This window comes from Panthera onca, chromosome A2 (genome assembly GCF_046562875.1).
Source record: "Panthera onca isolate mPanOnc1 chromosome A2, mPanOnc1 haplotype 2, whole genome shotgun sequence".
In the NCBI taxonomy this organism is placed as follows: Eukaryota; Metazoa; Chordata; class Mammalia; order Carnivora; family Felidae; genus Panthera; species Panthera onca.
The window spans coordinates 91,279,304-91,710,742 of record NC_138340.1 but is presented as its reverse complement, the minus strand read 5'-3'; the positions used below and the strand labels follow the sequence as shown (position 1 = coordinate 91,710,742).

The 431,439-nt window shown below is 36.8% G+C and overlaps 4 protein-coding genes and 1 pseudogene across 14 annotated transcripts; 2 read left to right on the top strand and 3 right to left on the bottom strand.

Moving 5' to 3' along the window:
- Positions 1-2,733: 2,733 nt before the first annotated feature.
- DBF4 (DBF4-CDC7 kinase regulatory subunit) lies at positions 2,734-33,075 on the bottom strand. 4 transcript variants are annotated; one of them, XM_078442491.2, is made up of 13 exons: positions 32,787-33,075; positions 31,107-31,279; positions 29,860-29,946; positions 25,015-25,194; positions 23,501-23,551; positions 22,949-23,018; positions 22,667-22,743; positions 14,328-14,364; positions 13,015-13,060; positions 9,908-10,036; positions 9,348-9,459; positions 6,096-6,220; positions 2,734-3,870 (listed from the first exon to the last, which is right to left on the bottom strand). In XM_078442491.2, exons 1-13 carry the CDS (start codon positions 32,830-32,832, stop codon positions 2,886-2,888), a joined length of 2,118 nt encoding a protein of 705 aa, XP_078298617.1. In that variant the 5' UTR covers positions 32,833-33,075; the 3' UTR covers positions 2,734-2,885. The 4 variants fall into 4 exon arrangements, with proteins under 4 accessions (XP_078298617.1, XP_078298619.1, XP_078298618.1 ...); XM_078442493.2 differs by having other exon boundaries at positions 13,015-13,057; XM_078442492.2 differs by having other exon boundaries at positions 29,860-29,943.
- Positions 33,076-33,201: 126 nt separating this feature from the next.
- SLC25A40 (solute carrier family 25 member 40) lies at positions 33,202-101,327 on the top strand. Of its 4 annotated transcripts, XR_013554002.2 has the most exons (14): positions 33,202-33,415; positions 47,154-47,219; positions 48,876-48,996; positions 50,220-50,279; positions 52,085-52,191; positions 64,073-64,140; positions 66,484-66,608; positions 67,472-67,645; positions 77,433-77,542; positions 79,876-79,957; positions 84,208-84,288; positions 84,641-84,809; positions 85,298-85,330; positions 101,221-101,327. XR_013554002.2 is itself a non-coding variant. In XM_078442498.2 (12 exons), the coding sequence occupies exons 3-12, from the start codon at positions 48,900-48,902 to the stop codon at positions 84,751-84,753; spliced, it is 1,017 nt and encodes a 338-aa protein (XP_078298624.2). In that variant the 5' UTR covers positions 33,202-33,415; positions 47,154-47,219; positions 48,876-48,899; the 3' UTR covers positions 84,754-86,493. The 4 variants fall into 4 exon arrangements, 1 of the variants encoding a protein (XP_078298624.2); XR_013554000.2 differs by having other exon boundaries at positions 84,641-85,330; XR_013554001.2 differs by lacking the exon at positions 101,221-101,327 and having other exon boundaries at positions 85,298-86,493.
- On the bottom strand, positions 88,487-248,408 carry RUNDC3B (RUN domain containing 3B). 4 transcript variants are annotated; one of them, XM_078442494.2, is made up of 12 exons: positions 247,778-248,408; positions 229,093-229,208; positions 196,182-196,232; positions 190,063-190,196; positions 179,317-179,402; positions 163,181-163,270; positions 161,058-161,138; positions 141,973-142,141; positions 140,948-141,105; positions 112,443-112,589; positions 105,744-105,865; positions 88,487-90,869 (listed from the first exon to the last, which is right to left on the bottom strand). In XM_078442494.2, exons 1-12 carry the CDS (start codon positions 247,894-247,896, stop codon positions 90,724-90,726), a joined length of 1,419 nt encoding a protein of 472 aa, XP_078298620.1. In that variant the 5' UTR covers positions 247,897-248,408; the 3' UTR covers positions 88,487-90,723. The 4 variants fall into 4 exon arrangements, with proteins under 4 accessions (XP_078298620.1, XP_078298622.1, XP_078298621.1 ...); XM_078442496.2 differs by lacking the exon at positions 112,443-112,589 and having other exon boundaries at positions 247,778-248,407; XM_078442495.2 differs by lacking the exon at positions 196,182-196,232 and having other exon boundaries at positions 247,778-248,407.
- Positions 168,466-169,028, bottom strand: LOC132675466 (small ubiquitin-related modifier 2 pseudogene; annotated as a pseudogene).
- A 52,427-nt stretch (positions 248,409-300,835) lies between the features above and the next one.
- ABCB1 (ATP binding cassette subfamily B member 1) lies at positions 300,836-417,235 on the top strand. 2 transcript variants are annotated; one of them, XM_078442508.2, is made up of 28 exons: positions 300,836-301,014; positions 301,514-301,584; positions 306,841-306,889; positions 320,130-320,301; positions 332,361-332,412; positions 334,928-335,119; positions 335,532-335,703; positions 350,760-350,884; positions 359,514-359,685; positions 361,725-361,838; positions 361,956-362,066; positions 362,246-362,371; positions 362,481-362,684; positions 363,006-363,176; positions 371,590-371,751; positions 372,829-373,005; positions 373,551-373,697; positions 375,900-376,007; positions 381,157-381,234; positions 383,919-384,002; positions 390,032-390,235; positions 394,367-394,467; positions 395,704-395,844; positions 399,086-399,242; positions 399,740-399,937; positions 412,019-412,225; positions 415,307-415,453; positions 416,630-417,235. In XM_078442508.2, exons 2-28 carry the CDS (start codon positions 301,520-301,522, stop codon positions 416,831-416,833), a joined length of 3,840 nt encoding a protein of 1,279 aa, XP_078298634.1. In that variant the 5' UTR covers positions 300,836-301,014; positions 301,514-301,519; the 3' UTR covers positions 416,834-417,235. The 2 variants fall into 2 exon arrangements, with proteins under 2 accessions (XP_078298634.1, XP_078298635.1); XM_078442509.2 differs by lacking the exons at positions 300,836-301,014; positions 301,514-301,584; positions 306,841-306,889 and adding an exon at positions 321,604-321,686 and having other exon boundaries at positions 320,205-320,301.
- The last annotated feature ends 14,204 nt before the right edge of the window (positions 417,236-431,439 follow it).

Here is a 431,439-nt window from a genome sequence, read left to right as displayed (position 1 = left end):
TCTCCATTATGTTACAAATGATGAAATCACAGCGTATGGTTCATGCATTACATTACTGGTCACAGCACAGAGTTCAACACCACCAAGTCTATAGTGGCTGATATCTAAGGTAATTTGACTCCACTTAATCTTTTGAGTAACCTACTGTGTAACCAGCATTCTTTCAGACCTTTTAATTTGGGAATCCCATGATTTAAGATCCGACTAGCTCAGTGAAGGATTAGTTTACATTATGCTTGAAAATTCTTTCCATCTCCTTCGGGAGAGGATGGTCTTCCTCATATTTCACTCCACTAATGAAACATAGCATTGGAATGATTCTTAATTGAAAAGTGAAACAAAACTATTTGGGCTCACATTAACCAAACTATATTTATAGAAATTGATATTTAAATAGATATAACATTTATCATTTTAATATATTCTTTAGATAGAATAGTATTAACTACACATCCATCCTAGCACCAGTGTTTAAAAAAACCTTAATTTTTATCTGATAGCATAATAATCTCACATTTCCAGAGATAAGGATTCAAGTTCAATGGTTTTATGTTTAAGTTTTATACATAAAATCTTGTTTCCTTTAAAAGTAGGTAATTTTGTCTTGACATTCATCAAATTATTATCTACAAATTATTATAACATTAGAGTTAATAACATCTATATATGGCTCCATTATTTTAATATACTAATCTATACATGCAAAGAAGTCACTGGCTTTAAAAACCATTTAAAAGATTCTACTGACATGTAAAATACACCTTTGCTAGAACTGCTTGTTACCTCAGAAAATTAAACATTCATTTTAAGTCACAAAATCACACTGTCTTTACTGCTGCTGTTTCTAGTTACTCCTAGAAAAAGAGCCACCAACTTTGAAAGCTGCACTGCTGCCCACAGCTAAAGCTAATTAGGGTGCCTTTTTTTCCCTTCACACCTTTCCACTTCAATGCTCTTGTTATCAAAGAATTAAACTTATCATGTACTTGCTGGGATTTGTTTGTCTAGATGCTTTTGGCGGAGGCTGTCACTTTTTATCAAGCAAACCAAGTTTTCTATCTACCCTGCTGAGGATTTGAAGCTTCCTTCTTAAGATGCCTTGCTACATTAAAAATTAAGTGTCTTTTTGGGAACAAATCTGGGAACCAAACCATAGTTAAGTAAACACAACCGCAAAGGCACCTTGGCCAGGTGACCATGCCTTGGTTAAAGTTAAGAGAGAAAGTATTCATACTTCTACATGGCTGCTACCTCATACACACTACTTACTGCATACTGGAGGCTCAATTACTACCTGCCACCCTCCCCTTGGTTGGGCACCCATCTGCACTGCCCAGCTCACACAAATTCTACGTGGTGGTCCTGTTACCCACACACAGAATTTGAGCATTTCTTAAAACCTGACATACTCATTATGAAGATCTTGGAGGACAGTATCTTAAAGCCCAGTGTTCAAAATAATAGTTCAAAAATGGTGTCAAAATAAAGTTTAACACTTTTAACTACTGGAAGGGTTCAGTTCGAGTCTTTTACTCCTTATTAGATACAACTAAGGCAAACAGGGCCACTGCAAATTGAAGCGACTATCACTCTAAAGTCTAAGGATCATAAAGCAAGTTTAAATACCTTTTAATTATTTGGAAAATTAAGAGAAAAAAATACCTCCTACAAATAATTTCCCAAGTTTCATCTAGGTTTTTAGAAGGCTATCTATAAAATCTGACATAGATTTACATACACACACATGCATTTGTGACAGAAAATGCTATAGTAATTTACAATGAAAACAAGGTTTGCATGAATGCACTGTAAAAGAGTATTTCAGTGATCCTACTTACTTAAGGTACCAGAAGGACCAAAAAGGTGATGAAAAGCTACTATTTCTCACTGACACTTTCCACACAGTCAAAACACACACATCAGAACATATAAACGAATACACTAGGAACCCTACAGGGTTTCAAATAATTAAGACTGGTAATCAAAGTTAATTTTTAATGACAATATATTCAAAAATATTCAATGGCACCAACTTTTATTGTGAAAATGTCATTAGCTGTAAATGCCTCTCCTGGAAGAACACACTCAAAGACAAACACCTCTACCGTCTAAAGATTGAATGGTTGAAATTTTTCTTGTATTTGACTATTTTTTCCCCCTCAATTATTGAGTTGCTAAGTGCCCAAAGGCAATCTTCACAATGCTTCAATACTTTTATTTATAGTTCAATGCCATCCTCCCTCTTTCATTTCCTGATACCAAATTAGGGGATAATGAGTCATTTTGGAAGAAAATCTTTCTAAAGGTGAATAATCAACAATGGGAAATTTATTCCATATAGTAGTTTAGCTAAGTTTTTCCTTTATGGCTTCTATTTATCTCTTCAAATAACCTAACTCCTTGGTGCCAACACATGAGCAGGGTCCACGTAGGTCAGTATCAAGTAATAATGACTTCCAAAACCCAAACACAGAAATTAATACGGTTTTTCCCTTTTGTGTGAAAATTAGGTTTTTAAAAGCAATATTCTCAGGTTATCATGGGAATCTTATTTTAATAGCCTTTGGAAAGAACTAGACTATCCAAATATATAATGCTAAATATTAATATACCCAAAATTTCACTTTAAGTTCAGTGACATAAAACATTATTCATAATTCTTAAAACATAGTGTGTAAAATAAGTCACAAGTTTATTCTACAATTTTCCTATAAAAGGTATCCAATTCTGTAGAAAAATGCAAACATCACCTTTATTGTTAATATTTACACTTAGTTCTGTAAACAAAGTTGGCAAAAAGAAAATAAACCAAGCATTCTCATACACATTATTAAAATTTTCAAGAATATGATCTTCATCACTTCTGAAAAGTATTTATTTCAAGTCTAAAAGCCAGTAAATGTAGAAGTTGAAGGGGAAGAGAAAAACACTGACAACAAATTATTTGAATTTTCTTCTTCCCAAATATCTAAAACATCACATATACCACTGTTTTCAGTGTAGCTTGTGAAACCCAAAAATTCTGACTTCTCTTCACTAGTCTGAAACAAGTCTAGTAGAGATTGTACTGGTGAACTACAAATTCTGTTTCCTTCTTGTGTAATAAATTCAGTTCTTTTCTTATCTAATTCCACATTTGGTTCCAGATTTTCTTTTTTATTTCTTCCTAATAATATTTTCACTTTCCGATGGATCTTACCAGAAGGTAAACTATCCACATTGTTGAAGTTGCATTCACTGGGTTCCTCAGGGGGACTTTGGGATGGAGTCTTTGCTTGAACTGTTAGGTGCTCCTGTGAACTGTTTATTGCTAACAGACCAGAATCATGACCAACTATTGAATGAAGGTCCTTTTCCTTCACATTCTTTGCTGGAAAAAGCACAGTATCTGACTTTTGTTTTGGTTGAGATGCAGTATTATCCATACTGACGTTAGAAACTTGTACAGATGTCTGTAGCCTACATGGACAGCGATCTACACTTAGTTCTTCTAAGTCACTTTCATTTATCATTAATTTATGTTCAGAAATGTCAAGAATACATCCCTGTTTATTTTTACGTGGAGGTAGATGTGTAAAATTTTGTTTTAGGTCATTTTCAACTGGATTTAACTTGGAACATTTACTATTTGCTTTCTCATCGAGTCCTCTCAATTCACTTGAAGGGCAGGGGATGCATTCTGAAATAAACACAAACTTCCGTTCAGGTTCCTGGACTTTTTTATACAGGAAACGCTGCTCAACTACCTGTACATTATTTTCCTTGAAGTCTTTGTGAGAAGTATGTTGCAATTCTAGCTTTTCTTTTGGTTCAGACCTTTTCAAGACACTTGTAGTAATAGGAGAAAGGGATCCAATACTGTATTTTATTCTTTATAAAACAAAAAGAAAAAATTAAATTGCTATAAAAATTCCTTAAAGTCAAATTAGTATCTTTTAAAACTACTTATGTAGCTTATTTAACTTACACAATAATACAAAAATACTGAAATCTTAACACTTAGCCAAATTTACTTTAGATGTCTTTAAAGTAATAAAACTGATATAGCTGAAAACTCTAGTGTACCCCCTCTTCTCATCTATGTTCTTCCCCTTCTTCCCAGAGGGAACCAGTATCTTAAATGTGATGTTTACAACTACTTTAACCATATAATTCAAAGAAAGAGGACAGTAAAGAGATATGGGTCTTCTCCCAATATTGTTCTCATTATCCTGAAAAATATCCTAACTTCTATGGTTTCATTTACATTAATACTGTCTCCTCATTTTACTTAACAACGTGGGGAATGAGTATTGGGACCTAAGGCAGAAACATATTCCCCACTTATTTATATTTAAGTGTAAAATATCTAAGAACATATGGAGTCAGAAATCTGGTATCTTTATACTCTAAAAATGACAAAATAGTAATCCTGAAGTTTCACACATGTATTTGACCTGAAAACCTCTTCATGGCGTCTCTTAATATCCTTGGTATGCTAGTTTGTATTACACAATCCTACTAAATTATATACAGAGAGAAACTTACCAGCTCACTACTTATGTTTTCTGTTCTACATGTCACAGATAACACAGAGAAATATAGAATTCAGCCTGCCCTTTCAAAACCAGCAAGGACCATTTTATATTTATTTTGTTTATACTTTCACTCAAGAATTCCTCTTAAACAAATGGAGTATTAAAAATGTAAAATTACTAGTCCAATACTGCTCTCTCCTTTAATGTCTAGAGATGTTTAGGTGATGTGCACACAGATGAAAATTATGCAGATAATATAATTAAGGAAAAACCAGTCTACATTTAAGTACTAGTTCAGAATTTGCTGCAGATTAAATTTTTAGGGAATTCTGAATTCTTACAGTAGCCCACATAATTATAGTTGTTTTTTTTTTAAGAGAAAGTGAGAGAGCATGAGTGGCAGGGGGATGGGGGGGGGAGGCGGGGGAAGAAGGACAGAAGGAGGGAGGGAGAGGGAGAGAGTAGAGAGCAAAGGGAGCGAGGGAGAGAAAACAGAGAATCTTAAGGAGGCTCCACACTCAGCACAGAACCTGACATAGGGCTTGATCCAACAACCCTGAGGTCATGACCTGAGCAGAAATCAAGAATCAAGGCTCAACCAACTGAGCCACCCAGGCGCTCCCCACATACTTTTAATAATTGAAAATATGGCTCCTCTCCAAATATCTTAAGTCAATAATAAACAACCATTCTGAATGTTACAGAAATAAATTTAGACTGTTCTACCTAGATATAATCAAAAGACTTTGCAGTTAATTTTCTGAATCTGTACCTTGATATATTTTCTAATCTTCCTTAAGACTTAAGAGTAGACTAAAAACAGATATAAGGACTGAATAGCCTAATGAGTTACTATAAATTTTAGCAAGTGAAAGCATGTCTTTTTATTTTGGATTTATGGGAATAATCTAACCAGGATCATTTAGTCAAAGTGCAGTAAACTGCTAATGAACAGTACTGTATTCATATTTCAAAGTTCTGTTAAGTACTATTAGTAAATATTATTGGCAAGTAGAATATAAGAAAAAAAAACTTAGTGAAAGTATAAAGACTTAACAGAAGTAAGTAGAAGAAGGTTTATTTAAACTCCTTAACTAAAAATTCTAGCTCTTCTAGTCCGAGAAGATGGTAAACTTTATGGTCCCAGACCAGGGACTGACAAACTGTATAGCACATGGACCAAATCTAGTCTATCATTTATATATTTTTCAATAGAGCTTTATTGGAACACAGCCACACCCACTCACTTATATATTGGATGTGGCTGCTTTCACTGAACAATGACAAAACTAAGTAGTTGAAATAGGTATCTTATGGTTCACAAAGCCTAAAATATTTACTGTTTGCCAACTCCCCTTCTAGACTATAACAAGACTTGAAGACCTTAAAAGTAATCTAAAGTAAGCACTTTTGGTAGTGAAGAGGGGATGGGGGTGGGGAGAAAAGAAGTAATCAGTTCTTAATCATTTACATCCTGAAAAGATATATTCCTTCTAAGAACGAAAATCTGATTTATTTTTAGTTTAATGAAACAGCTTAATATTCTGGTAAAATTTAAAACTTAGGTTGATATATTACCTTTTATTTCTAGGCATGTCTCTTTCATATTCCACAAAGTCAAAAATTAACTTAGATACAATATCATCAACAACTTGATAGTGATTACTCTGTGCAAAGTTTTTATGTTGCTCACTTAGAAGATGCTAAAACAAAAACAAAAATACACATAAATCATATAATTATATTCTTAAACGAACAGATTCCTTTTTGTTCAAGCTTTCTAATATTTTCATGCCCCTAAGATTAGGTTTCTCATAACTACTCCAAAGAAATATCCTTTACTAGAACTTCAAAGAATGTTAAGTAAAATAAATTTGTGGTTTAAATGGAACTACAAATAAACTACATCAGAAAATGAAGATAAAGATGGAGAATACAATAGTAACATTTAGCATTTAGAGTGTGCTAATACTCTTAAGACAGTATTTCCCTTTATTTTATTTCATTCTTACACAATTACCACTAAGTAAATATGGTACGGCCTATAAAATATTAAATGAATGAAATGTTACAGTTTAACATATAGGAATCCAAAAGGCGATTATAACAACAAGTGAAATAAATGCTGTGAGGTACAAAAAAAGAAAGAATTCACTACTGAGGAACACATTTGAGAATGAGCAAGTAAACCATCTCAATTACCCAATGCTTATAATGGAGAATATGGAAATTATATTCTCAGTCTTTTTTTTTTTTAATTGAAGTTTAGTTGACAGTTATTTTCAGTCTTAAGTGTGGTGCAGAATAGTAAACAAGTTCAGTGTACTGGGATAAAACTCAAAGGAAACAAAGTTTCTGCTAAATAGGTGGAATCTCCAGGCTAATTCTATTATTTCTCTGTCAGCTGATAAGGGAATTGCACCTAGAAGGCTGTACCAAGTGACTGTGCAAGAACCTCACTTCCGTTTCTCTAGTTTCATGTAACTTTTGATGATTTGACTGTATTTCCAAAAACTAAAGTCTCCAGTGATTACAAGAAACAAAAGTATTCTGGACTATTCCTTCCTAAGTTGCAAAATTGCCCACATAGAAATTATCTATACCCAGTAATGTTAAACAAATGAGAAATGATTAAAATGTAAAAAGAAACATTTAAGTTTAGATTCCATTTACTCATGTCTTTAGGAGAAAGAAAATTAATTGTAATAAATTAAGAAAACAGTCTCCCAACTTTTATGTAGCTGTCCTCTACCTCCACCTACCTCTTCTCTGAAGTCCTGACTTAAATGTCGCTTTTTCAATAGAGTTCTATGTCCCTTATCCAGTGTTAAGTACCCTCTCATTATTTGTTACCATTGCGCTGTATACTTCACTTTTTTGATACTATCCTACTTGCAAAGTCATGTTTTGTATCAATCTTCTCTCTCATACCATAAAATATCTAAGGGAAAGGAATATGTCTGCCTTGCTTGTTGCTTAATCTACAGTTATCAAATCTGCTAAATGAATGCCTTGATACAGGTGGAACTGAATCCCTAAAACCTAAGATTCAGAAAAACAAAATAATATTTTCTTTATTCTCAGCAACTAAGAAACAGATAAATAAAAACTGAAATAACAAATGATTTTAAAATATAAATCCCAACATCTACTACTTTTCCTTCCTTGTGTCAGTGACCAGGTTTTCATTTTTCAGTCCTAACGTTTTTTGAACATTAAATGAGGATCACAAATTGGTATTAAAGAAAACATCCATTAGAGATTATTCCATTTTAATAACAGCAAAGCAAAATTTCAGGACCAATCTATAACTTAAATTTCAAAATGATTTTTTGGGAAGGGGAAATATTTCTAAGATAGTTTTAGCTTCTTCTGATTAAAAATAATTTTAGGGCTCCTGGGTGGCTCAGGTTGGTAAATTGTCTGGCTCTTGACTTTGGCTCAGGTCATGATCTCAAGGTTCGTGGGATCGAGACCCACATCAGGCTCTGTGCTGACAGTGCGGATCCTGTTTGGGATTCTCTCTCTCCCTCTCTGTCCTTCCTCTGCACATGTACAAGCGTATATACCCAGTGTTTTCTCTGTCCCTCTCTCTCTCAAAATAAACATTTAAAAAAATAATTTTAAAGTAACCCTACATTTCTCCTTTATTACATAAATAAAAACACAGAATGCTAACACAAAATACTAATATATTTTGGGTTATAAAACAATCAAACTTCAACTTAGAGTCTAAAAACAGAAATAGCTTATTTCTTAGATATTTATAAATATTATTCTTTCTCCTTAAACTTTTTCACCACCTTCTACCAAACTAAACACCAAACATACATATCCATTAAAATGACCAACTCAAACAATAACACCTAAAATTTAATAAACACAGCTCCCACCACTGTCCAAGGTCACACAAACAGGAAGCCAGGATTCAAACCTGGGTAGCGGGATCCAAACAAAGCTTTGGTTGTTTTTTTTTTTTTTAATTTATTTATCACTTTACAAACTGCATCTTCATCTTGTACCCCTTCCAATTATTCTATTTCTCTTTCTGCTAATTCAAAGAATTCTACTTTCTTCTCAGCCTATTAGTTAATCATATGCTCATTTTTTAATTCCTCAGGCCTGAAGCATCTTCTCTTACTCCAAACATCCAATCCACTGGCAAACCCCCTTCACCCCATCTTTAAATATATCCACAATCTGACCAGGCCACATCACTTCCACTTCCACTAGGTCATCACTACCAGTTTAATGGTTTTTTCAATCCCATCAAATCAGTTTAATTTAGCACTTTTGCACTGCTTATTTCAATATCCATGAGTCTTGTTCCCTCACTTCCTAGGTTTCTACTTCAATTTCACTTTACTGAATCACAATATTGCATTCAATATTCAGTTATCTAGGTTTTCCTCATGTAGTCTAAGTAAGTATCAACACTCCCATTCCTGCTTTACAGTTTCTCATAGCACTGATCTCATGTTCTTTTTACTTTTCTTACCATGTAGTTACCTATCCCCCACCCCCTTCCATAGAATGTAATTTTCACAAGGGTAGGGAATTGGTCTCTTTTGTTCAATGCTGTTTGCTCAGAGTAGTGACTGGTATAACACAGGTACTTAATAAATATTTGCTGAGTTAATGAATAAAAATGATTTTTTCAATATATTATTTTCCCACTTTGGGTTCTTAAAATTTAAGATAATTCTATAAAAAAGAAATACATGCTACTTACAAGTTATGAACCACAATCAGAAAAATAAGCTAAAATTTAAATAGTAAATATTCATAGTTTTAGAAATATCAACCCCCCAAGTATAAAATGACACTTACAGTTTCAAGATCTTCATATTTCTGCAAGCAACATTCACAGTATCCTTTTTTTTTCTTCTCTTTCAACTGGAGTTGAATTGGGATTCCACATTTATTGCCATCTGTTTGGATTCTGATAGAAATATACGGTAAAAGAATTAACTCCTGAACATTAAGAAGTAATTTATAGTGTACCGTCCTCACCTATCAAACAATCTGCTATAATCTCCAGAGATTTATATCAATAAATACTTTTAAATATATATCTTTTTAAGAAATTAAGAAGCAAACTAAGAATGCAGTAATTATTCTGTAGAATATTGTAGATTACTTAGGAGATATAACACATTTTAATTGTAAATATCTGTAAGCCACCCCTCAACCTCAATCTATTGATCTAAATCTGACTTAGAAGAGATTCAGACTTCTAATCTAGCAGAGAGCCATTGAAAATACACAAGGGGTAAAACCGTAACAGTGATCAAACATAAACACACACACACACACACACCACCATGGCTAAATGAATTATTTTAAATATTTGCTTAAAATGAAAAAAATCACTTAAAGGTTAAACCAACCTTAGTTTAACCTGCGTTTGCTTCTGGATGCTAGATGGCTTATCTACATCAAATGGACTGGAGGGCTTCTGAACAGAATAATTTATAAAAGGCATATTGGTCAGCTGAAGATAAAATGGTCTATAAAGTCTAAAAAAGTAAAAAGACAAATACATGAAATTCTTTAGGGTGAAAAAAAACCACAACTGAAGTCTTCTATTTCAAAAACATGGAATTCATCTAGAATCTGAAATAACAGAAATCAGTTAGGCTTTCCTTCCCAATTCCTAGACCTAATTCTTTTCTTAAAAACAAACATTTTAAAAAGAATATGGTAAAATAACACAAAACTTACTATCTTAACCATTTTTTTAAAAAGTAATCTCTATGTACAGCATGGGGCTCAAACTCATGAGCGACATCAAAAGTCACAGGCTCTACTGACTGAGCCAGCCAGGTGCCCCTATTTCACCCATTTTTAAATGTACACTTCAGCTGCATTAAGTACATTTACAGTGTTTTCCAACCATTAACACTGTCCATCTCTAGAACTCTTTTCATCTTTAAAAACAGCAATTCTCTACCATTAAACAGTAACTCATTCTCCCTTCCCCACCAACTCTTGACACATCTCATTAAATGGAATCATGTAGTATTTTTCCACTTATTTCACTTAGCGTAATGTCCTCAAGGTTCATCCATGTGTCAAAAACTAATTCCTTTTTAAGGTTGAATAATAACCATTTTATGTATATACCATATCATCCATTCATTGGTTGATGGATATATGGATTGCTTCTGCTGCTGGGCTACTATGAACAGTACTACCACCAACATGGAATGTGCAAGTCTTGCTTTCAATTCCTTTGGATATATACCCAGAAGTGAAACTCCTAGATCATATCATAGTTGCAATTTTATGAAGAACCTCCATACTGTTTTCCATAGTGGTCACACTATTTCACAATCCCACCAACAGTGCACAAGGGTTCCAATTCCTCCACATCCTTGCCAATACCTATTATTCTGATTTTGTTTTTAATAACAGCCATCCTAATGGTGTGCAGTGATAGGTATCTCATAGTGGTTTTGATTTGCATTTCTCTGGTAATTAGTGATGTTGAACATCTTTCCATGTATTTGTTGGCAATTTGTTTGGAGAAACATCAAGTCCTGTGCCATTTTTAAAATCTGATAATTTGATTTTCTGTTGGCTTTTTAACATTACATTTTTTAAATTAAGTTTTTAATTCCAGTACAGTTAAAATACAGTTATTACATCAGTTTCAGGTGTATAATATAGTGATTCAACAATTCCATACATCACCGAATGCTCCTCCTGTTTGCCCCAGGCATTATGCAAACTATAGTTTCTATGTTGCCTCTTCGCAGGCTGCTGTCTCTTTAAGGGCAGGAACCTAGCTATCACATGCCCTTCCAACTCACTAGTAAGTCAGCTGACTTTTAAATCTCTAAGATCCAAGTCCTGCTGGTTATACAAAATCAGGGAACTCAGCTGTTCTGGTTTTCAAAGCCAGACATTATAGGGATTCATCCTCCCCTTGTGGGCTACCTGGTGCTTTCACCTCTCCAAGCCAGGGCCTGCAGCTCCCAATCACCATTTCTGCCCTTTCTAATCTTTCAGATGTGGCTTCTTCTCCACATCTAGTTGTGAAGTTTGTTCTGCCAGTCTTCAGATGGTTCTCTGGTTTATTCATTCAGATGCAAGTCCTAACTAGTTGTAAACATGGGATAGGTTGAGGATCCTCCTCCATTATCTTCCCAAGCTCCACCCCGACCCCCCATATTACACTATATTAGATAAAGGATTTAAAAATATCTTCTCCCATTCCATGGTTTGCCTTTTCACTGCTGTGCACAGGAATTTATAATTTTGATCTAATCCAATTTATCTTTTGTTGCTTGTGCTTTTGGTATCATATTCAAGAAATCATTGCAAAATCCAGTGTCATAAAGCTTTCCCCTTGTTTTCTTCCAAGAGTTTTAGTTATAAGTCTTTGATCTATTTTGAGTTAATTTTATGTATGTTATAAATTAATATTCCAACTTCATTCTTCTGCATGTGCACATGTAGTTTCCCCACTACTATTTGCTAAAGACTGTCCTTTCCCCACTGAATAATGCTGGCATCCATTTGACCATACATGTAAAGATTTTACTTCTTAGCTCTTTATTCTTTTCCATTGGTTTACACATCTGTCTTTATGTCGATAACAAGTTGTTCTGATTACTGTAGCTATTAGTAAATTCCAAAATCATGAAGTCTAGATCTTCAATTTTGTTCTATCAAGATTGCTTTGGGTGTTTGTGGTCCCTTGCCATTTGGTATGAATTTTAGGATGTATTTCTCACTTTCCGCAAAAAACATCATTGGGATTTTGACAGGGACTGCACTGAATCTGTAGATCGCTTTGGGCAGTACTGACATGTTGGCAATCTGAAGTATTCCAATCTATGAACTTGGGATATCTTTCCATATACTGGTGCCTTCTCTAGGCCTAACTTTGAATTGCATTTTTTTTCCTCATAGTAATACGTTTCATAAAAAGAAGCACTCAACACATCTTTGTCACCTCAATGAGTACCCAAAATTAATCACACATGTCTAAAGGAGTAACTAGAAGGTTAAGAAAAAGTTATCTAATTCTCATGTCAAATTAATTTCCTTGTATACAGTCTTCATTAAGATTACTCTTTGAAACTTCAGAATGAGTTCAAGAAAACTACTAAAGGTTATTCTCAGATTTTGTACTTCCAAATATTACCTAATAATTTCTTTTTCATAAAGTAGAAGCAATCTTTAAACAGTATTTCTAAATCATTAGGTACTGCATTTAGCTAGCAAATCATTATTTGAAATATTAAAAAAATGAGCTGGTTTCATGACTGCTCTAAACCAAATATTTCAAGGAATTATCATCTACAACATACTGAAACTAAATTAAGCTAAAAATTGCTTAATTTTTGAGCAAAAATTAATTAACGCTACTTTCTCCAACTTGTGCACCTGCCTATCAGTATAACTCTAACAAAGAGACCTAATAATATTAGTGGATATAGCTTAATTAATTAGATTTTTTTTCTTTTAACTGAACTTAGATACTTACTGGCTCATATCCTCCACCTTTACAAAAGGTTTTTTAAGTCTACCTGCTTGAGAACAAACAAAACATTATTATTAGATATGTATAAATCCAAGAAATTAAAAAAAAAATACTCTGGCTAAAAATCCCACCCAACTATGTACAGGTCCTCAATTTACAATCAGGATACACCTTAATAAACCCATTTTAAGTTGAAAATATTTTAAGATGAAAATGCACCTAACCTATCAAACATCATAGCTTAGCCCTAGCCTAACTTAAAGCATGCTCAGAACACTTACATTAGCTTATAGTTGGACAAAATCATCTAACCCAAAGCCCAATTTTATAATAAAATGCTGACTATCTGATGTAATTTATTGAAAACTATACTGAAAGAAAAAAACAGAATGGTTTTAAGCATACTGGTTGTTTACCCTTACAACCACGTAAATGAATGGGAGCTGCAGCTCCTTGCCGTTGGCCGTCATGAGTATTGTATGGCATACTGCCAGCCTGGGAAAAGGTCAGTATTCAAAATGTGAAGTACGATGTCTACTGAATGTGTATTACTTTTGTAACATTGTAAAGATGGAAAATTATAAGCCAAACCATTGTAAATTGAGGACCATCTGTATCCATTATCCATTTCATTTCAACTCAAAGTTTTAAGCCTCAGGTGAGATATTTTACAATACCAGCCCATTTCCAAAATACCAGAAGTTCTGTCTATATCCTGAGATTCTTAAACTGAAGGGATCCCCCAAAAGATCTATGAATAGAATTCAGGAGAATAATGAGCTAAAACAGGAAAAAATTTCAACTTTTATTTTCACTGATCTCTAACCAAAATTTAACATTTCCTCCAGTTATGCATATAAGGAACAGGATCACAGTGGTATTAGCAGTGCCTGTAATTCTGATACTGAATAAAAGAAATACTTTCATATTAGTTATTACAGATATTCGAAAGCACCAATGATAGCTTACCACTGCAAAATTACAATAGCAATTAGAATCACTGCTAGAACTCATTTTTAATGTGTAAAAAAAATCAAGTATATCATGATTTCATAACTCAAAATATTCTGACAACTGAATTTCATTTACTGACTTTCTCAGTAATCTAATAATTTTTCAAATGTTTTTAAAAACATTATTCTGAAAAGGGGTCCATAAGTTTCACCAGACTACCATAGGTGTCCATATTCTAAAAAAGGCTAAGACCTACTGAACGAGTTCCCTGAAGGGTTGTTTACATGATTTTTCAGAGGAGTTTTATATGTTCTATTTTCTAAAGGCAAATCAAACACACTTAAGGATATCAAAATACTTACTTCTTGCTTTCTGTGTACCAATACCTACTCTTTTCCCCTAAAAAGAAAAAAAAAGAAAAAAAGTGAAAACACTGGATTTGAAAGTACTGTGACAAAGGCAACTGCAATGGCTCTTTTTATCCTGAAGACCATCATACAGGGAAAGTATTAAATAAAAAAGGGTGATTACTGTAGTTTTGGTGGGGGGGGGGGGGGCGAGAAGTTTGCTTTTAAAAATCAACTCAACCAAAGACATGAAACAATGAACATAAAACAAGCTTACTTTTATAATGCACCCCCAAAATACCTTGCATTCTAGCTATAATTGTTTTTGTCTTCACAGAAAGAAATCAACCAATGAGGAAAAGGTACAGTTAATGAAATAATCTAAAAGTCATTGTAAGTTATTTTTATGCTTTTACTCAACAAAACATTTGTGATAGAATGAACAAAGGAATTATTGAAATATTACAGTCTGTCAATTCCTGTCAAGGTGGAATATGTTAAATATGGTTAATTAATCCCCCTGATAACAACTAAAACTCTGGATAAAATACAATAAGCAACTACAGGAGAACAGAAAAGTAAATAAAAGCAGACGTACTGTAGAAAGAATCCAAAACTTAGGCCACCTTTAAGGGACTACACTTCCCATCCTCCCCTTTATCTCACAATGTAACCTCTAATCACAGAGTTGGCAGCAATTAGTGGAGCCAGTGGCTAAAACTTCTATATAAACCACATATTTCCTGTAGTCCCAAGAGTACAAAGGAAATCCATGGACTATTTTTTCCTCTTCTCCCACAGTTCTACCTCAGGGTGGATCCCAGTTATTAAACTGCAGTTGTAGGTGCCATAGGCAACTAAAATTGAGAAATCCTGACTTTCTAAACATAAAAACAAGGGAAAGGGCCATTGTAGGCTGGAGAGTGAAGGGTAGACTGCAGAAAGTAGCAAGTTGGAGAAAGGGATCCCTAATTACCTATATATATACAAAATAGGTGTTGGGCTTAACTTCAAGGCTTTGAAAATAGAACTAAGATTTAAACACTGCCCAAGCCTTTGACTAACCTATAAGTGATACATGTGCAGAACAAACAGCTGCATACAAATCTTTGAAAACCAAAACGGAGACTGGAAGTGCTATGTACAGAAACTGAGACAGAACTGATAGTTTGAACAAAACTTGACAAATGTTTGCTAAAACAATCACACACACAAAACCCCCAATCACGACAGCAACAAAATCAGCATTCTCCAGAGTACTGTAATAGCTCTGGAAGTCTATACAACATAAATTTGCAATATTTAATATAAATAAAAAATTATTTGACATATTAAGTATCAGTAAAAACATGATCAATTCTTGAGGGAAAAAGACAATCAGATGCCAACCCCAAGATGTTTCCAATGTCAAAATTATCAGAGAAAGACTCTAAGGGTAAACACAGTTAAAATGAATGGGAAAATACAAGTTCTCTGCAAAAAGACAAACAATTTAAAAATAATCAAATGTAGAAGTGAAAAATACATGATTTAGAATTAACTGGATGGGCTTAAAAACACAGATGATCCACTGAAGTGTCAGAGAATTGGAAGACATCAATAAAAATCTTTACTTAGAAGAACAGAGAGAAAAAAAGGTGGGCGGGGGAATGAACAGTCTCTCAGGGACCCAGTAAGCACCTTGTTTGTATTCTACTATAATTAACAAAAAAAGGTCTAAAATTAGTGTTACTGGAGATGCAGAAATAGAAGAAACAGAATGAAGAAAAACAAGTTTAACAAAATAGCTCAAACTTCCCAAACATAAGTTTATAGATTTCAGAAGCTTAGTGAACAACAAACAGAATCATCTCAAAGTAAACCATGCTGAGGCATAACACAAACTGTTGAAAACCAAACATAAATTAAAAATTTTGGAAGTACATAGAGAAAAATGATCATTATATATAAGAAAACAACAATCGAATGACTCCAGATTTTTCATCAAAATCCGTGGAAGCAAGATAGTTGTAGAACACCTGTAAAAGTACTAAAATAAAGGGGCGCCTGGGTGGCTCAGTCGGTTAAGCATCCGACTTCAGCTCAGGTCATGATCCCGCGATCCGTGAGTTTGAGTCCCACATCGGGCTCTGGGCTGATGGCTCAGAGCCTGGAGCCTGCTTCCGATTCTGTGTCTCCCTCTCTCTCTGCCCCTCCCCCGTTCATGCTCTCTCTCTGTCTCAAAAATAAATAAATGTTAAAAAAAAAAATAAAAGTACTAAAATAAAGAATTTTTATTTATTTTTTTAAGTTTATTTATTTTGAGAGAGAGACCATGTGCACAAGTGCACACAAGCAGGGGAAGGGCAGAGAGAGAATTTCAAGCAGGCTCTACACTGCCAATGCAGAGCCGAAGCGGGGCTTATCTCACAAACCGAACTGTGAGATCACGACCTGAGCCGAGATCAAGAGTAGGATGCTTAACCAACTGAGCCATGCAGGTGCCCCTGAAATTAAAAAAAAAAAAAAATTAATTCATAGTTCTTTATCCAGTGAAAAGATCTTACAGGAATGAAAGCAAAATAAAAACATTCTCACATTCTCTTCCATATGACTTTTTCGAGCTAAAAGGGTAAAACTGGTGGGTTTTTCAAAAAATGCAAATCTAACAAAATATATCACAAAAATTGGTTTGGGAGGATAAAAGGGTTCAAAAAGTCTTAAGCCTTCTACATTTTATTTGAAGGGTAAAATGCTAACTCTAAATAGACTATGAAAAGTTACATAGGTATAGTTTAAATCCTAAGCAACAACTAAAAACAAAACAAAAACAAAAACAAAAAAATGGATATGGTCAAAAAGCCAAGAGATAAATTTTCCAACAATCTGAAAGGCAGCAGAAAATAGAGAAACAGAGAAATAAAATACAGAGAACACCAAGAGAAAAACATTAGTATACTTAATAGGCCTAAATTAAACAATACTGATAATTACTAAGTAGAAATCATTAAAAACATGCCAATTAAAAGACAGACATTGGCAGATTTAATAAAAAGACAAGTTCCAAATATCTATTAGAAACGCATTTAAAAAACACACAGGTATGTAAATGGAGAAGGAATAAAAAAGAGCATGCAAACACTAATCAAAAGGAAGCTGGGGACACCTGGGTAGCTCAGTTAAGTGTCTGACTTCTGCTCAGGTCATGATCTTGCGGATCATGGGATAGAGCTCCACATCAAGCTCTTGCTAACAGCTCAGAGCCTGCAGCCTGCTTCAGATTCTGTGCCTCCCTCTCACTCTGTCCTTCCCCCGCTCTTACTGTCTCCTTCTCGCTCTAAAATAAATGTTAAAAAAAATTAATAGTAATAAAAAAAGGAAAAAAGTGGCAATAGTGTTTCAGACACAGAGACTTCAGAACATGAAATACTAACAGGGACACAGGGACATTATATGACAATAAGGTTACTTACTAATAGGGACAGAGGGACATATGATAAGATTAATTCACAAAGAAAACATAAGAATAATATAGGTGTATACATCTAAGAAGACTCAAAATACATGAGTCAAAAAGTGTGACAGAACTGGAAGGAAAAGTACACAAATTCACATTATACTTGGCAACTTCGGTACTCCTCTCACTTTCAGTAATGGCTAGAATAAGACAAAAAATCAGTATGGATACAGAAAACCTATACAATTTGACCTATTTGACATCTAAAGAATATTCCACCTATTGGGGTGGCCTGTGTGGCTCAGCTGGTTAAGCATCAACTCTTGGTTTCAGCTCAGGTCATATCTCATGGTCTGTAGGTCTGAGCCAGTTTGTAGGTTTGAGCCCCATGTCAGGCTCTGCACTGACAGCACAGATACTGCTTGGGATTCTGTCTCCTCTCTCTCTGCCCCTCCTCTAGTTGCTCTGTCTCTGCCCCTCACAAAATAAATAAACTTAAAAAAAAAAAAAAAAAAAAAAAAAAGAACATTCCATCTATTAATTGCAGAATATACACTTTTTAAGTGCACATGGAACTTGCATTAAGAGACTATATTCTGGACAATGATACAAACCTTGACAAACTTGAAAGAACTGAAATCACACAAAGTGGGTGTTCTGACCATAAAAGAATTAAAACAGCAATCATTCATTGCTAGTGGAAATGTAAAATGGTAGAATCCTTTTGGAAGACAGTTTGGCAGCTTCTTACCAAATTCAACATACTCTTACCATCTAATCCAGCAATTATACTCCTTGGTATTTATCCAAATGAGTTGAAAACTAAGGTCCAAACAAAACCCTGCACATGGCAACCAAGATGTCTTTCAGAAGGTGAATGAGTAAAGTTGCAAATCCAGGCAATGGAATTATTCAGCAATTAAAATAAAAAAGCTATCAAGTCATGACAAGACATGGAGAAACTTTAAAAGCCTATCACTAACTGAAGAAGCTAATCTGAAAAGGCTACATACTATATGATACCAAATATGACATTCTGGAAAAAGCCAAACTATGGAAAAAGGATCAGTAGTTACGAGGAGGGAGAGAGAGATGAATAGATGGAGCCTTTTTAGAGAAACTACTCTGTATGATACTGTGATGGAAGATACATGTCACTATTCATTTGTGCAAACCTACAGAATGTACAACATCAAGAGTGAATGAACCCTAACGTAAACTATGGACTTTAAGTGATGATGACTTACCAATAAAGATTCATCAATTTATAATCAATGCACCACTGTAGTGCAGGATGTTGATAGTGGGGGAGGCTGTGTGTATACTGAGAGGCAAGGGGTATGTGGGAATATCTGCCACTTACTCAAATTTACTATGAACCTACAGCTGCTCCAAAACAGTGTCTGTATGTATACTATATCCATAAATACCATATATATTATATATATTTGATGCATATCATAAACATATATATTATATACACATACACACACACCCACATATATATATATAAAGCTCTATACAAATTGCGTGGGAATGCAGTAAAGCAGAGCTCAAAAAAAATTTACAGCAAAGCTGGTTCTTTGAAAAGATTAATAAAATTGATAAAACTCTATCCTAATGAAGAAAAAATGTAATAATGATCTCAGGAATGAAAGACGAAACCTCATTCAGACTCCATAGACATTAAAAGCTTAATTAGGGGGGCGCCTGGGTGGCGCAGTCGGTTAAGCGTCCGACTTCAGCCAGGTCACGATCTCACGGTCCGTGAGTTCGAGCCCCGCGTCAGGCTCTGGGCTGATGGCTCAGAGCCTGGAGCCTGTTTCCGATTCTGTGTCTCCCTCTCTCTCTGTCCCTCCCCCGTTCATGCTCTGTCTCTCTCTGTCCCACAAATAAATAAAAAAACGTTGAAAAAAAAAAATTAAAAAAAAAAAAAAAAAAAAAAAGCTTAATTAGGGAATATTATAAACAACTTTGCCATCAATTTGACAGCTTAGACAGGAAGTACAAATTCCAAACACCAAAATACACTCAAGAAGAAATAACCTGAAATTTCTTTTATCTAATAAAGAAATTGAATTCATAGTTGGGGATTTTCAAAAGAAAATTCCAGACCTAGATAACCTTACTAGGAAATTCAACCAAACATTTAAGAAATAAAACTGACTCGGGGCGCCTGGGTGGCTCGGTCGGTTAAGTGTCTGACTTCAGCTCAGGTCATGATCTCGCAGTCCGTGAGTTCGAGCCCCACGTCGGGCTCTGTGCTGACTGCTCAGAGCCTGGAGCCTGTTTCGGATTCTGTGTCTCCCTCTTTCTCTGCCCCTCCCCTGTTCATGCTCTATCTTTCTCTGTCTCAAAAATAAATAAACATTAAAAAAAAAAAATAAAATAAAGAAATAAAACTGATTCTACAAAAACCCATCTAGAAAATAAAAGTGGAAATACATCCCAGCATTTGAGGAGAGAATTACCCTGACGCTAAAACCAAAGACTCAAAACAGAAAAAGAAGACCAATATTCCTCATGTACATATGTATGTGTATATGTACATGTACACACACACACACGCACACACTCCCCAAAATTTCAAGTAAACCGAGAAAAGAAAAAAAAACTCGAAGCACTTTAAATAGTGGAGCAAAATGCATTCATTCAACTTTAGTACTTGGCAAGCCAAATTTTCCAGAAACATTTTCTTCTCATATACAAACAAAATTTCTTACATACATACAATCAATCAATCAATCCCTGACAAGTATACATCCTGGACTACAGATAAATTTGGTATTCTTATCCTTTTTGTTTTGAGAGAAAAGATCTGTTTCACAGCTATTTTATCACACTTTCATTGTTTTTCTTGTTTCACCAGGGCAACAACCCCTAGTGCCGGGCCCTTAACAGGACTGAATATCTGTTGAATATTGAGGGTTGTAAGTAAACAAAATATCCCTGAATACTTTTTAAACTATGAACCATGACCTATTAGCAGGTTAATATCAACTTAAGAGTTGTGACTAGTATTTTTTACAAACGAAAATACAATACTATTGAAATACTGGCATAAATCACATTAAGGGTAAGTACTATTTCATGAAACTTGTTTCAGATATGTACTTAAATACACTGCATGTAGACAGAAATACGTTTGTATATTCAGAGACCATAATGTCCTTGTGAGTTTACATTTTCGTATTTGTTTCTATATACCATCCAAAAACTCTGTAAAGAACAGTAAAGGTAGCTTAATGCTATTTAGCATATTTCAATTAAGGTATATTCACCCATAATTTTTTAAAATTTGGAAATAGCCATTTGGAGGTTTGTTTTATCACTTGTAAATAAGATATTCAAAGCATTAAGTATTAAGTAAACTATTTGTTACTTTCTGCAAATTGTTCCTATCTTATACAAATGTAAACTTATTAAAAATACAAAATTCATTAAGACTTTAGGTATCTTTGCACATAACATGCATATATGGAATACTCATGATGTAAAATATGTTTCTTATTGAAAACTGTGTTCAGAAGAGTTTAAAAGTCACTGTCCCAATGTCACTATTACCAGCAAACATGCTTTACTGGCAACCAGACCTTTCATATCTATTCAACTAGGTTACTCTCCTATTAATAATCTCAGTAATTTTCCAAACCTTTCCAAATAAACTCTAACTCCTTTATACAATGTGCAAGGTCCTATCTGAACTTCGTAATTTTTCCTGCTTCATCATTTATCATTCTCCCACACAAAAATCAAGGTGCATTTGATTTCAGAAAATTTCCCTAACATGCCAGCCTATTTATGTCTACATGTGTTTATACATATACTCTTCTATAAAATTTTCCTTTTATATTTTAATCATTTAAGGATTGACGAAGAAAAAGCAGACCACAAAAGAATACACTGGTATGAGAACTGTGAGAAAAATGAGAGATGATTAAGTTCCAGAAGAAAACAGGTAAACTAAAAAGGAGATGAACAAAAGCTCACAGAACCAATATGACTCGTTTTAAAAAGTGTTAACTCCAGGGGTGCCTGGGTGGCTCAGTTGGTTAAGCGTATGACTTCAGCTCAAGTCAAGATCTCACAGCATGTGGGTTCAAACCCCACGTCAGGCTCTGTGCTAACAGCTCTGTGTATGTCTCTCTCTCAAAAATAAATAAATATTAAAAAAAAAAAAAAGTGTTAACTCCATTTGGCAAATCAGTCCGGAGTTTTATACTTCATAGGCTAAAGAGTGAATGGGAAGTATGAAAGTGGAGATTTGAGTTTAGATGATAAAAAGATTGGATGGTTATCAGGGAAGGATAGAGATCAAAAGAGGTAAGTTTTATTATACTTATTTTAAAGGATGGAAAAGCCCTGATTTGGTATAAAGGCTCTAAGGAGGAAGCTAGTTTTTGAAAAGGGAAGACACAAGATACGGAAACATTAGGTCTAACACTGCAATGCCTAATGCACTCAATTAGCAAATATTGTGAGTTCAGGCCAGAAAGCCACAGTGCATAACAAGATTTTGTCATAATGCTATCTAGAGCAGTTGAAAAGTAAACACATTTCCTATTTATGTTCACCAAAGAAATAAATTATATATATGAGAAGCTTCTCCTGTAATAAGCTAATTATGTTTTCCTTCAGAACTGAACAAGAGTATCTAATAAAAAGCAACAGCAGCCAAAGAAGCAACCAAAAATAAATACAACTATGCCAGCCTCCCAGGAACAACTTTCACCCCACGAGTAATCCTAAAGTTAAATGATACATAATACCTTATTCAAATAACAGAAAGATGGATACAGTACAAAGGCTTACCTTTGCTGGCAAGTAATATTTTCTACTTGGCAAGAATAATTTATAGATAAATAAAAACCAACCTTGATCACTGTGATTAGTTTAAAAATTAAGGAAAATAACATACCACATCTCTTACAGAAGTGCTTGATTTCTTGAGTAAATATAATTCTTTTTTCTTTTGTTCAATGTAGTATCTAATGTCTTCATTAAAAAAAAAAAAAGCTTAAGGTTAGCATTTTTATCTTTAGAGTTAAGCACTGCTATTTTCTTACTACTAGATTTAGGTGAAAGAATTACCATTATAGGACCTCTTGCTATCAGAATACTCCCTACCTAAAGTTGGGAACCAAGGGGTACAAATTAATACTTTTAACAAATATTGTCAAAAAATTGATAAAATCCTTACCATCAATATGAAGAATTTTTACTCCCCATGATAAGGCATTTGATAATATACTATTTGAAGGAATAAAATCCTGTAAAATAAAAAAGGTCTGATAGTTTTTCTAGAAAATTACTAACTTAAATGAGCTAAATTTTAAAAATTATTTGAGGGTTAATGTCACTGAGGTGGGTATTCAGTAACATACACAGTTACAAGGGCAAAGAGTACACCAGTTTTTATTTTGCGATTTCTAAAATCAACACTGTTTAATATATTCCCATATACTTCACAATTAATCCCACTGTAGCCTTCCAATTAACAGTTTCAAGAAATTTCATTTAAAAATACAAAAATGCCATAAGCTTCATGTCTGCAGTAATATTTTAAAAGGCCACAAGATGGAGATGTTTCTTCATGAAAAGTAGATTCTGTTCTTTGTAAAACAAGATACAGGCTGATATTTACGCTTTTTCTACTTAAAATTAGGAAAGGAAGATTTGGGGAACATCTCCATTTCCACTTGAATTTTTAATAACAGAATAAATACTGTCAGTTTTTAAATTTCATACTTACATGGTCCTTGATAGCTTTTTCAACTAATAATTTTCCTCTGCTCAAACACACCTATAAAAAGACCAGAGATCAAACGTTAAACATTATAACATAATGCCTCATTGGGAAAAAATTTAAAAATAGCTAAAATAAATAGATACAATTTATAAATTTTAATAATAAAATATCAAAAATAAATGAAAGGTATCTGTACAAGTATTACAGACTATCAACACAATAAATGTACAGTAAAAGTGAGTTCCTTAGAGTCTTGGGAATAAGATCTATTAAAGTATGCTTCTTTTCTTGATAGAGCAACTAAACAAATGAGACCATAGGTTAGTTTTGTAGTAAATTCTATTAAACATTAAAAATAAAATAGCTAGATTCTTCTGAAATTGTCTATAATTAAAAACTAAGTTTAGATTCTAATTCCCTATTCAAATGAAGATCTAAGAATATCAATTGTATATGTTGTCTTTACATGGTATTTCATTTCACATTTTAAGCAAAATACTGGAGATGCAATTGAAATGCTATGAGCAACAGTTCATTTGGAACCATTCACTAGTATATAATCTCATTCCTGCAAAAAAGCATTAAAGTGAAAAAATGCATGAGCCTTCCTGGACTTTTTTCCCCTTCTGTGTATTTGTTTTTTCTCCTTCCACAATTTATCCTTGACTATAATCTTCAAACTTACTGTCAACAGAGTACTAGAGATAACTAAATAACTAAAACAGAGACTGGCAAACTTTTTCTGTAAAGGGCCAAATCGTACATGTTTTAGGCTCTACAGGCCATATAGTATCTGCCCCAATTATCCAATACTTCCTATATAGGAAACTCAATTTGTAAACAAACAGGACTGGTTGTATTTCAATAAAACTTTATGTACAATGACATCTGAATTTAAATTTGTCACAAAATATTCTTTAGATTTTTGCCCAAGCATTTAAAGATATAAAAACCATGCTCATAAGCTGTAAAAAACAAGTGGCAGGCCAGATTTGGCCTACAGAATCTTTGTTTGCTTACTAACGCTGTGAAGCAAACAAAAAGTTTCCATTTCTTCTTTAAATAATGATCTACTCTTACTTTTAGTTGTAAATTACTCTTCAAAATAAAAGTCATCCCCAAATGCAAAGCTATTATTTTAGCCGAGCATGACTGCATAAGTATTAGGAGAAAATCACCATACTTTAAGACAATAACTTTATTGGGGTGCCTGGGTGACTCAGTCGGTTAGGCAATGACTTCAGCTCAGGTCATGATCTCGCAGTTTGTGGGTGCAAACCCTATGTTGGGGCTCTGTGCTGAGAGCTTGTAACCTGCTTCGGATGCTCTGTCTCCCTCTCTCTGTCCCTCCCCGACTAGTACTCTTATCTCTCTCTCAAAAATAAACATTAAAAAAAAAAAAAAAAAAAAAAATGACTGGAAAGCCACACACAATGTAGATATTCTACCTAAGTGAACTCGACTGTCAGTCTCATGAGATCCTCCAGCTATGGCCTTTGTGAATGTAAGATACTTACTGAATCTGGAGATTTAAAAGAACTTCCATCATGGCTGGGATGAGGTGAGGTGGTTTCTGCAGTATATGCAGATTCTGGACTTGGTACAGGAGAAATTCTTCCCAACGTTTGTGCAAATTTAGCTTCCTTTTTGTTTGAAATAAGGTAACTGATATCTTTGCTGAGAAATTCTTCAACTCGCTAAAGGAAACCAAAGTATTTTCAAATAAGCCATATAAACCATAGACTGTTTCATATTTTTAGTATAAAATGCAAATTTGATACGTTGTAATGATTTGTAGGGGCGCCTGATGGCTTAGTCAGTTAAGGGTCCAACTGGCTCAGGTTATGATCTCATGACTGATGGGTTCCAGCCCCACATCGGGCTCTGTGCTGACAGCTGAGAGTCTGAAGCCTGCTTTGGATTCTGTGTCTCCCTCTCTCTGCCTCTCCCGTGCTCACACTCTTTTATCTCTCTCAAAAAATAACACATTAAAAAAATTTTTTTTTAATTTGTAAATTGGGGGTTTTTATAAGGTGTTCTTTTGACTATGAGTTCTGAGCAAGTACAACGGGAGTTCCAATAACAACCAGCATGGGCTAGATACTATTTTTAAGTACTTTATATATCCCAATTAGTTTAATCCACAACAACTCCATGGTCCTAATATTGCTAATATCCACATTTTGTGGAGAAGAAAACTAAGGAGAAGTTAAGCGACTTGCTGCAGGTTACAACACCAGTAAATAACAGAACTTGAACATAGGTATTGTGACTCAAGTCCATCCTCTAAAGCACTACAGTTCAGTAGAACTTAATGCAATAATGAAAATGTTCTTTACCAGCATATTGTCCAATATGGTAGCCAACTTGCCACATTTGGCTACTGAGTACTTAAAATGTAACAAATGTAACTCATGTGACCAAGCAACAGAATTTTAAATTTTACTTAAATTTAAATAGCCACGTGTGCCAGATGGCTATCATACTGGACAGTACAGCTCAAAATCAGTTATAACATCTTTACGTATACGAGGGGACCCTTACCCTTTGAGTCTAAGGTCAAAGACAATTACCCTACTAAAATTTTTGAAAACCACTGTTTAAATGCCTGAATTTATAAATGCAGGTACCAACTGTCAACATTATCAAAGATCATTCCCATCCAAGGACAGGAAAATTAAAGTAGACATAAATACTATCAATCATTAACTATTTCCATAAATGAAAAATTTCTAAAATATTTTAAAAAGCTGTATCTAATTTCTATAGGATCTTACAACATAAATGGAAATAACAATAAAAACAGCAAAACATGTAACATGAATTAATTCCATCTAAGCATTAAGCAGAATCTGCTGCTTATACCAGTGGCTAGATGTAAATCACTATTTCCTTTTTTCTGAGCAACATTTCATCAACTAGTAAATAAGATATTCACATTTATTAATTCCAGGGATTATAAACTCAAATGCCTACACGTGCCAGCAGGAATATAAATTCACAATTTACACATCAAATGCTTTCTTCATTTTCATAAATATGTGGCTTCAGTGCTGCCAGAGGTTCCAATTTTTCAAAACAAGCCCAATCTCCTATACATTTTTTAAAAATTGTGATAAAGTATATGCAAAATTGACTATTCTATTTTTTAGTGCACAATTCAGTGGTATTAAGTACATTTACAATGTTGTACAACCATTACCACTATACACTTTTAGAACTTTTCCATCATCCTAAGCTGAAATTCTGAATCCATTAAACAGCAAGCCCCCCCCCCCATTTTTTTTTTTCTCTTCCTATCCCTTCTTAACCTGTGTCCTACTTTGTTTCTATGAATTTAACCATTCCAGATTCTTCATACAGGTGGAATCATGTACTTGTTCTTTTGTATTTGAGTTATTTTGCTTAGGACAGTGTTTTCAAGGTTCATCCATACTGTGGCATGGAAAAGGATTTCACCCCTTTTCAAGGTTGAATAATATTCCATTGCAGGTATAGACCACATTTTGTTCATCCATTGATCCTGATGAAAATTTGGGTTGTTTCCACCTTTTGTCTATTGTGAATGCCACTATGAACATATCTCTTCAAGGCCCTCCTCTCAAATCTTTTGGATATAAGTTGTTTTCCACGCAGTTGCACCATTTTATAACTCCAACAGTGCACAAGGGTTCCAAATTCCACACATCCTTGCCAACTTATTTTTTTGACAGTGACCATCCAAATGGATGTGACATGGTATCTCCTTGTGATTTTGATTTGTATCTTCTTAATGATTAGTGATGTAGAGCATCTTCTCATGTGCTTATTAGCCATTGGTACATCTTCTTTACAGAAATGTCTATTTTAGTCCTTTACTCATGTTTTAACTGGGTTGTTTTTTGTTGTTGAGCTACAGGTGCGCTTTATATATTCTGGATATTAACCTCTTACCAGGTACATGATCTGCAAATACTTTTTCTTCCCATTTTGTGTGTTTTTGCCCTCTTGATAATATCCTTTTGTGCACAAACGTTTTCATTTTTATGAAGTTCAATTTATCTATTTTTTCATTTATTCTCTGTGCTTTTGATTTCATATCCAAGGAATCAATGCCAAATCCAATGTCATGAAGACTTTTCCTTATATTTTGTTTTAGCTCTTATGTTTAGGCCTTGACCCACTGGTAATTAATTTTAGCATATAACATGCATATAGCTTCATTTTTTTAAAGATTATTTAGAGAGAGAGAGAGCAAGCGAGCAGGAGGAGAGGGGAGCAGAGAGAGAGGGAAAGAGAGAATCCCAAGCAGGTGTCAGGCTGTTAGCACAGAGCCTGAAGCAGGCTTCCACTCATGAACCGTGAGATCATGACCTGAGCTGAAAACCAAGAGTTGGACGCTTAACCGAGCCACCCAGGCACCCCATATTTTAAATATACTCTTTCCTAGGGGTGCCTGGGTGGCTCAGTCAGTTGAATGTCCGACTTTGGCTCAGGTCATGAACTTGCGGTTTGGGAGTTAGAGCCTCGTGTCAGGCTGTGCTGACAGGTTGGAGCTTAAAACCAGCTTCAGATTCTGTGTCTCCCTCTCTCTCAAGAATAAACTTAAAAAAAACTTTCAAATATACTCTTTCCTCTATTTAGTTTGTTGACTCTACCTGGTATATTCCTACTAGACTTTCAAGCCTTAGGTTAAACTCTACCTGTGCAATGATTTCTGAAGGCAAAGTTAATCATTTTCTTCTCTGTATTCTAATGGCAATTTCAACATAATTTCTGTTAGACACGGACAATGCTATATTGTAAATGATTTAGGTGATCCATATTCCCAAAGACTAAGCGCAGTATAGTACATCTTATTTTTGCATCTCCAGCAGCTAAAATAGTGTTGGTATATGAAAGATACCAGTGAAACAATTCTGTAATGAATTTGCACATGCCCAAATTATAATCAGTCTTCAAAGCAGAGTTAAAATTGGGTCTGCAAATAAGCTTCCAAAATTTCTCTACTGGAAGTAATTTCTCCCTCCTGTTGACACTGTATGTTGTGTTACAATTAATTGTGCCCATGTAATCTCTACCAAGATCAGAAGTTGAAGGCAGGATGAACTTAAGATTCATTTTTGAATCTACCAAAACACTTAATACCATGCCCTATAGAATTGATTTAGTTTCATCAGTCTTCAATTTGTTAGCTGTTGCTGAATTTAGGTCTTTTCAAGAGTAAACTCAAAACTTATTTCTGAGTCACTGAAGGTTACAGTGAACATCAGATAAGGAACTCTGTCCTCAAAGTTCATGATATGGCATTTGTCCTTACATCTCTGTTCTTCTCCAACTGCCTTATTTTGGCACAAAATGTTTAAATATGGGCCTAAATGTGGTTGGTTCCATGTCCTTTTTAGATGGTTTTACAACAGCTATATTCCTTGCCACTACTAAAATATATTTCCCCAATAGGTCAGACTTCACTGCTGTGTTTTCAGTGGTTGAATGTCTCAGAAGTGTACTCTCTAGATAAATGGGGTATGTTTTCATTAAGAGTAGACAAAACAAATTCATAAAGTGGACAAGTACAGAAAAAAAACACTGGTAATAATCTGAAGATCAATTACAAAATGAAAAGGGTCTAAGTAATCCTAAAAAATGCGTTAAAAAGCATCAGCCTTTCAAGGAATATCTATTCAACTAAATATTCCTTAACGTTGAGCCCTAAAACTCTTACTGTCTAGAGGTCAAGATTCTTTTATAGTTCATGTAAAAGATGACCATTACCAAAGTTTTTTTTTTTAATTATACAGATGGTAAAGTGCTAAGAACAGAAATCAGGACATCACTAAATTATTGGAAAGATAGTGTAGGGGAGATATCATAACTTGATAAAAAAATTTTTTTAAAAGCTAATCAATCAGGGGCGCCTGGGTGGCTCAGTTGGATAAGAGTCCGACTGTGGCTCAGGTCATGGTCTCGCAGTTTGTGGGTTTGAGCCCTCGTCGGGCTATGCGTTGACATCTTAGGACCTAGATCCTACTTTGGATTCTGTGTCTTCCTCTCTCTCTCTCTCTCTCTCTCTCTCTCTCCCCCTCTCCCGCTCATACTCTGTCTCTCTCTCTCTCTCAAAAATAAACATTAAAAAAAGTTAATCAAGTTTAGTTGAAAATCCACAGCTTGAGGGAAAAAATCTGGAAATTTATGCTCTTAATATAATCTTCACTTCATTGGTCTACTTCAAACCATTTTAGGATAAAATTTGAATTGTATAAAACCCAACCCAACTATTATCAAATGCCTAAGTTAATCCAAAACTTGTTTCTTGCAAGTGCCTCAGGAACTGCTGTAGGAATGAGAGAGAAAGGAGGCAGAGCAAGCATCCCTGCACTAACCGTAAGTGCAGTTTTATATAGAACAGTTTTCTTTTTACTGGCTTTATACACTGTGGACTTCTGAATGATTTTGCTTGAAGAGTTCTGCTAAAAATACAAATCTAAAATCACTGATTTATATCATGTAAGTTAATGGGTTATTCATATTTGAGAAAGCTGTGAAACTAAACCAGAAAGCTACTTTGTAGCCATTAATTCCTAAAGGAAAAGAATAGTGGAGTAGCATGTCAGTCTGGGAATTAGGCTGATCCTGTACTGGGCCAGTCATTTCACTTCCCTGGATGCTTAAGTACTTACTACCTAAAACGAAGGAGTCTTTGTTCCAAGGTGGCAGGCCTATAAGACATGATCTTTAGGAATGCAGTCATAGGGTCATTATGACACGTTACTGCTACGACAAATGTGACAATGTTTTAATAACATGAGTAACAAAGTAGAACAGCTTTTCAAAGATAAATAAGTAAATATCACACCAACAAACAATTCCAAGAAACTTGTTACATGTTCCTCTGCAAATTTCTGTTCTAGAAATGCCAGGATTCTTTCGCTTATTCAAAGGTATTGACCTCAACAAACTCAAAGTGCAGCACAAACCTTTTTTTAAATAGGACGAATTAGGAAAGAAATTAATGACTTCTTAACCTCACTTGCTAAAATTTGCCCAGTGTTAACCTTATTCCTAAGAAAATCTTAGAATTTTCCTCAAACTTTCTAATTATTTAATCATTTAGTCAAAGCGTAAGGTAGGAAAGAGGGCTTTTAAAATTGTTAACCCAAAATTGTTCCCTTAATGACATTCATTCTGTTGAGACTGTTACCACTGAGAGTTAATTTTAACTCGTTGTGGTTTGTAGAGGTTTTTTCCTTGTTCTGTAAATGACATTCTTACTGTTATGCTAGTCCAGACAGATTTATGTAGCTCCCTAATAATCACAATCAAGGAGCTGCTGCTCTCTGGAGGATATACCAACATAATAATGAGAACGCAAGCAGAGGTTCCACCAGGCCAAGGGAGTCACAGTTCTCAAACTTCGTGAACTTTACATTAATCACAGAAACATAAAAGTTCTATTATGCTACAATAGGTTAAAACAAATAATTTTTCATTGATGATAAACAGCTCATAAAAATTTTAAGCTTGGTGATTACATGATTATGTTTCCCAAAATGAGTATCTTCAAGGATTTCACAGTAGAAAGTACTAGTCACAAATTATTCCTTTGTCAAAATGTATAGTTTTGACTTACCCCTCCCAGATCCTGAATGTCCTTTTGCAGTTTTTCAGATACGGTGACAGAAGGTAAGTCAATGTAAAATATTTTTCCCCCTAGTGGCTTATATTTGGATTTTTCTGGTTTGTTATCAGTTTTCATAGATTTTAAAGATGATCTGTTTTTTTCATTTTTGACTTGGATTCCACCTGTTGTTTAAAAAATGTAGAATTAGATGTTTTATATGGACAAAAAAATTTCTACTATTTTAAAATTATTTCTTATAGAACATTATACCACAGAGGAGAAAAAAATCTTTATAATCCCGCCAATTAAACACTCAATAGCACTTTTTAAAAATCATTTTTAATGTTTATTCATCTTTGAGAGAGAGAGAGAGAGAGAGAGAGAGAGAGAGCGCGCGCAAGCGCACAAGCAGGGGAGGGGCAGAGAGAGGGAGACAGAATGAGAAGCAGGCTCCAGGCTCTGAGATGTCAGCACAGAGCCGGAACCTGGGCTCAAACCCCTGAACCGTGAGAGGGTGATCTGAGCCAAAGTCAGAGGCTTTAACCGCCTGAGCTAGGCACCTCCACTCAAAAGCATTTTAACATATTTCTTTGTAGTACCACCTAATAAAAAACCAAAATACCATACTTATTTTCACAGATATTGTAAAATAATTATTGTTCTAGCCAAAAGTTGAATCTGCAGGAAATATTTATGTATTTGTTCATATTTTTATGTACTTCGGTGGAAACTACATAAAACCCTTTTGAAAGATTTTCCTCCTTAGGATGCAAACTCCGTGAGCTATTTACTCACACATATTTATGGAGCATCTGCCATTCTGTTGAACACTCAAAATTGGGGCTTAAAATGTTTAACACTTTCCAATACAAGAAACCTGTTACCCACGATGACCTAATCCTCAAGATGCCGAAGTTTAGTTTCCTATAGAGTTTGTCTATATATTAAGAACTCAATGGTACATTTTAAGACCCAAATCACCATTCACTTCATTATTTCCCCTGAAAACATCTGAAATCGAAACAACTGCCTCAAAAATTAACTTTCAGAATACAATCCGTTCGTTAAGATGGAGATTCCTATACACGTACTACTACATATACTAGACACATTAAAAAGAAAACCTTGGGAGGATGCAATGCACCTACCATACAAAGTCATCGAAAATGAAAATGTTTGTCTATAATGCTAAAACAGCAAAGGTGTATTTGAAATACAAATACTATCCCTCAACTTTATGAGTGAAAAATAAATACATTCAAAAAGACCAAAAACCCACCCACAGCCACCCAATTTAATCAGGAACTTAAAAGCCACGAACACCTCTGCTTTCAAATAGAGGGCTCGGCGGCAGCCTCAAAGGGCCTGAGCTGAGTCTCAGCATCTGTCCGAGGCTCGGCGAGGTCCCGGGTCCGCACATTGTTTCCTGGTTGTACAATCAACGGCACAACCGGGAATCTGGGGCAGCGGCTAGAGCATGAGCAGTGCGAGGGGCCTGGATGGGATCCGTTCCCTTTCTGAGGCAAAGCCCTGGACAGAGCCTTCCTTCAGGCCACAGAGAAGGACGCACGAGCCATAAAAGAAAAGGAGCAGAGACCCCCGGGGGGAGAACTCCAGAGAATCAAAGGTGGAACCACGAGGAGAGGGAAGGATTAAAGGGACTGCGGGGGCGGGGGAGGGGCTTCATACCCTGGAAATGTCCTTTGCTGTGGATCCTCATGGCTACGGAGTTCATGGCAGCCGCCCGGCACCTACATACTGGGTTTGGGAGAGTGTCGCGCCGGGCGGCCACGAAAACACAGCGCGTCGAGGCCGATTTTTCCGCGGGTCGCCTCTTCCCTTCCGCAGACTACCACACCCACGCAGCAGAGATGCCGCGTCTACCGTCCGGGTTTCCGGGGCCGGGTTCGGCTCCAAGGCGCGGAGGAGGAAGAGGTAAAGCACAAACGAGTGGGCTGCGGCGGTTGAAGATTTGAAAACGCGTCACGCGGCCGCGGCGCCCGTACGCGCGCCCCGCCCTCTCTCACGCCGCGCGCCGCGCCCCCACGTGCCTGCCTCCTGGCGCTGCGCGCCCCGCCCCCACGGGCCGCGTCTCCTCCCCTCGCCCCTCCCCCATAGCTGTGCCTTCCAGGCCAGTGGTCACCGCTCTCCGCCGGTGGCTTTGGGTCCCACCGCTACCGTGGAGTCCTTGTGGCTCCTTGTTTACCTAACGTAGTGAATGCAGTTAGCCCAGGTGGCCAGCCCAACCCTCCACCAGGGTCATTCCCGCCTACTAAGATTGCCGGGACCGCTAGCCCTCCAGCTTCCTCCTTCACCAGGTACGCTCCTTGCCCACGGGTCGGCTGTCCCGGAGGCTGGAGGCGTGGTGGCTGCGGCCGAACTAGGACTCAGCCTCCCGCCAGGCCGGGCTGGTTGGCAGCGGCAGCCTCTGCCCGGCGCGCCCCGAGTCGCGGAGCGAGGTTTTCCTGCGGTCATAGCCGACCCAGCCGGCCGGAGACAGGCCAGGCCGCAGAGGGACTTCCAGGGCGGGAGCAGCCTGTGGGGGGAGGGGGGCGTCGGAGCGAAGGTCGGGCCAGGCGACTCGCAGCCTAGAGCGAGTTCTCGTCGCCTTGTGCCATTTGGTACTTGACTGTGTGCTGCTCATTTGGTCTCTGTTTTCGTTTTGTGGAGTTTATTTCAACAATAATAGAAAATGGAATTTGAAATCTCAAGCTTTAGGGTTTGGGGTCTGGACCGGCCACTTAGCAGCGTGTAACTTTTGGTTAAATTACCTAATCCCTTTGAGTGCCAGTTTTTTTACTTGTAACATGGGGATAATAATGGGATTACAGAAAGGATTACATTAAAATATGTTGTAAAGTAAAATAATTTTGTAAGTGGGAAAACGCTTCACAAAAAAATTATTTTGGGTTTGTTACTGCTTGTAAACTTGTGAAGGAGGAAAAGGATTAAATCTTGTACCATTTTGCATTCATTAACTTCTGGCCGTAATAGTCACTCATTGTATAATGGTTGATTTTCCGACTAGTGGAGGTCAGGGAGGTTAGTGCCAATATCACCGTTTCACCGATGGGTACCTTAAAGCATAGGATTGTAATAACCCTTAACCAAAATGGAGAATACAAAGAGGTGGTTCAGGTTTGCTAAGGGAAATGAGAGTTCAGTTGTGGATGGCTTTAGGTTGAAGGACCTGGGGAGAGAATCATGAAACTATATTACCAATCGGTAATACTTGTTTGTAAGGTAGGAGAGATGGGGGGTGGGGGGTGGGGGGTGGGGGAAGGTAGTGAAGAGAGGGAAAAGATTGGTTTGAGAGACCTAGACACCCTCAGCCAGAGGGTGATGCGGAAGAGGTTATCAGATCTTGGGAGGCAGATGGAGGTATAGTTTGAACAAAGCATTCAACATGAGAATTTCTGTTTGAGGGAAACAACCTATTTCCAAAATGTAAACCTACAGAAAGAGCACAAGATTTTTATGTTTATTAAAAGCTTTAGGATTGAGAAACACGAATATAGAATGCAGTTAAAGTCATTTAAGGAATGACTTTAAGGAAAGTCATTTGAGGAAATGACATTACCCAGGAGGGCATGTGAAATAAGAGAAGCAGTGATGAGCAGACCATGATGAAATAGTGAGAAAGATGGAGAAAAGGTCGTAGAGGTGGGAAGAGAATTGGGAACGAAACTTCCTAGAAGTCACAGAATTACAAACATTGGGCTCATGCAGTCTTCACTGTCTGGCTTTGGGTAGTTTTGAACCTTAATTTTAATCTTTGAAAAGGCTGTAATTAATACTTCTGAAATATTATGAGGATGAAATGAAACATTTTTCAAAGCTTAACTAGTATCACAGAGAGCTTAGTAAGGGCTATCGTTCTGGTGAACTCTACACCAGCTCCTCCATCTTCAAGATTTCAAGAAGGCCAAGACTTGAAAAATAGGCCTGTCAGTAGATGACTAAGGTTAAGTACTAGATAAAAACAATGGCCTTGACGTGGAGACAGGTTCAGTGTACTCTTGAAAAAATTAGTGTAGGGAATTAAAGTGATAGGAAGGGAAAATAGGGTCTTTGGAAAGTTTAGGGGATATGGGAAATATTTAAACACATTTCTATTCAAGAAAATAAAAAATGAAGCTCATTTTATGTTCTAGTGAAAACCGAGTTACCTTTCTTATTTATAATAATGAGGAAACAGTAACATAGTTGTACCATATGGTTTTAGACACACCCTTTACTTCATTATAGGTGATAATGACAAGCTATGAATAAGCAGAAAGTCTGTTTTACTGGTGTTAATAAGTTTCTAATCTGTAACTCAAGGTTAATTTAAAAAAAATATTTTTGGAGCTCAAATCTTTCAGTAGCTACAGAAAAGACTTGGTCATGTGTCTATGCCCTGTATGCATAGAAACCCCCTTACCTATCATGTCAGTAATCAGGCTGTTGATAAGATGATAAACTTTATGTTACAGTATATCTTAGGGTATGCTTCAGGTGAAGGGTATACATTCAAGAAGAACTGAATGGGGAAGGGGCAAGGTTATTTGTGTGAGAAGTTTGTTTAAAGAGTTTTTTTTTTTTAATTTTTTTTAACATTTTATTTATTTTTGAGACAGAGAGAGAGGGAGCATGAACAGGGGAGGGTCAGAGAAAGAGGGAAACACAGAATCCGAAACAGGCTCCAGGCTCTGTCAGCACAGAGCCCGACGCGGGGCTTGAACCCACGGACCGTGAGATCATGACCCAAGCCGAAGTCAGACACTCAACCGAATGAGCCACCCAGGCGCCCCTAAGGAGTTTTATTAAGCAGGGGCACCTGGGTGGCTCAGTCAGTTAAGCAGCTGACCTTAGCTCAGGTCATGATCTTACAGCTCCTGAGTTCAAGCCTCAGGTTGGGCTCTGTGTTGACAGCTCAGAGCCTGGAGCCTGCTTCGGATTCAGTGTCTGCCTCTCTCTCTGCCCCTCCCCCGCTCATGTGCGCGCTATCTCTCTATCTCTCTCTCAAAAATAAATAAACATTAAAAAAATTTTTTTTTAAACTTTAGAGTTTTATTAAGCCAAGTTGTAGAACATTGAGCAGAATCATGGTCTAATTAAATGAACATTTGGCTGTGAATCAGGAGAAATGAATTCCACTCAGTATTGACTCTATTCCTAAGAAGTTTTATTACCTTAGGCAGTTTCCTCATTTGTAAATGAAGACTGTATCTGCTCAATCTACCCTACAATTTTTGTGATTATGAAATGAGGCCTAATCTTTTTCAGACTACCTCTCACCTATCCAGATTTAATTTTTTTTTAATTCTAGAGCCTAGGCAAATGAATGAATTTGTCCATTCTTCTGTAATAGTCATCACTTTCCTATTTTCTTTCTTTTGCTTAGGACTCCACCTGTTCCTCTTCCCTGTTCATACCAAGCCTAGCTTAGATTGAGCCTTTATCTCCTGCTAATTTGAGGCCTTCAGCAATATTCGTATTTGATTCATTTGTTAACTGTTGGTATATTATCTTTTGAAATGTGTTCTCTTGCTATCTTTTAAATTTAATTTTCACATTTTATAATCTCAATATCCTGGTGGATTAGAGAATTTAGGGGTTTTTGAAGATTATGTTTTTAGTTTCATAGGCTAAGCATATGAAAAGATAGGTGTGGAACTGATAGGTGTGGTCCATGTCTCAAGTGAGGGTGGGCTGGAAAACCAGGGAAAATTCAGTGGATCAAGTCCTTGAACACAACCTCAGTGAAGGGTAAAAAATGGAGAATTAGCAAGACAGGAAGATTCAGAATTTGAAAGTGGATTCCCTTGAGACAGTATAATTCAGAGGCTGCTATGGCATCTATAGGAGGATAATGAGCTGGTTCATAAGTGATACATCATGTTCTGAACTAGATTGTAAATTCCTTAAGGGTCATACAGGATACTATTTGGCCATGACTATAAAATAGTCTACATATTTATCTCACTTCTTTCCTTATGTATTGATTGAGCACCTACAGTGTGCTATGATCAGTGAGAAAGGTTTACATAAGACCCCATAGAATTCTCCTTATGTAAATTTTTAAAATTTCTATAATATAGTAGTCCCTTATCTGCATGGTCCAGAAGCAGATGATCTTCCTTCTGATCTATTGTCAGAAGGTCAGTGGTAGCCTAACACTACTTCGTTCACCTCACTTCATCAGATCATACAGACATTTTATCATCTCACATAATCACAAGAAGGATGAGTACAGTATAATAAGATCTTTTGAAAGAGCAAGGGACCATATACACATAACTCTTATTACAGTATATTGTTATAATTCTGTTTTTAGTTATTGTTAATTTCTCAATATGCCTAATTTATAAATTAAACTATGATAGGTGTGTATGTATAGGAAAAAACAGTATACGTTGACTTTGTTACTATATGAGGTTTCAGGCATCCACTGGGGGTCTTGAAATGTATCCGCTGGCAGATGAGGGGAGACTTCTGTATTCCTGATAATCCATATACAATAAAATGCACACATTTTAAGCATACAGGATGAATTCTAATAAATACATATATCCATGTAATTTATTCTAAAATCAAGGTATAGAACATTTCTGTTTTAGAAGGTTATTTCATTCTTCATTCCGTTTTCTCATCCCATCAGAGGTAACCAGTTCTCTGGTTTCTATTAGCATAGTTTTTCCTATATTTCAACCTAATATAAGTGAAGTCATATAATTTATATGTTGTAACTCAGAATTATTTTGCATAAAATAAACCTTTTATGATTTATCCATGTTGCTATATGTAACAATAGTTTATTCCTTTTTATCACTGAGTAGTATCCCATGGTGTGAATATAGTGTACCTGGTGATTTATATTTGGATGGTTTCTTCTCACCTCTGACTGTTATGAATAATGCTGGCATGAACATTTGTATACAGGTCCTTTTGTGGACATATGTTTTTATTTTTCTTGGAATTGCTGGATCATATGTTTACTGAATGTTTAACACCATGGGAAATTACTGAAGTTTTTGACTCTGCCCTCCAGCAATGTATAGAAGCCCCAGTTGCATCCTAGTCTGTGAGAGTGAAGAAATACCTCACCTAGTTTTTAAAAAAATTGAGGTGAAATTTATACAACATAAAATTCACCATTTTAAAATGTATAATTTAGTGACTTTGAGTGTATTTATATTCTTATGCAATCATCAACGCCATCTAATTCCAGGACATTTTTAAAACTTTAAAAAGAAAGCTGATAGCCATTCGGCAGTCATTCCCCTAATCCCCCTCTCCTCAACCCCTAGCAACCATGAATCTGCTGTCTACATATTTGCCAATTATGAAAGTTTTATATAAATAGAATCATAAAATATGTCTTTTTGTGTCTGGCTTCTCTCATTTAGTGTAATGTTTCTCAAGGTTTACCCATGATATAGCATGTATCAGTACTTCATTCTTTTTTTTGTTTTGTTTTTGATTGGGTAAAATTCCCTTGTAAGGATACACCACATTTGTTTATTTATTTCTCAGTTGAGCATTCAAATTGTTTCCACTTTTGGCTGTTATGAATAATAATGCTCTGAATATTTGTGTACAAGGTTTTGTTAGGCTGTGGTTTTAGTTCTTCCAGGTATATATCTAGTGGTGGAATTGCTTGGTCATATGAAAATTCTGTGTTTAACATTTTGAGAAACTGTCAAACTTTTCTACAGTGGCTGCATGATTTTACATTCTCTCCAGTGTATGTAAAAGGTTTCCCATTTCTCCACATACTCATCATTCATCAGCACTTAATGTTTTTTTTATTTTTCATTTTTTGAAATTATGCCCTTCTTACTGCTATGAAGTAGTATCTTGTATCTATATGTTATGCTATGTTCACCAGAAGTATAGGTAGCTACCATATGATATCATAGAATCCTATCACAATACCATTAGCGGTTATTTCCTGTTTCTCTATATTCTGTATCCCAGTACCATATTCAATCCATAACTGAAAGAGTATCTCCCACTCCCCTTCACCCATTTTGCCTATTCCCCACCCACTCCCTCTGGCAGCCATCACTGCACTGTACTTATGAGTCTGTTTATGCTTTTTGTTTATTTGGGTTTTTTTTAATGTTTCACACATAGGTGAAATCGTATTTGTCTCTCTGATGTATTTCAATTAGCATAATACCCTCTAGGTCCATCTGTGTTGTTACAAATGGCTCAGTAATGGTTCTTTATATATATTTACGTATATGTGTATATACACCATGTCTTCTTATAAGTTCATCTGTTGGTGGATACTTGGGTTGCTTCCATATCTTGGCTATTGTAAGTAAGGGTGCAGTAAACATAGGGGTGCATATATCTTTTTGAATTAGTGTTTTTGTTTACTTAGAGAAATACCCAATAAGTGGAATTACTGCATCCTATGGTACTTCTTTTTTTAAAGTTTTGAGGATCCTCCATACTGTTTTCCACAGTAGCTACACCAATTTACATTCCCACCAACAGTGCACAGGGATTCCTTTTTCCCTACATCCTTGCCAGTACTTGTTATTTCTTATCTTTTTGATTCAGCCATTCTGGTGGGTAAGGTATATCTCTCTGTGGTTTGATTTGCATTTCCCTGATGATGAGTGATGTTGAGCGTCTTTTCATACGTCTGGGGCCATCTGTATGTCTTCTTTAGAAAAATGTCTATCTGGGTTTCTGCCCATTTTTTAAATCCTATCAATTGTGTTTTTGGTGTTGTGTAAGTTCATTTTATATTTTGGATATTAACCCTTTATTGGGTAATCATTTGCATATATCTTTTCCCATTTAATATATTGCCTTTTAAAGATGGGTTTCCTTTGCCATGTAAAAGCTTTTTATTTTAGTATAGTCCTAATAGTTTATTTTTGCTTTTATTTCCCTTCCCTGAGGAGACCTCTACAAAAATGTTGCTATGGTTGATGTCAAGGAACTTACTGCCTACATTTCCTTCTAGTTTTATGGTTTCACGTCTCCCATATGAGTCTTTAATCCATTTTGAGTTTATTTTTGTGTATGGTGTAAGAAAGTGGTCCAGTTTCATTCTTTTGCATGTAGCTGTCCAGTTTTCTCAGCACCATTTATTGAAGAGACTGTCTTTTCCCCATTGTTTATCTTGTCCTTGCCTCCTTTGTCATACTTTAATTGACCACTTGATGAAATGTGGGTTTATTTCTGGGCTCTCTGTTCTGTTCCATCAACAGATCTGTGTCTGTTTTTGTGCCACTTCCATACTGTTTGGATTATTACAGCTTTTTAGTATATCTTAAAATCTGAGATTGTGGTATGTGATACCTCCAGCTTTGTTCTTCCATCACAGGTTTGCTTTGGGTATTCCAGATCTTTATGGTTCCACACAGATTTTGTTATTATCTATCCTAGTTCTGCAAAAAAAAAAAAAAAAAAAAAAAAAAAAAAGTGCTCTTGCCATTTTAATAGGGATTGCATTCAATCAATAGATTGCTTTAGGTAGTATAGACATTTTAACAATATTCTTCCAATCCATTAGCATGGGATATCTTTCCATTTAGTTGTGTTGCCTACAATTTCTTTCATCAGTGTTATATAGTTTTCAGAGTACAGGTCTTTCACCTCCTTGGTTGAGTTTATTCCTAGATATTTTATCCTTTCTGGCATAATTGCAAATGGAATTATTTACTTAATTTCTGTTTTTGCTAATTTGTTGTTAGTGTATAGAAATGCTACTGATTTCTGCATGTTAACTTGTATCCTGCAGCTTTACTGAATTCATTTATTCTTTTTTTTAAACCATTTTATTTATTTATTTTTTAACATGAAATTTATTGTCAAATTGGTTTCCATACAACACCCAGTGCTCATCACAACAGGTGCCCTCCTCAGTACCCATTGAATTCATTTATTCTAATAGCTTTTTGGTGGAGTCTTTAGAGTTTTCTATATATAATATCCTGTCATTTGCAAGTAGTGACTTCTTCTTTATCAATTTGGATGCCTTTTATTTCTTGTCTGATTCCTGCAGCTAGGACTCCAGTACTGTGTTGAATAAAAGTGGCAAGAGTGAGCATCCTTTTCTTGTTCCTGATGCTAGAGGAAAAGCTCTATATTTATAAGGAAAAGCTCTCTATTAATAATGTTTGCTGTGGATATTTCATATATAGCCTTTATTATGTTAAGGTATGTTACCTCTAAACCCACTTTTTTGAGAATTTTTATTATGTATGAGTGTTGGATTTTGTCACATACTTTTCTGCATCTGTTGAAATGATCTTGTGATTTTTATCATTTGTTTTGTTGACGTGATATATCACAGTGATTGATTTGTGAATATTGACTCATACTTAAATCCCACTTGATCATTGTGAATGATCCTTTTAACTTATTGTTCAGTGTGGTTTGCTAACGTTATGTTGAGGGCCTTTGCATCTGTGTTCATCAGAGATAGAGGCCTGTAGTTTTCTTTTTTTGTAGTGTCTTTGTCTGGTTTTAGAATCAGGGTATTGTTGGTCTCATAGAATGTATTTGGAAACTTTCTTTCCTCTCTGTTTTTTTGGAATAGTTTGAGGACAATAGGTGTGAACTCTTCTCTAAATGGACTTTTGTTTGTTGGGAGTTGTTTGATTACTGATTCCATTTTGTTACTAGTAATTGGTCTGTTCAGATTTTCTATTTCTTTATTCAGTTTTGGAAGATTGTATATTTCTAGGAATTTATCCATTTCTTGTAGGTTGTCTAAATTCCAAACATATAATTTTTTATAGTATTCCCTTAGAATGTTTTTGTATTTCTCTGGTGTCAGTTGTTACTATTCTTCTTTCATTTCTCATTATGTGTCTTTTTTTTTAAATGAGTTTTATCAATTTTGTTTATATTTTTAAAGAACCAGCTCTTGTTCTCATCAATTTTTTTTTTCTTTTTCTGGTCTTTATTTCATTTATTTATGCTCAAGTATTTCCTCCCTCCTACTCATCTTGGGCTTCGTTCCTACTAATTCCTTTAGGTATAAAGTTAGATTTTTTTGATAATTTTCTTCTGTAGGTAGGCCTTTGTTGTTATCAACTTACCTTAGAACTGCTTTTGCTATATCCCAACGATTTTGGACCATTATATTTTTGTCTAGATGTATTTATTTATTTATTTATTTAAAAAGCATTTTTCTTAATTTTTTTTTTTTATTTTTGAGAGAGAGGGAGAGACAGAGTGTGAGCGGAGGAGGGGCAGAGAGCTAGGGAGACACAGGATCCAAAGGAGGATCTAGGCTTGAGCTGTCAGCACAGAGTCCAACGTGGGGCTTGAACCCGTGAACTGCAAGATCATGACCTGAGCCGAAGTCTGATGCTTAAATGACTGAGCTACCCAAGCTCCCCTAGTCGTATTTTTTAATTTCCTCTGATTTCTTGGTGACCATTGTATGTTTCTTGCCATGTTGTATAGCCTCCATGTGTTTGCATTTTCTCTCTTTTTTTTCTTGTGATTAATTTCTATTTTAATACTGTTGTGGTTGGAAAAGATGCATGTTATTCCACTCTTCTTAAATTTATTGAGACTTGTGGCCTTAATGTGATCTATCTTGGAAAATGTTCCATGTGCATTTAAAAAGAATATGTATTCTGTTTTTGGATTAAATGTTCTGTATATGCCTGTTAGGTCCATCTGGTCTAATGTCTTGTTCAAAGACTGTTCATTTTTCTTATTGATTTTCTGCTTGGATGATGTATTCATGGATATAAGGGGTGTTAAAGTCCCTTACTATTACTGTGTTACTCTCAATTTCTCTCTTTATGTTTGTTAATGTTTGTTTTATGCATTTAGGTGCTCCAGTGTTGGGTTTGTGGATATTTACAACAATTGTTATACCTTCTTGTTGAACTGCCCCTTTATTATTATGTAAATACTTTGTCTCTTATTACAGTCTTTGTTTCAAAGTCTGTTTTATCTGATTTGAGTTTTTACTCAGATCAGATACCAGCCTTTTTTTTCTGCTTCTGTTCGTATGGTGTCTTTTTCCATCCTTCCACTTTCATTCTTTATGTATCTTTAGGTCTGAAATATAGTCTGCATATAGATGAGTCTTGGTTTTTTATCCATTCCGCCATCCTATGTCTTTTGATTTGAGCGATTAGACCATTTACATTTGAAGTAATTTATTCATAGGTGTGTACTTACTGCCATCTGTTAATTGTTTTCTGGTTATTTTTGTAATTCTCTGTTACTTTTTTTCCCCTCTTGCTGTCTTTCTGTGTGATGACTCAGTAGTGTTTTGATTGACTTTCTCTTTATTTTTATTTTTTATTTTTTTGGAAAGAGAGAGGAAAAGAAAAAAAGCATGAGCAGGGAAGGGGCAGAGGGAGAGGAAAAGAGAGAATCTTAAGCAGGCTCCACACTGAGTGGAGGGGCTTGATCTCACAACTGTGAGATCATGACCTGAGTCAAAACCAAGAGTCAGACACTTAACTGACTGAGCCACTCAGGAGCCCTGTGGATGATTTTTAAATTTACATGAGAGACCACAGGGCCAAGAACAGACATGACATTTCTGAAGAACAGGTAGGGTGGATTTACCCTACCACAGATATAAGCGCCTATTACAACTACATAATAATGCAGTGTGATAAGGTTTAAGTATGGATAAGTTTAACAGAATAGAATAGAGAGCCTAGAAACAGTTCCACAAAGCACCTGTTTAGAGGAGAAAAGAGGGATTATTTAGTAATTGGACCTGGAGAAAATAGTTACCTGTTTTCATCTGGAAAATGATGCAATTGGCTCACTATTTCACATGCTTTTTAAAAAATTCTGCTTAAAGGTGCCTAGGTGGCTCAGTCATTTAAGTGACTGACTTCGGCCCAGGTCGTGATCTCACAGTTCATGAGTTCAAGCCCCATGTGGGGCTCTCTGCTGACAGCTCAGAGCCTGGAGCCTGCTTCAGATCCTGTGTCTCCCTCTCTCTCTGCCCCTCCCCAACTTGTGCTCTGTTTCTAAAAAAAATGAGTAAACATTAAAAACATTTTTTTTAATAAAAAATTACACTTAGATTAAAGAATTAATATCTGTTCAATAGCACAACTTCAACACACCTAGGGAGGCATATGTTTTTTGGACTTTTAAGTAAGGAAAGATTGCTTAAAGAGGAAACAAAAAGGTATTGTCTATAAAGGGAAAGATAGATAAACTTCACTACATTAACAATATAAGAATTTTGACGCTGGGGGCACTTGGGTGGTTCATTTGGTTAAGTGTCCAACTTCGCTCAGGTCACGATCTCTCTATTCACGAGTTTGAGCAGTGCGTCAGGCTTTGTGCTGACAGCTCAGAACCTGGAGCCTGCTTTGGATTCTGTGTCTCCCTCTCTTTCTGCTCATCCCCCACTCACACTCTGTTTCTCTCTTTCTCTCTCTCTCTCAAGAATAAATAAACATTAAGGAAAAAAAAGAACTTTGACCCTTTTCTTATACCATACACAAAAATGAACTCCCAAGTGGGTTAAGATTTGAATATAAGATCTAAAATTGTAAAACTAGGGGCGCCTGGGTAGCTCAGTCGGTTGAGGTCATGATCTCACAATTCGGGATTTCGAGCCCTGCATTAGGCTCTGTGCTGACAGCTCTGAGCCTGGAGCCTGCTTTGGATTCTGTGTCTCCCCCTCTCTCTGCCCCTCCCCTGCTCACACACACACACACACACACACACTCTCTCTCTCTCTCTCTCTCTCTCTCTCTCTCTCTCTTTCTCAGAAATAAAATAAAAACATAAATTAAAAAAAAAGATAGCAGTTAATATATTTGACTGAAAAAAATTAAAAATTCTGATGATACGAAGTATGTGTTGATTTACTGTCCTCCAACTTGGGTATTGCCCTAATCCTTTTAACTAAAGCCTCTTCATCCATTGTTTGGTTGAGTATTATTTTGTCACTAATTAAATTTATTTCTTTCCCCAAGAAGGGCTCGTTCATTATTCATGCTTGAGAATGTTTGCCTTTTATACTTGAAAATCACCTTGGCGGTGTATACCAAACTATTAATACCAACTTAAGTACTGTGTAGAATGCAGAAAAGGTGTAAAAAATAGGAGCTGGGGGACTTGGGGAAAAAGCTTTTCTTGCAGAATATTTCTTTACGAAATATACTGAGTTTACAGGATATATTAATGTTAAAATCATCTCCCCCAATAGTCTGTGTGTTCCCTGGAAAGGGTAGAATAGCTGCCACTAGAAGAGTAGAAGGATGCAAAGAAAAAAGATAAGTAGGATGATAGGACTGTAAGGAATTTAAAACACTGGAGAATATAAGTTCTAGACAGTCCTCAATGATTATTACTTCCTACTTTTTCACCATCTGCCTCCAAATCTGTGGTTATGTTGTTCATTTTTTCCCATATTATTTTTCAGATAAATTGAAAAAGAGACTAATTTTTCAGATCTCGTTGTTAAGTAGATTATGATCTTATAAAAATTGCTGCTATAATTTTTTTAAAATACTTTTCTATTAAGAAGAAATAAAAAGTCCAATAACCTTAATTCTGAGTTCTCAAATGTTACAACTGAATTTCTGACTTACATTCTATATAATTCTATATAATTGTTAGAAATATATCAGTTTTTTTGACTCTTTTTTCTGGTTTGAGCATATTCAGGTTAACAGCTTTGCTGGAAAGGATGTCAAAATAAAGCATTGTAGGCCTTTTTAGTCTTCTGGAGGAGGAGTACACCTATATTCTAGCATATGTTTATTATTTTTCCACTTAACTATGTTCAAATAAACAAATGTTAAAAGTATTTTCTTGGACTTGACTTGAAGTTTCTACATAAATTTCAGGAACTAAAAAAATTTCATTGTTCAAATTTTCCTGTATACAGAAAAATACAGAACAGTGAAAAACTTATGGTATATTTACCACCTAGATTTAGGAGTTTGTTTGTTTGTTTGTTTGTTTGTTTTGAGAGTGTGTGCACAGCAGGGGAAGGGTAGAGGGAGAGAGAGAATCCTAAGCAGGCTTTATGCCTAGCGTGAAGCTCAATCCAAGAGTCAAACTCTTAACTGACTGAGCCACCCAGGCACCCCAGCAGATTATTAACATTAGTATATTTATTTGTTCTGAAGTATTGTAAACTACAGCTATTATAACACTTTAGCTTTTAATACTTACACTGTGACTCTCTTAAAAAAAAAAAAAAGACACTTCTGGGAGCGCCTGGGTGGCTCAGTCGGTTAAGTGTCTGTCTGACTATTGATTTCAGCTCAGGTCATGATCTCATGGTTGTGAAAGTAATCCACATTTGGGATGCGCTCTCTCTGCCCTTCCCCCTTCATGGCACACGCTTACTCTCTTTCTTTCTCTTTCTCATTCTCATTCTCTCTCTTTCTCTCAAAATAAATAAATAAAAATTCTAATTGAAAAAAAGACACTTCCAGTATAACCATAGTACTATTATCTCATCAAACAAAATCAATAATAATTTTTTAATATCTGATATGTAGACGATGTTTAGATTTCCTTATTTACCCTTAAACTGACTTTTAAAATTTCATTTATTTGAATCAAGATGTATTTGGTTGGTAACTCTCACAAGATTCCCTTATACTAGAACAGTTCTCCCTCCCCTGCTTTTCTCCCACCTTAATTTCATTTGTTGAAACCAAGACAATAGTCCTATAGAGTGTTACAATTTCTCCTATTTTGTGGTATTCTTAACCATGTTACTTGAGTCTCTGAATTTCCTATAAATTGGAACTTAGATCCAGTGGATTGTTTAGATCTAGATTAAACTTTTTTCCTAAAAAATACTTCATAGATAGATAATGCTGAATACTTAATTTTGCAGCACAAAATCTTACTGATTCAGTGATGCTAAGGTTAATCAGAGTGTGCAGGTTCTAGAATTGTTTTTGTTTTTTTTTTTAGCAGAATAAATTTACTGTGGCAATATTCCTCAAAGTGTGTAAAAGAGGATACTCAGTAAATATTTGTTGATTTGTCTTTTGGTTTTTTTTGCATACTCCTTTCCTTAGGTTCTCCTTTTCTTGTGTGAAAAAATAAGACAATTACTTTCATTTTTCACTACAGATTTTCAGCTACTGATGTTACAAACAAAATATTGCACCATAGAGTTGAGGAAAAGACTTAAACCAGGTGAGTAGTAAGAAAAGTCCAAAGAAAAAATAAGACTACCATTTTTATGAAGTTCATTATTGGGATGATTGATAAAATTGGAATATGAACCATAGGAGACTCTCTAAATTAAGCTTCCTCAATTTGATAATGTTACTGTGAAATGTAAGAATATTCTGAGGTAAGGCACCTGGATGACTCAGTTGGTCAAGCATCTGACTTCGCCTCAGGTCACGATCTCACAGTTTTTGCTTTCGAGCCCCAGGTCAGGCTCTGTGCTGACGGCTCAGAGCCTGGAGCCTGCTTCAGATTCTGTGGTCTCCCTCTCTCTCTACCCCTCTCCCATCATTTTATAGATGATTTAATGCTCTGTCTCTCTCTTTCTCTCTCTCAAAAACATAAACATTAAAAAAAATTTTTTTAAAGAATATTCTGAGGTTTTTAGGATGAAGAGGTGTGATGTATTCAACCTACTTTCAAATTGTTCACAAAAAAAATAAGTGATACCAAAGTGTGTTTGTGAGAGAGAGAGAGAGAGAGAGAGTGAGTTTGGTGAAATTCTGGGTTAATAGGAACTCATTTATTTCCAGTGGAAGTATAAATTGGTCCAGTCTTTCTGGAAAGCATTTTGGCAATTTATCTCAAGTTTTTAGTTAAGCCTAGCAAGCTTACTTTTTCTTATATAGTAATTCTAGGAAGACTACAAAAAACTATGTATATGAGGATATTTATACAAGAGTGTATGAGTGAATGAATAATGAAAATTTGACAGTGACCTAAATATCCAACAATGTGAGACTGATTAAATACAATCAAAAACTCAAAGTATTAAAAATGATAGTATAAATCTATATTTATTGATACAATGTCTGTAATGTATTTTTAAGGGTCCACACTGATACTAAACATTATGAATAGTATTAACCTATTTGTTTTTTTAAAAAGATGCATGTACACAGGTATACAAATGTTTGTACGTGTTTGATTTATTATGTGTAATCTGCAGGTGCATGTGTGTATATGTTATATACATGTACATACTTATATATGCATTTGTGTGTACATAGACATTTGGAAAGGTGATACCCTTATATTGCTAGTGGTTATTTTTGAATAAAAGGTTTATAAGTGGTTTTTATACTTTTTTATATTAACTGGCTTTTTAGAAAAGAGTATATATTGCTTTTCACATCAAATTTTTCTAAGATAATGCTTCTTTTGAAGATTATGTGTTTTTATTTTATACCTTTGGAGCAACTTTTGGCATGCATCAGAAATAATGATATATTTGCTAGCTCTATATTAGAGTATATAAGTAGTTCTTATGAGGCTAAATACACAGATTCTGGGCCTTGTTGATCAGGTGCCTTCATTCTGTTACTTGGCCAGAGTCTGTATTCTTACTGCTCTATGAACTGTCTTACAAATGTGATGCTGCTCACACAGCTTAAGTGCACTACCATTTTTGGAAAATCAGAGTGCATGTTCTATTAATGACAATTGTGTAGTTAGTGCCTTTGTGTAGAACTTATATATATTTATTTTTGATTGTGGTCAACAGCACGTGCTTTGATATTAATGCTGGCTACTGTTTTTATAGATGATTTAATTTTTAGCAGTCAGATCTGAGGGCATTTTCATTAAACTCCTATTTTACATTTTGATTTTCCTTAACAGATTTTTCTTTAGTCAGTTAAAAATATGGATCCTGAGTCAGAGGGACCACAGATTATCAAAGTGACACCCCTTCAACAAATGTTTGCCTCTTGTACTGGAGCTATCCTGACATCACTAATGGGTAAAATAATGTTAATGTTATAGATTATGTAACTGTTATAGATTTCCATTTGAATTTACTGTCTGAAATAATGATAGTATTATCATTCATGCTTCATCATATCTCTCCATCAGCGTAACATAAAAATAACTCTGGAGAGAGAATCAAGAGTCTTGAATTTTATTACTGTCTTTGCCATTCTTAGGCTGAGTGCAGTTTGAGACAGTCCCTACTTCTCTCTGAACTTCATTTTTACCTATAATATCAGGGGCTCAGACCAATATTGAAGTGCCTGTCAATATTGAACTTTTATGACTCTATTAGCCTTTTTTAAAAGGAAACAAGAAAATAGGATAAAATATTAGTATAATGAATGATTTAGAACTTGGGCAACTTATGGTAGCAACAAATACAAGTTACGTTTTCTTTTGCTTGCATTAACAGTGAATTTCTTAAATTCCTTTGGCCACATTTTCTGTTTTTTACAGTCTATTTCTTCCAGAGAAAGACAAACAATATAGTTAGGTGATAGATGGCTAGTTTATTTAGATAAGATAGCAGATGATTAGAACACATATAAATGTATTACTGTTGGATGTGCTATCTTACCTCAGTTAGTGTTGTAAAGACCTTAAAGATAATCTAATGTGATTTCCTCATTCTCAGATAAGGAAAAGGTTTCTTACAACCACTATTCGGCATTTTTTCCTACTTGGATAAAATAGCATGCAAATGAAAACAATTCTCCTTTACTGTGCTATTCCCAAATGGAGTAACACAATGTGACAGTAAAGACGATTTATGGCTAGCTTACTCACTTTTTCATTATCTATAGTTTTTATTTGATATAGCTAAATTTAATGTGTTAGAAAAACTAATATTGTTGATTACTTGTAATAGAGTTATTCTCAAATTTTTATATAGACTTCTAAAACTTTTATTCTTTACCTTAGATGATGTAGTTTCTTAAAAATACTAGTATTTTAGGTTTGGAATGGAATTATTATAGAAATATTATAAATGATAGTTTAGTGATGAGAGAAGTAATTGTCTTCTCATTGATCCTCTTCTAAACAGAATTCAAGGGCAAAAAATTAGAATGTTACATTTAAAACCACTTTGAGATAAATAATCTTACTCACATAGTCATGAAGAGTGGTATGATTTGCTACATTTTGTCATATTTGGACAAATATCTGTATAATTTACAGGTATTATTAATTAAAATTTATGTTTCTTCATAGTGACTCCTCTGGATGTCGTTAAAATTCGACTGCAAGCGCAAAGGAACCCATTCTCCAAAGGTATGTGTACTAGTTATCCTGAAAATCTTGTTAGGTTTTTAAATGTTACTTTATTCATTTTTGTTTGAAAAATACTTTTTGTTAATTTTTTAAAGTTCATGGCTCTTTATCCTCATGCAGAAATGCTTTTTGGCACGTACTTAGTTGTACGTGATGGAGTCTAGCCCTAAAACAAATATATATAAAACACTTATAACTCTTTTATATAGCTGATTAAAGTATTGGATGATTTAATATTTGAGTATGTGTCTCACAAGAGCACAATTAAAAGTGTAAGGAATCTTAGACTCTAGCTTCCTCCTTAGTCTAAGAGTTCTGCCCATCCTAGAACATTCATCCAACAGTCATCCAACTGGTGCGTGAATATAGTGCTTAGAAATCATTATTTTATCAGGATAGTATGGTTTATGTGAATTTGAAAAGAGTAGTCATGTATTTTTATTAGATGGGAAAAAAATAGCAATTCCTTTATCAATCTTCCACAATTTTATAAGATGATATTTTAAACATGTTAAAATTTTTTTTAATGTTTATTTTTGAGAGAGAGAGAGAAAGTACATGGTGGGGAGGGACAGAAAAAGAGAGGAACACACAAAATCCAAAGGAGGCTCCAAGCTCTGAGCTATTAGCACAGAGCGCAACGCAGGGCTAAACCCATGAACCACAAGATCATGACTCAAGCTGAAGTCGGATGCTTAACCAACTGAGCTATTCAGGTGCCCCTCAAACATGTTTAAGTAGCAGAAAACAGATTGCTTGGACTATGAGAATGTTGGCTTGGACATAGATGCCCCTCTGATGAACACAGTACTGAGATGGAATGAACAATAGGCATATTTCAGATGGAGGAAAGTATAGATGGATTATAGGAGAATAAAAGGGAAGGTAGTTTCCTACACATTTAAGAAATCCTTAAAAGCAGAAGGAGACACTTAGACTTACATATTATGAAACTCACAGAATTATACATGGTTGGACAGAAAAGGTAATTTTGGCAGCTAGAGTGAGTCCAATAATTGGAAGGAGTTGCTATTAGGGAAAGTTGTAGTAAATTAGGTGGGAACTGATGAATGTCAAGATTGAGCAGTATAAATAGAGAGCGAGGGACAAAGCATAGCACAGTTTACATTGGTGAGAAGAACCTTTTTTAAATAGTGTATTTTTCTAATTGGGATATAATTGACATATAACATTGTATTAGTTTTAGGTGTGCCACATAATGAATTAATGTATGTGTGTATTGCAAAATGATCAACCCAGTAAGTTTAGTCAATGTTCTATCACCTCACACAATTAACATTTTCTTGTGATGAGAACTTTTAAAATCTACTCTCTAAGCAACTTTCAAGTGTACATTAGATTTATGTGTATGTTTTTATTTATTTATATGTCTGTTTCACTTATGTATAGTCCAAAAAAAATTTTATTACCTGAATTTCCCTTGTATACCACAGTTTTCTTCTTGTCAAATAGGATGTACACCCATGTTCTCTTTTCAAAACAGGTTTTCCTCCTTTATTTCCCCCCTGTATTCCCTCATATACCCTAAAAGAATTTATTTCTGTGTGCATTTGCTTTCTACATTCTGAAAATGTAAAATTTACTCTATTACTTTTCACTACTTTGAGTTTAGAGACTAGTGCTATGTCATAAGCAAATCAGCGTATGTATTTTTCATCCTAAAAGGTGAAAACAAAGGTAATTCGTAATTTTCTAGTCAACTCATTGTACTTTGAATTTGTTCATCTGTAAAAATAGCATAGTTGTGTGAAGTAGGTTTTGACTGTTGGGATCTTCTTTGTTAGGAAAATGTTTTGTATATAGTAATGGACTTATGGATCATCTATGTGTTTGTGAAGAGGAAGGCAACAAAGCATGGTATAAGAAGCCAGGACGATTCCAGGGTACATTGGTAAGGAGATTATGTTATTTATAATCACAATATGTTTTCTATTTTTATGATTTATGTATGAAAGATTTTTCTTTTTTTTTTTTTTAAATTTTTTTTTTTTTTCAACGTTTTTTATTTATTTTTGGGAGAGAGACAGAGCATGAACGGGGGAGGGGCAGAGAGAGAGAGGGAGACACAGAATCGGAAGCAGGCTCCAGGCTCCGAGCCATCAGCCCAGAGCCTGACGCGGGGCTCGAACTCACGGACCGTGAGATCGTGACCTGGCTGAAGTCGGACGCTTAACCGACTGCGCCACCCAGGCGCCCCTGTATGAAAGATTTTTCTAATTGTAAGAGAGTAAAAGTCCATGATACAGTTAGCACAGTTATCCAGAGTTAAAAGGTAGATGTAAGGCAGGAAAAGGCAAGTACTGCTTTGCTTTTAATTAACTTATTAACTTTCTTTTCATCTGTTTGTACTTTTTTGTGTGAAAAGAAAAAATGAACTTTTTAATTTTGACATAATTATAGATAATAACAATTTTAAGAAAAATATACAGACAGATCCCATATACCTTTTTCCTACTTCCCCCCAAGTGGTAACATCATACAAAAGTGGTACCATATCACATCCAGGATATTGGCATTGATGCATTTAAGGTGTAGAACAATTCCATCACCACAAGGATCCTTCCTGTTTCCCTTTTATAGCCACACCCATTTCCTTTGTATTCTCAACTGCTCCTTAACACCTGGCAGCCACTAATGTGTTTTTCATTTTTTTAAAAAAAATTTGTTAATGTTTATTTATTTTTGAGAGAGAGAGAGAGAGAGAGAGAGAGAGCGAGCGAGCACGTGAGCAGGAAAAGGGCAGAGAGAGAGGGAAACAAAGAATCCGAAGCCGGCTCCAGGCTCTGAGCTGTCAGCACAGAGCCTGACATGGGGCTTGAACCCACAAACCGTGAGATCATGAACTGAGCCAAAGTCGGATGCTCAACTGACTGAGCCACCCAGGTGCCCCATGTGTTCTTCATTTATATCATTTTCTCATTTCAAGAATGTTCTGTGGATGGAATAATAACATATATAACATTTTTGGATTAGCACTTTTCATTTATCATTATTATCTGGAGATTCATTCAGGTTGTTGCATTTATCAATAGTTTGTTCTTTTTCATTGCTCAGTAGTTCCATGGTATTGATGTACCACAGTTTGCTTTTTGGGTTGTTTCTAGTTTGGGGCTGTTTCAAATAAAGCTGTTACATAGATTCATTTCCGGGTTTTTGTGTGAAAGTATTACAAAACAAAACAAAACTACTCACTGTTTTTTTTTCTGCGAACACTCTATTTACAGCATTTTCTCAACCAGATATGTGGGTTTTTTCCCTTAGGCCAAACAATTCTTCAAGTATTAATGAACACCAGCTAGGTATCCTAGAGTTTAACTCCATTCTGACACCATAGGACTATTCCCACTTCAGATGCCAATCATAGATCAGGTTGTCACCTGTGTTTCTGAGTAACTGGCTGTAAACAAAGGTTCCTGCAACCCCTTTTCAGATTCAGTGAATTGCTAAATAGCTCACAGAACTCAAGAAAATAGTTTACTAACTAGATGACCAGCTTTTTATGAAAGGGTACACCTCAGGAATAGCCTGGTAGAAGAGACACATTAGTGCAAGACTCGGGGGGTGGGTATGGAGCTTCATTCTCTAGGTATGTCACCCTCCTTGAACTTCCATGTGCTGTGCTCACCAAGTTGGAAGTTTTTAAACCCCATACTTGAGGGATTTTTTAAGGAGGCTTTGTTATATAGGCATGATTGATCAAATTATTGGCCTTTGGTTATTAATGTAACCTCTTGTCCCTTTTTCCTCCCCAGAGCCCCTGAAGTTGGGGTATGGGTTAGGGTAGTGGAGTGAGACTAGAAGTTTGAGCCCTTTAATCACATGGTTGGGTACCCCAGCAGCCAGCCCCCCATCCACTGCTTATCTAGGGACTTTTCATGTTTATTTTTTATTTTTTTCTTTTTTCAGGGAGAGGGAGAGAGCATGTGTATACTAGCAGGGAGAGGGGCAGAGGGAGAGAGAGAATTTTAAGCAGGCTCCATTCTCGGTATGGAGTGGGACTTGATCCTTGACCCTGGGATCATGACCTGAGCTGAAATCAAGAGTCACACAGGACTACTCACCTGACTTGAGCCACCCAGGTGCCCAGTCCTGAGGGACCTTTCATAAGTCACCTCCTTAGCATAAACTTGATGGGGTTTGAAAGAGACTTGTTACATGTCATAGACTCTAAGTCTAAAGCTCTCTTTTGGCCAGCAAAAGAGCAGGATGCACGATGAAAAGCAAGAGATGGCTAATGTCTGGGAAAAGACAAGAGCCCTGAATCAGGGTTTTTATTAGCCCCGTTTTTATTAGGATCAGAAGGCTTGCAAACATGATGGGCATGTACAAAGGAGCATTGAATCTGTGAACATTAACTTGGGGACGTGAGGAAAAGGGGGTCTTGAAGATATTTGGGGTTAGGGGTTTGGGTTAAAACAAAACAAAATCTGGGCGCCAGGCAGTTGGGCAGAAGATTGTTTACAGTGGACGTGAAGCACCACCTCCGTTTATCTTAGCTAGACTAGGGGATGAGACAGATAGGACACTTGACCTCAGAGTTAATAAGGCACCTTTCTTTTGTTAATCATCTCAGCTCTGGGCAGCTTCACCTGCATCACAGCAGTCTATAGCTCAATTTACCTGTTTACGTAACTTGGTCCTTTCCTCCTGTGAAAGCAGCATTTTGCTATAGTACTAAATTGGGGGGCACTTCTGCCCTGAACACCTAATCTTGCTTACCTCATAAATCTTTGTATTGGACACCTTTGTGCCCTTCTCTATCCTGGGGTTCCTTTGCACCTCCCTATTGTTGGGGTGCCAATCTTGTTTACCCAAGCTCGGGTGTGAACATCCTATGGCCTTGTATTTCTTTATGCCTTGTTAACCCATTGGTGTAAGCCCGGGGGGTTCCTAAGCTTATCCCCCACAGTTATGAATAACAAAAGATACCCTTTTCACCTTTATTCTTTGGAGCTTTTTAGGACTAAGAAAAAAGGCCAAATATTAGAACAAAAGATGCTCCACTGCTCTTTATCAATTAGGAAATTATATTGATTTTAGGAACTGTGCCAGGAACCATGGACAAAGACCAAAATGTATATTTCTAATTTTATAAGTCCTAATATCATCATAAGTCTTCATTTTTCTGGATAAATGCCTAGGAGTGCAGTTGTTAGGTCACATGGTAGTTGTATGTTTAGAGTTTAAGAAACTGCCAATCTGTTTTCTAGACTAGTGGTACCATTTTACATTGCCAGTGGCAGTGTGTGACTGTTCTAATTTCTCCATATCCTCACTAGCCTTTGATGTTGTCACTTTTTAGCAGTTTTGATAGATGTCTAATGATATCTCATTGTGGTTTTAATTTGCATTTCCTTAGTGGCTAATGATGTTGAACATCTTTTCATATGCTTATTGTTTATTAGTATATCCTCTTCAGGGAAATGGCTTCTCATGTCTTCTGCCCATTTTCCAATTGAACTCTTTGTATTTTTACTGTTAAGTTTTGAGAACTCTTTATAAAATCTAGATGATAATCTTCTCTTGAATGTGGATTTGCACATATTTTTTCCACTCTCAGACTTACCTTTTCATCCTCTTGAACAGTCTTTCATGGAGTTAAAGCTTAAATTTGATGTAGTTCAACTTATCATTTTTTTTTCTTGCTTTAGGTGTCAAATCTAAGAATGCTTTATCTTTAATAAGTTTTATAGCTTTATGTTTTATGTGTAAGTCTTTGATCCATTTTGAATTATTCTTACATAAAGTATAAACCCAAGGTTGACCTTTTCATTGCTTTTGTTCTTTTTGCCTGTGGGTGTCTAGTTGGATTTGTTAAAAGGCTGTCTTTCCTCCATTAGGTGCTTTTGCACATTGATCAAGAATCATTTGGGCATACTCTGTGGCTCTAGTTTTGAATTCTTTACTCTCTCTCATTCATTTTTTTGTCTGTTACCTATATCAGTACCACACAGTCTTTTTTTTTCTTTATTTAATATATTATTGTTTTTTAAATTTACGTTCAAGTTAGTTATCATATAGTGTAACAATGATTAGGAGTAGATTCCGTAATGCCCCTTATCCATTTAGCCTGTCCCTCCCTCCCACAACTCCTCTGGTAACCCTCTGTTTGTTCTCCATTATTTAAGAGTCTCTTATGTTTTGTCCCCCTCCCTGTTTTTATATTATTTTTGCTTACCTTCCCTTATGTTCATCTGTTCCGTGTCTTGAAGTCCTCATATGAGTTAAGTCATAGGATATTTGTCTTTTTCTGACTAATTTTGCTTAGCATAATACCCTCTGGTTCCATCCACGTAGTTGTAAATGGCAAGATTTCATTCTTTCTGATTGCCAAGTAATTCTCCATATTTTGTATATACCATATCTTCTTTATCCATTCATCCATCAATGGATATTTAGGCTTTGTCCATACTTTGGCTGTTGTTGATAGTGCTGCTATAAACATTGGGGTGCATGTGTCCCTTTGAAACAGCATACCTGTATCCCTTGGATAAATGCTTAGTAGTGCACTTGCTGGGTCGTAGGGTAGTTTTGTTTTTAATTTTTTGAGGAACCTCCACACTGTTTTCCAGAGTGGCTGCACCAGTTTGCATTCCCACCGGCAGTACAAAAGAGATCCTCTTTCTCCTCATCCTCGCCAACATCTGTAGTTGCCTGAGTTGTTAATGTTAGCCATTCTCACAGATGTGAGGTGGTATCTCCTTGTGGTTTTGATTTGTATTTCCCTGATGATGAGTGATGTTGAGCATTTTTGCATGTGTCTGTTGACCATCTGGATGTCTTCTTTGGGGAAGTGTCTATTCATGTCTTTTACCCATTTCTTCACTGGATTATTTGTTTTTTGGGTATTGAGATCACACAGTCTTAATTACTATAACTATATAAGCCCTGAAATTGGGTAGACTGATTTCTCCCACTTTATTTTTATTTTTCTTGTTCAAAGTTGTTTTAGCTATTCCTGAAGTTCCTTGGTCTCTTCATATAAATTTTAGAAAAATATTTTTATATCTATAAAAAATGTCACTAAGATTTTTGTAGAAATTGTGTTAAGGCTATATATCTCTTTGGGAAGAAATGACATCTTTACTGTGTTGACAATGAGACAGGTTAACAGGAGAAAATCAAACTTAATTACATATGTACAGGTGCTCTGTAAGATAATACAGCCCCCAGGCAGGCATTTAAGGTTTATATGCCACCCACAGTTAAGAAGGGAGAGGGGTCTGGGACTTCAAAGGAATAAAGACAATTCACAGGAATATGAAAAAGTAAATGTTTGGTAAATAATGTGTGCTGAACCACATAGAAACATTGGGACACAGGAATTTTAACAGATTTGCTAGATTTCTCTCTACCACACCTACTTTATATTATACTGTAGTTATCTATGGTGAAAGCTCCCTTCCTAGAGCACTTCCTCTTTCTAAACTCTTTTAGAAAGAAGGTCAAAGTTTCTTCCTGAACCTTATGTTTCTTGAAAATATTCAGCCTAAAATAATCTACATGCCAAAAAGTCACATTTTGTGGTGGCAAATTTTGCTCCCCATAATGGCATATAATTGAGTCATGTTTTTTGAACTACTGTCAGTTTTTATCTTTTACCAGATGTATTTAGACTACTGATATTTGATAGAATTACAGATATATTAGAACTTAATCTTTGTTAAAAAGCAAAATTCACTGACTAAATTTGAAGATCTAATTGGCTTTATTTCAACAATTCATGATTTGGGCAGTGTTGCATCTAGCAAGTAGAAAGGAGCTCTGAGGAGCTACACCAAACAGAAGACTTTTATAGGCAGAAGAAGATGGGGCCAGGAAGTTCTACTAACCAGGAGTGGATTGTTACAGGCAAGGTCACCTTCCTCTGAGGGAAGGTGGGGGTCTGTCTGGCAGATTACCTCACTAGTGCTAACCTGGTAATTACACATTGACTGATTAAAGGTCATGTTCTTAGGAGAGGCTGAAACTGCAGTTAGGTTAGGTACTATGCTGGTTGTGCTGACATCGGGGTGAGCATACGGGATTCCATTTTGGTTCTGTTGTCTCTTTGTTAACAGCCTACCATTTCCTTTTTTGCTTTCTCTTTGTTTTCTGTTGCTGTTTTATTTTTCCTGCCTTCTAATGTGTTACTTGAACATTTTTTAGAATTCTGTCTTTATAGGGTTTTTGGGTGTATATTTATTTGCTGAGGCTTCCTAATTTTTTGGATGTGTTTGTAAATGATCAGTGATTTCTCTGTTGACTGCTTTAAAATCTATGTCAGATAATTTTAATATTCTTCTTTTCTCAGTGTTGGCGTCTGTTTATTGTCTCTTTTCATTCAGTTTGACATCTTCCTGTTTCTTAGAATGACAAGTGATTATTTTTTTTTATCGAAACCAAGAAATTTTAAGTATTACATTATGAGACTCTGAATCTCACTGAAACATTCTATTGTGGCTGGCTTTTTAGACAATGTTAGAGGAAGAGGGGTGTCACCTTGTTAGTACTGAGTGTAGCTGGAAGTTAAGGTTCCTCACTTAGCCTCCATGGGCACACCATGTGGAGAGTTTCTTTACTCTTACACAGGTGATATGATCTGAATGTTTGTGTCTCCCCAAAATTCCTATGTTGAAATCCTGATACCTGATGTGATGGTATTAGGAGGTGTAGCCTTTGAGAGGTGATTATGTCATGAGGGCAGACCGTATGGAATTAATGTCCTTAGAAAAGAGACCCCAGAGTTCCCTTGTCCTTCCACTGTGTGAGAATTCAATGAGAAATCAAAGACCTGGAAGAGGACCCTGTGACCTTGCTGGCACCCTGATCTGGGACTTCCAGCCCCCAGAAATGTGGGAAATAAATTTCTTTCGTTTATAAGGTACTTGGTTATAGCAGCTCAAACAGACTAAGACAGCAGAGAGGAAGTTCTGGCTTGCCTTACACTGGTGACAGGAAAACACTAACCCCTCCTTGTTTTCTTCCTCTGCTCCTCTGACACTACCATTAGAATGCTTGGCATATTCATCTTAGTTATTTTTAATTTTCTTTTAATGTTTTTAGATTCCCAGTCTGATAATTCTGAAATCTCTGCCATATATGAGTCTGGTTCTGATGCTTGCTTTGTCTCTTCAGGCTGTGTTGTTTGCCGTTCAGCGTGCTTTGTAATTTTTTTGTTGAAAGCCAGGCATGTTGTATTGGGTTAAAAAAAAAACAAAAACAGGTAAATACAGCTTTATTGTCAAGTGATATGTTTATCTGATTAGAAGCTAGTCTATGTTTACTGCCTGTTATAGCTGTGTTCTCAGAGAATAAAATTCCCTCTAGTGTCCTATTTTTTTGTCTTGTTCGCTATCATCTTTGAGTTTTCCTAGAGACTGCTCAAATAGGGTCTTAGGTTTGTGGTTCTTTCAGCTGTGATCCTCTGTTTCACAGGAGCCCTGTTGATGGGGTGGTAAGTATGTAGGAAGAGAAACATTCTATAGTCCTATGACTAGGTCTTACTCTTACGGAGCATGAATTGGGTATTTCCACTGTGCCAGATTGCAGATTTTGGCAAAACTGCAGTAAATGAGGGTCTGATAAAATAGTTTCCCTCGCTCAGCTTTGTTAAGGAGAATATAAGTTTGGGGTATATTTGAAAACTGGTTACGTTTCTAAATGTAAAACAAGTTGTTAATTTTTCAGTTCAGCTTTTTTCTTGTTGTGAGGACAGGAGTGGCAACTATATCCTTCCGAGCACTGATGTATTCCACAATTTTGATGTTCTGTTTTTATTATCAGTTGAAATATTTTCTGATTTCCCTTGTAATTTCGTTTTTTGCCCTGGGTTTAGAAGTGTAGTATTTTAATTTCTTAATAATTGGGTACTTTCTAGATATCCTGTTATTCCTGATGTCTTTTAATTCCAGTGTGATTAGAGGAATATACTCTGTAAATTTTCACATTTTTGAAATTTATTGAGTCTTGCTTAATGGCCCTACATATGCTCTGTCTTCTTGAATATTTTATATGCACTTTACCCATCTACTATCTATCTATCTCTATCTATCTATTTATTTTAGAAAGAGAGAGAGCATACAAGTGGGAAAGAAGGCCAGAGGGAGAGAGAGAGAGAAAGAATCTTAAGTGGGGCTTGATTCCACGACTGTAGGATCATGACTGAGCTGAAATCAAGATTCGAAACACTCAGTTGACTGAGCCACCTACGCACCCCTTTATGTTTAAAATCTGTACTCTGCAATTGTTGGGCATAGTATCCTATAAACTATTAGATCAGGATGGCTGATGTTTCATTTAGATCTTCTAAATTATTACTCAATTTTTTCTTTACTCTGTCAGTCACTGAAAGAGGATATAAAAATCTTCAATTATGATTGACAGTTTGTCTGTTTTCCCTTTTAGTTCTGTTGGTTTGTTACATGGATTTTGATATGTTTTTCTGATATATTTTCATCATAATGAAGTGTCTTTATCACTACTGGTATTCATTATATTGAAATTTTTGTCTGATATATAGCCACTCCAGTTTTCTCATATTATTATTTATAAAGTATATCTTTTTCCATCCTTTTACTCCAAGACAACATAGCTGGGCCTTGTTCTTTTGTTACCCTCTCTTACAATCTCTGATTTTTAATTGGATAATTTAGTACTTGATTTATTTTTTAATTTATTTTTTTAATGTTTAATTTTGAGAGAAAGAGAGCATGAGCAGGGGAGGGGCAGAGAGACAGGGAGACACAGTATCCAAAGAAGGCTGCAGGCTCTGAGCTGTCAGCACAGAGCCCCACTTGGGGCTTGAACCCACAAACTGTGAGATCGTGACCTGAGCAACATTCAATGCTTAACCAACTGAGTCACCCAGGCGCCCCAAAAATTACTAACATGGTTGAGTGTCAGTCCAAAACTATATGCTCCCTCTGTTGCTTTTTGTTTTTTTTCTCCTTGCTCTCTTTTGGATTAGTTCAATTATAATTAATATTACATTGACTTCTCTATTCCCATTTCTAGGGAGACAGTGCTCCAAAAATCTTTCACATTTTTGCATAAGTTTTGAGCAAGGTACTGACTGCCCTTTGTCCTTACCATCTTTTCAAGGATGTTTACATAATGAATAAGCTTGGATGATACAGTGTTTCCCTCTAGGGCAAAGGAAAGATATCCTCACTGCCTATTATAGAGGATTGGGGTTCCCTATGGTCAGATTTCCCCTCCTATAATGCAGGCCACCATATGTTCAGGTGTCTTCCAGCCTTCTTCATGTTGCCTTGTGGAAATTGGGGCTCAGGAAACTGGCACAGAAATGCTGATACTCTGGCTGCTGCTGGTCCTGTGAGTAATAAACTGTCCTTTACCTCTTATCCCAGAGATTCTTATCTTCTACCAGCTCTCATGATACTGTGGCTGGCTGATTTGTCAACTTGCAGGTGGAGTACAGTCCCAGCCCCTTCACAGTTCTTGACACCATTCACTCTCCTCTTTATTTGTGCTATAGCTTCGTGTACAGTTCATCTTTGCATGTTACAAATTCCACGTTTCACTATTAGAATTTTTTATTTAAAGAGTCTTGTATCTTTTAAAGTAGTTAAAAGGAGAAAGAAGGAAAATAAATGTTTCATATATAACCGCATATTTACCATTTCTCCTGTACTTCCTAACTTCTTTGAAGATCTTAGTTGCTATTTGGCATTGGGGCCCTCTTCCCTGAAGAACTTTTCTCAACATTTCTTTATTTAGTGCAGGTATTTTGGCAGTTTTTCTCTCAGCTTTTGTTCTAGTGAAATGTCTTTATCAAGCATTTTTTTGAAGCCTGTTGGCAACATACAAAATTCTGGCATAATGTGTTTTTCAGTACGTTTAACGTGTCATTACATTATCTTGTGGCCTTCCATGTGTCCGATGAGAGGTTAGCCTTCATTTGTATCACCTCTTATCATTTTTCTTTTCTTTTTTCGTTTTCACTGGGTTTATTTTGCTTGGGATCTTTGTGATTTTAGGCTCTGTAAATTGATATCTTTCACTTATTTGGGAAAGTTTTTGGCCATCATTTGTTCAGGTTATTTCTAAGACTGTTTTCTCTCCTTTCCTGTCTGATTCCATATAAAACCATTCTACCACTTAATGTTTCCCCAGTGTCCCTGAGCCTCTGTTCATTTTTCCTCATTCTTTTTCTCCCCCTTCTTCAGATTGAAGATCTACCTTCAAGTTCACCAACTCTTTATTTGCTGCTTCCATTCTGCTATTAAGCCCACTTAGTGAATTTTTCATTTCAGGTTTAGAATTTTCGTTTGGCTGTTTTTTATGGTAACTGTTTCTTTGCTGAAATTCCAAATTTGTTCACTCATTATGTATGTATCCTCTTTTTAGTTTTTTTTTTTTTTTTTTTTTTTTTTTTAATTTTTTTTTTTTCAACGTTTATTTATTTTTGGGACAGAGAGAGACAGAGCATGAACGGGGGAGGGACAGAGAGAGAGGGAGACACAGAATCGGAAACAGGCTCCAGGCTCTGAGCCATCAGCCCAGAGCCTGACGCGGGGCTCGAACTCACGGACCGTGAGATCGTGACCTGGCTGAAGTCAGATGCTTAACCGACTGCGCCACCCAGGCGCCCCTAGTTTTTTTAATATATTTATAATAACTGCTTTAGAATTCTTGTCTGCTAACTATATTATTTGAAATTTCAGTATTGATTTCTATTGACTACTTTTTCTTTAAGTATGGGCATATTTTGTTCTATATCTAATCAATTTTTTAAAATTTTTTAATGTTTCTTTTTGAGAGAGAGCAGGGGAAGGGCAGAGAGAGGGAGACACAGAATCCGGAGTAGGCTCCAGGCTCCGAGCTGTCAGTACAGAGCCCGAAGCGGGGCTCGAACTGACGAACCATGAGATCATGATTTGAGCTGAAAGTTGGACGCTTAACCAACTGAGCCACCCAGGCACCCCTAATCAATTGTGATTGTATAGTGGAAGTTATGAATGATGCGTTGTAAGGACTCTGGATTTCTTTTATATTCTTCTAAAGAGTCAGTTTTGTTCTAGAATTCTAGCACTGAACTTTGGCTCTATTCAGACTCCATATTTAGGTTCCCCTGTGGTGCGTTGCAGCTGAAACTTCCACTCAGCAGCTTTTAGCTGCTGCTTTTTTTGTTGTTGTTGCTGTTGCCAGCACTTTGTTATCTTCCTCTAGGCATTGCATAATTTATTAGCGAGCCAAGTTTTGTGGCTGATTTTGTATGCAAACTTTGTGCACTCTTTATTTGCCACCCTGCACTCTGTATTTGCCACCTTAAGCAAGTACATGTGCTGTTCTCAGCTGACTTCCATGGGCAAAAAGCTACAAACTTGCAAATCTCTCATTGCTCTCTCTTAACAGTACTTTCCTCTGATCTTTACCTGCTTTTGATTCCTCTCCAGAGAATTCAAGTATTGGGTTTAAATAATATTTTCTCAGATTCTTTAGTAGGTCAAGAGAGTTAATCTGACCAATTCTCTGCCATTACTCCAATTCCTTTTTATAATAAACTTTATAAAACTTGGCATCTAAGCCCTAAGTAGAATAATCCAAAGCTTAGTGACATAGTTTTTATTCTGCTTAGCAGAAAGTATCATTCAGAAATGTTTTACTTATGTTTGAAAGTTTTAAAAGAATGGATGTAATATAAGTTTGAGAAACTCATATTTTGGACATAAATGCTTAAAAGAATCAGTGTACCAATCATTTATCAAAAAGTTTGTAATGTTGGGTTCAGGGATATATTTTGACACTTTTTTCTATTATAATTTTAGGATGCCTTTTTGAAAATCATTCGAAATGAGGGCATTAAATCCCTGTGGAGTGGCCTTCCCCCTACTTTGTAAGTTATAATTTACTATTTTTTCTCACTAAATGGTGATTGCTGTTTTATTTTGCCTTATAGTAAACATGGTTGCATAAAATTGTGCATTTTTAATATTAGGATTTTTTCATTTTCTAAAACATTGTTTTGTGAGTCTCACAACCACCCACATATTTGATGATTTGTTAGAAGACTCACAGGACCTAAGGTTATACTCATGTCTGTGATTTACTGCAGCAAAAGGAGACAAAGCAGAATCAGTAATGGAAAGGCACAACAGTAGTTGACCAGACAGGCACAAGGCTTCCAGGGCCCTCCCTGCTGACATCCCACAGGACATGCTTGTTCTTCTTCCACCACTGAAGTGCAGCAGCATGTGCAAAGTGTTTCTACCTTAAAAAAACATTTGAATGGCAGTCTGAAGCTTACATTGGGATTGATGACCTTGCTTTATGACCAGCTGTGATTACCAGAACTCCAGACCCCCCAGAAGAAAACAGATATTTACCAAAAACCACATCATTTGCACAAATCAGCCTAAACAAGTTGACTTTGTGCTACAAACATACCGAAGAAACCTTATTGCAGGGACTATTCCAAGGGCTAAATTCCTTAGAGTTGGCCAAAAGTCAGGCATGCAGAAAGGTCTTCCTGAAGATAAAGAAGATTTGAACAACCAGGCCTGCTGTGTTAGGTCTTTGGTGCATAATTTTGTTTGCATTTTCTGAAATGAAGAATTTGGTGTTATTTGGTTTTTTATTTATTTTACTAACAAGAAATACCCTGATGTGTGTACTTTCCCTTTCCTGGATAATTTTAATTCTCTACTAACTAGCTATTATATGAGTTAATATGATAAACTAGTAAGGCTAAATGGAAAAAGCCCAAGTAATACTTTGTTTCATTTCTTTTTCTTTTAAATTTTTTAAATGTTTTATTTTTGAGAGAGTGACAGAGCATGAGTCGGGGGAGGGAGCAGAGAGAGGGAGACAGCAGGCTCCAGGCTCTGAGCTGCACAGAGCCCAACATGGGGCTCAAATCCATGAACCACTAGATCATGACCTGAGCTGAAGTTGGCCACTTCACAGACTGAGCCATCCAGGCACCCCTGTCTCGTTTCTTTTTAATGTATCTTTTTATGGAGTGAATTAGTCAACTTTGAGGCGTATATTTTAATTTTTTTTAATGTTTATTTATTTTTGACAGAGAGAGACAGAGCATGAGCAGGTGAGGGGCAGAGAGAGAGGGAGACATAGAATCTGAAGTAGGCTCCAGGCTCTGAGCTGTCAGCACAGAGCCTGACACAGGGCTCAAACTCACAAACCGTGTGATTATGACCTGAGCCGAAGTTGGATGCCCAACCGACTGAGCCACCCAGGCGCCCATAGGCATATATTTTAAACAGTGCCTAAAATTCTAAAGTTAGTGGCTGATCCAGAACCAATAGTCAATTCTTTTTCTAATTCTCATCATCAGATTTCACTATGGAACCTTAGACATTTCAAAGTATGGTGTGTGAATGTCCCTTAGTTAGACCATAAACATAAGTTGGTTTCTTGTTGTGTTAATATATATAACATGAGAGTGCCTGCAACTTTGTGTTTAATTTTTATGTATTTATTTATTTTGAGAGAGAGAAAGCATAAGTCGGGGAGGGGCAGAGAGAGATGGAGAGAGAGAATCCCAAGCAGGCTCCATGCTGTCTGTGCAGAATCCAACTCAGGGCTCAGTCTCACGAATTGTGAGATTATGACCTGAGCCGAAATCAAGACTTGGATGCTTAACCTAGTGAGCCACCCAGTGCCCCACCTTTGTGTTTAATTTTATTTATAATACCCTTTTGATAATTTCATTTGAAAGGTATGTCATTGGAATTTCCTCAAAACATTAATTGTAATTTATTTCTAGTTATAAGCAGGTATGACATATGGCCCATAGTTTGAGAAATATTTTATAAATGCTCTTGTATTTTTTACTTCAGAGGTTTTCACATTATAGTAAATGTAATTGGGAGGAAGATTTTGGGAGACCAGAAACAATAAAACAAGTCAAGGAGGTAGAGGAGTGTCCTCATTAGTCTTTTCCTATTTATGACCTGACCAAGTGCTATGTAACTTACCTTCACAACTAGAATCTAAACTTCCATAGGGCAGATACCATACCTACTGTGTATCGTTTTGTTGCGTACTAAGTTAAACACAATAATTTTAAAGGAAAAGTTGATCATTTGTACTGATTCATTGTGGTTTTCAGCTTATACACAATATAAGGATTTTTGCTTATATTTAATAATAATTTAAGAATACACTTAAGCCTTTTGTTAATTTTGTATAAATCTTTTTGTTTGTGTGTTTCTAACAGAGTGATGGCAGTTCCTGCCACAGTCATTTATTTTACCTGCTATGATCAATTAACTTATTTTCTGAAATCAAAATTAGGAGAAAATGAAAGTCATATACCAATTGTTGCTGGAATTGTTGCTAGATGTAAGTAATAAACTTATTGTTTAATAAACTTAAACATATTGTTATGTCATTTTGATTTCGGTTTAAAGCTTATTTTAAAATTTTGACACTCACAGATAATGTTCCATAAAATACAGAGTATTGGTAAGATGTATTTTGCATTGTAGTTTGTACTGATTTGTTAATATCTATACTCTTTGAGTCGTAGTATGGTGATTGCCATAGGATAGGAGGGGATCAACCCATCCCTTTTGAATCTTGGGCAGAGAGGTTAGACTTTATATTTTCTAGATTTTAGAGTTACATCAGATGTCAGATTAATATCAGGTTGATATCAAATTGATGCCCAAGTCCTGAATCATTTTCCTTGTAGACTCTGGGATTCAGAGTCTATTCAGAAGGGAATTTGCCTCTGTGAAGAAGGATATTTCTCTCCGTGAGAAATATAAAAGTGAGGTTTTATAGTACTTTAATTGATGTGTAATATTTCTGGAACTGCTCTTGAAAGACTTGAAACTAGGAGCACCTGGCTTTGCTCAGTGGGTGGAGCACATGACTCATGATCTCAGGGTTGAGAGTTTGAGCCCTACATTGAATATAGATATTAGACATTACACGTTACTTAAAAAAAAAAATAAAATCTTAAAAAAAAAGAATTGAAACCAGAAAGAGGAAGTTGAATGAAAACAGACTTTTAAGAAATACCCTTATCAAGGAAAAATAAGGTGCACCAATATATTGGCATCCTTACCTATTTGATTTTAAGGTTTGCAGACATTTCAGAATAAAATTTTTTTATATATAATGATGAAATATTTTTGTATATATGTTTGCATCGTACATGGTTTTGTTTTTATTTTCTTATATTTACTTGTTTGTATTAGTTGGTGCAGTAACTGTGATAAGTCCATTAGAATTGATTAGAACCAAGATGCAATCTAAGAAGTTTTCTTATGAAGAATTACATCGATTTATCAGCAGGAAAGTGTCTGAAGATGGTTGGATTTCCCTTTGGAGGGGCTGGGCTCCTACTGTTCTTAGAGATGTACCATTCTCAGGTAGGATTTATTTTAGTATCTGCTCAATTTTAGGTAGTGTTGTCTGATGTATATATCACTTTTAAATCCTAATTTAAACCCTTTAAGGCTAACAGTAAGTTATCTTCTTTAGTGACCATAAACTTCTAGTTTGTTGTTGGGCTCTCAGATCTTTATGAGTCTTTATTGAATGAATAGTATCTGTCTAATACAAGCTTTTCTTTTTTCTTTCTTTTTAACTTTTTAAAAGATATTAACTGGTATGTAGTCATATTTAGATAATACAAACTACCTTTGACATTATTCTAAATGCCATAATTAGTAAGGTAAATAAATTAATACAAATCAAAATATAAAATACATTAAATACCACCTGTGAATTATATTGACTCCTGCTTTTTCAATTATTACAGATCAAAATCTTCCCCTTTGAGTATCCTGTAAAACACTATTATTAATCAGAAGATTGTGCTAATTATTGAATTATGAAGGAACAGAAAATTATGAAAAAGAAGTATAAAACTAACAAATAACTTACAAAATGTGCATACTTCAGTAATATTTCTCTTGTGAATCACAGAATTTTCTGTTTAAAACCTGAGATGAATAATTATTGAGAACCCTTGTATTAAAGTTCCTCTTTCTTCTTTCCTTTGAGTTAATCTTTTTCTTGGGCTCTCTTATTCACATGCATCTTGCCCTTTCCATTACTATTTTTCTTCAACTTTCTATATTCAGTTAATGCTATTTAGAAATATAGATTCATAGGCCAATTATTTTTTTTACTATAATATTTGACAAGTAGAAAGTAACAGTATAAATTATGAAGTATATTAATAAAGTGAACACATGTGAAGTCACCAGTTCAATCTCTGAACTAGAACACTGCAGTTTTTCAAATCATGACATATATCCGCCTCGACTGCCACATCCAGTGGTCACTGCTATACTGAATTTTTTTTACCATTCATTTGATTTTTTTTAAATATAAAATTTATTATCAAATTGGTTTCCATACAACATCCAGTGCTCATCGCAACAGGTGCCCTCCTCAATGCCCATCACCCACTTTCCCCTCTGTCCCACCCCCCATCAACCCTCAGTTTGTTCTCAGTTTTTAAGAGTCTCTTATGCTTTGGCTCTCTCCATCTCTAACCTCTTTTTTTTTTTTTTTTCCTTCCTCTCTCCCACGGACTTCTGTTAAGTTTCTCAGAATCCACATAAGAGTGAAAACATATGATATCTGTCTTTCTCTGTATGACTTACTTCACTTAGCATAACATTCTCCAGTTCCATCCACGTTGCTACAAAAGGCCATATTTCATTCTTTCTCATTGCCACGTAGTACTCCAGTGTGTATATAAACCACAATTTCTTTATCCATTTGTCATTTAATGGACATTTAGTCTCTTTCCATAATTTGGCTATTGTTGAAAGTGCTGCTATAAACATTGGGGTACATGTGGCCCTGTGCCTCAGCACTCCTGTATCCCTTGGGTAAATTCCTAGCAGTGCTATTGCTGGGTGATAGGGTAGATCTAGTTTTAATTTTTTGAGGAACCTCCACACTGTTTTCCAGAGCAGCTGCACCTGTTTGCATTCCCACCAACAGTGCAAGAGGGTTCCCGTTTCTCCACATCTTCTCCAGCATTGATAGTCTCCTGATTTGTTAATTTTAGCCACTCTGGCGTGAAGTGATATCTCAGTGTGGTTTTGATTTGTATTTCCCTGATGAGGAGTGACATTGAGCATCTTTTCATGTGCCTGTTGGCCATCTGGTTGTCTTCTTTAGAGAAGTGTCTATTCGTGTCTTCTGCCATTTCTTCACTGGATTATTTGGTTTTTGGGTGTGGAGTTTGGTGAGTTCTTTATAGATTTTGGATACTAGCCCTTTATCTGATATGTCATTTGCAAATATCTTCTCCCATTCTGTTGGTTGCCTTTTAGTTTTGTTGATTGTTTTCTTTGTAGTACAGAAGCTTTTTATCTTGATGAGGTCCCAGTAGTTCATTTTTGCTTTTAATTCCCTTGCCTTTGGAGATGTGTCAAGTAAGAAGTTGGTGCGGCTGAGGTCAGAGAGGTTTTTTCCTGCTTTCCCTTCTAGGGTTTTGATGGGTTTCCTGTCTCACATTCAGTCCTTTATCCATTTTGAGTTTATTTTTTGTGAATGGTATAAGAAAGTGGTCTAGTTTCATTCTGCATGTTGCTGTCCAGTTCTCCCAGCACCATTTGCTAAAGAGACTTTTTTCCACTTGGTACTCTTTCCTGCTTTGTCAAACATTAATTGGCCATAGTTTGTGTGTCCAGTTCGTGGTTCTGTATTCTATTCCGTTGGGTCTATGTGTCTGTTTTTGCGCCAATACCGTACTGTCTTGATGATTATAGCTTTTTAGTAGAGGCTAAAGTCCAGGATTGTGATGCCTCCCACTTTGGTTTTCTTTTTCAACATTACTTTGGCTATTCTGGATCTTTTGTGGTTCCATACAAATTTAAGGATTGTTCTAGCTCTGAGAAGAATGCCGGCACAATTTTGATTGGGATTGCACCGAATATGTAGATTGCTTTGGGTAGTATTGACATTTTAACAATATTCTTTCTTCCAGCCTATGAGCATGGAATGTTTTTCCATTTCTTTGCATCTTCTTCAGTTTCCTTCATAAGCTGTCTATAGTTTTCAGCATACAGATCTTTTACATCTTTGGTTAGGTTTATTCCTAGGTATTTTATGCTTCTTGGTGCAATTGTGAATGGGATCAGTTTCTTTTTTGTCTTTCTGTTGCTTCATTATTAGTGTATAAGAATGCAGTTGATTTCTGCACATTAATTTTGTATCCTGCGACTTTGCTGAATTTATGTATCAGTTCTAGTAGACTTTTGGTGGAGTCTATCGGGTTTTCCATGTATAATATCATGTCATGTGCAAAAAGTGAAGGCTTGTCTTCATCTTTGCCAATTTTGGTGCCTTTGATTTCCTTTTGTTGTCTGCTGATGCTAGAACTTCCAACAGTATGTTAAGGAACAGCAGTGGTAGTGGACATCCCTGTCATGTTCCTGATCTCAGGGGAAAGCTCTCAGTTTTTCCCCATTGAGGATGATATTAGCTGTGAGCTTTTCATAAGTGGCTTTTATGATGTTTAAGTATGTTCCTTCTATCCCAACTTTCTCGAGGGTTTTTATTAAGAAAGGATGCTGAATTTTGCCAAATGCTTTTTCTGCATCGATTGACAGGATCATATGGTTCTTATCTTTTCTTTTATTAATGTGATGTATCACATTGATTGATTTACGAATGTTAAACCAGCCCTGCAGCCCAGGAATGAATCCCACTTGATCATGGTGAATAATTCTTTTTATATGCTGTTGAATTCGATTTGCTAGTATCTTCTTGAGAATTTTTGCATCCATATTCATCAGGGATATTGGCCTGTAGTTCTCTTTTTTTGCTGGGTCTCTGGTTTGGGAATCAAAGTAATACTGGCTTCATAGAATGAGTCTGGAAGTTTTCCTTCCCTTTCTATTTTTTGGAACAGCTTGAGAAGGATAGGTATTATCTCTGCTTTAAAAGTCTGGTAGAATTCCCCAGGGAAGCCATCTGGTCCTGGACTCTTATGTGTTGGGAGATTTTTGATAACTGATTCTATTTCTTTGCTGGTTATGGGTTTGTTTCTTTTTCCTCCTGATTGAGTTTTGGAAGTGTGTGGGTGTTTAGGAATTTGTCCATTTCTTCCAGGTTGTCCAGTTTGTTAGCATATAATTTTTCATAGTATTCCCTGATAATTGCTTGTATTTCTGAGGGATTGGTTGTAATAATTGCATTTTCATCCATGATTTTATCTATTTGGGTCATCTCCCTTTTCTTTTTGAGAAGCCTGGCTAGAGGTTTATCAATTTTGTTTATTTTTTTCAAAAAAACCAACTCTTGGTTTCATTGATCTTTTCTATTATTTCTAAACAGTATGTTATTTAGTTTTGCCTATTTTTGAGCTTTTTTTAATGTTTATTTTTGGGAGAGTGAGCACAAATTGGGGAGGGACAGAGAGAGGGAGACACAGAATCTGAAGCAGGCTCCAGGGTCCAAGCTATCAACACAGAGCCCAACTTGGGGCTCGAACCCACAAACCCTGAGAAGCATGACCTGAGCCAAAGTCAGACACCCAACTGAGCCACCCAGGCGCCTCTTTTTGAGCTTTAAAAGCTTATTTTACTTAAAAATCTTAAGATTTACTTTTGTTTTTACGTATAACTTTAAAAAATTTTTACTCTTCTTTATGAGTAAACAAGTAAGTGCTATTGTGAATGTTTTTAACAGACTCTTGGTGTACAAGAATTTGTCCAGTATTAGATTTGTTAGTTCATATAAATATATATTTTAATTATTAAGTAATATCAAATTCTTTTTTTTTAATTAGGCTTCATGCCCAATGTGGGGCTTGAACTCATGACCCTGACATCATGAGTTGCATACTCTGCTGACAGCCAGTCAGGCACCTCTCAAATTCTTTTTTAAAGTGATTGTGTAGATCAGTACACCTACCAGTTTTCTGTTCCTTCATTTCATCCCCTCACCAGCACTTTTACTATCAAAGTTCATAATTTTTGTTCACCTAGTAAGTTAAAGTGGTATCTTATTTTAACTTAATACTTGCCTGATTAGTAATGAGGTTAGGCACTGTTTCATTGGCCATTCACTTATCCATAATTGATTTGCGATTAAGAACTGAAGTAAGTATTCAACTGTCTTTCTCCCTCATATGGATGGTAGTTATCCCAGCATCATTTATTGAATAACCATACATGCTCCAGGAGTTTGTAGTATAACCTGTCACATTAAAGTTTCACACATGCCTGGATCTATTCCACTGGCCAATTTGTCTAACCCTTTGCTAATACTGCAGTGTTGTCTAAATTACTAGTGCATTATTAAATGTTTTGATGTTACCTTATTTACCCCCTCCAGGAATGTCCTATATCTCTGTTATATAACTCTAAGTTTTTGAAGTGTTTTAGTAGAGTTTTAAAATTTTCTTAATATTATATACAACTTTTTTTTTGATTTATTTATGGGTACACCTACCTCCAACTTTGGTAGCTCTTTTATTTAAGTTTTTATTTAAATTCGAGTTAGTTAACATACAGCATACTATTGCTTTCAGGAGTAGAATTTAGTGATTCATCACTTACATGTAAAACCCAGTGCTTATCCCAACAAGTGTCCTCTTTAATGCCTATCACCCACTTAGCCCATCTCCTAGTCACCTCCTCTCCAGTAATCCTATTTGTTCTCTATAGTTAAAGTCTCATGGTTCACCTCCCTCTTTTTTTCCCCTTCTGTGTTTGTTCTGTTTCTTAAATTCCACATAGGAGTGATATTTCATGAGTATTTGTTTTTCTCTGACTGACTTCTTTCACTTTTAATAATACAATCTAGTTCTATCCACACTGTTGAAAATGGCAAGATGTCATTCTATTTTATCACCGACTAATATTCCATTGGGTATATATACCACCTCTTAATCCATTCATCAGTCGATGGACATTTGGGCTCTTCATATAGTTTGGCTATTGTTGATAGTACTGCTATAAACATTGGAGTGCATATGCCCCCTTGAATCAGCATTTTTGTATCCTTTGGATAAATACCTAGTAGTGCAATTGCTGGGTTGTAGGGTAGTTTTATTTTTAACTTTTTGAGGAACCTCTACACTCTTTTCCAGAGTGGTTGCATGAGTTTGGATTTACACCAGCAGTGTAATAGGTTTCCCCTTTACCCACATTCTCGCCAACATCTTTTGTTTCCTGTGTTGTCAATTCTAGCCATTCTGACAGGTGTGAAGTGGTATCTCATCATGGTTTTGATTTTCTTTTCCCTGATGATGAGTGATGTTGAGCATTTTTTCATATGCCTGTTAGCCACCTGGATGTCTTCTTTGGAAAAATGTCTATTCAAGGCTTCAGCCCATTTCTTAACTGGATTGTTTTTTGGGTATTGAGTTTGATAAGTTCTTTATAGATTTTGGATGCTAACCCTTTATCTGATATGTCATTTGCAAATATCCCATTCCATAGGCTGTCTTTTAGTTTTGTTGACTGTTTCCTTCACTGTGCAGAAGCTTTTTATCTTGATGAAGTTCCAAGAGTTGATGATTGTTTTTTTGTTTCCCTTGCCTCCAGAGATGTGTCTAGTGAGAAGTGCCATAGCCAAGATCAAAGAAGTTGCTACCTGTGTTCTCCTCTAGCATTTTGATGGTTTCAGGTCTCACATTTAAGTCTTTCATTCATTTTGAATTGATTTTTGTGTATGGTATAAGAAAGTTGTACAGTTTCATTCTTTTGCATGTCGCTGACCATTTTTCCTAGCACCATTTGTAGAAGAGACTGTCTTTTTTCCATTGGATATTCTTTCCTGCTTAGTCGAAAATTAGTTGACCATGTAGTTGTGGATCCACTTCTAGACTTTCTAATCTGTTCCACTGATCTTTGTGTCCGTTTTTGTGCCAGTACCATACTGTCTTCATGATTACAGCTTTGTAATATTTTATAAATTTATAATTTTTCATAATAATCTCTTATAACTAATTCTGTGGTATTGGTTGTGATCTCTGCTCTTTCATTGATGGTTTTATTTATTTGGGTCCTTTTGCTCTCTTTTTTTTGATAAGTCTGCCTAGGGGATTATCAATTTTGTTAATTCTTTGAAAGAACAAGCTCCTGGTTTCATTAATTTGTTTTATTGTTTTGTTTTTGTTTGTTGGTTCATTTCTATATCATTTATTTCTGCTCTAATCTTTATTATTTCCCTACTTGTGCTTGCTTTAAGCTTTATTTGCTGTTCCTTTTCTGGCTCCTTTAGGTGTAAAGTTAGGTCATGTATTTGAGACTTTTCTTCCTTCTTTAGGAAGGCCTGGATTGCTATATATTTCCCTCTTAGGACCACCTTTGCTGCATCCCAAAGGTTTTGGACTGTTATGTTTCCATTTTCATTGGCTTCCATGTATTATTTTTTATTTCTTCTTTAATTTCCTGGCGAACTCATTCATTCTTTATTAGGATGTTCTTTAACCTACATGTATTTATAGTCTTTTCAAATTTTTTCTTGTGATTAACTTCAAGTTTCATAGCATTGCAGGCAGAAAAAATGTATAGTATGATATCAATCTTCTTGTATTTGTTTAGGCCTGATTTGTGACCCAGTATGTGATCTGTTTTGGAGACTGTTCCATGTGTACTCAAAAAAGTGTGTATTCTGCTTTAGGATGAAATGTTCTGAAGATCTCTGTTAAGTCCCTCTGGTCCATTGTGTTATTCAAAGCCATTGTTTCCTTGTTGAGTTTCTGCTTAGATGATCTGTCCATTGTTGTAAGTGGGGTGTTAAAGTCCCACTTACATATTTAGGGGTTTCAAGTTAGGGGCATAAATATTTAAAATTTTTTTAAATAATCTAATCTTAAATTTTTTTAAATGATCTAATTTCCTTCTTCATCTCTTGTTACAGTCTTTGGTTTAAAATCTAGTTTGTCAGATACAGGTTTGGCTATTCCAGCTTTCTTTTCATGTCCATTAGCCTGATAAATGGTTTCCACCCCTCACTTTCAATCTGCAGATTTCTTTAGGTCTAAGATAAATCTCTTGTAGCCAACATGTAGATGGGTCTTGTTTTGGTAATCCATTCTGACACCCTATGTCTTTTGGCTAGAGCATTCAGTTCATTTACATCCAGAGTAATTATTGATAGATAAGAATTTAGTACTACCATTTTATTACTTGTTTTGTCATTGTTTCTGTCTTTGTGGCTTTTGGTCTTCTTTTTCCACTCAAAAAGTCCCCTTTAATTATTGCAGGGCTGTTTTAGGAGTGGTCATGAAGTTCTTTAGTTTCTTTGTCTTTCTGGGAAACTCTTTTTTTTTTAATGTTTTATTTATTTTTGAGAGAGAGTGTGAGCAGAGGGGAACAGAGAGAGAGGGAGACACAGAATCTGAAGCAGGCCCCAGTCTCCAAGCTGTCAGCACAGAGCCTGATGTGGGGCTTGAACTCACGAACCAAAAGATCATGACCTGAGCCAAAGTTGGGTAGCTTAACTGACTGAGCCACCCAGGCACCCCTCTGGGAAACTCTTTATCTCTCCTTCTGTTCTGAATGACAGCCTTGCTGGATAGGGTATTCTTGGCTGCATATTTTTCCCATTCAGCACGTTGAATAAATATATTATGCCACCCCTTCAGGCTTGCCAAGTTTCTGTGAAGAGATTTGCTGTGAACCTTGTCTTTCCTTGTAAGTTACAGTTTTCATTTCCCTTGTTGCTTTCAGGATTCTTACCATAACTCTGTATTTTGCAAATTTTACTAGAGCATGTCTCAGTGTTGGCCTGCTTTGATTGATTTTGATGGGAGGTCTGTCTCTGTGCTTCCTGGATGTGGATGTCTGTCTCCTTCCCCAGATTAGGAAAGTTTTCATCTGTAATTTGCGCAAATAAACCTTCTGCCTCCTTTTCCCTCTCTTCTTCTGGGACTTCTATGAGATGAATGTTACTATGTTTTATGGTGTTATTGAGTTTCCTATGTCTACATTTGTAATCCAGTATTTTTCTTTCCCTCCTTCCCTCCTTCCCTATCTCTGTTCCCTCTCTCCCTGATCAGGGCCCCCACCTGTCCACAGAACCAGGTTCTTTCTCCCCCAAATCACATCTCTCCATCTCCTCCCCTCCATGATGTGGCCTCTTTTCTCCCTCTAGACGTGCAGTTTGTGTTCTCAGTCCTCAGGTCAATTTCCTGGCTGTTCAGATTGATTTAGTATTTATCTAGTTGAGTTTAAGGAATGAGGCAAGCATGGGGTCCTTCCTGTTCTACCATCTTAACTCCTCTTGGTAGCTATTTTAAAAGCTCTGTTAAAATAAAAATTCCAAATCTTAGGCTGGGGCATTGTTATAATTAATTTTTGTCTGTTAGATTGTGTTTAATATTCAGCTACTTTTAAATTTCTATTAATAATTTTGTCTTTTGGATTTTCTATATAGACATTAATATATAAATTATAACTACTTTGTTCATTTTTAATCATTAGAGCTTTTTTTTCTATCTTACTATGCTCTGTAGAACAGTTTTGAATAATAAATAGCAATGATAATGTCACATCCCTATCATTTTTTCTCATTCTAAAGGAAATACTTCGGTTGTTTCACCATTAATTACTTTTGCTATTGTTTTTGATGCATATCCTTTTTCTATTTAAAGAAATTCTCTTTTATCCCAGGTTTTCAAGAAATTGCTTTGCTTTAAATGAAAATGTGTTGAATTTTATGAAATGCTTTTCCATCAATTTTAGATTATTGCATGGGCATTTTAATGCAGTGTTTGGCATTTATTTGCTATATTTACTACCTTTGCATTCCTCTTATGAAAACCCACTTTCATCATAGTGTATGATCTTTTATAAAATACTTCTGGCTTCAGTTGCTTTTTTTTTATTTTTTATTTTTTATTTTTTTAAGAATCTTTATACCTTTGTTAATGAATGAGATTGAACTGTAATTTTGTTTTCTCCTACTGACCTTGTCAGGCTTTGGAATTAAAGTCCTACTTTACTATTGCATAGGGGTTCTTTTTGTTTATAAGACTGCTAGAACATTTCTGAGAATTTGGTTCTTCCCTTCCCCCCTGCCCCCTTCTTTTTCAGTCTCATCTAGTATGTGTCCAAGCAGGAAGTAGGGTGTGTCAAGGTTAGAATTACTCTTTTCCTTTAATATATACATTTATAAATAAAGTTCACATTTTACTTTTAAATTCTATGTTCATTTCATTCTCTGTTTTTATAGCACTGTACTGGTATAACTATGAAGTTTTAAAGAAGTGGCTGTGTGAGAAATCTGGTTTATATAAACCAACGTTTATGATCCACTTTACTTCAGGGGCATTGTCTGGTTCTGTAAGTTTATATTCTTTTGTTGTTAATTTTCCAGAATAACGGTAGCTGTCTTATTATAACAAATTATAAAGCATTTCCTATCTGTTGAGATACCACTTTTGGGCTGCACGGCTTTAAGTATTGACTATCCCCTTTTGAGGAAATAAATTATTAGTCATTAAATGTCTTAAAATGTACTTTGTGTCCATGGTTTTATTATATTACAAATACATTTTTCTGAAAAAAATTTGGATTTCTTAGATCATTACAGTTATGATAATAGTGCTTTATTATTTACCAAATATTTGCCCATTTGTTCTTTAAATTAAATGCCAGTAGATCTGGTTAGGTAATTTTTCATGGAGTGTCATTTCATATGTATAATCAGATTGAATAGAAGTAATTTCATCGTCTGCGCTAATTCCTATTTCTTTGGGAACATTTTGGTAAGCATTCCTTAAAGGAATTTTAACAGAAATTACAGTCAGAAGGAAAGAATCTCTGATGACCTTTTTTAGGTAGTAGAGAGTTCACTTTTTCTAACTCTTCCACATAAGGTAAAGTTGTGTAGTGGTCTTACACAAAATGAATTTGTAATGACCTAGAATGAGATGCTGACCTATTGGAACCAAATGAAAACAAGATTGAAGGAGCATAGTGAAGGGATGGAGACCTGCAGAAAAATACTGGAATAATTGTACCAGAAAACTTGGAGCTAAGGAAGCCACTGTGATTGAGTTCAAAACTTAGATTTGAGCGTTTCCAGGTCTGGGCTCTGTCAGATTTAACTCTGTAAGTTATACGCCCGTTGACTTTTTGAGTAATTTAAGTAGTTAAAAACCAGCAAGGTATTTTCATTATTCTTCTTATTTGTGAGGTGATTAAATGTAACTTAATTGTATTTTCATTATATCTTAATCCAGCATGAATGAAGAAAAACAAGTACTATTATATATTGAAATTTATAACAGATGAATCACAAAGTCAACTTTGTACATAAAAATAAATGCTTAATATCTTTTTTTAAAAAGTTGGATCATGGCTCCAGGATTTTATACCAGCTTTCCAAAAATATGAAGGAAAATTCCCTACTTTTAGATGCCCTATAATGCTGCCCTTTGACTCTTTTCAAACAAAAATTTGTTTCTGTAACAGAAAAAGTACATGAGTGTTATGTTCAGACTTTCTGTCAGGAAACAGAACAGCCTAAGCCACATCATTTTAGAAAGTGTCAAAGGCTTATATAACATTGTTGCTACCTTTGGCTGCTACATGCTAGATTATAGTGAGGGAGAAATAATAATTGATTTTCACTTACCTGAGATCTTTGAAACTGATGTTGGTTCAGAAACTTAAAACAACATCGTTAGGGTGAAATACAATGTAATTGATTTTGGGGAACATTTTGGGAGCCTATTGTCAAATGTGAGTTGGGAAGAAAAACATTTTTACTTTGCATGGCTATTATGTCAATTATTATGACACATTCTTAAGGGAATTTACTCTTAAAAAAAAAACTTAATTAGGTCATTTTGAAAATAATCATTGATTCACTTTTAGATGTTTTTAAAAGTGTGATTTGTGAACTACTGTAGCTATATTTGATAAATATGTTGAAACCCATAAACATAAAGTGTTGTTCATGTAAATTTTTTTTTAATCAATTTAAAAATATTGGAATTTTTAAATGCTTACTAAATAATTGAGAATTTCGGTTTTATTTTTTTATTTTTTTTAATTTTTAACGTTTATTTATTTTTGAGACAGAGAGAGACAGAGCATGAACGGGGGAGGGGTAGAGAGAGAGGGAGACACAGAATCAGAAGCAGGCTCCAGGCTCCGAGCCATCAGCCCAGAGCCCGACGCGGGGCTCGAACTCACAGACCGTGAGATCGTGACCTGAGTCGAAGTCGGACCCTTGAACAACTGAGCCACCCAGGCGCCCCGAGAATTTGTTTTAAAATATTATATTGGGATTCTCTCTCCCTCTACACCTTCATGTGTAGTAAAGGAATAGTAGGACCTACAGGAGCATCGGAAATTTGTGAATACTGGTTTTGGAGTCAGTGGTCTGTCTGGTTCTAATTCTGACTCTATCACTAGTAGTTGTGTGACCTCAGGAAAGTAGCAGAGCTTTTTTGAGACTATTTACATCTGAATTTGGGGAGAAATATATAGGACACGTTATTTTTTCCTTAATAACAACTTCTCTTTGAATAGATAATGGTTTCATTTTAAGTTTCAGTTTAGTTATGATTTCCATTATTATCCTGAAGTAATTTCCTATTTAGAATAATGTAAAAACATTTAGAAAAAATTTAAAGGTAAATTTAATCAATTTTACTTTTTGACAGATTGCAGCTATTGCAACTTTGCCATTTGATGTGGTAAAAACACAAAAGCAGACACAACTTTGGATAGATGAATGTCATAAAAGTAAGTTTTATTAATTTAAAACATTTTCAGGATGCCATGATTGTTTTTGTTTTTGTTTTTCTTTCCAGGTAGAAGAAAAATAAAGAAACAAGATTTTTTCCTTTGCTGCCTTAACTGAAACTATAATATACTGTTAGAATGAAATGCCCAGAAAAAATACTCTCAATCCCCTCCAAAATTTAAGAAATTTAAAAATCTCTTTTGCCTGCCATCAATTAAGTTCATACCTGCTATATAGAAGATTACATACTAGGGGCGCCTGGGTGGCTCAGTCGGTTGGGTGTCCGACTTCAGCTCAGGTCACGATCTCATGGTCCGTGAGTTTGAGCCCTGCATCGGGCTCTGGGCTGATGGCTCAGAGCCTGGAGCTGTTTCAGATTCTGTGTCTCCCTCTCTCTCTGCCCCTTCCCCATTCATGCTCTGTTTCTCTCTGTCTCAAAAGTAAATAAACGTTAAAAAAAAATAAAAAAAAAAAAAAAGATTGCATACTATATAACTATTTTTTTTTTTTTAAGAGTTTGAAAGAGAGAGGAAGAACGGGAGCAGGGAAGGGGCAGAGAGGGAGAGAGGATCCCAAGCAGGCTCCACGTTAGCAGAGCCTGACACAGGACTTGCTCTCACAGACTGTGTGTGGGGGGGCTCCATCTCATGAACCATGAGATCATGGCCAGAACTGAAATCAAGAGTCAGACTCTTAACCAGCTGAGCCACCCAGGCGCCCCTATAATTATTCTTTCAAATAAATCTAGACAAATTAGGGTGAAGGGTAGGAAATTACTAGGAACCCATCGTCTCTTGTTTGTTTCATTAGTAAACATATTTCTTTTTTTTTTTTCTGCTTATTTTTTAGCTTCTTTGGATAGGTTTTTTTCTTCATATTATCCAATTTTTCCTTCTTTATATAACCTGTAATTTCTTCTAGAACAAAAGTGTACTTAGTTGCTTCCACCAGATCTGTCATTATTATTATCTATGGAAAATGTGGCAAACCCACTGGAAATTACCCATTACAAAATTATGTCATGTAAACCTTCTGACTGATAAGTCTCTTACAATAATGTAAATAGTTTTGACCCACCAGAAGATTTTGCATACAAAGTAAAATAGGTATTATAATATGTTGAAAAAAACATTGCTTACCGAACACTGAAACTGAATCTGATGACAACTTTGTCCTTGACTTTCCATAGTCCTAGTTCCCACTAATAATAAGAGCTAACTAAAACCCGAGAAGTAATCAAAGTTGATTATCAGGGTTCTTCCAGTTCCCTGTTTTAGGTGGGAGCCTTTTAGCTGCCTATGCCCTATCTGTTCTCCCTTGGTCGTTTGAAATTATTGTTTCATTCTTCTTTCCAACTAATCATAATTCCTGTTTCCTCTATTGCATTAAGTATTTACTATAGTGGGAATATTTCTTTATTGTGATTCATGACTATGGCCATGAGGGCACAGACATGGTGACAGGGAGAAGATGGGAATCTCTACAGGTAGATTCTGAGGCTCACTAAGGTTTGAGAGTCACTTCTCTGGGTAAATACTCTTTGGAGTCAGCTGGGGTGCTCTTTTACTACATCTGAAGCTGGCCACCACCCCCAGTGGACTCTCATTTAATAGTTCTAATCTGGGGCCCTAGCTTGTGTATTTTGAAAATGTTCCCTAGATGATGATTATACATCCTCGTTGAGACTGGCATCAGGGAGGCATCTTCTTTCACTAGATTCAGCTCTTACCGATGATAGCTGTTTTTTTCCTTATGTTTTTCCAGTAACCCCCAAAGGAGAAATCTAGAATAAGCCTTGGGTCTTAATTTTACATGATTATCTGTGGTCACTTTTACCTGTTCCTCTGCTTCAGCTATGAACCAGTTATATTTACTTCTACTGAAAACTACACTTCTGATTTGAGTGATAAATAGCCCATATTTTTTTCATTTTTATATACTATTTATCCCTACCAAATGCTCCATTTGTAGTGGTTCCTCCACTCTGGTATATACAGACAAATGAGGCAGTGTCCAACAGCTCATAATCTAATGGAAAAGAAGCATTTTAGGATGTAGTCCTATCATTTATGTAGTCCTATCATGAGTCCATCATTTATATTTAACTAAAAAATTTTAATCTCAGGTTTCAGGCACCTGGGTGGGGTTAAGCACCTGACTCTTGATTTCAGCTCAGGTCATGATCTCAAGGTTCATGAGTTCAAGCCCCACCTCAGGCTTTGTGCTGCAGTATGGAGCCTGCTTGGGATTCTCTCTCTCTCCTTCTCTGCCCCTCCTCCACGCTTGCTCACTCGTTCTCTCAATAAATAAACTTAAAAAAATTTAATCTCAGGTTTCCACTTCATAAACCTGGCTCAGATCCCCATTGGGTTGTTGGGGAGGATACGGAGCAATGGTAACGCGAATGCTGGGCAGGTGAGAGTATGAGTTTGGAAAATAATCTGGCAATGCCAAGAAGGCTCTCTGAACAAGAAGTTCCACCTAAGATATGTGCCCTAGGGAAATGTCTGCACATGTACAGAGATACTCACTGAAAGAATTATAATCCCCAAAAGTTAGAAAGCACTGAAATAGCCCCTAGCAAAGAAATGGGTAAATTGTGATCATTCATATAATGCAATACCATACAGCAATGAAAATGAATAAAATATAGCTATGCTTGTCAACATAGATAATCCTAAAAGCACATTACAAATGTACAATGTCATATAGCATTTATGTAAAGTTTAAGAGCATAAAAAGCAAGAGTATGTATTTATGGATATGTTCATATGTAGTAAAGGTTTAAACACATGCATGAGAAAGATAAAGGAAAAAGGGGAGAGAGTGGTTACATCTAAGGAGAGCAATAGTATTGAGAAGGAATATATTGAGGACTTCAATTGTATCTAAAAGATACAGATGTTAGGATTTGAAAAATGTGGATGGTCAGTAAATGAGTATTTTATTGTTGTCTATGCTTGAAATACATAGTAACCAACGGTGTTTCCTTACAATATTCCTGTAGGAATAGCTCTTCAGTGTTGGAACTTAGGCAGGAAATATTGTGGAGATCGCTTTGGAGCTCTACTGAGACTTAATCTTCAGTTAATAACTCTGTCTGTTCTCGTCTGCATTTATTGCACTGTAGTCTTTAAACAGGGACCGGTTTGGGGCTTGAATTCTACAAGATCAGCCAATACCTGACTATTTGGTTTCCTTTCTTACACCAGTTGTTTCCAAAAATTTAAATGGAATAATTCAAATATGCAGAAGTTGCCGACTCATAGTATAAAGTTTTTGTCATTGACTTTCTTTAGAAAGTTAAATTTCATTCATAAACACTTTGTTCTTGGTTTAAAAAATGTCCTTTTGTTGGGTTGCTATAATTATTATATTTATACTATTTATATTGATCATACAGCTTCTTAAATAACAAGGCCTCATTTATCTTCATAGAGAATCTGATATTTATATAAATGAGATTTGAGATAATGAGCCCCCATTCCATTAAGTGGCAAAATTCTAAAAAGCCATTTCTGAAAGCTCTCTTTCTCCACCCTTTCCCTTTTTCCCCTGGCCATGCTTAATACTATATATTAATATATATAAGAATATATATATTATATATATAATATATATATATATATATAAGAATATATATACTATATATATAATATATATAAGAAAGAAAGAATCTTTCTTAATGACTCACTTTTCCATGTTCACATTGATGATTGTGGAGTCTAATGGCAGCTCCCAGCAGCTAATGAGGATAATAGAGGAGTGTTTGCCCCTCATCCAACTGGTGTCAAACCAAGACCTTGACAACTTCCGTGTGCAGCTATCACAGTGTTTGCATAGTAGTGTGTCTGCTTCATAGCAGCCTCTTGTTTTACTTACTGTGTCTAGTAGTCTTTGGGTTAAGCCAGCTGCTTAGAATCATTGTGTAAAATAAAGGTAAGTAAACTTTGTGCATGAATAGCTCATTTATAGCTTTATGTTTGAACCTCAGTGACAAATTATACACTATATACACTATATTATACACTATACACCTTTAACCTTCAACATTTTTCTAGTTTTTCTTTTTAATGAATCCAACTATTAAATATAAGACTTTGGTTAAGTTTTGGGTAAATAGATCTTTTCTTAGTATAATGAAATTATACACCCCACATTCCCAAAGACCATAAATACTTGATGTATGTCATATGTATTAGAAATAATTAAGTGGTAATTTATAATGTATCATTTCTTTAACATTTAGTTTCTATGCCTTTGCATATGTCAACGTGGACTATCATGAAGAACATTGTTGCTAAGAATGGGTTTGCAGGATTATTTACAGGTAAAAATACTTATTTTACCAAATTGTTGAATAAAATGATTACTTTTCAGTCTGTCCTTTTCCTAAATTAGCAGGAAATTATTGAAAATATTACACATTTATGACTTCTCCCTAAATATCTTTAAGTTAAAAAAAATCTGAATAGATTTAATAAGATGAAACTTCTGTATAAAAGTAAAACGGAATTAAAGTGAGGAGCTTGGGAGTAATTTGGCTTGTTCTTTGATACCAGTTGATGGCACAGTGTTTGATACATCACTTCATTTGATCATTATCAGAATGAAATCAAATAAATTACATTTTTTAAACATAAGGTAAAATTTGTTCTGATTTTTTTCTATTCTCTTTTCAGGCCTCATTCCCCGTTTAATTAAAATTGCTCCTGCTTGTGCCATTATGATCAGTACCTATGAATCTGGGAAGGCTTTTTTCCAGATGCAAAATGCCGGAAGACAATACCAGTGATGCTGTTTCAGCTTGAAGTAACAACCAAAGCCAAATAATAAGTTGGAGATTCTTAGGCAAGAACTCTCACCATTATCTCAAAATGATTTATTTTCTATTTTATAACTTAAATGAGTAGTAGTTTCTGCTTTGCCTCTAAATCATAATCCTAAGTTAAAAATAAATTGTTACCCTAATTTTTGAGATACTGAAAAAGATATTCCAGAAATCACATCCATTAAATGTCCCTGTAAAGAAAAGAAAAATTATTCCTAAATACTGAAAGCAATAATCTGAGAGTTTGATAATTGAGAATGTGTAGGATGTACCAGAACATTTTGAATTGTGTTCTGAATGATGTGGAGAGTCTAGAAGAAAAATGCCCAAGTCTTTTATACATACCTAAATCATGCATGTAGATATTTAAGTATTTCAGCAAAGTATATAATAGATGGCAGTCTTTAAGTAACATTATTTGCATTTAGCAAATAATACCTATTACTTTCTTTAATTCAAACGCATTAGATTTTTTTTTTTTTTTTTTACTTCCTGTTGCTGTTTTAAGGCTTCACCAGTGTTAGGATTTCTTCACTCAAAGGTATGGCTATTTTATCTTTATGAATCAAAATATAACTTTATATGTTATAGGTGATATTTTTGATGATTAAAGACTCCATTATTCACTGTTTCTGCAAAAGAGGAGTCGTCTTTCTGATGGTGTTAAATGTTTGGCACAGTGACTCTTGGCTGAGCAGAAAACCACATTACATTTACATTAGTAAAATTTATGTTTCAGCTTAGGAAGGGCCTCTGGTTTCAGCCATCTTGTAATTCAGGTATCACTGTTTGTGGAGTTCTCTAGGTCACTTGTACTGGCTTCTTCTAACACAATAGAGATTACTAATATAGTATAAGACACACAATGTTTCCAAAATGTCCCTCGATTTTACACATCTTCATGTTAGTATGCTAGATCAAGAGACTAAAGAGGCAGCAGTTTCCTTGAAGAAATAGCTTTCAGTCACTGTAGGCTAACGCCTCAGTAATGTTGCTTATGACTGCAGGAATGAGGGAAGGGTTATGAAGACAGGACAAAAGTGATACCCTTTTTTTGTTTTTGTTTCATTTTCCTAGGATCTGTATCCTATAAGAAAAAGCACTTTATTGCAGTCTACTTGTATGCTAGGAAATGTGAAGTATTTTTTGTTCTAAAATAGAGTAATATGTTCAGGTGACAGACCTCTAGTGTTTGTAGAGGAACTAATGTACTTTGTATTATAGAAAAGAGTTTATCTATTTCACCAGAACAGATCGTGTGTGTATGTAGTCTTTTGTGTTTGCTTTACCCTCTATTGATTTACCTTAAAATTGCAGTATCTATAAAATCATAAATATTTATGACTTTGACATTTTCATTAAAATATTTTGATTTCTTAAAAGTATGACTGTGCTTCAAGCTAAATATTTGCATACAAAATCATTTTAATGCTATACTATATAAGAAAGTTTTATCTTGAACACTGATGTTTAACAGTATTAAATTTATTTTATTTTATTTTTTAACAGTATTAAATTTACCTTGGTTCTGTTATGCTTCTTTTTGGTAACTGATCAGTAGAAAACAAAAATTTTAATTTGTAATTTTTAAGAAGCAGTGTGATATCTCACCTTAATGTAATACCAACAGGGATACTGCCGCCACCCCTAGTACTGTATGACTGCATATATGGAAAATTCTTATCATTCAGGATTAAAATAAATCTAATTCCTTAGAAGCTTTTCTAATACATACTACATGCACCGTATCTGGATGAAAAGAAGAGTGAAATGAAGCTTTTTCTGTACTTAGGTGGTAGAGCTAGAGAAGCATTAATGTTTTATTTAAATAAATAGTAGCAGCTAAAAAGTGCTTGGCTAGAAATTATATTCTATGTAATGTTTCTGAAAGCAGTTTCCTTCTATTTATGTTTTCTAACACATACATTTGCTTTATGTGTAAGTTTTTTAATAAATCCATGTATTACATACTTGCTACCTTCCATATAATACACATTTGACTTTTTAAAAAAGCAGAGATGAAATTAAAATAAATTTTTCTTTTATTTCTAGGAAGACTATTCACTATATATATTTAACCACATGACTTTTTTATGCATTTTTTGAGATTTTTTATTTTTTTCAATATATGAAATTTATTGTCAAATTGGTTTCCATACAACACCCAGTGCTCATCCCAAAAGGTGCCCTCCTCAATGCCCACCACCCACCCCCCATCAACCCTCAGTTTGTTCTCAGTGTTTAAGAGTCTCTTATGCTTTGGCTCTCTCCCACTCTAACCTCTTTTTTTTTTTTTTTCCTTCCCCTCCCCCATGGGTTTCTGTTAAGTTTCTCAGGATCCACATAAGAGTGAAAACATATGGTATCACATATGTTTTTAAATTCTTCCCTCTTTCTGGAGTACGAGTTCCAAGGATATAGGAAAGTTTTGAATTTTTTGAATCAGTTTTGAATTTTTTCTCCAAAATGAACTTTTAAAATAAATTTTAACATTCAACATTTACTCAGATCTTTTATGTGGTAGGCAGCATAAAGAGCACTTGAGATAAGAAAATACTTCAGATACTGTCACCGGCTACAAGGAGACGGCAGAGCTGTTTGACAGGTTTGCAAAGAAAGACATGGAACAGCTGAGGGATTGTCCACTCAGCCTGGGAGCAGAGAGGCAGGGTGTCAGAGACATACTTCTATGATTAGGACAGGTGATCCAGTTAAACGTACCTGGAAGTGGGAGGCATTGAGCCCCAAATGTGGAAAAACAAGAAGACAACGGGAAACCAAAGAAGCATGTTTTGGCATAGCTCTAGTAATTATGGAGTTGAGTTGGTTGGTTGGTTTTCCAAGACCAGCTTTTTTTTTTTTTAACTGAAAAGAAAATAGGGTAGCATAGTTTAGCACAACACAGCACAGCGAACACTAGAATGTGTCACATGTAGTAAGGCTGTCTTATGTAGTGAAACTTTGGTTTTATTTGGGTTTTAGAGAAATAATGGGGACTTATAAGAAGAACTCGTTTGGACTAAAATACACTTTTGAAAGAGACCATAAGGTCACAGATAAAATTTTATATCCCCTCATCAGTTAAAAAGAACAAAATCTAGAGTGAAATAGGGGCTGCTGTGCTTACAGAAGATTAAAAGATATTTAAGAGCCCTGATGTTCAAAGGAGTCCTGTGACATTTCAGAGGTGATTCAGTGTATTTATCAAAACTGGAGATTTGACTAGGAACTTCTTTTACAGAGAATTTCCTTAAGTTGTAAATTTGAGACACATTTTTAACCAATTGAAAACAATTATGTAAGTCTAATAAAGATGACTTAAAAACTTAGTTTACATAATATCTTTTAATGCTGACATCCTCTTGATGCTATCATAGGTTCTGAGAAGATGGTGATGTTTCCATTTTATAGGTGAGAAAACAAATATGGCTGATGTATAATTATATTAGCAACTGCCCAAATCACTATGGTATTGTACCACCTCAATAGATATTGTGTATTCTGAACCATATCATGTTATTTTTTTTAATAAAAGGGATTTAATTTTATATGAGTTAAAATAAAGATTTCTCTAAAACTTTTGTCCTATTAGTATTTTAGGTGTTGAATAATATACATTTACCATATTTGCTAAAACACAAGGCTCAGGGTACAACTTGAATCAAGTAACTTCAAGGAAAAAATATAACCACTAATGCATAGTACAAAACGTTTAATATACATGCAACAAGTATAGTACATCAAGGCAACAAAATACACATGGAAATATCAGCATATAATTCAGCATTCTATTTTGGATAGGGTGTGTAAACAATAAACACTACCACCTAAAATTAAAGATTGAGACATACATTGTTTCCTCATGCAGACATTACGTATATAACAAGTGTGAAATGAGCTGTACAGAAACCTGAATTCACATCAGCAGATGAATTTTGTACCAAGAGCTCCAAGAAAGGAGGAAAAGTCATGATCCTCAGATGTCATGTTTAAATCTGCATTTAGCAGCATGTGAAGATGCACAGGTTACTGAATGCATTAGACAAATCTGGAAAATTATCAATTATGGAATCTTGAATTTCCTTTCTGTATTATAAAAATGTATGGAAAAAATTTAACAATGATTGTTTTAAATCACTGAGGAATAATAAATGTCAGTTCAGAGTGGACTGTGAATGATAAAACATTTTACACATTCTGATCGTTTTTTAGGAAAGCAGCAATAGTGCTTAAGAAGCCAGCTTCAAATTTTTCAAGTTCCCCAACTTAGCCATTTCTTACTCTCTTCTCCCAGTGTTGCCACTGTCCTCATTTTATATCTTCCTTCCAGCCCCATGCTCATTAAAAATTGCTTTGGATACCTCACTCATAATAAGGTATACATAATTAAGAGCAGGTAAAAGGTACCAATTTTCAAGAATATTTGCATTTTTACAAGTACTAAAGCCTTAAGCTAAAGGAATAAAGCTCTGAATATGTTCTGGTACATCTAGGATAACTTATTTTAACAGCTTCCAGGCCTCCTCTGTCCCTGAAAGAACATTGCTTAAAGTGTCTTACATATAAGACTAGCCTTCTTATTATTTATCTTAAATTCCAAATTATGAGAATAAAGCTCTAAGTACTGCAGAGAACCACCACACTCCTACACATTTCTAATGCAAAGAATGATGTAGTAAGTTCAGCGCTCTTCTTGCCTCCTCTGAATAAAAGAAATCGCTGTAGGAGGAACATTCTTCCTGTTATGTCCAAGCTCCTAAGTTTGAATGTAATGTTTTCTTAATAAACAAAAATAGCATACAAAGTCCCCATTAAGTATTGTGTCCTCTTCATGTAAACAATATAGAAAACTTCTTTGGCACAACTGATCGTGATTTCCTCATATTACTTACTATAGAAAATATACTTCATACATTTTTTTTTTCTTTTCAGTATGGTGGGATTTTTATGGATGAAATATATGGTTGCAAAAACTGCAAAAAGTTTATAGCACATAACTTTTCAAAAAAGAAAACTAACTTTAGTAGAAGTGTAGGGATTTTTAATGTTAACATGGCATGGTTCATTGTTGCACACAAGGGACAACAAAACAACCCTATTATGTCAGATTATTTAGTGTGGTGATTACTAATCCTTACTTTAAAGATCTCAAATCCTTAAATCAACTTGGAGTTTTTTTCAAGAAGTACTGTACATTTTTAAATGTTTTCTAACTATTGAGGAATACTTGATATTTTTATGTAACCTCTTAAGAAAATCTTGGGGAAAATAAAGATAAGAAACTTATCCACTTTACCGAAATGCTGTAAAATACTTCCCATATGACCCTCATAAATTTAGTGATGGCCTAAAGGCACATTCCTACAAAATTTATAAAATGTTAATGGAATTTTGATACCAAAACTGAATAAGCCACTATGAAACCAGCCGGGAATTTCCTCCTCATATTAAAAACAAGGCATTTAAACATCAGAACATAGGAAGAAATTAATGAAAAAATGAAATTAACATGTCATTTTTAGAAAAATCATTGAATAAGAGAGTAAAAGAAAAAACTTACATGTCTCTAGAATAAAACCTTCAACTCAGCCTGGCAATGATGATGCATTTAAATACATGAAAATCAGCTAAATAATAAATATACATCACCGTTTACAATGGGTTATTAATTTAAAGGATATTTGAAAGTTTTTTAAGCCTATTCATATTTAAACTTCCTCAGTGACAAATGTAAGAATCTTAAAATGAAAATGGCAGGATCATTTTTTTTCACTCAGAAGGGCACATGGAATAGACTGAATTCTCTAAAAGAAGCAATAGAATTCCATACATGTGCCAGAACAATATAAAATTCCAAAGGTTTTCCCCAGCAGTCAAACTTATGTAAATAGAACATTTGCAACATAAAAACTTCTGGCTTTTACATAAAATTTTTCAGGATGGAGTTAGGCCTGGACTTGTCATCTCTGTTGTGGGACTTGCAAGGTAGTCATTAGATTTGAGACTTGTTAGTGATTTGTAACTTGCCACTGATGTTAGAGACCCACAGAGACCGAGTAATGAGGGAGTATCTTCTTTACCTGAAAGTTAAGATAAAATTACAAATATTTAATTGTCATTGAAGAATGGTACCAAAAGATCTTACAAAGCTTAAAACTTACATACTTCACAAAATAATGCAAACATAGATATCTATGTATTTCCATAGTTTCAGTGTCACCCTTAAAAAAACATTACCAGAGAATTATTTGTGCTCCTCATAAAAGTTCTAGAAATGGAAGTCTGAGATGCCTTGTTTTGAGATGAAAATCAAAAGTTTACCTTTTTTCCAGAATATGTTCGTGTTCAGTCGGTAAAGGAAAATAAACTAAAGTAACAGTATCAGTGCCCAGGCCACAGAAATACAAGGAAATCCACATGCAGGTAAAGTGCTGCTGTAGAAGCAAAACTGGTACAGTTCAGAAGGAGGGCTCAACTGGGACAGCCTTAACTCACTTAGTGAATATAAACATTTGTCAGCATCTGCCTTGCATCAGGAACTTTAGTATGTGCTAGACTTCAGTAGGCATATGAAGGAAGACTGGTAGATCTTTGGCACAGCTGGGGAATACAAGTGCTTCCCAGAGCAGAGTTTGAAGTACCAGCTAGAAGTAGCTGGTTTGAGACTGAAAGGCTAAGCTTTGAAAATTAGGTCTCCCAAGTAGGTAAAAAGCTTACGTCTTACTTACACAGTTATACAAGTATAAACCAAACCAGACAGCAGGTGTTTCTGAATACTATATACTGTTTCAAACAGCCCCTGTGAAGTGTTCCCACAGGGTTCTGTACTCTAACCCACGTAGTTGTACTATATGGTACAATATGTGGGGCCTATGTACATAGCACTATATACTATGATACGTATGATAATTGTGGGGCTCTTTTTCTAAACTACACTGAGAAAGGACATGGAATTTGTTGTTTATTATAGTCCCAGTGCCTAGCACACAGGAGACGGTCATTAAATAATTATATAATTAACGAATCATGACTGTAGGAACTGTACTGGGACCCAAGAGCGTTCCTAGTCCCTTTTGGCTGTATGGCCTTAGGAAAGGCATCTTCTCGGAGCCTATGTGCTTAATAAAATGAGAACAGATACTAAATATGACTAGTTATGTTAACTGCATAGTTTTGCTGACAAGTAAAATACAGGAAAATATAAAAGCATTAGAAAAAGTTATGAAAAAGATTGTTAAATTCAAATTTAAAATGTTTATGGCGTTATTTCACGACCAAAAGATTTAGGTGTTTCAAGCACCCTTTTCACGTTTAAGCTTAGAGACCCATTCCGGGTCAACATTCTGGAGTTCCTGTTAAATGCTCCTGGGACTCAACTGCTTTGGATAGTCTCTCTAAATTTCTACTTTAACTGTACAACTCAGTGGCATTAATTTTATCTATAGTATTGTGCAACCATCACCACTATTTCCAAAATATTCATCACTCCAAACAGAACTTCTCTACCCATTTAAGCAGTAACTAACCATTCTTCCCTTACCCCCAATCTCTGGAAACTCTAATCTACTTTCTGTCAATGAATTTGCCTACCATACGTCATTCCTACCAGTAGGATCATACAATATTTGCCCTTTTGTGCCTGGCTTTCACTTACTATGTCTTCTAAGGTTCATCCATGTTGTATGTATCAGAACCCCATTCCTTTTTTATGGCTGCATAATATCCCTTTGTATGTATACACTACTTTCTGTTTACCCATTCATCTGTACAGACACTTGGGTTGTGTCTACCTTTTGATTATTGTAAAGAGTGCAGCTGCAAACACTGGCACACAAGAATCTGTTTGAGTACTGTCTGCAATTCTGTGCAAGTCTATACTTAGGTAACTTTTTTTTTTTTAATACAATCATACAGTAATGCAAAAGACTAAACCACCTATATGTCTAACATAGTTACACAATGAGGTACTATACAGCTGTAAAAGAATCAGAAAGATCTCTATGTACTGCTAGGTAGTGATTTCACTGTCAAGTGAAAAAAGCAAACTACAGAATAGCGCATAGCATGTTACCTTGTATCTAGAAGAGGGGGATGTAAATTATTTGAACTTACTTGTATTTTAAAAAGATAATTCAAAAATAAAAAATAGTTAACTATGAAAGCAGAAGTGAACAGAACTGAAATGAACTTTCAGCACAGTAACTGGACTCTAGCATATATTCTCAAGATAAAATAATTAGAAAGAAATCTTACCACATTTTAGTAATAATATAGATACTGTTATTTTGAAATTAATATATAGTAGGATAAAGCAAATAAGTAATTATGTTCATATAAATTAGGAACCAATATATTCACCATAACATGTCAAAATATAAAATCAAGTGCACAGAAACCCTGAATCTTAAATTTAAATTGTAAAATAAATTTAAAGTATATTTTTCTTTAAAAAAAAATTTCCTAACTCTTCCACAGGCTAGGAACAATGACTATTCTAGTAGCAACAGGGACCCCTAAAGCTAAATTATGGCCTCTAACATTTCCCAGTATAAGGAGGTAAGTCTTCTTAAAGAAATAGCTGATTCTGGGTGTGGGCATGAAACATAAACGTCTTTTTTTTACCACAAAGTGAGGAAGCTATGATAGACTGGGGGAGTGTCAAAAGGACATAGGAGCCATCTTTAAGGGTCACTGTTCAAAAAGGACAGTGACCTGATGAGATGCATTGACAAAGACGTATCATTTATGCTGTTAATGCACATATGTTTAATCTGAATTTGATAATAATGGACATCAGACAAATCGTGGGACATTTAACAAAACAACTGACTTGGGCTCATCAATATACAAACATGTGTGACAGAAAAAGCCAAGTTGGTGGGTGCTCTGCTAGATGAAAGGACACCAAAGAGAATGAAAAGTAAATAATATGTGATCCTTGATCGGATTCTGGACATACCAAAAAAAATAAAGGCTTTTAAATGATATTACTGGACATGCTGAGACAAGAATATTAACAAACTATCAGGTAATAGTGTATTGATGTTAAAGTGCCTAAGGATCATAATGGTATGGCTTTGTAAGAAGACATCCTTATCCCTAAGAGATATATGCTGACATACTTAGAGATGAAGTTTATGATACCTGCAATTCACTTTCAGATGTTTGAGCACAACAGAAAAGGCAGATATAGGAGTAAATGAAGGGAGTATGTGCCCACAAAAACAAGAGCAACATAATACCAGTGTGGCAAAATGGTTACATTGGTGAATCATGGTAAAGCATACAGGGGTGTTCATTCTTCTGTTCTTTCAACTTTTCTGTAGATTTGAAATTATAAAAAAAAAAAGTTGGAGTGGGGGAAGAAAACAAAGGTACACAAAGTCCCCAGTTGTGCCCCAACAAACAAATCATACAGCAGAGCTGAGTGGGGCATATCCAGGAGAGCACAGTGGGGGGTGGGGAGCCACGTATGAAAGCCAGCCTTTGCAGACACACGGCCAGCCTCTGAAAATACTGATGCTGGGGAACATGCAGGGCAGTCTGTTACCCTCAAGAAAGCCAAGAGACTTCAGTGTAAGCCTTCATTTAAAAATAAAAGTAGAAAAAAAATGCACAAGATTCCAAAAATGGTTATGTTGTGACTGCAGCCATGCAACTATAAAAGGAAATAAAATATAAAAAGGAAGTGAGCAAAAAGGGCACCTGGATGGCTCAGTCAGTTAAGCATCTGACTCTTGATTTCGGCTCAGGTCATGATCATGGGATTCATGAGTTCAAGCCCTCCACACTGACAATGCAGAGTCTGCTTGGGATTCTCTCTCCCCTCCTCTCTCTCTGCCCCTCCCCCCACTGTGTGTGTGTGTGTGTGTGTGTGTGTGTGTGTGTGTGTGTGCGCACGTGTGTCTGTGTCTGTGCGTGCACATGCATGCACTCTAACTTTAAAAAAAAGGAAATAAGCAAAAGGAAGTGTTAAGATAAAGAATTATAACTGATTATTCCAAAATATTCTTGAATATTGTGATGTCAACAGTAACTTATGCATACACATATACGTGTAAAATTACTATATGAATTAAAAAATAAGTATGTTAAACTCTGTGTTGATATTTTAACAATTTTTTGATATGGGAGGAAATAACTAGTCAAGGTTAACAAAACTTTCTAGCTCAACAAATGGAAAAGTAGTAGTTCCTAGCAGAAACAAGTTAGTCATAAGAAGCAGCAAATAGATTTTCATTTTATAGCAAGAAAGATCCGTTTTGTTTTAAACTTACGGATAAAGAGTCTGGACTCAACAAGTCTTCAGATGGTACTGCTACAAATATTACTAAGTTAGAAGTCATTCAGCACAATGCCAGATATTGTGATAAAAATAAAAGGAACCACTTCTTGCCTGTAGGGAGCTTAATGCAAGGTAGAAACAGACACACAGAAAATAATAATAAAATGCAGGAAGTACAGTGAGAAACATAAGGTAAAGGTGAGATCACCAACTCTATAAGGAAGTCTGAGTGGGGATGGAGGGGCCAATGGGGAAACGAAGAGGCAGTAAACTATATCCTAATTTTAAGGAATGCCTACACAGATTCCTTAGCCACTATCATAAACCCATAAACATAGGGAAAATGTTATGTTAACCTGTTATATAAGGAACATGTTACCTTTTTGTGATCAAAGGTCAAGAAAAGGGGTGGTCGGAATTTTGTGCGATAAAATTTCAAACTGGAACCACTGCATGTAGTAGTTGGAGCTGGCAAAGAGGGAGTTGTGACACAGTTGTTTTTGCATGCACATGGATGAACACTGGCCATGGGTGCTCATATCAATCTCTAACAGACTTACTTGTATGAAGGCCAAAAAAGCCTTCAAAAACTTACAATTTCCCTTTCAAATTAGTAGTTGTTTGTTCATAGAAGAGTATGAAAACAGACAGTAGGATGTAAATTTCCTATTACTGAAGCAAATCTTCATTAAAGAATTACTACAATTCACACTTTCTGGTAAAACAACACATAGCACTTGGGACAAACCCTGCAAGTAGATGAAGCTTGGTGACCTACACAGAAGGATTGCTTATCATATGCCAAGTGTATAAATGAAGGCAGAAGAAATTCCTCAGACTAGATAAAAGAAATTTTAAAGCAACAAGCAATTGGTGTGACTGATTCATGCACCATGAAGGATTTCTGTTAAGATGTCAAACGTCAATTTGCCATGGAATTCCTGTGGCCTTTGAAGGGAAGCTATTTAACTTGCAGAAGTGTTTGATTTAATTGAGGAAGAAAAAGAAACTCTCAGGCGGATAGGAAAGTGTACACATAAAAATGTACAGGATACTTAGTACCTTGAGAGAAAATCCCTGTATCAGTGGAGGATTGTTTTGGGAAATGGTTCACTGTTGACACAGAAAATGCTACTGTAAGCAAAGACAGCCACTGACAATTTTGATTAAATGATTCAGAAGAGACTGACTCTGAATACAAAGAAGTTCTTTACAACTGAATTCACTTTTATTTTCCTTTTTACAGATACAGAGGAGGTCCAGTAATTTTTTAAATCTATGCTTAAAGTCTAATACAAGAAGCAATGAATAATCAGAAAATAAAATTGAGAAAGCAATTCCATTTACAATAGAATCTACAAGAATAAAATAGGAATAAATTCAAATGAAGTGCAAGAGTTGTACACTGACAACTACATACTACTGTTGAGAAAATTCAAGGTTGAAATAAGTGGGGAAACATTCCATTTTTCCATGGATTCGAAGACAATATTGTTAAGACGGCAATATCTCCCAAGTTTATCTACATATTGTGTAATCCCCATCAAAATTGTAACTGCCTTTTTTTCTAGAAATAACAAGCTGATTCTAAAATTCCTATGGAAATTTAGTGGAGTCCAAATAGCCACAACAATCTTGAAAAAGAACAAACTCCTGATTTCAAAACATAGATAGTATAAACATAAAGACAGTGTGGTACTATAGTATGAATATGCACTGGTACAGGCATACAGACCAACAGAACAGAACTGAGAATCCAGAAATAAGCCCATCCATGTATGGGTAATGCATTTCAATAAAGAGTCCTAGGACCATTCAGTTGGGGGAAAGAATAGTCTTTTCAACAAATGATCCAGAGGCAAATGAATATCCACATGCAAAAGAATCAAGCTGGACAATCACCCACACCATATACAAAAACTTAAATCAAGTAAGATCTAAAACTATAACACTCTTAAAAAGAAACACACGAGTAAATCTACATGACTTTGGATTAGGCAATGGTTTCTTAGATGTGACACCAAAAGCAAAAGCAACCACAAGAAAAATCAGTTAAATGGGACTTTGTCAAAACTAAAAATTTTGTGAGTCAACACTAGCAGGAAAGTAGAAAGACATCCCTCAGAATGGAAAAAAAATATTTGTAAATCCTACATCTGACAAGGGCCTACTATTCAAAATATACACTGCAAGGAAAAAAAAAGGCAATGCAATTTTTAAATTGTCAGAGGAGTTGAATAGACATTTATCTGAAGATGATATGCAAATGGCTAATAAGCACATGAAAAGACGCTCAATGTTATTACTCATTAGGGCAATGCAAATCAAAACCATGAAACTCCATTTGATACCCACTAAGATGCTATAATTATAAAGACTGTCAATAACAAATCTTGGTGAGGGTGTGGAGAAAATGAAACACATACATTGCTGGGGGGATTATGAAATGATACAATTGCTGTGAAAAAGTTTAGCAGCTCCTCAAATGGTTACACATATGTTCTAACCAATTCCATTCCTAGTTATATACCCAAGAGAAGTAAAATATGCGTTCACACAAAAACTTGTATGTGAATGTTCATAGTAGCATTATTCATAACTGCCCCAAAGTGGAAACTATCCAAATGCCCAAATGATGAGTGGATAAACAAACTGTGGTATAACCATACAATGGAATATTACTTGTGCACTGAAGGGAATGAAGCACTGAGACTTGGTACAACATGGACGAACTGTGAAAACACAATGCTACTTAAGTAGGAGAACCTACACAAGAAAGGCTACATATTATATGATTTTATTATATTAAATGTCCAGAGTAGACAAATCCAAAGAGACAGAAAGTACATTAGTAGTTACTCAGAGACTGGGGGAGGGAGGAATTGGGACCAACTACTAACAGGTGCAGGGCTTCTTCATTGGTTGATGGCAATGCTCTGGGATTAGTGGTGATGTTGCACAACACAGTGAATACACTAAACACTAATCAACTCTACACTTTACAATGGTGAATTTTATGTTAAGTAAATTACAATAGTTTTTGAAAGTCTACAGGATCTTTTAAAATAAATGTAAAAAAATGCTAACAGATATGTAAACAATGTTATGATTTGTTGGCTCTTTTCTTTTGGAGGGGCCACATAAAATAATGGTGTATTTTAAAACCCAAGTCATTTTAGATTTGCTGAAATATGGGACGCCTGGATGGCTCAGCTGGTTGAGCATCTGACTTCAGCTAAGGTCATGACCTTACAGTTCATGAGTTCAAGCCCCGCACTGCGCTGTCTGCTGTCAGCGCACAGCCCGCTTTGTACCTCTGTCCCTCACTCTGCCCTTCTCTCTCTCTCTCTCTCTCTCTCTCTCTCTCTCTCAAAAATAACAAGATTTGCTGAGATATAGGTAGCTAACTAGTAATACTGTAATAGGAAGTGTCACATAAGAAGGATTAATAAAACCTTCTTGAAAAAAATGACAACTTCTCACCCTTTTCCTTCAACAATTATGGTGCCATTTTAACTTCTGAGATATTCTCTTATTTAACAATCAGTGGGAATGTAGAATTGCTTTTTTTTTTATACCTTTCTACTGTATTATTCATTAAAATACATCCTTGAGGAATGTAAACACATAAAAGGTTATTCTATGTAAAGGCATAAAAGGCCTGAATCAAATTTTAGAATACAAGCATAAATTTCTATTTTTTTCAAGTCATAAGTAAGAAATCTCTGTTTCTTAAGATTATTCATATGGAGTTAATAAAAATATTTGTAACTAAAAATGCATAAATATATAAACTAACAATGATTTATAGTTCCACCACCAAAATTAATTACTTTTAAATCTTGACATATTTGGCTTCCACTGTTTGTTTTTAGATGGAAAAAACAATCTACTATGTTTATAAAAGTGACACATATTCATTATAAAAATTTAATCAACAGAGTAAAGCACACAAGAAATTTTAAATTACCATTCAGCTTACATTCTGACAGAAAAATATTATAAAATTCAGATGATATACTTCTCATAAAGTTTTCATTTTATTTTTAACTGAAATTCAATATAAGAAAAGGCCAGTAACAGAAATGCTGAACTTCTAATAAAAATTTTTTTTGAGATTTAATTTGTAAAAGATTACTCTGTATTTAGAGAGCATAAAAAACAGTCATACTTTTGCCCACCACATCTTGGTGTTATCTGCAAGCATCAATTTTATAATTATCTATTGAACTCTCAAAACTCAACAGGAAAAAAAAAAACAAACAAAAAAGAATCCAATTAAAGAACAGGTAAAATAAGCGAAGAGGTAGTTCACTGGAATATACAGATGGCAAATGAGCACACGAAAAGATAATGAACACCATCTGCCACCAGGGAAATGCAAATTAAGACACAATGAGCTATGACTGCATATCAACCACAATGGCTAAAATAAAAAATAGTGACACCACCCTTCGTTGGCATGGAGGCAGAGACGCTAAATTGCCCATCCAATGCTGGTGGGAATGCAGAAGGGTACACTGAAAAAGTTTGGTGGTTTCTTATCAAGTTAGACATGCAACTGCCATACAACCCAGCAACTGTATTCCTAGGTATATATTCCAGAGAGATGAAGGCTTAGGTTCACACAAAAACCTGCAAACAAACCTTCACAGCAGCTTAGCCCATTCAGGCTGCTATAACAGAGATACCATAAACTGAGTGGCAGCTCAAACAAAAGAAATTTATTTTCTGTTTTTGATTTCTCATAATTTTGGAGGCTGGGAAATCCAAGATCAAGTTACCTGCACATTCCATGCCTAGTTGATGGCCTATATCCGGTTCACAGCCCAGCCATCTTCTCACTGTGTCCCAGCATGACTGAAGAGCAAAGGAGCTCTCTGGGGGTCTCTTTAAGAACACTAATCCTGTTCCTGATGGCCCTACCCTCGTGACCTAATCACCTCCCAAAGCCCACATTCTGATATCATCACACCAGAAATTATGAGTCTGGCAGACACAAACATTCAGACTATAGTAGCAGCTTTACTGCCCCCAAATGCAAACAACTCAAATGTCCTTCGATGAGGGGTTTTTAAACAAAGGTGGTAATATATACATACCACAGAATAAATTTTAGCAATAAAAAGGAATAAATCATCGATACACAGAACAATTTGGATAGATCTCAGGGGAGCTATGCTCAGTGAAAATAAAAATGCCAATCCCAACAGTCTATATACTGTCTGATTTACAAGTTCCCTTCATAACTTCATGACAAAATTATAGTAATGAACAGACTGGTGTTGGCCATGGGTTAGGGAAGGGGCAGAGATAGGGCAAGGCTGGGAAGGAGGTGGGTATGATTACTGAAGGAGGTGGGTTATGCCCATGTAGGGCAGTACAAGGGACCCTGGTGATGATGTAACTATTCTGTATCTTGACTCTAGCGATGTATACACACACCTGTACATGGGGTAAAACTGCACAAAACTAAAAACACACAGTGATGAATACATGTAAGTCTTAATGAAATCACTGGATCATACCATCAGTTTCATGGATGTGATGCTGTACTATAGTTTCGTAAGATGCCACCACGGAGGCAAACTGAGTGAAGGGTACACGGATCTTAAGTGCATTTGAATCCACACTCACCTCAAAATAGAAAGTTAAATTTTAAAAAGGATAGCTAGAGAAATTCCTTAAAATATGATAAGCAGTGAGGGAATAGTGCAGAATGTTAAGGAATGCTAACTGAGCAGAATAATCTTGTGCATTTATATTTTTGTACTGCTTAAGTATTTCTTCAGGGTAAATTCCCAGATGTGTGACTGCTGGCTTAGAAAGTAAAAGCATGTAACTTTACATTAACTTGGGGAAGACTTAAAGTATTTTTTTCCATTTCCTCGTGTCTACTTTTATGTCCCTTCAGGATGGTTTATAGCTCTCCTCTTACTAGGAATAAATTTAACACTAAATGTGCAAACTCTAAATATTTTATCTTTTCTGTTGCTATTTAAAATGTCACCCCCCCACACACAAACAGAGTCTCTTACTGATTATTGTTTGTACATGTAAAAGCTAACAATTCCTGTATAATTTTATATTTTGCTACTTCATATAACTACTTTTATTGTCTATGTATTATTTCTCTTGTTTTCCAGGTTCATGCCATCATCTGCAAGAATCCAACTCTCCTGTCTCTAGAAGTTTCTTCTTTAAATGTGCTAGCTACTACCTCTAGTATAACATTAAACAGTGGTAGAATCAATCTGGTATCTTAGTATTTCCTCATTAAGTAAGATGCCCGCTTTGGGACAGAGACATTCATACATACTCATGGAAAATAACTATTATTTAGTTATTTTTTCTTAAATGTGTCACACAATGTTGAATTCTGTTCAGGGCTTTTTTGTCATCTGTGGGGACAACCTTTTCTATCTTAGACCTATTATTATGGTATTATATTAATAGATTTCATAATATTGAATTAAACTTACATTCATGGGTTAAATGTGCATGGTCATTGTATACCATTTCTTTTTGTGTGGCTAAGATTCTGTTAACTAATATATTATTTAGAACCTTTATATCAATATAAGTGATACTGGGCTATAATTTTTTATTTTTTAATTTTTCATACTGTGTCAGATTATATTTATCCCCTACACTTTTATTTGTTCTTTCTGCCTTTGTTATTAAATTAGTTAGGTCTCTAATTTGTTAATTTTAAAAGAAAAATGATTTTTTCATTAATTAGATCTGTTTTTCTATTCTTTATCTCAATTTGTGGTTTTATCTTTATTATTTTCTTCATTGGCTTTTTTATTTACTTTGTTTTTCTTGCCATATTGGTCTGGGAAACTTGATTCATTTATTTTCTTTCTTTTTAATGAAAAGGTATATATATAAAAATTATAAACTTTCCTCTGATTGGCTTAAATAAATCTCACAAAGTGCTATGATGAGTTTTTATTGTCACTTTTTAGAAATGGGTAATTTCAGCTTTTCTTACTTGCTGTTTCTTTTTCTACAGGATAACAAGTCTTACTTTCTGTTTTAACTTCATATTATTTGGAATGGTTTGTAGTTTTGTTCTAGTTGTTACCTTTATCCTTTATACAACTAGAGAAGTGTAATGCTAATCTCATCCTCTTCCCCTTATGAATTACTCGATCTTTTTGCCTAGAAGCCCTGAGTATGTTTTTTTTTTGTTTTGTTTTGTTTTTTTTAATGCCTAATCGTTTTAATACCATATGTCTTGGAGGTGATTAATACTGGTTAATTTTCTCAGGCACTTTGTCAGCCCTGTCAATTTGTAGATTTTAGTCTTTTATTTCCAGATATTTTTCTCGGATTACAGATTCAGTATTAGTTCTGCTCCACTGTTTTATCTTCCTCAGTGACTTCACTGATAGATCTTCTTTGCTTGACTTCCAATTCAAACACTTCCTGACTCATTTTACTTCTTTCTTCATTGCATTTTCATTTTCTTGGTTCCTTTCCTGCTTTTCTTCAGTGTTCTTTATTAAGTTCTCTTTCAAATCTATTCTTTAGACAGCTTATTCTTTAATATTTACTTTTGATATAATTTTGCCTTTTTCTACATTTCTTTCTAGAGTGTAATCAACTACCAATTCATTTCTTTCTGTTTCTGGAACATTTCTGTTCCTAGTTTTTGACTTCTAATTTAAAATGTTTTTATCCTATCTTTAAATGCTTGTTTGAAGATACTGAATAAAATCATATGGTTGTATTACAGGATTTTTTTTTCCTGCTTCACTATTGTTTTTCTAGCGGAGGGTTTTATCAGAATTGTTTTCCTCAATTTAGGCATTTAAAAAAAACAGTAATTTTGTACACATAGGAAGTCTAGCTGATTTGATTGGTTGGTGAAACTTTTAATTCAAGAGCAGCCTCCTGTGTCAGTGTATCAAAGCAGTTTCCTAATTGTATGGCTTTTATGGGGGTGGAGAGGGGAAGGATGCTATGAGTGGAAAGGATGTGTGTCCTTCAAGTTTTACAATTTTTTCTTTAGTTTTACACAATCCTAAATGTCCTTTTTGTTGTTGGGTTTCAGTTGGTGAATTTATTTTTTTTTTATCATTCTATTAGATATTTGGGTATGGAAAGTCTATAAATAATATTTCATCTGTTATTTAACCTTGAATTCTTAAAGCCAAAACTTCTCTGTGTGTATGTGTGTTTACACATTTTATTTTTTAGAGTAGTTTTAGGTTCATAGCAAAAGTAATAAGCAGAATGTACAGAGATTTTCCGTATCTCTATACAAAGCCTCTCCCATTATGAACATCCCCCACCAGAGTGGTACATTTGTTACAAATGATAAACCCTACACAAACATATCATTATCAAGCAGGGTTCACAGGTTACATTAGGGTTCACTTTTGGTGCTGCACATTCTATGGGTTGGACCAATTTATAAGGACATGCATCCACCATTTTACTACCATACAGAGTAGTTTCACTGCCCTAAAAATTCTCTATGATTCGCCCATTCATCACTCTTGTATATGTTTGTTTTTATAGTATAAAAATTACCCATTATTAATCATGACCTATTGCTGTTAAAATGACTATAATTATAAATTGATTAAAATACTAAATAAATGTGTCTTTTACATTGAAAGTCATCACAAGTAAATCCACTACTGGATTAATTTTTAAAATATACATATTCTAAATTGTGACAGTGAACTCAGTTTACTCTCTTCCATTTACATTAGTGCCATTAGGATACTCTATTATGCTATCTTTATTATCCGCATCATCAAAAAAAGATTCATATGTAGTCAGTACACAGTATTTACAAAACTATCAATATAGACTTAAGGCCCTCTGAGAACATTTCAAAAACTCTTAAAAGAAGCAGAACATTCAGCTTAACAAAATTTCCCATTGCCTGAGCCTTCTTGTTACCTGAATTTTTACTTTATACTATCCACACCTTGTATCTCACATTCTAAGACATTCATTCATTATATACTTATTCTATCAAAAAACATTTAATAACTGTCTATTATGTGACAGGCTCTAGTAACACACTGGCGAAAAACATGGGTAAGTTTCCCTACCCTCATGAAGCTTACATTTTAGTGGCGAGTTAGAGACAAGAATCATAACACAGGGCAATGTGATAGAGTGTCTGGAGTGGATGGATATGGAAATGGGGATGGTTATTTAAAGTATGGTAGTCAAGGAAAACTTCTTTAGAGAGATATTTCAACAGAGATCTGATAAGGAGGTTACCATTCAAAGACTTTAAGAAAGAAGATCTAGGGCAGTGGGAAAAGCAATTGCAAAGAGTGGAGGCAGGAACCAGACTGAAGGAACAGCTAGAAAGTCAGTTTGCTGGGGTGCAGGGAGCAAGCCAAAAAATGGTATGAGGCAAGGCAGAAGTTGGCAAAGACATGATCATATGGGAGGCCATGATAAGCAGTACAGATTTTAATGTGATTGTCATCGAGACCACTGGAGAACTTTAAGTTTGGGTATAATATTTTCTGACTTATATTTTCTAAGAACCCTGACTACAATATGGAGAATGGACTGCGAGGAGACAAGAATGAGAGAGGAAAGACCAAAGAAAAAGCTGTAGCAGCAGTCCATCCAAGAGGCTTGCTCCATGTGACTTAGACTAGGGTTATAATAGTGAAGAAGATGATGAGTCAATGTAGACAGCATGTGTTGTATGGGGAGCAGACAGGACCTGCTGATGAACTGACTTGGAGTTGTAAAGGGTAGTAGAATCTAGTAAGACATATGGTAGCGCCATTTACTGCAATGCAGAAGACAGGGAAGAAACTGGAGACACAGAGGAGTGCAGGTTCCCCTGCAGTAAGGAACTCTTTCCCTAGCCCTCACCTCACACACACTGGCAGAAGGAGAACTGGGTCACAGAGATAAAAGATGTGAGCACCATATCACACCAGCACCACTTGTCCAACCCAAAGTTCTAGAGTCACAGCCCTAGCATACGCTAGGGACAGGAAAGAAAATAACTTGCAATCAACTAAGCTACTGAAGCTTAAAAATACGTAGGCTGAGTCTTAGAAAAGAAATGTGGTAACGAAAATGACCTGAAAAGTTTTGGAATTGAACTAAGATGTTGTCCAGGAAGATGCAATACAAGGGAAAGAGGGGTTGACAGCACAGCTGAAAGCAGTAACAGGAAAAAATAAAACTCTTACATCTATTCCCCAAGGTTTTCAGAATACTTAATAAATGAGGAACCAAAAGTGACTCGAGAATGAGGAAGTGGTCAGTTGTATCAAAGCTGCTGTAAAGTTTAAAACAATGAAGACAGAGGAGTGACTTTCAAATTGCAATATGGCAGTGGCTGACCACCTTGATAAATCATTTTAGTAAGTTGTAGAGACACAAAAGCCGAATCAGCAGGGGTTAAAAAACAAACAAACAAACAAAAACACAACAGGACAGGAAGCGACGGAAATAAAAGGAAAAATTACAATCTTCTGAGAACATGAGCCACAAACACATGAGAAAAAAACAAAAAACCAAAAAACAATACCAGACCTTTTAAAATCATAATGGCACTCTCATTCCTAGCATCCTTCACAGAAATGCCACTACTGTTCAACATTCTGCAACAAAGCATACATAGTGCAGGAAAAACTAATTTCCAACTAAATTTTTCTTTTCTTACCTTCAGTGATTAAATTTAATGTGTCTTGTTTTCCATCTCCTTCTTGTGAATGACTTGGATCCAGCGAAGTCTGAGAAAGGCTAACTTCAGCTGATAACTGGTCAAGACTTTGATAACTTTTTCTGTAAAACAAGAGTGAAATACTACTTGGATTTCTTCTCACAAAAAAATAATTTCTAGAGATATTCTTCAGTGTTTTTCTTCAATTTACTGAGTTTTGGTTTATTTCTCCACAGTTTTTCCCCTCAACTCTGTCTCTATTGTGGCTGCAATATGATCTCCATTATACTTTTCCCTCTACCCTCTCTGGAAGTCTCTGGGATTGATCAACTAAAAAAAGAAAAACAGTTTGTCAGACTAATTTAAACCCTTACAAAAATTTTTGGTTATTTAGCTTCTTAGAAAATGGAGACTTTCTGGTTATTATCAATTTTCTTTTCTTTTTTAGTAGGCTTCACACCCAGGCTGGAGCCCATTGTGGGTCTTGAACTCACAACTCTGACATCAAGACCTGAGCTGAGATCAAGGGTCAGATACCTAACCACTAAGCCATCCAAACACCCCTGGTTATTGTCAATGTTCAAAGGAGTGGAAAATCTACAGATTACTCTTAATGTAGAAACCAAAATGATATAACTTAATAATGATGTATTATCTCTCAGGCACTTCAAAATTCACCAATGTCTTGATATTCTTATGGATGCTTTTACATAAGAGTAATTACAAATTACCATTACAAATTCCTCTAATTTAGAAGTTTTAAAAATCTTGGATTATAAAATAGGTGTTTATGTTAATATACTATGAAGATAACTAATTTTCTTCCCTCATGTATTTGCTACTGTGATTTCGATTTCTGTTAAACAAATTAAGAGAAATGAATTGTAACAGAGGAAAAATTCAGTTATATATGGAAACTTAAAGAGGTTTATTATTAAACTTTCCTCATATTTCTTTTGTCAAGATAAAGACAACTCAAAAGACTTATGCAGTTTTGGTGTTATTGACATATTGACAAGTAAGAGAATGGAATTCAATATTATTTCCAAATATATCTGATCCAGGAAAATTAATATGTTTTTCAGGTTTAATATCTATTTCCCAAGGTAGCCAAACCCTAACTAATTTCCTAGAAATGTCATATATTCTATGATAATATTACAGGAGAGTATATGTAATTTAAATGATCTATTCCAGAGCTATTCTCTATTCAGACACAGAAGAGTAAACTTACAAATTACTTAAAGGAGAATCTATTGTAGGAAACTTCTGATAACTATAATACATAAAATATATTATGAGCTATACAACATGTAATAAAGAAGGATAGCCAATATTTATATAATGCTTCCCACTATATAGGTACTGTATTAGGTACTGTCCCTACATGTTTATATAGATTAATATATTTACTCCTCACAAATACTGTAAGAGGTTGGAATTACACTGTTCCCAATTTATAGCAGAGTTAACCAGGGCACAAAGAGACTAGATTTGAACCTCATAGCCTGGCTCTAATTCTGTCTCATTAACTTCTATGCTATCTCCTTTCCTACTACAGAGAGAGAAAAAAAAAAAAAAACGTTTTCTGTTTTATTAGAAACCCTTCTTAGGTTTCAAACAGTTTGCTTGCAGAGACTGACCATGTCAACTATACTGTATGTAATCGTATCACTGAAAATTTCACTTGACTTTCATTAAAACTGTATTTCTTTAGCTATACAAGAAAGCAGGGAACACAGGAATTCAATAAAGGAAATTATAAATAAATTTCTTTTCCAAATTATTTTTCTGTGCCTAATAGGTAGAAGGCCTGTCTTTAAATGGCTTTAAGGGAATTTCTGACACTGGTCTTTCATCATTAGAAACTTGATAAAAAGTTATTATTAAATTTAAAAAATTATAAAAATATTTACAAACAGCAAAATACCTAGTAGCAAAACAAACATCAAATTAATTAAAAAATTATAAGGACTCAGAGCTTGACAGCACACATTTATAGAAATCAAGTACTGTCACTACTTGAGGGGAGGAAAGCCTGCAAAAGTCTATAAAAGCAATCTCTGGTAAAAGCAACACAAAATGAGCTTTCTGCGTGAACTATTTAAGTTCCTTTTAGATATCATATTTCCAAATCCAAAGTGATTATGGAAACTTTCTAACCTCTAATTTGTTACACTTAGTAAACAATCTTTCAGTTTACAGGCTTCACTTAACCAATTGTCAATGAACATAGAAACAGAATTTGGTAGACAATGATTTCTGAAGCAGTATAAAAATTCCTAGGCAAAATTAGGCACCTGAATCAAAAGATATTAAGAACAGTACCAAGTAATATCTTCCTTGCATGAAAATGATTACAGATCTACCACCTGGGAGAAATCTGGTTTAGCTGTTTGTAGTAATGACCAAGAAAGGTTTTCCACATTCTTACCTGAGTTCCAATGCAACTGGCGCTCCACCTGACAAACATGTTGTCATGGAGTAAACTGTCTATGGGAGTTCTGTCTTTAAAAGGTCACCACTAAGCCCTATTTTAGAATTCTAGACTCATTAACATCATACTGCAAAATTGAAATGTAACCCACCAAACACATCAAGCCCATCAACAGTCTAATTCTACTTTCCAGAAGTGAATTTTTTAAATAGAAATAGCTTACTTATTCAAAATAAGAACCCCAGATAGTAAGACAGGAGTTATGTCATAAGCATCTGGGACATAAAGAAAACCAAAAAACAAAACATTGTATTCAATATCTAATTACTTAAAATTTTAAATCACTCAAATCCAAACTTCTATACAAAGAATTTGGACACCAAATAAAGGCAAATTAAAAGGAAGCTGAATAGGCCTGAATTCACTTATGAATAAATTTTCTACAGTCTTAGACTTCATATCAATGATCAGAAGTAATATCGATAATCTATATCACCTATTTGCCCAAGAGATATACAGAGGTCAGTAATAATTTACATTATCTCATAGTCATTGGGCAAGAGAGTATTAGGCTCAGAAGGAGACACTTTCCACACGTAGAAAATAAAAACAAAGATACATACAATATATACACAGAGGCACATATGTGTGCATGGAGCCAGAGATAGGCTGTTCTTTTTATTCTTGGTTTGATTTTCATAGAAATGTGTTTAAAAAACAAAACAAACATTTCCTATAGTAGAATACTGATATACTTTTAAACTACTAAAATTAATGGAAGGATGCAAGGGAGCCTGAAAGGGAAGGCTGTATACGAGTTAGGTCAATGCAAAATTTATAAGCTGTAAAAGATTTTTGCAGTCTCAATGCTTTGGGGAGTCCTACTCCAAAAATACTGGAAAGATTCACATAAGAAGAAGACCCTATAAGACATGTGAAGCAATTATACCTACTTATCAGCAGTCATTCAAAAATGTTAGCCTAAAGAGTAGATCATGAAGGGCATATAAAAGCTCATAATTCTTAATAATTTTGTGAATGACAGCCTAAATGAAAATAATGATAAATTTACAAGACAAAAAAGCCTACGTAGAAAATAAACAGATGATGATAATGAATCTAATCTTTAGGGATGGAAATGGATGGGTTAGGCAATAATCTAACAAGATTATATAATATAATAAAATTATATAACCTGTATCTAATAAGCTCATGTGACCTAAACTTAACATATAAATATAAATAAACATTAAAATAGAAACAAATTGGAAATAAAAAAGTAATCAAATGCTCTCCAGGTGTGTGTTAAGGGAATGTGCTTACATATTTATTGTTGAGTTTTTACAATCAGCCTATAATGCTTGAAACATTTTTAACATGATATCTCTAATGTTTGAAATAAAGGAAAAGATAGAAAATCTAACATAATTAATATTGCCAGGTCTAAGTAATCAAGAAAACAATGGAAATGATACTTCTAAAGCTTTATTAACAGTACAATAAATGAAAATAAATGTAAAATCTTCTACTATGAAAAGGATTTCTTCCATGAGTAGATGACAACATAGCTAAGTTACCCAATCACTCATTTTAAGAAATGTCTGCAAGACCAAGAAATTGATCAAGTCAAATAGCACCTTCTCAGTCTTTTCAAAGCTAATTCAGCAAATCTCCTAGAGAAATACAGGCATCACATTTTCTTAGCAGGAAATTATAATTATAATACATATAATGACTACTTATATGGTCAATTTCTTTCTCCGAATTATCAAGAGCACTAATGTTCCTTATTAAGAGATTCTGGCCACTTTGATAATAATTTGTAGGTTCTCAAAAATGTTTGTTAAACTACTGAAGATATTGGTCAAATTAAGAGGAATAAATGATGAGGTTAGTTCAAGAACTTTAGCTTATATTACAAATTTGAGAACAGCAAAAACTAATCCTGAGAAAAGCTATGATGTTTCAAACATGATTTATACAGCACCACTCTAATCTGAAAATCCAAAGTCTCCATTTTTACATTAAAAAGTTGCATTAAAAAGATTATTTGTTCAGAACATCTGGGGATTTGCTGGTCATTTTAATTTTACATAGGTTTTACAAACTCTCTAAGAAAGGAGAGCTTGGGACAGTGGGTGGGTGTATATTCTCCAAACATGGAAGACACAAGGTTATCTGAGAACATAAAAAAAAGACTATACAGAGTATAAAAGATTTCGTGAGAAGTATTAGGTGCCAAGCAACTTATTATTCATTTGAACAGGAATTAGTCCCAGTATTACATGTGCAGAAGGTAAGAGGGAGGTATTGCTTAGTGTTGTTACACAGCAAGTAGGGTAGCAGAGATTACTTTTAAATCCTGACCTTACACTCTAGGTCCAGTGATCTCCATACTACACCCTAGCTGCAAACATTTTGTTCAGGAATAGTAGTTTGGTAATAGGGCCATCTAAAGGCAATAACAACATCTACAGTAAGGCCAGATTAAAGGATGATGCTGAGAAAGAGCTAATGGAGTAGCTGAGTCAAGGAGTATAAAATCGGGATCCATGTCAAACAGTTTCACTACTTTCTTTTCTGATACTCCAATTACTTTTGCTGCTGCTATAATACTTTGTAAAAGCTAGTCATTATTACCACATACAAAGGTAAACTTGAAGTAACTCTTCCATTTAGACTCACTGGTTCCTCAATAGGTAGCTCTACAGGCAGCCAGGGCTACAAACACATCTTTTTGGCTAAATATTTTACCTTCTACTACCTAAAGTAACAATGTGGATATTGTAGTAAAAAAGCATATTACTAGTCTTTTAACTTGTCAGGAGTTAACCTTTCAATATTTTTATAGTTATAAAAGCAAGAGTATCTTGTATGTTATACAGAAATAAGAACCAAGTATTAAAACAGATTCAGTTTTTTCATCATATATCAGAAATATGAATAAACTAATATTTTTATTACTTACATACATTATAGAAAAATAAAATTATATACCAGCATAAGAAGATATACTCTAGTTATTCAAATTTTTCATAGGGGTATATAAGGGAACTAGATCCCAAACCATGAAAGCTTCAGTCAATACCTTGAATCATGGGTTAGTAGATAATGAAAACAGTTCTAATGATTTATTCTGTAAATAATCTGCTCACTCTTCCTTATCTCTAGCAATCAGTGAAACCAACAAGCAAAAAAGGCAACAGAAGCTCAAATTTATTTTGAGTATTCCCTCTGATAAATGAAAAAAACCACATAGTAAACAGGCGGAAATTAAGTCTATGCTGAAACAATCCCTGTAGAAATGTCTAACTACTAACTACCTAGTGAAAAGCACCCTAAGAAGCACAAATGGAAGTGGGTAACTCTACCAGTGAAGTGTAAATACAAGAACTCTAAAAGAAGAGTAGAGAAAGAAAGAAACAAACAAAAAAAGAGGGAGGCAGGGAGGGGAGAAGAAAGGAAAGAGAAGAAAGTGGGGGGGGGAGGAAAGGGAGAGAACAGAAGGGGATGGAGGGACAACAGGGAAATAATTAGAAAATTAGCTGAAGATAGGTAAATAAAGATAACCAAAAAGTTATCAATATGGACAAAATGTCTAAAAGCCAAAAGAAGGTAATACAAAATTTAAGTTCAAAACGAAGATACCATAAAGGAATGCAGCTTAAGATTTGCAGATTTCTCAACATTACGACACTCTGACTTAATGAAATAGTCCTGAAAAGGGATAAAAAAATAGGTAAAGGATCTTGTGGCCAACAGGTGGGGTGATTATATCTTCTATAGCCTCCAAAAATTAGATTTACTGAAAATTAGCAAAACTCTTTCAGACCCACCAAGAACAGGTAAGTATCTTTCCATTCTTTCATAAGATGGAATTTTTTCTCACTGGCAGGACAATTATTCCTAAGGCAAATACAAATACCAAAGCTAAAATTCAAAAATAGGTGTCTCATTAAATATGAGCTCATAGACTTAACTGAAGGACTGGCTGAAGACTAAAGGAGAAGCAGGTAGCCGGTACAATACTGCTTAAGAATTTCTTAGATACTTTACTTCCCCAGGGTGCCTTGGCTTCAAAATACTAACATATTTACTGCCTTAATCTGACTTTATCAAGCCAAAGTAGTCTTAAATTCTACTTTTGCCCTAAAGTAATAATGAATTCAGAAAGACGAATACGTGAGAAACCAACGTGGATAACCAAATGTTTTGGTAGAACTAAATTTGTAATTAGTTGGAAAAAAAAGTATTACACTTACTCATACCACTGTTTATTGTGTTTTCGGTAAAGCAACGTATCCAAGGCAACAGCATTGACATCCAGAGCTCCTGGGGAAGGCCACTGGTTGGTGAGGTGGGCAGTTAACTCTTGTCTTGATCTTAAATCATTATTCTTTAGCACAGTCCTGTGAATATTAAGATGGTGAGTGCTTTTGTCTTCACTGCTCTGCAATGGCAGAGGAACCTAACGGTATCAACCTGGCCCCCAAAATTCATCTTTTAAAATGGTACGATAACAGATTGCCAACAGAACTACAGGAAGACTAGTTGGGGCTATGACTATCTCCTACAATATGTGTTTTTCACTTTTTCTCCAAAGGCTGTAACAAATCACTAACGTGTGAAATGCAGACTTTCAATCTTTTACAGAGATGTTACTAAAGGACAAAAGCTGAATTTCACATCTTATCTAAAAAACTAGGGTGATATCTTAAAGTTATAGATTATCAGACGCCAGTTAAAATAAGAAAAGACTGCATGTGTGTGATTTTTTAGCTTCAAAATTCACAATCTATTAAAGTCATTTAACTCAGTAAACAAAAAACAATTAAAATGAATAAAAAATAAAACCACCTCAGAAAAACATAAAATTAAAAATCCATAAGGTTTCTGCAATTTTTTTTTTATAAAAGTGACCACCAATAAATCTTTATAAAAATAATTCCATCAGGGCACGTGGGTGGCTTAGTTGGGTGAGTGTCCCACTCTTGATTTCAGCTCAAGTCATGATCCCATGGTTTATGAGTTTGAGCCCCATATGGGATTCTCTCTCATCCTCTCTCTCTCTCTCTCTGCCCCTCCCCTGCTCACGCATGCTCTCTCTCTTCCTCAAAATAAATAAACATTTTAAAAAAAGAAAATAATTAAATCAATGATAACTACATTGAACAATACAACCCACTGGAAATATTTCCATTTACAGAATGAGGCCATTATAATACATGGTTTATTCTCATTTTTGTAGAACCGTTAATAACAATTTTCAAAAGAAGTTAATTTTTGCCAAAATTTAAACCTCACAAATCACTGTCACAAGACTAATTCAACATTTGAGTTGGTAGCTAAAGATAATTTAAAAGCATAATTCTAGGGGCACCTGGGTGGCTTCAACTTCTGACTTCAGCTCAGGTCATGATCTTACCATTGGTGAGTTTGAGCCCTGGGTCGGGCTCTGGGCTGACAGTTCAGAGCCTGGAGCCTGTTTCAGATTTTGGGTCTCTCTCACTCTCTCTGCCCCTCCCCAACTCATAGTCTCTCTCTCTCAAAAATAAAATAAAACCATTAAAAAAAATTTTTTTAAGTTTAAAAGCATAATTCTGGGAGCGGGGGGGCTGGCTGGCTCAGGTGGAGCATGCGACTCTTGATCCAGGGGTTTTAAGTTTGAGCCCCACGTTGGGTGTAGACGTACTTAAAAACTATTAAAAAAAAAAAGTGTAATTCTGTTTGCAAAGGTTGTATTCTACTTCTAACTAAGGCTTCAAAATATAACCTAGGCAAGCCACATTCTCCAACAGGAGTCCATGACTTGAGTGTACCAAAGTCTTGAGCCATCAGCTCAGAAGCAGGGAAGTAGGAACAACTGTCCTATTGTGGATGGCAGAGTCAACAGTGTGCTGGCAAGACAACCCTTCACTAAAGAAAATTAGCCTGCAAAAAACCTCTAGCTGGAAATGATTCAAATGGAACAACCCCATGTATATGTCTCTAACAGTCTAACTATGAATATTTCTGATTTTACAGGATATCTGTGTACATTTAAAAATATTTGCTCCACTATACCCACAAAGAAATAGTATTTGATGTAAATACTAGATTCTCAGAATTGAATACTAAACAAGTAAAACAGGCAGAAGTCCGTGAGAATGTATCACAAGAAGATACTTGTTTTGACTACTTTCAACAATTTCACTGGAAAAGAATGAAAAATTTAAAAAGAATGAAAAATTTAAAAACCTTAACCTAGGTTTTTATGAAAACAGTAAGGAGTTCAGAAAAATTACAAGACTGATAGAAAAAAATCTTGTGACGCCAAAAAGGGGATTACTGGCCAGAGAATTTATTATGATAAAGTACCATTATTTTGGCTTTTTTTTTTTAAGTTTATTTATTTTGAGAAAGAGAGGGTGTGAGCAAGTACCCGTGCAAGCAGAGAAGGGACAGAGAGAAAATCCCAAGCAGGCTCCATGTGCGGTCAGTGCGGAGCCTGACACAGGGCTCAGACTCACAAACCACGAAATCATCACCTGAACAGAAATCAAGAGTTGGACACCTAACCGACTGAGCCACCCAGGTACCCCTAGGCTTCGCTTATTAGATTTTTCTCCTTCACATATTCACTTTCTAGGGTCTCTACTGACTGTCACTGGAAAACAACTTCAACGTCATAATTGGTTTATAGGAAGTATTTAGAGCAGAATGCAAGGAAGGCAAATGGGCATCTGTGAGGAAATGACATTGGAAAAATTCAGTTAATGACAAGTAACTGAACAACTTCCAACTTAGAATATATTCTTTCTGGAAAAGCAAAGTTTTACACTGCATAGAATGAAAAAAAAAGAACTAAGTTTTACACAAGTTTTTACACATTAGTCCATGGAAAATTTTAGTCTAATGACAAATTATTGTATTGTCTTTAGACTTTTGTGTTTAGAAATCCTAACGACATTGTTTTCTAAGGGAAACTGCCTGGTCCTTTGAAGCAGGAGATAAGAGATTTCAGTGTACTGGATGGGCATAACTTCATCCATGCTGCATCTGTTTTCCACTTTCTGTGAGGAATATGGAGGGAAACACACAATGCTGGCATTCAACTTGATACTACAAAGGGAAAGGTTCCTGGAGGACCTTTGTGTAAGGCCCTTTCACCACTTCAGTATACTAGGGGCCATTAAGGTACCTTGAAAACCCACCGTTGAATTCTGAATCTTGGCTCAGTCTATTTAGATAATAAAGAGACAAAGTAGTTTATTCATTCTAGCAACGGGCCCTGACCAAAATGCACCAGCAAAGAGATATACGTGGAGTTCTACTTCCCAACTCTCTGAAGTAGCTCAACCTACCTCTCTCCAAGCCTACTTTTCTAGTCTTTCTATCCATTGCTTGAGTCATTGATATCAATCTAACAAATTCCATTTGTGCTTAAGAGTTGGTTGGATTTTTTTTTTACAAGCGAAGTAAAATGAGGGTATTTTTCTCATTGGCCAAGCTTAAAAGTAGGTTCATCTTAAGCCACTCAACAATTACTGTCATTACCTTGTGGTCAAATCAGTGAAAATTAAAGGCAAAATTTTATGAAGTTAGCATTTAACTTTAATAAAAACGCTAACCAATGCTAACACTAATGAGCTAATTTAATAATTAAATTATTGTATATGAGATAGATACTATTTGTCACTTATATCTATGTTCTAAGTCTCTCATTAACAACTGAATATTCTCTCACTAAGGTAACAATTCTACAGGAAAATGCAATAAAGGAAATTTATTAACATATCCGTAATATATTTACCACACTAATTTTAAGAACTTTCCTGTGGTATCTACCCCTAAATTGCTAGATAGCTAATTTCTCTTCAGATTTTCAATAGAAATTATGCAAGAAGTTTGCCACAAAAAATATAATTCAATATCTTGCCCCATAGCTTTACTGAGGTATAATCAGCAATTAAAAATTGCATACATCTAGGGGCACCTGGATGGCTCAGTCAGTTAAACGTCCAACTTCAGCTCAGATCATGATCTCGTGGTTCGTGAGTTGAAGCCCTGCATCCGGCTCTGTGCTGACAGCTCAGAGCCTGAAGCCTGCTTCAGATTCCGTGTCTCCCTCTCTCTCTGCACCCCCCTACTTATGCTCTCTCTCTCCCTCTCTCAAAAATAAACATTAAAAAATTTTTTTAAAATTGTATACATCTAGAGTATACAACTTGATTTGATATGCATATACAATGTGAAGTAATCACAAGATAATTAACATATCCATCACCTCACAGTTACCTCTTTTTTGTGTGTGATAAGTACACTTGAGATGTACCCTCTTAGAACATTTCAAGTACACAATACAGTACTGTTAAGTACAGTCATGTTGCTTAGCATTAGATCTCCATAATTTATTCATCCTGCATAACTGAAACTTTGTACTTATAGACCAACATCTCCTCATTTCCCCCTCTATCTGGGCCAGAATTGGTAATAACCATTCTACTCTCTGCTTCTGTAAGTTTGACTATTTTGGATTCCACATATAAATGAAATTATGCACTATTTGTTTTTCTACATCTGATTTAGTTCACTTAGCATAATGCCTTCAAGGTTTATCCATGTTGTTGCAAATGGCAGGATTTCCTTCCTTTTTTTAAAGGTGGAATAATATTCCATTGTGTTTATGTGTGTATATAGACACAGAATCTTCATATATCACGTTTTCTTTATCCATTCATCCATCAGTGAACACTGAGGTTGTTTCCACCTCTTGAGTACTGTAAATAAGGCTGAAATTAACACCTAAATGGAGATATCTTTTTGAGATTCTAACTCCATTTCCTTTGGATAAATACCTAGAAGTGGGATTGCTTAAACATAAGATAGTTCTATTTTTAATATTTTGAGGAACCTCCTACTCTTTTTCAAAGTGACCATACCCATCTATAGTACTACCAACTGGGCATGAGGGCTCCCTTTTTCCATATCCTCACCAACAGTTGTTTTCTAACACCTATCTGGTAACAGACATTCTAAGTAAGAAGGTATTTCATTGTGACTGTGATTTGCATGTCCCTGATGATTAGTGAAGTTAAGCATCTTTTCATATACCTATTGGTCATTTGCATGTCTTCCCTGGAGAAATGTCTATTCAAGTCCTTTGCTCATTTTTAAGCTAAGTTAGATTTTTGCTATTTTGAGTCCCTTATAGATTTTGAATATTAACTCCTTATTAGACAGATGTTGAAAATATTTTCTTCCATTTGGTATGTTGCCATTTTACTCTAATGTTTTTTGTGCAGAATTTTTTAAATTTCATACAATCCATTTTTCTATTTTTGCTTTTATTGCCTGTGCTTTTGGTATAATAAGCAAAAATACGATTGCCGAGACTAATGTCAAAAGTTATTTCCCTGTTTTCTTTTGTATTTTTACAGTTTCAGGTCTTAGATTTAAATCTTTAATCTATTTTGAATTTATTTTTGTAAATGGTAAGAGAAGAATCCAATTTCATTCTTCTGTATGTGGATATTCAGTTTTCCCAACACTACTCCTTTTGTGGGTTCTTGGTAAGCTTGTCAAAGATCAGCTGACTTGTAGATTCATGGACTTATTTGGGGGCTCTCTATTCTGTTCCAATGGCCTATATGTCTGTTTCAATGTCAGTACCATACTTTTCCGATTACTATAATTTATAATATATTTTGAAACCAAGAAATGTGATGTCTTTAGCTTTGTTCTTCTTTCTGAAAACTGATTTGGCTATTCAGGGTCTAAAATATGAATGTTAGGATTGCTTTTTCTATTTATGTGAAAAATGACATTGGGATTTTGATAGGGATTGCACTGAATCTGCATATCACTTTGGATACTATGTACATTTTAATAATATTAATTCTTCCAATCCATGAACACAAGATATCTTTTTTATTTACCAGTATCTTAATTTCCTTTGTCAATGTTTTAATATTTTCAGGGTATCAATCTTTCACCTCTTTGGTTAAATTTATTCCTAAATATTGTATTCTTGCTGCCACTGTGAATAGGATTGTTTTTAAATTTCCCTTCCAGATATTTAATATCCAGAGACTTTATATATATATATATATACATATATATATATATATATATATATATATATACATATATATATATATATATATATATATATATATATACACACATATGTGTATGTACATACACATACACACACACATCTTCCTGCTGAGCTGAACCTTTTATCATTATATAATGACCTTCTTTACCTCTAGAGAAAGTTTTAGACTTAAAGTCTATTTTGAGTACAGACACCCTGCTTTCTTTTGGTTACCATTTGCATAAAATATCTTTTTCCATTCCTTCACTTTCAGCCTACGTATGTCTTTAAATCTGAAATGAGTCTCTTGTTGACAGGATATCATTGGCTCTTACTCTTTTAATCCATTCAGTCACTCTATGCCTTCTGATTGATGAGTTTAATCCTAATTACTGCCATTCTGTTTTGCAGTTTTGTGTCTCTCTTCCACTTTTGTTTTCCTTTGTTATCTGATGATTTTTTTGTAATGATTTGTTGCCATTCTTTCTTTTTATAATTTTTTTAAAATGTTTATTTATTTATTTTGAGAGAGAGAGCATACACATGTGAGTGAGTGTGAGGGTGGGGAGAGTGAGAGGGAGGGAGAAAGAGAATCCCAGTCTTTGCACCGTCAGCGCAGAGCCTGATGAGGGGCTCTGACAAGGGGCTCCATCTCAAAACCGTAAGATCATGACCTGAAGGGAAATGAGGTCCCCTGAGCCACCCAGGGGCCCCATTCTATCTTCTGTGTTTGTACTATAGGTTTATTCTCTGTGGTTAGAGTTTTGAATAAATTTTCATGTAGTTATAACTTCCTATTTTAAATCATGTTAACTTCAAATGTATACAAAAAACACTCTATGTAAAGCACTTTGAAAGTGCTTTAAGTACATATGCCCAAGTCCAGTTGTAACCAAATATTTAAATTAAATCTACAAAATATTTCAAAGAGAGCATTTTCATGAAAATTGAAAAAACGTATTTGCAACTAATATCAAGTAAATGTATTGAGGGGCCATGGCAGATACACTTAAAATGTGTAAAGAAGCAGGGGTGTCTGGGTGCCTCAGTCGGTTAAGCGTCCAACTTCGGCTCAGGTCATGATCTTCTGGTCCATGAGTTTGAGCACCGTGTTGGGCTCTGTGCTGACAGCTCAGAGCCTGGAGCCTGCTTTGGACTGTGTGTCTCCCTCTCTCTCTGCCCCTCCTCCACTTGCCATTCTGTCTCTTTCTCTCTCAAAAATAAATAAAACATTTAAATGAATAAATAAATAAATATTTTTAAAAATGACTAAAATGTGTAAAGAAGCAACCATCTAAAAGTACCTCTGATTATCCTGTCTTTTTCATAACCATTCTCAAAAGGTAAGTCCAGAAAGTACAACTTAAATTCTATTATTATATTTTACCTTTCCCAATAAATGCTTCCAGATCCTTGAAAAGGATCTTTGTCTTGCTTACGTAAAGTTATTTTACTTGGCATTTTGGTAAAAAAATATCATGTGAAGTTTGATTCTTTATGCGTAACTATGTTGAAATATGTGTCAGTATTAACTGGCCATTTCATAAGCCCTCTGAATATACCTTCAACTCTCTAACCTGAGCATATCCTTATGGATATACATAAAATCAAAATACCATGGATTTATAAACACAAAATCTCTCTATGAAGCAGGAGTCCAGCTCTCCTGAGAAACAGTTTGGAACAAAACAGGATAGCTTCCAGTTAAAGTTCAGTGAGTTGTTCTATTTTTCAAAGGAAATCAGCTCATTATTAAGCCCTCATGGGCATGACAGAAATATTTGATGAATACAATTTATTCTCTGGAATCTAGCTAAAGCCTGAAAATTCCTTACTTTCTAAATATGTAATTTGCACTATATATAGGTATATAATTTGCCAAAACACTTCATTTTTCTTAACTAAGTATAATACAATAGAACATAATACGACTCTGGATTGATCATGAACACTGAAGAATTCACCTTTCCCTCCCCTGTCCCCCAGCCTATATATGCAGACACCTGCAGAATCAGCACAGACATTCTCCATGTAGCTTGTTAACATGCCTTCCGAGCCTGTGCTCTCCTGTGGACTACTCCCTCTAACTTGCACTTCTGAACTCTCCAAAGTGGCTCCAGGGGCCCTCTGCTCCAACCTTGCTAACTGCATGCCCCACCCCCATGATGTTCTGCAGACCCACACCATCCAACCTGCCCTAGGGAGGAATCCATCCAAAGAGGCACTATAAGCCTAACACTGTGCAAGCAGCCCTGACAGTGACTACTTCAAAAAAACTGCTGCCCTGATGAGAGGGAAATATACCCATACACCCAGCTCCACTGAAGCCCCAGAAGTGGGCTGGGGATAGACACCTGGTCTGACTGCAGTCCCCACCCACCAATGAAAGCCTCTTGGGGGACAACAAAGGAGAGCACTCTGCAGTTTAACATGACCACAGCTTTGGCAAATTCCTGGTCTGACTCAACTCAAGCCCAAGGCAGCCCCATACTGGCCCACTAGCAACACAGAAACCAAACCCTGCCCAGAACAGTCAAAAACAGTCATTGCATATGACTGAAGAGAAATGCAGCTCAGTCACAGCAATAGGGTGTATTCAACACACATAGGAGATGCCCCTGAAGCTCCAGGTTCTGGTAAATGGGAGATTGCTCTGTAGGGCACTATAGGACCTTTTCTTCATAAGGCCACTACTTTCAAGAGCCAGAGACATGGCTAACTTTCCTAACACATAGAAAAAGACACAGAAAGTTAGACACATATGAGGAGACCAAGGACTGTGTCCCAAATGAAAGAAGGGACAAATTCACAACAAAAGAGTTAACAAAATGGAGATAAGCAATATATCTGATACAGAAAGTAATGGTCATAATCACTGAGCTTGAGAAAATATGGGAGGACCTCAGTGAAACTCTCAACAAAGAAACAAAAAATATAAAAAAGAACCAAGCAGAGATAAAGAACTCAAAAACTAAAATTAAAAATATACTAGAGGGAACAGGGGTGGCTGGGTGGCTCAGTCAGTTGAGCATTCGACTTCAGCTCAGGTCACGTTCTCACAGTTTATGGGTTTTGCATGGACAGTGCAGAGCCTGCTTCGGATTCTCTATCTTCCTTGTTTTCTGCCCCTCCCCTACTCACGTGCTTTTTCTCTCAAAAATAAACACTAAAGAAAAAGCCATTTTAAACAGTAGGGGGGATTCTGGGAAGATGGCGGCATAGGAGGATGCTGGGCTCACCGCGCGTCCTGCTGATCACTTAGATTCCACGTACACCTGCCTAAATAACCCAGAAAACCGCCAGAGGATTAGCAGAACGGAGTCTCCGGAGCCAAGCGCAGACGAGAGGCCCACAGAAGAGGGCAGGAAGGGCGGCGGCAAGGCAGTGCGCACTCCACGGACTGTCGGGAGGGAGCTGGGGCGGAGGGGCAGCCTGCCGGCCAAGCAGAGCCCCCAAGTCTGGCTTGCAAAAGCGGAGGGGCCAGACGGAGTGTGTTCCGACAGCAAGCGCGACTTAGCGTCTGGGAGGTCATAAGTTAACAGCTCTGCTCAGAAAGCTGGAAAGCTGGAGGACAAAGGGAGGGAGAGTTGCTGAGCCCCGGGACGACAGAGCTCAGTTTGGAGTGGAAAAAAGGCGCTCGCCAGCGCCATCTCCCTCGCCCATCCCCCAGCCAAAATCCCAAAGGGAACCAGTACCTGCCAGGGAACTTGCTGGCTCCGCGCAAACACCCAACGCTGTGCTTCTGCGGAGCCACCCCTCTGGCAGCGGGTCTGACTCCCTCCCGCTGCCACAGGGCCCCTCCTGAAGTGGATCATCTAAGGAGAAGCGAGCTAAGCCTGCCCCTCCTGCCCCCGTGCACCTTGCCTACCCACCCGAGACAGATCCCCAGGACCACAAGCCTGGCAGTGTGCAAGTAGCCCAGATGGGCCACGCCACCCCACAGTGAATCCTGCCCCTAGGAGAGGGAAGAGAAGGCACACACCAGTCTGACTGTGGCCCCAATGGTGGGCTGGGGGCAGACATCAGGTCTGACTGCGGCCCCGCCCACCAACTCCAGTTATACACCACAGCACAGGGGAAGTGCCCTTCAGGTCCTCACCACTCCAGGGACTATCCAAAATGACCAAACGGAAGAATTCCCCTCAGAAGAATCTCCAGGAAATAACAACAGCTAATGAACTGATCAAAAAGGATTTAAATGAAATAACAGAAAGTGAATTTAGAATAATAGTCATAAAATTAATCACTGGGCTTGAAAACAGTATAGAGGACAGCAGAGAATCTCTTGCTACAGAGATCAAGGGACTAAGGAACAGTCAGGAGGAGTTGAAAACCGCTTTAAATGAGATGCAAAATAAAATGGAAACGTCCACGGCTCGGCTTGAAGAGGCAGAGGAGAGAATAGGTGAACTAGAAGATAAAATTATGGAAAAAGAGGAAGGTGAGAAAAAGAGAGATAAAAAAAATCCAGGAGTATGAGGGGAAAATTAGAGAACTAAGTGATACACTAAAAAGAAATAATATACGCATAATTGGTATCCCAGAGGAGGAAGAGAGAGGGAAAGGTGCTGAAGGTGTACTTGAAGAAATAATAGCTGAGAACTTCCCTGAACTGGGGAAGGAAAAAGGCAATGAAATCCAAGAGGCACAGAGAACTCCTTTCAGACGTAACTTGAATCGATCTTCTGCACGACATATCATAGTGAAACTGGCAAAATACAAGGATAAAGAGAAAATTCTGAAAGCAGCAAGGGATAAACGTGCCCTCACATATAAAGGGAGACCTATAAGACTCGTGACTGATCTCTCTTTTGAAACTTGGCAGGCCAGAAAGGATTGGCACGATATCTTCAGTGTGCTAAACAGAAAAAATATGCAGCCGAGAATCTTTTATCCAGCAAGTCTGTCATTTAGAATAGAAGGAGAGATAAAGGCCTTCCCAAACAAACAAAAGCTGAAGGAATTCGTCACCACTAAACCAGCCCTACAAGAGATCCTAAGGGGAATCCTAGGAGACAAAGTACCAGAGACATCACTACAAGCATAAAACATACAGACATCACAATGACTCTAAACCCGCATCTTTGTATAATAACACTGAATGTAAATGGACTAAATGCGCCAACCAAAAGACATAGGGTATCAGAATGGATAAAAAAAACAAGACCCATATATTTGCTGTCTATAAGAGACTCATTTTAGACATGAGGACACGTTTAGATTGAGAGTGAGGGGATGGAGAACTATTTATCATGCTACTGGAAGCCAAAAGAAAGCTGGAGTAGCCATACTTGTATCAGACAAACTAGACTTTAATTAAAGGCTGTAACAAGAGATGAACAAGGGCATTATATAATAATTACAGGGTCTATCGATCAGGAAGAGCTAACAGTTATAAATGTCTATGCGCCGAATACGGGAGCCCACAAATATATAAAACAATTACTCATAAACATAAGCAACCTTATTGATAAGAATGTGGTAATTGTAGGGGACTTTAACACTCCACTTACAGAAATGGATAGATCATCTAGACACACGGTCAACAAAGAAACAAGGGCCCTGAATGATACATTGGATCAGATGGACTTGACACATATATTTAGAACTCTGCATCCCAAAGCAACAGAATTTACTTTCTTCTCGAGTGCACATGGAACATTCTCCAAGATAGATCATATACTGGGTCACAAAACAGCCCTTCATAAGTTTACAAGAATTGAAATTATACCATGCATACTTTCAGACCACAATGCTATGAAGCTTGAAATCAACCACAGGAAAAAGTCTGGAAAACCTCCAAAAGCATGGAGGTTAAAGAACACCCTACTAAAGAATGAGTGGGTCAACCAGGCAATTAGAGAAGAAATTAAAAAATATATGGAAACAAACGAAAATGAAAATACAACAATCCAAATGCTTTGGGATACAGCGAAGGCTGTCCTGAGAGGAAAATACATTGCAATCCAGGCCTATCTCAAGAAACAAGAAAAATCCCAAATACAAAATCTAACAGCACACCTAAAGGAAATAGAAGCAGAACAGCAAAGGCAGCCTAAACCCAGCAGAAGAAGAGAAATAATAAAGATCAGAGCAGAAATAAACAATATAGAATCTAAAAAAACTGTAGAGCAGATCAACGAAACCAAGAGTTGGTTTTTTGAAAAAATAAACAAAACCTCTAGCCAGGCTTCTCAAAAAGAAAAGGGAGATGACCCAAATAGATAAAATCATGAATGAAAATGGAATTATTACAACCAATCCCTCAGAGATACAAACAATTATCAGGGAATACTATGAAAAATTATATGCCAACAAATCGGACAACCTGGAAGAAATGGACAAATTCCTAAACACCCACACTCTTCCAAAACTCAATCAGGAGGAAATAGAAAGCTTGAACAGACCCATAACCAGCGAAGAAATTGAATCGGTTATCAAAAATCTTCCAACAAATAAGAGTCCAGGACCAGATGGCTTCCCAGGGGAGTTCTACCAGACGTTTAAAGCAGGGATAATACCTATCCTTCTCAAGCTATTCCAAGAAATAGAAAGGGAAGGAAAACTTCCAGACTCATTCTATGAAGCCAGTATTACTTTGATTCCCAAACCAGACAGAAACCCAGTAAAAAAAGAGAACTACAGGCCAATATCCCTGATGAATATGGATGCAAAAATTCTCAAGAAGATACTAGCAAATCGAATTCAACAGCATATAAAAAGAATTATTCACCATGATCAAGTGGGATTCATTCCTGGGATGCAGGGCTGGTTCAACACTCGCAAATCAATCAACGTGATACATCACATTAATAAAAGAAAAGATAAGAACCATATGATCCTATCAATCGACGCAGAAAAGGCCTTTGACAAAATTCAGCACCCTCTCTTAATAAAAACCCTTGAGAAAGTCGGGATAGAAGGAACATACTTAAAGATCATAAAGGCCATTTATGAAAAGCCCACAGCTAACATCATCCTCAACGGGGAAAAACAGAGCTTTTTCCCTGAGATCAGGAACACGACAGGGATGCCCACTCTCACCGCTGTTGTTTAACATAGTGTTGGAAGTTCTAGCATCAGCAATCAGACAACAAAAGGAAATCAAAGGCATCAAAATTGGCAAAGATGAAGTCAAGCTTTCGCTTTTTGCAGATGACATGATATTATACATGGAAAATCCGATAGACTCCACCAAAAGTCTGCTAGAACTGATACATGAATTCAGCAAAGTTGCAGGATACAAAATCAATGTACAGAAATCAGTTGCATTCTTATACACTAACAATGAAGCAACAGAAAGACAAATAAAGAAACTGATCCCATTCACAATTGCACCAAGAAGCATAAAATACCTAGGAATAAACCTAACCAAAGATGTAAAAGATCTGTATGCTGAAAACTATAGAAAGCTTATGAAGGTAATTGAAGAAGATATAAAGAAATCGAAAGACATTCCCTGCTCATGGATTGGAAGAATAAATATTGTCAAAATGTCAATACTACCCAAAGCTATCTACGCATTCAATGCAATCCCAATCAAAATTGCACCAGCATTCTTCTCAAAGCTAGAACAAGCAATCCTAAAATTCATATGGAACCACAAAGGCCCCGAATAGCCAAAGTAATTTTGAAGAAGAAGACCAAAGCAGGAGGCATCACGATCCCAGACTTTAGCCTCTACTACAAAGCTGTAATCATCAAGACAGCATGGTATTGGCACAAAAACAGACACATAGACCAATGGAATAGAATAGAAACCCCAGAACTAGACCCACAAACCTATGGCCAACTCATCTTTGACAAAGCAGGAAAGAACATCCAATGGAAAAAAGACAGTCTCTTTAACAAATGGTGCTGGGAGAACTGGACAGCAACATGCAGAAGGTTGAAACTAGACCACTTTCTCACACCATTCACAAAAATAAACTCAAAATGGATAAAGGACCTGAATGTGAGACAGGAAACCATCAAAACCCTAGAAGAGAAAGCAGGAAAAGACCGCTCTGATCTCAGCCGTAGCAATCTCTTACTCGACACATCCCCAAAGGCAAGGGAATTAAAAGCAAAAATGAATTACCTGGACCTTATGAAGATAAAAAGCTTCTGCACAGCAAAGGGAAACAACCAACAAAACTAAAAGGCAACCAATGGAATGGGAAAAGATATTTGCAAATGACATATCGGACAAAGGGCTAGTATCCAAAATCTATAAAGAGCTCACCAAACTCCACACCCGAAAAACAAATAACCCAGTGAAGAAATGGGCAGAAAACATGAATAGACACTTCTCTAAAGAAGACATCCGGATGGCCAAAGGACACATGAAAAGATGCTCAACGTCGCTCCTTATCAGGGAAATACAAATCAAAACCACACTCAGATATCACCTCACGCCAGTCAGAGTGGCCAAAATGAACAAATCAGGAGACTACAGATGCTGGAGAGGATGTGGAGAAACGGGAACCCTCTTGCACTGTTGGTGGGAATGCAAATTGGTGCAGCCACTCTGGAAAACAGTGTGGAGGTTCCTCAGAAAATTAAAAATAGACCTACCCTATGACCCAGCAATAGCACTGCTAGGAATTTATCCAAGGGATACAGGACTACTGATGCATAGGGGCACTTGTACCCCAATGTTTATAGCAGCACTCTCAACAATAGCCAAATTATGGAAAGAGCCTAAATGTCCATCAACGGATGAATGGATAAAGAAATTGTGGTTTATATACACAATGGAGTACTACGTGGCAATGAGAAAGAATGAAATATGGCCCTTTGTAGCAACGTGGATGGAACTGGAGAGTGTGATGCTAAGTGAAATAAGCCATACAGAGAAAGACAGATACCATATGTTTTCACTCTTATGTGGATCCTGAGAAACTTAACAGAAACCCATGGGGGAGGGGAAGGAAAAAAAAAAAAAGAGGTTAGAGTGAGAGAGACCCAAAGCATAAGAGACTCTTAAAAACTGAGAACAAACTGAGGGTTGATGGGGGGTGGGAGGGAGGGGAGGGTGGGTGATGGGTATTGAGGAGGGCACCTTTTTGGATGAGCACTGGGTGTTGTATGGAAACCATTTTGACAATAAATTATATATATTGAAAAAAAGAGAGATAAAACAGTAGAGGGAATAAAGAGTAAACTAGAGGAAGCAGAAGGATGGATCAGTGACCTGGAGGACAGTGTAATGGAAAGCAATCAAGGAGAACAGGATAGAGGGAAAAAAGCAAATAAAAGAGAATAGAATAAGGGAATTAAGTGACACCATCAAGTATAATAACATCTGCATTACAGGGATCCCAGAAGAATAGAGAGTAAAAGGCGTAGGAAATGTATTTGAAGAAATAATAGCTGGAAACTTCCCAAATGTGAGGAAGAACACAAAAATTCAGATTCAGAAGACAGATATCCTCCAACAAAATCAACCCACGGAAATCCACACCAAGACATGTAATAATTAAAATGGCAAAAGGTGATAAAAAGAAAATCTTAGAAGCGGCAAGAGAAAATAGTTACAAACAAGGGAAACCCCAGAAAAATATCAGCGGATTTTTCAGCAGAAACTCTGCAGGCCAGAATGTAGTGGCATGATATATTCAAAGCACTGAAAGGGAAAAATGTGCAGCTGAGAATATGCTGTCAAGCAAGGTTATCATTCAAAATAGAAGAAGAGACAAAAAGTTTCCCAGACAAACAAAAGTTAAAGGAATTCTCACCACTAAACTAACCTTACAAGTAATGTTAAAGGGGATTCTTGGAGTGGAAAGACCATAAGTAGGAGTAAGAAAAGTAGAAAACACAGAAGTAGTAAAATTAAGTATATCTATAAAAATCGGTAAGGGTTATTCACAAAATACAAGAATGTAAAGTATGACACCCTATTTGTAAAATTGTGAGGGAGGAAGGGGAATAAAAATGTAGTGCTTTTACAATGGGTTCAGACTGAAGCAAACATCAACTTAATATAGACTGCTAGATGCATAAGATTTTATATATAAACCTAATGCTAATCAGAATCATAAACTAGTAATAGGTCTGTAAAAAAAAATAGAAAGGAATCCAAGTATATCACTAAAGAAAGCCACCAAACCATGAAAGAAGAGAGCAAGAGAAGAAAGGAATAGAGACTACAAAAATAATCATAAACAAGCAATGAAATGGCATTTAAGTACATACCTATCAATAATTACTTTGAATGTAACTGGAGTAAATGCTCCAGTCAAAAGACATACGGTGATAGAATGGGTAAAGAAACAAGACCCATCCATAGGTTGCCTACAAGATACTCATTTCACAACTAAAGACACATGTAGATTAAAAGTAAAGGGACAGAAAAACATCATGCAAATTGAAGATAAAAGAAAGTTGAGGTAGCAATACTTATATTGGACAAAATGGACTTTAAGGGTTTTGGATGGCTCAGTCTGTAGGGCATGCAATTCGTGATCTTGAAGTTGTGACTTCAAGCCCCATGTTGGATGCAGAGGTTACACTAAAAAAAGTTAAAAACTGGACTTTAAAACAAACACTGGAATAAGACAAAAAAGGACACTACATAATCATAAAAGGAAAAATGCAATGAAAAGATGTAGCAATTGTAAATACGTACACGACATGAAAGCACCCATATATATAAAGCAACCAATAACAAATGTAAAAAAGAGTAATCAATAGTAATACAATAATAGTATGGGATTTTAACACCCCACTTATATCAATGAATAGATCATCCAAACAGAAAATGAAAAATGAAACAGTGGCTGTGAATGACACATTTGGACCAGATGGATCTAACAGGTATATTCAGAACATTCCATTCTAAAACAGAACATGTATTCTTTTCCAGTGCACGTGGAACATTTTCCAGAATAGATCACATGTTAGGCAACAAAACAAGGCTCAAAAAATTCAAAAAGAATGAAGTTATACCATGCATCTTTTTCAACCACACTGCTATGACACTAGAATCAACCACAAGAAAAAATCAGGAAAGAAGTCAAATACATGGAAGTTAAATAACATGCTACTAAATAAGAAATCAAAAAGGCCATCAAAAAATACATGTAGACAAATGAAAACACAATAGTCCAATATCACTGGGATACAGATAAAGCTGTTCTAAGAGGGAAGTTTACAGCAACACAGGGCTACATCAAGAAGCAAGAAACAGCTGAAATGAACAACCTAACCTTATACCTAAAGGAGCTAGTAAAAGAAGAACAAAACAAGTAGAAGAAAGGAAATAATAAAGATTACAGCAGAAATTTTTTTAAAAAGACAACAATAAAACAAATCAATAAAATCAGGAACTTGTTGTTTGAAAATATCAACACAATTTATAAACCTTTAGCCATACTTATCGAGAGAGAGAGAGAGAGAGAGAGAGAGCGAGCGATAAAGAGAAGACTCAAATAAAAAAATCAGAAAAGAAAGAGGAGAACTGACAACCAACACCATGGAAATACAAGCAATTATAAGAAAATATTATAAAAAATTATACATCAATAAATTGGGACAACCTAGAAGAAATGGGTAACTTCCTAGAAACATAACCTCCCAAAACTGTATCAGGAAAAATTGAAAATCTGAACAAATCAACTACCAGTAATGCAACTGAATTAATGATCAAAAACCTCTCAACAAACAAAAGCTCAGGAACGGATGGCTTCAAACATTTTCATCAAACATTTAAAAAAGGGTTAATATTTATTCTTCTCAAACTATTCCAAAAAATAGAAGAGGAAAGCAAGCTTCCAAATTCATTCTATGAGGCTAGCAATACCCTGATAGCAAAACCAGATAAAGACACTACTAAAAAAGAGAACTGCAGTATAACATCTCTGATGAACATACAAGCAAAATCCCCAATAAAATCTTAGCAAACCAAACTCAACAATATATTTTTTAAAAAAATCATTCACCAAGATCAAGTGGGATTTATTCCTGGGTTGCAAGAGTAGTCCAATATTTGCACATTGATCAACGATACCTCACATCAACAGGAGAAAGGATAAAAACTATATGATCATTTCAATAGATGCAGAAAAAACATTTGACAAAGTACAACATTCATTCATGATAAAAACCCTCAACAAAGTAGGATTAGAGGGAACATACCTCAACATAATAAAGGCCATCTATGAAAAGCTAACAGCTAACATCATACTCATTGGAAAAAAAATAGCTTTCCCCCTAACATTAACAACAAGACGAGGATGCCCACTCTCACCACTTTTACTCAACATAGTATTGGAAGTCCTAGCCACAGCAATCAGACAACAAAAAGGAAATAAAAGACATCTAAATTGGTAAGGGAAAAGAAAAGTTTTACTATTTACAGATGACATGATACTATGTATAGCATAGTATATCCAAATACTAAGCATATAGTAAAATATCTAAGTATAGTATAGTATAGCATAGTATAGTATAGTATACTATACTATACTATAGTGAAGACTCCACCACAAAACTGCTAGCACTGATAAACCAATTCAGTAAGGTATCAGGATACAAAACCAATATACAGAAATCCCTTCCATTGCCATATACTGATAATGAAGTAGAACAAAGAGAAATTAAGAAAACAGTTCCATTTACATTTGCACCAAAAATAATAAAGTACCTAGGAATAAAGTTAACCAAGGAAGTGAAAGACCTGTACTCCAAAAACAAACACCAATGAAAGAAACTGAAGATGTCACAAAAAAGTGGAAAAATATTCCACACTCATGGATTGGGAGAACAAATATTGTTAAAATGTCCATACTACCCAAAGCAATCTACACATCTAATGCAATCCCTATCAAAACACCAACAGTATGTTTTATAAAACTAAAACAAACAATCCTAAAATTTGTATGGAACCACAAAAGGCCCAGAATAACCAAAGCAATCTTGAAAAAGCAGGACAAAACTAGAGATATCCCAGTCCCAGATTTCAAGTTACACTACAAAGCTGAAATAATCAAAACAGTATGGTCTTGACACAAAAACAGGCATATAGATCAATAGAACAGAGTCCAGAAATAAATCCATGATTATACGGTCAAGTAATCTACATCAAAGAAGGCAAGAATATGCAAGGGGGAAAGTCTCTTCAACAAATGATGTTGGGAAAACAGGACAGCTAAAGCACAACAATGAAATTGGACCACTTTCTCATGCCATACACAAAAATAAACTCCAAATGGATTAAAGATCTAAAGGTGAGACCTGAAACCATAACAATTCTAGAAGAGAGGACAGACAGTAATTTTCTTGACATCGGCCATAGCAACATTTTTCTAGATATGTCTCCTGAGGCAAGGGAAACAAAAGCAAAAATTACTGGGACTACATCAAAATAAAAATCTTTTACCAGCAAAGGAAACAATCAACACAACAAATAGATAACCCTCTGATTGGGAGAAGTTATTTGCAAATGACATCTCTGATTAAGGAGTTAGTATCCAAAATATACAGAGAACTTATCAAATTCAACACCAAAACATCATCATCATCAAATTAAAAATGAAAAGACATGAACAGACATTTCTCCAAAGAAGACATGTAGATGGCCAATATGCACATGAAAAGATATTCAACATTACCAATCATAAGAGAAATGCAAATCAAAACCACAATATGTCACCTCACATCTGTCAAGATGGCTAAAATCAAAAACACAAGAAACAACAGGTGTTGCTAAGGATGTGGAGAAGAAGGAACCCTCAGGCACTGTTGGTGGGAACGCAAACTGATGCAACCACTGTGGAAGACAGTATAGAGGTCTCTCAAAAAATCAAAATAGCATTACAATATAATCCAGTAATTCCACTCCTGGGTATTTATCCAAAGAATACGAAAAGAGGATATGCACTCCCATATTTATTGCAGAATTATTTACAATAGCCAAATTATGGAAGCAACTGAACCGTCCATGGATAGATAAATGGATAAAGAAGATATGGTGTGTATGTATACACACACACACACACACACACACACACACACACACAGGAATACTATTCAGCCATAAAAAGGAATGAAATGTTGCCATTTGCAACAACACTGATGGATCTAGAAGATAGAATGCCAAGTGAAATAAATCAGTCAGAGAAAGACAAATACCATATGATTTCTCATGAGTGGAATTTAAGAAACAAAAAACAAACAAGGAAAAAAGTGACAAAAAGCAGGCTCTTAAATATAGAGCACCAACTGTCATTTGCTAAAGGAGAGGTGGAGAAATGGGTGAAACAGGTGAAGGGGATTAGGAATATACTCATAGTGATGGGCAGTGAATAATGTATGGAATTGGTGAATCACTATGTTGTATACCTGAAACTAATGTAATACTGTGCATTAATTATAATGGAATTTAAAAAAACTAAAAACAAGAAGGGTATATTTACCCCTCTCCTCTGATAATGTGAACTATTTTACAGTTATTTTAATTAATTAAAATTTTTAAATTATTTTTAATTTAAAAAATATTTTGTAATTTTTAAAAATTTTTATTTATTTTTGAGAGAGACAGAGAGTGAGCAGGGGTGGGGAGCAGGGGCAGAGAAATGGAGATACAGAATCTGAAGTAGGGTCCAGGCTTTGTCAGCACAGAGCCCGATGCGGGGTTCAAACCACGAGCTGTGAGATCATGACCTGGCTGAAGTCGGACCCTCAACTGACTGAGCCACCCAGGTGCCCCTAAGAAAATATTTTTTAATGTTTGTTTATTTTTGAGAGAGAGTGTGCATGCACGAGTGGGGAAGGGGCAGAGGGAGAGAGGGAGACACAGAATCCAAAGCAGGCTCCAGGCTCTGAACTGTCAGCACAGAGCCCGACGTGGAGCTCAAACCTATGAACCAAGAGTTCATGATCTGAGCTGAAGTTGGTCACTTAACCAACTGAGCCATCTAGGTGCCCCTATTTTCATTTAATTTTAATAGAGTTAACATACTGTTATAACACACTGTTACATTAGTTTCAGGTGTATACTATAGTGATTCAACAATTCTATACATTATTCAGTGCACATCACAGTAAATGCAATCTTAATCCCCTTCACCTATTCTACCCACCTCCCCACCGACTTCCCCTCTGGTAAACTTCTATAGTTAAGAGTCTGTTTTTCAGTTTATTTCTTTTTTTTTCTTTGTTTGTTTGGCATCTTAATTTTTAATAGAGACTCATCTCAGATAAAAATATATAGTCCCAATAAAAGATATTTCAATGTTTCCAGAAAAACTATTTGCTTCTAATAATACTTTGGTTAATATTGTATTATGCTGATCTTCCTCATGTTTTGTACCCATGTTTCCATATGTACTCTTCCCTTTATCTAGAAAAACCTTCCTTTCCTTCCTTTACCTGGTCACTTTAACTCCTGAAAAGCCCCATTCAAACATCAATATCTTAGTGATGCTTTCTCTGGACCACTATTCCTGTGCTACTTCTGTAAAGTGCACATACTTTTATTACTGTACATATATATACACATTCCTATACACTCCTCACATCATTTAGATATCATTTAGTCAATTCTGATATCCTCATAATTATCATATTCACATTTAAATTTCCAGTACCTAGCATAGTTCCTAGAACAACGTAGGTACTCAGTAAGTGCTTATGTATCAGAAAATATTATTTCAAAGGTTTGTCATTCTAAAATGGAAATCTGATCTGATGTGATACTGGCAACTCCACACAACTCCTTAACATGGAATATAAACTCATTTCTCACCTGGCCACATTTACATACACACTTGCCTTCTATGTTTGAGTAAGAAGCTAGCATACAGTTTCCTATATTTGCTGGATGCTTTAATCTCTTTTTGCTTTTGTTGTTTTCTCTGTCTGGGAGGTCTGTCTCTTCCCACCGTCATCTATCAAACGTCAAAGCCACTTTAAGGAATTAGTGTAAGCACTCCACCTTCAATCCTTCCCAGTTCGTTCTCCTTTGTTCCCCACTGTATACCATACACACCTCTATCATAGCACTTGTGACATTTTACTGCTCTTATTGTTTCTAGGTCTGTGGCCTCTGTACGAGCTATGAGGACAGGAACTAGAACAAATTTATTTCTGTATTCTTAGCACCAAGCCACGCATCTAGGATAGAAGAGGGGCTCAATAAATGTCAGCAGGATAAACAAATATTGAGCTATAAAAACAAGTAAATTTGATCATTATCAAAATAAGCTATGGTTCACTGTTTTTAATCCAAAGGACAACAGAGTCTTTCAAAAAAGGCATCTTGAAAAAGAATTTAATCTTCCGGGGAATAGCAAATACAGAATATATTCTACTTTAAAACTATTAGAAATTAATTACCAATCTTTCTTGCTTAAAATAACAAAATATCTAGGTAGCTTTAATGTTTAGGGAAGCAATTAAATTGCTGTTGAGAGCATAATAAATACCACTGTGCTTTGCTAAACACCACAACAAACTTCTAGTCTAGTGGTTCTCTACCCTGACGATATATTGAAGTAACTAAGGAAGCATTTTAAAAATTCTGATATCCTAATCTCATCTCAGATCGATGAGATGAGATTCTACAATGGTGGGGTCCAGGCAGTGGTATTTGTTAATGTTCCCTAAGTGAATATATTTTTTTTCTCCTGTGAAATAATAACAACTCCACACATAACTATCTGGCTGTTCCTTCTTGGTCTTTGTCGGGGGAGGTACCTTCTTCCTAAAGTGTTGGTGTTTCCAATGATTCCTTCCACTTCTATTCTCAAATCCTTAAGATTCCTTGTAAATAGAGATTATCCTGGCTTTAAAAATGAGGTCCCACATTCTTTTGAGCCCTGGATGTAACATTTATGACTTTAAACAAAAGAGACAAAAAGAGAAGATTTTCAGTTTGGTCTTTTTCCTTCCTTTCAGAGATTAGGCTCAAGTCTGCTGTTACTTACAAGTTCTTATAAAAGATCTAGAATTCTATACGCTATTTTGATAGCAGTAATTAGTCATTCAAAGCTATTATTTTGTTCACATGATCCTTTAGCTTGTGTCTCCAAAATTGAGGGTTATCTTCTCTCCGTTACTCTGCTTCTTTCTCATTTACCTCAGAGGCTATGCTGATGCTCATGATGAGGGTTACTTTGGCAGCTGGACATATAAGGCATATGACCCTTGGCACGTAGGATTTAATATCTGCGATTCCAAGTACTTCTGAGAAACCCCAAAGATGAGTGATATGAAACAATTAAAACATTTTTTTATGTTTGTTTTCTGAGTGACAGAGAGAGCTTAGTTAGCAGGAGAGGAGCAGAAAGAAAGGGGGACAAAGGATTTGAAGCGGGCTCAGTGCTGACAGCAGCCAGCTCGACGTGGGGCTCAAACCATGAAATCATGACCTGAGCCAAAGTTGGACACTCAACTGACTGAGCCACCCAAGTGCTCCTGATATTGAAGCAACTTTTAATTTTAATAAGGGAATACATTTGAAGCCCATGGCTATGAGTTAAGTTCTGAGAGTGAGTCTAACAAAAATCTTAATGGTACTGCAGTAAACCTTTGTTTTATTTTCCACTTATCACTTATTGTCAGATACGCTATAATTCTTAGGATACTCTCCACTGCCATTTGTGACATGGCACATGGAGAAAATCTTAGGCTGTAATCATGAAAATGAAAGATTTAATATATCATGGCTTCAGGAATGCAGAATTTTATGCTAATGGTTAGAATGGCTGTGCAGAGAGCCCTAAAGATCAAAGAAAGTGAAGGCCACAAAACATGAATATAAAGAGGATTCCACTAGACAAAGATGGGACAACATGATCATCAAAACTAAAATAATTACAAGCTATAGAAGCACACTGAATATGGGCGTTTCTGCTATAACACAGAAACAAAATAAAACAAAGTGTTCTGAAATATCACACTGGAAATAACCAGCCTTATGGGTAAAACAGAGGTAGGAGCTAACAACTCAAAACCTATTCAACTTTCTAACTATAACACACTTAAAAAAACAGTGACATTTCTAACAAAATTCCAAACCAGATTTAAAATATTGTTAAATTCCCATTAAGTAAAGAAATATAATGATCATTTTACAACAATTTTAACAACAAAGTAAAAGCCATTTGATAGAAAAGGGTGGAAATGCATAGAATGCACAAACCTGGGTAAGGACAAAAAGAGCATCTTCAAGATAAAGTTCAACTGAACCAAAGGAATGCATGATGAAAGAGTACTACAGTGAGAGAGTGCCATCTATTGGTGCATTGCAGTATGTGCCCATATTGGTATTTTTGCATTCCATTCATGTTTCTTGTTGAGAAACAGTAACCTCAGGAAAAATCAACTATGACTCAAGGTGATTTCTTTGCTATACGGACATCACATCCTAGTTTGTGAATCCTGTATGAGTTAATTCACATTACAGAAGTGATTATATATAACAGGTTCATCATATTCTCAAAATAAGAGAGAAAGCAAAACGAAGAACAAAATCTTCATTTCACTGGTAACTAAGTAGGGCATCAACATTTTCTTCTGAAAGTCAACAATATCCTGTAAGAATTAATATATCCTCTAAGAACTAATAATGTACACTGTTCTGAGGCTGCCTACTCCTGTGGCTTGCAATGAGTGTTTTACAAAGAGTTATTTGTACAAGAGATCATCAATCTGAAGATCTAAACCTGTGGTTGAGGACAAAGCTTTCTTCCCATGTAGGATACTCTTCAATTAACAATGTGACCAATGATGTCAATCTGTCCACTTGATTAGCTTATGAGGTCCTTGTACAGAGAAATTGTCTTATTCTTCTCTGTATTACTCTCAAGTACAGAAGTATACACTTAAATAAGTGCTTACTGAAAAAAAATAAATACAAAAATGAAAAGTTTTCCACAAATCAGCATAAATAATATGACAGTAAGTTTTTTATAAGGCCAAAACCAATATATTTCATAATCTTATGAGAAACTTTCCATATATGATTCAAAATATAACTGATACATTAAGACTGTATTTATTTAATGAAGTTTAATATATAAGTAAAATGGAGTTAAAAGTCATTTAAATGTGTACCACAGATTTCAATAAAACTTTGAGAATAAAAACCTAGAATGATGCTGTATTCTCAATGAAATGATAGGATTATTTCCAATCATTATTTGGAGATTTAAAATTATTTAATACTTTTAAACTCTACCACCATATATGTAATCACTCAAATATATCTTTGTCAAAGCCTAATAATCCAAAATAATCCAATTAGTAATATATCAGAGATCAATGAAGAAAAGATTTGCAGTTAAAATTGATACCAGTAAAATCTTCAGGGGCCATGAATGTCTTCCTCACAATATACACAAACCTATATTATGATTATAAATATTAATCCAAATGCCATTTAAAAACTAGATCTGAAAAGCAAATTTTTTGAAACTTGGGGATAACACAATCTAAGTCCAAACTCATTGTTTGATGTGTAGCATCTGGGCATGATAAAGTAAAATATTTTAAATTTACCATTTATCCAGGTGTATTTATTAAAGGAGATTTTAAAGTTTCTAGAGACCAAAATAGAGGAATAATCATTGAATGTTTTGTTTGTTCTAACTATATTATATACAACAGCATTTAATACTCATAGCAATCCACAAGGTAAATATCAATTCCAGTTTATAGATAAGGAGACAGAGGATACAGGACATTAAGACTGAGCTCGTAACAGGCAAATATAAAGCCAGTGTCTACATATGCAGGAAAGCTTTAGAATGCTCCTCTACTACGTCACTCTTACGTTCTATTGCCAAAACTGTTCACATTTTTTGAGACAAATTAAACCATATTTTAACAGTTATTCAAAACACACCAAACACATATTTCTCAACGCATTGAGAAATATATAAAAAGAATAAGGTAAGTGACAAAGGATTTAAATCAACCAGGAAAAGATAATTAACATAACGTGAAAGCAAATATTACATTCTACATAATCCATTTAAACCCCTCTCCTGACCTTTTCCTTTACACATCACAAATTTTAATCTTCTCAGGGCCACTATTATCTTCTCAGGATTAACAAAGAGAATTTAAATGCCCAGCTTTCACTGCAGGCCCTCCTAACTGTTGACAAAAATCTCAGCAAGAAAAGAAGGGAAAAAAGTCCACTCTCTCTACAACCACAAAAATGCCCAGAGTATTCAGTACCTGAGAGATGATTCAGTTGATGTGGTGAATTGTGAAGAATCGCAAAGGAATGTATCTTACTCTTCTATTCAGTATCCTTGTAAATGGTTTTTGCACAAAGGAATCTTTTAAGACAGCAATTTACACCTGCCTAAGATTGTAGTAGCCATGTTATGTGAAAGTAAATCTTTAACCCTAAAGTCAAGAAAACAGCCTAATTCTGACTGTTGGCCTTCATTATTTATTTGTTGCTCTGATAATATTTAGTTTAAATCTCCTTAAAGGCGTTAAAAACAATTTTAAGTATCAATGACACTCTTTTATCATACATAAAACTGTATTTTAGATTCTTTTTTAAAACTAAAAAGTTTGAGTCTTTTCCTTTTTTGGTTGTTGTTTACTGTTTTGTTTTTTTAAATATAATACACTGTCATACAGTGTATGACGTACAGCTAACCTACAGTATATACAAAGTGCTCTTGGCTTTGGGAGTAGATTCCCATGATTCATCGCTTACATACAACACGCAGTGCTCATCCCAACAAGTGCCCTTCTCAATACCCGTCACCCATTATCCCCTCTCCCCCCCGTACAACCCTCAGGTTGTTCTCTGTATTTAAGAGTCTCTTATGGTTTTCACTCTTATGTGGAATTTGAGAAATTTAACAAAAGACCATGGGGGGAGGGAAGGGGAAAAAAATAGTTTCAAACAGAGAGGGAGGCAAATCATAAGAATCTTTTCCTTTAAATTATCCAAAGTACAATAAATGATACATTTTAATTCTTCAAAGGAAAATATTTCTTTGATAAAATAAGAACTGATTTCACAATTATTTTTTAAGTTAACACCATTAAGACAGACTACCAGCATCACCTGCAAATGAAAAATTAAATTATCTTTTTGCTCTTTTAATGGTAGAGAAATAACTAGAAATCCATATTGTTTGGCTCTTGATATTTTTCTCCCCACTTATAGAAGTGAGGACTTATGGAAGGTATTAATCTGCCCCTCAATGAGTAATACTCCAAACGACAAACTCTCTTTAAAATATTAGGAAAAAAATAAATAATATGTGAACATAATTCTTTTCATCAAGATACAAATTCCTAGAAAGCATTAAAGTTTTATGTTTATTAATAAAAAATTTTTACTTAAAAATCATCTTTCACTTTGACTAGCTCTCAAAGGATCTCTGTGCAAAATATGTAACATCCTTTAATTAAAAGGAACCATAATTACTATACAGAGAGAAAAACATCTTAACCAAATGATTAGAACTAATATCACTAAAAAAAGGCCAACAGACTCCATGGACCTCTGGATATGATATCCACAGCACTGACAGACATACTCTGTATGTAATATTGCATCCACAAATTGATGAGCTCATTCTGATCATGAGAAAAAGCAAACAAACTCAAAATGTGGGACATTCTATAAAATTACTAGCTTGTATTCTTCAGAAATAACAATCTCATGCAAGACAAAGACTGAGAAATTCTTTTAGGTTAAAAGTGACTAAAGAAGCAAACAACCAAATGAAAAACATGATTCTGGACTGGATCCTGTACCAGAAAAAGGAAAGCTGCAATAAGAGCCATTATTTGGATTACTAATGAAATTGAAATGAGTTATGGGTAAGATGAAAGTACTGTACTGAATTAAATTTAAGTTGATAGATGAACTATGCTTATATATGAGAATATTTCTGTTCCTAGGAAAGACACAACTGAAGTATTATGGGGAAAAGTTATGAGGTATGCAAGAGGGACAGAATTATGAGCAAATGTGGCAAAGTGTTGAAAATTGGTAAATCTAAGAAATGCCCTATGGGAATTCTTTGTGCTCTCCTTGCAACTTCTCTGAAATTTTGAAATTATTTCAAAACAAAAACTTTTAAATCATCTTTTAAGATTAAATATTAATGTGACAAGATTTTCACCATAAACAAATAATTAATAAAATCAAGTTTGACAAAATGGTATGATCAGTACAATTGCTTTGAATAGTGATAATTTAAGGAGGTGGTACCAGAAGGTAGATCAATACACAGCTTTCTTCATCAAAAAAAAAAAAAAAAAAAAAAAAAAGTACTGCTATGGAAAAGGCTCTCCTAAACTGTGCTTAGTGATATTCTGGGACAGCCAGGTAACAAACACTGCACTGTCACTATACTCTGAGTGGTACTGGTCTTATATACCATCTTTTTTAACCAATCATCAGTCAACCAATAACTAACTAAATAAACACTTTTAAAAAATTATGTTTATGCATTTGAAAGAATATACACCAAGTTATAGCAGTTGACTCTGGGTAGTACAACTGAAGGTAATTTTTATTTTCTTTCTATATTTTGTAATCTATCTATAATGAGCACGGATTACTTTTAAAATAAGAAAAGTAAACTTTTAAAAGAGAGTAAGTGGAAAAGAACTTAATAGCAAGCAATCAGACTTCTTGGAATTTGAATCCTATGTCAAAACATGACATTTTCCTATGTTTATACACTGCCAATATTTTTCCAAAAGGATCTCACTTACAGCTGATCTTGAAGCTCCACAATTATATATTCTAATTGTTCCTTTTCCAGTTTATGGGCCAGATCAGAATCTTCAATCCTTTGAAGCAGTATTTTATTCTGGGAGACAGATTCAGACAGCTGGTTCTCTCTAAGTCGTAAGAGTTCTTCAAGATAACCCTGAAAATACAGTATCATTGAGATAAAGCAACTGCAAAAATCTAATATATATCTTGAAAGTAAATACTGAGTAGCTTAAATGCTATTCTTTCCATATTGTAATGAAACAATCTCAAAACATTATTGATGAAATAATAAAAAAAATCCTTTTAATTAAATATGAAAATTTAACATATGTTCTCCATCATTTAAAGCCCTTGTCTGAAGTTCAATAAGATATATTTGCTGCAATAAGTAGAATGGAAGTTTGTACCTTTTGACCCTTTCATCCATTTTACCCATCTCCACCATGTTATACATTTCTGGTGAACTGTTACTTTTTTTCAAAGGCAATGTATTTCTTTAGTCTATTTAATAGTGCTTTTGCCTTAAGGTCTATGTCGAATGATATTAAATATAGAATTCTTTTGCTTAGTATTTGTTTTATCTTTATTCTACTAAATGTTAAAATCTCAAACATATAAATGAAACTGCACACAAAACAATAAATTACTTTCTTTTTTTTAAGTAGGCTTCACGTCGTGCATGGAGCTCAGTGTGGAACCCAATGTGGAGCCCAACGTGGGATTTGAACTCATGACCCTCAGATCAAGACCTGAGCTGAGATCAAGAATGGGACGCTCAACCAACTGAGCCACCCAGGAGCCCCTAAATGGCTTATTTTTATATTACAACATAAAATTAGAAGTTGAAAAAACAAAAGCCTCTTTTAAAACTATGCCTGATTTTTAATTAAGAGGACAATTCAAGAACAGAAAGGAAGTAGCAGCGGGTCAACACTTATATTCAACTAAAATCTTTTGGCAGTGACAGTCCAAACGCAATAATGAGAATCAAATTAAATGACTTTTGGCAACTGATAAATACCTTCTGTTCCAGGGTTAGCTGATACTTTTGTTTAACTCTCTTACACTTGTTGAACCAACTATTCTCATCCATGATGAAAGGAGGCCCGACATTCTCTGGAGTGCTGCTTTCACTACCACTGCTTCCCAAAGTCCTCAGTTCTTCCTCGTCACTGCTGATACTATCAGAACTGGGAAGGTTAAGATTTTTTAAATAAAGTTAATATATTCCACTCTGTTAAGAAATATTTCCATATTTTGTAAGCTACTGGTGAGCAAACTGCATTTAGCACTCCATATACAGTTATAAAAATGATATTATAAAAACTTTAGTTCCTGAAAAAAAAAAAAAAAAAAAAAGACAGCTAGCATAGGCTGCTGACTCCCTCTCACAGAGTTAAGCCTTGAGATGCTACGGAAATTCAGTTGAGGTTTATAGACCTAAGGAATTAACATAAAAACTGTGAGAACATTCTGAGAGAGAAAAGATTTCCAGAGAAGAGAACCAGAAACCCCAATGTGTTGGGAAGAACTTTCTAGCTATTTTTTCTCCACTGTCATAGGTAGTTCACTGCCTATCCAACATCCACTGCAGGGCAGACAAACAGCACTACCAGCCTAACATCGGGGGGAGTATAACAGGGCAGTATTCAAGGTGAGCTCAGCATTGGCAAAAATAATAAAAGGTTCAGAAAAACTAGGTATTCCTAGGCATCTTCCATTGGATGAAGTAGGAGAAACAGAGGTAGAGCAGAGAAAACATCATTTACAACCCACACCTAAAATTTCTAATGACATCTTTATGGTAGAGGAGGACAGAACAAGGTGGGAAAAAAAAGAAGAAACTAAATGAAGAAGTGTACTAAAATGGATGTCTGGCTTAGAAAGAAGAATGAGGAGAGGAAGAAAGAGGAACAGATAAAAGTACATTTTAAAATATAAGCAATGATGGTAACATAAGAGAAACAGCATAAAAATATTCTGCATAATCTTCAAAGTATTAAAACAACCTGTGATCTATCAAATTGAGGGGCAAACTAAGAAAATGCAGTAAATTCAAAACAAAAAATAAGATGGCAGAATAATTCCTCATACAAAATAAGTTATAAAAATCTTAAATGGGTTAAATTCAATAACAAAAGCCAAATGTTTAATTTTATTAAGACAAATAAGAACCAACAATAAGTTGTCCACAAGATACATATGAATACAGAACAACTAACCTTAAAGAGATGGAAAGCACACCCAGAAAATATGACTCAAAAGAAATCCAGGTCAGCAATCATAATTTCATGGGGTAACATAGATATAATGGTGGAAAACAGTATAAGTATCAAAGAAAGATATACATTCCATTCTCCATGAGCCGTGTTTGCATGTTGGTCTTCTAAGTCTGGGGTCCAAGTACGTTGTCAATATGAGTCAGAGGCCTCCACATAAAGAAAGGTCCTAACTACCAAGAAGATGCTCTCAGTCAGTGATCTAGGAAACAAACTAATAAATAAACACACACCAGAGGAAATTTGCCTAACATAGCCAAGGCTTTTGGTGGACCAGAGAAAATAAAGCAGTGGCTGATAATAAAGCTCCAGTTTTGAAAAACAGACAAATAGAACTTGTAAAAAATTATATTTGACATTAAAAAATTAAATGGATGAGCAAACAAGCAGATAGAATTGAAGAGGGAATTAGTAGAAGCTATGAAGAAATTATAATCAAAGATTTTCAAAATGCTAAGAAAAAAATAACTGCTATTCCAGGATAGCATATCCAGCAAAATTATCTTCCCAGAAAGAGGGCAGTATAAGCACATATTCAGAAAACTAAAACCTGAGAGTTACACAAATAATTTTCCTAAAAGAACTTCTAATGATCATACTCCAAGAAAAAGACAATGATCTAAGAAGAAACAGTGATCAAAGAAATTTTTAAGTTTATGGGTAAACCTGAACAAATATTGAGAGCAATGAAACACTAACAATGATTCCTGCTTTGTGGAATCTTAAAAACATCAATGAGAGACCTAAGATTCTGGATGGTAGTAGCATATGTTAAAAACAAAACGAATGGAGTTAAAACAATACAAAGTCCTCATTTATATGGAGAGATAGTAAAGTATTAACTTTAGACTTTAACTTTTAAATATGCATATTAAAATTAATGAAGTAGCAATAAAAGAAGAGTAGTATGTAACTTGTAAACTAGTAGAGAAATAAAATGGGGGGGGGGGAGAGGAAAAAGAATCAATACAAAAAGAGGGAGAAAGAAGAGAGAGAAGGTAGAAAAAGAAATTCAAAAAAACAGAATCAAAACAAAGAGTAAAACAGTAGATACCAATCTAAATATATTAGTAAATGTCCTAATCACCTCAGTTGAAAGACAAAGCCTTTAGACCAGATTTTAAAAATTCCAGTTAAGTGTATCTTGATGAGCACGGAGCAATATACGGAGCTTCTAAGTCGCTATGCTGTCCACCTGAAACTAATATAACACTGCATGTCAACTACAATGGAAATTTTTTAAAAATTTCTAGTTAAATAGTACTTTAAAAAGATACACTTAAAAATAAGGATATAGAAAGGCTAGAAGTGCTCCATTTCATACCTTCCTGCTGTACGCTTTTTCATATATTAACATACTGAAATCAGGATACAGCATACAACTGATGACATTTTACTTGCTGTCAAACCATTTTCTCACTTAGTAATATCTCTGAACTGGGATGCATTTACAATGGAAGGCATGTCAGTTAAGGTGAAATATGGTTTAAAAAAAAGATAAAAATACACTAAAAAGATACCTAAAAAAATTGGTGGGACTCTATTTATATCAGACAAAGTGGATTTTAAGGAATAAAAAATTACTACATATTTATGGCTACTACATAGTGATAAAAAAAATTCATTATTTCAGGAAAACCTAAGAATTCAAAACTTAGATGCATCTTTTTTTTTTTAGTTTTGGTAATTTTTTAAAAAAAAATTTAACTTTATTTAAATCCAAGTCAGTTAACATATAGTGTAATAATGATTTCAGGAGTAGAATTTAGTGACTCATCACTTATATATAACACCCAGTGCTCATCCTAACAGGTGCCCTCCTTAAAGCCCATCACCCATTTAGCCAATCCCCCTACCTAACACCCCGCCAGCAACCCTCAGTTTGTTCTCTGTATTTAAGAGTCTCTTATGGTTTGCCTCCCTTAGATGCATGTTTTAACTCAGCTTCAAAACTAGAAAGCAAAAATCTTAAGTACGACAAGAAAAAACTGACAAATCAAATACAACAGTGAAAGAATTCATCATCTCAATGAAAGAGATGAAGCAGAGAAAAATAAGAAAGGATACATATTCCTAGAACAACCATTAACAAGCATAATCTAATGAGCATAGGCCCCAATCATTGGAATACTGACCAATTCTATACCATTTTTCAGCAGATTTCAAGAAACTATTATTATGTGAACCATACTCACTAATCTCAACTATAACAAAAGCCCTGAAAATGTTTGAAAATTAAAAATACTTCAAATATTCATTGGTCAAAAAAATTATAATGGAAATTTAATTTAAAACAACTAAAATATAAAATAATTTATCAAACATGAGGTACAACTAAAGTAGTAATTCAAGGGCCTTATGTACTTAAAAGAAGTAAATTTGAGTACTGAAAGAGAAAAGATAAAAACTGTCAACAAATTGGGTATAGAGGAAACATATCTCAACATAATAAAGGCCATATATGACCCAGCCCACAGCTAATATCATACTCAATGGTAATAAGATGAAAGCCTTTCCTCTAACATCAGGAAGAAGACGAGGATACCGACTGTCACCACTACTATTCAACAAAGTATTGGAAATCCTAGGCAGAGCAATTAGGTAAGAAAAAGAAATAAAAGACATTTGAATTGGAAAGGAAGAAGTAAAACTGTCACTATTTGCAGATGACATGATATATATATATATGTAAACCTTCAAGATGCCACCAATAAGCTGTTAGAATAAATGAATTCAGTCAACATGGAGACTACAAAATCAATATACAAAATAAGCTGTGTTTCTACATACTCATGACAAAATATCAGAAAGAGAAAATAAGAAGATAATCCCATTTATGTTTACATCAAAAGAATAAAATACCTTGCAAAAAATGTAACAAAGTGTTGAAAGATCTCTACAATGAAAACCGTAAGACACTGATGAAAGAAACTGAAAAAGGCACAAATAAATTTCAAGACATTCTTTCTGTGCTCATGAAATGGAAAAATTCATATTGTTAAGATGACCATACTATCCAAAGCAACCTAAGATTCAATGTAATCCTTATCAAAATTCAATGGCATTTTTCATAGAAGTAGAACAATCATAAAATCTACGTAATCACACACAGTGAGTAGCCAAAGCAATCCGGAGCAAGAAGAACAGACCTGAAAGCATCACACTTACTAATTTCAAAATACATTACAAATCAACAGCAATCAAAATAGAATGATACTGGAATAAACGCAGATCAATGGAACAGAATAGAGTCCAAAAATAAACCCAAACATATTTAGTCAATTAATTTATGACAAAGGAGCCAAAAATATTCAATAGTTAAGAACAGTTTGGTCAATGAGTGGAGTTGAAAAAATTGATCAGCCACATGTGAAATAATAAAGTTGGACTCCCATTTACACATACCATACATAAAAATCAACTCAACAAAATAGATCAAAGACTTGAATGTAAAATCTGAAACTGTAAGACTCTAGAAGGAAACACAGAAAGTAAGCTCCTCGACACTAATCTTGACAATGATTTTCAGATTTGGGGCCAAAAACAAAGGCAAATAAAAGCAAAAGCAAAAGTAAACAAATGGGCCAACATCAAATTAAAAGGCTTCTGCACAGTAGAAAAAAAAAATCAACAAAATTAAAAAACAACCTACTGAATAGGAGATAATATTTGCAAATCCTAAATCTGATAAGGAGTTAATACCCAAAATATATAAAGAACTCAGAGAACTTCATAACAAAAAGATAAATAATCCAATTACAAATGGACTAAGGACATGAATAGACATTTCTCCAAAGAAGATATATGAAAGGATCACAGGTACATGAAAAGATGGTCAACATCATTAGTCATTAGGGAAATGAGTATCAAAACCACAGTGAGATACCATATCACACCTGTTAGAATGGCTATCATCAAAAAGATAAGAGATAACAAATGCTAGTGTGGATAGGGAGAAAAGGAAGCCCTTGTTCACTTTTGGTGAGATTGTAAATTTGATACAGTCACTATGGAAAACAGTATGGATGCTCCTCAAAAAATTAAAAATAGTACCATATGATCCAGAAATTCCACTTCTGGGAATATATCCAAAGAAAACAAAACACTATTTTGAAAAGATATCTGCACCCTACATTCATAGCAGCACTATGTATAATAGCTGAGATATGGAAACAATCTATCCATCAATAGATGAATGGATGGAAAAGACATGGTACAGGTATACAACAGAATATGAAATCTTGCCATTTGCAACACCATGGATGGACCTTGAAGGAAGGCATTATGCTAATAAGTGAAATAAATCTGAGAAAGACAAATGCTATATGATTTCATTAATATGTAGAAAACACATACACGCACAAACACACAAACTTGTAGAAAAAGAGATTAGGTTTGTGGTTACCAGACACAGAGGGTAGAGGGAGGAAGAACTGAAGAAAGGGAAAGGGAATTGGAGGAAAGTGGTCAAAAGGTACAAACTTCCAGTTATAAAATAACTAAGTACTAAGGATGTAATATATAACATGATGACTAGAAATAACATTGCTGTATGAATATAGAAAGTTCACAGAATAAATCCTGAGTGGTCATTACAAGTAGAATTTTTTTTTTCCTTTTTTTTCTTTTCTTTTTATTGTATCTATATAAGAAGATGGATGTTAGCTGAACCTACTGTGGTAGTCATTCATTTCACAATGTATGGAAATCAAACCTTAATTCTGTACTCCTTAAACTTCTACAGTGATGTATACCGATTATTTCTCAATAAAAATTGAAAAAAAATCTATAAAACTGACAAAATGCTTTGGCAAGAATGATTTTAAAATTAAGCCAAAATAAAAGGCTATGAACACAAAAGGCAAAAGGTAACATAACAGAAATGAAAAGAGATTTTAAAAGATATTTAAAGAAATCTCTGAACATCATGACATGTTCTTTGTTTTATTTTAATAAAATATAATTTACCAAAACTGAATCAACAATAGAAAATCGTAATGATTAATAGGACTACCAATGAAATTAAAATAGTAATTTTTTTTTAATTTAAAAAGTAGAAAGCAAAGAGCAATAAGGAAGTTTCTTGTAAGGACAAGAAAATAAATACTTACATACAATGATTCCAAGGTATACATTACCTCATTAATCCTCATGATAACTCCATGAGGTATTGCTCTACTATTTAACAGATTCACCCAACAATGGAAGACAGTAAGAATAAGAGAAAAGTAGTTTGTTCAACGTCACCCTAGTAAGGGAAACTGGTATTCTATTACAAAATTTTAAAACAATTTTACATTGCCTCCCAACATTTCAATGACTAATAATACTACAGCTGTCTAAAAAAGCTGAATGGCTAAGAAGGTATATTGATGCCAGGTCATGAATGATCTATATGTTTTGCTAACAGTTATTTTAGGCCATGGACAATGAAAAGCTGAAACTCACAAAAGTATCTCTTATTCTAAAGGACACAGAAGTTCTGCAATATTTTTGGTGGGAAAATGATACTTAAGAATTTCAGGAACATTCCAATATTTTGAAGAGCAAAATATTTTTAAAATTTTTATTGAGGCAATGATATAAAAGGAAAAATAGTTTTCCTTTACTGAAAACCTATATAATGCTTTATTATTTATAACTGTTAAACAGACTAAAAATTCTTATCACTCACCTTCTTTATTCCTTTACCTCTAACAATTAAGCACTTATTTTTAATAAGGATATAAAAAGAAGGAAATAATGGACCATAAAATCTTCAGACTATTTATCTTGTTGAAATTTTAAAGTATCATCTCCTTCAGAGGGCTATTTTTAATCCTGTAAATGAACATGGACAAAAACTAGAAGATATTCATTTAATTTTCAAAACACCTACTTAATGCTTGTCTATTCTAATGCTAAGTACTGTTAAAGCACTGAGGTTTAAGTGTGAGTCAACATAATAGTCTTTGCTTTCTCGGGGTTTACATTCCAGTAGGAGGAGATAAACAAATAATATACCACCTGTTAGATAGCAAGAGTCACTGCAGAAAATAAAGGAGGGAAGAGGCATAGCATGGGTAGGAATATTATTTTAGGTAGGAAGTTCAATGAAGGCTTCATCAGTAAGGGGGTATTAAGCTGGATTTTAGAGAAGAAGTGGGAAATAGACGTGTAAATATCTGAGTGATATTGCATTTGATAGGGAGGACAAAGGCCCTAATGCACAAGTGTGTCTGGTATGCTCAAGGAATTACAAAATGGCCAGGGTTACTGAAGCATGGTAAGTGGGAAGGCAGGTAGTAGGAAATAAGGTCAGAGAGGTACTGGAGGCCAGATCAAATAAGGACCTTGTCTTTTATTTTGAGTTACATGAAAGAAGCTGCTGGAAAAGATATGAGCAGAGGAATGAAATGATCTTTCATTTAAGAAAAATCAGTCTAGCTGTCTATGGAGAATTAACTATAGGAGTCAGAGGTGAAGGCTTGAAGACTTTTGCAAATTTCCAGGTTTGAATTAAGGAGGTAATAGCGGTGGTGCCAAAGGATTTGCTGGTGGATCCTATGTGGATTATGGCAGAGAAAGTTCAATGATGATACCAAAGTTTTGAGCATAAGCAGCCAGAATGACAGAACTACCATTCTTGGAATGGGAATGGCTAAAGGAAGAAAAGTCTGGGAGAGAAATAGGAGTTCTATTTTGTACATGCTCATTTGAGGTGCTTACTACACATCCAAGCGAAGATGGCAAGTTGGCAGCTGGATATATGAGTCTAGAGTTTAGGGCAATGTTCCAGGTAGAAGTGTACATCTGGGAAAGAGTAGCATAAAGATAATATTTAGAGCCACTAAACTGGAGAGTGAGTACAGACAGAAAAGATGATTTGGGACTGATCTCTAAAACAGTCCAACACTTAGAGGTTGGGGAGATGAGGAGAAACGGGGAAGGGGAGTGAGGACGGAGGAAAACTGGAAGAGCATGGTATCAAACAGTGCTCAAAGAAGGTCGAGACAGACAAGGAAATGATTAACCACTGGATTTGACAATGAGACACCACAGCTGACTCTGACAAGAGCACTTTCAGGGGTAAGTATTAAAGCTCAATTTGAATAGTTCAAGAGAGAATGGAGGCAGAACAAAACAAACCTGGGAACACAGTGTTATAATAAAGGAGAGGTGACTGACTGAGAAGTAGCTAGAAGTGACTATGGGGAAAGTTCCTCTGTTTAATTTTTAACATGGGGAAAATAACAACATGCATGTATGCTGTGAGGTGTGGGAAGATACTGAAAAGAGGGGAAATTAGGGGCATCTGGGTGGCTCAGTTGGTTAAGCATTCAACTCTTTGACTTCAGCTCAGGTCATGATCTCACAATTCATGAGTTCAAGCCCTACATTGGACTCTGCGCTGACAGCACAGAGCCTGTTTGGGATTCTGTCTTCCCCTCTCTCTGTCCCTCCTCTGCTTGCCCTCTATCTCTCAAAATAAATAAAATTAAGTAAAAAATTTAAAAAAAAAAAAAGAAAAGAAAAGAGGAAAAATTAATGGAAGAGGACAGAACAACTGTTGGGACAAAAACCTTAACCTAAGAGACAGGATGGGATGTAGTACACAGGTCAAAGAACTGGTCTTCCACAGGCACATGAAAAGATGTTCAATGTCGCTCCTTATCAGGGAAATACAAATCAAAACCACACTCAGATACCACCTCACGCCAGTCAGAGTGGCCAAAATGAACAAATCAGGAGACTATAGATGCTAGAGAGGATATGGAGAAACGGGAACCCTCTTGCACTGTTGGTGGGAATGCAAATTGGTGCAGCTGCTCTGGAAAGCAGTGTGGAGGTTCCTCAGAAAATTAAAAATAGACCTACCCTATGACCCAGCAATAACACTGCTAGGAATTTAACCAAGGGATACAGGACTACTGATGCATAGGGGCACTTGTACCCCAATGTTTATAGCAGCACTCTCCACAATAGCCAAATTATGGAAAGAGCCTAATGTCCATCAACTGATGAATGGATAAAGAAATTGCGGTTTATATACACAATGGAATACTACGTGGCAATGAGAAAGAATGAAATATGGCCTTTTGTAGCAACGTGGATGGAACTGGAGAGTGTGATGCTAAGTGAAATAAGCCATACAGAGAAAGACAGATACCATATGTTTTCACTCTTATGTGGATCCTGAGAAACTTAACAGAAACCCATGGGGGAGGGGAAGGAAAAAAAAAAAAAAAAGAGGTTAGAGTGGGAGAGAGCCAAAGTATAAGAGACTGTTAAAAACTGAGAACAGGGAGAGAGGGAAGATGGCGGCGTAGGAGGACGCTGGGCTCAACCCGTGTCCTGCTGATCACTTAGATTCCACCTACACCTGCCTAAATAACCCAGAAAACTGCCAGAGGATTAGCACAACGGAGTCTCCGGAGCCAAATGCAGACGAGAGGCCCACAGAAGAGGGTAGGAAGGGCGACGAGGCGGTGCGCGCTCCACGGACTGGCGGGAGGGAGCCGGGGCGGAGGGGCGGCTCGCCGGCCAAGCAGAGCCCCCGAGTCTGGCTGGCAAAAGCAGAGGGGCCTGACGGACTGCGTTCCGACAGCAAGCGCAACTTAGCATCTGGGAGGTCATAAGTTAACAGCTCTGCTCAGAAAGCAGGAAGGCTGGAGGACAAAGGGAGGGAGAGCTGCTGAGCCCCCGGACGACAGAGCTCAGTTTGGCGGGGAAAAAAGGCGCTCGCCAGTGCCATCTCCCTCGCCCATCCCCCAGCCAAAATCCCAAAGGGAAACAGTTCCTGCCAGGGAACTTGCTTGCTCCACGCAAACACCCAACTCTGTGCTTCTGCAGAGCCAAACCTCCGGCAGCGGATCTAACTCCCTCCCGCTGCCACAGGGCCCCTCCTGAAGTGGATCACCTAAGGAGAAGCGAGCTAAGCCTGCCCCTCCTGCCCCCGTGCACCTTGCCTACCCACCCCAGCTAATACGCCAGATCCCCAGCACCACAAGCCTGGCAGTGTGCAAGTGGCCCAGATTCACCCCACAGTGAATCCTGCCCCTAGGAGAGGGGAAGAGAAGGCACACACCAGTCTGACTGTGGCCCCAGCGGTGGGCTGGGGGCAGACATCAGGTTGGACTGTGGCCCCGCCCACCAACTCCAGTTATATACCACAGCACAGGGGAAGTGCCCTGCAGGTCCTCACCACTCCAGGGACTATCCAAAATGACCAAACGGAAGAATTCCCCTCAAAAGAATCTCCAGGAAATAACAACAGCTAATGAACTGATCAAAAAGGATTTAAATGAAATAACAGAAAGTGAATTTAGAATAATAGTCATAAAATTAATCGCCGGGCTTGAAAACAGTATAGAGGACAGCAGAGAATCTCTTGCTACAAAGATCAAGGGACTAAGGAACAGTCAGGAGGAGCTGAAAACCGCTTTAAACGAGATGCAAAATAAAACGGAAACGTCCACGGCTCAGATTGAAGAGGCAGAGGAGAGAATAGGTGAACTAGAAGATAAAATTATGGAAAAAGAGGAAGGTGAGAAAAAGAGAGATTAAAAAAAATCCAGGAGTATGAGGGGAAAATTAGAGAACTAAGTGATACACTAAAAAGAAATAATATACGCATAATTGGTATCCCAGAGGAGGAAGAGAGAGGGAAAGGTGCTGAAGGTGTACTTGAAGAAATAATAGCTGAGAACTTCCCTGAACTGGGGAAGGAAAAAGGCAATGAAATCCAAGAGGCACAGAGAACTCCTTTCAGACGTAACTTGAATCGATCTTCTGCACGACATATCATAGCGAAACTGGCAAAAACAAGGATAAAGAGAAAATTCTGAAAGCAGCAAGGGATAAACGTGCCCTCACATATAAAGGGAGACCTATAAGACTCGTGACTGATCTCTCTTTTGAAACTTGGCAGGCCAGAAAGGATTGGCACGATATCTTCAGTGTGCTAAACAGAAAAAATATGCAGCCGAGAATCTTTTATCCAGCAAGTCTGTCATTTAGAATAGAAGGAGAGATAAAGGTCTTCCCAAACAAACAAAAACTGAAGGAATTTGTCACCACGAAACCAGCCCTACAAGAGATCCTAAGGGGGATCCTGTGAGACAAAGTACCAGAGACATCACTACAAGCATAAAACATACAGACATCACAATGACTCTAAACCCGCATCTTTCTATAATAACACTGAATGTAAATGGATTAAATGCGCCAACCAAAACACAGGGTATCAGAATGGATAAAAAAAGCAAGACCCATCTATTTGCTGTCTACAAGAGACTCATTTTAGATCTGAGGACACCTTTAGATTGAGAGTGAGGGGATGGAGAACTATTTATCATGCTACTGGAAGCCAAAAGAAAGCTGGAGTAGCCATACTTATATCAGACAAACTAGACTTTAAATAAAGGCTGTAACAAGAGATGAACAAGGGCATTATATAATAATTACAGGGTCTATCGATCAGGAAGAGCTAACAGTTATAAATGTCTATGCGCCGAATACGGGAGCCCACAAATATATAAAACAATTACTCATAAACATAAGCAACCTTATTGATAAGAATGTGGTAATTGTAGGGGACTTTAACACTCCACTTACAGAAATGGATAGATCATCTAGACACACGGTCAATAAAGAAACAAGGGCCCTGAATGATACATTGGATCAGATGGACTTGACACATATATTTAGAACTCTGCATCCCAAAGCAACAGAATTTACTTTCTTCTCGAGTGCACATGGAACATTCTCCAAGATAGATCATATACTGGGTCACAAAACAGCCCTTCATAAGTTTACAAGAATTGAAATTATACCATGCATACTTTCAGACCACAATGCTATGAAGCTTGAAATCAACCACAGGAAAAAGTCTGGAAAACCTCCAAAAGCATGGAGGTTAAAGAACACCCTACTAACGAATGAGTGGGTCAACCAGGCAATTAGAGAAGAAATTAAAACATATATGGAAACAAACGAAAATGAAAATACAACAATCCAAATGCTTTGGGATACAGCGAAGGCTGTCCTGAGAGGAAAATACATTGCAATCCAGGCCTATCTCAAGAAACAAGAAAAATCCCAAATACAAAATCTAACAGCACACCTAAAGGAAATAGAAGCAGAACAGCAAAAGCAGCCTAAACCCAGCAGAAGAAGAGAAATAATAAAGATCAGAGCAGAAATAAACAATATAGAATCTAAAAAAACTGTAGAGCAGATCAACGAAACCAAGAGTTGGTTTTTTGAAAAAATAAACAAAACCTCTAGCCAGGCTTCTCAAAAAGAAAAGGGAGATGACCCAAATAGATAAAATCATGAATGAAAATGGAATTATTACAACCAATCCCTCAGAGATACAAACAATTATCAGGGAATACTATGAAAAATTATATGCCAACAAATCGGACAACCTGGAAGAAATGGACAAATTCCTAAACACCCACACTCTTCCAAAACTCAATCAGGAGGAAATAGAAAGCTTGAACAGACCCATAACCAGCGAAGAAATTGAATCGGTTATCAAAAATCTTCCAACAAATAAGAGTCCAGGACCAGATGGCTTCCCAGGGGAGTTCTACCAGACGTTTAAAGCAGGGATAATACCTATCCTTCTCAAGCTATTCCAAGAAATAGAAAGGGAAGGAAAACTTCCAGACTCATTCTATGAAGCCAGTATTACTTTGATTCCTAAACCAGACAGAGACCCAGTAAAAAAAGAGAACTACAGGCCAATATCCCTGATGAATATGGATGCAAAAATTCTCAAGAAGATACTAGCAAATCGAATTCAACAGCATATAAAAAGAATTATTCACCATGATCAAGTGGGATTCATTCCTGGGATGCAGGGCTGGTTCAACACTCGCAAATCAATCAACGTGATACATCACATTAACAAAAAAAAAAGAGAAGAACCATATGATCCTGTCAATCGACGCAGAAAAGGCCTTTGACAAAATCCAGCACCCTTTCTTAATAAAAACCCTTGAGAAAGTCGGGATAGAAGGAACATACTTAAAGATCATAAAAGCCATTTATGAAAAGCCCACAGCTAACATCATCCTCAACGGGGAAAAACAGAGCTTTTTCCCTGAGATCAGGAACACGACAGGGATGCCCACTCTCACCGCTGTTGTTTAACATAGTGTTGGAAGTTCTAGCATCAGCAATCAGACAACAAAAGGAAATCAAAGGCATCAAAATTGGCAAAGATGAAGTCAAGCTTTCACTTTTTGCAGATGACATAATACTATACATGGAAAATCCGACAGACTCCACCAAAAGTCTGCTAGAACTGATACATGAATTTAGCAAAGTTGCAGGATACAAAATCAATGTACAGAAATCAGTTGCATTCTTATACACTAACAATGAAGCAACAGAAAGACAAATAAAGAAACTGATCCCATTCACAATTGCACCAAGAAGCATAAAATACCTAGGAATAAATCTAACCAAAGATGTAAAAGATCTGTATGCTGAAAACTATAGAAAGCTTATGAAGGTAATTGAAGAAGATATAAAGAAATCGAAAGACATTCCCTGCTCATGGATTGGAAGAATAAATATTGTCAAAATGTCAATACTACCCAAAGCTATCTACGCATTCAATGCAATCCCAATCAAAATTGCACCAGCATTCTTCTCGAAACTAGAACAAGCAATCCTAAAATTCATATGGAACCACAAAAGGCCCCGAATAGCCAAAGTAATTCTGAAGAAGAAGACCAAAGCACGAGGCATCACAATCCCAGACTTTAGCCTCTACTACAAAGCTGTCATCATCAAGACAGCATGGTATTGGCACAAAAACAGACACATAGACCAATGGAATAGAATAGAAACCCCAGAACTAGACCCACAAACCTATGGCCAACTCATCTTTGACAAAGCAGGAAAGAACATCCAATGGAAAAAAGACAGTCTCTTTAACAAATGGTGCTGGGAGAACTGGACAGCAACATGCAGAAGGTTGAAACTAGACCACTTTCTCACACCATTCACAAAAATAAACTCAAAATGGATAAAGGACCTGAATGTGAGACAGGAAACCATCAAAACCTTAGAGAAGAAAGCAGGAAAAGACCTCTCTGACCTCAGCCGTAGCAATCTCTTACTCGACACATCCCCAAAGGCAAGGGAATTAAAAGCAAAAGTGAATTACTGGGACCTTATGAAGATAAAAAGCTTCTGCACAGCAAAGGAAACAACCAACAAAACTAAAAGGCAACCAACGGAATGGGAAAAGATATTTGCAAATGACATATCGGACAAAGGGCTAGTATCCAAAATCTATAAAGAGCTCACCAAACTCCACACCCGAAAAACAAATAACCCAGTGAAGAAATGGGCAGAAAACATGAATAGACACTTCTCTAAAGAAGACATCCAGATGGCCAACAGGCACATGAAAAGATGTTCAACGTCGCTCCTTATCAGGGAAATACAAATCAAAACCACACTCAGATACCACCTCACGCCAGTCAGAGTGGCCAAAATGAACAAATCAGGAGACTATAGATGCTGGAGAGGATGTGGAGAAACGGCAACCCTCTTGCACTGTTGGTGGGAATGCAAATTGGTGCAGCCGCTCTGGAAAGCAGTGTGGAGGTTCCTCAGAAAATTAAAAATAGACCTACCCTATGACCCAGCAATAGCACTGCTAGGAATTTATCCAAGGGATACAGGAGTACTGATGCATAGGGGCACTTGTACCCCAATGTTTATAGCAGCACTCTCCACAATAGCCAAATTATGGAAAGAGCCTAAATGTCCATCAACTGATGAATGGATAAAGAAATTGCGGTTTATATACACAACGGAATACTACGTGGCAATGAGAAAGAATGAAATATGGCCTTTTGTAGCAACGTGGATGGAACTGGAGAGTGTTATGCTAAGTGAAGTAAGTCATACAGAGAAAGACAGATACCATATGTTTTCACTCTTATGTGGATTCTGAGAAACTTAACAGAAGTCCGTGGGAGAGGAGAAGGAAAAAAAAAAAAAAAAAAATGAGATTAGAGATGGAGAGAGCCAAAGCATAAGAGACTCTTAAAAACTGAGAACAAACTGAGGGTTGATGTGGGGTGGGACGGAGGGGAAAGTGGGTGATGGGTATTGAGGAGGGCACCTTTTGGGATGAGCACTGGGTGTTGTATGGAAACCAATTTGACAATAAATTTCATATATTAAAAAAATAATAAAAAAAAAAAAGAACCTGATTACAACCTTGTGAAACCCTATGCAGAGCACCTAGGTAAGCAATGCCTGGACCCCTGACTCATGGAAACTGTGAGATAATAAATATGTGTGGTATTAAGCTGCTAAAAAAAAATAAATAAATAAAAAAAATAAAATAAAAATAAAAACTGAGAGCAAACTGAGGGTTGATGGGGGGTGGGAGGGAGGGGAGGGTGGGGGATGGGTATTGAGGAGGGCACCTTTTGGGATGAGCACTGGGTGTTGTATGGAAACCAATTTGACAATAAATTTCATATATTGGAAAAAAAAGTATAAAATAATAATAACATAAAAAAAAAAAAGAACTGGTCTTCCGTAGCAAAATGATTACTTTATTCCTACAAGAGGCAGAATGTATGGGATAGAATGCCTAAGAAGGGCAATTAACAGCATACATGAGTTAACAGTCTCTTTAAGTCAGCAATTTTGTTTGTAGAAATTTGCCTCTTTAAGGATATAGTCATGTTTAAGTACGAAGACTTAGCTATAAGAATGCTTATGGCAACATTATATTGAGAAGTACAAAACTGAAGGCATCATAAGACACCAACTATCATTAGCTACTGGACTTTTCAGGCCTAAAATCTATTTAAGAAAAAATGTTTAAAAGATGTTTAAAGTTTTATCAAGCAGTAACTCAGAAAAACTGAGTTTTCTCAATGATACACAATCTAAAAGCCAGTTTTATATGAAATCTATTTTAGGATGTTTTCTATTAACATATTTCATATATTTAGCTTCAGAAGGATAACACTTCATTTACAGAGACTAATAGCTAATAAACATTTTTTAAAAGTTCAGCTTCGCCAGCAAATAAATGCAAATTAAAACAATAGGGAAAAAAACCCAATAGGATATTATTTTCCACTTGTACAACTGGCCACATTTTTAATACTTAGTTGGCAATGGTGGGAAGCAAGCAATCTCACATATTGCCTATACAAACTTAACTAGTATGGCCTCTTTGGAGTGCAATTTGATAGCATATTTCAAAAGCTTTAATAATACATGTGCTATTTATCCCAGAAATTTTACTTCCACTTTAACTTAAAGAAATAATCATGGTCTATATAAAAGAAGTAGTTACAAGGTTATTAACTGCAAAAGTGCATACGACAGTGACAACTAACTGAATGTATCCTAAAGGTCCAACAATAATTATGTAAAAATACTGTAAGATAATGAAATTCTATTCACTTAGGGAAATGATGTTGTGGAAGGATGGTTAATGACATGCAAGAATCTTCATTATACAGTATTGAGGGAAAGAAGTACTACATGTACATTATAATTCCATGTTAAAGAAAAAGATAAGGCTGGAAAGCTACCCATCAAAATGTTAATGCCTCTAGCAGCTGCTTCTTAAAGGTAAGATTTTGAGTGACTTAAGTTTTCCTCTATCTACCTATCTTTATTTTCTAGTTTTTCTATAATGAATATGTATTACTTACCAAATAAATTTGAGTGGTGATGCACTCAGACTCACCATCAGAATGTATTACTTATCAAATAAATTAAAAGCAGTAATTTTGTTAAGGATATATTTTTACAGTTTCTTAAAATTAGAAACCTAATAAACGTTTTTTTTTATTTGTCTAATATAGGTATATTTTGTGGAAGCAACTGAATGTTTACAATATTGGTTCTTTATGATAATCAAGACTGTTTACATATTTCTAAAAAGGAGACCTCCATTATCAGTAATGCTAACTTATTTATGACAAGGTGGAATTGGTACTTCCCTTCTCATTTCAGTGTCCTTTTTATAATAAGATAGTAGAAATCCCTCAGCGTATGAAGGAGAGGAAGCTAGACATACAAGTTTGGATTAGTGCATCAAAGAAAGACAGTTGCATAAAGATGCAGACAAAAAGTGGTTAAGCAAGTTGGAGGCAGAGAGCATTTATCATTAAACTCATTCTGAGGGGACCACCTGAGAAAGTTCCATCATTGTATTTTTAAGTGTTGCAGTAATTACTATAGTCTCTTATGTATGTAGGAGAGAAAAATTAGTATTCACATTCATCTTTATATTTTAAAGTCACTTCCTAAATCATTACAAATAGCCTTTCTACCTACTTGTCAATGGCCAAACTCCTATGTCCAGCTGTCATCTTGCTCTTTAATTCCAGACCTGTGGCCCACTCTGCACAAACTAGCTGTGTGTTTAGACAATCTACTTAAGCTCTCTATGTTTCAGTTTTCTCATTTATAAAATAAGCTTTTGAGGATTAAATGAGTTAATAGAAGGAAAGCACTTTGAATAATGCCTGATATACAATAAGCATTCAATATTATTAGCATTCTTTCTACTAGTATTATTTTTGAACTACTCTCTTCAAAAATGTCCTGAAATCTAATATACCCAAAACAGTATAATTTTATGCCTGTTCAAAATTCTTGCTGTATTTGGTTTTTAGATGTAAAGTACTAGAATTATCACTTTCCCCAAGTGATCCACTTACTCAAGTTAGAAATCTTGGTACCATAAGACTGTGTTACTACTCCTTCACCACCTAAAGTATCTTCACACTCCTACCTCTCACATAGGGACTTCTCTCACTAGATGATGATTATCCTGGTGACAGGGACTATATTATTATTTTCAGCATTTCATGAATTGCCCTTACTGTTGACATCTGTGTATCCCTGGCAGCTGGTAAAGTTTCTTTCCTACATTAGATCCCCAATAAATGCATCTTCCAGTGTGCGTGTGTGTGTGTATGTACATTACATATATACCTATAATACTCTCTTTCTGTTTCCCTTAAAGCTTTAGCTTGATCATAACACTTTTAAAGTATATAATCATTCTATTCAGGAAGCCAATTATGTAATCATACCTTCAAAAAATTTACAGATATCATCTGATTAATTTTCAATGCTGGTGAGATTGTAGGAAATTCTTAACTCTCATACAATACTAGTATTAAGATAAATTGGTACAGACTGTTTTAAAAAGACACACTTTAAGAGCCATAAAATTTTTCATTGTATTTGCCTGAATAACTCGGTAAGTTCACAGCAGAAACAAAAAGAAAACTGATTTGCAAAAACATTCATTATCCTTTCCTCTATAATGGAAAACAATCTGAATGATGAATTATAATTTTGAACTCTCAATGGACTATTATAGAGCTATCAAAGTTATTATTATAATGATGATAGCAACAGAAATACATGATGTTTTCTAAAAACTACGCTCAAATTACAACTATGTAAAAAGTTTAAACACATTGGAGTCTGCAAATGGAGTCTATTTTTGAATAATTTCTGATACTAAAATAAAAGCAATTTTAATCAGATGAATATATTACACAAGACATTAAACTATAAGTTAATATTTATTTTTTCTCTTTTTTTTTATTTTAGAGAGCACTCACAAGTAGGGAAGAGGGGTAGAGGGAAAGAGAGAGAATCTTAAGCAGGCTCCACATTCACCACAGAGGCCAGTGTGGGGCTCAATCCAACAACCCTGGGATCATGACCTAAGCTGAAATCAAGAGTTGGACGTTCCACTGACTGAACCACCCAGGTGCCCCTAAATTAAGATTTCAATAACATATTTCAAAACGTCATATACCTCTGGGTAAACTTCAAATATGGTGTGTAGTCTATTACAGCAGGAAAGTTTCCATCCAATCCCTCTCCCTTGAGGCAGAAGCTAAGAAACAAATAAATATGTCACATAATACATCAAACCTTTAAATTGGCATTAAGCATTATAAACAATCTCTGGTTCGAGACATTTGTTTCATCAAATTGTAGGTAAATTTTTTATTCATATTTTAGATGTTACTTGTTACAAATAAACACCTCAATAAAGATACTCTGCGTTCAATACCAATGACAAAGGACTGCACAATACACTCTAACCTGAATATATCATGCAAAAGAAAAATTTTCTGAGAAATCTGTTCAAACGTTATTTGACTATTTTAGTCTTCACTGGATTTTTAAAGACATCATTAGAGGATTTTCAAATGAAGACTTGTTCATGTTTTCATACAAATTCTTAGATGCCGCTGACTGTATTTTTAAAAGATTTAACTAATTAGAAGATGACAGTTTTTTAAACTATGAATAAGTGAAAGGGCCTGGGTCTTAGACCTAAAAAGAAAGCTAAAAAAAATCCATTTGATCGTCAGTCAATCCTTTTTGAGGCCATGGCAACAGGAAAGGTTGCTACTTGCCCAAAGTCATACCAGGAGTCACATAAAGCCAGTAAAAAAACTCTAGACCTCTGGTCTCCCAATCCAGTAATCTTTGTTTTGTATGATGGTGTATCCAATAGGATAATAAAAAAAGTGTTTAGTTTTATGGTCACTGTTATTAAAAAAGTACATCTACTAGGAACATAAACAAGAACATTTACAAGATGTAGGTGGATCTTTCAAAAAACAAATTATTCTATGAACTCCTATGTTCTGATTTCTTTGGGAAGTCTGCCTATTGAAATTCCATTTTCAAATGTTAATATCAAGAGTATCTTGGTATTGCTCCATACTTTTTCATGCTTGAATAAGGAGTGAGCCAAAGTGGCAATACTTTATAAGGGCTTTCCTTCATTTACAGAAATATTACTAATGTATCTTTAAGACATTTGCTTTCAGCTGATCATACAGTATCAATGGGTTACAACAAACCAAGAGTTCACATTCTTATCCCAAGTTTTCTTTTTGCACCAAAAAACAGAAATGTAAAGGATTCAGACAGAACCAGCAGGATGACAGGTGAAAAATTAATACACTTAGAAGGATCAAAAAGACAACCTCCATATGGCATCTATCATTTTTGTATTCTAAACAATTAAGCTAATAACCTAATACTACTTTATTAAATTTTAAACAGAGGAAAGTTATACTGACAAAATGAAAATATTTTGAAAAGGAAGTGATTTGCTAAAAAAAAAAAAGGTACCCTCAGTGGAAATGAGCAGCATTATATTTCTATTAAAGATCTAACAGTAGATTTTCATTTAAGTTTTATACTTATTTTGTTGACACTCTTGGATTTTAACTGATATTTTTCAATAAAATTGTAATATTTCCATTAATCTTATGTTTGAATTGTTATAAACAAACTTTTTATTTTTAGCATAATGTAAAATCTTAGATCAATTAAAGAATACAAAAAGATACTTCCATGAATATATGAAAACTTACATTTACATTTTTAGAACTTATACTCTTAGTCTGAAATAAATTCATCTTGTTGATGATAGAAGCAAATATTAACAATATTTCTGATGGCCCAGATATATAATATAAACACAAGATACCAAACACATCATGCCAGGAGTTTTTTATTTCAACGCATGAGATCATGAAAATCTTTCTGGCTTTCCATCTACTTTCAGTGCATCTTTTCATTTTATAGCAGTAGCTGAAAAATACTAAGAGATAAGATCCAAAAACTTCCTTCAGGGCTACAAGGGTACATAATCTTTTGCTGGGGAGATATAGTCTAAGATTTGCCCAAACTACAGAACAAACATGTCAGTTAAATCCTTAACTTTGAGACAGTCTCTTTGCTGAGAGCAAACCCAGTTAGAAAGCTGATGTTACTGGAAAGGGAAAGACATGAATCAAATATCAATATCCAGCTGTGTGCTTTACTTCTTATTAGCAAACCAAGAATAAAAGCTAAGTAGAAACTGGTATGAGGTAGAATAATTTAAAACCTGAATACATTTAGACTGAGTACCTGAAATCAATGGCATTGAGTCCAAGCAGCATGCCAGCAAGCATATTTGCTTCCTCGCCCAAGACAATTGCTCCATCGTCATAAAATCGCCTATAAAATGAAACGGGTAAATATATAAATATTAAAAACAGACTGAAGTCTCCTCTGTAGAAATTATTTAGAAACCAAACTAAGGTATAAAGAACTAAATTTTATTTATCAAAATAAAAACTATTTGGATCAGCCAATTCTTGAAGATATTTAGGAAAAAAAACAAAAAATGCCTCCATAAGAACAACAAAAAATTATTCTAAGTATTTCCACCACTTTTAAAAAGAACTTCCAAAGTAACTCTTTCAACTGGCCAAGACTGCCTACTCTGTTTCCCTAACAGCGAAGCAATATAAATGTAATCTGAAAGGTGGAAAATTCACATTTTTACTGGTCTAATTTTGAAATTCTGTAGATATTATTGTATACATAGAAAAAGATAAACACACATTGCTTTTCTGTAAGTACAAGAAAGTCCACTTATTAACTAAATGGAGAACTAGAGAGATGTGATCATTAGTAATTCATCCTAATCTTTTAACACTACAATACTGAGCTAGCAGGGTGTTTGCGTATGAAAAAGGAAGTATTCATTATCTCTGACAAAATAAATTATGAATCCACCTCTCTTAATTCTTGTAAAGCTTATTGTTTTGGTTAATGTCAGTTTTTAAAATACTACAATTTTATTTTAAAATATTTAAAATAAGTATTTTGAGAAAATATTATGATACGAATCTATGGCATTTTTCCACAAATAAGTACAATCATTGTATTTGCTTTCTTTTAAAAATAATACTGTGCAAAAACTAGTTTATGTTCAATAACCAGGCATCATTTGATTGTATTACCTATATATATTAGATATAGACAGTGGACACCACTCTGTAAGATCCCACCAACTAAAAGGAAATTTTAGTAATGGAATTTTATTAAATTTTATTTATTTATTTTATTTATTAAATAAAATTAATTTTATTTAATTAAATAAAATTAAATAAAATTTATTTATTTATTAAATTAAATTATTCCATTTTAGTAAATGGAATTTGTCTTACTCTTTTTAGTCATGAGTTTATTAAGGCTGCAAAAAAATTTAATAAGCTCATAATCCACCAATTTTGCATAGTTCATAGTTTAAAAAATACTTTTACAAACATATCCTTTGATACTTCTTTAAAAAGTCCATGAAGCAAAGGTGGAAAGAACTATCATTAGTTTCAAATTTTCCACCAAAAAAAGTTAAGAGTTAGGTTAAAACAATTTGCCCAAGCTCATGCAGATAAACTCCTCAAGGAAGAAACATAATTCTTCTTACTTTAAGTTCTATATATTTTCTTTTAAACCTTATCACTTCCTATAAAACAAAAATATTTAAAGAGAATTTAACCTATATTATAGTTCATAAGGAATTTTAAATGAGTGAAAAGTACAAAGGAGAATAAGAGACCTTCTGTCAGATACAAACAAATATGTGGGAAGACTTGCCTCAATAGATGTTTTGTGTTTCCTTGGAAATATGGGAATTGCTTTTATTGATTTATGTAAAAAGAGAAAAACTAAAACTTCCAGCCTAACAGAGATTAACAAAATAAATGGAAAAAATTTCTACATACTTAAGGTTTTCCACAAAAAGGTAAAGATATTTAAATAAATTTATATACCTGAGATTTTGCCACTGTTCCAATAGCTAAAATGGCTGTTGACAAAATATTTTGACTCCGAAAAGAGTTATGATTACAATGGCTCTAGAGCCCAAATTCTGTTGAACACATGCCTTAAAAAGAATTCTGGTTTTTGATAACTGGGAATCACCCATTATTCCTAGTATTTCCCTATATAAGAAAAGGTCTTTTTTTTTTTTTTCTTTTTTCATTTTGAGTCCACCATGCTTAAAAGTACATTCTAAGAGTCAGATCAAAACTATTTCTGCTTATTCCTAATGTCAACATTGTGTTAGGGACTGCTGAAGAATACCAAAAACACACACATATCTCACCAGTTTCAGAGATTTCTTAAAGTCTAAAGATCTTATACAATATTCTTTTGAGGAGTTCTTTGGCTTAAGTTTTACTAATAATTTTTTAAGTAAACCAATATAAGTGAAACACTTGCTATATGTGAAATAATTCCACTTAAATAAAACAATACCTGAAGTGGAATGCTGCATAGACCTCATTTATTATGAGTTTTTACTGAACCAGAGGGGATGGGAGGACAAACGGTAGAGGAAGAGCTACTTAACGAGGTGTCCACTGTATGCTCCACATCTTCACTATTAATGCAAGCTAAGAAAAAAAGTATTTTTCATAAAATACACTTCTGAGATAACATTTAAAAAATAATTCAGTATTCAAAAAATACTGAGTTAAAGTGATCTGAACCGAAAAAGGTATTTTTATCATTTAATCAAAGACATTACTCACATGTATTAAAGAAGAAGCTGTTAGGAAAAATTAATTTTTTTATTCTCTTAATCAAATCAACATATCAGTTTTGACTGGAAATCTGATTCTTGTTATCAACCCTTTCAAAGACTTCAAGAAAACCTGTAAACATCTACATTTTATCTTATAGAAAAACTGGAGCATTAATAAAGTTTGCTTATATAACATGTAACAAATGAACCAAGGGTAAATCCTAAATGACTAAATTCAATAATAGTAAGGTATACACTAAAAAAATTCCCTTTCATTGAAAATATTTTTTGTTCTAAAGAAAATAATTGTAGGAGAAGGACCTAACCAAAACAGTACAATGAATTGCTAAAATATATTATAAACACTGAAAGTACCAAGGTGAAAAAGATGTATTAAAACTTCAATTTAAAGCTTTATACATTAGATTGTATCCCTAAAGAAGTGTTACATGTTAGAAACAAAGAAAAATTATGAGCAACTACTGATATTACTGTATCTGGAGGAAAAGCTTCCACTGTAAAAATTTTTTTTCATGTTTATTTTGAGAGAGAGAGAGAGAATGAACAAGTGGGGAAGGAGCAGAGAAAGAATTCCAAACAGGCCCGTCACTGACAGTGCAGAGCCTGATGTGGGGCTTGATCTCATGAACTGTGAGATCATGACATGAGCCTAAATTAAGAGTTGGACGCTTAACCAACTGAGCCACCCAGGTGCCCTGCTTCCACTTTTTATTAGGTATACTCTTTCCAATCATGTGTTGACTACAAAAATATCAGAAACCAGAAAACCATTTAAAATAACACCCTAATAACAACCGTACTTTTTCTCTTATCATATATAATTTAACTCTCATTGAAATATATCTCTATAATTCTTTCTTTGGTGTTCATTCTGTAAAACTATTTGAAGGCCCTTCAGGTACTTCAATAACAAATACCCTTTGGATTGCATCCAAAGGAACCACCAGAGTATCATACTGATACTATATAATATCATGCTTCCAATTTTCCTTTTTTGAGAGTCAAAAGTTATTCTACACACTGAAAATGCAATACTAAAGTATGAGAAAGTTTCTCTTCTAAACCAAAGAAATTTCATTATCACATTCTTGCTCCCTTGCCCAGTTTAGTCTCTATGTATGAAATTTTAAGGGAGGAAGTTAGAAAAGTCTCCCTCATGACATCCAAAATAGATTATAGTATTATAAATAAATGTTATATTCCATTCAAAGACAAACTGAATCAGAATGAAACCTGACTAAAAAGTAAATCTCCAAATATCTTGCTAAGAATGTGAGATTCATTAATTATTTTATCAACAAATATAGAATAAGTTCCTACTATGTGGCAAGAACTGTGCCAGGTATGAAAGTTAAATAGTGGATGACCTAAGCATGGTCCCTCTCCATGAAGCTTACCGTCTAGGGGAGGGGACAGGCAACAAACAAGAGAAGAAGGTAATTAGACTTGATAAGTAGGATAAGCAAATAAATAGGTTGTTGAAGTAGAGAAAAACTGAAGGGGAACTCAACTCTGAAGAAAATCACTATTAGGAAAGGCATTCTCAAGGGTTGAGCCTTTATGCCCAGAGAAGTCTGATCACACAGGGCTCTGTAGGCCATATAACATTAATAGTAAATGTGAACATTTACTGAGTGCCAAGCACAGTTACAAATGCTTGATATGAATAATCTTCCTTAACTTTACCAGCACATATTATGCCAGGGAGGGATTAAGAACTTGTGTAAGACTCTACAGATAGAAAGTGGTGAAACTAGGATTTGACTCCAAGAAATATGTTTGAAGAGAAACCATTCTAGACCTAAGTGGGAATTAACAGAATATTTTTAACATTTAAGAAGATTGGCTGGAAGATAAATGGCTAGAAGGGGGAAAACTGGAAGCTCAATTAGGACACCAATAAGGGAGTGTAGACAAGAGATAAACAAGGTATTTATTACTGTAACCATCATGGAGATTGAGGTAAATAGATCAAGATATATTTTGGAGAGAGGATTGACAAGACTTGATAATTAGGAATTATTATAGAAAATGAGGGAGAAAGAGAAATCAAATATGAATTTTAGATTCTGACTTGATCAACCATGTAGGTAGATTGTGAGACCACTTGTTAAGGAAGAGGTAAAGACGATTAGGGGGGAAAAAAATCTGATCTAAACTCGCTAGCTAGAGATTTAAGTGTGGTGTCATGATCATACAGGTGGTATTTAAAGCCATTCTAAAAATTCTACGAAGACAGAAAGGAAAATGAATAGAGAATAAAGATCACACAATACAGGGCTAAGTCAGGAAATACTGATCTTTCAAAGTTGTGAAGAGCATGGAGAATGAGCTTCTTTTCACAGAGTCATTATTTTATCCCATTCCATCTTGATTTGATGTCAATCAAAATATACCACTGGATATTTAGTACAAAAAAAAAAAAGGCAATATGCTAGTGCAAACATACCAGCTACTGCATGCAGAGTAAAGGAATGAGGAAGGGGAAAATGAAAGAATAAACTATCAACTAGTACTCAGGATGTGGTGGCACCAAACTGAGTTTTTTAATTTAAAAAAAATTTTTTTTAATGTTTTTATTTATTTTTGAAGGAGAGAGAGACAGAGCATGAGCTGGGGAGCAGAGAGAGAGGGAGACATAAAATTTGAAGCAGGCTCCAGGCTCCGAACTTTCAGCACAGAGCCTGATGCGGGGCTCGAACCCATGAACTGTGAGATCATGACCTGAGCTGAAGTCAGACACTTAATTGACTGAGCCACCCAGGCGCCCCATATTGAGTTTTTTAACACAGAATGTATTCTTGGTCTGTAGGAACAGAGTTCTGGAACAAAGTGGCAGGTTCCTTCTTTAGTAGACACCTTCTGTCTGCTGCTGGAACACATCAGTTTTATCTTCCTCCTCTATTTCCAACTGTGTGGGTATGTCTGTTTCACTGGCTGGCTGTCTTTCAAATGAGAATCTGATCTGCCTTATAGACAAACCCTGTGGTTGACAGCAGGCTTCCATTAGTTTGCTAAGTGTTGTATGCCTCTTAATCTTTTTTTTATTTTTTATTTTTTTTGATGTTTGTTTATTTTTGAGACGATGCGAGAGACAGAGTGCAAACAGCAGAGGGGCAGACAGAGGGAGATACAGAATCTGAAGCGGGCTCCAGGCTCTGAGCTGTCAGCACAGAGTCTGACGCGGGGCTCGAACCCATGAACCTCGAGATCATGACCTGAGCTGAAGTCGGACGCTTAACCGACTGAACCACTCAGGCACCCTTATGCCTCTTAATCTTAACACTGCACCACAGAAGCAACCTGACCCAACACCTTCAAATTAATATGATCATTTTTCTCAGTCTTGACTCCTTCCTTGGGCTTTTCATTGACCATGGAGAATTTCAGAGTATCCTCCTCTGCCACTTCACAAAGGAGGTATCAGGTCCACACTGAATGAGCACAGAAGCAAGTACCAGTAGTGGCATAAGAAGTACTTCATTTCTTTTTTATGACTGAATATCAGTCCACAGTATGGAATATATACTGTTTATTCATTTGCCAATTGATAGGACATTTGGGTTGTTACCATTTTTTGGTTATTATGAGTAATGCTGCGATGAATGTCCGTATATATGCTTTTTGTGAACATATTTTCAATTCTCTCGGAAATACATATACACCTATATGCATATGTAGATATATATGTATAGATCTATACATAGATCTATAGATAGATACACACACATACATATATGTATCCATATATATAGGAGTTATGTGCTGGGTCATGTGGTAAATCTATATTTAACTTTTTGAGAAACTTCCAGACTGGTTTTCAAAGGGGCTACATGATTTGTTTCCTTCTATCAATGTATGAGGATTTCAATTTTTCCAGCTCCTTGCCAATACTTGTTATTATTTGTTCTTTTGATTTTAGCCATCCTAGTGGATGAGCAGTAGTATCTCATTGTGTTTTTGATTTGCAATTCCCTGTTATTGATGTTGAGCATCTTTCATGTGTTTATTGGTCATTTGTACATCCTCTCTAGAAAAATGCCTATTCAGATTCTTTGCCCATTTTTAAATGTTTTGTTTTTGTTTTTATTACTAAGTTGTAGGAGTACTTTATACATATTTTAGATTGAAGTCCCTTATCAGACATTTAACTTTGCAAAAATTTCCTCCCATTCTTTGGATCATCTTTTCACTTTCTTGATGATATTCTTCAAAGCAAAAAGGTTTTAAGTTTGATTATGCCAATGTATCTACTTTTTCTTTTGTGGCTTGTGTATTTGCTATTATATCTGGGAAATTATTCCTAATCCAAAGTCAGGAAGATTTACATTTATGTTTTCTTCCAAGAGTTTTCATGGAAGTCTGATCCATTTTCAGTAATTTTTTTTTTATTTTATTTTTTAATATATGAAATTTACTGTCAAATTGGTTTCCATACAACACCCAGTGCTCATCCCAAAAGGTGCCCTCCTCAATACCCATCACCCACCCTGCCCTCCCTCCCACCCCCCATCAACCCTCAGTTTGTTCTCAGTTTTTAACAGTCTCTAATGCTTTGGCTCTCTCCCACTCTAACCTCTTTTTTTTTTTTTTTTTTTTTTTTTTTTTCCTTCCCCTCCCCCATGGGTTTCTGTTATGTTTCTCAGGATCCACATAAGAGTGAAACCATATGGTATCTGTCTTTCTCTGTATGGCTTATTTCACTTGGCATCACACTCTCCAGTTCCATCCATGTGGCTACAAAAGGCCATATTTCATTTTTTCTCATTGCCACGTAGTATTCCATTGTGTATATAAACCACAATTTCTTTATCCATTCATCAGTTGATGGACATTAGGCTCTTCCCATAATTTGGCTATTGTTGAGAGTGCCGCTATAAACATTGGGGTACAGGTGCCCCTATGCATCAGTACTCCTGTATCCCTTGGATAAATTCCTAGCAGTGCTATTGCTGGGTCATAGGGTAGGTCTATTTTTAATTTTCTGAGGAACCTCCACACTGCTTTCCAGAGCGGCTGCACCAATTTGCATTCCCACCAACAGTGCAAGAGGGTTCCTGTTTCTCCACATCCTCTCCAGCATCTATACTCTCCTGATTTCTTCATTTTGGCCACTCTGACTGGCGTGAGGTGATATCTGAGTGTGGTTTTGATTTGTATTTCCCTGATAAGGAGCGACGTTGAACATCTTTTCATGTGCCTGTTGGCCATCCGGATGTCTTCTTTAGAGAAGTGTCTATTCATGTTTTCTGCCCATTTCTTCACTGGGTTATTTGTTTTTCGGGTGTGGAGTTTGATGAGCTCTTTATAGATTTTGGATACTAGCCCTTTGTCCGATGTGTCATTTGCAAATATCTTTTCCCATTCCGTTGGTTGCCTTTTAGTTTTGTTGGTTGTTTCCTTTGCTGTGCAGAAGCTTTTTATCTTCATAAGGTCCCAGTAATTCACTTTTGCTTTTAATTCCCTTGCCTTTGGGGATGTGTCGAGTAAGAGATTGCTACGGCTGAGATCAGAGCGGTCTTTTCCTGCTTTCTCTTCTAGGGTTTTGATGGTTTCCTGTCTCACATTCAGGTCCTTTATCCATTTTGAGTTTATTTTTGTGAATGGTGTGAGAAAGTGGTCTAGTTTCAACCTTCTGCATGTTGCTGTCCAGTTCTCCCAGCACCATTTGTTAAAGAGACTGTCTTTTTTCCATTGGATGTTCTTTCCTGCTTTGTCAAAGATGAGTTGGCCATAGGTTTGTGGGTCTAGTTCTGGGGTTTCTATTCTATTCCATTGGTCTATGTGTCTGTTTTTGTGCCAATACCATGCTGTCTTGATGATTACAGCTTTGTAGTAGAGGCTAAAGTCTGGGATCGTGATGCCTCCTGCTTTGGTCTTCTTCTTCAAAATTACTTTGGCTATTCGGGGCCTTTTGTGGTTCCATATGAATTTTAGGATTGCTTGTTCTAGCTTTGAGAAGAATGCTGGTGCAATTTTGATTGGGATTGCATTGAATGCGTAGATAGCTTTGGGTAGTATTGACATTTTGACAATATTTATTCTTCCAATCCATGAGCAGGGAATGTCTTTCGATTTCTTTATATCTTCTTCAATTACCTTCATAAGCTTTCTATAGTTTTCAGCATACAGATCTTTTACATCTTTGGTTAGGTTTATTCCTAGGTATTTTATGCTTCTTGGTGCAATTGTGAATGGGATCAGTTTCTTTATTTGTCTTTCTGTTGCTTCATTGTTAGTGTATAAGAATGCAACTGATTTCTGTACATTGATTTTGTATCCTGCAACTTTGCTGAATTCATGTATCAGTTCTAGCAGACTTTTGGTGGAGTCTGTCGGATTTTCCATGTATAATATCATGTCATCTGCAAAAAGCGAAAGCTTGACTTCATCTTTGCCAATTTGGATGCCTTTGATTTCCTTTTGTTGTCTGATTGCTGATGCTAGAACTTCCAGCACTATATTAAACAGCAGCGGTGACAGTGGGCATCCCTGTCGTGTTCCTGATCTCAGGGAAAAAGCTCTCAGTTTTTCCCTGTTGAGGATGATGTTAGCTGTGGGCTTTTCATAAATGGCCTTTATGATCTTTAAGTATGTTCCTTCTATCCCGACTTTCTCAAGCGTTTTTATTAAGAAAGGGTGCTGGATTTTGTCAAAGGCCTTTTCTGCGTCGATTGACAGGATCATATGGTTCTTCTCTTTTTTTTTGTTAATGTGATGTATCACGTTGATCGATTTGCGAATGTTGAACCAGCCCTGCATCCCAGGAATGAATCCCACTTGATCATGGTGAATAATTCTTTTGATATGCTGTTGAATTCGATTTGCTAGTATCTTATTAAGAATTTTTGCATCCATATTCATCAGGGATATTGGCCTGTAGTTCTCTTTTTTTACTGGGTCTCTGTCTGGTTTAGGAATCAAAGTAATACTGGCTTCATAGAATGAGTCTGGAAGTTTTCCTTCCCTTTCTATTTCTTGGAATAGCTTGAGAAGGATAGGTATTATCTCTGCTTTAAATGTCTGGTAGAACTCCCCTGGGAAGCCATCTGGTCCTGGACTCTTATTTGTTGGGAGATTTTTGATAACCGATTCAATTTCTTCGCTGGTTATGGGTCTGTTCAAGCTTTCTATTTCCTCCTGATTGAGTTTTGGAAGAGTGTGGGTGTTTAGAAATTTGTCCATTTCTTCCAGGTTGTCCAATTTGCTGGCATATAATTTTTCATAGTATTCCCTGATAATTGTTTGTATCTCTGAGGGATTGGTTGTAATCATTCCATTTTCATTCATGATTTTATCTATTTGGGTCATCTCCCTTTTCTTTTTGAGAAGCCTGGCTAGAGGTTTGTCAATTTTGTTTATTTTTTCAAAAAACCAACTCTTGGTTTCGTTGATCTGCTCTACAGTTTTTTTAGATTCTATATTGTTTATTTCTGCTCTGATCTTTATTATTTCTCTTCTTCTGCTGGGTTTAGGCTGCCTTTGCTGTTCTGCTTCTATTTCCTTTAGGTGTGCTGTTAGATTTTGTATTTGGGATTTTTCTTGTTTCTTGAGATAGGCCTGGATTGCAATGTATTTTCCTCTCAGGACTGCCTTCGCTGCATCCCAGAGCGTTTGGATTGTTGTATTTTCATTTTCGTTTGTTTCCATATATGTTTTAATTTCTTCTCTAATTGCCTGGTTGACCCACTCATTCGTTAGTAGGGTGTTCTTTAACCTCCATGCTTTTGGAGGTTTTCCAGACTTTTTCCTGTGGTTGATTTCAAGCTTCATAGCATTGTGGTCTGAAAGTATGCATGGTATAATTTCAATTCTTGTAAACTTATGAAGGGCTGTTTTCTGACCCAGTATATGATCTATCTTGGAGAATGTTCCATGTGCACTCGAGAAGAAAGTATATTCTGTTGCTTTGGGATGCAGAGTTCTAAATATATCTGTCAAGTCCATCTGATCCAATGTATCATTCAGGGCCCTTGTTTCTTTATTGACTGTGTGTCTAGATGATCTATCCATTTCTGTAAGTGGGGTGTTAAAGTCCCCTGCAATGACCACATTCTTATCAATGAGGTTGCTTATGTTTATGAGTAATTGTTTTATATATCTGGGGGCTTGGGTATTTGGCGCATAGACATTTATAATAGTTAGCTCTTCCTGGTGGATAGACCCTGTGATTATTATATAATGCCCTTCTTCATCTCTTGTTACAGCCTTTCATTTAAAGTCTAGTTTGTCTGATATAAGTATGGCTACTCCAGCTTTCTTTTGGCTTCCAGTAGCATGATAAATAGTTCTCCATCCCCTCACTCTCAATCTAAAGGTGTCCTCAGATCTAAAATGAGTCTCTTGTAGACAGCAAATAGATGGGTCTTGTTTTTTTATCCATTCTGATACCCTATGTCTTTTAGTTGGCGCATTTAATCCATTTACATTCAGTGTTATTATAGAAAGATATGGGTTTAGAGTCATTGTGATGTCTGTATGTTTTATGCTTGTAGTGATGTCTCTGGTACTTTGTCTCACAGGATCCCCCTTAGGATCTCTTGTAGGGCTGGTTTCGTGGTGACAAATTCCTTCAGTTTTTGTTTGTTTGGGAAGACCTTTATCTCTCCTTCTATTCTAAATGACAGACTTGCTGGATAAAGGATTCTCGGCTGCATATTTTTTCTGTTTAGCACACTGTAGATATCGTGCCAAGCCTTTCTGGCCTGCCAAGTTTCAAAGGAGAGATCAGTCACGAGTCTTATAGGTCTCCCTTTATATGTGAGGGCACGTTTATCCCTTGCTGCTTTCAGAATTTTCTCTTTATCCTTGTATTTTGCCAGTTTCACTATGATATGTCGTGCAGAAGATCGATTCAAGTTACGTCTGAAGGGAGTTCTCTGTGCCTCTTGGATTTCAATGCCTTTTTCCTTCCCCAGTTCAGGGAAGTTCTCAGCTATAATTTGTTCAAGTACCCCTTCAGCACCCTTCCCTCTCTCTTCCTCCTCTGGGATACCAATTATGCGTATATTATTTTTTTTTAGTGTATCACTTAGTTCTCTAATTTTCCCCTCATACTCCTGGATTTTTTTATCCCTCTTTCTTTCAGCTTCCTCTTTCTCCATAACTTTATCTTCTAGTTCACCTATTCTCTCCTCTGCCTCTTCAAGCCGAGCCATCGTGGATTCCATTTTGTTTTGCAATTCGTTTAAAGCGTTTTTCAGCTCCTCCTGACTGTTCCTTAGTCCCTAGATCTTTGTGGCAAGAGATTCTCTGCTGTCCTGTATACTGTTTTCAAGCCCAGCGATTAATTTTATGACTATTATTCTAAATTCACTTTCTGTTATATTATTTAAATCCTTTTTGATCAGTTCATTAGCTGTTGTTATTTCCTGGAGATTCTTCTGAGGGGAATTCTTCCGTTTGGTCATTTTGGAGAGTCCCTGGCGTGGTGAGGACCTGCAGGGCACTTCCCCTGTGCTGTGGTGTATAACTGGAGTTAGTGGGCGGGGCCGCAGTCCGACCGATGTCTGCCCCCAGCCCACTGCTGGGGCCACAGTCAGACTGGTGTGTGCCTTCTCTTCCCCTCTCCTAGGGGCGGGATTCACTGTGGGGTGGCGTGTCCCGTCTGGGCTACTTGCACACTGCCAGGCTTGTGTTGCTGGGGATCTGGCGTATTAGCTGGGGTGGGTAGGCAAGGTGCACGGGGGCTGGAGGGGCAGGCTTAGCTCGCTTCTCCTTAGGTGATCCACTTCAGGAGGAGCCCTGTGGCAGCGGGAGGGAGTCAGATCCGCTGCCGGAGGTTTGGCTCCGCAGAAGCACAGAGTTGGGTGTTTGCGCGGAGCCAGCAAGTTCCCTGGCAGGAACTGGTTCCCTTTGGGAATTTTGGCTGGGGGATGGGCGGGGGAGATGGCGCTGGCGCCTTTGTTCCCCACCAAGCTGAGCTCTGCCGTCCGGGGGCTCAGCAGCTCTCCCTCCCTTTGTCCTCCAGCCTTCCCGCTTTCCGCACAGAGCTGTTAACTTATGACCTCCCAGACGCTAAGTCGCGCTTGCTGTGGGAACACAGTCTGTCCGGCCCCTCCGCTTTTGCCAGCCAGACTCGGGGGCTCTGCTTGGCCGGCGAGCCGCCCCTCCGCCCCGGCTCCCTCCCGCCAGTCCGTGGAGCGCGCACCGCCTCGCCGCCCTTCCTACCCTCTTCCGTGGGCCTCTAGTCTGCGCTTGACTCTGGAGACTCCCTTCTGCTAATCCTCTGGCGGTTTTCTGGGTTCTTTAGGCAGGTGTAGGTGGAATCTAAGTGATCGGCAGGACGCGCTGTGAGCCCCGCGTCCTCCTACGCCGCCATCTTCCGGCCCATTTTCAGTAATTTTTGTATATGAAATAAGGTAGTAGTACACAAGCAAGTTTTATTAATGTTTTTCATCTTAATAATATAAAATATAAATATTTTATTTATATTTTTATGAAATAAATTATTTTAAAATATTTAATATTTAATATATTTTAAATATATATTTATAAAATATTTAATTATTATATTTTATAATTTAAACAGATTCAGATTCTAAGTCTTTCTTAGCTCTTGAAAGATATGGTAATTTTTCACTATTCTATCTACTTTTCTGTAAGTGGGAAAAGTATTTATCACCTCCTTTTTCACTTTGTGACAGCTCAGTTAATTTTTGAAGTTTTGTTTCATACTTCACTCCTTCCTTCTCTTACACCTACTATAGTATAAAAAAATTATTATTTCTTCTGAGTACAACTTTTGTCATAAATTAAGTACTGTGGTACAATTGTAAAGTAACAAACAGGTCTCTACAAAACTAATTTTATCTCTACTTCATATTTTCCATATTTGTTACTTCAAATTCTTACCAGAATGGTTTCAATCTTGTTTCAAGTATCACATTTGTGTTTTTTAGCTTAACTTTTCTAACTATTTTTCAGTCTGTGGGTAGGGAGAAATTAAAACTTGGAACAAATTAATTCAGTTTCTACTTTACTTCTCTATTTCTCAGTCTTCCCAATAACCTACAAAAACAATTGCCCACCTTTTTTTTTTTACGCTTGGATTCTAATCTCAACTCTCTAACCTCCCAACTCTGGCTATTTCCCAGTAACCCCTCAATCCCTAAACCAGAAACCCTGCAAGGGTTGTTTCCAACTGCTAAGACATCCTCCATCTTAGCAAAAAACAAACAAACAAAAAAAAAAACAAAAAATAAAATCACTTGTATTTCTCTAACACTACAGAGCCATGTGATGTGCTCCTACAAGATAATTTACTATATTTCTGTTCCCCTACTTCTTCACCCAATCTTATCCTTGGATTTTCACAGATTATTATTCTCAAGCTTGCCTATTTTAGCTCATGTAGCTCCTCCTTCTGTCCTGGGGTAAACACTTGCATCACCATTTTAAAGGACGTCATTACTCTTTATCTGTGAAGACTAGAACAAGAAAAGAACACTTGATTCAGATACTCTCAAGATTCCTAAAGGACCAGAGATCATTTCTCATTGTTCTACAAGCACTTATGTCAGGGAGCATCCAGACAAAAGGTAAGGTATAACTATTCTTTCCAATAGTTTGCTTGCATTTCACAAAGCTAATCTTCCAAATAGGTATGTTTCAGCCAGAGGTTCACAATCAAATTTATTTATAATTAAGAAGTTTCTTTGGTTTGACTTCAGTAAAAAAAAAAAAAAAAAATAGCATAGTTTTGTTTTGCTTTTAAAAAGGAAGACTTTTTGCAACTGCATTTTTTAACTTCTAAGATGAGAATTCTGAAATAACACCCTCCTTCCTTTTCTGGAAATTAGAGCCATTGTATTAGCACTTAAATACTATGGGTGCGTATATTATATAAACATATATTTGCTTGCATATGTGTAGAAACATTTACTAAGCCATGTTTCTGTTTCAATAATGTATGCTTATATATTTTTACAAGAGTATTTTTAGTTCATGGACTTTTTTAGAGACGAATCATTTCCTTTTTATCAAAAAAGACAGCTAACACCTAAGAACAAGCCAAAAAGCATTTCCCTTTAAATATTTGAACTACTCAGTCTAAAAATAATCTATTCAAGAACTATTTCTACTCCACTCATTTGTCTAAGAAGCAAGACTAACAACTTAGATTATCAATGCTTTAATTTCTATTCAGAAGACTATCATAACTTTAATGCAACTTTGCAAATGCACAGGAGATGATTATTGTGTAAACTTCATTTTGATTTCATTGATTTAGGATTTATAGGTTTGATCTATGAGATTCTTATACTACTTTTATCTTCAAAACCTTAGTATCCTCAATATTTAGTATCTTCCATAATTAAACTTATTTACTAGAAATAATAAATAGAAGTAACAAAATTTTCATTTCACAAAGTTCATCTCAAACATCTAAGAGTTCATCATTTCACTGCCCAAGGAATCGTACTGCAATAAAAGAATTCAGTAAGTATATATCAAACAATTATGTGACATGATGGAAGTGTTAGTGGTATGACAGTAATCATTTGATAGTAATAAGTGTATCAAATCAACATGTTGTACACCTTAAACTTCAAAATATGTCAATTATACCTAAGTAAAGTGGGAAAAAAACAAAGCAAAAATGTATCATAATAAATGCCCACATTTTCTCAAAATCCAAAATGCCAAATATTGCAACAGGACATGGAAATTAAGATTCCAGATATATGAGTTCTTTATATATGGCCCTAATTGCTCTATCAAAACTGGTTTATAGTTGTCACTCTTTTCTTCTCTTTCAGAAATATGATTTATGAGGTAGTAATATGTATGGTAATTTAGAAGTGCCTAAGGCAGTGTGGTCCAATAGAATGTTCTACATATGTGCTGTCCAGTTTGGTAGTCATTAGCTGCACATGCCTACTCAACACCTGAAATGTGACATGGCAACTGAAGAAGCGATTTGGTAATTTTATTTACTCTTAACTGACAGTAATTTACATGGTGGCATGTGGTTAGTGGCCACTGTATTGAATAGTACATGTTTAAGGTACTGAAAGTACTGAATATTTTCATTTACAAATAGTTTTGAAATGCAGAAAATCATTTTTTTAATAACAGTTTTAAGCATAGAGATTAGCAGACCACAGTTTTATAGGCATGCCTGTTGTCCTAATATGAACCTTTTCTTTTATCATTGTAAAAAAGTAAAGTAACATGGCACAGTATGTCATCTCTTACGTGCATACAACCTAAGAAAAACAACACTAGTCTAGCCTGCCTTAAAAAGACAACTGAGCAATCACTAGTTATATGTATGAATTAAATGAAAGAAATAAAATAAGTGTAATACAGAAAGAGAAAGAATGCTATAGGAATCTGATGGTGAGATTTTTCTTCAAATTGGTCAGGGAAAAGCCTGTGGAGAGAATGGACTTCAACTATTAAAAGTGTGAGAAATAGAAATGATTCAGAAAGATACTCTAGGTATAATGTAAAGCCTGAAAAGATAAACCCAAGAAGATGCATGGTTAGCTGACAAATAGCATTTTCCTGAGAAGATAGTGGGTTTACCTGAGCAGTACAAAAAAGAGGAAATAAAATAGCTATGGACTTAAGAAAGGAATGAATCTTCATCTTATTCTTACTTCTAATCTTTAGGTGATTCTTCTAAATACATATTTGAAAATCAAAAAGACTTTTAAACCTGGTTGTTTTGAAGTCTCTCAGAGCTGTAGAGATGTATTCAGATAAATGTTTTTCCATGAGTGCTACTCTAATCCAGGCTCTACCCTAAAAGGAAGAAGAAAGAATCAAATGTGAAAAAAAAAATTACAAGTTAAAAAAATATTTTGTCCACTGTCATCAAAAATATAAGCATTTTAATATGTAAAGAACAATTCAGTCAAAATATACATTTGATAAAGACTAAAAAATATTTAAGTAGATAAGAACAGGTAGGTTTTGATTATATAAAGTTTGTTTTTTTTGTCATTTGTTTCTCTAAATATATAGGGTACCGTATGTCATACTAATTTTCTATCCGCTGAAGAGAGGTAACTATTAATATTGAGTTACTCGGGTCAGAGACTTTATGTAACTCTTTACTTCAATGCCCAAATCAACATGCTAATTAAAAGGAGTCCCCTTATAAAACATGAAGAACAGAGTCCATTCTTTTTTTTTTTAAATGACCATTGCCACACCACTTGTTTAAGAAAACTTCCCACCTATCCTTCCAGAGGGAGGTTTTAGATAACTAATATTGAACCAAATTTCATTACGTACCATGCATCCAAATCATGAGTTACTGAGTTTGCACCCATAACATTCTAAAACTATTACCAAATATTTTAACTGGAAAAAACAAACTCAAAATAAAGTTACACAAAACCATATATTTTGGTAGAAAATCACATAAGCAGACAATTCTGACTAAATGTGAATAATTTAATTTTACTTTTGAAAGGGGTAGTATCATTCAATAGTTGAGACTAGCCAGTTTTGTTTTTGTTTTTTTTAATAATCCAAAGCATTTCTCCTGGACTCTGTTTAAAATTAAAGAATATAAGAGGTCACATTTGTAATGAGAATTTTTTAATTCGTTTGCTTTCATTTTCACGCAGCCCTCCCACCAGTCTCGAGAAAATCTATGAAGATTAATGAGATAGAAAATCAAAACAATGCAATGGCAGTTGAGAATAAAGGTGATGCTAATCATTATACATGATGGTCAATCACCTGGTATGGAGAAAAAAAGCATTTTTAAAAAAGTTTACTTATTTATTTTTGAGAGAGAGAGAGAGAGAGAGAGAGAGAGAGAGAGGGAGGGAGGGAGGGAGGGAGGGAGGGAGGGAGGATGAGCAAGCTGGGGAGGGACACAGAATCCAAGAAGGCTCCGTACTGTCAATATGAGAGGCCTGACACAGGGCCCAACTCACAAACCATGAGATCTGAACTCACTCACAAACCCTGAGATCATGACCTGAGCCAAAATCTTGAGATCATGACGTGAGCCAAAATGGAGTCTGATGCTTAACCAACTGAGCCACCCAGGTGCCCAGAAAAAAACAAAAAACAAAAAACACACACAACGTTCTTTAGAAATGTCTATACCTCTAGTGAATTCACCAAACCTCTGGATAGGAAAGATCAAAAAGGAGTCAATCTAGACAGTGCTAAAACCTGACCAACTAGAAGCAGCAGTATTGTGAAAAAAAGGAACGATATGAATGTGATTAGCAGGGCAGTCAACTTGTTCATCAAACTCAAAACCCTTTTTTGTTTGCCCATGGCTCAGTCTATTATTCCTGCTGAGTAAGCCTTGGGGAACCTACAAATAGCAGTGGATGATCAGAACAAAAGGAAGGAAGAAGCAAGCCATTGGTCAGCAGTCTCAAGTTTCTCTCCTGAAATTTCCTTTGAAAGACACAGAGACTGGTAGTGGTGGTTTGAATCAAAAGGCTATGATTTCACCAGAGCAGAAGGTGGGAGAGTTGCCCGCCAGAGAAAGTTAGACACAGGAGACTGTGCTATTGCTAGATAAGAAATGTGGGGAAAGCCCTGCTTCCTGATTTATTAATTTCAATTCATGCAAAACTGGCCTGCACCTAATTTCCTGTCCTTGTATGTTTGTGGAATTCTCTATTATATTGTGATAATACACTGTGCTAATTTTAAGTTTCTTTTCTTTCAACAAAAGAACTTTAACTAGAACAGGAGATAAACAGACTTATAAAAGTTGTTGGGGCCATAAAGTGGGAAAGCCTTACAGCTTGGCTTAATTAATATATGCTTAGCTCTGGCTTAAGATACATTAAGATATTTATATACATTAAAATACTTAATCTTCTCACACAATACTTATTGTGTGAGTTACAATACTAGCCCTACTTTACTCTATGAGGAAACAAAAAACAGACACATTGAGAAGACAGGAAACATCTCACCACCAAACCAACCAACCTAACTGAACTAAAATCTATACACTCTATACACTCTACCTCCTGTTTCAGGGGATAACCTATAATCATTTAAGAGAGTAAAAAGACAAATTACAGAGTAGGTAAAGATATCTGCATTATATACATATGACAAAAAGCTCTCATTTATAAAATACAAATAATTCTTACAAATCTATAAGAATAACTCAACTAAAAATTGGGCTTGCAAGGGAAAGATTTTATAGATTCTACTTCTTTGGTATTTTAGGTACCAAAATATTCAGATGTTTTCTTCCTTTTTAAGTTAGTTTTATAATTTTTTTCAAAGAATTTGTCCATTTCATCTAAATTTAAAAATTCCTAGGTATGGTGACTTGGTTAAGTGTGCTCCTCTTGATTTCAGGTCAGGTCAAGATCTTGTGGTTTGTGAGCTTGAGCCCTGCATCAGTTTCTGTGCAGACAGTGCAGAGCCTACTTGGGATTCTCTCCCTCCCTCTCTGCCTCTCCCCACCTTGGAATAAATAAATAAATCTTAAAAAAATAAAATTTATAGGTATGAATTATTCATAATATCCTTTTAGGATTTTTAATGCCTATAAGGCCTATGGGGTTGGTTGGCCTATTTCTGATACTGGTAATTTATAATCTTTTTCTCTGTATGAATAGTCTTGTTAGAAGCTTACCAATTGTATTAATCTTTTTAAAACCACCACCTTTTAGTTTTGTTGAGCTTTTTCTATTGTATATATTTTTTCAATTTAATTGAATGTTTTCCCTTTATTTCTTTCCTTCTTTTTGGATGTATTACTTTTCTTAAATAGCTTCTTGAGATGAAAACCTTGATCAATGACTTTCAGCCTTTATTTTTTTTTTAATACATAAGAGCCTACGTAAGTCTTTTTTTCTCTAAGCACAAATTTTACATGTTATATTTTCATTATCACTACTTTCCATTTATTTTTCCATTTTAATTTTAACTTCTTTCATCTGTGACTTATTTAGAAGTCCTTCTCAATTTTTACTCACATAAGCATTTTCTAGTTATATTTTTGTTATTAATTATAGCTTAATTCCACTGTGATCAGAGAATACATTTGAGATTATTTCAATCTGAAATTCAATGAAATGAATTATAACTCAGCATATGATCAATTTTTGGATAAGTTCTGTATGTGTTTGGTTTGAATGAGTATTTTGAATGAATATTTATACATTCTTACATACTTCAGTTCTCTGGTACTACTAATCCTTATTAATATTTTCTACTACAATTACTTAAAAGTCTACTATTTGCATCTCCAATAGATCTGTTTCAATTACCTTGTTTTATTTCTTAGTTTTGGTCATTAGATCTTGTTTCCTGATATGCATAGTGAGCGGTTTTTGATTGAATACTGGACACTGTATATAAAAGTTTGTAGCTGCACTAATGCTACCTTTATCTAGATTTATTTTTGCTCAGGTAGGAAGGGAGTGTACTTAAACGTCACTTTTCACTGTTTAAGGGCACCAATTGTAAGACTTTTTTGGGCTGGTCTTTGTCTGAATATCTCTTACTCCCAAGGTGGAATCTTTCTGGGGTCACAAATAAAAGTCTACAGTATTTTACAAGGCCCCTCCAACTTGTTTGACCTTAAACTCTAACCTCTTTATCTCCAGAACAAAACTGTGAAATCTTTATAATCAGCTTTTTTAGCTTCCTACCTGCAGCTTTCAGCCTGGTTTATGAGACTTTTGCTCTATGCTTCAAGTAGCTAAAAGTTGGCAAACACCTCACAGGAAAACTGCATGTATAACTTCAGACACATCTGTCTACAGCTATCTCAATAAAGTCCTGGTTTCAGTGGCAGGTCCAAGCTCCACCTTCTGTTTCTTTAGCCTAGAGAAACTAAAAGAACTCCCAGCACTCTCTGATTGACTCTGTATCAATGATGTGAACAGACAAATGTCCTTAGGCTAACAGCCAAGATGAAAGTAGGGCTCACACCTCATGTACAATCCTTCTGTCTAGTACTGTGGCCACTTAAGTCCTCATGCCTTGTCTGTTCTCTTATGTCTTAAATTTATTGTTTTGTGTATTTTATCCAAACTCTACTGTTGTTGGCAGAAGGGATGCTCTGATACAAGCTACTCTGTCATCACCAGAAGCAGAAACTGGTTCATTTCTCACCTCCAGGATCATCTTTTTTTTTTTTACTTCAGTTATATCCTTCTACTATGACTCCCTCAATGTGCATTCTCCATACTGCACTCAGTTGATCTTTTTGAAATGCAAACCACATTACAATACCCTATTATTTAAAAAAATTAAAAGAAAGAAACCCTCAAGTAGCTCCCCATTGCATTCAGAGTAATATCTAAACTCTTAACATACTCTGCTTCCTCTGCTTACCAGTTGAACAGCACATTTCTTTCTGTAATTCACATCTTGGCTCAAATGTTGTTGCATCACACAAGCCTTCCCTACCCAACCTATCTAAAAGAGTGTCCTTTCTTCCACCACTCTGATCACTTTCTAACTTCTTAACCTGTTTCATTTTTTTAAGGCCCCTGAGATTATATTATATATACACTGATTTGTTATAATTACTGAAACATTACACAATATTTGTTCTCTGTCATCTTTTCACCAATGCCACTGTATCCTCAATATTTATTAACAGTTTCTAGCACACAGTAGACAGTCAATAGATACTTGTTGAATAAGTGGATAAAACTAAAGTAGATAAGTAACTTGCTCATTGCCAGTAGGCATTAGAGGTACCAGTGACAAGTGGGGAAAAGGAATGATGTGAGGAAAATGGTCTTTCATAAAGATTCATATGAACTTAGTATTTAAAATGGAAAGAATGTAAAACAAATGGGCAGAATCAGAGTATTTCTGGTTTCTGCCTAGGAAACCATTTTTTTATTTTTAAAGCTCCCCAAGTATGTCTGCCATTCTTCCAGGTTTGCAGCCATCACGATAAAGAATTAGGAATAGGAAATGTCAAGCGGTGGTTTAAGGGACAAGAGGAGACAGATTTGTTAGTAACAGAAAATGATTATAAAAATCATGTCTTCACAAATCTATCTTACTGTAAAGTTCTAGTATTTGATAACTCTGGTGTATCTGTGATTAATAGCCCCACTGTCCCTACCTCTTTCGGTAGAAAATTTGGCTAACCTGCCTCTAAGAAAGAGCAGTGATAAAGTCAGCTTCTGAATAAAGGAAAAAGTATACAAGAGGATGAGACCAAAAAAGACCAGGAAGGATTAGGGATTTCTGTCCTAGAAATGTGTTAAGGACTGCATTCACAGTTCTGACATAGTATAGGTGCTCAAAAATATATCAGATGAAAGAATGCATGAATATATGAATGGCTGGTATGGCCAGCATATTCAGAAATTGGTCCAATATGTTAAACTCAAGAACCAAAGAAATGTACAGAGTAAGCAACCACAAACCAGGAAAGCTTAACTTAGCCACAAACAAGAACTGTTCTTAAAAACAAAGAAAAAGAGGGGCACCTGGATGCCTTACTCAGGTGAGCATCTGACTGTTCATTTTGGCTCAGGTCATGATCTCATGGTTCATGAGTTCGAGCCCTGCCTTGGGCTGTGCGCTGACAGTGTAGAACCTGCTTGAGATTCTCTCCATCTCCCTCTTCCCCTCCCCCACGCTTGCTCTCTTTCTCTCTCAAAATAAACTTAAAAAAAAAAAAGAACCATTAAAAACAAAAAAAAAGAAAACTACATAAGATAGGCAGGAAGGCAAGAAGAACTCAAGAACAGTATAGAGCTCATATGCTGGAATTGCTGTTGCCTCACACAACAACAAAAACAGAAGGAGGAAAAGAATTTCTTGACCTTGAAATCAGTTGGAATACTAAGAAAATCCAATGGAAATATATGTAAGATCAGTAACAGTGGTAACTAAGGATCCATTTAGGGAATTTCTGTCAGAAATCCCCTATTATGCTGATAAGTAATCAGTCCAACAGCAGATGGGAAAGATGGGTGTGTTCAGAAGAGAGTAAAATAAATGCCCTTTGCGATGAAGTTAGTTTTCTAAGAGTGCTAATTCTAGTCTGAAACTTAAATAAGAAATCCCATATACAGAAATCCCATTCCCAGAACCTCTGCGTATTGTAGAAAGAAGAGCTGCTGATACACCTGAGATGTAAAGATTACAGAAATGATCTTTAATTCAAATACTGTATTCCACTGTTAGGCTTTCTTTAAGCCCTGGCAAATAGGTTCAGCTGGACAAAGACTGAGCAAAGAAAGGGACTGTCAGCATTTCACAGATCTCAGCTCAGAGTGACCAAGTATCAGATCTCCCATGGTGGCAAGTTTCTACGATGTGAATCTGAGTTGTACAGTAGTTGTAGGACACAGACAATCCTGATTAAAATCAATGCAACTAAAGTTAAAGAAAGTTTCCATACTGAATTAGTCATTGTTCTGTAAGGTATCTTGTCTTCCAGTGCTTAGTATGTCATCCACATAACCCTAAAGGTGTAATCAAAGTTATTCTGCTTCTTATATAGAATTCAAAAATGAAGATCTGCTTGGTCCCAGGTGTACTGAGTTGCACATTGTTTAGCAGGTAAATTTGATGCTGTGGTTCTGATAAGTTTTCACAAATGTCAAAACTGGATGTGAGTGCTGTATAGGCTAGTAGTTACTCCTGAAAGCAGCTCGAAGTCTCAATAAACCAGCCATCTAAGGTATTTGCTTAATCCTTCAATCCTGACAGTTGGCATTAGCACGTGTGATTTAATAAGTAGATTAAATACTTTGTTCTTCCCACCACAAGGAATAAAGACAGAAGTAATATTTGCTTGTAGACTTTCCCCAGCATAACGAGGCAAATCACTGATCTTTCTTTCCCCAGTAAATGGAATCTATTTGAGGCCTGAGCAAACAAAGATATAAATGCCAGATTTTGGAACCTGATTATTATGCAGTGATATTCAACACTGGTTTTTTACAGAATAAATATTAACTCTCTCTGATGGGCAGCACCTTGCTGTGCAGGGCCTATTCCCAAGAGTCTCATTAAGAGAGGTAGTCAGCTGGGTTTTGCATTTATGTGTTACACCCAAGTCCAAATGCTACATATCTAATGTGTGTTAACTTCACAATTACCTTTTGTATTTTGGTATACACTAGTTCTATAAATATATTCTCTCCTATACTGAAGGGGTTTAGAATACACTCATTATCAATTGCTCCTACTTTTAATTTGAAAATAAAAAAATAAAGTTTATGTAACACCTGGGACACTATTTTTATACACTTCATTCATTCAAATTACATCTTGCCTTTTAATCTTAACCTACAGAAGAAAAGATTTTTTTTAATTTTAAAAATATAAAAAAAATTTTTTTTTCTTGAGAGCAAGCAAGTGCAAGCAGGGGAGAGGGCCAGAGGGCAAGACAGAGAGAATCTTAAGAAGGCTCAAAGCTCACCACAGAGTCCCACACAGGGCTTGATCCCACAGCCCTGGGATCATGACCTGAGCCAAAACCAAGAGTCAGATGCTCAACCGAGCCACCCGGGAGCCCCCAATATGATTCTTAAACCATAAAGAAAACATGAAAGGAAACCTGATATAAACTCAACTAAGATGCAAAGGAGAATTCAGATTGTACATTTTCTAAACCTGTAGTCAATCAGATAATTCAAATGTAAATAAATGCATAAATTCAATAGTTTGAGACAACAGAGGCTAAAGGGACTACTAACACAATATTATAGCTCAGAAGAAAGCCATTAAAATAAAAAACAAGTTTTAAACATCTAAGAAAAAACATTTTCAATAATCTAGCTATAATTGACTTAAAAATGAAGACATTTATTGGCTTAAAAAATGTGTGACACAGGAAAGAAAACTGATTCAAACTAATAAAGTTCAAAGACAATGAAACAGAAAGTTAACCATTGCTCAGACTGGCGGCAGTGAAGGAGGCAGCAGTGGTTTCACAAAATGCAATCTACAGCCCTAGTTTTCAAAAGGCGCCAAAAATCACAACTATCAACTTTATCCAAAAATGCTTATATAGTATAATTTAAAAATATTTAACTATCTTTCTAATTATGTCACTTAAATATTATAAATCTCGTTTTAAAAAACATTCAGTTTATGTATTACAAAATGTTTAACTTTAATATATCTTTATCAATTTTGTTAATAATTTTCCAGAAGAAAAAATATGCTAAATAAAAACAGATGCAGGAACAATAAACTTGGAAACTATACTTCTGAAATATGATTGCTATACTATTTTCATTTATTATAGAGACTTGTAATTTATAAGTTTGTAACTATGAAATAATGAATTGAACTGAATTATGTCTTGATCTTACAATTGTATGTATCTGTTTTCAATCTTTATTTTCTACCCGGGTTTCATGCTGTAACTCTTAAGTGTCAAAAATAGTAAGGAAAGCTAGTATGATGATCCAGTAAAAAAAACAAAACTCCTAAACTAAAGCTGATATAGGTTATATCAGCAACTCAGACCTTTTATAATCTTAAAAATATTGAGGACTCCAAAGTGCTTTTATATAGATTTTATCTATTGATATTTACTGTATTACAAGTCAAAACTGAAAACTTCTAAAATATTAGATAAAAAATATATAAAATTCTAAAATTAGATTTTATATATATATATATATATATATATATATATATAAACCCATTAAACGTTAACGTAAATAACATCTTTTATTAAAAATAACTCTCTTTTCCTAAACAAAAATATTAAAATATTAGTGAGGAAAGTAGGTCTGTTTTATATTTTTTCAAATCTTTTTTTTTAAATTTTTTTTAACGTTAATTTATTTTTGAGGAAGAGAGAGACAGCACAAGTGGGAGAGGGGCAGAGAGAAAGGGGGATAGAGAATCCAAAGCAGGCTCTAGGCTCCGAGCTGTCAGCACAGAGCCTGATGTGGGTCTCAAACTCACCGACCACAAGATCATGCACAGAGCCCGATGTGGTACTTGAACTCAGGGACTGCGAGCTCATGACCTGAGCCAAAGTCAGTTGTCCAACTGACTGAGAAACCCAGGCTCCCCTCAAATCTTTTTAATGTATGGCTTAATAAACGTGAACTAGGTATCTGCTGCTGCATTCAATCTAAGGTGTTGTTTTGGCTGAAGCATATGAAGGCAATATAATCTAGCCTCACTAGATACACAGTTGCAAAAGGACACCTTTTATAGCCTTTTTAGATAACTGTGGACATTCTCCTTTGATTCTATATTAAAATTCAATAACTGAGAATTCCTTAAAGGCTAACAGCAACATGGAATCTATAACCATATCAATGAACTCTTCATACTGTATTACATTAAACCCACTGGATAAAATGGATCTTTTACCCATGCATGATTTTTTAATTCCATGCAATGATCATTTGGAAAGTATGAGGTTTGCAGGTTTACCAAATGCTAACACATCTCATTAAACAAGTTAAAATACATTTCTAATATCAACATCATTGTTATCAGAAAAGTCTAAGTTCAAGGAAATTGTTGGTCTTAAGATGGTAAATACAAGTTTTTTAAGATTCTAATTTTTACTTCAAAGTTTTATTTTACCATTGGCAACAAATGCTGTCAGCTGTTTCCCTTGAATTAAAAGGCTTACTTTGTTCATTTTTATTCAAGAAAATTCTACCAAATGCCTAAATCTAAAAAACTATACTTTCTATGCTTTTAAGTAAAAATAGTATTACATGACACAAGTGTCTAATTCAGCTCACAAATTTGAATGGCTACATGAATACTTTTCCTTGAAACAACCATCATATTTTAATATGCTATAAAGCTTTATGTGTACTTTCCATTTTATTACTCAGGATATTAAAAAGACAGGCATTCAATGGCTGAATTTTAATAAAATTAATAATGCTTACTGCACCATCGTGGATATTCTCATGTGAAACAGGCTTTTTTTATTTTGTTTTGTTTTTAAGACTGAATGCAGTAGGAAGAACACAATGATTACTAGTACAGTTTGATGCCACTGCCCTAATTCATACTAAGGAACTAATAATTCTGCCACCATAGCTTCTGTATCGGCAGTGCAAGTGCCAACATAGCACAAAAACCAAGTAACACCCTGGTACTATATGAAAATAGTTTTGACATTATGGACCTCCAGGGTTCTTCAGGACACTGAGGGCCACTGGGTTAGGTAATTCAAGAAATGTACAAACCTCACAGAATAGGAAATATTTTATTGTGCTTCTCAAAAAAAAAAAAATTCATAGTGACTAGCTACAAATCCTTTTGCTATTCCTAAGGCCACAGTGAAGATTCAACAGCATTCTAAAATAACTACATGCAATTAAAAGAAATGGAAACAAGCCTACAAAAGATGTTAAACTTTGTCAAGTGCTTAATCCCAACAAAGAAAAAAAAATTACATAGCAAAGAGCTCAGAATTTTCTATTTGGGTCAAAACTGTTTAGGATTAGATTATATACATTGCATATTATTATTTATTTCTTACCTTAGCTCTAGAGGAACTGACATTTTCCATATTTTCAATGCTGCAGATACAATTCTGTGAAACCTTCCGGCAAGCCACTCTGATATAGTCCCAGAAGCTACGAGGACTTTCATAACCAAACCAGGTTACTTGACCTTCAGAAGACAAATTGTAATACAAAATAAAAGAAAACTAGACTAGAAAATTCAAAATGCAAGAATAAAATTCTAAAAAATAAAGGCAGCATATGTACTATAGTGAAAAGGGTAATGATCTCCTTGGCCAAAAGCCTTAAATCTAGTCCTGCTCTACTTTTAATTAGTTGTGCTACTTTAGGCAATTTATTTAATGGATTTGGATCATAGTTTTGTCAACAATAAAATCAAACAAATCAAAGAAAAAGGGACTAGAGACTAACCATCTGGTAGATAGCACCCAGAAAACCCTCCTTATGGTTCTAGTTAACCATTAATTCACATGTCACCGGTTGCATTCTAAACCTTTCTCTACGTAGAGAAACAGATAAAATAATAACACAACCCCTTTCCTCCTCTTCACAAGGAAACTTCAAAGAAATAAAACAATGTGTGGTCTACCCTCTAAGTAACATGATGAATTAGAATCCTGCATTCACTGATCATTCATTATCTACCCAATCGTTCCCATCTAAAAAGCCATCAAGTTTCCCTCTGTCCTTCATCTGCTCTCTTCTAGTTGGCAAACCATCAAAATTCATTCAGGCATTTACCATTATAATTTTTTTCAGATTTGGGTAATTATGGGTCTGTTCACAAACAAATGTTCTTTTGTGTTATCTCCTATTAGTATTACTATTTCTATGTGGGACTCTTCAGTGGTGGATCTGTGGGAGCCATTTTGTATTCTGAGCATTTTTAAGCAGAATGTAAGAGACATCTTAATACTTTCTTTAGTTTTTCTGGAATGATTACTCTTACCTAAGGAAGTTGTTTAATCTTAATGGAGAAGCATCTTAAATCTGTGTTTCCTTATCTATCTATCTATCTATCTATCTATCTATCTATCTATCTATCTATCTCAAATCTTCCTTTCCCCAGTAATAGTTTCTCTCTAGCAACATCAAAAGCGTTCTTGTCAGCAAGCACTGTCTTAGGAGAACTGTCTCAAATGAGACTTCAGTGGTTTCCAACCACAGGAGCTCGAAACAGTAACTGGGCTGCTTTTTAAAAAATATACATGCATGGGCTCCACCCCAAGCTAAATAATCAAAACCTTTAAGGGCAGGCCCAGGCATAGGTATTTTTTAAAAAGATCACCTTGCTATTTCTAATAATTTACTTATGGTTAATTAACCAATAGAAATTGTACATATCACGATAGGAAACTTGTATTCATTATTCTGGACATTTTAAAGTTCTTTTCTTCTTGCAACCGATGTATGATCTCTACAGTGGATCAACACCTTCTTATGTGCTGACACAGCACTCTGTGCTTATTTATCCTTATAAGTGTTTACTTGATTATCTTACATACTAGGGGGTAAAATCAGTAAGGCAAGGACTGTCTTATCTGTCTTTAAATCAATCTCTAACATCTGACACATGCTTGGTTCACAGTAGGCATTCAGAAAATATTTGTTAAACAAATCAACTGGTGAATCAACACAAAAGAGATCATCTTAATTGCATATAAAAATTCGATTTTTAAAATTCTGCATATCTTTTTATAGTGACAGTTTAGAGACAATCTCAGAAGACATCTGCATGCTAGATTACAAATGTCAAACATTCTGGACAAACACACCTTTATCTATACAAATAAAAATACAAAAGCATCTACAAATCTTTACATAACTATTTCCATAACTCAATGTCTCCTTAAAAATCAAAGCTTACTACCTACAAACAGAAATCTATAGGAATACTTAAAATTTCCTGTCTTCCTCTCTAATCTCTCCCTACCACTTTCCTTTGCCCCCTCTGTTCTGTGGGTTAAAAAAAAATTCCTGGTACAGTATCTCAATATACTTTGTCTTTGGGACAACATCAATTTGTTAGCCATTTGGAGAGGAGGTAAGATGCCTATTGGTTAAGAATAGATGCTTTTGAGTCAGGAGGGATCTGAATTAGATCACCTTCTAGCTAATAAGTTAACTTCACTCTGTAAATTGAGTTTCATCTATAAGTTAACAATAATGGTAGTACCTACATGATAACACTGTTATCATGGATTCAATGAGATAATCTGTGTGAGGCAATTAGTAGACAGCCTGGTACAGACGTTAACAATTATTACTACAGTTACTGCTATTATCATACAAATAGTTAAAGAACCCAAGCTCCCCTGTAGTGTCAACAAAGTGGGAATGAGATGCAAAATTAAATTTTTCCCGTTACTTGCTCAGAATCTAGGAAAGTCCTTAAAATTTGCTCCCTAATTCAGCCTTTTCACATATCAACCATTTTATATTCACCTCCCCAATACGTCTCTATTCTCAATTAATTTTCTTTGGCTTCTACTAAGTAGGATCATTCCATAATTTAAGATGAGAGGTATGGTTGCCAGACTTCCAAAATGAGATCTTAAAGAAAGGGAATATTACAAGCTTTCTCTGTCAACTTTATTTTAAATCTTCTCATGAGTTTGACATGGCTAAAGAAAATAACTTAAGACGTTTTAAAATAAAGCTGTCAAAAAATCCCAAAACAATAGAACAAAGCCCCATTTTGGAGGAGAGGAAACAAAGATATCAAAAAGCAAAATCTAGGCTAAGGTTAAACAGAAGGAATGGGCACTAAATCTGTGGGACTCCAGGTATGGATAAGATGTGTTATCTATAAGACTCTCACCCAAGAGACCATGGCAAGATTTCCCAGATTACAAACCAAGAGACTAAACAATTAACAGAATGACATATCATCATGATTTGCAGGGCCTTAAAAAAATAACCTGTAGTTATCTCCACAATACTTTTATCTACTCCGCAAACTAGATGTAAGGATAACTTGGCTTGATTCTGCCTTCCTTCCTCTTCCATGTGCATCATGTCCAAAGTCAAGTTCTGAATTCAAGACACTGAAATTTTCACATTCAAAAGAATCTGTTTTGAATAAGAGAAGGTGCATTCCCTTGTTAGAGCCTCCAAACAAACTCTCGTGTAAATTGTATATCCTAGAATTTTATTTAAATAGTTAAATTCTGCATCTATGAAAAGGTTACATTTAATTAAAAATAATGGAAGTGTTCAACTGGTCACCTGAAATATTATTATTTGAAGACAACTTTTACTTAAACACAGATTAATTGCAAAAGATGTACTGAGAGTATTAGTCTGTAATCACTATTCAACAGAAAAATCAAAAAACAAAGCTACAAGTGGATTGATCACGCCTTCAAAAATAACTATTGAATAAACAATCACTCCTCAAATACTTTCATTTCCTTAAAAATAACCATAAAAGCAAATCACACTTCAAGAAAACAACTAGTTTATATCTTGAAGAAATTTTATTCTGGAGAAGAAATACACTGTCACTAACAGAATTATTTTTAAAGCCCGTGGTAAGTGTATAATATGCTTTCAGTTATGTTTTCCTAAAAGTTAACTTTTAGCAATGACAAAGTTAACAAACTTTCCCAAACTTATCAGCATTCCATCATTTTAAGGCAAAGAAAGAAAGAAAGAGTGAAAAGTTAGCTAGACTAAAAGGTAATGTGCTACTAACCAACTATGTGGTATCCTTCCCACCAAACAGCATTATTTTCAGCACCTAACAATGGCCTGTGATCTCTCGGGTCCAATGTTATTCTAAAATTACTCTTCTAAAAAATTTTAAAAATAAAATAAAATTACTCTTCTGTATTACTTAAGTTAGATGTCTGTTCATATCATGCAATATATTTGTGTTTTGCTTATATCTTAGTTCACATCCAGAATGATACCTTCTGAGAACAAGGACTAAATTTTCTAAAGTGGTTCTCTACTAAGTAGTGGCTAATGACACATTATCTTTTGATAATACAAAATATAAATGAATCTGTTAAGTGACTTCCTTTCTCCAGCCTTTGTATTAGTGCTTATCTATGTAAAGAGCAAATGAAAAACTGGTCCCACAAATTTAAGTCTTGTTAGTGTTATAATACATCACATCAATGACAATATCAAAGACTACTACCTTGGAACTGTCATTCGACTAGACAAGCAATAAAATACAGTCCCATCAAATTTTAATTGACCGCTCTGAAAGTTTTCAGACACTTAAAGGAAAATAGTCACTTGTAGACTGATTGTTGCCAATATATTAGTATTTAGATATACAACTTTAACTTTTCACTTTAAATTTTGTAACAGCAGTCCTCAATTTCTTACTGCTAATTTATAAAACTCAGTTTAATATTTTCTATTATAGTTTTGCTAAACAGAGAAAATTCCCATTTCTGCAAAAAAGAATCTTTTCCTTTAAAAAAAAAGTACTATTATTATTTGAGGTTCATATTTATTAGATCACTCAGCTCTGAAAGTAAAATAATGACAATGATAATTAATTTTCTAAATAAAAGGTCATATATTCTAAAAAGAGGAATCAAATTTAATTAAACACTTTAAAAATACTTTAATTACATATTAAGTTGAATCTTAAGAAGAGTAAACCTAGATTGGATACTCAGTTGTACTTACATTGCTAATGCTGTATGTTACTTACAGGACATTTCAAGTAAGTCACTTAGCAACTATGAATCATAGTTTACAAAATATGATTATTATTCTTTGTTACTGACAATGTCTTATTCACTCACCGGTAAGGAGTTTACCACAAATACCAATAATATGTATCTATACTGTAAAACTGAGTCCATTCTTAACCTTCCACGAAATTTAAGATGACCAGGTTCACCAAAAATCCAAAAATTGAGTTTGACTTAATAAGCTTTTTATCCCAGTAATTTTACCATCTTTCTGAGTAGAGTACAAAGGTTTTGTTTTTTCCTTCTACCAGTGTTTTAACATAAGGCTTAGACTACTGGCAGATTGAATTAGAATACTGAAGGCTGAAATCCATAAAGAGAGCAGCACATCAATGTGCAGCCCCAAAGAAATCAAGCATAATTTGTTTCAGTAGTGATTAAGGCTACATGTAGAGAACATGAAACAAACGAAACTGTTTAAAATGATTACTTGTGGAAATGAGGGTTAATAAGAAGACATTTGTTTTCTACTTTCTATCTTTTGTCTTAATTATAATCCTTAGAAAGAATGACTATATATTTCTTTTCTAATTAAAAAATATAACAAAAGGCTAGGTCATAAGTACAGAGCCCAGCAGTGTTGTTGCAGACAGCAGGAACTCAATTAAAAAGTTTTGAATAGGGGCGCCTGGGTGGCTCAGTCGGTTAAGCGTCCGACTCCGGCTCAGGTCACGATCTCTCTGTCCGTGAGTTTGAGCCCCGCGTTGGGCTCTGGGCTGATGGCTCAGAGCCTGGAGCCTGCTTCCGATTCTGTGTCTCCCTCTCTCTCTGCCCCTCCCCCATTCATGCTCTGTCTCTCTCTGTCTCAAAAAGAAATAAAACGTTAAAAAAAAAAAAATTAAAAAAAAAAAAAGTTTTGAATTAAGTGAATAAAAGCATGCATTCTACCTGGGAGAAAGGAAACTAAGAAATATATTCCCACTAATGGTTCAAGAATGGCAAAGAAGTTATTGATACTGCCCATGTATGTTTCATTCAGTGACTGTTAAAATCACACAGCTTCCCTAAGCCCCCAGTTTGCATGTAATACAAATATTATTACACAGTAGTTACAAAAACGAGGAAATAACTAATAATTATATCATTAAGAGTTATAATAAAATGTAAATTACACTGATAGACGTAATTAATAAAAGTCATTAAAACCATGGAACATAGAGAAATGTGGAGGGGGTCACTGAGAAAGGAAGGAGAGTAAATAATTATATTGAGTGGGTTTACATCAAGATATTAATTTAAAAATTAGCATAAGCATATTTGTGCTCTCTGGATTAACCAAAACAAAAAAAAAAAAGCTTTGCAAAACCCATGCAATGTACTAAAAAAGATCACTTAACTGATATAGCCCTCCCCAGTAAGTCAATTCCATGCTCCCGCGCAGCTCAGTGGCGGGAGACATCACCAGCATAGAGTACCTTGAAGAGGTATTTGGAGATGAGCCAGCCATCTGCAACTTTGGGATATCTCTTTAAAAAAAATAAACAACAACAACAACAACAACAACAACACACAGATATTTAAGAAACCTGCTATCAAGTTTACAATTGCAAAGTGAATAGCCCAAATAAGATGGCTACACATTATCTTGATGCAGTAAACACTAGTTTTACCTAATAAATAAAATGAACTCAGTTAAGATGAATATGAGATACACCTAGCACGTAAATCAAGTTGGTCCCTTGTATCCTGTTCTACTGGAGAAGGGAAGGTATTTGCGAGTCACAGAAATAGGTTCCCTGTTTGTGTCAGGGCCATCATTCTTCCCAAAATTGATACGCCAATGTTGACAGGGCAAAAAGAGCAAAAGCTTGAATGAATCTGCTAGCTTTGCACCTCAGAATTTATAAGATTGGTTAGGAAAACTAACTACTATTAAACTATTAATATTAAACTATACAGCTTATAACATTTTCAACTGTAAAAATATATACACTTTCTACCTGGTAACTTTTGTAAAAGTTACAAGCAAACTCATTTTAAAGATCAGCTGTCTTGCTTTTTTGGCCTAAGAATAGTTAGTATGTTTTTTTTTCTTTTGTGAATTATGAGAACACCACTTAGAGATCAAGTAGAGAGTTGTTCAGTTTAAGGAATGTTAACTAAATGCCTGGTTCATGCAAAATACGTCTTCTACATCTTCCAATTATTGTTTAACAACCACCATGTGGAAAAGTACTGTAAATTGTTGCTATTGTTTGAAAATTCCTAGTATAATTATACAGGAAAATTTCAAAGCCAAATTTCTAAAGTCGCAGTCCCCCAAAATGATCTTTTCGTCTCTCATAACCAAACACTGAAATCTCCAACAGGACATGGTCCCATATACCTTACCAAATATTTATACCTTTTATGAAACCAAACAAAATCAACTGCACAGTCAGTAATGTATGAAAATAAAAGTTAGAAGACATATATAGTTTGCGCTATTGGCTACATCTATGTGTCAACCACTCACTCTCTATCCTACCTCAATGTATAACATTTTTAACCAACATTAAATTTGGAAACACATATCCAAAAGGAATTATAATTTGGTACCCTAGTTGAAACATGATGTTTACAACATCATGTTGTTACTACAACTACCAGAAAAATGAAAATGTCTCAGCATTGAAATTAAGTCAGAATAGAATGCTTTTCATTGCAAATATTAAGAATACCAATTCTTAATGTTTAAACCACAATTATTATCTTTGCCCTAAAAATAAGTTATGTGTATTATTTGTAGTCATTAACATAATCAAAAAAGCTATCAATGTAAAAACAATTTCTATGAAAATCTTAAAGAAATTTTACTTCAAAAAATGTATCAAATAAGGTGTATCATGTCCAGATTTATGTCATGACTTAACCCCTAGTATGAAGTAAGAAATAGTTACTAACTCTACTATAAATCACAATTTATAGATTAGGTTTTTTTTTTTAAAGCTGTTAGTATGTTAGCCTTTATGTCCTCATTATGTAAAGTTTTTATTTTGGCTGTAAAATATCACGCGAAAATTTAACAAGTTAAAATGCTGGGGAGCCTGGGTGGCCAAGTCGGTTAAACGTCCTACTTTGGCTCAGGTCATGATCTCACGGTCCATGGGTTCAAGCCCCATGTTGGGCTCTGTGCTGACAGCTCAGAGCCTGGAGCCTGCTTCAGATTCTGTGTCTCCCTCTCTCTCCGTCCCTACCCCACTCACACTCTGTCTCTGTCTCTCTCTCTCAAAAGTAAACAAAACATTAAAAACAATTTTTTTAAGTTAAAATGCTTTCACTTATTTGTAGGACTTAACTGCTTTAATCATAATATAGTATCTCACTCTAGGTCAGTTATAAACAACCAGAAGCATCCAGACCAAATAACCATCCACTAGATTCCAAATTATCTGTAATCAAATTTCAACACTGCTTTCATTTTGTAGATGAGAAAGAAGAGGCCCAGAGAGAGTCTGCCTAGACCCATTTCTGTTCGCTGTAATTTCATGCTGCTCTATTCATAAGACAAGATTTGACAGATAGAGGAGAATCAGTCAACTGGTTTTCCTGGTTGATTATGAGTTCTCAATGATAGCCTCAGAAATAATAAAGAAAGAAAGAAAGAAAGAAAGAAAGAAAGAAAGAAAGGAAGAAAGAAAGAAAGAGAGAGAGAGAGAGAGAGAGAGAGAAAGAAAGAAAGAAAGAAAGAAAGAAAGAAAGAAAGAAAGAAAAAGAAAGAACGAATGAACGAACAGGCAATAAATATCTAGTGTGGCTGGGGTGAATATTTTTCATACAAAATTTAATTCTTAGCACAGTTGTTGCCAAAAAAGTAAATAAGTGAACCACAAATCACATTATTTTAGAGTGGCTCAAGGAGTACTGTTTGGAAAAAATGTTCTCATTTGCAACTAAAATAAAACCCTTTGTTATAAAATATAGTAATGTTAAGAGAAAGTGAAACAGTATTTTACCATTAAGTACCTTAGAAAAAGTTTACACAAGACCAAATAAACCAAATAAACAGAAAGTGTTTTAGTTCAAAAACAAAATTCATTCAAATGCACCATTACAACCATATCACACATAGTTATAGTAGGTGTTACCTTAATTTCTGAGATTTCAGCCAAAGAGTCTACTCAGAGATGGATATAATAAAAGAATATTTAATCACACTGAAAACAGAATTTTCGAACCCAAACAGTACTGAACTTTCACAAACAACTGAAAATAAATGCAACTATAATCTTTTCATTAATGTGGAAACTGGCCCTCAAACAGAAAAGATTACTGACCACAAGTAAATCTGCCTTGGTGATAAGCTGAATTTAATTTTAACGCATGAATATGACATTTATTCTTCAATTTTTTGGCAACAAATGTGCCTCTCTCTCCATCCCTACCCCGCTCATGCTGTCTCTCTCTCAAAATAAATAAATATTAAAAAAAATCTTTTTAAATGACATTTATAGGTAGATGGTAGGTGCATTAGAAACAAAACCATTTGTTCATTCACTCAATAATTTTTAAAAACGGAGTATCAAAACTTTGAAAACATTTTACATTTTAAGAGTCATAGTGACTTTAAAGGAAAGACATGTAAAAAGAATTTTAATAAAATAAAAATATTAAGTTACATGAACAAACAACTCCTGAAATTAGAAATGCAGAAAGATGTAGAACATAAAATTATTATGATGCCTTACAAAAATGAACTAAAGTCCATTAAACTATGCAATCTCCTCCCTGTTCTGTAAAAATGAGTAATATGTGGGCAATATTTGAGCATTAAAAGTGATCAAAACTGTTGAATTTATATATTAAAAAATTTAATGAGACAGCAACTTTCCATTACTTAAACAAAATATAACTTGATAATTACAAGTACTGTAAGTTACTCTATGCTAATTCCACAAAAATCATCAGGTCAAACTGGAAATATTGCATTATTTTTCTGGCTACAAGTACAGATAAATAAACATAAGCATGAACTACCATCAGAAACCATTAATTCCTGCTAAATCCAAGAATCTGTATTATCTGGTAGAATTATAAATTTCTTTCCCTCTCTCATGTATTTAAAAAAGATTTTCAAAAATATCTGAGGCAATGTTATCAATAGTAGATATTATTTAAGTATTGTCATAGTATTTTTTTCTATGTGGTATTCACATTCAGAAGCCAAATCTAAATTTGGCATTCTTAACTTAATGGGGTTTGGAAGTAAAGTTCATGTAAAATAAACCTGAAAAAAATCCAAAAATAACAAAGATTAAAACCACTAGTAAATCTCTCATTCTGTAAATAAATAAATATTTAAATTGGGGGATTAAAATTACTCCTTGAAAATTCTGGTTTGGTTGTAAAACATAAAGACCATTTTGTCTGTATCTACAAATAAGTACAAATACTAAAGACATTTTTCTTGCTCTTCACCCGGAAATGCTTACAGCAAATACAGTAATTAAGAGTACTACCACTACACTCATATGGCTCCAAACAGAAGCAAATATCCAAGTATGGGGGGATTATGGGTTTTAGAATTATAAACATTCACAAATTATACAAAACATTATAAAACCAAAAGAAGAAAAATATTTCAGATGTTTTAAAACAGAAATAATAAACACTCAAATAAAAAATAAGCAGAAAATAATACCAATAGTAATCATGTAAAAAGACCACCAACAGGGAGAAAAAAAAAAAAAAGCCATTATTGATCAAAATGGGCTACATTAAAGCTAGTTCCATGTGATGTAAAAAGTTTTTGTTTTTTTTTTTTTCTATTCTCGGGTTATTAAGAAAACTCACTCCAGAAAACAAGCAAAGGTCATAATCAGAAAATTACAAAAAAAGATTTTTAATAAACATGAAGATATACTCTATCTCATTTGCAAATAAATGCAAGTTAAAATAACAGAATATTTAATATATTTCATATCAATAAAAGGCCAAAAAGATATTTTCCCCTATCAGGTTAAAAATTTTTAATGTTAACAATGATACAATGAGGACATGAAAAAAAATAACAATTATATACGTTATTATTGGTACAGCTTTTCTGGTAGACAATGTAGCAACATATATTGAAGTAAGAGTATATAAATCAGAATGTACACCCTATGATTTCAGTAATTGTAACTCTAAGAATTCATTAGCTAGTATCACTAACAGGAAATAATTTTAAATAAATCAGAAAACTACATAAACATAAATGTTCAGGGATAAAACACCATGCTTATGAAAGAGAAAATTAGGAAATAATAAATAAGATATTAATTATGGTTAATTCATGCATTAGAATATTATTCACTTGTTAAATATGAAATGGAAATATACTCAAAAAAAGAAAACATTTGTTCAAACAAAACGTTGTACATGAATATTCACAACAGCATTATTTGTGAGAGAAAAAAAGTAGAAACAATCTAATGTTCCTTAACTAGATACACTAAGTGTGTTATATCCATATAATGGATAGCCATAAAAGGATGAATGAACTACTCCTACACATTACAACATGCACGAACCTTGAAAACTTTATGCTAAGTGAAAGAAGCCAAACACAGAAGATCATATATTTTATGATTTCATTTACATGAAATATCCAGAATAACTAAATCCATAAAAACTGAAAGTAAATTAGTGGTTGCCAGGGAAGTAGGGTGGAGAGAAAAGAAGTAACCACTTAATGGGTATAGAATTTATTTTTAGGGTGATGAAAATGTTCTGGAACCACGCAGTAGTGGATACACTAAATCAGTATTTAGTATATACTGTGAATATACTATATGTGAATATACTAAAAATCAGTGAATTATACATTTTAAGATGGTTAAAATCATGAGTTTATGATACATTAATTTAATCTCACTTAAAACTACTAAAAACAAAATTAAATGGAAAATACCATATGGCCATGAAAAGATGCCTACAATACACTAAGGGTAAAATACAGATCATAGCAAAGGAAATACAAATATGTATACATGCATATGCAAATACATATGTAATATATGTAATAGGTATGCCAGCTGCAATTTATATCTGGAATTTCTGGAAGATTTTATTAATACTTCCTACAGCTTTAAATTTGAATATCTTGTCACTTTTAGGAGGAGTAGGGGGAAGAGGAAAGGCAAAAAATGATTGGTAGTCCAAGAAGATAAAAAATACATACAGAACAAGATTAAATTAAAAAGTCAACTCAAATAGTCTATATGGCAGTTATGGAATAAAATCCTAAAGTGAAGAAAGCAGCTTTTCAAAAGGCATCAGAAAAACAAGAAATAATCATGGCTACAAGTTTAATAGTAAATACAGTATAGGAATAGAATTTAATTGAAAAAGATACAGGAAGAATATAGAAATCTGAGTAACACTTAAATTTTGTCAGTTACTAATTGTTTCTATCATACTTGCTTTAGAAACTAAGGCTTTTTGTCTTTAGATTCTATGTGTTTACTTATTTACTACTGAAACTTAAGTGTACTGTATTATATAGAGGTTAATTTTATTTCCTATGCAATTTAAGACACTGAACCAAATATACTGTGCTACATACCATGTTTCAAGAATTACTTGAATATTATGATTTTCTGAGATACAAAATCTGCTGGAGCTTTCCTAAATTTCCAAGTGAATAACTTAAAAGGGTGTTTCTCAGAATGGCCTTGTCCATTGTCTAAAAGCCAAATTCTCCTAACCTTTAGGGCCACTTTCTTATCTCTTATATCATGTTTTGGCCTAAGTATATGGGTTTTTATTGGTGAGTTGCGTTCCTATGTTACTACAGAAACAATTCCAGTCTCATTTTGTGTGCAAGCCAAGAATCAAAAGTTGGAAGACCTTCAAAATGAACAAAGAAAATTCAAAAGCCACATGAACAGGTTTATATTTATCCATTGTTTCTAACAGTGTTTATATGATACTTCAAAAGGTGGCCTCATGGGGAGGTAACTATTTATCATCTAAGTCAGGAAGAGCTTTGAGGTTCAAGCCAGTGTTCCTGAGCAATGCTAAGTATCATAACAGTTCAACTGTATTGGAGAAATTCTAAAGCATCAAGTCACAGGCCTTCTAACTTATTTTAAGAATCTGAATCCAGACACTGTTAGGAGAAAAACGCAGAGATGATTATTCTTACATCAAGGACTCTTGTTTTCCAACAAATATTCACTGAGTGCCTACCATATCCCAGGCACTATAGATAGGGGATACATCAATGAAAAAAACAGACAAAGATCTTAGCCCTGGTGAAGCTTACATTTTAGTGGAAGTAAAGACAGACAATACACAACAAACATAATAACTAAGTCACACAGTACATTAGAAATTAAGACTTAAAAAAGATAGTGCAGGAAAAACAGGTCAGGACTGCTTGGGGGGTGAAAGGAAGGGAGGTGAATTCGAATCTAAAATATGGTGGAAGGGTTTAGGCCTCAAAGAGAAATTTTGAAATGGATAGGGGAGTTAACCATGCAGATGTGTAGGAGAAGTATTTTCTGTACACAGGGAGTAAACACTGTAAACCAAGTAAACACTGCACCAAGGCAGGAATGTGCCTGGTGGAGTCAAGAGAAAGCAAGAGACCGATGAGGCTTAGAACACAGTAATGTAAAAAGCAAAGAGGGGTCCACTGTACACAAGTACAACCAGAAAATAATATTCAGAATCGAGGCAAAATCTAAATTGAATGTGAGTCAGCAAGGCAGTGTTAATAAGTACAATTAGCAGATTAATTCACAGGAAATTTTTTATTGCTGAGTTTACCCACTGTATGGATATATATAATAGTTGACTTAGCCATTCATCTCATGAAGGAAATTTGGGTTGTTTCCAATTTTAATGATTATGGATAAAGCTGCTGTAAACAGCTCTTGGTGTAAATATAAGTTTTCATTTCTCTTGAGTGAAGGAGGGTCTCATTATATTTGATCACTGTTTTCTTTAATAAATAGTATCTTACTAATTGATAGTCTGCAGTCCTCTATGATACTCAGAAGGTTTTTCATTCTAGTCACTTATATTCCATATAACCTTTACAAGATTCACTACTATATATCCCATCCCCACACCTTCTAGCTGAAGTTTAGACAACTGTTTCTGACCACTTTACTACTAAATTTCATATTTTTCTTAAACTGTCTAAACAGTTTAGTCTAGACTACAGTCTATAATCAAAGTCACAGATAACATCTTAAAGAATTAAACTTTAATTTTAATTTGAGCCACTTTTATACTTCTTTCCTGTATAAAGCCTTTCCTGACCTGTCCAAGCAGAATTCATTATTCTTTTGTGCTACCTCATGCTCATTAATACTTCTATTATAACGCAGTGACACTACTATACACCTTTATTTGTTAATGTAACCTCCTTCTGCCCTCCAAGACAGAATAGAGTTTCATATGAAAGCATACCTTAATTAATCTCCCGAAACCCCAGCACAGGGCCTGTACTGATTACTAAATAAGAGAGTGGGACAAACAGAATAGGTATGTGTATGTGAAAACAATCAGGGGAAAAAGGCAAAGTGGGGGGAAAAAAAAAAAGAGGAAAGTATAGGTGAAGTGCCCAATTTAAGACATATACTCCAGAAGAATAGGAAACTCATGCTATGATTCACTTTCAAAGGAGAGGAAAAATAAGAGTTACATTTAGCCAAGGAAAATGTGGAAAGGTGATGGTAAAGGAATGCTCTTTGGGGTTTCTTTTTTACCGTGTTGTATGACAAACCACCCAACTCCCTCAAGCAATTGGGGATCAAAGAGTAGGAATTTTAAAAATTATCAATGAAAAAGTGGTATCTTTCCTCATTTCAAAATATTTTAATGGGCAACACTAGAATTTGGATGAGTTATATTTTTTAATTTACAGTAAATATAATGTTGGTGTATAGTTCTATCATTTTTGAAAAATGCAAGGAGTAATGTAACCAAGACCCTAAGATATGTAACAGTTCCATCATCAAAGAACAAAACAAAACCAACAAACCATAAAACAACAACTCCTTCATGCTGGTGCTATATAATCAATACTGCCCCTCCTCCTACCCCCTTCCCCCCCAACTCTAACCCATAATCCTATTCTCTGAAACTACAGTTCAGTCTTTTTGACAATGTCATATAAATGGAATCATACAGTATCTAACTTAGTCTTGCTTCTTTCATTTAACATAATGCATATGAGATTCATTCATGTTGCCGTGTGTAGAAAAGGGTTTTTTCCTTTTTATTGCTGACTTTGTCCATTGTATGGATACATATAATAGTTCGCTTATCCATAGATCTCATGAAGGATATTTGGGTTGTTTCCAATTCTAATGATTATGGATAAAGATGCTGTAAACAGCTCTTTGTGTAAATATAACTTTTAATTTCTCTTGAGTAAAGGAGTGGGATTTCTGGGAAACTGTTTTGCATTCCCACAAGTAACATCTGAAAATTTCCACACATCCTCATCAGAACTTCATACAGGTATGTTGTAGCACCTGCTTGTGGTTTTAATTACATTTCCAAAATGACTAATGAGGTCAAGCATCTTCTCATGTGATCACATGCCATGTGTGTATCATCTCAGGTGAAGTAGCCATTCAAATCTTTGGCCCATTTTTAAAGTGGGTTGGTTGTTTTCATATTATTACATATGTACAGTTCTCTGCATATTCTGGATCCAAGCCCTTTGTCAAATATGTGATTTGCAGCTATTTTATCCCAGCCCATGACTTATCTTATTCTCTTAACAATGTCTCCTGGAGGACAAAAATTTTAATTTTGATAAGGTTCACTTTATACTATTTTTTGGCTTTTATGGATTAAACTTCCATTGTTGTATCTAAAATACATTAGCCTAATTGAACATAACAAAGGTGTTCTATAGTTTCAATATTTTTGTACTTTTAAATTTAGTCTATGATCCATTTTGAAATAACTTTTGTATACAGTGTGAGGGATGGGTCAATGTTCATTTTTTGCATACAGGTATCCCAGTGTACCTGTTAAAAAAGATTACCATTTCACCAGTGAATTTGCCTTTTCATCTTTGCTAAAAGCCAATCAAGAATAGTTGTGTGGATCTACTTCTGGACTCTATTCCATTCTATCTCTCTACCTACCTACCTACCTATCTACCTTTCACTAATAACACACTGTTTTATGCAGTGTATCCGGACAGTAAGTCTTAGATAGTTTCAGTATACGACTTTGTTCTTCCTTTATGAAACTGGTCTAGTCTAGTTATTTGTCTGGCCATATACAGAATTAGTCTGGTATCTACAAAAAAGCCTGCTAAGAATCTGAGATTGAATTGAATCCATAGACTAATATCGAAAGAAGTGACATCTTAATGTTCAGTTTTAGAAGAATTATCTTGTCCAAAATGTCAGCAGTACTAAAGTGGAGAAACCTTGTTGCAGACTTCTATAGATGCCTACTGCAGACCAAACATTTGTGACCACCCATTGTCAAAACCTAATCCCCAGTGAGATGGTATTTGGTGGAGAAGCCTTTGGGAAGTAATTAGGTCAAACACCCTCATGAATGGCATTAAGGCCTTTATAAAACACACCACAGAAAGCTCCTTTGTTCCTTCTGCCATTTGAAGACAAAGCAAAAAGATGGTAGCTACAAACCAAGAAGCAGGCCCTCACCAGACATATCTGTCAGTGGCATGATCTTTAATTTACCAGCCTCCAGAAATGTGAGAAATACATTTCTGTTATTTATAACCACCCAGTCTATGGTGTTCTGTTATGGTAGCCCAAACACAATGGTTTTTAAGGAAGTTCTCTTCTAATAAATACTTGATTGGTGAAGAGCTTTTATCGTAAATTAATGTTGAATCGTTGTCAAATTACCTATTGAGATGATTCTATGATTTTTATTCTTTAATCTGTTAATAAAATGAAATACATTCATTGATTTTCAAATACTAAAACGACCTTTAAGTTCCGGCTTTGATTTGTTAATATTTTATCAAGGATTCTAGCGTCTATGTCCACAAAGAGTATCAGTGTATAGCTTCCTTTTCTTGTGTAATTTTTGTCTAGTGTTGTATCAGGCTAATGCTGACCTCATAAAATGAGTTGGTAAGTATTGTCTCTTCTTTTGGGGAAAAGAATGAGGAGGATTGCTATTATTTCTTTGTTAAACAGTTGGTCACAATCAACAGTACAACTATTTAGGCCTTGAGTTTTCTTTGTTATAAGGTTTTTGGCTACTAATAGATATAATATTAGTTAGGTTATCTATTTCTTTGTAAGTTTTGTTAGGTTTGTCTGTCAAGAAATCAGTCCATTTCATAGGAGTTGTCGAATTTACAGTCAGAATTGTTCACAGTATTCACTTATCTTTTGAATATAGAGTCTGCAGTAAGATGCCCTCTTTCACTCTGATACTGGTAATTTGTGTCTTCTCTTTTTCTTGGTCAGTCTAACCAGAGGTTTATGAATTCTATGAATGTTTTCAAACAGCTTTCATGTCATTGACTTTATCATTTTTATAGTTTTTTTATTTCATTGATTTCTACTTCGTGTTTTTGTTTGCTTTTGGCTTAATCTTCTTCTTTTAGTTTCCTAAGGTAGTAGTTTAGATTATTGACTTTAGACCTTTCCTCTTTTCTAATACAATATTTTAATGCTTTAAGTATCTTTCTAAGCACAGTTTTAACCACATATCACAAATTTTGATATAATGCATATTAATTTTTCATTCAGTTCAAAATACTTTCTTTTTATTATTAAAGAATTTATTTTCTTTTAAGTTCACCCATTTCTCCTATCTTCCCATCCCTCACCTCTGGCAGAACCAATCTATCTATTAACTTTGTATTTTAAATTTATTTTTTTTTAGACTCTACATATTAAGAAAGAGCATATGTTTTCTGTCTTTCTTGGACTTACTTCATTTAGTGTAATGCCCTTGAGGTCCATTACATGTTGTCAGAAATGGCAAGATTTCATTCTGTTTTTTTTTTTTTTTTTTAAGTCTGGATAATATTCCATGGTGTATATATATATACCACATCTTCTTTATCTGTTCATCCTTTTATGGACACATAGGTTGTTTCCATATCGAGGCTACTATAAATAATACTGCAATGAACATGGGGGGCACAGATACCTTTCAAGTTAGTGTTTTGTTTTCTTCAGATAACAGAAAGCAGAATTGATGGATCATATAGTTCTATTTTTAATTTTTTGAGGTACCTCCATATTGTTTTCCATAGTGACTACACCAATTTACACCCCCACCGACAGTGCACAAGTGTTTCCTTTTCTCTGCGTCCTCACCAACACTTGTTACTGCTTGTCTTGGTAACAGACATTCTGACGGGTGTGAGGTGATTGTGGTTTTGATTTGCATTTCCTGATGAGGAGTAATGTTGAATATCTTTTCATGTATCTGTTGGCCATCTTTATGTCTTCTTTGAAAAATGTCTATTTAGATGTTCTGCCTAATTTTAAATCAGTATTTGTTTTTGCTATTGAGTTGTAGGAGTTCTTTATATATTTTAGATATTAACCCCTTACTAGATACATGTTTTGCATATATTTTCTCCCATTCAGTAAGTTGCTTTTTCACTTAGTTGCTAGTTTGCTTTGCAGAAACTTTTAGTTTGATGTAGTTCCCACTTGTTTATTTTTGTGTTGCTTTTGCATTTGGTCTCAGGTTTAAAAAATCACCACCAAGACTTATGCCAAGGCGCTTACAGCCTATGGGGTTTCTTCCAGGAGTTTCTACAGGTCTTGGATTTGTCTTTAATCCATTTGGAGTTATTGTATACAGTATAAGAAAGCGGTCCAGTTTCATTCTTTTCCTATGGCTATCCAATTTTATCTCAGAGGCTGTCCTTTCCCAATGTTTATTCTTGGCTCCTTTGTAATAAATTAATTGGCCATTTATATGGGGAGTTATTTCTGAGTTCTCCATTCTGTTCCACTGATCTATGGGACTGTTTTCATGACACCACCATGCTATATTAATTAACAAAGCTTTGTAAGATAGCTTGAAATGAACATAGAATTTGTGTTTGCATTTATTTGTGTCTTTTTCAATTTCTTTCATTATTGTCTTATAGTTTTCAATATACAAGTCTTTCGCCTTGATAAAATTAATTCCTAGGTATTTTATTCTTTTTGATGCAACTGTACATGGGATTGTTATCTTTCTGATAGTTCATCACTAGTGTATAGAAATACAACATATTTTTTAAAAAATTGTTTTATTTATTTTGAGAGAGAGAAACCATGAGTGAGGGAGGGGCAGAGAGAGAGAGAATCCCAAGCAGGCTCTGCAACCATTAGCACAGAGCCCAATGTGGGGCTTGAATTCATGAACTGTAAGATCGTGACCTGAGCTGATATCAAGAGTTGGATGCTTAACCAACAGGGCCACCCCTAAGATATCTGTTATCCTGCAACTCGACTGAATTTGTTTATTAGTATCCTGCAACTTGACTGAATTTGTTTATTACTTCTAACAGTTTTTTAATGGAGCCCTTAGAGTTTTCTATACATAAAGTCCTGTCATCTACAAATATTGACAGTTTTATTTCTTCCTTTCTAATATGGATGCTTTTTATTTCCTGTTCTTGCCTAATTGCTCTGGTTAGGACTTCCAATACAATATTGAATAAAAGTGTTAAGAATGAGCATCCTTGTCTTGTTCCTTAATTTAGAGGAAAAGCTTTCAGCTTTTCACTGCTTCGTGTGGGGTTAACTATGGGCTTGTCATATATGGCCTTTAATATGTTGAAGTGTGTTCCCTCCTATATCTACTTTGTTGAGAATTTTTATCATAAATGGATGTTGAATTTTCTCAAATGCTTCTGTGAGGTAATCATGATTTTTATTCTTCATGTTGTTAATGCAGTGTATCATACTGATTCACTTGCACAAAGCTGATGTTGTATCAGCTCTGTATCCCTGGAATAAATCCTACGTGATCATGGTGTAGAATACTTTTAATGTGCTATTGAATTCAGTTTGCTAATATTTTGTTAAGGATTTGTGCATCTGTGTTCATGAGGGATACTAGCCTTTAATTTTTTTCTTGTGATATGTTTTCTTCTATGATGCATTTTCATTTTCCATTCAATTTAAAATACTTTGTAATTTTCCTTGAGACTTCTTCTTTGACCCATGAGTTATTGACAAGTGTTTTTTTTTTTTAATTTTCAAATTTTGGTGATTTTTCAGATTCTCCTGTTTTTAATTTCTAGATTATTTATAATCAGAGAACATACTTTATATGATTTCAATTCTTTAAAAAATTTTAAAGGTTTGCGTAATGGCTCAGAATCAGATCTTTCTGAATACTCTATTTGCCTTTGAAAAGCACACATATTCTGCAGTTGTTGGATGAGCTGTTTTATAAATGTCAGTTAAGTCAGTTGGTTGATAATATTGTTCAGGTCTTTTTTGTCCTTACTGATTTTAGGTCTACTTGATCTATATTAGAAAAGGATTACTGAAGTTGCAATGTATAATTGTGGATTATTCTATTTTCTAGTTCTCTAGTCAGTTCTAACAGCTTTTGCTTTTTGAAGCTCTGTTGTTTAGGATTTATCTTCTTGGCAAATTGACTCTCTTTTTACTATGTAAATGTCCACCTTCAATCCCACCAATTTTCCTTATTCTGAAATCTATTTTTCCTTATGTTAATATAGTCAACTCCAACCTTCTTTCAATTAGTTTCTGCACGCAATATCTTTTTCTTTTACTTTTAACGTATCTTTGTCACTATATTTAAAGTAGGTTTCTTTATATATTGAGTCTTTTTTTTTTAAATGTTTATTTTTGAGATAAAGAGAGACAGAGTGTGAACAGAGGAGGGGCAAAGAGAGAGGGAGACAGATTCTGAAGCAGGTTCCAGGCTCTGAGCTGTCAGCACAGAGTCCAACATGGGGCTCAAACTCACAAACTGCAAGATCATGACCTGAGCCAAAGTCAAACGCTTAACTGACTGAGCCACCCAGGTGCCCTATGAGTCTGTTTTTTTTTTTTTTTTAACTCTGTCTCTTTTAATTGGTGCATCATTTATATTTAAAGCAATTTATATTTTATATAATGTATATTTAATGCATTTAGTAATATGGTTGGATTTAGGTTTACCATTTTATTTTCTGTTTACTCCTTCATTTTTTCTGACCTTCTTTCAGCTCATTTGAGTATTTTTAATCTCAATTTTAATCTATTTTAATCTATTTACTGGCCCTTGGGGTAAGTCTCTTGGTATTTTTACAGTTGTTGCTTTAGCGCTTACAATATAATATCTCATCTATAACAGTCTAGAGTTTTTAATTTATTATTTGAAGTAAAATAGATGACCACATTGGTCCCTTTACTTTCCATTACTTGTTTTAAGTGTCCCTTATACATGAAAAGATAAGGTTAGTAATTTTCACTTACAATAGTCATGTTTTTAAAATATTCAGAAGAAAAAATATCTGCTATGTAACTTAGATATTCACCATTTCTATTGTTCTTTCTTCATTCAAGAATTCCAAGTTTCCCTCTGGTATCATCTCCCTTTATGAAGGGAAGAGCTTTCATTAGCATTTCTTTCAGATCAGGGGTACTAGTAACAATTCTAGTTTTCCTTCATTGGAGTATTTGCTTTGCCTTCATTCTGTTAACCTATGTTTCCACCAGAGATAGAATTCTGAGTTTTCAGTTTTTTTCTTTTAAAACTTTAAAAGATATTGTTCCACTGCTTTCTGCTCTCTTTTGCTACTGTCCAACAGGTTTCAGAAGCTCTGTTCTTCAGGATGGGTAATTTCTACTGATCTAATTTCAAATTCATAAACACCTCTATTATCTCCATTTTGCTATAAAGACCCACATATTCAATGTTTTATTTCAGATATTGTACTTTTTTGTTCAGATATTGTACCCCATTTGTTCATTTTGGAGTTTTGTATTTCTCAATTCAGAACTTCTATTTTTCTACTCATTTCAATAACGTTTACATGGGGAAGCCAAGTAAGATGGGAGAGGAGTATGGCGACCCTAAGCTTGCCTCCTACCCCACACAGCTAGATAAATATCAAATCATTCTGAACACCCAAGAAATCGATCAGAAGTCTTAGAGAACAAAGTTGCACATCTACAAACAGAAAAAAAAAAAGACCTGGGGAAGGTAGGAACTGCAGAGAGTTGATTTGGGAGAAAAGAGTCAGAGTAGCTGCAGTGGGGAGATATCTCTGATCATGGAGACGTAGGCTAAGAGTGAAGAAAAAAAAGAGTGAAAATAGCACAGAGGAGTGCTCAAGAAAACTATTCCCCAAAATGATTCACAGGTAAAAGCAGAAAATTTCAATACCACCAGTTTTTATAAATAGCAGAGTACAGAGTCTGAAGTTTCAGAGGTTAGCGCCTGGCAATGCTTTGACGAGGAAGCACGGCAGAGCCCCAGGAGTAGGCAGCAAGTATGAGGACCTCCTGGGTCACCAGGGGAGAAACAGTTCCCCTGCATTTGGTAGAGGTGACAAGGCCTCTCCACAGGCCAAAGACCAGGCAGGAGCCATAGGTCTTCCCAGTTCAACAATACAAGAACAAAGACACGAAGTAAGGGCAGCAAACCCTGGCAACAGCTGTGTGTTGCGATTTACCATAAACTCCAAACTGCTGTGGCTGCACAGTCATCCAGCTGGTTTCTAGGACAAGGATGTATTGACCAGAGTGCAGCAAGATGCTCCCCCAAAGAACCAGCACAGGTCCCAGCCACAAGGGTCTCTAAAGTATGGGGTTTTGAAACACAGCCTGGCCGGAAATAAAACCCACAAGGGTGGCATGGCCTGGCAAGTCAGGGATCTGACAAAATCTGGGGACAAAGGAGGGATTACTGATTGCACATCCATAAGGGTGTGAACTTCCCGCTCCAGAGACTAGACAGCAGGGTGAAGCCATTTTCACCTCTAGCTCACCAGCACAGATCAACCTCAGTAAGTTAAATAGTGACATCAAGTGGAAAACAGAGCCATTACACCAAGTTCCACCCCTGTGCCTCTCCATTAGGACAAGTTGGCCTGAGAATCAAAACAGCAGCCCCCCACCCTACACCCAGAAAACCAGCATAAACCCCTTCCATGCACTAAGTCTAGTGATCATAGAGTGCTGCAAAGCTTCAGCATTAGGGGAAACAGGATCTAGCTTCCTTAGTTTTTTTTGTGGTTTGTGTGTTTTTTTGTTTTTGTTTTTTCTTGGATACAGAAAGAGCAAATTTTTAATTTTATTTAATTTTTTACTTTTTATCTTTTTTGTCCTTTTTTGTTTTCTATCAAGTTTCTCTTAACAATCAGACCAAAACACACCTATGATCTAGCTTCCTTTATTATTTTAAATTTTTTTTAATTTTAATTTAGTTTTGTTATTACTTTTTCCCTTCAAAATGACAACACAGAGAAATTCACCCCAAAAGAAGGAGCAGGAAGTAGAACTCACAGCCAGGGATTTAATCAATGCAATATAAGATGTCTGAACTAGAACTTATAAAAAGTCTAGCTGGGCTTGAAAAAACCATAGAAGACTCTAGAGAATCCCTTACTGCAGAAATAAAAGAGCTAAAATCTAGTCAGGCCAAAATTAAAATGCTGTAACCAAGATGTAACCTCAATAGATGCCGTAACAGCAAGGATGGATGAAGTGGAGGAATGAATTAGTGATACAGCAGATAAAATTATGGAAAATAATGAAGCTGAAAAGAAGAGGGAAACAAAGGTGATGGATCATGAAGGTAGATGTAGGGAACTCAGCAACTCATTAAAATGTAGTGACATTCATATCATAAGAGTTCCAGAAGATAAAAAGAGGGAAAAGTGGGCAGAAGTTTTATGTGAGCAAATTATAGCTGAAAACTTCCCTAATCTGGGGAAGAATGCAGACATCAAAACCCAAGAAGCACAAAAACTCCCATTAAATTTAACAAAAGCCGTCCACTGCCAAGCCATATCATGGTCAAATTCACAAAATACTCAGACAAGGAAAGAATTCCCTTGAAAGCAGCAAGGGAATTAAAAGTCCTTAAACTAGGGAAGACAGATCAGATCCACGGCAGATCTGTCCACAGAAAGTTGGCCTGCCAGAAAGGAATTAAAGAATATATTTGAGGGGTGCCTGGGTGGCTCAGTCGGTTGAGCGTCCGACTTCAGCTCAGGTCACAATCTCACAGTCCGTGAGTTCGAGCCCCGCATTGGGCTCTGGGCTGATGGCTCAGAGCCTGGAGCCTGCTTCCGATTCTGTGTCTCCCTCTCTCTCTGCCCCTCCCCCGTTCATGCTCTGTCTCTCTCTGTCTCAAAAATAAATAAACGTTAAAAAAAAATTAAAAAAAAAAAAGAATATATTTGAAGTGCTGAATCAGAAAAATATGCAGCCAAGAATTCTTTATCCAGCTAGGCTGTCATTCAGAATAGAAGGAGAGATAAAGAGTTTCCCAGACCAACAAAAACTAAAGGAGTTCATGACCACTAAACCAGCCGTGCAAGAAATATGAAGGGGGATGGGGCGCCTGGGTGGCTTGGTCGGTTAAGCATCCGACTTCGGCTCAGGTCATGATCTCACGGTCCATGAGTTTGAGCCCGTGTCAGGCTCTGTGCTGACAGCTCGGAGCCTGGAGCCTGTTTCAGATTCTGTGTCTCCCTCTCTCTCTGCCCCTCCCCTGTTCATGCTCTGTCTCTCTCTGTCTCAAAAATAAATAAACGTTAAAAAAAAATTAAAAAAAAAAAGAAGTATGAAGGGGGATTCTTTGAGGTGGGGGGGGAAGGGGACAAAAAATAGCAAAAACTATAAAGGAACAGAGAACATCACCAGAAACACAAACTTAACAGATAACACAATGGCACTAAGGTCTTATCTTTCAATAATCAGCCTGAATGCAACTAGACTAAATGCTCCAATCAAAAGACAGATGCTATCAGAATGAATAATAATAAAAAAGATCCATCTATATGCTGCTTACAGAAGACTCATTTAAAAAAAATTTTTTTAATGTTTATTTTTGAGACAGAGAGAGACAGAGTGTGAGTGGGGGAGGGGCAGAGAGAGAGGGAGACACAGAATCCAAAACAGGCTCCAGGCTCTGAGCTGTCAGCACAGAGCCTGATGCGGGGCTCGAACCCACAAACCATGAGATCATGACCTGAGCCGAAGTCGGATGCTTAACCAACTGAGCCACCAAGGCGCCCCTACAGAAGACTCATTTTAGACCTAAAGACATCAGCAGATTGAAAGTGAAGGGATGGAGAACCATCTATAATGGATGCAAAAGAAAAAAAGCCAGAGTAGTTATATCAGACAAATTAGATTTTAAACCGAAGACTGTAACAAGAGATGAAGAAGGGCATTATATCATAATTAAGGAATGTATCCATCAAGAAGATCTAACAATTATAAATATTTATGCCCCCAACTTGAAACACCCAAATATATAAATCAATTACTAACAAACACAAAGAAACTCATTGATAATAATACGATAATAGTAGGAGACTTTAACACCCCCACTCACACTAATGGACAGATCATCTAAGGAGAAAATCAACAAGGAAACAATGGTCTTGAATGACACACTGGACCAGATGGACTTAACAAATATATTCATAACATTCCACTCTAAAGTAGCAGAATACGCATTTTTGCAAGTATGCATGTGATATTCTCCAGAATAGATTACATACTGGGTCATGTACCAGCCCTGAGGTACAAACACAATGAGATCATACTATGCATATTTTCAGAACACAGTGCTATAAAACTTGAAGTCAACCACAAGAAAAAATTTGCAAACACCACAAATACATGCAAGTCAAAGAACATCTCACTAAAGAATGAATGAGTTAACAAGAAATTAAAGAATTTAAAAAGTACATGGAAGCAAATGAAAATAAAAACATGACAGTCCAAAACCTTTGGATATCCAAACCTCGATAGTCCAAAGGCAGCCTTAAGTGGGAAGTATATTGCAAAACAGATCTACCTCAAGAGGCAAGGAAGGTCTCAAATACACAACCTAACTACATATCAAAAAGCTAGAAAAGGAACAGTGGAAAAATAACAACAACAACAACAACAACAACAACAAGTCAGTGGAAGAAGGGAAATAAAGACTAGAGCAAAGATAAACGATATAGAAAGAAACAAACTAGTAGCAGAGATCAACAAAACTAAGAGCTGGTCTCTCAAAACCATTAATAAAATTGATAAACCTCTAGCCAGACTTATCAAAAAGAAGAGAGAAAGGACCCAAATAAACTCACAAATGAAAGGGGAGATATCACAACCAACAACCCAGGAATACAATTTTAAGAGAACGTTATGAAAAATTATATGTCAACAAACTGAGCAATCTAGAAAAGATGGATAAATTCTTAGAAACATGCAAATTACCAAACTGAAATAGGAATAGAAAATTTGAACAGACCTATAATCACCAAAGAAATGGAAGCAGTAATCAAAAATCTCCCAGGGGTACCTGGGTGGCTCAGTTGGTTCAATGTCTGACTTGGCTTAGGACATGATCCCATGATTTGTGGGTTCTAGCCCTGCATCAGGCTCTGTGCTGACACCTCAGAGCCTGGAACCTGCTTTGGATTCTGTCTCTATCTCTCTCTGACCCTCCCCACTCATGCTCTTTCTCTCAAAAATAAATATTAAAAAAAAATTTTTTTAAATCTCCCAACAAATAAACATCCAGGGCCAGATGGCTTCCCAGTGGGAATTCTACCAGATATATAAAAGAAGAGTTAGTATCTTTCCTTCTGAAACTGTTCCAAACAATAGAAATGGAAGGAAAACTTCCAAATTCATTCTACAAGGCCAGCATCACCCTGATTCCAAAACCAGAAAAAGACCCCATTAAAAAGGAATATTTCATGATGAACATCTCTGATGAACATGGATACAAAAAATTCTCAAGATACTAGCAAATCAAATCCAACAATACACTTAAAGAACTATTCACCACAATTGAGATTTATTCCTTGGATACAGGTATGGTTCAAAAACCCTATGAGAAAGAACCACAGCTAGTATCATCCTCAATGGGAAAAACTGAGAGCTTTTCCCCTACAGTCAGGAACAAGACAAGGATGCCACTCTAACCATTACTATTTAACATAGTAGTGGAAGTATTAGCCTCAGCAATCAGACAACAAAAAGAAATAAAAGGCATCCAAATTGGCAAGGAAGAAGTCAAACTTTCCCTGTTTGTAGATAATATAATACTCCATGTACAAAACCCAAAAGACTCGACCAAAAAATTGCTAGAACTAATACATGAATTCAACAAAGTCACAGGATATAAAATCAATGTACAGAAATCTATTGCATTTCTATACACCAAAAACGAAGCAGCAGAAAAATAAATGAAAAAATCAATCCCATTTGCAACCTCACCAAAAACAAAAATATATCTAGGAATAAACCTAAACAAAGAGGTAGAAGATCTGTATTCTGAAAACTACAGGAACACTTACGAAAGAAACTGAAGAAGACACAAAGAAATTGAAAAGCATTCTCTACTCCTGGATTGGAAGAACAAACATTGTTAAAATGTCTATACTGCCCAAAGCAATCTACACATTTAATGCAATCCTGAACAAAATACCACCCAGCCTTTTTAACAGAGCTAGAAAAAACAATCCTAAAATTTGTATGGAACTACAATAGACCCTAAATAGCCAAAGCAAACCTGAAAAAAAAACTGGAGGCATAACAATTACAAATTTTAAGCTATATTATAAAGTTATAGTCATCAAGACAATATGGTACTGACACAGAAATGGACACATAGATCAAAGGAACAGAACTTACTAAACTCAATACCCGAGATGCCCGGGTGGCTCAGTCAGTTAAGTGACCGACTTCGGCTCAGGTCATGATCTCACGGCTCATGAGTTCAAGCCCCATGTTGGGCTCTGTGCTGACAGCTCAGAGCCTGGAGCCTGCTTCAGATTCTGTGTCTCCCTCTCTCTCTGTCCTTCCTCCAATCACATTGTCTCTCTCTGTCTCTCAAAAAAGGAATAAATGTAAAAAAATAAAAATAAAAATAAACTCAATACCCAAGAAATAATCGTTAAATATATATATATACATACATACATACACACACTATATATAAACACACACACACACACATACACACACACACACACACACACACACACACACACACACAAATGGAGTATCACTCAGCCATCAAAAAGAATGATATCTTGCCATTTTCAACGATGTGGACGGAAAAACGAGGCTTTTATTATGCTAATAAAATATTATGCTAATCAAAATAAGTCAGTCACAGAAAGATGAATACCATATGATTTCATTCCTATGTGGAATGTAAGAAACAAAACAGATGAACATATGGGGGGGGGAATAAGGAGAGAGATGGAAAAAAACCATCAGAACCTCTTAAAGATAGGTAACCAACTGAGGGTTGATGGAGGGAGGTGGGGGGGGATGAACTAGATGGATGATGGGTCTTGTTAAGGGGGCACCTAGATGGCTCAGTTGGTTAAATGTCTGACTCTTGATTTTGGTTCAGTTCATGATCTCACAGTTCGTGAGATGGAGCCCCACGTTGGGCTCTGCACTCACAGTGTAGATCCTGCTTGGGATTCTCTCTTCTCTCTCTGCCCCTCCCAGGCTCTCTCTCTCTCAAAATAAATAAATTTTTTTTAAAAAAAGAAAGGTACTTATTATGATGAGCACTGGGTGTTGTAAGTGGTGAATCACTGAATTCTACTTCCGGAAACCAATATTGTACCATGTTAACTAATAGAATTTAAGTAAAAATTTGAAAAAGAAAAGAAAAAAGGGTATTTACATCCCAGAGCATGGTTCTAATGGCTGCTATAGTATCTTTGATAATTAACCTCAGTATTAGCATCTTTGTCTTTTCTTTTTAGAACTGGTCATATTTTCCTGATTCTTCTTATGTGAAGCAATTTTGGGTTTTATAGTAGGTGCTTATCTTTAAATTCTGTATTCTGTTAAAATCCTCGGAAGTATGTTGATTTTTGTTTTGCTCTGTTTTGGTAGGCAATCAACCTGGTTAAATCCAGATAGCCAAGTTCTTTCTTGTCTTATATGTGCAGAAGTTCCAACATAAGTTCAGTTTGCAAAGCCTTTGCTATGGTTCTTTGCACCTTACCCATATATATGCCACTCTAGGACTTAGTGTCCTAGCTCAGTCCTCAGAATCTTGGGTATGAAGCCAGGACTCATGCTCATTATTAGCATGTAGAATCAGAGCATTATTCTTTCCAGCTCTCTCTTCCCTGATACAATCTTTGGTTCCCAGGTCTCTTTTTTATTAATTACTCTTCCATTTTATCAGAAATTTTTTAACTTCCCACACTGTCAAAAAGATATGGGCAACTTTAAGCTACATTTGGGGGAAAAGAAGGAAAAAGAGAAAAAAATGGGAAGACTCCAACACTCCCTGACTCACAAAGGCTATCTTTCCTTATCCTCTTACCAGAAAGAGGTTACTGTTGAGAGTTTTTGCTGTCTGCATCCACAAGTGCAATTAAGAACTGAGGCCCCCCACAGGTTAAAGCTGAGGATATAATAAGAGGAAAAAATACACAGGATACTAACTCCTGTAATAGTTCCTCTTCAAATTTTGGTATCTCTTCCCAGTCTGGATGCTACTGTTTATTTTTCATAGTATACAACTAGTTGTTTTCTGTATTCTGCCTAGTTTTTAGATTCAATCAGGAGGAGAAAGATAAGGTCTGAGTCACATCCCCCCAAAGCCATATGTTCAAGTCCTAACTCCCACTGTGACTACATAGGTAATTAATGTTAAATGAAGTCAGAAGGGTGGGGTCCTAATCTGATAAAATTAGTGTCCTTGAGAGCAACGATCTCAGAAAGCACTCTTTCTCTCTGCCATGTGAGGACAAGGCAAGAAGGTGACCAGCTTCACGCCAGGAAAAAAGTTCTTTCCATAATCACAATTAGCCAGTACCTTGGTTTTGGTCTTCCTAGCATCCAGAAATGTAAAAGACAAATTTCTGTTGTTTAAGCTATCCAGTCTGTGGCATTATGTTATAGCAGCCTGAGCAGACTAAAACAGTTAGGATAGTAGTGGATTTACTCCATCTTGAATAACATTTTAGGTTCAGTTAGGTTTTTTAATTATAATATTGGAAGGCTATAATATGATAAAGTGTACAGTGTAGTAAAAGACATGATAAACAGAACCCATGCTGCCTGAAAAAAAGGATACAGTAGAAAAATAAGGGAAGTTTTCTTAGGAAATTTGCCAGGGTTAAGAAAAATGAAGAGTTCAGAATGCAATAATAACAGCAGAGGAAAGAGAAAAACCATCTGAAAGAAAAGCTTATTAAGAACCAGCTAGAAAGAAAGGAATAAAAAGGAAACAGAAGAATGCAGCAGACTGGAAAACAAAATTATTATTCAAATAAAAGCTTCAATGGATAATAACCAGGAGTATACTTCATGCTCAAGTAGAAAAGAACCTTGTATCCAAAGGAACAAAAAAGTAATTAAAACCCCAGGCTAGAGGATAGAAATAGGTAAATTTATATAAAGATAAGAACATGGGAAAAGGGGGTGTCCTAACTTTAAAATATATATAATTCATTATATATGGTATTGCATAAACATTAACGTATATGATGACTACATATTACAGTGCATATAACATATACTATGCAAATATATATACATATATCTGAATACTTTTTAATGGAAAATATTTTTAACCACATGACAGTAGAGACTATCTAAAATAAACTAATAAATACTTAAAATTACAGCCATAGTTGTTTTACCTCAACGTTACATACTTTGCCCATTAAGTTTATTCACTCAAACTATTCACAACAAAAGGCAAGGATAACTTTCAAAGAAGAAAAGAAGAGGAAGTTTCAGAGCTCTCTTTAGATATAGCAATAATTTGTCTATGGAGTGGTAAACATGGAATTTTAAGAACACCTTCCTGATACCCAACACAAAACAGTAGGAAAATTGAAAATGCTGGATAATATATAACAAACACACTTTAAAATACAGTTACCACATGAAACAAATCATCGAAATCCTTAAGAAGCCAAAAATAAGTAAACAGAAAATGAGGAAATCTATAAAAACCCTAAAACTGAATACACCAAAATAGACTCAAAATATAAAAAACAAAATTAGACATATCTGTAAGAGTAACTTGGTAAATCCATCAAAATAATAAGTTTCAAATTTTAAGCTATTAATAGATATAAAAAAATGTAACATTTGAGAAACATAATCAATTATAAAATAAACATTATTCTCAAGATGAAACATTAAAGCCAACCATAGGCTAGGCCTTTAAGCAAATCTTAAAAATTTCAAAACATCTGCCCTACAGATCAAATTCTTTGACCACAATTTAATTAATACAAAAGTAAAAATAAAAAGGAAAAATTCTTATTTTCAGTAACCCTAAGAATTAACTTTTAAACAACACATAAGCCAAAATAAAGAATGAAAATTAGAAGTTACCTAAAAATGAGTATTAATAAAAATATTATATATCCCAACTTGTACATGTAACCAAAGCAGTACTTGGAGAGAAGTTTGAAAATTAATCTGCTAGGAACCCAACATAACAAATAGACTCAAAGAAAATTTAATAGAGGAAATAATGATGTCATTAGCATACATAAATGAACAAAAAAGCCATAAGTTAATTACTTGAAGACTAATAAAATTAACAAATCTCTGGCAATACTGCTTATGAAAAAAAGAAAAAGAATAATATTAGGGATGAAAAGGGGACCAACTAGCTGACAACTGCATGGAAAGTAACAACAGTGAAATTTTTGTTTCTTAACAGCAATCTGAATGAAACATGTCATATCCTCCAGAAAAGGGGGTGGATGGCTCATACATAAGCATAGGTAGGGACTAAGTTTAAAAAAAAAAAACAGAATTTCAGCTTTTAAAAAAAGCTATAAAGACGAATATGTGCTTTAAGCTTTAAGTTTTTAGATCTCTTCAGTGAGCTTTAACTTTTTAAAACCATTTAGATAAATTTATCTATTTTTTTAAGTTTGTTTTTTTGTTGTTTTTGCTTTTTTTTTGAGAGAAAGAGACAGAGCATGAGCCTGGAAGGGTCACAGAGAGAGGGAGACACAGAATCAGAAGCAAGCTCCAGGCTCCAAGCTGTCAGCACAGAGCCTGACATGGTACTCAAAGCCATGGACCATAAGATCATGACCTGAGCTGAAGTCAGACACTTAACTGACTGAGCCACCCAGGCACCCCTAAATTTACCTATTTTAAATGTGTCATACTGAGAGGAAAAACAGAAACTGAATAGGGATTAAACAATTAAGAGGGTACAGAAAAGAAGAAACTGATAAGTGTAAAAGAGAATACAGAAGAGAAGTCAACAACCTAAAGAGACCTGTAAGCATGCACATTCCCCACCTAACCCAGAGTTTTTACTGGCAGATTCTTTCTAACAGTCAATTCCAAGCTTATGGAAAATTCTTCCAAGGAATAAAAAAGATAAAACACTTTTGATTCATTTAGTGAGGCTAATATAATCTTCATACCAAAAACCAAAACAAGTATAAAACAGAAATTACTTAGAACCAAAACTCCTAAAATACTAGCAAACTAAATTCTAAATCTGGCCAAGTATATGAAAACAATACATGAGGCTCAAATTGGATTTGTCCCAAGAATATATGGATTTAACATTAGGAACACTACTGACGTAATTCTTCACATTAAAAAATTAATAAGAATTCTGGTACCAGACAGGACAAAGCAGATGCACTTTCCTCTTGCCAAATATAACTAAAAACACTAGACATTACATATAAAACAAAAAGACTCTGAAGAGAGAGAATAAAAGGAACCCGGGCTAGAGATCTTAGAAGCCAAGAAATAACACAGCAGGTAAATTTCCTTGCCCCATACATCCCAGACTCTGTGCTGGACAAATCAGCAACCTGAAATAGGCTGACCTTCTCCTCTTGGGTTTTCTCAATTAAGTTTAATGGTGGAAACAAAAGTTCTAACACTGTCTAATGTGGTTCTAATCTATTGTAGGGGAAATATTTAAAGCATTTATATGTATTTCTTTTTTTTAATTTTAATTCCAGTATAGTTAACATACAGTGTTGTGTTAGTTTCAGGTGTACAATATAGTGATTCAACAATTCTGTACATTACTCAGTGCTCATCATAAGTGTACTCTTAAACCCCTTCACCTATTTCACCTATCCCCCTACCTTCCTCCCCTTTGGTAACCATCATTTGTTCTCCATAGACAGGTAAGAGTCTATTTCTTGGTTTGTCTCTTTTTTCCCACTGTTCATTTGTTTTCTTTGTTGAATTCCACAAGTGAAATCATATAGTATTTGTCTTTCTCTACTGTAGCATCATACTCTTTAGCTCCATCCGTGTTGTTGCAAATGGTAAATTTTAATTCTTTTTTTATGGCTAATGTCCAGTGTGTGTGTTTGTGTGTGTGTGTGTGTGTATCACATCTTTTTTATCCATTCATCTACCGATGGACATTTGGGCTGCTTCCATAATTTGGCTATTGTAAATAATGCTGCAATAAACATAGGGGTACATATATCCTTTTAAGTTAGTGTTTTTGTATTCTTTGGGTGAATACACAGTAGCGTGATTACTGGATTGAAGGTTAGTTCTATTTTTAACTTTTTAAAGCAATTATACTATAAATGGGGGGGCGGGTAAAGGGAAATAAAGGCATAGTTTTTAAATTTAAGACCAGAAAACAATGATACTTCTGATTGTGATTAAATTTTGTATATACAACCTAATACCTGGAGCAACCACTAAAAAATCTGTGCCAAAAGATGCACTCAAAAACAATACAGACAGATAAAAATGGAATTCAAAAAAACACTCAAGTAATCCACAGGAAGACAAGAAAAAGAAAAATAAAAAAAATAAGGAAAACATTAAAAATAGGAAATTATTGTATTTTCTTCCTTATCATCTCATTTCTGCCTCAAGGTAGTTCTTTAGCCAGTCTATTGGTGACAAATTGCTTAGTTCTCCTTGTTTTGAGAATGACTAGATTTCCCCTTCAAAACTGAAAAATAATTCTGCTATAGGAGTCTGTGTTGACATTTTTCTCTTAGCACTTAAAAGAAGTGCTTCCATGGTTTCTGATAAGAGATCTGCCATAATTCAAACAGTTTTTCCTTTACAAACAGGGTGTCATTTTTCTCTGGCTACTTTCAACATTTTTTCCTTGTCTTTATTTCTCAAAAGTTTAATTATAATGTGTCTTGGCATGAATTTCTTTGGATTTACTCTGTGATTCACTTAGTTTCTCAAATCTGTATGCCTATGTCTCTTGCTAAATTTGGGAAATTTTCAGCCATTATTTTTTCAGCACCTTTTCAGTACATTCCTTTCTCCTCTCACTCAGACCCTTTGATGAAAAGATTTAGATCTTTTATTATAGTCCTACAAGTCCCTGTGGCTCTGTTCATTTTTTAAGTCCACTTTCTAATTTTAGATTATTTTTAGTCTTTGTTATTTAGATTAAAATTTTTCTATCGTTCTCTCTTCTAGTTCACTGATTTTTTCCTCTGTCCCCTGCATCTTCTTGTTGAGCCTATCCATTCAGCTTTTCATTTTGGTTTTGTACTTTTTGTACCGAAATTTCTATTCAGTTGTTTTTATATCTTCTATTTCTTTGTTGATGTTGTCTACTTTTTCATTTGTTCCAAGCATGTTTCTAACTGCTCACTGAAGTATTTTTATCATGATCAACTTAAGATCTTTGTCACTAACTTAATACCTCTGTCATCTCAGTGTTCACATCCACTAGTTGTCTTCTGTCATTCAATTTGAGATTTTCTTGGTTCTTGTTATGACAAGTGATCTTCATATGAAACCTGGACGTGTTCATATTATGTTATGAGTGTTGGAATCTTATTTCACTGGCTTTCTATGACAGTTCTGGCAGGGGAAGGTAAAAAGTGGTGAGATCACTTCATTACTGCCAAGTGGAGGGAGAAGTCCAATTTTTCCAGTTGACCTCCACTGACATTTGAGAGGGGAGTTCTCATTACTGCTGGGTGGAGGTGGGAGTCCAGGCTTCCTACAAGGTCTCCACTGATAATGCATTGGGAGTATTCTTGTTACTGCTGGGCGATGGTGAAAGACATCAACCTCCAAAATGTCTCTTCTGACACAACCTCAGGATGGCAGGGAAATGACCCCTCATTACTGCTGGGTTGGGAATGGAAATCCAGGCTCTCCATTAACATGGTGAGGGTGGGAGGTAATATAGGAAGAGAAGACTCACAACCAGCCAGGAGGGAAGAAGTCCCAGTTCTCAAGTCCCAGTTCTTTGCATGGCCTTCTTTGATACCACTCTGATGATGATGGGGGACACACTGTTACAGCCTCAGGAGAAGGGAATTCTAAGTCCCCCACTTAACCTTTTCTAGCCTGGGTGGGGGTGGTACCACACTTCTTCTGTGGCATTTGGCTAAAGTAGAGCTGTTACTAAAAGTCTTTCACCTTGCTTTCTGTACATATTGATGTCTATAGGCTACTGGCTTACCCAATCTCGGTATACAAGGCAGTCAGAAAATTCAAAGAACCAATCATGTTATTCCCAAAGTCTGAGAGTCCCTAGAGAGTCTTTCTTCTTCTCCCTACCTTTTGGGGTCTTCATGTATTTGTTTTATATAATAATGTCCAGGCTTTTAGATATAGTGAGAGAAATAGGAAAAAATAGTCCACTTCATCTTTAGAAGTTTTAAGTTTTTTTATTGCCACTTCATCCATCTATATAGTGGACGACAAAGGAAAAAATACAGTATTTATCCCTATCAAACTTCTACACAGGCAACTAAGAGAATTAACTAAAACATAAATTAAGCAATAGTTCAATTTCTAAAAATCTATGGGATTTGACTTGGTCTCTATTTCAATGAAAACCAAAAGTGTGATGTGGGAATCAAAATATCAGCATAATCTTAAGTTCTGAACTAATACAGTGTTGACCTATATGAAGCACTTTACTCAGCTATGAGTATCAGATTTTAAGAGCAATACCAATAAACCAGTGACAAACCAGAAGAACAACTAAGACTGTGGTGGTTCCAGAAGGTTGAAGGAACTACAGATACATTACCTAGAAAAAAGGAGAACTGAGGACAAAGAATTATATAATAGCAGTCTTTTAATATTAGGTTCAAAACTGAAAAACAAAAAAGTGGCAGAAAATATATCAAAGCCAATCAAATAGGTTAGCTTCATTTATATAAGAGTTTTCTAACAATCTAAACTGCCCCAAAATGTGATGAACTGCTTTACTATCCTAAGTTCTCAGACATCAGAAGTATTCAAACAGTCTGTATGTCTACCAGTCATGAATACTGTTGAGTGGATTGCTTCAGAAGGACAGAGATTAGAGAAATTTTTAATCTGTGATTCATGATGCTACCTGAAGTAATGCTAGAGAGTTACAGGGTGGTGGGGTACAACTACTGCTGAGCAGGTACAATGCCCAATTTTCTCAATCTGCTTCAACCACACACTCCACTTACACAGCCAGTGTCTACAGTTGCTTTTATTAGGGCAGGTGCAGATGGGGTGGAGAGGAGGAGACTTTAAAGTAAATAAAAGTTCAAAAATTAGTGAAGACCTGAACTGAGGTCTCTTTGAATTCTATATTCTGTGATTAATTCCTAGTTCTCAGCTATCTTCCAGGAAAATAAGATCATTGTTTTACTGAGAGATAACTATAAAGAAGATTAATGTATGTAATTTTAAAAGCTTCCTTTTCAACATTGGGACTTTTAGAATGAATTAAATAAATAACTGTTTCAGTTTTCCACTTTACAAGTATCAGTACAGCCTATCAGTACAGGGGTGGATTTTACCTTTCTCTGAAAATTTTAATATTTAAAATGCCCTTTTATTTAAAAAATAAAAAGTACCTGGAGGAAAGTGAATCTCACAAACCCACAAAGTTACACATTTTAAATCTGTACTTCTATAAAGACAAACATTGGAAAAATTAGTTATTACATACTAAATTTTAGGTGAACACAGTGTACCACAAAAATAATTATATAACTTCTCCAAAAGTAAAAGCAATTTGTTATATATCAGAATACTAATATACGGAAGTCTGTAGACACCCAAGTCTTTAAAATAGCTCATCTCAGGGGCACCTGGGTGGCTCAGTCAGTTAGTGTCTGACTTTGGCTCAGGTCATGATCTTGTGGCTCATGGGACAGAGCCCGACATCAGCTCTGTGCTGACAGCTCAGAGCCTGGAACCTGCTTTGGATTCTGTTTCCCTCTCTCTTTGCCCCAACCCCACTCACACTCTATCTCTCTCTCAAAAATAAACAAACATTAAAAAGAAAACTTTAAATAGCTCATCTCAAAAGTTAAGTATCATTTCATGATTCATATCTGTACTAATTATAGCGACCACATTAGTCAATCTACAGGATCTTTTTTAAAAAGCATAGTTTAAATTATTAATTTTACTTAGCCTAAAAAGACAACACAAATTTTACTGTATCATCATTCTTACTTTCTTAGTCACACTAGTGGAATCCTTATCCATAAATCAACTAGAGATTCTATTTTCAACATGGTAGTTCAATGGCTTCCGTGAAATAACATTCACTGGGGGCACCTGAGTGGCTCAGTCAGTTAAGTGTCCAACTCTTGATTTCAGCTCAGGTCATGATTTCACAGTTCGTGAGAGGGAGCCCCACATTGGGCTCTGTGCTGACAATGTGGGGCCTGCTTAGGTTTCTCTTTCTCCCTCTTTCTCTCCCTCCCTTTCCGCCCCTCCCCTACTCACATGTACCCTCTCTCTTTCAAAATAAATAAACATTTAAAAAAAGAAATAACATTCACTATTAAGTAATTCTAAAGATCTATCATCTATATTTTGCTGAGGCATGACTCAGAAGATGGCAGACTGTTGTGCAGGAGGGGTCCACTTATGTGGTCAGGAGTATGCCCAATCACTCAGCATGGGTATCTCAACATGGCCTGTTTTCTGCTGATAGTTGTTTATGTATTTTGTGAGTGATTCATATGCTAAATGGTACACTGAATCAAGGGAACTGAGGTCTTGTGATAACACATTTGTAAATTTTAAAGCACATCAAGGTCTACTGCGTTGTATGTGTTTTTTACTCAATTATTATTTATAAATTTATACATATAATTCTAAAATATGATTACCACAATATAGTAACCTGGACAATATCTCAAAGTTTTCTCATAGCCTTTGCTTTTATAAAAACTTATTTTCTTATAATAGGTAACATTAATGGCAGAAAATTTAGGAAATGCAGTACAGCAAAAATAAAAAAATAACTTTTAAAATGCAAAATAACAAACTTTTAACAGAAAAGCATTAGTGATGTTATGGACCCCATTTTAAATTACAAAGGGCTGACTGAATACAATTTTGTTTTTCCATGTAATTAAATTCAACCCTTTGTTAGGCCCACAGGACTGCTCAAATGATTTAAATAATTAATTAAGAGTAAAGACGTGATGCTTCAAAAAGCATCAAAAAGCACAGAAAAGAATTAACCACTAGGTTAAATTTGAGATTCTCTTAAGTTGTATTACCAAAGCAGATTATTGATTTGAAACTATACCATTAAGATAGTAAAGATAATAAAAACTTAAGTGAAAACATCTGATGATCAAGTTTCCTTTAGGAAAATAAGTTAATGGAATTAACGTGATAAAGTTATTATTACTACTCACTTATGCTACATAATATTTCTTGATGTTATCCACTATATTTTATAGGTATTTTAATGTAAATATTTTTTATAATTCGGAGAAACCACAGACTCTTCTTTCTAATGTGAATATATTTACTGATTTATTTTAATAAAACCATAGTTAAGCATCTTTTTACATACCTCTTTTAACTATTTATGGTAAAAAAATTTTCAAAGAGTCCAAAGTTTAACAAAGTAAAGATTAAGCAAACAAATGTAATGCCTGGATGCATCTTTGTAAATTGGTTAAAATAGCATGTAGAAACCTTTGAAGATAGGCTACCTTTTAATTTAAGCTTTCGTTTTAATTACTTATGGAAAGTGACTCTGCTGCCTGTATGTGACAATACATTCAACACTTTTAATGCATCCTGGAAACAGGTATAAATCTGAGAACAGAAATTCTTTTCTTTTTGAGGGACAAAGGACAAGACAAAAGATTAGGCATTCTAAAATCAGTTTTATGTTTTTCAAGATGGAGTATGGCTATTATCTAAATCATACCAGACTGTATGGCTTGTAAAATTTCAAGTTTATTAAAAAGAAAGCTGTCGAGGAATATAAATACATTAATTCTGTTACCTTTTAGCCGGTGACTGAGAATCTGTTCCAAAATAGCTGCAAAATTGTTAAATTCAGGAGAAGAATCATCAATTGTCTCAAAGCAGGACCGATCAATCAGGGTCTTCACTGAAAACCTGTGGGAAAAAAAAGAGAGTTGATTCATGCACCCAACTAGGAAAAATGGAAAGAAAGCATTTTGAGGAACTATTACAAAAATACTTTCTAAGTATTACATATATTGAAAACTCTACCTATTTAAATTAACTCTATAAATAGAAAATTTTATTTATTTTTAATATATGAAATTTATTGCCAAATTGGTTTCCATACAACACCGAGTGCTCATCCCAAAAGATGCCCTCTTCAATACCCATCACCCACCCTCCCCTCCCTCCCACCCCCCATCAACCCTCAGTTTGTTCTCAGTTTTTAAGAGTCTCTTATGCTTTGGCTCTCTCCCATTCTAACTTTTTTTTTTAGAAAATGTTATATACATATCAGGCTTTCACTTATATATTTACTATCTACTGATCACAGTAAGACTTACGAATAGCTCACTGTTAACAGTCATTAAACTAAGAATTTTTAAAATGACCTAAATTAAGTCCAAAAAACTCAAAAGCTACAATACTACTTCTAAGAAATGTGTCCAAATGCTTTTAAGAGTTTTGGAGCACAATATTGAATAAAACAAAGCAGCTGTGCTCACCACTATACCACCAATGCTAATTTTTTGTTTTGGCAAATATATGTTTTATAAAAATACATTACTCGAACATAATTAATTTCATTTGTAATTAATAAATAAATGGGGTGGTCCTCACTTTGCACAGTTCCAGTATGTACTAATTTCAGGTACCTGAAAATTAGTTAATACCAGTCCTACAATAACATAGTTCTAGTTTGACCACCACCATATATTAACTGTAATTGCATAAAATAAAATTTTGTTGCTCGTGCTTTAGTCTACGAATCACTGTCATTAAATGCACATCATGATTAGTGACCAAAGACATCACTTCTTGTAAGTGGGTCTAGCATTGGTCACTATTCATGTGTTATTAGTTCATACACAGACATCAAAACCTGTAGTTGTGTTGCCTCCTTGTGTTCTGGTGATAAAAACACATGCTTTACAAAAATGGATAATTGAAAGAGTGGCAAAGAAATGGAAAATGCTAATATTGGAAGTGAAATTTGAATTTAACAAGTGGAATTATAGAAGAAATAGTTGATCACAGAAATATTGACATTGCTGCTATTCAAGGGAATTCAGGTATGCAGCCATAGGAACTTAGTGAAGGAGGATGTATTGATTTAAGTGAACAGAGTGGTTGTGCCAAAAAGGAGGTCCCAGTGTAAGTGGCACTGGCAGGACATTTCACGTTATAGGACCTCTCAGAGATTTTCACAGTTGAAAGTGAAAAGGATAAAATGCTGGAAACTCGGGGTGCCTGGGTGGCTCAACTGGTTAAGCATCTGACTTTAGCTCAGGTCATGATGTCACAGTTCATGAGTTTGAGTTCTGAATCAGGTGAGCACAAGCCCTGCTTTGGGTGAGCCTGGCTTCTCTCTCTTGTTCCCCCTTCCCCTCTGCCCCATGTGGGATTCTCTCTCTCTCTCTACCTTGCTCACATGCACCCTCTCTCTCACTCTCAAAAAAATATATGTATTGGAAACTGATCCAGACTTAGAAAGGAATAATTTGCCAAGGTATAGAAAATATGCTCAGCCTGTATTTTAAGTTATACAGTAAGAATGTAAGCACTGTTCAAACTACTCTTGGTAAATTTTTTACAGAGAAGACATTTAAAAATTCCCAATATTTCTGTTTTAAATTATAGTGTACTATTGGGGCCTCTGGGTGACTCAGTCAGTTAGGCATCTTACTTTGGCTCAGGTTATGATCTTGTGAGTTCGAGCCCCACATGGGGCTCCGCACTGACAGTGAGGAGCCTGCTTGGAATTTTCTCTCTCTCCCTCCCTCTCTCTCTCTCCCTCTTTCTCTCTCAGCTCCTCCTGTGCTGTGTTCTTTCAATATAAATAACTTAAATTTTAGTTAACTATATAAACGTTTCACTAGTTTTTTAAATAATTTCCTTATACATTACACCTGGCAGCAAAGAGAGTTTTTAGTATAGAGTTTTTAGATGTAATCCATATAAACAAATCTCTTTATATTTCCCTTTATACTTACCTCCTGTGTTTTCTGTCCTGATTGAATAGTATAACCATCGAGCCTAAAGCCTAAGAAATAGTTTGTATTCCTTTATCTCCCTCATAGTTTACATTTCTAATTATTTAACAACTCTCATAATTAGCTCAATTGCCTCCTTCCTCACAGATTGTCCTTACTTAGGCATTCATTTGTCACCCTTTATAGGGTATGGCTATAAAGGGATGGCATTAGGGAGTTGCTTGAGATGACAGAACTGTCCTGTATCCTGACTTTGGTGGTTACACGAATGTTGTTATATGTTAATAATCATAAACATTTTCTCTTGTCTTGCCGTGATATTGGCATTTAAATTTTTTTTTTTTTTTTTTTGCTGTTCTTTCAAAATAGGGCTTACAAATAAATGAACAAGTACTGACAACAGTGTTCAAGGCATTGTCCTCTGTGCTGAGGAACATATAAATGTGCAGAAGATATGTTTCTGCCCTCAAGGAGTTTATATTTTAGTAAGATTGATACCACACATAACAGCAGTAGGATAAACTGTAATTGTTCCTTAAGGAAGATATGAACAAAATGCTAGCTTGTGCTAGGAATATGCAGGAGGATACTTCTTCCTTGAAGAGGTGGCATTTGAACTAAGTCTTGGAAAACACATTGATTATTGACAGTCAAAAATAGAGACAAAGGACATTCTGATAAGAGAAATCTAGCGCACTTGGCAGATTTGTAAGTTTCCTATTTACAAAGGTCATAAAAACTTCAGGTCTACCCTTCAGGCATTCTCTCATCCTGCCTTCCAAAACAAAAAATTACCAAGAATAGCATTGTTGTACATCTCTGCAAGTATCTTCTTTTAAAGTTTATTTATTTTGGGATACAGACAGAACACAAGCAGGTAAAGGGCAGAGAGAAGGAAAGACAGAATCCCAAGCGGGCTCTGTGCTGATGGCAGAGAGGGGGCACAGAGGGGCTTGAACCCACAAACCATGAGATCATGACCTGAGGTGAGATCAAGAGTTGTATGCTTAACTAAGTCACCCAGATGCTCCTCTTTGCAAACATCTTTAATGTTGTGTTGAAGAGAATATAGCTAAATCCTCATATCTACTTCTGTATTCAATCTGTTCTAATATTATACACCACGTGGCTCTGGAAAACTCCATTGTACACTTGTTAAAGAATGGGAACAAAAAAGGAAAATTAGGTCTTAAAATTAAGAAAATAATTTTTTTTAATTTTTTAAAAATTTTATTTAAATCCAAGTTAGTTAACATATAATGTAATAATGGTTGCATGAATTTAGTGATTCATCATAAGTGCCCTCCTTAACACCTATTGCCTGTTGAGCCCATCCCCCAATGCAACAAGAAAGTAATTTTGACCTTTTGGACCTCTGATAGAGTGAGGATCCAAGCATACACTTTGAGAATCATTCTTTGTATGTAATTCTTTGTATGTGATGAAATAACTAAGGCATTCTTTGTATGTAATGAAATAACTTTTCTCTTATGTAACCATGATGGCAGTAATTATACATACACACACAGACACACACACAGACACACACACACACACACACACATACATATCTCCTTGAGAGAACTGAGGAAACAATTATTCAAATAATTTTTTGGTTAGGGCAAGTAACCTTGACTGAGAAAAGCTAAGGAGGATTAATGTTCAGTATATAGTACTATCTGTAACTACAACAAAAGATCAAAAGTGGAAACCATTATGTAAAGAAAAAATATGAACAGCTAACAAGTAACAGTGATGAAGTAGGTCTCCTATACCTAAAAGATAGTCAAGTCAGATAAACATCAGATGAAATGCATGAGTAGATAAATAGAAACAAAAAGAAGATAAACAGATAAACCAGACTAAAGAGGAACCTGAAAACTTGTTTTTGTTTCCTAGGTCTATCTCATAGACAATAAATGAAAAAAAAGCTGCCAATCCTCAGCAAACTTTTAATAATAAATAAGTACAATGTTCTTATTCAGTAAGAAAATGAAAAAGAAATGTTCCTAAAATGAATAAATAAAACTCACAGTTTGGATTTTGACCTAAATAAAAGGAAACTTTGGAACATCTGAACGTTTCCCTCTAATCTTTGTTAGGTAGACTAGAATAGGAAGTCTGATTCTACAATCACATTCAAGGCAAAAGTAACCTACTGCTTTAAAAAATTATGGCATTTAACTAACTTGGATGTAAATTAAACAATAAATAAAATTTTAAAAAATCTTAAAAATTAAAAAAAAATTTAAATATGGCATTTAAGATAGTAATGCATATTAGTGAAATGAACAAAAACTTTAAATTTAAAAATAACAAAGTACTTATTTCATCGAAAAGAGCTACGTTTGAACATTCAATTTCTACCTGTAACAATCTGGTAAGATGTTAGTCACTATGGTCCTCCAGGAACAATACAAAATTCCCTAGTAAATGATCTACTTTGTAAAATCTAATGGGAAGAAAGGCCATGGATATGAATACCTATATTTTGTAGCACCAAGAGCTATATACATATCAATCAGTAGTTAACAAAATACATGAGTCTTTTTATCATGTTATCAGTTTATATTCCTATAGAAGACACTATTTACATGACAAAAACCTAAGATGGTGAATCTCAGAGCATTAAATTACTTTTAACCCAACACCTGAATAAAAACTAAAATAAAAGTTCACATATCTTAAAGGATACCATTAGACACATTTTCTGTTCTTGCCAAGCATGAAGATATTTAAGGGTAAGAAAGCATTTTAAATATTCAATTACCTCAAAGTTAATAATGAAAAAGGAAGAAAAGAAAGTTTTCTGGCTTTGCTTCATCATTTATATCTTAACTCTCCTCCTGATAACACAAATCAAAATTTCAGAAGGTAACTTAATTCCTTACAGTTCATGTTTTACTTCTAGCTAGCCAAGTCATCCCACTTACCACCGCTCTAGAATCATGTAGCTAGCTAGCTCCATTATGCCAAAATAATGAAAATCTTTTCCTCCATAACACATTAACTAAGATGTGCTATAAAAACCAAACCTGTAAAAAGAATTTCAATTCACCAAAAAAAATATCACACAGATGCTGAGCTATTTCCTGATAATGATGACATTAATATTAGTCATCTATTTCCTGAAGAGGACTGATTTTAAAATAATGAAATGACAATTTGATGAATGTCTAAAAATACCAATTCAAGTCTAAGTAACAGCTTTTACATAAGAATTAAAAATTCAAAAATTTACATAAAAGAGTCTTATAATTAAGCACAGTTTTTAAAATGTCTCTGTCTGAAAAGATTCCCTTTTCCACTTCCAAAACCCAAAGAAAATTTTTGTTAGATCATAAATAAGAAAGAATGATTGTGAACAAGCCCTTCAAACCTAAAAAAAGCATAAACTACCTTTTTCCCTGTGGCAACATACCAAGAAAAACGAGATAGTTACCAAAACTATGTTTAAAAACTATTATACTATATTAAATTAATTCCTTCTACTAGTCAAAGATTTGTAACATAATTATAACCATAAATAGAAATTATAAAAGTTAAAAGTTTTTATAATGAAAAAAATTATTTTCCTATTTCCTTTTACTGGGAGTCTATAGACCAGTATCCATGGGCCAAATCCAACCAGTTGCCCATTTCTATAACCAAAGTTCTATTGGAACACAGGGGAGAAAAGTCCCAACCATTTTCTCTGGAATGTGTAACCTAAAAGTCTCTATTATAGTGATTATTATTTCTAAAAATTTTGCCAAATCTAAAAATTAAAAGGAGAGACAGAGAAAAGTGTAATTTAAAATATTTTCCTCACCTGTAGTGATAAAATTTCTTTTAAAGAAAACTGTTAATCTAGGTACTTTAAGGAAGATAATCTATATAATTGTATTACACTACTATATAAGCAGATAGATGACAACAGATTGCCCAACATGAAAAATATTAGATGCACTATCTTTTTAAAAAAAGGGATAAGACAAAAAATTTCCAATAAAAATACACATCTAAAATTAGAAGCTATCAAACAAGAAAACTTCCATCTTAACATAAATTATTTCATTAAATTTCTTATATGAAAGAACTCCAAATTAAAATCATGTTAATAAAGAATACTTGATTTTTTTTAAGCTTGTTTATTTTGAAAGACAGAGATAATGCGAGTGGGGGTAGGGCAGAGAGAAGGAGAGACAGAATCCCAAGCAGGCTTCGCACTGACAGTGCAGAGTCCTCATGGGGCTTGGGGTTCTACAGGGAGCTTGATCCCATGAACTATGAGATCATGACCTGGGCTGAAATCAAGAGTCTGATGCTTAACTGACTGAGCCACCCAGAAGGCCCAAGAATATTTTATACACTTAGATCACATATCCTTTTGGAATCTAACTGTTTTTTATCAAATGACAAACAGAAATATTCAAGTAACATATTTTAACATAGGTAAACTAGTAAACTAGATATTCAAGGTAGCAGTACAGCAAGAGGAAGAACAAGAACTTTAATATCAGAACGCCCTGGATTCACACCTGGCTCTGCTATTATCCATTCCTTGTCAAGACACTTAACTTCTCTGAACCTCAGTTTTCTCAGTAATCAATTACCAAATAATTGTGAAGATTAAAAGAGGTAGCATTTGGGGAGCCTAGGTGGCTCTGTCCATTAAGCGTCCAACTCTTAGCTTTGGCTCAGGTCATGATCCTGCCTTTCGTGAGTTCAAGCCTCACACTGGGCTCTGCGCTGGCAGCACAGAGTCTGCTTGGGATTCTCCATCTCGTCTCCCTCTGACCCTGCCCCACTTGCACTGTCTCTCACAATAAATAAATAAAATATAAAGTATTTAATACAGTTTCAACTTACACAAAAGTTATTAAATGTTAGCACACATCCCCTTTCTTTTTAGAGCATCAACGTTTCACTTAGTAACATCTAAGCATAGAAAAAAGGCAAGAATTTCAAGTGTTTGTATGTGAACTGAATTTTTAAAAAACTTAGTAGACAGTAATCATGGTTTATGAACACCAGAAATGCTAAGAAAATGAAGGTTCCCAGTTTCTGATTCTATGGCTCAAATATAAACACATATACCCAATACATGATTTAGATTCAGTTCAGACACATCACAGACGCTGAAGGAAGCACAACATAAGAGGAAATGCATAGGTTTTGATTTTTTTGGGTTTTAATTCTACCAGTGTTAGGCTTAACCAAACATAAATCTGAGTGAAACAGAAATTGCTTCAATTAAAGAATTTCCATGACTAGTCATAAATGCTCAATCTAATATTTTTCCTCCAAAAAGCATATTCTGCATGCATTAATGTATTTTCTTCATATGTTAAGCATAGATGTTTTGGTTTTTTTTAATTTATTAAAATTTTAACTGATATTTTTAATGTTAATTTTGACACTACATCTGGAATACAACAGATGTGTTTTTTAACTATAAATACTAAGAGAAATTTAAAATTTCAAAATCAATTTTCAATTAATTTGAAACTTAAATTTGAATATGTGGGAGATATTGTTATCCTCTTCTAAGGACAATCACCATCACTGTAGAAAATGGACAATGTCATTTTATTCAATGGAAAAAAATGTGTGTATTATATACATTTTCTATCTTTTCAATAATACTTTTAAAATAGTATGCATTTTATATTTTTTTAACCTATTTTTGTGAAATAGCTTCTATACAATTGAAAATTAAAGTAGATTGCTTTGGTAAAGAAATACCAAAAAATATATTTGTTTACTTCAGCCTCACCATTTTTACTATTATTTTTCAAACACTGGAAGAGATGAATTTTTATTTTTCCATTTCCTCATTAAATTCCAATTAGAGTGACTCCAAAAGAAAGCAAATTCTTCTGCTGACGCTATTAGATGTTTAAAATTCTACTATCACCAGAGATTAATCCTTCGAGTGACTTTCAAAAATTAAGTGATGATGATTCTTTAATTCGACCTTCACCCTTATTTTGGAAATGTCTATCCTATTATTTTGCATTAATTACAATTACCTCATTTGATAAATATGCCTCCTGTGTACTAAATGCTGGAAATAAACTAGATGCTGAATAAATTATGATTCCAGTACCTGAGAAATTCACATTCTAGTAAAAGACAAAAGATAATTAGGTTACAGCACAGTTGGTGCTATATTTATTTATATAACCTATTCCAGAAAGACTTAAGATTACTTATGGGGGCATATAAAATACCATCAGTTGGCTGCATAAATTAAAACTAGGAAGAAGATAAAAAACATGAGATTAGACTTCCACTTCTAAGGAGGACAGAATAAATGGTGGTAGACCAGTGCTCCCACAGAATACATCTAGCAAAACTGGAGGGGAGGGGGAAGAATTACAGAAATCTTATGTTTGAAGCCTGCAGAGAGTGGCTCCAACAATAAGAATTAGAGAGGCTAAGACTCCAGAAAGAGAAAGGCTCAAAAATCAATTGACTGCTATAGCTGCTTTTACCCAGAAACATCTGCCAATTCTGAGTGTGGAGGGTCTGACTCCCAAAGAAGGCTGCTAGTGGGGAACAGAAAAACCAGGAAAGCTTTTGGAAGAGACTTGGGAAGGCCTCCAACACGTTGTCATCAGGAGACTAAAATCCTAATCAAAAAGTCTCTGAAAAACAGAATAAAGCATTTGGTAGTTCCAGAAAACAAAATAATACTTTAGGACTACCAGAGAAAGGGTGCTGAAAAATACATCAAACCTAGGTTGAAAACCCTGGATGGTCAGAGGCAAATGAAAGGCTGAGCAAGACTTAACAGGGTTGGCATACAGCCTGGATTCAGCATAATTCCTGACTGGATGGTGATCAGCTACCATTCTATCTTCCAAAGGAAGATAACATCAGTAAGGAAAGTGAGCATTATCCTATACTACGAGCCCTGGGCATTAGAATGTCCTCGGCCATGTTTTGTTCAAATGGATGAGTGGACTCCACCTGTTTACTCCGTGATCTTTTTCTACTCTGTTCTAATTAATACATTTGACATGATGGTTGGCAATAGGGTAAGTATAATGGCATTTAATGAACAATAAAAGTGCTAAAGAAAAATTTAATACATACTCTCTGGCATTCAATAAAAAAAAAAACAAACCTAAATATGCCAAAAAATAAGACTGCATGACAAAGAGAGGAAGAGAGAAAACACAAAAAAAGAGACGCAAGACAATCCAAATATTCCAAATCAGTGATGAGAACTTTAAAATAACCATGATTAATATGACCTAGGGAATACAGGAAAAGATGGATATAGATAAAAAGATAGGCATTTCTATCAGAAGACTAGAGTTTATTAAAAGGGAATCAAATTAAAATTCTAGGACTATATGAAATTAAAAACTCATTTAATGAGTTAAACAGTAGATGAGAAACATCAGAAGACAAGATTAATGAAAAGAGAAGTCAATAGAAAATAAACAAACTGAAGCACAGAGGAAATGAAGAGAAAATACAGAAAAGGATATAAGGCAAGTGGAGCCTGGTAAAATTTATCATATATGTAATTGAAGGTTAAAAAGATATTAGCCAAGGGGCGCCCAGTGGCTCAGTTGGTTAAGTGTTCGACTTCAGCTCAGGTCATGATCTCGCAGTTCATGGGTTCCAACCCTGCATCAGGAGCTGACAGCTCAGAGCCTGAAGCCTGCTTCAGATTCTATGTCTCCTTCTCTCTCTGCCCCTCCCCCACTCATGCAAGCGCATGCACGTGCACGCGCTCTCTCTCAAAAATAAACATTTTAGGGGCGCCTGGGTGGCGCAGTCGGTTAAGCGTCCGACTTCAGCCAGGTCACGATCTCGGGGTCCGTGAGTTCGAGCCCCGCGTCAGGCTCTGGGCTGATGGCTCGGAGCCTGGAGCCTGTTTCCGATTCTGTGTCTCCCTCTCTCTCTGCCCCTCCCCCGTTCATGCTCTGTCTCTCTCTATCCCAAAAATAAATAAAAAACGTTGAAAAAAAAATAAATAAATAAATAAATAAACATTTTAAAAAATTTACAAAAAAAAAAAATTAGCCAAATCTTTCCAAACTTGATGGAAGATCAATGGCATGGGTAAATATGTTGGTAAACGCAAACGTGTATTGCCTGAATATCAAGTGTAAAATACAGTAATAAAAGAATCTTGTAGAATGTAAAATATATGTAGACTTAAAATGTCTCAGGATGAGAATGAATAAATGGTTCTAACACTACTGGAGAAGCAGTGAGAGTTAGATTTATATTTCACTGTAACAAATCAAGAGTAACTGCTAAAAGGATAGCCATCATATATATAGAAAATGAAAAAGAATATATGACTAACAAGTCCCTAGAAAAACTGGAATAGTGGAATAAATAAAAAATACTTTACTGACATATAAGAAGAAAAAAAAGTAAACACAAAGAGTTAAATGGTAGCTATAAACCCAAATATAACATTAAATGTAAATCGACTAAATACTCCAAATAAAAGATTGGATAAGAGGCAAAATTCAATTCTATCCTGCCTATGAGACACGTTATATTTAAGGACAAAAAGATTAAGGGGCGCCTGTGTGGCTCAGTCAGTTAAACGTTGACTTCAGCTCAGGTCATGATCTCCTGGTTCATGAGTTCGAGCCCTATTTCAGGTTCTGTGCTGACAGCTCAGAGCCTGGAACCTGCTTTAGATTCTGTGTTTCCCTGTCTCTCTGCCTTTCTCCTGCTCATGCTCACTCTCTCGAAAATAAATAAACATATAAATAAAAATGTTTAAGGACAAAAAGATTAAAAGTTAAGGGTGGAAAAAGATACATCATACATACAAACATTGGCTGAAAGAAAAGAGTTTTATCTAATAGCAGACAAAATAGACTTTCAGGCAGTAACAGTATTAAAGACATTTCATGATGACAAATAATCCAACCCCTAGGAAGAGATCACAACTCTTAATCTGCACATACCAGCAAAATACTGACAGCTAAAATGACACACTAAAAGAAGAAATAGACAAATGTACACTCAGAGACAGACTTTAACATACCTCTCAAAATCAGATAGACTAAGCATACAAAAACCAGTAAGGTTACAGAAAATAGGAATCACAAAATTAACATACTTAGATCTAACTAGCAGAGACAGAACATGCAATCAATGACAGAATATATATGTTTTTCAAATATACATGAAGTATTTATCAAAACTAACCATATGCTGTATCATAAAGCAAGCATAAACAAAATGTCAAAAGTTTAAAAGCTTTCAGAATATGTTCTCCGTAGAGTAGAATTAAGTTGGAAATCAGTATCTAAAAATAACTAGAAAACCCTAAACTGTTGGAAAGATAAAAATTTTTTAAATAATCCCTGAGTTGAAGAGGAAATCCCAACATAAATTAGAAAACAATTGAAACAAATTAATAATAAAGACACAACATTTCAAATCTTGTGAACAATCCCAAAGTAATGTCCAAGAAGGGCATCTGTACTTAAAAGGTATTTACTAGAAAAGAAAGGCTGAAAAACAGTAATCTAAATAAAGCCCCATCACAAGAAATTAGAAAAAGAACAAGAACTTAAATAAAGGGTAAGGAAAGAAATACTACAGACTTTTTTTAAAGAATAAAAAAATATTTTAAGAGGATATTTTAAAGGTCTTAGGAATAAATTTGATAACACACATGAAGAACTCACTGAAGGCTGATTCAAGAAGTAAAAGGAAATCTGAATTCTACAGTGTCTATTAAATAAATTAAATCTGTTACTAAAAGACTTCCCACAAAAACAATTAGCAGTTCAAATTTCTTCCCTGGTGAATTCTTCCAAAAGTTTAAGAAAGAAATAATCTAATCTTACACAAATTCTTCTGCAGAGGAATATTTCCCAACTTGCTTTATAAGGTCAGATAATCTAAATGACAAAACTAAACAAGGACACTATAAGAACAATTACAGACAAATCTCTTTCATGAACATATATGCAAAAATCCCAAATGGAATATTAACTCAATATATATTATTAATATATATGCTATATATAAAATATATTAAAAATATATATGTAAAAGCATATATTATATATATTATATATATAAAATATATATTAAAAAGTTAACAATATAGCACATGTTTTTATTCCAGAGTAGTTTAACCTCCAAAAGTCAATCAATATAATTTACCACATAAACCAAAAAAAAGAGAGAGAAATTATGTTTATTTTGGTAGATAGAAAAAACATTTGATTGCAAATATCTGCTTCATGGTAAAATTGTTAATATTTTCTACAATAATGTGGTCCTAGGGAGTACAGCAAAACAAGAAAACAAAGTGTAAAAGTTGAAAAAGGAAGAAATAAAACAAGCAGATGACATGACTATATTCAAAATTTAAAAAAAAACTGCAGAAAATCTGTTAGAATTAATAAGTAAACCTTGTTAAGATTACTAGATCACAAAACAAGTATTTTACAAGGTTGATTTTATGTCTATGTATCAGCGAGAAAAAAAGAGATTGAAAAAAATTTTAATGATCTGTTACAATATAAAAAATATAAACAAATAGGTTTAAAAAGATATACATATTCAAAACTACCAACATGTTTGAGAAAAATTTAAGAATGTTTAAATATATGAAGGGTAACGTTCTTTTTCTTGACCTGGGTATTAGTTACACTGTAGTGTTCTCTTTGCAAAAAATTCACTGAGCTATGTGCACTTTCTGTATACAGATTATAAATCAGTAATTATTTTTTTTAATGTTTATTTATTTTGAGAGAGACAGCATGCACATGTGCAAGTAGGGGAAGGCAGAAAAGAGAAAAAGAGAGAGGGGGAGAGAGAGAGAGAAAAGAATCCCAAGCAGGCTCCATACTGTCAGGCACAGCCTCCATCCCACAAACCATGAAATCATGAGACCAGAAATCAAGAGTCGGAATCTTGGGGCACCTGGGTGGTTCAGTCAGTTAACTGTCCCACTCTAGATTTCAGCTCAGGTCATCATCTCACCGTTTGTGAGTTACAGCCCCATATGGGGCTCTGCACTGATGGTGCAAGCTGTCCCTTTCTTGTCCCTCCCTCTCTCTGTCCCTCCCCTGCTTGGTCTCTCTCTCAAAATAAATAAAAATAAACTTAAAAAAAAAAAAAAAAGGAGTCAGAATCAACCCACTGAGCCACTCAGGTGCCCCAGTAATAATTTATATGAAAAATGTGGAAACAAAGAACAGCTAAGAATAAGGCTAAATGCAATACTCCCATGTTCTACCTATCATTTAAAGCTTGGCTACAGATTTAATACTAAAATTTCTAAAGCCGTGTAAGAAAAGAGAAGTTGTCAGTTACACATTTGTGTCCAGTAGATATAAATACACCAACTGCCTAGAGATAGAATTCTTGGCACTAAAATAAGACCGATATTTCTCACAGAAATCTTTACAAAAAGAAGACACTTCTTGACATAATGATGTTCTTGACAACAATGTCAAGAAGACCTGTGACTGCTTCTTCTGATGACCCACAATATAGGCTAGCGGAATCTTACCAATACACAATTTTGTAAAAGCAACTGGTGAAAGGAGTGTGTGAACATACCCAACTGCTTTCTGATGATTTGGATCGACTCAGAGACAGATCTTTTAAACCTGTAAGACTGAATACAACAGTGGATAAGCTTCACATATTCTCCCCTGAGTATCTTATCTTTCAACTGAGCTTCTCAAATTTATCTATCAGCAGTGAAGTTAAGATAAGCAGTGCAGGTAAATGTGTGGAGGACAGCTATTCTCTGTAAGTTGAGTATGAACACATTTTAGCTAGGGAAAGAGATAATAACCTTCTATGAATGCTGAGAAGCTTATCCAGGACCAGTAGCTGAAAAGATTATCATGCTACCTCGGTTGGGAATACCTACTATCAGGGCTCTAACAATCCTTAGAAATGATACTGAACCTGCTCCAAGAGAATACAACTAACAATGTTGATCAAAGACCAGACCCCAAGTTCTGCCACACATAGCATGACTAAAAGAACTTTCACCAAAAATATAATCACTACAGCCAAGGGATGAACAGTCTCATGAGGGATACTCAAGCCAATAGTAACAAGTAGAGTAAGTCACTGGATTTTAAGTTAAAGGATTATATTGCCAATAATACTCTAACATTTTACATATCTGCATTTCACCCACCAAGTTCAAGCATAGGAATAGACCTTTTTTCTGATTATTCATCAAGTAGAATGTGAAGTTCAGAGTGCTAAAGATCACTCACTTAACTAAGGCCTCTGGGTGCCTTTTTTTTTTTTTTTAACATATGATAAATTTACTTATCTGCTTTCCTAGATCACAACCAATTATAAGAAGCATGTGAGGATGGAAGCATAAAGGAAAGAGCTGCCAGAAACAGGCAAAGTTGTAAGAAATAACAACTTGCTAGGAGGCGACAGTAGAATACAAAACCAGATAAAAAACTTGAAAGACAATCTTCAGGGGCCATGTAGCAAAAAGCTCTATGTATTTCAAGAGTCCCCAGGGCAGCCACTGCAGAGGGCATATTCACAGAAACAGATTCAGAGTGAAGTCTTTAATAAGGATTTTATTATTCTTTAGAGAGTCTTTTTAAAGAAGGTAGGGAAATGTGTCATCCATTTTTAAAAGCAGTTCACCCAAAATATTTTAAATATTGTTATTTATTATGGCTTAAATTTGAACACTTAAATTAAAAGCTTCAGTTATTCAGAAGACTGTACTCCACAATTAATGCTGAGTAGGGCACTCTAGCTAATGGGAGAATTTTAAGCTTAACTCAGACATTAATAACATGGAAAATATGAGCACCTCATTCCCTGACTACACTGGAAAAATAAGGCCCTACTGTTACTTGAAATAACTTTCAAATTATGAAGTAATATATTCACCTACAGACATCCAAGAATAACTATGTACATCTTATTAGAAGTACTTTAAATTTGATAACCATCATTTGTCTCCACTCATCACACTTTCTCCTTAAATCACTCGTTAATCCTTTCTCCTCACAAGACAGGAAAATTATGACTGTGTGAGGAGTTTCTCTTAAAGAATTGATGTAAAAGCTTAATGTTATTTTAAAAGCTGTTTATGCATATATATTTAAACTGTATACTGTAACAGCTTTCTCATAAAACAATATTAACCCACAGAAAGAGACTAAATTTAAATTCTCCTTGTCAACAGAAGTAAAATTAAAGGAATATGTAAGCTTTTCAGTGAAACATGAAGCTTAAAAATGACAGAAAAAATGACTAATGTACCTGATTTCCTATGGATGAAAAATGCAGGCTAAAAAAAAGCCTACAAGACCTTAAAAAATTAATTTTTCAAAGTTCTAAATGGTAGAGAATATGCAGGAAAATACTAGTTGGTACACAGAGCCAACATCAGTCTACGAATATTTTGGAGTTGAGTGTGGAATATTTAGAAGCCTCAAATGACCTACTTTCTCTCCACCACAATCTGTAAAAAGCATGATAAAATAGTACTTACTTACTAAGTACCATACAAGTATTTTTAAGGCTGCAATACAATGTTAAATGGAACAAAAACAAGCGATGAAATAATTACATACACAATCACAATGTACTGCAATTTAATTCAGGTCCTGACTATCTTTTTTTTTTTTTTTTTTTTTTTTTTCCAACGTTTTTTATTTATTTTTTTTGGGACAGAGAGAGACAGAGCATGAACGGGGGAGGGGCAGAGAGAGAGGGAGACACAGAATCTGAAACAGGCTCCAGGCTCCGAGCCATCAGCCCAGAGCCTGACGCGGGGCTCGAACTCACAGACCGCGAGATCGTGACCTGGCTGAAGTCGGACGCTTAACCGACTGCGCCACCCAGGCGCCCCTGGTCCTGACTATCTTAACCTAACCAAATAACCCACTTCAAAAGTTTAACATCATAACAATATTGTTGTTGTATAAGGCTTTAAACCTAAAGAATTGGGAAGATACATAATAAGGTTTCAAAACTAAGCTGCGAATATGCATAACGTTTAAGGGTTAAGGAAAAAGCATTACTATATAAGTATTATAGATACAGTAGAATGATATGTGGTGGTAATGGGGGGGAAGCTTTGCTTTGGTTTGCTTTGTTAAACTGTTCACAAGTTTTCTAGAACATCAGTAGAGAAACAAAATGGAAGGCACAGTTCAAAATATTTTTCTTTAAAGAGAAAAATGCACATGCCTCATCTAGCTACCATAAAACCTATGTCTACCATTACCCTGCTCATATTTGGAGAAATTGAAAAGAAAAAAAATGAACACATTTGGCATCAAGACTATTATTAGTTTTAGGGCTGTTACTGAAGCTTACTAATGATCTAGTACAAGATTATTTTACATATGTGAAAACTAGAAAATGAGATGTTTGCATGGCTTGTTAAAGGACATACAACTAGTCAATGACAAGGTAAACTTAGAACTCAAACTCTAATCCAACTTCTTCCCAACTTAACTATCAAATCACCTCTAACTTGATAAATAAAAATTAAAAGATGAATTAAGAGACATGGGTGAGATTCTACAATATGGTAACTCTGAAAGGCAAAGAAACACAAATGCATAAATATTGATTTGTTCATTTTGCTGAATTAGGGGCAGAGCTACTTAAAGCATACCAATGGCCTATAGTGACTTTTTTTCCCAAAAAGTAAAAGCCTTTTAGACAAAGCCTATCAAACAGATCCCATTACTATTGAGATGGATGTAATTTATATAAACTATCGCCTCTCCGGACATGAAGAACAACCTTAGTAGTAAATCCACATAAATACATGTTGAAAAACTGAAATGTATTTTAGCTACGATACTAAACTTACAAGTAAATTATAACTAAGGTCAGCACTGATACTCATTCACAATCGAAAATAATTATGCAAATAAAATTAATGAAAATACAGCTAGCCCAAACAGCTGTCCACACAAATCAGTGTGATATAACTGAAATTTCTTATCCATAACTTCAAATGTTATTTAAATAAGGTTGAGATACAAGCCCTTTTTTCAGGCCTCGGCCTCTGATGAGGGAGATGAACATTAAATAACCTAAAATCGGCCATGACAAAAATGGAGAAGCAAAAGAAATAGTACCCACCACTGAATTTATTCATTCAATAAATACTTCCTGAGCATCAGATGCTACAGTAGGAAGGTTTTAAAAAAGTAAAAAAATACAATTGAGCAAAAAGCTCTCCTGTGAAATTTAACTCTGATGGAGCTTTTATAAAATACGCTACCCCAAGAAGCGCTGTATATGTTGGATCCTGCTTGAGATGATTGTCTTTTAGAAAAATAAAATAATCTCTAATGTAGATAAAATAAAACTAAGAAATCAGCCTTGCTTATTGTTCTGTTTTTCCCAACTTAAAAAAAAAGATTTATCTGGATTTAAATACATTTAAAACCTGTCTTCCTCAAAAGGTTGCATCCTAGACAGCACAAATGGTAAATTAAACCAATTCCACATTATAATATGGTTTACAGCTCTAAGTGCAGTAACAGCGAGGCAGGTCTTCCTGCTATATAGGCAAACATCTGTAACAGTCCAAATTAAAAACAACAAGTCGCTCAAAGTTATTGAACATAAGTCCTAGTATAAATATCTGTAACTGTATAATGCATAAGATGCCAGACACATGTTACACAGGAAGAAATATACAGACAGAAATTGCAAGGAAGGGAGAGGTGTGATCATTCCCTAATTCTTAGAGGATTACCGATAGTTGCTGCGGAAGTGTTTGGTGAAAAATCAGTTATTTCTGAATACTAGACTTATAGATACTAATTATTCCTTTTTATGTTTCTATATGTTCCAGAGTAAAGGAATACTACATTTACAATTAGAAAACATTCAAGGAGAGGCAGACGTGGAATAAATCATTGACATGAAGCCTCGGTATCTTCCACAGTCCCACTCTTAAAAACAACTGCAGAAACTGCACTAGCACTGCAAAAGTGGAGAGAGAAAACACACACACACACACACACACACACACACACACACACACAGCAGGCTTGTTGTAGTAGACACTCAATACTGGTGGAATGAAATGACTGAATACATATGTAAACAAGCCAAAACAAAACCAAAATGCATTCCGATTTTGAGACAACACAGTAAATAATCACAGTGACGACGATTTTACCAAAAGCTAGTTGACAGCTTAATGTGCAGTAAATGAAAGAGCACTTCCTCCCTGCCCTCCTCTTTTACTCTGACACTAGAAGGCACATTCAAAACAAATCCTCCCCCAGCCCCGCCCCAAGCCTTCTCCTCGCTTGCTTCCAGTGCTGAAACTGACGGAAAGTCCCGGGCCTCAGCTGTGCCCAGACCCCGGCCCCTTTCAGGGCGCTCGCGCCGGCGGACACGCCCGGTGCGGCAGAGACTGGGGCTACAGCCCCGGGTCTGCGGGACCCCCAGGGAGCACGCGCGCTCGCCCGAAACCCTCAGCCCGGGGCGCCGGCGGCCCCCTCCCCTCGCAGCGCTCTGCGGGCCGCCGCGCCGTACCTGCACACCGTGATCAGGTTCCTCCTCTCCACCGCAGCATTGCGGGCGCTCAGGCTCTTCTTGCCGCCGCCGCCCCCGCAGCGGCTCCCGCTCAGGCCCCCCAGGCTCCGGGAGGCCATGGCGGGCTGACCCCGGCGCCCCTTTTGTCTGGTGCTACCCTTCCTCTCCGCCCCCCCCACCCACACCTGCTCCGTAACGCTCTTGTTCGTTTTGCGACCGTGGGAGGACACTGTAGGGTCGTGGGAAGGAGCAGGGACCGACGGAGGATGTGGAAGACCGCGGGGGAACCGGTACCCGGGCACTGACGGATCACGCTCCGCACCCAAGCCCAACACACACACACACACACACACACACACACACACACACACACACTCACACTCACTCGCACACACGCGCGCACCTCCCCCGCCCTCGCGCGCGCCGCCGGCCTCGGGCGGCGCGTGCGGGGCGGCGTTGGGCGCTCCCCTGCTTCCTGAGGGACCTCGGCTGCCAGCACGCGCGCGTTCCCGCTGGCCCTCACGCCCTACCGCCCGCCTTCGGCCGCCACTCGCGCCCCAGCTGCGGCGGCCACGGTGAAGCCACGGACCTGGCGCGCGCAGCCCCGCCCGCCCTGCACCTATCAGACCAACGCAGTCCACCTGGAGCCAATCGCGGCACGCGAGGGGCGGGGCCGGCCGCGTGGCCTTTTTAATGCAGCGTGCTGGAGCACCTCCCCGGCGCGTGGGCAGCTGTCAAGACGCCGGGCTCGTGCTCGCAGCACGCGTGCCGCAGACAGCCAGCGCGCATCGGAGCGGCGTCGCAGTTTGCCCGGGGATTGTGGGATGCGGGGCGCCGGAAAGCCCCAGGCAGAATGCCGACCCTTTCAGAAAGCCCGGCTTTAACCACTAGGATCCCTAGCAGCTGATCTTTTTCCTGCCCTTAACCTCTTCTAAGGTCCTCGGTCCCAAAATGCAGCAGTCCGGCTGTCACACCCTACCTAGCACTTGACTCTCAGGAATGGAGCAGGGTTTTTTTTTTTTTGTCCTAATTTCCTCCCCTGGCCTGGAAAACAGAGACAAATAGCCCCAGGGAGGGAAAATGCCCGTGGAATATCCCTCTTGAGCGTCTCATGATGGGATTTCTTGACCGTCCACTCCACGTCGCTCCTACCCTAGACCCAGCATGTCCTGTAGCCAGGACTGACCACCCACATGAGAACCAGCGCGGTGCTAATGTGCGGTCTTGTCCCTTCCCGCTTCTCCCGGCCTGAGCGGCGACTCCGGGGTTGCGTGGGGAACAGTGAGTCTAGAGAGGGTTGGCCCTTGGCTCCTCTGGGCTGCTCCCTGAGAAGAGTGCCGCTCTTGTCGCGCGTGTTTGGAATCTAGCGCCCACTTTGCAAAACTTCTTCACCCCCTGGCCTTACCAGCAGGAAGGTCCTGGCCTCTACCTGGTTCTCCCGTACTCACCTATGTGGCGGTCCATCTCCCTTGGCATCAATATGCTCAGATTTAGAGTGAAATCCGTTAATAACTACTGGCCTTGTGGAACCTTCCCTGCATAGAACAAGTACTCAATAAACGTTCATTAAATGTAACTTCAAGTTACATTTGGCATTATTTTGCTGAAATTTTACAATTTCGGTGTCCCCCAAGTCCATATAACTTCCACCTTTAATTTTGAAGTTTCTGTCAAAGATGATTGTTATAGAATACATCGTTTAGTGTAAATGGATATCTGGCCTTCATGTATATTATACAAAGTTGGTATTGTTACTTTATGCTGAACACTTTAAAAAGAGTTTTGTATAATAAAACTGTGGATTACTAATATCTGAGTTTGTAAAAAAAAAAAAACTCTATAGATTAAGGCAAAGACAGCCCTTTCAGCTACTAACTCTAATCATAATAGAATAAAAATCTGTGTAGAAAAAAAATACTTGTCTTAACTAACTTACTGCAATAAACATTCACACATTAAAATTATAAAAAATAACTTAGACTTTAAACTTTATATTTCTAAAATAATAAAAGCAGGAGGGTTTTCTAGGTCAGTGCACTTGTCTCCAAATATTTCTTGTCTGCTCTCTGCCAACATGGAAGCTTTTAAGGAAGTTGCCATTCTAGAAACTCTGACTTAACTTGTCCCCTCTTGCTAGACCAACGGTGAATTCAGAAGTAGCCATAAGGAAATAGATACACTAGCTATGCATGCAGTCATTGAAAAATATTTGCACTGGCAATGACAAACACTGCTCAAACTGATTTTTTTGTTGTTTAAAAACAAATGAAAACTGCATAAGGAAAAGAGTGGAAAGCTATCAGTTATCAAGAAAATTCCTAGACCCCTATGCTGGTTTGTCCCACAGGAAGGAGAGGACACACAATTCCTTAACATTTATCAAGAAGACAAAACTAAGTGGTTTTGTCAAATACTGGAAAGTGAGGTGTTGTTATTCTTAAAATTGGCTCTCTAACTTCAAGTACATTTTCATATTGTTTGTACTACAAATTTTTACTTATAACTGAAGACTTACTAAAACTCCATCTTAGATGATCAGGTAATAAAGTTTCTTCAAATGCTACTTGTTCAGGGAATTCGGTTGACACAGGTATTTGCTGAAAAGATTTCTTGTTAAGAAAGGACTTTTTTTTTTGTATGTACAACAAGTCATTAAACTGCCACATGGGGGCCTTATCTGATAATGCTTTTTCTTGATTATCCTGAGCAGTGTGTCCTGGGCCTCATTCTTTCTTTACATGACTAATCTGGAAATAATTAATCAATTATATCCACTACAAAATATAATACTACTCTAAAGTCACATGAGTTTTTATACTGCTTCTTAAACTTTCATCAAAACCAGTTACAGTCTTTATTTTATTTATTTGAGCACTTGAACATATGAGCAGTTTGAGATGTAAAAAGACTCACAATAAAAATAATGAAAAAAGCAAATGCCTAATTTAAAGTATAAAAATGCTGTTTCACACACACACACACACACACACACACACACACACACACCAGCATCCATTCTTGATAAAAACCCTCAACAAAGTAGGGAATGATGGAACATACCTTAACATCATAAAGCCCATATGCGAAAGACCCACAGCAAATATCCTCAGTGGGGAAAAACTGAGAGCTTTTCCCCTATAGTCAGGACCAAGACAGGGGTGTTCACTTTCATCATTACTATTCAACATACTATTGAAAATCTTAGCCTCAGCAATCAGACAACAAAAGGGCATCCAAATCAGCAAGAAAGGAGTCAAACTTTCACTATTTGCAGACAACATAATACTCTGTAGAAAACCCGAAAGACTCCACCAAAAAATTTTTGCAATACGTGAATTCAACAAAGTCACAGGATTCAAAATCAATGTACAGAAATCTGTTGCTTTTCTATACACCAATAACAAAGCAGCAGAAAAAGAAATGAAGGAATCAGTCCCATTTACAAGTACACCAAAAACAATAACAAACTTAAGAATAAACCTAAACAAAGAGGTGAAAGATCTGTACTCTGAAAAACTATTGAACATTTATGAAAGAAATCGAAGAGGACACAAAGAAATGGGAAAAAATTTCCATGCTCATGGATTGGTTAGAAGAATAGACATTGTTAAAATGTCTATACTACCCAAAGCATTCTACACGTGTAATGCAATCCTGATCACCAGCATTTTTAACAAAACTAGAACAAACAATCCTAAAGTTTGTATGGAGCCACAAAAGACCCTGAATAGCCAAAGCAATCTTGAAAAAGAAAACCAAAGCAGGAGGCATCACAATTCCAGATTTCAAGCTATATTACAAAGCTGTAGTCATCTAGACAGTATGTACCGGCACAAAAATAGATCAATGGAACAGAATAGAAAGCCCAGAAATGGCCCCACAACTATATGGTCAACTAATCTTTGACAAAGTAGGAAAGAATATCCAATGGAAAAAAGACAGTCTCCTCAGCAGAAGGTGTTGGGAAAACCAAACAGCAACATGCAGAAGAATGAGCCTGGACCACTTTCTTACACCATACACAAAAATAAATTTGAAATGGATGAAAGACCTAAATTTGAGACAAGAAACCATCAAAATCTAGAGGAGAACGTAGGCAGCAACCTCTTTGACCTCGACCATAGCAACTTGTTGCTAGATACATTGTTGGAGGCAAGGGAAACCAAAGCAAATATGAACAATTGGGACTTCATCAAGATAAAAACCTTCTGCACAGAGAAGGAAATCATCAACAGAACTAAAAGGCAACCTATAGAATGGGAGAAGATATTTCCAAATGACATATCGGATAAAGGACTAGTGTCCGAAATCTATAAAGAACTTATCAAACTCAACACCCAAAAAACAAATAATCCAATGAAGAAATGGCAGAAGATATGAATAGAATTTTTTCCAAAGAAGACAACCTGATGGCTAACAGACACATGACAAGATATTCAACATCATTTATCATCAGAGAAATACAAATCAAAACCATGATGAGATACCACCTCACACCTATCAGAATGGCTAAAATTAACAACACAGTAAACAACATATGTTGATGAGGCTGCAGAGAAAGGGGTACCCTTTTACACTGTTGGTGGCAATGCAAACTGGTACAGTCACTCTGGAAAGTATGGAGGTTCCTCAAAAAGTTAAAAATAAACTATCCTACAAAGTATTTACCCAAAGGATACAAAAATATAGATTTGAAGGGGTACATGTACCCCAATGTTGATAGCAGCGTTATCACCAATAGCCAAACTATGGAAACAGCCCAAGTGTCCATAGACTGATGAATGGATAAAGAAGATGTGACATACAATGGAATATTACTCAGCCATCAAAAGAATGAACTCTTGCCATTTGCAACAATGTGGATGGATTTAGAGGGTATTATGCTAAGTGAAGTAATCAGAGAAAAACAAATATCATATGATTTCACTCATATGTGGAATTTAGGAAACAGAACAGGTGAACACAAGGGAAAAAAGAGAGAGGGAAGCAAACCATAATAGAGTCTTAGTGATAGATGACAAATTGAGGGTTGATGGAGGGAGGAGGGTGGTGGATGGGCTAAGTAGATGATAGGTATTAAGGAGGGCACTTGTGATGAGCACTGGGTACTATATGTAAGTGATGAATCACTAAATTCTACCCCCAAAACCAGCATTACAGTGTATGTTAACTACCTTGAATTTAAATAAAAATTTGGAAGAAAAAAAAGTATGAGAATGCTGTAGAACTGAATGGGCAGACCATACTTATTCACCATTTTCCCAACCTCCTCTTTCTCGCAATCAAGAAAGACAATAGTACAACCGTAGCATACAAAACACCCTCAAATCTAAAATGCTGTGAGCAAGAAAGATTATCAAACCATTGTTTATTTTAATTTCAAAGAAGAAGTGGACTTTCTAAGCATGCCCAGACACAGCAATCATAAAGAAAAGATTGATAAATTGTAAGACACAAAATTTTTAAAACATCCCCCAAACAAGAGAGGGGATGTGAAGACAAATGCAGAGGGTAGAGAGGAAAGAAGACAGTACACTGCTGGCTTTGAGGATAGAGGAAGGGGGGCAGGAGCCCAAGGGAGCACAGGAGACCTCTGGATGCTGGAAAAGCAGTCCTCATATACAAATGCACTGGGTAGCAGTGGAGACCCATGGGCCCAATCAGTCTTGGAGGCAACAATGCAGAGAAAACTCTGCAGATGCAGGCCTTGGACACAAACTCCTTCCTGCTATCATACTCCTGTGGAGGCTTTAGCCATGTAGGAGGAGCAGCTACTTTTCATTCTCATAAAGCTTTGCTATGAATGGAGCATGCTGAGGGGACAAAGGGCCACCCCAAAGTGGAAAACACTGAAAAAGTTAAAGTCCTTTGACAGAACAGGCCAAAGGCAGACCAGGTCTTCTTTTTCCTCAGAAAACATCAGAAAAAGTGTGGCTATCCACAGTTGTCTCAGAGTTTCCATATCCTGCTTAGGAATTCCTGCAATAAAACAGAGTCTACTCTCACACATGGCTTATGAGACTCAGTCTCATCCATCTATGGTCTCTGTACTGTTTTCATTTGTCCCACAAGCCAGTCCTCAAAAATATTTATTGAACGAATCCAATAAATGAGCAAATGCAAAGTGGATAGACAAGTAAAAAGAACCAAATGTTGTTACAAAATATCACCGTTTTTCTTAGCATGAAGGTGCAGAGCTGGCGGTGAGATGGAGATTGGAAAAGATCCCTTGTTCTTTTAATCTCCCTAGGAAGGACCTGAATAAACATATCCCTCCCTGCAGTCAGGCATCCTGGCAGGTGTGCTTGCGCCCAGAATAGAAAGGTGTGGCTGAGCTCTGTTGCTGCTGCTGTAATTGGTATGCAGGCAAATGCTCCCAGCTCCCAGCACTGCTCCCAGCACATTAGAAATCTGAGGGGGTGGGTGCTAATAACCCATAATCAGTGTTGGATTTGCCAACAGCCAAGAGAAAAATGAACCTTTAATTGAGCGAGATTTGGCATCAATCAATGATGTGACTTTAGTCAGGCAAAACTGACAAATTACTGAGTCAGCCATCCAACTGTGAGAATCATTCTCTACTGGGGTGAAGGATGCAAAATGTGGATAAATGGCCTATCTTTACCCACCCCAGGACCGTAACTCACTGTGAAAAAAAATCGTCTATATTCATTTTTAAATTTTCCTGAGTTTCTTTTTTAAGTTATGTTTTGGCAGAGCTTAATTTATTTTGTAAACTCCAAGCCCCTTTACAGAAGCATTGTGTTTCATTTTATGCTGATGGTCATTTCCAAGTGACAACTGAATAGAATTCAATTAGCAGATATCTAGCCAGAGGGCTGAAGAAGGAGCTCGAAGTAACAATAGCAGGCCTGAGAATTCTCTCAGGATGGTGGTGATGGGTCAGCAAGGTTTTGGATCTTCTTGAATTTTCATATAAACAGAGCTACTAAGCAGCCAAACCAAGAAACCCGGCTGTGGACAACATTTACCACAAAACTAGGTGATGAGATATTCCTATGAACCCCAAATGCAAACAAGTTGGGATAAACCACCAAAAACAGCAAGCCCTGGGCTCTCTCCAGCAGCTGTGAGAAAGCAGAGGGAAGCCACAGGGCAGCTATAGACCTAGAACAGGAAAATCCAATATAGCCAATAGGTAGGTGGGAGCACTTACAGGCCTACGGGAAACCATGTCGGTACTGGGAGGGACTTTGCCCAATCCAGTCAGGGAGTGGGAGGGATCTGCAGTCTGCTGTGAGCTATAAACTTTCCAAACTGACCAACCAGGGCTCCCCTCCAGGACAAGACCCCACATGAGAGGAAACTGCTGGGAGTGGAATAAAAACTGAGCAGGATTGGTACTTTAGACAGACAGCTGGCCCACAAAAGCAGGTAAAAATTAAGCAGCAGACACTTGTGCTGATGACCCTCCCTCCTACCAGCTGCAGGCAACCAGGCTGGCTCTCTATTGCTCTGGGCTCATTACTTGGCTGACCTATCTGGACACAGTTCTGCAGCTCAACACTTGTCATTCTTTCAGACACAGTTTTATATTCACCATCCCGGTTCATCATAATTTTCCTCAATTACTCCCAGTTCTGCCCATTAGAGTTAATAAAGAAGTCTCCTTCCTCTTCCATATGATGGGTTTCAAATATTTAACAACAGCTACACAGGCCCTCTAAAGGCATCTTTCTTTCAGGCCAAACATCTCTAGTTTCTTCAAAAGCTCCTTCTGGAATATGGCTTCCAGAATCCTGTCCTAGCCCCCTGCCTCTGGGCTTATTGAAGTTCAATTCATGGTTCATGCCAATCCTGGAACAAAAAAGCTTGTATTTAAATTCAGGAAGCTCCACCTCCCAGCTAGTCTATTACCCAGTCTGGGCCTCAGTTTTCTCATCTGTAATGTGGGGATAATGTTACATTATATATTTATATTGAGAGTCAGTGAGATAATAAATATAGCGACTGTGAGAACTCTAGAGCATGGACAAAATATACATAACTGTTTGGGCACAATTTCTCAAAGTTGTAATATCACTGGTACTCCAACTTGTATTTCTATAAAGAGATCATTCCGTAAGTGATCTGTTGTGAAGAGGATGTGATGGGGCTATCTTTTCCCTTATTCTAGTCTCTAAGTTTTTATTAATACAGTTTGGGTTACATGAACTTGGAAGGCATATCACACTGTTGGTCCTCACTGAGTTGGCAGTAAGCTGAGCAAGAGCCACTCTATTGACTCTAGGTTTCTTAATTGTCTTAGACAAGGTCATAGTCATGTTACACAGCATTTTAATGAAGAGAGCTGCTGTCAGCCCCATATAGAGGACCTCTAATGATGAATTAGACCAGTCCATCATTCTTTCCCCATCTTGGTCCTAAAGTATATTTTTTTCTGGAGGAGGGAATATACAGAAATCTCTGCACCTTTCTCATTTAAAAACATTTCTAAAAATCCATGAAGAAGTTTATCCATAAACAAAGCCAAAGAAAAATGACAGACTAAGAAAACATACTTGAAATTAATATCATGGACAAAATGCTCATTTCCTTTATATACACAGTACTCCTGCAGATCAGTAAGCATTGTTTCAGTGGAACAATGAAGGTGGAAGCCAAATGAAGGTGGGGAGAGAGAGGGGAGTGGTACAGGGTAATACTAAATAGAGGGATGTTGGTATTTTATCCCTATTGTTGTGTTTTTGCCTTTCACCAAAGTGACCTGAGCACATTTTAAAGTTGACAGAATGAATCCACTAGGAAGGAAAGGTTAGTAATAGAGAGAAAAAAAGTGATCAGAAAAGAGAATGCAGAAAAGCAGTGGGATCCAAGGCACAGATGAATGGATTGAGCTTTGGTCAGAGGCACTAATTTGCAGTTATAACCAGAGAAAATGGTGGGAGTGTCCATGTAGATGTTAAGTAGTTTTGAACTTTTATTATTAGAAAGTCCAGGAGGTTCCCGTCTCATAGCTTCTGTGTTACCCACAAAATGAAAGATTCAAATAATCCTTTCAGATAGTATGTAGTAGTAGAACAAATTCACTAATGAAACTTAGGACTCCTGGTCAGTGTTTGAGGATCCATTTGAATTTGGTGGTGGTGAACTCACATTGAGATATATCCACCCTATCGAGTGACTTTCTTTGTCATTCTTATTGTCTTATTCATCTCAGGCTGCCATAATGAAATAACATAGTCTTGGTGGCTTTAAACAATGGAGATTTATTTTCTCAGTTCTAGACGCTGGGAACTCCAAAATCAAGGTGCCAGTCAATTTGGTTCCTGGTGAGAACTCTCTTTCTAGCTTATAGGTGGCTGCCATCTTCCTGTGTGCTCACATGACCTCTTCATATACAGAGGGTGCGGTTGGGGAGTGGGAGAGAAAGAGCAAGATCTCTGGTGTCTTTTCTTAGAAGGGCACTAACCCCATCATTAGCACCTGCCCTAATGACCTTACCTAGCCCTAATTACCTCCAAAGGCTCCATATCCAAATATTATCTCACTGAGGGTTAGAACCTCAATGTATGGATTTGGGGAGAAACAAAAGCATTCAGCTGAGAACAGCTGGACTGCTGGCATGCAGGTGATGAGAAAGATACTGATTTCAAGCAGGACTGAGATTTTATGGGAGGGTAAAAGGAAAAGACAGAAGCACAAGGACGTTTGTATTAATAAGAGTAGGACTCTAATGTACTTTAAATTTGATAAAGAGGGACTGAAGAAAAAAGATAAGGAAGTGATTAGCTGAGGTAGAGAAGAAGGACCAAAGAACTGGCTGGTCTGTTGAGTTCAAAGAATAGTCATAATGGATATAGTTAAACAAGCAAACTAGGAGAGAAGATTAGAGATTGTTGTCAGAGTGGAGGAGTGGATGGGTAGGTCTGGTGATAAAAGCAGGTAAAAAAAATTTAGAAGTCAGAGTATTGAATGGCCATTTATGTTGTTATGAAGTCACCCAGCATTGTGGCAGGATTTAGAATACACAGTAGCTGTTGTGTTATCTTACCTCCAATAATACAGGGGGAATAAGTGGGAGACTAATACATGACAGTATTGTCAAATTACCTAAACCTCAGGACTGAGAGCAAATTTTTTTGGTTTGCTTGCTTTTTACAAGACAGTGGCGAAATAATGGTTTAGAAGTGGCAATAGAAACCAGTCAGGCATACTTCTGGCTCTAAGTTATGAAAGGGATGAAAATATTTAAAAACAAAACAAAACTAAACAAAACAAAAATCTGTTTGAGAGTACAAGGGAAGCAGAGTCCTCAGGGGAGATCCAGGCTTCCGTTGAGGAAAGAGGGTGGAGATACCAAAGAGCAAAAATTGAGAGGTCATCATGGAGGGGGTGGCAGATAAGGTCAAGATCAAAGACATGTAAAACGTTGGTACAATAGGGCATGGATGGTGAGACTGGCATTACAGGCTTTGTTGAAGAGTCCCTTGACAGATGTCACAAATTTTTTTTTAAGGCTTACTTGAGTAATGGCTGATCAAAACAAGGTGCATTTGGTCTTACAGTTTCTTTGAGGAGGGTAACATGGGCTCTTAGTTCAGAGGGCTTTTTTCTTTTTCTTTTGAAGCGGGTGTTAACAAAAAATTACAGACTCCAGACATTGCTTGAACTACATCAATTAATCTTCAGAGCCATTCTGTAGTAGGATATAGTCTCCCACTTACAAACAAGGAAACAGAGACTTGGAGAGTTAAGTAACTTGCAGAAAATAACACAATAAATTGGAGAACCAAAATTAAAAGCTTCATTTATTAGAGGCAAATGGATCTATTAGATCCATTCTTTTTTTTTTTCATTTTGTCATCCTTTTTTTTTTCCACAAAAGTATAAATGACACACAAAGTCACATTAGTTTCAGGTGTACAATACAGTGATTCCACAAGTTTATACATTAGGCTGTGCTCACCACAAATGTAGTTACCATCTGTCACCATGCAACCCTATTACAATATCATTGACTATATTCTCTATGTTGTACCTTTCTTATTCATTCCATAACTGGAAGCCTGTATCTCCCATCCCCCTTCGCCCATTTTGCCTATTCTCTCACCCTTTTTCCCTCTGGCAACCATCTGTTTGTTTTTTATATTTATGGGGCTGTTTCTGCTTTTGTTCATTTGTTCTGTTTTTTAAATTCCACATATAAGTGAAATCATATGGTATTTATCTTTCTCTGTCTGACCTGTTTCACTTAGCATAATACTCTCTAGGTCCATCCATGTTGTCACAAATGGCAAGATCTCATTCTTTTTTATGGCTAATATTCCATTCTCTTTGTATGTATACCACATCTTCTTTTTCCATTTATTAACACTTCAGTTGCTTCCATATCTTGGCTATTGAAAATAATGCTGCAGTAAACATAAGGGTGCATCTACCTTTTTGAATTAGTGATTTCACTTCCTTTCATAGGTAAATACCCAGTAGTGGACTTATTAGTGCATATGGTATTTCTGTTTTTAATTTTTTGAGGAACCTCCATACTGTTTTTACTAGATTCATTCTTTTTCCTAACATGTTTGCCACCTAGTTCCAGATGAAGCTTAAACACAAAACCTCTGCTTTGCACACATAGTGCTTAAGAATCAGGAAGAGTTGTATACAATGACCAGTTGCATCACGTCTCCAGAGTCAAAAGCGGCAGTGCTCAAGCTTTCATAATGCTTTATAAGAAAAGTGGGATGGGGGCGCCTGGGTGGCTCAGTCAGTTGAGCATCCGACTTCAGCTCAGGTCACGGTCTCATGTCTCCTGAGTTCAAGCCCCACGTTGGGCACTGTGCTGACGGCTCAGAGCCTGGAGCCTGCTTCTGCTTCTGTGTCTCCCTCTCTCTCTGCCCCTAACCCACTCGCATTCTGTCTCTGTCTCTCTCAAAAATAAATAAACATTTAAAGAAAAATTTAAAAGAAAAGTGGGATGAATTTCTTCATTGGAACTAGCAAGAAAGTCACCTGATCAATTTAGAGCATGGAGCAGTCTTTCCATTTCCCTCCTCCATCTTACCTTTCTCTTTGCACTAGAGCCTCATCTTGTACCAGATTGAATTGTTTTACACCAAAGAGAATGTTCTCAGCATTCTCCAGCACATTAACTTCATTTTTCACCCACTCCCCTCCTCTTCTATGGTTCTAATAAATACCATCAACACTTTTCAGTGTCACCTTAATGTTGATAAAACACCTGAACATCTGAAACACCTGAAACATCTGAAACATCTGAAACACCATAATAACAAAATAATATTCCATGGTATACTGGTATCGTAATGTATTCAATCAACCCCACATTTGTTGAACTTCCAGCATTTTTCCAATTATGTTATTATATACAGCATTAGCATTGCTAATCTGCATATCCATGATTACTGCTTTAAGAGAAATTGTTGCATACACTTTTTGACTCAGAAAGTATTGTCAAGTCAAAAAATATGAAATATTTTAATGGACACAAATTAAACTTTTCTCTAGAGATGTCTTACCAATTTACATTCCTACTAACAGTATGTAAGAGTGTTTTCTTATACCTTGCTCATTCTGGGAGATATCGTTCTTTTTGATATTGTTTCATAAAATAAGCAAAGAGCATTATCACATTTATACTTTAATTTTTGAATTAGTAGTAAAATTGCACATTAATTTCATGTGCTTATTGGTCACATATATTTTGTGTTTGGGTTTTGCCTATTTGAGTCCTTTGCTTAATATTTTCTAAGGAGCATCAGTCTTTTTTATAATGACTTATCATTTGGTCTACTGTATGGATAGCAACTACTTTTTCTAGTTCATTGTTGCCTCTTTTAGGGTGCCTATAAAGTTATTATAGAGAGAGACATTGAAATGTTCCATATAAATGAAATTCATCCATCTTTTTCTTTACTGGATTTTCCTTTGGTGATTTTAGAAAAGCCTTGCCACTTCCAAGGTTATACAGATATTTCATGGTTGCTGGTTTCTATCAGAAATTGTTCATCTATTGTTCTCATTTAAAAACATATTTCTGTAGAAATTTACATGCACTATGGCTAAAGGAGGACAGATACCATGTCATTATGTTTAGCACCTTGCACATCTCTGTTAGTATTCAGTGAATACTTTTTGAATGAAAAAAAATATTATCTATATGGAATACATGAAGATGTGAAATTAGGATATACCTTTATTTTTTCCAAATGATTAGCCTTTTGTCCAATTCTGCATATTAAATGATCCATCTTTTCCCTACTGATTTGAAATATTAAATTTATCATGTAATAATTTTTAAATAGTAATTTGCACTTGCAATAAAGGTTTGTGTTACTAATAATAAATCCACAGAGACAACTAACATAAATATTTCACGGCAACTTTTTTCAAGATATATCTCCAGGAATACAGTTGAGATATATGTACTTAATTTTACTCAGAAGGATTCATGCTACATACAGTTAGTATATAGTTTCACCACCTGTCACTATTTGTTTGTGTTTGTTTATAATGTTTCCTTCCTTTCAAATATTGTGTATCTTTTGCAGTCAAATTTACATATCTTCATTTTACAGTTGCTGAGTTTTCATGCTTAGAAAAGCTTTCTGTTATGCTTAGATTATTAAAATGTTTACCTAACTTTTGTGGGATGTTTATTTCCCCTTTTTTTTTTTTTTTTGCATTTGTATGTTTGATAACTACAGAATTTAGCTGTAGGAATCAATTGGTGTGAAAGCCTAACTTTTCCAAATGGCCAATAGTTATCCAATAGTGATATTAAAAATGCATTATTTTCCACTGATATGAAATACTACCTTCATTAGGTACTAAATATTTGTATATTTTTGAGTCCATTGTTAGATCTCCTATTCTGATCCATTGATTTATCATTTGTGCACTGGTGATGCCAAAATTGAATAAGCAATGAAGCCTTACAATTCTTTTTTTTTTTTCAGACACAATTATTTTATTATATCTCACAGTTTCACAGTTTATGGGTCATGATTTCAGGCAGGGCTCAGCTGGGAGATACTTGAGCTTCATGTGATTTTGGTGGCGGTCACTCATTGGTGTCAGCTGGCAGCCAGGCTGGTCTGAGGGTCCTAAGATGTCATCACTTGAATGATTGGCTCCCCGGGACAGCTGGGGGCTGGGCTGCACTGGACCCTTCTCCCTTGCTATGTAGTCTCAGGACCTTTCCGTGTGGTCTCTCTAGCAGAGGGGCTGGTCTGCTACCCAGCTGTAAGAGACAGACTGTGGTTGTTTTTTTTTTTTTGTTTTTTTTTGCCTTACAATTCTTTTAAATACATAGTAGCACTAGTTTCTTTTAATTATTCCCTTTCAGAATGTTCTTGGGTAATTTTGGAATGCCTATTCTTTCACATAAACATAGAATCATTTTAGTAAGTTATCAGAAAGACTGAATTGTCCACGATGAAGTCAGTAGGTTACATTTTTGGATCTTGGAAAAATAATTCTAAATTTTATCTGTTGGCATAAACATGCAAATGTAGCCAAGTAACAGAGAAGGCTTGCTTTATCAGATATTAAAATATTGAAGTATGTAAAAACATAAGATAAAATAGCAAGACACTTGCTCAAAAACAGAAAGATCAATAGTGAGGTTAGTGTAGTAACAGAAATCTCTTTACAACAGGAATTTATTTTAATGGCTTAAAATATGTGAATACCAATTTTACAAATTCTACAAAGTAATTTTCTATAAGTTATATTGAGCAAAATATTCAAATGTAAGCTCTTAAAAATAATCATCTGGGGGGATATTTTGGCAAAAGCTAAACATCAGTGAGAAATGGGTTACTCACAAACTTCTGAATAAGATTTTAAGCATGATGTCACGGTTGTAAAAAAATATCTTGCTTTAATCCTTCCTGAAGATAGACTGAATGAGATTTTTTCTCCTTAAAACAATTTTCAAGAAAATTCTTCCTGAGAGATCCTTAAAGTCAAGAAAATTAGAATACACTTTAGTACCAGTTTACTATACCCACAGCTGAATTTTGCTATTGCATGCTTAAAATATATCAAAATAACAATGATAGTAATGATTGCGCCTCTGAATTTTCAGGATCAATTTAATCATATATATTTATGTATTCATTTAGGTATATACTAATTTATGGCCATTAAGTTCTGTGTGTGGTGTTCAAAAATTGTGTCTTTCAAGTAATAAACCTAGCCAAGTATATTTACCTATGTCAGCCAATGAAACTAAGTAAGGAAAAGAAGAATTCTAAGGTCATCATTCAATTCTTTACCAAGCTTATGTTTAATTTATTGTGGTTCATATAATTGATCTTGAAAATGAGGTTAATATCCTGTCAGATATTGGTTGGCAGAGTTTGGGATCTAATGCTTAGCAGTTATATTATTTTGCTATTGTTATACAATCACCACAAACTTTGTGGCTTAAAAATACCCATTTATTAACTCACTGTTCCATAGGTTAGACGTCTGGTACAATGTGACAGAGCTCTCTGCTCTGGATCTCATAAGGTGTCAGCTAAGCTACGTTCTCGTTTGGAGAATGAGATTCTGGGAAAAATCTACTTATAAATTCATTCAGGTTGTTGGCAGAATCCAGTTCCTTGCAGTTGTAGGAGTAAGGTCCCTGTTTAATTGCTGGTTGTTGGCTGGGGGTCACTCCCAACTCAGAAATCACTCTCAAATCCTTTCCATTTGGCTTCCTCCATCTTCAAATCAGCAACAACGCACTGAAACTCTCCCACACTTTGAAACTCTCACTTTCTCTTCTGCTACTAGCCAGAAAACTCTGCTTTGGTTTGGTCCACCTAGTTAATCTCCCTATCTCAAAGTCACCTGATTAGTAACTATAATCCTATTTGCAAAATCCCTCTTGTCATGTAAAGTAATATAATCAAAGGAGTAAAGTCAGGGAGCTGAGATCCTAAGGGCCATTTTAAGGACTTTGCCTACTACAGTGGTAAAAGAAGCAATTCATTCTTTAAAGACATTTATTTTGCTAAATGTTTGTTACTTGGTGTTGTCTTCCCCACTCCAAACCATTTCTATTGATATTCTTTTTTTTTTAATTTTTATTTAATTTATTTTTTTAATTTACATCCAAATTAGTTAGCATATAGTGCAACAATGATTTCAGGAGTAGATTCCTTAATGCCCTTTACCCGTTTAACCCATCCTCCCTCCCACAACCCCTCCAGTAACCCTCTGTTTGTTCTCTATTATTTAAGAGTCTCTTATGTTTTTGTCCCCCTCCCTGTTTTTATATTATTTTTGCTTCCATTATGTTCATCTGTTTTGTATCTTAAAGTCCTCATATGAGTGAAGTCATAGGATATTTGTCTTTTTCTGACTAATTTCCCTTAGCATAATACCCTCTGGTTCCATCCACGGTAGTTGCAAATGGCAAGATTTCATTCTTTCTGATTGCCAAGTAATACTCCATTTTTTATATATACCATACCTTCTTTATCCATTCATCCGTCGATGGACATTTGGGCTCTTTCCATACTTTGTTCCATACTATTGTTGATAGTGCTGCTATAAACATTGGGGTGCATGTGCCCCTTCGAAACAGCAGGCCTGTATCCCTTGGGTAAATACCTAGTAGTGTAATTGCTGGGTCGTAGGGTAGTTCTATTTTTAATTTTTTGAGGAACCTCCATACTGTTTTCCAGAGTGGCTGCACCAGCTTGCATTCCCACCAATAATGCAAAAGAGATCCTCTTTCTCTGCATTCTCGCCAACATCTGTCATTGCCTGAATTGTTAATGTTAGCCATTCTGACAGGCGTCAGGTGGTATCTCCTTGTGGTTTTGATTTGTATTTCCCTGATGATGAGTGATGTTGAGAATTTTTTCATGTGTCAGTTGGCTATCTGGATGTCTTCTTTGGAGAAGTGTCTAGTCATGTCTTTTGCCCATTTCTTTACTGGATTATTTGTTTTTTGGGTGTTGAGTTTGATAAGTTCTCTATAGTCTTTGGATACTAACCCTTTACCTGATATGTCGTTTGCAAATATCTTCTCCCATTCTGTTGGTTGCCTTTTAGTTTTGCTGATTGTTTCCGTTGCTGTGCAGAAGCTTTTTATTTTGAGGAGGTCCCAATAGTTCATTTTTGCTTTTGTTTCCCTTGGCTCCAGAGACGTGTTGAGTAAGAAGTCGCTGCAGCCAAAGTCAAAGAGGTTTTCGCCTGCTTCCTCCTTGAGGATTTTGATGGCTTCCTGTCTTACATTTAGGTCTTTCATCCTGTTTTGGTTTATTTTTGTGTATGGTGTAAGAAAGTGGTCCAGATTCATTTTTCCGCATGTTGCTGTCCAGTTTTCCCAGCAGCACTTGCTGAAGAGACTGTCTTTATTCCATTGGATACTCTTTCCTGCTTTGTCAAAGATTAGTTGGCCACACGTTTGTGAGTCCATTTCTGGGTTTTCTATTCTGTTGCATTGATCTGAGTGTCTGTTCTTGGTCCAGTACCATACTGTACTTCATGATTACAGCTTTATAATACAGCTTGAAGTTCAGTATTGTGATGCCTCCTGCTTTGGTTTTCTTTTTCAAGATTGCTTTGGCTATTCAGGGTCTTTTCTGGTTCCATACAAATTTTAGGATTGTTTGTTCTAGCTCTGTGAAGAATGCTGGTGTTATTTTGATAGGGATTGCATGGAATATGTAGATTGCTTTTGGTATTATTGACATTTTAACAATATTTGTTCTTCCTATCCAGGAGCATGAAATATTTCTCCATTTTTTGTGTGTCTTCTTCCATTTCTTTCATAGGCTTTCAATAGTTTTCAGTGTATAGATTTTTAACCTCTTTGGTTAAATTTATTCCTAGGTATTTTATAGGTTTTGGTGCAATTGTAAATGGGATTGATTCCTTGATTTCTCTTTCTGTCACTTCATTGTTGGTGTATAAGAATGCAACCGATTTCTGTGTATTGATTTTATATCCCACCACTTTGCTGAATTCATGGATCAGTTCTAGCAGTTTTTTGGTGGAATCTTCTGGGTTTTCCATATAAAGTATCATGTCATCTGCAAAGAGTGAAAGTTTGACTTCATCCAGGCTGATTTGGGTGACTTTTATTTCTTTGTGTTGTCTGATTGCAGAGGCTAAGACTTCCAATACTATGTGGAATAACGTGGTGAGAGTGGACATCCCTGTCTTGTCCCTGACCTTAGGGGGGGAAGCTCTCAGTTTTTCCCCATTGATGATGATATTAGTGTTGGGTCTTTCACATATAGCTCACATAGATCTCAAGGTATCATCCTTATATCCCTACTTTCTTTAGAGTTTTTATCAAGAAAGTATTCTGTATTTTGTCAAATGCTTTCTCTGCATGTATTGAGAGGATCATGTGGTTCTTTTACTTTCTTTTATTGATGTGATGAATCATGTTGATTGTTTTGTAGATATTGAACCAGCCTTGCATCCCAGGTGTAAATCCCACTTGGTCGTGGTGCATAATTTTTTAACTGTATTGTTGGATCCGGTTGGCTAATATCTTGTTGAGGATTTTTGCATTCATGTTCATCAGGGAAATTGGTCTATAGTTCTCCTTTTTAGTGGGGTCTTTGTCTGGTTTTGGAATCAACATTCTGGCTTCATAGAAAGCTTGGAAGTCTTCCTTCCATTTCTATTTTTTGAAAGAGTTTCAAGAGAATAGGTGTTAACTCTTCTTTAAATGTTTGGCAGAATTCCCCTGGAAAGCCATCTGGCCCTGGACTCTTGTTTTTTGGGAGATTTTTGATTACTAATTAGATTTCTTTACTGGTTATGGGTCTGTTCAAATCTTCTATTTCTTCATGTTTCAGTTTAGGTAGTTTATGTTTCTAGGAATTGTCCATTTCTTCCAGATTGCCCATTTTATTGGTGCATACTTTCATTCTTGATTTTATTTATTTGGGTCTTTTCCTTTTTCTTTTTGATCAGACTGGCCAGGGGTTTATCAATTTTGTTAATTCTGTCAAAGAACCAGCTTCTGGTTTTATTGATCTGTTCTACAGGTTTTTTGTTGTTGTTGTTGTTGTTGTTGTTGTTGTTGTTGTTGTTTTTTGTTTTTTGGTTTCAATAGCATTGATTTCTGCTCTAATCTTTATTAATTCCTGTCTTCTGCTGGTTTGGGGTCTTATTTGCTGTTCTTTTTCCAGCTCTTTAAGGTGTAAGGTTAAGTTGTGTATCTGAGACATTTCTTCCTTCTTTAGGAAGGCTGGGATTGCTATATACTTCCCTCTTATGATCGCCTTTGCTGTGTCCCAGAGGTTTTGGGCTGTGGTGTTATCATTTTCATTGGCTTCCATGTACTTTTTAATTTCCTCTTTAACTTCTTGGTTAGACCATTCATTCTTTAGTAGAATAGTCTTTAGTCTCCAAGTATTTGCTACCTTTCCAAATTTTTTCTTGTGGTTGATTTTGAGTTTCATAGCATTGTGGTCTGAAAATATGCATGGTATGATCTCAATCTTTTTGTACTTGTTGAGGGCTGATTTGTATCCCAGTATGTGATCTATTTGGAGAACGTCCCATGTGCACTTCAGAAGAATGTATATTTCTCTGCTTTAGGATGAAATGTTTGAATATGTCTGTTAAATCCATCTGGTCCAGTGTGTCATTCAAAGCCATTGTTTCCTTATTGATTTTGTGTTTATATGATCTATCCATTGTTGTAGATGGGGTGTTGAAGTCCCCTACTATTATGGTACTATTATCAATGAGTTTATGTTTGTGATTAATTGATTTATATAAGTGGGTTCTTCCACATTTGGCGTATAAATGTTTATAATTGTTAGGTCTTCTTGGTGGATAGACACCTTAATTATGATATAATGCCCTTCTCATCTCTTGTTACAGTCTTTATTTTAAAGTCTAGATTGTCCTATACAAGTATGGCTACTCCAGCTTTCTTTTATTGACCATTAGCATGATAGAGTGTTCTCCATCCCCTTATTTTCAATCTGAAGGTGTCTTTAGGTCTAAAGTGGGCCTCTTGTAAACAGCGTATAGATGGATCTTGTTTTTTAATCCATTCTGTTACCCTATGTCTTGATTGGAGCATTGAGTCCATTGATGTTTAGAGTGAGTACTGAAAGATACGAGTTTATTGCCATTATGTTTTTTTGTAGAGTTGGAGTTTCTGGTGGTGGTCTCTGGTCCTTTCTAATCTTTTGTTGCTTTTGGTATTTATTTATTTATATATATATATTTTCGTCTTTTCTCCCCTCAGAGAGTCCCCCTTAAAATTTCTTGCAGGGCTGGTTTAGTGGTCACAAACTCCTTTAATTTGTTTGGGGAACTTTTTATCTCTCCTTCTATTTTGAATGACAGCCTTGCTGGATAAAGAATTCTTGGCTGTATATATTTTCTGATTCAGCACGTTGAATATATCCTACTGCTCCTTTCTGGTCTGCCAAGTTTCTGTGGCTAGATCTGCTGCAAACCTGATCTGTCTTCCCTTGTAGGTTAAGGACTTTTTTTTTTCCCTTACTGCTTTCATGATTCTTTTCTTGCCTGAGTATTTTGTGAATTTGACTCTGATATGCCTTTTTGATGGTCAGTTTTGTTGAATCTAATGGGAGTCCTCTGTGCTTCCTGGATTTTGATGTCTGTATCTTTCCCCAGGTTAGGACAGTTTTCTGCTATGATTTGCTCACATAACCCTTCTACCTCTTTTTCTCTCTCTTCATCTTCTGGCACCTCTAAGATTCTGATGTTTTTTGTTCCTTTTTAATGAGTCACTGATTTTTCTAATTCTTAAATCGTGCTCTTTTGCCTTAGTCTCCTTCTTTTTTTCTGCCTCATTATTCTCCATAAGTTTGTCCTCTATATCACTGATTCACTGTTTTGCCTCATCCATCCTTGCTGCTGTGGCATCCATTTGAGATTGCAGCTCAGTTATAGCATTTTTTATTTCATCCTCACTAGTTTTTACTTCTTTTATCTCTGCAGAGAGGGATTCTAATCTGTTTTCGACCCCAGCTGGTATTCTTATTATTGTGATTCTAAATTCTGTTTCAGAAATCTTGCTGCTCATTGTGTTGATTGATTAAGTCCCTGGCTGTCGTTTCTTCCTGCTCTTTCTTTTGGGGTGAATTCCTTCATTTCATCATTTTGGAGGGAGAAAAGGAATTGATAAGGTAAAAAAAAATTAAATTAAAAAATTAAAAACAACACACACACACACACACACACACAAATCAAATAAAGGATGCTAGATCCTAAGTGTGTTTTTGTCTAGTTATTGAAAGGAGTTGATAGATTAGAGAAAAAAGGGTAGGGGAAGAAAAGAAAAAAGAAAAAAAAGGAAAACATTTGAAAATTTGAGAAAATGAGTACAATGAAATAGAATAAAATGAAATTATGGAAGTAAAATAGAATTTGAAAAATGTACAAAAAAGTAAAAAAAATATAGTAGAAAAAATAAAGAAAAATATTTTTAATAAAAATTAAAAATACAAATAATTTTTTTCCCTTTCTGTATTCAAGAAAAAGAAAAGAAACGAAAAAGAAAAAGGAAAAAAAAATAAAATAGAATAGATGGACCAGCAACCAGACTGAAATACAATTGAAATTGTACCGGTTTCCCCTAGAAATCAAACTATGAAGCACTTTATAGAACATAAACTAAGCAGGCAGAGAGATTTGTGATGTTCTTGAAGAGCAAGGTTGGTCCAGTTGGGTGGGACTTAGTGTAACAGCTCCATTCTCCCTAGATGGCCCTGCTTAGCTTACTGGGGTGGGTTGTTGCAGTGCTTGTAGGTGTGTAAACGCATGTGCAGGAGGAGTGAAAATGGCATCACCCAGCTACCCAGTCTCTAGTATTGGAACTCTGTCCTCTCCCTGACCAGCAATCATGCACCTGTCCTTTGTCTTGGGCTTCCATCCACTCCCCGCTTTTATACTGTCTGTGACCAAGCCATCAGGTTTCCAGGCAGCACCTCCTTCCTGAATTTTATCTCAAATGTGGCTGTGTTTCCCGACCCCTCACTTCTGAGGGCCTGCTGCTTTGACCCATTCAGACCCTCTTGGGGAGGGTCTCACCAAGCAATGACTGGTTGCCCACCATACCCAGGAACGTTCACGGGACCATGCTGCTGCCAATCTCAGAGATTGCAGCTGGGTGCTAGCCTGCCCCAGAAAATGTTCTCGCGATCATGTAGCAGCAGTGTTTCAGGGATTATGGAAAATCACAGCACACATCTGGCACCAGCCTTCACCTTTAATGACCTTCTTTCAGCACCAGAGAGTGTGGTTGTTCTTTGGGGTCTGCTGGGACCAGGTGGCCACACAGCCTCTACCAAATGTCCTTCCAGCAGTGGAACCACTTCTCCCCATGTGGCCTGAGGACCTCCTGGACCCCACTCTCCTCCTGGGGATTCACCCTTCCCACCAGAGCACCACCAGGTATTGAGCTGTGGAGTTTCAGACTCTCCGTCCCCCCCTGCTTATAAAGTCTTAATAGAATTTAAACCCTCTCCTTTCTCCTTCCTCCCTTTTAAGTTCAGTCCCTGTGGCTGTTTCCACTTTTCCACTTTCTCTCCAGCTGCTTTTGGGGGGGGGGTGCTTTCCCCAAACTCTCCCTCGGTCTGTCCTCTTTCCACAAGCAAAAACAGCTCCCTGCCCTCTGCAGCTTCTCTCTCCCCCAGTTCACCTCTCCGCACAACGTACCTGCTGAGTTCTGTGGTTCACGTTGTGCAGATTGTTGTGTTAATCCTCAAATCAGTTTTGTAGGTTTGCAGGATGGTTTAGTGTTGATCTGGCTGTATTTCATAGACGTGAGACACAAAAAAAACTTCCATGCTGTTCTGCCATCTTGGCTCCTCCCCTCCACTGTTAATATTCTAGTGATAGAAATTTGATACAGCTAACTTCAAAGAGACCATCAACCCACTAGGGGTCTCCAAGCCTTAGGGAAACAACATTTGTCATTTTTGTTCATTCAGTACATACATTTTCATTGCTGTATTAGGGTTCTCCAGAGAAACAGAACCAATAGTGTGTGTGTGTGTGTGTATATATATATATGTGTGTGTGTGTGTGTGTGTGTGTGTGTGTGTACATGTATATATGTATAGCATGTATTCACATGATAGATATAAGAGGAGATTCCTTATAGCAAGAGATTCATGCAATTATGGAGGCCAAGAAATCCCAGGATCTGTCATCTGCATGCTAGAGAACCAGGAAAACTAGTGGTACAATTTAGTCCAAGTCTGAAAGCCTGAAAACTTTGGTGATGTAGGGATTTGGTGATGTAGGTCTGACTCTAAGTGTCCAAGAATCTGAGGTTTGATGGCATAAGTCCTGTTCTGAGTCCAAAGGCCTGAAGGCACGAGACAGTAGATGTTTCAGCTAACAGAGAAAGGTTAATTAACCCTTTCTCCCTTTTTTTGTTCTATTCAAGCCCTCAGCAGATGGGATGATACCCAAATCAGTGAGCATGATCTTCTTTACTCAGCCTACCGAGTAAATTTCTTCCATAGTCACCCCTACAAATGGCGCATCTAGAAATAATGTTTTAGGAGCTATCAAGGCATCCCTGAGACTAGTCAAATTGACATGTAAAATTAATCATCAGAGTTGCCCATTTGGTGATAGACACTGTGCTAGGCTATGGGGGTGCAATGGTAAACAAAAGCTCCTGTTTTCCTCGAGTTTAAAGTTTAGATAAGAGAAAGAGATGCTGATACAAACTAATGAAATAAATACATATAGACTTGTGTAAACTTATGATAAATGCTCCAAAGGAGAGGAGAACATATAAAAGGGAAAGTTGGGAACAGGACTCCAGGAGGCACTGTCCCCATAGAATAAGATGTCAACAGTGTCTCTGAAGTTGAATGACACTGTGTCCCTGCAGCAGTGTCAGGGAATGAAGAGCTGAGGTGTGAAGAAAGAATTAGGAATTACCTAGGGAAAGGGGCTTATGGTGGGAGAAAGAATACAGGCAGAACAAAGAGCATGTACAAATGGTCTGTGGCTGGAGGAAATACACTGTGCCTGGGTTAATGTGGCTGGAGCTCATAGTGAAAGGGGACTAGAAGGGTATTGTTGGACATAATACCAGAAAGGACAGCAGGATTTGCTCTACTCAGAGCCTCGATGATCACGTTGAGCATTTTGATCTTTATCCTAAGAGCACTGAGAAGCCCTGGAACTGTTTGTAGCAAAAGGCTGACAAGACCATGTCTGAGTTTTGAAATGATCACTCTGGCTGCTAGGTGGAGAGTGGTTGAGAGCAGCAGGTAAAAAGTGCTGCTGCATTATGATTTGACAGCGCTCAGAATGTAAGATTTCATTAGCGTTTCCCTAATAACTTAGGCTCTTACAAGCACTGTGATTGAAAACTCTAGTTCTCTCACCTTAAAGCCTTAGTAGGTTAAGTCCCTAATAATAGGTGCCTGTACTGTGCAATATTATGTACTGGGCCACGATGTACTTTGTAGAAGAAGAAGAAAAACAATACCGAAAACCCAAAGAACTCCACTGTTTTTTCAGTAATATGCCTGTGGTTTTGCTTCAGATGAAAAGGTTACATGTCGTCATTCTTCAGAGTTTTCTAACCATCACCACAGTGAGTGAGATTGTTGTTGGAAAACCCCTCCTTTATTATATGTGGGAATCCCCGCTTCACCTATGCTTCCTCGAGCTTTGGTTGTTTGAGTCATTATCATCTTCTATCCAAAAGAAAAAATAAAGTAAACGAGAACAGACAAAAATGTGAGAATTTATCTGGGCAACTAATGAATAATTTTTTTCTTTTTCTTTTCTTTTCTTTCTTTCTTTCTTTCTTTCTCTCTTTCTTTCTTTCTTTCCTTATTTCTTTGTTAACAATTTCCTTTAAACTCCACTGTTAGGAGGGCAATCCTTCCTTTGATGCCTACATATATATTAGACCATTTGTCTCTTTATATTCTTTCTGCCAGGAAGTTCAGAACCAATCATAGTTTGAGTAATAGTAACCACATAAGTCACAGATTGGTTATTTGTGCCCCTTTATTGATTCACAGGCTCTCTTTGCTTTCTGATTTTCCACTTGTAGTTTTATGACACAGGTGCCAAACCCTCTCCTGGGTTGGTTCATAGGGAGAATCCAAACTGGTTCTAACCTGTGCCTAGGTATGGGGTGAGGCTTTCTCCTGTTCATAGCCCCATATAGGTGTTCATGACCTCACCTTTTGTGCCAAACCATGTGATGGAAGCTTGTTCATGAGAAGTGGGTCATGAGAAGTGGGATAGGATGGTAGGAGAAGGAGGCCAAGGAAAGCCTCTGTTTGGCAGATGACCTCTGCTGGGTAGAGGTCCTCCTGAGAGACTGTCCATTTCAATTCAGTCCCTTGATTGTCAGGATGCCCATCTTCCCCTAACCCGTCCTTTCCAGTCTCAAGGATGCTGCCTCACTCATTCTTTCCTCTTTATTTATTTTATTTTATTTTATTTTATTTTATTTTATTTTATTTTATTTTATTTTATTTTAAACTAGTGAATAATTTTTAAAGGCAATACCTGAGTGCAGAATTATCCTGGTTTTATGCCTCAGCTCCCTCCCCACTTAAGTGAAATTTAGCATTCAGATCAGTGTCTTAAACCATTTAACAGAACCCAAAACCAGCAGATCTAGTTACCTGATTTTGCCGATTTTGTGATTTCCAGTTTGCAGGGTTGGGCAGGACTGTAATTGATATGATGGACTAAAAAGACCATGTAACCCAAATCAGCCCATATCTCATGGGCTTTTCCCCTGCTCTGCCTTGCCACATATACACATTCTCTACCTATATTATTCAGAATTATCCAGAGAAACAGAACCAATAGTGTGTGTATGTGTGTGTGTGTGTTATTGCATATATGTATGTATTGTTATATTTACATATATGTACTATTGTACTATATGTATATATAAGTGTATATATAACATACATATATATTTTTATATAATACATAATATATATTATATATAGCATATAATATATATGTTGTATATACACTGTTATATATATACACTATGTGTATGTGTGTGTGTATACACACTATGTATATATCATGTATTTTATATATATATATATATATATATATATATATATATATATATATGCATACTAAATATATACTATAAAATATACACTACGGGAGCCAACTCCCAATCCAAGGACAGGGGGATATGAGATGAGAAGATGCAACTTAGCAACAAGGCAGGAAAAAGAATAGAGGTGAATTCCTCTTTTTTCTACCTTTTGTCCCATTCAAGCCCTCAATGGTTTAGATGATGCCCACTGACACTGGGGAGTGAAATCTACTTTACTGAATACATCAATTCAAGGGGTAATCCCTTCCAAAACATTTTCACAGGCAAACCCAGAAATAATGTTAATCTGGGCACCCTTTAGCCAGTCGAGTTGACACAAAATTAACCATCACTCTACCTAGTCCTCCTTAACAATATATGCAGATTTTCTTGTTAAACTCTTAAAGGATACAGTGAATATGGCTTACTGAGCTCTTTTCAGACAAATTCTATCTTCCCTTGCCATGAAGTTGTATAATAGCTCCTGCCTCTGTCCTTCATGAGCTCTAGGTCACCTTGGGGAAAATTATGTTTTTACATCCTTTAGTTTTCTGATCTCTAAAGTTTGTGTAATGATGACAGTATCTATTGCCTAGAGTTTGGTGGAGATTAAATGAAAAACAAATAAAGCTCTTCAAACAGGAACTGGTGTAAAGTAAGTGTTTAACAAGTGTTAGCTATTATTAATTGTTCTTCATGGAAGAAGCACCAGAACATCAAGTCTGGATTCAGTTGGGATCTCCAAAATTGTATTGTATGGCTTGGCAAGGACTTTGTGAATTTCACCTTAATATTGTCATTGTTGTTTTTTAACCCAGGAAATTGTCAGTTCCAGATTAGACAGAACATCTATCCTTCCTTATCAGATATTTCCTCTTCTTCATAATTTTACAAAGAATGTTCTCTAATTATTCAGGTTTGCCTAATCAGGTATTCTGAATCATCTTTGTCCTTTTCTTCTGTACACTCAAGCTGCACTTCAAAGGCCTCACAACCCAGAAGTCACAACAACTCAGTAACAGCCCAGGATATGCTCACATTTAAGATGCCTTATTATTCTAAGTAATAGAAGATACCAATAGAAGATATAAATAACTCTCAGGTATATAAGTTTACAGGGCAGATGTTTCTCATTATTTTGTCCCATCACTATAACATCAAACTTTATGTTAAAATCTACTCTCCTTAAAATGTGTTATACTTACTTAAAGCAGTAGCCATAAAGATATAAATCACACCCTGCATTTACTGTGCACATAGTTATTAATAAAGCCAAGCACAAGGTTGTTAGGCTCTCTTTCAATGCTCTCTTTCTTAATCTTCTGAGTATTCTTCATCTCCACCAGTCAAGCAGATTTTGTAGATCTGTACTTTCTGTGGTCTGTATTGAAAAATCATTTTTTCCAATATAAAATTAGATTAAATATACCTTTTCAAATTTATAAACCTTGGAAATTTTGATATGACCACTTGCCCTTCTTCTCCTTCCTCCTTTGTTCACCTCTACAATCTTGTTGGCGATACCTTCAAAATATATCTGGTATCTGAACATTTCTCAATACCCCCAGTGCTGCTCTTCCGGGATCACCTGGATTATGGCACAGTTTCCTACTTCTCTCTCTTTTTTGAATTAATTAATTTATTTTGAGAAAGAGACAGACTGAGTGGGGGAGGGGCAGAGAGAGAGGGAGACAGAGAATCCCAAGGAGACTCCGTGCTGCCAGCACAGAGCCCAGCACAGGACTCAAATCAACGAAGCTGTGAGATCATGACCTGAGTTGAAACCAAGAGTCGGACGCTTAACTGGGTGAGCCACCCAAGCGCCCCTATGTCACTATTACTTCTATGATATGGCTCATCACCCTTGGTCACTTTATTCTGGCCACACTGGCTTCCTGCTGACATTCCAGGCATACTTTAGTGCCTTAGGGGTTTTGCACTGCTGTACCCCAGATAAGAACTGGAGCCATTCTCTTTCTTCCTTCAGTCACCTACTCAGTGGGGGCCTTCCCTGAAACCCTATTTGAATGACAAACCCCTTTCTTCTGAATGCCCTATATTTTTTCACTGCTTTGTTTGTCTCTGTAGCGCTTATCACAATCTTAATATATTTTCCATTCATCTATTTGTTCCTTTTCTATCTCTTCTCACTATGACATAAAATTTCATTAGTGCAAAAATTTCCATATATTTTGTTCACTGATGCAGAACAGTGTTTCACATTTGGTAGTTGTTCACCTGTTACTTTCTGAGCCAATGAAAACAACCTCAGCTTTCTTTTCCTACTTTATCTCCTTTTCCCCATTCACTCATCATTTATTGAGCACTTCTTATATTCTAGTATTATAAGAATTATGCTGGGGTTACAAAAGTTAACAAGACAGCTTCTTCCCTTGAAAGGCTCACAGACTAGTAGAGGACCTCAACATGGGAACTAATCATTACAACATACTGATAAGTACTCTCATAATGAAATCTCATACAACATATATCGGAACATCAAAGGGGGTATGGTTAGTTTTACTTGGGTACTGGAGGTAGAACAGAAGGACTTGCTGAATAGGTTGAAGAAGGACTTCACTGATTGGACTGTAAGAGGAAGAACATTCCAAGCCAGAGGGAGCATAAGCAAAGTCTGGGGTAGTGAAGAACATGATGGATATTGGGGCTATAGTTGGTGAGGTAAGACTGGAACCGGGAGTGGCAAGAGAGAAGCCTGGCAAATGTTAACACAAGCGAGAATTCAGACACCCTTGTTTGCAAAGAAGCTTGGATTGTACTATGTAGGCAGTTGTGAGTCACTGAAATGTTTTAGTCAGAAAAGCATCCTGGTCAGATTTGTTTTTCTACCAACTTTAAGATGTTAGTCTGGTGCAACAGGGAATTTGAGGGGATTGAGATCAGGGCAAGGAACAGGTGGATTGTTTTAGAGTAACTCCCCATTCTTGCCTTCTTCATTTCTAGGCCTCTCGTTAACTCTGTGGAATAAACACACAGGCCAACCTTATTCATTCATTAATTCAACCAATATAGGTTAGGTCCCTACTCTGGGCACAGGCTATGGGGGATTATAGAAATGGACAAGATACAGAGCTCTTTCCTTAAAACATTTATAGTGTAGCAGGAGAGATAGGAAACAAATCAGTAATAAAAATAAAAGATGAAACCAATAGTATTATTATTGTAAATACCTAAAATGGCTGATTTTTAACACATTTTGTTTTGCTTTATTTTAGATTGCAACACTCTTCTTAATAAAATTCACCTTGAGAAATAGCGTTATTTGATGTAATGCTTTGTAATGCATGGTCATGCTTTGAAATGCTATCAACTAGGGAATGTTGTAAGCTACAGTAAATAAATATTAGTCAAGGTTTTTTCTCCCATCATTTTATAATTTTATTTTTTAGTTTGTGGTAAAGAACTAACTTTATAAAGAAACAAATATTATTAGAGTACTTAGAATAGTTTAGTTAAAATAAGGAGTAATCAAGTAGAGGATATTAAATATTAGGATGAACCCAAAGGATAGGAACAGAATTCTAGTTTTTACAGGTTAATAAACAAAAATAAAGCTTTCAAAGTTGGTAATTGCCTTTTTCAGATCTAATTAATTGAAAGAAATTAAAGAGTTCTTTTGGGGGGTTTTGTGGGGGGGGTTGTTTTGTTTTGTTGTGCCACAAGGTGTGTTTTATTTTCATTAGTTATACAAATAATTTGCTACAATATACCAGAGCACACCAGAGAATTGGGCAGTCCGGTTGGGGGTTTCCCTCAGAGTCCTGACGGCCAAACTGGTGGCCTCGGCTCAGAGTGCCCAGGTTCACAGAGCAGTTTGTCACTTGTGTCCATCTTGCAGGTGGCTCTTCCTACTCCACATCATGACTGGGTGTCTTGAAGATGATGGGGGTGGGGAATCTTCTACATTCTTAGGAAATTTCACTCTGCTTCTCCTACCTAGTTGTCTCTCTGGTAGGCAGGGTGTTCCTCTCCTGTGTCTCTGTTTTCTACAGTTTGGCCTTATCAAAGCTGGCAATTTCCCCCTTGTCCAGTGTGGCTGCTGTTTTATTGTCTTTTCTTTTTTTTTTAATTTTTTAATGTTTATTTATTTTTGAGAGAGAGAAAGAGACAGAGTGTGAGTGGGGGAGGGACAGAGAGCAAGGGAGACACAGAATGTGAAGCAGACTCCAGGCTCTGAGCTGTCAGCACAGAACCCAACATGGGGCTCAAACTCACAAGCTGTGAGTTCATGATCTGAGCTGAAGTTAGACGCTTAACTGACTGAGCCACCCAGGCACCCCTTAAAGTTGTTTTTTTTTTAATGACAAATTATTTTCTAAGAGGTTTACATTAATTTACAAATACAATGGCAAGGCATAAAAGTGCATGTTTCATCACACTTTGCCAGTTAGATATTATTTTTAAAAAATCTTTTCTTTGAGGATAGGCAAAAACAAAATAACAACAAAAAGGCTAAGTTATTATTACCAAGTACCAATTATTATTTTGCACTTGGGTTGAATATTCCTATTTTTTAAAATGTCTAGCCAGGAACCCCATGCCATGTATCTAGACAGTTCTGTCTTAGCTCTTTAAAGTTACTAATTTTCTTTATATTTTTATATTTATAAATTAAAAATAATCTCATTAGTTGCTTACTATGTGCTAAGCTTTGCACGTTTATTATTTCATTTAATTCAAATAAAAACCCTGTAAGAGACTGCTTTATCTCCATTTTACAGATGTGGAAACTGAGATCTAGTAGGGTAAAATATGAATTTTCTATAATAGTATGCTTACTGGTCAGTAAAGATACTAATTTTTTGTCTTTAATGTCTGCTGTAAACATTTTCCCTCGTCTGATTGGCCTTTTAATTATTTTTACCAATAGAGGTTTTATGTCTTATTAAATCTGTCAAGCCTTCTTTTGTGATCTTTTTCTATTACTTCTAAATTTAGAAAGGACTTCTCTCTTTGGAGGTTTATACATTTCTAATTATGTCTTCCAATTTGTCTGTCTTTTCTTTGTGATTTACTTTAAAGCACATGTCCAGAATGACCTTGATAGGTGGTATGAGGTAAAAATCTAAATGGATCAATTTTTGCATAAATAGTCAACTGTTCAAATACAATTTATTGAAAACCCCTTTCTTCACCATTACTTGTGATGCTTCTTCTACTACATGTCATTTTCTTTAAAAAATATTTTTTGATGTTTATTTTTGCAAGAGAGAGAGAGACAGAGCATGAGCAGGGGAGGGGCAGAGAGAAAGGGAGACACAGAATCTGAAATGGGCTCCAGGCTCTGAACTGTCAGCACAGAGCTGGATATGGGGCTTGAACTCATAAACCACAAGATCATTACCTGAGCCAAAGTCAGATGCTTAACTGACTGAGCCACCCAGGCTCCACCATGTTATTTTCTAATATACAGTAGAGTTTATTTCTGAGTCACCATTCTGGTCCCTTCTTCTGATTATCCAGTTTGTGCCAGTATCATGTTTGAGTCTCTAAAAAAAAGAAAGCACTTTTTTTAAGTGCTCATCTGAAATTCTTTGATCTATGCAGATTTCGTTTCTGGTTGTGTGTGCATGTAGCAAATGAAAGAATCTGCACCCAAGGTTTCATGAGGGAATCATTTTTGATTTATGACTTAACATTAAAAGTTACAAAGGTATAAATTAACCATGTTTGTTATACATAGAAGAAATCACCTTTATTGAAGAGAATTACATAATTTGGAAAGTTTTGAGATATTCTGGTATGATCAAGATTTGTGACCAGTTGGAAGGAGTTCCTTGCTTTTTGCCACCCCATACTATGCCCTGGTAATCTGATGCCAGAGGAAATACACTTGTTTAAATCTTTTTAATAGCTTACTGCAAATGGTTTTTCTCAAATCTAAGAATTCCACAACAACAACATTTCACAAATATTTATTAAGCAATTGCACTGAGCATTCTAGATAAAAAGAGAAATGAGTTAGTACTTTCCTTCAAAGGAGCTCCTAATGCATTTGAAGAAAGAAAATAAAAATTTCTAATATTTGTTGAGCTCTAAATCAGGTGTTTTTTCCCCAGTAATCCTGACAGAGGCAGGGCTGTGATTATATTCATTTTGAAGAAGAGGAAATGAAGATTAAGTGAAATTAAAAAGCTGTATAATATGACATAGTGAGTAGCAGAACAGAAATTTACATCCAGGGTCCCATTCAGAAATTTGAATACTAGAATCCACATCTTTAACCACCTCTGTGTGCCTCCTCTCGTTCAGAACAACATAATATGTTTAAGAAGCAGAAATGAGATTTTTTTAGACAGCTAGTGTACTACTTAAGGGCATCTTTTTTTTTTTGAGAACCCAAATATATCCACATTTGATATTTTTTCCCCTAAGTAAAGCACGTAAGTTAATACTAAATGTAGCTATATCAGAGTTTGAGAGGATAAATATTTGAGGTGCATTGTTTTGTTGCTAGAAGGAGAACTTAAAATAACCTCTATCAATGTGTCAAGGAAAGCAATTTGAGTTCATGAAGACTTCAAACCAACTTGAGCCAGTGATTATTACATATTTTCAACAGTTTCTTAAAGGTAAGATTTAGCCTCTTAAAAATAATAAGCTGGAGTGTATTTGAATGATTTGATGAGTGATTTTCAGAGCTAGTTTCTGGGAGACGTGGCACTCAGGGTGGCCTTGGGACATAGAGATTGGCAATTAAATCTAGAAAGGTGTTGTCAGAGTCTGTATGGGTGGAGTGTGTGTGGGAAGAGTTTTTAGTAATCGCTACAGTCTGGGAGTGATGGCATGGAACCTTAGTCTAGATGTCCAGTTTGTATAATTCCATATATTCTTTGATGTTTTCTTGAATGTAGACTAACAGTATCATGTATTCAAGGATGGTGAAAGAACACCAGTATCCTACTTTAATGGTTTTGCGATGAAGTTCTACAATTTAGAAAGGATGGGTAAAAAACAAAATACTGGAGAGCTAATCCCTAGTGGATCTAGATATCAGTTTGATCAGAGTATCCTTCCTAGAGTCCTTTATCCACAAAGCTAAGGTCATGGCAGAAAATATAAAGGAGTTTTTAACCTATGTGGCAGTGAGAAAATTCTACTCCAAGAACCTCAATCTTTCAATTAAACTTCATGAGAATTTGACTTATCTGTTCTGATGAGGCAGTGAAAACCAGTATATAAATTAAGTTAGACTTTAAAAGAGGGAAAAAACACTATTCTTTCTGAGTAAATCTTCTCCATCAAAAAGGTTACAGGACTTATGCAGTTATTTCCTTTAAAGGAAGCAAAGGATGTGTCTAGGAAAATGGGAATAATTGGGAGAATGAAGAAAGACATAGAGTGGGAAGATGTGAATGCATGTATATTAAGATCTTTTTTTTCCCCTCCACATTCTGACATTCCTTTAGCCCATAATTTTCAATAATGAGTTGATTGAAGACAGTGGCTTTACATAATACAGTAATTCAATGAATACTATCACTGTTACCACTGTCCTAAAAATGGTGTGTAGTAAGAATGAAAACTTGAGCCAAAAGAGTAGAACTTTTCTCAAGGTAGATAATGGTTACTGTGTTTTTAAGTTATTGATGAGCTATTCTACACTCAATGAAATGATGACGTTGTCTTTCTAGCTGAATTTCTGCAGTAAGACTGTTAGTGAATATCTTATCTTTCAGATATCTTAGAGCTTATAGAAGTGCTAAAGCAATGTTTTTTAATGTTTATTTTTGAGAAAGAGAGAGAGAGAGGCAGAGCACAAGCAGGTGAGGGGCAGAGAGTGAGGGAGACACAGAATCTGAAGCAAGTTCCAGGCTCTGAGCCATCAGCACAGAGCCTGACGCAAGGCTCGAACCCATGAACTGTGAGATCATGACCTGAGCCAAAATCAGATGTTTAACCAACTGAAACACCAAGGGACCCCAAAGCAATCTGTTTTAAGCATTGATTTAAGAGATAATACTCAGACACCATACAATTGATATTGAAATGTATTTATTTATAGAACACAATTTAGGTATAAAAGATGTGTATGTGTCACTTAGTTCCTATCCACAAAACTTATGTAATACTTCAAACCCTAAATATGGGAGATGTCAAGATCTAATGACAAAAGGAAGTATTCAAATTTCCAAGTATAACTAAAACAACCCGAAAATCAAATATCCATTGATCAAAAAAATTCAGACATGATCTAACTAATTAAAAAAAATACTAATGCATTATTTTCTTCCTAGTCTCAAAAGATGGGAATCTTTCTGAGGATGTCAAATGAAAGTAGTCATGTTGTTTGCTATATAAGACCTTGTAGTGTTGTTCTACAAGTGTTAGAATAAGGATTGAAAAAGAAGTGTACCCAGTAGGATATAATGAGAGAAAAGTAAGGAAATAAACGATGATAATAATTTAGTTATATCTTCATTCAGCAAATATTTCCTGAGTGCACACTGTGCTTTATTTGCTGGGAAACAGAAGAACAAAGCAGAGCTGGACTTTGCTTATAGAGCTCACGTCTCAATGGGAAAGACATATTTTGTAATGAGCAAAAATGGCAATTGTGATGTAGAAGTCCAAGATACCTTGTGAAATGCTATCAAGGTGACTAAATCTAATCAGGAAGCATAGGGAACATTTCCTTGAGAAAGTGATTTTTATTTTATTTTATTTTTTAATATAATTTATTGTCAAATTGGCTTCCATACAACACCTGGTACTTACCCCAACAAGTGCCCTCCTCAATGCCCATCACCCGATTTCCCCTCGCCCCCACCCCCTATCAACCCTCAGTTTGTTCTCTGTATTTAAGAGTCTCTTATGGTTTGCCTCCCTCCCTCCCTCTCTGTTTGTAACTCTTTTTTCCCCTTCCCCTCCCCCATGCTCTTCTGTTAAGTTTCTCCAGATCCAAATCTGAGTGAAAACATATGGTATCTGTCTTTCTCTGCCTGACTTATTTCACTTAGCATAATACCCTCCAGTTCCATCCACATTGTTGCAAATGGCCAGATTTTATTCTTTCTCATTGCCAAGTAGTATTCCATTGTATATATAAACCACAATTTCTTTATCCATTCATCAATTGATGGACATTTAGGCTCTTTCTACAATTTGACCGTTGTTGAAAGTGCTGCTTTAAACATTGGGGTACATGTGGCCCTATGCTTCAGCACTCCAGTATCCCTTGGGTAAATTCCTAGCAGTGCTATTGCTGGGTCATAGGGTAAATCTATTTTTAATTTTTTGAGGTACTTCCACACTGTTTTCCAGAGCAGCTGCACCAGCTTGCATTCCCACCAACAGTACAAGAGGGTTCACATTTCTCCACCTCCTCGCCAGCATCTATAGTCTCCCAGTTTGTTCATTTTAGCCACTCTGACCGGCATGAGGTGGTATCTCAGTGTGGCTTTGATTTGTATTTGCCTGATGATGAGTGATGTTGAGCATTGTTTCATGTGTCTATTGGCCATCTGGATGCCTTCTTTGGAGAAGTGTCTATTCATGTTTTCTGTCCACTTCTTCACTGGAATATTTATTTTTCAGGTGTGGAGTTTGGTGAGTTCTTAACAGATTTTGGATACTAGCCCCATATCTAATATGTCATTTGCAAATATCTTCTTCCATACCATCGGTTGCCTTTTAGTTTTGTTGATTGTTTCCTTTGCAGTGTAGAAGCTTTTTATCTTGATAAGGTCCCAATAGGTCATTTTTGCTTTTAATTCCCTTGCCTTAGGAGATGTGTCAACTAAGAAATTGCCGCAGCTGAGATCCAAGAGGTTGTTGCCTGCTTTATCCTCTAGGGTTTTGATGGTTTCCTGTCTTACATTCAGGTCTTTCATCCATTTCGAGTTTATGAACTTATTTTTGTGTATGATGTAAGAAAGTGGTCTAGTTTCATTCTTCTGCATGTCGCTGTCCAGTTCTCCCAGCACCATTTGCCAAAGAGACTCTTTTTTCCATTGGATGCTCTTTCCTGCTTTGTCAAAGATTAGTTGGCTATATATTTGTGGGTAAAATTCTGGGTTCTCTATTCTATTCAATTGGTCTATGTCTCTGTGCCAATACCATGCTGTCTTGATGATTACAGCCTTGTAGTAGAGGCTAAAGTCTGGGATTGTGATGCCTCCCACTTTGGTTTTCTTCTTCGGTATCACTTTGGCTATTCAGGGTCTTTTATGGCTCCATACAAATTTAAGGATTATTTCTTTTAGCTTTGAGAACAATGCTGGTGTAATTTTGATTGGGATCGCATTGAATGTGTAGATTGCCTTGGGTAGTATTGACATTTTAATAATATTTATTCTTCCAATCCATGAGCATGGAATGTTTTTCCATTTCTTTGTGTCTTTTTCAACTTCCTTCGTAAGCTTTCTATAGTTGTCAGCATACAGATCTTTTAGATCTTTGGTTAGGTTTATTCCTAGGTGTTTTATGGTTCCTGGTGCGATTGTAATTGGGATCAGTTTCTTTATTTCTCTTTCTGTTGCTTCATTATTGGTGTATAAAAACGCAACTGATTTCTGTACATTGATTTTGTACCCTGCAACTTTGCTGAGTTCATGCATCTATTCTAGCAGGCTTTTGGTGGAGTCTGTTAGGTTTGCCATGTAGAGTATCATGTTGTCTGCGAAAAGTGAAACTTTGACTTCTGCTTTGCCAATTTGGATGCCTTTTATTTCATTTTGTTGTCTGATTGCAGATGCTAGGACTTCCAACACTATGTTAAGCAACAGTGGTAAGAGTGGACATCCTGTCGTGTTCCTGATCTCAGGGGGAAAGCTCTCAGTTTTTCCCCATTGAGGATGATATTAGAGTTGGGTCTTTCATATATGGCTTTTCTGATCTCAAGGTATGATCCTTCTATCCCTACTTTCTTAAGAGTTTTTGTCAAGAGAGGATGCTGTATTTTGTCAAATTCTTTTTCTGCATCTATTGACAGGATCATAAGGTTCTTATCGTTTCTTTTATTAATGTGATGTATCACATTGATTGATTTGCAAATATTGAACCAGCCTTGCAGGCCAGGAATGAATCCCACTTGATCATGGTGAATAATTCTTTTTATATACTGTTGAATTCAATTTGCTAGTATCTTCTCGAGAATTTTTACATCCATATTCATCAGGGATATTGGCCTGTAGTTTTCTTTTTTTTGCTGGGTCTCTGTCTGGTTTGGGAATCAAAGTAATGCTGGCTTCATAGAATGAGTCCAGAAATTTTCCTTTCATGTCTATTTTCTAGAATAGCTTGATAAGGATAGGTATTAACTCTGCTTTAAATGTCTGGTAGATTGCCCCAGGGAAGCCTTCTGGTCCAGGACTCTTATTTGTTGGGATATTTTTGATAACCAATTCAATTTCTTCACTAGTTATGGATCTGTTCAAATTTTCTGTTTCTTCTTGTTTGAGTTTTGGTAGTGTGTGGGTGTCTCGGAATTTGTCCATTTCTTCCAGGTTGTCCAGTTTGTTGGCATAAAATTTTTCATAGTATTCCCTGAGAAATGCTTGTATTTCTGAGGGTTGGTTGTAATAAATCAATTTTCATTCATGATTTTATGTATTTGGGTCCTCTCTCTTTTCTTTTTGAGAAGTCTGGCTAGAGATTTATTGATTTTATTTATTTTTTCAAAAAACCAACTCTTGGTTTCATTGTTCTGTTCTACTGTTTTGTTTTTTTTTATTCTATATTGTTTATTTCTGCTCTGATCTTTCTATTTCTCTTCTTATGCTGGTCTTGAGGTATCCTTGCTGTTCTGCTTCTAGTTCCTTTAGTTGTTCTGTTAAAGTTTGTATTTGGGATTTTTCTTATTTCTTGAGATAGGACTGGATTGCAATGTATTTACCTCTTAGGACCACCTTTGCCACATCCCAAAGGTTTTGGATTGTTGTGTTTCATTTTCACTTGTTTCTATATATTATTTAATTTCTTCTCTAATTGTCTGGCTTACTCATTTGTTCTTTAGTAGGATGTTCTTTACCCTCCATGCTTTTGGAGTTTTTCCAAACTTTTTCCTGTGGTTGATTTCAAGTTTCATAGCATTGTGATCTGAAAGTGTGCATGGTATGATCTCAGTTCTTTTATATTTATTGAGTGCTATTTATGACCCAGTATGTAATCTGTCTTGGAGAATGTTCCATGTGCACTCGAGAAGAAAGTATATTCTGCTGCTTTAGGACGTAGAGTTCTAAATATATCTGTCAAGTCCATCTGGTCCAGTGTATTATTCAGGGCCCTTGTTTCCTTACTGATTTTCTGTCTAGATGATCTGTCCATTGATGTGAGTGCAATATTAAAGTCCCTTGCAATTACCACTTTGCAATATTAAAGTCCCTTGCAATTACCACTTCTTACCAATAAGATTGGCTATGTTTGTGATTGTTTTCTATATTTGGGTGCTTCTGAATTCGGAGCATAGACATTTATAATTGTTAGGCCTCCCTGATGGATAGATGTTGTAATTATCATATAATGCCTTTCTTCATCTCTTGTTACAACCTTTAAAGTCTAGTTTGTCTGCTATAAGTATGGCTACTCCAGCTTTCTTTTGACTTTCAGTAGCATGATAGATAGTTCTCCATCTCCTCACTTTCAATCTGAAGGTGTCCTCAGGTCTAAAATGAGTCTCTTGTAGACAGCAAATAGATAGGCCTTGTCTTTTTAACCATTCTGATATCCTGTGTCTTGATTGGAGCATTTAGTCCCTTTACATTCACTGTTTTTATTGAAAGATATGGGTTTAGAGTCATTGTGTTATCTGTAGGTTTCATGGTTGTAGTGATGTCTCTGGTCCTTTGTAATCTTTGCAACATTCCATTCAGAGAGTCCCCCTTAGGATCTCTTGTAGGGTTGGTTTAGTGGTGATGAATTCCCTCAGTTTTTTGTTTCTTTGGGAAAACCTTTATCTCTCCTTCTATTCTGAATGACAGACTTTCTGTATGGATTCTTGGCTGCATATTTTTCCCGTTCATCACATTGACGATTTCCTGCCATTCCTTTCTGGCCTGCCAAGTTTCAGTAGATAGGTCTGTCACTAATCTTATGGGTCTACCTTTGTATATTAAGGCCCGATTATCCCTAGCTGCTTTCAGAATTCTCTCTTTATCCTTGTATTTTCCCAGTTTCACTATGATATGTTGTGCAGAAGATCAATTCAAGTTACAACTTAAGGGAGTTCTCTATTCCTCTTGGATTTCAATGTCTGTTTCCCTCCCCAGATTGGGGAGACTAAACAGCTTAATTCAGAGAGAGAGAAAGGAAAATAAAGAAGGAGGAGAAAAAAAAGAAAGGAAGATAAAGTTACCCAGAGAAACTATATGGCTTGATTATTCCAAAGAGAGAGAATGGAAAGTAAAGGAAGGAGGTGTAGAACATGTATCAAGAGAATGGATTAAATATGTCTGCTTAAACAAACAACCAGAATAGCCTAGAGGAGGGAAGAGATATGAAGGAGAAAAGGAAGGAAGCATATATCTAAATCACAAGAATTGTCCTAGAATTAATCCAGGCAATGCAGCAGAGCTGGTCTGGAGGAGGGGCCATCTGGTTCCTCAGCATCTATCCCGCTCCAGTAGACACGCAGTTACCTGGGATGGAGGGACGTGGTTTGGTGTAGGCCGGTCCGCCTCCACTGTGGGCTCCGCGGACTGATCCCTGAGGCCCTGCCTTGGTGGTGGTGGGGAGAAAAATGGTGATCCCTCAGTCTCTTCTTCACAGACCCAGTGGACTCCTTTGGAGTCATCCTCACTGTGCCGCAGGCGCAGACAGGGCAGTCTGTCTTGTTTCTCTGAGTTCCGTGACCTGGCGCTTGGCTGGGATTTAAACTCCTGCTCCATTCACCGCAGCACTGGGGAAGCTCCTCTCTATGCTGCCTGATATGAGGTCCTCAAAGGTTTTGTCCTGCTCTGCAGCACTTCGGGGAGGTGATCACTTTCTCCTGTGAACTGTGCGCCTGAACTACCACTGAACCAAGGGTGGCTCCCCTCCTCCCTAGGTGCACGAATGGGGCAGCAGACCCCAGTCTGAAGAAAGCCCCGCAGTTAGAGATGGGATCTGTCTTCATCTTGGCCCAAGGTTTTTCTCTTCTCCAGTTACAGTCCTACCTTCCCCCAGCTGCTCTTTCTCTCCACAGAAGGAGATCCTTCCCCTCCATGCCTACGCGGCCTGTTTTATCTTCCCTGGTTCTCATTCACCCATCTATGACCCGTCAGGTTGTACCAGTGTCTCCCTTTTAGACTCAGTCTCCTCTCTTCCCAGACTCTTGGGGTTCCAAGTCCTTTGACTTCAACCCTTCTTTGTTTGAGAGACACAGGAAGTACAGATCCCCCTACTTCTCTGCCATGTTGACCCCTCCTCCTGAAGAAGTGATTTTTAAATTTTTTTTTCAACGTTTTTTATTTATTTTTGGGACAGAGAGAGACAGAGCATGAACGGGGGAGGGGCAGAGAGAGAGGGAGACACAGAATCGGAAACAGGCTCCAGGCTCCGAGCCATCAGCCCAGAGCCTGACGCGGGGCTCGAACTCATGGACCGTGAGATCGTGACCTGGCTGAAGTCGGACGCTTAACCGACTGCGCCACCCAGGCGCCCCAAGAAGTGATTTTTAAACTAAGCCAGAAGAAAGAATCCATGTTAGCCAGGTGGTGGTGTGTGCATGTGTGTTCATGTAAATGCATGTTAGGCAATGGGGAGGCGGGGGAGAGGATAGAGAAAGACTGTGTTATGAAGCCAGGCAGAAGGAACACAGTGCACAGGAAAGCTCAAAGGAGCTGCCAGACAGCCAACGTGTGGCTGGATCCTGAAAGAGCAAGGAGAGAAGTAACCTGAGGCTAGAGAGATGAGCAAAATCCTGATCAGGCAAGGCCATCCTGAGAGCAATGGCAACCATTTCAAGTCTTAGCTAAGGGGTATAACGTGGTCATATGTGCATTTTTATAAGTTACTTTGGCTGCTGTGTGGAGAGTGGATTAGAGGAGGTCTAGAATGAAATTGGAAAAACTAGTTAAGAGGCTCTGATAGCGGACCAATTAAGAAAGAATAGTGGTTTAGTGGTGGCAATTTTCACAGCACACGTTAGTACTAGTATTTAGTATCTTTAACAGTAACAAAGATGATGGAGGAAAAGGAAAACCTGATTACAGAATAGTAAGAAGGTTCGCCTTTGCCATATGATGAAATGGTAATACAGGTAATATAGTTGACTTGGGTGACACTATTTGATTTTAATGCATAGTAATCAGTAAAATAAAAGGCACAAAGCTAGAAATGATAACAGAATATTAACTGCAAACTTAATTGTCAGTTCCCAGAAAAGAACACTGTAGTAGGATTTGCCAATTAGAAGGAACACAATAACTATAAGATCATGTCATGCCATGTCAAACAACAGAGACAATACAGCAAATATTTGGCAGAATTAAAGAATACCTCTTTGGGAAGGAATAATGCAAGGTAAACTAAAAGGTAAGAATTGTATTTATCACTGTCTCATTAAAAGTTCACACAATTAAAATTTTAGTTTTTTTTACAGTATTGTGGTTAGCATTGTCCCCTCATTTTCTATGTGTTAATATTTAAGGTATTTAATAGATTCTTATTAGTAGCTACAACAAAAATGCAACTTGTAACAAGCAATATGTTTTCACCCTTTTCTTTTTTTGTAAATTTTTTTAATACTTATTTTTGATAGAGAGAGAGAGGGAGAGAGAGAGTGAGTTGGGGAGGGGCAGAGAGAGAGGGAGACACAATGTGAAGCAGACTCCAGGCTCTGAGCTGTCAGCATAGAGCCCGATGTGGAGCTTAAAACAATGAACTATGAGATCATGACCTGAGCCGAAGTCAGATGCTTAACTGACTGAGCCACGCAGTTGCCCCCTTTCACCATTTTCTAAGTATTGAACAATAAAATAAGCCTTGGGTCCAAATTTTCACATAATTGGACTATAAACACTATTAAAACAAATCAATGGAATGCACTCTGGAACTGGTAACCCTTCTCCTGCATCCTGAAGAACAGTAATTAAAACAGGATAGTCTGACTGATCAAGGGCAAAAACAAATTAAAATGAGAAAAACTTTACTCAAGCTGAAGTAAAACAGCTAGAGAATATGATTGCACCTGTCCCCCTAACACGTATCCTATACTAGCCAATCTGAAATCTTTGCCATTAGAATCCCCTCTCAACAGGTTAGAAAGAACAGCAGACTCAGTGTCAGAAAACCCATGTTGTTAACTTGACCCTCTTTCTAACTGATTGTGTGACCTTAGTCAAGTTTGTTAGCATTTCCGTTTCAGTGTAATGAAGGAACTGTACACATCGACCTTGAAATTCTCTTATAAACCTAAATATCCATGAATCTGAAACACTGGAGCATGAGAATTACCCTACATTAGAAACCATTTTACAGAAATAATTTTAAAAGCATTCATATTCAAGGATTTCCAAGAGCTTTACTGCTCACTCAAATCTTTCCTCAGCTCTATCCTGTCTTGGCTCAAAGGAGGTCCTCCTACTTAAAATTGAGATCTTTCCCTGACTGGTCCACTCAGTCTCCTTCTTCTGATCTGTTTCCCCCCATTAGCACTGTCTACATTTTAACATACTAAATCACTTATTTTTTTAAATTCTTTTGTCAATCTGCCTACCATCATTGAATATAAATTCCACCCAAGCAGGAATTTTTGTTTGTTTTGTTCATGGACGCATGTCAACCTAGAATAGCACATGACGTAAAGTAGATGCTCAGATACTAGTGTTGAATGGATGAATGAGTGAATTCCTAATATCAACTTAAAATGAAACAGTCTTTGGTGTGTCTGGGTGGCTCAGTCGGTTAAGTGTTGCAGTTTGTGAGTTCAAGCCCCACGTCGGGCTCTGCGCTGACAGTTCGGAGCCTGGAGCCTGGTTCGGATTCTGCTTCTCCCTCTCTCTCTGCTCCCCCCCTCAGGTTCTGTCTCTCTCAAAAATAAGTAAACATTGAAAAATAAAAAAAAAACCCCAAAATATTCCTTAACTTAGTTTATAATTGTAAAAGCAGATCTAACCAACTATGTGTTGGTCTATTAGTACAATATTCCTTACACATGGAAGTGTATTTTAAGTAGATTTGTCCTATGAAATAATACAAAGCTTTAAAAAGAATAAGTAAGTGAGCATCAGCTCATTGAACTGACTTGACCTTGTTCCCAGGAGAGAGTTTATTTAAGATTGGACAAGTTCAAAGTCAATGAATCATAAAGCAATTAAAAAACTGAAAAGGAAGTGACATTTTTCATGAACTCTGCAAATTAACCATTTAAGGAAATGTTATCATTTTTATGTTAGGAATTCCTCAGTGCTGATGTATAAGGGCAAAAGGTTTGGCTGTTAAGTAAGACACTGATTAAATAGATACTGTATACTAGGATTGATCTAACTGAATAAGTATTGAACTTCAGAGGAATTTCCCCTTAGGAATAATCTTCAGAACAAATTTGCTAAGCGCACGCAAAAATTGGCTCATTACCTCGTAGCAATATTTAATTTTTCAACTGAAACTTCTGTCAAGTAAGTCACTCACTAGTCTAATAATAATAACAAGAACCACAAGAATAGAAGTTAACATTCAGAATTTACACATCCAGGTACTAAGCTAACTGCTCTCCATTCACTGTCTCATTTTACAAATGGGGAATTTCATTTGCAGTGAGAATAATTATTACTCCGTCAAAAGAGCAGAACTTAAACTCAATCTGTTTAATGCTAAAGCCCACATTCTTCGCTGCAATGTGAGGTTTCTCTTGTTTCCGAAACTTAAAATTTTCAGTCACTGGTAGAATTTGCTATTCAGGACATTCAAAACACATTTCTGTAGACTCTGACGACCATTTTTTTTAAAAAAGTTCCAACTACTTTATTCCTTGGCAGGCATCGATGAAGTTGGTTCATAGCTTCCATTGGTATTGACATTGAAAAGGATGGCATTCATTTAAATGTAAAAGTTCAGCTTTGTTTGTAAAAAACAAAAACAAAACAATTGCACTGTGTACCAAAACTACACTAATAGTTTTCACCCCTGAAAATACACCCGCATAACTTGATGCACTTTGTGCCTGTTTGTCTTCCTAGCTTCAGTGTCTGGCAGAGCACCTGCCACTTACTAGTTGCTGTTTGCTTCCTAATAAGCAGCAAACTCCACTGAGAGGTGGATAACCAGAACCAGGATCCTGGACCTACTTTCTGATCCCCGTCTCCATGCTTTACACGATATTTCATTTAATTACTTCCCCGTTGAAAAATAATATACTTTTATTTTTTTAAGTTTTTATTTAAATTCCAGTGTAGTTAACATACAGCATAATATTAGTTTCAAGTGTACAATTTAGTGATTGAACATTTCTATACAACACCCGGTGCTCATCACAAGTGGACTCATTCATCCCCATCACCTGTTTCATCCATCCCTCCTGGATGACTCTGCTAGCCACCAGTTTGTTCTCTATAGTTAAGAGTCTTTTTCTTCATCTGTCTCTTTCCCCCCACCCCCCGCTCATTAGTTTTAATATAGAAAACTGGAAAAACAGAAAAGTATAAAGAAAAAAACGGACCTAACTTCCATCATTTAAAAAAACACACAAAAAACCATTTTTCCCATTTTCATATATTTCTTTCTAGTATTAGAGCAATTGATTTGCTTGACATAGTTAATATTATGCTGTTGCAATTTTTCCCTAGCCTTTTCCATGAATAGTAACATATGTAGTTTTGAATGTAATTACAAATTCTTTGTGAGCACATTTTTTAAAAAGTTTATTTACATTGAGAGAGAGAGAGTGTGTGTGTGTGTGTGTGGGGAGGAGCTCATGTGCAAACTCACAAGTAAGTGGAGAGGGGCAGAAAGAGAGAGAGGGAAAGAGAGAATCCCAGTCAGGCTCCACACTAACAATGGGGCTTGAACTCACAAACCCATGAGATTTTGACCTGAACCGAAATCAAGAGTCAGATGCGTAACTGACTGAGCCACCCAGGCACCCCGCAAGCACATATTATGTTATACTTGCTTTAAGTGACCATATAATTTATTCAGCCATTCATATGTGGTTATATATTTAGATCACTTCTCATTTTACGCTGTTATCAAATAAAGCAGCAATAAACATCTTTCTGCCTGATTTTTTCTCTGTACTTTGAATTATTTCTTTTTTTTTTTTTTTTTTTTAATTTTTTTTTTTAAATTTTTTTTTTTTTTCAATGTTTTTTACTTATTTTTTGGGACCGAGAGAGACAGAGCATGAACGGGGGAGGGGCAGAGAGAGAGGGAGACACAGAATCGGAAACAGGCTCCAGGCTCCGAGCCATCAGCCCAGAGCCTGACGCGGGGCTCGAACTCACGGACCGCGAGATCGTGACCTGGCTGAAGTCGGACGCTTAACCGACTGCGCCACCCAGGCGCCCCTGAATTATTTCTTTAGGACAAGTTTCCTAAAACTGAATTGAGTCAAACGTACATATTTAATGTATATATTGTCACATTGTTTCCCTATTCATTTTTACAGTTTTCACTTCCTACCTATTTTACTTCACTTTTGTGAACACTTGATAGTCTTGTTTTTTCAAAAAGTCTTTGCTGTTTTAATTTGCGTTTTTTATAGTTAGCGTGAATGTTTCACTCAATCGATCTTTTTTCACCAGTGCGCTATTGCCTTTTTTGTGCAAATTTTTCACCAGTGCACTATCGCCTTTTTGTGTCTTTTGACCAGTTCTGTTTTAGCCTTTGAATTTTCTTATCAATTTCTATGAGCTCTTTCTATATTAAGAATATTAACTCACTGTGATATTTGCAATGAATAGCCATTTGGTTCATTGTTGCCTTTAAATTTGAATTTCTTCAAGATAATTTTCTGTTCTTTTTAGCTTTATTTAAAATAATTATAATTATTTCCATTTCATTATTTTCTATCAATGTCTATCACTAGCCCTTTCTTGTCATTACACTTTTGCTCTCAAGTTCTTTTTGTAAAAAAATTTTGAGTTTATATATTTATTTTGAGAAGGCGGGGGAGGTGCAGTGAGAAAGGAGACAGAGAATCCCAAGCAGGCTGTCAACTCAAACTCACTGTCGGCTCAAACTCATGAACCCTGAGACCATGACCTGAGCCCAAATCAAAGGTTGGAGGCTTAACCAACTGAGCCACCCAGGTGCCCCTGCTCTCAAGTTCTAAATTTTTATTCCTGTCTTGGTAGTTCATGGGTCATTTTTATCAGGATATCTGGATAAAAATCCTAGTTACTCAGTACCAAACACTTTTCAAGTCTTACTTGATTTACTTCTTACAACAACCTAGGTAGGATTCTTTTACTGTCTCCATTTTAGGGAGGGAGAAGTCGAGGTTTTGAGAGACTGTGTAACCTGTTCAAAGGCACTCAGCTCATAAATGATGAGGATGGAATTCAAAGCCTCTTGAGCCCCACTTCATTCACACCTTCTCTTCATCTTACTGTTCTCTCCCATTACTCCTATAATTCATTTAAAAAACTCACCTTGTGGTATAATGGCAGATTTATTTTACTAGAGGACAATGACCTACTCAGAGAGATGGCTCTCTAATGCAGTTTTAAGGCTGATACAGACTATAGAACTTTCAAAAAGACCCTAATGGTGGCTTTGGCAGTTAGCCTACTGGTCTAAATCCTATGAAGGTATCTTTGACGTCAGACTTGCAACACTTAATATTTTCAAAAAGCATTTATTGAACCTTTATTTTGTGTAAGTTGCTGTACTGCAAAAATATATAAAAGAAATCCTAACATAAATGATACTAATAATAAATACCCAATTAGAGGTACAGATAATGAGCTGCAGTATTGAGGAGGAGTAGAAATCACTTCTGGCTGGTATAGGCAGAGAAGGGTTCATAGAGGAGTAAAAGTCAGGTTTCTATTTGCCATTGACTGACAGACACATGGCTAAATCATTTAATTTAAGTCAATTTATTATCACCTGATCACCATTTCAATGTTGCATCGTTGGCTAAATGATATTACTAGAAACAACCTCTTTGGAAATGAATAGAGTCTGTTAAGAGTCTATTTTTTGTTCCTGTTTTTTTTTCAGTGCATTTGTGCATAGAAGTTATTGGCAGTAATCCAATGTGAGTTTACATACAGCCAGCCATTCAGTGTTCCTTGTCATTAAGACAGTCACATGTCCTCATACATAAAAAGCAATTATACCTAAGTGGGTAAAGAATATGTGGATCCTTTATTGTTATTGCCACAACTGAGTCATTTGTCTTGCTCTTTGGACTGGCCATTTCAGGCATATTCTTTCTGTGACTCAGGTCGTTTAAGATCATCAACATGAACTTCTACTCCTTCTTTCACAATACTGATGACCCTTAAGTTTAGACTCAGACTAGCAAAATAGAGGAGAGAGGAGAAAGAGGGGACATGAATTATTGGAGAGATCAGGGAAAGAAGCACATAAGATTTACAACAAAAGGAGCATGGGAAAAAACTTCTTTTTAAAAAAATTTTTTTTAACGTTTTTATTTATTTTTGAGACAGAGAGAGACAGAGCATGAATGGGGGAGGGGCAGAGAGAGAGGGAGACACAGAATCGGAAGCAGGCTCCAGGCTCTGAGCCATCAGCCCAGAGCCCGACGCGGGACTCGAACTCACGGACCGCGAGATCATGACCTGAGTGGAAGTCGGCTGCTTAACCGACTGAGCCACCCAGGCGCCCCAGAAAAAACTTCTTAAGAATTAAAAATCCCCTTCTTAGGAGAAGAAGGGCAAGTAGGTGAAAAGCATAATACACAAATTTTAAGAGGGGCTTGAGAAAATGATAAAGGGTTGAAGGAGCTAGGGTATAAATATTTATCTGAAAATATGACCAGAGAGCCTATACTTTCTCCATAGTACATTTTTAGTTAATGCCTGTTGATTGATAGAAACACATGTAATGGATTTTCTCTTCATGGCAGAATTGTAAGCTTTTAAAAGTTTCACATATAAGAAATACAAACATTTGTTAATAATACATTTACAGAAATTAAAAAAGAAGGAACTGGAATAAAGATTTATTTGTGCACTGTTTAACAGGCTGTAAAATAAGAAGAACTAATAAGAATAGCTAAAATACTGGTAGGCCTTCCACATCTTATCTCTAATATTTCAATGCACTGGGAAAAACTCATCACTTATGAGACTTCCATGGCAGGTACTCGTCACATTTAAGACTGAGTCATTTGCTACATGTTCGCATATTAGCTTTGCTTGAGGTAGGGTAGAAACTGTGTTTCTGAGGAGGTTAATGTTATTTGGGATGGCAAATAGTTTGAAAGAAAATAAGGTGAGTAGCCTGATAGTTTTTATGGAATCCCTCCTATTGGAAAAACACTACACCAACTGCTATACAAACAAATAAGTAAAATACACAATTGCAGACTATCGGGCCAGCAGAACTTCTACAAGTAAAATAATCTTACAGTCTTCCTGAAGGCAGAATATGATTAAATCATCCATCACTACCATTTAGCACAATATTTGGCATATGGCAGGTATTCGGTAAATGTTTGTGGAATAAATACTGACTGAAGTGAAATTCAGATCTATGAAGAAACATTCCATTATTGGAATTAATAATTATTTTCAAAGAATTAGAAAAATTTTAAGCAGCAAAATAAGAACAATGTTCTGTCTTAGAATCAAAATCTTTTATATAATTTTATATGTAATCCACAAGTTCTGAGTCAAGTGGTTCCTTCATTTTTTTCCATTCATTTACTTAACACATATTTCATAAGCATTTACCACGTGCCAGACACTGTTTCTCAGTGCTTCAAGCAAAATAGCGTGACATTTGAGTAAAGGCTTGAAAAAAATGAGGAAATGAGTCATGCTGTATAGCTATCTTAAGGGAAGAGAGTTTCCGGCAGAGGTAATGGTAAGAGTAAATGTCCCAATCAATGTAGGGGCATGCTTGGTTGTTCAAAGAACAGAGGCTGATGAGACTGGAACAGAATGAGGGAAGAGTACTAGGAGATGAAATGAGAAGTGAGAGTGGGCCAGATCATGTAGGGACTTACAGGCCATTGAAGGATTTTGAATTTTACTCTGAGAGAGGAAATCAGGGGATGGTGACAGAATTTGACTTACTCTTAACAGTGGACTTTGGGGAGTGGAGGGATGGAGAGAGACCGTTAAAGAGGGGTAAAGGTAGAAGTAGAGAGACCAGCTTTGAAGTTATTGCAATATTGCAGTATTCAGTATTCACGGTGATAGATGGGGGGGGGGGGGGGGAGTGGCAAAGAAGATGTGTTCATTTTCCTTAGTATTTTGGTGCTAGTTTTTTTCTCTATTACTCTACTGAAAGTAACAGAGAATAAATAAATGTAGCTACAAACAAGAGTGCTGAAGAGCACCAGGAAAGGGCAGAAAGAGATGAAGAAGGGATATTATTACTAATTTATAGCAATTGTTAAGTGTTTGGGGTGTTTCAGGTACTGTACAAATCTTTTTAATACACAAATCACCTAATCTTTCAATGACACTGTAAAGTACCATTATTATCCCCTCTCTACCAAAGACTTAACCGAAAGAGAAGTTAAGTAACCTGTTCAAAGTTATGCAGCAAAAAAAGACCGGAAATGGTACCTAAATCTGTTCTTCTGACTCTAAGTCCCAAATTGTTGAGTGGAGTCAGGTACTGAAGTTGTAAATCAACTTAGTTACAGATTTACATGTGGAAAGATTTTCATTTAGAATTATGAAAAATAGGGACGCCTGGGTGGCTCAGTCGGTTGAGCTTCCGGCTTCGGCTCAGGTCATGATCCCACGGTTTGTGGGTTCGAGCCCCGCATCAGGCTCTGTGCTGACAGCTTGCTCAGACCCTGCAGCCTGCTTCAGATTCTGTGTCTCCTTCTCTCTCTCTCTGCCCCCCCTGCTCATGCTCTGTCTCTCTCTGTCTCTCAAAAATAAATAAATGTTAAAAAACAAAATTAAAAAAAAAGAATTAAGAATTAAGAAGATGGTCAGAGAGAAGTCCTTCAAAGTTAGGTGGAAACTCTTAGATATAATTAGTGGTAGGGAGCCATTGTATGTTTTCTAAGATGGTATCATAGATGAAAGTGTTTCATGGGGCTCAGAAAGGCAGTGTAGTGGAGTGCACTGTAATAGTGTACTGTAGTGTAGACTAGTGGTTAAGAGTTTAGTGAAGGGAGCCGGACTGCCCTCAGGTCCTGGGTCAGCTGCTTACCAATTATGTGACTTTGGCCAAATCATGGAAACCTTGGTTTCTCCCACTGTAAAATGGGAGCAATAGTACCCACTTCATAGGATTCTTGTGAGGATTAAAAGAGTTACTCTCTTTCAAGTGCTCGGGATAGTTCCTGGTACATGGACAGTGCTTAGGAAATGGGAGTTAGCATTATTCCCATATGTATGTGAATGGACACAAATGTTGAGTGTGGGGGGAGCAGAGACAAGTTGGTAAAAGGACTGCATGCTGGTGGAGGACAGGAAGGTGTAGAATTATGAGGAGGCACACTTAAAAAAAATTTTTTTAATGTTTATTTATTTTTGAGAGACAGAGAGACAGAACATGAGCAGGGGAGGGGTAGAGAGAGAGGGAGACACAAAATCCAAAGCAGGCTCCAGGCTCTGAACTGTAAGTACAAAGTCCAACATGTGGCTTGAACCCACAAATGGTGAGATCATGACCTGAGCTGAAGTTGGATGCTTAAATGACTGCGCCACCCAGGCATCCTGGGAAGTACACTTTTAAAAGGAAAAGTAGCAGCTCGTATGAAGGTATGTGAGTGAAGACTTGGGTTTCGCTGGAAATTAATGAAGCTTGAGGAGGAAATGCCAAGTTCAGTTGTTAGATATTACCAGGAGTAGTGAGCAGTAATGCTGACAGGAGTCAAAATCTTTAAAGAAGTCAAGACTGTGGCTTAGAAGTAGCTCAGCCAGTCAATTGTTTTAGGTTTATCATATTTTATGTCCATATTTTCAGGCCAGTGGAGCGAAGAAATTTAGAAAAATGTGTAATAGAAAAAGGGAGCTTTACTAAAAACTCTTTGGGCTATTCTAATCCTTAAGCTACCTATGTCCTTGATAAAGGTTTTCACTTGAAGCTCAAGCCTGTAGACACAGTATTACCATAATATTATACTTCAAAGAAACATCCTGCATTGTTTTAGGGAGGATTTAAGGTCATTTACACAGATACATAAAATATAACAAGATCACATAAGTTAAAGGTGGGACAAAGTAAAACAACAGTGGAAACAGACAGCAGATTGATTAATCACATTAAAAATGGGTGCAAAAAAGATGAAAGCTTTATACATTTGCTCCAGGTAGACCCAGGTGGTTGGTGTTAAGCTTTTCATCAATGAACCAATGCTGAACACATGCATATCCAATTAGAACACAGAAAATTAGTGGTATCTACTTTACAGTTTGCAAAGAAACTTGATTGTATGGCTAAGAAAAAAAATCAAGGCATAGAATATTTGGTAAAAGGCGAAAGATTGGTACAATCTAAAGAAAAACTAGAATATGACGTGGAATATTTGGAGTGAAAGATGGAAAGGAAATTAGGGCTTTGAAAAGTATGTTTTTCTTAAATAAAGTAGGGAAAATACACTACGCAGTAAAAAAAAAAAAAAAAAAGGTTTTTCTTCTTTTAAATTTCTGCAGCTAGCTTAGAGGCGCACATGTTGAGTCAGAGAACGAAGACTAAAGGTGACAAAAGCATTCGTTTCCCCTAGGTTTATAAGAAGAAAAGCTCTGATGTGAGTTAACATTGCTTTATGAATTTTATTGCAAAGATTGCACTTAATTTTCATCAAAGTGAAGAAAAAAGTAGACAGGAAAATAGTAAATGGTAGCAGTAAATATGGAATTAAGTTACAACTAATGTAATATGGTAAATACACAATACTTTTCTTTAATAATCCCAATTAAAGTGTAAGTGTTTAGAAATGCCTTAGGGTGGGGCTCCTGGGTGGCTCACTAGGTAGGGCGTCTGACTTCAGCTGGGGTCATGATCTCACGGTCAGTGGGTTGGAGCCCCACCTGCTTGGTGCTGACAGCTCAGAATCTAGAGCCTGCTTTGGATTCTGTGTCTCCTTCTCTCTCTGCCCTTTCTCTGCTCATGCTCTTTCTCTCTCTCAAAAATAAGTAAACATTGAAAAAATAAAATGAAATGCCTTGGGGAAAATGTGGGCCTTGATTGGATGGCTAAAATCTGTAAAGGTTACATGCTTTTAAATATTATTTTTACCCTGAAATATCCGTCTCGATTTACATATTTAAAATCTTCCTATTTCCTTCCATTTATCTTGAAGTAAAAGATGCACAGATATACCTCTGAAACTGTCAAGCATACTAAAGACTCCTGCAGAAAATTTTCACCTGGCTTTTTTACAGATGCTGCTAGAAAGCAAAGTTTAGCTTGTGTTAACACCCATGTATATATTATATATATATGTATGTGAATATATATGTAATTATAATTAATAAAGTAAATTAAATTAGTTATTAATGGAATTTATAAATATGTATATTTACATAAATACCGATTATATATGTGTATTATTTCTGTATATTTATATGTACATTATATGTACATGTATATTATATGTACATGCATGTGTACATGTAAATTATATGTATATACAATATACACAAAATATATACATATACACAAATATATAATCTGTATATACATACAAAATATACACGTGTGTATGTATATATGTGTATAATTCCACGGATATGGAGCGTGATGTGGACATGTACAGACATGACTCTATAGAGGTACCAGTCCCCAGTGATTCAGCCGATGTTTGTCTCCTGACTCTTATGCTGAGGGGCAACAGAAAGGAGGACACACCTCCTGCAAATCCAACCTGTTTCATAACTCGCGCAATCAGCATTCACGCCAGAGGGCCCGGGAGCGACCCGGATCGGTGAGGCTGATTGGCTGGGCACGAGGAGCGCCGGGTTGTGGGCTGCACCTCTCGCCTCACTCCCTGGGACGCAGGAAACCGGGTGCATACGAGCCGCGGCTCCTCCCGGCTCTAAGAAGCCGGGGCCGCTGCTCGCATCCGCCGGGTCTTTGCTTTAAAATCTGAATCTCTTCTTTCAAAAATCAACATCTCGGTCGAAGTTCCGAAAGATAGCCCGAGGTAGGGACGCGCGAAGCTGAGGGCTAGATGGGGACAAGTTCGCAGGGAAGGCTCGGGCTCTCCAATTTCCTGAGCTTGGTCCCCCATGGGAGGAAGACTTCGGAGAGGAGAGAGGGGGCCATTCCTCTTAGCAAGGCCGCGGGGGGAGTGGAGGGCAAGCGAGGTGAGCACTAGAGTCCCCCGCGGAGCTCCTGAGGCACCCCAGCCCCCAGCCCCCCCCCCCCCCCCCGCCCGCGTTTTCTGCGCTCGCCACGCGCGCTAGGTTCTGCGGCCCGAGCGCGCGTAGAGGGGCGCGGTGCGGGAAGCGGGAGTCTGAGCCCGTGGCTGGAGCCGGGAGAAGCATCACCGCGCCCGAGGGCAGATGGGACGGACAGACGCAGCCGCGAAGGCGTCGGGCAAAGGCCGCGATGCGCCCTCGCCCTCCAGCCGCTCTCGCGGAGTGTCCCCTCCGCTTCCTGCGGTTTCCGCATCTGACTCGGGGCCTGTGGTTTCTCCTCAGGTCGCGATGGATCTTGAAGGAGGCAGCAATGGAAGAGCAGAGAAGAAGTTCTGGAAAATGGGCGAAAAAAGGTAGCCAGTTTGTTTCGCTTTCACAGTTTAGATGGCTTGAGATTTGGGAGATTTGTTTCTAGCCTCCGGCTCTGTAATAACTGAAGAGTTGATGGTGGCGATGATATTTTTTAACCTTAAACGCAAGGGGGTTTTCTGCAGAAGTTCGCCGGCTGGGTTGAGGACAACGTTTACATCCTCCCACGGCCTCGGTGAGCTTCTCAGTCTTGCGGCTCCACACACGCCAGTGCTTTCGCATCCTTTTCTGTGTTTTAGGAACTCTGCTCTACCCGCCACGACGCACCCGAACATGGTGCTGCGTGTGCTCTGCCTCGTGGTCTAGTCTCAGCTTCTGGTAAACCGTAAACATCCCGGTCACGTAAACATTTCATGTTTGTGGCATGGCAGACGGGACCAAAGGCCAAAACTGCATTTAGCTGTTGATTTTCGCTCACAGTGCGCTGTCTAAGCAGGAAGTTTTAAACTTTGCTCAGTAGGTTCATTGGTAGTTGTCAATTGTAATAAAAATGGTAAAATAAAATAAATTAGTAAATACAGTAATATTATTAGGCACCAAACTTTTCAGTGTGGAAGAAAAGAAATACAAATATGGACATCAAGTAAGTTTTTAGAAAATGTTAAATTTGAACTGGAAACTTCAATATGACCTCATGAATTTTAAAATAGTTCACTTTCTGTCCACTGAAAGGGACAGTAGGAGTGAGTACCTTCGTGCCAGATCTTGGTTTCTAAATACCATTGCTCACTAAATGGAATCTGTACCCCCATGTGTGGGATGGGGGGAGATGCAGAGTGAGCCTGGAGTAAGTAAGTCTGTTGTTCAGTGGAATTGTCAAAAAAAGACACAGGAGGGGCGCCTGGGTGGCTCGGTCGGTTAAGCGTCCGACTTCGGCTCAGGTCATGATCTCGCGGTCTGTGAGTTCTAGCCCCGCGTCGGGCTCTGTGCTGACCGCTCAGAGCCTGGAGCCTGTTTCAGATTCTGTGTCTCCCTCTCTCTCTGCCCCTCCCCTGCTCATGCTCTGTCTCTCTCTGTCTCAAAAATAAATAAATGTTAAAAAAAAAAATTAAAAAAAAAAAAAAACACAGGAGCTGGCTTCACTGTGCTGGGTTATGAAATACCGTATACAAGAGAAAGATAAAAAGGTGGGAGAGGTAGTGAGAATAACGGAATGTTCTTCACTTCACAGAATGCCAGCTATCATATTGGAACCTGCATTGTTATAGTTGATTCAGGCAAAGATTGTTTGGGATTGTAAATGACTCAGAGAAAAGTTTTGTCTAAGAATTCTCCCCAGTTTTTTGTAATTGGAAAAAAGGAAAGTGGGGGATTTTCAGTGGAGAGGTTTTTTGCAGTTAGCGATCTTAACCATGTAATCAGACCTGGTAGAATCCTGTATTAGTGACATGACACCACCCAGGAAGTATGTTTGCAAAAACATTTAGACTGAATCCTATCAAGCTTCTAGACTGTTGCTGTCCAACAGAAATATAATGTGAGCCACATTTGTAATTGTTAATTTTCTAGTAGCAGCATTAAGAACATAAGAAGAAACAAGTGAAATTAATTTTGAAAAGTATATTTTAAAGAGCCCAGGCACTTTAAATTTTATGTCTAAGATATTAGTTCTATATGTGATCAGAATTATTGATATAGTTTGCATTCTCTTTTTCATACTACATATTCAAATCTGTGTATTTTATGCTTACTGCACATCTCAGTTTGGACTCAGTTTGAAACTGACGTATCCAAGATGTGGGACATTCTATATGACATCTGTTACTACAAAAAGTCAATGTGGGGAGAGGGGGCAGAAGGACTTCTAGACTTAAAAAGAGAGACTAAAGAGGAAAAACCACCCAGTGTAATGTGCGAACCTTGATTATATCTGAGTTCAAAATCAAAAAAAGGAAAAACCTATAGAAAACACCCTTGGGCAGTTTGTAGATTGGATATTAGATGATAGCCGAAGTGCTATTAATTTTCTGAAAAGTGAAAATGGTGGGAAAATATGTGAAGTGCCATGATGTTTGCAACTTACTTTCAAATGACTCAGCAAAATATTAATAATGATAATATATACTTATGTAAATAAAGAACATATGGTCAAAATGTTAACAATTGTTGAATCTAGGTGGATCTTGTATGGGTAGTCATTATTAGTATTCTTTTAATTGTTCTATTTGAAAAGTTTCATAATAAAAAATTTCATATGCACAAAAGGAAAAAGACTCCATGGAGTGGAAGAAAGATATTTCCGTTTTTGTTTTTAATTTTTGTTTTACTACATCTCTTAAAGAACTGTGTCCTTAATACACAAACAGGAGTATTGGCATAAGAAGTATTGAGGGTATGTGGAAAGAAATAGTAAAGAAATTTGTTGGAGCCTGAACATACCTTCATTTTTATTATTGGTTCTTATCATGGCCTACAGACTTTTTAAACAAAAAAATTGTTTTTTTTTTACTTAAGTAATTCTTATTAAACCATGCCCATCATCATTGATTTTAATATGTTCTTAATATAACTATATGTTTTCTTCCAGGTTTATTGAGATACAATTGACATACAACACTATATAAGCTTAAGGTATACAGCGTAATGGTGTGACTTACATACACTGTGAAATGATTATCACAGTACATTTAGTTAACATCTGTCATACACGTAAAATAAAAAGAAAAAAACAAAATTTTTTCTGCTTGCGGTGAGAACTCTTAGGATCTACTCTCAACGACTTTCACATATATCATAAGGCATTCATCATATACTCATGTTAACTGTACTCATCATGTTGTACATTACATCCCTGGGACTTCTTTATCTTTGTGTCTTTGGATCAACTTCCATCTGTTTCCTACCTCCCACTGCCTCTGATAACCACAAAGCTGATCTTTTTTTTCTATGAGTTTTTTTCTTTTAACTCTGTGTTCTAAATTGGAATTATAAAGAAGCACATGGCTTTGCTAGTATATATAATGCTTGGATGATAATGTCATTTGGAATCTGTGTATTTGTAAAGGTTTAATAAGCAACTTGCCTTTTGTAAACACTGCGTTTCAAGCTGATGGGGATAAATGAATAATCTATAGGGATGAGAGATCAATGTGGAAGTGCATTTCTATATAAAGTGGTATCTCAGAAGCCTGAGGTTGCACTGAATAGCTTGGTGTTTGGGGGATAGACTTTTCCGCTTAAACTTGGCTTTATTGCAGCTGTGTGACCTTGAGCAAGTTCATGAACTCTCTTCACCTACAGTTTTCTCGGCTCTGACAGAACGACAAAAATGTGCCTGCCTTGAAGAGATTGAGATAAGATTAAATGAGATTGTGTATGGGAAGTGTTTACTTAGCCAGCATCTGGAACATTATAAATTCTTCAGAGTAGCAACAGTTTTAGAGAATGAAAAAATAAATAAAAAGGCTGGAGCTAAAATTCAATTTTGTGTGACTATTTTTTTCCTCTCATCCTGGTTCCAGAGATACTGAAACCATGCTTTACTGGGAATAGGGTGGGACCAAATCTGAAGACTTATGTTTGTGTATTTTGTGTGTTTTCATGTCCGTCTAACATCACTTTAAAGCCAAATATGGGGTAAGCTGTGGATTTTTTTTTCCTTAGAAGTCTCTTCAATTCTTTGACCTCACTTAGCATAAAGAACAAAGACAAAGATGAATTTACTTTTGAACTTGAAAATCTGTATAAAAATGTGATTTTCTCTCAAATAGTCTTTCATTTGTACATATGAAAATATGTACTGCTTTTGATTGGTTTACTTTCATGCTATAGGTGGCAGTTAAAACAGAGTAGAAAAAGGTTACAGTTAATTTGAATTTGGGCTCAAAATAGTAATTAGCCTTCTTATTCCTGAGGACAGCTTTCTGACAGTTGACAGACCCTCCCCCCCTTTTTTTTTACCATAGCTTTTCTGGATTGAATTTATTGTTGTAATGGTACATTTAGGGCTCCAGATATCCTTTCAGAATTAGATTAGCTCATAGAGAGTGATTTAATTACCTTTCTTCTTAGGTTTGTTTATGCCCAGCATCTGATTGCCACTACTCTCCATTAGTAGAGGGAATGATTAAGGATAATATCTAGGTAGTACATAGATAGGATATCAACTGCTAGAATTACTTAGATGATAATTAAGGGAATTAACTCTGGACAGTATGACTGATTTTCTAGTTACACATCTTCCTTAACTTATATCCCCATAACCCCATCCTAAGTTAAAAATACCATTAAAGTTGAAAATGCCTTTAAGGCATCTAACGTACTGAACATCATAGTTTAGCCTAACCTGCTTTAAACTTGCTTAGAATCTTTACCTTAGCCTATACTTGAGCAAAATTATCTAACACAAAGCCTATTTTATAATAAAGTGTTGAATATCCCATGTAACTTATCGAGTACTGTACTGAAAGACAGAGTGGTTGTATGGTTACAGGACGGTTTTAAGTGTATGGGTTGTTTACCCTTGTGATTGATTGCATGGCTGCCTGGGAGCTGTAGGTCACTGTGGCCGCCCAGCATCACTAGAGAGTACTGTACTGCATGTTGCTAGCCCAGGGAAGAGATCCAAATCCAGTGTTGGAAGTGTAGTTTCTAATGAATGCATAACACTTTCTTGCTGTGCTAAAGTTAAACCATTGTAATTCGGAGACTGTAGAATAAAAACAGGAAGCTTTCTTTTTTCAGCATTATTTTTTCTCATTGAAAAAGTTATGTGTCTGTGTATTCATCATAGAAAATTAGGAAATATCAAAGGCACAAAGAAGAAAATATTTTGATAGAAATCTCAATACCCAGTGATAACCACATATCTAGATTTCTCAGATACATGTAAATGTTTTTAAAGTTCATAAATGGGATCATACTATTAATGTATATTTTTATGGAATAATATAGACATGTTTTCTTTGTCCTGTTTGCTATTAAATACAGGATCTGTGGGGCACCTGGGTGGCTCAGTTGGCTAAGCATCTGACTTTGGCTCAGGTCATGCTCTTATGGTTTGTGAGTTCGAGCCCCATGTCGGGTTCTGTGCTGACAGCTCAGAGCCTGGAGCCTGCTTTGGATTCTGTGTCTCCCTCACTCTCTCTGCCTCTTCCTTGCTCATACTCTGTCTCTCTCTCTCTCTTAAAAATAAAAATAAAAACATTAATTTAAAAAAATATAGGATCCATGTTAATTTGGTCATTTTAAAAATTTACATAATTTTAAGGCCTTTGTGCAATTCTGTTTCTGTTTTTCAGTAAAAAAGAGAAGAAAGAAAAGAAACCAACTGTCAGTACACTTGCAATGGTGAGTTTGAACTTATTTACTGTTCAAAATGCTTTGGAAATTTGACTTTCTCTTACCTAGACTAGAGATATTTCATCTGGTATAATATTTTCTTAGAGAGTATGTTAATGGAGAGGTAAAACAAATAGGTTTAATTTAGCTTGTTTTCAGGGGGAATGCTGATCATAATCTGCCACGTAAATGGATTCTCAGTAGCTACTCTTCTTGGCCTATATTTTGGTATTCTGCCAATTGTTTGGTATTCTGCCAATATTCTGCAAATTGCCAGTGATTTATTCAGGTAAGCACTTATTTATGTAAGCCCAGTGATGATCTCAGCCATCTAGATCGAGCCACACGGAGTGTGGTTCTAATAGGAAACAAGGTTCCTTGTCATTAGTGACTCATATTCTGGCAGGTTTGAGGTCAAAGTCCCAGGTATGAAAAAATAGAAGTCAGCAATGCATAATTTATTACTATGCTTTATTTATTACTAGTACATGTCATTATTCCTCTGTGCTCAATAACTTATCTCAAACTTGAAATCCTTTATATAATTCTTCATCTCATTTTGTGGTTGCATGGCGGTTGCTTAGAACCTTTTGTTTAATCAGATTTGGAATAAGACAGGGATATTATAGGTGGGGCTGGTTGATGGTCTTTCTCTACTTGGATTCTGCTTTTTCTCTTTCCTAAGAACCTGGAACACTACTGAACCAATTAAGTCCAGCAGTGAGTACATACTTTATAATTCAGTTAGAACACACGAGACATTTTTGAAATGTCAGTGGTGGGGGAGGGATAGGCTATCTTGTAAAATGGATACTAGTAAATTAAATATAATAGTTACAGGCAGGAAAAAATAGTTGCCTCACTTTGGCACTGTGGACTCTGTGGTTATCTTACATGATCATCCTCTTACACTACAGTTGATCTGGCTACAGATCTGTACAATCTTTGAAATTTTAGAGGAATGAGACTATATGTTCACTCTCAAGAATGACTACTCATTCTCAAGAAGACTACTCATGTGACCAAGGGACAGATTTTGTTTTATATTTCATTCTTATGTATTAAAAGAAGCTTTAATGTTAAAGTAGGGTTTATTCCCAAGATTTAATTTCAATTTTATCATTTCAAGACCAAAGCATTTCTGTCTTTTGTAGTTTAGTTTTTATTATTTGTAGCTTAAATTTTTTAAAGCCTTATTTCAGAAAATGTGACATATCTAATACTTGGAGGTAACAGTATCAATATAATTAAGCCACAAAAGAATAAAAATCTAGATTTTTAATGTGAGGGAATAATAACACACATAAAGCACTATATGCCATGTGTTTGGTCTAAGTACTCTATATAGAACTCATTTAATCATTGCAACTCCCTTGGAGATAGGTACTATTATTATTCTAATTTGACAGGTGAAGAAACTGAGCCAGACATATTAGCTTGCCCACTTGATACATAGTGGGACCAGAATTGAAACCTGTGAAGTTCATGTTCTAAGTTTATGTGGCTTTTCCTTGTGTCTTTTTCCTGAAGAGTTGACGTAGAAAACTGAACTTGTACGTAAAACCTATTGACCTGAGGACACATTCAGAAAATTTAACAGTATAGTGCTGGTATTATCAGCTAAGACAAAAACTCGTGTGTCAGGGCTCCCCAAGAACCTCAGGTTTGATGATTCACTGTGAGGTCTCTCAGGACTTAGCATATTGTCATACTCATGATACTCATGGCTAAGATTTATTATGGCAAAAGAATACAAAGCAAAATCAACATTGGGAAAAGGAAAGTGGGAGGCAGAATTCCAGGAGAAACCAGGCACAAGCTCCTGGAGTCCTCTCCCAGTGGAGTCACACTTAACTTCCCCAGTAATGAATGGTGATAAGTGTGAAAGGCCATCAGACAAGCTCATTAGAAACTTAGCACCCAGAGTTTATACTGGGAGCTGATCACATAGGCATAACGTATACCAGAATTCCAGACTCCTAGAAGGAAGGCAGGTATTTGACATAAAGCACATTGTTGTACAAATAATTTGGTCACTTTTATCAATTAGGTGATGTCAATCCACCCCAAATCCAATTTCTAGATGCCCACCAAGGGACAACCTTGAACACAGGTCTTTCTAAACAGCAAGTCTCAGGCTCGGAATTTTAACTTCTTTCTACTATGAGACTTTTTAGCAGTCTTGAGAAGGTGATGAAAAAGGGGTAAAGAATATTCAAGTGTTCCTACTAGCTTTTATTTAAGTTTTTTTTTTAATGTTTATTTATTTTTGAGATAGAGAGCACGAGTGGGGGGAGGAACAGAGAGAGAGGAAGACACAGAATCCAAAGCAGGCTCCAGGCTCTGAGCTGTCAGCACAGAGGCCAATGCCGGGCTCGAACTCACGAACCATGAGATCATGACCTGAGCTGAAGTCCAACACTTAACCGACTGGGCCACCCAGGTGCCCCCTAGCTTTTATTTTTTAAATATGTATATCAGGCCTTGTTTCAACAGAACAAGAAACACAAAAGTAGAATAAAATCTAAAGCAAACAAAGAAATGAGACAGATGGAAATAAAGGCAGGAAACATACAAGTGGGGTAGTAGGGCCAATACAAAGCACTACTTAAAGATTACATACTGTTGTCAGGATTGTGCAGCAGGCTCAACTCTGAGCATTCTACTTCATGGATCATATCGAAGAATTCATTTCTTTCAAAACAGATTATTGCTATTATCTGTCTATTGCTTCCTCTGTGCCAGGGATTTGTTAAGCACTCCACATTTGTTATCTAACTTAATCCCCACAGTGACTCAATGACATAGGAACTTGTATTATTCTTACACTACATGATGAAACAGACTCAGAGAAGTTGAGTAATGCATTCAAACTCACAGATTTACGTAGCTAGTAAGGGGGCAGGTCCAAAATTTGCCCCCAGATTTGCTTACTCAACCTAGAGCTTTTAACAACTTTAATCATTTATGACAGCTTGTGGCCAGTTAAACTTTTACCTGCCTGGAGTTGAAAAGTTCTATTATCCTCTGACCACCTCGTCACTCCTCAGTCTTTGAAGATTTTACCACCAGGCTCAGTGTCTCTCTTTCCACTCCCAGAGCTCCTACTATCTCGGGTGACTTTTATGGTGTTCTGGATATCTGCTCCTCGACCTTCACAGGTGCAGTAATCTGTTTCTTTCTCCCTGCTCCCCTCCACAGCCATCTGTTTGTACACTCACATCCTGAATTTTATTGTTATTTGAAACTGTCGTACCTCCAAAGTGATTGATTGAAGCCACAGCTTAAATTAGTGAGCCATCTCCTTTCTTTCCAATCTGCTCACTGTTCTCTGTGGATATTTGGTCCATTGACCCATCACTTTCCCATCAGCCCTTTCTCTTGCCCAAACAATAATCTTCCTTCCGCTTGTCATTTGTTACACAAAGCCTGAGCAAAATCACTGGTGCCTGAACTCCTTCATTTAATTGTTGCTGTAGCAAACCTCACAACAGGGTATATTCCCAACTGAACTCCTATTTCTCCTCTTCTCTTGACTCTGTCAGTCCTCTACTCTTTTCACGTTTCCCACTTCTCCCTTTCCCCCTTTGGTGGATGGCCTCTACTTTTATTTCACAAACAGAATGGAAGCCATCTGACAGAAGTTCCTCAGCCCATCTCTCCTAATCTGCAAGCATATCCCTACCTGGATCATATCCCTCTTCCTTCCCTCCTAATATAACAGAGGAAGAATCTGGTTATTAAAACTAATCACTCATTTGTACTTTGGCTCCCAAATCCTCTGCCTTCTCATGGACCTTATATATCACTACTGCTATTATTATTAATACCATCATCATCATCATCATCATCATCATCCTTTCTCTTCTGTATCTACAGTCTCTGCCTCTTAACTGGGTCTATCCCAATGGCATTTATATGTGAGGTGTCTTTAGTTTCATTAATGCCATCTTTCAAGCCACCTCCCCTCTTGCTTGCTTCACATACAGGAGCTGCCTTTACTTAAGTTTCACCTTGCAGTCACTTCGTTAGACATTATAACTTGGCTTCTGTCTCTGCCACTCATCAAATTCAGTAGACCTGTCTTGATTCCATCTTGACTTTTAAGTAGTGCTTGACATTGTCTACCATTTTCTTTTTTCTCTTTGCTTCTGTGATGCCACAGTCTGCTGATTTTTCTCCTAGCTCTTTTTTTTTCTTGTGTCATCTCTGCCTGTGAAATTAGAATTCATTAATCCCTTGTCCCAGCTCAGTGATGGTGTTGGCATTTTTGTGCTTTCATACAGACATTTCCAAATTGTTTTCATGCAAAACTTCTTTCTCAATTGAGCTCCATTCTGTAAAGTTTTAGTATCTTTATCTATTTGCAGTGGTTTCCTTTACTAATTTCTAGTTACTTTTGCTTCTCCATTGAGGACGTTGGTATTTAATTGCTTCTACTTCACTCAACTATGCTCTCATTATTCTTCTCTTTGGGCAACCTTAATAATGACTCCTAGGCTCAGCATTCTTTGACCTTTCAGCTCCAACAACCTTCACTCCTACTCTACTTCAGTAAATTACACTTGTGAACAAGGACCTGGGGTTTATCATCTGGGTGGACTCCCATCTAAGAAGCTATAAACTCAAAGGTATCAGTCTTCAACCTCAACTTTTGATTCCTTCTAGCTTAGCCTTTTCTCTTTGTTATCCTTCTTTTTTGACTTTGTGTACTCATTTCCTGTTGTTATTGTAACAAAATACCATTAATTTAGTAGCTTTTTAAAGCAACAAAAATTTATTACCTCACAGTTCTGGGCCCAGAAGTCTCACTGAGCTAAAATCAAGGTGTCAGCAGGGCTGGATCTGTTTCCCTCCCCTTCTCAGCAAGCTTCAGGAAGCTGCATGCATTCCTAGGCTAATGGTCTCTTACTGCATCCCTCCAACCTCTTCAGTCATCTGTTTTCCTGCTACTGAGTCTGAGCCACCTGGCTCCCTCTTGTTAAGGACCCGTGTCATTACATTTGGTCTAATTGGATAATGCAGGATAATCACCCCATCTTGAGACCCTTAACATCTACAAAGTCCCTTTCATCATGTGAAGAAACAATTCACAGGTTCCTGAGATTAAGTTAATCTCAGGCATTATTTTATGTCCATGAGGAGAAGGCATTATTCCACCTTCTATACCTGGTCAAGGGTTTGCTTTCTCAACCACTTTCTATTGCTGGTCTCCTTACTCCGTTTCTGCTCTTCTAAAAGCTATTCTACACATGGTAGACACATCCAATCACCTCCGTTCGTGCCTTTCCTTTGCACTTAGCTGGGAAGTTTAGAGTAAAACCCAGACTCCCTTATCAAGCTGTAAAGGCCCTGTGTAATCTGTCCTCTGGCACATCTCTGACTGCACCACAGACTAATCTGTGCTCTGCTCTTGTCACAGTGGTAATTCTATTTGGTCCTTGAGATATACCAACCTTCTCTTCACCACAGGACCTTTGCATTTGCTCTTTCTTTCTAGAATGCTCTGTCTCCAGATCACCATGTAACTAACTGTATCCTTCCTGTCATTTGGGTCTCAGCTTACATGTTGCCTTCTCAGAGGGACAGTCTTTAACCAGCCAGTCTAAGCCAACTGATCCTGCCTGTCATTGTGGTCTAAGCTCTATGAAGGAAGGCATTTTTCTATGTTTGCTTCCCTAGGTACTCCTAGTACCTAGAATAGGTAGTTAGATATTGAATGAATATTGAATACATCTTTTCCTCATTTTACTATTTGCACTAGAATATATATGAGGACAGGTAGCTTGTCTTATTCACTGTTACTTCCAATACCTAGAAACCTGACCCTTATTAGCTGCTTAACAAATATCTTTTGAATGTTGAATGAATGAATAAATGAATGGATTCACTGACTTCTTCTCCAACCCAGGCACCATGGTAGAGTCGTGTTAACCACCTGGTCTGCTGATTACCTAAACTATTCTTCTTCTTTGTGTATCAGCCTTCCTTCTATGTGGTTCTGGTTCACCATCCCCCCTATTTCTTTCTTTTTTTTTAATTAAAAAAATTTTTTGGAATTTACATCCAAATAGTTAGCATATAGTGCAACAATGATTTCAGGAGTAGATTCCTCAGTGCCCCATACTCATTTAGCCCATTCCCCCCTCCCACAACCCCTCTAGTAACCCTCTGTTTGTTCTCCATATTTAAGAGTCTCTTATGTTTTGTCCCTCTCCCTGTTTTTATATTATTCTTGCTTCCCTTCCCTTATGTTCATCTGTTCTGTGTCTTAAAGTCCTCATATGAGTGAAGTCATAGGATATTTGTCTTTCTCTGACTAATTTCACTTAGTATAATACCCTCCAGTTCCATCCATGTAGTTGCAAATGGCAAGATTTCATTCTTTTTGATTGCTGAGTAATACTCCATTGTGTGTGTGTATGTGTATATATGTATACATATATATATGTACATATATATATATACACACACATATATATGTATATATACCACATCTTTATCCATTCATCCATTGATGGACATTTGGGCTCTTTCCATATTTTGGCTGTTGTTGAGAGTGCTGCTATAAACAGGGGCGTGCATGTGTCCCTTTGAACAGCACACCTGTATCCCTTGGATAAATGCCTAGTAGTGCAGTTGCTGGTTCATAGGGTAGTTCTATTTTTAATTTTTTGAGAAATCTCCATACTGTTTTCCAGAATGGCTGCACCAGCTTGCATTCCCACCAACAATGCAAAAGAGATCCTCTTTCTCCACATTCTCGCCAACATCTGTTGTTGCTTGAGTTGTTAATTAATGTTAGCCATTCTGACAGGTGTCAGGTGGTATCTCCTTGTGGTTTTGATTTGTATTTCCCTGATGATGAGTGATGTTGAGCATTTTTGCATGTGCCGGTTGGCCATCTGGATGTCTTCTTTAGAGAAAGAAGTGTCTAGTCATGTCTTTTGCGATTTCTTCGCTGGATTATTTGTTTTTTGGGTGTTGAGTTTGATAAATTCTTTGTAGATATTGGATACTAACCCTTTATCTGATATGTCATTTGCAAATATCTTCTCCCATTCCGTCGGTTGCCTTTTAGTTTTGCTGATTGTTTCCTTTGCTGTGCAGAAGCTTTTTATTTTGAGGAGGTCCCAACAGTTCATTTTTGCTTTTGTTTCCCTTGCCTCTGGAGACGTGTTGAGTAAGAAGTTGCTGTGGCCAAGATCAAAGAGGTTTTTGCCTGCTTTCTCCTCGAGGATTTTGATGGCTTCCTGTCCCCCTCTTTCTTATCAATGTCTAGCCAAATGTTTTCCATTTCCTTGTGTTTAAAGGGTTCCAATTATAATTAGTTTATACCTCTGTGTTACATTTCTCCTGATATGTTACTTTTTTTTGTCCCCTTCACTGTAAGCTACTGAAGTCTTTTTAATTTTTACATTTCCTAAACCAATAACAGTACCTGAATATATTATATATTACCATAGTGTATTCTTAATAAAAATTTATTTAGTTAAATCTCATTTTCATCTTCATAACAGCTATGTGAGTTTTTCTGCATATATGATATTCTCTTCATTTTATAAATATAGAAACCAAGGCATTATGAAGAGATTATTTTCCCCAAACTCTCCTTCCTAGTAAGTGACAGAGCTAAGACATTTCACTGAGGGTTTTGTCCTGCTTAGCCTTATTGTACTTACCACTTTCCTCAAATCTTACCACCTTTTCTTGAGACATCTTGACTCATGTCCCAACTAAACAGGAGGTTCTAAACTCTGTCAACTTTGTCCTTATCCTTGGAAACTTGTTTGTATCTGTGCTTACTCTTAGCTCATTTCTTCTAGTTTGAGTTGAAGAGGTATATCTTTGCCTATTTGAGAACCATTCTCCCTTTACCAAGTTTTATTGTGAAAACTTTCAAACATATGGAAAGGTAGAACAGTAAAATTCAGGCCCATATAGCCGTTGTCTGTATCTAACAACTGTTAAAATTTTACCACACATTTCACCTGAGGTTATAGATTTTGTGATATTTCATATGTAATTGTTTACATATATCAAAAATGTTCCTACACAAAATTTTTCTATAAAACATAATGATCGTATTTAACAAATGAATCATAATTCCTTAATGTAATGTTTAGTTCATATTCAAATACTTCCAATTATCTCCAAAAAAAATGTCTTTTACAGTTGATTTGTTCAAAATAGGATCTAGTCAGTGATGACATTTAGATATTGTGTCTTCTGAGTCTAGAAGCTTTCTCTTCTTTTAAAACTATATTGACATGCTTTAAAGACTATACTAGTTGTCCTGTAGAATACCTCACCTTCTAGAGGTGAGGTATTGCTTCCTGATGGCATAATTTAACTTGTTCTTCCATGGCTTACATTTTGAATGTGCTGAAAGTTAGGTCTAAATACATTCACATTAAATGTTTGTGGTAAGAAGATTGTGTAGGGGATGCTGTGTACTTCTTGTCTTACCACATCTGGAAACCTTTGTCAAATGTCAGAGTGTTTTTTCCTTTTCTACAATGCTAGGTTTGATCGCTTGGTTAAGATGATGACAGACTGGATTCTTCCACTGTAGATGGATCTCTGCCCCCTCACAACTATGAGTTGTCTTGGGACATCATGGGAAATCTTGTTTCACCCATTACTTATAGCATCCACCCATGATCCCTCTCCTCAGGTTCCAAAGAAACATTTGTTTGCTTTGTTCTTTAGGATTTTGCCCCATCTCAGTTTCCTTCTGTATTTTCACCAGTCATCTCCTTGACTGATTTACCTATAAACATGTGTAAGACTTCGCAAAATAGTTGCCCAGAGGGAATGTGACATTCCCCTGTGGTGTCCATTCTCTTGCTTTTCCTTTTGCCCCAAGATCATCAAAAGGACAGTCAACATGCTGTCTCTATTACTTTATTTTCAAATTTTTCTTAATATCAGTCACTCTTTTTCTCTTCCTGGATGATCTTATCCACTCCCATGACTTCTGCTATATACACTACTATCACAAAACTGCGTTGCATACTCTGAATTCTCTCCATGTGCTTCTTGGATAGCTCTTTCAGGATGAGCAATCAGATAGCACAAAATGAGATTTCTCTGTGCTCCTTCCCTCCAAACCCTTGCCTCTTCTGGTTATTTCAGTGGAAGGCAATCAGCTTTTTATTGCTGCTTCTACACCTCACACCCCAATCTCCTCTGAGTATACTGCTATGCCTACTTTCTGGCTGGAATACCTTTCTTCTTGCTTCTAAACACATGCTAAACTTTGAAAGCTGGGAGGAAGTATAACCTCTTCTGTGAGGCTTTTCCACAAAGGAGGCAATGACCATTTGCTCAGTGTTGTGTCTGCTTGACTGTGTATGCTGTGCTGTCACAGCTTGCAGAGTGTAGATTGCACATACTCTTTTGCTTCGCCTTATTCCTTCTCTTTAAGCACTCTGAAGGCAGGACTTACTCCTTTAGTATTTATCTGGATTTTATTAGTCATTGGGTATGCATTGAGTAAATATTTATATTTATTCTTGTTTTTATTATGGCCAGTCATTAGTTTTGGAGGTAAAATATCATATGGGAGTGGTGATGAGAGTGTCCGTTATCTTTGCTTCCTCTACTGAGGAATTTGATATTTTGCCCACTTTTATAGAGTCTCTAAGGGAAGATAAATGGCTTCTGCCCTCTCTTCCTCCTTATTTGTGTGTGTGTGTTTGTTGTTTTTATTTTGTTTTGTATTTTCACATATGGCATTTTATTTTCTGGCAAAGGTGACATTTTAAACGAAGAGGGAGAAAACATGGGTCCACTGACAAATTGTTAGCAAAGAAAAGCTAGATTCCTGCCACATCCTCTCCGTTTTGGTTCCTCAAAGATTTAAATCCAAAGATTTAGCATGTATCAAGGAGTTGAACATAAACCATAAAATTTCAAAAAGAGAACATGAGTGCAGGTTGGAAAAGGTCTTCCTAAGAAGGGCATAAAATCTAGAGGCCATAAAGTAAACAGTTGGTAAATGTGTTTATTTATTTATTTTTCCCATTTCACCATTTTAGAGTAACAAAAAAGGTCATTTCTACTAGTACAATTTCAAGCCCCTCTCTACAATGCAAGAGGCCCCATCTTTTCCCAGAGTTCTTCTCCTGAGATTCCCAAGGACCTCCAGTATTGTTTACTTACTTTATTTTTTCAGTATAATGTATTGTCACGTTAGCTGATATATAGCATATACAGTGTGCTCTTGGCTTCAAGGGTAGATTCCCATGATTCATCACTTACATACAATACCCAGTGCTCATCCCAACAAGTGCCCTCTTCAGTGCCCATCAGCCATTTTCCCCTCTCCCACACCCCTCATCAACCCTCAGTTCTCTATTTAAGAGCCTCCCTCTCAGTTTGAAACTTTTTTTTCCCCTTCCCTTCCTCCATGGTCTTCTGTTAAGTTTCTCAAATTCCACATATGAGTGAAAACATATGACATTTGTTTTTCTCTGGCTTATTTCATTTAACATAATACCCTCCAGTTCTATCCATATTGTTGCAAATGGCAGGATTTCATTCTTTCTCATCGCCAAGTAGTATTCCGTTGTTTATATAAACTACATCTTCTTTATCTATTCATGAGTTGGTGGACATTGGGCTCTTTCCATAATTTGGCTATTGTTGAAAGCACTGCTATAAACATTGGGGTACGTGGGCCCCTATGAATCGGCACTCCCATACCCTTTGGATAAATTCCTAGTACTGCTATTGCTGGGTCATACGGTAATTCTACTTTTAATTTTTTGAAAAACCTCCACACTGTTTTCAAGAACAGCTGCACCTGTTTGCATTCCCTGTATTTTTTTTCAGAGAGCTGGGGAGAGGGGCAGAGGGAGAGAGAATCTCGAGCAGACTCCATGCTCAGCACAGAACCTGATGTGAGGCTCGATCCCACAATCCTGCAGTCATGACCTGAGCTGAGAGCAAGAGTCAGATGCTTAACCAACTGAACTACCTAGGAACCCCAGGTGTTTTTTTAAGGAGATGGATGAATGCTTAGTTAAGACAAAATAAGTAATGACAAAATTTAGCCTGTGTTTCAATGAAATAGGGAAAAAAATGCCAAAAAAACATATTCTCACTGTTTAAATTTGTAAAGAGGATAATGTTTTTAGATTATGGAATGTTATAGATTATGGATATGTCATTACTTCAAACTTAAGCTTACTTGATTACACTTTTAACAGCTAGAAAAATATTAAATGCAAATACCTAAGTGTATATTAGACATTCTTCTTACATCAAACTTGAATTTTTGCTGATTTTATAACTCAGCTTCACTAATTCTTCCTGCTTTATGGACTGCCAGTCACTACTCCCAAGAACTGTTTTGCTCTTTATTTCTCCACTTGTCAATTTAGTTCTTATTTATTTGTTATCACTCGAAGTTCCTTTTTAGCTAACTTTAGGATTGGCTTCTGTCTCTTTGGTAAAGTATGTGTAAATTCTAAAACCTTACTTCTGCTGCTGTGTCTTTTATGTTGCCTGATATTGATCTTTGTTTTGGTTTATGTTCCCTTCCTAGACCTCTGACTTTTTACCCAGTTTCCTCTCTAGGTTATAAACCTGCTGACTGTCATGAATCCATAGGACAACCACCTGTTTATTCAAAACCCCTACAGATGGCTTCATCCTGTCTGTGTTTTTGTTTCTGTTTTCTTTCATTTGGTTTTCTTTCAGTCCTAACCTAGTTCCTTAAATGTATAGAAGTATTGATTGCTTTTCAAATGGACTGTCCTAGAGCCCCAAGCCAGGTCCCGTTACTATTTCTTCTTGTCATCACTTTTTGGATACAGAGAAGTCTGTCTTTTTTTTTCTAATGTTTATTTATTTTAGAGGGAGACAGAGCACAAGCAGGGGAGGGGCAGATAGAGAGAGGGAGACACAGAATCGAAGCAGGCTCCAGGCTCTGAGCTGTCAGCCCAGAGCCTGTTGGGCTTGAACCCACAAACCACGACATGATGACCTGAGCCTAAGTTGGCTGTTCAACTGACTGACCCACCCAGGCACCCTGAGAAGTCTTTCTTTATTTTTCACTTGCCTATAATTAAAGAGACTATGCAGACCTGCACTAGTCAGTCATTATGGCCATATTCTATCTTTTTAGACCTGCACTAGTCAGTCATTATGGCCTTATTCTATCTTTTATGGCCAGAATCTCTTTTGGGGAAGCATGCATTTAACTGATTCTTCCTTTCCTCTTCCTTCTCACTATCGAGTCCTAATTGTATTAAAATTATTTTACATCTGTGCTACTTTCATTTTGCAGCAGATATTAAACCCAAGCCACTTTCATAAAGCAACAAAATGTTTCCTCAATGGTGTCCTCACAGGAACTTTTGGCAATCAAGATTTGTCTTGGTTAAAAAAAATCTTGAGATGAAGTGTTTTCTATTCTTGGAAAGCAGAGCAACAAATACATATTTATTTTTTTTATGTTTATTTTTTGAGAGAGAGAGAGAGAGAGTGTGAGAGTGGGCGAGGGGCAGAGAGAGAGAGGGAATCACAGAATCTGAAATAGGCTCCAGGCTCTGAGCTGTCAGCACAGAGCCCAATGCGGGGCTTGAACTCACGAACTGTGAGATCATGACCTGAGCCAAAGTCGGATGCTTAACTGACTGAGCCACCCAGGCGCCCCAATACATATTTCTATTATTGTACCGTTAAAGACTTTTTATAGTTTCCCAAAATGTCCCATCCCTCTCATCAATCCTCATGTGAGAAAAGAAGACAGAATGAGTCCAATATGAAGAAGTAGGTCAGAATTCAATAGAAGAGCCAAATGCTCATTTCTTTTTTTTTTTTTAGTTTATTTATTTAATTTAAGGGGGGAGGGGCAGAGAAAGGGAGAGAGAGAGAGAGAGAGAAAGAGAGAGAGTGAGAGAGAGAGAGAGAGAGAGAGAGAGAGAGAGAGAATCCTAAGCAGGCTCCATGCTGTCAGTGCAGGGCCCATTGTGAGGCTCAATCCCACGAACTTGGAGATCATGACCTAAACTGAAATCAAGAATCTGAGGCTTAACTGAATCAGCCACCCAGGCAGCCCTCAAATGCCCATTTCTAATTAGTCTATTGTAATAGTTTATGTTGGACCAGGTTGATAGTAGTACTAGTCTGAAAAATGTCTGGATTTTGGATATATTTGGAAAGTAGAGCAAACCATTCATGAAACTGTGCTAATTGTTCCTATTCTTTACATTTTCTTTCTTTCTTTCTTTTTTAGTTTCGCTATTCAAATTGGCTTGATAGGTTATATATGTTGGTGGGAACAATGGCCGCCATCATCCATGGAGCTGCCCTCCCTCTCATGATGCTGGTTTTTGGAGACATGACGGATAGCTTTGCAAATGCAGGAATTTCACGAAACCTAACTAATCTAAACATAACTGGGGAAAGTGAGTATTGTTTGTGGTACTGATTTTATTGGAAGCTTGAAGGAAAATCAGTCACTTAAAAATGATGTTTGTGGAGCCCTTACTAAACGCACTAATGTGTTTAATTCTGTGGAAGTTTGAAGGGCCTGAGCTATAGTACATATTGGTAATGAGTTTGAGAAGATAATATTCACAAGCATTAGAATCCACTTGGGAAGAGCTGGCAGAGATACATAAAAAAAAAAAAAGGCCGAGCTCTGTAAAGTCAGAAAGATGCCAGGAAGTTTCTGGAAGAGGTATAAGAACTACTTAATCTGGACCTTGAATGATAAGTAGAAATCAGTTATGAGATTCTCTGACATATTGGATATGGGTATAAGAAACAGGAATCCAGGATGATTCTATAATTTTTAGCCTGAGAAACATGATGAACTGGATGCATTTATCATTGAGATACAGAGGGTGGAGAGAGAGAGTAGTGTTTTGAGCAGTAAATACCAGAAACTTAATTTTGGGTATTGTCACAGGTTGGGCTCTTTGGAAACATGCTAAAATGGAGAAATGTGGCCAAGATAAGTTGTGTGTGTGTGTGTCTGTGTCTGTCTGTCTGTTTTAAGACGGAAGAAATAATAGCTTGTTTGTATGCTAATGGAAATGATCCGAAAGAGAGGAGAAAGTGATGCTTGAGAGAGAGGGAAGAGATTTATTTGAGTGATATCCTTGAGAAAGGAGGGAATCTAATGCCCAAAAGGAAATGCTTGCTTTAGGTAGGAGCACAGATGAATTTATCCACAGTAACAGGTGGGAATAGAGAACATTTGAATGACAGTACCCAAAGCTGAGTTGATGAGGAGGTGAGAATTTGTGGAAGGTTTCTTGTGATTATTTCAATTTTCTCAGTGAAATAGGAAGCAAGACAGTTCCTATAGGAAGGGTTCTATTTGGCTGATAAAGAAAAGAGATCTAAAACAGACCTCCAGGAGAGTGGGAAAGTGAAGGGACTATTGAAATTATTTGGGAATCACACACATTCTTACACTCATACTTGATTGAGGAGGGACTGGTTGACAGCTCTGAGAATCCAAGCCACCTTTAGTTAAGCCTTGATTGATTTAAACTAAACTTCCCAAAGACTTACAACCTCGTGGTGCTCAAATGGTAGAAATGTTGAAAATACCTGTTTGAGAATACACTTGAGACGATAGTGGTACCGCTTTTTCAACTTTAAGTCTCTGACGAATGTTATAAATCCTTTCCCCAGAAATATGCATGTAAATATTCATACAAATTTGGGGTATTTATGGATTTTTTGAACCTGTCCAGGAGTCCTGGGAGTCCCTTCTTGGTAATTCTGAAGAACACACTGTTTACCCTGAGGCAGGCTTACTTCAATTCTGTGAATGCAGGTAATGAGTTGGGCCAGAAAATTTTATAGTATGTTTGAGCTATGTAAAATTCTTATGTATTATGTATTATTATGTAAATGGCATTCAGAAGGACCTGCCAGAAGATATACCACCTTTGAATTGACACCTTTCTATTTTACCATTTACCCAACGGAAGTTCTCAGTGCTCTCTAAATTTATTGATTCCTGTGCATGCTGTATTAGGCAGTAGTCTTTGGAGTTCGTTCTCTTACCACCATACAGTGGGAGAATCAATTCTTATAGTACTCTTGTAGCCCAGTAGACCTTATGTGTACATCTGTACCCATTCTGATCCTACTCACTTTTTTATGAAGTCCAGACATACACATTGATCTAACGATATGGGTGGGAGGTGTCATACTAATCATGCTGTGCACCTGCATGCACTACATAAAGGGACAGCTGCTGATATCATGTATATTAATAACGAAATATTGAGCTATTAAAATAACTGTTGAAGCTTGGCCCAGTCTGGGAAGAGCAGATCCTTAAATGGCTGCCTGAGCTAACAGAGCTGAACTCTGACAGGTCACAGCAAACTCAACTACTGTAATGTAGTTGTGTTTTTAAAAAAGTGGTCTTTTTTAAAAAACTGCATTAATGTTTTGATACACTGTATCTCCATCACCCAGATAGTAATTACCTCTTTATGAAAAAAACAATTGATTTCTTTAAGTGCAGGTACTTAATCCTTACTATGTCTTGGCTTTACCTGGACCTCCTGTAGACTGGTTAAGAGGGACAGTAATGTGACTTAAGTTACTGCATCACGTGCATGAGTTCCCCGGTGGTGGTCCAGCTGTGGAGCCTAGCTCCCTCATAGGCCCATGTGTCTGCATGCTGATCAGAGTCTCCCAGGCTGGAGAGTGCCTGCATTACCACACCTCATGGGCTGGTAACTGGGACTTCATCTTCATAGATGCCTGCATCACATGGTTTCCAGTTGGGGTTGTAGTTCACATTGCATTCCTTGCTCATCCTTCCCATTTAGCTCACTCTTCTAGTCTCGGGAAAACTTTGAAGTATGCTTCTGTCAGGCTTTTAAGAGGTACAATATTCATTGGTTAGAGAGCAGGCTTTCTGGAGTTGGACTGCCTGGCTGTAAAACTCCGCACCTATAACCTTTTTTAGTATTGAACTTTGGGAGATTTCTTCATACTTTAATTTCCTCATCTATAAAAAAGTTTACTAACAGTAGAACCTACTTCCTGGAGTGGTTGTGAGAATTTAATGGATTCATCACTTAAGTCTCAAAAGAATAGGGCCTAGTAATAAAAAAGTTCTCAACAAATATTACTGTTATAACATCATCAGTAAACTAATAATCCATGCTGCTCACAAATGAACCCACATAATTTGCATGATGATGTGGTTCTTTATGTTATTCCATCTTTTTTTTTTTAATTTTTAAAGGTTTATTTATTTATTTATTTATTTGAGAGAGAGACAGAGTTCTAGCAGGGGACAGGCAGAGAGAGAGGGAGATACAGAATCCGAAGCAGGCTCCAGGCTCTGAGCTGTCAGCACAGAGCCTGACGTGGGACTCGGACTCGTGAACTATGAGATCATGACCCGAGCTGAAGTCAGACGCTCAGCTGACTGAGCCATCCAGGTGCCCCTATGTCATTTCATCTTTATGGAACTCTGTGATACTTGCTTATTTTTTATCATTGTTTAAAGCTTGGGACATACCCAGATTTACTCAGCACCTGTTACAGATGTGGATAATTGTCCCTATCAGCAGCATTTCTTTGGTAACTGTGGACCACTAGCCATGCCTTTCCGGAAAAGCAAGGGTCCTCAAAGTATGGCCTGTTGGACAAATCTGGATTGTTGCCTCTTTATATTGCTTATGAACTAAATCGTTGGAAAAAAAAATCAAAAGAATAATGTTTTTTGGCACATGATAGTTATATGATATCGAAATTGCAGTATCTGTAAGTAAAGTTTGAGTAGAATACAGCCATGCCCATTCATTTGCATTCTTCTGTGGCTGCTTTCACACCACAATGGTACAGTAGAATAGGTATGGCAGAGACTATATCGTACCCAAAGCCTAAAACATTTACTTTCTCATTCCAGTAAGAGGTTGCCAGTCTCTGAGGTGGGGAATTAAGTAGGGGGTTATCATCTTCATTCAGTCAGTAAATTTGCATTAAAGTGTTCCTTGTGCCAGTCATAGTACACATCCTAAGTATTCATTCCCAACCCCCAAGAAACTTAGTGTAGTGATAAGAATGGACAAGCAAACCAACAAATGTAGTTGGATATGATTAGTGCTGTGATACAGAGATGTCCAAAATGCTTGGGAAAAGAGAGGAAGGGCACTCAACTCCACATATAAGAATCATGGGAGGGTTCCAAGAGGAGGTATAACCAGGTTTGGCATAGTACCTCTCTCATGCGCAAAATAAACATGTCCTGTATAACAAGTAAAATTATTTTAAAATAAATATTAGGTAAAAAACCTTCTCTCATCAGTACCCATTACTGCCACTCCCCTGCTATATATCCTTCCATGTCATCTCAAAGGCAGCATGCAATCTCTACTTTAATTTTTAGTCTGGGACCCTCAGTTCCCTGTCACTAACCTGCTCGTCTGCAGATTCGGATTTCCAGATATCAGATCATCTGGGGGGACAGATTTAAGGTTTTGATGCTGGTCCTAGAGATGTGGGCAAATGAGCTCTCTGATGTTTCTGGAGGGAGAGTCAATGTATGGAACTCCTAGGACCCCTGACACTCTCTGACCTTTCTTCTTTTTGCCTTTCCCCCTGTAGAACCTCACTACCTCTCCATGGGGGTAGACGTAAGTACCAGAGCCTGCTTGTTGGATAAGAAGTATTTCTTGCCTAGAGGAGACTTAGATTTGCTGTTTTACACTAAACATTGGATTTAACTAGATAGCTCTAAAAACTTTGAGCAGATCCTTCTCTGCTGCTACAATAAACTCATTGTAGGGGTCTTCTCCTGATGCCTTGTCCTGATTATCAGACACTGGCCTTTGTCCTGTTCTTTTTGTTGTGTACCTGATTTCTTGACACCCTACTCCCATCCATCGTAATCTTATAGTTAGAATTTTCCTTTGTCTGAAAATCTCTGATGATTTGGGCCTAGGGAACTCTCTGGTCCTGCCATACCACTGTGGTGAACAAAGCTTAAGCACTGCTGAATTTCTGTAGTATTCTATGAGTTCTCATTTTCCTCATGAGGTTGATGATTCTCTGGAAGTGAGACCAGATAAAGACAATTACGATTTTAGATATGCTGTGTCTAAGGTAACCGGTTGGGTACAAGTGTAAATGACGTCCAGGCATTTGAAGAAATAAGAGTAAATTTGGCATACAGAAAAGGACAGAGGGTTGGCAGTATTTGAGTGGAAGGAATGTTAAACCTTCTGGAATAGGACACAGGGAAGAGTAGAAGGAGTGGGAAACTTAAGCCTTGAGAAAAGACTGAATTATTTACAATAACTAAAGCTAATGTTTATTAAGCATTTGAGATGTGCTTGGCACTGTGCTTAGTACATTACATGCATTGACTCCTTTATTCCTTTCATGCACATAAGATTGATACGGTTATTATCTACACTTGACACATTAGGAAACTGTCAAGTGTCCAGAGGGTTACGTACCTTTAAATTGCCTCTGGTCGTTCAGATGGTAATGAGGATTTGAACCCATGCAGACTGGTCCCGAGCCCATGCACTGAAGGAAACAGAGGGACACCCAGAAATAAAGACACTGAAGATAACATTCTGATCCAGAAATTAAGGGACATGGAGGGTATTTGTCATGTCCTATGATGGTTATCACCCAGAGATACTCTTTAAATAAACTCTTGACTATTTATTGTCTCTAATGTTTCCATTTATGGTATATCCACATTGCTGGCTTTTTCCTTTTTCCATAACTATATTATGGTTGGTTCTGTTTAGTCTCCTACCAGATTGTGGACTGAGGAATGGAGAAAACAGCCACTCAAATTCTAGTACAAGTTCATCATTCAGACACAAAGGGGGCAAAGTGGGAAGAGCTTATTTTCATATTTTTCATTATACTTAACATTTATGTTCCCCTGCTCTGAAACTCATGAGGGACAGGAAAGCTATTTGTAAAATTGTCTTCAAAATAATATGTGTATTTTGCTGCTTAAACTATGATTGTATAAATCATGTACAGGTTTTGAATGTGTGTTTTAAGACTTTGATGTACACAAAGAAAATATTGCCATGTGTCCCCCCAAGGCCAGCATTATGTGTATGTTCCAAACTAGAATGTTAGATAATATTTAAATTTTAAGTATTTCATACAATTTTTCATAAAGGATTTGTTTTCTTTCATTTGCTCAAGGCTTTCCTCTGCCCCTAACCATTTCATTGGAACAGTTTTTAGAGATAAATGTCTGGAAAACTGAGTATGAAATTTTGACAATATATTCGAAGTGTACTGTTTAGTGTGACAGTTTTTAAAGTTTGAGTTAAAACTAAAATATGGGTAGTTCTGCTAGAGTAATAGTGTAACAGCCAGATTTTTTGGGGGGGGGGGGCGGTTGGTATCAGGAGAATGCTTTTTCCAATCAAAAAGTTAAATTAGCTACAATGTTGTCTCCAACATATATTATAAAGACAGCCTAAAAAAAGACACACAGATACTATGTGACCTATTTTAGAAACTTAAGAAATGGGATAAACCTAATGAAAGACTGAATCATAGAATTTTGTAGGCAAAAAGAGCCTAGAAATTGGCTCAAACCCATAATTTGATAGCTGTAGGAAGGAAGGCCAGGGAAGCTGAAGTGATGTGGTCACAGTGGAGTTGCTTGCTATTTGGCAGAGCCTTTTAGTCTGGTGTTTTGTCCACTGTACTAGCAGCTTTCAAACTCGTCTAAAATTGTGGCAATTTTTCCCTTGGCCTTTTCTCTCCCTAAGATTTGCTTACAGGTATGTCAGGCAGGTCAGCCATGAGATACAGCTCTGCAGGTCAGGGGTGTGAAGACAGCACACGGGAGGATAATGTGGCTCCTGGAGTCATCCGTCACCCGAAGTAAGCCCAACCTCTCTGAGTGTCAGGCCCTACCCTGGGCAAATGCCTGAGGGATTAATCACCAAGGCCAAAGGTCCAAATTCTCTGGCATGTGGTTGATGGAACTTCCGGTGCCAGAAGATTGTAAAAATTGGTCTCATAGTGTTCTTGAGCTAGGATGCACCTTGTGGATCATTTAACTATGCAGTTTACTAGCTCTTTAATCAGACACCAACCCCCCACCCATCATATGAATAAGGTCTCTCATGGAACTTCACCAAGTAAAACAGCTCACAGAGAGGCTTCCTTGGTTGACAGTGTCAGAGGGGAGTCCAGAGCCAGGATCTCCTGATTGTCTCGGTCTGCTACCACCTGGCAGCAATGCCGAGGTCACTCCACATATAGCCTATCACGTGTAACCCTGGCCACAGCCTATCCTGGAGATAGCCTCATCGCTTGCCTACACGAGTCTAACATCCTAACCCCACTCTTGCCCACCTGCATCCAGTTCTCCACACACCATCACAGTGAGCTTTTACAAACACAAGTCAGGTCACATTTCTCCCAGTGGTTTTCCATTGCATGGAATAAATGCAGATTCCTTACATTGACCAATATGGCCCATATGACCGGGCCCCTCCTGCCCATCATTCTCATTGCTTATTGCCTACTCAGCACATCCCGCCTGCAGCAACCTTCTCTGTTCTGTGAGCACTCCCATCTCTTTCCTGGCTTGGGGCATTGCGAACCTGCCCATCTCTCTCTAACGGCTTTGTATCATTCAGTTCTCCCTAAGAAAGAACTTTTGTCCCCATCCCACCTGAAAGTCACTATAGTATATTGCTGCTTGATGCAATAAGATTTATTACTCAAAAATGATCTTGTTAATTTATTAGGTTACTTGTTTATTACAGCTTCTCAAAGGGGAATAGAGGAATAAGGGGGAAAAGAGGAAGTTCCTGGGAAAAGCTATCACAGATATTTCAACAGTGAGTGCCCTATCACTTGAAGTTCAGGACGTGAAAGTAAAAACATTTCCTGCTTGCACAGAAATCCAACGAGATTAGAAAAAAGTCACTCCCTCATTTTAGGTTGTGTCCCGGGTGTCTGGAATAGTGCCTAGCACAAAGACTCTGTGGAAGATGGTCAGAAAATCACCCTTATGATACAATCTCATTTCACCAGTTAGGAAGCCACAAATGTACTTATGTTTCATTCTTTTTATTCATACTGTTTTTAAGTGTTCGGTAGGTAAAATTATTAAATGTACTTAGATATTTGGGTCAGATAAAAATGCAATGTAATATCCCTAAGTGGTATGGAGTCCTTAGTCATGGTGGTAGGCACTGTTGAGTTGAGGTTTCTTTGAAGTCTTGCTTGGGTGGCAAGGTACTGGTTTACTGTATCTCTTTTTGATCTTATAATATATGAGACACTCATATACTAAGTAGAACGATTGGATGGAATATTGTGAGCAGTGGTCCGCGTGTGTGGCGACTCTGAAACTACTTGTAAACCTTTCGGCTGGGTTATAGCAGATGGAGCAGGCTGTGCACTGAACATACAAAGATTGCTAAGTCAGTCCAGTTCTGCAGGGACTCACACGAATGGGAGTGGAAAGAGGAGATAGATAGAGATTATCATACCTCTAGCATTGACTTAATAAATTTAATCTGGTGTTATGTGCTCTGTGACATGTGTCATGTATTTTGTGATGTGTCATGTGTTCTTGACAAGATGAATCACTCTACTAGGGGTAAGCCATTTGAGAGGAGATCATATTTGGGCTCATTCATGGAGGAGGAATCTTTTCTAGAAGAAAAAAATGTGGTAAAAGGTGTGCCAGGTAAAGGGAGGAGAAAGAATAAAATCTTGGAGGAAGAAAGCTGTCATCACTTCTCTACTGAATATCTTCTCAGTATGTAGAAAATATTCTTTAGTCTAAAAGGGTGGGGCTCAGTCTCATGACATTTAAGCAGAATACTTTGTCATGCTCTGTATCCTCTCTAATCCCCAAGGGCAAAGGCTTCAGGAGCACAAAAGCCAAGAAGAAACCTAGGTACTATTTTCTTTTATGCTGCAGCAGACGTCCCTCCAGACAGTGACTGCACAGTGTCCTAGTACTGAAATGGGAAAGGTGTGGTGGTAAAGAAAATGTTTGGAATTTCATTGGTTGTCATTTCAAAGATGTTATCCTGTCAGGTAGATATGGTAACAAGATTGCAAAGACACTAATATGACATGTTAGGGATCTTGGACTTTATCCTTGATGTAGCGAATGTCATTGAAGGCTATTGATGGAAGCAGTATGATTATATTTTTGTTTGCAAAAATAAAATCTTATGACAATGCAAAGACCTGATTGAGTAGATAAACCAGTTAGGAGCTCTTAATAGTATAGAAGTAAGGGTTGATGGGACCCTCAACCAGAGCATTGACTCTGAGGATGGAGAGAATTTGAATAACTCCAGCCCAGATATGGAAGTCTCTACAGTTGTGGAAGTGGCTAAGGTCACCTAGGAGAGACCATGAAGTTCTGGGAAACAACAGTGTGTAGTGGGAGGGAGAACATGAGGAGTGAATGAGGCCAAGGAGAAGGATCACAGTGGTGGAGGAACCAGGAGAATGAGGTTCTGGAAGCCAGAGGAAGAGAAAAAAGTAGTCAAGAGTCTAAGCAAATGTTTTATTAAAACAAAAGCTGTGCTTAAATGTTTGGCTTTCCTGTATTCATTATTTGGCTGATACTGTTAATGCGCGCGCGCGCGTGTGTGTGTGTGTGTGTGTGTGTGTGTGTATTTGTATATTATATGTATCTATACATCCACACATATATCTATGTATATGTTATATAGAGAGTTTCTAGCTTTTCCCCTCTGGAAAAAATATAAATGTTTAGATACTATTTAAATATTCTTCTTTATAACTATTGGTTTGGGCAGTAACCCCTGAGGCCCATATAAGTGAAAATTACTAGACCATATGACTTCTAAGATCATTTCAGCTTGAAAGTTTTGATTTTGTGAAGGCATGCCTAAGGATGAGAATTTTGTGAGAAGCTCATAGAGGCAGGAAAAATCTCTGGGCCAGAGAACTTTCAAATGATAAGAATTGATTGGAGGAAAATAAAAGTTAGTTGGAGGGAGTCTAAAGAATATAGCATTTTTATTTCATTGGTCAGTAGAGATTATCTCTCTCAGATGAGTTGAATGCTCCATTATGCTGATGGGTACACTTTAACACTACTGAAGCACAAGTAAAAGACACTTGTTGCTAAGGTTGATTTCTGATGACTGAATCTATATATATCTATATATATCTGTATATATCTATCTCTCTCTATATATATATCCATATATATATAGATACATATATATCACATGTGTAGTGTTGTGCACAAACATAAAAGGGTCAATTTTGACCTTGAACATAATTTTTTACTTTATGGACTGTATAAAATGATTGTGGCCCTAGAAGCCACCGTTGCCAAAGAACATTTTTTGAAATTCTTTTGATTCCTTACCTTTAGAATTGAGAAAACTGGTAGTAGCAATGAAAACAGTAGAAAACAGACCTTTAGTTAGATTTGAAAATTTATCTTGATTTGGTAGTAATATACACTGGTGACAATAAATATCGTTTAGAAGCATTTCCTGGCTAGATAAATAAGATTGAAAATCCCTAATGAGAGATCTTCTAAGACACATGTGGAGAAAAATCTTCACACAGCTATTTAATATTTTATCCTTGAAAATATAGAGCAGAAGAAATCTCATAACTGACTTAAAAGATCAATGTGGACACATTATTGCATTGCCATAATCAGTAGGAAGCAATCAAGGTTCTCTGCTACATCTCTGCATCTTTTTATTACTTCCTTATTACCCCTAAATATAGTTTTCCCTGGGTTTCTGTGCTCTGTCACCCCTTTTTGCTTACCTGCCACCCTGTTGTCACAGTTAAGGAGTTGGCTTTTTTCCTTCCAAATTCAGCTGTGGCCTCTAGCCATGACTCCTACATCTTCAGACCTGAACTCTTTCCAGAACTGGAGTGCTATAGTCTAAATACCTATTAGACATCTTCAGTTGAATGTTGCAGGTACCACAATAAACATTTTCAAAACTGAACCAGTAGTCTTCTCACGTCTGACCAGATCTGCTCTTTTGGCTAACTTAATTCTCACCATGATACTACCACTCTCCAGATGCTTGGACTTGAGGCCTTGGTTGTTCAAGCAGTTGCTAGAACCTGTAACTTCTTGTTCTCTGAATCTTGTGGGTACTTTCCTTCTTTTCTGTTCTCATTTAGATCCTCTATGCTTACATAATTGCAGTAGCTCGTGTTGCTCGGTCTCTCTCTAGTTCAGTTAATCTTCTACATTGCTAGCAGCTAAGTCATCCTAGACCATACCTCTAATCATGTCCTCTTCTGCTCAAGCCACTGAGTGACTACTAGTTTTATACGCTCTGCCTGCAGGGTCCAGATGATCTTTCCAGCCACATAACCACTGTCTCCCATCCACACAGCACACCTACACCCCAGCCAGACTGTTTGACTCCTTCCTCAAATATTCCATGGTCATTTGTCCACATTGCTCCTGTTGCAAAAACTTTCCTCCCCTTTCCCATCCCTGTCAAAATCAAACTCTTCTCAACTAGCCCCTCACATAACATAACTTTTGAAAAGACTGTAAGATTTGAAGTGTGCTTCCCCATTGATCCAGCAGTCCTGATTATGATCATTTATCCTATAAAAATATATATCATACATTCATATATAATATATATGTACAGATATGTTTAGTGCAGCATTGCTTATAATAGTAAAATATTGGAAACAACTGAAATAGATGCAGCTTGGAAAAAATGGAGACATACATACACACAAACTGACATAGAAGATTGGCCACTGAATGTGGGCTGTGATTTGTGTACTTATGTGTGAGTAGACATGCATACAGAAAAAAAAAAAAAAAACTCTGAAAAAGTACATACTGAAATTTTTAACAGGGTGTGTGTGTGTGTGTGTGTGTGTGTGTGTGTGTGGTAAAATTTTAATGTACATTATCTAAAAATGTCAACATTTGCTAATACTGCTCAGTAGTGTTAAAAATGAATTTGCTTAGTAAAATGTGAGAGTTGTTTGTTTCTTTAAAAAAAGTCATGCTTATTACATTATTTTTTATATTTTATGTTTTTTAAATAAAAATAGAAGCTGGAGAAATGCAGCGTTAGATTGTAAGCACTAAGTGCTTTAGTATCAAGTGTGTATGTGCTGATACTTATTTATCAGGACAGAGGCCTTAGAAAAGAGTTTTCTCTCTGTCACCTTAGAGTGATATTTCATAAAATATTTTAATTCATGGACGCCAATAATCCAGCTGATAGATTACTTCTTAATAAATATGAGTTTCTTCTTGCAAGTCAGCTTCACTGAATTAAGTGTGTGTGTGGTTGCAACGGCCAACAGTGAAGGATTTGAATGGATGCCATGATACTTACAATTCAAACATCAGTTTGACCAATTTTTGTGTAAACTATTAAGTAGCACAAGTTTGATTCATTTTTATATGCTTATTTTTAATGGAGAACAAAGAGACATAATGGTATATGTTTGTTTTGTGGCGATCTAGGTATTGTCAACGATTCATATTTCATCAACCGTCTGGAGGAGGAAATGACCACGTAATTAGACATTTTCCTTACTATGCTTTTCTGTATCCAATTATAGCAGTGTTTTCCTAAGCTTTTCTGTAACCAATTATAGCAGTGTTTAAAATTTTGAATTATTAGAATAAAGAGTCAAACTGGAGAACAATACCACTGTTAGTTTTCTAGGAGGATATAGTGTAAAATTTTTTATTTTATTTTATTAAAAAAATTTTTTTAATGTTTTATTTATTTTTGAGACAGAGAGAGACAGAGCATGAACGGGGGAGGGTCAGAGAGAGAGGGAGACACAGAATCTGAAGCAGGCTCCAGGCTCTGAGCTGTCAGCACAGAGCCCGACACGGGGCTCGAACTCACGGACCATGAGATCATGACCTGAGCCAAAGTCGGACGCTTAACCAACTGAGCCACCCAGGCACCCCATAAAATTTTTTATTTTTTAAGAAAAGAATTTTCTGCATGAGATGAACTAAAATTAAGGTTAAGCCTAGATTAGATTTATTTATGCCTTGTAAATATAGAATATCATACACAATGAGATTAGAGGATTTCAAAGTGTTTTTTTTAATGTGCTTAAATTAAGAATCACAAATTTCATTGGCTTTGTAATAGTTTGCTTCCTGTACTTTTCTAGTCATGATATGATGATGAGACCAGTCAACACAATTTTTTTTCTTTAACACAGCACCAAATTCTAAATAATGAAATAAAACATCCCAGTGTAGATATAGTCCCTCTGACCTTTATTCATCTCAGGGTGCTCTTGTTAATGATTTATATATCTTGAAGTTTGGTCCCCAGAACAGCTTATGAAAGATGTCCAAAGGTATGGGTTTGTTAATCAGAAGATAACGAACATATTGTTTGTTTTATTGTTTTACTATCATCCTGTAAATCATCTGTTAGATTTGAAGAAAATAGAGAATCTTGATCATATGTTGAAAGATAAGAAGCAAGCCCTTTAAATATTCCTAGGGAAAAGCATTTTTTTTATACTGAGGAAAATGAAACAGTGTCTTATAATCATCTTACAAATGTTTAAATATAAGTATATTTTGTTTGAATTAACATGGACTGATTATTTAGAATACGTTAAGTCCTTTTCAAGCATTGTACTTGTTAAATCGATTTTTTTTTTAATGTTTATTTTTGAGAGAGAGAGAAAGAGACAGAGCATGAGCAGGGGAGGGGCTTAGAGAGAGAAGGAAACACAGAATCAGAAGCAGGCTCCAGCCTGTCAGCACAGAGCCTGAAGCGGGGCTCAAATCCACAAATTGTGAGATCATGACCTGAGCCGAAGTTGGACGCTTTACCGACTGAGCAACCCAGGCGCCCCAAAATGTGGTTTCTTTTTGGCTGTTTCTTGCTATATCATTAACACTTGGATAATAATTGCTAAATTATTTATTAACTAAAATTTAGTATTGTAATTATATCTTCCCGGATAAGTACGTTGTAATCCCAAGGTATAGGTTGGGGAAGATGTTTTTACCACTATTCCTGCTGGGCTGAACACACAGAGGTGTAAACAGTAACATCCATGACTACCTGGTTATTTCATGGCTATTTTTGTAACTTCTTCAAGGTTCATACCAGCCTTTTTATTTGAAGACAGCAAGTAGTGCACATTAAAAAATGGGAATATTGTAACTCCTATTTCATGTAGAATGTCTGTCTTTAACCTAAAAAGAATTTGCGTAGTAAAGTGTGAGAGTTGTTTGCCTTTTTAAAATATAAAGTCTCAGAGAAAAAGACATAAACTCACTGTTTCTAGATAATCAAGAGTCTGATTTTAGAAGATGGTCATTTTTTTTTATTGTTAGAGTTTGAACGGGAAGAAGTGATATTTGATTCATTAAGCATTTTAGGATAACTCACAAAGCCTAGTTGGGCAGACAGTATAAAAATACTTTTTATTTGGCATTTACGTTCTGCCAGATTAGTTGGCCCAAGGTCAGGAGACAATTTCCATGTCTTGATTCCACTTTCTGACAGGTTCTGTCACTTCTTTCTATTCTCCAAGGTGCAGAAACCACCTCAAAGTGCTCATCAAGGATCCTGAGGCAATAGAAGTAGACAGGAGTGCAGTGGTAGGTCTTACTTGATGCTGGGATGCCTCAAGGCACCACACAAGTCTTTCACAGTAACTGGAATATACTCTGAAGCTTACTGTGTTCCAGGCACTGACCCAAGTGCATATCATGCACTGTGGCATTATTATTCTTACCTGTGCTTCACCAATTAGAAAAGGTTTAGAAAGGTTAGGCACCTTGCCCAGGATTACACAGCAGATAAGTGAAAAGCTGGGATTTGAGCCAAAGCAGAAACCACACTCCTAACCAACCCACCACGTTGGTTGGCATAGACATAGTTGGATGCCGACCATCAAATCTGTTTGTTACAACCCCTCCTTATTTGTCAAGGATGGAAAGATAGCCAGATGACTGAAAACATAAGTATTATTAGTCTGTTTGGGAAAGCTGTGGTGACCAGAAAACAGTGTACGTGTAGTGTTCTTGTTGCTTTGCAGGTATGCCTATTATTACAGTGGGATCGGTGCTGGTGTGCTGGTTGCTGCTTACATCCAGGTTTCATTCTGGTGCCTGGCAGCTGGAAGGCAAATACTCAAAATCAGAAAACAATTTTTTCATGCTATAATGCGACAGGAGGTAGGCTGGTTTGATGTGCATGATGTTGGAGAGCTTAACACCCGGCTCACGGAGTAAGTACCAGGTTTTGTGTCTAACGCGGACACGGTTCTTGTTCTCACTTACATCAAAAGGGATGCCATCAGATCTGCTCAGAGATGTTAGTGCATAACTCAGGAGTAATTAGAAGGCTAAATTCCTTCTGAGCAGCAACCATGTCTTATGTATTCTTTTGTTCCCACCACCCAGGCAGGGCATGAGGGGATTTGCATGACTAGCAATGAGGGAGACCTGCCAGACTCCCAAAGTCCTCTGAGAGTGGTTCAGTAGAGCAACAACATGGCACTTTCTGAGGACGTTTCCAAGCAAAATTGTAGATGTAAACTAATTACCCTGCACTTAAAACAACACAACTAACTGGATTCAGGAGAAAAGTTCTGTGCTCACAATTCTAACATTTATTTCTAACACTGTCTGTTCTTTTAGTGATGTCTCCAAAATTAATGAAGGAATTGGTGACAAAATTGGAATGTTCTTTCAGTCAATGGCAACATTTTTCATCGGTTTTATAGTGGGATTTACACGTGGTTGGAAGCTAACCCTTGTGATTTTGGCCATCAGCCCTGTTCTTGGACTGTCAGCTGCTATCTGGGCAAAGGTGGGTAAAGCATGTAAATCCAGATTTTAAACTGTCCCCACTTCCCTCCCCCCATGGTGGAAGGCTGTTTTTGTCACATGATGATCCTGCCCCTGTACTTACTTGGTTTTAGATCATCTGTTCAAAATCAGTGGGAGTAAGTGGGTGTAACCTCAGTAAGTCCTACCCATGCCAGGACTGCATGCTATCCTGGGCCATGTAATTATTTGGGCAAGGTATGAGCTAGAAGGAAGTAGGTCTCACATCTCATCCCCTGATTTCATATAAAAGGCATACTCAACTCTCAAAGAACTGTGTTCTATATTCACAAATAGAAATTCAACTGGAGATTCAAGTTCAGTGACAACATATGTCCCATTCAGCTAACATTATTGATTTTAAAGTCTTTTAGATCTTATTTAATTTGTAAATTGATTTAATAGTTGTGTCAGTGTTATACATGATTCTCTAGTGTTTAACATATTTAAATCCATTGGTATGAAAATTATTTTTCAAAACTACTTTTGGGTCCCCTATGCATATAAATCCTAAGCCTGAAGTTCTCTCTTCCAATCACAAAGCAAAGTAGTGCCAGTTGCCCTGCCCACCTCTGCACACAGATGATCTTGTGAAACGTATTTTCCCTTTCAAGGCTGGGTGTAGTGTTCACTTTAAACTGATTTCATAAAAGAGTGGGTAGTGGTAGATATTGGTCCAGTTTCTAATTTGTGTCGGATTCAACACAACTTCGCAAAAGCATTACAAATTCATTTGGCAAAAGGATATAAAATATTGGGGACAAGCCACAGTCAAGCCTAACACAAAAGAAACCAGATGGTAAGTATTAAGAAATTTTAGAAATTTTACCCCGTAGGATGGATATTGTTTTGATATTGCAAACAATAACTACCATTTACTCAGCTATATCAGGAAAATACATATTATCCTTCTGACGTTTAGGTCTTAGCGCAGGAAAAAATTGAGTTTCTGAGGAGTCTGTTAATATGTTGCTGAGACTAACAGTGTTGTTGGTGTTTAAACTGCATTTCTCTGTTAGTCTGCTGAAATACTTGGCCTGTGTGGTAATTGATTTTTCTGTTTACCTAGAATATTAGTCAGGTGGCAAACTGTTCATATCAGTATTTGTTGAAAAACTGTCTAAAATGTATTGGTGTCTGTTCTAGTTATGTTAGGAAAACAGACAGCAAGTTAATATTTTAATAATTATGCTTTGCTTCTGATACTATTTATTTAATAAATGGAGCCATCGGCTTATTGCCGGAGACCTAAGTTTTAATCCTCACTCTGTCATAAAGTTTTGGTAAGATTTGAAATGAATTTTTTAAATTCTTTGTTTATCAGCCATATTAAAGAAGTAATGTGGCCCCATCTGGGAAGCTCCTTTGTCCCTGTGAGCCTGAGGCTCTTCTCTCCAATTGGGTCAAGAAGGAGGAACAGGATGAGACCCAGTCACAACAAGCTTCTTGGTCTAGGAAGCCTCTTTAGACCGGTACTCTGGCAACTGACATCTTCCGATCAGAGACACTAGCACAGCTAGAGGGCGCAGGTAGGGGAAACCACCACACGCTGCCTCTAGCAAGAGATACCTGGTGGTCTGACCTTTTAGAAACCACTTCCACTTCCTCAGGTAGCAGACACAGAGGCCAACAGAAGTACTGACAGCTCCAGATAAACCATGCTGACCAAACTAATACACAAAGTCTCTGAATATGAAACTGCCCCTGGAACCACAGCTCACAAAGTAGGCCAGACAAGGTAACTGCTTGCTAAAAAGGTTTAAATAGGACCCATTCTCCTAGCATACTAGACAAAATGTCCAGGATACAGTAAAAGGTCACTTGTCACACCAGTAATCAAGAAAATCACCACTTGAATGAATAAAAAATCATTAATTAACTGATACCAACACTGAGATAAATCAGATGTTAGAATTATTTGACATGGATTTTGAAACAGCTGCCCTAAAAATTTCAAATTCTCTTGAAACAAAAGAAAAAAATAGCTAATACCAGCAATTAAGTAGAAGTTACAAAAACAAATGAAATGAGAGAACTGAAAGATACAACAGCAGAAATAGAAGTCACAGCGGATGCGCTCAGTCTCATTAAGTGGAGATGACTGAATAGAATCAGTGTATCTGGAGATAGAATAATAGAATTTACTGGGTGCCTGGGTGGCTCAGTCAGTTAAGTGACCGACTTTGGCTCAGGTCATGATCTAGCAATTTGTGAGTTCAAGCCCTGCATCAGGCTCTGTGCTGACAGCTCAGAGCCTGGAGCCTGCTTAAGATTCTGTGTCTCCCTCTCTCTCTGCCCCTCCCCGGCTTGTGCTCTGTCTCTCTCTGTCTCAAAAATGAATGAATGTAAAAAAAAAAGAAAATTTTTTTAAAAAGTAGGAGAATGAGAACTAGAGACAACAAATAGTAAACAGGTAAAATGGTGGACTTAACTGCTATCATTAATTATCTTAAAGATAGTTTAAATATACCCATCATAAGAGGAATTAACAGTGGATTAAAAAAACACATGAACCAACTACATGCTGTTCCAAAGAAACTTAATTCAAATTCAACAACATAGGTAGAGTAACAGGATGAGAAAAGATACACTTAAAAATGGCTACATTAATATCTGGAAACATTAACTTAAAACATTATAACATTAATAAATTGTGAATATGGACTAATGAATTCACCAAAGGGCTGGAGTGTATGCCTGATTTGTATCATAAGCTCTAAGAATACTCCTCAAGTTATGAGTCCGTATGTTGAACTTAAATATAATATCCATTGAATTAGAAGTGGAATTAATACCTGTAACAGCTATATATAACTAACTTATCTGTCATTCAATTACTAGTAAATTATATAAGAAAATGTGTATATTAATTTTTTTTCTGAGACAGTTGTGTCTAATGCCTTTAAATGAAGCCTGTACATACATTTTCCACAGTCTAATACTTAGTACATTTTAGTACGATATAGCAAAAGAATCCTGCATACACATTTGAAGAGAGGTACATTTCTTCGCATTAGATATGAAAATTTAATAATTAATATTCCCCCGAATTAGTTGCTTTATCATTTTTTTTTATTTTTTTTTTTTATTTTTTAATATATGAAATTTACTGTCAAATTGGTTTCCATACAACACCCAGTGCTCATCCCAAAAGGTGCCCTCCTCAATACCCATCACCCACCCTGCCCTCCCTCCCACCCCCCATCAACCCTCAATTTGTTCTCAGTTTTTAACAGTCTCTTATGCTTTGGCTCTCTCCCACTCTAACCTCTTTTTTTTTTTTTTTTTCCTTCCCCTTCCCCATGGGTTTCTGTTATGTTTCTCAGGATCCACATAAGAGTGAAACCATATGGTATCTGTCTTTCTCTGTATGGCTTATTTCACTTAGCATCACACTCTCCAGTTCCATCCATGTTGCTACAAAAGGCCATATTTCATTTTTTCTCATTGCCACGTAGTATTCCATTGTGTATATAAACCACAATTTCTTTATCCATTCATCAGTTGATGGACATTTAGGCTCTTTCCATAATTTGGCTATTGTTGAGAGTGCCGCTATAAACATTGGGGTAAAGGTGCCCCTATGCATCAGTACTCCTGTATCCCTTGGATAAATTCCTAGCAGTGCTATTGCTGGGTCATAGGGTAGGTCTATTTTTAATTTTCTGAGGAACCTCCACACTGCTTTCCAGAGCGGCTGCACCAATTTGCATTCCCACCAACAGTGCAAGAGGGTTCCTGTTTCTCCACATCCTCTCCAGCATCTATAGTCTCCTGATTTGTTCAATTTGGCCACTCTGACTGGCGTGAGGTGGTATCTGAGTGTGGTTTTGATTTGTATTTCCCTGATAAGGAGCGACGTTGAACATCTTTTCATGTGCCTGTTGGCCATCCGGATGTCTTCTTTAGAGAAGTGTCTATTCATGTTTTCTGCCCATTTCTTCACTGGGTTATTTGTTTTTCGGGTGTGGAGTTTGATGAGCTCTTTATAGATTTTGGATACTAGCCCTTTGTCCGATGTGTCATTTGCAAATATCTTTTCCCATTCCGTTGGTTGCCTTTTAGTTTTGTTGGTTGTTTCCTTTGCTGTGCAGAAGCTTTTTATCTTCATAAGGTCCCAGTAATTCACTTTTGCTTTTAATTCCCTTGCCTTTGGGGATGTGCCGAGTAAGAGATTGCTACGGCTGAGGTCAGAGAGGTCTTTTCCTGCTTTCTCCTCTAAGGTTTTGATGGTTTCCTGTCTCACATTCAGGTCCTTTATCCATTTTGAGTTTATTTTTGTGAATGGTGTGAGAAAGTGGTCTAGTTTCACCCTTCTGCATGTTGCTGTCCAGTTCTCCCAGCACCATTTGTTAAAGAGACTGTCTTTTTTCCATTGGATGTTCTTTCCTGCTTTGTCAAAGATGAGTTGGCCATACGTTTGTGGGTCTAGTTCTGGGGTTTCTATTCTATTCCATTGGTCTATGTGTCTGTTTTTATGCCAATACCATGCTGTCTTGATGATGACAGCTTTGTAGTAGAGGCTAAAGTCTGGGATTGTGATGCCTCCTGCTTTGGTCTTCTTCTTCAAAAGTACTTTGGCTATTCGGGGCCTTTTGTGGTTCCATATGAATTTTAGGATTGCTTGTTCTAGTTTCGAGAAGAATGCTGGTGCAATTTTGATTGGGATTGCATTGAATGTGTAGATAGCTTTGGGTAGTATTGACATTTTGACAATATTTATTCTTCCAATCCATGAGCAGGGAATGTCTTTCCATTTCTTTATATCTTCTTCAATTACCTGCATAAGCTTTCTATAGTTTTCAGCATACAGATCTTTTACATCTTTGGTTAGATTTATTCCTAGGTATTTTATGCTTCTTGGTGCAATTGTGAATGGGTTCAGTTTCTTCATTTGTCTTTCTGTTGCTTCATTGTTAGTGTATAAGAATGCAACTGATTTCTGCACATTGATTTTGTATCCTGCAACTTTGCTGAATTCATGTATCAGTTCTAGCAGACTTTTGGTGGAGTCTATCGGATTTTCCATGTATAATATCATGTCATCTGCAAAAAGCGAAAGCTTGACTTCATCTTTGCCAATTTTGATGCCTTTGATTTCCTTTTGTTGTCTGGTTGCTGATGCTAGAACTTCCAGCACTATATTAAACAACAGCGGTGACAGTGGGCATCCCTGTCGTGTTCCTGATCTCAGGGAAAAAGCTCTCAGTTTTTCCCCGTTGAGGATGATGTTAGCTGTGGGCTTTTCATAAATGGCCTTTATGATCTTTAAGTATGTTCCTTCTATCCCGACTTTCTCAAGGGTTTTTATTAAGAAAGGGTGCTGGATTTTGTCAAAGGCCTTTTCTGCATCGATTGACAGGATCATATGGTTCTTCTCTTTTTTTTTGTTAATGTGATGTATCACGTTGATCGATTTGCTAATGTTGAACCAGCCCTGCATTCCAGGAATGAATCCCACTTGATCATGGTGAATAATTCTTTTTATATGCTGTTGAATTCGATTTGCTAGTATCTTATTAAGAATTTTTGCATCCATATTCATCAGGGATATTGGCCTGTAGTTCTCTTTTTTTACTGGGTCTCTGTCTGGTTTAGGAATCAAAGTAATACTGGCTTCATAGAATGAGTCTGGAAGTTTTCCTTCCCTTTCTATTTCTTGGAATAGCTTGAGAAGGATAGGTATTATCTCTGCTTTAAATGTCTGGTAGAACTCCCCTGGGAAGCCATCTGGTCCTGGACTCTTATTTGTTGGGAGATTTTTGATAACCGATTCTATTTCTTTGCTGGTTATGGGTCTGTTCAAGCTTTCTATTTCCTCCTGATTGAGTTTTGGAAGAGTGTGGGTGTTTAGAAATTTGTCCATTTCTTCCAGGTTGTCCAATTTGCTGGCATATAATTTTTCATAGTATTCCCTGATAATTGTTTGTATCTCTGAGGGATTGGTTGTAATCATTCCATTTTCATTCATGATTTTATCTATTTGGGTCATCTCCCTTTTCTTTTTGAGAAGCCTGGCTAGAGGTTTGTCAATTTTGTTTATTTTTTCAAAAAACCAACTCTTGGTTTCGTTGATCTGCTCTACAGTTTTTTTAGATTCTATATTGTTTATTTCTGCTCTGATCTTTATTATTTCTCTTCTTCTGCTGGGTTTAGGCTGTCTTTGCTGTTCTGCTTCTATTTCCTTTAGGTGTGCTGTTAGATTTTGTATTTGGGATTTTTCTTGTTTCTTGAGATAGGCCTGGATTGCAATGTATTTTCCTCTCAGGACTGCCTTCGCTGCATCCCAAAGCGTTTGGATTGTTGTATTTTCATTTTCGTTTGTTTCCATATATATTTTAATTTCTTCTCTAATTGCCTGGTTGACCCACTCATTCGTTAGTAGGGTGTTCTTTAACCTCCATGCTTTTGGAGGTTTTCCAGACTTTTTCCTGTGGTTGATTTCAAGCTTCATAGCATTGTGGTCTGAAAGTATGCATGGTATAATTTCAATTCTTGTAAACTTATGAAGGGCTGTTTTGTGACCCAGTATATGATCTATCTTGGAGAATGTTCCATGTGCACTCGAGAAGAAAGTAAATTCTGTTGCTTTGGGATGCAGAGTTCTAAATATATGTGTCAAGTCCATCTGATCCAATGTATCATTCAGGGCCCTTGTTTCTTTATTGACCGTGTGTCTAGATGATCTATCCATTTCTGTAAGTGGGGTGTTAAAGTCCCCTGCAATGACCACATTCTTATCAATAAGGTTGCTTATGTTTATGAGTAATTGTTTTATATATCTGGGGGCTCGGGTATTTGGCGCATAGACATTTATAATAGTTAGCTCTTCCTGGTGGATAGACCCTGTGATTATTATATAATGCCCTTCTTCATCTCTTGTTACAGCCTTTCATTTAAAGTCTAGTTTGTCTGATATAAGTATGGCTACTCCAGCTTTCTTTTGGCTTCCAGGAGCATGATAAATAGTTCTCCATCCCCTCACTCTCAATCTAAAGGTGTCCTCAGATCTAAAATGAGTCTCTTGTAGACAGCAAATAGATGGGTCTTGTTTTTTTATCCATTCTGATACCCTATGTCTTTTAGTTGGCGCATTTAATCCATTTACATTCAGTGTTATTATAGAAAGATATGGGTTTAGAGTCATTGTGATGTCTGTATGTTTTATGCTTGTAGTGATGTCTCTGGTACTTTGTCTCACAGGATCCCCCTTAGGATCTCTTGTAGGGCTGGTTTCATGGTGACAAATTCCTTCAGTTTTTGTTTGTTTGGGAAGACCTTTATCTCTCCTATTCTAAATGACAGACTTGCTGGATAAAGGATTCTCGGCTGCATATTTTTTCTGTTTAGCACACTGAAGATCTCCTGCCAATCCTTTCTGGCCTGCCAAGTTTCAAAAGAGAGATCGGTCACGAGTCTTATAGGTCTCCCTTTATATGTGAGGGCACGTTTATCCCTTGCTGCTTTCAGAATTTTCTCTTTATCCTTGTATTTTGCCAGTTTCACTATGATATGTCGTGCAGAAGATCGATTCAAGTTACGTCTGAAGGGAGTTCTCTGTGCCTCTTGGATTTCAGTGCCTTTTTCCTTCCCCAGTTCAGGGAAGTTCTCAGCTATAATTTGTTCAAGTACCCCTTCAGCACCTTTCCCTCTCTCTTCCTCCTCTGGGATACCAATTATGCGTATATTATTTTTTTTTAGTGTATCACTTAGTTCTCTAATTTTCCCCTCATACTCCTGGATTTTTTTATCTCTCTTTCTTTCAGCTTCCTCTTTCTCCATAACTTTATCTTCTAGTTCACCTATTCTCTCCTCTGCCTCTTCAAGCCGAGCCATCGTGGTTTCCATTTTGTTTTGCATTTCGTTTAAAGCGTTTTTCAGCTCCTCGTGACTGTTCCTTAGTCCCTCGATCTTTGTGGCAAGAGATTCTCTGCTGTCCTGTATACTGTTTTCAAGCCCAGCGATTAATTTTATGACTATTATTCTAAATTCACTTTCTGTTATATTATTTAAATCCTTTTTGATCAGTTCATTAGCTGTTGTTATTTCCTGGAGATTCTTCTGAGGGGAATTCTTCCGTTTGGTCATTTTGGAGAGTCCCTGGCGTGGTGAGGACCTGCAGGGCACTTCCCCTGTGCTGTGGTGTATAACTGGAGTTAGTGGGCGGGGCCGCAGTCCGACCCGATGTCTGCCCCCAGCCCACTGCTGGGGCCACAGTCAGACTGGTGTGTGCCTTCTCTTCCCCTCTCCTAGGGGCGGGATTCACTGTGGGGTGGCGTGTCCCGTCTGGGCTACTTGCACACTGCCAGGCTTGTGTTGCTGGGGATCTGGCGTATTAGCTGGGGTGGGTAGGCAAGGTGCACGGGGGCTGGAGGGGCAGGCTTAGCTCGCTTCTCCTTAGGTGATCCACTTCAGGAGGAGCCCTGTGGCAGCAGGAGGGAGTCAGATCCGCTGCCGGAGGTTTGGCTCCGCAGAAGCACAGAGTTGGGTGTTTGCGCGGAGCGAGCAAGTTCCCTGGCAGGAACTGGTTCCCTTTGGGATTTTGGCTGGGGGATGGGCGGGGGAGATGGCGCTGGCGCCTTTGTTCCCCGCCAAGCTGAGCTCTGCCGTCCGGGGGCTCAGCAGCTCTCCCTCCCTTTGTCCTCAAGCCTTCCCGCTTTCCGAGCAGAGCTGTTAACTTATGACCTCCCAGACGCTAAGTCGCGCTTGCTGTCGGAATACAGTCTGTCCGGCCCCTCCGCTTTTGCCAGCCAGACTCGGGGGCTCTGCTTGGCCGGCGAGCCGCCCCTCCGCCCCGGCTCCCTCCCGCCAGTCCGTGGAGCGCGCACCGCCTCGCCGCCCTTCCTACCCTCTTCCGTGGGCCTCTAGTCTGCGCTTGACTCCGGAGACTCCGTTCTGCTAATCCTCTGGCGGTTTTCTGGGTTCTTTAGGCAGGTGTAGGTGGAATCTAAGTGATCGGCAGGACGCGCTGTGAGCCCCGCGTCCTCCTACGCCGCCATCTTCCGGACTCTCAGCAGTAGCATACTTTTTTATGTAGAAAATCTTAAGGATCACTTCTCAGCCTTTTGGCTAGGATCAAGTGAAAATCTTAAGGAATCTACAGTCTTCTAGAACTAATAATTGAATTTAGAAAGGTCACAAGTTACCAGATCAATTACATTTCTACACAGTAACAATAAACATGCACAACCCAAAATGTAAATAGTAAGTTAAAATTAATACCACTTGTGATCACTACAAATAAGGTAATAGGTATACACTTCATAAAACATACATAGGATCTGTATGGTGATAATTATTAAATGGTCATGAAAGAAATCAAGGCTGAGTAATTGAAGAGACATGGTATGTTCATGGATTAGAAGACCCAACATAGTAAAGATGTCATTTCTTTCCAAACTGATGTGTATGTAGATATAAGGCACTTCCTATAAATATATAAATATTACAGTAGGGTTTTCTTGCGGACATAGACGAGACAGCTATTCTAAAATTTATATGGAAAGACACAGGCCCTAGAAGAGCTAAAACAATTTTGATAAAGAATAAAGTGAGAAGAACAGGTCCGTCTGCTATCAAAGTTTACTCTACTGCTGTGGTATACTGGCTGAAGGATAGACTCATAAATCAATGAAAACAATAGAGAACCCAGAAATAGACTTACGCAAATATGCCCAGCTTATTTTTGATGAAGATACAAAGCAATTCAGTGAAGGAAGAATGAACTTTCAACAAATGGTGCTGGAGCATTTGGATATCCACAGGTGCAGGGGTGAGGGGGGGACCCTTGACTTAAACCTCACACCATATAAAAATTAACAAAAATGGATCATAGACTTATATGTAAGATGTAAAGCTATAAAACTTTGAGAAGAAAACACAGGAGAAAATCTTTAGGATCTGTGCCTAGGCAAAGAGTTCTTACATTTGATACTAAAAGCTCAATCCTTGGAAAGAAAAAATTATAAATTAGGCTTCATCGAAACTAAAAACTTTTGCTCTCTGAAAGCCATGTGAAGAGGATGAAAAGATGGGCTACAAACTGGGGAATAATTATATGCAAACTTATCCAGACAAAGGACTTAGTATCCTAAAACTAAAAACTCAGTAAAAAACAAAACAATTAGAATGGACAAAAGACATGAACAAACAGTTTGTCAAAAAGGATATACAGATAGCAAGTAAGCACATGAAAAGTTGTTCAGTATTATTAGCCATCAGGAAAGAACTAAATTAAACTACAATTAGATATCACTACACATCTATCAGAATTGCTAAAATAAAATTAAAAAATAATGAAACCAAATGCTGGTGAGATGCAGAGAAACTGAATAACTCGTAGATTGTTGGTGGGAATGTAAAATGGTAGGGCACTCTGGAAAACAGTTTTGCAGTTTCTGGAAAACTAAACATGCAGTTACCCATATAATTTAGCAATTGTACTCTTGGGCATTTATCTGAGAATAAAGAAAATTTTGTTCACTCAGAACCTGTATTCAAATGTTTTAGCAGCTTTATTTGTAATGGTTCAAAACTGAAACAACCCCAGATATCCTTCAACGTGTGAATGATTAAACTGTGGAATATTTATACCATGGAATACTACCTAGGAAAGAACTGGTAATATACACAACAACCCAGATGAATTTCCAGATAAATTATGCTGTGTGAAAAAAGCCAATCCAAAAAGGTCACATCACATTATGAATTAGCTTATATAAGTATTCTTGAAATGATAAAATTCATGACATAAAACAGATTATGGTTTTCAGGGTTAAGGGATAGGGAGGAGAGGAGAGGAAAAGCAAGGGGCAAGGAAAGAGGTGGCTGTGGCTATGAAGAGTAACACCAAAGGATCCCTGTGGCGGAATTGTTATGTATCATGATTGGTCACATGAAGGTACAGAGATGATAATGTTGCTAAGAACTAATCACATGCACGTGAGTGCATGTAAAATAACATTGACAGATAAATGTTAAATGTTAAATTCCTGATTGGGATATTGTACTGTAGTTTTCAAGATGTTTTTCTTGGGGAACACTAGATGAAGAGTATGTTGAAAAGTAAAATTTAACTGAGTGAATTTGAAGATCTGATTGGGTTTATTCATTGAAGCATGAATCAGGCAGCATCTCATCTACAAATAGAAAGGATCTCCAAAGAGCTGTATGAATGAAAGGTTTTTATCCACAGAAGAGGACAGAAAGAGAAAGTTTTCTAACAAAAGATTGTGTCAGTCAAGATCACCTTCCTTTGGGGGAAGGGCATGCAGATGACTTCATTAGTACTGATCAAGTCATTTCAGAATGACTGGTTAAATGTCACATTCCTGGGAAAGGCTGAAACTGCAATTAGGTTAGATACTAAGTCTTGGTTTGCTGGCTTGAGGCTTAGCACAGGTGACTCCATTTTAGATCTTTTGTCTCTGTTGTTTCTTACAACTGTACGTGAGTCTACAGTTATCTTGAAATAGAAAAGTTAAAAAAAATATAAAGCATATATAAATTATATCAATACAAAACAAAAACCTAAACTGAGAAATGGAAAAATGGGAGAAAGATAAAGATCAAAATATCTGGTCAGAAATATTGCTTCTGAATGTATTAGTTTGAATAATACAAAATTGTCTATATTACACATCTTAACTTACTAAAATGGCAATTTCATGTCTCAAACTAAAAAAATTAAGTTTTGTTAAGAAATTGGCCATCTGTGGAAGAAAGGATGAGTAAGTGATACTTTATGTGGTTATTTGTAATGGAAGTATCACCATTCCATAATTTTATATTAGAGGGATAGTAAAAGTTCATTTTTCATATTCCTGAGAATAGTTTGGAGATTTTTTTTTTGTTGAAAAGACATGATCTCTTCAAAACAAAGAGAAACTAACAAACACTTAAGATTCTACCATAATCTTCCTAAGCCTATATATATTTGTGGAAGGTCTTAGAAGAGAAAAAGATCCAGGTTTATTGAAGTAATTGATATGGTACTTGATATATCAACAGTGAATTAAAATAGCATATTTTGAAACTCCAAATTCAAAAATATTTCTGGTAATCTTTCTGTATTTGTCTGCCTCGTGATCACTGTGGGATGAGGTTTCAAGGGCAACAGAGAAAAATAGCTGAAGCGTATTGCCTATGCCTCTTACATTATGCAGAGCTGTTTGTTCAGGGATGGCAATGACCACACTAACTCAGACACAGCACTGTGAATGATTTTGGCAAGTGTGGCAGAGAAACCCTAGGAAGGACGGGAGGGGCAGAAGAGTTTTCTCTTCTTCCCTTTGAGGTTCTCTGGCTGGTCTAATAATTAAATTGGTGTAAGACAGATTAACACTAGAATAACAAGAGTTTAATAACATGTATACTTCCTGTGTACATGGGAGGGACCAAGGAAAACTGAATAACTGCCCAAAATGGTTGAAGCCATCACCTTAAATACCATCTTCAGCTAAAGACAAAAGAAGGTGTTTGGGGTTGGGGTGTCAGTTATAGGAGCCTATTAGGAAAGGCACAATAAGCAAGGGTAAGGTTGTTATGCAGATTTAAGTATTTGGTTGTCTTCTCTTTTAATACGAGTTTCTAGAGATTTAAAGTCTCGCCCTTGTCTTGGCACATCAGGGAGATACTCTTCCAAATGGAGATTTCCATGTGTGCCTGGGTGACTCAGTCGGTTGAGCATCCAACTCTTGATTTTGGTTCAGATCATTGTCATGGATTGAGCCCCTTTTCAGGTTCCATGCTGAGCATGGCCCCTGCTTAAGATTCTCTCTCTCTCTCTCTCTCTCTCTCTCTCTCTCTCTCTGCCGCTCTCTTTTGCTCATGCACTCTTTCTCTCAAAACAACAACAACAACAAAAAACAAACAAAAAAACAAATGGAGATTTCCCTTATACATATATATGTTCTTACAAAAGGCTAATTTCTGCTTGGTTCTTGGATTTCTTCCTGTGTTTGCAATTTCTTAAAAATAACAAATTTAAAATAATATGTGTCGGGGCATATTTTGTGTGGCAAATTTTGCTTCTTTGTGGTTGCTTTGAGAAGTCAAGAAAGTCTAGTGCATAAGTGGGTTATTGCTTTGGGTACCAAAGAAGATAGGTACATACAGCACCATATCTGTACATAGAACACAGTTAATAGATTTTCATTTGCCTTCACCCACCCATTCTTGTTACTGGACAAGGGTCTGTTGCCTGGTGCTCAGCAAGCCAAATACTGACCCCAGTTTTGTGGCAGAGAAAAAGGGTTTTATTATAAGGCATCAAGCAAGAAAGTGAGAGAAAATTTCTCTGTCTGCCTCCCCGAAGGGCTGCAGTTGGGTATATATAAGGATAAGGGGTCAAGATGTCACAGGGTATGTAGGTTGAATGGAATAAGCTGATTGGATAAAAGGAAAAAGGGAGGTATTCTCTCTTCTGGGATTCATGTTCATTAAATAGCAGCATAAGAATGAGAGGTGTGGAGATCTCAGGGTATGTCATCACACAGATGTTACTTTTGTTCACTCTTGATGCCTTTTGTACAACCACAAGAATTCTTCCCATTTTGTTCTGTTCTCAGCTAGTCTTACCAGTGGTTGGTTGGCTTCTGCAAACCGGCTCCTAAATCGATCAGGTTAACCAGAGTTTCCTTACAGTAGAATGGCCAAGCATTTGTTAACTCAACATGTCAGTTTCCGTCTTAAATCCTTCACAGCTCCTTTTACTTTCACACACAGCAAAAGAAGAAATACACTGTTAAAATCAAAACCACTTAGAGCTTTTCACTGATATGACTTATATAAATGAGTCCACAAATGCCTATAAATTACTTATTGAAAGGGTGTAATACTTTATTATTAATTGCTTACATGTAACCCTTAGGTGGCTGACTACATAAGCATTCCAGGTACAAATAGTAACCTTAGTCCTTTGCCCATATCACTTGATCCGATTTTCATAATAGGGCCCTTGGGGAGCCCAGTTTACGTGTCAGTGGCTGGCCTCCCACCTTATACTTCTGTTCCAGAGAACAATTAGCAATTGCTGTGTTCAATTCATACCATATTTCCTTGATGTAATTAATGCCTTTTTTTCCCTGTTTTTATGATTATGGTATATACCTTCTTTTCTGAAATTTAAAATCTCCCCAAAGTTCCGTTTTATTTATTTAGATGAGGATCCGTGAGGTAGTTGGTGAAAAAATAAAAATTTTAATTTATTGTATGCCATCTCAGTCCAAAAAGAATTTGAAGTGGCTAATAGAGTGAATATATATACTTAAAAATAGAACATCATTTCCCTCTCTCTTTTTTCTCCTCCCATATGTTCATCTTGTTTTGTTTCTTAAATTCCACATATGACTGAAATTATATGATAATTGTCTTTCTCTGACTGACTTATTTTGCTTAGCATAATACATTCTAGCTCAATCCATGTTGTTTCAAATGGCAAGATTTCATTTTTTTTTGATGGCTGAGTAATATTTCATTGTATATATATATATATATATATATATATATATATATATATATATACACACACCACTTCTTCCTTATCCATTCATCAGTCAATGGACATTTGGGCTCTTTGCATAATTTGGCTATTGTTGATAATGCAGCTATAAACATTGGGTGCATGTACCCCTTCGAATCTGTATTTTTGTACCCTTTGGGTAAAAACCATGAGAGACTCGTAAAGGTAGGGAACAAATTGAGAGTTGATGGAGGGAGGTGGGTGGGGATGGGCTGGATGGGTGATGGATACTGATGAGAGCACTTGTAATGAGCACTGGGTGTTGTATGTAAGTGATGACCCACTGAATTCAACTCCTGAAACCAATATTGCACTGTCTGTTAGCTAACTAGAATTTAAATAAAAATTTGAAAAAAAAATAGAACATTATGACCAAAGATGAGTTGAAAGACAGATTTTATTCTATATATACACTAACATACAAACATTGTTGGTGTATATATTTGTGTTTCTTTTACAGAAGATAAAATTAACTTGTTAAAAATTTTCAAATGATCTGAAATTATATTTTTAAACAGATACTATCTTCATTTACTGATAAAGAACTCTTGGCATATGCAAAAGCTGGAGCAGTAGCTGAAGAGGTCTTAGCAGCAATTAGAACTGTGATTGCCTTTGGAGGACAAAAGAAAGAACTTGAAAGGTTTGAGTCTATTTTTTTAAGTTGCTAGAAATGTTAAGTTCTCTGTCATCTGATATGCCGTTCAGGTTGACAGTGTTGAGTATAAGGGTGTGTATGTGTGTGTGTATATTTTTTAATAGCTTCCTCGATGTCGTACAGCATAGCTAATATTCTGGAAAAGTTGTAATTTTAGTTGTATTCCTCTTATATCTGCTAATTCAAAACATTTTCTAGAATGTCTTAGGTGGGTAGTGACAATGAAATGGTTTCTTAAGGCTAACATATTTTATATATGATGATAATTTTCCCCATCAAGTTAATACTTGTTTCTCTAAGACTAAATGGGTATTTTGTGTAAGATCTAGGGAGACATTTTAATCTGTGGTTCATTTCCCCTCTTGCCCAGGCACCTAATCAGTTATGTGATGCTTTTGGAAGATAAAAATATAATTAAAAAGCACCTTTGTACAAAAGGTCAAAATCTTTATTATATGTTGTTTAGTATATTCTTGCATCTGTCCCTTTTTATTAGATTTATGAGAATGTAGATAGTAATTTATTGCAGTGTATAATATTCATCAGATCCATTGATTTCTAAACAGTGACAGACTTTATTTAAAATTGAATATATGGTATACTATTCTGATATTAGAGCATTTTAATGTTATGAACATATGTATATTTGGAAATTAGGAATAGTGAACTATATTGTTTGGAACATTATACATTGTTGGTAAAGCCATAAGAAAAACAAGGGAATTTTTATAAGTCAGAATAATAGTCCCCTCTGGGGGAGATGAGACATGGTTAATTAGATTAAGACTCATAGCAAGGGGCTTCTGTGGTTCTGGTGTGTTCTGTTTCTTGACCTCAGTTGTGTGCTGACATGGGTGTTAATGGCATAATTCTTTATAGTGTACCTATGTGTTTTTAGTATACTTGTGTTCATAATATATATTTCATACCCACAAAGATGCCCTCTGAGACTAAGCACCTACCATTGTTCAAAGGAAAGCAGTACTGTATTCTCTCTCAATTTTTGGTAAGGTTTTTGCTTTTGCCTTAAAGTATGTCTGACTAGTAAAATGAGAAGTCTTGCCTAATGGTCAAGCAAGTATCCAGTCAAATACAGCTTTCCTCTTTTGGAGCTTAAATTTTATCAAGGGGAGGGGAAAGGTGCAGATGATCACAAATAAACAAAATATCTAATATACCAGTTGGGTAAATATTATTTGGGGATATAAAATACTCTGTTAGAGTCATAGGGCATACTATTTAAAAGATGATTCAGAAAACTCTTTTCTGAATAGTTAATGTTTGAGCAAACACAGAGGGAAGTTTTGAGCTCAGATTCTTTTCCAGTTTTTCTCAGTGGAAAGGTAGACCAGAGAAAGAATATGTCCACCAACATAGGGAAACAAATACAGCTTTTCTGCTTCTGCCCAGTTTCTGAGCTGGGGGAAAGCATCTCCCCATAGAAATCAAAATCTCAAGACTCACTCTCCGGTGCCCTTAGGATCTGAATTTACAAAATTCTGTGAGCTAAGGAGTGCTGTCTCCCCAAAACTGAGTATTTCACATTAAAAACAAATCCTAGTTCCATGATACCACTAGAGTATCTGGTAGAAGAAATGAAAAACTGCTGAAGATTAACAAATGAAGCATCCAAATTAAGAAGTTAGAAAAAGAACAACAGAGTAAAGGAAGTATAAGAAATAATAAACAGCAAAAAACAATTGAATAGAAAATAAATGTTAAAAAGCAGAGGCTTGACAAATCCATAAACTAATTCTTTGAAAAGACTAATAACCAAGTATTTTGCAAGTTTAATCAGGAATAAAAAAAGTAATAATTGCTACAGATAAAAATACATTTTATTTTTAAAAAGTACAGCTTCATGGCTCAAGAACAGACACTCAGACCAGTGGAATAGAATAGAGAACCCAGAAATGGACCCACAAACGTATGGCCAACTAATCTTTGACAAAGCAGGAAAGAATATCCAATGGAATAAAGACAGTCTCTTCAGCGAGTGCTGCTGGGAAAACTGGACAGCGACATGCAGAATGAACCTGGACCACTTTCTAACACCATACACAAAAATAAACTCAAAGTGGATGAAAGACCTCAATGTAAGACAGGAAGCCATCAAAATCCTCGAGGAGAAAGCAGGCAAAAACCTCTTTGATCTTGCCCGCAGCAATTTCTTTTTTTTTTTTTTTTTTTTTTTTAATTTTTTTTTTCAACGTTTTTAATTTATTTTTGGGACAGAGAGAGACAGAGCATGAACGGGGGAGGGGCAGAGAGAGAGGGAGACACAGAATCAGAAATAGGCTCCAGGCTCCGAGCCATCAGCCCAGAGCCTGACGCGGGGCTCGAACTCACGGACCGCGAGATCGTGACCTGGCTGAAGTCGGACGCTTAACCGACTGCGCCACCCAGGCGCCCCGAGCAATTTCTTACTCAACATGTCTCTGGAGCCAAGGGAAACAAAAGCAAAAGTGAACTACAGGGACCTCCTCAAAATAAAAAGCTTCTGCACAGCGAAGGAAACAATCAGCAAAACTAAAAGGCAACCGACAGAATGGGAGAAGATATTTGGAAATGACATATCAGATAAAGGGTTAGTGTCCAAAATCTAAAAAGAATTTATCAAACTCAACACCCAAAAAACAAATAATCCAGTGAAGAAATGGGCAAAAGACATGAATAGACACTTCTCCAAAGAAGACATCTAGATGGCCAACCGACACATGAAAAAATGCTCCACATCACTCATCATCAGGGAAATACAAATCAAAACCACAATGAGATACCACCTGACACCTGTCAGAATGGCTAACATTAACAACTCAGGCAACCACAGATATTGGCGAGAATACAGAGAAAGAGGATCTCTTTTGCATTGTTGGTGGGAATGCAAGCTGGTGCAGCCACTCTGGAAAACACTATGGAGGTTTCTCAAAAAACTAAAAATGGAACTACCCTACGACCCAGCAATTGCACTACTAGGCATTTATCCAAGGGATACAGGTATGCTATTTCGAAGGGACACATGCACCCCCATGTTTATAGCAGCCCTATCAACAACAGCCAAAGTATGGAAAGAGCCCAAATGTCCATTGATGGATGAATGGATAAAGAAAGTGTGGTGTATATATATACATACACAATGAAGTATTACTCGGCAATCAAAAAGAGTGAAACCTTGCCATTTGCAACTATGTGGATGGAACTGGAGAGTATTATGCTAAGTGAAATTAATCAGAGAAAGACAAAAATTATATGGCTTCACTCATATGAGGACTTTAAGACACAGAACAGATGAACATAAGGGAAGGGAAGCAAGAATAATATAAAAACAGGGAGGGGGACAAAACAAAAGAGACTCATAAATATGGAGAACAAACTGAGGGTTGCTGGAGGGGTTGTGGGGGGGGGATGGGTTAAATGGGTAAGGGGCAATAAGGAATCTACTGAAATCATTGCTTCACTATATACTAACTAATTTGGATGTCAATTTTTAAAAATAAAAAAAGTTAAAAGTATAGCTTCATACTAATAAATTATAAAACCCTAATGAAGTAGACAATATCCTAGAAAAATATAGGCTAAAACTCTCACTTGAGAGGATGAAAACTTGAGTAGGCCAACAATCATTAAAGGAATTGAATCCAAAGTTTAAAATCTCTACTCCTGCCCTTATATACACACATAAACAAGCAAAACCCACAGAGTCCAGATAATTTCACAGAAAGGTTCTACTAAAACTTCATGAATGAGATAACTCTATCTCATAGAAATTGTTTCAGAGAATGGAAGAAATATATATAGCAAGTTGTGAGTTCATCTTATGAGGCTAGTGTAACTTTGATGCCAGAATAAGACAGATACGTGAGAAAGGAAAATTACAAAGCAGTTTAACCTAAAACATAGATGCAGAAGGTGTAGATAAATTATTAGCTAAACAAATCCATGTGAAAAATATCATCAGATTAAAGAAATCTTGAACTTACTGGCTTTATCCCATGAATGCAAAGATGGTTAACATTAGGAAATCTATTAATATAATTAGTCATATTAACAGACTGAAAGGAAGAAGCATTTTATATTAACAGATGGTGAAAAAGAATTAATTATGTATTATTCATGACAAAAACTCATAAAACCAGGAGTAATAATTGATTTTCTTGATTCAATAAAAAGTATATACCAGAGATGTATAGGAAGCATCATACTTAATGGTGCAATGTGAAAAGCATTCCTTAAAATGATGAATGAAACAAGTATGTCTGCTAGCATCATTTCTGTTTAGTGTTGAACTGGTTCTAGATAAGACCAAAGAAATAAGTAAGAGTAAGAATAATAAAAGGAAAAGAAAAAAAAGAAATAAAAGTTATAAGGATTGAAAACAAGAAGCAAAACTGTCATTATTCACAGATGGTATGATTGTATGCACAAAAATTCCAGTAGCCTCTGCAGACTAATAATATTCAGTGAGATCTCTGGGTACCTGATCACAATTCAGAGAAAATTGCTGTGAAGCAACAATGAATGATTAGAAAACATATAAAATGTCATTAATTCTAAGATGCACATTTTTCTCTCACAGTTCTGAAACTGAGATAAATCTTACAATCAATGCCATCTTATAGTTGCTGTGGGTCTGGATTGAAGTCAGTTCTTGCAGGATTTGTGTTTGCTTCTGCCATTCACTGGGGACACTATTAACCTGAGACCACCTTACATTAAATTATATGTCTAGGAGTTTTTGAACCACACTGGCAGTGTGAATTTATAGTTCAGACCTGCATGAGTAATTGCCTGTGGTTCTGATTCTCAGGGAGTTGTTTTTCCTCCCTTTACCTGATGCCAGGGTTGAGACATGCAAGTTCCCTTGCTGTCACTTTCCCTGGGGCATGTGCTTACTATACTGAGGCTGTAGCCCTTTGACTCCCAGCTGTATATGGAGTGTCCTATTTTTTTTATTAATTTTTTTAATGTTTGTTTATCTTAAAGAAAAACAGAGTGCGGATGGGGGACGAGCAGAAAGAGAGGGAGACACAGAATCCGAAGCAGGCTCCAAGCTCTGAGCTGTCAGTGTAGAGCCCGACACGGGGCTTGAACTCACGACCCATGAGATCATGGCCTGAGCCAAAGTCAGTTGCTTTGATTGACTGAGCCACCCTGGCGCCCCTGAAGTATGCTATTAAACTCCTTAATGCTACATAAAATAACAGAATAACACTAACTTCTTACAATTAATGACATCCTAAATTTGATGAATAGGATAATTTTTAAAAAGGTATTATTAGAAATAAAAATTATAATTATGTATGGGATGTAAATAACATTGGTAAGGAGAGAAAGGACATCATGATAGTCAAGTCCAATCTTCAGAACTTAGATAAATCTGATTATTTTAGTTCGGTAAAAGTTTAAATAAATTGAGGTGTTTGTTGTTGTTTTTAGTTTAACTGTTTTCATTAATTAGGCACAGTAAGGTTTTTTTTTTTTACCTAAAGAAGATGGGGATCAAATTTTTATTATAAGAATAAGCAAATGGGCGTACACAGCTGTTTTCAAAGATTCATTTTTTTGTGTGGCATCATTCATTCAGAAGACATTAGTTACTGGCATGTATCTTTGAAAGGACATTCTCTGCTGGCAAATTGGAAATTGGTTTTGCCTTTAAATAAAGAGTAGATTCAGGACTCCAACATGCTGGCATAAGTTTCTTTCCAGGTTGGCCATTTCTTGAAAGTTCATTCATTCAATAGTTTTAGCCAGTATCTACCACATGCACTGCACTAGGCTCTAGGTTTTCAGTAGTGAATTGGAAACGGAAAACCTTGTCCCTCTTATGATCCTTAGTCCAAAGAGTAAGATGGAGAAGAAGGGAAGGAAAGAAAGTAGAAAAGAAGGTAAAAAAGAAATCATTGATGAAATTAATTAAATTATCAACCTTTAAAAAAATTTTTTTAACGTTTTATTTATTTTTGAGACAGGGAGAGACAGAGCATGAACAGGGGAGGGTCAGAGAGAGGGAGACACAGAATCTGAAACAGGCTCCAGGCTCTGAGCTGTCAGCACAGAGCCCGACGCGGGGCTCGAACTCACGGACCGCGAGATCATGACCTGAGCTGAAGTCGGCTGCTTAACCGACTGAGCCACCCAGGCGCCCCAGACCTTTAAATTGTACTATGAAAGAATCAAGGAGTGTGCTGTAATAGCAAGGAGGGAAAATTTACTTTAAATATGGCAGTCAGGGAAGGCTGTGGCAGTCACGTCCTCTCTGAGGATATTTCATCTAGGCTGAGACTTGAGGGATTAGGAAAAGCCTGCCCTGGTGGGATTAGGGATAGAAGAGTCTTCCAAATTTCCCGAGGTGGCAGAGTTTGATGTATTCTAGAAAATACCACGAATGAGGCTTACATGCCTGGAGCTATGTTGAGTGAGGGGAGATGGAAAGGCTTTTGAAGGAAGCGGCGGTTATGGTGAGGAGGTAGGATTTTACTCCAAGGGCTCAGGGTTTTAACAAAGGAATGAGTATCCACATAATATGTTAACATCATTTCTCTGTGTGTAATTGGTTTGGTGATTGGAGGAGAGCAGTTAAAGATTGGAAACAGGGACCAGCTGTGGTTGTAGCCCAGGTGAAAAGGCTTATGGTGGCCTGAGGTAGACCGCAGGCAAGAGAGGGGAGAGAAGTACCTAGATTTCGGATATAATTTGGAAGTAGGATTGCTAAAATTATATTTAGACGAAATGTAACCCTTCAGTTTTCTTTTTAGTTCTTTCCCTTCCTTTCTCTGCTTCTGCATTGACAGGTAATTAAGGTCTTAGTTTGACTTTCTCTCCCAATTAACAGGTGCAGGAGGAAGCTGGCTTTCTTGGAAAGGAAATTTAACGAGAGTTTAAAAGGAAATTCAACTCAGTAGTATAAGAATAGCTTTATTCTCCTAATTTTAAAATGATATTTTCCTCTCTTGTGTATGTCCTACCTGTTAGTATTTATTTCTCTTGCTTAACTAAAATTGTTTCTTGCTCTTGTAAGTGGCTGTTTATATCACTGATGTATATTTTCATAATATTTAAGAATTTTTTTTCAAAATATCATTGTTTTTGTTGTGTATCTTTAATCCATTCTAGGAGTGTCACTTTAATTACCATTCTCATACTAATGCTTTTAATGAGTAGATTTGATTATCTGGTTTTATAGTGTGGTATTTTTATTAAAATGCTAATCAAAAAGCCTATATAAAAGTATTGTCGATTTCTCCTTCCTCCTTACCCTCTTCCTTTTTTCATTTTCTTTTCTGGTATCTAAATGATTTTCTTCCTTGTTGTTGCTTCTTCCTGTGAAAGTGTTTCCTCTGGCTGCATGGTACCACAACATGTCATTGAAATGATTTCTGCATTAGTCTCGGTAAGCAAGAACTGATGTAAAGGAAATAACAATAAAGGTGTGGGTTATGTGCATTAAAGTTCCTTATTTGTAATCATGTATTGTCCATGCCTGGTAATGTCTTTTGTCTCGGTCAACTCAAAAAGTGGGAAATAGACAGATAGATAGATCAACCATTGAAACACGTTACTCAAAAATAATGTTTTTGTTCAAAGATTATAAGTGGCAAGTTAGGGTTTTTTGCAGAGAGAAACTCTAATAATTTACTATTTTATTACTCTAAAGTTCTGTTTAAGTTCCGTCTTTAGTAGACATAGTAGTCATGTAAATTGCATTTGTCATGCTTTTAATTAGTACAGTAGCTAGTTAAAAAAAGTCATGAAGGCAAGAAAGAAGGCATGCTCTTACCGGAGCAAGACTTTACCTTGGCTGTACATTCCAACTAACAGAATGAATCCTCCAAAGAAAATATAATACTACATAATATTTATGTAGTTATGCTTTTACAGATCAAAGACCTCAACATATGAATTCTATATGGAAGTAAGTTCTTTCATTTCAGTAGCTATGAACTTTTTCCTCCTGCAAGGCAATGTTCTAAATTCCCAGGGAGATATGATTAAAAAGGATGAAGACAGATTTAAGACTCAATTATAATCTATCCTATTTCTCTAATAATTTTACATTGATTATATATTTACAGAGATTCTTAAGAAAAGAGACATGGAGATAAGCTAATGGAGCCCACATAAAAAAAAGAAGAAGAATTTTCCTTAATGTTTCCTTAAACATTCAGAGATTTAAGGGATTTCCTTGTGGTGGGCACTTTCTAGCATTATATCTGCTTTTTATTATTTAATTTAAAAGATGTGCAGATTATGAAGGAAAAACAGATGTTTTCATAGCTTCTATTTTTGTCTTGACTATGAAATAATGCAAATTCTGGAAGTTTTGCTAAACATAATTTCCCTTATTTCACTATTGTTAAGGCCAGAAAGAACCTTTTGTAACACTTTCCCCCAAATTATTTAATCTCTGTAATCCTCAGTTTACTCTTTTACAAGAAGGGATTAATATAATACTAACATCATAGGGTCAACATGTGGACAAAAGGAGAAAATACATGTAAAACACCTACCAACAGGGCTGGGCACATTCTAAGTACTTCATAACCATCATGTTATCTTGGCTCATTTCTTATGATTTATGAGTATTTGTGATAGTTTTTGTTATTTCTCCCAGGTACAACAAAAACTTAGAAGAAGCTAAAAGAATTGGGATAAAGAAAGCTATCACAGCCAACATTTCTATCGGTATTGCTTTCCTGTTGATCTATGCATCATACGCCCTGGCATTCTGGTACGGGACCTCCTTGGTCCTCTCCCATGAATATTCTATTGGACAAGTACTCACTGTAAGTGATGTTTTGTTAAGAAGTGAATCTCTCATAAAAACTTCAGTGAAGTTGAGTGGTGTTGGCTTGAATGATGTTGGAGAATAGATTTTGAAGAACTATTAATACAAAGAGTCATGTGCTACTAGATTAAAAGTGGAAAGGCAATTAGATGTATTGAGTAACCAATGTTGTCTTTTTTGCAGATCCCTTGCGCAGTTTTTTCTTGCAGCCTAAATAATGCTAACATTACTAATCTCTGTAGCATGAACTTTCATTTGTTGAGATTATTTCTTTGTGTCAGGCTCAATGCTAAGCATTTTGATTTTATTTTCTGATTTACTCTTCACAGCAACAAATGGCAAAATACACAGTTTAACTATTTTTCAAATTCTTTTGAATGACAGCTAGTCCAACTTGCGAAATTATGGAAGTATTAATTGTTACCCGTCCTTAAAAAATTCTGTTTAGAGGTTCTCTGCCTTACAGACCTTTGTACAAGCACAGAAAGCTTGCCATTGATGTTACCCTTTTTTATTTAAAAATGGTGAAATGGTTCATAAACCAAGCTCAATCTGTATCTTGATCTAATAAAGCACATAGTTAGAAGAGTGACCCAGTTCCTTTTTCGTAGGCCAAGCACAGGTATATTGTTAGTACCCAGACCATATTTTGTTAAGTCCCTTAAAATACTTCAGGAACCAGATTTGTAATGTGGATATAATAATTGTCTCATCCAAAAGGTGCAAGGCTATTTAGTTAAGAATGGCTTTTAACAAAAGGCTTTTATTAGGATAGTAATGTTGGTGAACCTAGGTTGCAATAAGAAATGTGTTCTACTTAATTGTAATGCCGATAAGCAGTTTAAAATCCTGTGTTCACTGATCCTAGATCTGCCTCACAAACTGGAAGTGTGCAGAATATGAGTAAGAACATGGGATTTGAAATCAGGCTGACTTGGTTCAAATTCCAGCTGTGCCACTTACTAGCTGTGTGGTTTGGGGTAGCCACCTAGACTTCAAGTTTATGCTACCTCTTTTGCCAGATGAAAATGGCAGGAATACTTTGCCATAACTTTTCAGTGTAGTTGTAAGTCCTAACATGAGAAAATGAATATAGAATCACTTAGCAAAACTCCTTCTGGGTAAATTATTGGGTAATATAATATCTGTGTGACTTAGAAAGAAATGAATAGTGATACTAGTTGCCTGTAACCCTGAAGAAAAACATTTTCATTTTGGCAAAATGAAAAATAGAAAACCTGTTTATCAGACCTCAAAGGGAACACAGTCTGTTAGAAGGAAAGAAGACAACCCGATAAAGAATAATGCCCTAGATGTATGCTTTATCATTTACAAAATGTTTTCATATATACTGTTTCATTTGATACAACTCTGAGGTTGCCAGGTAAGGAAAACAGACAGAATCCTGCGTACTTTTGCAAATTTGGACCTTGGTTTTCTAACACTCCTATTGATGTTTGTCTCCCCTCTACCCTGCTGATGATCTAAACCAAACTTCTTAGCCATTAAATAAATATATACTAGAATTATTATTATATTTTGGTCCTGTGGAATTTATATCATTGTTTCACTGAGCAAGTAAGACTAATTCTGCATTATAAATCAAAAAAATATTTAGGGGCGCCTGGGTGACTCAGTCAGTTGAGCATCCGACTTCAGCTCAGGTCATGATCTCACACAATCTCTATACTGACAGCTCAGAGCCTGGAGCCTGCTTTAGACTCTGTGTCTCCCTCTCTCTCTGCCCCTCCCCTGCTCACACCCTGTCTCCTCCCTCCCTCTCTCTCTCTCTCTCAACAATAAATAAATAAATAAATAAATAAATAAATAAATCAAAAGTTAAAAAATTTTTTAAAAGTATTTAAATTGTTAAAATGTTTTTAACACCCAGTATTCGTAAGTTGCCTTGCCATTTCAAAATTTAATTAGCTGAAAAAAATAAAAATAACATTTAATTAGCTATGTTAGAAGGAAGATGTATGGAAAAAAATGTAATAAACACTAAGTAACTTGATGATTTTCCTTCACATTCTTCAGGTTTTCTTTTCTGTATTAATTGGGGCTTTTAGTGTTGGACAGGCATCCCCAAGCATTGAAGCATTTGCAAATGCAAGAGGAGCGGCTTATGAAATCTTCAAGATAATTGATAATGTAAGTTTGGGCTAGCCATTGATACATCTCTCTAAATGTTTTTCTAATTAAAAGTCAGCCTCTTTATCGCTTTATCCAACTCTCCACAAAAACCTTCTGAAATTTTATTCTGTTTAGAAACCAAGTATTGACAGCTATTCGAAGAACGGACACAAACCAGATAATATTAAGGGAAATCTGGAGTTCAAAAACGTTCACTTCAGTTACCCATCTCGAAAAGAAGTTAAGGTACAATGATAAATGATTCATGAGCGATTCCACCATGTATTGGATGAGGAGTCTCTGATACTTTCTTTTAGTGATTTTAAAGAAATGTATATTTAACCCTAGGTTTGACTTGAACTGTCAATTCATAGTCCCAATATCTGTGTATTGCCCTTAAGTTTATTTCTCATTCATTCTGTTAGATCTTGAAGGGCCTCAACCTGAAGGTTCAGAGTGGGCAGACAGTGGCCCTGGTTGGGAACAGTGGCTGTGGGAAAAGCACGACAGTGCAGCTGATGCAGAGGCTCTATGACCCCACAGATGGCATGGTGAGGTGACTCTTGCTGAACTAGATGCTGCAGCAATCAGCAGTTACCATTGCAGATTTCACATTAAAAATCTGCAGTGCATGGAAATCACACTTACTTTTTATTTCAGGTCAGTATTGATGGACAGGACATTAGGACCATAAATGTGAGATATCTTCGGGAAATCATTGGTGTGGTGAGTCAGGAACCTGTGTTGTTTGCCACTACAATAGCTGAAAACATTTGCTATGGCCGTGAAAATGTCACCATGGAGGAGATTGAGAAAGCTGTCAAGGAAGCCAATGCCTATGACTTTATCATGAAACTCCCTAATGTAAGTCTTCCTTGATCTTTGCCATGCTAGAGATTCAAAGAATAGAATGCTGACTAATGCCTAAGAAGTTAGGAATCTACTAAAAAAATAGATGATCCTTCTAAGAAGAAAGATCAAAATTCCTTCAGATTTTCAAGCTCTAGCACCATCAACTAGTAGTAGGCATATTTGTAAAAAATGGTGTTGGTTATTGCTAAATTTTAAGGAACTGGACTGTATTACCTGTGGGCCTTGGATTGTTTATGGGATTACTTCCCATCTTAAAATGTGACCTGAGATAGCTTGTTCTTTTGCTAACCGCCTTTATCTTCTGTGTTGTAGAAATTTGATACCCTGGTTGGAGAGAGAGGGGCCCAGCTGAGTGGTGGACAGAAACAGAGAATCGCCATCGCTCGGGCCCTGGTTCGCAACCCCAAGATCCTCCTGCTGGATGAGGCCACATCAGCCTTGGACAGTGAAAGTGAAGCAGTGGTTCAGGTGGCCCTGGATAAGGTCTGTGAGCCTCAATTCACACTGACTTGATTCATGAGCATAATACTATTTTTAAAAAGGGACATTTCCAATGACTCCTAAAGTGATCTTTTAAGCTATCAAAATGAAATCTTCAGTCCTATTTGGACCTATTCATTTAATTTCTATTTATCTCCTTTTTAAAGTAGAAATGAACAAATTTTGACTGAATGGTACTTGGGAATTTTTTAAACAATGAGAAATACAGATTCAAATGAAAATTGGTCTTCATTGCAATCTTGAAAATTTGACTTTAGAGATAACCCAGTTATTTAGACTTTCTGTTTTGTCAACAAGAGGAAAATATAATTTGAAGTTTCACATTTAATTTCCAAGATGTAAATACCTATTGAAGACTACCGGAAATGAGAAACCCCTTGTCCACAGAGAACTGATGATGTTGGAAACTTACGTGGGCCATGAAAATTCCTTGACTGTCAACAGGGTTTGACCTTCCTGCATTCCCTGAGTTCACATGACTTGTTCACAAAATTAGATTTGAGTGTACTGTGCCAGTCTTGTGTGCTTGGTCTCTGGCATGTATTGGTAACCAGGCTAGTTCTGTGAGGACAAGGAATGTGAAGACCTTTTTTTAAGTTTTTATTTAAATTCCAGTTAGTTAACCTACAGTATAATATTAGTTTCAGGTATACAATATAGTGATTTAACACTTCCATATATCTGGTGCTCATCAAAATAGTGCTCTCCTTAATCCCCATCACCCATCCCCCAACAACCTCCCACAACCCTCAGTTTGTTCTCCATAGTTAAGAGTCTGTTTCTTAGTTTGCCTCCCTCTCTTTTTCTCTTTGCTTGTTTGATTTGTTTGTTAAATTCCACATTTGAGTGAAATCACATGGTGTTTGTCTTTCTCTGACTGAATTTCATTTAGCATAATGCTCTTCACCTCCATCCATGTCATTGCAAATGGCAAGATTTCATTCTTTTGTATGGCTGAATAATATGCCATTGTATATATATACCACATCTTCTTTACCTTTTCATCTGTTGATGGATACTTTTTGGCTATTTCCATAATTTGGCTATTATAGCTAATACTACTGTAAACATTGGGGTGCATGTATCCCTTTGAATTAGTATTTGTGTATCCTTTGGGTAAATGCCTAGTAGTGCACTTGCTGGATCATAGGGTAGTTCTATTTTTAATTTTTTGAGGAACCTCCATACTGTTTTCCACAGTGGCTGCACTAGTTTGCATTCCCACCAGCAGTGCTAGAGGATTTCTTTTTCTCAGCATCCTCACCAACACCTGTTGTTTCTTGTGTTGTTGATTTTAGCCATTCTGACAGGTGTGAGGTAATGGCTCACTGTGATTTTGATTTGTATTTCCTTGCTGATAAGTGATATTAAGCATCTTTTCATGTGTCTGTTGGTCATCTGGATGTCTTCTGTGGAAAAATGTCTTTTCATGTCTTCTGCCCATGTTTTAATTGGATTATTCATTTTTTTGAGTGTTGAGTTTTATAAATTGTTTATATATTTTGGACACTAACCTTTATCAGATATGCCATTTGCAAATAACTTCTGCCATTCTGTAGGTTGCCTTTTTTGTTTATTGTTCCCTTTGCTATGCAGAAGCTTTTTATGTAAGCTTAAGTCCTGTTAGTTAAGTCCTGTTAGTTCATTTTTGCTTTTGTTTCCTTTGGCTGAGGAGACATGTCTAGAAAGAAGTTGCTGTGGCCAGTGTCAAAGAGGTTACTACCTGTTGTTGCTCTAGGAATTTTATGGTTTCAAGTTTCAAATTTAGGTCTTTAATCCATTTTGAATTTATTTTTGTGTTGGTGTAAGAAAGTGGTCGACTTTAATACGTTTGCATGTGGTTATTTATCCAGTTTTCCCAAAACCATTTGTTAAAGAAATTGTCTATTTCCTGTTCGATATTCTTTCCTGCTTTGCTGAAGATTAATTGAGCATATAGTTGTGTGTTCATTTCTGGGTTTTCTCTTCTGTTCCATTTATCTTTGTGTCTGTTTTTGTGCCAGTACCATCCTGTTTTGATCACTACAGCCTTGTAATATAACTTGAAGTCTGGAATTGTGTTGCTTCATGCTTTGCTTTTCTTTTTCAAGGTTGCTCTGCCTATTTGGGGTCTTTTGTGGTTCCCTATACATTTTAGGATTGTTTGTTTTAGCTCTGTGAAAAATGCTGTTGGTGTTTTCATAGGGATTGCATTAAATCTATAGATTGTTTTGAGTAATACAGACATTTTGACACTGTTTGTTCTTTCAATTCATGAGCATGGACTGTTTTTCCATATCCTTGTGTCATATTCAGTTTGTTTTATTGGTGTTTATAAAGTTTCAGGGTACAAGTCTTTCACCTCTTTGGTTAGATTTATTCCTAGGTATCTTACTGGTTTGGGTGCAATTGTATATGGATGATTCCTTTTCTGATGTTTCATTATTGATATATAGAAATGCAGCAGATTTCTGCATGTTGATTTTGTATCCTGCAACTTTACTGAATTCATGTATCAGTTCTAGCAGTTTTTTGGTAAAGTCTTTTGGGTTATATAGAATATTATGTCGTCTGCAAGTAGTTTTACTTCTTCCTTACCAGTTTGGATGCTGTTTATTTCTTTGTGCTGTCTGATTGCTGTTGCTAGGACTTCCAGTACTATGTTAAATGATAGTGGTGAGAGTAGACATGTCTGTCTTGTTCCTGACCATAGAGAAAAAATTCAGTTTTTTCCCACTGAGGATGATATTAGCTGTGGGTTTTTCTCTTTTTTTAAGTTTATTAATTTTATTTTGAGAGAGACAAAGTGAGAGAGAGAGAGAGAGAGCAAGAGTGCAAGCGGGGGGAGGGACAGCAAGAGAGGAAGGAGAGAGAATCCCAAGCAGTCTCCTCACTCTCAGCACAGAGCCTGATGTGGGACTTCAACTCACGAACTGTGAGATCATGGCCTGAGCTGAAACCAAGAGTCAGATGCTCAACCAGCTGAGCCACCCAGGTGCTCCAGCTGTGGGTTTTTCATATATGGCCTTTATTATGTTGAGGTATATTCCCTCTAAACCTACTTTGTTCAGGGCTTTTTACCATGAATGGATGTTGTACTTTGTCAAATGTTTTTTTTTAATCTATTGAAATTATCATATGGTTCTTTTCTTTTATTAATGTGGGGTATCGTGTTGATTGATTTGAGAATATTGAACTACCCTGAGTAAATCCCACTTGATTGTGGTGGATGACTTTTTAACGTATTGTTGAATTTGGTTTGCTAGTATTTTATTGAGAATTTTTATATCCATGTTCATCAGGGATATTGACCTGTAGTTCTGTTTTTAGTGGAGTCCTTATCTGGTTTTGGTATCAGGATAATGCTGCCCTCATAGAATGAATTTGGAAGTTTTCCTCCCTTTTCTATTTTTGGAATAGTTTGAGAAGAATGGGTATTAATTCTTCCTTAAATGTTTACTGGAAATCACCTCTGAAGCCACCTGGCCCTGACTTTGTTTGTTGGGAGTTTTTTGATTACTGATTAATTTCTTTGCTGGTTACAGTCTGTTCAAGTCTTCTATTTCTTCCTGTTTCAGTTTTGGTAGTTTATATATTTCTAGGAATTTATCCATTTCTTCCAGGTTGTCCAAATTGTTGACATATAGTTTTTTATAATATTCTCTTATAATTGTCTTTCTGTGTTGTCGGTTGTTATTTTTCCTTTCTCATTTGTGATTTTATTTATTTAGGTCCTTGCTCTTTTCTTTTTGATAAGTCTGGCTAGAGGTTTATGAATTTTATTAACTTTTTCAAAGAACCAGCTCTTGATTTCATTGACCTAGTCTGTGGTTTCCTATATCATTTATTTCTGATCTAGTCTTTATTATTTCCTTCCTTCTAAGGCTCTAGGTTTCATTTGTTGTTCTTTTTCTACCTCCTTTAGGTGTCAGAGTAGGTTGTTTATTTGGGATTTTTCTTGCTTTTGAAATAGGCCTGTATTGCTATATACTTCCCTCTTAGAACTGCTTTTGCTGCATCCCAAAGGTTTGGGACTTCTGTGTTTTCATTTTTATTTTTTTCCATGTATTTTTAAATTTCTTCTTTGATTTCCTGGTTGACTCATTCATTGTTTGGTAGCGTGTTGTTGAGCCTCCATGTGTTTGTGGTCTTTTCAGATTTTTTCTTATGATTGACTTTATTTCTTAGTGTTGTGGTCAGAAAAGGTGCATGGTATGATTTCAATGTTTCTGTGTTTGTTGAGGTTTTTTTTTGTTGTTGTTGGCTAATATGTGAACTATTCTGGAGAATGTTCCATGTGCACTTGAAAAGAATATGTATTCTGCTGTTTTAAGATGAAATGTTCTGAATATATCTGTTAAATCTATCTAGTCCAGTGTGTCATTCAAAGCCATTGTTTCCTTGTTTATTTTCAGTTTAGATGATCTGTCCATTGATGTAAGTGGGTGTTAAAGTCCCTTACTATTATTATGTTATTTCAGTTAGTTCCTTTATGTTTGTTATTAATTGTTTTATATATTTGGGTGCTTACATGTTGGGTGCGTAAGTATTTGTAATTGTTATATCTTCTTGTTGGATTGTCCCCTTTATGATTATATAATACCCGTCTTTGCCTCTTTTTTCAGTCTTTGTTTTAAAGTCTGGTTTATCCACTCTGGAAAACAGTGTGGAGGTTACTCAGAAAATTAAAAATAGACCTACCCTATGACCCAGCAATAGCACTGCTAGGAATTTACCCAAGGGATACAGGAGTACTGATGCATAGGGGCACTTGTACCCCAATGTTTATAGCAGCACTCTCAACAATAGCCAAATTATGGAAAGAGCCTAAATGTCCATCAACTGATGAATGGATAAAGAAATTGTGATTTATATACACAATGGAGTACTACGTGGCAATGAGAAAGAATGAAATATGGCCCTTTGTAGCAACATGGATGGAACTGGAGAGTGTTATGCTAAGTGAAATAAGCCATACAGAGAAAGACAGATACCGTATGTTTTCCCTCTTATGTGGATCCTGAGAAACTTAGCAGAAACCCATGGGGGAGGGGAAGGAAAAAAAAAAAAAAGGAGGTTAGAGTGGGAGAGAGCCAAAGCATAAGAGACTCTTAAAAATTGAAAACAAACTGGGGCGCCTGGGTGGCTCAGTCGGTTAAGCGTCCGACTTCGCTCAGGTCACGATCTCGCGGTCCGCAAGTTCGAGCCCCGCGTCGGGCTCTGGGCTGATGGCTCAGAGCCTGGAGCCTGCTTCTGATTCTGTGTTCCCCTCTCTCTCTGCCCCTCCCCCGTTCATGCTGTGTCTCTCTCTGTCTCAAAAATAAATAAACGTTAAAAAAAAAAAAATTAAAAAAAAAAAAAAAAATTGAAAACAAACTGAGGGTTGATGGGGGGTGGGAGGGAGGGGAGGGTGGGTGATGGGTATTGAGGAGGGCACCTTTTGGGATGAGCACTGGGTGTTGTATGGAAACCAGTTTGACAATAAACTTCATATATTGAAAAAATAAATAAAGTCTGGTTTATCCAATATAAGTATTGCTACTCTGGCTTTCTTTTGATATCCATTTATGTGATAAATGTTTCTCTACCTCCTCACTTTCAATCTGTAGGTGTCTTTGGTTCTAAAATGAGTCTCTTGTAGGCAGCATATAGATGGATCTTATTTTTTTTATTCATTCTGACACCCTGAGTCTTTTGATTGGAGTGTTGAATCCATTAACATTCAAAGTAATTATTGATAGAGATGTATTTAATGCCATTTTATTACTTGTTTTGTCATTGTTTCTAGAGGTTTTCTCTGATCCTTTTTTGTCTTTGTCACTTTTGGTCTCTTTGTTGCACTCAAAGAGTACCCTTTAATATTTCTTGCAGGGCTTTTTTAGTGGTCACAAACTCCTTTAGTTTTTGTTTGTCTGGGAAACTCTATCTCTCCTTTTGTTCTGAATGGTAGCCTTGCAGAATAGAGTATTCTTGGCTGCAGATTTGTCCCTTTCAGTGCTTAAATATATCCTGGCACTCCTTTTTGACTTCCCAAGTTTCTGTTGAGAGATCTCCAGCTAGTCTTATGGGTTTTCCCTTGTAAGTTAACACTTTTTTTCTTGCTGCCTTTAAGATTTTTTTTTATCACTGTATTTTGCAAATTTAATTACAGTGTGTCTTGGTGTTGGCCTGCTTTTGTTGATTTTAATAGGAATTCTTTTTGTCTTTTGGATTTGGATGTCTGGTTTTGTTGTTGTTGTTGTTGTTAGATTAGGGAATTTTTCTGCTATTATTTCTTGAAATAATTTTTCTGCCCCCTTTTCTCTTCCTCTCCTGGGACTCCTATAATAGGAATGTTACTATGTCTGATGGAGTCACTGAGTTCCCAAAGTCTGTTCTCATATTCCACAATTCCTTCTCTTTTGTTCAGCTTTATTATTTTTCATTATTTTGTTTTCTAGGTCACTAGTTCATTCCTTTGATTCTTCCAGCCTGCTGTTCATCGCATCAAACCTGTTTCTAATCTCTGTGGTAGGGATCTCCCTGAAATCTTCTTTTCTCAAGTCCCCAGTGAAGATCCTTATGATTGTTGCTTTAAATTCTCCATCAGGCATGTTACTTTTATCTGTTTTGCTTAGTTCTCTGGCCATGGCTTTATCTTGTTCTTTCATTTGGGATAAATTCGTCTTAGTATGTTCTAAGTGTCTGCCTTCTTCTCTGTGTTAGAAAGGCCATTTATGTCTCCTGCTTCTGAAAATGATGACCTTATAAAGAAGTAGTCATGTAGTATCCAGGGCCTGGTGCTTCAGGGAGTGTCTCTGGTTTGTGCTATGTGTGCTCTGCTATTGTGTTTTGGCTGCTCTATCCTTCAGGCCAGGCATCTGCAGAGGCTCTTCTTGTCTGCTGTGGGCAGTGTTTGATCCTTGGCCTGAATGTGGTTTTAACTAGGTATGCTCTGGTCTGCTTGTGAAGTGAGACTTCATACCAACTCCCCAGAACTGAGGCCCTGCAGAACTCTCTGATTGGGAGACGTAGAGTGGGCAGGAGTTGGTGCTGGTCTTCTCGGGGAGGACCCCGCCACTCTGAGAGTAACGCAAGCCTGACTTAGAATGGCAGTCCCGCCAGAGCATGGTGAGGGGGAGCTTGGTTTCAAGGCTGCAAGTTAGGCAGCCTTTGTCTGAGCTGAGCTGTTTCCCTCAGGTAGCTCTCTGTTTATGCTGAGGGGCCGGGGAGGGAAGTGGCACCAGCCAGACAGCTCCTTTGTTCCCAGAGACACATCTCGAGGAATGCTGCCTGACAGGGAAGTACTTCAAGAATAGTGGATAATCTCCTCACAGTTTACCCCAGATGTTTTTTCAGATTGCTCTTTCCATACTGTCTGCCTCCAGGGTTTTTGCCTGCCTTCTCTCCAGGAGCAGCACAGTGCCCTCCTGGCTCTGTCCCAGGCAAGCCTACTGACCTTTAAAACTCCAGGCTTTAAGGGGCACCTGGGTGGCTCAGTTGGTTAAGTGCCAGACTTCAGCTCAGGTCATGATCTCAAGGTTTGTGGGTTTGTGGTTTGTGGTTTGTGCCCCACATTGGGCTCTGTGCTGACAGCTCAGAGCCTGGAGCCTGCTTCTGATTCTGTGTCTCCCTCTCTCTCTGACCCTCCCCCATTCACATTCTGTCTCTCTCTCAAAAATAAATACACGTTAAAAAAAAAAAAAGAATGGGGAACTCTTTAAAAAAAAAAGAAAAACATTTGCATAGTTCTTCAGTTTTTCCATAATGCTTCTACCTAGGAGTGAGTACCATTTATTAAGCACTTACAGTGCATATATCATAATGCTTTGTGTACATTATATTATTTGGTCATCACAACTACTCTAAGAAGTGAGTACTAATATTATCTCCATTTTATATGTGAAAAAATCGAACTCACATAAGTTAAGAGAGTTGAATAAAATCCTAGAATTTATAATTGGCAGAACTAAGGTTTGAATTCAGATCAGTGTGACACTGGAGACTGAATGCTGCTGCCTCACACTCCTTGTCCATCTGAATCATCCAGAGATCCTGTGAGATGGGATGCCATGGATCCCCAGACTGATGCTATCTAGCCTGCACCAGTAATGCACATTGACCTGTGTCTGCTCTGACTGGCCAGTACCTGGACCGTAGCATTTTTTACTTTGTATAAACCCCTTATTACTATTGTAAACTGAGGCTGATAGAGATTAAGTAAAATATTTAGAAGCTTACATAACATTACTAGGTGATTATCATATTTGTGTTAATAATAAAACATTTTTAAATCATTATCAATTGACTATACATTTACTGAAGCAAGAGTACCTTATATAGTTTAGATGGCTTTACAGTGTCCAAGTAAATCTAAATTGAATGAATTTTTGCATGTAATTGTTCATTTATTCAAAAACCTAACGTTTCTCTTTAGGCCAGAAAAGGCCGGACCACCATAGTGGTAGCTCATCGTTTGTCTACAATTCGTAATGCTGATGTCATCGCCGGTTTTGATGATGGAGTCATTGTGGAGAAAGGAAATCATGATGAACTCATGAAAGAGGAAGGCATTTACTTCAAACTTGTCACAATGCAGGTATAATCCAACTATAGAATTTTCCTGAACTGTCTCAGGTATAAGCTGATTTTTGTGTGTTTAGTACTATAAATAAACATTACTTGATTTTGTTAATAAGTGAGAAAAATAACTGGGGAATTCAGACCAGATTTTTTCCCCATTTAAAAGGAGGGAAAATAAAGAAGGATAATTAGAGAAAATTAAACATTTAAAAACGTTGAAAGGTAATCTATCCACCATAGTAGGCATTAGCCACATGTAATTACTGACATGTCAGTGGTAGTTATTCTGAAATGAAGTGTTTTAGGGAGAAAATGCATACCATATTCCAAGGATGTGGTACCAAAGAAGAATGCAAAATATCACAGTAAGTTTTTACATTGATTGCATGTTGAAATGCCAGTATCTTGCATATATTAGGTTTAAACCAAATACATAGTACAAACTGATTTCCCTCTTATATTTTTTAATGTGGCCACTGAGAAAATTTTATTTTATTTATTTTTCATTTTAAAAAGTTTTTTTGACATTTATTCATTTTTGAGAGACAGAGAGAGACAGAGTGTGTTGGTGAGGGGCATAGAGAGGGAGACACAGAATCTGAAGCAGGCTCCAGATTCTGAGCTGTCAGCACAGAGCCCAACATGGGGCTGGAACCCATGAACCATGAGATGATGGCCTGAGCCAAAGTTCGACGCTTACCTGACTGAACGACCCAGACTCCTCAGCTACTCAGAAAATTTTAAATCACAAGTATGGGTCACAGAATGGCTTGGATCATATTCTCATTGATAGCACTGGTCCAAAGCAAATAGGATTGAGGCCCAAACAACCACAAAAAGGACATCACAACGTAAGATATAGGGAAAGGATGTCATGTTATTTCAGCATATTCAGTGGCAATCCTTCTTCAGTGGTTTTAATTTTCAAATATATCACACATTCACACATGCACAGAAACCTTCAGCAACTTAACTTTATCCTTTCCTATAATGATGTAAATTACCACTTTCCTTGATAGCTGATGGTTGGCAATTAACTTTCATTATTTTTTCCCAGCCTAACCCACTTGTGCGTATTTCTTGTTTACTTTAGACAAGAGGAAATGAAATTGAATTAGAAAATGCAGTTTATGAATCCATAAGTGAAATTGATGCCTTGGAAATGTCTCCAAAAGATTCAGGATCCAGTTTAATTAGAAGAAGATCAACCCGCAAGAGTATACATGCATCACAAGGCCAAGATAGAAAGCTTGGTACAAAAGAGAACTTGGTATGGAGGAGGATGTAGTTATGTCTTCAACCCTCTCTCTGCGGCTTTCGTAGTTTCGTGGGCTAGCAGTGGGGTGGTAGGGGTCAAAACAAGAAAGGGTTATCCAGAATCCTCCTGTCGTGTCTCCCAAAACCTTCCACAGACCAAATCTCAACATTTTAGATTCAGGTTAGAATGTATGAATGAGAATTTATAGGCCAAGAATTTTACAATTAGAATTTATAATGTTAAAGAGATTCTAAGGGGTCTTCAAATATGGATATCTCTATTCTTTTATCCCTACTTGTAAATCCTCTTGTCCTGTTCCAAGTGTGATTTTCCAGAAGTCAGGTTGAATGTTTGTGGAGACAGCATTTATTTCTTAAAATATAAAGGAGTAATATAACAATCTTTTTTAAAAAGTTAAATAGCCACCAATTCATAAGAAAACAGGAATAAAAAAATCTTCATTTAAAAATTTGTGCATACTGAAGAACTGTGCATCATTAAATCAATTGAGAATCAGTCTTTTTATAACTAGCCTGTTGTCATATTTTGTTTCCCAGGATGAACATGTACCTCCAGTTTCCTTCTGGAGGATTCTGAAGCTCAATATAACTGAATGGCCTTATTTTGTGGTTGGTATATTCTGTGCTATTATAAATGGAGGCCTGCAACCAGCATTTTCAGTAATATTTTCAAGGATTATAGGGGTAAGTGTTTATGTCCATTTTTTTGGATTGACTTGTGAGGCCTGACTAAAGAATGAGCTGTTTATATTTGTAAGTGTACACACAAGCCACAAAAAAATGAGGACCTTCATATGAAACTCTGCAACTTGAAGATGTAAGAATGCAAATCTGATTTGTGATAGAAAGACTACTTTTTCAGGCTTTTCTTCATCCTTGCGGTTGGTTGCTGTCTTAGGGCCCAGATTGCTGAAATAGTCACAAAACCGACTAGATGACTCTCTCTTGCCTGCCGTCACTGGGCTCTGAGTAGATGTCATGAAAAGTCCTGTCACCAGTGTGCTTGTCAGACTGGCTTGAGACAGAGCCATTCTGGGACAGACACACTTGTCAGGACACAAGCAGGAATGCCACCTCTGTGAGGTGTCCATCCCACTTGTAAAGATGAAAACAAAAAGCAACAGCTTCTGAAAGGTTGACATATTTTGACTGTACCTGCTTTTAAGGAAGGCATTTTCAACAATAATGCTATAACCCAGGCAGGGTGCTCTCTGTTTAATGGTAGATGTTCATATATCAAGCTGAGGATACCCTTGCCACCATACCTGCTGAAAACATTGCAGAGAAAGAAGTTGATCCCTACATGAAGGATGCGAAACTCTAACTTGTGATTATACTAAAAACTACGTAAATATTCAGGTCTCTACCCATGCTTGGCTAACTTATTTCTGGTTGATACTCATATGTATAATGTATTCATTCAAGAAATATTTTTTTCGGTGACTGCTCTGAGCCATATACTATTCTAGGTGGTGAAAAATACCAAGAAGGAGTTAGTGTCTGATTGCATAGAGCATATGTTCTAGGACAAGGGTTAGCAGACTTTTTCTTTAAAGGGTAAGATAGTAAACAGTTTAGATTTTGAGGGCCAGATGGTCTCTGTTGCAATACTTAGCTCTACTGTTGTAGTGCAGAAGCACCCATATACAATGCAGAAACAAACATGGCAGTATCCCATTAAGGCTTTATATAGACATTTGGCTGGTGGTCCACAGGGAGCTGATCCCTGTTCTAACATTTGTTGTACAGTCAGGGAGGTAGACAGTTTGCATCATCAGAAAAAAAAATGGAAATAGAACTTTATATTTTTCTCATTCCTCATGTAACAGTAAGGCTGGAAGCAAATGATCCTGGGCTAGCACATTGGTTAGGCAACCAGTTATCTGCCTGGTTGAAGGTTTGTAACACAGAATTTAAGGCTGTGGGCTCTGAGTTAGATTGCTCATGTTTATCTCTTGGGTCATCACTTGCTGGCTGTGTTAACTCAAACAGGTTAATTAGCCTCTCTGAGCTTCAGTTACCATTTATAAAGTGGTGATGATAATAAACCTTAGGAGGTGATAGGATAAAAGGAACAAAATACATGAATTTGTGTAGAAGAATATCTGAATATCTGTCACGGAATAAGGGCGTGCTGATTGTTTGCTTTTTTTTTTTTTTTTTTTTGGTTGCAATAACTAATCATCAAAAATTGATCTCCTCTAAAAGGCTGTTATTACTTTACAGAGTATAAAGTTGAATAGGTTGGATGAGGAGTGTAGCTCTGTTACAAGACAGTTTTGGCCCACTGTGAAGGGAGTTGTTTCTTTCCTGGGAAGTGGTGACTCTCTGTGTTCTCTAAGCCCAACACATCCTATGAGCCTTCTTACCATCTCTGGAAAGATCTCCATGTGTGGTGCTGGGTCAGCTGGCTGTCCAGCCGGCCATCCTCCAAAAAAGCCTACCTCAAGGAGGCTACTTTCATGCCGAAGGCCTGGGCTCTCTCTAGTTTACCAAAACAGCATCGGCAGGTTTGTCTCCAGTTTGAAATGTTCAAGTTGTAAAACAAACTGCCATTGAGTGTGGTTTCCCATCAAAACAAGAAGACAGTATTTATTCTCATTTCTACTTTACATAGTAGGTGTGGCTCTTGGGCCACTCGATTACTCCAAGAGGGGTGTGCCCAGAAAAAGTAGTGGATCCATTTAGGAACGACAGACACATTCTCAGCCCCTAAGGAAGGAAGAGTACACACACCTTTAGGTTTGGCATTAGGGAAACCATCCCTGACTTCTGTTTTACCAAAGCTATCTTGACCCCCAAATACTGTGCTTGACAGGACATGAGTCAGACCCAGAATGACTTCCTTAGGCCTTGAACTGAAACCTTTCAATATTTTCTTAACAGGTTTTTACCAGAGTTGAGGATCCTGAAACAAAACGACAGAATAGTAACATATTTTCATTATTGTTTCTAGTCCTTGGAATTATTTCTTTCATTACATTTTTCCTTCAGGTAAATATCTACATTTTCACTTGATTCATTTTGGGGAATGCATTATTATTCAACTGGGGAAATTTCTAAACATCTGTGTGATTTTTTCTTATAAACTGGACTGTTAGCAACCAAGTTTCTTTGACATATTCATTTATTATTTTTTTAAGTTTTATTTTTATTTATTTTGAGAGAGAGAGAGAGACAGAGAGCGAGCCCCCAAGTGGGGGAGGGACAGAGAAAGGGAGAGACATTATATTCATTTATTATTTTTTTAAGTTTTATTTTTATTTATTTTGAGAGAGAGAGAGAGAGCGAGCGAGCCCCCAAGTGGGGGAGGGACAGAGAAAGGGAGAGACAATCCCAGGCAGGCTCTACATTGTCAGTGCAGAGCCTGATAAAGGCCTCGAACTCACAAGCCATGAGATCATGACTGGAGCTGAAGTCAGACGCTTCATGGACTGAGCCACTGAAGCTCAGTCCCTTCTTTGACATAATTAAAACAAAGATCTTTTGCTTTCACTTTGCTTGGTTACCTTTTCCTCCCCAGCATGACTTCCTCTAACTGAAATATTAATGAAATCAGAGGGAAGCGGGTATTTGATCTAATACAATGATTGAAAATGAAAGCTAGGTACTCAAAAATGGAATTCAGGGAATCCCTGGGCATAAGTTTGGATAGAAAAACTGCCAGTCACTTTAAGTACTCAAAATGCTTTGCTATGTTCTGAAAACAACAAAAAGCAAAAAACACGTTAAGTAAGTCACACTATTTTAAAAATGTTTGAAGAGTTTATCATTCAACTTTTGCTAAAGGAGAAAGAACCTTTTTAATGATGGAAGAATGCCAGTATTCAAACAGAAAGTGTATGAGCCATTTTTGAAGAGTCAGATTTTGCAGCTTGCAAATGATTTGGCTGGAACAAAATTGTAAAGGAATTAAGTGCTCTAAAAGTTTAGTATGATAAGGCGGTGTTAGACTTTGATTCAAGTATGAGCTGCACCAATTCCTAATTTTGTGTTTGGGGGCAATAAAATAATTTAAACCAACCCTCAGTTTCCTCATCTATAAAATAGGAATATTAGTACCTGCCTCTTGATGACTGAAAGAAATAATTGTGACCTGGGTCACGTGCCCCTCTGTGATGGGGGAAGAGTGTGCTGGCCAGCAGCCTGCAGTCTTTGGGATCAGAGACCCACACGCCTTTGGAGCCAGACTGCAAAGCTGCTTCCTGCATGGCCCACAGGGAGATGAGTCTCCACCGTCAAGGGATCCAGGGCCACTTCCAAGGTTGTTTTATTCTGAGAAGGTCATTTATAAGGACCATGCTCTTCCTAGCCCCAGCTGGAGCAAGGACATGAGCCTCCTCTTTGACCAGCTCCTGAGGAAAGGTGCAGACAGCTCCTGGAAACATTTGCCTTCATATACGAATGTAAATCTACTGGAAAGATCAAAGACTTCAAAACCTTTTTTCCTGACACAAAGCCTATAAAAGAACAAATGTCACAGACCCCACTCTTTCCCAGAAGTTTTGAGGAAGGACTGAGCTTTGAATATGCAATGTTTCATAATCATGCTGAAGAAAAGATATTTACATATTTCAGTGAGATACTTACTTGCAAGGAGCACGTAGATTCCTTCGTGGAGGTGCCATTGTCCCCATGATTATTGCTGCTGTTGGTATGTCTGCAGTTATAGCCGGAGGAATTGCCCTGGCTGCCAGTCTCAACATCAGCTTTATTATATTTTTTAAGTTTTATTTATTTATTTTGAGAGAGCTAGTAAGCGGGGGAGGGGCAGAGAGTGTCCCAAACGCAAGAATCCCGATGCAGGGCTTGATCTCACAAACGGCGAGATCATGACCTGAGCTGAAACCAAGAGTCCTGAAGCTTAACCGACTGAGTGAGCCAGGTGCCCCTCAACATCAGTTTTAAAAAGCCTATCCCCCTTTGCTCTGTTGCGATAAATAGCCAGCTTGATAAAGTTCAAGGAAGGAAATTATTTCCTGTAATGTTCGAAGTGTGGATGAGAAGACCCTGTACTCACGGCCAACAAGCTTATCTATCAAGCTGGATCCTGAAAAAAGTTTGACATAAAAGAGCTGCTCATGCATTCTACACCAGTCTGCATTAGGCTCTCCTTCTGCCAGAAGAAGCTGTTGTCCCCAGTCCTCTTACGCTTGCTGTTGAGTTGCCCACAGGTTGAAGCCTGCTAACACCAGCCTTCCTGAACATAACTTTGGAATACAACTCCAGGAGCTCTTTTCCACTTTCTGAACTTTTTAACACAGAAGCATCCCTGTGAGAGTGTCATCAGTTGTTTGTGTCTCCTTAGGATAGGTGTCTGCTAATCCTAAATTTGAATGGGCTCTTTAAGGTTGCACAAGCACAATGCTACCCCCTTGTAGACCAGAGAAAAAATTCATACTGAAACTTTTAAAAATATTTTTTTAAATCACTTTTTAAATAAGTTTATTTATTTTGGGGGTAGGGGGCAGAGAGAGAAGGAGAGAGAGAATCCCAGGTAGAATCTACACTGTCAGCACAGAACCCACTGCAGGGCTCGAACTCACAAACCGTGAGATCATAACCTCAGCCGAAATGAGTCAGGTGCTTAACTGACTGAGCCACCCACGTGCCCCCATAGTGAAACTTTTACTGCAGACTTGGAAATGCCAGAAAACCAAATGAAGGAATAAGTGTGTGTGTGTGTGTGTGTGTGTGTGTGTGTGTGTGTGTGTTATAAATTACAAAGCTACCTTTATTGTATCCACACCAATCTTTTTTGGCTACAGTAGGAAACATTAGTTCCTGTAAGAATGGATACTTCAAATCTGAATTCTAGGGATTAAACAATCATTGAAAGAGAGAAAAGAGAGAAAGGGAGAAGGAAGAAATAATGTGATCAAATTCCTAGGTCTGCGTGAGGCAGTAGCAAACAGTGGCTTATTGAATGAATCGATAATTAGCCACATCTAATTTTTTTAAGTCTATGTATTTGTTTATTTTGAATGAGAGAGCAAGAGCAGGGGAGGAGCAGAGAAATAGGAGAGCGAGAATCCCAAGCAGTCTCCAAGCTGTCAGCATGGAATCTGACTCAGGGCTCAATCACACCAACCATAACATTTTGATCTGAACCAAAGTAAAAGAGTCAGATGCTCAACCAGCTGAGCCACACAGGCACCCTGACCGAAATATAATAGATTTGATACTTTAACTACATGCAAGATTGCCAGAGCAACTGTTAATGCCACAGAATGGAAAGATTGTCAAGTGTGAAGTTGGTTAAGGAGTTTCAAGGGTGGTAGGCTTTGAACTGGTCCCTTACACGTCGGAGACAGAGACGTGAACTGCTGAAGGAAAGACAGTGAAAGCAGTTACCTTTGTAACAATGATGCTCCAGGATACTGGAGTCGGACTTGCCTGGCAAAACTAAGTGAGAACAAAGGCTCTAAATTATAGGACCTCAGAGCTGTAGAGCTGGCAATGTGCTGAACAATGTTAGAATGCTCAGTCCTTCATTTAGAAACCAAAGGAGGGAGCTCTGTGGGTGATTAAATTTCAGGCTCTGGGTTCCCATTTTGGTTGGAATTCTCACAGACCCAGATTCAGGTTCCAACTCTGCCACCTTACAATTGTGTCTGTCCTCTGGCAACCTAGCAACCTCTCTAAACCTTAGTTTCGTTTGTGAAGTGGTTATACGGTTGTCATAAAGATGACCTTCTCCCATCATTAAAAGGGTTGTCATAGGTGTACACACATATGTGTATGTGTTCGTGTACTTTGTATAAAGTACAGTGTCAGAGTAATCACTTAAAAACGGCTAGGTCCCTATAGAAATAACAATATTCCTGCATTGAGGGAGATATTTCACATTTCATTCAGTCCAGTGACAGAAACCTTAATCTGGCCATGTCTAAATTTACTGTTTTAGTAATTTCAGACTTCAGTTCAATTAACCCAGGGTTTCTCCCTTTCCTCCTTCTTTCAGATCAGTGTCTATGTTAGCAGAGGCATAGAGAGTAGTGGTCTGTGGATGTCACGTGCCTGCCTGCTTCTTGCTGGCACCTGGCAGGACCCACGGCCTTCAGTTACGTGGTCCAACCTGGCTGTGCCCCTTTATCAGAACCACTTGGAAGAATTGGCTCTTGCTTCACTTGTGCTCTTTGCGTGTGTTTCTTCTCTCTCTCGCTAATGTGTCTCAGCGGGCCCAGAGGAGCTATGGCTGCCCTCTTCCACATCTCTGATTCTGCAGGGACTTGGGCTGTTATTCGAGCCTCTCCTCTTCTGATGCACCGTCGGCCATTTCCACTCTGCTTTCTCCATGAGATTGTGTGTCAGGCCTCGTCCACAGACTGCTGCTTCCTGGAGCTCCAGAAAGAAAGGGGGATGCTGCTCCATCCTAGTCCTAAATCCCCACACCCACTGGGATGAGGGTTCTGATATCCTCCCTCCCCAGATGTGGCTGCACGGCAGCACACTCACATCTGACTCTTTATTTCCCCGAGTAACTCTTCCCTCCTCCCAGACACAGAAGGTTATATCCTTGGGGGAAGAGGAGAGGCAGTGCAGAAAATTCCTCTTGGCGTCTTCTTCCCCAGACTATTCTGCTTCTACACCTTTTTTTTTTTTTTTTAAAGCTTCGAAACTGGGAATTTGTTATCTTTGTTCTCTGCATCCTTTATGGCTGGGGTGACCAAATACTTCTTTTTTCTCACATTATACCTCAGGTCCTGGTGTAATTATTAACAGCACCCCTTTTCATTCTCCAAGTGTCCTGGTTTGCATGATAGGTAATACAGCCACCCTGCTTTGAGTGCCCCTGTCTTCGGAACAACTTCAGCTTCCTGAGTGACAGACCCTGGTTCACCGGGAGAAATAAGCAGGGATAGGAATAGTGACAAAGAAACACATTTCCCAGTCAGCCCCTGATCAGCCCACCAGTAGCTGGGGAGTAGCAGTGATGGTTTCCAAACGGGGCTCCCCTGGCTATGCGGCTGCTGTGGCTAGGTGCCCTTAGTACACAGTTACCGAAACACCACCAACCCTGAATCAGGCTTTCTGACTTTGGTGTCCCTGTTAGCCGTGACATCAACTCTCCCTCCTTTCGTGTAACCCATGGCTGGGTCTGTGACAAGTCTTCTTCCTTGTGGCATGTTCTTCTTCACAGGGCTTCACATTTGGCAAGGCTGGGGAGATCCTCACCAAGCGGCTCCGATACATGGTCTTCAGATCCATGCTAAGACAGGTATGTCTGCTGAGGATTGTGCCGGGGCTGTGCAGAACTCCCCGCTTGGGCCCATGGTCTCGTGCAGAGGGAGTGCGGTTGGGTTTCTCAGAGCGAACTCCTGCAATGGTCTTCCCTCGGTCTCTCCTCACAGATGTGGCTGGACCGCCACCCCCAGGTTGGGCTCAGAGGCCCTGCTGTCCATCTGCTGTGGGTGGGACAAGGAATGGGATCATCACAGATGGTCTCCAGAGCTGGTTCACCTCCAGCCTTTGTGTTGGCAGCTGGAGGCAGAGTCATCCCTTTCCTCTCTTTCCTTCTTTCTCCTCGGAACCCATATGTGTGTCTTCCCACCAAGAGATGCTACCTGTGCCCTTTCTTTCCTCAAATCAAAATGTATCCCAACTACCCAGTTTTTTCTTTGCTGTGGCCAGACTGATAGAGCAGTTCAGCTCATAGTGTTCGTTACAAGCTGATAACGGCTTACTAGAATGCCTCTTACATTTTCCACCTTCAGAACCCTAACAACAGGCAGACGTGAATATTTTCCTGGGGAAAGGGGGAGGGAGCTTCTGGGAATGTAACCCAAAGCAATCCAGTTCTAAGGGAGAGTTTCTTTAACAACCATGAAAATTTTGTATGTGAGTTTATAACCCTCCATCTTAAAATTACTGATCCCTTGCCAGTGAATAACATGAGGCTCCAGAAGGATGCCCTGGACATGCCAGGAGTACTGGAATCCTGGCTGAGAAGCATCAGTTTGCTGTGTTAGGATTTCTAGTTGGCATTCACATCTTCCCAGCTGTCTTTGGTTCCTCAATCCTTTCCCACCTACACCACCATTACTTAAAAAGAAGCATATTTATGGCAGTTGCTGGCCCATGACTGGCAGAGCCAGGACTGAATTGAATGAGTAACAGAGCACTGTTTGATGGGGGCGCTGTCCTAGGACTCTGAGTCAAACCATATTTATAACTGAGATTCCAGTTAGGATTGAGGCTGAACTTGGTCCAGAACCAAATGCCCCATTATCCTGCCAGCTGCCAGGCCAGCTCTTAGGTCTGTTATACTTCGGCAGTTGAGCTGATGGTTTGTGTAATGCCCTCTCCATAAATTATTAAATCTATCTAATACACATTAAGGACCTTCTGCTTGCCATAATACTAAGTATTGTCAGGCATTCAAACCTCAACAGTCCCTGTCTTCAAGGAAGTTACATGCCAGTAGAAGAGACACTTAAACACAATAATTCTAAAAAACAAAGTGATACATGCTATGATAATTTAGAACACTTTGTTTTTCATTAATACTTTGGGGGGAAAATGGTAGATACTGCTTTAATTGCAAGCCACCAGGACCAGAGTTATTTTTATTAAAGATATAAATTCATACTTCAAACTCACAATGTTTTTAGTATTTATGTATTTAAAAATGTAAGTGGCTTTATAGAAAAAAAATCCTGTTGTATGTAATTCTTAAATTTTAATCTAGATTTCTTTTGTTGATTTTTTTAAACCCAATTCATTTATTCTGCCCTGAACTATAATAAGTTGTCTAAACTGCCTATTCAACTTCTCTATTTAGATATCTAAGTAGCATTTCAATCTTATATCTAAAATTGCACTTTTGGAAAAAAAAGTAAAAATAAAATTGAACTTTTGTTTCTCCCCTCTGTACAGGGCTTACTTTTTACCTAGTCTTCCCCCATATCCGTAATGGCAGCTCCATTCTACCAGTTGTTCAGGCTAAAAACTTTGAGGTCATTTTTGACTCCTCTCTTTCTATGTGATGTTATCATAACCTCCTAACTGGTCTCGCTGCCCTGATCCTTATTCAAATCCATTAGTTTCACCTCCTAAGAGCCAGAGTCATTCTTCTCAAATATAAGTCAAATCACATCCCCCTGCTCAAATCCTTCTAGAACCTACCCATATCCCTCAGGGTAAAATCTGGAATCTTTACAGTTGCCTCCAAGGCCATGATGTGGTCCCCACTCCCTCTCAGACCTCATCTTCTACAGCTTCCCACCTTCCCCAATGTACAGTCTACACACTGGTTTACTACACAAGGATGAGAGAGGGCAGGGGTAGGAAAGCCAAATGAGAAGGGAGATCTGTCCAGAGGAAGAGACTTCTTTTACAAATTCACACAAAGGTACTCTTAAAGCTGTTAGCAGCCCTTAAGGCCTTCTTGGAGGTGCATAAACAGATCAAGTATGACTTTGCCTCAGGGCCTTTGCACATGCTATTTCTTCCTTCTCTCAAATATTTTCCTCCCTCTCTTCATTCAGATCTCTGCTTAAATATCACCTTAGAGAAGCCTTCTCTGTTCCCTAGTGCCTTTCTTCACTTTTTTTCCTTCTTATTCTGATCTGTTTTTCTTCATTGCATTTATTTACACCTGGCCCTGTACGTATTTATTTACTTGTGGCATACATCTCTAGAATCTAAACTTTATGAAAGCAGCAACATTTTCTTTTTTGTTCACTATTGTTTAGATCCAACAATTAAAATCACATTTGGAACAAAACACTCAAATTTTTTTGATAAATGAAATTATTTATATTCTTGTCTATTGAGTGTCAAATCTTGAGTGCTAAATACAAGGGATATAAGTGATAACCAACCTGACCCTGTCATTGCCCTAAGAGCTAAGAGTCTTATAAATAGAGCTTTAAGATAATAAAATCATTTTCTGTGCCACAGGATGTGAGCTGGTTTGATGACCCTAAAAATACTACTGGAGCATTAACAACCAGGCTTGCCAATGACGCTGCTCAAGTTAAAGGGGTATGTGCCTCCTTTGTGCTGGTGTTTGTCTTAATTGGCTATTTTGGATCTCAGCAGGAAATTAATTTTCTCATTACAGGTGTTCTCATAATCATTAAAATGTTAAATATTTAACACAGTACATATGCCTTATAGCAAAAATGTTAACTGCTTAAACATTATATATTGTATAGTGTATACATAAATTACAAGCTTTATTTTGTTATTTACTACTTAGTCATGCTATTAACAAGATACACATGGAAGGATAATTATTTAGAAAAGGAAGTATTTATCAGCATATCACGTAGGACCAGTCTGTTGTGATCAGTTAAACAAGAGAAAATTATAGGGGTGCCTGGGTGGCTCAGTTGGTTAAGTGGCCAGCTTCATCTCAGGTCATGATCTCACAGTTTGTGAGTTCGAGCCCCATGTTGTTGGGCTCTGTGCTGACAGCTCAGAGCCTAGAGCCTGCTTCAGATTCTGTGACTCTGTTTCTTTCTGCCCCTTCCCCACTCAGGCTCTGTCTCTGTCTCTCTCTCAAAAAATAAACATTGAAAAATAATAAAAAAAACAAGAGGGGAAGGGAAGGGGAAAAAATAGTTACAAACAGAGGGAGGGAGGCAAACCATAGGAGACTCTTAAATATTAAGAGAACAAACTGAAGGTTGATGGGAGGTGGGGGAGAGAGGAAAGTGGGTGATGGGCATTGAGGAGGGCACTTGTTGGGATGAGCACTGGTTGTTGTATGGAAGCCAGTTTGACAATAAATTATATTTTTAAAAATGAGAAAATTGTAATTGCTGCTGAAAAAAATAATGTGTGTAGTTTCTGTATGAACATTTAGGAGCATTGCAGTTTAGAGGAGAGGGAAGAAAAATCTAAAAGCAGGTTGAAAGAAATGAGAAGCACATTAAAAAATTAAAGCAGTGGAACAACTGTATCAGGCTACAAAGCTTAAATTTTACCACCACATGAATCTCTTTGATTGATCTAACTAGAAACTGTTGAACCAGGAGGTTTTGATTTGTGGATGAAATGACAATTTCTTCTTCTACAACCACAACTACAACTGTTGATAGCAAAACTCCACAAGATAATGTAGAATTCAAAAAAACATGTGATCTCTCCTGTGTCTCTCCCTCACTTGAACCTTATTAATCTTTATCTTTAAACCTTTCTATAAAGTAGCTCTATTTTAAAGTTTCTTCTATCTAGTAAATGGACCTTCTGTAAAAATAAATTGGGTTTCGAATGTGGAAGCACACACAGTTGTAAAATTACAGTATAAATCTTGGCGATTGTTTTAATACAGATTTCTTTGCTTGAGGCAAACAAATCAACAAAAACTGAGGTTTAGATCAAGTTGTAGAGAACCTAACTGAGCCGAATGTGCCCTGCTTGAAATAACTTTGAACTTCCTAAAACAGACAACTCTGGCTCTATGGCATCTACACGGTATGTCACATTGTCATTAAGTGCTGTGGAAAGAAAACAGCAGCAGGATATATGGGTATGGGGATTCTGGTTGTCCGGTAAGGAAGGCCTCAAAGATCTGGTGATAGATGCAGGAGCCCTGAATGAGGGAAAGGTAGTAGCCCTGTAGATATGTAGGGAAAAGTATTTTAAACAGAAGGATCAGCGAGTGCTAAGGTCCTGAGGCTAGAGCATTTCCATAACTGTTCCCAAAACAATAAAGAGGATAGTATGGCAGAGCAAAGTGAGTGAAAGGAAGAGTCCTAAGAATTGAAATCAGTATTATATCTGGAAATAAATGGGAAACCATTGTAGGCTTTTGAACACAGGAATGATGGGATCTGAAATCTTTAAAGGCTGCTGTATAATAGGCTGAAGGGGGCAAGGGTTGAAGCAGGGACTCTATTGCCATAATCAGGGGAAAGATGATAGTGTTTTAGACTAGGGTGGTCATAGTTAGGTGACACAAAGTAATCAGATTCTGGACATAGTTTGAAGGTACAGCCAACAGAATTTGTTGGTTACCTATGGGGAATAAGAAAACAGCAATCTAGAATGTCTGCACAATTTTTGACCTGCTTTACTTAAAAGCTAAAGTTGCTTTTTAATGAAACTGGGAGCCTATTGAGCAGAATTGAGGGAGAGTTAGAGTTCTTTTTGGAACATGATAAATTTGAGATGCCCACATTAGACGCCCAAGTGGAGATGTCATGAAGGCAGGTAGACATGCAAGTCTGGAGTTGAGCACAGAAGTCTGGTCTGGAAATAGGTATCTGGAGATTTTTCGGTGCATTGGTGGCTTATAAACCAATGAGACTGGATGAGATAGCCAAGGAACTTTGTACAGATAGAGATCCTTTATATCAGGGCTATGAGGATGGACCTGCAAAGCAGAGTGTGAAGGAATGGCCAGAGAGAGAGGAGAGCAGGGTCCTGGAAACAACACACAGGGAGTATTTCAGGAAGGAGCATTACAGGATGTTAATATCCTGTAAACTCACCACTTACTACTGGTGAGTTTGTAAGGTGACCAAATGTTTCACCTCCATGCATCAGCCACACAGAGGGTGCTTTTGTTTCTCACAAGAACTGTTTCTAGGGTGTGGTGGGAACAACGTCTGTTGGGGAGTGGATTCAAGAGAAAGGAGAAAAGAGGACTAACACAAATGGACAAATTGTGAATGGACTTTCTGGTAAATGGAGGAGAGAAATGGATGGTAGATAGAGGACAGATAGCATCGGTCTCTATTTTTTAATTTACATTGGCATGACAGTCCATCACTGAGCCTGGGATAAATTTATTTTGCTCTCTCCCATCTTGCATGATCAGTCTGGACAAACTGTGTCCTGAAATCTTGAAACCCTATTTTCCCTAGTTAAACCTTGCTGCCATACTTTAGTATGCCTTTCACAGAGACCTTGTTGTATGTGCTCGCATAGGCACACACATCCCATATCCCTTTTGGTGTGAAGGCTACATCCTAGAGGAAACACGGACTCAGTTGCGGCAGAAACCTGAGCGGGTGCAGTCTGGGCATTGTGGGCTGGTAGTCCTTCCACCCTCCTCTGAAATGCTTCTGGGGCTTATGGTCTGTTTTAAGGCTGTGGTCCCTTCCTATATCTGTAAAATTTGTGGTCAGCCCTGTCCCTTGCTGTGATGTCCTCAGCCACATGCAACAAGTCCATTAGTCCTGATGGCCTGCTGGTGTTGACTGCCTGCTTTTCACTTGTTTCTTCAAACTCACACTCTCATGGCCCCATGAGCACGGGTGCCTTCACAGCCTGTGTGAGCTACTGAGTTGGAACTGTTGTCCAGAACTTAAAACAGGGGCTAATAAAGAAGGACCAGGGGAGAAGAAGCAAGTAGGTATGTGAGTGCCATCAGAACTAGAAAAGTCCGAAATAGCTATAACCACAAATTGGCCAAGACGGGACAATTGTATCCACCTGATGCTACCAGCTGACCAGTTTCTTTCTGATGGGGGATATGTGTGTAGGTGTGTAAATATGTACACAGATACATGTGTAATACATACATATACACATGTGTACATATACACATTCATGTATACATATATATGTCACATATACACACCCATCTGTGTGTATATCTGTCTATTCCACAGTGGGAAGTAGTGAAATTAGTTTTTTATATCTAAAAACACCTGACGTAATCAGTGCTGGCAAAAATCATTCCACCCAAGGCAGAACTAACCCCCAGTTTGTGTGTATGTAGGTAGTTAGTGATAATGGTGACCTAGGCTAAATTTTTTTCACATTTAACTTTACCACCGGTGAAACATTTTCTCAGATGTATTTTTGAATAAGTAGCTTAATTCTGCAAAACATAAATCAGGAAGAAAATAGATCTCAATATTTTGCCTATGAAATGGTGAGCTTTTAAATTTTATTTTGGTATTAGGACTAGAATTCTGCAGGGGAAGAAGCAAGTGAGAGCCACGCAGAGATCAAAAGCCACCACGTATTTAAAAAAAACTTTTCCCCAGGAGAAGGTGGTTGAGGGAAAGATGAAGTTATAAATGTTTTTAATTTCAGAAGGTGGTTCAGGAAATAGGCTGTTTTTTCCCCCAGTAAGCACAAATGTTTTAAATTAGATTTCAAGCAATACGGTCATGTGTGGAGGAGGAAATAAATAGCAGAACAGGGAGTGACAAGGAAGAGTGGGAAGAAAAATGAGTAGAAGAGGAAGTGAGATATAAATATGTGTACATACAGTGGGATGGAGAGGTTATGAGAGGTGATAGTGGGTTTCAGGAGTGAGCCTGTTTTTATCGGACCCTGTTTCACACTTGGGCTGTGGTTTTTGGAGTGTTACCTTCACTTGGCTCTGCTTTTGAAATGAAAATTACCAGGCTGTGCTCTCTCATCCACTGTGATCCTTAGAATTCTAGACTCCTACTCTATATGAGGAAAATTTTGGAACCGTGAGTGTTAGTCTTTAGAATACAGAACGGTAACTGGTGCCATGGCCCCCATGTGCTATATCAGGTTAAGACAAGGAGCTAAATCTCCCCAGACCTCATCAGCTTAAGGTTCTCAATCTTTTCGCTCACGTTTCATGTACATTAAGCGAGAATTTGTCATCTTTGACCCATTTTACTTATTTTCATGGCCTTGACTGCCATCCAAAGCTGAACAATCATAGGTCTGAAAGGTTAATGTGCTTCAGTCAGTCACCTGCCTTGAACTCGGGGAATGTTCTGAGCACTTCTCTCAGTTGGTTGCTGTGGGAAATGAATTCTGAGGAGGACTTGTAGATTCTAAGAACAGGGGCACTCTACATCCTCCCAGTGCCACAGACTGTCTCCAGGTTATAACCTTTGACTTTCAGGTTGAAAGTTTGCAAATACAGAGAGCTGGCTTTGAAACCCACTTCATTCTTTGACTTCAGCCAGATTTGGTTAAGCATCCCTTGAATACAAACTCAGTGACTGCATCAAATAAAAAGAAATGCCCCGTCATTTATGTTGTCTGATGCAATTCCTGGTACAGAATTTCATGTACAGAGGCTCCTGCTAGTTGTTGTGCCCTTTCCCCCTAATCACCGGTCTAGTGTTTATATCACATAAACACTACTGAATGATATCAGAGAGTTGATGCTGGGATGATGGGAAAGGGGATGTGAAGGATTCTGTTCTAAAATTTAGAGCTAAGAGAAGTGTTGGTTATTAATCAGTGTGTTCGCTCATTTTGAGAGTTGGGAGAAATTTGTCCAAAGTCACAGAGGAGGTAGTGACCATTCTAGACTCTACTCCATCATAATCTTTAGCTAAGTCTGACCCCACTCAGGCAGAGGGAACTTTAAGAGTGGAAAAAACATGGGCCATTTCCAGATCTGGGTGCCAGAGCAGGAATTTGGAATGGCTTGAGGGCTCAGGTGTTTCCAGGGTAGAGGAGAGAAGTACAGTATAGAGTAGTAAATTGACTGTATGGTTTGACTTCTGGCTTTAGAACTGGAAGTCACTGCGTGCTACTGAAAGTCTTGCTTCAAGCCCCCTCTGGCATTCAAACTAAAGGCTCTGATGCCTGCCTAAAATCCTAAATTAACTTCTGTAATTTTCAGCTCTGTGTCATTGTTCCAAATCAAATGCATGTTAAATTAAACACAATAAGCATCTCAAATAGGCCACGATATATTTGGATATCCTTAATGACAAATATTAGGCTTAACTTATGAGTAGCTATGCATCTAATGTTGGAAATTTCCAACTGTCAGGCTATTTTATCTTGCTCATTTGCAGAGCTTTAGTGACCATGGTTTCATTGATTACTGAAAATTTTCTTGGTATCAAAAATCAGAAGAGATACAAATATGTAATTTAACTCTGAATTATTGATCTTCTACTTTCAGTATTTGCTCTGAAGTCATGGAAATCTTCATTTTAGAAACCAAGTGAACTTACAAGTAAATCTTTAGTTTTTATTTCATAACTGAGAAGATAATTAATAGAACTTCATGAAGCTGAATTGTCATAATCCTCAAGAAAGTATAAGCATGGATCTGAAAGAGAATATGAAAGCATTTCTCTAATTTTTGTGTGTTTGTTTTATAGGCTATAGGTTCCAGGCTTGCTATCATTACCCAGAATATAGCAAATCTTGGGACAGGCATTATTATATCCTTAATCTATGGCTGGCAATTGACACTCTTACTCTTAGCAATTGTACCCATCATTGCAATAGCAGGAGTTGTTGAAATGAAAATGTTGTCTGGACAAGCACTGAAAGATAAGAAAGAACTAGAAGGTGCTGGGAAGGTAAGTCTAAATACAACTACCGATCTAATAGAGTAAAATATTCTAATCAGTACCCTTCTGTTACTCACTGCTACTACTGTGCTTGGAGAATGTTTTTATAACCATTCCTCACAGCGATCTTATTTGACACTGAATCAGCAGATTGGAAGCTGAAGAGGAGCAAAACCAATTCTTAGGCTCACAGACTGACGACTAACTTTATTAAGCTTTCCTAAGTCAAACCATCACCTTCACACTCTTCCTCTACTCCCTCCCTTCCTCTCTCTTTCTTTCCCTCAAGTCAGCTGAAATCCATTCCTTTATTGAGGAAAGTAGCCTCATTTAATTACATATGATGGGGAAGATTAAAATAGTAAAAGGTCCTACAGGTATTTATTTTGTCAGGCTTAAATTATTAGCGTTCTTTCCTTTTTATCATGCTTCCTGTTAGCATCTTTTTCTGTTTACCTTTACCCTGCTCCTCCTGCTGCTGCTGCTACTGCTACTGTTACTCCTTTCTCCCTCTACTCCTCCTCTTCCTCCTGCTTTTTCCTCTTTTCTTCTCTCTCTCTTCCTCCATGCTTGTCTATTTGTTGTTGTTGTTGTTTAAACAAATGCTTATATGGCATTTACTGTGTTTCCCTGGCAAATGCTTTCTTCCTCATTGTGATCCTATGAGGTAGGTTCTATTATTAGCTCCTCTTGCAGGTGAGGCTGAGACACAGGTGGGAAATCATCCCAATGCCTTAGAGCTGATAAGCCTCAGAGCCAGGATCCAAAGTTGTGCCTCTGTTAAGAAACAGAGATGAGGGGCACCTGGGTGGCTCACTCAGCTAAGCATCCGACTTTGGCTCAGGTCATGATCTCACGATTCGTGGGTGCGAGCCTGCATCAGGTCTGTGCTAACGTCTTAGAGCCTGGAGCCTGCTTTCAGATTCGGTGTCTCCCTCTGTCTCTGCCCCTCCCCTGCTCACACTCTGTCTCTGTCTCAAAAAATAAACATTAAAAAAGAAAGAAACAGGAATAAATCTGATATCACACAGTTTGTATATTGCAGAAATATAAATGGCCGGAGCATGGCTGAGCCCTAAAATTGGGTAGGGATACATTTATTAGTGGACCTTCCGAGGTTCCCAAGAGTTGGGGCAGGGACCGAGGAAGGTCAAGTGGCTCTGACTCTCTAGGCCTGTGTGTCTGAAGTACTCTGTTTCCAGGCCAGGCACCTCACCAGAGAATAAAGAATGACAAAGAGGGTACTTCTTCATGAAGGTTGATCATCACTGCTGACACTTTGTCCTCAAACATTGTACCTTATTTCCTTAGCATTCCTTCAGGAAATTCCTTTGGACCATGGCTTTAGTGCTTCCTAACTAGCGTCTGTGAGAAAAAGGTCTCCTCAGGCTATCAGAGGCCCAGTCTTGGGCCTCAGCAGGACCGTGCTGACCCACAGGCATCTGGTTATGGTCTGGCCCATGTAACATTGGCCCCTGTCAGGGAACACTTGCTGTCACCAATCACTTCACTTAGTGCTGTTCTTTCTTGTTTTTTCCACCTAAGGTAGACTTTTCAAATGCGGGGAAGATGGAAAAATCTAGGACAAAATGTATTTTGAAAAAATGTATTACTCTTTAGTAGTATCATCGTTTCCTGAGGTGTTCAAAAAGTCCCACAAAGGAGACTTAGGTTGTTTATAGGAAGGAGGTGATTGAGAAGCTCAATTATAGGGAATTCACTGCACATCACAGACAGATTAGCACCTTTGAGGGGCACATCAGATTTAAGACTCTTTTGGAGTTCTGTCACAGGGGCAAGACGGAAATGGATATGTGTACATGTGGCAGGTTTACTGTGCAAAGGTTAGGGGTGAGATAAATGCTGTGTTCAGTGGTGGTTCATGAGACAGGCAGAAGCAGGTGAGAAAAGTGGTGCTGGCAGCACATCTAGTCTATGTAATTTTGAATATCAACTCCCAAAGATCATCATTCTCAGGTTACCATTTAGTATTTATTATATACCGAGCATCATGCGAAGAGTTCTGCGTGCATTTTCCCATTTGATACCCTCAATAACCCTTTGAATTATTCTGGTTAGTTGGTAAAAATCCAGAGTTCAGAGAAGTTAGGTAAGTTGCCCAAATCACACAGCAATAGTCTAACTGATCTCCCTGCTTCCACTCCTTCCTTTCTTATCCACCCACTTTCTACATTCCTCTCACACAAGCCACACTGATGTCTTACAAACATAAATGAGATCATGCTAACCCCAACTTAAAACCCTCCAATCGCTTCTGATCACAGTTAGAATAAGAGCAACCTTTTACCCTGGTTTATAAAACTCTGCATGACCCAGCTCCCTTGACAGCTTCTGTGAATTCATCTTGTACTGCTCTCTCCCATGCTCACCCTCCTCTGGCCTCGGGGCCTTCTTTCATTTCCTAGAACATTCCAAGCTGGCTCCCTGTGATCTTCCAATGTCTGGTTCCTTTATGTTACTCAAGTCTCACCATTATTACCTCTTCAGAGGGGCCTTTCCTGCACTGGAATTAATTCACGACACTTCTCAGTACCTGATGTTTTTTTTATGTTTGTTTTTTTACTATTTCTTTGTTTATTGATTAATGTTCTGTCTTTCCTCCTAAGACATAAGCTCCATGGGGACCAAGACCATGTCTGTTGGTTTGCCCTTAAAGGGACAGAGCAGGCCTAGTGTTCAAGAGCAAGGCCGTGTGGTGTCAGCCTGTGCATAACCTCTGTCTGTGTTGTGTGCTCCTTAGATTTCTGTCACATTATTACTGACTAGCAAACATCTTAGTAACATAGATGCTTTTTCCTTTTCAGAAATAAAATCCATAACCAAACTTCAGTTTATTTGAGGAAAGAAGAGAAGTGTGAGGAGGAGTTTTTTTTCCTCTCTCTAGAAATATGTGTATTATGCTTTCTCCAAAATTATTTAGTGCACACTGGCTTCTGAGGGAAACTCAATGCTATTTACTCTTCTCACATTAGAAGTTCTCTCACCGCTGGGCGCCTGGGTGGCTCAGTCAGTTGAGCATCCCCACTCTTGATTTTGGCTCAGGTCATGATCTCACAGTTGTCCACCCCCTTCATTTTACTGATGAGGAGAATGAGACAGAGATATTTCAAGGTCCCATGGCTGAAATCTCATTTTATATACTGGAATCTTTCATGTTTTCCACAGACCTTTATGCAGACTCCAAAAGGATGTATTTATCCTAATCACATAGACTAATTGGAAGTTACATGCAATTAAAAAATAACCGAATGATAGAAAGTTTGTGGAAAACAAATTGATAATGTGTGCCATGTTCCTTAAAAATTAGTTCCCTTTGGCCTCGTAATTTCACTCTAAGAACCTCTCCCAAGAAAGTAACTTAATATGGAAAAATGTTTATGTGTAAGGATGTTTATCACAGAATTTTTTAATAGAGAATGGAAAACCTTGTTCAACAATAAAGGAATGTTTAACTGGCTGGGATATTAAGTGGCCCATTAAACATCCCATTATTAATGTATATGTCATGATCTTGGAAAATGCTCTTGATATTTTTTAACGTAAAAAGTGATGTAAAGCCAAATAGAAAATTTGGTCCCAATTTTGTTAAGTTTGTATATGCTTAGGAAAAAAAACAGGTAAGCTAATATATAAAATACACCTATATGTAGCTTTTTTTAAAAAACCTTTATTTTTTCAGTATTTTCCAAATATTCTTCAATTTTCATGAATGGTTATTATAAAGAGAAAATATAAACATCACATTTGAAATTTATGTAAAATAACAATAAACCTAAAACGTGACCGTCATAGAAGAAAGAGCACTACACTAGACATAAAATACTGAGTTCTCAGGTTAACCTTGCCTCTGTAATTTTGGCTTTAGATAAGTGTCTCATCTGTTTAAGCCTTAACTTCTCTTTCTATAAAAACACTGAATTAGCCAATCTTCCTGCCAGATCTAAAATTTGATTTTATAAATTACTATCCTTTCTCATAGTGAAGAAGATCATAGGTGATAATAAATAAGTAATATGTAACAATAAAATTAATTTTATTAATCTCTTTTATGGAATTCACACTAATTGCAACTTTTTTTTTTTTTTTTTTGCCTCTGTGACTGGGGGCTCTCTGTGACAGATTGCTACTGAAGCAATCGAAAACTTCCGAACTGTTGTCTCTTTGACTCGAGAGCAGAAGTTTGAATATATGTATGCACAGAGTTTGCAGGTACCATACAGGTAATAACCATTGAAGAGTGGGAGGGGAGTGTGGGGAGGTTTTTCAATCATCAGATTTGTTTTCAGAAGGATTACTTTGGCCAGAATGTAGGGAACAAGTGGAGAAGCTACTAGAAGGGAACCAAATGGGAACCAAAGGGAACCACTTATAGGTATCCAGGACAGAAATCACAAGACCCTGACCTGTCTGAGGTAGAACCTGTAAGAGTAGGTAAGTGATGGGAAGCAGAGGGAGAGAGGATAGAGAATGACTCTGATGCCAGGTTGGGGTAATGGCCCTGTTATTTGCTCTCATTGGGAATGAGTTCTCTATGGAACATGAAATTTGAGCTATCTGTGGGACCTGAGGGGTGGTGCTTCTTGAGTATGCCTTTCCTTCCTCTTTTGACACTTCTCTAGTGGAGAATTTCTGTATTAAAGGAAGCTAATGAACTCCTCCAGCGAGGGTTCAAAAATGTAAGCCCAGCCTCTCTGAGTCTCAGTTTCTTGTAAATGGAGAGAGCTGGACCTTATCGATGAGTTTTCAAAGGTTAAAAAAAATAGTAGAGGTTTTTTCCTGAAAATGTTTTCATTTGAAATCCCAATATATGAAACAGATAGAAATGGAGTTGACCTGGTTGAAGCAGGGCTTGGAGGCCCAGAGGCTGCCCACTCACCAGCCTGCCCTTACCTCCACATCACCCAATTCACATGGCTCAGAAAATCCACCAATGTTAATGCCTTTGTGAAGTCTCCTCTAACTCCTCCAGAGAGTTGTGCTTCTTCCTTTCTTCCCCTAACATGTTATTCATAAGGTTCCTTCACTGCATAATTATATAGTCAACTTGACTCCTGGACCCCAAGGGCAAGAACATGACTGATTCTTCTGTATCACCCAGCATGGTTCCTGAAGCTTGTAGGTTTTGGATAAATTTGTGTTGAATGAATATTTACCATAGAGTGCATATATCTTATGTGTCCAAAAGTGGGGGGAAAGGGAAAGAACTTCCATTTATTAACCCCTCTTCATGTTTTCCTTGGCTTATTTTAACTTTACTTCAGTACTTTGAGGTGCAGTTAATACTCCATCAGGAAGTTTCCTGAATGTTCACAAGTGGGAAAATGAGGACCAAACTTAACTTTTTTGGAAATTGAACCCATTTTTGTCTGCCGTACCCCACCGCTGATCTATCAAAGGTTATGTTTTAAGGACTGAGAAATGAAAGTCAAGTGAGTTTCTTAACGTCTCCTTTTCAGAAACTCTTTGAGGAAAGCACACATCTTTGGAATCTCATTTTCCATCACCCAGGCAATGATGTACTTTTCCTATGCTGGTTGTTTCCGGTTTGGTGCCTACTTGGTGGCACATGAGTTCATGGACTTTCAAGATGTTCTCTTGTAAGTATCAGGTTAATATTTACAGTTGAACTCTAGAAATAAAACTGAGGTGAACATGCTTCATGTCTGAGTAGAAAACCTTACTGTGAAGCTTTGTGAAGAGATTTTGGTGATTCAGAAGGTGGCATTTGCCTCTTGAGTCTCTGTGTATGATCCCTGAGGGACCCCATTTTCATTTAGGGAATCAGTGACTTCCCCCCTCCCCAGTGCTGACTCATACCTTTGACCTTCTGAATCTGTAGCTCAATGGGGTCGTGATTCACTGAAGGGGTTCTAGGAGGTTTTGGCATTTGAGAAGAAGCCAAACTCGGAGCCAAGTGTCTAGCTCCTTTTAAAGAACTCTCTGAACAAAGGCAACTAAAGAGCAGGTGTAGAACACTGAGTTCTGCAAGCCCTGGGGGAGTCTAGGATACATTTGCTTTCCTTGATAAAAGAAGAGCAGTTAGAAGGTAAGAGCTAAAGAAATTCAGAAATGACAAAGGAAAGGCTACATTGGGATTTCTGCCCCATTGCTGTGAATGCAGAAAATTCTATCTCAGGAGAAGACAGACCCGAACTTAATTGTACCCCCAAGTACTCAAATATGCAGTTAGGTAATGAAAAAGTAGATATAATCTTTCTGAGTGTCTAGATTTGGTGGTGGGCGAGATTCTGCCCTTTGATAGCATATCATAAATAGTGGTAATACAGTTTTTCATTTAAACCAGAATCACCTAAGCTTGTCTGATATAAGGCGTTAGTGTAATATTTCCATTCTGTTGAAACATTGGCATGTGTGTGCATTATAGTTTGCTCAGGACGACCCCAACAGAAGATTTAAAATTTCCACTTAATATGTCTGTCTGACAAATGATATACAGAAGCTATTTATGACTTGGACCAAAAGACCAAAACCAAGCATCATTGGCATAGGGTCTTCGATTAGATAACTATTTGATACATTGCTTTACTTCAAGGTAAGGCATTGAATTGGTGAAAGTTGCTGACAGTTGGGAAACTGTCCCTGTTAGATTGGGAAAATCAATCTTCCAAGTAAAGGAAAAGGGAGACTTGTCTGAAGGGCAGTCCATTTTTTAAAAGATCTCCCAGGGGTAAATGATGACAAACCTGAGATTACTCAGCCATTTGTATGATTTATTTAGAGTTCAGAGGAGAGGATATGAAAGGCTCACAGTATTCTTCCAGGAGGGTTCCCAAGTATTCTGTTAGTTCCAGGCCCACTGTTTAAGAAGATATGTTGAAATAGCCGAATTGTGGAAACAGCCCAAGTGTCCTTTGACTGATGATTGGATAAAGAAGAAGTAGTATATGTACACGACAGAATATTACTCAGCCATCAAAAAGAATGAAATCTTTCCATTTGCAATGATGTGGATGGAGCTAGAGAGTATTATGCTAAGCGACAGAAGTCAGTTAGAGAAAGACAAATGCCATATGATTTCATTCATGTGGAATTTAAGAAACAAAACAGATGAACACAGGGGGAGAAATAAATAGAGAAAAACCAAGAAGCAGACTCTTAACTGTAGAGAACACACTGATGGTGACCAGAGGGGACGTGGGCGGGGCGATGGATGAAATAGGTGATGGGTATTAAGGAGGGCACTTGTGGTGAGCACTGGGTGTTATATGTAAGTGATGAATCACTGAATTCTACACCTAAACTAATAGTATAGTGTATGTTAACTACCTGGAATTTAAATAGAAACTTGGAAAGAAAAAAATAAAGGTAAAAAAAAACCAAAAAACATGTTGAGAAATGTGTCCAGAGGAGGGCAGCTGGAGTGTTGAGAAAGACAGGAGTCATCAAAGAAACACAGGGCCTTTTAAAAAATGTTCCAGTGAGGGCTATATTATGCAAAAGGATGTACATTTTTCTTCCATGTGAAGAAGAACTTCTGAACAACAAACTTAATCAAACTTGCTACTTCCTAAAACAAACAATGGAGGCCAACTTAGGAGAAGTGCCCAGGAAACAAACATTGAGCACTGGACTCGATATCCTGTGGAGTCTTTCCCAGCTTTAAGCTGCTATGATTTTGATCTCATAGGTTAAGAATATGAGTGCATCCTGAGTGCAGCATGCTACCTGTCTCTATAAGGAACTCACTCTTTGCTGTACAGCTCACACGTTTTCTAAGCATCTGGTGTAATTTCAGCACCAATGCCTGGATCTGTTATTTTTTTAATAGTTGACATACAATGTCACATTAGTTTCAGGTGTGCAACATACTGATTCTACTTCTGTATACTTTATGCTGTGCTCTGCAAGTTCAGCTGCCATCTGTTACCATCCAAGGCTATTATAATATCATTGGCTGGATTCCTTCTGCTGCACCTTTTATTATTGTGACATTCATTCCATAACTAGAAGCCTGTGTCTCCTGCTCCCCTTCACCCATTTTGCTCACCCATTCCCCTCTGGCTACCATCAGTTTGTTCTCTCATTTATAGGTCTGATTCTGCTTTTGTTTGCTTGTTTGTTCATCTGTATTTTTAAATTCCACATGAGTGAAATCATACAGTATTTGTCTTTTTCAATCTGACTTCTTCCACTTAGCATAATGCCTACAAGGTCCATCCACGATGTCACAAATGCCTGTATCCGCTATTGATTGCCACAATCATGCTACATAACAACCAACCACTAACCCTCAGTGCCACACAATAATAAACGTTCATGTTTGCCCACAAGTCTGTGGGTCAGCTGGGCAGTTTTGCTGGTCTAGGATGGACATAGCAGATCGCAAGTAGGCTCGCTTGTGTGTGTAGGGCATGACAAGCTGGTTGGCTGGGGTCCCCACAGCTTTCTTCCATCTGTGCCTTGTCCTCCAGATGCTAGCTGGGCTTGTGGTGGTGGCAGAGAGAGAGAAAAGCACACAAAGCCCCCTGAGTCATAAGCTTAGAACTGGCAGAAGTCACTTCCACCACATCCTGTTGGCCAAAGCAAGTCACAGGCCAACTCAGATTCAAAGGGTAGGAATACAGATTCCACTTCTTAAATGGAGGAGCTGCAAAGTCCCATTACAAGAAGGTGAGGATACAGAGACAGTTGAAAAAGGGGGCCCTTTTACAATCTGTTAAACTGATGCGAACTTATAAGGGGAAGTGTTGACTTATTTTGTTTTATGTTTTTAATTTGTGTTTTACATTGTTTGAGGCAGTGTTCTCTATTGTAGAACTGTCAGTTGTCTAGCATTATAGCCATAACTCCGCTCATGCTTTGTCTTTGTTTTTGCAGGGTATTCTCAGCTATTGTCTTCGGTGCCATGGCAGTGGGGCAGGTCAGTTCATTTGCTCCTGACTATGCCAAAGCCAAAGTATCAGCTGCCCACGTCATCATGATCATTGAAAAAATCCCTCTGATCGACAGCTATAGCACAGAAGGCTTAATGCCCGTGAGTTTGAAGTTTTGATGATATGTTTTCATTCCTAACTAATGAGTGAAAGTACTCTAAGAGGAAATTTAATAAAATCTGTGGGGGTTTTTTATTCGCAGGTAATAAAATGAAACTTTCTAGATCATGAGGTCATTTTAATAAATGCTATAATGTATGTTAACATTCAGTACTTTTGTAAAACAAGGCTGTAGGGAGATGGAAATACCACCCAATTTATGAGCAGATTCTGTTAATCGGATTTTATTATATGTAGGTTAGGTACTCTATTCTTGGAGAACAGATTTGAGTTATCACATTTGTATTGTATTAACAATACATGCTATACAAACACTGACTCTCTTAGATTTTACTTATTACATTCTGGCAGTTACAAATGCAGCCTAATTGTAATACAAGTTTGCCATCTTCTGACACCTGGTGATAGAGGGGGGTTGCTATACAGTGCGTTTTCAGGATTGCAATAATCATCTCTATTGTTACTGTTCTGATTTTAGAACACGTTGGAAGGAAATGTGACATTTAATGAAGTCATGTTCAACTATCCCACTCGACCAGATATCCCAGTGCTTCAAGGGCTGAGCCTGGAGGTGAAAAAGGGCCAGACGCTGGCCCTGGTGGGCAGCAGTGGCTGCGGGAAGAGCACGGTGGTCCAGCTCCTTGAGCGGTTCTACGACCCAATGGCCGGAACAGTGGTGAGCACACCTTTTTATTCATCTCATTTTAAGTGTTTAATCATCGGAATGCCTGGATATGTTTAATTCCTGACTATGAGCTCCAGTTTTTCCAGTCTTTAAACAACAGCCTCACTTAAAGTCTGACATCCTAGATACCATCTCCAAGCTGTGTCTGCTGCCCCAGCCTCTGTCTCAAATTGCCCCTCTACCCTCCTTTGTGAGCAGCCTTTTTATCATCCATCTCCCTTCCTTCCTTCGGTTACATTTCTGTTTTCATGAGAGGATCCAGCAAAAATTTAAGTAGCCAGAAAGATACAGGAGTGGGAGGGATGCTAAGAGAGACAAGTAAGGTGGGTGCCAGGGATAGGGAATGTTTTGAGAAGTTGAAGGTAGTCAACAATGACAGATGCTGTGGACAGGTAGAGTAAGATGAAGACTGAAATGACAGGTTGTGATTTGGCAATTTAATGGGCTACTTACGAGATTTTAAAGTATTCTTAGTGAGGTATTGGTGGGGAAACAGTTTAGCATGGCTGAGGGATGGCTGGAAAGGGAAGTGGAGACTGAATGCAGATCGTCTAGAAGATTAAAGGTGAAAGAAAGGCAGTAAGAGCAGTAGCGTGAGGGGGGAAGCAGAGGCCAGGGAAGAGGTGTAGCAGGGGGAAATCTTAAGCATTTTTATGGCTGAGGATGAGATACAATCATTGAGAGAGGGTATTGAAATAGCTTCTAAAAAGTGGAATCAATGAATTTGGGAAGCAGATAAAGAATATAGAAGGATTCCTTTTTCTTCCCTGAACTAAAAGAACAAATGAAGGGTCAGATTTGTTCATTCAGCATTCAGTAAACATTTACTCAGTGCCTGTCAGGGACTATCTTGGGTACTGGGGAGGAGATAGAAGTCGTGAAGGGAGCAGTGTGACTACAGTGCAGAACAGGAAAAGAATCAGATTAGGAAGGAATAGAATTTATAGCAAGAAGTTTTAGTTACTAGTCATACTCACAGGTGATAATAAAAATATTTAACAACTGGAAAGGCATGGGCACTGACGAAACAGAATGGACACCTGTTCCATACAGTCAAACTGATGCCCCAGCTCCATATGGGCCACACTTGGATTAATGAGTGAGGTAGAAATGAAACTTTTAACCTATAGTCATAAATATTTTTATTTATGACTTACTCATAAATATTTTTATTGTATTCTACTCAGTCTGTTTTTTAACAGCGACATAAGCTTTATCCTCTATTTTTACTTTCTTGTTGTATATTTTCTGTGAATTCTGACTTTATGCTTCAGTTTTGTGGTTGAAATTTGAACAAAGGGCTCTAAAGGAAGAGAGAAATGAAGCAATTAGGAGGAAATGTTAGCTCTCAGGAAAGATTATGGTCTTTAACAGATGTTGAGTAAGCAGTATATTAAATGTTGAGCTCTAATAAATTACAGGTGATAATGTCTGTACTCAAAGAATTTCACTGAAGAGATGAGGCATATACTTCCATGAGTTATATAAAAGAAGATAGACCTAGAGCATATTTTTTTAAACATTGCCATCAATTTTTTAATATAATTTATTGTTGAATTGGTTTCCATATAACACCCAGTGCTCATCCCAACAAGTGCCCTCCTCCCTGCCCATCACCCACTTTCTCCTCTCCCCCACCCTCCATCAATCCTCAGTTTGTTCTCTGTATTTAAGAGTCTCTTGTGGTTTGCCTCCCTCCCTCCCTCTCTGTTGGTAACTCCTTTTTTTTCCCTTCCTCTCCCCCATGGGTTTCTGTTAAGTTTCTCAGGATCCACCTAAGAGTGAACACATATGGTATCTGTCTTTCTCTGCCTGACTTATTTCACTTAGCATAATACCCTCCATTTCCATTCACGTTGCTGCAAATGGCCAGATTTCATTCTTTCTCATTGCCAAGTAGTATTCCATTGTATATATAAACCACATCTTCTTTATCCATTCATCAATTGATGGACATTTGGGCTCTTTCCATACTTTGGCTATTGTTGAAAGTCCTGCTATAAACATTGGGGTACAAGTGCCCCTATGCATCAGCACTCCTGTATCCCTTGGGTAAATTCCTAGCAGTGCTATTGCTGGGTCATAGGGTAGATCTATTTTTAATTTTTTGAGGTACTTCCACACTGTTTTCCAGAGCAGCTGCACCAGTTTGCATTCCCACCAACAGTGCAAGAGGGTTCCCATTTCTCCACATCCTCGCCAGCATCTATAGTCTCCCAATTTGTTCATTGTAGCTACTCTGACCGGCATGAGGTGGTACCTCAATGTGGCTTTGATTTGTATTTCCCTGATGGTGAGTGATGTTGAGCATCGTTTCATGTGTCTGTTGGCCATCTGCGTGTCATCTTTGGAAGTGTCTGTTCATGTTTTCTGCCCATTTCTTCACTGGTGTGGAGTTTGGTGAGTTCTTTATAGATTTTGGATACTAGCCCCTTATCTGATATGTCATTTGCAAATATCTTCTTCCATATCATCGGTTGCCTTTTAGGTTTGTTGATTGTTTTCTTTGCAGTGTAGAAGCTTTTTGTCTTGATGAGGTCCCAGTAGTTCATTTTTGCTTTTAATTCCCTTGCCTTAGGAGATCTGTCGAGTAAGAAATTGCTGCGGCTGAGGTGAAAGAGGTTGTTGCCTGCTTTCTCCTCTAGGGCTTTAATGGTTTCCTGTCTCACATTCAGGTCTTTCATCCATTTTGAGTTTATTTTTGTGTATGGTGTAAGAAAGTGATCTAGTTTCATTCTTCTGCATGTCGCCATCCAGTTCTCCCAGCACCATTTGTTAAAGAGACTGTCTTTTTTCCATTAGATACTCTTTCCTGCTTTGTCAAAGATCAGTTGGTCATACATTTGTGGGTCCAATTCTGGGTTCTGTATTCTATTCCATTGGTCTATGTGTCTGTTTTTGTGCCAATACCATGCTGTCTTGATGATTACAGCTTTGTAGTAGAGGCTGAAGTCTGGGATTGTGATGCCTCCTGCTTTGGCCTTCTTCAAAATTACTTTGGCTATTCGGGGTCTTTTATGGCTCCATACAAATTTTTGGATTGCTTGTTCTAGCTTTGAGAAGAATGCTGGTGCAGTTTTGATTGGGATTACGTTGAATGTGTAGATTGCCTTGGGTAGTATTGACATTTTAACAATATTTATTCTTCCAATCCATGAGCATGGAATGTTTTTCCATTTCTTTGTGTCTTCTTTAGCTTCCTTCATAAGCTCTTTCTATAGTTTTCAGCATACATATCTTTTACATCTTTGGTTAGGTTTATTCCTAGGTGTTTTATGGTTCCTGGTGAGATTGTAATTGGGATCAGTTTCTTTATTTCTCTTTCTGTTGCTTCATTATTGGTGTATAAAAATGCAACTGATTTCTGTACATTGATTTTGTACCCTGCAACTTTGCTGAGTTCATGTATCTGTTCTAGCAGGCTTTTGGTGGAGTCTGTTAGGTTTGCCATGTAGAGTATCATGTTGTCTGCGAAGAGTGAAACTTTGACTTCATCTTTGCCAATTTGGATGCCTTTTATTTCATTTTATTGTCTGATTGCAGATGCTAGGACTTCCAACACTGTGTTAAACAACAGTGGTAAGAATGGACATCCTGTTGTGTTCCTGATCTCAGGGGGAAAGCTCTCAGTTTTTCCCCATTGAGGATGATATTAGAGTTGGGTCTTTCATATATGGCTTTTCTGATCTCAAGGTATGATCCTTCTATCCCTACTTTCTTAAGAGTTTTTGTCAAGAGAGGATGCTGTATTTTGTCACGTTCTTTTTCTGCATCTATTGACAAGATCCTAAGGTTCTTACCGTTTCTTTTATTAATGTGATGTATCACATTGATTGATTTGCAAATATTGAACCAGCCTTGCACGCCAGGAATGAATCCCACTTGATCATGGTGAATAATTCTTTTTATATGCTGTTGAACTCGATTTGCTAGTATCTTCTTGAGAATTTTTGCATCCATATTCACCAGGGATATTGGCCTGTAGTTTTCTTTTTTTGCTGGGTCTCTGTCTGGTTTGGGAATCAAAGTAATGCTGGCTTCATAGAATGAGTCCAGAAGTTTTCCTTCCATCTCTATTTTCTGGAAGAACTTGATAAGGATAGGTATTAACTCTGCTTTAAATGTCTGGTAGAATGCCCCAGGGAAGCCATCTGGTCCACGACTCTTATTTGTTGGGAGATTTTTGATAACCAGTTCAATTTCTTTGCTGGTTATGGGTCTGTTCCAGTTTTCTATCTCTTCCTGTTTGAGTTTTGCTAGTGTGTGGGTGTTTAGGAATTTGTCCCTTTCTTCCAGATTGTCCAGTTTGTTGGCATATAGTTTTTCATAGTATTCACTGATAATTGCTTATAGTTCTGAGGGTTGGTTGTAATAAGTCCATTTTCATTCATGATTTTATCTATTTGGGTCCTCTCTCTTTTCTTTTTGAGAAGCCTGGCTAGAGTTTTATGAATTTTGTTTATTTCTTCAAAAAACTGACTCTTGGTTTCATTGATCTGTTCTACGGTTTGGTTTTTTTTTTGTTGTTTGTTTTGTTTTTGTTTATTCTATATTGTTTATTTCTGCTCTGATCTTTCTTATTTCTCATCTTCTGCTGAGCTTGGGGTGTCTTTGCTGTTCTGCTTCTAGTTCCTTTAGGTGTGCTATTAGATTCTGTATTTGGGATTTTTCTTATTTCTTGAGATAGGACTGGATTGCAATGTATTTTCCTCTTAGGACTGCCTTTGGCACATCCCAAAGGTTTTGGATTGTTGTGTTTTCTTTTTTCATTTGTTTCCATATATTTTTAAATTTCTTCTCTAATTGCCTGACTGACCAATTCATTCTTTAGTAGGATGTTCTTTACCCTTCATGATTTTGGAGGTTTTCCAGACTTTTTCCTGTGGTTTATCTCAAGTTTCATAGCATTGTGATCTAAAAGTGTGCATGGTATGGTCTCAATTCTTTTATATTTATTGAGGGCTATTTATGACCCGGTATGGGATCTGTCTTGGAGAATGTTCCATGTGCACTCGAGAAGAAAGTATATTCTGCTGCTTTAGGATGTAGAGTTCTAAATATATCTGTCAAGTCCATCTGGTCCAGTGTATCATTCGGGGCCCTTGTTTCTTTACTGATTTTCTGTCTAGATGATCTGTCCATTGATGTAAGTGCAATATTAAAGTCCCTTGCAATTACCACTTTGTTACCAATAAGATTGGCCATGTTTGTGATTGTTTTCTATATTTGGGTGCTTCTGAATTCGGAGCATAGACATTTATAATTGTTAGGCCTCCCTGATGGATAGATGTTGTAATTATCATATAATGCCCTTCTTCATCTCTTGTTACAGCCTTTGAAGTCTAGTTTGTCTGCTATAAGTATGGCTACTCCAGCTTTCTTTTGACTTGCAGTAGCATGATAGTTCTCCATCCCCACAATTTCAGTCCTCAGGTCTAAAATGGGTTTCTTGTAGACAGCAAATAGATAGGCCTTGTCTTTTTAACCATTCTGATATCCCTGTGTCTTTTGATTGGAGCATTTAGTCCCTTTACATTCACTGTTTTTATTGAAAGATAAGGGTTTAGAGTCATTGGGTTATCTGTAGGTTTCATAGTTGTAGTGATGATGTTTCTGGTACTTTGTGGTCCTTGCAACATTCCACTCACAGGGTCCCCCTTAGGACCTCTTGTAGGGCTGGTTTAGTGGTGATGAATTCCTTCACTTTTCGTTTGTTTGAGAAAACCTTCTCTCTCCTTCTATTCTGAATGACAGGCTTGCTGGATAAAGGATTCTTGGCTGCATATTTTTCCTGTTCATCACATTGAAGATTTCCTGCCATTCCTTTCTGGCCTGCCAAGTTTCATTAGATAGGTCTGTCACTAGTCTTATGCGTCTACCTTTGTATGTTAAGACCAATTATCTCTAGCTGTTTTCAGAATTCTCTCTTTATCCTTTTATTTTGCCAGTTTCACCATATGTCAGGCAGAAGATTGATTCAAGTTAGTCTGAAGGGAGTTCTCTGTGCCTCTTGGACTTCACTGTTTGTTCCCTTCCCCAGATTGGGGAAGTTCTCAGCTATGATTTGTTCAAGTATGCCTTCAGCCCCTTTCTCTCTCTCTCTTTTTCTTCTGGAATTCCTATGATACTGATATTGTTCCACTTGATTGAATCACTTAGTTCTTTAATTCTCTCCTCGTGATCCTGGATTATTTTATCTCTCTTTTTCTGAGCTTCCTCTTTTCCATAATTTTATCTTCTAATTCACCTATTCTCCCCTCTCCCTCTTCAATCCATGCTGTGGCCATCTCCATTTTATTTTGCACCTAATTTATAGCATTTTTAATTCATCATGACTATTTTTTAGTTCCTTGATCTCTGCAGCAATAAATTCTCTGCTGTCTTCTATGCTTTTTTGAAGCCCAGTGATTAGTCTTATGACTATTATTCTAAATTCTTGTTCAGTTACATTGTTTATATCTGTTTTGATCAATTCTTTAGCTGTCCCTTCTTCCTGGAATTTCTTTTGAGGAGAATTCATCTGTTTCATCATTTTGGCTAGTTTTCTGTCCCTTATGAGTTTTAAAAGCTTGTTATGTGCTCTGCACCTGTGAGCACTGCTATATTAAAGGGGGTCATACACTGTCCAGGGCCTGGCCCTTCAGGAGGTGTTTTTTGGGGAGTGTTACTTGTTCTCTGTTGTGACTTTGGTAATTTTATTTCCCTACTTGTAATGATCTTTTGGACCCTCCACCAGGTGTGCTTTGATTTGTTCCTTGAAGTAGCCCTAGAAAGGAAAACAAACAGACAAACAGGAAACAAAAACACACAAACACGAGACAAATAAAACAAACAAACAAACAATGCAAAAGCGAAAAACCAGAAACACCAGCTATAAGTAAAGAACAGGGTAGAGCTGATGGAAGAGCATATACAAATAGAGAAATGACTGGGGTTGGTGGGGGGGGGGGGGAGGGAGAAAACAATAAACATTGACCAGGCAGAGAGACTAAACAGCTTAATCCAGAGAGAGAGAAAGGAAAATAAAGAAGGAGGAGGGAAAAAGAAAGGAAGATAAAGTTACCCAGACAGAGAAACTATACGGCTTGATTATTCCAGAGAGAGAACAGAAAGTAAAGAAGGAGGTGTAGAACATGTATCAGGGGAATGGATTAAGTATGTCTGCTTAAACAAACCAACAACTGGAATATCCAGCCTAGAGGAGGGAAGAAATAAGAAGGAGAAAAGGAAGGAAGAATATACTGAGTCACAAGAATTGTCCTAGAATTAATCCAGGCAATTCAGCAGTGCTGGTCTGGAGGAGGGGGCCATCTGGTTCCTCAGCGTCTATCCTGCTCCAGTAGACACACAGTTACCTGGGATGGAGGGACATGGTTTGGTGTAGGAAGGTCCGCCTCCACTGTGGGCCCTGAGGACTGATCCCTGAGGCCCTGCCTTGGTGGTGGTGGGGAGAAAAATGGCAACCCCCCCCCCCCAGTCTCTTCTTCAAACACCTAGTGTCCCAAATCACTCTGTTGGAGTCGTCCTCACTGTGCTGCTGGTGCAGATGGGGCAGTCTGTCTCGCTCCATCGACTCCCATGCCCCGGCACTTGGCTGGGATTTAAACTTGTGCTCTGTGCACCTTGGCACTGGGGAAGCGCTTCTCTATGCTGATATGTGGTCCCAGCTGGTTTTGTCCCGTGCAGCAGCACTTCAGGGAGGTGACCACTTTCTCCTGTTGTGGACTGTGCCCCTAACCTACCACTGAACCCGGGGGTGGCTCCCCTTTTCCCCAAGTGCACGAATAGGGCAGCCAATCTGGAGAAAGCCCTGCAGTTAGAGATGGGATCCCTCTCCGTCCCTGTCAGAGGTTTTTCTCTCGTTCACATACAGTCCTATGCTTCCCGAGACACTCTTTCTTTTCCCTTTGTCTCTCTGCAGAAGGGGATCCTTCTCCTCCATGCCTACACGGCCCGTTTTATGTCCTGCCGTTCACAGTCACCCACCTATGGACCGTCTGGTTGTCCTGATGTCTCCCTGTTAGACTCAGTCTCTTTTCTTCCAGACTTTTGGGGTTCAGAGTCCTTTGGCTTCAACCCTTCTTTGTTTGAGAGACGCAGGAAGTATGGATCTCCCTACTTCTCTACCATATTGGCCCCTCCACCTAGAGCTGTTTCTTAAGAGATAAACAGAGCCATTGAATGAGGCTGAGGGGGTGAGCAGTCAAGATGTCATTTGATGCAAGAGATAATGTGAGCTACATTGATAGGTGATTTCCTCTAATGTCCATATATCCATATAGCCTATTTGGGCCGTAGTAGCAGATTTAATGAAAGATCTGATCCTTAAACTTTCAAATTATAACCCATTTAGGAAGAACAAAAATGTCATGGCCTCTCTACTGTATTCATGGTCACATGGGTTAGTTTACTGTTGCTGCTAAAGAGAGCCTATACCTTACAGATTTTGCACAGTGCATCTCACTGGCATAACCTCCATTACTTCCAGAGCCAAAAGGGAGTCTCAGAAATAGTTTTTGGCCTTCTGGCCCTTCCTATCTAGAAAGGTAGTACAGAGGAATATGGAAATGAATGCTGAGGGCCTCGGACAATAACCATCTCAAGACAACACTGACAATGCAAGGAAAACCAAGTGTTCTTACCTATTTAAGGAACACTATTATCTGCTCCTGTACATTTGTGCTAGAGCTTTGAAGTACTGCCAAGTTTTGCATAGAAGCCAGACTTCATAGTGGAAGTGTCCTCAAGACACACGAGTCCATGTGCCGTTTTGTTAATGACCATTAATTAGTAACCCTTAATAACTCAGTAGGTTACGAGTAAGTAGCTCTTGTTGCCATGTAAAAATGTGTGTGGATCTGAGCATGATTGATTATAAGAACTTAAGGAAGGATGTGACCCTGAGGTCAGGAAATCCTCATGACCATCAGTGGGCCTTGAATTATACTTTGAGAAACAGTGACCTGAGCTGTGGTTCTCAAACCATCAGAATGGTTTACAGAACTACTAAAGAACACCCTGGCTCATTCCAGTAGGTCAGGATCTGGTCCATTAATTTTTACAATTTTCCCAGGTGATTCTGGTGCCAACCATCATTTGAGAGCCACTGAGCTCATAAATTTGAAAGGTGTAGGTTAAATTTTGGAGACTCTTGCAAAATGAAGCCACCAAATTGTACAGAGGGGAGGTTCCAGGTTTTTTGGGGCATGAAGGTTCTACATTTTTAGGGACTCTCCATAAAAGAATGCAAAGTTATGAATGCAAAATTAGGTATAAAAGTGAATATTTACTTCTAATAAAACAAATCACAACAAAATATCGAAACCTTAAAGATTCAGGTCCCTTTTCTCTTTAGACAGGTTATCATAAATATTCACCTGGAAGATTCCTAACTGCAGCCTGGCCTTCCGCTGTTCCCCCACCCTGCCCCCTCCCAGAACACGGTTCAGCTCCCAGCAATTACCTGCAGATTAGGATCCTTGAAGCTGAACTTCATTAGCTTCACTGTAAAATTGCTTGTGGTCTGAGTCTTGCCCAACCTTTTCTTTTCCCTTCTCTAGTCCATGCCATGCACTGTTGTCAGAAGCCTGTTGTCCTAGTCTGGGTATTAGCGGGTAGGTGCCGGGGCTAACATGGGATATTCCTCTTAGAAGGAGGACAGAAGGAATCTTTCAATTATAAGACACTGTGTTACCAAAACCGAACCTGTAGTGTATACACATTCAATCCTAGCTCCTCTGGTTATTGTGTGATCTCATGCGTATCACTTGGCTTTTTTTTTGAATCTGTAAAATGGAGACTAAAACCACGCCTACCTCACAAGGGATGTTGTGAAGTTTAAACAAGAGAATGCATGAGACAAGCTTATCACAGGACCTATAATATAGCCAGTGCTCAATAATTTATCTGTAATCGTGATTTCAGAGTTAAACATATATAGCAGAATAACACATATTTGATTGTGCTGATGAAAGCAGTACATTGAACAGTCTGGAATAGAGATAGCTAGTCATTTTAATCTGGCTTGATCTCATTATTACCATTGTGTTTACTTTCCTCATTAAGTTTTTATTTAGGCCAGTGTCTTTTGAACAGTGTTCACTGATTCCCCAGAGTTCCTTGGTCTTCCCTTAGACCTTCACCCATGCCTCAGCCAAATAACCTCTGCACTGATCTCTTTTATCTTTAGATTTCTAAATGTTTTCTCTACAGAAACAGGTTTTAAGTAGTTTCTAATTCCAGTGTATCATGTGGGGATGAAGAGAGCCAAGAGTGTTACTGTATTCAGTGTGATAGGGAAACTCATTAAAACGTGATGGGATCATTCACATTTGTCTAATTATATTAGTTAGGCAATGTCCATTTCCTTCCCAGGAGCATAAGCTTGGAAAAAAAATTAAACCACTCCTTGTTTCCTGAAATTTCCATTTCTCAAGTACAGTGTTCGATCTAACAAGACCTGCTGTTTTGCCACATCCTTGTATAGTCTTTATTGCCTCTCTCCACCTTCTACTTCCCACCTTCACTTAACACTGTAAGAAAGCCTGGAACACAGATGCTGGAATAGTCTCCATGGCAACTGGGCTTGTTACTAACAAGGTCATGGCTTTGTTTCTATCCCCACACGTGCCAGCTTCACAACCAGAAGCCGTGTTCCTGCAGCAAAGATTGCACCCTACCCCTGGCCAGCTGTCTCCTAGGGGCACCAAGCCAGGCACATGGGACCCAAGAGCATATACAGCTCAGGATATAGTCACCATCACTCTGAGCAGAGCTTGAAGCTGAGTCACTGATGTCTTCTTCAGAGGGGATGAATAGCTCTCTCACCTGAATACCAGAGTTCTCTTGCAAAGTAGATCTCCAGGCTTCTGCAGAGCAACCCAGGGAGCCAGGTCACTTAGAGAAGAGATAGCTTCTCCTTCTTACTCCATTGGCTCAGCATTGTAGATGTCTGTCCACCCTTTCATCCCCCACCCCCTCCAGGCCTCTGTCCATCCACTGTATGGATAGATAGTGACACAGTGGCTATGACAGTGTTCAGTGACAGTGGCACAGAGTTACCAGTCTCTGACAATCTTTGAGCACTTACTCAGTGCCCAGCACTGTGCTGAATAAGGTCCAGACATAATCTCATGTCCTTAGTTTTATGAGTATAGGAATTATTATCATAATACCTGTCTTACCCACAACAAAATGGTCAGAGAAATTAATTCATTTCCCCAAGATCAACAACTACTTACAGATACAGCAGCCACCTCCCACACACACTTCTATTCCATTTAACTGCTGCATCCCATTCTACCAAAACCTGATTCTTAGAAACCTGACCTCAAAACCTATTGAGTGCTCACAGTAGTTACTTACTTCCAGTTTAATCTCAGCTACATTTCTTGTGAAAAATTGATAGATAAGAATGAGGGTGCCAGTAAATTCAGTGGCATAAAACAACATAAACTTATTACCTTACAAATTCTGGAAGTCGGATGTCTAAAATGGATTTCACCAGGCTGAAATCAAAGTGTTACTGGGGCTGTGTTCCTTCTGGAGGCTTAAAGGGACTCTTTTCTTACTTTTTCTAGCTCCTGGCCCCTTCCTCGATATTAAAGCCAACAATGACAACTTGAGTGTTTGTCATGTTGCATCACTCTGATACTGTCCTACCTCCCTCTTGCTCAAAGACCCTCATGATTACTTTGGACCCATCTGGATAATCCCAGATCATCTTCTCATATTGAGATCACCTGATGAGCAACCTTACACCTTAATTCCCTTTTGCCATGTGATCTAACATTCAGTGGTTTCGTGGGTTAGAACGTGGGTATCTTGGAGGGCAGGCATTATCCCGCCTACCACATTCATGTATCGGAAACCAGGGTTAAAACAGAAGAAACATGGCAGTTCATCAGAACATACAGCCATGATCTCGTTTAGTTAATTTTGATGGTCCAAACTCAGCAACAAAAACGGTGTCCCACGGTAACTTGGCAATTTTAATGTATGAAATAACAATACTGATTTTGCTAAGTTAAAAATGTGCTGGTCCTGAAGTTTTCTGTGAACTCTCATTTTCAGCTAATTGATGGCAAAGAGATAAAGCACCTGAATGTCCAGTGGCTCCGAGCACACATGGGCATCGTGTCCCAGGAGCCCATCCTGTTCGACTGCAGCATTGGTGAGAACATTGCTTACGGAGACAACAGCCGGGTGGTGTCACAAGAAGAGATTGTGCGCGCGGCCAAGGAGGCCAACATCCACCCCTTCATTGAGACACTGCCTGACGTAAGTCTTTCTCCAGATTAGGAGCCCAGGAGCCTGTGGCAGCCTCCCTGACCCACAGTTTGATTTCTATAGGCCTGGTTTCCCAAAGGTGAAGAGAAGTGAGCAACCAAAATACACACCCACCTGTACACAACATCTACCCACACTTTGTATCCCCATTTGCTATTATGTTTGCCTGATTACCCAACTAGCTCTCCCTGTGAGCAAGCCTGACTGAACAGTGCATATCTGGGGCAGGCCTTTCCCTCTGAGACTAAGCATAGGGCTTGCAGGAGCAGGCACAAGCCCCTCTACCCCAATTTCTGCCTTCCGTCTGCCTCCTTGCTGCTCTCCCCCAAGCTGCAAACCTACCTGGGTGGAGTTGGGCCAGGCTGGAGAACTGAGCCCATGTCAGAAAGAAGGCTCTCCCTGAAAAGAGCTGAGCCCTTGGAGTGGATGTTGTAACATGTAATCTCTCACCATTGCACATTTCATGGGTCCCAGTCTCTGCTTATAGGGTTGATTATTGAAACCTTCTTTGGGGCTCCCAGGGCTGTCGTCTGTGGATGCCCTCTAAATTCTTCCTGGGAAGTTAGATAAAAGGAACCTCTTGCATTACCTTAAGCCCCTTAGGTCCTGCGTTGTTTTTTTTTTTTTAATGTTTATTTATTTATTTTATTTTTTTAAGAGAGAGAGAGAGCAGGGGAGGGGCAGAAAGAGAAGGAGACAGAATCCCAAGCAGGCTCTGTGCTGTCAGCAAAGAACCCAGTGTGGGGCTCGATCCCATGAACCCTGAGATCATGACCTGAGCTGAAACCAAGAGTCAGACGCTTAACTGACTGAGCCACCCAGGTGCCCCAGGTTCTGGGTTTTGAAGTCACCTTGATCTGGTATATCTATACCCCCTCCCATTATTACTAGTTTTCTTATTAGGAAGCACCCCTAAAAATAAAGCTCAGTAGCCTCAAACCAGCAGAAGGCAATCTCCTTATGCAGAAGGGTGGCAAAAACAGCTGGCTCTGTTTCCCAAGGTTTCCTTTACCTGAAGCTCTTCTTCCAATAACTTCTGCCACCACATCATAGACCTCCGGAGGAATTGTCCCTCTACCCTCCTTTTTTTAATTAAAAAAAATTTTTTTTTAATGTTTATCTATTCTTGAGAGAGTGGGGGGGGGGGGGGGGGCGATCTGAAGCAGGCTCCAAGCCCTGAGCTGTTAGCCCAGAGCCCGACAAGAGGCTTGAACTCATGAACCACTAGATCATGACCTGAGCCGAAGTCAGACGCTCAACCAACTGAGCCACCCAGGCTCCCCCTCTTCCCTCCTTTTAACCTTCTCGCCCAGCTGTGGATAATTGGTCCTTCCCAAGGCTAGAAAACTTGAAAGATATAGCTTCAACCCCCTTTACTAGTGATCTGTCATTAAGTATGTTCTAAAGTATGGGCATTGACCATCATATTAGAGCTGCTGCATCAGAAACTTTGGAGGTACAGTTTAGCAACGTGTGTTTTAATGGCCCAGTTACCAGGTTGCACTTTGAGAGCCACTGGGCTAGTGGTTAACAAAGACAAACACAGAGAGTAAATACTAACTAGCTTATTAAACATACCTTGTCCTCTGGCATTCATTATCTGTCTACCAGAGGAACCCAACCTTTCTGGGCTCCTGGGCTCTCGCACACAGAGCACACACCTATAGGGGTCATGATTCTTTCCCTCGGTGTCTAGATGCACAAACAGAAGGCAGAACTCCTTAAGTCTTATTTTTTCTGCCCAAGAACCCACTTCTTTACCTGAGTGTTTCCTACTAGGAATTCCTCACCCTGCAAGAAGCTAGTCTGGTTACCAGCTTCCTTCAGGGTGACGGCCCTGCCTTTGCCTGCTTCAACAAGATCCATATTGGCTCAGTACAACTTGAGAATGCCTGCACTCACATGGGACACACTTCATTGCTCCTGCCACCTTTTTTTCTTAATGTTTAATTATTTTTGAGAGAGTGTGAGTGGGGGAGGGGCAGAGAGAGAGAGAGAGAGAGAGAGAGAATCCCAAGCAGGCTCCTCATTGTCAGCACAGAGCCTGATGTAGAGCTTGACCCCACGAACTGTGTGATGTGACCTGAATGGAAGTCTAGAGTCGAACACTTAACTGATTGAGTCAGCCAGGTACCCTGTGGCTCCTGCCTTCTGAGGCACCTGCAGCTCCGGGATGGAGCCGGTCAAAAGCATCTGCTGGAGCCTCACCTGGGGTCCTCTGACTCCATCTGCACGTGGACATCTCAATCTGAGTGCCATTGAACTAGGGTTACCAGGTAAAGCAAATAAAAATAGGCAATCCTGTATAGAACACGAATTGTTGAGTCAAATTCTGGATGCAGGATCAGAGCCCACAGTATTGTTTTCTAGGTTGTGCATGCTGTCGTTTCTTGTTCCTCCTCTCCCTTATATATCCTCGTAACTCCTGTTCCTATCCTCCTATTGAATAGTTAATGACAATTACCTACTGTGGGAAACTGTATCTGAAGAACTTTGGAAGAACTCTGAAATCAAAAAATTTTAGAGATTTTAGCTTTTAAAGTTAGATATCAAAGTGGAATTCCTTACCATCCATTAAAAGTATTGAAGCATTAGAAGATAGTTTATAAAAACAGATACCAAAAGGCTAGCATCCCAAGAATTGCTTCCCTCCCTGACTTTAAAATAATGCAGAGAGCACCACCTGCTGGTTGTAAGATGAGCTTCATTTATTTCTGCATGGCCTGTACAAGTCAGATTTCTTTCATCAAAACCAATCTTTGTCCCAAATATAATGAAATCAGAAGACTGGAAGAGACTAACATTATAAAAGTATTCTTCCTGATAAATTTATCGGCTTGTTTACACAAAAACATAACCTCTAAAACCCAAATGTCTGTTTTCAAGAAGAGAGATCAAACCTGCCGTTTAGAGCTCCATTTTTGTCATTTAATTCTCTATGAACCCATTCTCAGCTTCTGAACTTAAATTTATTGTGTGTGTTTATGGTAGTAGTTGTCCTGTTTTCTCTGAGCAAACTCTTCTTTAGAATTATCAGTTCTATGTTTCATAATAACAAAACCCTATTCACAGAAATATAACACCAGAGTAGGAGACAAAGGAACCCAGCTCTCTGGTGGCCAGAAGCAGCGCATAGCAATAGCTCGTGCCCTTGTGAGACAGCCTCGTATTTTGCTTTTGGATGAAGCTACATCAGCTCTGGATACAGAAAGTGAGAAGGTAAGAATTTAATTCATTTGCACTCAAATTGGTTGTCCTTAAAAGGTTTACATTTATCTCCCTCTCTCTCTGCCCCTCCCCCACTCGCACTCTGTCTCTCTCTCTCTCTCTCTCTCTCTCTCTCTCTGTCAAAAATAAAGATTGAAAAAAAAAATTTTAAGGGGAACCTGGGTGGCTCAGTCATTAAGTGTCCGACTTGGGCTCAGGTCATGATCTCGCAGTTCCTGAGTTTGAGCCCCGGGTCGGGCTCTGTGCTGACAGCTCAGAGCCTGGAGCCTGCTTCACATTCTGTGTCTCCCTGTCTCTCTGCCCCTCCCCTGCTAGAGTTCTCTCTCTCTCTCTCTCTCTCTCTCTATCTCTCTCTATCTCTCTCTCTCTCTCTCTCCCTCAAAAATAAAGATTGAAAAAAAAATTAAAAAAAAATGTTTTACATTTATGCTTCTGTCTTCCACAGTAGAGAACAAAATTCAGCCCAGATACGTTGATTGTTATTTATGTCTGCTGTCAGCAGAATTTAAACACTTTCTGTGGCTGTTATTCAAGAGAACAAGATGAAGTAGGGGAAATCAGTCTTATAGCACTTAGGGTCCAAAAAGCAGCCCTGGATCTCTGTATTGACCTACGAAGCTGTGTCAGGAAGCCAATTTCCTATTTCTACTGGTGGCATCTCCTCAGCAACTATATAAAAAAGCAGGAGGTTAATACCGTGCAAAAGCTGATGGTATCTTAAGATACATATTAGTAATCATTTTCAGTTTAAGAAAAAGTTGAGTATTCAGGTATCTGAAAGACAAGTTAATTCTGAGCCATATACTGTCTTAAAAATGCCAGAAGTTCAGCCTATGCTCAGTCTTCCTGAATTTGCTTTATTGCTGGACTGGAGGGTGGCTTTGAAGGATGTTGTGTGGGTGGACATACCTGTACACGTTTTTAAATGACCAGACAGACTGCATTTATTGTCATAACTTTGAAAACAGATAACTCCTGCCTCAGAACTAATCCACACTAGGATTATCTCCTGATATGACAGCTTCCTGGCTTTGTAAATTCTGTTATATTTCACTGATACCATTATTAAAATAGGAGGACCTATTGTTGGAAGAGAGTGAGCCTTATGAAGGAAGAAAGGAGAGGACTGTTTTTTTACTGGCATTAATGTATGTGGTTACTGATCAGGTTGTCCAAGAAGCCCTGGACAAAGCCAGAGAAGGCCGCACCTGCATCGTGATCGCTCACCGCCTGTCCACCATCCAGAACGCAGACCTAATAGTGGTGTTTCAGAATGGCAAGGTCAAGGAGCATGGCACACATCAACAGCTGCTGGCTCAGAAAGGCATCTACTTTTCCATGGTCAGTGTCCAGGCTGGAGCAAAGCGCTAGTGAACTGTGACCTTACGACCATATAAATATTTTCTATTTGTGTTAAAATATGGCATTTAATCAAAGTTAAAAAAGCGAGCGCGTCACTGGAAACGCTATGTAGAATTATCTATTTAACATTTCCTTCCACAGCTGAAGATCATTCCACCAAGTTCAGAGCCCTCAGGCTTTATCATTAAAGGAATCGAAAGAAATATTATTGAAAGGAATAAAACACTGGTGTTAATTGCATTATAAAAATTTGTAGAATAATTCAAAGTAGATTTTGTTAATAAATAGTGTAATTTTTGTTTATATTTTCTTATTTGTAACTTACTGCCTTGCTGAAAGATAATAGAAGTGGCAAAAAGTGCTGAATGTTTGCGTAAAGTGCTATAATAAAACTAAACTTTTGTATGAGCACAGTCATCTTGTCTGAAATGCTTGTAAATGATCATCTCCCAATTGGAATATTGAAGATTATGTCTGCATTTGAAAAAAAAAAAAGACTTCTTTTAAAAACTCCCATTAATTGTGAGAATGTTAAATAGTGTAAATAATCCCTATTATACATGTCTATTCACACTGGGTCCTACAGAACCATCTGCTTTCATGCTTTGTGGGCTTGATCCTACTGGTTCTTACGTTTCCACATTATGATGGCTCTTAAACCAACCACATACATCAATACAGAATTTTAGAGGTGGGAGTGCAGCCAAGGATGCACAGTTGTTAAGTGTCTACTCTGATACACATCAAACATTTTGCCTTGCTCTGATAAAGGGCTCTTACGAGATTTTAATTTTTTTTTTCCCTGAGAGGAAGAGAGTGAATCAGGGAGGGGCAGAGAGAGGGAGACACAGAATCTGAAGCAGGCTCCAGGCTCTGAGCTGTCAGCACAGAGCCTGACACGGGGCTTGATCTCACAACCCTGGGATTGTGACTTGAGCCAAAATTAAGAGTTGGATGCTGGGGGTGCCTGGGTCGCTCAGTTGGTTGGTTAAGCATCCAGCTTCAATTCAGGTCATAATCTTATAGTCTGCGAATTTGAGCCCCATGTCAGACTCTGTGCTGACAGCTCAGAGCCTGGAGCCTGCTTCAGATTCTGTGTCTCCCTCTCTCTCTGCCCCTCCCCCGCTCACGCTTGTCTGTCTGTCACTCTCTGTCTCTCTCAAAAATAAACATTAAAAAAATAATAATAAATAAACATTAAAAAAATTAAAGAGTTGGATGCTCAACTGACTGAGCCACCCAGGTGCCCCTATTTTTGCATTTAAAAAAATGCAGTAACTCTTTTTCTGTTTTGATAATGAGTCACTTTTCCTGATAATTGGTTGCTTCCAAAGCTGATCCTTCTGGTGGCAGATGTATGCAAACACAATAAAAAAATAAAATAGCACAAAAGAATGATATTCTGACTACAGCAACAACAACAACAACAACAAAAACCACTACAAATAAGGTTGAAAATAAGATTGAAAGACCAGCTGGGGAAGAGTATTTACCATATTTATTGAAAAGACTTGATGGGTCAGCTGCATGGCTCAGTTGGTTGAGTGTCCCACTTCGGCTCAGGTCATAATCTGACACTTGTGAGTTTGAGCCCTGCATCAGATTCAGATTCTGTTTCCCTCTCTCTCTGCCCCTCCCCCACTCACATTCTGACTCTTTTTCTCAAAATAAATTAAAAAAAAAAGACTTGATAACCTTACTATATAAAGAATTTTTTTAATGTTTATTTATCTTGAGAGAGAGAGCAGGGGAGGGGCAGAGAGAGGGAGAGAGAGAATTCCAAGCAGGCCCTGCACTGTCTCCGCAGAGCCCTACACTGGGCTTGATTTCATGAACTATGAGATCACAACCTGAGTTGGAAATCAAGAGTCAGATGCTCAGTGACAGACCCACTCAGGCACCCCATAAAGAATTTTAAAAGGAAAAAAAATGCCATCACCTCCAAAGAAAAATGGGCAAAGGACGTGATCAGGTAATTCCCAAGAAGAAATACATTTTTTTAATTAATTTATTGTTTAATTTACATCCAAGTTAGCATATGGTGCAACAATGATTTCAGGAGTAGATTCCTTAGTGCCCCTTACCCATTTAGCCCATCCTCCCTCCCATAACCCCTCCAGTAACCCTCAGTTTCTTCTCCATATTTCTGAGTCTCTTATGTTTTGTCCCCTTTCCTGTTTTTATATATTACTTTTGCTTCCCTTCCCTTATGTTCATGTTTTGTATCTTAAAGTCCTCATATGAGTGAAGTCATAGGATATTTATCTTTCTCTGACTAATGTCGTTTAGCCTAATACCTTCTAGTTCCATCCACATGGTTGCAAATGGCAAGGTTTCATTCTTTTTGACTACCAAGTAATACTCCAGTGTGTGTGTGTGTGTGTGTGTGTGTGTGTGTGTATACATACACACCACATCTCCTTTATCCATTCATCTGTCGATGGACCTTTGGGCTTTTTCCATACTTTGGCTATTGTCGATAGCGCTGCTATAAATATTGGGGTACATGTGCCCCTTCGAAACAGCGCACCTGTATTCCTTGGGTAAATACCTAGTAGTGCAATTGCTGGGTTGTAAGGTAGTTCTATTTTTAATTTTTTGAGGAACCTACATACTGTTTTCCAGAGTGGCTGCACCAGTTTGCATTCTCACCAGCAGTGCAAAAGAGATCCTCTTTCTGCGCATCATTGCCAACATGTCTTGTTCCCTGAGTTGTTAATGTTAGCCATTCTGATAGGTATGAGGTGGTATCTCATTGTGGTTTTGATTTGTATTTCCCTGATGAGTGATGTTGAGCATGTTTTCATGTGTCAGTTGGCCATCTGGATGTCTTCTTTGGAGAAGTGTCTGTTCCTTCCTGTCTTTTGCCCATTCCTTCCCTGGATTATTTGTTTTTGGGGTGTTGAGTTTGAGAAGTTCTTTAAAGATTTTGGATACTAACCCTTCATCTGATATGTCATTTGCAAAGATCTTCTCCCATCCCATCAGTTGCCTTTTAGTTTTCCTGATTGTTTCCTTTGCTATGCAAAAGCTTTTTATTTTAATGAGGTCCCAATAGTTCATTTGTGCTTTGGTTTCCCTTGCCTCCGGAGATGTGTTGAGTAAGTTGCTGCGGCTGAGGTCAAAGAGGTTTTTGCCTGCTTTCTTCTCTAGGATTTTGATGGCTTGCTTCCTACATTTAGGTCTTTCATCCATTTTGAGTTTATTTTTGTATATAGTGTAAGAAAGTGGTCCAGGTTCATTTTTCTGCATGTCGCTGTCCAGTTTTCCCAGCACCATTTGATGAAGAGACTGTCCTTATTCCATTGCATATTCTTTACTGCTTTGTCAAAGATTAGTTGGCCATACTTTTGTGGGTCCATTTCTGGGTTCTCTGTTCTGTTCCATTGATCTGAATGTCTGTTTTTGTGCCAGTTCCATACTGTCTGGATGCTTACAGCTTTGTAATACATCTTGAAATCCAGGATTGTGATGCCTCCAGCTTCAGTTTTCTTTTTCAAGATTTCTTTGGCTCTTTGGGCTCTTTTCTGCTTCCAAAAAGAAATATGTTTTTTTTTAAAAGTGCACAGTCTCAATAATGAAGGAAATGTAATAAAATAAAATACCCTGGAGGAATAACAGCAGTTTCATGGTGGAATAAAGATGTCCCTTGTTTTGAGGGCTCCTGGGTGGTTCAGTCAGTTAAGCACCTGACTTCAGCTCAGGTCATGGTCTCACGGCTCAGGAGTTCGAGCCTTGCATTGGGCTCTGCGCTGACAGCTCAGAGCCTGAAGACCACTTCAGATTCTGTGTCTCCTCTTTGCCCCTCCCCTGCTCATACTCTGTCTCTCTCTCCTTCAAAAATAAACAAACATTAAAAAAATTAAAATAAAAAAATATCCCTTGTTTTTTTCTCTCCACCTCAACAACAATAATTTAGCACCTATCAACAGACAAAAATGCCTCTGTGGGAGCTGTGAGATCCAGCACCATAAGCCATCAGTCCTGAGGAGTCTCACTGACTTGTGTGTCAGGAAATAGGCATACACATTTTAGTCCTGGCTATGGACGCTGCAGTGGCCTGTGAACTGTCTCCAAGCCCTCTCAGCCACAGTCCTAGAAAAAAAACACTGTGTTGGACAGTCACCCATGGATGAGAGAGACTTTGTAGAAGTTCAGGAGTCCAAAGGAGAACTTACAGCAAAAAAAAAATTAGAACAACAACAAAAATACTAGCTTGAATGCATTGGAGAGGGTCAGAGGAACAGTTTGATTTGATTTATACCACCCTGCTCCCAAGGCAACATAACTGAGGGCCCAAGAAAGATCTTAGCCCCAGACTTCTCTTGTGGAGGGAAGTGAAAGGGTGAATGAGAACCTGACTTCCCCAGCTGTGCAGAATGCTGTACCTCCTCTGCCTCATCCAGAGGACTGAATCTAGAGCTGCATGGCTTTAGGAAATGGGAAGAAACTGAGAGAGCAGCAGATTGGACTCTCAGAGGTCATGGAAGGGACACAGATCCTACTAAGCATGTCACGGACTCTATCAAGAAACTCACCGGCAAGCCACCAGGAGTACCTTGCTTGCAGATCCCCTCAACTGGCCCATGGAGCACCCTAGTACTTAGTGTTCTTCACCCACACACACATAGCCCCTCCCAGTCCTGTGTCTGGATCTTTGTACAAGTTCCCAAAGGTGATGGCAAGAGCCATTAAGCATACACAGAAGACTGACCCGAATCTGTGGGCCAGGGAGAGACACAAACTTGAGCTTTACTGCTACTTTGAGTAAAACAAAAGGAAGACAGTCAAAACATGGCCTGGTGTGGAGTCAAGAGAAGGCACACAAGCTTAAGAACTCTTCCAATAAAGGAGTAAAAAGTGTGGATCAGCTGTATCCATAGAGAGTCTAATGAAACCTTCAAATTACTAGCAGAGCTGAGGGAAGATATTTCTCTCCTGATGACAGTTAAAGACTGGAGATGACTGGTACTTTGCATGGGAAGATAGTAATGCAAAACTTCAAGAAATATGAAAAATCAGGGAAACATGACACCATCAAAGGGTCACAATTAATTTTCCAGTAATTGGTCCTGTGACATGGAGCTCTGTGATTTATCTGGTAAAGAATTCAAAATAGCAGGGTTTTTTTTCAATATATAAAATTTATTGTCAAATTGGTTTCCATACAACACCCAGTGCTCATCCCAAAAGGTGCCCTCCTCAATACCCATCACCCACCCTCCCCTCCCTCCCACCCCCCATCAACCCTCAGTTTGTTCTCAGTTTTTAAGTGTCTCTTATGCTTTGGGTCTCTCTCACTCTAACCTCTTTTTTTTTCCTTCCCCTCCCCTATGGGTTTCTGTTAAGTTTCTCAGGATCCACATAAGAGTGAAACCATATGGTATCTGTCTTTCTCTGTATGGCTTATTTCACTTAGTATCACACTCTCCAGTTCCATCCAGGTTGTTACAAAGGGCCCTATTTCATTCTTTCTCATTGCCACGTAGTACTCCATTGTGTATATAAACCACAATTTCTTTATCCACTCATCAGTTGATGGACATTTAGGCTCTTTCCATAATTTGGCTATTGTTGAGAGTGCTGCTATAAACATTGGGGTACAAGTGCCCCTATGCATCAGTACTCCTGTATCCCTTGGGTAAATTCCTAGCAGTGCTATTGCTGGGTCATAGGGTAGGTCTATTTTTAATTTTCTGAGGAAACTCCACACAGCTTTCCAGAGCAGCTGCACCAATTTGCATTCCCACCAACAGTGCAAGAGGGTTCCCTTTTCTCCACATCCTCTCCAGCATCTGTAGTCTCCTGATTTGTTCATTTTGGCCACTCTGACTGGCGTGAGGTGATATCTGAGTGTGGTTTCAAAATAGCAGTTTTAAGGAAATTTGATGAACTTGAAGATAACACGGAAAGATAATTCAACAAAACCAAGAAAACAATACATAAACAAAATGAGAATTTTAACAAAGAGATGGAAAATATAAAAAAGAACCAAGCAAATTCTGGAGCTGAAGAATATAATGAATGAAATGAAAAATGTAATGGAGATCATTAACAGAAAAGATTAGTCAGAAGAAAGAGTCTGTAAGAAATAAGACAACAATTTTGAGACTATCCAGTCAGAGGAGAACAAAGGAAAATGAATGAAAAAGAGTGAAGAAAGCCTATGTGATCCATAGAATATCATCAAAGGAACCAGTTTCTGAATCATTAGAGTTTCAGAAGGAGAAGAGAGGGAGAAGGGAACAGAAAACTTATGTAAAAAAATAATAGCTGAGAACATCCCAAGCCTGGGAAGAAATTGGATATTCAAGTTCACAAAGCTCATAGATCACCAAATAAAATCAACTTAGATCCCCTTCCATACATATTACAATAAAACTATCAAAAATTAAAGACAAAGACTCTTAAATGTAGGAAGAGAAAAATTAAAAGCTTGTACCTTACAAGGGGCCCCTATCAGGCTAATCCTTGGGTTTTTCAACAGGAACTTTGTTGGCCAGGAGACAGTGGGCTGATACATTCCAAGTGCTGGAAAAAAAAATCCCTGCCAACCTGTCTGGCACAGTTGTTCAGAAATGAAGGAGAGAGACTTTCCCAGACAAACAAAATCTGAGGGAATTTATCACCACTAGACCTGCCTTACTAGAAATGCTGAAAACAGTTTTTCAAGCTGAAATGAAATGATGCTAATTAGTAACATGAGAACATATGAAAATTTACAACATACTGGCAAAGCTAAGTATGTAGTCAAATTTATAATACTCTAATACTATAATATGGTTAAGTGTGTTAAATGCTTAACTCTAATATAAAGGTTAATGGACAATAGTGTTAAAATAACTATATAGCTGTAATAATTTGTTAATGAGTATATAATGCAAAAGAGGTAATTTGTGACATTAAAAACATAGAAAGGGGCAATAAAAGGTTAGTATTTTTGTATGCTAGTTTATGTATGTTTTGTAAAATACTCTGTTATAAGATGTTTTATGTTAGCCGCATGGCAACCACAAAGCAAAAACCTACAATAGAGTCACAAAAGATAAAAAGAAGGAAATCAAAAGTTACCACTATGGAAAATCATCAATTCGCAAAGGAAGGCAGCAAGAGAAGAAAGAAACAAGGGAACTACCAAACAGCCAGAAACAATAATATGGCATTACAAGTCCTCTCTATCAATAATTATTCAATGTAAATTGAATTCTCCAATCAAAAGAATAGAGTGGTTAGATGAGTAACAAAACAAGATGCAACTCTATGCTGCCTATGAAGAGACTCACTTCAGCTTTAATGACACACACAGACTAAAAGTGAAGAGATGGAAAAAGATATTCCATGCAATAGAAACCAAAAGGAATCAGGGGTAGCTGTACTTATATCAGACAAAATAGACTCTAAGCCAAAAACGGTAACAAAAGAAAAGAAGGTCTTTATATAACGATAAAGGGGTCAGTTCAGTAAGAAGATATAATAATTGTAAATACATATGCACCTAACATCAGAGAATCTAATATATTAAGCAAATACTACAAGACAGGAAGGGAGAAATAGACAATACAATAATAGTAGGACATTTCAGACAATTCCAGAGGACTTCAGTACCCCACTTTCAACAATGGATTGATCATCCAGACAGAAAATCAACAAAGAAAAGTTGGACTTGAACTACACTTTAGACCAAATGGTTTAACAGATGTAAAGAACATTCCATCCAATAGTTACAGAATATATGTTCTTCTCAAGCACACATGGAGCATTCTTCAGAATAGGTCATGTGAGAGGTCACAAGTCATAGCAAATTTAAGAAGATTGAAATCCTACCAAATATCTGTGCTGACCCCAGTAATATGAAACTTGAAATCAATAACAGGAGGAAAGCTGGAAAATTCATAATAATGTGGAAATTAAATAACATGCTCCTCAAAAAGCAATGAGTGAAAAAAGAAATCAACATGGAAATAAAAAAATATCTTGAAACAAATAAAAATATTGAATTGAATGAAAATGGAAACACAACATACTAAAACCTATGAGATGCAGCAAAGGTAATTCTAAGAGGGAAATTTATAGATACAAACATCTACATTAAGGAAGATCTAAAATAACCTAACTTTACACCTTAAGGAACTAGAAAAAAGAAAACAAACTAAGCCCAAAGTTAGCAGCTGGAAGGAAAAAACAAAGATCAGAGCAGAAATAAATGAAATAGAGACCAGAAAAACAATAGAAAAGATCAATGAAATTAAAGTTGTTTTTTTGAAAAGATAAACAAAAGTGGCAAAACTTTAGTTAGACTGAGGAAAACAGAGAGACAAGTCAAATAAAATCAGAAATGAACCCCCAACTAATACCACAGAAATTCAAAGGTTCATAAGAGATTACTATGATTACATGCCAACACATTGGATAAATCTAGAAGAAATGGATAAATTTCTAGAAGCATACACCCTACCAAGACTGAATTGTGAAGAAATAGAAAATCTGAATAGACTAGAAACAAATGAGGAGATTGAATCTGTAATCAAAAACCAACGAAGAAAAGCCCAGGATCAGATGCTTTCACTGGTAAATTCTACATTAAAGAATTAACGCTACGCCTTCTCAAACTCTTCCAAAAAAAAATTAAGAGGAGAAAATATTTCAAAACTCATCTTAGGGGCGCCTGGATGGCTCAGTCCGTTAAGCATCCGACTTCAGCTCAGGTCATAGTTTTGCGATTCATGAGTTTGAGCCCCACGTCAAGATCCCGTCAGGCTCTGTGCTGACAGCTCAGATCCTGGAGCCTGCTTTGGATTCTGTGTCTCCCTTTCTCTCTCCTCCCCCACTCATGTTCTGTCTCTCTCTCAAAAGTAAATAAACATTAAAAAAAAAAAAGACTCATTTTAGCCAGACCAACATTGCTCTGTTACCTAAGCCAGATAAAGATACTGCAAGATACCCAAAACCAAAATAACACTGTATGTTAATTGTACTGGAAAGAAAGAAAAGAAAGAAAGAAAGAAAGAAAGAAAGAAAGAAAAAAAGAAAGAAAGAAAACTATAGGTCAATATTCCTAATATAGATACAAAATCTCTCAATAAGATACTGGCACACTGAATTCAAAAGCACATTTTAAGGATCCAATACCATTATCAAGGAGGAATTATAGGAATTATCCCAGGGATGCAAGAATGGTTCAACATATGCAAATGAGTAGTTGTGGCACACCACTTTAATAGAATGAAGGATAAAAATCATATATGATCTTCTTAATACATACAGCAAAAGCATTTGACAAAAATACAACATACTTTCATGACAAAAATTCTGAACAAATTGAGTATAGAGGAATATATACCTCAACATAATAAAGGTCATGTATGACAAGCCCACTGCTAACATCATACGCAGTGGTGAAAGATTGAAAGTTTTTCGTCTAAGATTAGGAACAAAGTAAAAGTTAACTCTTAGCACTCCTATTCAATATCATACTGGAAGTCCTAGCCAGGGCAACCAGGCAAGAAAAAGAAATAAAATCAGAAAGGAAGAAGTAAAATTGTCTTTGTTTGTAAATAATAGGATCATAAATATAAAAAAATACTAAAGACCCCACTGAAAAATTTGTCTTTCTCTGTCTGGCTTATTCCACTTTGCATAATGTCCTCCAGTTCATCCATGTTGTCACAAATGGCAAGATTACCTTCTGTTTTATGGATGAATAATATTCCATTGTAGATATTTATATACACATTTTCTTTATCCATTCGTCCATCAGTGGACATGTGGGTTTCTATATCTTGAGCAGTGTGAATAATTCTGGATTCAGCACAGGAGTGCTGATTTCATTTTCTTCGGATACGTACCCAGAAGTGCGATTGCTCAGTTATATGGTAGCTCTATTTTTAATTTTTAAAATAACCTCCATACTGTTTTCTCTAATGTTAAACCATCAAATTTGTGGTCATTTGTTACAACAGCCTCAGGAAACTCAAATCAGGGAAGCTAAACAGGATACTTTTATTTAAAAGCAAACAACAAGGGTAATGAGATTCTGTGTTGGGCTGGTGGGAACAGAGAACAGGTGGCTATGAGAAACATCCATGAGAAAGGTAGAGGGGTAATAAAAATTAGCTAGAAAAATTCTGTGACATTGATGGAGATGAAGAACTCTTTTGGAAAGAAGATGGCTTATGCTTCTGGCTTAGAAGTGACATCATAGTAGAAGGTGTTTGGATGTGTGACCCTCAGGGTACTGACTAAACACAGGTGGGTCCCATTCTGTACTGTTTGCTTGAGTTCTACTCTTTTATCTTCCTAGTTCCATCCTAGGATTATCCAGCTGTATCCAACTCTAAACAATGATGGTCTAAACAATGATGGTCTAAACAATGATGGTTTATCAGAATCAAATTCTGAATTCAGGCCAAAATGTATTTCAGTCTGTTTCCTGCCCCACAAAGTAACTATTTGGCCTCAATTATAAGAAATCTTTTTGATTCATTTTTCTTCCTCACATCTCTGTTTCAGATGCCTGCTCCCAGTTTATGAACCCTTGAGAGAAGGACTGTGTCTTTGCATCACTTGTGTTTGGCAAAGTCCTTGTATATAGTAGAAGTTGAATGAGGGTTTGCTTTTCTGCCAAGTTTTTGATCCAGTGTGTACCTTCCTCTGGGTCAGTTTTGTTTGATCCCATATTGACACCTGAAAAGTCCTCTGTTAATATAATATATATTAAGAGAGTTTCTATCTAAGGCCATACAATTTTATATAAAAAGTAGTGAGGGGAGCCCATCATTACCATAAAACATAAAACCTATAATCCAGCCTTACCCAATCTACAGAATAAAAAAGAAAGCCTTATGGAAATTGTATCCATAATTTCATAAAAGAAAAAAAAAATTAAGGAATTGGAGTGAACTGGTAACAGTATTGTATCAGTGTCAATGCCCTGGGTTTCATTTTGTCCTTCAGTAACTACATGTCACCATTTGGGGAAGCTGGATAAAGGATCCACAGCCCTCTACAGTTTTTTTTCAACTGCCTGTGAGTCTGTCATTATTTCACAACAAAAAGTTAAGGAAAAAGAAACAGGAGAATCAGACTTAAGGATTTGTTGCTCTTGATAATGATTTGGTCTGAAATCTGAAAAGCGAGGAGTTACCCAGGAAGTGGTGGGAGTGGGGAGACAGGCCATAGGGAATGAGGTAGAGATTTCAGGTGGAGGAAGTGGCCTGTTCAAAGAGAGTTTGCAGTACAGAAAGGACTTTGAAGTTGGAGCTGGCTACACAAGGCAGAGAGAGGCATGAGGCATCCTGGTAGGGTAAGCATAATTGCCTGCTTTCCTGTAGGAGCCTTCCCTGACAAAATGAGTTAAGCCAGTTGATAGCCAACAAGTAATAACTGTTCCAGAGCCTATGAAGGATGTTCACGTATTTTAACACCCTTGATCTTCCAAAGGATCCCACTCAGCTGCAATATGTTGGTGGGCACCTGGTTTACCCATGTACTCCAAGTCCTCTTTCATCACCTGGCACGTTGAAAATCCTCAACAAAAGTATTTGTGAAATGAAAAAAAAGTTGTTGCTCTTAAAAATGATTAAACGAGATTTTCAGGGTGCAGTTTCTGCAACTGTAGTCCTTTGTCCCACTTGGAACTTCTAACACCAAGGTTAAAGACCTCTGCCCTTAGAGTCTGGAGAAATCAGAATAGCAAAGAGAAAAGCAGCAATGCTTCCAGATATGTGCAAAAGGCAAAGGTACATGATGAAATATTTTCACCTGGACTCTTTCAAAAGAGCCAGTTTTGGTCATAAGGAAAAGTGACCTTGGAGTTGGAAACTCAGTGTTTTCGCTTTCTCCACTGGGCAGCTCCACTGAAATGTTTTCCCTCCTAGCGATTGTCACTTAGTGTGGGGAGAAACACCTAGTTTCTCCAGTCAGAAAATGCTGGGCTTCTCTTGGCTGCCAGTTTGTTAACATGTATGATTCTTTGAGCAAGTTACTTATTTTCCCTAAGCCTTTATTTCCTCATTGGCAAATAAGGGATTTCAATAGCTACCTTCTTGGATTACTTGAGCACTAAATATTAAAAGTATTTAGGACAATACTCAATACATAGAATCTAAGCAAATAATAATGTTGTTTGCCATTGCTTCATATTTTTCTCACTCTCCAGGGCTACCAATTCTCTTACATAAGAAAAGGAAATTTTGTTTTGTATTTATTCTTTTAGCAAGTATCTTGAGTGCCTTCTGGACTAGATACTAGCAGCACAATAATAAGACAAAGAGCCCACAGTTTAGGAGACTAGAAATTAGGTTAGTAATATGTCTTGGTGCCGTGATTCAAGACTTCTTGGGGAATCAAGAAGAGAGCAATCACTTCTCCTGCGAGTGATTTGAGGATTAAAAAGCTTCCTGGAGAGCTGAGTACCTACCTGTCAGGTGGATGGTAGGGCAAGGATGTGGATGCAGAGAACTGTGTAGAACAGCCCAGAAGGCTGAAATGCGAAGTAACTCAGGATGGTCAGTTTCCTGTGTTGTGCGTTGGGAGGAGTGAGTGGTGGCCAACACAGGGATGAGTCTGGGAAGTGAGGTAGAAACTAGACCTGAAAGGCCTGGTGTGACAGAACAGACTGATTTGTGGTCTCACTGTGGTTTATTTGAAATAGTGAGAGTATTGAGACATGCCTTATTTTAGAGGGTCCACATTCCTACAATCGTGCAGTGAGATTTCATAAAATAAACCACATCTTACCTTTTTTATTTTCATTAGAAAGATGAAAATATATACCTTACAACTTCCACAAGTAAAGGAAGAAAAGAACACACTTTAGAAACCTATCTTGCATCTCTCAATCACATGGGTAGCCTCCAAGAGAGCTTCTGTGGCCATAGCATTTCATTTTTTCAAGCATCAGGGAAACACAGCATCCTGGCGTCTCAAGCAGGAAATCACACTATTCTATCAGGAGGCAGGGCAGAGGAGGGTTTTTTTTCTCCTGTTTAGTCAAAAGTTAGAGAAAACTAATTATCAAGGTCATAACTCCAATATTTCATTCCTAAAATCAAACCAGTATTGAAGTCGAGCCTTCCTTATTTGATCAGAATTTGAGTGTCACAATTTTTTTCCTTTCCAAAAGAGTTCATTGTCCTTCTTCAATTCTCTTATGCAAAACATGTCTATCAGTGTGGGCAATGACCCCACGACTCCAACCCTTTAGAGTTTAAATAGATGACTCACCTAGGATTTATCCATGGATTTCCTACATTGCTTTGGGAAAGTGCCAGTTCCAGCCAAGCTAGGGCAGAGACTGTTTGAATTATTTGAAAAATTGTAATGACTGTAATAATCTACCTCCCTAGACTAAAAAAAAAAAAAAAAAAAGGTATAAAATTCTTTGGGATCAGACAGCCCATGTCTGGAACATGTGCATACAGATAAAACCTGGAGAGAAATATGCCAAAATGGAAGTTGTTGGGTTACAGTGAAAAAACACTTTTGATGATTTTCTCTGTGAGAACAAATATTTAAAAGGGTGTTTAAGAATGTTGGAGGCTTAATACAAAATACTGAATCTTTCACAATACCTAAGATTCATGAAAGTCTTTTGCATATACTTTAATTCTGAAAGCAAAATTTTTGAATAGCTAAATTTTCTATTATGGGTTATTATTGGCTATTAATAGATGAAATTAAATTTCAAGTACATTTTAAATTCTCAAAATTTGTATTTATACCAGAAAGGTTACTTCGGCTAACAATTTTATCTATTAGCATTCATATCAAGGCTAAGGTCACAAGTTAGCTAAGCAAATTCTCTGCACCAAAACTCCCATATATCTTGTACATCTTTTATGTTTATATTTTACTCTGTATTTTAATCATTTACTTCTTTTTCACTTTTTTTTTTTTTTTTTTTGCATACCTGAGGGCTGAGTCTCTTATTGTCCTATCTTTATTACTAGTTCCTTGAATATCCTAATTTGGATATACCATTCCTCTCCTGCTGAGACCTTGACTGATAAAAGACAGTTTTTATTATTGCAAAAAGAATCTACCATTCTTGACCAGTATAATGATTGCTTTCTAAAAATCTTCTCAATAGCTTCTGTAAGTCTAAATTCCTTTAGGAATTTAGCCTAACTTTTAGGCTCTTGGTGTGTAAAACTTATTATGTACCCAGCCACATCCTTTTCTGTCTTTCACCTCAGCCAAATTAAGATCACACCTTCTTCCTTCCAGGGCTCCACTCTTCACCCCCATCTGTTCTTGCGTTACTTCTCTGCTCTTTGAACTTTGAGAATACTTTTCTTAGAAGTAGCTTCATGTGCAAGGCTAAAGTGAGTATGAATATTACATTTTCAATGGGTATTGTGGGATGCGGGTGGAGAGGTAACACAGGTAAACAAAGCTAAATCACTTTTTTTTAAAATTTTTTTTTCAACGTTTTTTATTTATTTTTGGGACAGAGAGAGACAGAGCATGAACCGGGGAGGGGCAGAGAGAGAGGGAGACACAGAATCGGAAACAGGCTCCAGGCTCCGAGCCATCAGCCCAGAGCCTGACGCGGGGCTCGAACTCACGGACCGCGAGATCGTGACCTGGCTGAAGTCGGACACTTAACCGACTGC

What these genes read in the sequence shown, in the direction of transcription:
- ABCB1 (XM_078442508.2), top strand. Translation starts at nt 301,520, where the DNA reads ATGGATCTTGAAGGAGGCAGCAATGGAAGAGCAGAGAAGAAGTTCTGG. An exon ending in ATGACCCCACAGATGGCATG is followed by an intron (nt 362,372 to 362,480) that starts GTGAGGTGACTC and finishes TTTTTATTTCAG; the next exon opens with GTCAGTATTGATGGACAGGA. An exon ending in TTATCATGAAACTCCCTAAT is followed by an intron (nt 362,685 to 363,005) that starts GTAAGTCTTCCT and finishes TCTGTGTTGTAG; the next exon opens with AAATTTGATACCCTGGTTGG.
- RUNDC3B (XM_078442494.2), bottom strand. Translation starts at nt 247,896, where the DNA reads ATGGCCTCCCGGAGCCTGGGGGGCCTGAGCGGGAGCCGCTGCGGGGGC. An exon ending in TATTTGAAGTTTACCCAGAG is followed by an intron (nt 142,142 to 161,057) that starts GTATATGACGTT and finishes TAACCTTCCCAG; the next exon opens with TTCTGATAGTATCAGCAGTG. An exon ending in ATTAAATTTAATCACTGAAG is followed by an intron (nt 90,870 to 105,743) that starts GTAAGAAAAGAA and finishes CTTAACTTTCAG; the next exon opens with GTAAAGAAGATACTCCCTCA.
- DBF4 (XM_078442491.2), bottom strand. Translation starts at nt 32,832, where the DNA reads ATGAACTCCGTAGCCATGAGGATCCACAGCAAAGGACATTTCCAGG. An exon ending in TATATAAAACTGCACTTACG is followed by an intron (nt 25,195 to 29,859) that starts GTTAGTGCAGGG and finishes GGTTTCCTTTAG; the next exon opens with CGAGTTGAAGAATTTCTCAG. An exon ending in CTTTTAAATCTCCAGATTCA is followed by an intron (nt 23,552 to 25,014) that starts GTAAGTATCTTA and finishes GTCTTTTTATAG; the next exon opens with GTGTGTTTGAGCAGAGGAAA.
- SLC25A40 (XM_078442498.2), top strand. Translation starts at nt 48,900, where the DNA reads ATGGATCCTGAGTCAGAGGGACCACAGATTATCAAAGTGACACCCCTT. An exon ending in AAGGAACCCATTCTCCAAAG is followed by an intron (nt 50,280 to 52,084) that starts GTATGTGTACTA and finishes CTTCTTTGTTAG; the next exon opens with GAAAATGTTTTGTATATAGT. An exon ending in GATAGATGAATGTCATAAAA is followed by an intron (nt 79,958 to 84,207) that starts GTAAGTTTTATT and finishes TTTAACATTTAG; the next exon opens with TTTCTATGCCTTTGCATATG.